This window comes from Panthera tigris, chromosome E1 (assembly GCF_018350195.1).
Source record: "Panthera tigris isolate Pti1 chromosome E1, P.tigris_Pti1_mat1.1, whole genome shotgun sequence".
NCBI lineage: Eukaryota > Metazoa > Chordata > Mammalia > Carnivora > Felidae > Panthera > Panthera tigris.
Window position 1 is genome coordinate 53,553,113 of NC_056673.1, and position 569,798 is coordinate 54,122,910.

The 569,798-nt window shown below is 54.1% G+C and overlaps 1 protein-coding gene, 4 long non-coding RNA genes and 1 other non-coding gene across 10 annotated transcripts; 4 read left to right on the forward strand and 2 right to left on the reverse strand.

Annotated features, from left to right (window-relative positions):
* Window positions 1-2,930: 2,930 nt before the first annotated feature.
* SDK2 (sidekick cell adhesion molecule 2) lies at window positions 2,931-266,823 on the reverse strand. 3 transcript variants are annotated; one of them, XM_042965580.1, is made up of 45 exons: window positions 266,067-266,823; window positions 141,788-141,947; window positions 113,308-113,414; window positions 102,093-102,240; window positions 96,294-96,427; window positions 89,276-89,387; window positions 87,441-87,631; window positions 87,190-87,273; window positions 84,886-85,080; window positions 83,551-83,667; window positions 81,782-81,949; window positions 80,728-80,830; window positions 74,429-74,605; window positions 74,044-74,180; window positions 73,314-73,461; window positions 68,577-68,717; window positions 66,915-67,096; window positions 66,255-66,370; window positions 57,976-58,171; window positions 57,673-57,771; window positions 57,072-57,263; window positions 55,411-55,532; window positions 54,656-54,765; window positions 54,382-54,532; window positions 51,610-51,847; window positions 50,776-50,891; window positions 49,940-50,129; window positions 48,591-48,689; window positions 46,951-47,145; window positions 45,725-45,926; window positions 44,724-44,827; window positions 44,193-44,263; window positions 42,580-42,715; window positions 41,147-41,203; window positions 39,486-39,587; window positions 39,227-39,342; window positions 33,346-33,538; window positions 30,473-30,610; window positions 28,744-28,905; window positions 25,687-25,812; window positions 21,825-21,989; window positions 20,065-20,205; window positions 19,656-19,794; window positions 17,096-17,222; window positions 2,931-7,161 (listed from the first exon to the last, which is right to left on the reverse strand). In XM_042965580.1, exons 1-45 carry the CDS (start codon window positions 266,128-266,130, stop codon window positions 6,808-6,810), a joined length of 6,525 nt encoding a protein of 2,174 aa, XP_042821514.1. In that variant the 5' UTR covers window positions 266,131-266,823; the 3' UTR covers window positions 2,931-6,807. The 3 variants fall into 3 exon arrangements, with proteins under 3 accessions (XP_042821514.1, XP_042821516.1, XP_042821517.1); XM_042965582.1 differs by lacking the exon at window positions 41,147-41,203; XM_042965583.1 differs by lacking the exons at window positions 141,788-141,947; window positions 266,067-266,823 and adding an exon at window positions 114,000-114,104.
* A 34,545-nt stretch (window positions 266,824-301,368) lies between these two features.
* LOC122233686 lies at window positions 301,369-306,392 on the forward strand. Its single transcript, XR_006211355.1, has 4 exons — window positions 301,369-301,775; window positions 303,131-303,209; window positions 304,062-304,498; window positions 306,055-306,392. It is a non-coding gene; the product is annotated as an uncharacterized LOC122233686 (long non-coding RNA).
* A 52,163-nt stretch (window positions 306,393-358,555) lies between these two features.
* Window positions 358,556-360,296, forward strand: LOC122233748. The gene is made up of 3 exons (XR_006211440.1): window positions 358,556-358,700; window positions 359,565-359,675; window positions 360,148-360,296. It is a non-coding gene; the product is annotated as an uncharacterized LOC122233748 (long non-coding RNA).
* A 23,594-nt stretch (window positions 360,297-383,890) lies between these two features.
* On the forward strand, window positions 383,891-386,692 carry LOC122233559. Of its 3 annotated transcripts, none has more exons than XR_006211164.1 (4): window positions 383,891-383,982; window positions 384,399-384,538; window positions 384,796-384,844; window positions 386,147-386,692. It is a non-coding gene; the product is annotated as an uncharacterized LOC122233559 (long non-coding RNA). The 3 variants fall into 3 exon arrangements; XR_006211163.1 differs by having other exon boundaries at window positions 384,399-384,503; XR_006211165.1 differs by lacking the exon at window positions 384,796-384,844.
* Window positions 386,693-509,012: 122,320 nt separating this feature from the next.
* On the forward strand, window positions 509,013-509,119 carry LOC122233812. Its single transcript, XR_006211544.1, has one exon. It is a non-coding gene; the product is annotated as a U6 spliceosomal RNA (small nuclear RNA).
* Window positions 509,120-556,691: 47,572 nt separating this feature from the next.
* On the reverse strand, window positions 556,692-557,903 carry LOC122233750. The gene is made up of 2 exons (XR_006211444.1): window positions 557,761-557,903; window positions 556,692-557,020 (listed from the first exon to the last, which is right to left on the reverse strand). It is a non-coding gene; the product is annotated as an uncharacterized LOC122233750 (long non-coding RNA).
* Between the last annotated feature and the right edge of the window lie 11,895 nt (window positions 557,904-569,798).

Consider the following 569,798-nt stretch of genomic DNA (forward strand, 5'->3'; position numbering starts at 1 on the left):
TTAAGCTGAAATTTCTGGGAACCCAGGTCTGCCAACCCCGTGCTCTCTTTAGCTAACCTCCCCAACCCAAGTGCTTTTCCCATTTAGTCACTCTGGGAGCTTCAAGAAAAGAAACTCCACTGAGTTCTGACGTTTTCCAGGTGAGATGATCTTTTCTCAGGAGAAAGGAGAACTATGTATAATCTGAGCCAGTATGTGGCCTCACACCATGTCTCCTTGGCTTTGGAAAACACCTTCCCTTCCCCTCCTTCCTTTCTTCTTACCAGATTTGCCTCTCTCATTTTTTGAGTGGGGGTAGGGGGGGAGGCATTGTTTTTGATAATGGGGCTGGAGACAGCCAAATTCCTCACTCACCAGCTACGGCTGGGGAGAAGCTAGTCTGGGATTAGAAATGAATGAGGAATGGGGCACCTGGGTGACTCAGTTGGTTAAGTGGCCGACTTTGGGTCAGGTCATGATTTCCCGGCTCATGGGTTCAAGCCCCATGTCTGTGCTGACAGCTCACAGCTCGGAGCCTGGAGCCTGCTTCAGATACTGTGTCTCCCTCTCTCTCTCTGCCCCTTCCCCACTCACACTCTGTCTCTCTCAAAAATAAACATTAAAAAAAAAGGAAAAAAATCATAAAAAAAAAAGAAATGAATGAGGAAGAATTTTGGAATTAAAGATTACAATGAGACATCTCCTGGGTCTAGAATAAACATGCCACCAGGAAGGACATGCCTTTTGTGGTTCAAAGCCCTTCCTTTCAAATCTGACTCCAGTTTGTAGACTGCCTTCCATATTATCACCCTCTACCCAAACATCCTCATTAGTGGAGTTGTATCTAATGTGGGGGCGGGGGTCCACATTTATTAAGGTAAAGGTTATACGTAGTCCAAATTACCTTTGAAAATCCCTTAATCACCCTGAAAATTGGTCATAAGGTTCAGTGTGCATGGTTTGTGCTGTCCTATACACGGAAGCTCTCACTTGACTTCCACTTAACCAACTAGCCATGTTAATGGATTCCGTATATTTTCTCTGCAAAACATGAAGGTGCCCACAGTCCCCAGGGTTCTGAAGGCTAATAAGGGGCTGCTCTCTGTGATGCCCATATGTTTCTGCTGCTACCGAATCAAGTTGTATAACGAATCAGTTGTCACTGTTCCCAGACTTGTTTGTGCCAGTTGTACTTTTTATAGTCATTCCATAATCTATTTAAAAAATTTTTTTAATTCAATTTTTTTTTCATTTATTAATTTTTGAGAGACAGAGAGAGACAGGGTGTGAGTAGGGGAGGGACAGAAAGAGAGGGAGACACAGAATCCGAAGGAGGCTCCAGACTCTGAGCTGTCAGCACAAGCCCGATGTGGGGCTCAGACTCACGAACCGTAAGATCATGACCTGAGCCGAAGTCGGACGCTTAACCAGCTGAGCCATCCAGGCGCCCCGTAATTCCACAATTTAATTAAATATGATGCGATGGCTAAGAGTGCAAAAGAACAGTTATTTCTTTGAAAATTGCACCGGATGCTTTGATAAAAGAAAAGTGGCAAAAATAAAAGGGTGTGTTACAGCAGAGAGAGAGAGAGAGAGAGAGAGAGAGAGAGAGAGAGAATGAGAATCTCAGGCAGGCTCCACACTGTCAGTGCAGAGCCCCGTGTGGGGCTCAAACTCACCAACCGCAAGATCTTGACCCAAGCTGAAATCAAGGGTCGGACGCTTAATCGACTGAGCCACCCAGGTGCCCCCTTTTGCTTTATTTTAAAGAAACAGACTAGAATTCGCTGCCCATGCACGATGGCTGTGATTCATGTAAGAAAGAATAACAGGGAGCTGTATACACGGAGACCATGCTGAGAAAAAGCAAAACGCTATGGCCCAACATTAACAGATTGGTGAATGAATTTGCATTTGTGTTTTAAGTAAAAATGAAGTGTCTAAGAGTATATTTTTGTATATTTTAAGTTCCCTGCTTTAATTGTGCTGAGCAGCCTCTTGTACGAATGTCTGATGTACGTTATACAGCAACGTAGACTATTTAAGTAAGTGTATTCATCTGGTGGCATTACACAATTAAAATCATTTTTCCTTCGTTCTCTTTCTCCTGTTTGACTCAATGGATGTGAGAGAAATGTGGTATCATGTCAATACCACCACACGCATAAATGCAACGATTCAAGCCCTCACTTAAGACCTGGGTGCATTGACTAGGTTAGTTACAACAAGCACCACAGTGGTTCTTACTATACCAACCTTAGCGTCTGGGGTGTGGCTGGGTAGGAATTAAAATGAACACGGGGTGGGCGTGGGGGGCAGGCACCTGGGTGGCTCCGGTGGTTAAGCGTCTGACTTCCACTCAGGTCACGATCATCATGATCTTGAGGTTCATGAGTTCGAGCCCTGCATGGGGCTCTCTGCCTGTCCGTATGGAGCCCACTTCGGATCCTCTGCCTCCCTCTCTCTCCGTCCCTCCCCTGTCTCACACACACTCGCTCTAAATAGACAGTAAAAAACACATAAATAAAAATAAATGAACACGGGTAAGGAACTTGCCTTAAAATAACACAGAGGCGGCACGTGTCTCTAGAGCCAGACTGCTTTCGTACAAACTCTGGCGTTTCCAATTCTCAAGGGCAAGCAAGCCCCTTAAATTCTCCCTGATCCGGCTTCTCTGCTGAAGGTGTTGTCATGAGCATTCCCTGAGTTCATCAGTGGAAAGTGACAACAGCAGTGTCTGGCAGGGTGCAAACGCCACACAAATGTTAGCTATTGTCATTGCCAGTATTATCAATCATTATCATTTGGCCTCTAATCCGGTATAATCCGAGTGGCTATTATCCTGAAGGTGTAAAAGAAACAAGATCCCGCACTATTATTTGAGCATGATATGAAGGTAGGGGTCCCCAGTTACTTTCCCAGAAGGAGAAGAATGAATGTTGCTTCAGAACTCCAAAAAAAAAAAGTTTATTTATAAAATACCGACAAGTTTGACAGGCCATGGGACATCTTGTGGTATATATTTCAAATCAATTTCTTTTTTTACCTTTCATTTAAAAAATAAACCTGCTAACAAGCTATATGACATATAGATATATATTTTTTCTTACAGATAGACACCTGCCACGATGAATATTCTCCCCACAATTCTTCATTATATCTTTTAAATCAAAAAAATAAAGATTTGTGTTGGTTTTTGTTTTTGGAGTCTGTATGTGTAAAGAAAGGTAACACGTTTAAATGCTTTTGGTTATTCTTACGGAAACAAAGAGAAGGGGGGTGGTCCCAGGAGGGCATCTGTGCTCCTGGTGGCGGCCAAGGTTGCCACTGGGCAGGACCATACAGAGGCACTCAGATCAGGTGGCTGCTGCTGGGGGCGGGTCCCCCTCCCCACTCCTGTCCTCCAGCCCCTCACACCATGTGCACCACGGGGAGGGGAAGGAAGCCCCTGCCCAGAGTGGGCTCTGGGAGGCTCTGGCACCTTTGAACGCTCTGCCCAGGGAGGTGTGGGCAGAGACAGAAGGCCTCGAGACAGCGTGCTCTGGGCGGGGCAGCTGGAAGCGTCCGTGCTTCCTCTGAATTGGGGCAGTGTCAGGTGAGGGGACAGGACGGGCGGCCTGGGTTTGCAAACCCCCCGGGGCCCTGGGAGAAAGGCGCTCTGGAAGCCGAGCAGCTTTTTGGTTCATCTTGGCAGTCTGGGCGAGGAGCTGGTGTGCACGCAGGGGCGTGGCCACGAGGGGGAAGGGCAGTGCTGGTGTGCCCAGCGTGGGCTGCTGGGTGCAACACCAGATTTCCCGAGGGCATGACGAGGCAGAGCCAGAGGACACAGAGGTGTCCTTGTGTCAACCTGCTTCAGGTGGTCACAGAGGGGCCCTGGCATCATCGGCCCAGGAGCCCAGAGGTCGGGGAGGTTCCCTGTTACCTACGGGCAGTGCCCGGCACATCCTAATGCGACCGGGTGTCTGGTCAGGGGTCGGGAGCCTCCACTGCCCCGGCAGATATGTAAATGAGGGCAGAGGTGTCCTCTTAGAAATCTAGAGCTCTGTCGTGGAGACCTGGGCTTCCAGATGTGGATGGGGCAGTGGGGCAACATTTTGGGTGGGTGGATATGAACTCAGGGCTGGATTTTCACGTTGGGCACAGCCTGCCTTCCGGCTCACACAGCGTCCTCGCCAGTGCCCTCTCAGACTCCCACGTTCGAGCGGGAGTCACCCCGGCTGCCTGTGCCTCACAAAGGACAGACGAGCCACCAGAAGGAATCGCAAGCCTGTTTGCGAACACACACCCGTGCAGATCTGTGTGTGCATGTGCGTGAGCCCAGGCGTGCACGGCCCTGTGCTAAGTGTGCGTGGGTGTGTCGGCGTGGGGGTGAGTGAGCGCGTGGGGAGGGGGAGGGCGCACATCTCGGTGCACTAGGCAGTCTGTGAAAGGCAAAGGAAATCTGGCCTCGTGCACAGTACACGCACCCACATGCACGCGCGCGCGCGCACACACACACACACGGCTTCACGCGTCCTGCTTCCCCCCCCCCACCCTACCCCACTCCCAGATTCCTCACTGGGCTGGGCTACGTGAATTCCCTACTGCAAACTGGGAACTTCCGCAAATGGCTAAACGCACAGCAGATAAGGAAAGGGATGAGGTTGTTAAAAAAAGATGAGATGAAAAGGAGGCAGCGCAGGGAGATCACAGGCGGGTGGCTGCGGATGCGTTGCCATGGAGACACCAGATGTGTACAGGGCAGACCTCAGGCCTGTGTCCTCGTGGGGGTGCTTCCCTCCCAAGACACCCCGGTGGAGAAGCCGGCGTCTGGGCCCCGTCTGCGGAGACACCTGCCAGCGCTCCCGAGGGTCTGGGAGGTATGTCCTTCCCTCAGGCCCCTGGCCCTGCTCCCATCCCCCTCACCTGAGTGGGGGGCCCGCGGGGCCAGGTGGAGAGCCTCGCTTTCCTTGGCTTGCTTCCCAAATCCCCCTTTCAGACCTCCTCTGTTTTCCTCACCCCCAAGATGGGGCCTGCATTGGGCACTCCCAGCGAGCCCTGCCCCACTAAGGGGCCCCACGCCGCACCCGGTGTCTTCCTGCCGGACCACCTCCTCTCCCAGAGGCTGCTGCCCACCCAAAAGCACGCGGCTGGGCCAGCTGGGGGCACTCGGGGAATTCGACAGAATGGTTCCTCCCTCAATCCCTTCATCCTGGGGCTGAAAGGAAGATTCAGGCCACTAGAAGTGGCTTTTTAAAAGAACATTCCTTAGAGCAGATTGTGTGTGTGTAAAAGCTTTGCTTCCTGTCAGCTATTCTTGTCCTTGGTCCCATCTGACCTGCTCCTCCTGGCCGGCCTGGCTGTGCATCTTGGGAGCTGTGTGAAGTTTGGATGGGGCCCCTCCTTGCTCCGAGCCCCGGCTAGGCCGAGGCCGGCCTGGAACACATACCCAGGGGTTGGGTCTTTGACTCTTTGTAAACCAGGTGCTGGGCAGACAGGGTACATTCTGGGAGCTCTGGCCTCTAGACCAGGGGCTTGGCCCACTCCTCTGGGCTTCTGTGCCCCTGTGCTTGGGACTGGGGGTGCTTTAGACGGGGATCACTCTGGGTCGAGAGCGACAGGGACACACCTCTGGAAGTGAGTGTCCCGACTGGCTAGGACCAAAAGGGATTTCTCTTGGGAGAGGATCCTTAGACCCTTCTCCTTGCAAGTGCATGGGGGACTTGTGTGTATGTGCCCGTCTCAGGAGGAAGGGGTGTGTCCAGGGACAGGGGTGTGTCTGCCTAGATGGCCATCCCTCACCCCTGCCTAGCTCCCCAGCCGGTGCATGCTGAACTTCCTTATCTAAGCGCCTTCCTTTCCCTCTTGCTTTAAGGAGGGTGCTGGTGGTACCTAAATTGGAAGGAAGAGGGAAGTTAAGCTTCCTTCTTACATTCTTGACTTCCAGCGTTATGCCCAATTATCCCAGTGATGCCCGGTCAGTGCCCTGTACTCTGTTCCCCGGGTTCAGCTCTCCTGGTCTGTGCTCAGGAAAGTGAATTCAAGTCAAGCAACGGCCGGGTTCAGTGGTGGTGTGGGGGCCTCTCCCCACCCCTGGGGCCCTCTTCCTTGGAGTCACAGTAAAAAGCGTATGTAAGAAACAAGGAACTAGCTAGGCAGACTCTCACCCCTCAGTTGTTTTCCTTTTTCTAAATAAACCAAACGCTTGGTGGAGAAGTTAAACAAGGGAGGGGAGCGTGAGGAGCAGGCCAGGGGGACGGATTGAACCCCCAGAGGCCTGTCAGCGATGCAGGGGGAGGGCTGGGAGGGGTGTGTGTGTGGTGGGGGGAGAGAAGGTGAGCTTTGCCCTCAGGGGCGCCCAGCCTTGCACATCATCATCTAGCAGTGGGCCCAGGGCCCCCGCACTGTCCGAAGAGGCAGCTGTCAGGACTTCCAGAAGCTTCTCGCCCCCTGAGCACACTGCCTTACAGCTCTCTGGGCCTTAGCTTTCTCTCTCTCCCTCTGCCCCGCCTCAGCCCAGGCTGGGCCCCTGCAGCCCGACTCTGCGAAGTCTGTAAAGGCCCAGGGAACCCTACAATCTGGAGCTGACCAACTGTGGGCCACACACACACGCACACACACACACACACACACACACACGTCCTCCTCCAGTGGTTTTCTTCTCCTCCTTCTCAACACCGTCTTTGCTGGCCCTGGAATCTCTGGAAAAATAAACTCAGGAGGTGAAAAGTTGACTTGGTTTCTCGGTGTTTTTGTTTTCTGGCAGGCAGTGCGGGGAGGGGCGGATGGGGAGTTTGGTGCTGTTTTGTTTTGTTTTGTTTTTCTTTCTTTCTTTTCCCCCTTCCGATGTCAAACAAACGATGAAAATCCTGCTATAGGAGCCCGGGGGCCGGGGGTGAGGCTGCTGGGGGGGCGGTAGAGGGTGCTCTGCTGACTCGGGGGGTTTGGGGGGTTTTGGGGCGTTGGGGTCCGACTGGCCTTGGGCCGGAAGAGGCCGCCCTGCTGGGCGCTGCTGCTGTTGGCGATGGTGGTGTGGTCCGGCTCGCCCGAGTCGCTCTCCGTGTAGCTGTACGCCTGGGCCCGCGAGATCCCCTTCTGCTGCCTCCGCCACGAGTTGTAGTAGGTGGGGTCGCTGATGTAGTGGTTGACGAAAGAGTGGGCCTTCTGGTGGGTCGGGTCGGCCTCGTACTCACTGTCGCTTCCCTGGGAGGACAGAGAATCGGGGAGTCAGGGGCCCCGCGGGGACGGGTCCGTGTGCCCAGGGCTGCAAGGCGCCAGGCGCCCTGGTTTGAATCTCCCAAGGCCTGGACTGTGGCCACCTCTCTCCCCCTCACTGCCCAGGGGGCAAAATGCCCGGATGTGCCCACCTTCCTTGCCTTGGGAGCAGATCGTGGCGTTGACACACACAGCCTTGAAGGGACCCGATGTGGATCGAAGACCTGAGTTCTAATTCTTTTTCATTGAAGGGAACTTTATAGCACATGAAGTTAACCGTCTTAAAGTGTAAGATTCAGTGGCTTTTCATACACTCACAGTGTTGGGCATTACTCCGTGTGGCTCCAAAACATCTTCATTGCCCTGTACCCACTGGCGGTCGTTCCCCCTTCCTTCCCCCGCCCCCACTCCTGGTAACCACTTTCTATCTCTATGGGTCTACCTACTTTGGACATTTCCTACGGGTGGGATCCTATAAAACACGCCTGTTGTGTGGCCGGCTTCTTTTGCTCAGCATATCATGTTTTGGAGGTTGAATTCATCATGCTTTTTCATTTTCTGTATTTCTGATGCTTTGACATCTGGGGCCTTGCTGATTCTGGAGGGGCTATGGCTCCTGGGGCTGGTCAATTTTTGGAGCTAGCGAATGCCCTTTCATCACCAACCGCTGCTCCTAATCACCCCAGGGGCCAGGTACCAGGCAACTAGGGACAGCCCCTGTATCCCAGAGCCCACTGAATTGATTCATACTAACCTAAGCCTGCTTCCATAATAAAGGCTCCTGCCCGTGCGTCCCTCCTGCTTTCTCTGCCTCTGGGGGACCCTAGTGCTTTCCTGAATAGCCCTGCATGGTGTGATGGGTCCCCTCTTCTTGGGAACTGTGAATAATAATTTTTTTCCCCGGGACAATCATCTCCTGATCTCCTGGCCTTGCCATACCTGAATAGGAACAAAGCCTACATTTTAGGACAGCTATTCATGTAGGATGTACTGAGTTCCAATCTCGGTCTACCTCTGACTTACTGTGTGACTGGGGACAAAGCCAGGGCCAGACTTGGAGAGGCTCCTGGCACTGAAAGGACGCTGGTGCTCACCCACGTTGTGATCCAGAATAAAAGCAACATCCATTTATAAAATGAGCATGAGAAAAATATCAACAAAAGCTCTGAATTTCACACGATGATTACCCTGTAGCTTTCCCTGATAAATACAACATATTCAGTTTTTCTTAAAACTGTCGATAACTTTGGTGTCCTCACCATAGCTCCAGCTGCCTGAGGGGGAATCAGCCAAGAGTCAGGCCGGGTTGCGAAGTAAAACAGCGTTCCCTGGTTCGGATCTGAATCGTGGAGCTAAAAATATCATGTGCCCCTCCCCCACCCCAGGCTCCCAGCAATGTTTTGAGAACTAAGAAGAGGACAGATGGGAACACGCTTAGAACTCTCTGGAAGAGATGCGCTCTGATTTTAGTGAGGCTCAGAAGGCCTCGCTCAGGTCGCCGCGTCCCTGCAGAGCTAATACATGGAGGCGGTAAATTTTATCAACATACTTTGGGTAAAGCTGTACCAAGTAGACCAGTGAACCCAATATCAACGAGTCTGGGATGACTAGCTGTGTCCTGCATTACAGGCAGAGCAAACGGAGAGTTGTTGACCTTGCCCCAAGGGGTCTGAGCTATGGGGAGGGGCAACGTGCACTTGCTCTCCGGAACCCCAAGTCCTGTATGGCATCTAGCCCCTTCATGAGAAAGAGCTAGAATGTACAGAACTATAGCGGTGCCAGCCGCGGGAGCAGGTGCTCCGTCAGGAGACTGTACTGAACTCTCACACCTCGGCCCCGTCACTGCTATTGCTCTGGAAGTGCCAAGAACACCAAGGCAGAGAGGATGAGGGTTTGCCCCAAGAGATGATGCGCTAGGGGACTCAGGTCTGCCTGATTTTCCAAAGCCCACACATGCTCCACCCCGCTCCTGCCTGGAGGTCACAAGATGGGAATGAGAGCCCCTCTAACCTCCCCGTGGGGATGACATACACCCTAGTCCATCTGCAAATTTATGTCATCTGCCGCCTCCCCTCCTCCACCTCATCCCTCCGTAGAGATGCTCTCCTTACCACCACCCTGCACAGGCTCCCAGGACCTCAGTCCTCTTGGCAGTAGAGACAATGGAAAGTCCCTTGGTGTCCCCATGACGCAGCGCAGCACAATACAAGCCCCTTTCTTTGCCTACTGCCCAGCTGCCAGCCCAGGAGGGAACAAAAGGGCAGTACAGACAGGGGCTCCATATGCCAAGAGTGGGGAGGAGGCTGAGGGCTGGGCACCCGATGCCTGAGGCCGCAGGGAGGCCGCCCAGAGGTGGGAGAAGTCTGAGCAAGCCATGGTGGATGCCACGAGGCAGGGGGCTGGGGGCGGGGGGGGCTCTGGTGCAGGAGCAGCGAGGGTCTGTAAGTGTTGGGTGGTGGAAGGGGGCACCCCACACTTCTCTCTGTGAGACAGGTCTCTCCGGGAGGGCCCCCACCAACTGGCTTGAAGAGTTGGTAGTGTCATTGGTAGAGGTTCTAGAACTTTGGCCGGCCCCAGAAGCCAGTCTCCATCACCGACTCTGTCCCTCGCTAGCTAGCTAGGTGAAGTCTGGGACGCATCACTTGGCCTCTCTCAGCCTCGGTATCCTTGTCTGTAAAATGGGTAGACGCCTGCAGCTCACAGGGTGAAACGATGGAACGTTGTAAAAGGTGTTACTGGGGAGACAGCGAGGTGGGTCTGGGTGCGAAGGCCTGGAAGCCCCCAAGGAGGGATCAGAAGGAGGAGGGGCAGTGGAGGCCGACTCAATGCTCAGGTGGCTGGCAAGGAAGAAGAATGTTCAGCTCCCGTCCTCCAAAGTGAAGCATCACTAGGGGGGGATGGGCCTCTCTGGTCCTCCTGGGGGCCCAGACCCCAGAGCCCATTCGTGCTAATGTTTACGGTCGGCATTCCGCATTCGGACGGGGGTGGAAAAGCGACGGAACCCAGAGCGGCAGCGGGGGTGGGGGTGGGGGAGGTGCAGGGGGCTGGAGGCGCGCCCGCCCCGCCCCCAGCTCTCCGCAGCCAGGGAGGCGGCCTTTGCATTTGCTCTGCTCTCCCGCTTCCCTCTCCTGGAACATCTGTTTCTTTTCTGCAGGGGGTGGGGTGAGAAGGGAAGAAAGCGAGCGAGGGTGGGGGGACCCAGGGCGCCCATTCGGGCTTTCAACTCTCGCGCGTAATTGAATGCAGCTTCCCAGTAACCGACCCAGCACAAAGGGGACCTTTCACGGGCAGTCCCACCAGGCCGCCAGGCAATCAGGCGACTGCTCCAGCTCCGGGCCTCTTAACAGCTCCTCAAAGCCACTCAATCAGCAATTACCGGGCCTGCGGAGGGGAGCGGAGGGGCGCGGGGAGGGGGTCGGCGGGAGGGACGCCCCGGGGAAGAGCCGGCAACAAAAGAGAGGGGGGCAGAGGAGAGCTTTTTGGTCTTCCGCTGTTGCCAGCACAGCGGCAGGGACGTAGGGGCCAGGCAGGGTGCCCTCATCTTGCCGAATCTCCTGAAGTCTGGTGGGACTGTGCTGCCCCAGGTGACAGGAGGTCCCCTGTGCGGCTCCTTTGGAGGCTGGAAGCTGGAGCCGCCGTGGCCCAGGGGCTCCCTGCACCCGTCTAGGCTGAGGCCAGCTCTACAATCAGTCCCTTGGACGCCCTTCCCCTGGAAGCAGGGGGCCTCTCCTGCGCATCAGAGGTGGGGGGATGTGCTGAGTGTCTCCCTCTCTAGAAGCCCCCACGAGGCGCAATTTTGTCAGGCATCTGGGCTCCTTGTACTAAAACAGCTAGAAACCTCCCAGGAATGTCCTTGTTCTTTCTTTTTTTCTGTCTTTTTTGTCTTTCTTTCTTTCTTTCCTTTCTTTTATGTTTATTTATTTTTGAGAGAGAGAAAGAATGCAAGTGGTGGAAGGCAGAGAGAGAGAGAGAGAGAGAGAGAGAGAGAATCCCAAGCAGGCTCTGCCCCATCAGCACAGAGCCCGATGTGGGGCTTGAGCCCACGAACCGTGAGATCATGACCTGAGCCCAAATCAAGAGTCAGATTCTCAACAGACTGAGCCACCCAGGCACCCCTCCCAGGAATGTCTTTTTAAAAATGCCAGCTCAGCGGGGCCTGAGGCAGTGGGGATTGCCCCCACTTCTAAGCTCTGTGATTAAGGGCAAGCTACTTGATCCCTCTGAGCCTCAGTGTCCCCAGCTGTTAACTGGGAATCCTGCAACTTGCCCGGTGGGGCGACTGGATTTGAAATGAGAACGTGCACAGTGCAGGACTTGGCACAAAGCAGGGGCCCCACATGTAGCGTTGCCTCTTTCCTCCGGGCTCCCTCTGCCCTGCCTGTAGTGTGTTTCTAGTTTGGCACAAGCCTGGGCTTCCTGGGCCCGTATGGGTCAGGCTAAGGAGAAGCCAGAGATGGGCCCCAGTGAATCTCTTAGACTCACGGCCCAACCCAAGAGGCGAACACTGATAAAAGACCGGAGACACTCCGAGGGAGGGGTTGTCAGAACCACTCGGCCAAACGCACACCTGCAAACCTGCCCGGCTCCTCCCTTCTCTGCATGACCCAGTCCCGTTCGCACTCTGAGGCCCGAGGCCCAGCTGAAATGCCACCTCCTCCAGGCAGCCCTCTGGGAACCTCCAGGAGGATGGGACCTTCCCCCCAAGATACCTCAGAGGGCAGCACCCCAGGAGACAGGAAGCCTTTTGTTTCCCATTTTCCTCCTGAAAATTATGGCATGGCGCCGTAAAATTTTAATACGTGAAAACACGTGAGTATTCGACGCACGTGGTCTTCCCTAATGGATCATAACGCGGTTAAGGCAACGTCCCTGAGAGTTGGTCCTGCTCATCACTATAGCTGCCACATGGAAACGGTGCCTGGTACTGCTTCGTGGGTGCAGAAGAATTCGCTGTTGAATAAATGCAGCAAGGAAGGAATGAACGGGTCCCAAGGAGGACAAACCAGCAAGATGGCCACACAGGGCCCACCCCCAGCATGGCGCACAATAGGTGCGTAGCGGGTCTCAGGTGGGCCTGGCTTCGTCATTGGTGGCTCCCTGACTCATGCAATAGATAACCCCGCCAGGCTTTGCAGGGGGCTGTGAAGGTTAAGTGTGCCATTCTGGAACAATCCCTAGAGTCATTCTTGGCCGCCGGGAAGGGCTCCGTAAACATTCACCATTAATGACTGGGTGCTCAAAAGTGTTACAGAAAACCTAATTTGTCCTGTCTGTCTTCTTACTTTTCCACATAGGCTTAATTTCACTGCAATGAGTTTCCTGGGGCTGCCCAGGAAGTCACAGAGACTGAGTATTTATTAGAAGAGGCGTGCCCTGGGCCGAGAACTCCTTTTCCATTGAGATTTACTTGTGTGCTATATAATTTTTCTCCCATACTTGGGCTCTTAGTTTGAAAATGACGTTGGAATGCAGCCATGCTTTGTTTTCAGAAGTTATATCAAACAAGCTATGGGTTTTCAAACCCCAGCCTTTGTTTCCTGCACCCCCACCCCCCACCCCCAGCCTGGAAGCCCCTTCACCAACACCCCTCTGGGGACAGCCCTCCCAGCCCCAGTCTTCCCACAGCCCCGTTAAACCACTTCTTAACATCTTGTCATGCGCGTTTGTTTATAAGCAATGCGGACTTTTGTTTATTACCCTATCACAGGGAGAGGGCCGGGCAGATTTCTGCCAATGTTGGGTTGTCACTTTTGGGTGGTCTGACTTGGAATAGAAACCAGGCAGCATATGGAAAAGTCACTCTCAGAGGATGCAGGGGGAAGGGTATACTTCAAAAAGTCAGGCCCTCATTCTCCAGAGCAGTTGAAACGGGGCTGGGGGGGCCCATGTGCCTGCTGACCCTCAAGGATGCCCCTCCAGAAGCCATCCCATGCGGGCAGACTGGGGAGCACCCGCCTGAAGCCCCAAATTGCAAGTCGCAGAGGCAAGCGGGTAGTAATCGGATCTGCTTATTTATGTTTTCAGCAAGGGCATCAGAGGGAGACCAGCCGCTCTGTGTCCACGTCTGTCCCCTCTGGCCCACGAGCAGCTCCTTGGAGGCAGGGTCTTGTCTCCATCACCTCTCTGTCCCTGGAGTACAGGCTCAAGAACTGAGTGTTGAGGAGAAGTCAGCGTGTGCCCCCTGCCGCACCCCCCCCCCCCCCGCCCCCCGCCCCGAGTCGCCCTCTCTGCCCTGGGCGGGGGCAGACATCAGGCCTCCTTAGCTGTTAAGACACAAAGTTTTGATGTGACCCCGGAGGCAACCAGGCAAGGCTCCTGGCTGAAGCAGGGCCCTGTCCTCTGTTTGCTGAGCCTGTAGGGGCAGAGTCACAGAGCAGTCTGCTTGGGGTTCTCTCGGTGACACGTAGGGGCTCAGGGTGGTGGCTCTTTCCCAACAGGTATGGAAACAATTCAACATTTTGACAACGGCACACTTAACGGTCCTGGCGCCCTGGGCCTGGGGGACGTGAGCGACTGATGGCTGAATAGTCCCGGGGGCCTCCTGATCCTTGCACCTCTGAAGATACCAATGCTCTGGGGACAGCCTCCTGGATCCTGTACTACCTGCAGTGGACCCTAAAGCCAAGTGCCTGGTTTTCAAGAACCATTCCAGAGCAAACAGACCCAGATGATCCCGACTGCCATTGCCAAGGCCCCCGTGACCAGCCTGGCTCTGCAGGGGCCCAACTCCATCCCATGTCACGTACTCCTGAGAACAGCCCTTCGGAAAGGGGGCCACCGTGCTGTGTGGGTCTGGGCCGCGCAGGACCCCTCTCCATCCCGGAGTCAGTAGGGGAAGGAGCCGGATTCCAGCCCGGGGCCGTGCATCAGCCACAACTACGTGCTGCTGCTTTTCAGATGAGTGTCTCTGATTCCAAGCCACCCTCTGATGGGGCTGGATGACCACCTGAGCAATCTGCTGTTCAAAGCGGCGAGGGCACCTGTCCTGGGGACCACCTTAATGCCTCTAGCACTTTCCTCTGAGCGTGTATCTTTATCCTTTGAAGACGGGCTTGAGTTGTTGTTTGTGTTTAAGGAAAATCCACAGTTATTTGTTCTCAAGAGCGTCTCATCAGCTGGTTCTGAAGGCCCTTCCAGGAGGGTCTGCCACAAGGGTGACATCACCAGCTTTGGGACAGGGTAGGGCCGGGGGGCCAAGCTGGGCTCTGTGTCAGAAGGCCCATGTGCAAGGTCTGCCTCTGTGACTCGGGCGCTGGGATCCTGGGTTTGCACCTTCTGGCTGTGGGGCCTGAGCCAACTCAGCGGAGCTCTGTGAGCCTCAGTTTCCCCATCTGGACAAAAAAGATGACACAAAGGCCGCTCGGAGGCTCGCTGTGATTACAAAGTGGTGAGGCACATGGGATGATGGGTGCAGCCCCATGTGGTGTGGCCATGGCCATCTGTGTCACTCTGAAGGATCGCTCTGAATGTGTGCTTCTGGCCTTGGTCTAAAAGGAACAGCTTTACAACTGTGAACCTTTGCATCTCTCTCTTGCTAGCCTACTAGGTCTGGACTAGCTTGGCCAGCTTCTCCAATGACCCTTTCATGCCTGACACCAGTGTGCAGAGTGCCCATGCCCCATGTGCCAAGAAGGGCACCGGGGAGGTAATAGACCTCGGGACGGTCACAAGTCCCTGACTGCATGGAACTTTGCTTTCAGAATAAGTAAACTCAACTCAACCCTGCTGAGCTCCAGATCAAACCCCAAACCATCCTAAAGTCCACAGGCGGAGCTCTAGGCCCAGGCTGTGGTCCACTGCTGCCCCTGAAAGGGAACGTGGGTGTTCTGCTGTGACAACTGGCTTCTGGAACCGGGAGGCCTCCCCTCTCCGGGGCACGTGCTCCCTGAAGGTGACTGGTTCCAGATGGCTATGGAAAGTGCATTCAAGCGGTGGGCTTGTGTCGAACAAAAGACACCAGTGGCAAAGTGGGGGAGTCTAGGGACTCTGCCCGCCTTGAGTGGGCGTGACGGAAGTAGGATGGTCTTCAGATGAGGTTTCTTCTCTCAGCAACTCCTTCGAGGTGGGGGTGGGTGGCTGGTCTTAGGGACCAGCTCCGCATCCTGGGGGAGGCTCCTCCCGACTCTTGAGGAGATGGCCCTGGGCCATCTGAAGACATCTGGGCAATGTCTTTTGCACTCAGAGGGCTCCCTCCCTGAAAGGTCAGTGCCCAGCCAACGAGTGTGCATGAATGATGCCCTCTATAGAAGGACGAAAGAGGCTGATCAAAGCAGGAAGGAGAGTCCCCCCTGCTGGCCACTGCCTTTGCTCTCCAGAGACAGGAGTGTGGCTTAAGGGGCCTTCTGTTACAGCCTCACGGGCTGTATTTTTTTGAATTTTACCTTGAGTGCCTAGAGCCTAAATGCCCATTGCCATTTTGGAGAGAAAGAAAGAAGAATCATGCTTGAGTGAAGCATGGCCTCACAAGTCCCAGGATGCATATGGCCGCAGAGAGTTAAATACTTGTAACAAGACGCCATAACCTGAATTGTGTGAGTTCCTGTGTCAGCCAGGCTAAGTTGGGGTCTCTGTCCCTGCCAGCTCAGAGCTGGGGTGTTAGCTCCAGCCTTGTTTGCTCTGCCAAGCCCATCAGTAACCCTGGAGCTGAACAAAACAGCAGTGAGCCAGAGGCCCTTGGTCTACTGGGCCCACAACCGGAACCCAGGCATGCTGGCACCACCTACCCGGCCGACAGCCTTGTTCCCTGCTGGCATCTCTTCTTCCTTGGCCTCTCCCAGGACTGGGCATAAAGGTCTAGGGTGTGGGACGCAGTGGCCTTTCTCGGCCCCTCCCTGGGCAACCACCAGGCTTGGCCGAGGCCAAGAGGGCTGGGTGGGAGGCCATGACATAACTTCATTGGAATGCACTCAACCCCCCTGTCCCCATAGTCTGGGACAGTGTCCCCATGTGGTCCACCTAATGGCAGCCTCTCTCAAGCTCTGTGTCTCTCCCAGAGGCACCATGTCCTTCCTTCACATAAAAGCTGACATTTATCGGGGCGCCTGGGTGGCTCAGTCGGTTGGGCGGCCGACTTCGGCTCGGGTCATGATCTCGCGGTCCGTGAGTTCAAGCCCCGCATCGGGCTCTGTGCTTACAGCTCGGAGCCTAGAGCCTGTTTTGGATTCTGTGTCTCCCTCTCTCTGACCCTCCCCCATTCATGCTCTGTCTCTCTCTGTCTCAAAAATAAATAAACGTTGAAAAAAAAAATTAAAAAAAAAAAGCTGACATTTATCGAACAGTTGCCGTGTGCGCTGTGCTACGCTTCTCTGTGCCTTAACCTCAGCAGTCCCACAGCCCCATGACAGTGCCCGTTAGCATCCCTGCCTGTAGAACAGATGGAGAAACTGAGGCCCAAAGAGGTTACCTACCAAACCCAGGATGCCCGGGCTGGCGGGCAGCAGAGTCAGGATGGAAACTCAGGTCTGAATCTCCAAAGCCTAAGGCCTCACTAATGTGTACTGCTTCCCAGCCTCGGGGCTCCAGAGCTTCTGGCCCTCAGTTTCTAGAGCTCATTCTGACCCTAACTAGCTACATTCAGCCATTCTCCAGGCTCTGGCAATGCAGGGCTCCTTCCCCTTGCTTCCACGAGATCCTTTGCAGGCCAGAGCATGTGGGGAGATGCTGGAAACCCTAGAGGACTGTGTTCTTGGCGGGGCGGGGGGTGGGGGTGGGGTCTCACATCTAGTCAAGGTTATAGGGCCCCGTCAGCCCTGGAGCAAACTCTGAGCAGAGCTTGGGAGGGGACGGCTGGTTCACATACGACCCCTCCGTCTTTGTGGCTCCAGAAAGGAAAGGAGGAAAGGAGGCCCATGTGACGGGCCGCACTCTCAGAAGGGGCCGCTCCACTCCCCTCTCCGGGGCGCCTGGCCCCCCTGCCCCTCACCTGAGAGTCGGAGATTTCTGAGGGCTTCTCGGTCAGGCTGCTGCTCTCTGCCGGGATGAGGTCGTTGTACTTGGTCACGTCCTCGTCGGAGTAGTGGAGGCTGCCCGGGCTGGGCCGGGGAGGAGATCTAAGAGGGAGCGGAAGGGACGCTGAGAGCCAGCCTTTCCCAGAGCTGCCGCTGTGGCTGGAGAGGCCACTGCGGGGCCGGGAAGGGCAGGGGCCCTCGACGGGTCTGTCCCGCGCTGTTGCTCTCTGTGTCTGCTCCTCGGACAGCGGAGCCTTGGGCTGGGGGCCCCTCCAGGGGTGGGAAAGGCTCAGTTGGGACCAACCTCCTGAACCAGCTTCAGGGAAACGGGGAGGGGCAGCACCCCACTCGATCCTCCACTTGTGGTTTCAAGGCCTCGGGCACTGGGATCACTCGGCAGAGCCCCCTGAGACCCCCGAGTCGGAATCCCAGGTGAGGCCGGCATGCCTGCGCAGACCAGCTCCCCGCGTCACTCTTGAACTCACCAAGGGAGCTTCAGAGGGTTAACGCCAAGGGTCAGGAGAAAAAGGGAAACCACGGCCTTTTCCCTCCTGATCTGCTCGGAGACCAGAAATGAACTCCGGGCACCAAGTCCTGCTCCACCTTTGACAATCAGCCTTCGAGAAAGTGCGCTGCCCGCTGAGTTAGAGGCCTGGCTCTACCTCACCTGTTCGAACACGCAGCACGAGGCACCGAGCAGCCCGCCCGCCATGGGCGCCCAGAGGCTGGAGGCAAGGGCCGTGCTTTCCTGAGCCCCCTGAGCTGGGGGTGAGGGCGGTGGGCCGGGCGCCGAGCAGGTGGCTGGAGTCGTTCGTGACTCTGCCCTGTTTGTGCTTCCTCAGGGCCTTGGAGCGGGGGTGGTCTCATGCCCCGAGATCTGCCCAGGTGTTCTGGAACTGTGGCTCTGAACGCCAGCTGCTCCCCCCAGGGGCCGGCAGTGCCCTTGCTGCAGAAATGCTCTTCTGAGAACAATCCCGCGGCCTGGGAACAAGTCACAAGCAACCTCCCTGCCACCTCCAACCTCTCGTGCTAAATCTGCACTGATTTCATTCCAAATAACGGAGCTGCCTCCTTAACTACTTACAAATAAAACAGTAACAGCACTGGCTGCAGTCTCGTGTAGACGAGATGGGCAAACATGTGATGTCGGGAGGGGGGAGGAAACGGGGTGCCGGGCTAACACGATCTTGGCCGCAAGTAGGGTAAGTGGAGGCAGGTTCGGGGGGCCGACAGTGTCACCAGGGCTGGGTCAGACTCCCAGAGCCCGAGGCTGGTTTGATGCAAACAGGACTTCTGTGTACACACAGCCGTGTAGGGGGCACGCAGGGGCCGCGGTGTGTGTACTCTGGGGGCGTGAGAAGCAGGCGAGGCCAGGCCGTCTGTGAAACGCCCCCTTGTTCCATGTGGCAGAGCCCCGGAGCCAGCCTGGCGGGGCTGCGGTGGACAGGCCGGGCCCCCACCTCGGCCTCAAATGGCTCTTTCTTTGGAAAGCTAGATCTGGCGGGGGATGAGAGCCGGGCCCGCCGGCCTGTGTGCCCCTCCCTCTGTCCTCCCGAGGAACACACACATGGCCTCTTTCCTCCAGGACCAGACAGAGGGAAGCTTTGTGAGCTGCGCGCCTGGCCGGCGTGCACCTCCGACGAGCTGGGAATGTTAAGAGGGCCGAGGCCAGAGACAGGCGCTCCTGGGCCACAGCCCCCCAATCTCTCCTGAGCTCCCGGGGGCATAAAACTGCCAGATCACATCAGATGAGGGTCCGGTGGGCCCCGGCAGCTGCCCTTGCCCTTGGAGGTGCACAGCCCAGCCTGCCACGGGGAGTGGGGTCGGGGGAGGGGGACCCAGGGTTGGAGAGAATTCAGGAGGAAACAGGAACCGGGCGCACCGCCAGCCTGGACCTTTCCTGGTTGGCTGTTCTCAGACGCCGCCCTTTGAGGGCGATGCTGGGAGCGTGGACTTGTGGGGTAAGTAGGAGAAAATTGTTCTAGAAGATGCAGGAGCAAGGACCAGGGGAGAGGGTGTCCACACTCTGAGTGCCCTTTCTTCCCAGAATTGGGAGGAGATGGGCAAGGCGTGAGCAACACCGAGGGGCCTCCCGGTACCTCCCGCTCAGGTGTGCCTGCCTAGACCTACCTGTGCTGCGTCCCCCTCACTGTTGGGGCAAAGTAGCTCTCATGGCTTCCGGACCCGCCGCCAGGAGCAGCTGGCTCCAAACAGCAGGGGGCTGGCGTGCGAAGTTGTATAAGCCCTTTGCATTGCGCTGGCATTGGCAGAAACCCTTTGTCGCCACCTCCTTGTGGCGTTTCCCCCACTGCGCTCTCATACTAGGCTCTGGCCCCCAGATCCCGGATGTGCCTCCCGGGCCCGGCTGACCATTCCCGGCCCCTGAGCGTGAATGCCATTTCCGGGACAGGGAGGCCCAGTGGGCCCTGCGTGCCCTGTGCCCTCCCCAAGAGTCCTCCACACCCCGGGCACTGCGGGCCCCCAAACCTCCATCCTCCGGCCACCCCCCGACTCCCAACGCAGAGATCCCTTTACCTGGTGTACAGGCCGTTCTTCCGGCAGAAGGAGTTCTTGACGGAGAGCCTCCGGTTGTTGAGTTCCAGGGCGGGGAAACTGCTTTCATCCAAGCTCATCATCTCCCCATGGCCCAGGGCACCAGACTTGGCATTGTTCCCTGGGTGGGCAGTGGGGGCGGGGGAGACAGCATCCAGTCACTCGGGCCGTCCCTTTAGATCGGTGACCTCCCCTCTCCCGCCTGGCTCTCTTGTTCGAGGGGACTAAACCATACCACGGAGACTGCATGCAGGGGCCCCGGGGCCGCCCCGCCCATCAGAGCAGGTGCATCCCTAGGAGAGAGAGAACGCCCAGCCCCCTCAACCTTGCCACAAGGGGAGGCAGGCCCACGGGAGTCCCGTCCAGCCGGCAGGGCTTGGTGCCAGCTCACCCGAGTCGGTCTTCTTGGCATACTTCTTGCTCTGGCCCCGGATGATGAGCACGAATACCAGCAGCAGGATGAAGATGAGGCCGACGAGGGCAATGACCACCAGGAACCACCACTCCTCGTAGAACGGGTTGGCTTTCTGAGCTGGGACACGGGTGGGGGGGTTAAGTCCAGGGTGCTCAGCCCCCTCCTGCCTCCAAACCTCCCGCTCCAGCCGGGACCCCACCACCTGGCTTTCAGTAGGCCGGGTGCATGCCGTCTCCATGGGGGAGACCCTAAGACACGGTTGACGGGGACAGTTTTAGCTCAGGTGCCCGCTCTGTTCTGTTGTTGGTCAAAGGATGCTTTTAGTTCTGAGGTGCTTCTGGACTCACTGGGAGAGAGTGCTCGTGTTGGTATTGATTAGTGATGTCTGCTGAGGACACAGGAGGGGAAGCAGCCATGTAGTTGCTTCTGGACTCACTGGGAGAGAGTGCTGGGATTGATTAGTGTTGTCTGCTGAGGACACAGGAGGGAGAAATGGCCATACACTTGCTAGTTTTCCTTTTTTCTTTTCCTTTCCCCCCGCCCCGGCTCTCGCCACCCACGGCCTAAGGGCTACCTTGGCAGGCAGACCCAGCTTTGTATTGGAAAAGTAGCTGTCTGGCCTGTGGTAGGCCTGTGAGAGCTTCTCCCTGGGGGCAGGGCTCAATCTTTCTCTGGTGGCAGAAAGTGGGAGAGAACCAGGAAGGTGGACCTTTAGAATGCTTCCTCCAGCCAGGGCTCTGCTTCTTTCAAAGCCCCCAGTATCATGCCTTTTTCTTTTTTTTTATGTTTATTTATTTTTGAGAGAGAGAGAGAGAGAGAGAGCGAGCATGTGCGCATGAGTGGGGGAGGGGCAGAGAGAGAGAGGGAGACACAGAATCCGGAGCAGGCTCCAGGCTCTGAGCTGTCAGCACAGAGCCCGATGCGGGGCTCGAACTCACGAGCCACGAGATCATGCCCTGAGCTGAAGTGGGATGCTTAACCGACTGAGCCACCCGGGGGCCCCTCTCACTACCATGCTTTTTGTACCCAGCCACTTCTGATCCGGGGGCTGCCTGATGAGGGGCTCACTCTACTATTTCCCATGATCTGGTTCTATCAACCCGACAAGGAAGAATGTATGTGGGAGGAGGGAGGCAGCCGGGTTTCTGAGACTCACCCAGTGGATGAAAATTCTGAGCTATATTTCTGCCTTGACAGAAGGGGCCCTGATATTAAAACTTGGTTAGTGACTGGATTTGGGGTCATGGGTTTTGGCATGTGAGTCCTCTGAGACATGTTGGATGGGAAGATGAGAGGAAAAGGGGGAGGGATAGGAGTCTTATCCCCCCAGCTCTGGGCACTGCTCCCCAGGCTGCTGACTCTGTTTTTGGGGGCGGCTTCCATGGAAACACACAGTTTATGGCCTGGGTGAATCTCCTGGGTGATGAGCTCACGGAAGCTCTCATCTTGGGTCCACTGATTTGTCCACAAGCCCCACTGAGCCTCCTGCCCAGGGCTTCTGGAATCTTTGTAAAGGAACCCCAAAGACGCACCGCCCCAGCTTCCTGTGGATCTCAAAACTAACTCAGGCCCTGGCCCAGGCTCCCTGCCTTGGAGAATTGAGAAGACAATGCCTTTTAGCTCCCGCCCCAATGCTGCTGGTGTTATGCTGCCTGCCTCTGTCTTCTTTGCCCAGCACCAGTCTCTGCCACAAGGCTATTCCATGGGGTGCCCTCACCCTGCCCCACAGGCAGTACCTGGCACAGACTGGGAGGGGCTGCTGGGGGTGCCGAAGCCGTAGTCGTTGACGGCGATGACCCGGAAGTCATAGCTCACGCCCGGCTTCAGGATGTCCATGCTGAACGTGTAGGAGGTCACCTCCTTGGGGATGTCTTTGATGAGGATGTCCCATAGCCCCTCATCTGCAAGAACATCGGGAGGGAGGCGCCCTATGAGGGAGAGCCCCTCCCATCCCACCTGTTCCCCTGAGAGCAGAACCTGTCTGGTCTGTCCCCTCAACACAATCCCAGCAGATGTTTTGACAAAGATGCCTTTTTGGAGTCTCTGACCCTTTGTTCCCTTTATTAAAATACCCATAAAACATTAAAAAGATGTGTGGTACGCAGAAAATATTGTCACAAGCAACCCAATAGCCCCAGCCACAGGAAGAGACTCAGCATCTTAGCCCTTGTGCAGAATAATTCAACTTACCCGTTTTCCGTGTCACTAAAAAGTATTGGTCAAGGTGATTTTAAGTGGCTGCCTAAGCTTTTATCACGTGGGTGTACCCTCCTTTCCTTAACCGGGCCTCTATTTTTCTGACTCCCACCGGCCCCCCCCCCCAACTTCCTATTCAAAATATACATAGTAGTGGCGTCAGACAAAAAGAAGAGACTTCTTAAAAGAGCTGGAGGAGGGGTGGGGCTTGCCCGTGAGGCTTTGGTCAAGTTGCAGCGACGGATGGGACCCATCCTAGGCTGCCTCCTTGCCGAGGAGAAGAGATCTGAGAGAGAGCCCAGAGAAGCTTCGAGGGGCTCTCCACCTGTTCTCTACCCATGTTGTTTCCAACCACCCCACCCTTTGAGCTCCTGACTTTCTTTTCGGACCGGCCCCTTTGTCCGTGGCTCTCTGGGTCTTGCCCCCTTGGGACCTAATTCATTTCCACCGCATTCAAAAGGAGCAGTGAGCGTGCTGCCTGCCCAGGAGAAGTGTAGGCACACTGACGGGCAGGCTGGGAAGGGGCCCCGGCCAGAGGCTCCACGCAGGGCCGACGTGGCTGGAACGGCACCCGGAGAGTCGGCGAGTCCTGCCTGTGCCGGGACAGGGCTGACTTGGTGACCAGACTGTCCGACCACCCTTTTCACAGGGTCCAGGGGTCTGTGGCGGGTTGAGCTCCCAGGTCCTCCATTCTGTGGCCTGGCAGCCCTGGACGAGCTCCCACCTGCCTCCTGCTCGCAAGAGCCTCCCAGCTGCGGCCTGACCCCTCAGTGAGGCGCCGTTCCTCCTCGCCGGTTCTGAGCTCCTCTGGGAAGAGCCGCCTGTCGGGTCCATAGGCTACCCCCTACTTCCAGCTTGGCCCTTGCAGGGGCTGACGGAGTATCTTTCCTTCACCAAACGTGTTACAGATCCACCCACGTCAGGAACTCTAGTGGAGGTACCGTCACCCCCATCGTCGCCGCTGAACTGTGGACCAAGGATGTGCTGGCACTTTCCGAAGCTGCCTTCCGGTCCTACCCATCCAGATCCCTCCAACTCAGAGGCAGCCGTGAGGCCCCGTCTGCGTTCTGCTGTCCTCACAAAGGCTTGGGGTCCTGAGCGTGGCCTCATTTTCCATCTTCCTTATTTGTTCTGGGCGTCTGCCTCACACACACATGGTGGCTCTCTCCTGCTAAGGCTAAGCAGTCCCTCCAGGGCAAGGACCACACCTGATTTGTCTCTGCAGCCCAGTGCCCAGCACCCGCATCCTCTAAGAGCTGGCTGGATAACTGAGCACAAACCTTCTTCCCCGACCTTTCCATAGCGTCAGGGGCCCCAATTTCAGTACTGCATGCCTTGAGATCCGAGTATCAGGGTGCAAGTCCCCTCTCCTCCCATGACCTTGAATTCTCTCGTTCACCTTCAATACCAGTCACAGTGACGATTATGACGATGGTGATACCAATACGGCAGCGACATTTATTCCTCATCCGTCAAGCATCGTGGTTCTAAGGGCTTTACTTTTCAGACCCATGGCAATGGCGGGGAGAAGGAAGAACCATCGTCCCCAGGTTACAGATGAAGCAACCGAGGCTGGGAGAGAGCGGAACCCATCTTCCCAAGGTCAGGCTGCCCTAAGTGGCAGAGCCGGTGTTTCGGCCTAGGGCTGTCAGACTCCTCTGGGCACTGAACACCCTCCGGGTATCCCGGATGCTACCGTTAGAGACCCGCAGCTGATTCAGTGCTGGCTGGTTGGGCTCGTCTGGGACCCCACTGCCCCGCAGAGGCTGGGGGCCTCCCACCTGCTGTGTGACCCACCTTGTTCCACTCTGCACAGAAACAAACGGTGGGGCCGGGCAACGGGGCCTCCAGCCCTGGGAGTCGGCTGATGCGCACGGCGGGTCCTACGGGCCAGACACCTTGAGTGCGTCCCTCCCTGCTTTGCGGTGCCTGGCTGTTCTGGGTTTGCAGAAAGCAGGCACGGTCGGCTGATTCTGTCCAGCAATGTGGCGCAATTCCACCCTGGAGATCAGGAGGACGTGTGGGGAGGTAGGGGTGCAGAGGTGGGGGATGCTCTCCGGCAGCCACAGGGGGAGGCAGGGCTTTCCCCTTGCCCTCCACCCGCACTCTTTCCTCGCAGCCTTCGACCTCTGTCAGAGCTCCTGGGTTTGGCTCCCAGTCCCGACCCTTCAGGGCTCCCGCCTTGATCCCACCTGTGTGCACCAAGTCACAACCCCCAACCCTGAAACAGCGGGTCCCACGCTGGACCACCCAGGGAACGTTGGAAAATGAGCAGGGCGGAAGTCTGGAGCCAACATTCCATAGCCTGGCATGCCGGCTGGCTAACTTGGATGGAAAACATAGGCACGGGCCTGGTCGGGAGAAGCACACGGCTTATTCCTGGCCAACTCAGCAGCCGGCACTGGAGGGCAGGGGAGGGACCATCTGGGGTGGGGAGACAGCCAACCTCGCACACATCTTCCAGCTACACGTTGGATCTGAGTTGCTTAGATGTGATAGCTCTGTGCCACTGCAATTATTAGCACAAGATTAGGGCAACGAGGAGGTGCTGGCATTAACTATTTGCCATTGAGATGATTAGCGCTCAGCTACCCGCGGGATTAAGTTTGTCACTGGGATGTTGCGATGCTCCCATTAGAAGTATTAGCCCCGATATGCCTGACTGCCTCCCGTGACAATGATTACTTGCTATTCATGCTGGAGCCGCACAGTCGTGTTTTCCTTTCTGAACTTCAACCGGCTAATCCGCGGACCCCGAACAAGCCTCCAGCTCTTCGCTGGCACTGGCACCTGCGATTAGCGGAAACCTAGCAACGGACAGAGCTGGCGGCGGCCGAGGGCTCCGGTGGGTAACGGGAGCCGGGAAAAGCAGGTGTCTCGGTGACTGTAAAACAAGAGTGCTGAGAACGGACCCCTGGAGCGACTTCTCCGTCGCTGGTCTCCTGATGGCTCTGGAAGTTCTTGTGATTTGGTTTCAGGCTTGACAGGAGGGGTCGGTGCGGTTACAGGAGTTGCTGAGATAGTCAGGATGGCAGAGACAGACCTTAAGGAGGCAGCCAGGGCCCCCGGGGGACAGCCGGCCTCCGTACACGCCACTGGTCAGCAGGGTCTCATGTAAGACTTGGCATTTCACTGAGGCGGGGGAGGGGACCAGATGCTTTGCTCCTCTGGCTTCTTGAGTCGGTCCTTACCTGGCCCTAAGTGCTGTTCTCCAGGGGGCCCCTGGGTGTCCCCGACTTAAGCGCGCAAGTCTCCGTTTCCCACTCGCCCCAGGCCACCTCTAGCTTCACCTGGAGCAGCCCAAGCGTCTTCTCAGGAGGACGCACGTGCGCCAGGGGGAGGGGTTCTGGGAGGAGGAGAAAGCGAGGCCTGGGATCTGCTCCGGAGGGAGGCAGGGTGTACCTGATGGCCTGGCCTCTATGACGTAGCGGGTGATGGGCCCTTTGCCGGGGTCTCCGCTGGACCAGTGGATGGCGATGGCGGAGCTGTACCGCACGATGATGGGCACTCCAGGTGGCCCCGGGGCACCTGCAAACAGCATAGGGTGAGCAGGAGGAGGCGTGGCACCCAGCCCCTCCTCCCTGTGCTCTAGCAGGCGGGGCTGGGCAGCGAAACCAAGCCGGGCGGAGTCTCGAGAAACCCTGCAAGTGCCCAAGGAGGCAGGCCGGGCCTGCCCAACGCAACTACGTTCTCCGGGTCACCCACACCCCCACGTTCTGATTTCTAGGGCAGGAGAGGCATTTGGGTAATGCCAGAAAGATCCCTGGAGCAGAGTCAGGAGAACTGGGCTCCTTGTTCCAGCCCCAGAGCTCATTACATGGGGGACATGGGTCAATTCACATAGCCCTCTGGTGCCTCAGTTTCCTCATCTGTAAGGCCCTTTTGGAATGTAAGGCTTGAAGGGATGTGTCCTGGGAGGACAGCAGAGGCGAGTGTGACGATGTAGCAGGCCTTTGGCAAATGAGGGTTGGGTTTTGGGGGCTGAAGGGCTTCCTGACGTCTCGTCTCCTTGCCTATCATGGCAATGTCCTCCCTACTTCCTGCCTGAAATCCCCCCCGCCCCGGAGCATTTGCACCCAGGCCAGGCCACAGCAGAGGCTGGGACCGCTGGAGGAGGAAGAAGTGGGCTCTGTTCCTGGCTGTCCTGGGGTGGCAGGTACATCAGGATGGCAGCCTGTCACGCCAGCCACCCGGGCACCGGCCCCAGGAGTCGAAGCAGGAGAGACTTTACTTCTGAAGTAAGAATAGTGAGCCAATCCTACCTATCGAGGGTCCCGAGCCTGTCCTCTCTGAGGGTGCCCTGCTGTTCAGGCCAGTCCCCTGGGCTCTCACTGTCCCCGGAGCCCTGACCTTGTGTGCTGTCCCCTCCATGTCTGTTCCTCACGAGACCCGGAGCCTTGTCTCCCCAGAGCTGGGGACACGGTTGGTGCTTCCTACGCACTTGTGGGGCAGGGGGAGCAAGTTGGTTAGTGAGTGGGTGGGTGACCGCTTGGCCGAGTGTCTCCTGCGGATGCCCACAGAGAAGAAGCCTGGAGTCCAGCTCCGGACTGAAGATCCTCCAGACCCGAGGGATCTGGACAGCAGGCCAGGGGCGCAGCCCATGGCCCAGCCCTTGACCTCAGAGGGCCTCACTTCCCTCCTTCCCTCCTTCCTTCCTTCCTTCCTTCCTTCCTTCCTTCCTTCCTTTCCTTCCTCCCTCCCTCCCTCCCTCCCTCCCTTCCTTCCTTCTTCCCCCGCAACGTGCATCCTGCCCACAGCACAGGGCAAAGGCGGCTGAGGGGTCAGGGGGTGTGGGACACAGCCCAAGGGGGGCTGTGAAAGGTGGGGTGGGGCTCTCAGGACCCCGAGTTCTCATTCTGCACAGGACAGAACTCAAGGCTGAGAGAAGGAGAGCTGTCCTTAACCTCTTGTACTAGAAGCTTCCAGCACCTCCAGCCACTGCCTGGCCTGGAGGGAAAAGGATGCCTGGAGGCATGTCCTGTCCTTGTGGACCCTTCCTCGCCCACACTCGCCGGGCGCAGCTCAGCTCGGCTTCAGAGGGACCCCCACGCCTCCTCCAAACTTCCTGCTTCCCCCTCCCCACCCCTGCCTGGGAGCCTTAGGTTAGAACAGTGTGTCCTCCAGCCCTCTCCTGTCCCGGCTGCTCCGCCTCCCTTTGTCCCTGCCAGTTCTCTTCCTGCTTTTGTTTCCCAGGGAAGTTGGCTCAGGTGAAGAGACGGCACAAGAGGGGACGGGGGCAGGTGAAGGGCAGAGGGGGTGCCTTCCGGCCGCCCGCAGGCCTTGTTCCAAAGATGGGCAGGAGCCAGCCGGCTTCTCTGCAGAACAAGAGGCGGGGAACCACAAGTGCCCACAAAGAGAAAATGAAGAGGGGCCAGGCCAACCCAGCACGAGAGGACACGCCTGCCTGCCAGGTGAGAGGCGAGGGCAGGAATCCACCTCCAGGCCCAGCTTGCCTCCCAGAGGTTCCCAGGCTGAGCTGGGCAGGGAGCGGGGGCGGGGAGAAGGGGAACACAGAGGGAGGAAGGGGGAGGAGCAAAAGGAGGGGGGATTTCAGGCAAAGTTTGAGACGGGCTGTGCACTTTCTCAGGGAAGGAAGGAGCAGAGGCTGGGCAGTGGCTTTTGTGTTCAGGAGGGGACATCTCGCATGGGGGACAAGAATCTTGGAGAACCAGACTCAACCACAGCAGGTGCCCTGAAAAATTCCCCCAGCCCAAGGAACCTCAGGAGGTGTCACAAACTTAAAAGGAGCCACTCTTCCCTTCCTGCTCCTCCCCACCCCTCTGCTCTCCCCTCCCCCCCCCCTCCCCTCCCAGGCACAGTGCTCAGCCTGGCCTACAACTGCCTTGCTCCTTTCTTCCCCTAACCATGCCAGCCTCTGTCATCTCTGTCTAGGAAGGACAGGCCCCCATGCCCATGGCCTGGAACTCCCCCCTCCAGGCACAGTGCCCCTCACAGCGCTGGGCAAAGAGCCACCCTCAGCTCTGGTTCCTGTGCAGGTTCCTGGGGTGAATGCTCAGAGGTTCTGATTTCCCGGGCCCAGGAATGTGACTTACTGCAGGCACCCTGGGGGCCTCTGACATATGTGTCCATGGCTCAGGCCCACCGTCCCTCACACCTGGACACGCAGCCCCTTCCCTTCTCCTCTGCCATAGCTGCCTTGAGAATACGACAAACACTGGTTGGTATTTCCTTGTGTCTGTCCGAATTGCCCCACGAAGTCTTTCTCAATCCCCTCCCTTAAACGTCTCCCTCACCACCCCCTTCTTCTCCGCTAGGCCCCACCCCCATACGCTCTAGGATCATGGCTCTGTCACGCGTCTGCTGTCTCCACTAGACCCCATCTCCCTCGTCTCTGCATCTCCTGGGATCTAGCCCGGCTCCGGACAGCCGCTTCTGACTTGGGGGGCTGAATGCTGTGTGGGGGGCAGCACCCCCCTCGTCCGCCCCGTGCTCCCCTACCTTCTCCGGGGCCCGTGGTGACGTTGGCTTCGATCTCCGGCCCGTAGGTGAAGGTCTTGGCTCTGATGCGGAACCTGTAGGTCATCCCCTCTGCCAGGTCCTTCACCTTCAGCCACAGAGGGCTGTTCCCCTTCACGTCCACTGTCACAATCTTACTGACACCTGGGAGGGAAGCACAGCATGTGGGGACAGCAGGGGGGCAGGTGGTGGCCTCAGGGGAGAAGAGCTGTGTGCAATCTGTCCACTGACCAGGCACAGGGTCCTTTGGCATCTGCTGGGAAACGACCCCCCACCCCCGCCCCATCCTGTTTAACTGAAACGTATTCCAGATGGATCCTACGCTGTGTTTACTCCCCCACATCGACCTGCCCAGAACTTTAATCCCAAGGATCACCTTTCAGAAAGTGCTTCTGGAAAGACACCACCGGAGTCCAGAGTTGGAGGGGACACACCTCAACCCAGTCCCGGTTTGGCCATGTGGCCAGATGATGCCAGACTAAGGTACCGGAAGGCCTGTGCTCACACTGAGCCCCCCGGGTGGGCCAGGCAGAGGCCACTGTGGTGACAGCCTGTCCCGTCCGCCCACATCTTGTCCCCATGACCTCTGTCCTCTCCTTCCTGTCCGAGGGAGAGATGGCCCCTTTCCCGGGTCCTGCACCTGACCACATCTCCTCCTGGGGCCCAGCCCTGCTCCGTGTCCCAGCACACAGGGCGGCTCTGCAGAAGGAACTAGCTGCTGGGGGGCAGGGACTGCCGGGAAGACTGAGGGTCATTGTTCCCTTGGCTGACCCAGAACTGCTGGCCACTGCGGTCCTCCCAGGGCTCCGCCCCTTGTTCTGGCCCCGCTCTGTAGACAGGGAAAGGTGAGAGCGAGGTGACCCCAGAGGCGGTCACCTCCGGCCACCAGGCCACCACCTGGTAGGCCAGCCACACCCCCGAGTCCTCGCTGGGCTCTGGAACGGACCCAGGCAACCAGGGGCAACCTCCTTCCTGCCTCTCTAAGTAGATGGCGGTGATATCCGGGCTCACTCACGTCAGCGTGGGGGTAGAAAGCTGGCAAGTGTCTCTTGTCCACAGTCAGGGTTAGCACGGCCCGGACTGGGAGCCTGGGAGGGGGGCAGGGTCCCCACCAGGGCCTGGAGGAAGGGGTGGGGCTCTAAGGACAGCTAGGTGAACAGGGGTCAGGGTGAGGGGAAGACACTTGCACAGCACGGTTCTTGATCTGAGGTTCACAAGGGAACAGGGGTGCAGCGACCCCCCCAAACTCGTGCTTTCCGAGGAGAGGCCCCAAGGAGTTTACCAGATTCTCAAACGGGTTGCTGACCCCATGTGGGGCAAAGATCTATCCCGAGTAAGGTTGACATCCTAAATTTCTGGGGGGGAGCAGGCACAAGAGGGACCGTCAGGGCCTCCCTCATCTTCCCAGGCCTGACAGCTGCCTGGCCACCGTGGGACCCTGTATCTCTCGCAGGGGGCCCTCCCTTTCCTCCCCACTTCTGTCCACGGACGGGGAAGGAGAAGCAAATTCTCTCCTGGGACTCGGGACTCCTAGGTTGCTGCCCGTCTCTGCCCCCAACTTGCTGCACAGGAAATGCCCTTTCCCTTGTCTGGTCCCAGTTTCTGCCTTTATAAGCTGAGGAGATGCTCACCACACCCAACTCTGTGCAGTAACCCCAAGCCCTTGCAAAGGGAAGGTTGAGGGAGCCACACTGGGAGGGTCCCCACTCACCATCCACCGGGGTGCAGGGCTCATACACCAGCCGGTAGCCCTCCAGGATGCCGTTGGGGAACTGTGGGGCCTCCCAGGACACGTTCACTGAGGTTGTGGTCAGCTCGCTGAACTTGACCGAGCTGGGAGCACTGGGGGCTGCAGACAGACAGCAAGTGGTTTGCTTCCTCCTCCCACAGACGTTCAAAACCCTGCTAGGCTCTGAGGAACTAGCAGGGGTGATTGGGTCTGGGCCCCGGGAAGAGAGAGAGGGCGGGGGTCATCAGAGGTCATCGGTACCCCCTCCTCTCCCCCACTGACGTTGCTAGCACTCGCTTTCCAATACCAGAGTCCGAGAACTGGGAAGAAAAAGTACTTTCTTTTCCGTAAAGTTGGAGAACTCTGTTTCTTCCTGCTAAGTGGCCCCGGACCCCGGCTGGGAGCTCAGAACACGGCTGTGCTGCACCTCCAGGGTCGCTGTGGGGCCAGGCGATGTCCTGGCTTCCTAGGGCTTGCGCTTCCCCTTCCCTGGTGGAGCAGGCAGGGGCCGTCTGGGCCTCAGAGCATGAGGTGGGCACTGAACAAGAAGATGCCGGCACTGCAGCCACGCGTGGCCTTTCTCCCGTCCCTGGAGCCCCAGGGCTTGTCACCGAGAGACCACACTGTCAGAAGCAGAAAGTCAACCATCCGGAAGAGATGCCTTCTTGGCCTGAGAAGCCTGGAAAGACCCCGAAAACACGGAGTGGGGGGGCCTGTGGGGGACTCTGATGGGGAGGACAGAGGAAGGGAAGGAAGCGCAGAGCTGGCTCCAGGCGGGATGACCAGGCTATTATTGTCCGGTGCCGCCCCCCACCGAGCCTAAGCTAATCTGGACCCTGCTTCCGCTCCAGCTCCAACAGCTCCGGGAGGCAGCCCCAGCCAGCAGTCTTTGAAGGAGGAAGGCCAGCTCAGGGGGCCTTTCCTGCCTCCCCTAGGCAAGAGGGACATGGGTCAGAACACTTTGTCCTGCTGACGGAAGCTTCCAGGCTCTCAGGGGCTCACATCCGGCCCATGACACTGACAGAGAGTGGTCTGGACAAGCAGGCACATGCACACACCAGACCCTTGGGAGCCAGTGGAGGAAAAGGGTTTCTTTGGAGCCACAGCTTGTCCTCAAAGAAGATAATACTTAAGAACTGACTCCACGGTCTGGCGCTCTCTCTCTTTTTTAATTTTTTAAAAATGTTCATTTACTTTTAAGAGAGAGAGAGACAGAGCATGAGCAGGGGAGGGGCAGAGAGAGAGAGAGGGAGACACAGAGACCGAAGCAGGCTCCAGGCTCTGAGCCGTCAGCACAGAGCCTGACGCGGGGCTCGAACTCACAGACCGCGAGATCATGACCTGAGCCGAAGTGGAACGCTCAACCCACTGAGCCACCCAGGAACCCCTGGCTCCCTCTTTAAGAGAGAGGTGATTGGGGTGCCTGGGTGGCTCAGTCGGTTGAGCATCCGACTTCGGCTCAGGTCATGATGTCGTAGCTCGTGAGTGGGAGCCCCGCGTCGGGCTCTGTGCTGACGGCTCGGAGCCTGGAGCCTGCTTCGGATTCTGTGTCTCCCTCTCTCTCTACCTCTCCCCGCTCATGCTCTGTCTCTCTCTGTCAAAAATAAAATAAATATTAAAAAAAAAAAAAGAGAGAAGTGATTTATAGCACAGGAAGCAGCAGGTTGGGAAAGATGCTTCAAGGCGGGCGGGACGGGGTTGCGGAGCACGCAGGACAAAAGGCTTGTATTCAAATCCACAAGGAGAGAGGTTAAGGACAGGGAAAGGAGGCTGCCAAGCAATGAAGACAGCCCAGGACAGCTCACCCGGCCTGGCCTCGAGCCTCTGCTTCCCCACAGACCAGCCAGGGGTTCCTGGGCAAGAAGCATCACTTCCCAGGCCACCCCTCCTCACTGTGAAAGGGGGGTAGCACCAGCCCCGCCCGCCCTGGGGCTTCTGGACCCGAGACCTGCCTTTGGACACTGTGTATAGGCCCAGCACTGCACGTGCAGGCAGCAGGGTTCTCACCATCCCCGTCTTCTCAGCCCTGTCCCACCGTCCAGCCTCCTAACTGGCCTCCCTGACGCCCTCCCCTCCCCTCCATCACTCTGTCTTCTGCACAGCAGTCAGGATGATCTTTTAAAAACATAAACCAGATCCTATTGCCCAATGGCTTAAACCCACCAATGACCCCCCCAGCGCACTTAGAATCCATCCCAGGCTTCCTTCTAAGCGTCCCCCCGCCCCCCACCATCCTGTACGGGCCATTTTCTCTCATGCCACCTGGCTTTCAGTTCCTCTAATCCCTCCAGCCTCCTGGGCCTTTGCACCTGTTGTTTCCTGTGCCCGGAACCCCTCCTCCAGAGCTTCCCACGCTGGTCCCTTCTCCCTCAACTCTCAGCCCTGACGTCAGCCCTCAGAAGCCTCTGCAGGCAGACCGGTTCAAGGCCACCTGTCCGCCTCTGTCCCCGTCCTTCTGCCGCTCATGCTCAGTGCCACCCGAGGCCAATCATCTAGATACGTGTTTATGACCTGTCTTACTCCTTAGGGTGAGGATCTCGTCGGTGTCCTTCACTGTCGGGAAGCACCTAGCATAGCGCGGGGCCGCAGAAAACGCCCAAGAAATACGTGTAGCACGAACGAAGCCGGGGCCATATAAGAACATGGCATGAGGCAGAGATGGGCTGGCAGGCTACAAGATGTGGGGAGGGCAGGGGACATCGGGGGGCTCCCTCCAAGGCTCTTTGGGGACAGCCTCTCTCTTCTGAGCACTCTCACCCAGGCCTCTCTTCTTGGACTGTGCTCTCACACGCTGGAGGCCGTCTCTAGGTGGGCTCTCCCCCCCGCGCCCCTCCTCTCTGGCCCCTCTCCCCTACCTGCTTGCTGGGTCTGGCCCCGGGTGGGGGTACTCCGAGGCCCATCTCCCGCAGCGTTGAAGGCCGCCACGCTGACCATGTAGGCAGTGTAGCCGGTCAGATTCTTGAGCTTTACGCCATTCTCGGCCAGGAAAAGCGTCTTCACCCGCTCGGTGACATTGCGCCGTTGAGCTTGAGCTTCCCAGAAATAAATCTGTGGGCACAGCCAGTCGTGGGAGTGAGGTGGACACATTCGCCTCTCCTCCTGCCCCTTTCGTCCACACCATCCACACACCCCGGACAGCGGGTGTGAGTCATCCAGTCAGTACAGAAGCACTTAAGAGCTGTTTTAGAGACCCTTCCGGAACCTTCCTTTTCACAGCTAATACTTCAGTCTCTGCTAGATGAAACCCCAGGAGAGCACAGACTCCACGTATCTGTTCGCCGCAGGGCCTGCGGGCTTAGCACGGCACATCAGCCCTCAGAATACAGTTACTGTTGGAATAAGCCAATGCTCTTCCGCAGGAACCTGAGACGGGAGGTTAAGGGCAGGGTAGGCAGACTCCACCCCAGCCGTACTGTGTTAAGGACCAGCGGGCCGGCACCACCTGGGAGCCGGTTAGAGATGCAGAGGGTCGGGCCCACCCTTGGACCTGCTGCCAGGCACCTGCAGGTGGACAAGGCCCCTGGAGATTCACCTGAGCGGGACAGTTTGCACCCACTGCAGAGGCGGGCCGGCCTGGGGCCGAACCCCAGTGCGCGACTCGAGCACAGTGTGACTTCACCAGGTGACTCCCCTGAGCCGGAGTTTTGTCGGCTGGACAGGGGGGCTAAAGACACCCCACTTCCCAGGACCAATGTGAGGACGAGCAGAGGTGATAAGGAGGGAAGAGCAGAGACACTGCCTGGCCCCGCTGAAGGCTTCTGTCTACCTGCTGTGCTCCACGTTGCTTCCAATGACTTCCTGTTCAGCGGGGGCTAGCGCTCAGGGGCAGTGAAGCTCTGCATTCTGAACTGAGCCTGGTGGGGGGGGGGAGGATGGGGGGGGGGAAGCTGCAAGCCCCCCCACCCCCGGACAGTCAGCGAGTATTTGGCGCCACCTGCTGCCCAAGCGGGTTTCTGCACGCGACTGACTATTTCTCAAGGTGCCTGGAGGAAGAAGCTAACACCAGGGTCCGCACCTGGCACTTAGGACATCTTGCTACCCTGAAATCCTTGCTTGTATCTAACCTGGCCCACTTAAGAAAAAAAGATTCCTCTGACATGAGTAGACATCAGAGAGAGAGTTGCCGTGGTCCTTCACGCACTCATTTTGTTCACCCCGCCCAGTCCCGGCGACAGGGATACAACAGTGCACGCAGAGCTTGCTGAATCCGGGCTGCGGGGGAAAAGGCCACAGCGGACGGCAGAGATCCGGGTGTTATCAGCACATACGTGGTACCTGCTGAGTGCACACGGAGACATTGGATGCAGAGACAGTCACAGGGTGATCTCGGGGCCTCGATGGGCAGGGGTTGGGGCCGGGAGAAGCTGGAACAGCCAGGGAGGGAAGTGGAGAGAAGAAAGCATTTCTCAGAGGAGGGAGAGGTCTGCCGTGTCAAATGCAGGTGCGAAGCCAGGTAGGGTGAGGCCTGCATCTGACTTCCCGTGAACACAGGGATTGTCGGGACCTAGACAGCAAGGGCTTTAGTGGGGTGGTGGGGGTGGAGGGTGAGAACCCACGTGGGGCAGTGGGGTTGGGCGTGAGAACCCGCTTGGGACAGTGGGGGTGAGAGCCAACTTAGGGCGGGTTCAAGAGACCCCGGGAGGACAGTGACTGGAGGTGGCAGGGTCTAGAAGATTCTTTTTGAGGATTTCTCCTATGAAGGGACCAACCAGAGAAATGGCTCACAGCTGGAGGGATACGTGAGGTCGGGAAAAGGCACTCTAAGGAAGAAACGGGTTTCAGAATGCCTTTATAGCCCTGCCCATGGAGAGAAAAGGAGGGTGCGGCAGACAGGGGCCAGTGCTGGAGTCTTGTTCTTGGGTGGGTGGGGAGGACCGGGGTCCAGGACCCAGGGCCACCACACATACAGAAGCGAGGCACCCTCAGTGGGTTTCTCTGGTGCGTGCACAGCGAATCCAGCGGACCTTTGCCAGCCGACCACCGGCTGGCACTTCCATGGATGGCACCAAGGGCTGAGCGCTGACCCCGGGCCCCTGAGGCGCACGCGGCCGAGTCGTAGCGCACGCCAACAGGTAGCCGGGTGCCTGCTAGAACGCACACTCCGCAGAGGGCTGACGTCTTGGTGGATTGGGCTCCCTTGTGTCCCAAGCACCTAGAGTCGTACCTGTGGGCACACTGGCTCCATAGATACCTGCTAATGAATAAACACCTCCTGCAGGCAGGAGCGGGTGTAGGAGTGAATTCTCACAATCGCCCCCCTTGTATCTGCGATTTCAGTGCCCTGCCCTTGTGGTTTCATCACATCCAACGGGCCAACGGCATGCCTCTGGCAAATCAGGTTCACGGCCACACGCCACAGCCGGGCTGCTGCCGGAGGGAATTCACCCTTTCGGTTCAGGAGCACAGCCTCGCCCCGGGCGGGCTGGCCACCGGCCCTGGTCCACTCGCCGCGCATCTCCCATCTCCAAATCCAGGTTTCACTCATCCCTCCCCCATCTCCCCGCCCCTCCTGACTCCTAGCCGAGGCCCCTTCACCGGGAAGCCATCGGGCGAGATTTGTGCAAGCTCCTGGTACCACCTGTACCTCCTCCAGCCCCTGTGTCCATACCCTCTGTCTGCCTCGGCCCCCATGGCGGCACTGCCCCCTCCTTTCCAGAATACCTTACGTTCCAGCATGAAATCCCAGCCCCTCTCGCCTCCTCTAGGACTACACCCTACCACAGCTTCTGCTCTTCCTGGAATCACGTTTCCCCTCTTTCCGGGACCACAATTAGCACACACACGAGTTGTCATTTCTTCCATCTCCACCCCCCCCACCCCCATCTGTTGACTGTTTCTAGTTCCTGCTCCATTTTCCCTTTAAAGCCAAACTCCTTATAAGGGATCTCTATCTGTAGTCGCTGCCTCCGCTCATTCTCTCTGGAAGCCCTCCAGGCAGGCATCCCCTGCCCCCAACTCTTGTCGGTTAATGCAATCGTCCAGGGTTCGGCAAGCGTTCTGTCAAAGGCCAGGTAATAAATATCTTTAGGTTTTGCAGGCCACACATCTCGGTTGTAACTCAAAAGCAGCCAAGGGCGATGTATAAACAAATGAGTGTGTGGCCGTGTCCCAATAAAACTTTATTGACAAAAACAAGTGGGGGGCCAGAGGGAGCTCATGGGTTGTAACCTGACAATCCCTGCACACTCACTTTCTAGATTTCACTTGCTTGAGCTCTCAGGAGCATTTGGCAGGTCAGATTCCTCCTTCAGGAAGCGTGTTCTTTATGTCGGTTCTGAGATTTCAGTCACTTTTTTTTTTTTTTGGTCCCAGGTCTCCGTTTTCAGTCTTCTTGTGTTTTCTACCTACACGTAATCTCAGGGCGTTCGGTATCCTCCATATACTGAGGCCTCCACATCTCCAGCTTAGACCCTCCTAGACTCCAGACGTGTATGTCCAGCTCCATTTGGCGCCTCCCCTTGGATGCCCAGTAGACGTCTGGACCTGACTCCAGCCTCTTCCTCCCTCCACCCCCTTTGCCTGCTCTGTGACTGGAGCTCCATCAACCAATTGCTTATAAATTCTTGTCGCTTCTCCTCTCCTCACTCCACATTCAGTTCAGCAAATTCTGCCAGTTCCACGTTCGAATGGAGCCCGGAGAGCAAACGCCTCTCGCTGCTGCTCCCACCTGGGCTACGCCACCGCCGCGCCTCACTGAGATTACTCAGCCTTCTCTTGGCGGTTTCCTGCTTTCCCCATCTCAGATTCCTCCCAGCACGGCACCCACCACAGCCTTTAAAAAACCCGAGTCAGTCATGTCCGTCGTTTGCCCCAAACCCTCCACGTCTGTCTTCTCATTCCGAGCGACAGCCAGAGCCCTTGCGGGCTCTGGGTGACGCCGCCCAGCTCACTGCTGGGACCTATCTCCCATCACGCCGCCCTTCACGCGCTCCGGGACACACGGGACGCTTTGTAAATGCCAAGCACCCACGGACCCCAGGACCTTTGCTCTTCTTTCCCTCTTTCTGGAATGTTTTTCCCCCGGAAGAACATGTGATTCTCACCCTGTTCTTCATTTTGGCTCAAGCGGCAGCTTCTCCTTAAATCCTTTCCCAATGACCCTACTAAAAATTCCAAACCTCCCCCTGGCTTGCGCTCTCTACCCCCTCCACCTGCTTCATTTACCACCATCGGCAGGTGTTACTTGTTTTGCGCACCGTTGGCCTTCTTCCCCTAAAATTTAAGCTCGGGTTGCCTCTCCGATCACTGCTTCACTCCCAGACTGAGAACCCCGCTGGGCACAAAACAGCAGCTCAATAAACACGTGTCACTGCCAAGACCGTAGCCGAATGGACACACTTGCCCGGGTTTAGTCTGACCCAGCGAAGTTCATCTGAGCTGTGCTCACTGGCTGGTGATGTCAATACATCCTTAACGTCGGTGTTAATTCATGTGGATGTTAATACGCGTCTGGGATGCAGTTACTCAGCGTCCCCAGTTAATGTCCACAGCGGCAATGTTTTCCGGAGCACGCAGACATCTGCCGTGTGATAAATGATGTCTGTCTGTGCATCCTCACATTTCCTGCGTCTGCACATTAACTGGAGACTTCCACGCCTCGGCAGTCTGGGGGCTACTAAATGCAGCAGGCCCCGCCCCGGCTCCTCCCACTTCCCGTGGGAGGCATACGCTGGGGCGGCAATATTTAGCTTTCCCAGCTGGCCCTCCTCGCAGGCTGGAGGCCTGTCATCCATCTTTGGGCTTCATTAGCAAGACGCCTTTCCTCCTCCTTCCCGCCTCCTCCCCCGCACATGGAAAGAGACTCCTACACGGGCTCCTGTCTGAAACCGGGGCCACCTACATGAACAAGCTAGTGACCCGGGCGAGCCCCTTCCCTTTGTGGGAACTCGGTTTCTGCCAAGTAACCCACGAGGCCCCTTGGGGGTCTCACACCTGCCCACCCCACGGCTGCGCCGGGCTTCTCTCTGGACTAACAAACCACCAGCTGGAAGCAGAGAGGCGCAGGATGCTGGTACAGGACGCAGGCGTCCGACGAGGCCAAGGACCCCGACCAAGAAGACACGTTATTATTATTTTGTCCACCACCTCCTTGGGCGGTTGTGTTCAGCGCCCCCTCCCTCTCCACCCCTCACAGGCTCTCCGGCAGCCTGACTGTCTGCTACCTGCTTTTTGTGTGATCTGGCCGGACCATCTAACCCGGGTCTCGGTTTCCTCATCTGTACAATGGGCTCAAACATTTATAATCTGCCAGCTTCACCGGGCGTTCAGGAGGATAAAGGAGTTCTAAAGGGCTCCGCTGAATACCGGACACGAATTGAATTCTGTTGTAACACATGACCTCCACGGAGATCTAGAGATAATTTTAAGCAGCGATTTCTGCGTCTTAGCCCGTTGGTCCTCTACTAATTGGCCAAATCAACACCGTAATTCGGGTTGGCCAAAGACCCACTTTGAGGGGGTCTTATGCCGGCATTGGGAGTTGGTGGACTGGGGCGGGGGGTGTTGCCGGGAGAGGATGCAAACCGAAGCAGGGCCCGAAACGTCCTGAATCTGAGCTGGGCCTGCCCCAAGGATGCTGGAGAGCATGCCCGTAATTCTGCATCGGCTGCACACCATTTCAGTGGGTCAGGTGCGAACGGCCGAGAGAGCAGGTGTATACTTGGTGACCTCTCCCCCCTACCACCCGTGGGTCACTCCCACCCCCGAGCTGGCCCTCTGCCCCTCTGGAGCCCGTACCTTGTAACCCTGGATGTCTCCATTCTGGCTCTCCAGCGGCGGTGGCTCCCATGTCACGTCCAGCTGCGTGGCCGTGGCGCCGTGGACAGCCACGTTGCGGGGCGCTGCCGTGGGCACTGGAGGGCGTGAGAGGTCGTGAGTGAGTGGCACAAGTGGGCTTCAGAGAGGAGCAGGAGGTGAGTCGGGGTGTTCTGGGGCCCCGGAATCCCGTATCTCCTCTAGCTGGACTCCTGGGGCTGGAAGGGCAGGTGGGGCTCACCTGCTTCCCCGACAAAGACTTCCTGGGGGGGGCTCGAGGGCCCCTCACCCACGGCGTTGTACACACTCATCCGTATCTCGTATCGCCGGTGTTTGTTCAGGTCTGCGGGGTGGGGGAGGGGAGAAACACGGAGAAGTCACCATCCCTGCGGGGGACGGCCTGGAGGCTGGAGGCTGTGAAGACGTACCTGTGATTCTAGTTCCTGCCTGAGGGTTCGGGAAGGAAAAGGCAAGGGGTGGGGTGGCCAGGGGACGCCGTGCCTCCCCCCCCGGGAGTCGGGACACAGGTCTATGGTTGGCTTCTCGGCCAACGGTGCGCACACCAGAGACTTTAGAGACTGAAAGAGACACTTAATATTCATGCAGGGACAACTGGTGTGAACCAAACTGTTCTCCCTGGCACACTGGGCCACCCCCTTTCCTGTCTGTCCTGGGCACACCGGGTCACGGGTCACCCCTTCCCCCCCCACGGCAGATGCTTGAAGTTCCCAGCTGCCCAGTCCCCATCAAACAGCTCTTCACACAAGGGGCTCAGCCCTCAGGGAAGGGGCTTATCTATCGGATGTGAATTCTGGGCTAAGAAACACTGTGTTTTTGCTAAGTTTGGGGGTCCTGGGGGGAGACGCCTGGACGGAAGCTGGGAGACAGGGGCAGCTGCGGGAGAGTGGGCCCCGACACCCAGGCTGGGATGTGCCACCCCTGCTGGGGGTGAGGCCACAAGGTTCTCCCACTGCTGTCCCTGGGCCCCCTGCTTCGGGTCGGTGGGGGAGGGGAGTTCTGCCTCTTGCCTGGAATGTGGGTGGGGGGGTCACCCTAAGTTAACTGGCCATGAAGCCATTGGCTGATGAAGGAAGGGTAAGGACAACATAGTCTCACGCTTTGCTTCACACGGAGCACGGGGCTCCCCTGCCCAAGCTCTGGGCCTTTGATGGGAGAACCGTGCACTTCAGAAGGAGAGCGAGAGGGCTTAGCTCGGTGGGTTGAGCATCTGACTTCGGCTCACCGTTCGTTGAGTTTAAGCCTTGCGTCAGACTCTGTGCTGATGGCTCAGAGCCTGGAGCCTGCTTCGGATTCTCTGCACCACCACCCCCGCCCCTTCCTCGCTCATGTGCCTCTGCGCGCTCTCTCTCTCTCTTAAAAATAAATAAATGCTAAAAAAATTTTTACTATACGTGCTGCCGAAACGAGCACATTAAAAAATTTTGAGAAGGAGAGTAAGGAACGTTCCCAGGTCCCCGGGGGGAAAGTGGGGGTTCTGCTCGCTCTGGAGGTGGGGGTCAGCCTGAAACACAGAGCTGTGCAGGGAAGTGCCGTCCACAGGCCGAGGCGGGTGGTAGTGATGTGGACACCCAAGCAGCAGACCGAGCGCTCCCCCCACGGACCTCCTGTCACCCCGCTGGTCCCCCCACGGCGCACAAGACCAGAGCCGTTCCCTCTGTCCTTCTGCACCCGATGGAGGACGCCTCCCTGGTAACCCTCTAGCTTTTGTGTGTTTCCGGAAAGTCACATGTGCTCGGGTGGGGGGGGGGGTCCTATTCTTCAAGGAGCCTGAGGCGGGCACACCATTCAGCCGGTGGGCAGGTGTCCTCCCCAGAGGCCCCGCTCCCCGTCCCTGTGGGAGGCCTGGGCCCCGTTCTGGAGCCGCCATGCAGGGAGACTTACTGTCCAGCTCGTACTGTGTGAGGCTGGGCCGGCTCAGGTTCCGCATGGAGTACATGGCTACGGGGTGGGAGGCGGAGGGGGCCAGAGGGAGACAGCAGACAGAGGAGGTTAGTACACACGGCCCGCTCCACAGAGAGCCCGATTAGAGGGGCGGGATGGGGAGGGGGCCAGGCAGCGCACGTGCACAGAGACCAGGAGTCTCTGGGTTCCTGATGGTGGGTTAGGGGCCCCAGACAGGTGTGAGAGAGGGTGTGCACGAGGCCAGGGGACACGGGACACCGCGAGCCCCTTGGAGCCCAGCACCCCTCAGGGCAGCTCTGGGGGACCCTCTGACCCAACTCGCTCCCTTGTCTAAGGCGGGACCGCAGAACCACCGTGAGACAGCGGTGTTGTCAGTTTCCTCCTATGAACCAGAAACCATTTTACGACCAGGAAATATGACTGTATCATCCTCAGGCATCTAAAAATCACAACCACAAGCACATGTCTGCAAAAATGTTAAGAAAACAGCGCCAGCCGTTGGATCAGCTACTTCCGAGTTTTTCTAATAAATATTCCTTTGCTACATGTTCGATCATTTCGTTGTCTGCTAACACTCGCTAGAAGACAAGGCACAAAAGGTTTAAGAGAATAATGGGAGAACGCCTTACATGCTCCATTCCTCACCCACCTGCCTGGGGACCCAAGTCCCGCCCCCAGACTCGTCTCTCTCCTGCCCGCTCCCCTGCCCCGCCGTGAGCCGGTCACAGAGCTGCCCATGGCACATTATCTCCCATCCTTGCCCTCAATGCCATCCCGAGCCGGCCGCCTCGGCCGCAGACTCCTGCCTTCCCTCTGTGATGACATTAGCCTTTAACCGGCACCCCTGCTTCTGGTCCTCCATGGCCAGCCATCGCCCTCCTGCGACCAAAGTCACCTTCCTAACCCAAAGGGCAAGAGTTCCCAGGCTTGTGAGTCTCCCTGGGATTCACACCAGGCTCCTGGCCCTTTCCTTTCCCGCCACCAGAGGCAGGCTGGATGCTGAGGACCCCAGGACAGAAGAGTGACCTCCCCGAGGAAACAGAGGGGGCCACACTGCTGCTTCTTGGGGTGAGCGCTGGTTCCCCTGGAATACGTGCTCCCAGGCTGTCTTGCCGACCATCTAAGACATTTATTGCCGAGTCTATTTCTTGAGCACCGGCTCTGCAAACTCGGAGAGGGCAGGGACCTCTATCTTATTGACTGATGTGTGCCCCCAGGGTCTGAGGGCATGCAGAAGGTGCTTAATAAGTCCACCGTGAGGAAAGGGACGAGGGTGGGGTGGGAGGAGAGGCACACACAGGAGAGGGCGGCAGGGTTCGGGTCACAGTTGAGTCCAGGAAGCTGCGAGCTTCAGGGCAGGGAGGGGAGTGTGCCCGCCCGTGTGTCCCCTGACCCCTGTGGATGCCACTCACAGGTAAGTTCCGCCCACTTGGCCCCTGGGTTGTTGATGCCCCGAAGTGTGAAGCCCCTCAGCCCCTCGTAGAGCAGCTCCCGGTACCGGATCCGGAAGCCCAGCAGGATGCCGTTGATCTTGTCCTCTGCTGGTGGCTGCAAGGAAGGGGGTGCGGAATGGGGGTGGGGTGGGGGCAAGGAACTCCACTCTGCTCCTCCCTCCCTCCCCATCCTGCCCCTTGTGACCACAGAGCAGAGACGGAGTCTCCACCAGGGAAAGGATCACAAGGACGCCGAGCATTTTTAATTTACAAAGCAATGAGGTGGTTTCATCTCTGCGATACTCCCTGTGACACAGGCAGGGAAGGACTGGAGTCGCCAAGCCATTCCCATTCTCGGAGCAGGAAGGCGAGGCTCAGAGACGGTAAGGAACTCGTCCAAGGTCACACAGCATCGTTGGGCTCTTTCACAGACTGTTGCCTAGGGTCACCCTCACATAGCACCAGCCTGCCTAGCCGGGTGGCCCCTCCACGTGCCACCTGACCAGCGTTTCCTGGGAGTCGTCTCCCTGTTCTTGTATGTGAATAAGCGTTAAGAGCTCCTGCGTGCGCCCCTGCTCCGCCTTTTATCATTTTTCTCCTTTGCTTTCCGCTCTCATCCACAGCTGAGCTGGGGAACAGGCTCCAGGAGAAGGTGGAAGCTACTTTTTATGATACCTCTTTTTAAAAGCCTGCTGAAACGGTTCAGCTTTTTATTAGCTCCTTAATTGCCTCCCTGGCTGCTGCTGGCACCTCCCTGCCCCCTCCACCAGGAAGGCCCGGATCTCTGCCGGCCTTGTCCTGGCTTTCAGCTGCACAAGGTCATTTTTCACTTAAGGGAGCATCCTCTTCCAGGGAGGCCTCGGGCTGGCGAGCGGTTGGGGCCCCTTCTTGTTTCTTCAAGGGGCTTCCCATGGCGGGGACTGCAGGTGGACAGAAGTTGGGGCCTGCCCTGTCTGATCCCCCAAAGCAGAGACGGGGGTTTGCTGCTTTGGGGCCTCTGTGGGTAAGCTGCCGAGTCTAGAGCCTGGACTCTGGAGCATATGGGGGGTCCTGTGGGCACATACGGCCAGCCTGGTCTCTAAGCTGTATCCTGTGGTCTTCTTCCGGCCATGGCAGGACAACAGTGCCCGTCAGAGAGCGGGAAACTGGGGGAGGAGTGGAGGAAGAGGGTTCTATGTACCTGGACAATGGGTTCCTGTTCACTGCGACAGGAGAGTGGTCCTGTCTGAGTTCAGGCTGGGCATGCACACCTGTGTTTAGCTTCTTGATCGGGAATCCCTTCACGGACAGTGACCGCATTTCACGGAGACTCTGGGGGCCCTGAAGCCCCATGCACTTTTCTATCCCAGGACTGGCAGACCTAAGGGCACGAAACCTGACCCTGCCACTGACTAGCTGTGTGACCGGGGGCCATTGGTGTCGCTTCCCTGAGAACTGGGTCCTCATCTGCAGAAGGGGATTGAAGGAGCATCCACCCGAGACGATTATCTGGAGAGGTGGGATGAGCGGCACATCTGTGCACCTGTGTATGGTGTCCCGGCCCTGCTGGGGACCGTTGCCCTTCTGGCCCCTCCCTGCCTGCTGGGCCATACCTGCCATCGGATCAGCACGGAGGTGGTGGTGTGGGGTGTCACCGAGACAATGGTGGGAGCCTCATCGGGGGCTGGGGAGAGAGACAGACAAGTGAGCTCTGGGGGCTGGAGGTTTAGGTCCCCCGGGAGGCCACAGGGACCAGATTCTTCTGCGCGTGTGGAGGGAGAGGGGCTGGAGCCCTGACCCCAGTCTGAACCCAAGAGCCCAGAGGCCCCTCCTCTTTGTCCCTGGAGCCACAGGCTCCTTACACGGCTGTCACTGAGGCCTCCCCCAAACCCCCTCCTTCACTGGGTTTCCGGGGTCGGCCATGAGCTTGGGGACATCCGAGAAGGAAAACGTTAGGATGCCTGTTGGCATGGGTGCCTGAGTCCGTGGCAAAGGTCCCTCTGGCTCAAACCTCCTTGGGACTCTGTCCAGGGAGCCAGACAAAGGGCCTCCCATCTTGGAGGCCCCTCCCCTCGGAAGGGAACACCAGTGCCCAGGAAGGGCCAGTGTGCCAAGAGAAAGAGATCCGAGTGGGGGGCACTGACCGGCCTGCAGAGTGGTCAGCGGCTCCGATTCCTCGCTGAACTCGCTGTCCCCAATGTCATTGGTCGCCTTCACTCGGAACTTGTAGGATGTGAAGGGCTTGAGTCTATGGGGGCAATCAGGTTCAGTGAACAGAGGTATCCCCTAATGCCTCACCCCACCATCCCTGCATGGGGAAAGGGGGCCAGAGGGTGCTGATCCATTACACAGACGGGAACGTCGAGGCTCGAAGAGAAGGTCTGCTACAGCAGACGAGCAGGGCCCAGGGGTTCCGATCCCAGCCTGGGTGTGGTCTTACCAGCAGCCCCACTTCTAAGTCGTAGGTCCCTGGGGGGCTCTGTCCTCACATTGCCTACCTCATAGGCGTCAAGCCGCCATGAGAGCACTGATAACTCTCCCTCCCAGCAAACTCCTCCCGTGAGAAATGCCATCTCTTTCTAGAATTTAGTAAATTTAGGAAGGGTCAGGGGTCTCAAGAGTTAATCAGCGCTTCATCTCAATAAGCCCCGTTCCTCTTCCAGGCAAACGTCTTCCTTTTTGATTTACTGGGGGCGGAGAGTGAGGAGGAAAGGCTTGCTCAAAACTCTTGGTCACGTCAACCGGAATATAAAAAATACGACCCGCTGGGAATTAAACTGAAGCCGGAAGTTCGGAGCAAGCTCCGCTCCCCTATTACAGACGGAGAGGGAAATGCGGTCTGGCGGGTAGGAGTCGCTAATGAAGGCTGGCAAGCGCCTGGCTAAGGGGGCTTCCAGGCTCCAGAAATAGATAATTAAGAGGCAGCCCTAACAGGGCTCCAGAGAGCAGGGAGGGAGGTTAGGACGGAGCTGGAGGCGGGATCCTGGGAGGTGCAGGCTGTGGGAGACATCTGGGGGTGGGCAGGCTCCAGGCATGCTCAGGACCCCCTCCCCCCTGCCCCCCCCCCCCCCCCCCCCAGGAACCACCCTGGTGCTGTCTGGGCAGGAAGGGCTGGAGCAGAGACGCTGGAGGACCCGGGCCTCACCTGTCCACCACGAAAGCAGAGGCGTTGTGGCTCACGGAGGCTGAGTGCAACGCCCACCTGCCACTGGGCAGCTCGCGGGTCTGGACAGTGTAATAGCGCACAGGGGACAGCCCGTCGCTTCCCGGCTCCCAGGACAGCAGCACGCTGCGGGCCTTCACGTCCTCCTGCTGTACCACCGGCTTACTGGGGGGCTGTGGGCGGTCTGGGAGTCGGCGGAGGAGGGTAGGAGCAGGTGAGTCAGCAGGAGGGGGTAGGGGGGGTGAGCTCTCCCAGGGAAGGGAAGGAGGTGCTCTGGGCTCAGGCCTGATGGCCACTGCTCTACCCCTCTCCATATGCACACAGGTCCCAACAGCCGGCACCCTGGCTCCTGGCCCATGACCTGTCCTCAGGCCGCGAGAGGCCTGGGTGCCTGGGAATTCACATCCCCTGAGGGCAGCCTGGTAAGCGAGGAGGTACGAACACCCAGCTCCTGTGCTCCCCGCCCGCCCAGAGCTGAGATGGGGCCTGCGCTGGCCCCGGTTGATGGGACCGAGCCGCGCCAGGCGTCCCTGGGTGGGGCTCTGCTGTCGGCCCTGCCCCAGCTCGGCTTTCTTCTCACTGCCCAGGCCCTCCTGCAGCAGTCCTCAGCCTCAGCACTCTGGCATTTGAGGCCGATGGTTCTGGGGCCTGGAGCCGTCCCATGGACTGTAGATGCCAGTCGCAGCTCCCTGTTAGTTGTGACAGTGTCTCCAGACATTGCCAACGTTCCCAGGGGGGCAAAGCAGCCCCCTGTTGAGACCCACTGTCCTACTGGTTTTTCCTGGGGACACGGTCTAATGAACCACTTTCACAGGAATCTGGGTCCCAGCCTGCTTCGGGGAAACCCGACCTCAGGCGAGGCACCAGCTCAGGGCCGCGGGCCGATGAGCCCCTCCTCCCCCCAACTGGACACCATCTTTGTTGCGGGGAGGGGAGAGGGGAAGGAAGCTGGTCTCACCAACCCTCCCTCTGCTGAGGCAGAGCATGAGCCTTGGAAGGGGAACTCCCAGCTCAGCTTCTAGAAGTCCCCTAGAGCCCTCACTGACCCGGACATCAGAGATTTGAGCCCACTTTCCACTCCAGGTGAGGGCAATGTGGCTCTTAACTAGCTGATCCCCAGCCGCCCTAGGACAGGATGGGAACACCTGGGTTGGCTGGGACTCCCCCTTGGCTGCCCCCAGGCCGCCCCAGCCCCAGTGGGCAGTCACCTCTCTTCTCAGTGGTCACCACCAAGGCCTCGGCGGCCTCCCCCCAGCCCTTGCGGGTCTGGGCAGTGATGCGGAACAGGTAGACGGACTCTGGCTTGAGGCCGGTGGCCGTGTACTGGCGGGCGCTGGGCGCGAGCACCTCCACTGTGGCCGTGTTGGCCGTGGTGGCGTTGAGCCGGTGTGTCACCTGGTAAGCTGCAGGAAGAAAGGACATGGGCTGTGTTGGGAAGCAGGGCAGCCGTCCCCAGTGCCCCGAGACGCGGTTGTTCCTTCCTTGCCACCACGATGTCTGCACCTGGGCTACCTTGGCTGTGGTTCGTCTGCGTGAAGCCCTCTCGGTCATTCTTGTGTCCTCAGCTCCCACTTGGGGAGTGTGACTGTGGGGGACACTCTATACGGAGAGTCTGACCCCCATAACAGCTTCAGGTGAGGAAACTGATGCTTGGAGAGGGCCAGACCACCTGCTAGGAAGTGACTGAGGGGAGTTCAGGCTCATGGCTTTCCGGGCACGTGCCCTTCCTGGTCTCCACGCTGCCTTCTGAGACGCAGCATTCCTCTGGGACAGGCACCGCGGGACGCCAGGCCTGAGAGCCCTGGAAGCGGCCCGGGTCGTGCAATCCATCATTCTACAGGTGCAGGGGCTGAGGCTGTGGAGGGATCCGGCTTGCTCGAGTTCACGCAGCTGCTGACTTCAACCCTGTGAGTCTTCCCCCGCCGAGGGGCTGCGTGTGTGTGTGTGTGTGTGTGTGTGTGTGTGTGTGTGTGTGTGTGTGTTAGGGGAGGAATCTTGACTGCGAAATGGTGCTACAGATCTGTAGTCTCCCTCCTCTGGGCCTTAGGTCGGAAATGGCTGTGCTGAGCTGGCCAGTGCTCCCTCACCTGGCCACACTTACAAATAGCAGCTGAGGTTTACCAGATGGCTGGTGTCGTGGGGTATTTGGGGGCATAAAGCTAATGAATCGTATTTAAGGAACCTGAACCTTGACCATGCCCGCCAAATGATATTTCTATTTTTTTTCAAAAATGTTTAGTGTTTATTTATTACAAATTTTTAAATGTTTTTTATTTATGTTTGAGAGAGAAAGAGAGACAGAGACAGAGAGACAGAGTATGAACAGGAGAGGGGCAGAGAGAGAGGGAAACATAGAATCTGAAGCACGCTCCAGGCTCTGAGCTGTCAGCACAGAGCCCGATGTGGGGCTCAAACCCACGAACCATGAGATCATGACTTGAACTTAGGGTTAGTCAGACGCTTAACCAACTGAGCCACCCAGGCACCCCTTAACGTTTATTTATTTTTGAGAGACAGAGAGAGACGGAGTACGAATGGGGGAGGAGCAGAGAGAGAGAGGGGGAGACACAGAATCTGAAGCAGGCTCCAGGCTCTGAGCTGTCAGCACAGAGCCCGACGCGGGGCTCGAACTCACGGACCGTGAGATCATGACCGGAGCCGAAGTTGGACGTTTAACCGACTGAGCCACCCGGGTGCCCCAGAATATTTCTAATGGGAGAAATAAAACTCAAAATCCTTCTTGAGGAGGCGTGGACACTTCCTGGGCCACTCTTCCTTTGGCCTCCTTTACACCTTCTGCCTCCTCCTTCGACCTGTAGCCAGGGCACGGGAGAGGGTATGGGCTTACCAAGAATGATGCCATTGGGGGCAGCGGGGGGCTGCCAGATCAGCCGCACGGATGTGGTCCTCACCTCTGGGAACAGGATGCCCATGGGCGGTCCAGGGACTGCAGGGCACAAAGGAGAAGCAGGTGACAGTGTAGCCGTCCAGCTCCAGTGGAACAGGTGGGCGGGGCCGCGGGGGAAGGGGACACTCAGCCCAATGAGCTTTTGTGGAGTATGTGGCTCGGAGTTCCGTGAAGGGACACGAAGATGCAATCCGTGAGGTTTCTACCCTGAAAACAGGCCTTATTTGGCAGAACTGGAAGGGACCAGGCTCCGGCTTCCTTTTTAGCTGTGTCCGGGTACATGTGCACATATATGGACACACAGGATTGCCCTCAGAACTGGGTCAGGGGGCCTGGTCCTGGGTCTGTGCTTCATAAGACGCCACTCTGACTTCCGTCCACCCACGGGGAGGCGGCTGTGGGCCCACCCTGAGCCTGAGCCTGAGCCCTCCTTTTCCAGCGTCTACACAGGCCTGTTCCCCAGGTCTGCCCTCCAGACTTGTACCTCTGGACTGAGAGGTGGCCAGGGGGCAGCTGTGTGGGGCTCGTGGATGGAGACTGAATGCCACGCGGCAGGGGAGAGAACGGGAAGGGGGCAGGGCAGGGGGAGGATGGTCACGGACAGGCAACTCTTCTCGCACTGCCTCATTCCCACAGAGAATTCCAGAAAGTCTCAGATTTCTAAACTTGAGCTTGGCCTTCCAGGTCAAGCCAGGAGGATAAGACACACTGAATTTAACAGACCATTAGGTTGATTTATAACTTTGGACTGTGTGGACATATGGTGTTGGGGCTTCCTTTTGGACTCTTGTCTGGATCCCAGCAATATTTGCGGTGGGCGGTGAGAGTCTATGTGGGGGAGAGGGGAGGGAGTCAAGGACCCGTAGGTCAGCCTTTGACGGAAAGTTCTACTGCAGGGACCAATGCCTGGAGCCCGGGTGGCATCGTTCTTTTGCAAACAGGACTAGGAGGCTCGTGCCCAGGAAATCAAGCCTTTCCCTTGCACAGACCTGTACTCAAAGTGAACCCGCCCCAGGCCAAACACTAATCAAAACGGGGGCAAAGTCTCTATTCTGCTCAAAAGACTGAATCCGATCCAAACTGTCCTCGCATCACTTCTTCCTCAGGGATGCACGGTCTGGAATTAGCACCCCCTCGCGGTGAGGTCGGTGGCCCTCAGTGACCCGCCTCCCACAGGAGAAGCCATGGTTCCCTTTGGGGCCGAGTGTGACTCCCCGAGGGGCGGGGCTGGGCAGGCAGGAGGAAGGGGAGCCCCCAGCCTCTCCGGGCTTGCAGGGATTGAGACTCACCGTCATCCAGCGTCCGCTCCAGGATGGGAGGGTGGCTGGGGCTGCCGTCCCCGATGCGTGTGAAGGCCAGCACCTGGACCTCGTACAGCACGTATTTGCCCAGCCCCGTGAGCTGGGCGCTGCGGGACGAGTTCCCTTCCACCAGCCAGAAGCGGGGCTGGGAGTCCGAGTCCTTCTCCTTATACATCACCTGCCAGAGCACAGGGCAGGGGCTGAGGGCCTTGCGCCTGGGTCCTGCCCACCAGCACCTTCCCCAGGCCTCATCCCCAGGAGCGAGGCAGGTGGGAGTAGGGCTGGGGGCCTTGGGTTCCTTGGAACGGCTCGGCCCGGGAGGGTCATGGGATACGGTGAAGCTCGGGTTCTGGGAGAGCGGAGGACACAGAGATGCACTCGGCCATGGAGGTGGAAGAGTCTTTAGAGAACATTCAGGTTGGAAAACAGGCCCAGAGAGGGGCGTGACTGGGCCCCGGGTCACAGAGCCAGCAGTGGCAGAGTGGGAACGTCAAGCCACGTCTCCCAACTTGTGGGCCAGGGCTGAACTGAAGTCTGCAGCTTTGGGAGCAGTTACAGAAGATAATGGGAACTGGGCCCAAGGGGCTGAGTGCGCCTGGGGCAGCCAGCGTGGCCTCTCGGGGACTCTGGGGGAGGGAGGGAGGGAGCTTCCCCAAGGACCTGGGCCTCCCTGGTAGCCTCCCAGTCCTGAGGGAGGAGTCCTTGGTTGCCATGCCGACCGGAGCACAGCCTCCGTGTATCCACTGCAGAAGGCGGAGACCTGGGCCCCAGGGGTCATGAGGACAGGGCACCCTGGACGGGGCGTCCTGGGATCCGGGACTCACCTTGTAACCTAGCACGAGCCCATTGCGGTCGGCCTCGGGGATCTCATTCCAGCGCACCAGCATGCTGCTGGAGGTGGTGGCCAGTGCAGACACATTGGTGGGGCCAGAGGATGGGACTGAGGGAGAGAAAGGGACCAGACAGGAGCTCACGACACAGTCGGCCCTACACGGGAAGGAAGTGTGGCAGGCAGCGCCCGAGTAGCCAATTATCCTGCAGTGATCCCTGTTGGTTCTGGAACATCACGGATGTTGCTTCTGGTTTCCCATGAGTCTCCCCAACGTTAGCTCAGGCCAGCGTTAGGATGAGACCCCGCTTCCAGCCTGTGCAGCAGTGAAGCGTGAGGAGGGACCGGATGGGGAGGGATGTCCTTTAAAAGGTGTCAAGAATCGCCCCCCGCCCCAAGGGGCGAACCACATGTGGATGAATGAGGGCTGCCTGAAGGCTGGGGGTTCATAATCTGTGGGTGACCCCTTGTCTGTTTCTGGAATGTTCTGTAGCTAATCCGACCTCCCCATCTCAGGTTCTTGCAGGCACTACCGGGTGTCAGGGTTAAAGATGAGGGCGGAGAGATGGGCACTTTGCAGGTGCAGACTGCCTGGCTCACCCACAGAGGTGGGGATCCCCCTGATTTTGGGGGCGGTGAGAAGATGCTGGGGGACACGGCAACAACAGAGAGTGTTCTGCCAGGACACGGAGCACAAACAGGAAAGTGGGCCTGGGCCTATTCTGAACAACAGCTCAGCCTTTGTGCCCTTGGAAGGCCCGGAGGGCAGAGAGACAAAGGTGGGGGTATCTCCGCTGCAGGCTGCTGGGAACAGGGGTGTGGCTGGTACCTGACTCCCGGGTCCTGCCCATCACCGTCTGGCTCCAGGGCCCGCTCCCGATGGCGTTGAAGGCCTGGACCTGCACGCGGTACTCTGTCCACTCCTCCAGGTCTTCGATGGTGTACTCGCGCTCCACGCGGTCCTGGACCACGTGGCTCAGCGTCTTGCCGTGGCCGTCTGCCCGGCTGTACTTGATCTTGTAGCCTACCGACTCGGGGTTCCCGTTGTATTCCATCTCTGGGAGAGGCTGCGGGAAGGCAGGGCGGCAGAGCTGCTGAGGCCAGGTCCACCCGGGGTGGCACCCTCTGGCTTGTTCACCCTCTTCCGGGGAGCCCTACGGGATTATCGTGCCCACCGTCCGGCCTGTCGGTGCCCATGGGAGGCGCTCTCGCTGGGTGCGGCTTGGATTGCGTGAGTCTGTGTTTCTGGCGGCTCCCCCCATCTCCCCGTCTCTCTGCTCCAAGCTCTAAGGATGCACCAGCAGCCATTCTTGCGCGCATGGGAAACTTGCTACCCCGCCAAGGGAGTCGGATGGAGAGCAGACCCACACAGGCTGCCTGTCCAACACACTGATGAGCACAGCACCTCTGGCCTTGGCTGTCTTTATCACTTAACTCCCTCGCTTAGGCTGCCAACACGCACTTCTTTAATTGCCTATAACGTGCCTGGTCTCAGCTCATGCCCGCCCTCGGAGAAGCCAGCGTGGGGGGACAGCATCTCGAGCGTGGATGGGACACCAGTTTCTGTCAAGTCCTTCCATCGGCAAACTTCAGTTTCTCCTGCTGCATTTTCAGCCTCCTCCTTCTGGTTTCAGTTTCAGCCAAGAGAAAAGACGGATTCCTTTCCTAGGCTGTGGGGCTGTGGCTGCTGGCTCAAGGTCATTTGGAGGAACTTGGGCGGTGTTGAGAAGCTGGGGAGGTGTGTGCAGGTTGGCGGGGGTGCACTGTGATCTGCGGCCTCGGCCTTCAGATTCTCTCTGGAGGTGGCAGAGCTGGGGCCCGGGTGCCCTCAGGCCCTCACCTCCCTGCCATTCTGCTTCCCCAGGGGCTCCGAAGAGCCTCGGTCCACAGGCTGCCCACATTCTGACCCACTTCCTCCCGTTCCTCGGCCTCTGCCTCACTCCCTACATTCTCACTGCCTCTTGCCAGGCCCTGCCCCTACAGACACTTAGGGAAGCCGACCAGAGACCATTAAGACAGCAATCGATGGGCCTAGAGCTCACGCTTCCTTACCTGCCAGGGAAAGGTAACGGGCCGTGCACCATTAAGAGGGTCTGGAGGTGCCTGGGGCCCCGCACGGTACAGCAATTGCCTTTTCATTCCTCCTCCAGACCCCCTGGGCCTCAGACTCTATAGTCTTTTAGTGTTTGGAAACCTTAAGAAGAGCTGCAGGAGGGAGGCAGGGAGCCAGGCCGGAGGGGGGCCCAGGAAGGGAGGGGGTGGGCAAACAGTAATAGGGGCTGCATGTGCTTCGGGGGGGGGGGGCCTGCCCGTGGCACGCGGGGCCACTGAACCGGATGGAAAGATCGCTCTGTTCGGCGCCGGCTCCCTGGGAGGGGAATCATAATTAATAACTAATGTTGGTCCAGGACTGATGGTGCCATGAGTTCCTTTTATCCGGCGTCCACCTAAGCGAAAGGGAGTAACGGCTTTCTAGTAAATCCCACAGCATGGGGGTTTGCAAAGCTGTGTTTTGCGCAAGTGGTAAGAGATCTCACGTGGAAATAAGACAGAGTTATGTGGCCAGGCTGGCTGGTGATGCGGGGTCAGGCAGGTTCTTCCCAGTGCTCCCTAAGGAGAGGAGCCGGGCCATGTGGTGCTGTTCCCCACGTTTGTTGGTCTCAGAATTCTTGTATGGTCCTAGAACCTCCTGGTTTGCTGCTCTGTGGGGGCAGCGGTCGGAAAAACGCTGTCCTGGAGGAAAGGCATCGGGGAGAAATGTCCTCTCCCGATCTCCAGAAGATGGGACGGCCGTGGGTTCAGTGGTGAGGGCTGTGGATTCTGGGGGCCAAGCTCCCCGGGTTGGGAATCTGAGCCCTGCTCTTAACTACAGGATGTGGGAGGACGTGTGTGGGGGAGGGTACTTGGGTCAGTTATTTGACTTCTCTCTGCCTCAGTTTCCTCATCTGTAAAGTAGGGGCCAGGATCACTCTGCTGTCACAAGCCCGTGGAGAGGGTTCTGTGTTTGACTTTGAGTAAAGCATTCAGAACAGTGCCCGGCAGGAGAGAAAGCCCTCAGCATGTTCGGATTATTACCTTGCGCAGGGTCACCTGGGGTAATGACCCTTCACAGGTAACCCTGACCTGTGGGGATGGTCTCCCTCACCTGCCCGTCGACCTCAGAAGCAACCCTTCACTCTCAAACTCAGTGCAGACGGGACAACTTACATTTGATCCTCAGACCCACCATTTGGGAGCTGTGTGGCCCCGGCGAGTTCCTAACCTCTCTGAGCCTCGGTTTTCTTAGCTGTGAATGTCAATAGCAATGTGTCTTTCACGGGATTACTGGGAGGATTAAATGGAAGGAAACAGGTAAAATGCTTGCCACCTGGTGACGCAGTGTTTTCTAGCTCCTTCTCACATAGGGGATTTGTTCATTTGGCTAAGACTGATGATTGGGCACCTTACCAGATACTAGGTGCAAAGAAAAGAGAAGGGGGCTCTGGGTATTCTGGTGGACACCCCCCGCCCCACCTTTGGTGTGACCTAAGGGCCATGACTTTTGCAGGATGACAAGGACCAAGGAGTCATCTCATCCCCACTGCCCTTGGGGGAGCCTCACCATCCAGCGGAGCCACAGGCTGGTCTCACTGGCCGTGCGCAGGGTCACGTTGGCAGGCGCCATGTCAGGGGGTGCCTGGAGGGTCTGGATCTTTCTAGAAGGCTGGCTGGGTGGGCTAGTGCCCACGATGTTCACCTGGCGCATTCGGAAGCTGCGGTGGGGGGTGGGGAGTGAGCCAGATGATGAGAGCAGGACCTCAGGGCCAAAGCCCGTCCCGGTCTGGGCAGTTTCCGCCCCTGCTCCCCTCCCCCAACGCCGCGTCCTGCCCTGGTACCTGTAGTAGGTGAAGGGGTTGAGCTCGGGCACCTCCATGGAGCGGGCGTCGGGCTCGTTGGTGAGCTGGTGAACCAGCAGCCACTCTTCTCCCTCCCCAACCACGCCTACCTGGAAAAGGAAGACACTCTTAGACCTGCCCAGCTTGTGGGGCTGGGATGTTCGGTGCCCTGCTTTCTAAGAGGTCAAGCCCTACCTGCAGAAGGTCTGGAGGGGCGCCAAGCGGGGTCACCATCTTTCCAGGCCCTTAAACATGACTTCAGGTGTGACCCCCCCCCTCCCAAGCCATCTTGCATCAGAATACGGTGAAATGCTTACTAGAAACCCCCCACGCCAACAGCCCGGCCCTGGACCCAGCCCATCAGAATCCCTTGGGCTGTTACCCAGGAATCTGTGTGTTTAACAAGCTCGCCAGGTGATTCTGCTGTGCACCCTGGCATGCCTCTAAAACCCCAGCTAACTGAGAATCAGAATTTTCTGGGGGTGCAGCGCAGGTGCTGGAGCTTATAATTGTGGCCCGGGGCAGCCAGAGAGGAGACTCAACCACTTACGGTTATGTGTGTGTATGGCGGTCAGGGGAAATGGGGGTGGTACAGGGGACTGTGGGCACTTCTGGTGTGTTGGGCCGTCTGACAGTGGCATATGGAGATGCACCCGGATGTAAATATGCGTATGAGTGGCACTCAAGAGCACGGGTGGGCCCAAGGCCAGGGAGCCGGCTGCCCGGGCTGCAGGTTCCCCCATGGCAGGTTTTACCTGGGCCTCTACCAGCCAGCGGGAGATGGAGGTTTTGCCATCATAGCCTGGCCTGAACTGCAAGGTCACGGAGCGGGGGCCGATGTTGGAAATGCCCAGGTTGGTGGGCGCCCCTGGGAGTTCTGGAAAACAGGGAAGGCAAGGAGATCAGGTGAGGAGAAGGTCCTTCCACATGGAACAGGAGGAAGGGGCGGGGGTGGGAAGGCAGGGGAGGGGCCGTGTGCCACCCTTTCTCTAGAAACCTCCTAGGAAGAGCGGGGCTGAGGCTAGCAGCTCTCCAACAGCCTTCTTCCTGCATTGCAGGCTCTGTGTCCAGACCAGGGGCCTGACACAGCACTGGGGGCTGGGAGGGTCTCTCAGGGCCACGGGGCCACGGGGAGGCTGACCGGGCTAGGAAACAGGAGCTGGGTATGCGAAGGCTTCCAGAACGAATCCTCCTCTCCGTCCACACCCATTTCAGCCCTCCCAAACCCAACTGAGGCTGAAGAAGACAAGAAGGAGGGGTGGGCACAGGAGGCAGCCCCTGTTTTCTGACCAGAAGCCTTGGGATTCAGGACGAACAGAAAGAGTACAGATTCTGGACTCCAACTTCACAGCTTCCACTCTGGGTGTCTTTGGGGAAGTCACCTAAACTTTCTGTGCCACAGTATCCTCCTCAGTCAAATGGCGATGATGATGATAATATCATCCGCCTCAGGGGCGTTGTGAGGACTGAATGAATTGAGGTATATACAGCACGTAGCTCCAGGCATAACTATTTGTCAGGATTATGGTTATTGTCAGTTGGGGTCGACCGAGTCAGCTCGTTTACCCCAACCATTTCTTGGGGCAGGTTGAGGGACTCTGACCAGGTGTCATAAGCATAACTTACAGATCCAGCCAGGACCATGCGGTTCTCCAGTCCATCTCCCATAGATACAGATGGGGAAACTGAGGCACAGAGGGGCCACTTGACTTGCCCAAGGTCGCAGACAGCTTGGCAGGGGCAGGGCTGAGAGCAGATCTCAGCTTGTTCTTTACAAGCTGTTTAAGATTATTCCCACCTAGGGGCGCCTGGGGGGCTCAGTCGGTTCAGCGGCCGACTTTGGCTCAGGTCATGATCTCATGGTTTGTGAGTTGGAGCCCCATGTCGGGCTCTGTGCTGACAGCTTGGAACCTGGAGCCTGCTTCCGATTCTGTGTCTCCCTCTCTCTCTGCCCCTCCCCCTCTCTCTCAAAAATAAATAAATTAAAAAAAAAAAACTTAAAAATTATTCCCACCTGATTCTACCCCTTTCCCAACCAACACTTCCACTGGTTGGAATCCCATTTGGACTTTCTGGGGGACAGTGAGACTTCTTTCCCTGAATCAGAGATACCATGGCTTGATTCCACACTGCCCCCCTGGTGTGGGGCGGGGGGCGCGGATGAGACAGGGATGGGGTTCCTCTGGGGGACTATGCCTTCCTGAGAGCTGTGGAAGGAAGCAGTGAGCCCACAGAGCCTCCACCCAGAGACCTGGAGCCATGAGAAGTAAGCCTGCTCTGGGGGGAAAGCCAAGGGGCCGTGGACCCAAGGCAGGGAGAGCTCTGTGGGAAGAAAGCCAGTTTTCCTGAGAAAAAGGGAAGCCTCTTGGTTAGGAGAACCCCAAGAGGCCAGGAGCCCCTGAGAGGGGGCACCCACCTGGAGGCACCCCGGAAGAGATGGTTGACGCAGACACTTGGCCCTGGCCCTTGGCGGTCATGGCGGCCACCTCGATGGTGTAGGTGGTGAGCGCAGTGAGGCCCGTGACGCGGTACTCCAGGGTCACGTTGGGTAGGTAGTGGGTCACTCGGGTGTTGGTACGGTTATACTCCTCCCAGGAGATCCGGTACCCTGGGGAGAGCCCCGAGTGGTGGCATGAGCTTGGCTGTCACCCAAAGCTGGCTTTGGCCCTCTTCCTCTGCTTCTCCCTTCTTCACTAGTCTGGCAGTTAGACATGCGTTGATAGCAATGGGGCCGAGGGAGCTGGGGACATCGTGCTTGGGGCCGCAGGTGTAACCTCGGTGGAATGCCTCTATTGGGTGGGGACTGTGGGAGGGGGTGAGTTATCATGGCGGCTGCTTGAGGCCTGTGGCAGGTGAGCTGGGTTGACCTGGGCACCGGTGGGCTGAGAGCCTCCTCTGAATACTTTCTAAGAAAGAGTGGCCTGCTGGGAGGTTTTGGACGAGCACTGGTCAAAGGCGGGGGGATGGATTAGATGGCCCTGTCTCACCCCCTGGCTCAGTAACACCGAGATGCCTACCTGTGAGGATGCCATTCTTCTCTCCTGGCTCTTGCCAGCTGACCTTCAGCGAGGTGTCTAGGATTTCACTGAAGCTCAGGTGTCCCACAGGTCCAGGCACTGTACCCCAAAAGGACCCCCACCCCACCCAATGCCAATCAGATCCAGACAGAGGCCACTGTCTTCAAGACGGCCAGTGGTGCTCCAGGGGCGCCCCAGGATGGGAAACAAGGGCGGGATCCCCCTGTGCCTGGAGCGCTCAGCGTGGCTCTTGGGTAGGGGAGTGGTAGGGGGCAGGGACAGCAGGGGTTGGGCGGTGCCTACCGTCCTCATGGGTGCGCACCAGCTGGGGGGTGCTCCGAGGCCCATCTCCGGGAGTGGTGAAACACAGCACAGAGGTGAAATACTCGGTGAACTTCTTCAGGCCAGACACGAAGCCCACGTGGATGCTGTCTTGAAAGTTGGGCCGGGCAGTCACCATGGTAACCTCTTCTTCCTGCTCAGGCTCCCAGGCAATCAGCTGGGGAGAGGCCGGCAATTCAGGCAGGGCAGCAAGAACGTTCCAGAAGAGGCCGAGCACTCTCCCACAGTCTGGGCCAATGGACAGAGTCTAGGAGCCCAGCTCCCTAGGGTCCCTCCTCCCAGGGAAGGGGTGGCCATGCAGCCACTCAGAGGCCACGAGCATCTGTCCCTCTGGGAGTTTGCTTTGGGGCACTGTTCGTTCACTGAGCGAACTTGCTCTCCACGAGCGGTCTCTCACGAGGGAGGTCTTTACCAGATCAGCTACAGAACTTGCAGGTTCAGTGCAAAGTGAAAAGGGAGGGTCCCCTCGTTAAACAATTTTTAAGAAATGCAAGGTGAACGGGGGTCCCTCTGAGCGTGGAGCCCACCCTGTATGTTACGGATGAGCTCAGAGAGGCTCAGTGACTCCCACTATAGCACACAGCTCGAGGGCTCTGATTCCAATACCGAGGCTCCTATGGCTTTCTCCCTCTGGGCCGGGCAGGGTCTCCCTTGGGGTCCCCCCGCCACCCAGAGCTGCCTCCTCGGCTACCCCTTTCCTCTAGTTCCAAGTTGGGATTTCAGTCGGAGGGACTGGAGGGACTCCACGACCTGGAGGTGGAGCTTCAGCGAGAAAACCCCGTCTGGAGGTTCAGCCTGGCTTCCTGTCTGCCCTCCCTCTGCACACCCCGCCTGGAATGGACGTGCCTCCTGCCTTCCTTTCCTTCTCTTCTTGCCTCTTGAACTGTCCCCTCACACGCCTGGTTTCTGGGCCCTTCATCTGTCTCCAGCAATGACAGCTGGTCTCAGAGAGTTCCTCGTTTATTTGAAGTTGATTAACTAGCAATTAATGGTGAAAAGCAATACTTGATGAGTTTTAATAAGCACCAGTATTTATAGATATAAAACAATACCACACTGATGTCTCCTGATTAACTCGCCCCTATAACAATGCTTCATCTTCTTTCTGTGGCCGCGTGTTTATAAAGGATGTTTTGAAATTTAATTGGTATTGTGAAAAGATAGCCTATAGCAAGTTAATTAGACACTAATTAGACCCTAAAAATACTAATCAGAAATACTAAGTGGCATTTAATAAGTATGTTAAATATCCTCCTTATTGAGGTTATCTTGTTTCATAGCAATTAAATTGCCGAACTTCTTTGGAGTAGATTAAGAAACAAGTTTAATGTTTTAATTTAATTTAATTAATGTAAATTTGAATTAATTACGCCATTAGAATTAATTGTGTGGTGTGTTCCACAGCAAGTGCAAAATCTGGGTAAATATTATTTTATTGGGTTCAGGCCAATTATAGTCACGACCGTTATTTCCGGAAGAAAGGACAAAGAATCTCTTTATAGGTGCCTTAAAACAGTATCACTGGGAACCGTCTTCAAAAATGACCCAGAAGCGCCCAGGGTGACGGCTGGGTGGTTTTCTGAGCGACTTCACCATCTTATGGTTCCAGGCCCGAAGCCCAAGATGGCGGCAGGACCAAGGCTGCTTCAGAATATTTACTCTGCGATGCGAGTCGCCAGTCGTTTAGCTGCGTCTGAAGAGGAGGAGGCTGGGGGTCAGGAGCCTTCTCCCTCGGGCCAGGAGGACAACAGCTGCCTTCTGCACCTCCTATTCCCTGAAAGGAGGTGGGCTCTGGGCAGCCCCGGGTGGAGCTCTGCCAGGAGTTCCTACTCTGCATCTGGCCTTGGGGTGAGCCCATCCCCCACCAGTCCCATTGCATCATCGCAGCAAGGACTGGATGGGAATCACTGCCCTGTGCTGTTGCAGAAAGGGAACCGAGGACCACGAAGGTTGGGCCTGGTCGGTGCGCATGGACCGGCCAGGGGCTGGCTTCAGATCTGTGGGCCCACCCCTAGACCCAGGACGGAGGCCTGTCTCTCAAAGGTCCACACAGCTGTTAGGTGAGCATCGCGGTGTCTGTGTGTCTGCTCTCGTTAGCCAGGGTCGGTGTTGATTTACTCTATCAGGCCGTTGGGCTCAGAGTCCAACAGACCGGGCTGTCCTCAGCATGGGTGGGGGGTACGGGAGCCTGCGTGCTGGGGGAAAAGCACCCGATCTAGGTTCCTGGGACAGGCAGCGCCCCCTTGGAGAGTGGAAGCCCTGTCATTGAAGGGTGCTGGTGTCGGAGGCGTGTGTTTATGTGTGGGGAGCAGAATGTGCGTCCAAAGAAGGGAGGAAGAAAAGCAGAACCTAGCGCTGTCACTTACTGTGTGACCCTGGGAAAGTCACGCAACCTCTCCGAGCCTCAGGCTATTACAAGGAGCAGTGATAGCTGTCTTGCCGGCTGCCAGGAGGAAGGATGAAGTGAGTCAATGTGCTACAGGGCTCAGAGCAGGATGGTATTATATGGCCTGCTAGCTTACCGGAGCTAGCAAAAAAGTAGAGAGATTCTCTTTCCCTCTCCTTTTGTCTTTCCTTCTCTCTCTCTCTCTCTCTCTGCATGTGCATGGGTTCGCACAGAACATTCTGGAAGGATTCGTAGGAAATTAACAACAGTGTTTGCCAGGAGTGGGGAGAGTTTCGGGGGTGGGACAGAAGCAGGCGTATGAAGAGCTGGAACTGGATGCAGGATTTCTGCCACACATCTATCTTTTTACTTTTGAATCACGTAAGTATATTTCCTGTTTAAGAAATTAAATTCAAAAATTAAAAAAAATAATGGAAGGATTTGGCAAGAGGGGCAAAATTATATGTACGCTTATCCTTTGATCCAGCAACCTCCTTTCTATGAATCTATTCCAAAGTTAAATGTGAAAAATATGAAAAGATATATGGGCACAGAGCTATTTCACTGCAGAAATGTTTATTATAGTAAAAGGCTGGAAACAATCCAAATGTCATCCCTGAGGAGCTGGTTGACAAAACTATGGGAAAGCCACTTGATGGAGTCCAATACAGATGTCAAAAAGGGAACCAGGAATCTCTATACTCCTGTGAAGTGATCCCCAGGATATACTGTAAATAAAGAAGCAGGATGGAAAAAAGTGTGTAGAGAACGCTGCCATTTATCTAGGAAGGAGAGGATACACATGTATATATGTATGCATTTGTTTATGTTAAAGAAACGAGGGGCTCCTGGGTGGCTCAGTCAGTTAAGCATCCGACTCTTGGTATCAGCTCAGGTCATGATCTCACAGTCGTGGGATCGAGCCCCATGTCAGGCTCTGCGCTGAGCAGAGCCTGCTTGGGATTCTCTGTCTCCCTGTCTCTCTGCCTATCCCCCACTCACTCTCTCTCAAAATAAATAAATAAACTTTAAAAAAAAAGAGAGAAATGAAAAGAAAAACCAAAATAAGCAGGCAAAAAGAAATCAAACCTGTGGGGAAGGAAAGGACCAGAATTCAGGCTGACTTTCTCTGAATTTACTTTGTAGATTTAACGCTGGAACCATGTAAATATGTTCCATAGTTACAGAACGAAATTAAATTAAAAAATCAATCCCTAAAAATCAAAACCGAAATGAAACAAACGAAGCTAATGATGTATTGAGCTGTAGCGAAATTACACAGAGAGAAACTATTTCCAGAGATTTTGTAGCACAGCCATGTGAAGTACATTCCTAGCGGGATATACCCTAGGAAGGGAAAGCACTGCAAATAATCGGACACTATTTTGGACTCTATTTCGGTAGTCACTGCGGTGGTATTACTGTTCTGAAAGTGTTGTGGGTGTTTCTGGGATAAAGTAGACAGGTACTTATGCTGGTGTTGTAGGTACTGGATTTTCAGTGTGGAGCAAAGAGAGACAAAGGCCAATAAGATTACTAAAGATCTTATAGCCCTGAAATTGAGTTGGAAGTATCAGTATGTGTTTTATCAGGAGAAGGAGGAACAGAGGGGTAAGAAGAAGAGGAGGAAGAAGAAGAAGGAGGAGGAGAGGGAGGGAGGAGGAGGCGGGGGGGGGGGCGGGCGGAGAAGAAGCATTATTTCCAAGCTGTCCATTAACGGAGCCTGAAAATGGCATCCAGTGCTAGAACAAGGAGCACCCCTGATGCCCAGATTTTGGTATCTAACTATCATTTCCTCCTGGAAAGGACAAGGTTCTCTGAAGATGTGGCTGATCCCAGGGACAGTGCAGGAATTGGGGACAGCTTGGACCATCCTGGCAGACTGCAAGGAAGCTATCGGACTGTCGGGGCCCTGTCAAAAGAACTCCCCAACCAAAGAGGCCGACGATGGGTCAATGTGGCATCATCACAAATAGTAACGGCAGTGGGTTGAAACATACCAGATGTGTTAAAAATCCTTAAGTACATAGTAATATACCAAAAACAAGACAAAAAGATGCCCCACTCCCATCCCATGCCCCCCCTTCTAAAGTGACTCATCTGTCACTTTAGAAAATGCTAAGGAATCGCATTCATTTTCCTGAAAACTGGTTAAGTGATGGGAGAGGACTAAACTTTTACCATGCTTTCCCTAGACGAACTGAACCTTCGGGTAACCAAAAAGTTGGTAAGGGGAAACTTCTTTTTACTTGAAAGTGTTTCAGCTAATAAATCAAGGAGAAATTATAATATTTGACTGTCCCCACTTTGCAACCCTACCGAAATAATATATCACACAGGGTGATCAATGGTCACCACACAATAGTAAGAGAGACAGCCAGACTTTATGCCTTCTGATGTAAATGCACAACACCATCTAGGAGGTAATATTTGGAAAAAACAAAACAAAACAAATCATCAAACCTTGAATCTGATCAAGCCTCCAGTTCTAAGTTCCAATTTACTGCAAATATAGTGTTCAGAGGAATGTGTTAAATGACCCCACAGAGAGGCAATCAGCAAAATCCAGGCTGTGGAAAATTCGATAGGGCAAATGATTAAGTTTCTTTACTAAATAAATTACAAGAGAAAGAGAGAGAGAAAGGAGAGAGAGAATCTATAGATCAGCTGAGACCTAAAAAAAACCGGACCAATTGCGGTCGTGTGGACCTCATTTGGACCCTGAAGCAAATAAAGCAACCAGTAAAAGAAATGATGTGGTGATCAGGGAAATGTGAACGCTGACCGAATATCTGACGATAGCAAGGGGGCTTGATATTTTTAGGCACAATGATGACAGTGTGGTTACTGTGGTTGTGTTTTGAACAGAGGCTTTATGCTATTTCTCTGCAGAAATATTTAGGGAGGAAAGGATACAGTGGCCTGGGATCTGCTTAAAAATATTCCAGGGGAGAGGCAGAGGGTTGGGGAATAGAAGGAACACGTTTGATCACGAGCCAGTAATTGCTGACGTCAGGATACACTGTGGTCTTCTAAAGTCATTACGGTTTTCCCTCTACTATTGTAGATGTTGGAAAAATTTTAACAATTAAAAGGCGAGGGTGGGGGGAGTCCATTCTCGTTGGAGGTACACAAGGGAAGGGACAGGCACTGCTGTTTTCCTCCCTGTGATACCGAAGGCCAAAGAAGAAACAAAATGCCTGCTTATATCCATTTGTACTTAGAAAAAAAAAAATCAAGTTATAGTTACCATTTTACCATGAACGCATAGGACACATTTTCTTTTTAATGCAAGAAAAGGTATAGGCTCTGGAGTTTCAATCTGAGCCTCTGTGGCCTCTTCCTACTCTGTCTGGGCCTGAATTGCCTGAACTCTCCCGGCCACTTGCACCTGCCTTAGAAATCTGCAGCCCAGGGGCACCAGGGGTGGCTCAGTTGGTCGAACGCCTGACTTAGGCTCAGGTCATGATCTCGCAGGTCATGAGTTCGAGCCCCGCGTCGGGCTTGCTGCTGACAGCCCGTCAGCACAGAGCCCGCTTCAGATCCTCTGTCGCCCCCCGCCCCGCCCCTCTCTCTGCTTATGCTCTCTCTCTCTCAAAACAAAAAAATAAATAAATCATTTAAAAAACCTTTCAAAAAAAGAAGCAGCCCAGCCCTATCCTCCCCGCCCCCAATTTGTGTAAGAAAACTCAGAATTGGCAGCAAGAAGCTAATTGTTCCCAGCTCAGCTCGTCGGCACAGTGCGAGCCTCCCCTTTTCCCTCCGCTGCCTCCCCCCAGAGTCCCAATTAGGAGGCTTTTCCAGCCAGCCAGGCAGCCCGCGCTGCGAATGTTCAGCTGCAGCTCCCTGCCCCAGGACGGCCCTGCTCGGCCCTGGCGCCCTGCCTTCCTGGGAGCAAGAGGGCTGTGGCAGGGGGAGCCCCGGCTCTGGACCATCCCTCCTTTGTTTGCAACCCCAACAGAAATGTCTCTTTGCGGTTTAATCTCGGTCCCCTTTCTGGCCAGCCATCCCCAGCTTGCAGTAGTAACAGCCCAGGCTGCCAGTCCTAGGGATCGTCTTGGCTGTTCCACCCACGCAAACGTGCAACAGAGGGAGTGCGGGAGCCTTCTGGAAGTGTCCGCGGTCACCAGGAGGTCACCAGGTCTCTGGGCTCCAAGCCGGACCCTGCAGTGTCTCCCCTTCACAGCCTGCCCCCTGGTGGCCCACCCCTGACATGCGCTGCCTCCCCTCCCGCATCTGGAGGGAGCCCACCCCATCCTCCCACCTGCTGTGGGGCGGGGGGGGGGCACAGCCGTAAACCATGGTGTGGACCGCATACTGTGCAATCCACCTGCAGTTTTCTTAGTGGGGGTTGGCATGGGGTGAGAGCAGAGACCCAGGTGTGGGATCAAGGTCTGGGTTCCAGGAAGGGATCGTTGAGATCCCAAATTAAAAAAAAAAAATTTAATGCTTATTTATTTATTACGAAGAATTTTAAATGTTTCATTATTTTTGAGAGAGAGAGAGAGGCAGAGTGTGAATGGGGGAGGAGCAGAGAGAGAGGGAGACAGAACCTGAGGCAGGCTCCAGGCTCTGAGCTGTCAGCGGGGAGCCCGACGCGGGGCTCGAACCCACGAGCCGCGAGATCATGACCTGAGCCGAAGTCGGATGCTTAACCTAGCGAGCCACCCAGGAGCCCCGAAAAGTCCTGATTTTTAGCACAGTTACAGTGATAGCAACTACAACAGCTGCTGTTATTATCGCTGTTATTAGTTGCCACGGGCTGAACCGTGTCTCCCCTCCCCCCCCAAATTCACACGTGGATGTCCTAACCCCCAAGACCTCAGGATGTGACTGTATTTGGACAGAGCGTCTTTAAAGAGGCAAGAAAGTTCAAATGAGACCATTAAGGTGGTCTGTAGTCCAGCAAGGCCGGCGTCCTTCTAGGAAGAGGAAATCTGGACACACAGAGGAAAGACCACGTGTGGACACAGGGAGAAGGTGGCACCTGCACGCCAGGGACTGAGGCCTCGGAGGGACTCAGCCCATCGACACCTTGATCTAAAACGTGCAGCTTCTGGAACTGGAAGGAAATCCATTTTTGCGGCACTTGGTTAGGAAAGCCTGATCAGACGAACACATTTCCACCACGGCCACTATCATTTTCTGAGCGCTCGTTAATGTGTTTGTCACTGTGCTCAACGAATTACTAATATCATCTCATTTAATCCTCACTCCACCCCAAGGGACGGATGTCATTATCATCCTCCCTCACAAATGAGGAAATGGGAGTTTATTTTGGGTTTCCAGCAGCTAGAACAGTTTGGATAGGAGGGCTCAGTAAACATTCATCGAAGGAGGGACGCTCAGACAGCTTATAGGACTTGTCCAGGGAGCCAGTAAGGGGCACAGCCAGAGCCAGGATCTTAACCACATCTGTCAGGGTCCTAGTCCTGTGCCCTTAACCATACTCTCTGTGGGGTCAGGTACATTATGCCAAGGACGTGTGTCCCAGCAGGATGCCTGTTAGAGCCACAGCTTGGTGGTAAGAAGTGGATTCCGGATTTTTCTGAGGCCATGGCTATGCCCAAGTGTTTCTGAACCCGAAACGAATCTGGTTTCGTTTATACCCTAGTCTCACCGAGAAAACTCCCAGGCACTGGGTCACAGACTGGGCAGTGTCCAGACCCCCCCCCCCCCCCCGCCAGCCTGGTAGTGGCCTTAGAGAGAGCCTGTGAGCCCTTGGCCTTGACCACACGTCCTTTGTTTGGCTCGAACCAATGATTTCGAACGGATTTTCCCCTCCTCCTCAGACCCTGGCCTCCCTCGGAGAATCCCCGGGCCTCCTCTTGGGGCCAGGAGGGGCCTCACATACCTTGTAGCCCTGGTTGATGCCGTTGATGAACTGGGGGCTGGGGGCATTCCAGGTGAAGCGGATGGTCGTGGAGTTGGTGGCTTCTGCGTGCACGTTGCCAGGAGGGACGGTGGGGACTGGAGGAGAGCAGAGGTGCGGGCAGCGGCGGGGGGGGGGGGCGGTGCAAGAGAGCACGGTCAGTCTTGCCCGGTTAAGCAGAGCAAACACAGGGATGGGGTCTGCAGACTCCGCTTCGCCCCACCCCTTCTCCCCCCTTGCTCTGTGGACTTAAGACATCCTCTTTCTCTAGATTAGTGTGGGTTTAATAAAACTCGCCTGACCCATTTCACAGGCTACCAAGAAACAGAAGCGAGGGCTGTGAAAATACTCGGGGAGGTTTTTATGTACGATACTCCGCATGAGCAGTCTCGTGATCCTGTGGTGGACTGCGTAGAAGGTCCCTGTAACCCGGAAGCTTCTGCCATGCTCGTGCTCCCCCCAACTCCTCTTTCCCTCAGGACCCTCCCACCCTGCGGGGTAGCCAGGGGCAGCGGGCAATAGCTCAGGACTGGATACAACAGGTGACACGGCTGAGGAAGGACGGGACAGGTACAGGACCGACAGGTGCGAGCCTGGGAGAGAGAGAAGCACCAGTCCTCTGTGGTCACAGTCCCCACCCACCTCCCTGCAGTGTCCACTCGGTGACTTTGCTGCTGTAGACACCCAGCCCGGCACTGTTGTAGGCGGCCACCTCGATCTCGTAGTTGGTCCAGATGATGAGGTCCTCCAACAGCAGGTTGTTGACATCGGCATCCGTGATGTTCTTGAACTGGTACCCGACAGGCAGTCCGGCCAGGCAGTACCTGAGGGGCGGAAGGCAGGATGCGGTGGCTTGGAGTCAGCCTGCTTGGCGCATGCCCAGGAAACCGGGTGTCACGGTGCGAGCGTTCCATACCCACGCTGTCCAATATGGCAGCCATGAGCATATACGGCTGTTGGGCACTTGAAACGTGGTTGGCACTGGGAACCCGTACTTTTATTTCCTTTATAGTCAAAACCACAGGTGACCAACGGCCATCTCCCTGGATAGCACAGGCCTAGTGGAGGTGTCTGTTCTTTCTGATGGGGCAGGACGCTGGGGAGATGGCTACATGACCACGGACAATAAGAGTTCTGGGGAGATCACACTGGCCTCACCTTGGAGGGCTCACTGATGGAGGGCCAAGTCCAACCAAAGGTTGGGCTCATTTTCTTATACCCTCCAAACAGTGGCTCCCCTTTTGACGGTCATTCACTTAGGTGAAGGGAAAACACCTGAGACTACCTACTTTGCCAATTTCGACCTTCCACTGGAAGAAGAACACACGGTAATAAAGAAGTGGGGTCTGTTCAGGCGAAATTTTGGAGGCTGGATAGCCTCTACCCATTTTTGGAAAATCAGAGGCCTCAAATTATTTTGATGTGTTACAACACCCCATAGCGGTGGTCCTCAGAGGCTTACCCCGCATCAGAACCCCCTGGAAGGCTTGTTAAAACACAGGTTTGCTGGGCCCACCCCGGAGTTTCCCATTCGGTAGGTCAGGTGTGGGACTTGAGAATTTGCATTCAAATCGACGCTGCTGCCGGCCTCAGGACCGCCCTCTGAGAACCACTGCTGATTTGGGGTCACCAAAAGCTCACGACAAAATGAACCGATAATGGAGCAAACTTAACAATAACTTCTTCCAGAGAGCATAAGCCTATAGGAAAAGGGACATGTCTTTTGCAGCCAGCCAGAATTCAGAACATTGGTGAATGTTCAGTAACTTCCATTTATGCTAACTTTAATTCACAAAACCGAACTAATAGCACTTAATAACTCAGTCTGAGGTTATCAGGGACGTGCCCTTGGTCAAGGGGAGACAGAAAAGTCTATATAACTGGGCTTCATTTGGCAGTAAGGACCAAAGAAAGGAGGTCCACTTTTTGACCAGTTCTTGACCCAGTAGTTGGTTTCAGCTGGAATATTTTTGGTTTCCTGGGTGGTTGGCCCCTTGAATATGTACCTGTCTCCCTGGGCCTCTGGAGCCGTGACATGTGGCAGACTTGCCCACCCATACAGCCTTGAGGACACTACACCGTACCCCCTCCCTCAAGCATTCCCATTGGTTTCCAAGGCTCTGCCTTCTGGAAGTTCTTCTATATGTCTAACCCAAGTCTTTCATAACACAGTGAAGGCACTTCTTGTTGCCGGGCCCTCGTTAGATGGGGAAAGACCTGCCGTGACCTTGCTGTTTGCCAATCCACGTCCGACCCTCCCCTTGAGTCTGGGCTGCCCTACCTTTCCCGGGATTGGACGCCTACCTAATGATGTAGCCCTTGAGAAGGCCGTTCTGGTGGCTCTCCGGAGGCGGCTGCCACTGGATCATGATGGACTGGTTGGTCCGGCCGCTGGCGATGACGTTCTGTGGAGGGGCCGTGGGGGGTTCCTCGGGAAGGGAGACCCTGGATATAAAAACGTCAAGAGTGGGTGGGACGGGTTGCTTGGGTGGCTTAGTTGGTTAAGGTGTCTGACTCTATTTTGGCTCAGGTCATGATCTCATGGTTCGTGAGCTGGAGCCCCACGTCACGCTCTGCGATGACTGCTTGGGATTCTCTTTCTCCCTCCGTCTCTCTGCCCCCTCCTCTGCTCGCATGCCCATGCCTGCGCTCTCTCTCCCCGCCCCTCAAAATCAATAAATAAGCATTAAAAAAAGAGTGGGTGCAGGGGTGCCTGGGTGGCTCTGTCGGTTAAGCCTCCGACTTTAGCTCAGGTCATGATCTCATGGTTCGTGAATTTGAGCCCCATGTTGGGCTCTGTGCTGACAGCTTAGAGCCTGGATCTGGCTTCCAGTTCTGTCTCCTCTCTCTGACCCTCCCCCGCTTAAGCTCTCTCTCTCTCTCTCTCTCTCTCTCTCTCAAGAATAAATAAACATAAAACAAGAGTGGGTGGGCTTTTCTACTCTTAGTCTTGATGGCAAACACAGGAGTTTAATGGGAAATGAGGAGGCTGCTTTGTTCCTGGATGACTCTGCACAACTGCTGTGCGCTTTTGGGCAAGTCACTTAACCTCTCTGAGCTTGTTTCTTTATCTTTTAAAGGAGTATAATAAAGCTCCACCTGTCTGCTTTATAAGACTGGTTGAGGTTCAAATGACACCATGTATATATATGAATATTTTTAAAATACTATGGGGCGCCTGGGTGGCTCAGCCAGTTGAGCATCCGACTTCGGCTCAGGTCATGGTCTCACAGTTCGTGAGTTCAAGCCCCGCGTCGGGCTCTGTGCTAACAAACAGCTCAGAGCCTGGAGCCTGCTTCAGATTCTGTATCTCTCTCTCTCCCTCCCCCTCCCCTGCTCATGCTCTGTCTCTGTCTCTCAAAAATAAATAAATGTTAAAAAAAATAAAAAAAAAAACCATTATAAAGCCCCAGATGTGTGTATTTTCTGTGCAGGAAAGGGACCTCGGCCTCAGCTTCTCACGTGCCAAAGAAGCTGCTGTTGGAGATGATGATGTCATAAGTGACCAGGAATGTCAGAAGCAGGGATGTTTTTCACTTCCCGGTTGCAAGCTGTAACTAGGTTTCCTTTTCCGACCAGCTGGGCCCAGGGCTGGGGACGGGCAGGCCGGGCGGGGCTGGCGAGGCGCGTGCGCGAGCCCATCGCCCGCTTCCGGAAGCGAGTGCCACTGCATTGCCTCCTCTGGAGCTGCCAGGGGACACGGCGTTCCACCGGGGTGCCGCAAAGCTGACACGCATCCATTAAAAGCAAAAGTTAATTATTTTTGATGGATGTCTCTCCCTTTCAGCTTATTTTTATGTTTTTGCTTTCTGACGGGAGCTTTGCAACGTGTACTGCACACTCCCACGTCTTTGTAAAGCCCGCAGCGAGGGCGATTTCACCTTTTTCTTTGTGACTCAGGGCTGTTAGTATGAGGATTCATCAGGAAGATGAATCAGGGTTTGAAATGAAGCCTGAAGACGTGGAGAAAGTGTAGGGTAGATGTCCCAGCGCTTTGAGGCTTTCTACTGTTGGGATCTTGTAGTTCTGAAGGGCTGGGGCCGTGTTCACGTTGTTCCCCGAACCACTGATGGACCACACACAGCCTGGCACATAGTAGGCGTTCAATCAGCAGCGAGCGAATACATTCTCCTGTAAGTGCCCTCCTGTTAGCTGCCACCTCTCTCTCCTGTGACGGTGTCACCACCCCTGTGGCATCCCCCCAGTGAGAACCAGAAAGACTTAAGCTCACTGGAACTGTGGCAAAACCGAACGATTGTTTTAAGCCAGAGGTCTGCATACACACACCTAAGAGAATCCTTTAAAGAGCCAAGTACGTTTTTGGCTCCCTTGTAAACTATCAGTTGACCGTATACGTAAAGGTTTATTTCTGGGCTCTCTACTCTGTTCCATGGGTCTAAGTGTCTATTTTTATGCCAATATCATGCTGTTTTGATTACTACAGCTTTCTAGTATAGTGTGAAATCAGGAAATGTGATGCCTCCAGCTTTGTTCTTTCATAGGACCGCTCTGGCTACTCAAGGTCTTTTGTGGCTCCAAACACATTTGAGGACTGTTTTTTTCTTTTTCCTAATTCTGTGAAAGACGCCATCGGAATTCTGATAGAGCCTGCACTGAATTTACACATGGACATTTTGGGTAACACGGACATTTTAACGATATTAATTCTTCTCAGTGGGGAAAGGAAAGTCTCTTTAATACACGGTGTTGGGAAAACTGGACAGCCCACATGCAGAGGAATGAAACCGGACCCCTAGCTTATGCCAGTCACAAAAATTAACTCAAAAACGGGGTGCCCGGGTGGCTTGGTTGGTTGAGCGTCCGACTCTTGGTTTGGGCTCCGGTCATGATCTCACGGTTCATGAGTCGGAGCCCCAAACGTCAGCCTCTGCGCTGACATTGTGGAGCCTGCTTGGGATTCTTGCTTTCTTTCTCCCTCTGCCCCTCCCCGACGTGCACACGCTCTCTCTCCAAATAAATAAATAAACTTAAAACATCGAATCAGCTGGAAATCTAAAGGAGAACAACGAAAAAAAAAATTAAAGACTTAATCGTAGGACCCTAACTTGTCAAACTCCTGGAAGAAAACATAGGGACAAGCTCTTTGATGTTGGTCTGGGCAGTAGGTTCCAGGAGACGACACTCAAAGCACAGGCAATAAAAGCAAAGATATAAGTCAGTGGGACCACAGGAAATGAACAAGCTCCTGCACGACAAAAGAAACAACCAACAAAATGAAACGCTAAATCTGCAAACCATGTATCTGATAAGGGGCTAATATGCAGAATATATAAAGAACTCATACAACCCAATAGCAATAAATAAATAAGTAAGTAACCCAAAAAACCAACAACAAAAAACCCCCATCCCGATCTAGAAATAGGCAGATCTGAATAGGCATTTTCCCCACGAAGACACACAGATGACCAACAGGTGGGTGAAAAGGAAATGTGAATGAAAACCAGTGAGGTGTCACCCCACACCTGGTAAATCAGCTGTCATGGAAAATCGAAAAGACAAGACAGAACAGGCATTGTCAGGGATGTGGAGAGAAGGGAACCCTCGCGCACTGTGGGTGGGAACGTAAACGGGTGCTGCTAGTGTGGAAAACAAAATGGCGGCCCCACAAAAGATTAAAAAATCCATCCACAGGATGGGGCGCCTGGGTGGCTCAGTCGGCTGAACGTCCAACTTCAGCTCAGGTCATGATCTCGCAGTCCATGAGTTCGAGCCCCGTGTCGGGCTCTGTGCTGACAGCCCGGAGCCTGGAGCCTGCTTTGGATTCTGGGACTCTGGCTCTCTCTGCCCCTCCCCCACTTGCACTCTGTCTCTCTCAAAAATAGGACATTAAAAACAAATTTTTAAAACATCCATCCACAGGAGATGAACACAGGATCTCGAAGATCTGTCTGCATGTGGAAACACCCTACGTATCTGTCAATGGATGGGTCCATCAGGCAGATGTAGATACATACGATGGAATATTATTCAGCTATGAGAAAGAAGGACCATTTGCACCGACAAACACTGTGCGATCTCGTACGCGGGGTCTACAAAAGCTGAATTTAAGAGAAACAGAGAGGAGGGTGGTAGTTACCGAGAGCTAGTGAGGGAGGGACATGGGAAGATACTGGTCAAGGCTACAGCCTTCTAGTTATAAGCTTAACAAATCCTGGGGATCTGAAGTATAGCCTGGGGATGATAGCTGAAAATGCCGTATCGTCTACTTAAAAGTTGCTCAGAGAGGAGGTCGAAAGTGTCCTCACCACAAAAAAGAAATGGACGTGTCAGCTAACGCTGTGGTGCTGATCACATGGGAACATACAAGTGTATCGAATCAAAACACTGTGCCTTCAACTCACTCACACCGTGTCACATGTCAATTAGAATCTCAATACATCTGGAAAAAATGAAGAGAAACATAAGAAAAGGAACGCTTTGGTGCATGGGATTTGTGTCACCGTCACTCTGGCCCCTTGTTGCATGGCTTCTTTCTCCCCAGAGGTGACCACCTGGTTACAGGACTTAAGTGGCCAGAATCAGTCGCCTCCTACGGAAGCGGGTATTACCGGGTGATGCTCGAAAATGGACGACCCTCTGTTTTTCCTCAATTTTCATCATCTTTAAGGCAGCCTCGCCGAAAGCTTAACCAGACCTGGCGTCTTGCAAGGCACTGGATACGGACATCTGTCACGTGCACGTAACAGTGACGGCGGCCGATAGGGGAGGCAGAGCAGAGCGAGGGGAGTCTTTGAACTCGCTCGGCTCCCAGTGAGAGGGACCATTAAATCGGTGCTGATCCTGCCCCGGGCACTGCTCACGGCACCTCCCCCAGGTGACCTTTCACCTTGGCGGCCTCCCTGTGAGGCAGGTGTGAGTGATGCTACCCCTTTCGACAGAGGTGGACACCAAGGCCCCCAGGATCTGCACACAGCGGGCCCCGCGTGGCCATACTGGTCTTGGCCGTAGGCAGCCCCCCTCAGCCCCGCCGGCCAATGGGGTCGCCGAGACCCACAGGGCGAGAGCACCTGCTCCCCTCACCTCTCCGTGTCCTTGCTGAACTGTCCCTTCCCCACGTCGTTGACGGCACAAAGACGGAACTGGTAGGAGCGCGCGGGCACCAGGCCCTTGACCATCACGGAGGTAGCCTCGGGGTCCACGCTGGCCAGGAGCACGGTCCAGGGGGCATCTACAAGGACAGAGGGTGGAGGCAGAGGTGGACATCCCGGGGGCCGTGTTCCTTACCCCCAGCCCCGTTTGGGCCAGCAGAGGCGCGCCTCCCCCAACTCAATCCGGCAGAGGCTGGCCACGTCATTTTCCTGGGTCCCCTTAGCCCACGTGTCCCAGGGGGTTGGAGGGTCCTGGGGAGGGAGCAAGGACTCATGGGAACAGAGATGGCAGGTGTCTTTTCTATCTTTTTTCTCCCCACCTCGAATTGATGAGCTCCAGGCAAACTGTATTGAAAATGCCCCTGAAACAAGGTCTGTTAATTCTGCAGTTCCCAGTCTGGAGGCTAAAGAAGAAAAAGAGTCGCCACGGCCTTGGAGGCTCTAGAGAGGCAGGTCCTGAGTCCCGCACCTCACAGACATGATCTCATTCAACGTCCACAGAGGCCCGAGGAGGCGGATGCCATCGCTCGTTCTGCAGGGACGCGGAGGCCTCCAGAAGGTCTGCTCAAAGGCAGAGAACTGGGACGTGGGGGAGCTGGATCCCGGCCCCGGGCCGCCTCCCCGAGCCCGTGCCTCCGGCTGGCTGCGGCAGGAAGCCTTACTGTTCTCTGACATCTCCAGGACGTAGCGAAGCAGGGGGCTGTTGCCGTCGAAGGGCTTGGCCCACGTCAGGTTGATGGCCCGCCTCTCCGCTGTGCTGAGGGTCGCCACAGGGCGCTCGGGGGCGTGGGGCAGCTGCCTGGGGGAGAGAGGTGTGGCGGGGCGGGCTGTGAGGTCTGGAGTCAGGTGACACACGGGCACCAGGGCTCAGACTGAACTTGGAGATGCCTCAGCCGCCAAGCTCGGCCTTCGGGCCGGCCACCTGGAGGCTCTGCTCCCTGGCTTACGGGCCTACCTGTCCTACCTGTCCCCAGACTCCTCTGCTTTTGACAGAAGGCCTCACTGAGCTGCGGTTGGGGGGGGGGCCCGGGCAGGCTGCCCCCTTACCTGACGCGCAGGTGGGCACTTCGAGAGTCATTGCCCCCGGCTGAGAGCACCCGGCAGGTGTAGGTGCCGATGTCCCCCGACCACGTCTGCGAGATGTGCAGGGAGCCGTTTTTGTCGAGACGGATGCGGGGGTTGCTCTCCATGCCCAGGGTGGCCCCATCCTTCTCCCAGACGTACCTGAGAGTAAGAAGAACCAGTCAGTAAAGAGAGGTAGGGAACTAGGGGGCGCTTCCGGGGCTCAGCCCAGGGCGGGTCTGGAGGAGAGTTCCAAAGGCGGCAGAGTCCCCCCCACTTCCCTACCCGCCCCCTCCCCCCCCCCCCCGCCCCGGGGCTGGTCTGGGGCCGGAGCACGGTGGGCACCCCATCAGCCCCCAGCCCACCGTCCCCGAGGCAGGTGCTCCGTCCAGGAGGGTTAGCACACGAAGCCGTCACACCTCTATCTCAGGTCTAGGTCAGAGCCGTGTTGCTTTTGGCCAGAAGCGACTGCCAAGCAGCCAGCACAAAAGAGCCGGCAAAAGGTAATCTTCCGAAGAGGTTAAAAGATTACAGCTGGAAAAAGAATTAACGTTTCCGCACAGACTGCATTTTGGAATTAGTTTTATGAGGGGAATCATTAGATCAGTGCATCACTGTGACAAATTGACTTCAGTGTCCAAAAAATCACTTTAGCTTCGGTCAGTCAGTACAAAGGGGGACTTGAGAAATTACACACACGCCCGGGCCTGACAATAAGAAATATCCCCTCTGGAATGATTCTTGAGGAAATACAACTATTACTGTCAACATAACGTGGGGTGCCAGCTCCGGGGAGCACGTCCTGCTGTTGCCCCCCAGCAAGGTTGGCCAGGGTGCTGGGAACAGTATGGGGACTGAGCCGCTCTGTACATGACCCATCACTCGCTCAGCTGGGGACAGGGTGGCCTGAGCCACAAGGATGCGAGAGAACTCTCTGTGTTAGAGAATGCAAGTTTGCTAGGGAGAATGAGCCTGTAATATTTTAAAGCTAGGTTTAAAAAAAAAAAAATCAGGGAATTGCAAATACAAATAGGAAAAAAAAAATACAGGAAAACCGAGAAGCTTTCCCATAATGGGTAACCATGATTAACAGCTGAGCATATACCTTCCAGACTTTTCCCTCCTGCCCCAATGGGCATGGTACCACAGTGTTTCTATGTTCTGGATTCAGATTCCCTGGTCAAATGTTGCCTTGGCCACTTACCAGCGTTTGTGATCCTGGGTGTGTTTATTTACCCTCCCTGTGCCTCAGTGTCCTCATCTGTCATACGAGGAAAATAACACCACCTGCTTTATAAGGTTGCTCTAAGGATTGTGTGAGTTAATATAAAATGCTCCAAGAAGTGCCCGGAGCGTGGCAAGGGATCAATAGAAGTTAGTCATCATTATGCACTTTGACTCTTATAGCACATGTACGTAAACAATATCTAGCTATCTATCCATCCATCCTGACTTTAAAGCTGCTTTCCCGCCCCACAAAATGTCACAAACTCTTTTAAATGGGCTGCTTCCACACCATGGTTTTTATCAGCTGCACGGTGCTTCCCACATGATTGCTCTGCGACCGTTCCCATAATGTTGGGTGACCAGCTTAGCTCCTTGTTTGTCGATATTATAGTTAATGCTGCGATGAACATCCTTGCAGTAATGTATTTTCATACGTGCTAAATCATTTCCTCGAGGATACGTTTTCAGCAGTGAAATTGCTGAGTTAAATTTTAAGGCTTTTTATACATATTTACAAATTGTCAGAAGGAATCACCTTCAATTCATCTCCATAGCTAGAAAAGAATCATCTGTGCCAGCACTGACGGCATGAGTACAATTCCTGCATAAGAAACAGCTTATGGCAGGGGCTCCTGAGTGGCTCAGGAGGTTAAGAGTCTGACTTCAGCTCGGGTCATGATCTCACGGCTTGTGAGTTCGAGCCCCGCATTGGACTCTCTGCTGTTAGCACAGAGCCTGCTTCAGAGCCTCTGTACCTGCCCCCCTCTCTGCCCCTCCCTGGCTCATGCTCTCTCCCTGTCTCTCTCTCTCTCTCTCTCTCTCTCTCTCTCTCTCTCAAAAATAACTTAAAAAAAATTAAGAAAAAAAAAAACATCTCGTGGCAAGCAGACATCTTTTGCCCTGGGAGGTGGTGTTTTGGGAAGCATAGATTACCACCCGTGGAGTGTTTATGCCCCAACAACTGAACCCGAATCTGATCAGCCAGTTCCTTGAATCTAACTAGAAATACCAGGGATCGAAGTACAAGCGTACCACACCACGAAAAAGCAGCTAGCCCAACCCCGAAGGTGGGGCCTTCTACAGTGGGTATCGCCAACAATGGCCCACCGCCTGTTTGTGTAAATAAAGTTTTATTGGAACACAGACATGCCCACTTGTTTGCACACTGCCTGTGACTGCTTTTGCACTGCAAAAGCAGACTCGAAGAGCTGTGACAAAAGCTATATAGCCCTCAAAGCTTAAAACATGTACTCTCTGGCCCTTTACAGAACAAGTTAGCTGGACCTCTGTCCTGTCGAACCTGGTCTCTCCAACTAATTAACTGCATGTAAACAAAGCAACAATGAAAACAAGAATAAAAAGGAGGGGGAGGGGACTATGTAGAAAGGAGGCACACCCACCAAAAGCAATGTGCAGACCTTGGGTGGATGCTGAGTTCAACCAACCCACTTTTATTTATTTATTTATTTATGTAATGTTTATTTTTGAGAGAGAGACAGAGTGTGAGTGGGGGAGGAGCAGGGGGAGAGGGAGACACAGAATCCGAAGGAGGGTCCAGGCTCCGAGCTGTCAGCACAGAGCCCGATGTGGGGCTTGAACCCACGAACTGGGAGATCATGACCTGGGCTGAAGTCGGACGCTTAACCGACTGAGCCACCCAGGTGCCCCATCAACCAACCAACTTTTAAAAAGGCACCTCTGAGATAATCAGGGCCATTGTATCAGCAGACATCAAGGGATTGATTGCTCATTGTGTTAGGTGTGACCAGGGACATGGTTGTTGTTATGTTTAAAGAAAAGTCCTTTTAGGTAAGAAATGCACACTGACATATGTAAAGGTGAAATTACATGCTTAATATTTGCTTTTAAAATATCGCAGTTAGGGGCGACTGGGTGGGTCAGTTGGCTAAGCATACGACTTCAGCTCAGGTCGTGATGTCACAGTTCGTGAGTTCGAGGCCCGCGTTAGGCTCGCTGTGGGCAGTGCAGAGTCTGCTCTGGATCCTCTGTCTCCCTGCTCTGCCCCTCCCCTACTCACGAGCATGTGCACGCACTCTTTCTCTCTCAAAAACAATAAACAAACATTAAAAAAATATTGCAGTAAAAAAAGTGTGTGTGTGTGTGTGTGTGTGTGTGTGTGTGTGTGTAGTGGGGGAGGGGGATAGGCAAAATCAGGTGAGCAAAGTGCTGACAATCACTGAGGCTGAGAGGTGGGTATATGAGACTTAATGACACTGGTCTCTCTACTCTGGCCTATCTTGGAAATTTTCCACAATAGAAAGTTAAGAAAGAATAAAAGGAAGGAAGGGAGAAAGGAAGGAAGGAAGGAAGAAAGAAAGAAGGAAAGGAATGAAGGAAGGAGGAAAGGAAAGGAAAGGAAAGGAAAGGAAAGAAAGAAAGAAAGAAAGAAAGAAAGGAAAGGAAGGAAGGAAGAAAGGAAGGAAGGAAGGAAGAAAGGAAGGAAGGAAGGAAAGAAGGAAGGAAGAAAGAAAGAAAGAAAGGAAGGAAGGGAGAAAGGAAGGAAGGAAGGAAGAAAGGAAGGAAGGAAGGGAGGGAGAAAGAAAGAAAGAAAGGAAGGAAGGAAGGAAGGAAGGGAGAAAAGGAGGAAGGAAGGGAGGAAGGAAGAAAGGAAGGAAGGAAGGGAGGAAGGAAGGAAGGGAGGAAGGAAGGAAGAAAGGAAGGAGGGGGGAAGGAAGGAGTAAAGAAGAAAGAAAGAAAGAGGAAAGGAAGGAAGGAAAGAAGGAAGGAAGAAAGAAAGGAAGGAAGGGAGAAAGGAAGGAAAGAAGGGAGAAAGGAAGGAAGGAAGGGAGAAAGGAAGGAAGAAAGAAAGAAAGAAAGGAAAAAAAACAACCAGTGGGTTCATTTAACTCAGGGTATAAATTTTCCAAAATTATCTGTTATTATATAGCTGGCTATTAAACAATTTTGACGAGTGATTTTAAATGATATTAGATGGGGGCACCTGGGTGGCTCAGTCAGTTAAACGTCCAACTTCAGCTCAGGTCATGATCTCACAGTCCGTGAGTTCGAGCCCCGCGTCGGGCTCTGTGCTGACAGCTCAGAGCCTGGAGCCTGCTTCCGATTCTGCGTCTCCCTCTCTCTCTGCCCCTCCCCTGCTTGTACTCTTTCTCTGTCTCTGTCTCTCTCTTTCTCAAAAATAAATAAACATTAAACAAATTAAAAAAAATAGTCCTCAGGAAATCAAAGCCGTGCAAAAATAATTACAAGGATGTGGATCGTTATGTTTCTTAATATTAGCAAAATTAAAAAACAATCCAAATATCCAGCATTAGGGAATTGGTAACATAAATTCCATTACAGCCACACAATGGACATGTGAAGAATCAGGTAATGGAGTTTATATGAAAATATTCATCGACAGGGAAAGAGAGTCACAACAGGTTCTTAAGGTTCTTACCAAATAGTAATATTTGGGTGTCATTTGTAAAAACCTGGAAACAGACTAAGGAATTGTGTTTCCAGTTGTTTACAAATGACACCCAAATATTACTATCTCTGAGAGAAACAGGTAAACTTACTTTTTTCCTTCTTTTTTTTTTTCTCTCTCTCCCTCCCCAGTTTTTGGGACTTATCTGCATTTTCTATATTTTCCTTCTATACAGCATATCTATTAGCCATGCAGTAAGAAAAAAGGCCAACAGAAATATGGATTAGCAGTCATCGTTGCCCGGCTGGATTTCTCAGAGTGGGTCTAGATCTGGCCTCGGATACCAAACGGAAGAGTTCTCTCCTGAGACTGTTCTGGAAAGTGTTCCGCCACTTTATTTGATTTGGTTGCTTGGGTCCTTCCTAGCCTGTCTGGTCAGGGAGCCCCATGTGTATTCCCTGAAGCTGGGACAGGGTTTTCAAGTCCAAGGAAGGGGTGGGAGATGTGGGGTGACTTTGGGCACAGGCTGCAAATGCCGAGGGACCAGTTCTGTTCTCTCTCTTCCCATCTAGAAAAAACTGTGCTGCATGGAGAATTCCATTCTGAGGTGAGGACCCCTCCAGTGCATCAGAACACAGTTTTCCATCTGTGGGTCCCTGGAGGTCCTTGGAAGGTGGGCCTGCGGCTATATTGCAAGAGATCCACGAATCCCTTTGTCAATGAAGGACTGTCTGGAGAATGGGGGCGCCTGGGTGGCTCAGCCGGTTAAGTGTCCGACTTCGGCTCAGGTCATGATCTCACGGTTCATGAGTTCAAGCCCTGCATCGGGCTCTGTGCTGACAGCTCGGAGCCTGGACCCCGCTTCAGATTCTGTGTCTCCCTCTCTCTCTTTGCCTCTTCCTCGCTTGTGCTCTCTCTCTCAAAAATAAATAAACTTAAAAAAAAAAGAATCGTCTAGAGAATGAATAAAATATGCAAGTATTTTCCAAATAATAGATGACGTTTTAATAAATAAAACGCCAACTTATTTTAAAGTGTTACTGAATTAACCAGCTTTTTTTATTATAAAATTTTTCAATTAATGGGTGCTAAAATTATAGCTACTTATGTATAGAACTGAGACTCACAGCGGTATTCTATGGGGAGGAACATGTGGGTTCTCTTGGAGAACATTTTTATGGTTGGTATATTTTTTTTTTCCAAAAATTGAATAATCCCAGGAATAAGCATATTCTGAATCATGTGTTGACAACATATTAACTACATCTCTGTGATTTCAAGGCTCACTGCTTGCGTTTGTGCCGGCAGCACATGACGACTGCCCTAAATATCAATGTTTAATGTTCGAGGAGGTGTTTCTCAAACTGGAGGCCCGCAGTGGATTGGCCGAGGATGGATGTGTGTCAAAATGTCTAGGAACCCTTACGGGCAACCTTGGCTTCCGGCGGTGGGGGGTGGGCATTTGGTGTGGCTGTTAGACTGTCATATGCCCAATGGCCACCAGATGGCGCCCCAGGATGCAGCTGCCTCCAGAGCCGTGGGGGCCAGGACTCCCGAGTGGCGTCAGTGGCCGGCCCCTTCCAGCCTCGCTGCCGGCTGCTTTGGCAGTGATACTGGCCACAAGCTGCCCTCCCCTTTTGCCTCCATGGGGTCACAGCAGAGGGAGTACCTGACGGTCACTCGGGGGTCATGGGTCACTCCGCACACCATGGAGGCCTGGGTGCCCTTGATGACACTCTGGTCCTGGGGAGGCTTGGTGATGCGGGTCCGGGCTGAAAGAGGGCAGGGAGACAGGGTGGTGAGAAGGGGGTGTAGAGCCGGAGTAACAGGTGAGATGCAGGTGTGTGGGAAGGGCGCCTTCGGGTAAACCGAGCCCGAGTGGCTGAGTTCGACGGGTAGGCGGAGGCAGGCCCCGCACGTGGACAGGTCTACCGCGGCCGATGTCCCAGAGCGTTAAGGGAACAATGTGCCTCCGTGGTGCTTGAATTCTTGAAAGCCACGTTCGTGGCGGGGGCTCGTTTAATCCTGCCCCCACGAACCCGAGTGAGGGATACACAAACGGAAATCTGAGGGTGATCGGGGGCCCATGGTCCCAGTACATCGGTGGTCTAGCCAGCGTAAAAACAGCATCCCTGCTGCACGGCATTCGAGCCCATGGGTGTTCAGCCTCCCCAGGTGGCCCGCAGGCACGTCTGTCTTGGGCGTGGATCCCCAGTGGTGCAATCTGACCGCACAAGGGGCTTGATTCGCTTCCTTAAAGCAGGGCTCAGAGCACTACGGTCGGGGGCCGAGTCCGGCCGGTAGCCTCTTTGGCTACCAAAGCCATTAGCATCGGAACCCAGCCGTGCCCTCTGGCTGCTTCCTTGCTGAAACAGGAAAGTCAGTCGAGGAGTCGGGACAGAGGCCGTCCAGCCCACGCAGCCTAAAATAGTTACTCTCTGGCCTTTTACGGAACGGGGGTGCTGACTGCTGTCCTAACGTTGAAGACAGCTGCCCACCGCCTCTCTGTTCTCACTCGGCCACGCGCGGCGAGAGCCCTCGCTCTCGTGGCACCATCGGCAGAAGCCCGGCCTTCCCTCTGCAGTCATTCATTCGTCCGAGCCCTTCTCTCGGAAGAAGCGCCCCTGGCGGGACCGACGTGCGGGTGTGCAGGTGCCGGCAGGGGGACACTGTGCTCGGCACACACTCACGCACGGACGTGTGAAGGCACTGTGCACACTCACCCCACACGACCAGGTCGGCCGAGGCTTCGTCGACCCCCCGAGAGTTGGTGGCCAAGCAGGTGTAGGTCCCGGCGTCGGAGATGCGCGTGGGGCTGACGAGCAGGCTGCCCGACTCCAGCAGCGTGAATCGAGGCAGCTGGACGGAGCCGCTGGCCAGGATACGCTCCCCTGAGGGCGACACGGGGTGGGCTCGGGGTGCGGCCGGCTACGCGCGTCCACGCAGCCCCTGGCACTCTGACACGGCGTGAGCCCTCTCCCTGGCGGCCCCGGGCAGGTGGTCTCGGGCAGGCCCCCAGCTTTAGAAAGACTGGGAGGGCCGCGGAGGTGGGGGCAGGGCTGGGGGGGGGGCGGAGGCCCAGGGGGGTTTCTGACGTGGTGACAGGCACGAGGGCGCTCGGTCACAGAGCCCGGGTCTCCTGGCGTCTCTCTCTCTCCACCCACCGCGCCGTCTGCCCTTCGCCGGAGAAGGCCAGGGACGGTCTCCTGGAGCAGCCAGGCACAGCTCTTGGAGACAGCTGGCACCCGGGCCGGGGGGGGGTGGGGGGAGGGGGCAGACAGCTCTGACAAGGTGGTGACGGGCATCCTGCGGCAGGATGCTTCTGGAGAGTCACCTTCAGGGGAGCGGAGGGAAGTGATGGGTGGGGGGGGGGGAGCAGCAAGGAGCGGGGGCGGGGAGGGGTGGACAGGGACAGGGTGGGCCAGGCCTCCCTCTGCGGTGGGACCTGGGGAGGCCTGGTGCCTGGGGGTGAGGGAGGGAGATGAGCCCGAGACTGTATCTATTTTAAAGACAATCCCACCTGTCCGTGCAGAGGGGTATCTTCATGTGCAAGCCTGTGGGTGTCTCCCTTTGCACCCACGGGCAGGAACGCTGAACCAGTGAGCGTGTCAGGTGAGCGTGTTTATTTGTGTCCATACCCGCGCCTGGCTGTGCCTCCACTCACCCCACAAATATTTATTGAGCAGCTACCATGTGTCAGTCTCCGGCCTGGGCCCCAGGAAGACAGCGGCGGGCCAAACCGAAGCCGGGGCCTTCGCGGGGCGGCAGGCGACGAGCGGAACGAAGGGGCAGGTTTTCTTGTATATAAGGAGGTGGAGAAATTGAGCCGCGGGGGGCGGCGTGGGGAGGCCCGGGGGAGGGGGGCAGGTGAGTCCTAGGGAGAAGCTTCCTCCACGCAGACTTGGGAGGTGCGAGGGAGTGACTGCAGGTGCACGCACACGTGTGTGCACACGGGGAGAGCTGGGAAGGCGAGGTGTGGAACCAGAGCCGCGGAGGAGCCACCGAGGGCGGGACCGCCTGAGCTTCGCTGGCTCGGGTGTCGGGAGCCCTCCGCGCTGCCGTGGGGGCAGGGATGGTCTCCCGCTTGCACGGACGGCCACCACCGTAATACGGACCGTCAAACAGCGGCCATTCACTGGGCTTCCCTACTGCCGAGGCACAGTGCTGGCTCTTGTTTCGTCCTCATGCTGACCCAAGGTATATGGTCCCATTGTCCTCAGTTTACAGACGGGGACCCCGAGGCTCCGAGTGAGTAAATGATTCACCCAAGGTCACAGGTCTCTGGAGCTGCAGAGCCGGGCCTTGAGCCCAGCGGGGTGGCACGTGGTGCATACTGTGGTGTGAAAGACGCCCCGCCCCTGGGGGTGTGCAGTGCACGACCTTCACAACTGTACATAGGGAACCCGACCCGGCTGTCTCCAGAACTGAGCTCTGAGGACTGCCCTAGGCTGTCACACGGCCACACCCTCCAAAGGAGATCAGTCCCATCTACCTTTCTGCCAAGTGATGGCCGGCCGGGGCGCTCCCGAAGTCTCGCAAGCCAGCACGACTGACATGCCATCGATCACTGTGCTGTCCAAGGGGCCCCTGGTGATGTTGGGGGCGATGCCTGCAAAAGGAGACAGTGGAGCCTCTCAGCTACACCCCGGAGGAGCCCCCACCGCTAGACGGCCAGGTGCTCATCCTGCCCCTGCCACCAAGAAGGACGCAGGTGTCCCGATGGGACCCCAGCACCGGAGAAAAGCCCGGAAGGCCCTCCGGGGCTCCCTGCACCACCTGCCCTGTGGCAGGACCCAGGCTACACCAGCCCTTCTGCCTTGATTCTTCGGCCTCCATCTGGGGGAAAAGGGAGGACCCCCGAGGGCGGCTCACACCCACCATGATGCCTCCTTCACTGCACAGGACATCGAGGCTCTGGGTTCCTGACAGAAAAAACGGTTATGGCCAATAGGAGAACACTGCCCACTCTGCACGAGGCCTGGCCCTGGAGAGTCCACAGCCCGGTCGAGCTGTGGTTCTTCAAGATGCAGCACAGCGTTCTTGCTTTGCGCGGGCCTTCCCTGGCCCGGCCCTCAGGGGCGGACGTGCATGGGAGCGGAGCTTAGATACGGACCAGCGCCGGCTTCGCCCACACTCCTCGGAAGCAAGAAGCGAGACGGCAGCCTTTCCGTCCCCAGTGCCGTTTTGGGGCCAACCCAGCTGGCCCTCTGCCCCACGGCCGCCCCGTTCGGGGGGACCTCTGTGGGACTGAGGGCCTCCCCCGAGGGACTCCGGGAGGCCCAAGACCACACACCCTCTTGCTGCTGAGACAAGGAACCCAGCGGCGCTTTGCACGTGCACAGAGCTCTGCCATCGACGGTGTGGCCACTCATGTGGCATTGGCTGTGAACGCAGCTCCGTGAAGAGGGCGGGAGAGCTATGCTCCCCGCCAAGAGACTCCAAGAGGGCAAAAGGTTTGAAGGAGGGACTGAGATGAAAGCCCTGGGTCTCTCTGGAGAAGTAAGCGAGTCTTCTCAGTGGGGACGGGGTGGCTTCAGCCCTGTCCAGGAGGCCAGGGGCAGCTGCGAGGCCAGAGCAAGACGTGGCCTCACAGACGCTTCTCTCCAAGAGCCCGTGAACCCCTCCGTGGCTCAGGGTCCTGGAGCGCCAGACCCGGGCTGGGAGAGCAGTGGGCGCAACCGGCTAGGGCCGCCCCCGCTGCTGAGTTTTCTGGAATCCTAGCTCTGCAAAACGCAGCATCTTTTCTCGAGAGGCTGCTGGCTTGGAGGAAGGCTGCATCCTGGGAGCGGGAGGGACTCCGGGGCAGGACAGCAGAGGCCCAACTTACTGGTGACAGCCAGGTAGGTAGAGGTCTGCACCTCGCCGGCCGCGTTGCGGGCAAAGCACTGGAACATGCCGGTGTCGTCGGGCACCAGCCCGCTGATCTGCAGGCCCCCATCACCGCGCTGCCGGAATCGGTTCAGCCTCCCCACCTCCACCACGGCCGCGTCCTTGTACCAGGTGATGGAAGGCGGTGGCACACCTAGGGGGACACGTGGGCCCACAGTCAGCCCACCTCCGGGCTCCCTCCCTCCTGCCTCTGAGGGGTGCCTGGAAGTCTGCATGGGGAGGGTGTCCCTGTGTGTCCTGCTCCCTAGAACCTTCTTAGAGGGGCTGCTAATGGTCTTGGAGGAGGTGAAAAATGTTCTCGGGGTGGCATTTCTCAAGTTCTTATAAGAGCAGGGGTTCCGAGAAAATTTAGCTGGATTAGTTTAGCTTGGAAATGGTGGATGGGACAAATGAATCAAAAAAAATTTTTTTTTTAAGAAAGAGAGCGAGAGCGAGAGCAGGGGAGGGGCAGAGGAAGAGGGAGACACAGAATCTTAAGCAGGCTCCATGCACAGCGTGGAGCCTGATGAGGGGCTCGATCCCATGACTCTGGAATCATGACCTGAGCCAAAATTAAGAGCTGGGACCCTCAACCTACTGAGCCACCCAGACGCCCCATAAATTAATTTTTAACTGGAATTAAATTTTTTTAAGGCTTATGTATTTTTGAGAGAGAGACAGACAGAGCATGAGCAGGGGAGGGGCAGAGAGAGAGGGAGACAGAGAATCCGAAGCAGGCTCCGGGCTCTGAGCCGTCAGCATGGAGCCGGACGTGGGGCTCAAACCCATGAACTGTGAGATCGTGACCTGAGCTGAAGCTGGACGCTTACCCGACCGAGCCACCCTGGTGCCCTAACTGCAATTTAATTTAGCAGAGACTTTTATGTATTTTGAGAACCTCCAACGGGGGTTGTTTTCCCAAGCCCACTTGAACACAGAGTCCCGTGTCGAGCAGCACACAGAGGAGGCTGGTGCTTCTCGGGAGCCCTCTCCTACCTGGTCTGCACAGGGAGGTGAACAGGGGCTCCCCGTCTCTCAGCCTTGCCCAAGCCACACACCCCTGGGCCTGGCATGGTCTTCTCGCACGTATCCCCAGCCTCCCCTCTCTCCCTCTGGGTCCCAGCTCAAATGTGACTTCCCCAGGTGAGCTCCCACCCTCCATCTGAAAGAGCACTCGTGGCCCCAAGCCCCCTACACCTGCTTGCTTCTCCTTCCCAGCTCTTTTTCAACCCTGACATTCTACGACGCTGTATTTCACCCTTTCCACGGGGCACACACATTCTTTCACGTGGTAACATCTCCGAGACAAAGGCGTCTTCCTATCGAAAGCACATCATCATTTCATTGGTAGTCTTTTTTCTTTCTTAGTGGCACATAAAATAATGGGGCATCTCACAACCCATGACATATTCGATGAAATGAAATAAAGTATCTTTATTTGCTCATGGGTTGGTCTGCCTGCCTTCGAAGAACGTTAAGTTTCGTAAGAGCAAGGATTTGGCTGGCTGTTGGGTTCATTCTGTATCTCCCCAGCCCAAGAGCATTATTGGCACGTGGAAAACCCTCCGAAGGTGTCTGTTGGGTGAACGAATGGATCTTGGCCTTCCCCTCGCGTGGGCTCAGAAGGGGAGTCCTTCCTCCCTCCCTCCTCTGCGACTCTCCTTGCCTGAGCTACGTTCTGCCTCTTTGCTCAAATGACACCACGTTCCATGGTGGACGCCCTCTCCTATCATCCGATCACCCTGGATGCCAGCCCGGTTTTGGGGCTGCCTTGTAGCTCAGCCGGGCCAGAAAGAGGGAGGCTGGGGATGGGAAGAGTGGAAATTCTCCAGGAGCTCTGACTAGGGGGGTTAAGTAGAAAAGAGTAGGGGAGAAAATGGAGCAAAATGGACCAGAAACCAGGCGGAGCTCATGAGACCCATCTCAGGCGAAACGCACTCACACGTTCTAACAGTTCTGACATTGTCTCCAACTCTGGAATTACGGGCAATTTCGGTCTGTCACCTATCCTGAAATTACGGTAATTTGGATTCATTTGTAACCCTCAAGTTAGGGTAACGTGGGTTGATTTCCAGTCCTGAGATTATGGTAATTTGGCCTGTTTGTTTCCTGGGGCGTCTGCTCACAGCCAGACTAACTCTCTGCTCAGTGACGATGCCTGGAGAAGGAAGTGGAATTTAGAAAAGTTTGCGACAGGGACAGGAAAGGCTGAGGGTCTGGGCGCGGGGGTCCTTGTTCCCCGTTGACCATGCCGCTGTGTTACCTTTGGCCCGACAGGGAATGTCCATCACTTTCTCCATCTCTGCTGTGATGTGTCTGTCTGGCTCCTTGACAAACTGGGGAGGTTCTGCAGGAGGAGGGACCAGAGGAGGGGCTCAGAGCCATGCTCCTTTTGATACAGCCCCTGCTCCGGTCACCCAGCCATACTGCCCGTAGGATACAGCCACTGCTTGGGATGCCCAGCCATGCCCCTAGCCCTGGGCGGGGAGCCCCAGCAGCCCTGCCCCAGCTCACCCAGCACAGACAAGTAGGCTCCACGGACGACAGAGGGGATGCTGCTGCTGCGCAGGGCGGCCTCGCACTCGTAGTAGCCGGCGTCACTGCCCGTGGGGCCCGGGATGGTAAGCCGACGGTTGTAGTCGCTGATGCCCCCCGACAGCGGCACCCCATCTTTCTTCCAGATGATGTGCAGCTTGATCAGGGGCCTGGAGGGGGTGAGGGAGGCAGGTTCTCAGCCACAGGGGCTTCCAGAAACCTGAGGGCCAGGGCAGGGGTGCGCGGGAGTGCCAGCCCGGGGCCCCAGCCCCTGCTACTTCCTAGAGGTACAAGCCCTTCAGCACTCTGGACCTCGGTTTCCTTGTCTGTGAAATGGGGGCACCTGTGCCCCCTGGGGTTGCGGTCATGGGGACGCTGTAATACAGGTGGATTAGCTCAGCCCGGCACCCACCGGGGACACGGGGCTCCCGAGTGCAGGAGCAGCACCCTGCACCCCAAGCTGCGCGTCTTGCCCCTCTGTCCCCCTTGTGCTGCGTCCCGTCCAAACAGAAGCCGGCAGGCAGGAGCGGCCAGAACGCCGGGCAACATGACAAAGAGGAATGAGAGAGAATCGCCCAAGGTTTGGAGGGAGAAAGGCAGGCAGACGGACATACCCACCTCCTGAGTTAGACAGAGGGCGAATCGGGCACCCTCCTCACCGACCCTGTCCCCCCCCAAAGCCCCCGGAGATTGGGTGTGGCCTGCTCTCCCGTTCAGCGCCTGGCGGATCCTGGAGGGGTCTGTGCCAACCCCACGGGGTGTGCGGCGGGGTCCCGCAGAAAAGGGCCCTGTGATGGAGCGGGTCTGGGCAACGCTGGCTCCAGTGACGTTAGGCAGGCTCTTATAGGCGTTCTCTGTGTCCTTAGCGAGGTCCTCTGCATCCCGCGGCCTTTCCCGCACTTGCGGAAAACCTGGGTCTCCGGGAGCCTATGCTTAGGAACGTGGCTCTCCGGGAATCTTCAACTGGATGTGACCTCGGGGTCGCTGGTCTGACTCCCCACCCATCACCTCGGAGCATCTTTCTGGAGCACTTAAGAGGTGTCGGGTCAGGCTGGGTCCAGCACTCTACCCACATGCTCCCCCGGGGAGGTGGGTGCTCAAATCCTTCCCATTTTACAGTTGAGGAGACTGAGGCCCCGAGCATGGCCCTGGGCCCCGAGGGGGTGGCCTGTGGTATGGCAACCTTGCTGTTGGCCAGCTGGGTGGTCTCAGGCAGGTCGCTTGCCCTCTCTGGCCTGCGGGGTAGCGACAGCTCTGTCGGGCGGTTGTTGGAGGAAAGGAAATCGCGTGGGAAGGCACAGCACTGCGGCCACACGTGATGAGGCGCAGTCGTTATTTAACTGTTTCCTGTGCGAGAGGAGTGAGGGCCGTGCACGGCTAGAGGGGGGCTGCGATTGTGCCCGACACCAGGTCTGCCAAATCCATCATGCGAGCCGTCTCTTAGCCCAGCATGCCTGTCACACGTGCCTGCGTGGCAGGGAGGTCACCTGTCCCTTCCAGGTCGCTCTCAGGGCCACAGGCGGGGCCTCAGTATTCGGGGCTGAGATACGCTGCCCCATAACTTCCATTCGGGCCTCGGTCTCTCCTTTTGGGCCACGGACAACGAGCGCGCCCGGCTCATACCCAACAACCCTCTGGAAGTAGCCAGCACGTCCACACGTCACCCCTCCTCCATGACAAAGGCCCCATCTCCTTTCATGGGGTCCTCATGCGACACTTCCGGGCCTTCCTGAACTGGTCCCCTTGGAGCCCACAGGTCAGGTGCTCCGGCTGCAGTTAAGGGCGAAGGGGAGTAGGGGGAGTTCGCTACCCACCTGGCGTTGGCCACGCACTCCATGGTCACCTCCGAGGTCCCGGCCACCACGCTGGTGTTCTTGGGAGGAATGATGATGGTTGGGGCGATGGGGTCTGCAGGTCCCCCGACATCTGGAGAGAGGTCAGGCGTTAGCCGGAAACACGGGTCGGAAATCCTATCTCTGCCCGGCCCCCATTAGAGGCTCATGCCACGGAAGACTTTTGTCCTTATGTAGCAGAGCGGGTGACCACGGGGCAGTGCCACGGCCGAACCTGCAGACATGCCCCCAGGGACCCTCTTACCCCTCCTCCTCCTCTCTTCAGGGTCCAGGGAGCGCCCGCTGGAGACCGCCAAGACCTTCCCCCTTCTCCCCTTGTCCTGTTTTTGCCTTCAAAATCCTTCCCTCCACCCACATTTATCTTGTTGGCTTACATCGCCACTTGTCACGTCTTCTACCTGAACGCAAACTCCCTGTACTGGGCTGGATAGTAATCCCCCCACATTCAAGTCCGCGGCAGCTGTGAACGTGACCTTATTGGGAACCAGAGTCTTTGCAGACGTAATCAAGTTAAGATGAGGTCCTTCTGTGTCAGGGTGGGCCTTGCGCCCAATAGGGCTTGTCCTTAGAAGAGGAGTGAAATTTAGACACAGACACACAGAAGAGAAGGCCAGGTGACCTCGAGGCAGAGCCTGCAGCGAGGTGTCTCCGAGGCGAGGAGTGCAGAGGACTACCACCAGAAGCTGAGAGGCAGGAAAGGATCCTCCCCTCCAGCCTTCAGGGAGGGCACAGGCCTGCCGACACTTCTGGCCTCTAAAACCTGTGAGGGGACATTTCTGGTGTTATAACCGCCCCCTCCCCAGTTTACAGTACTTTGTTACAGCATCCCGAGGAAGCGAATACATTCCGTGAGGTGGGAATCTCATGGATCGTTGCTATGGACCGAATTCTGTCCCCTCCAGATCGTACGTTGAAGCCCTAACCCCCATGCGACTGTATTTGGAGACGGGGTCTCCAGTAGACGGGGTTCCAGGAGGCCATAAGGGTGGGGCCTTAATGCAACAGGGCTGGCGCCCTCATCGGGAGTGAAAGAGACGTCAGAGCTCTGTCTTGGCCACGTGAGGACACGGCGAGAGGGCGGCTGTGTGCAAGGCCGGAAGAGAGGCCTCAGCAAAACCCAGCCGTGCTGGTACCTTGCTCTTGGACTTCCCAAACTGCCTGTGCTGAAGCCACAGGTCTGGTAACGGGTTACAGCAGCCCGAGCTAACACAGTCTTGCTCATGCTTACTTTCTAGGACAAGGGCGATGTCTGACGCGTAGTAGGGGCCTCACGTGTATTTGACGGGGGAAGGCATGAACGGGTCCAGGGCTATCCGTGCACAACTTCGGGGACGATGATCGAAATGAAAGAGAATGTGTCACGAGTGAGCTCTACAAACACCAAACGAAACGATAGCTCAAACTCGTCTAACAGCTTTGCCTTTTCTATTTTTTGAGTTCTTTAGGAAGTGGCCAGGCTCTTATCTCTGTGGGCCAATGCTGACAGAAACTCAAGTACTCTCTGTGCACCTGTGCCAGGGCTCCTGAAAGTTCAAACACGGAGGGCTTTCTCTCTCACGAAAAATCCATCCAGTTGGCTCCTTTCCAGGAGACTCTGGAGGTAGCAGACTATAATGACACCCCCAGCCCTGGGGGGGGGGACAGTGACAGGATGGGGAGAACAGGTCACGGCCCCGCTGTCGCTCTGGGCCACCCTGGTTGGCCCTCGGCCACCCTGATCGGCCCTGGGCAGCTTTTCCTGCCTGGACTCCAGGCTTTGCTGGGAAAGGGAATAAAATGTAAAAAAAAAGTAAAATGAAGGGGGAAGAAAGGAAGCATATAAAGCAAAATAATTGCAACAATATAAAAGCCTCATGTAGGTGCCATAAAGAGCGATCGGATTGAAAGCTGCTGATATAGCTGAATCCATAAAAGTGTGCTCTAAGTTGTTTATTACATGCTGGGGCGCACAGGTACCACGGTCCAGATTAATGGGGCAAGAGGAGGAGACAGTTAGAGCCCAAGAGGGGTGCCCCACCGCGGAGCCAGGTAAACAGAGCCCTCGGAGTTTAAAAATATGAGGGCCACCCCAGGGCCTCAGGGCCAACTCGTCAGCTTTGGGAGGGGTGGAGGGGAGACTGACACCTATCCGGGGACCCTGGAGGTCACACCGAGGTCCTGGGGGGTCAGGAAGACTTGGTCTGAAACCTTGCTCTGCCCCAGGCATCCTGGCGTGGGGAGGGTTCTCAGCCAGATCTTGATTTTCTCAGTGACACAATGGGGATAAAAATGACTGTGTCTCAGGGTTATGTGAGTTCGGCCCCTCACTCAACAGCTCTTTTCTGGGTGAGGGCTCAGTCCACGCCAGACTGTGCCAGGCACCAGGGACTCCCCACTGAGTGAGACAGGCAGGGGTCTGTCCTCATGCAGGGCATGGTCTGGAAGGATCTCAGGTCGATGCTTAGACATTTATCGTATTAAAGTGCATGGGATGGATGCTGGGAAGAAGCGCCTCGGTGGGGGTGGCGAGGCTGGTCTGGGGCGAGCGCAGAGTACTTGGCACATAGTAGGTCCTTAATAAATGATAGGCTGTCCTTCTTGGGATTTACCTGCCTGTCTTCAGGGAGAGATTCCTGGTCTCCCATCTTCCACCCCAACCAAACCACGTGATGGACCCAGAGGCTCCCAGGAGGTGAAAGTCACAGCGACTGAGGGCAAGAGGTCACGTGCCGTGCCAGGCACCATCCCAGGCACCGTCCTGGCACTCTGCTAACCGACGCTCATCACAACGGCCACCGGAGGTGGGTCATTATCGTCATCCCGCGTTTATAGATGAGAAAGCAGAGACAAACGGAGGAGGCCAAAGCAGTGAGGCAGTTTACTTCCCGATGGCAGTTGCTAACAAGGGACAAAACCAGGAACGGGGACCGGGTCTCCAAGGCTGTAAACCCAGGCCATTAGCCACTCCCCAAATCATCTCTCTGGCTCAGTCCTCACTCGGGCACAGAAGGAAACAACTCTCCCTCTTGGCTGCCATCAGCTCTGCCAGAAGTTGTCTGAACATACCTCTGAGCACCACCAGGTCCTGGCTGCCACCGGCATCCCTGTCCCCTCTCCCCCAAGCCCCCTGCATGCCCTCCCCTTCCCCTGTCACCGGTGACCCCCTGGTTGCAAATCCCCTTTTCTCCACTGATTCTCTTCGACTGCTCTGGACATTTGGCTCTGGTGACCTCTTCTCTGACACCTGCCTCCCACACGGTGCTCACATGGCTCTCTCCCTGTCTCTGGATCCTGAAATGGACAAGCCAATGCCCTCTGCCCCTCCCCACTCCCCCCTGTTTCCTGGCTCCCCTCCAACCTCACCAGCCTCCTGTTTGGAGAGGGAGGCTCTTGGGGTGATGTGAAAGCAGAGGACAGCTTGGGGTGGACCGGGGATGTCAAGATGGCCCTGCGTGGCACGGACTTGCCCCAGGCAGGACACATCCTACTGACAGGTGCTCATAGCTGGGGGGCCTGTACTGTCAGCTCCTGGCTAAGCAGGTTTTCAGATGACCAGCTAGGGTGAGGAGGACGGCTGGCTGTGGCTGGAGATGGAATGCAGGACATCTGCCTCATTGGACCCATACTCTAGACAGTGGGGTGAACGGAGCCCAAAGGTCAAGCCAGGAAAATCACATGCAAACCAGAGCAAGGAGGAGGGGTGTCTTCCCTGTGAGTGCCTGATGCGGATTGAACCCGGGGTTGGGGCTGGGTCCTGCTGCCCCTGGCTGATTTGTTTTTTTCTTCTAAATTTTATTTACTTTTGAGAGAGAGGGAGAGACAGAGTGCAAGCAGGGGAGGGGCAGAGAGAGAGAGGGAGACACAGAATCCGCAGCAGGTTCCAGGCTCCAAGCTGTCAGCACAGAGCCCGACGTGGGGCTGAAACTCACAAACCGCGAAATCATGACCTGAGCTGAAGGTGGACATTTGACCCACTGAGCCACCCAGGGGCCCTGGCTGATTTTGATAATAGTCACCGTGAGGGACATCACTGTGATGCCTTCTCCCCGAGGCGCCTCAGTTAATCCTCCAATTACACGTTGCCGCAGGCATCACGTTACAGGTGAGGAAAACGGAAGTTCGAGGACCACATGACTCACCTGGGCCACGGGTCAAGTGCGTGGGGGTGGGGGGGGGGCAGGGAGGTAAGCCGCTCCCTTCTCCCGGGCAGGTATCCAACATGGGGGCTAAGAACCACAGGTGGCTGCGAGCTCTTGAAAAGTGACTGGCGCCCCTTTGATTTGATGGGATTTAATTTTATCTAATTTACATTTAATTAAAAACGGATCCCCAAATCAGTTATTAGAACACTTTTAAGTACGTGTAGAACAACACGGGTATCCGACACCACCTTTGCAGCTGTAAATTTGATGAAGTCTAAACACAGATCACGTATTTCGGATGAAAACTGAGCAACCAAATTGAGATGTGCTCAAAGTGTAAAATACGCAGAGGTTCTGAAGGCTCAGTATGAAGACGAAGAAACCCAGTGCAGAGTGCCTCGTTAATATTTTCCGTATTGATTGTGTGTTAAAATGGTAATATTTTGGATATGTTGGGTCACATAAAATACATTAATAAAATTAACTTCCCCTATTTCTTTTTTGTTTTTTTAATGGTTATACATTTATTTTGAGACAGAGAGAGAGCAAACAGGGGAGGGGCAGAGAGAGAGAGAGAGAGAGAGAGGATCCCCAAGCAGGCTCCATGCTGTCAGTGCAGAGCCCGACGTGGGGCTCCACCCCACGAACCATGAGATCATGACCTGAGCTAAAATCAGGAGTCGGACACTTCACCGACTGAGCCACCCAGGTGCCCCCAGGTTTGCATTTTTCAAGAGCTGTGACAGTCTGTGTGAGGTCACTGGGGTTACTCCTGGGCAGGGGTCAACTCCCAACTCCCGGGCCACTGGCTTTGCTCTTAACTTTTCCATTTTTGAAGAGCATGAGTGCCCCCCCACCCCCACCCCACCGCTCCCTGCGCGCCCCAGGGCCGCTAAGAAGCAGCACTGCCCTGGGCTGAGGAAGGATGGAGGGACGAGGAGGGGGGAACAGAGGGAGAGGCGAGGCTCCGTGAGATAAGTGAGGGCAGACAGAGCTGGTGGTGGGCAAAGTGGCAATTGCTCCTAGTAAATTGGCTGGCAGGCAGGCAGGCTGGGGGATTTGTGTCAGTGACACGAACAGGGTTTTGAAGCTCAATCACTCGTGGGAGGAGAAATTAGCTGAAAACCAGCTGATTCTGCTCTTAATCCAGTACAAATCGCCGCGTGAGAGCAGGAGGCGAGTGGCGATGGGGTGGGGAAAACAGACACCCGGGGGAGGCTTGGGCAGATAACGGGGGTCCGGAAGGGTCCTACTCTCTTCCCTTGGGCCAGATGGAGGGTTGCGGGGGGCAGAGCTGAGATAGAGAAGAGAGGGAACGATGTTCACAGTGGGCCCCAGGATAGCTGGCTTAAGTCGGGTGAGGAGGTTGGGTTCTGGGGAGGAGCACCGAGTGGGGGGCTCTAACCTTTGGTGTCAGGGTAACCTGAGTCACTCAGGAAGGCGGCCCGGCCTTGACACAGACCGTGAACACTGCCTCTTCCACAATGACTGAATTCTATTGGACTCCAGGTATTCTGACCACTAGAGAATATATGGGGAAAACATCTCCCTCTGATGATTAAATTCCTTTCTCTATAGAAACAACAGAGCCAGGTCATGGCTGGGCCCCAACGCTACAGGGACCAGACTGAGACCTTGACCCAGGTCAACGTCAGAGGTTACATCTGTGACCCTGAGAGGTCAGTATCTGGAATGGGACTCTCCTCCCTGTGTTCAGGTCTCTTTCTAGGCAGACTGGAACTTGGGAAGGAGAGAACTCTGTGGATACAGGAAGGGATTCTGCTGGTGCTCAGAAAGCCCAGGGAGGCACATGGTATGGCCGAGGAACGTTCTGGGCTGTATAGACACTGGCAGACAGAGGCCGGGATCAGGGGAAGGACACGGGAAGGCTCCATATGCAGACCAGCACCCTCATTTTTGCTGCTGGTGGCTGCGTCCCCATGCGACCGCGGGTGATAAATGAGACTTGGTTTTGGAGCAGGAGTGGTGCAGCTGTGGAGAGACGTGAACATCTGGCTCCCGCAGCTTGTGTGGTTGCTGGGCGGCTGCGACAAGCTCTGGCCCCGCGTACTCTGTGCTTCCGGGCCTGGACTGGCTGCCTGAGCCACCCCACCCTCCTTCCCTATTCCAGGGGTGGAGCACAGAGGGAAGGGGCCTGGCTGGCTTTCGAGAATTAGGCCAGGGAGGGGTCCCCAGCATTTCCAGCAGGGATCAGACACCTGCCTTCAGTCTCAGCTGGACAAATACCTCTTGGCAAAGGAGATCTAAGGAGCCAACCCTTTTCATCTGCTACCATCTATTCTCTGCCACTGGGGAGAGCTTTGCCTATCTATTCCAGGGTGCTGGGTGGTTTCTGGCAGAGAGGCATTTTTAGGCAGGAGCCTGGGCAGAGAGCCTATGTTCCGAGAGAAGACGGCCCGCTCTGAGTAGAAGCAGCACTCTGTGTGCACCCGCTGAGTAGAGGCTGTTAGTCTATTTCTCTAGAAACGAGTGCCCGGTCCCGGGCACGCTCTCCCTGTCAGCACCTGAATCCCAGAGGTGGCTATAACCCACACGTGCACACTCTCTCCGGCAGTCCACGCCCTCCCTGGGCCTCCGGCCCTGCTGACAGCCAGCTAAGTGTCCCCTCCCCCGATGCAGGATTTCCGTCTTGCCATGGGAACGGGATCCAGAACTCAGCCGCCTCCTTGCTCCCTCAGCTGGGTCTCCTCCTCCTATTCCTCAGAGGCCCCTCCCCGGCCCTCCTCCAGCCTCTCCGCTCCGCCACCATTCCATCTTCCCAACGACCCTCCGGAGCCCCGTTCCCAAGATTTAATGACGCGCTCCTCCATCCGTCCCAGGCCCGGCCGCTTACTTACTCTCCACGGCAAGAGTGATGGGCTGGCTGGTCTTGTTATCCCCGTTCTTGTCATTAACAGCCTGCACGTAGTAGCGGCCTGCGTCGGGAGCCACCGTGGACAGGATGACGAGGGTGTTCTCCAGGGTGATGGCTCTGAGCAGAGGAAAAAGATTTGTCTGACAGGGGCCCAGGGGCTCCGAGCTTCGGAGGATGGGACCGAGGACAAGAAGCTCGTGGCTCCCGGAGCCCCTGCTCCAGCCCAACTCCCGGGACCACTTCCCGCCTAAACTTTAGCACATTTCGTTCGTAGAGAATCTGAATGTACTGCCAGCGTGGGGCGGGAGGGCGGGGTCAGACTCAAGTCCAGCACATGCACGGAGGTCCGAGACGGTCCACATGACGCTTCCCGGCCCCCCCTCCCACACCTGGCCCAGGATGTCTGAGCCCCCCATGTGTTCTGTCCTTTCCCATGTCATAGCTTTGATGCTGTGTGTGTGTGTGTGTGTGTCCCTCTCTGCACCAAAGAAATCCATTCACTGGAATGAATGAATGGATGAATGAATGGCGATGATAATGAATTTAGAAATGAGCAGGATCATTCCAGAATCAATGCCTTCACCTAGTCCTACATTTGTTCAGATGGATTCCAAAGCCACAGGTTTGTCTATAACACAGATGATGGGGGTTCACCTCTCCCTCCAGCCCCCTCCCAGGGTATCAGTTTCTACCTCCCTGAAGCTGGTCACCAAGGATGAGATTGGCTGGGCTGGCTGAGAAGGGAAAGGGAGGCCAGCCGGGCAGTGAGGTGCAGGCTTTCTCTGCGGGGCTCCCATCATTCAGCCCCTCAGCCCCTGGTCTGCAGGCAGGGAAAGGGGTCCGTCCAGGCAGGAAGCTGGGGGCCCCATCCGACGTGGGTGAGACAGCGCTGGGAGCATTGCCCACGCCCGCTCTGCCCTCCTCCCCCTCTCACCCATTCTCTTGATGACAAACAAAACCATTAGTTTGTCAAGTCTATCTTGGATTTTAATGTGATGTGCCCGAGACAGCTGTTAAACATCCTTAATGTTAGTTTAACAAGGACAGACCCAGTTGAATTCTTTTCAAATTTTCCCATTAGGTGAATGTTACAGAGTTTTAAAACAGGCTCTCAAATAAACATCCCCGCTAATGCCTCTCCAGCCGGGCTGTGCTGGTTTCCTCTCTCTTGGTTTTGGGGGTTCATGGCCTGAGTCACGTCGTCAGCAGAGCTCTGGGGAAATAGGAGAGAAAAGTCGTCCTGCCCCATTTTTCTTTTCCCCTGGAGGAAAACAACCCTCTAGCTAATGAGCTCATGGGAGGTACAACAAAGCCAGTGGGTCCTTGTCCTTTGGTGTAGTCTGCGGGGCGGACAGGGGTGCGGGAGGAAGACTGGGCCGTGTCAAGGGCAGGGGCAGCTCCAGAATGAGTTTGGTCCCAGTCTCTAAGGAGCACACAACCTCCTCCCTGCTGGGCTTCAGTCTCCACATCTGTGAAGGGGGTGGGGGAAGAAATGTTTGTGAAGCTCCCTCCCAGCCCTGAGGTTGAGCGATTCTGATTCCTGTCACTGCTTTGGTTCTGTCCCCATCTGGCCCGAGGCTGTCATCCTCCGTCTGGGGCAGCCCTCGCCTGCCACAAGGTCCAACGTCAGGGCTAATCTGGTGAGCAGTGGTGCCCCTGGACCACGTCACTGAAGCCCCCCACCCTCTCCATCACCACGGCACCGGAGACTCAGGTGGAACAGAGCCCCTGGTGGGTTGGGAGCGCCGGGTGCCCCTGGGTCCCACTCCCCAGTGCATCTACTGCCTCGAACCCCCCCTTGCCTCCGTAGAGGGTCTCCACCTCCAATGTGCTCTCTCCTGGGCGATGAAGACCCACCCCACCCACCGATCTCTCCTTTTGCTCTCTTTTGTCTATATTATGATGGATCCTCAGTGGTTCTTACCCAGGGGCACAACAGGGACTTATTGGACCCCAAGTGTGGGTTGTGCCGTCGCTGAGATGCGCTGGCCTGGGTGAGATGGCAGTTCGTTTACCTGTTTCAGGCGCCCCTGCCATTGAGGGGAAGGCGGTGGGACAGCGGGGCTGGGCTGGCGGGTATATGGTGGAAGGTGTGTGCACTACCTCCAGGCTTGGACCCTGAGAACCCCCCGCCCCCGTGAGAGTCCTAGGTTCTCCCCTCTGTCAGAGCAGGGCAGCTCTGAAGCCCAGTGTTGAGGACGGCAGAGGCCCCAAATGACGATGGAGAAGCGACCCTCCCATCTCTTGCCTGTGCCAGGACTTTAGATGAGTGTGAAATCCACTTCCCTGGTGCTAAGTCCCTGGGATTTGGCGGGGGGGGGGGGGTTGTCTGTAAGTGCAGCTGGCATCGCCTTGACCAGCACTCGAGGCAAGGAAAGCACTCTGCGCTGGGGCCCCCCCGGGCCAGGGGCGGCGCTCTGAATGTGGACCGGAACGTGGCGGGCAGACGGGCTGGGAAGCACTGATGACTTCGGCCTGCCCTCCCTCCACCCTCAGCAGGTGGCTGAGGTCTGTGGACCTCAAGCCTTCTGCGGGATGACCACCCCCTTGATAGATGGTTCTGGAATGGCCCTGTACCTCACTTCCAGAGTCTACAGAGCTGTCTCTGGTACTCAAAAGGACTTCTGGCCTCTGCTGCATCCCAGATACGCCCACTCCCGAAGAAGCTGGAGGTCAGGGTTCAACTCTCGGGCAGGGGCTGGGCTGCAGTCTTCAGCCACACTCCTCTGGTTCCAATTTACTAGGTCTTTCCCTCTTCCCTGATTGGCCCAGCTCCCAACCCCACCTCCCATCCACTACCCCTATTAAGCCAGCCCTTTTTTCCCTCAGGTCCACGGGGGCCCAATTGATAATTTCATTAAGAATAAAAGAAATCATCCCAGAATCTGACCAAAGCCCCCAGCATGTGTCTTTGTTGGGAATCTTGTCTCCTTTTCAGCAACGGGCACCAGGGCACAGGCGAAGTGTGGCTAATCGCCGTCTCTGTCCCGGCAGGGAGAGCAGCCTTCTGGAGATAGCACCCGCCTCCAGCACCCCTGCACGCCCCTCTGGCTGATCGCGCCCATCAGATGCGTATCTCTGGCAAACAGACGCCAGAGAATTTGCTTCCAGGGACCTTTCCTCTCAGCTATGAATATTAATCTGCTGTAATTGCGGAGATAAAATCTCCAGTGTTCTCTCCTGTGTTTGGCTGGAGTGCTGGTGGGGGTGGGAAGGTGGTGGGTGTGACCACGAGGGCGGGCACGTGTGTGTAAGCCAGGATCATTCTGTCCTGGTGCCAGAGGCTACTGGGAACGAAAAGGGGGTGAGGACAGAGGGCAGGAGTGAGAAAAGGGGGTGGCAAGGTGTTAGGCAAGGGGTGATGGGAGTGAGGCTTTCATCCGCCATGGCAAACACGATAGAGGGGTGCCTACGAGCCCTCCCCGCAGCCACGGCACACGCCATCGAACCGTCACGGCACTGCCCTTGCCACGGAGTCTGGATGGGGCCCCAGTATCCTTCTCAACACCGTCTTCCAGGCAGCCTCTGCCAACGGACTGGCCTGCAGGATGCCATCACTGATACACCTGGAGCTGTGTGAGAACCTCAGAGAAGGGAGGACTCATTCACCCGTCTCTGCACCCGTGTGGCAAAGCATCCCCTTGCTGAGACGCAGCCCAGCATCTGTGTCAATGGTAACCCCTGATCTGCTGGCCTCACTGGCCCCTAGGCCTGAGGAAGCATGAGCCCCCTCGCAGCATGAGTCAGGCCGTCCCTGTGTTAACCCCGGGGTCAACTCCAAAGTTTCACCTGCCCCGTATCCACACCCTTTGGCGTGTGCCTTCATGGGTCTCCCCACTCAAGACGCAGAGTTAATCCCCCCTCTTCTTGAGGTTGACTTTTACCACGTGACCCTCTTCTACCATCAGGATGTTAGCAGAGGCTTGGTAAGTAGGTCTCTGCTCCCGCTTCCTCCCTGGTCCTCTGTCATTGCCAGAAGAAGCCGGGGCTAGCCGACTGGGGGATGGTACATACGGAGCAGAGTGGCCTGGTTATTTTAATTCATCAAGAGCCAGGCGACCCCAGGCAAGTGAGAGAGTCCAGCCAAGGTCCCCATCGGCAGATTCACATGACAAGTGAACGCTTACTGTTTTGGGTCCCTGGGACCTTTTGTTACGCAGCAGTATTATATCTGTAGCTAATGGATCTAACCTAGGAGAGTGGTTCTCAATTGTGGCTGCACGGCAGAGTCACTGGGGAGTTTTAAGAGACCCCCAGTGGCCAGAGTGTGCCCCCATTTCAGCGAAATGAGAATGTGTAGGGGGGTAGGATCTAAAGATCAAACATACTTTTAAAAAGTTTTTTTAAATTAAAAAAAATTTGATGTTTATTTATTTTTGAGAGAGAGAGAGGGAGAGTGAGCACGAGTGGGGGAGGGGCAGAGAGAGAGGGAGACACAGAGTCGGAAGCAGGCTCCAGGCTCTGAGCTGTCAGCACAGAGCCTGACTCGCGGCTTGAACTCAGGAGCTGTGAGATCATGACCTGAGCCGAAGTCAGACGCTTCACTGACTCAGCCACCCAGGCTCCTCACGATCCAACGTATTTTAAATCGTCCAAGCCCATTTCAACAGGTATAGCCACGTTGAGAACCACCCTACCAGGACCGATTCTCTACAAGCACAATCACTATCCTTCTTCTCTCCTGGTCTCCGTCCCTGCTGTCACCTAATTTCCACATAAGACAGAATTAAGGACCTTGATTCTGGAGTCGGCAAGCCGGGAAACAGCTGTGTGAGATGTGGCTGGGTCGTTACACTTTTGGGGGGACTTTACTGTCCGTAAAACGGGGACAAAGCCAGCCACCTCATACGGCTGTTGTGATGGTCGTTCATGCGGCGGATGTCTTTTGAGCACGCACTCTGGGGATCAGACGGGGACGGAGATAGGGTGTCTCCCGCTTGGAGGTGCGCCCCGATGCTAGAGGACAGGGCCACGCGGGCAGTGTGGTTATGAGCCCAGGTGCGAGGACACAGCAGGCACCCGATAAATGACAGCCGCTGTTACTGCCAGGATGTTCCCATGTTATTCTCGTTACGCTTCGCTCCCTTGGCTTTATGTTCCCCAAAGGCAAGGACCGTCCGTCTGGGCTCCCGAGACCAGGAGGGGCTCCACCCATCATTGACCTGTGGCCCGAGGAGACCGGGACAAAGGTGGTCTTTCTTCGCTGGGTGTAGGGGACAGCTGGAGTCCAAAAGGGGAAAGAAAGCCTGGGCTGGCTCCAGACCCTGAGGAGGGATCGGGAGGGCCGGGAGTGTCCCCGGAGGAAATGCTTTGGCCCTCGCCCTCTGTGGAGGTGCTGGCTCCACGGCTCTGCCCACAGGCCCACAACCCACGCCTCGGGCCACACAGAGGGGTCCTTGTTCGTGCTGAAAGGGCCATGTGTGTCCCTCCCTGCCGGGCCTCCCCTCCTCCCTGCAGCTAAAACACACACAGCCGCACCCACACCCCACATGGGAAACACCCCGGAGGCCACCCTGCCAGGGACGTGCCCGCGCCCTCCCACGGATGGGGAGGGTGCCTGTCGGGGGTTTAAGGGCTTTGGGAGGCAGGAGGGATCTCCAGCTGAGAGGGAGGCCAACCCCTGGGAAGGCGACTGAGCCGTCGTGCCCCCAAGGCTCCACACGAGTGCTCCCAGAGAGCCCCTCCTCATAAGCCGCCCTTCTCTCGTCATCATCCGGGAGGTCCCCAAGCCCTTCTCCCAGGGTGAGCCCCCTGCATCCCCCTCCCCGGAGCAGGGCCTCACATGCGGCTGCTGGGCGGGATCTTGCGGCCGTCCCGGAACCAGGTCACCTGTGGCCGCGGGAAGCTGGCGATGCGTGGGGCGCGGATGACGGCGGCTTCTCCGTGGGAGACACTCTGGTACTTCTCGCCTTCCTCAAAGCTCCCCATGTCTGCGGGACGAAAGAGCACGTGTGAGGGTCCGCTTGTCTGGCTCCCAGGCCGGGAGCGGTGGCAGCAGGTGTCGGCGGGGAAGGAGCCCCCTCCCCCCCACCCCCGCCCCGTGCTCAGACCACCCCCATGACCCCGTCACCCCACCCTCTAACCCCATCATTATGACACGCCCTGCTTTGTGCTTTGGGGGTTTATATCCACATATCCACGAATCGACCGATGCATCCAGCCACCACGAGAGGTTGGTCATTATTTCACAGATTTTGCAGAGGAGGAAACCGCCCAAAACAGGCTCAGAGAGGTTCCTTAACTTGTCTGAGGGCACGCGGCTAGGAAGGGGCAGAGCCAGGATTTGAACTCAGACCTCAGAGACCGGAGTCAGGCAGAGCTGCCCCGGGGTTCCAGGGTGGGCTGAAGGGCGCATCCTGGGGCTGGTTGCCTACGCTCTTGGGGGAGGGAAGGTTGGGGATGCTGGAGAGGGTGGGGTCTTGGATGCTCATAATCGAGTATGGAGATGATTTCCCTCCTCTGCCTCGGGTGGGAAGTGTACAAAGCCGCATGGATGTGCGAATGGAAACACCATATTGCTCTTTTAAAAACATGCCTACCCCGCTGGCAGACACGGAGGGGAACACTTATCCCAGCTCCGATATGTCAGCCAGGAGGGGAAGGGAACATGCAGGCAGGAGACTTCTGGTCGCCCACCTGCCTGCTGAAGTCGGGGTGGGGTTTGATTCTAGCAGCCGAGGGTTACAGTGGGGTACGGGAAGCGGTGTTTGTGCGGAAAGTCATGACATTTGAACATTGACGGACATCCTCGCTACTCAAAGTGTGGCCTGTGGGCCAGCAGCATGGGCACCACCCGCGTGGTGTTAGAAATGCAGGGTCTCGGGTCCCACCCCAGACCCACTGAATCAGAGCCTGAATCGTAACCAGACTCCCGGTGAAGTGTGTCCATATTCAAGTGTGAGAAGCATCACTGTCCTCAACTTGGCCACGTGCCAGTTAGAATCACCTAGAGTTTAGAAAAAAAAAAGTGCTGATGCCAGTTCAAGAACTTGCTCGGTGTGAGCTGGCCATCGGAACTCCCATGTGCAATCAGGCTTAGGTCACCGAAAACTTACCCTGCATGTCCCCACTGCCCACTGTCCCCTCCCTGACCAAGGGGGCCACATCCCATGCCACCTGGTCTCGTGCGGCTTTGACTGTTATTTCTCAAGCCCTCGAATACCCCTGCCTCTTCTCCCTCTCCTTCAACTGGGAGTCTGGCAGCCTGGCTAAACCTCAGAAAGCCCTGAGGGGCTTCGAATGTTCCCCGAGGTCAGAACCTTTGGGGGTGGTGGGACGTGGATATTTCTAAATATTTTGTTAGATGTTTTATTTTATATTTGAGAGAGAGAGAGAGAGAACGAGCAGGAGAGGGACAGAGAGATGGAAACAGAATTTGAAGCAGGCTCCAGGCTCCAAGATGTCAGCACAGAGCCCAATGCGGGGCTCGAACCCATGAGCAGTGAGATCATGACCTGAGCCGAAGTCAGATGTTCAACCGACTGAGCCACCCAGGCGCCCCTGGATGTGGATATTTCTAAAGCTGTTCCCGTAGCTCCAACGTGAGCCAAGGTTGAGAACTACCAGTCTGGGCTCAAGCCAGCCGCTCTTACACTTTGGTGGGTCTCAGCACCCCCTGGGAACTCGGGCAGCCCACCGATCTCTTCCCCTCCTCCGCTCCTCCCCGGGGCACGGAGAGGCCCTGCTTCAATGCACCTGTATCTCCGAGTTCTTGGTTCGCTCTCCTGAGGACACCGCTGTACCTCACAGTTTGAGAACCACAGGCCTGTGCTCTCCTTTCCCAAAGTCCTGGGTTCGGTTCTCTTCTCGGCCACACTGCCCCCCTGGAGGCCTCGCCGAAGCTCATGGCTTTGCCCACAGCCTCACTGCAAAGACTCTCACATCTGCTCTGGCTCTTCCCCGAGCCCCAGCACCCAACACTCGATTTCCCACCGAAAATGTTGGCACATCTTACCTTCCTGTTATCTCAGTTCTGTGAATAGCATCCCACCTGCACCTGCCCAGACCACCTGGGTTTTCAGATCCCTGGAGGCTTTCACGGTGCTTCATTTCACTTCCCTGTCCCCACAGAGTCCTACGACTCTTCCTCAGGAATGTCCATCCAAGTGTTTTCCCCAATTCCCGCAGGCCCACCACCAAGCCCACCCCACGTTACTCCAGCTGTGCTGAGCCCCCCACCCCACGTGCTCCCCGGAGGCTCCCCACACCCAACCATGTCCCACACTCTTCCTATTTGCTTTTTCTGGCCATATCACTGACTTGCTCAGAACCTTCGGCATCTCCTCATGACCCCCCAGGAAAGTCTAAATTCCCTCGCTCGGTTTCGAGGTCCCTCCTAATCTGACCCCAACCAACCTTTCCATGGTAACCACGTCACTGCCGTCCTGCCACACTGGATTATTTACACCCTGCTTCTCATCTCAGGCCTGTCCTTGTGCGGGGCCCCTGCCTAGAAAGCCACCAGAACAAGCCGTGATTCACCAAGGCGCCATGATTCAACAGGATCTCAGAGAGATCCAGCCAATTAAGTATCTCGGCAAATAGAAGGTGCTGTCGGCATCCTTGTTCTAAATTTGGCAGGCGGTAAATGCACTGGTAATGGCTTTGGGGGTCACTGAGATTTGAGTTCAAATTCTACTTCTGTTATTTATTAGGCATGACTTTGGGCAAAATTTTGACCTCGCTGAGCTTTAATTTCCTCTTTTGAAAAATGGAGCTGTGAAGAGTACCTTCCTCATAGGTTATAGTCAGGATTACATGAGATACCACATGTATGTGTCAGGATGGATCTTTCTTCTTATTTTTTAAAGTGTATTTATTTTGAGAGCGAGCGAGCATGTGTGTGTCATCAGGGGAGGGGAAGAGAGAGAGGGAGAGAGAGAATCCCAAGCAGGCTCTGTGCTGTCAGCACGAGCCCAATGTGGGGCTCGATCTCATGAACCGTGAGATCATGACCTGAGCCAAAATCAAGAGTCAAAAGCTTAAGTGACTGAGTCACCCAGGCAACCCTTGGGTGTATCCTTCCAAAGATGGCGGCATCAATATTTATCTCCCATTCAACATACTCTTCTCACGAATGTGCTGGAAATAATGATGTACGACGTCCAAGGCCAGGTCATCAAAAGGATGCAGCTTCCATCTAGATCTCCCTCTCTGTCCGGACACTCCTACTTGGGATTCAGCCGCCATGTTGTAAGAAAGCTCAATCTGGCCCACTTGGACATGAGAAGGGCCCATGGATGGAGGAAATGGAGCCCCCAGATGATAGTCAGCACCAACAGTGGCCAGACAAGGTCCCAGCCTTTAAATAAGTCTCCCAGCGGAGACCTCACTCATACAGAGCAGAGACAAGCCACCCCCACCATGTCCATCTGGATCCAAGGCTCACGCACTCGGTGAGTATACTAGACGATTGCCGGACACCGTTATGATTGAGGGCAATTCGTTACACAGCCATAGCAACTGGGAGAGTATATTAAAGTGCTAAAAATTATACCTCATATTTACAGTATTAAAATATTAGAATCGTCCACATTTTTTCACAGTTCGGTTTAAATATCTACCTCTTCAACAAAGATTACCCTAAGCCACCTAACACAACTAAAGAGCAAAGACCGCTGAATGCTGGCCCTGTGTCAGTGTCCTTCCTAAGTGGACTTCACCTTCGCGTCATCCTCATGCTGCCACGGTCAGCTCGACTCTAATAAATACACATTTTAAGTTGTTTATTAATTTCCATTACTTGGCTCTGTCTATAAAAAAATTGCATCAATAAATCACATCGATTTCCGTTCTCACCATAATTTTATCTATTTAAAAAACTTTGCACGGAACTCCGAAGATATATTTGAACAATTTCAAGCAATTTCATGGTAATAGTGTTTCTTTCTCCTCTCTTCAGTTTTATTAGCTCCATTTCGTCAGTGAGGAAATTAAAGCTCATGGAGACAGAGTGGCTTATCCCACGTCAAGCAGTCAGGGCAGGGCCGGGCCAGCATTCAAACCTGGCCCCCCTTCTGCATTTCCACTCTGCTTCTTCCATGACTCGTCCCCTCCATTAACATGCTTCGTGCACATTCTTTCTCTCTCCCTGCTATACCGTGGGCTTCACGAGGCAGCGGTGTTCATAAGCAAGTCCCTACGAGGTACCTGTGCTCTGCACACTGTATGTTCTCTCTAAACTCACCTAATGCCATCATGCAATGGCTCTGGCTGAGCCCCTACTGTGGGATGGATGAATGGATGGAGGGAGGGAGGAAGAGGCGGACGGATGGAGGGAGGAGGGGACGGATGGAGAAAGGGAGGAACGGTCGGATGGACGGAAGGAGGGCGGGAGGGTGGATGGCCGGACACGCGCATTCAGGCGTGCGTGAATGCACTGCGAGAGGGATGGAAGGAAGGGCACAGCTGGTTTGGGTCCAAATTCTGCAGCTGATGCTCTTCTCCACGTTTCCATCCCACAAGCTCCCTGCCTCCCGTGGCTCTCAGGCCCCCAGCACCCTCCCACTCTCTCCACTCCACAGGCTTCCAGCTCTGCTCACCGGCCCCAGGGCACAGCCTACGCATACGAAACAGCAGCAGCAAAGGGCCAAGGGGGCATCCACTCAGCCGCCCCGTGCCACAGAAAGGCTAGAAGGAAGGAGGCCCCGTGCTGGCAGAGCCTGGGGACCCAGGAACCCCTGGGAAAGAGCATGCACACCAAGGCAGAAACAGATAAGGGTTTTCGGCACTTCCCCTCCGAGGTAACACCCCATGTTAAGTCCGTGGCGCTGATCCACCTTTCCCAACAAATTCCCCTGCGAGCAAAGAAGTGTAAGCCTGGGGCACAGCTGGAGGTGGCCTAAAAACTCCTGATGTCTTTGTTACCGCTTAAAAAGTCTTGTGAAGTATGCACTCCACTCCAGAATAAAGTCATTGCTTTTTCTTATTTCTAAAACACTTTTTTTAAAATCACGAAATATGTCACACGTACAGAAGAGCGATTATGATTATATGGATGCTTTATTTTTATTTTTTTTTTTAATTTTTAATGTTTATTTTTGAGAGAGAGACAGCGCGTGAGCAGGAGAGCGCAGAGAGAGAGAGAGAGAGAGAGACAGAATCCGAAGCAGGCTCCAGGTTCTGAGCTGTCCGCACAGAGCCCGATGCAGGGCTCGAACTCACAGACCGCGAGATCATGACCTGAGCCAAAGTTGGACGCTCAACCGACTCAGCCACCCAGGCGCCCCAATTATATGGATACTTTAAAGAAGAACAGAACAAACACTCACATACCCCCCAACCCAGCTTAGGGAACAGAACACTAACAAACCTCGCCACACCCCCACGGTGTCCCCCCCCAGTCACGCCCCCTCCCTCTCCAGAGGTAACTGCACCCCGAATGTTGTGTTAACCCTGCATTGCCTTCCCCCCAAGCATCACCAGACGGAGATGATTTCCTGAACAACGTTCGGTTAGGGTAGTTTGGTTTCAGTCCCTTTATACCTGGGATTATTTTTATAGGTCGTCTACTGTGATGTGTGTGTGTGCGTGTGTGTGTGTGTGTGTGTGCATTTTTTTTTTTTTTTTTGGAGCTCCGTCTAGGCGCTAGCACTCAGCTGAGTCATCGCCACGGCCGCACGGACGTCCATGTGTGGAGGGAGCACAGTGCAGCTGCTGGCTGACTCTGTTTTCAGTGCTTTGCTGCCCGGCTACAAACAGCGTTACATGGATCTTCTGGCACGCGGGGCTCAGAGCATCTCTAGAGCGTGTGCCTCCAAGTGGGACCGCTGGGCTGTAGGGCGCGCGCGCACGAATTTTACGAGATGATGCCACACTGCTTGCCAATCTGCACCAATTTCCCGCCTCCCACCCCCGCCGGCCCGGATGGGAGTTTCTGGCCACTCTTGGTCTCGCTGGCCACCTTGGTGTGGCCGATCGGGTGGACACGAGATGGTATCTCATTGTGGTTTTGTCTGTTTATTATGAAAACAACGCTCCTCCCTCCAACCAGGCCGCATCGTACCTCTTCCCCCCAACCACGCATGCTTCCGTGGCACCGCGAGTAACATCACAAGTGCCACTCACATCTTGGAGGCCGCCATCTGTCCCTGATGCCCCACCTCCTCGGCTACATCGCCTTCCACCCTCTCCTTCCCTCACTCTGCTTCAGCTACCCTGGCCTCAGACACCCAAACCTACCCCAGGGCCTTTGCACTTGCTGCTCCCTGGCCTGCAAACACCTTAACCCTCTGTGTGACTCCCCTCCTTGCTTCCTTTGAGACTCTGCTCAATGCCACCTCCCCAGATGGCCGCTCTCAGCCACTAAAGCAAACAAGTCCCCTGCCCCAGCGTCCATCACTCTTCCTTGACTTCACTTTTCCCTAGAACACTTTAGTTTTCTTCATGGGCTTTCTACATCCTCTATTCTATCGTATATTCACCTTTTGACTTTTATGGCGCCCTACTACTTTCCTGAGGGCAGGAACATGTGTCCCAGTTTTGTCCCCTACGTCCTCACTGCCTAGAATAGAGCTCAGCATGCACTGGGCGTAAAGCAATAATTGTCGCACGAGCGAATTAAACGGTCAGCAAGACGGGTGCTGTAGTTATCTCGAACTGTAGCACGGCCCCTAAATACTCCATATTCAGTGGTCAAACTCACGTTAAGAATTAGGAAAAACAGGCCCACTGGTGTCATTTGGGGCTCGATCAACCCCAAGAACAGGCTTGATTCCCTCATGTCCCGTCTTACACAGGTGGCTGCAGGCCTGGCTTCCAGACGGGCTAAGGCCCTTCGCCCTGTGGCCTGGGGGTGGGCTTGTTGCTGGGGCTGGGGCTTCCGACCAGGGACGAGGGCCAGGGGAGGAGCCAGGGATGTGGCCCAGGTGAGGAGAACACAGAGGTGGCCTCAGGACGTGGATGTGGACGGCCAGGAAGGCTTCTTGACCCAGGAAGGCTCTCCTATCCCCCTCAGCCATTCAGCCAGCTTGCCGCAAGCCAGAAATTTATGGCAACTTAAAAAAAAAACAACAAAGAAGAGACTAATGGGGGTGGTGGTGGTGGGGGGTGCCGGCAGAAAGGGAGCTGGGGAGGGGGTGGATGTTTTATTGACTTCCTCTTAATTGCTGTAATTAAAAACACGTAAAGAATCTTTTGGTAACGACTTGGCCATTATCCTTAGTTGTTAGCACAGCTGCCTTATTCATTTCTCGTTAGAACCCGGTTCACAGTCCCTCTTTGGGAAGGGGGTGGGTGGGGGCCAGAGGGGGGTCCTGTTGGACCCAGCCCTGGAAGGAGCCTCCAAAGGCAGCATCACCCGACGGGTCAACGCCCTCCGCCCTGGGAGGCAGAAACCTTCGCAAGGGGAGACAGAGGCATCTAGAAAAGCAGCCATTCCCCACCCATCCTTAGATGGACTGGGTAGGCCAGGTGGAAGATGTAAGGAGGCACCGCTCTCAGCACCCTGCAGGTGCACAGTGAGTACCGGGGAGGGAGCACCGCCTTGAATTGTGCGGCCTCCATACCTCACTTGCCTTGCCCTGGCCCCAGCTCGGGGAGCAGATGCGGTGGCTAGGAGTATGCCTGTGGAGGTGGCCAGAGTGAGAAAAGTCTGCAAATGCTTATTCCCGGACACCCTCCCTGGTTGGCCGTATGGACAGGAGAAAGGCTTCTCGACCCCGTGGGCGGGGCGCTGTGTGACAGCCGGACAAGATAGGCACTAATATTAGCTTCCATTTTCACACCCAGGAAAGAGGAAGCAAAGGCACAGAGAAGTGAGGTAACTTGCCCAAGGTCACACAGCCAGGGAGAAGTGAGCCTGGATTTGAACTGGGGGTTCGTGGCTCTACCCTACAGTGTGGCGGTAGGCGAGGCAAGGAAAGGTGGGAGGTAGAAAGGCTGGCTGCGGGCCCCTGGGCTGTCTCCTACCTCCTCTGAGCCTCAGTTGCCTCATCTCGAGATGGGGCTCGTAACACGCCTTCCTGCCCCCCTGCCTCTCAGACTTGTCCTGGGAACCCACGGAGGAAAGACGCATGCACAGCCACACCGGAGGAGGGATCCTTGCGGAGGCCCTGCTGTACCTCCCTTAGCATCTCCTTCGGGACATGAGCTTGACCCCGTGTCTGTGATTGTTCTAAGGGGTCTTGGGGCACGTGCTCACCTTTCCAGGGGGACAGAGGCCACACGTCCTCCTCTATCTGCCCCTGTGCGCCCCCCTGTGCACCTACACCAGGTGCCCAGAGCCCTAAGCCACTCAGGGCGGAGGCTGGGGCTGGAAGCCACACCTGCTGATCCCCGTCCCCACGGCATGGCCGTGTTTTAGGCACAGAAGAACCCGGGATTTACTTACAAGCATTTTCACGCTGGCCGCTGCTGACAGCCAAGAGCGTGTGACCCCCACCCCGTGTGAGACGGCGTCCATCCTGGGTGGACACAGCACCTATTTGCGGGGCTGTCTGGACACGGGACATGACACTCCAGGGCATCCATGTGATTCCATTTGAACCTTGAGCTTAGCAGGTGATCCCCACCTTCCCACCCCCACCCCATTTTGATTTTTCTCCTGACCTCAGGTGGCAGTGTGGTGAGGGGAGTGTTTCAGAATCAGGCAGCTGTGGGTTCAAGTCCTTCTCTGGTACTTCCTCACCGTGTGACGCAGGCGGTCACCTCATGCCACCCCTGCCCCCGCCAGCCTTGCTTTTCTCATCCGTGCAGTGGGGGTGGGGGCGCTACCCTGCAGGCTGTGGGATAAGGACGGAGAGAAAAGGGGGCGCGGCCCAGCACGGCAACAGGCGGGACAGAGCGAGGTTGTGGGTGGGGCTGGTTTCGCCAGGTCTCACCTTCCCCCGCACCCGGGTCCTGGAAGGTGTCTTGAGGAGGGGACAGGTTGGACAGCAGATTCTTCAACTTCCAGAACTAAAGAGCAAGAGTGAGACCCCTCTCCCCGGCCCCAGCTCCCCAAGAGACAAGCGTGTCCAGCAAGGGAGGGGACGAGAGGTGGGTTTCCCTTCTCCGTCCCGCCGTGGCCACCACGGTTGGGTGAAGCCTTCCTTAACTTGTGAGGAGGGGTGGTTTTCTCAGCTGCCACGTGGAGCTCCCAGGGCTCACCTGACCCCCCTGGCTTTAGGTCCCAGAGGGCTGCAGACAGTGGTTTCTACTTTACGACGCTATGAAACAGAGCGGTTGGGCGCAGTTTGAGGGGCGGGCTCTCAGGGCTGGCCCCGGGAGCCGCAGCTGGTGGCCAGGAAGAGGGTGGACCCAGGCCTCCCCACTCCGTCCGGTGCTTCAGCCCCTTCCAGGTACCCCTTGCTCTCTGCCAGGGACCGCCTGTAGCCACCCAGGCACAGCCAGGGAGCAGCGCTGTGTAGCCTGGGGGGGCAACTGTGGGGGCTCCTGAAGCCCAGGGTGACACTTGGCTTTGAGAGGACAGGGATCCCCCCGTGGGGGGCAGTGGAGGGGCGGAGGCTGGGCTGACTGGAGGGTGCAGGTGCCAGCTCACTGCTCTGCCTCTGGCCGGAACAGTGTATGCCATAAACACACACACACACACACACACACACACACACACACACACACATGGATACATGCATGTGCACACGCTTGCACACACGTTCTCGCCCACACACGGCGGCGGGGCGGGGGGCAAAGAAGCAGACCAGTGCAGACACACACATGTGCACCCTCATGCATGAGCCCACACTCAGGCACATGCATTTGCACGCACACGGGCCCACACGTGCACGCGCATCTGTCTGGAGGCTGGCTCACGGCCCTGCCCCTGTCCTGCGGGATCCAAGCACTGGCTAAATCAAGCTCCCCGGGAGCCCGCCAGCCGCTGACAGTGCCCTGATCCATCATTTTAATTCAGGGCTTTTCCACTCCTCTGAGTGAGCTGAGTTGCCTTTAGTGCTGATTTATGGAGACAATCCGTCCTCCACTTTTGATTACGGTTGTTTTCCATAATTATTATCAACACTCTTTGCCTCGCTTGAGGTTTTCCTTTTAGATTTCTCTCCCCTACTTCTGTTCAAGTAGCCAGCTCTCTCCTGTGCTAATTCAGAGGCGAGCCCCTGTAGGCTCTGGATGAGAAGGTGGCCTTTTTTTTTTTTTTTTTTTTTTTTTTTTTAAATTTCAAGGCCGACTAAAGCTTTCCATATTCCCATGTCCCACTGTGCAACCTTGGACCTCTGCCCCTGGAAGAACCCAGAAAGAAAACAGCCCATAATGAGGCTCATTTCTGGCATACAGCAGCTATTTTAGGATGGATGGGCAGGACTGGGAAGGTGACACCGAGTCTCAGGGGGAGGGTGTTGGTTGGTGCTTCCGGGGCCCTGGTCCCTGAGATGCCCTTGGGGTCTTTTGAAGCTGCCTTCTCTCCTACCATTTGAAAAAGTCCTTCCAGTGACTGGGGGCGGGGTGGGGGGGCTTGGAGGGACCGACCACTTTGTCGTCTGCTCACCTGGCTCCTCCAGGAACCCTGACTTGTCATCTGCCCTCTCCCTCTTAGAGTCATGGTGCCACCATAAGGCATCTCCCTGAGGATCATGGGACCCGCTTGCTGTGACTGCTCCAGGGCTGAGCGAATTGGAGGAGGGAAAGATTAAGGTCATGGTGGGGGGGCGCCAGGAAGTCTGCCAAAAAGACTGTAAGTAGTCGGAGAGGGGGTCCATCATGAAGACCCCCCCGTGTGAGGCCCAGCCAAGCCCAGAGGAGGCCCATGAACCAGGTGGTAGGGCCCGTTTTAAAAAAGCAGCAGCTGGTCCCACGTAAACGGAGTTGAACTCAGAGCCGGCAGACGTGTGCTGCTGAGCGGTGTGGACTCGCCAGCTCCCGCCAGCTCCGTCAACTGTAGAGTGAGGGCTCACGGATACGCAGGAAGGGCCGCCACGAGGACCCAGTGAGCGTGGGAGGCTGCGGCCGGGATCTGGCTCTGCCCAGAGCGTGGTGGCGGGTGAGGACCCTGCAGGCCCTTTCCCGCTTCGAGCCCCACCCTGCCCCAAGTCGCCCGCTGTACTTACAGGCCACCTGGACCTCGGTTTGCCGCTGCAGCAGGGCGCCCATCCGGTTACGCACGATGCAGCGGTAGAAGCCCGCGTGGGTGCGGTCCAGGCTGGTGATCATGTACCTGGGGGGAGATGGGACAGCCAATGAGCAAGTCAGGCAGGTGCAGGGATGTGCCCGTCAGATGGGATCGCAGGGCAAAGTCGCCAGGTCAGCGTCTTCCTGAATGAAGAGTACCAGGGGGAGCTCTGGATCCTCTGGCCAGGTCTTGGGAGTCAGAAAGGGCCTCGTCAACAGCAAAGTCCCTCCCGAAGGCAACCAGACTTTTGCTCAGGTGCCTAGGAAGGAGCCTGCATTTTCCCAAGGACAGGAGGTGCTACGCCTATGTCCTTGACCCTGGCTGTGACCAGGCCTCCCACCGGGAGACGTCAGGGATGCGGGAGGTTGCCGTCCTCCCTTGCCTGTGACTCGTGTGACTGAGAAAGGTGGGGGCATTCTCTTTTGGCCAGGCCCAGGACTGTACTAAATATTAGTGGAAATGGATGGGGTGACAGAGGCAGGGAAGTTTACACGCTTCCCCAGATGCTTTGCATCGTTCCATTCTTAAAGTTAGCCCCACTGCAGCTTTGTGGAGGGAAAAGGCAGAGCCTTCTGAGCAGGACAGACTGGATTTCTGTATGAGTGGGCCCTGAGGCCAGGATGCATGAACCTGAAGAGCCGCTCTGGGAGCACATGACTGGTTCAAAGAGCAGCAGGGTCTGGTGTTGGGGGAGAGGTGGCTGGAGAACAGGTACGTGCCGATCTGGCTGAGAGGCGGGGCGGATGCAAGGCCAGGTCGGGACAGGAACATCTGGCAGGCAAGACATGGGCAGGTGGTGCTCTCTGGGGTGGGTGGGGCTAGCTGTCCTGACACCCCCTCTGTGATGACCTTTCCTGTCTCTGGGCAACAAATGGCCCAGTGGGAACCTCAGAGGATCAAGGGGCTTGTGCCTAGAACATCTCCATCCTTGCGTGTGCTAGGGCTTACCCAGACTTGGTGGACAAGCTCATTGTCCCTTGTCCTTGGGATATGCCAATGCTGGCACGGACCAGTAACACTTAAAAAAATGGGGCTTGATCTAAAACTGTCAAGTTTTTACTTTGTCAAGTAAGATCATTAAAACCAACCAACCAAAAAGCAAACAGACAAACAATCAACCAACCAGAAACCCAAAAAAAGCAAGCAAGAAAAAAAAAAAGGTAATATTAAAAAGTGCCAGGTTGGGGGAGAAAAATAAATAGAACTGGTCAGCATTTTCTCTAAAAGGGACATTTTGAGGTCATCGAGAAGAAACGTAATCTCAGCATAAAAGCAATTTTAACAAATTTTAAACTTAAATCTTATGCAAAGCCCGCTAGCTTCACACTCCTTGTCGTATGTGAACAGAGGCACCCAGCTGTGGGTCTGCATTCGAGTGTCGTTCACTTAATCCTAAGGAGGGGGTACTTTTACCGGCACCCCCATTTTACAGGTGGGGAAACTGAGGTTCAGAAGTGTTTCATCACTGACAGGCAGTCTCACAGGTGCTAAGAGGCAGGGCCAGGGTCCCACAGAGCCTGCCCGGCTCTAAGCTCAGCTGTAAGCCAGTTCAACACGGACACCATATTCCAAGGGGCCCCCCTTCCATCCGGGGACTGCACGAGCCCCAGACTCACGGATGGGTAGGTGCCGAGCTCGCTCTGGCTCTGGCTGTGGCTCTGCAGCATGATTCAGAACCTTCTGGCTGTCCAAGCCTCTTATCTCTGCCACCGGCTGCAGTTCTTATCTGTCCCTCGCTACTGTGCACGGAGTGATGATGGGGAGATATCAGGCGCCCAGGCTCTGGCAAATTCCCCGTTCTCCTTCCACCCCGTCCTCAAGCCCATCACACTCTTGCTCGCCTCTGCTGCGGGGAGGGGAGACAGCTTTGGGCAAACTGTTTGGGTCTCGAAAACGATGGGGTGACCTGAGAAGAAAGATGGAAGGCGAGATTGGCTGGAAAAGCTCTCTATCTTTGAAAATGGAATCAGATATTATTTAAAAGGCTCCAGGGAGAGGAAAATGAACAGAAATGGCCAGCAAGCTAACAAAAAGATGCTCAACCTCTGTCACAATGAAAGTCCAATCAAAACAAGACAACATTCACATATCAGACGGCCAGAGACTCTCATGCTTGATCACGTGCAAGGTTGTCAAGAGTGGGGGGCGGGGAGGTGTACCCTCAGATTGGCCGGTGCAAGTGCAGAGTGGCCCAGCCTTTATGGCAAAATCTATCAAAACGAGAACAGGCAAAGCACCGAGAGCTGGCCCTTTAGATATACTGCAAAAATGTGGCAAAAAACAGGTATGAGGATGTTCACCGTGGCATTGCTTATAATGGCAGAGATAACCACGCAATCAGAAGCACCCTAAATGTCCACCAACAATGAATGGATCAGTTAACGAGTTAACGATGCTGCGGCTGGGGAATAAGCGAGAACACCTGTAGGAGACAGAATGGTGTCCGACTCGCACAGAGCGTGGAAAGGACGTCGAAGCTGCAGAGAGGGAGACGTTTATGGAACTAACAACACGAGGAAGGAAGAAGTCAATCAGTGTCACGGCTGACTGCTAGGGACAAGGGAGGTATCGGATGGTTGCCACTCTTGGTAAAGCTGTTGTTCACGGACACAGGCTACCAAACCCTCAGTTTAATGTTTAGGATCAGGCAAATTGGCCCAATAAAAATAATTTTAGTTTGTGGACCAAAAAAAAAAAAAAAAGAAGAGAATAGTGTAAATGGTACAATACCATGTGGGTAAATGAAATTTGTATATTCATATATACAAATGTATATTTGGATACATGGGACATATATTTGGATACATGGGATCACGAGTACATAAATTGTATATATGTGCATATACATCGTACATGGACATAAGCTTCGGAGACGGATATGTGTTCTCTCCCTTTTGAGAGCAGTGCTGGGGAGGGGGAGAGAGGGAAACTTCTACTTCCCCATTTTATGTCTTTCGACGCCACCGGAATTTTCTTTATCGTACGCATATATGGCTTTTATCTTAAAAATAAAATGTAAAAACGCACTTGGAGCATATAATTTAAGGATACATTATAAAAGAGACACCAGGGACTCATTGGATGTGGGTTTGTTTGCTGATGTCAGTGATGCGTAGTGAAATTTAAACTTTAATGGAAGTGGATTTCTGCAGAAGGCTCTGTGTCCATTTGCGTCCGCCGGGAGCCCCCAGGGCCCAGGGAAGGTCGACTGGCGGCAGGCCTGCCCCTCCCCCGAGGCCAGAAGAGGAGCACTGGCCCTCGACCTCCCTCTTGGTCCCTCTGTAGTTGAGGCCACGCTCCCTGGCCCCTGCGGAGTGGGGTTCATTGTGCGTCCTCTCCATCCTCCGGCTTCCTTCTCCTCCCGCCCGGGGGACCTATTTCTGGCTGGTTGGCAACATTATTTAAAGTAACAGTTCCGCCCACTGCCTTTCCTACCAGGGAAACCCGCTCCACTCCACCCCAGTTCCAGCTCCCGGTCCCCCTGCCTCCCAGGCTCCCAGGCGGGTGGACGAGGCTGGCCAGCACCTCAGCATGCGAATCCAGCGTGCTGGACGGTACGTAGCCTTGATAATGACAGTGGCAGTGCCCGCTGTCCCCGAAATGCTCCCTCCCGGGCCCTCGGGAGACACGACGCCCACAGCTCCGTCTATCCCACCCACTTGCTGCCGCTGGCCTGGCAGGAAGTGGATGAGCCCAGCCCTGTCCAGGAACAGGGGGATGGGTGGAATGCCCTGTCTAGGACGGCCCACATCTGATCTCCTCTCAAGGGAAGCATGGCGTTGAAGAAAGCACCAGAGCTTCTGACTCAGGGAAATGTAGGTGTGGCTTGCCCCTCTGCTCTTTCTTTCTTAAGTTTATTTATTTTGAGAGAAGGAGAGCAGGGGAGGGACACAGAGAGAATCCCAAGCAGGCTCTGCACCGTGAGGGCACAGCCCAACTCAGGGGCTCAAACTCACCAACTGGTGAGATCATGACCTGAGTCAAAATCAAGAGTCAGACGCAGGGCACCCAGGTGTTAAGCGTGCGACTTCAGCTCAGGTCACGATCTTACCGCTCTCGTGGGTTTGAGCCCCGCGTCAGGCTCTGTTCTGACGGCTGACGGCCTGGAGCCTGCTTTGGATTCTGTGTCTCCCTCTCTCTCTCTGCCCCTACCCTGCTTGCGCTTTCTCTCTCTCAAAAATAAACATTAAAAAATTGGAAAAAAAAAAGAGGCAGACGCTTAACCGACCGAGCCACCCCAGCGCCCCACCTCTCTGCTCCTTCTTAAGAATGTGTGCTGAGCAAGTTCTGGAACCTTGCGAGCCTCGGTTTTCCCATCTGTAAAATGGGGACAACGATGGCCGACTTTGATGGGCTCCTTATAAGAGGCCCCAGACATAATTGCCAGGCATATGGCACGTGCTGTACTAATGCTTGTCCAATGAGGGAGCAGGTGTATGAGTCACTGGTGGGGAGTGGAAGGTATGGGGTGAGGTGGAGAGGTTCCGGGAGGGAGACAAGGAGGGTGTTGCAGAAACCCCCCACCGGAGTGAGGATCCATTAGGGGCTCCCCACCAAGCATCAGGAGAGCACAGATTCCCTTGTCCGGCAAATTCTTTGGCTTCGCCCATGGACGTGTGAACCCCAACCGTCCGCAGCTGCCCATGAAGGATCTGTCATGCCCCCTTGGTCACCTAATCCTCTTTACTGGTAGAGGGGCTACACCTCAGTCCCTTGGCTGCCAGTAGAGGATGTGACCTCCTTTTCTGCCTCCTCGGGACACCGAGGACAGTGAGAGAATGACAGCTCCCCTTCCAAACCCTGTTCCTCTCAGCCTCCTGACCCCAGTGAGGTTCTTGCCACCAGCCTGACCTCCCAGCCTCCCGGTCACCTCTGTTTGTGTCCTCTGGGTTCGGGGACCTGAGCCTGGTTCCTCTGGGGATGAACAGCAGGGAGTAGGTAAGTGGCATCCCTTCTTGGCTGACCTGCCAAACTTCATTCTCCCTCCCATCATGACAAAGAGTGGCAGGTGCGTGGCTCCAGGGGCCGGAGAACACCTGGAATCAGCCACCTCGAGGCCCCCTCGAAGGACCACTTATTTATTGGTTTATTATAGGACATACGTGCCCAGGATTCAGAATTCAACGAATAAAAGAAAAGGCACACCGGAAACGTCTCTCTCCTCTGTGTTCCCCAGCCACCCATGGCTCCCAGCTCCGCACACGCACAGCCACAGCCACTAGTTTCTCGGGCACCTGTCCAGAACGTCTTCATGCAATTGCAAGCAAATGCCAACCCACGATCCTTCCCCTCTCCAGCAGGAGACTCGGCCTCCAGGAGGCTGTTTAGCTCCTTGCTCTGTGCATGTGACGAGATCTTTCCGTAGTAACCGCACTCAGAGCTTCCTCAGGCTTCTTGACAGTGGCCGAGCGGCAAGTGGCGAGGAAGCTTTGCTTTGTCCCAGTCGGGTGGTCAAAGGGAGCAGGCGGGGGAGAGAGGGCCTTGGGGCAGGGCTGGGGTGGAAAGAAAGGACGATGCAGCACGAATCCACATGGTTCTTCTTGCCCCTCCGAGTGTCCTGACTTGGCCCGCGGGACCCGCCGGCTCAGTCCCGTCCTCCCACAGGAAGAGATGAGCTCGGGGTGGAGGGCACACGGGCACGCGGGGAGGACCCGGGACAGATAGATGGATTCTCAGAGACACGAGATGGGCAGGGAGAAAATAACCACCTAACAAATGTGGCATCTTCTCCGGCACCCAGGGAAACACACGATGCCCTTTCTGGTTCGAGTCCTTGAGTGTCACGGTTGATATTTAAAATGATTCTTACTCGCATTAAATAAGATATTTCAATTCCACGAAGCTGTCAGCAGCTTATGCGGACACCAGAAGTAATAGGCACGCTCTCCTTGTATTGTCCTCGTTAATAAATCAGACGCCTCGAGAGGCACGCGGCGATGCTCACAGGGACGAAGGGGGTGTGTGTACACGCACACACGTGTGCACGCACACGCACCCAGGCACACACGTGTGCCTCCGCCCACGTGCACGCGGTCACACCCACATGCATGCACGCTCACATATACACGTGCAAAGTCGTGTGCACACAAGCACACTCACGCAGCCTCCGCACAAACTCACACACACGTGTGCGCGCACGCCCGGCACAGGAACACTCACGCACACACCCGTTGGCGTCCAGGCACGTACGCACCCTGCACACGCCCACGCACGCCTGTGCACGCTCACGCAAGGCACACAGTGCCTACACGGGTACACAGGCACACCCACACGTGCACTCAATGCACGCACAGGTGCACACGCTCCCACACGGATGCATACTCATGCACTGTTGCGCGCACACCCGCCCACGCTCACGGCCACACTCTCACGCACGTGGGCAACACTCCCAGGGTGAACCCACGTCCAGCCACTCCCATCCGAGGTCACCCGGGGCAAATCCACCCTGCTCGGGTACAGGCCACTCTCCCTGTCACGCTGAGGCCACGGGCACTCCGGGCTGCCTCGTTCAGTAAGCTCTTCGCCCGACGTGGGGCTTGAACTCACGACCCCGACATCAAGAGTCACATGCTCTACTGACTGAGCCAGCCAGGTGCCCGGGGCTGCCTCATTCAGATGCGCTCAGGACACCCGGATGTCCGTCGTGGACACGCACGCTCTCTCCCACCAAACCGCGTCTTCTAGATTCCTGGTAGCCCCTGGGGACACCAGTGTCTGGTCACTGATCCCTTGGCGCTAGGGCTTTCTTCTCCAAAGACACCGTGTGTGGTGAGGCTGGAAGGGGAGGGAACAGCAGCACTGAGGTTTGGGGCAAACAGACTCCCCGGCCGTGCCCCGTCCCTAGGCTCCCCCGCGAAAGGTGTGGGCTCTCCGTGACTTGCCTGCTAGGCCTCCGCATCCACAGGGCGGTCAGCGGGGACCGCAGGAGTCACCACAGATGGCCGAGGGGACAGGCTGTGGGGATAGCGGAGTGCGGCTGAGCCCTGGGGACCCAGGCGTCCTTCCCTCTTCCCAGGGGCTTCTGGGCGACGGGAGAGGCAGCGGGCCCAGGTGTGCGTGCCCGTGTGTGTAGAGTGTGTGTGCGGGCACACGCCCCCACCCCTGCCTGCAGTGGGGAGACAGCTGGGGCTCCAAGCGCTGGCCACTGCAGCGGGCTACCCGTGGGCCCGACATCGTGGGTTTGCTTTTGCACAGATTCCTCAGGAAAGAAAGCAAAACCCTGTGCAGAATGATTTAAAGGGAAAAGTACATGTACCAGGAAATAGATAAGAGTGATGTACCATTTTATAATTAACACAATTAGCGACAGGATAAAAAGTGTCACGTATTTAACATATATCAACGCAGCTAATGCTCGTGATGCTGTGGGACGCTCGTGCTAATAGGAAGCTCGGTTAAAGGATGGGAAAACCGAGCCCGGAGTAATGAAGTAACCTGCCCCAGGTCACACAGCGAGCCAGTACCTAGTACATAGGGACAGTCTAGGATAGAGAGAGGCTGAGCCTCACCTGGACGCTTACCCAATACTTTGGGGTCTCTCATTTCTGGGGTGTGCTTTGAAGAAGGCAGTTGTGACTATCTACAGTCCGCCCCTTACACACAGAGAGACGGCTGACGGAGGGGACAGAGAATTTGGTCTGCAACACCCTTACAGAGAAAGCAGGTGCTGAGTACCGACTGGCCGGTCCGGTATCAGGGGAGACCGAGGGGCAGGGGGCGGGACTGCTCAGGAAAACTGTTCAGTGGGCCTTTTGGCTTTTGGTTATGGAAGGGGCTCAGGTATGAGAGGCACCAGGAACACAGCTCAACTGTTCTGTATGATGCACTCACTGGGCATGTCGCGTTTTCCCTCTGGCAACAGCCTGAAGGATCTGGAATTCACGGGCAAGTAGGGAGGAGAGAGAGAAAGAGAGGAAGAGAGAAAGAGAGAGAGAGAGAGAAAGAGAATGAGATGGTGGGGTGGGGAGAGAAACAGAGACACAGGGAGAGACAGGGACACACACACACACACACACACACACACACACACACACACACGCAGAGGCAAGAGTTACCCCCGCACAGGAAGCAGACGATCCTGAGGACGACTGGCCCCGGGAGGATGATGCCAGGAAGATACACCCCGTGGCGAGGGCTGTCAGGGCAAATTCAGGAACAGTGATTTATGCTCTATTTTAAGCGCTTTCTGTCCTGTGCTGTAATTCCCCTCCCACATCCTCGGTAAGAGTGTCGCGCCCAACTGGCTTCTGCTACTGGCACTCTGGGGAAGGAAGGCAGCCTTGTGCTCAGGCCGGGGGAGGGGTCGCCCTTTGAAGGGAGGCGGCAGCCTCAGGGGGAGGTTTGAGTGAGGAGGTTTGAGTGAGGAGCAGGAGCAGGAGAGGTGACTGCGAGGCCCAGGCCAGGTGAGCATCCTCCCCCCCAGGGTCCTTGGAAGGCGTGAGACGGTCATGTGGATGTTCGAATAGTGGAGGACTCGGGTATGGTGGGTGCCCCCCGCCACCCGGAGGACTGCAGAGTGGAGGCTGTCACAATAGACAGAAGAGGCCCCCTGACTCTGACTACAGAATATGGGGGAGATGGACGCTGGGCCACTCATCCCTTCCTGCCTCAGTGCATCCCCCCCCCGCGGGCACACGGGGGGTGGCTGGAACCCCGGAGCGCTGGGTGGCAGTCAGGGGGCAGCCAGGACTTACATCTGCAGGTGTCTGCAGCACCCGCAGCCTGCAGGGACCGGGCTGGGCACGGGGGCTCAGGAAGACCCCTGCCTCCGGGAAGTGGAAAGATCCCCTCTGGTCCCTCTCTCCAGCTCTCCCAAACTTCTGGAAGTTTCTGATGAAAACGGGCCGCCCCTCGCCTCTTCACGTGCAGCCCCTCAGCCCACAGGGTTCCTCTCTGCTTCCAGCCAGGATTGTAACAGCCGGTCTTAAGGGTTAACCCACTTCAAGGTAACACACTCCTTGCCTGCTGACCTAAGGTCCTTCATCTGTAACACAGCTAATTTACTTTCTTTTGAGATTTGCAGACCATTGGCCTTGGGGAGCGAAGGATCAGAACTTTTTCAGGCCACAGAGGCCAGCCAGTCTGATGAAGCCGCCTTGACTTTCTGATTAGTGCAGCAATCTTTTAGCAAAATGTTTTTCTTTTTTAAGGGCACACCAATGACTTTACTGACCTCCCTCTGTGCATCTGGAGACCCTGACCTCCTTTGCAGAAAGAACAGAGCACTTGTGCACATCACCAGGCTCTCTTGCACAGTCCCCCTCCCACACCCCAGGCATCAAAGATCTAGAACTTCTTGTACAACCTCTGAGCACTGAGATAACTCTGTAGCTGGCATCATCGAGTCTGCACATAATCAAGAAATGTCACAGACCGCTGTACTCCCTTAGCTGATTAAAACCCTTTAAAAATCTCTGGGGCCAGGCAGAGAGCTTAGAGTTGGACTTTGGATAAGAATCCAACTTGCTGGCCTCCTGAATAAGCTCATATTCCTTTTCAGTCAAAACTGGTCTCTTGGCGGGCACTTGGGTGGCTCAATTGGTTGGGCGTCCAACTTAGGCTCAGGTCATGATCTCATGGTTCATGAGTTCAAGCCCCGTATCGGGCTCTGTGCTGACAGCTTGGAGCCTGGAGCCTGCTTCGGATTCTGTGTCTCCCTCTCTCTCTGCCCCTCCCCCCACTCGACTCTTTCTCTCTCTCTCTCTCTCTCTCTCTCAAAAAATGAATAAACAAAAAAATTAATTAAAAACTGGTCTCTTGGATATTGGCTTTTTGAGCAACAGGCAGCCAAACTCGGTTTTTCGGTAACAGGATGTCCCTTCCAGGAAGCCTTCTCGAACACCCTCTGGGTTGTCCCAAATCTGGTGCATTTGTCACAACTTAATGTAATGTCCTATGTACTTGCACGTGTCTCCCTGAGGCCACATCTTGTATGCTGTCCCATGTCCCCCGTGCACCATGGAAGGCCAAATAATGCCCCCCGCCCCCCGCCAAAGATGTCCACATCTGAATTCCCAAAGCCCACGAGTATGTCACCTTCTAGGATATGATGGTTGAATTGGGTCCCCCCAAAAAGATGTGTTGACATCCTAACCCCAAGGGGCGCCAACCACACCACGAGCTAGAAGAGAGCCATGAAATGCATTTCCCCTGGAGCCTTCAGGGAGACGGGCCCCGCGGACACCTTGATTTCAGACTTCCGGTGTCCAGAACTGAGAGAGAATCAAGGTCTGTTGTTTCAAGCCCCCTGGCTTGTGGCACTTTGTGACAGTACCTCTGGCAAGCTCACACGCAGCAGGGACTCGGCAGCTGTGATTTACTGAAGGACCACGAGCCACGGACATTTATCTCGGATTACTCGCTGGGCCTGACGTGATCCCAAGGGTCCTTCTGAGAGGGCGATGTGAGAAGGACAGCAGAAGCTGGAGGGGTGCAGGGCCGACAGCCAAGGGATGCAGGCGGCCTCTAGAAGTCGGAAAAGGCGAGGAAAAGAGTCTCTCCCCTCCCGCCTCCAGCTCGGCCGCCTGCTCGCATAAGGCACAGCGTGTGGGCTTGTGCAACCACTTTCTTGTTTTGTTTTTTTAACTTTTTTAATATTTATTTTAGAGACAGAGAGAGCACAACAGGGGAGGGGCAGAGAGAGCCTGAGACAGAATCTGAAGCGGGCTGTAGGCTCTGAGCCATCAGCAGAGAGCCCGACGCAGGGCTCGAACCCATGAACCCTGAGATCATGACCTGAGCCAAAGCCGGATAGTCAACCGACGGAACCACCCAGGTGTCCCTACAAGCACGGATGGTTCGTTTAGAAAGCAGAGGACCCTCTGCAGAGCCTCCCATCCCTGTCCTGGCGTTCCTGCTACCTGTGAGCCCCGTGTGTGGTCCCGAAACTCCCTGCTCTACCAGGAGAAGCCACGATGTTCGATGCTCGAATTGATCTCAGGAACTGTGGTCAATGAGACGGCTGGTGGCATTATTGAGCTGGAGGCTGTAACACTGTGACAGCCCTGGCTTGAGTTGGCCGGGGATGGTGCTGTCCGCCCCGGGACCTTCCGGGCCAATTAACTGCTCTCGAGGAATAAGGAAAGGCACTTCATTAAAGGCTGGCATCAGCAGGGTGGTTCTCACAGACATGGAGCAAGAAGACAGGTGTGGGGGGAGGGAGGTCTGAAGTGGCCACACTGTCACCACGGGGAGATTAAGCAGGGACCGCCCCCACGCCCCCAACAATGATAAGAGCATCCAGTTCCCAGCAAACACTGGACGTACATTATCTGGCTCACCTCCGCGTTTACTGCAGGGAGAAGGGACTCCTGTCCCGTTTCATAGCCAGGGACCTGGGCTCAGAAAGGTTGAGCAAGTCACCCGAGGTCACCCAGCTAGAGGGCAGCAAAGCGACATTCAAAGTCAGGCCCACCTGAATCCAGACATGTCCCCGCCCCACGCCTGCCCCTGACCCGGTGCCCTGGCTGGGTAGCGGGCACATCCCAGAGCGAAATGCCTCCCCGGGAGCTGCCCGGACCTGTCCTGCCCCAGGAGCCCCGCAGAGAGAATCCTCTAAGAGCCAAGAGTAACAAGATGTGGGATCGTTGTTGCAAAGACTGGGGCGGGACACTATTATTACCGGGAACAGACAGAAAGGAACAGAGAAGGCAAAATCTGCGTTCAAGGAGTTCAAACTTGCAGACAATTCAGTGTGGATTTTTAAAAGGTGACTGGGAAGGAAGGAATCCTGAGGCTTGAGGGGTGCCAGTGTGGCTACTGGAAAAAAAAAAAAAAAGAAAAAGGAACAACAGAAAAAGGCAAGAAGTGTGGCCTGTCTTCTGCTTACAGTGATGCTCTGGAATTTCCCCCCATGGCTACTTCTCCTTCGCAGAAAAGGAGGCTCCTTTGTCCTGGGCTTCTGGCATCTGGCAGAAATTCCTTAGGGGCCTTTTTTTTTTTTTTTTTTTTTTTTTTACACCTAGTAACAGGCTGCATGGAAATATGGCCTCAAGGAGCCAGACTGCTTGTGCTCTGTGGCCAAATCGTAGAGGGCTGGGCCAAGCAGCCTCTTCGCTCTGTCTGGGACTCCCCAGCCTCTCAGGTGCACAGAGTGAGGCCGTCTATTTTAATGGCAGAGAAGCGGCCTCCTAATTAGACCTGCCGGCCGGGCGGGAGGGAGGGCCCCCCAGAAGCCTTCTTCCTCCACGCTGCAGGGACACATCGGGGAAACATCCGAGCCTCACTGCAGTTTAGCATTTGCCCACGCGTGACTCATCCATAAGAAACACCGGGTAAACGTACAGAACCACAGCCCCGCCCCGCCCCCCAAAGCACCCTCTGCTCACCTGCCGCTGTCTGGTCTGACAGCTTTCCTTTCCATCTCAGACACCGCTCCCTCCCGCACCTCACAAAAACTCGGGACCAGCAAGCTTCACAAGCCGGCTGCGGGCCTTTTCTGAGGCCGAGTGTCAGATTTATTGTAGTATTTACGCATTTCTCACCCACGGAACGCGCGGGAGACCGTGCGAGCGCCTTCAGTAGGCTGCTCTCTTTTGTTTCGTGTGTCCCTAATGAAGTTTTTGAAGGTCGTTCCCTCGCCCCCATTTCCCCCATTAGCCTGTGGTTTTTACTGCGTGATTTTGCACGGCGGGGCGGTTTTTACACGTGAACAGAACTGATTGCCAAGCGCTTCACATGGCGTCTGACGCTTGGGAACCACTCAAGAAACGCGTCCGGATGTGTTTCCTGTTACCGTGAACCGTTCCACCCGGCCTGGAGTGCCCACTATGTGCCAGGCGCTGGGTTAGCGTGAGCAGCGGGCACGGCGGTAAGAACAGTAAGACCGTGAGTCTGTGGTGTTGTGCGCCCGTCAGCCACTTGTGTTTAGACGAAGATGTTTCTGCCACCGTCATACCCTGCTCGGAAATGCATGGCTCCCCGGTTCTACTCTGAGTCCATTCTGTACCCATTGCTACCCGCCAAGACAGTGTGCTGCCCCTGGGAGCGAAACATTGGCCCCTGGGCATCTCCGAGTCTCAGAGAACAGAAGTGAATAGGGACTTGCTCGTCTTTGAGCAGGAGGGGCTTTGTGAGGGCCCCTTTAACCACCACGAGGGATAAGGGCTAATTCGCACTGAGGAGGCGGGGCGCACGTGTGTTAGAAGCACTAATTTGGAGGGGGGAGCTCTAGATGGGCACTGAGTGCGGGCGATGGTGTGAACCCTGCCAGGCTCTGCCCAGCTGAGCCCTGCTCCCTGGCCTTCACCAGGCTCCTGATTTCCCCAGGCCAGATGTTTGTGGGATTAATGAATGTTGATAAGGCTGGAGGATGAACCACAGTCTCCCCGGGGGTCCCTGCAGCTTGCCTGGGCGGGTCAGGTGGAGGGAAGCTGGGAGGAGGCCTCCCCGGCCATCCTGAGTGCCTGCTGCTGGGTAGTGCGGCAGGGCGGGGAGGGGGGCACGTGATGAGATGCCCACTGGGTTCCTCGGGCGGACCTGCTTCAAGGTCACGGCTGATGTTCTACCTGAGGCAAGGCTTCACTGCATGTCTCCTCTCCGAGTCCCAAGGCTCAGGCACCGGGCAGGGAAAGCGTCTGAGTCCTGTGCCCTCCCCCAGCTCCTGGCTCTGGGTTACGTCTCCCCCTGTGAGAGTCATGGCTGCCCTCCCGCCAAGATCAGAAACCTGCACCCAAACAACCAGTGGGGTCGAACGCCGCGCTGGGGGCTTTGGGGGCAAAGGCTGTGAGCGCTGGTGGGCACTGGTGGAGGAGGAGGGTTTTTGACGGTCAGTGTATGTGTGACCTTGGGCCAGTTGTCTGACCTCTCTGTGCTTCCACGTCCTCGTCTATAAGACAGAGGTAATGATAATACTAATTAGTAACAATAATATAAACCAGGCGCTATCTTAAGTGCTTTGTATTACGGTATTGCACTCGTCCCTCATTAGCTACTCTGTGAGGTCAGAATCCATTTTATCCAAATTTGGCAGATGAAAAAAAGCTGAGGAAACCAAGGCACAGAGAGGTTAAGTAATCTGCCCAAGATCACACAGCAGGTGGCAGAGCCCCAGGAGGCTGCCTCTAGATTTTGTGCTCTTAACCATCACGCTGTAGTCCCTCCCTGCGGGCACACTGTGAGGGTATCATGAGATGGGACCTGGAAAGGACTTAGGACAGGGCTGTACGTGAGGTGTGCCACAGCTCGCTAAGAGTTAGCTGCCACGGGGGTTATTAATGTTATTATTTTTCACCTAGCCATCTGTCCCGCGAGGAGGGAGCACTGCCCTCGGCCCTCTCTAACAGCCCCCAAACCCGGCGCCCGAAGCCCACTCTTCCCCATCAAGTCCTTGCCCAGCAAGCCAGTCGGGGAAGCAGTGGCAAGGTCGGGGCTCCATGGCGTCTCATGTTAGGAGCTGTGGTGGTAGATGCCCTGAGCCCTGGGGCCCTGAGACACCTCTCCTCCCCATCCTCGTGAACACCTGCTCAGACCCCAGGCAGCTAGCTCTGCAAACAATCCCACCGGCCCCGACTTTTCTGGCCTTTGTCCAGCATGACTCACTGCCATCTCTGCCCGTTCCCTTTGGGTTTTCCAAAGTCACCCTCGGAGGTGACTTCAGGGAAACTTAGTGGGGGAACCAGGCCAGAACTGTGTTAATGAGGCCCTGAGGACCCGCCTGTGAGCTGCCATCTGGAAAAGGTAATCTGTGCCGACTGCCAGGCACCGGCCGGATCTGAGTGGAGGTTGGGAGACTCGAGAGCACGGCCCTAATATTTTGCAATGGCTCCAATCCCAGGCTGCCCTTGTGACTTGCTTTCACCAATAGAATCTGGTGGCACATTCCAAAGCCCAGGCCTCAAGAGCCTTGCAGCTTCTATATTCACCTCTCAGACCACCAGGCCCCCAAGACCACTAGGCCATGAAGGATGGTAAGCCACAGGAAGAAAGGCCTGTACCACAGCTGTCCAGCCCAGCCCAGGCCAGCCCAGGCCAGCCCAGGCCAGCCCAGCCCAGCAGATGGCCAGCAGAGAAATGATAAATCATGGTTGTTTAGCCAGGAAGTTTTGGGGCGTTTTTCTGGGCAGCAATAGGTAACTGACTGGAGGCTGGGGCCAGGAGCAGGCTGGGCATGCTCCTGTGGGCAGAGGCTCCCCAGCTCTGTATGGCTCCCTAGGGGTCAAGGGTAAAGGAGCAGGTGCAGACCTCCACGGTCTGCTCAAGATCTTTGGTGAGATGATCTCTTTTGGTCACCCTTCCCCCATTCTGCAGGAAGAATGGCCTCTCCATTTCCTAAGCCCTGGATGATCCCCACCCCCCCCCACCCCCGCTCCCGCTGACACTGAGCCCCCAGAGACGCCAGTTGGAGCTGAAACTCCTGTTCCCAACCCCCACCCCTCCTACCACTCCCAGGAGGCTCTGTGGGGCAGGAGACTTGGGCAGCCGGCTGGGAGCAGGTCTCTCTCTTGGCCAGAGTGGGAAATTCAAAGTCACAGACACCTCGGTACCCTATGAGCCAGAGGGCAGAAAAGCGGGCCATTGCAGCGACTTCTCTTGATGGGGACAAAGACACAGGGCAGAGACCGCTTGAACCCTCCCACACAGAGAAATCCCACACATGGGCCAGAAAGGGGCTCTGAGGGGTATGGGTGGGGAGAGGGGAGTCAGCCCCCAGGAAGCAGGGGTCATTACCAACTCCCCAGGCACCTGTCTAGACCATTTGCCTGCCTGAGCGCATAACTGAGTCGAGATCTCATTAGTTTCTGTGTCCTGGCTGAAAGCCAATGAGGGAGAGGCCCACAGGAAGATCTGGGGAGGGGGCGTTCTTAGGGCACGCTGGGGTCTCCAGTCCAGACGTGTGGGGAGAAGGAATGAACATCTCACACATTGGACTATCCCAGATAAAAAACATATGTGCCTCTGATGGACGCCACCCCTCCCTGCCTCCCTAAGGACCTTGGGCCGCACATGTCCACCCTACGCCCATCTCTGTGCACCGGTTCCCAGGGATTCAGGCCAGATTCAAATGTGTCAATTTCAGGTGATGAATGATCAAGCCCTTCCTAATTTGCATGTTAAGTTTCCTTGTGGCAGAAATAAATAGCCTCAGCTCATCAGAGAAGAGCTTTCTTGGGGGGGGCCTTTCATTAAAGCGGTAGTGAGCACTTCTCCAGCGTGTTCCGTCCCGTACTGTGGGGGGTCTGGGTCCCCAGGCCACCTGTCCCAGGGCTGCTGGGACGGGCTCTGGAGAATCTGTCAGTCACTGCCAAGTGGGAGGAGGGGAGGGTGGGGAAGAGAGGGCGTGGCTTGTGTGCACACACCTGTGTGTTCTAGAATGTTCCGGCAGTGAAGCTGGCAGCCGGTGCACATCCCTGGCCTCATCCCTAATTTGCAGCATAACCCTGGATGTGTTAACTTTACCCCTTGGGTGTCAGTTTCTGCATCTATAAAATTGGAAGTGTAGTTACTGCTTTGTGGGTTCCTCGGGCCGCCTGTGGGCGTGACCCACCGGGACGCTGATGAGTGAGCACACACCATGGGCGCCCGTGTGATGGGTCCTGCGGGTGGCCCGTGTGTGGGCTGTGGTGGGACACCCAGAGCTGTGCCTACCTACCATGTCCGCAGAAGAAAGACAGCAGCTTCTCTCTGCCTGCCCCAGCTTCGGGGGAACCCATGATGCCTGGAATGTCCTCCCTGCCCCCCCGCCCCTGCAAGGGCTCTCGGGGCCATGACTCCTCAGGGTGGTGCTCTGAAGCCGTGGGGACACTGGGAGAACTCAGAAGACATCCAAGGGCAGAGAGAGGGGAGGCCAGAACCGCCTCCCCCAGCACAGGGCATCCCTCCCACCTCCTGAGGGGTTCAGCCTGATGAGGAAAACATCACCAAATCAACCTGGATCCTGGAGTCTTTGCTCTCTACCAGACCAGAACTCTGCACAACTGGGTAGCCCGGTCAGACCCCAGCAGCCCCGGATGCTGGTGCAGGGAGCCTGGGTTTGAATGGCAGCTCTGACCCTCCCACCCGGTCTGGTCCCTGAGGAAAGTCACTTTCGTCTCCTGGCTACGGAGAGTCCCAGCTGCAGGATGGAGGGCTCAGCCTAGATGCCAACCGGGCCATCGTTCTGTGGCCACGTGACGGTGTCACGGCTCCGGGCTTGTGCCCCCACCTCCCCGAGGCCTCAGCTGGGGTCCAGCGAGGTGACACCCACCACGAGTCTCTGGCCCTGGCGGGAGTGGGGGGCCCACTTCCTCCCCAAGCCAGGACCCATTAGTGAGGATGTGAGGAGACAGGTTGCTATGGAAACTGAGACAGCCAATGTTTCTGAGACTTTTGCTTCTTGTTTCCCTTTTCCCCCTTACATTTCGAACTTATTCATCTTAATTGACATAATTATTGCCGCGTCAACCTGAGGCACAGGGAGCCAGCTGTGCCCCTCGCTGCCCACTACCTGCCCTGACCCTGCGGGGCTCTCTCCCTGTCGCTTCTCTCCCGGCTTCTCCTGTCACTCACCAGCAATCCCCCGTGGCCAGGAAGAAGCTGTCCCAAAGCAGGGGGAGGCCCCCACCCCAGCGATCCTGGGCCCCTGTGGGGACAGGGGTCATGGCCGCTCCAGGTAACTGAGATGCCAGCTTGTCTTCCAGCCCAAGCTCCTCACCTAGAGTCGACTAGGACTCCTTATTTACACCTCGGGAGCGGACCCTTCTGCCCACTGGGTAAATGAACTTGGGTCTCTCCGAGCCTCCATATTCTCATCTGTGCAATGGATCTGTCCTACCTGCCCGTGCATCCCATGCCCGGGCAACAAATGGAGCGTGGAAGGAAAGCAGTTCTATTGCAACAGGAAGTCCCATCGATTTGGACCGGGTGGGGGAGGAGAGACCCCTCCCCCCACAAGGGGCTGGAGGGTGGCCAGCCAGTTCCACCCTCATGTCCCCCAATGCCAAGCCAGCCGCCGACTCTAGGGTGTGGGACTGGATGCCTGCTCGCACCCGGGAAGCTCTGGTGGCTCCAGCTGGGAGAGTCTGGGCAGGGGGGGCGGCACTGGCACCTTGCTCTCGACCACTGGTTCTCAATGGGGTGGATGTGGCCCTCTAAGGCACACTTGGTGGTGCTGGAGACATTTCTGGCTGTCACATTTCAGGGAGGGGGCTACTGGGATGTAGTGCGTGGAGACCAGGGGTGCCGCTAACCCCCCCTGCCGTCCACGCGGTAGTCCCCACGACAAAACGCAATCTGCCACCAATGTTAACAGTGCCCGGGCTGAGAAACCCTGCTCTGGTCACGGTCTTCCTCGTGGGCGGCACAGGGTATCATCTGGGGGGTCCCTCTAACCCTGCTCCCTCCCCCATCGTTGAAAGCCGGCCCTGTGTGTGCAGGTGCGGGGCTGGCTGGGCTCCCTGCACCCCTCCTCCCTTCCCGGGCTCCGGCGGAGCGGGAGGGGGGCCTCTGGGTCAGGGGAAGGACAGCACGCTTGGCTGGGGGCCTCTTTCTCCTCCCAGCCCACCTCCCCCATCCCTCCCCGAGGATTACGACATTTCTAAACTCGTTAACTTTTAATTACTACCTTCCCTCTGCCTGAGTACACTGGCTCCAGGCCACGTACATCTCTATTAAAATTCAATTTATGCCCATCATAACTAATTCCTGCACTTCAGCTTCCTCACCGGCAGCCTTCAATTTTCAGACAGGATGTCCAAACTCATGGCCAAATCAGAGTTTATCTCCAAAGAGGCTGGCAATGGGGTTGGGGGGGAGGGGAGGGTCTGGCTTTGTTGAGGAAGAGGGGTCCGGAGCCTCCTACAAGCACTGGGAGGAGAGTGTGGCCAGACAGAAGGAGGCGGGGACAGCCTGCCCCGCGGTGTGGACATGGTGGGTGGTGTTCGCTTGGTGGCCTGGAAGGCCGCCATTTCCGCTTACACAGCCATCGATGACCAGCCACCCTTCCATACACTTAACCTTCCGTGACACTCATGACCCTCCGGGAGGTAGCCTATAATAACTGGTGTTATTATTCCCATTTAACAGACTGGGCAGCTGAGGCAGGGCTTAAGTCATTTGCCCAAAGGCATACACTGAGTCACAGTCAAGACAGGGACTCCTACTGGGGGGGATGCTCGCACTGAGCCTTGGAAGATCAGGCAGCAAAAGTGAGTGAGGACAGTGCAGGTCACTGGGGAGAGGTAAAGGCAGGTGGTCCTGAACAGTAGACACCATCAGGAGAGGACTCATTCCGCCCATTAGCCAAGGACGTGGGTGAGGGAGGAGACTGGGAAGAGGGGCAGGACCAGGGCACACAGGGGCCTGAGGCGCCCTTGACCCAAACCCTCCAAAGACCGCCCGCCTCCTGCAGGACGCAGCCCAGAATGTCCCTCCTGGCAGTCGTGATCCTTCCTCCGCCATCCTGTGCCGGCCATGTCTCCCTGATCGCAGGGCAGCATCGCTGGCCCAGTCTCGCCCCCCCGCCACGTTCACATCTTCCCCTTCACTGGCTCTTCATCCAGCCCCCCTCACTGTCCCTAAGCTCCCCTATGTCCCTACACCTAGCTGACCGTTGTTAGTGTCCCACAGCCGTCGACACACAGCCGGCCACTCGGTCCTTCTCAAAACCCCCTCCCCGTTCTGTGACACCCTGATCTCTGTCTTGGCCTCTTGCTTTCATTCCGTTGGGCAGGTTCCCACCTCTTTTGTTTATTTGCTTTCGGGGGCCCTGAGGCTCTTTCCTCCGCGCTACGTCTGCTCTCTCGCCCTGCCCGTTCCCACGGGGTCCGCTGTCACGCTGATGTCAGTGATCCCTAAGTCAAGATCTTCAGCTTGGGCTTTCCTTCCCCACCCCAGGCGCGCGTATCTTCCTCGCCTGCTGGATGCTGCTACCCGGTGTTTCTCCACGCACCCAAGGGGAGCACGGAGACTCCCCACGGTGTCCCTGCTTTTCCAGGGTTTCTTCCACCAAGTCCCTGCCTCTCCACCTGCCTTCCTCCCTCACCCGCACGTCCAGCCCCTCGTCACGTCTGCTCAGTTCTGCCTCCTGGATATGTGTCAGACCCCTCCGTTCCTCCGCTCCCCACTGTCTCCAAGATGGCCCGGCCACCCGCCTCCCATCACCCCTGTCCACCCCGGGGGTTCGCCTGTCCTCCTCCAGTCCACTCTCCGCCCCGGTGCCTGGCTACAGGGTTTAGAAATGGACACCTGATCATGGCCCTTCTCTGTGAAAAACGAGTCAAGGGCCCCACACAGCTTTTGGCCTAAGAGAAGAGCTCCCCGGGAGCGCCAGCGAGCCCCGACTTGACTGACCCTGGCCGCTTCTCCAGCATCCTGACCTCCTGTCCGTGCCAGCTTTCTTTCAGTTCCTCTGTCTGCGCACACGGCTGTCTCCAAAGCCCCACTTCTGCCTCTTCTAGCTCTGCCTAACCCTGCTCATTCTCAGCGTCCCCAGTGACACCTTCTCCGACCTGTCCTTCACCTTGATGGCGCTTGTCGAAACTGGAGTCCGGCATTACGTGAAGAGTTACTGAGTGCTGTTTCCATCCCGCACTGCACACTCTATGGGGGTCAGGGCTCCCCTGTCTTATTTAGCACCCAATGTCTACACTCCAGGGGAGCTCCACCCGTTCACTTCCCGTCCCGCCAATGCCTCTTCCCCTCCGGATTCAAGTTCGATATCTTCCACAAGCTGCCCCCAACTTCTCTAGGCCTTTACACCTGCTGTCCCTCCTCAGTCTGGGTGCACATGAGCCACGAGTCCTGCTCCTCGGCTAGAATAAATCTTTCCCAAGGGTGGTGGGAAGGGCGGGGCTGGCACTGCCTTTCCTGACTGTCCTCCTTGACCAGCTGTGTGCCAGGTGGGCAGAGAGTCCCAGATCCGTGCCTTGCGACTGAGCAAAGTAGCATCCCCTGATGTTCCTCCATCAAACCTGGAGGGAGAGGATCTGGCTCTCATCTTGGTTCAGAGACTTCAGTCTTGAAGCCCCACGTCCCTCCCTACTAAGACGACTCTCCTGTAGGAGCTGCTGATGCACGGGGATTGAGAACAGGTGCCTACGGGAAAGGGGCTGGCGCACGGCCTGGCATGGGGTACATGGTCACTTGAAGCGTTCGTCATCAAGAGTTAACACACGTGAAGTCCTTGAGACGGGGCTGGGCCCACGTAAGCTCCTTGTGTTAGCTGTGACTAGTTCCCCTGCACTGGTTTAGGAGGCTGGCGGGGGCCATCCCCGGAAAGTTGAGCCCTGCAATGCTGCCACTGTTGGTGGGGGAGACAAACACAGCAAGACAGCTTGGAGCAGAGGGTGGGATGCAGGCTCGGGGTCCAAAAGACCCTGGGTAAAACCTGACTTCCCAGGTCTGGCTGTGTGACCTCGGGTAAGTTGCTGAATCTCTCTGAGCTGGGACTCCCAACTAGGAGGTGGAGATAATAATAGCGTTAATCTCTCAGAACCGCTGTTAGTTAGAGGTTGGCTCAGTTCTGGGCACCCACGTGGTATATGCTCCAGCACCTGCCAGGAGCCCGCTGGCCTCTGTATCCTTGGCCTCGGCCGCCTGCTCTCACTTCTAAGGGGAGGCCAGAGGACAAGCCAGAGACAAAGCAGCTGGCCCGGAGAGTTTCTCTTCATCCTCTTCTCTGAAGAATTTCAAAGGCTGCAGCTGCCCCCCATGTGTCCCCTGCTTTGTGCCCATAGCGAGGGCTGCAGCATGCGTGGGTCTCTGCCTCAGCCACGGGGCTTTCTTCTCTCTGCCGCTGAGCCCGCGGGCAGTGCCCTGATACCACAGCTCCCCCACAAGGGACATCAGCCTGGCCGTGGGGCTGGGGACGCAGCCTGGGGCTGGCCAGTGTCCTGCCTGGCTCTTCTGAGCTTCCCCTCCACACACCTGCTCTTCTCCACGCCAGCCAGGGGCCAGCCGGGGCCTCAGAGTCTGGACTCGGCCTCCACTCGTCTTACCTCCTCATGCCTGCTCATCTCAGGGTCTGCGGGGCCCCTGGCTTCCTGCCCTCTCAGGGCAGAGGAATGGCGTACGGTGACAGGACCGTGGCAGAAGGAGCCCCGTCAGGACCCCGTGTGCGTCTACACAGGTGGGACAAGAACCCACACGGGTCACACAGCCTTCCTGGATCTGCCACTTGCTCTCTTCATGACCCAAGGCAAGTTCCAGAACTTCTCCGAGCTCCAGTCTCCTCATTTTGCAAAATGACGGTAATAACACTCACCTAGTGCTGCTGTGAGATGATGTATGTTCAGTTAACCATGTGTGGGAATCTAAGTGTGTGTGTGTGTGTGTGTGTGTGTGTGTGTGTGTGTGCGCGTGTGTGGGTTGTCCCCAGCCACACAGTTCTGGCTGGTTCAGTGGATGATGCAAAGTGAGGCAGAATTGATTCGACTTGGGGAGAGGGCCCTGGAGGGTGGAAGGCGGGGAAGAGAGGGCAGAGGAGGGGTGCCGAGGGGAGGGAATAGGGGAGAGTGATCTGAGGGAAGAGACTCCAGGGGCAGCACAAGAGGGCCTGACCTTCATGAGCTACCAGCCCACCCAGTCAGGAAGTTAGGCTAACAGGCCAATGTGCTTCACCCAGACATAGACTCACGATGGTTAAACAAGAGCCTGAAGGAATCACACCCACCCACCCAACTACCTACCCACCCCCCCACACGTGTGCGCATGTACAGAGGCTAACAAACACATTAGAGCGTATACTTCCAAGTAAGTATTGTGTTCAACCTCCTCCCACCCACCCCAACACACACCAAGAGCCACTGTGAGAGGCCGTGCACCTGTCCCACTGGTGGAGGGGTGGCAGTGGGGGCAGTGCCCAACCCTTTGGGACGGTCTTCCCAGGCAGTATCCCACCCACATGGGAAAAGAGATCTCATTTCCTCAGAGTCTGATAATGCTTTATACCCACAGCGGTACCCCGAACTCTCAAACTGGGAATTCAAGGCTGGCTTCAAAACCAGCCATGGTTTACCAAAAACCATGGTAACATATGTCACCAACAAGGGGCTCTCACAGCACTTGACCACAAAAAGAGCTCTAAAGAGGGTCCTGGACCATAACAGTGTCATCGGACAGGTGCACAGAGCCCCCATGACCACCTAGGAGGAGATGTGCTCGCTTGCACACGAGGTCCCGAGGTCCGGCTGGTTTGTTACCAGATCTGTCCTGCTATTCTACCGAGACAAACACTTTGTATAATCCTAGCAGGTGCTGTTTATTTCATGCCTGTTGCAGCAGGGACTGGGCTTGTCCCGTAGAATCTCACTGAATTCTTACTGGAACTTTCTAGAGTGGGCATTACTGCTCCCGATTCCGAGAGGCAGGGTGGCTAATTCCGCCCAAGGCCCAGAGCCAGGAAGTGGTAGGAGGGTGACTGTATTCAGGGGGCCCAACTCTGAGGTCCATGCTATTTCCATTCTGCCCCCCACGGTCATTCGTCCTCAGAAGGATGCGGCAGGCTTTCCTTCGTGTGGGTGTCACACACGTGCACACACGCCACGGCCATTCTGTTTCAGATCCCACTGAGAATGAAGGCCGGTGGAGAGTGGATGTGAATGTAACGTTGTTCCTTTGGAGACAGAGTAGGAAACATAGTGGAATTTATGGCGGCACTTCCAATCTTATTTTCTCTCAACTTGCTGAGTAAATTCAGCCATCTTTCTGCCTGAAAATTGGATATTATCACCCAACTCAAGCCCTGGGGTTCGCAAGAGACTAGGAAGTTCTCAGCGGCAAGCGGTGGTCGGAGAAGCAGGGGATAAGCCGGCCAAACTCCTCTGGGTTGCAATTTTCAGTATGCACTTATTTCAAAGGTGAATCCGGTATATTTTATTGAGCCAAAAAACAAGAAAGTGCTAGAAATCCAATAGCGACATGTCAAAAAGACCCAGGATCCAGCTCGAGGAAGCTCCACGGGCCGATTATGGGTTACTACGGAGCATCAAAGTGAAGAATGACAGGGATAGATTGAAACACACTGAATGAGAAAAATAATCCGTCAGTTCATACTGATGCTAAATTATTTTAAAGGAAGGTGAGAAAGGGAAGATCCTTTTTATAAAAGAATGACAAATTGGGCATGCAAGCTGGTGCAGCCACTCTGGAAAACGGTATGGAGGTTCCTCAAAAAACTAAAAATAGAACTACCCTACGACCCAGCAACTGCACTACTAGGCGTTTATCCAAGGGATACAGGTGTGCTGTTTCGAAGGGACGCGTGCACCCCCATGTTTATAGCAGCACTATCAGCAATAGCCAAAGTATGGAAAGAGCCCAAATGTCCATCGATGGATGAACGGATAAAGATGTGGTATACACACACACACACACACACACAATGGAGTATTACTCGGCGATCAAAAAGAATGAAATCTTGCCATCTGTAACTATGCGGATGGAACTGGAGGGTATTACGCTAAGTGAAATTAGTCTGAGAAAGACAAATATCATATGACTTCACTCATAGGAGGACTTTAAGAGACAAAACAAATGAACATAAGGGAAGGGAAACAAAAATAATATCAAAACAGGGAGGGGGACAAAACAGAAGAGACTCATAAATAGGGAGAACAAACTAAGGGTTACAGGAGGGGTTGTGGGAAGGGGGAGGGGCTAAATGGGTAAGGGGCACTAAGGAATCTACTCCTGAAATCATTGTTGCACTATATGCCAACTAATTTGGATGTAAATTAAAAAAAAAAGATTACTCCCCCCCCCGCCAAAATGACAAATAAAAGTAAAAGGAAAGATAGAAGTAGAAAATCTGCTTATCACAACCACAAAGGTAATAACTGATTCAGGTTAGACTCCTCAGTGGATACTCAACCACCGAGTGAGAGATTTCTGGGGAGGAGAAGAGTCACAGTTTCGAGTTATCCCTCAAAGGGAAGGGGCACCTGGGTGGCTCAGTCGGTTGAGCGTCCGACTTCGGCTTGGGTCATGATCTTGCAGTTGGCGAGTTCGAGCCCTGTGTTGGGCTCTGTGCTGACAGCGCAGAGCCTGGAGCCCGCTTCTGATTCTGTGTCTCCCTCTCTCTCTGCCTCTCCCCTGCTCATGCTGTCTCTCTCGGTCTCAAAAATAAAGATAAACATTAAAACACACACACACACACACACACACACACACACACACACACACACACACAAAACAAACAAAAAAACAAAGGGAAAACGATACCTCCAGACCTTGACGGTGGAGAAATCTGGTGCAAATCACCTTGACCAGCTGATCAAACGTAACCTCACCAATAATGGGGCAAAGTGACAGGAAGTGTCTTCAGGTATGAAGCACGAAGGACTCACATCTGGGTAATTTTCTTGCCAAGAAGGTTTAACCTGAATCTAATCAGGAGGATGTAACTGGACAGATCTACCCTAGGGGACATTCTGCAAAACTGGCTGAGCTCTTAGAAATGTCAACGCCGTGAAAGGTAGCAAGAAACAATGAGGGATAGTTCTAGATTTCAGGAGTCTAAAGAGTCATTACAACCACATTTCATGTGTGGTCCTTGATGAGATCTTGTATCAAACAATAATAAAAATGGCCACAAAGGACATAATTGGGACAGAGGTATCAATGTGAAATTTTCCATTCTTTTTTTTTTTTTTAATTTAAAATTTTTCTTTTGAGGCGGGGGGTAGAGGGGTAGAGGGAGAGAGAAAGAGAATCTCAACCATGCTCAGCACAGAGCCTGATGTGGGGCTCGATCCCTTGACCCTGGGATCATGACCTGAGCCCAAATCAAGAGTCGGACGCTCAACTGACCGAGCCACCCAGGCGCCCCTCGCTGTGAAATTTTCTGAGTGTGAAAATTGCACATTGGTTCTATAGGGCAATGCCTTATTCTCGGGAAATTCTACTTAGGGGTGAAGTGACATGATGTCTACAACTAATTCTTTTCCTTTCCTTTTTTTTTTTTAAGTTTATTTATTTATTTTGAGAGGGGAGGGAGGGGCAGAGAGAGAGGGAGACAGAATCCCAAGCAGGCTCCACGCTGTCAGCGCAGAGTCTGAGGCGGGGCTCACTCGAACTCACAAACCATGAGCCCAAATCAAGAGTCGGACGCTCAACCGACTGAGCCAACCCCGGCGCCCGGAGAAGAGACCTTTCTTATGGGCACAGCACATATTTGATTAGAACAAAATCCCGACCGACTTGTACTCGGGCACCCGGTGGCTGCCGTGCCGTCACGGCCAGCCTTCCTGGGTGAGGAGGCAAGGGGATGACTTTCCCCCCCGGACACGTGTTTGCGTCCCCCTGAAATTTCCACCCAACCAAAACTCTGAAACAGAACACAGCTCACCCACAGACAACGTAAGAGACAGAGCCGACCCCCGTGCGGTCAAAAATCCATGCTTGACTTCTGACTCCCCACGCCCCTCCAACTGAACTACTAAGACCTACGTTGGCCGGAAGCCTTCCCGATAGCATTAACCGTCAATTCTCACGTTATTTTGTACGCTATATGTATCACATACTGTAGTCTTCCAGGAAAGTAAGCCAGAGAAAAGAAAATGTTATTACGAACACGGTACGAAAGAGAAAATACATTTACAGTGCTGTGTGCGCTGTATTTATCAAAAACGCCCGCGTGTTAGTGGACCCGTGTGGCTCAGCCCATGCTGTTCAAGGCTCAACGGTATTTGCATTCCCCTCTCTGCTTTGTTTTCTAGAACCTGCAAAGCACACTTAGTAGAGGCTGCTTGGGATGCATATTAAGGAAGCTACGGTCACAGTCCTTCCTCAGCGAGAGGCTGGATGTAAAGAATTTCCAGCCCTGGAGCCGGACGACTTCTATTTGAAGCCCAGCTCAACCATCTGACCTTGGGGGAAGTGTTTAATGTCTCTGAGCCCCAGTCTGCCCATCTGTCGAATGGGAAAAATAACCGAACGTTCTCAAAGGATGGCTGGCAGGATTGAATGAGATAATCACACAGGGCGCACATAACGCCTGCCAGGTAGTTAATTCCTTTTCATTGGCAGTGATTCCGATGATCGTTACCATCATCAATAGCTGGGGCCCTGACCACTACCTGGACGCCTCCAAGACAAAGAGCTGTTTTCAGAGGAAGCCCGTTGCATCCATGGGCAAGTCTGATCCTTAAGCTGATCCTTAGCAGCTGTCCCTGTGTACCGTCCACACTGGCAGCCTAGCAGTCCCAACCCTCCTCCTCCTGCCAGAAGAAGTCAGGGGCAGGCTGGGAGGCCACTTACACCTGTGGTGTCAAAACTGCCCCAGGGACGCCAGGTAGCAGCCAGGAGCGCTCTGGGTCCCCGGGTGCAAACCGCCACAGAGTCTGCTCAGGGGGACACCCCTGGTCTCCCTTGTGGGCTCCCTGGAGACCCAACGCCCAGAGTGGCCAGCACTGGAAGGCCCCCTGCTTCCTTGGCCTCTCACCATCCAGAGGGGAATGTGGTCCTCCTGTCCTGGACCCTCCAGCTCCCTCCTCTGACAAAGTGGCCACGTCCACCAGCCGATCCAGTCCAGGGTTGGGGCAGAAGGGATGAGGAAGGGGCAGGGTGGGGGGTTGTCGCCCTGAACTCTGGCCTCCCTGCTTGGCAAAGAAAAGGACGGTTCTCTGGAAAGGACAGATCGGCCAGTAATTAAGTACCGTCCTGTTATTTGCATTCTGGTCCCTGGCGGCAGATCTGTATCAACATCCCCAGGGCAAGACAATCTTGTTTCCCCAACAAAACCGATTATGCACATCAGGCCTGGGGATTAATCACCAGCCACAGGGGTGGGGAGGCGGTGAAAGCAGGTGGAGATGCCGGAGGGAGGAGGGAGGGATTGCCAGGAGGAAAGGCCGGAGGCCAGGCCGGGCTTGGGGGGCCCAGCTGCCCGTTGCTCACGCTTCTGGCGGCAATCCCCCTTCACTAAGACCCTGTGCCCCTCCCTCCTCTCCGTTCTCCCCATTTGGCAGTGTCCTGGGGAGGGAAGGGCCAGTCCAGAGTTCAGGGCACGGGCACAAACATGGAGTAGGGACAAGCCCAAAAGCCTTGGGCAGGCCACTTCCGTGCCCCCAAATACAAGACGTCCTTCCCTTACTGATCCCGGGTTGCTACATGCCCCACCTGTGTGTCGGATCCAAGCCCCCCCAGTGCTCCCCGGAGATAGCAGAGTTCTCCTGGGGGCTGGGGAGCAGGGGCTCTGGTCACAGGCATGACCACAGCCCAGCTGCTGGGAGTAAGCTCCCCGACCTCAATCCTTGTTGCATGAGCCACTCCGTCTGGCCCCCTGCCTAGACACCCTCCATTGGGCTCAGCAAGGCAGGGTCCTCATACTCCTGGGGCAGGGCTGTCTTCCCCCCTCCACCCCGACTTCCGCCACCCCAGCCTCCCAGTAGCACTGGTGTGGGAACCCCTGTCCCCCAAATGGCCACACGGGCCCCCCACCCTAGTTCCCCTTCAGGGCACAGCAGGGGCTCTGGCAGCCAGGAGGGAGGGGAGGGGAGGCTTGCCTGTACTCCAGCGAGAACTTGGTCAGCTCCCTGCTGTTGTGGAGCCACTTGAATTCCAGCGGCCAGCTGCCCTCGGCCATGCACGTGAGCACCAGGCGGTTCCCCTCCAAGTGCACCTGCGTTCGCACCGGCTCCGTCTTGAAATAGGGGGCCACATCATCTGTGGTAAACAGAGACACAAAGCCACAAGTTAGCACTGCTCACCTTCAGGTGGTTGTTCACGTGGTGCCCTAGCGCCCTGAGCAGACAGAGCAGGTGCAGCCAGCTAACTTGCTCAAGGTCACGTGGCCGGGAAGGACTTGAACTTGGGTCGGTTTGACTTCGGAGCTTGATCTTCAGAGGGAGTCCTCCACCCCTACCAACCAGTTCTCGGCCTTCTTCCTCCCAGACCGCGCCAGGCTCACGGCCTCTCCTGCCACCGCCCTGTTCTGGTGCTTTCTGTCGCTCTCCCCTCGAGATCCCCATCCACTGGATACCCTGTGATTCTGGGGGCACTTACTGCCCTTTGGTCAAAGGGAATATAAATGTCACAAGGAAACCGGGGGAGGGGTGGGTTGATACAAGTGTCGGGTGGCAGGGACGTCCTGAGTCCTGCCCCTAAGGCTGGGAGAGCCCGTCAGAAGCATCATGGGCAGAGTCCATCTGGCGGGCCCTCTCCACCGCCAGGTTGTTTGATCCTTCTGTCCTCTTACCCTCAGACTTGGCCAGAATTAGGTGTCTGTGGTCTGCAGGTGGGTTCACATTCACGTCAAGGCCTCACCCTGGGTTCAAGTGCAGACCGACCACTCAGAGCACCAGCGATATACGTCTGGGGCCGGGTCAACTGGCATCACGCCCCCACCCTACACCCCAGGTCTGAATCTCATGAGTGCATAGCTTGTGATTACTGGGGAGGGGCCTTCCTTGAACCTCATCCCTGCTACCAGCTCTCTTTGTGGGGGCCGCTGGAGGGCAAGCCTGGGTGTGTACGGAGGGAGAGCCAGGGCAGGCAGGTGTTGAGCCCCTCCCCCCCCCAATCTCTGCATCACTCCCGACAACCATCCTGCAGCTTACCGCCTTCCAAAGCCCTTCAGGAGGTCCTCTTTTGGGGGAGTGTGCTGGGGAAGTGGCACCCCCCCTGGTCCCCTGGTCCCCTGGTCCCCCGCCCACCTCCGGTGGCAGCAGAGGGGAGAGAGGCGAGCAGGCACCCATTTGCCCGCAGCCCACTCTGCTGAGGCAGCGGCTCTGCCTCTGTTTGACAAATGGGCACATTCGCACTTCAAAGGCACATTCCTATTCCCCAGCAGCGTTTGAGAGCCCTTTGAATTGTGTTTTTAAAAACCCTCTGTTAGTTCCTGTCATCACTCGTTTGTTTTAAAACAATAACACTCCTAGTGATTCAATCCCTCCGATGGCGATGGCGATGAGGGGCTGATTCAGAGCCAGAACATCAGAGGGGGCGGGCGGGGCGGGCGCTTGCACACTCGCTCGTGCACACGTGTGCACACGCGCTCTGCACTCAGACCCCCTCACCTCCGTAACCCAGTTCACTGGGCAACCTGTTATCACGTCCGCCTGTTCCAGTTCAGTGCTCGGGCTCTCCGGGGCGCCTGCCTGGAGCCCAGCAACAGGAGCTGGGATGGGCTGATTCCAGCGGCTGCCCTGCCCGAGATAATGACTCTGGGAGGAGGAGGGCGGGGCTGCCCTTTCCTGAGAACCTGCTGGGTACCACCAAGCCCCGAGCATCCCTGCATCCCCCAGCCCTAGTTATCCTCCCCAGGAAGCTTGGGAGGAACTGAGGCTCCTCTCCCCCAGCCCCTGCGTTGTGGTCCGCCCTCCCCCTGCCATCCGATACAAGGATTTGGCGGGGGGAGGCCCTACCCAGCACTGAGTAATGTCAGGAGTGCCGCCAGCTGGTTTCCCTTGATAGGCCTGCCGTCTTCCAAAAGCAGGGGATGGCGGGGCGACTGGCAGTGCGGCAGTAGGGGGGAGGCTCCGACAGGGAAAGGATGCTGGGGTGGGGGGCGGGGGGGGGGCCAGCCGGGTGTGCACATGCACCCGTGTGCATTGTCTATGGGTCCTTGAGTCTCCGTGTGTATCTGTGTGTGTGTGTAGGTGTGTGCTCTTATGTGTGTATCTACGTGTTTGTGTGTTCAAGTGTGTGTCTGGGCACATGTATACGTGCGTTTACGTGCAGAGAGAGATGTCTGTGCCGTGAATGCACCAGTCGTTGACCCTGGGGAGCTTACTTATGACCTTTTTGCATTCCAATCTCCTAGCTGTAAACTGGGGGATACGTTTGTTGTATCAAATGAATTAAAAAACGTAACGAGGTTAGAAATGGTGCCTGGCACACGCTTTAGGCACATGCTTTACTATTAAGTGTGTGGGCAGATGGGCAGACTACAGGAGGGAAGAGCTCATTCCCTGTTGGCAGGTACCGGCAGCACCTTTCACAGTCTAAGAGCTTGGATTGTGCAGTTTACTACTTGTGCAACTGTACACAACAGCCCTGTTAGCCACCTTCTCAGTGGGAAGGAGCTGAGAAAGGAGGAGAAAGAATTTTGAATTCTTGAATACTGAAAGAATCAATATTATATGGGTGCCATTCCCTTAAACTTTTCCTCACTTGGAAAACACACGCACACACACACATACACACTACAGTTTTTTTAACTAGACAAAGTGAATCTAAAGTTCACACTTAAAAAAATGACAAAAGAGGGGCGCCTGGGTGGCTCAGTCGGTTAAGTGGCCGGCCGACTTCGGCTCGGGTCATGATCTCGCGGTCCGTGAGTTCGAGCCCCGCGTCGGGCTCTGTGCTGACAGCTCAGAGCCTGGAGCCTGCTTCAGATTCTGTGTCTCCCTCTCTCTGACCCTCCCCCGTTCATGCTCTGTCTCTCTCTGTCTCAAAAATAAATTTAAAAAGACGTTAAAAAAATTTTAAAAAATGACAAAAGAATACCTAAGAAATTCTGTAAAAGTGTAATAGGTGAAAAAGACAAGCCCAGATACCGAACTATGTTATAAAGTTGCAATAATTAAAACAGTGTGTTCTTGCACCAATAATCTGATGAAATGACAGACTCAGAATCTAGAAATAGACCTCAGTACATATGGGATCATTTAATATATGATTAAAGTAGAATTTCAAGTCGGTGGGGAAAAGATCAATTATTCACCAAATGGCTTTGGAACAGCTAGGGAGACATTTGGGGCGGGGGGGGGGGTAGGGGGGTAGGGAATAAAGTTGAATCTCTTCCTCACACGTTTCCTCAAAATAAATGCTAGATGGATGCATCAGTGTTTTAAGCGAGAAAAATGAAATTCTAAAGGGAGTAGACGAAAGTCACAGAGGTTTTAAAAATATATAGTCTTCAGGAGGTGATGCAGTATTAGACAAAGTCCAGGAAGTCATAGAACAGATTGATACCTTCAGCTATATAAAAATTCTGCACGGAAAAAAAAAAATACCCATAAACAAAAAGGCAACAAATGACAAACTCGGGGAAAATATTTGCAACTTCTATCATGGACAAAGAGCTCATTTTTCCCGGTATAAAAAATATTCCCATAAATCAGGAAGAAAAAGATGAACTAACCAACTGGACAAAGGATCTGAACAGTTCACAGAAAAGAATTACAAATAACTCTGAAACACAGACAAAGATGCTGAACCGCCTGATAAGAGAAAGGCAAATAAAACTCAGTAAGATATCGCTTTTTCCTATCCCTTGGGCCACGATCCGAAAGCACGATAGGGCCCCGTGCTGGCCAGCCCGCAGGGACCCAGGCGAGCGTGCACACAGCTATGTGGGGTTGTAGCTCGGGACCATATCTACAGAGAGTAGTCTGGAGGTTCCATCGAAACTAAAAATGCATGCCTTCCCCCTCCCTGCCGCCCCCCCCGCCAATCCCCAGCTCTTCCCGGGATTGTTCCTTCACAGACACACCTGTGCATGGGTAAAGTGACAGCATTTCTTAGCAGCATTATGGTTTTTATTAAACGTTTATTTTTGAGAGAGAGAGAGAGAGGGAGATAGCGAGCCAGGGGAGGGCAGAGAGAGAGGGAGACACAGAATCTGAAGCAGCCTCCAGGCTCTGAGCTGTCAGCCCAGAGCCTGACGCGGGGCTCGAAGCCACAAACTGAGAGATCATGACCTGAGCCGAAGTCCGGTGCTCAAACTGACTGAGCCACCCGGGCGCCCCTAGCAGCATTATGTTTCGTTAACAGTGAAAGCTCCAAAATGACCTGCGTGTCCGTCAAGAGGGCACTGGTTACAGGAAATGATTGCACTTCTACACTAGAGAATTCTCCGCAGCATCAGGCTCTGGAACGATTTTGGGGAACTACCGGTAAGTGAAAACAAGCAAGGTGCAGAACGGACACGTAATCTGCTGCCATTTGTGCACGTTCTATTTCCTCGAAGCATAAAAATGTATTTGCTTGTCTAGCCACAGGCTTTTTGTCTAGGGGGTTACGGAAGAAACTGGCTCCCGTCAGGCTTTAGGAAGAAGAACTGGGTGGGACGGGACTCGTTCGTCACTCTGTAGCTTTTGGTCCCTTTTGTTGTATTGCGCAAGAACGGATTACTTCCTTAGCATCAGACACACGCTCGCATCTGCATGCACCTATGGGAGAGTGCCGGGTGAGCAGTCACGGGCCTGTCCTGCCGGGGACAGAGGAAAGGGAAGGCCCTTTATGTGCATGGGACACGGGGTGTGGCACGGCTGGGGGCCCCTGACCGCCGGAGTCTGAGACCCTTGAAGGAAGAGCCGCCTTCCGAGGCGGACAAGAGGCCTCAGTCTTGGGCTTCCTTCTCCTTTCCCGTAACAGTTCAGGGGTCCCTGACTGCCCTGCTAAATACCCGCATTGTCATCCTTCTACGCCAGGCTCCAGGCTTATAAGAAGCTTATCAACTCCAACCTCTCCCCTCCCTCCTGCCCCCAGCGAAATAACGTCCTCTTTCTCTGGAGTCCCTCCACGGCTCCAGGAATTTGACTTCCCAGCCAGCCCAGGCCTGGGAACCCCACTTTCCTGGAGCCAGAATCTTGCTAGCCGGGGTGAAGACCTCCACCCACCACCCGATTGGCCACAAGATGTCTATTGCCCTCCAGAGCCCGCTTCCAGGGGCAAATTCCAGCCCATCCCAGCTCTGAAACGTGCCAAAGCCTGTCCCTTGCAGCTTGTCCCTGGGCACACAGTAAGTATGGCTGCTCGGTCGTGCGGCATCTCTGGAATGCCTGGGAACAGGGAGGGGGTTGGGATTCTTACAACTTCTCACCTCACCCTCCCCTGGTCTCTGCACCTTTGTCCTGGGTTGACCCCCGTGGCCCTCTAGCCCGTCCCGGCTGGAAAGCCCTGTGCTCCCTGGAGCTGGCCGGGCCCTGGGCCATGGGAAGCAGGGATTCAGGGAGTGCCTGTCACCGAGCCTCACTTCTCCCCACACTTCTGTGTCTGCTGCCTTTCCTTCGTGCTTCTCATGGAACTTTCCATACGTGGAACACTTTAGGCCCAACATCTCAGTTAAGAGGTATGAGAACTTCCAAGGAAGTTGGAAGCTGTCATCACCCTCTTTTACAGATGAGAAAACAGACGCTGGGGAAGGTTTGGTCACCTGACACTTTCTCCCAGACGTGAAGTCAGGTCTGGCGGATTCCAGAGCTCTGGATCTTTCCATATCTGATGCTCAGCTGGCCTGCTCTTCATACTCTGACCTGTGGCCTCACGATATAAGTGAGGGACGGTGCCTGGTTTGAAGCCACAAGCAGGGGTCATGCTGGTTGTATGGCAGGGACATTCCCAAATGTCACAGCCCCAGAACGAGATCCAGGGATGAGAGGCGGGCTGGCTGGGAATGTGTCGGAGACTGGCCACCTTGGGGTGGAGGCTGCAGGGGGGTGGCCTAGGGGGGTGCAGGGAGAGAAGCCCCCACCCACTCACCGCTCAAGGCTCCAGGTGCCCACCTTTTCCAGGGGTCTGGCTTGAAGGTCCCAGGGTGGGGAAGAGAATCCGGGTTTCCATCCCAATTCCTACGCTAACTGAAGTCTGACCTTGAGCAGAGTAACTTCGGAGCCTTCCTTGTCTTATCAGTGAAACAGCTTCTAACGCCTGCCCCAGAGGATGCTGGGAAGGTCAAAGTGAGCTAACGCACACCACGTTTGGAGCACCGGTGCTTGGTACCCCCAGGCTGCTCTTTCTGCAGAACAGACCTTTGGAGGTGATCAAACGGGGGGGGGGGCGAGGATCACCCCACCCATTTCCTGCCTCTCGGAGATGTCCCACTTAGGAGCCTTCCACATGCAGCTTCCTCACGGCCACTGCAAGCTGGCTCAAGAACTGAGTCTTGCCTCGGGATGCCTCGGAAACGCAGGGGCTGCGGGACATTCTGCACAATGTCAGGAACTCCTGCACGTCCCTCTCCCTCCCAAATCCAGGTGGGGAGGTGCTAAGCCTGGAGCTGCCTGGAAAGGGAAGGTTTGGGAATACCATGCCAAGGGCACAGGAAGAGGCTGCCATGCATGACCCTGCTGGAGCCCCTGCCTTCCAGAAACGTCCGGGGAGCACATGCCGTGGCAGGTGTTTGCGGGCACTTTCTGAATAATGCCTGATAAAGACCAGGGGACCCAGGGATGCTCCCTTCTCTCCTCCCGCCCCCGGGGCCGAGCAGGGCATGCCTGCTCCCACCCCATCCAGCCAGGGCAGTAGTGGCCCAGCCCCGCAGGCCCTCCCTTCTGGCTTCCCTTCTGCCTCCCACAAATGAGATGCTAATTTATGCCCCTCCACTGTCTCCTGGCAGATGCCTGGCCCAGCTCAGCCCCAGAGCTGCCTGCATGCCAAGTGCTTCATTAGCCAGGAAAGAAGGCTCTCGCCCTCCTTAATCTAATCCTCGCCAGTGACCTTCAGGAGCCAGGCACCTTCTGATGCCGGGGCCTGGGAGGGTGGGACAATCAATTATGCCTCGGCCTCCACAGCTGCTGCCGAATGGATTTCTCGCTCAGAAAAGCATGTTCAAAAAGCATCTAATGGAACGGATCATCAATTTGTTTGAATACACATTTAATCTGATTAGGGGGGCCCAGCCACCGGGGCAGCCAGTGCAAGTGAGCCCCAACACGGCCCTGGGGAACCGTGAGTGGGGTGGAGGGGCGCCGCGTGGGGAAGGGGAAGGAAGGGCGTATGCCCCAAGCCCACCACCAACCAGCTTGACCCGCTGTACCTTCAGCCAGAAAGTTACACAGAAAAGAAGAATGAACCATGCAGAGGCCACAAGGGCTGGGCAGATGCCTCCTGCTTTTCTACGGCCCCAGCACGGGGCACAGAGCCCGGGGCAAAGAAAATGCTCAGGAAATAAGTGAATGAACACACGAATGGCGAATGAATGGTGATGAAGCCAAGGGATGCCGATCTTGTCACTTCCAGGAGAAGAAAAATTGACGACTGAATTGGGTTGAATGATGCACTGCCCTGTCCCCCGCCAAATTCATGGCCTAACTGGAACCTCAGAACGAGACCCTATTTGGAAACAGGGTGTTGTAGCTGTAATTAGTTAAGAGGAGGTCAAACGGGAGTCGGGTGGGCCCTGTGTGACTGGTGTCTTTATGCGAGAGACATGGGAACAGAAATGCAGGGAGAGGATGGCCATGTGACGGTGGAGGCGGTGCGTTGACCGCCCAGGGAAGCCACGGATTGCCAGGAGCCCCCACGAGCTGGAAGATGCAGGAAGGATTCTTGCCTCCAGCCTTCAGAGGGCGCGGGGCCCTGCTGACACCTTGGTTTCAGACTTCTGGCCCCCAGAACTGTGAGAAAATCCATTTCTGTTTGAGTCACTCAGTTTACGGTACTTGGTTACGGCAGCCCTAGGAGACAGATGCAACGCCTCACAGAGACTTGGGTCTGTCATTGCACCTAAGTCAGCCTGCCAGAGAACAAAGAGCACTAACCAGGGAGTGAGTCTGGAGCCCCAAGTCCTGCCGGTCTAGACCACGACCTTCTTCAGACATGTCCGCATGTCGGCCGTGCCCCAGGGCCTTTGCTTATTCCATTCCCTTTCCCCAGAGAGCCCTTTCTTTCCTTCTTTGCCAGAAAAATGTAGGTGTTAAATCTGTTAGTTTCTGCCCTGTGTCCCTTCTAAGCTCAAATGGCCTGTCCTCTGTAACTCTTTTCCTGCTGTCCTCCTCCACATCCTTCTGACTTCTGAGGTTCTTTGCCTCCCTTACAGCATAGAGGATGCACATCACAGCCCCATGTGCGGTGGCACCCATGCTGCTCTTCCACTGGAAGACAGGGACAGGGGACCCCTCGCCTCTCCAGCCCCAGAGCCTGGCAGTGAGTCCGGCGTGCAGGAGGGCCCAGATCCGTGAATGCAAAAGTAGACACATAAACTTGCCATTGAACATAGCCAGATCATCTCCCTCGTGTCGGCAGACCCTGCCAGGGGACCGGGACCTTCCCTTCCAGCTCCGGTGTTGCAAGATCTGAGTAGTGGTATGAGTTACGACCTCGCCGGGCCCGGGGCAGGCTTACTCGGATTCAAACCTGGCTTAGCCACTCGCTAGCTGCGTGACCCCGGGGGCAGCTCCAGAGCCCCTTTGAGTCTCCGTTTCCTCACCTGGGAACTGGGCTGTGGGCGGCGGCCTCCTCCTAGGCCTCGTGAGGAGGGTAAGGGCTGAGACCAGCGCCGGGCGCAAATGGCCCATCCTTACGTTTGCTCTGAGCCCTGTCACTGCCAGGGCCTCCCGCTGGAACTGTGCGGGTGAGGAACGCCTAAGCAGCCCCAGTCTTGGGCGGAAAGAAGGGGGGGTTCTCATTTCCAATGGGTTTATCTTGCAAATAACAGAGGGGAAGGGAGACTTTCCTTACATTTCGGCTGGAGGGTTAGGAGATTAAAATGACACCGAGGATTAGAATGCTTTTGCCTAACGGTGCTATTATCATTTTCCTGTATTCAGATTCATTTGAGCTATAAAAGGGGCAGTAATAAAATTTTCACTAACTCCTGGAATTTCTCCCACGAAGCTCCATTATGCTGTGTGGATGAGGTTTGTCTCCCCCGCTCCGTGACCCCAGGGCGGGGCACCTGCTTGGCACAATTCTCCGGCCTCTCAGCTGGGACCTGAGACCCCTGGCCATGAAGGGACTCGGCAAAGCTCAGCTGTGGGGGGTCAGCTGCCCGGACAGGCCTGCGCGGCCCCACGGAGACTCGTTCCACTGGTATCTGGCACTCCCCCAGGGGACCGTCTTACAGATTCCTCAGGTGAGCTCTCTCCAGCACATGGGTACCACCATCAGCCCGTCTCTAAGCTCTAGAGAGGGAGAAACATCCCACCGGCCCCGAGAAGCCAAGGTACAGATATTTTCAAGAACCTACAGCCTGCGGGTCCCCAGTGCCCCACGATGGCACCACCAGACACAGGGAACCGAGGCCTGTGCCAGGGCAGCGGACAAGTGGTCCCAAGCTCTGGGTACCATGCCCTCCCTTGCCTCCTGTTTCCCACTCTTGAGAAAGGCCATCACCTAAAGGAGACTGTCCACTGTGTCTGAGGAAGCGAGGACAGAAGGGGATGGAAGACAGAAGAGGGGGTCTGACTTAGCACTGGCATCGACGTCCTAATACACACCAGAGAGCTCAAGTGCATGGCAGCATGATGGGGGCTCCCCCTGGGCCTCGGCATCCCACCCAATTTCAGTGGCCCCCCCTTCCCTTCCCCTCCCTTCCCTTCCCTTCCCTTCCCTTCCCTTCCCTTCCCTTCCCTTCCCTTCCCTTCCCTTCCCTCTTCCCTTCCTTCTTCCCTTCCCTTCCCCTCCCTTCCCCTCCCTTTCCCTCCCCTCCCCTCTCCTCCATTCCATTCCATTCCATTCCATTCCATTCCATTCCATTCCATTCCCTGACATCAGCGTGGGCCACTCAGCCCAGGGAGAAGGGAAAGAAGGATGTTCGGTGAAGACCTCATCCCCACCAGCCCCCGTGTTTTCTCACTTAGCCCCCGACCACTTTGGGGGAGACATCATTACCATCCTTTTATTTCCCTCAGCAAAGCCCAGAGGTGAGCAGAGTGAGGTCACCCCGGAGTCAGGGCCGGGTTTCGAACCCGCGAGGCCTCTGATGGCCGCTCAGGTTGACGTGGTGTTCGGGCCACGGGAGAGGAGTCCGACGCCGGGCCCCCGTGGCGGGTGCTGGGGGCGCGGAGGGAAAACCAAAGTGGCGAGTCTGCTGCCTCCACGCAGAGGCCGAGACATGGAGCCCGCCCGCCGAAGAAGCACACACACTCATCAGGCTGGTGACCCGCGTGTCCCGGCGCTTTGCGGCGTGTAACGAAGACCGTGGAGCAGAAAATTGGAGTTCAATTTGCCGTCCACGCTGCGTGGCGCCCAGCCCATTCCAGTCCCTGGCAGGTACCTCTGAGCTCCATCATAAATAATAATACCACGCGGCTCTCTGGGCTGCTCGGCAGATACAGACCCCAAGCGACCGACAAACTGTGTTATACACAGAGGCCTGCACGCACCTGCCCCACCCGGGTCCCTCCAGCGGGCCCACGTGCCACCCTCCTTTCCTGCTGTCACCCACCCCCCAACACACACACACACACACACACACACACACACACACGCCCCTCTCTGGGCCCATGCCCAATCTGGAGGGAGACAGGCTGTGCTAGCCGCACGTGAAGACCCTTCTGCGGCCACTGCCCAAGCTGACAGGCCACCTGGAGTGAGGGCCGGAAGATCTGGCTTGGCAGGTGGATGATGGAGGGTGGGCCCCATCTTTGCACTTACAAACTGCTGGGCACCGAGGCAGCACCGCGGTTTTCTGAGCTGTCCTTTGCTCCTTTGCACGACAGGAGGGGTCCCGCCACACCTGCCCTGCCCGGGGTTTCTGTAGGATCCACTGTGACAGAGTCTAACAACCAGGAACTCAAGGTCTGGCCGAGTGCTGGCCACACGCGGCCTCCGTTAGCATTGCCCATCCTGTTCTTCCTGCCACACAACGTCGCCCTGGGGGTGGGCTACTAAGCATCCCACGCAGGCAGGCCGAACGGAGCCACTGTTAAGGTCGGTGACTGGGAGGTGGCCTGGGTTCAGATGTAGGTGGACGCTAGGATCTCATTTCCTTGCTAATCCCATAGATCAGGGCCATCAGAGGGTGGCCCAGGGCGTGAACTCTGAGGATGGGAAAGGCAGGAGGAGGGCACAGCTCAAGAGGCATGAGGTTCAATGACTGGCTGTCCGATCCCCCCATCCCCCACCCCCTGCCCCTACCTGTCTTGCCCTGGCCTGGCTGCTGGGCTCACGTGCCCTGGTGGCAGGTGGCTTTTTCCGGGCAGCACCCGGCAGTGCTGTTTGGGGAAGCAGAGGGAGCCTGCTCTGGAAACCTACAGCTCATCTTTTGTGCCTTATGGTGGCCGAACCAAAGGCTGCAGGGAACGTGATGGTATTGGTGCCCCGATGTTGGTCCTCTGCCAGGTGTCCACCTTGGAGGTCAGGCGGTTTCCTCACCGGCCAGCGGCACCCCTGGCTTCCCCTGATTGTCACCGTGTCCCCCACAGCGAATGGGGCTCCCAGGCCTCTCCAGAGGAGCCTGGGCCTGGCAGAGCATGCTGGGAAGCAAGCGAGAGAGACGGAGGCAAGATTCACACCAACGAGATGGGCCAGGTTTAAGCAAGAGCATATCCATGGCGCCACGGTTCACACGGACACGGGGTTTGTGTTCCTGACACTGGGCCCCACGCCTTCCAGGTACGAGGTCTGGCCACCGGGCAAAACCCTGGCTGCCGTGGCCTCCCACAAGCTCCAAGTATCTCGAGTAAGAAGCATTTGTGGAACTCACCTAGTCTAACCCCTCTGGTTGGCCAATGGGGGAACTGAGGCAGAGGAGTTTAAGGGAGGACTTGATCCCAGCTTTTCTGACCCCAGGTCACTCTGTCTCACTTGATAGCTCTCGGCCTCATTTTCCCCTTCTATAAAATGGGCCCGAGGGCTTAACAGATGTCCTCTGTGCTATTCCACATCCAGCTGACACACCTAGGCTTTCCTGGGGCGGACCGGCTGATGCTAGGAGAGCCTCTTTTCCCCAAGGGAACCCGAGCTGCCACTCTGGACGGAGGGAGGCCGGGGTGCCTTCAAATGTTCCCCATGGACCCTTGCTGTATCCCCTGCCGCGTGGGGGATGGTGTCCCTGTTGTGAAATAAGGCAGAGCACAAACAGGGGAGGGACAGAGAGAGGAGGAGACACAGAATCCGAAGCAGGCTCCAGGCTCCGAGTTGTCAGCACAGAGCCTGACGTGGGGCTCGAACTCGTGACCTGAGCCCAAGTCAGACACTTAACTGACGGAGTCACCCAGGTGCCCCAGAGACAAGACGTTCCTGTTGTTAAGCCGCCCTAGCTGGTGGCACTGTGCACGGACCGCCCCGGGGCAACTCACATGCCCCCCCACCAACGCCCACCCCTCAAAAAAGCCAGCCTGGAGCAAAGCACATCCTCTCTGAGGGTTTCACGGGTGCCCCTTCCCGCGGCAGAAGCCAGCCCCCTGCTTTGTGCTCGCTGAGCCACATCCGTGGTCATATCAGTAACTGCTGTGGCACCTGCCACATGACTGAGCACTCCGCTGGCCTGGAAGCTGTTCGAGGACACATCTCATGAGGGCCCCCACGGTGCCTTTAGTCCCTAACCTGGCTTTGTGCACGGACTGGACGCTCGATGTTAAACGAAGGAATAAAAGCACACCTACTCCGGCTCAGGTCATGATCTCACGGCTTGTGGGGTCGAGCCCCGCATGGGGCTCTGCTTTGGATTCTGCGTCTCCCTCTCTCTGCCCCTCCCCACCTGCACTCTGTCTGTTTCTCTCAAAAATTAAACATTAATTTTTTTTTTAAATGAAGCAATGGATTAAAGAATCATCTTGTTTCCAGAGGCTCTGTTCTGACTCCTAACCTGCCCTGCCCCGGACCTGTCACGTCCCCTTCTCTCTGGTCACTTCCATGCAGGCCTCAGCGTGCCCTCCCTGGCCCCACAGCAACGTCGTGCCAGCCACTCTGTCGCAGGGCCGAGCTCAGCTAATGATGACAGACGATGCCCCGCGTGCCAGGATTGGCATGTTGGCAGGAGGTGCCGTCGTGATTGATGGCCCCGCGTGGCTATTTCCAATTTGCTCACCGGAAGCCAAGCCTTTCTGGGAAGGAGAGCAGCTGACCCCCTCCACCGCCCACTCACGCACGTGAGTCTGGTCTCCTCTCCTTCCCAGAACCGAAGCCCTTGCCCTTTCCCTGGTGATTGGCACAGGGCGGCAGATGGCATGTTTCGCTTTCATGGGCTCAGAAAGCGGATAAGATGTTCCTTGTGGACCTGCTACTTTTCCCTCTCATCCAGAGAGGGTGATCTGGGAGTCACACACTTACCGTCCTCTCCCCTCCAGCTTGGCTGGAGAAGGGACCCCCAGCCAGGGCCCCACACCCCCGGGGCCAGCCTCTGTCTGTGGTTATGTGGGCCAGTGTCTCTGCACTCTCTGCGTGTGGCCCCCAAGCCCAGGTAGGTATGACTCCCATTGCACAGATAGAAAAACGGAGACGGCAAGACGCGAAGTGTTTTAGCTTTGGCTATAGCGACGGCCAGTGTGGGCCCTGGGGTTTGCGTTCAGGGCCGTCCATCTCCAAAGTTCACGTGCCTTCTGCTGGAACACGCAAAGTAGGTTTGGAACGGTGACGGAGCCATCTTTTGGCCCTCCGCTGTCACGCACAAATCTCGAGGCAGGGACAAGAGTCTCATCTGCCACGGTGAGCACAGAGTTCCCGTGGGTGTGGGCTGGCCTAGGGTCACAGGGAAAAGGGCAGGGCCAGGTCTCCAGCGGGGGACAGGCCACGACACCCAGCACATAGCGGGGGCTATCAAGAGACTCACTTTCCCTGGGACCTGTGTGACCCTGGGTGAGCCCGGCTAGTTCTCCGGGCCTCAGTTTCCCTGTAGGTCATGACCAGCCTCATCTTTGCCCGTCTCTCCCCAGGGAGCTCATGAGTCAGTGAGAGATGGCATCTGAGGCCAGAAATCAGGAGGGGCGAGGGTCTTGTCACCAGTAGGGTGAGACCCAAGAGAGGATGATCCCAGGCGGGAACTGATAGGAGGAGGCAGTGGTCCCCAGAAGCTGCCCTTGAAGGGCTGAGGCCACGAGGGCCCCAGGAGGCCTCTGCCCACTGCCCAGCCACGCCTGGCCTCGGGGAGCAGGAGGGCAAGCTGGGAGCTGTGGTTTGGCAATGGGCAAACCCAGCAAGGGAAAGGAGGGGTTTACAGGAAGGCTTCAAGTTACCGGAAAGGACAATAAATTAATATAATAGGGCCGCTTGGCTGGTGACAAGGGATAAAACATGTGGTCCAAAATAGCCCCATGCAAGATCGTCAAAAGGATGAATGAGAAGGCAAGATGGAGCGAGGGAAAGAGCGGGAAAGGTGCTTTCAGAGCGGGGAGCAGGGGGAGGGGGGGACAGGAGGCAGCGTGTGGGGTGGCCGGGCCTTCTGACCCTCCACCGTCTCCCCCCGTCTCCCCTCAGCCCCTTCCTCTGCACCTCAGCACTCGCTGCCCCCCCTGCCAGCTTTCCCTGGCCCCACCGCCCCCACCACCTCCCTAGAGCCTTTTGCTGCCTCTGGCGCCCAGCTCACGCAAGGGCTCCCGGCCTCAGTCATAATGCGACGTGTGCGTTTCGCTCGTGCGCCCATGCGCTCGCTCAAGCTCCATTCGCTCCTTCAACAGACGCCGCGCGAACACCTACTACGTGCCAGGAGACGTCACGGTGAGCGAGAAGAAAGCCTCTGCCCTCCAGTTGCCCTGACGCACGTGGGGGGTGGATGGGCCACCAGATGCAACGGAGTGAGGCCCGTGACACATCAGGCCTCCGGTGCAGCTGCCGGGGCCACGAAGGACCCTCGGGCCAGGGGCCCCCAGCAGCACTCTGAAGGGAGAGCAGGCCGCGTGCCAGGCGGGGGCGTGCATTTGTGCCACAGCCAGGAAACGAAAGAAGAACGATGGCTTCTGGGAACTTTGTGTGCCTCGATGCGGACACGGGGACGATGGCGAGAGAGGGTGCGGGCAGTGCGGGCAGTGAGGCGGGAGACGGGGCTGGCTGGCACAGCGGCCACGGAGCAGGCCTGTGTGGGATGACCTTGGATTTAAGCTCTGGCTTCTCCACTGAGGAGCTGCACGACCTTGGGCAAATCATTTAGTCCCTGTGAGCTGGTTTCCTCACTTGAGGACAGTGACGTGGGATAACAGCACCTGCCTCACAGAACGGCGGCCAGAAGAAAACGAGACAATTGCTGGCTCTTGAATGAATGAACGGTGGGGGTCAGGGTCCCTGAGCATGAGGGGCTTCTACACCGTGCCAAGGAGTTAGCTGTCACCCAGAGGGCAGTGGAGCGATGCTGGAGATTCTGCGTGTGTGTGCACGTGTGTGTGTGTGTGTGTGTGTGTGTGTGCGCGTGTGCGCGCACACCCTGGGGGCTCCCTCGGGCGTCAGAGTGGCCCCGGCTGCTCTCCCAACTCTCGCCCATTTGTTCCCAGTTTCCCGGAGGACAGCGATGGTGCTGCATGACCCTTGGTGGGGATGGAGGAAGGATCCCCACCTTCTCAGCGCAGGCTCAAGGTCATGACTCCTCTTGCGGACCTCTCCCGCTCCGTGAACACTGACTATGGGCGGGCCCTTCAAGGCGCCGCAGGCTGGCTGGAGACATAGGATTCACAAGGGCAGTGATGACTAATGATGTGAGGCGTCAGGGAGCGTGGCACCTGCAGACGCGAGAACCAGGCACAGCAGGCACGAGGCACAGGGTGGGGTGGGGGGGCCGCCCCGAGGACTGGGTGGGCAGTCAGGGAGCTCCAGGGAGGAAGGAGGCATCACGTGAGTCATTTGCTTGTTGATTAATCCGGAGGCACCGGACCGTCAGCTCCGCACCGGCCACCGTGGGATGCGCTGGGACGCAAAGGGGGAGCAAGACCATGCTTACGAAGCTTAGACTCCAGCAAGAAATATGGTGTTAACCCAGGGGCTGCAAGAGCAAAGATTCTCGAAAGCAAGGTGTGGAGGGGGTGGGTACACAGAACACAAAGGAGGGACCTCCCCAAAAGTGACATGCCAGCCAAGACTGAAGTCTGGCAAGAGCGAGAGCAGGTGTGCCAGAGTGTAAAGGGACAGGCAGCCTGGCCCGTTCATGTCAGAACCGGAAGGGGGCCCTTGTGTCTGTAGCCCGGAGGAGAGGAGGAGAGGAGAGGGAGACAGAGCGAGAGGGAAATATGTGGGCTCGGCACCGGCCGTGTGACTGAGCCACGGATCCAGACTTTCTCCCGAGGGCAGCGGGAAGCCACTGGAGTGACAGGGACAGGACTGTAGTTCTCTCTGTGCCTCTGGTGGTGCAGGGGGCGTGGGAGGAAGGAGGTGAGAGAGGACGCCAGAGTCTAGCTGGGGGCTGCTGGTTATGAGTCCAGGGAGAGATGATCTCCGGGGGGAAATGTCTACTTGGCGGACCTGGCTTTCTTTCGGGGGAAATTCTTCCTGCCCAGACAGAGGGGATGTGGAGGACAGAAGAGGGGGTTTAGCTTGGTCCCTGGGGCCGGCAGCACACGTAGAGGGAAGCAGGGGGACCTGGGAAGGCAAAGGTCAGCGGTGATGGTGCCGCTTCCTGAGACCCGAATGCTGGAGTAGAAGCCAGTTTGGTGGAAAGACCCTAACTCCTGTTTTGGGCATGTGGTGGCCTGCTGGACGTCCAGGACTAGAACCCAGGGCTGGAAAAGGGGAGTAGAGCCTGGGGTTAGAAGGGGGAGCAATGGGGAGGGAGCTGTGTGGCCTCTGTGGAGCCCGCCTCCAGCCTCGGCGGCTCTGGGGACCCCGGCCCCTTCACAGTCACGCACGCACGGCACAGAGGAAGAACTAGGTGCTTGCGTCACGCAAGGTCGTCCCAGGAGCTCTGGACGCACATCTCACCAAATCGACGCAGTCACCCTTCAAGGTCATTATTGCCCCTCTCACAGATGGGGAAGGAGCAGTGCAGTGAGGCTGGGATCTGCCCAAGATCACACAGGAGTGAGCAGCGGAGGAGGGATTCACACCCATGTCTGGCCAAGTCCACAGCCCAGGCTCTCGTTCCAAGGAGACCTACCGGCTTCTTAAGTCCCAAGTAGACAGGGATGGCTGCCTGAACTGTGTTCCCCCAAGACAGCTTAAGAGTCGGGAGGGTGCGCCCCAGCATCAGCCCTCACGGAGGGCAGGGCTGCGGCGACCACGTCCCCAGCAGCCCCCTGGCTGGGGGCACATATGTCAGCATGCCCACTGCTCCTGGGAAGAGTCCCCGGGGCCGGCAGGGGACTCACTGCCCCCTGGCTCTGCGTTTCTGCTCCTCGTCCCTCTCTGGCTGAGCCCTCCCAGCCTCATCCCTCTCCCACCCTCTGCTGACTCTTGGACCCTGCAGAGCCGTCACGCACCACGGGAGAGGCAGATCAATCTCTCCGTGGCTCACCCACGCACACATTCATCCCCCTCAAGGTCGAAGCTTTTATTTCTGGGTGAGAGGAGAGCCCCTCTGGCCATGCCCAGGCCCAGATAACTCATGGACCAATCAGTGCCTCCGGTCCCCTTTGCACCCAGGCACAGGTGGAGGGAGCCACTGGAGCAGCCCGGCCCCCTGCACCTGTGCCTTCCTGGGGGGTCCCTGTAACTCTCCCCAACCTCTGCAGCTCCCTCGGGTGGCTCTCCTGGGCCTTGCTCCCTATGTCCCTCCTCCTTCTTGAGTCCTCTTACACAATTTCGTCCCCTTGAGCCTTCTGTAACTATCTCCTTTTGGGGACTTAACTCTCCTTTCAGTGATGGAGAGCAAACATTGCCCTGTCCAGAGAGATGATTCTGGAGACAGGAAGTGGTTTAGCTCTAGGGCGCGAGGAGTGGGGAGGACGGAAGCTGCTGAGGCGTGGCAGACGGGAGACGGGGCTGGGACGCCTACAGGTTTCACTTGGGTCAGCCTCCACATCTCTGAGCTGGAAGACTCTAGAATATCCACTCCATCCCCTCCATGCCTCAATTTTCTTGTCTGAAAATGGAGGTGCCAACATCTAGGTGAAGTCAGACAGGGTAGGAAGCTGGCCTTGGGAAGCCTTGTCCCCCACCAAATTCACGTCCGCCTAGAACCTCAGAATGTGACCTCACTTCAGAAACAGGGTCTTTGCAGATATAATAAGTTGAGGCTATACTGGATTATGGTGGGCCCTAAATCTAATGGCCGGTGTACTTGTAAGACCACGTGAAGACACAGAGAGGCACACAAGAAAGAAGGCCACGTGAAGACAGAGGCAGAGGTCAGAGTAACAGGCCTACGAGCCGAGGAACATTAAAGATCGCCGACAACCACCAGAAGCCAGGAGAGGCATGGAACAGGTTATCCCTCAGAACCTCCAGAAGGAACCAACTTTGCTTTTGGACTCTGGCTCCAGAACTCGGAGGCAATACATTTCTGTTGGTTCAAGCCAGCAAACGTGTGGTAATTTTTCACGGCAGCCGTAAGAAACTCATACAGTTGGAAACAAGGGGGTAGGAGAGTTGCTTCCTCAATACTGGACCCATTGCTGTCTGCCTGGTATGTAGAGGTGGACAGAACCACCCTTCCATGGTGTCACATCCTCGCTTGGACCAACACTTGAAGAGAAGGTGGAAATAAGTCTCGTTATGCCCTGCTCCAGCTTCTCGTTTCCTCTCTGGTGTCCATACTCTTGTCTCCAGCATCCGGGGAATACCCATAACCCGGTAAACTGGGGGAGGGGCTGTGGGGTGGGGCAGGGGCGGGCCTATACTGTTGGAAGGATGGGAACAGTGGTGCAAAAATGGCACCACCATCTGCCCGCCTTTCACTCTGTGTCACAGCCCTGTTTTCGCCCAGCTTCCTCGAACCTCTTCTCTGTCAGAGTCTTCGCAAACGTCATGGCGCCATGTTAGTTTTCAGAACGGAACCATCTTGGTCAAGTGCCAGTGGAAATGGCGATACCCCTTGTGACTCCAGTAAAGCTTCTGGCTGACAACCTGTGGGAAAATGTAGCCCCATCCGTCTTCTCCGATCAGGGGCATCAGATTCGCCCTCCTCACCACCCCTGGAGCCTCACTGGACCTGCCTGCCGCATCTGGCCATGCCGGCCACTCCTTCCCTGAAACTCTGCAAACCTGGGCGTCTAACGGCCTTCTAGTTCTCCTCTTGCTTCCCTGCCTCCCTGCTTTGCTCTTCTTCTTCCTCGGGCTCTGCAGTGTTGGGAGTTCCCAGGTCTCTGCTCTGGTCTTTGCCATTCCCTCCTTTTCCCTTGGTGAAAACACCCAGTTTTCTCTTCCGGCGGCAGCCATTGCTTGGATGCTGGTGCCGTTCAGACCTTTAACTCTGATCCCCTGCCCAGATGAATCAGCTGTATTTTGATGACCTCCGGGCTCAAATGTTTCAAATATCCAAAGCTGAACTCGGGTGTCTACAAGCGTGTAGCATTCGAATGCTCTAGTACAGGTAGCAGCATTGTGCATCCAGGCGCCCGAGCCAGAAGCAATGGCGGCCATCTTCGCTTTCCTCTCCTCCCTGTGCCCCATCGCATCACTCACCCAGACACTCCTTAGATTGCAAGCCACCCTGTGCCATCTCCTTTCATCTCTCATCTAGGTTTCGTCTGCCGAGCCCTTACCGGCCTCCTGGCCATCAGTCATTAGCTTGATCTACTTAATTAAAGGGATTTCTAACCATGTGCTTCCTGCTTCATGTGCTTCCTTCAATGGTTCCCACCACATGTAGGATAAAATACTCCTTTACAAGGAATACCAGGCCCTTTTGGTCACGCCAGACACACGGTGGGTGTTCTGGAAATACTGGTTAAATGAAAGAACTCAACGACTTACGGTTTCCTACCACAACACACAGCCTTACCCCTGGGTCTTTGCTCCTTCAAGCCACTGATGGACTCCTCCCCGCCCACCTCCCCTGGGCACTGCTGTCCCAGCCCCACAGCAGGCCAGGTGCACGTCTCTAGCTCCATACTGTTACCAGCACTGTGTGGCATTATGATGATCTCTTTATGCATTTGTGTCTCTCTCCAGACCGGTGGTTCTCAACCAAGGTCCCACCCCCCAGGGGATACCTGGCAATGTCTGCGGATATTTTTGGCTGTCACAACTGGCGGGGGTGTCCTGTTGGTATCCAGCGGGTCAAGGTCAGGGGATGTTGCATAGGTTCCACACTGCACGGGAGGGACCCCCCCCCCCCCCCCCGCCCAAAGAAGGACCCAGCTCAGATGTCAGTGGTGCCGCGGTTGAGAACCCCCCGTCTAGATGTGCACGGGGCCCACATCTGCCCGTGGCCATACTCCAGGGCCTGATCACGTGCCCACCATCTTGCAGGCCCTCGACACGTGTTGGCTGAATGAATATCACCACACTGTGCCCCGGCCTGAGCGACAACCAATGACATCTCCAGGCGCGAGGCCCAGGCCACAAAGAGAGGCCTTGGCTGTCTCGAAGCCCCAAGAATCCGGCTCCGGGGGCAGGAGGCCGTCCTTCAGAGACAAGCTGCTTCCTCCGGGAGCCAGGACGGATGCGAGCAGTTCAGCCAACAAGTTGCCAGGGCTGTGAGAACGTTGCCAGTGAAACTGCCCTTCTTACCAACGCTGACTGCCAGGCTGGGAGGCAGCAAGCCTGTTACTTAGGCCCCTAGCGGCAGCCACAGAGAGGACGGTTTTTGCAGGGAAAGAGAGGGCAGGGGGCTCTCTCTTGTCCCATCAGAGACGGAGCCTGAGGCTGGGCTCTGTCACGTTTCAGAGAAGGAGGAGGACTGTTTCTCACCATTGCTGCAGCCCCGGCGGGCTGGGGGGGGGGGGGGGGAGGGGAGGGGCAGACGGTCTGTCTTCAGCCCCGGGCTCCCCAAGGGGCAGGGGGAGACCAGTTAACTCTCCACCGAAGCTTGCCCACACAGGCAGTTGATAAAGGCACTTAATAAAGAGGAGAACACACATCGAAGGGCCCCTTCTCCCCTCTCAGGTCCTGTCTGTGTCCTTCTTGCCATCTCCCTGGATGTCCCACCTTGTTCTCACCTCTCTCCGAGCCCATGGCTCCCTCCAGCCCTCGGGGTATCCCTGGGGTCCAACCGGATGCAGGTAGAGCTACGCTCGGCCAAGCAAGGCACAGAGAAGTCCTCCGTCAGCGTCCCTTGCAGCTGGCAGTGCTCACGGGGCTGTGCCAGCCACCGCGCCCCAGCCCAGAGCCTCAGTTTCCCCAGCCCTGCATCCTCGGACGCAGGCAGGTGCACGGCCAGGGCACGCTTCGGGCCCCCGGGGCCAACTTGCGCTCATTGGCACGGCGGCTTGGCCTGGCTTCAGGGGCAGTTTGCCGAGCCCGGACGGATGACATCCCTAGAGCAGGCGAGCACATCTGGCAGTCTGTCTGGTCACTGGGCAGTGGCCAACGACACAGGTTTGTGTCCCCAGCAAGAGTGTAAAAGGTCTAGGAAACCCCAAGTCCCTGGACACGAGCCTCTAAGGGCCACGCCCGGCTCTGAATCAACACTCTCGAACATCAACACGTCCACAGGAGCCTCCGTCCATTTCCAAACCCACGTCTCGGGGTGCCACGGGGGCTCACGCTGCTACAGAGGCATCGGTGCCATAGACCTGCCCACCGCAGCGGCCAGCAGCCAGCACCTTCTCTGCAGACCCCTCAGACCCCCGGGGACGCCTGTCACCAGCAGGGACCGCCCGGCTCTGCCCCCGGCCTGCCCTCCAGCACCTTCAGGGAAGTGCCTCTCTGAGCTGCACCCCAGAAGAAGGGTCATTATTGCTAATGCCTTTTCTCCCCCATCTGTTGTGATTGTTTACACTCCACTTGCTAATTAGAGACTAATTAGCTGGTGCTGAAATTCATCACTTTCCAAACACAACACGGCAGCCGGAGGATCACAGCGACCGGGCCAACATCTGCACCTCCACTCGGAGCCAGGAGCCAAGGTGCCATTCCTCTCCTCTTGCCTCTGCTTCTTCCCCTCCCCGCCGCCCCCTCCTCCTTCTCCGCCTGCTCTTCTTCCTCCTCCTGCTCACTCCCACCCCCTGCCAAGCCCCAGAGGGCCTGGGGCTATCTGCTTTTCGACTCAGTACCCCAGTGTTGTGCCAGCTCAGGGTAAAGACCCGGTAAATTCTCACAGAGCTAGCGAATGAATGAGGACCAGAGCATTGATGGGGCCAGGTGTGTGGTGGGGTTGGCACCAGATGGGGTGGGGGCTGGGAGGGATTTCCTTGGGGGGGGTGGGTAGGCCAAAGACAGGATCTCTGTAAGGCCTTGGGGTTACTGGGTGAGGGGTGCAGGGGCAGAGTGGGGTGCAGGGAGAAAAGTCATACAGGAAGGAGCAAGTTGGAAGATTAAGTCACAAGGCCAGGGGCAGAGAGGCAGGCACTGGGAGAAAGAGATAGGACAGGCAGGACAGCAGGGGAGTGGAGGGGGGGGGGATGCCAGGGGAAGGAGCCTCAGCACTGGCTCCCTGGCTCAGGGTGAGGAGGTGTGACTGCATCTGAGAGAAATCTCGGTGGCCTCAGCTGAAACCATCCATTTGCATGACAGCCAGGACCCGAGAGCCTGGGCCCCGACCTCCCTTCCTCTCATCTCAGAGAAAGTGGCTGCTATTCCCCCAAGTTCCCTTCTGCCAACTAGGCTGGGGACCGAGGGACCGAGGGGCCAGCTGCTGGTGACACCCCCAAAGACACTGTCGACCCTTGCAGCCCTGGCCAGGGAACTCAAGGTCGCCTCGCCTCAAAGCCCTCACCAGCGTGTGACGAAAACTTGAGCTTGCCTTCACTTGTGTTTAGGCACGGCTCACCCGTCCCTGAGGGCAGGTTTCCGGGGGACCCAAAAGCCTGAGGCTAAACCATCCCTCTGCCACTTCCTTCGTGCAGCTTCAGACACGCGCATCACTTCTCTGGGCTTGTTCACAACCCATCTGTGAAATGGGGACGTCTGGCTCACGGGGCTGCTGCGAGGACAAAGTTGACGGTTTCCTCTTTTCAGCATGGCACCTCTTTTCAGTGAACGGCAGGTGGGCGTTCTCCTGTTCGCCTCCGGGGGGAACACAGACCGTTCCCTCCCTCCCCTGTCTTCCCTCGCGCTCAGTCGAGGGCCGCTGAACCGTTAACCCTCTTTCCAGGAAAAATAAGAAAACCCTGTTGGTCGTGTTCGCCAAATTTCCGTGGTGTGAACACCCCCAGCGTGGCCGATGGCGAGCTCTCGAAGGCTCACCACTGAACAGTGACTGGGAAGAGAGGCACAGGATGAGCAGAGGCCCTGGGACACCTGTGTGTCACCGAAGTTGACTCCGGGGCAGGAATCTCTCTGTCGGTGGGTGTGACTGGCAGAGGGCTGTTCGGAACCTGGGTCAGGCCAGGCAAGTCCCTGGAACACCAAGTTGCTTTGCCCATTGGTGGCCCCTGTCCACCGGCGGACTCGCCTCTGTGGGGCATGGGCGGCGGGAGGAGGGAAGGGCAGCTCGGGCTGATATACGCCCGTGTAAGGACCATATCCGCACCAGACAAACCGTATCTTCCTAGTTCCTCCCCTTCTCTCCACACCCGTCCTGACACCTTTCCTTTGTTCACACAGGCTGTACACATCTTCTAACCTCTTCCCATGTTCCAGGGGCTCTGCTTCCCTAGCAAATGGGCCCCCATCCTGGCCCCGCAGAGTTGATGGACCAGGGCAGCATCTGAATCCCCTGGGGGGCTTGTTAGGTAGGAAAAGACATGCTGAGCTCCATCGGCAGAGTATCTGATTCAGCAGGGAGAATCTGCATTTCTAACCAGTGCCCAGGAGACCCCGTTGCCATGGGTCCAGGGAGCGCACTTTGGGAACCACTGGCCTAGGGGGAGAGCCAGAGAATCAAGCAGGCAATCGCTACCCAGGGGAGGTAAGCAGTGCTGGGCTGAGGAGGGCTCGGGGGCTGCCGGACTTCCGAGGCCCTTCTCCAAGCCCAGGAAAGGCTGTGACTTGATTCCTTGTTTGCCTTGCACCCCCAAGCTCCCCCTGATCTAGTTAAGGGACGATCAGAAGCCCTGGGTGTTTAGGTCCTGCCTCCCACCTGCCCCCATCCACGATATCCAAGCCCCCTGGGGGGGGGGGCTACGCCACCTGGGCACCCCACCTCTCTCTGCAACAGGGCCAGACATGCTGGTGTCTGTTCAGGCCAGAGAGAACGGCCCAGGTGGACCACAGAGAGACACCCCCCCTCCAAATAATGAGGGCTCACCGAATCACCCATCCCTTTCTCTCCGCTTCCTCCCACTCAAGGCCCACAGTGGGGTCCCTTCCATGAGCAAACATGTGGGGAACGCAGGGACACAAAGCTAGCTTCCAACTTCCCCTGTCCTCATTGGGGGCAGGTGACAAGGGGCTGCTGGGGCCTCTTTGATGTTGGAAGGTTATGAGCAGCCTGCAGGTAACTGCAGCCCAGCCCCCTCCTCTCCCTGGAGCCTACCTCCCCCTTCCTGACACTTTAATCCCTCCCAAAGGGATCAGGAGCGCCCTGCACTTTATTTACAAAATGGGGACAGGGAGGCCTCTTGTCGGAGCTTGGAGGGCAGCTGGGGTGGGGGCAGGAGTGAAAGCGGGGGTGCAGGAGCACTAGCCTACCCTGAGGCTTTGGGGACGAGGGACGGATCTTGGAACGGTGCCCGCCTGACGTGGCAGCCTGGGATAGCGGTGTGTGTGCGTGTGTGTGTGTGTGCATATGTGTGTGTGCGCGTGCACGCGTGTCTGAACATTCAGTTAATACTCAGCCCCAGATATTAATCCCTTTTTATGCAGAGACGATGGATCGTAAGCCCCGAGAAATCAAACTGAAACGCGGCCAGCCTCCTGCCCCGCTCCCCTCACCCCTGCCAAATGGACCCGCCTGTTAACGAGGGAGATAAACGGAGAGGCCATCAAAGCAGATTTTCAATCTGTCCATGATTTCGCTTTGGGGCCTTCAGAACTCGATGGCTCCCCTCCTCCGGCCCCAACTCCTGCCTCCTCTGCCTTGCGTTCTCCACTTTGTTCCCCAACCCCCATGCTTTTATCTCCCAAAGTTGGATCTATTGACCCGACTCATAAGGGCTCCTTTTATCAGCTCCAGATCTGATAATGGAGAGCAGGCCGGGGGGGGGGGGGTGGAAGGCAGAGAGGTTGGCCACGTGGCCTGGAGGGTAGAGGCTGGGAGAGAAAGGGGGAGAAGGGTTTGTTCCCACAGCAGACTGGGGCCTATGCAGGTGGGCATGTGTTCACCTGGGGGCGAAGAAAGATCGGGAAACCCACCGCGGTTGGGAAAATGTCCCCAAAGCAGGGGTAGCGCCCTTTCTCAATGTGCCAATCCTATGACATCCTTCCCTGGTGCAGTGACTCTGCTTCCCCGCTTTAAATTCCCTTTGCTCTTCTTTATAGTCTTGCCAGGAGGCACCTAAATCCGATGAAAATTACCCCAGAAGAGAGAAACCCAGCATCTCCATTCGCAAACCTGCCACTGGCCGAAGAGAAAGGACCCAAGAAGTGGGCACTGCTGACCCCTCCCTGCCTGGCATAAGGACCTGCTGCTGGGTGGGCGTGGCCCCACCTAACCCTGCAGGGGGCGTGGCTTGTTTCCACCCTGGAGATGCCTGGCTTTCCGGCAGGCACCTTGAGCTGGGGGCATAGGGCTGGTGAAGATTCATGACATCCAGGGACGCTGGCTTTCACTGCACTGGGCCCCGCAGGAGGGGGTCAGTGAGTGCCGGGGTCGCAGCTCACACTCAGAAGCTGGTCTCAAGTAGGTGCCATGATTGTGCCCACTTTATACTTAGAGAAACTGAGGCACAGACAGGTTAAGGACCTTCCCAAGGTCACTCAGCTAATAATCCCAGCCTGTCTGGCTCCTGAGTCGGTAACCCCTGTCCCAGGCTCCCTGCGTCTCTGCTTTGCTGACACTCCCCACATTTTCCCCTTCATCTCTCTGCCCCCTTTTGAAGGGATCACTGAGGGCCTTCTGCCAGGTGATGATCACATTATGCTGGGGCCTTGGGGTCTCAAACCAGGATTCCGGTTTTACAATGTGCAAGGATAGCTGGGGTGCCCGGGGGGCTCGGGAGGTGAAGCGTCCGACTCCTGGTTTCAGCTCAGGTCATGATCTCGCGGTTCGTGAGTTGGAGCCCCGCGTCGGGCTGTGTGCTGACAGCTCAGAGCCTGGAGCCTGCTCCGGATTCTGTGTCTCCCCCTCTCTCTGCCCGTCTCCCACTCATACTCTGTCTGTCTCTCTCTATCAAAAATAAACATTGAAAGAAATTTAAAACGTACAAGGATAGCTTTTTCAATAAATACATAAAGAAGTCAATGTGCACAGGAGACACGCAAAACAATGAGGAGTGAAGCAAACCACTTTCTGGCCTCCCAAGGAACAGTGTCCAACAAGGTCACGCTCAGAAACACCCGGGCCTGCGCTCCGCCCCACTGGGTGCTCAGTGAGGGGAGGCGCCTGGGAAGTTCAATGATTCCTTGGGAAACAGCAAGGGGGAGGGGCTGGGCAGGAAGGGTTGTTCCTACCCACTACACCCCACAAATGGCCTCTTCTCAAATGTAAATGACTGGCGGGGGGGGGGGGGGGTTGGTCATGTTGCCCCATTTCCTGGATGCTTTCCAGGAGAAGTACAGTGGGGCCAGACGCTGGGCTTCCAGACTCCCCACCCTACTGTTGCCACCCCATGGCGGCCCTAACCTATAGGAAACTTGGTTTCTGTCCATCAGTAGCCACCGTGGTCTCCCAGTCCCGGACATGCTATCCAGAGCAAGGTGATTCCCCCCCCCCCACCATGAAGCAAAGGGCATGTGACCTCAGAAGGAGGCCAGAGAGAGGACAGATGGGGTGGCCCTCACTGTCCTGAGCACCACCCCGGCTTCCCTGCCTCAGTTCCTCTGCAGCCGCAGCCCGGAAGAGGAGAAGAAGCCGCCTCTGCCCTTTCCCCTCCAAATCTCCCAAGGAACCGAGGAGAAGCCTTGGGGACATTTCCTTGTCGCTTGAAATTTGTCTGGCCATCACTCACTGGACAGGCTGAGCAGGCCCCTTACGGAGGAAAGACAACCATAAATGGGAGAGTGAGAAATCACTTGTTTGTCATCAAAGGGAAGTGAAGTCTAAGGGAGGCAGCCCCGGACGGCCGGGCAGGGTCAGTGGGAAGGAAGGGAGATTAAACACCGGGCCTGCCGTAGATCAACCCCGCTCTGCTGAGCACGACCGTCAGGGACAGGGTGCTGGGGACGTGCAGAGGGGAGGGGAGGAGACAGAAGTTGGGAGCCGGTGGGCCCTAGCCTTGGCGACACAGACAGCATGGCTGGGCCTCAGGCCCAGGGCCCCTTGGGTGGAAAAAAAAAAAAAAAAAGTGTCACAACACCAGGGTTACAAAGCCTTTTGCATGGGTGGGAGCAAGAATCCTGTTATGGGTTGAATTGTGTCCCAGAGACAGATATAATAAAGGCCCCACCTCTGGTACCTATGACTGTGACCTTATTTGCAAAGGGGGGCCTTTGCAGATGTAGCAAAATTAAAATGAGGTCACTGAGGCAGGCCCACATCCAGTATGACTGGTGCCCTTATAAGAAGAGGGAAATCTGGACCCAGGCACACAGGGTGGAGGCCACGTGAAAACAGAGGCAGAGTCTGGGCGGGGGGGGGGGGGGGGGGGTTGTTTCAGCCTGGAACCAAGGAACGCCAAGGGTTGTCCCGACTCTGAGAAGAGACAAGAAAGGATTCTACCAGGGTTTCAGGGGACCACGGTTCTGCCGACACCCTGAATTCAGACTTCTGGCCTTGGGACTTCGAGACAAGACATCTCTGTTTTGGTTTAAAAACATTTTTTTTTGTAATATTTATTTATTTTTATTTTTAAAAAATTTTTTTTAACGTTTTATTTTATTTTTGGGACAGAGAGAGACAGAGCATGAACGGGGGAGGGGCAAAGAGAGAGGGAGACACAGAATCGGAAGCAGGCTCCAGGCTCTGAGCCATCAGCCCAGAGCCCGACGCGGGGCTCGAACTCACGGACTCACAGACCGTGAGATCGTGACCTGAGCTGAAGTCGGACGCTTAACCGACTGAGCCACCCAGGCGCCCCTCTAATATTTATTTTTGAGAGAGATAGAGAGAAAGAGAGAGAGAGAGTGAGCACGAGAGGGGGAGGGGCAGACAGAGAGGGAAACATAGAATCCGAAGCAGGCTCCAGGCTCAGAGCTGTCAGCAAAGGGCCCGACGCGGGGCTCGAACTCACGAACCACACGGATCATGATCTGAGCTGAAGCCAGATGCTTAACCGACGGAGCCACCCAGGAGCCCCGGGAAATTTCTGTTGTTTTAAGCCACGCAGCTTGTGGTACTTCGATAAGGCAGCCCCAGGAAACGCATCAGGTCCCCAGAGCATATTCTGTCCCCGACTTGATTCCTCTAATAAACTCCAAAGCTAGCAACAAGCTGGCAAACAACTCAGGCCACGCCCCTGCTCACCACCATCCATCCCTATTCCCCCATTCCCACCTCCGCGTGCGGGTCCCCAGGACCAGAGGCTGCAGCGTCTCCGGGAGGTACGTGCTCGCCCATATCCACAGCAGCCTTCTTCACAGTAGCTGAGGGGTACGAGCCACGCAAATGTTCATCGACGGGTAAGTGGATCATCGAAATGTGGCCTAGCCCTACTAGGGAATATTATTCAGCCCCGAAAAGGAAGGAAATTCTGACACCGGCTACGATGCAGATGAACCCTGAGGATGATGTGACGCCAGGGGAGATAAGCCAGTCCACAAAGGACAAGAACTGTGGGAGTCCACTCCCAAAAGGCAGCTAGACAGGCCCACGGAGACAGAAGGAAGATCGGTAGGTACCAGGGCCTGGGAGGGGGGGAAGGTATGGGGAGCCAGTGTTTATGGGGACAGAGCGTCAGTTTGGGGAGACAGAAAAGGCTCTGGGGTTGATGGAGGCAATGGTGGCACAGGGTGTGAGTGTATTAATGCCACTGACGTGTCCACTTAAAAACGGTTAAAAATGCCAACTATGCTTATGGTGGTGAGCTTCCGTGAAGCGTCTAATCGTCAAATCACTCTGCCGCACTCCTGAGACTAAGATACTATTACATGGCAATCTACCTCAATTGAAAAAAAAAAAAAAAAAAGGTCAGGGGGTCCCCGGGTGGCTCAGTCAGTTAAGTGTCCAACCTCAGCTCAGGGCACAAGCTCACGGTTTGTGAGTTTGAGCCCCGTGTCAGGCTCTGTGATGACAGCTCACAGCCTGGAGCCTGCTTTAGATTCTGTGTCTCCATCTCTCTCTGCCCCTCCCCTGCTCATGCTGTCTCTCTCTCTCTCAAAAATAAACATTTTAAAAAAAGAAAAAAAAAGGTTAAAAATGATAAGCTTTATGTATAGTTTTACCATAAGAATTTTTTTTCCAAAAAACCCGCATTTCCATGGCTCCCCACTGCCTTTGAAGTAAAACCAGAACCCCTTTCCGTGGTCTGGAAGGCCCTACGTGGCCCGGGTCCAGCCAGCCTCCGCGTACCGCTCCCAGCCTTCCGACAAGCCAGGCTTACCCCCATCTTTGCATATGGTTTTCCCTCCACCTGGGCCTTCTGCTGGCTTAGTTCCAACGTCACCTCCTCCAGGCACCTGCTCTGTGTTCCAGCACTGTTCATTCACATCGCTTGGTCTGTCCCCTCTTAGCAGTTATGACTGCTTGAGTCTATGGTGCTCAGGGGTCCCCGGTTTATGGTCCGCTCTGCCCCAGACATTCTCCGTGAGGGTCAGGATTCACCTGCATGTTCAGGGCTGCTTCCTGGGGTCCAGGGCAGAATCCGGCACAGAGAAGGTGCCCAGCGAACAAACGACTGAACAGTGGATGGATGGACGGTTAGATGGACGGACTGATGGATGGACGGATGGGTGAATCATTCCACTGAAGGAAAGGAGGCTGGAAGGAGGAGCTCAGGGAAGCAGACAGGTGCCCACTGACATACCCAGCTTGCTGACTTACAGCAAGGGAAGGCGTTTCTCGGCTGCCTCTCAGGCATGGGGCTGGGCTGCCTGTGGCCACCGGAGAACTCTGACCAAGCCCTTCGGGACCCCGTCGGGGGTGCAGGCCTCGGGGATTACACAGACACGGCCCTGGGCACACAAGCGGACAATGTGCATAAAGGGAGGCCCACAACCTCCATCTCACACACATCTACACCAGGCTGGGCCCCTGCTGGAGCCTTACAGCTTCCCACACAAAACCGAGGCCCAGATGAGACTGGCAGTCACAGGTTAGGTCGCTTGCTCGGCAAGACCCGTGGTAAGCACCTGTCTCGATGGGACGCAGCGGGGTCCCCACCCCTAGCCGCCAGGCCGCCCTGCCTCCTCCGCTCCCGGTGGCCTTGCTACACAGTCAGGAACCAATCAGACGTAGACGCAAGGTTTGGGGCAACAGTACTGTGTCCGTGTCAAACACAGGTTAAAGTCACATAAAAACTGAGACGGGAAATAGAGAAACCCGTCAGCTCTGTCCTGGGAGAAGGGAGCATGAGGAGGTGGGGCGCTGAGTGAACCTCTTATTTTGGGATAGATCCGGACTTACAGAACAGTTATGAAGGGGGTTCAGAGGGTTCCCACCTCCCCCACACCCAGGCTCCCCCCCCCGGTGTCCCCATCTTACATGACTACGGCACATCTGTCACAACTAAGGGACCAGTGCCGGTACCTTCTCACTAAGTAAACGATGTGATCTACATAATCTATTCAGCTTCCTGTTCAGTGTTTCCCCCGTGTCCTTTCTCTGTCCCAGGACGCCACATTCATTTGGCCATCATGTCTCCTTAGCCTCTTACAGACCATGCCCGTTTCTCAGACTTCCTTGTTTTTGACGATCTGATAGTTTCCACGACCTCAGGTATTTGCAGAAGGCCTGTCAACGATGGTGGCCTGGCTTGTTTTAATCCTTAACGACCAGTAGGAAGGAACATTTTACACGTGCACACGTGCACGCACGCACACCACACACCAAATGAACACACTTCTCTGTGTCTAACTCCAGTCCCTCCTGCTGTGATGCTGATATCACGGTAGTGTCCGTGGGGCTTTATCTTTGATCACTTCTCTGATGTCCCCAACAGAATATGGCACTAGGCATGACATTCAGCATAGCACCCTTTTTATACATGAGGACACGATGGGGCGCCTGGGTGGCTCTGTCGGTTAAGCATCTGACTTCGGCTCAAGTCATGATCTCACGGCCTGTGAGTTCGAGCCCCGCGTCAGGCTCTGGGCTGACGGCTCGGAGCCTGGAGCCTGCTTCGGATTCTGTGTCTCCCTCTCTCTCTGCCCCTCTCCCACTCACACGAGCGTTTTCTCTCTCTCTCTCTCTCTCTCTCTCTCTCAAAGATAAATAAACATTAAACAGTTTATAAATGAGGAGACGAAGGGTAGCTGGCAAGGTTAAGCTTGAAGATACTCATCACTGGTAGTGGATGGTCAGGGTCCTTCCCTGTGCCTCTCTGCTCCCTAAGACTTCTACCCACTGCTCAAGTCAAGCCGGTCTGGGAGGCAGGGGACGAGGAGGTAAGGCAAGAGTCCAGTGTCTTGATCCCTTAGAGCCCCTGCCCCTGCCCCTGGTGGAGAAGCCAAGCTCTGGTTGCCAGTTCACGCCCCAGCCTCCCCACCCCACCACCCCCTCCCCCCCCTGCCATCCTCCTCCCCCGATACACAGCGGTGCTGTGTATTGTCGGCTGAGTAAGTCGCTGATGGCAGCTCCCGGGTGCCCGTCCTGGGGCCCTGCCTGCTGCCCGGCCCTCGCCGGGGGGATGCGCCTTTCTCGGCATCCCCTCCGTGCTCCTGGCCAAGGTGGTGCGGGCACCCTCACAGCAGTCGTGAGGGCAGCCCTGGCGGGGGACGGGCAGCTGCGCTGGAGAGCCTGGGGTACCAGGGAAGGGGATCTGGGGGGACGGGCCACAGCACCTGCCAAGAGCTCTGCATCCTTCCCGAAGAGCAAACGGCACCAGAGACGAGCTCTCCCTGATGGCTGAGTGGACACAGAGGTGTAGATAGTCCCCTACGTGGCAGGTGACTCCGGAAGGACCCAAGTGAACCCTGACCGTGCACTTGGCAGCTGGGACACCCTGCTGGCTGCTTCACCCCCACGGCTTTGTGGCGTCCTCACCTGTGTCGTTGGGCGATGCCCCGCCACCCCCATTTCGCACAGGAGGAGGGGCCAGTCTTCACTGGCCCGGCCCTCCCTGTCTCTCCCTGCTGGCTCTGCGTTTCTCCCGGTGGACCTACCCTCCTGATTGAGGCTGCTTTTGTTCGATTTGATATGAAAATGGGTTTGCCCAGAATGCACAGCAGCAGAGGGAAGGGGGTGCAGGGTGGCCCCGCGCTCAGTGGCCAGCAGGGAGCGGATGTCGAATTCAAAGCAGCCCGTCACTAACGAATCCACCCACGGAAAACTTGGGATGCGTTTAGACACCAGCGTAAGCTCCTAGCCAACAGGGCTCAAGGTTTGGTGGAGACTGAGTGGGGCTTGGAGTCTGAGATCTGCGGGGGGCAAGCCCTGGCCCGTTCTCTCCTGTGTGCCCTTAGGACAGCCCCTAACCTGTGACCTTTGGTTTCTTCTGCGAATAAACGGTGACAAGAGCATCTCTCTCTCTCTTTTTTAATGTTTATTTATTTTTGAGACACACAGAGAGAGAGAGAGACAGAGAGAGACAGAGACGGAGACAGAATCCGAAGCAGGCTCCAGGCTCCGAGCTGTCCGCACAGAGTTCGAGCACGGGGCTCGAACTCACAAACCGCGAGATCCTGACCTGAGCCGAAGTCGGACGCTTAACCGACGGAGCCACCCGGGCGCCCCAAGAGCATCTCTTTTACAGGGTGTTGTGAGACCGTGAAGCTCCTGTCGCAAACTGTCAAGCGCCATACAGCGGGGAGGGTTTATGTTTGGGTTCCCAGCAGCGGGGGAGGCTGAGCCCCCAGGCGGGAGTGGCCTCGGGCTCTGGGCCTCTGGCAATGCTGGGCCGGGGCCTCTGCACACTAGGCTTCCACCCCTGGGTCTACAAGGGGCCTGAAGCTTGCAGAGCCACGATTTGGTGATTCTCTTTAAGACACAAAATATCAAACAAAATTATGTATAAAAGCCTCCGAAGGGCGGGCAGGTGAGGGGCCCCGAAGCTCAAGCCTCATTAGCTTTGAGGGAAATTGCCTATGACCGCAGGAGGTGCCCGGAGGTGACTACGCTCCCACAGATGCCCACAAGTCATGACACTCATTAGCGACCGCACTCACTCTGTGCCTCCGGAGCGCACGGCCCTGGGGTCCACGGTCTGCGGGCGCAGCGGGGCTGGCGTGAGCTCCGGGAGGGGAGTCGGGTCACGCATCCCAGGGCGGGACAGGCAGGTCCCCTTTAGGGCGCAGCTGCCTCATGTGCAGACAAAGAGGGGCCCCGGCGATCCTTCCCAGCAGATTTCATTGCTTCTGCGATTTGGGGAATAGATTTCAGTGGTTCCCCGAGGGCACTGGGGAGGAGGCCGATCCTGCACTTCCCTGGCCTCCTGTCCAGGACTCGGGACTCCAGATGGGCTGAGGAGGGAGGAGATGGAACGAGAAGCGAGCTGGGGATCAAGGGTCATGACGGCACCTGGCCTGAGCCAGCTCTCACCTTCCCTCTCAGGTGCAGTATGGGGGGGTCCTTCCTGCGTCCCCAGAGAAGGATGCTAGCGGTGGGGGCAGGGGGGGGTGTCAGCAGACACCCACCACCCGGGAAAAGATTCACACTCCGAGGACAGATTCCCTGCACCGTCCGCTCCCCCCTCCCCCTGCCCCTTATCCTTGAATGGAGAAGCAGGACCAGGGTTCAGCACCTGCCAGCCAGATTCACCCTCTCTGCTCCCGCTGCACAGAGAACCGTCCTGCACAGGTAAGTAGCAGGTTCCCCAAACCTGTCCCCCAGCCCATGCAGGAGTCACCACGACAGAAGATGACCCAGGCCGGGATGCACAGAGGAGGCTGTGCATCTGACCCCAGAAAGAGCCACTGATTCAGGAGGGCGCGAGAGGCCACACCGGGCCTGCCCCCCTGCCCTCTGCGTGGCCTCTGTCCCCTTCCAGATTCCAGCCTGGCCAGATTCCAGCCTGGCCAGCTTCCAGCAGGGGGGCGGGGTACAAGGGCGAGGCCCATCTTCCAGGAACCCCGGGGCATCAGGGGGAGGGAGGCAGCCTCTGGACCCTGGGTACTGCCCTTCGGCAGTGGGTGCCTCCTGGCTGAGGCCACCCACGTGGCTGACATGGCCCACCTGCCTGCCGTGCGGAGGAGGCAGGTGCTTGGAGCGACACGAGTGCTTTCAAACTGCAGGTAGGGAGAACCTCCTGGGGGACACAAGGAAAGCTCCGTGGAGGAGGTCACGCTTCAGCATGGTCTTAAGGAGGCACAGAGAGGTGAGCAAGAGAGAGAAACGTGCATGGTGGTTCAGGGGACGGGAGGCACTTTGAGGCGGCTGGAGGTCAGGACACCCGGAGACGAGATGATGCTAAAGGTCCGTCCTGTGATGACGGTCACCTGCATTTGTGGAGACGGGCTCCACCCCCTTTGCCATTCATGAACTCATTTACATTCTCACAACAAACCCTGAGGCTTGCCTGGCACCCGCACCCTTCAGGTCGAAGCTTCAGTGACTTCCTTCAAAGCCTCCCCTGCTACTCCCCAGCCGGTGGTTGGGACCCGTCCTGTGTGTTCACACAGCTCCCTCTCTTCACAGATTGCTGTGTCATCACCGGAGTCTGCAACAGGATCTGGCATGGAACAGGTTCTTATCTACTGGATGGATGGATGGAAGGATGCGGGGATGGAGGGAGGGAGGAGGGGAGGACGGATAGAGGGATGGACGGACGGATGGACAGGTGTGTGGGTGCACAGATGGACAAGCGAATGGATGGGCAGACAGATGAACAGATGGATGGAAGGATGGATATATGGATGGCCAGAAGAGTGGATAAGGGATGGATGGATGCACGGACAGATAGAGGGGTGGACGGAGGATGTATGCACGCATGGATGAACTGACGGATGGACGTATATGCGGATGGACAGAAGAGTGGATAATAGATGGATGGACAGACGGGCGGATAGAGGGGTGAATGGGTGAGGTATGCACCCATGGATGGAGACACCTAGCAGTCCCAGAATCACGTCACATCAGGCCAAACATCGTTCCAAGAAACACCTCAGATGTCATCTGACTCAACCACTTCACATCACAGGTAGAAAACAGAGACTCACCGGGGGGGCAGGGTGGGGCGGGGGACGGCTCACAGGAGACCTTTGAGGAGATCAGGGCAACAGCCAGGGTCAGCGCCCAGGTCCCCACGCCAGGCCCACGGTTGCCCAGGACACTGGGGAGCGGGTCTCCAGCAGGCAGTAGTGAGTCCCAGATCCCGGCCACTGATTCAGCTCCCCCAGTCTCCCTCCCTGTCCTCCTGCAGAGAAGGGTCTCCAACCCCCACATCCCCTTCCCGAGACACCCCTGACTTCGGGGAGGGAGATGCAGGGAGCGTACCCCTACTGGACTCCTCCAACCTCTCGCCCTTTCTTCCCCAGCTGCCCACCCAACCGCACTGGGGGTAGGTCACCCCAGCCCCGGGAGGGCACCCCTGAGGGCTGACTACGACACTCTCTCGGCGAGACTTTCTCCTCAATTAATGTATGTGCATCAGTGCACGTGGGGGGCTACTGGGAATATGGGGAGGGGGGAGGAACAAGGGCCAGGGAAGGGACAGAAGGCACTAGGACGTTGAGCTCAAGAGGGACAAAAGCAGGAGCAGAGACTTCCCCCCACCCACACGCTGACACCCCGTCTCAAGCCTCAGAAGGCTGATGAATGTCCCCCTGGGAGGTGGTTATGGGACAGCACTGCCACTTCCCGCTGCTTCCCCACCCTGATTAATGCCAATTAATGCCAATTAACACAAGCCCCACTGAGTGGGAAAATGTGACTACCAGCTGCTCTCACGGGGTGTCCCTTGGCTCTCTGCAAGGCTGCCCCGGGGACATCAGCCTGGCTGTCTGGACAGCTTCTGGCCCCATTCCTCTAGGACCTCACTCCTCCCCTCCTGCAGCCTCCAGGCTGCCCCCACCCCTTCCCTAAAGCTGGAGCTTTCTTTTTAAATTTTTTACATTTTTAAATTTCTATTTATTTTTGAGAGAGAGAGAGAGTGTGTGAGTGCGAGCAGGGGAGGGGCAGAGAGAGAGGGGGACAGAGGATTCGAAGCGGGCTCTGTGCTGAGAGCAAAGAGCCTGACCCAGGGCTCGAACTCACAAACAGTGAGATGGTGACCTGAGCTGAAGTCGGTTGCTTGACTGAGCCACCCAGGTGCCCCGAAGCTGGAGCTTTCCCAAAACCACATCAGGGAGAAGCCCCAAAGGGATTCTCACCTGGTCAACCGGAGCGGGCGGAGGGGACTGCCCTGGGGGGCGGGGAGAGGGTCCCTGAGAGGGGCTGGGGGTGGCACTCTTCTGCCTGTCAGGATGGGGCTGGGTCAGCCAAGCTGGGAGGCGGTGGTTCTGGAAGGGACAGGCTGCAGTGCGTGGAGGTCTGTGTGACCCAGGACTTAGGCAAGGCTTGGCCCCCTCCACAGACCCGGACTCTCCTCAAAAGATGACAACTCTCAAGGGGACAGACCAGCCACAGACTGGGAGAAAGCGTCTGCAAAAGACACATCTGCTGAAAGACCGTGATCCAAATTACACAAACAACTCTTAAAACTCAACCGCAGGAAAACTAACAACCCGGTTAAAAAACGGGCCAAAGACCTCAACAGACACCTCACCGAAGAAGACAGACGGAGGCAGACGAGCACACGAAAAGATGCTCCACGTCCTACGTTTTCAGGGAACCGCGAATGCAAGCAACAGGGAGGTACCGGTACACGCCCATGAGAACGCCCAAGACTCGGAACCGGGGCAGCACCAAATGCCGGTGGGGATGACATCGTCGCTGGTGAGAAAGCAAAATGGCACAGCCACCCTGGAAGCCAGTTTGGCAGTTTCTTACTAAACGAAACATACTCTTAGCATGTGATCCAGCAAAAGGGCTCCTGGGTGTTTAGCTGGAGGAGTGGAAAACTTAGGTCCGACAAAAACCTGCACGTGATGTTGAGAGCAGCTTTATTCATCATCGCCAAAATTTGGAAGCGACCAAGGGGACCTTCGGTAGGTGAATGGATAAATAAACGGTGGTCCATCCAGACAATGGACTATTACTCATTTCTCATTTAAGAAATGAGCTGTCAATTGGGCGCCTGGGTGGCTCAGTCGGTTAAGCGTCCGACTTCGGCTCAGGTCACGGTCTTGCGGTCCGTGGGTTCGAGCCCCGCATCAGGCTCTGTGCTGACAGCTCGGAGCCTGGAGCCTGCTCCGGATTCTGTGTCTCCCTCTCTCTCCGCCCCTCCCCCACTCACGCTCTGTCTCTCTCTGTCTCTCAAAAATGAATAGATGTTAAAAAAAATTTTTCAGAAATGAGCTATTAAACCGTGAAAAGCCACGGAGGAACCTTAACTGTATTATCGCGCAGGGAAAGAAGCCGGTCTGAAAAGGCTACAGACTGTATGATTCTATCTGTATGACATTCTGGAAAAGGCAGAACTATGGAGACAGTAAAAAGATCAATGGTTGCCCGGCGGGGAGGGAGAGAGAGGGATGAAGAGGAGGAGCACAGAGGATTTGGAGGGGAAACTACCCCGTACGACATTGTAATGGTGGACAAGTGCCATTATACATTTGTCCAAACCCACGGAATGTGCAAGAGTGACTGTGAACTTTAATGTAAACCACGGCCTCTGGGTGATAATGACGTGTCCACGGAGGTTCATCGATTGGATTCGAGGCACTCTCTGATGTTGGATGACAGCGAGGGAGGCTGTGCATGGGCGGGGGGCACGGGGTACAGGGGAAATCTCTGTACTTTCGGCTCAATTTTCAAGTGAGCCTGAGACTACTCAAAAATAAAGTCTTGATTGAAAAAAGATGCCAACTGGAGAGAGGCTGGGGAAAAGTGGCCAAAAAAGGGTTTGAGGCAAGGGTCGGGGGCTGGGGGGAGTCCTAAGGGAATGGAGAGGGAGGGATGGGGGGGAAGCCTGGGTTCTCACTCTCCCCTCCCCGGACTCGGGCGGGGGCAGGCTGAGGCGCCCAGCCCGGTCCTGCCCTCCCTTTCGGGGCAGGCAGAGGAGGAAAGAATCAATTAATTCATTAGGCTGACATGTCTGAGAACATCGCTCCCGGGACTCGACGGGCCTGGAAGCCAGTGGTGTTTAATGGGCACTTTTACTCTGAAATGACACCTGGGCCAGCTGCTTCTTCCATGGCATGAGATGTGCTTAAAGATGTAGGGAGGCGCGGCGGGGTCGGCTCCCCAAGGCAGAGGGGCAGAGGCAGAGTGGGAAGACAGGGCCAGATGTTCATCTCTGGGCCGGGGAAGGGCCTGCTGCCTCCCAGGTCACTACTCAGGGCCACGTTTCCTCCATCTGCCCCCGGGTGACCAGAGGGGAGCACAACAGAGCTGGTGGGGAGACCTGCGTCCAGCCTCTGAACCTCAGGGTCCTTGTGGGTCTGGGGAGGGGCCTTGCCCTTGAGTTCCGATATTCTAGAATCTGTGATTTGGAGTGGAATTCACATTTCAGAAGCTATGGACTGTTTTCTTCTTCCTTCCTTCCTTCCTTCCTTCCTTCCTTCCTTCCTCCCTCCCTCCCTCCCTCCCTCCCTCCCTCCCTTCCTCCCTTAAGTTTATTTATCTATTTTGAGAAAGAGAGAGAGGAGAGTGCTCTCCAGTGGGGGAGGGGCAGAGAAAGAGGGAGAGAGAATCCCAAGTAGGCTTTGCGCTCTCAGCCCAGAGCTCAACACGGGGCTTGAACTCATGAACAGTGAGGTCCTGACCTGAGCCGAAATCAAGAGTCAGACACTTAAGCGACTGAGCCACCCAGGCGCCCCGCTATGGATTGTTTCCAAATGCCCAACGAGTCAAGGTGTCACACACCAGAGAACAGGACTGCTCAGAGAGGTGCAGGCATCATCTCTGGTCACACAGCTCATCAGAGGAAGAGCTGAGATGCAAACCCAGTTCCTGGGTCCTGAAGCTTGCACTTGGCCACCTCCCCGGGGCCCAGGGGCTCACCTCCTCACCCCTCTGCATACCTTTCCCGGAGAGTCTGCCCGGCCGTGCTGGTGCTACCGCCTACCTTGGGGGACTGAGTCTGGCTTCAGCCAAGTGTCCTCTTTTGGAGGTGGCTCCTGAGTGAGGCGGCCAGCCCCTCAGTGTCCACTCTGTGAGGGCCTGGACGGGCAGCAGACTCTGGGCTCGGTTGGATAAAAGGCTCTGAAGCTCCCCCGACCATTAAACCCAGGGGATCACAAGTCTATCTGTGCAGCTAGTAAGACATGGGCTCAGAGGGGGCAGGTCTGCCATCAGGGGAGCCCCCAGAGAATGCTGAGGGGGGTGGAATGGGGCTCAGAGAGTCCCTGCATCCCATTCCCCTCCAGGCTGGGCCTGCCTGTACCACCACGGAAGGGCAGATGTCATAAAGATGTCCCCAAACGCTCACCAGTCTCCTCCAGGCTCTGAGTCAGAAGGGAGAGAAAAGGAAAGGACAAATGTGTTTTGAGCAGTTCAACATGCCACGGGCTGGGCTGTTTGCCGTTTGCATTTTTGACCTCAATTAATCAGGTAAGCTGAGGTATTATGGGCCCATTCTACAGATTGAGGAAACCGAGGCTGAGAGCGGCTAAGCCATGTGCCCAGCGTCTCAGAGCTAGGAAGTGGCAGTGGTGAAGTTTAAGCCTGGGGCCTGTGCCCTTTCTGCTACCCTAAAGCTTGGAAGGTTCCAGTGATGCTCCTGCCGGGAGGCAGAGGGCCCTGCTGCTTGGCCTGGGTGTGCCCGTCCCCTCTTCCCGTTGCCCACCCCTCCCCCAAGGGAAGCCTCCTGCCAGTGCGGCATCACATCCGGCTTCTCTGCAGCTTCCTTGGCACGGGGCGATTGCACCCGCTAGGCTGGGCAAGTAATCCCCATCTTATTTTGGAATATGGAAACTGGTGCCCAAGGTCCATGAGGCACAGGGGCCAGGAGTGCTGGCCTTTCTCTGCTGACGGCCCTCCCATCAACCCCCTGCAGCCCAGGCTGGCTCATGGTGCCTGCTCCCCGGGGAGGACACGGCTGGGGTGGACACGGCCCACAGCCTGGCTCTGTCCAGGGGAGGCATCGCAGAGAGAAACCAGGCCTCCCTCTCCCCCAGGAAATACTTAGCCTTCGTGTGACTGAAGCCTCTGACCCCCGGGGGCACTTGACTCTGCTGCTGTCCCAAAAAAGGAGGGGTGTCTGGAAGGTGGTTTCCCCACCGCTTGCCCAACAGCCTCCTCTCGGCCCCGGTTACTGGCCCAGATGCCCCGAAATGTGCCATGCACACCAGCAGCTGCTGCTGTCAGCTTGCCCCTTCTCAGCGCTCTGGGTTTCAGTGACAACCCAGGTTGTCTCCTAAAGAGGCACGTCAAGGAATCCGGTCACAGTGACGCCATCGGCCGTCTCACTGTTCGCTGAGACACCAGGTGCCAGGAGCCCGGCCCTGGCCCTGCTGCTGGCTGATAAGGGGTGGTTTCCCTGCCAAAGGAAAAAGCCAGCAACCAGTCTTCCTTGGTAAGGAAGCTCTTAGGCTGACAGGAGACGTGGAGTGGGGAGAAGGGAGGGGGCAAAGGAGGAAGGATGGGAAGAGAAGAGCTGGCCCCCTCTACCAGGCAGCCTTCCGTGATTGCTGTGGAGCAGGTGGCCAGCCATGTGGGGCCGCTCACTGTTCGAGAAAGCTTCTGTGATATCATCACTCGGGACTCTCTAGGTGCTCTTTGCCCTTTAGCTTGTACTCGATTGATTAATTTTTACTTAAGTATTGTGATCCTTCGTCCGTGTGCCCAAAAACCATTCTCTGAGAGCCTGGCATGCACAGGGCACTGTGAACAAAGATTCAGTCCCTGCCCTTGATTTGTTCACGGACCATGGGAAGAGGGTGGACATAAACAGGATCTGGATAAAGCACAATGAAGTGCTATCGGGGGGGGGGGGGTTGCAAAAGGGGCTAAATCAGCCTGGAGGCATCAGGGAAGGCTTCCTGGAAGAGAGGGTATCTAAGTCAAGCCCCAAAGAACAGATGAGGGTCAGCCAAGCAGATGGGAGCCTGCTCTAGCGGGAGGGGACACACAAGCAAAGTCCCAGAGGCCAGAAGGAGTATGGCAGGTCCCAGCTGCCAGGGTGTGTGGTGGGGGAGAATGGCAGGCAGGGATTAGGGGACAGAGGGGAGAAGGGAGGTCCAGGAGATCAGCAAGGTAATGGGAAGGCAATAAAAGTTTTAGCAGGTAACAGACCAGATTCCTGTACCAGAAAGATCATTCTGGCTTCAACGTGGAGACTGGACAGGGGAGGCCAGGTGGGCATTGACCAGGTAGAGAGGCGGTGACCAGAGCGAGGGAGTGGCTGAGGGCCAGAGAGGACAGAGAGAGAGAGAGGCACAGGGATTCCAGACATCCGGAACGTGAAGAAGGTAGAACGGACCTCGTCTGGTGACTGATTGGAAGGGGCTAGAAAAGGAGGAGGGGAGAATGTCTCCTGGGCTTCTGGCTTGAACCTCAGCTGCTGACGCCATTGAGCTTGGGAACCCCCGGAAAAAGTGCCTGCTCCGCGACAGAGGTGGCAAGTTCATGTGCTCGTGCTCTTGCTGGGTGTGTGCTGAGGCCAGCTTGCACCGCTTCTCAAAAACTCACTCTGTATCCCTCTTCCCAGCTCTGTGCTCAGTCACGGCAGGGCGGTGGCCTGAAATCGCCACGATGGGGCCCCTTACACGGCAGACACTGGCAGATGTTCGATGGGTCCAGAGCGGGCTGCTGACGCTCACCAGCACAGCCCAGCGCGTTCCCTCCCCTCCGCCTTCAAGTGGCAGAAGGCAGCCGAGAAGACAGCTCAGGGCTCGGGAGGGCAAGCTGGGCTAGGCAGGGTTTAGAGTTGAACAGTGTAGTGATGGCTAGAGACGAGCCACCCAGGGAGCGGGGCGAGGCGAGGAGAGTCTGACTGAGGCTTGAGCCCTGAAGGATCCCAACCCTCGCAAGGGGCCAACTGGCAGGCTTTCGGGGACGGCTCCCCAAGCCTCACGCCTCATAACCCTCACCACGCTGTATCATCGTGACTCATGGGGCGTGTGCCTCCCTGGGTGAGTTTTCCTTGCTCGACTGTAAGTTCTCTGAGGATGAAAACAAGTGTCTAACTCACGGCTCTATACCCCCAGTGCTCTGACAGTGCTGGGCAAATAGCAGCTACTCAGTGAATATTTGGCAAACCAACAATCGAATGAATGAATGAATGAATGAACGAACAAATGACATGTTCAGGCATGCACCTGTGCCCCTCTAGGGCTAGGCTGTTTGTCTTAGATTCTATGCAGGCAGAATCCTAGGACTCGGCCGAGCGAGGGTCCAGTGCAGGCTACTTAGAAGTCTTGTGGGAGATGCTAAGAAGAATTAGACAAGAAAGGCAGGACCAGGGTGGGCGGTAAGTGGCCCTCTCTGTGTGACCTTGGGTGAGCTACTGAATGTCTCTGAGCCTCCGTTTCCTCAGTCTTACCAAGTGGGGCTGGTGATTCCTACTTCGCAGGCTGTAGGGAATTCAAGAGGATAACAAGTGAGAGTACCTGACAGGCAGGTGCTCACTAACATCCACCCTCTTGCTGTCCCGCGCTGCATCGCGGCGGGACTGTGCCCTGCGTTTCCCGGCTTCCAGGTCGGCTGCCATTTCGCCGCACTATCCAGTGCCTCTCGCTACGGCTCCTTTCCTCCACGCCCTGCCCCGAGCTCTGTTCTGATCTAGTGCCCTGGTTATTTCTATATCAAGGTGAGCCAGCCTGGCTGAAAAATATGCCTGGTGGAGATGTGGCTAAGAGGACACGAGCTGAATCTGACATCGTAGGGGACGGTGAGGCAGGTGGGGGGGTAGCAGGCTGAAGGGGCCGGGGGCCACGGCTGTCCCTGGCCTCCCAGTCACTCTGTTCTGGGGTTAATGTTTCTGTAATTTGCTCTGCTGGATGCTGCATTCCCAGGAAAGGGTCCTAACCTGCGACCCTTTGGCCAGCTGGGAAAATAGCTCAATAACTGCAAAATAAGGTACCGTCCCATGTGGATGGACCAGCGTAAGATGATCGGCACGATGGGCCGGACGTGAGCGGCTGCTTGTCTGGAGAGACAGAGAGGCACCGTGGAGAGACCAGCTGGACACGGCAAACTCTCCTGGGCGGTGGGAGAGGCGGGAGGGACGGAAGGGAGCGTCTCCCACCCTCACCCCTGCGGTGCCTCCGTCATCCGTCTCTCTTCCCGGGATGTTCGTGGGGCAGGTGGATAGCCAGAGTGCAACCAGGAAAGCAGAAACAACTTGGTGGATTAGCAGAGAAGGAACGTGCAACAGGGAGCTGGTTACAGGTGACGGGACAGCCCAGGAGACACACAGGTCCTGGGATAAGCAACCCAGGAAAACTCTACCGTCCTGGGCTGAAGGGTTCAGGAGAAAGGGGGGGGCGGTGATTTGAGCACACAGCAGATCACCATGGGCGGTTAGCACAGGGCACCCTGTCCGCCAGGAGCTGGCGGCGTGACTGAAACACAGCTGCTTTGAGGAATGCCAGTGGAGGGAGAAAAACGGAGGAGAACTCCCCAGCTTCTCTTCCTCCCACCTGCTCTCTCTTGCCCAAGCCTCCCACTGGTCAAACCCAGCCTGAGCCAGCTGAGCCGGCAGGCTGGGCAACCGGGAAGACAGCCACCTGTGACAGAGGACAGAACAGAGGAAGGACAAGGAAAGGATTTCAGGGGCAGCAGATCAGGAATGACACAGCCAACATGGTCGCCTTAAGCCCCAGAGCGTGCAAGCTGGGGCCTGGGAGACGCTCTCCTGCTCTCCTTCCTGACCAGTGCCGGGGGCTCGTCTGACAACGCTGGACAATGGCATCTGGCTCCTTCCCAGCTCCTGGCGCCTTGGTGATAAATGCCCAGGAGCTTCCACCCCCAGCCCGATTCATCAGGCTCCCGGTGGCAGGTTGCACGGCCAGAGACCTTGCCCACCAGGAGCTTAATCTCCCAGACAAAGAACAGAAATGCAGCCTGAGCCAGGGAGACATATAACACATCAAGGGCAGGTACCAACTGTCGGAGTCGGCCGAGGAGCCTTGCAGCTCCTGCCAGGCACAGAGATGGAACCGCCTTGGGTTTCCTCCCTTCCTACCATCGCTGGTGTGGGGGTGGGGTGGGGCTGGAAAGGAGAGTCACAGATCATCCAGGCCGTTCTCCGTTCTTGCTCCTCCCTACCTAACCCTACCGGAGCCTTCCCTTTCTCCCTCCCTCCCACCTTTCCTCAGCGAGAACTAAAATACCCTCCAGTGCACCAGCAATTCTGGAAGCTCTGGACGCTGCGTTGAGCAAGGCAGGCACGGTCCCTGCCCTCACGCCGCTTCCGCGCCAAGCCCCACAACCTTCCTCACTCGCCCCCCACGAGGGCAGGAAGAACTCCAGGAACTGTGCCCTCCCTGCTGCTTTTGCCAAACACGGGTTTCCAGGCAGGAGCTGAGGCCCCGGGCATCCCCAGAGCCCCCTGCAGGCGTCCCTTCTCCCCCCAACCCCTTCCAAGCGAGGACTGGGATCCGGGATCGCAGAGAGTGGGGGGGAGGGCACTCGACTCGGAGGACTGTGATTGGCCGCCACCAAGCCGACAGATGGCTGAAGAGACCAACCCAAACCGCTGGACCGCCAGAGCGCCTGCCAATCTGGTGTCACAGGCAGATGCCACGGGAGTCCCCCCACACCCCGCGCGCCCCCGCCCCTCGGCCAGCGTCTCCCGCCCGTCGGGAGCGCGGCTCTAAATCTCTTTGACATAAAATATCGTCGGAGAGCCGCAGCACAGAGAGATTAAAAAACAATAAAGAGAAAGCGAAACTCTCGACTATAATTACCAGCCTCTAGCCGGCAGCAGCAAAAACGCACTAAAATTTTAATAGGAACCACTGCATTTAATTTAACGACACATTTTTTCAATTACCAGAATAATTGTTTTATTCATAAAATGAGTTTCAATAAAGAGGGTAATTTTCCTTTGTTTTTATTATTCATTTGTGCAACATATTTGAGACAGAATTCCCTCATGTTAAGGCAGCTTGGAGAGGACTCAGGACATCTGTGTCATGAGTGAACATAGGAGGGGGCAAGGGACTCGGGGAGGTGGCCGTCCACACGCCCCGGGGGGGATGCCGAGAGCTCTCTGCCAGGGCACCAACCTGCGCCCCTCCCCCCAGAGAACCTTCCAGAGTGCACTCCAGTTCACTTTGCCAGACTCCTCCAAACCCTCCTGCCAGCATCCAGCTCCCACTTGGCCGAGTTCCCCATGGCCACTGGGAAGGGGAGGTTACAAATGCAGCTCCTTCTGAACCAATGGAGGGAAGCAGAGGCTTAGATCCTCCAAAAAAAAAAAAAAAAAAAAATCATCCTGCTACACCGTAATGCAGCCAAAGCCCAGGGCCACCTGGAGGAGACATTAAAGGTGGGCAGAGACCACATGCGGAAGCCAGCCTGTTGCCACCAGACTGAGAACAGGCTTCACTTAAGGGCCCCTGGGCTTCCGTCCCTGCCCTCCCACCATCCGGACTGCTATGACGACCAGTGCTTACTGGTGCCTCTCCTGCGTCCCCTGGACCAGCCCCCCAGCACCCAACAGAGTGGGCAGTGTTGTTCCACCCACTTTCGACAGGAGAGGCTGTGGCTCAGACAGATGAAGCAAGTCCCCCCCCCCCCCAATCTCACCCCTAGGAGGCGGGGAACAGGATTTGAACCCAGACAGACTGCCCCAAGCCCAGAGCTTCGGAGGATGCGGCCGCTGGCAGCATCCGTCTGGTGCCACCGGCTGGCCTCGCGGACGGCTGCTCTCAGTGTCAGCTCGCCAGCGCTTCTCGCTCTGGCTTCTTTCCACTTTTCTCCAAGTTCTCCCTGGGGCAAGCTCTCAGCTCAAGAGCCCTCCCCGTGAGCCTCAGGCCAGCACTCACACAGGGCAGGACTGCCTGGGGAGTAAGCAGCTCTATGGGAGATGCTCGGGGCCGTCTGCATCCTGGGTTCCTGGAGCGTCCCAATGCCCGCCCGGAGTGGCTGTCCCAATGCCAGCTCCCCAGCCACGGCTGATGGTCCCCGGACATCTTGTTGCTCCTGGGGCTGGACAGATGCAGACCAGGGTGGATGGAGGCTGGGAGTGAAGGGGCAGAGGGTACCCGGCTCTGGGCACGCGGAGATGATGCCGGGCATGGAACCCCCTCTGCGGTGTCTGGTCATTCTGAACCCCAGTAGAGCCAAGAGGGGAGAGACAAGCCACTGGGGACCAGCCGCGGGAACGTGCCTCCGGTAGGGAAATTGACATTGGTGCACAATTTCCCGTGTCAAGGGCTTTATGCAGACATTACCTCTGTACTCCCCATGGCCACCCTGGCAAGTGGATATTCTCGTTCTCCTGACAAAGATGAGGAAATTGAGGCCCCAAGAGGTCAAACGAGCCTTGTCCAAGGTCACTGAGCTAGTGAGCAGCCTGGCGGGGATCATCCCCAAGCCTGTGTTGGGTGCACCCCCTCCATATTGTGGGGTTTCTCCCGCAGGGAGCTGCCCCCTAAAAAGGATGGCAGGATGATGGACAACAGATGACAGAGGGGACAGCGTCAGGCTCACCTGGGAGCCAATGCACTGGACACACCACCCATCACACCTGCGATCTCCTTCCTTGGGCCTGTGCCCCCTGCTTGCCCAAGGTGAAGGGCTCCAGCCCTCCGCCTCCTGACCGCACAGGCCTTGACCCAGGGACACAAATCACCCCCCTTCCTGAGGGGTGCAGGTGCAGGGGCGCGGCCAGCTCTGGCCCGAAGCCTCAGTTTTCTTGAGCCCTTTGGGAAGTTCCCAATACAGGGACGAAGAGATGGGACGCAGGAGTGGTGGCTTCTCAGGATGGCTCCCTGCTCCTACCCCAGGTGTGGTCTAGCCTCCGTGGCCCTCTTTGAGGGGAGACATTTGGTGGCTCCAACACATCCTCCTGGAACCCAGGCTCCTTCTCACCGGGGGCTTGTCCTCCCGTGTGTGTGGGGCGGGGATGGGAGGACAGAGGGTGGGTTACTAGGAGTGCCGGGGCCCTGAACTCACGTGGGGGAGAAGTTTTATGTCCTTCGCGTGGGGCTGGGACCACCCATGCTTACCCCTGGAGCAGCCCCATTGCTTGTCACCCCCCCGACAGCCTTGGACTCCAGGCCTCCTACTGCGGGAACTTCAAAAGGGCCCTGGACATTCACACACCAGCCTATGTCTCTTCTCAGGCTGGTCTTGCCGACGCCCCCACCCCCAGGTCTTCTGCTCCTTCCGGGGGGGCTCTCCCCATGACTCTGGGCTCCTGAGGATGGGACCAAGTTGTCCTTGACCTTGGGGGTCCAGTGCTTTGCAAAATGCCAGGAATGTAGGAGCAGTTAATCAATACTCTACGTAACAGCAGAACATGACAACTTCCCTGCTGAAAGGGCTACGTTAGGTCCCCCCACCCCATTCATATGCTGAAGCTCTAACCTCCTGCATCTCTGGTTGTGACTGTATTTGGAGACAGGGCCTTTATTTATTTTTTTTTTAAGTTAATTTATCTTGAGACAGAGAGAGAGAAAGAGAATCTGCACTGTCAGCACAGAGCCCAACGTGGAGCCCGAACTCACGAACTGTGAGATCATGACCTGAGCCAAAATAAAGAGTTGGACGCTCAACGGACTGAACCACCTAGGCACCCCAGGAGACAGGGTCTCTAAAGCAGTGATCAAGATTGAATGAGGTCATTGACGTGGACCCTAATCCAATATGATCAATGTCCTATAACACAGACACACATGGAGGGCAGAGCGTGTGAAGACGCGGGGAGAAGACGGCCATCTACAAGCCAAAGAGAGGGGCCTGGGATAGATCCTTCCCTAGCGGCCCCCAGAAGAAGCCAACCCCGCTGTCACCCTGATGTTGGATTCTGAGCCTGTAGAACAGGAAGAAAAGAAACTTCTGCTGAAATTACAGCATCTCCAGCAAATGATTACACACGCTTTTGTACATATCTCTTCCCTTCCTTGGAATTCATCTTCCTTCTCTGCAAATGGGAGCTCTATGCATCCAGTGCTGGCTGGAAGCCCGCCTTGTCCAGGCAGCCTGCTCTGATTACAGCCACTCTTTTCCCTGTAACTCTGTGGGGTCTCTCAGCGTCCTGTGTGTGGGGTATAGACCCCCACTTCTTGCTGGGTTGCTCTGCATGCGTTACTAAGTCAGTCGGGTGTGGGTTTTATTAACAGGATTGGGGCTGTGAGCTTCCTCCTGCCGGGCCTGTGTCTCTCCCATCATCAGGAGCCCCTCCCTGCGCTCTGGACTCGGCCAGGGGCTCGGCCCCCAGACGAGCTGGGGAACCGGGCTGGCAAGGAAAAAGGAACGGGGGAGTTTTTTTTTGGTTTCTCACTCTGACAGTGCTGCTCCCCTGCACACCCCCGAGTTACCCCAAGAGCATTTATTATCCAGCTGAGTGCCAGCCCTGAGCTGTGGGCTGCGGGCACGCGGTCTTGCCCTCAAGAAGATCGGCACGCAGCAGGTGACGCTGTGGGGACAGAGAGAGTACAAGGGACAGCGGAGACACAGTCTGGAGAGGGGAGCCAGGGAGGGCTGCATGGAGGATCCCAGTGTTCACCAGGCCTCGAAGGGGGCAGGACCTAAACTGTGGGTACATCAGACCTTGGGCTCCACGCGGCCCGTCCCCTCCTCTGTCTTCTGAGGGTGCTGAAGCCACCAGAGGAAGGGGCTTGCCCAAGGTCATTGGTCAGGCCAGGCCCTGGGCCTCAGAGGGCACTCGGAGGTCACTATTCCAGCCCCTGCCATCAGGGGGGCATGGCTGCGTAGCCCGAATCTCCCTGTTTCCTTCCGCCTCCAAGCTCTGGGGCTCGACTAGGGGGGATGAGGAGGGGCCCGTGTGGGGGGCGGGGAGGGGAGAGGGGCTGCCGGGCGCCAAGATCACATAAGCAGCAGATGTCGGCGGATTAGTGGCTCCGCTTCCCAAAGCCGCCCGAGCCACTTAATATTCTGCAGACAGAATTGCTTCCCTTTCATAAAAAGCAAACACTGAAATGCTGCAGACTCCAAACACCTGGGGAGGGCTGGAGCCTCGCGCACCTCGGGAAGGGGGTCCCGGGAAGGAGGCCAAGGGCAGGGCGGGGAGGGGGATCAGCCCGCTCGCTGATGGAAAGCAGCGGGCAGGCCCCGCAGGGAGGGAGGCCGTGAGGGTGCAGAGGGTGTCCCGGGCTTCGGGGGCTCCAGGGCACAGGGGCCACTGCGCCGGGGGGGCCTGGGCATGGGGCAGACAGGTGGCGGAGCGATGGCACCCGGTGGCGGTCACCACCAGGAAATGACACATTCAGGGACCATTCCTCTCTCCCTCTTCATGACACCAGACACTCGGGATGGAGGCACAGTCACTGGGGTGGATCAGCAGGACGGGAGGCGGCAGGTTCTTTCCACACAAACAGATCAACAGAGCAAAACAGCAAAGACCTTTAGTTAAATAGGACGAAGAATTTCAAGAGGCCACACGAGTGTTTTTTTTTTTAAATAAAAGGAAGACGATGTTCTTGGATGAGAGAAAGCTCACCTCACCCAGACAGGAAAGAAGCAGAAGAGCTCCCTCGGCCAGAATCACGAGAAGTGCCAGGAGTGGCTGGGCACGGCCTGGGACAGATGACGTGGTCTCGGGGCGCTGGCTGGACGAGAGGGCTTCTGTGGCTGGGTGTTTACGCAGCGTGAGTCATTTCTGGTAGGGGCGTTCGCGTTTGACCCCCACAGGACGTTCCTTTGAAACGCACGTTTTTCTGAAAAAGATTTGCTCATTCTTGTGCCGTGGTTGTTTTCCCGTGGTCGTTCCATTTCTGTCCCCCGTTTCGGAAGGAATTTGGTTGGGGTGCTAACTGAGCCTGCCTGCGGAGAAGCAGAGCCGGGGGGCTGCCCGAACCAGTTCTGGAGCCAGACTGACTGCCTGGGTTCAGATCTGAGCTCTGCCGTCTCCTACTGCCTTTGAGACGCCTGGCTGATTTTCCAACCTCAGTTTCCTTATCTGTAAAATGGGAGTAATGGTAATGCATTGCTCATAAGCGTCAAGGGTTAAGTGACCGAAGCGCATAAAAGAACACAACACAAAGTACACTCTCAACGAATACTAGCTGGCCTGGCTGCGGAAGGCCTGACCCTGCCACGGCTTAGAGCAAATGCATTCTGAGAGCTGATGGACCTAGAATGTTCTTTCCCTTTTTCTTTCTCTCCCTTTCCTCCCCAGCTGCCTTCCTTCCTCTTCCTCCTCCTCCTCTCCTTTTTCACTAGAAGCTCCTCCTTCAACAGAGGATGGAGAATAGCTTGGCTCTTAAGAGCCCAAAGCTTCAAAGTCCTGTCATTCTCATCACTTTTCTCATTAAGAGCAGTTCCTTGCATTTTGTGAGTCTAAACAGAAGAAACAGCAGAGGGAGTTGATGTGGCTTCTCCCCTCCCCTCTCACACCAACACGTCCAGGGCTCCCTGGAACAACACACGGGGTCTCTCTCAGGCCCCCTCTGCCGGCTGCCCATCCACCTGCCTCCGGCCCCATCCTCCACACCAGGGGGCTGGCAGCCGTAGGGGCTCCTAGTGTGGGAGCCAAACACCTTCCATCAAAGCTGGAAAGATGCACATTGGCCATGAAGGGAGAAAACCGGAAGTGCCGCCCGTGAATGGTGAGCAAAGACCTTCAGCCCCTGGCCTCACCAGGCAGGTGTCAGGGGAGCCGGTGATCCGAGAACATGTGCATGCGATGAGCTCTGCATGTTTATTTATTTTTGAGACCGATAGAGAGAGACAGAGCACGAACAGGGGAAGGGCGGAGAAAGAGGGAGACACAGAATCCGAAGCAGGCTCCAGGCTCTGAGCCATCAGCACAGAGCCCGATGCGGGGCTGGAACCCACGAACCGCGAGATCATGACCTGAGCCGAAGTCGGAAGCTGAACTGACTGAGCCACCCAGGCGCCCCTGTACACGGCACTTTAGATGTCCACGCACTTTCACACCAACTGTATCTCCTGGGAAGCTCACAGCTTGGGAATCATCAGCCCATTACACAGATGAAGAAGTCAAGGCCCAAAGAGGGGAAGTGCTCTCCTGTAGCCACGTGCTGCATCAGCCACCAAGCTACCAGGACCGGGGTGGCCTGCCGTGGAATTATGTGTCATTTCCACCAAGACCCCGGAGGGGAGGCTGCCGGCTGGGGTCTTCGCCCTCCCCACGATGGGGGTTCCTGGTCCTGACTCCAGAAGCCGCGAGTCACTGGTCCTAAGGGATGAGACCAGGTCTGCCTGCTTCTGCCTCTTCTAGCCTATGGCCCGGCTCCCGGGATCGGGTCTCATTTCAAAGGACGAAAAGTCAGCCAGGAAACAAATGGAGATAAGACAACATGTGTGAGAAGTTAAGTGAGAGCCCTTCCCTCCTCTTCTCTGGGGGAAGAAAGAGAAAATCAAATGATTCTTCGGCCCGCGGTTCGGTGGGAATCTCCTGCCTGCATCCGGGCTCCGCACACAAAGCCCAGGCCAGAAAGTATTTGTCCCAGTCCAAGGGGGACTTGAGGGGCGCTCCTGGTTGTTTAATCTGTATCTGACCCACTGGAGCGACGCGGAGGGGCAGAGAGGGGCAGAGGCCAAGGGTGATGGGGACAAAGGGACTCCAACAAGAAGACAGAATGCCACTGGGGTGCACACACTGAGGACCTCCCTGAGCCTTGAGTTTTCTCACAGGTGGAGGAGGGATGAGAGTAATACATGAATCAGCGTGTCTCTGGCTAAATGGGATGATATATGTAAAAACGGTTGGCACGCTGGCACAGAGCAAGGAGTTGAAAAATGGAAAATAATATAATTTAATACGATATAATATAACATAATGCAATATCATAGAATATATTATGTCCTAATGTGTGTTATAATTCTTTGTGTAGGGGCTCTTGAGCTTGAGAACTTTCTGCTGACACGGGAGGAGGGGAAGGGGTGGGTGGGAAGGCATTCAGCTGAGAGCCCAGAGCCCAGAGCCCCGAGTGGGAATGCAGGAAGGTGGGGGGAGGCAGGTGCCCTGTCATCCGTGTGTCCCCCCCTTCCCCGTCCCTTCTATTCTATAAACCACCCTTTAGCCTGGCTGCTTGCCCAAGGCCTCCCCATAGCCAGGTAAGTAGACACGGAGGGACAATTAGGTAAGGTCAGCCCGTCACTCTTTCTTTCCGTGCACACCTCCCTGCCCTAATAGAGACCGGTGCCCCAGATGTCTGTGCACGAGTCAGGATGCCACTAAAACTTTGCCTGGAGAGCACACGGGAGAGGGCGAGACAACTCAAACCCTTGGGTCGTGGGCTTGATGCCCCCAAAGGTTGGGCACCGCTAACCACCATGGCCCCTTGACCAGCATTTCCTCTTGGTCTTTTGTCAGTGCGTAGGATGGGGTGGGGGGGGGAGTCCCCAGGTTGTCATGCAGGGGAAGTGGGTCTACGCCCCAGAGTCTTGCCTTGGCTCTGCCTTGAAAGGCAATGTAATACGGAACACAAACACGGGCTCCACACAGAGCGGGGTTCGAACCCTGCCCACAAGCGGATCGCCGAGACCCCGAGAACCTCGGTGTCCTCATCGGCAGGACTCAGTCGCTGCCAGTGCTACTGCCCAGAGTCATGAGGATAAACCACACACGGGTGCCATTAAAGCAGTTAACAACCAGGAAAACGGGGCGCCACTCAACTGGAATGATGCGGGGCCTACAGGGTGGAGCAGGCTGGGCGCCCCGCCGGGGTGGCTGTGCTAAGCGTTCACCCTTCAGCTGCTGGAACGCGGAGTGTCCCGGAGATGTCGCTGGCTGTGCAAACACGGAAGAACTTCCGGCGTGCCGAGGGGGAGGGGCATGGGGTGGCCGGGCGCCCCGCTTACAGGGTTACTGTGCTTGCTCTGGCACAGAGCAAGGAATTGAAAAATGGAAAATAATATAATTTAATATGATATAATACAACATAACGCAATATTATTCCTCTTGCGTGCACCTGCGCTGCCTTGTGCCTACCGGGCCAGCTCCCACTCCTTCCCTGGCTCGGATTCGGGGGCACCCGGGCTCCTCTGCCAGGGGACCGTGTCTGGGCCGAAGCGCCCACTTGCCAGCAAGAGCTAGGACACCCTCGGGGGTCAGGAAGCGGAGTGCATGGGACGAGGACAGTGGGGCAGGTAGGGCACAGAAGAGTGGAGACGCCACCTTGCTCCTGCTCGCTGTGCCCAGGCTTTTGGGGATCTGGCGAGCGCTCTGTCCCAGACTCCCACAGCCTCGGCCACCAGAGATGTGGGCCGAGAGAAGGGCTGGGGAACTATTTTGGGTCTGGAAGGAGAGCTGTGTGGGCGTGTGAGGGAGGCAAGGTCAGGGTGGGCAGGGCGGGGCCCCTCCTTCTGGCTCCTTCCACCCACACGAGCCACGCTGCCTGTGGTCAGTCCTCAGTCTGGCCTCCGTATAAATGATGAGGTCTGAGAGGCCTGAGAGGTGGGAGCCAGAGGGCCACCTGTGGATTGTCGAGACCCCTTGGCTGGCTGCTCCTGGACTGAGTCTCTGTTCGCAAGGGCTCTCTCTTCCAAGGCCAGGATCAGGGTGACAAAAGTGAGGAAGGGGTGCAACATGGAAGGAAGGGGTGCCGAACACTGCAGTCACTGAGATAAATAAGATTTTAATGCAGCGTTTCCCCAAACACAACTTTAATGTAAGAAATTCCATGACGAACAAAGTATCACAATAGATAAGTCAAGTCAGGCTCCAGCAGGGCCGGGAGTGGGGAAGGCGAGTACGGTCAGCCGTGCCAACTGCAGGGTCAGAGCTTCTCCTTATTGAACATTTTGGTATTTTGTCCACTGTGGAATTGTTGCGTTAACTGGGGTGTTCAAAAACATTGCACTGAAACGTTATTTGTCTCGATTACCGAACTTCTGGGCATCCCTTCCAGTTTGTACTGGGGGCGAGGGCTCTAACTTGCCCCACCCCCCTCCTGTGCTGGCTCTGTTCTGTTTTCACATCCGATCAGTTCACTTGTTCTGCCCACGCCCCTCCAAGGGTCAGAGCAGGCGAAAATATGGGAGAACAGCAGCTACATAGAATCTGATGCTTCGTGAGGCCCGAAGCCTCTCAAAGGAGAAAACAGAAGCAGCAGGGGAGAAGCAGGCAGGCAGGGAGGAGGGTCTGTCCAGGGTGCTGGACAAGGGCTGGGGAGACAAGGGGAGAGCCTCGGGGACTGGAAAAATATCACCACCATATACTGAACAGGTTACCACGTGCAAGGGCTGTTGTGAATGACGTGTACATATTCTATACGCTTTGACACAGGCCCGCTCATCCTAAAACAAGGAGGTGGCTTCACTTACGTTCCCCATTTTACAGATGTGAAAACTGAGGCACACAGAAATACCCAAGGCCTTGGAGCCGTGACGAAGCAGAATATCAACTCAGGTGGTCTGACCCGGACCTCAGAGTTCTTACCACCCGGGAAGGAGGGAGGGAGAGTGGGGACAGAGGCCATGCCCCGGTCCTGGGCCTCAGGTCACTGCTGGCAGGGAGGCCTGGGCAGGCTCCCTAAATAAAATCCTATTTCTTTTTTTTTTTTTAATGTTTTATTTATTTTTGAGACAGAGAGAGACAGAGCATGAACAGGGGAGGGGCAGAGAGAGAGGGAGACACAGAATCCGAAGCAGGCTCCAGGCTCTGAGCCATCAGCCCAGAGCCCAACGCGGGGCTCGAACTCACAGACCGCGAGATCGTGACCAATAAAATCCTATTTCAAATGCGCTGGTGAGTTTTCTTTCTTTTTCAGTCTTACAGCTTATCTTTTCGTAAACTTCTTGCAGTTACCCTGCTTCATACTTTTCTGTAAATCCAGACTTGGATTTCTTAGAGTTGCTTGGATCTGTACGGTCCAATATAGCAGCTACCTGCCACGTGCAGCTGTTTAAATTTCAACTTCACATAAAAAAAAAAAAAAAGAAGAAATAGCATAAAAAATTCAGTTTCTCAACTGCACAGGCCATATGTGCTTTGTGGCTACCATGTTGGGCTGGCAGAATACAGAACACATCTATCACCAAAGGAAGGAAGTTCTACTGGACCTTGATGGCTTAGAGTGTGGAACCCATCTGAATCACTTTCCACTTCAGGTAGAAGTCTGCGTTCTCTCCTGGGTCTGAGCCTCTGGGCTAGATGGTCATCGGGAACAACCGATTTTGTTTTTAAGTTTATTTATTTATTTTTGAGAGAGAGAAAGGGAAAGGGTGAGCACGAGTGCACATGTGCGAGTGGGGAAGGAGCAGAGAGAGGGAGAGGGAGAATTCCAAGCAGGCTCCGTGCTGTCAGCATAGAGCCTGATGTGAGGTTCAATCCCATAAACCATGAGATCATGGCCTGAGCCGAAACCAAGAGTGGGACGCTTAATGGACTGAGCCACCCAGGTGTCCCAACAACTGTTTTAATTTATCCCACGGGATGCAGGTGTGACCCAGAGGGATGCCCACTGTCCTCCCTGCCCATTCCCATGGCCTTGTGAAGCTGAACATCTAGGTCTGGGCTTCTAGGAAGGGTGGCGTGGCTGCTCTCAGACCAGTCTTCCTCCTGCAGATAATAACTACAGAAACAACTGCCTGAGGCACTGGAGAGGAGCAGGCCGCACTAGAAGGGACTCAATACTCAGAAGACAGGAAAAGCACTCAGGTGAGTTTCCCATATCTATGGGGTTTTATTTGAGGGCAGGCGCCAGCCTCTGCTAAGTGGGGCAGCTAGACTCCAGAGAGAAAACCCATAGCCTTACTGGCTTGAAGAACTACAGTACCGAGTGTGGGGGTGACCAAGGCGACTGAAAGTCAGGGTGGGAATGCCAGCAAGACAAGGGCCAGAGGGAAGAGGCTCAAATTCTGTACAAAAACTCGACCCAAATCTTAGGTGGACCTTTGAAATCTGCATGCAAGGGCTTCTCGCCCCTCAAAAAGTCTAAAAGAATTGCACAGAGATGTCTGCTACAGGCCATCACAGGGGAGACAGAGTTTGGAGTTTGAGTCCAGCCCAGTGAACTGCTTTGTTTGTTTTAAATCAATGCACTTCAGGGTAACATAACGAAATCCAGAGTCGCTACAACGTATCATCCACAATGTCTAGGACATAACCCCAAACTCCTCGACACCTGAAGAAACAGGAAAATGTGACCTCTGCACAAGAGAAAAGAAATCAACACAGACGGTTTTAAAATGACTGTTAAAACTGTCCTGAAGGACATAAATGAAAACATGCTTGTCATGAGTGAACGAACGGGAAACGTCGGAGAGAGGTAAAAACCATTAAAAAGAACCACACGAGGATTCTAGAACTGAAAAACAGTTTGTGAGATTAAAAATTCATGGGATAGGCCTGACAGTGCACCGAAAAGTAAAGAAGAGACAGCCAACGACTGTAAGGACAGATCAATAGAAAATACCCAATCTGAAGCACAGACAGAAAAAAAGATGAAAAGAACAAAACAAAACAGCCCAGAACTTCAGGGACTAACGGTGAAATATGCATATAAATGGAGCCCATCACACAGTAAGCGAAGTCAGGGTTGGAAGCCCGATCCAAAGTCCGTTTTCATTTGTTTATATTATTGCGTATTAACTATGGTTCCACATTGGATTCATGTGTGTGTGCGATGGTGGTGGGGGGGGGTGGTGGTGGTTTGAAAATAATTCCTACCCCAGAAATAGAGGAGGATCAAACTGGGGTTGGGTCCAAGCACTGGAAAAATTTAAAGCCCTTCCAGATGATTCTAAGGTTCAGCACGGGTTGCGAACCATACACTCTGCTGCCGTCTGGAAAATACCAAAGAGAGAGAACTGGGTCAGACCTGCTCACACTGATAGGTGGGCAGTTAGAGCTCTTGGGAGAGGCCTTTGGGACAAAGCTCTAACCCAGACCGGTGAGTCTGTAACCCCCCATTCCTGGTCTTTGTCCCAGATTTCTAGGAGGCGCACAGCCGTCTCCAGCTCTCAGCTCCTGAAGATACGGGGGTGATAAAAGGGTCCGAGGAGACTCTCATCGCAGCCTGAGTTACGGGAAGTGGCAGCAGCAGGCACAGGAGGCTTACTCTGGGTGACGAACGGGCAGTGAGATCTCAGGTCCCTTCCAGGCTTTGGCTGAGGGGAGGCAGAGAGGCAGAGGGCCCCCATCACTCTCTCAGAACCCCTCAGGACTGTCCCACAGTCCCGCCTGCACTGGGCCAGGCCCACAGGGGCCAACTGCTCCATGGGGGGAGCCTGGCCACCTCCACCGCTCTGCCCTGACACTGTTCACACCCTGCTCCCTAAACCCAACCCGGACCTAGGACACTGCTCCCACCGGCCCTGGGGCCCAGCGCAGAATCCATATGACCCATCAACTGTGGGTTAGCTCCCTGCTCTGTTTCCCCAAAGCCCAGCACAAGCAGTCTCTGAACACACGGAAGTAGGAGCGAGGCAGGGTCCTACTGCCGTCTGGCTCAGTTTTGTCATTTGACAGCAGATTAGCCAAAACAAAACAAAACAAAAAACAAAAACAACCAGTGAGGCTCAGAGAGGTAACACTGCCTTCCCACAGCACAGCTGAGATCAAAGCCTGGTCTGTCTCTAATGGCACAGCCCTCGGGGAGCAGCCCTATTCTCCTGTCCCATGTCTCTCAAAACCCTTGCTGTACTGAATCAAATTCAATTCTAAACGGCCCCCTGGCCAGGACCAGGCCACCAGCGGTGTGGCGGGGCCCACGTGCTCCGTGCCCCCTTTGGGTTCCTGCCCCCAGCAGCTCCCCACTCTGTGGCAGCTCGTGGCCCGGCGTCAGGGGTGGCTACTGTAAGCCCCGGCATGGTCCCCAGTGGCCACGCATGCTCAGGGAGCTAGACGGCTCACCCGGGCCCCTTCCCGGCTTATCGATCCGGGTCCAGGGGGAGCTGCAGGAGCCCAGCCCGCGTGGTCCCTCAGGCGCTCCCAACAGCCTGTGTCTAATGACCGCAGAAAGCCATTACAGCTCACTTAGCTGTAAACAGCTCTCCACAGCACTCATTAGGGCCACCGAGGAGCTCAGAAGCGCTCCTCTTGGAGTGAGGGGGTGTGTGTGCGCCGAGCGAGTGTGGGCTGCACCTTCTTACTGGAAACGCGGCTTCCCACCCGGCCTGCCTTCCAGGAAAGGGGAGCCTGGCTGGGGCCCGGCCAGCTGCCCTGCCCTCTCCCACCAGGGTCCTCGCTGCGGTGGCTCTCTACTCCCTGGGGCGGAACCCCGGCTGCTCCTGTGACAACGTGAGCCAGGATTTCCACACCCCAGGCTGGCGTGACATCCAACCAAGAGGACAGCCAGCTGGACAGATCCCGTGGGGTGTGCCCAACATCCTGGAAACAGTGGCTGTCCCCAGATAGACTCCCTTCCTTCTTTGGCGGGACGTACATTTCTGGGGCCTCAATTTCAAGCAGGTGAGACCTGGGGTGATGCTTGGTCCAGATGTTCTGTCTCTTCCAAATCAGTGCTTTCAAAACTTAGACCTGATCCTAATACAATCCTATTAAGGGTCCCAACAGATAAGACAGAGCAAAGGGTAGATACTGCATCCCAGTTAGGGAATGGGGGGGAGGCCTATCTGTTTAGCTGTCCTACCCCACGGCTCTCTTCTCTGCCAGGAGCACCGGAGGCCTCTTCCGTGGCCAACTCCCATCTGCCTCCAGGCCCTCGGGGCAGCCCCTGCAGGAGCCCCTTCCCCCCTCCACCCCTCCCTCCCTCTCTCATCACCCAGTTCTGTTCCTTCTCAGCACACACCGCATTTTCCAATTAGAGTTCTATCTGCCTACTGTGAGCTGCACAGGGACGGGTACCGTGTCCATTTTGTCGCCTTATCTTCAGTGTGAGCCTCGTGTGGGCACACAGTGGGTGCTTAGCAGAGATCTGATGGATGAATGAATGAACGACCCAAGCAGACGATGTCTAGATTGCTTTGAGGCCTTCTGGAGAAGGGGTATCTACGTCTTACTGTCATTGACCTTTCCCATTCTCCAATCCTCATGGCTGACGTCTCCTCTTACCTGTACCTCCCGCCCCCCACCCCACTCCCCGCAAGATCTGATTAGCTCCCATCTGTCGCTCACCTTTAGGCTGAGCCATTTTCCCCCAGGAAGCTGCCCAGCCAACTGAAATGTCCAACACGCCCACCTGTGACGGCCCCTTGTGGTTCCCTTCTCTCTGCATTACAAGCCCAGTTTCTTTAGCATCCGTACCTGCCTAGACGTCCAGTACAGGTATGCTGGATGAGTGAATGGGCAGCTATGATATGGCCCTGAAGCCAGGAGGCAGCACCATTCTCTCCGGGCTGAGGACATGGCCACGGGACGGTCCCTCTCTGTCCTCCGGCTTCCTCCCAGTCACCCACCCACTAGACACCTTCCCAGGGCCTGAGAAAAACTCTCCAGGGAACATGCCGTGGCCCACCGGGGATTAGCTGGACGATGGGAGGTGGGTGCAGGAAGTGGCATCTCTCCTTAGGACAAGACTGTGATGCAGCTAAGGAGGGTGACAGAGGAGACCCTGAGGCACCAGGGGCTGGAGGCCCAACCACCACATTCCTGTGTCCCTCCTTCACCAGGAAGACGGCACTGGTACCTGGCAGGTACCCAAGGGCCAGCAGACTGGTCAAGTTCCCCCGTGCCCCACCGGTCACTCTGGGTCACCTCCACCACTCACCCAGCTGCTAGGATCCCAAACCTCGGAGCGGTCTTCGACTCCGATCTTTCCCTCACATCCAAGCCAACAGCTCAGCATCCTGCCAGCCCTTCTCCCCGCATGCGCCTAGGATCCGACCATTTCTCACCACCCTGCTAGCAGCACCCTGGCCCAGACCGCCACCGTCCCTGGCCTGGACCCCAGCCTCCTCACTGGTGTGCCTGCTCCCCTCCGCCCCCCTGCACTTTGTCCCATGTGGCACCTACAGGGATCAATTGAATGCATAAACTGGATCGCCCCACAGCCCCGCTTAAAGCTTCCAGCGGCAGCCGCTCCCACGCAGAAGAAGATCCAGAGTCCACACCGTGACCCACAAGGCCCCACGAGGACTGAACCCACCTCCCGTCCCTCATTCACACAGGACGCACCGGCCCCTCTGTCCCGGCACATGCCAAGCCCAGCCCTCCCTCAGGGCTTGCGCTCAGTGCCCTCAGCTCCTCCTCGTTCTTCTTTCTTCTGGGTCACTTGCAGACGTCAGAAGCCCTCCCAGACCCTCCCCACCGCCATGGCAACCGACTACCGCTCCCCACCCCCACTGGCTGCAGTGTCCTCATGGGCCTCGTCCCTTCTGGCCACTACCCCTTCTTTCTACGTACTTCTGTATTCTCTGCCCTTTCCTGGGGAAAAAGCTACATTCACTCCCGTATCCTCAATGACTAAAACGATGCCCTGTACACAGAAGGTGCTCAATAAATACTTATGGAATGCAGGAGTGATTTTTCAAATCCTTTAGCTGATTCATCAGTCAGTCCCCCTTGTCCACATCTGTCTGGAGGGGCGCATCTGATAGCTCAGATCACACACATGTGGCACACATGCACACAGATGTGCACGAACGTGCACACACACACACACACCTACCCGCCGATCCTTCTCCGCTTCCTTCCTTTACCTCTCCCGTTTGTACCTTCGACCCCTTGGAGCTGTCACGATTACGAACCCCGGTTTTTCCTTCTCTCCCTTTACCCAGTTCGGGGCAGTCACCTGTGTGTATGCCTGTGCTGTGGGAGAGTGGGGGGAAGCTGTCCCTCTGGGCCGGCCCCTCCCCACCAGCCCCAGCTGTCAGCCAGGAGACCCGCGTCCCCACGAACACAGCACTCCTACCTCCCCTTGAGAACCAAGAGATGTGCTAAGTGCCTCGCCCTCCTAATGAACACGCGGTGCCTCCTCCGACTCCCTCCATGTCTCTGGACACTCCACGAACACAGCGCGTGCCAGAAGAACAGATGCTTCTGGGAATGACCCAAGGAAAACGTAGCCAAGAGGGTAAGTCCCGAGTCTGGAGGACAGCTCTCCAGTGGGAACCCCACAGCACACCCTGAGAGGCATCTGGACAGGAGGAAATACTAACAGACCAGGAGCGCGGGTCCCGCACGTAGCCCGGCTGAGGGCTCAGGAAGCCACCGGTCCTCTCTGCTCAGGGTTTCAATGGTGGGTTAGGAGGCTGGGCTCTACCCCAGCTGGGAACCTGGTGGACTGTAGGTGCTGGCTCTGCCACTTACCCCATACGACCGGGGCAGGCCACTAAAGCTCTCCAGGCTGCAGGCTCCAGCATGCAGCACGGGCTCACGGTCCCTCCCTCTCACGGCTGCTACAAAGACCATGGCGGTGGCCGAGTTCTGACTTGTCCTGGGCCACACGGGCAACCGCGGCAGCCGTACGGGTGTCCCCTCCCCCTGGACTCTGCACCTGCCCTAGCCAGCCCAGGGCTTGCAGGAGAAGCCACCCCCAACCAGGTACCGCATTCATTCATTCACTCGTTCATTCATCGAGTACTTCCTGGACCCTTGCAAGAGCACGGAGGGCCGCGGGGCGACGCAGGCTGGAGCGCGTCCGTCTGGGGCGACGCCCTGCCTTCTGCTGGTCTTATGACCTGGGGCCGAGCCCTTAAGCATCCGTGCCACGCTACCGTCTCTGCGGAGCAGGACAGCCATCATATTCATCTCACGGGGTTTTGTGCTAAGGATTAGACGAGTTAACGTGTGTCAAGCATTTAGGATTGTGTCTGGCACTCGGTGAGTGCTAGATGAGTGTTGCCTTTGTAATTATGGAATTAAGGATGAAAAGACAATCTCTGTGCTCAAGGAGCTCAGCCCGGTGTGGGACTCGGAACGTGTGCTCTCTGGCAGCTGCCAGGGTGTCGGGACAGGAGAAGTGTGCGGCCCGGCCCCGGGGACGCGGCTGTCACGGGGAGGCGGGCTCTGCTCCGAGGGGCCGTGGACTCTGGGAGAGGAGACGTGCGGTGGAGAGATCAACCCCAAGCCTGCAGCGTGTGCCCACCGTGGGCCTGGGCGGATGAGGAAGTTTGCTCCCAGGACCACAGCAGGGCCACGGGTCCTTAGTAAACAGCACCGAACGGCAGCCGGGTCCCAAAGCAAAGGGGCCTCCGAGGGTGCATGGGGCAGCAGTTGTGCGAAATGTAGCATCAGAGAGCACGAGGCTTCCCCGGAAAGACGGGAGGCAGGCTGACCTTCCGTGATGTCGCCGTTTGGGCTCCGTCTCTGCCGGCTGGGCCAGGCCAGAGAGGGCTGGATCCGCCCAGGAGACCCCGGGCAGGAATGGCTCCCGAGGGACAGAGGCTCAGGGCTTGGGGGCTGCTGAGGTCCACCCTGGTTGATGGCTTCCAAGTGGCAGTCTCTGTGCAGGGACCTGGCTTCCCTGGGATGGGTCTGAATGACCCGGGAAGGGTCCACGGTGCTTCAAGGGTGTCAGAACCGTGCTTCTGGAAACAGTGTGGTCTGTTCACAGGAGATCCCTGCGCTGAAGTCAGGAGACCCAGGTCCCAGTTTGGGGGACCATGAGTCTGAGCCACTGGCTACCCCTCTGGGCCCCAGTTCCTCTGGGTTAAAGGAAGAAAACGGATGTGCTCACCAAAGCCCCTCTCAGCTCTCGGCTCTCACGTGCCACGGGGGTGCCAGCCAGCATGGGGCTGTGAGCTCCCTGGGACGGGTCCCCTTCCTCCCTTCTCCTTTTCTCCTGATAGGGCCACCAGCACCTCCAGGGCCCCCACCCCTGGTGGGGCTCTGCCTGGTCGATTCTTACAGCCAGTGCCATAAACCCTTCGGCCTTCATTACCTCGCTCTGCCACCGGCAGTGCCCCCGGGGTCTCCCTGGAGGCCACCCTGTTAGCGTCCCCGCTTTCTATGCAGTTCTGGGCCTCGGAGTGCAGTGGGGCCCCGGTCCCGATTCTGCAGGCCCCTCCAGCCTGACCTGCACTCCCAGCTCCTTTGCCTCCGCAGAGCATCCCGGGGACGATGCACAAGGAGGCGAGACCACCCCATGCCCTCCGCTCTCTGCCTCTGGGGAGCATGTCCCCTACAGTAGGGGCCAGCTTAGGGGACAGGACAGCATGGGTATGGAGCCTTGGAATGTGCCTCCGGAGTGTCTCCTTGGAGCTGGGATCCAAGGCCTGGAGATACACCAAGGGGCACGAAGGAATAATGTCCACAAGTACCACTAGCTGTGGGTTAGGGCTTTTCAGACACCTGTAAATTCTTCAGTTGGGTTTATTCAAAAGAGTCTTAAATGTCACCTGTCGGCACCAAAGTCCCAGGGTTGGGCCCATGCATTCGTGTTTCACTTAACAAATCTGTACCAAGCACCTGCCACACCCCAGGCACTGGGCTGCCTGCCAGGGATACAAAGGAAAAAGTCACACAGCCCCTGCCCTCAAGAAGCTGGTATTTAGCGGAGAAGAGAGGGCCCTGCGGCTGGCATGGAGCCTGAGGGTGGTGGTGCCCACTCTATGCGACTGTCTATCAAGAAGCCAGTTACCCAGCTCTGTACTCGGCCCTCCCTGGGAGAGGCAGGGCCCAGGGTCAGTGCACAACTGGGCAACCAACCTGCCTGGGGGTGAGTCCTGGCTCCTCCCCTACCAGCTGGGTGACACCAAGTAACTCCTGGATCTTATGTCTCAACTTCCTCATTCGTAAAAGAAGGTTGGCGACCCATGGGGTCAGCGAGTAACGGACCCGAACACGTCCACGTCTTAATCCCCAGCTAGAACCTGTGAATGTGTCCGGACAGACAAAGACGGAACAAAGGTTGCTAATCAGCTGACTTTAAAGTAGGGAGGTTATCTTGGCTTATCGGATGGGCGCGGCGTAATTGTAAGGGTCCTCTACCATGGAAGAGGGGGCAGCAGACGGTTAGTGTCACCATGAAGGTGACCGGACTGGCCCGTGCTGCCTCCCCCAAGGGGGGGAACACAGGCAGCCTCCGGGAGCAGAAAAGGCAAGGAAATGGATTTTCCCCTCAAGCCTCGAGCCCTACTGCGTTCTTGATTTCAGCCCAGAGAGGCCTGTTCTAGGCTTCTGACTTCCAAAACTGTAAGATTATAAATCTGTGTTGCTTTAAGCCACCACGCTCGAGGCCATTTGCTGTAACAGCCACGGGAAACTGCATGATAGCAGGTACCTCGGAGGGTGGTCGTGCAGATTGAGGACCTAAGGGCACAGAGCAAATGCATCCCAGGGTTGGGCCTTATTATCCGGGGAACCGGGAGGCAAGGTTCTGTGGCCCAGCCTGGGTGGGGGTTCCCAACAGAGGCAGCCGAAGGTCTAACAGTCCTGGGGACAGTGGGACACCAGGTCAAGGGGCCCACGGGGATTGGGGTTGGGCCAACACTGGGTGGAGCTGAGCTAGCTGGCACGGGTTGGACGGGGAAGGCTGCGTGCCGGCCATTAATGTGAGTCCGTCTCAAGGCACAGCCAAGCCAGGCCCCCTTCCCATACTGCACCGGGCCCCTGGGTAATCACAGCCAGTCTGGGCCGTGTCTCCACTAATCATCTCTGCTTGGGGTCTATAAGCACCCTCCCCCGCCGCCACGTTACCGCGTCTCACATCGAGCTCTCCCCTCTGTCCCACCTTCTGGCCACATCCCCATCTGGGATTCCTCTTCGGTTGGGCTCCCTCAGGGCGTGGGGGCCAGAGGAAAAACACTGTCCATTGTCCTCAACACAGGCAAACATCACAATGAGTTTTTCAAGATCAAGTCCTACTGGGTTCCCAGAATAGAGACCTTGGTTCTGTGGGGGTGGGGCCCCTGCCACCGTCTGCAACCTCACCAGGGGTCACTGCTGGAATCTTCTCCAGCAACTGCGCCCAGGGTTCACCACAGCTACTCCGATGACACCCCCTGTCTGGAGGGTCTCCCCCTCCCCTCTTGAGACTGAATACCTGTTAGGTCATCGTTTGGATGTGACCTCAACCTGCATTTCTTCTGGGAAGCTGTTCTAGGCTGAAATGTGCCCCCTCCCCGACCCCGTCCCCCAACCAGAATTTGGATGTTGAGGTCCTAACCCCCAGGGACCTCAGAACACGGCTGCATTTGGAGGCAGGGTCTTTGCAGAGGAAATTAAGGGAAAATGAGGCCGTACGGGTGGGCTCTACCCCAGTATGACAGGCGTCTTCATAAGAAGAGGAGAGTAGGACACAGACACGCACAGGGGGAAGACCAGGTGAAGACACGGGGGGGCGGGGGCCGGATGGTACCTACAAGCCAAGGAAAGAGGCCTCGGAAGAAGCTGATCCCGCTGACACCTCGGTGTCAGACTTCTGGCCTCCCAAAGTGCGGGACAATCGATGTGTGTAATTAAGCCGCCCCATGTGGCACGGGGACAGCCGCCCAAGCACAGTGACAGGGCAACCCTCCCCGACCACTGGCCACGGCTGGGCTCTTCTTGTTACATTCCAGCCTCATCCCGTTCTTCTCCCTCTCGGTGGGCACCGATCTGCCTTACACATTCCTCTTGGCCAGACCACAAAGCCCCATTTTCTCGCACTGCCCCTCGTACAGCGCGGTCTTGTCCTCTGTGCTGAAGTCTGCCACACCCACCCCCGGGCAGCCTTGTCCCTCCGCATCCTGTACCCACCCCAAGCAGGGCGTCTCGGGCCGTCCCCTCCCCCGAATGAACAGCCTTCCTGATCACAGTTGCACTCACTTCTGTGCAATGTGGCGGCTCACATGGAACCAGGGCCACCTCTGCGGGGCTGGGCCCTGGAGTCCCACGGGGCGCCGCACAGAAGGGCCACACGCGCTTTAGCGCTCTGCCAAAGTCACTGTCTTGAAATGCTCAATGATGTCAAGTTTCGGACTTGCGCTTTGGAAGGGAAGCGCGGAACAACGGCCCAGGCACGAGAGCAGAGGAGGTATGCAGAGGAAAGAGAAAGCTCGGTGTTTTAGTCACGTCAACAGCGCTTCTGTGCCTGCTTTCCAAGCAAGGACCCCCATTTTCATTTTGCACTGGGACTTGCCAGACGTAGGCGGTCCCACGCCGACCTTGGAAAGACTCAGACAGCCAGTCATGTCCCCCCACGCTGCTGGTAATGTAAGATCTCCCTCGCTGGTTTCTTGCGCCTCCCGGAGTCGGGGTGCGGGGGGGGGCACCTTTTATATCCACTCTTGCACCCTCACACCACCTTAGCTCTGGGCGGTGGAGACCCCTGGCTTCCGATCCGAAGCACCCCCAAACCCCAGCTCAGGTAGCATGCCTTCTGCGTGTTCCTCTAGCGGCTGATGGAAAGGCGAACAGGCAGAGGCAAGGACGGTGGCCCCGCCCACCAGGCTGGACCTCGCTCCCTCCAGGGTCTCATCCAGTCATCAGTCAGAGCCCCGGAGAGGCAGCCACCTGCACCACTCCCAAAATGCCAGGCCTTGCCGGGGGCCTCAAGGAAGGTGCCCCTCGTGGTCTCCCATGGGGAAAAACCACCTTTCCAGCCCGTCCCCGGCCTGACTCAGTCACCTCTTTAGTGCAGCGGGATTGGGCCAGGCCTGGGGTGAGGACATGGGGTTACCTGGGGCGCTGCATGGCCCCTGCTGGGAGGAGGGCTCAGCGCAGGAGCCCTAACTTGGGGCTCCCTTGGGTTGGATGGGGGGAGCCCCTCCTCTGCACTACCCAGCACCCCACATCAGGCTGAACCCTGGGATGTGCCTCATCTCCGGCGGTGGGGGCGTGAAGAAAAGGTGGAGAGTGGGGCGCACGGGCACCAGCGTCTGGAGGCATGTGCCACGCAGGCGCGGGCATTCTGCCTTTTTTTTTTTTTTCTCATGCTGGCAACAGCTGGTGCTGTATCTCAGAGCCTGTGGCTGCGACAATTATCAAAATGTTTACTATGTGTCAGTATTAATAATGCAGAAGCCCCGCCAGCCTCCTATTTGGAGAAAGAGAGCCTGACAACCAAGGGGCGAGAAAGGGTCTTCGCTGCCCCTGCCAGGGGCTGGGCCCCGCTTGCCTGCCCATACCTGTGACCCTGCCTGGGTGGCCTCGGTGTAGGGACAGGTTCTGCGTACCCTCTTGACTGGGCATTCACCCTCTTCTCTTACCAGCTGGCCCTTCCAGACCAGAGAGAGTTGCCTCTCCCCTGGGTGCCTCCCATTCACCCAGGAAGCTTCTAGGAAATTCCATTCCCTCTACAGCACTGCACTCTCATCTTTGTGTATAGAAGTGTGGCGGGGGGGGGGGCGGCGGGAGGGGAGGGGTGCCAGGGTGGAGGCGTGTGTCTCATCAGCCTACTCGATTTCTGGGCTCCCTGGGGCAGCGACATTCTTTTCCACATCAGCTTCCTTTCAGTCCCTCAAACACAGCAAGGTCCCTCCCACCTGCCCCAGGACCTTTACACATGCTGTCTCCTCTTCCAGGATGCTCATCCCACAGCACCTCTTGGCCTACTAACTCCTACACATCATTCAGGGATCAGCTTAAATGCCACCTGCTTTGGGAAGCTTTCCTGAACCCCACATTCCAAGTCGTAGATCCCCTTTTAAATATTTTTTTATAGAATCCTGTAACTTGCCTTATGGAACGAATCACTATAGCAATTAAGTAAGTTTAAGCTACTGTCTGTGTCTCCCCCTGGACCGTATGCTCCCTGAGAGCAGAGAGTGCCGCGTTCTTAGCAAGCAGTAGTCACTTAATAAGTATTCGTCGGAAGAGCCAGCGAGTGTCCCGGGACCAGCCCTGATGCAGGCAGACCTCAGGCCGTGCAACAGCAGTGACTGTCTTCCCGTACTCAAGCGGGCACTTGGGCTGCCGGCGCCCTGGGCTCTGACATGGGGATGGAGTTCCCCTTTCTTCTGGAACAGTCCCTACATCTCCACACTGCATCCCACCCCCGTTCTAAGATGCTCAGCTCCCCAAAGCAGAGGAGGGAGGGGTCTGAACAACCGTCCCTGCCCAGCAGGTCACTGTCGCCTCTCCATCCCGGACCTCAAAGTCTGGAGGAAAAGTTAGATGCACCACCCTGCGTGGTGTCCTGGCCGTGGGGATGGTCCCCGACCCTGGAACCTGCCTGCAAACAAGTGAGTCCCCGGGCGGGTGTGGAGGCTGCCCGTTCACAGTCCCCGTGGGACCCCCACCTCCGGGCTGGTGGGGGAGGGGGTGCCTCCGGCTGCACCCCAAGCACACAAACCCCTCCTCCCCAGCTGTATCCCGCACAGGCCAACCTGGAGAGCTGGCAGGTGGGCACAGGCGCCCAGCCCCTCGGACCACTCCCAGCTCCAGGACAGGGTGGTTGGGGGTGCCTGGCAGGCCGCACATCGGGGGCCGGGTGGGAGCGGGGGTCAGGCGGAGCTGACCGGAGCTCGGGAGGTAGGAAGCCCCCTGGGTAGCCATACTTGGCGTCATCTTTCCCAAAGAAGGTGGTGTCCTCAGGAGTAAAAGAGCACCACTTTGCAGACCTGAACGTCCAGCTGCGGGACCTGCCCTCCCTTCTCCCAAAAGAGGGCAACACCTCAAGAGCGAGGTGCGCCCTGGCCGCCCCGTGCTGTCCTGCTCTCTGACATGCATGAGTCTCCTGCCAACAAGTCCTCGCAGGGCATCCTCTGTGTGCCAGGCGCTGGCCTGAGGATGCTGAGCTCCAGACCCAGGCTCCGGGGGCCGGGGCTTTCCTCTGGCTCTGGCTCTGCCACCAACTTGCGGAATGCATTTGGACAGAACAGCCCCCCCCCCCCCCCCCCCCCCCCCGCCGAGCCTTGGTTTCTTCAAGTGTGCGGTTTGAGGATCCCACTCCCTATCCTATCCCACGGGGTCCCCCGGCCCTGACCACCTGGGGGTGCTTTGCCCTCTGTGACTCCCACTTGCCTGAGGGACCTCGCTGCCCCTCCTGCCACCCCGTTTGACCTTTGGGTGTCTACAGCAGCGGAGAAGAGGGTGATTTATAAAAGGAGGGTTCAAAGACCACAGAGCCTGTTGATTTGTTACAGGTGACGGATGCTGGTGGCTACTCATCTGTGCTCACTGCTGATTAGAAACCAGTCTCCGAGGGAAGATAAAGGGGCAGGGGCGAAGGGGACAGAGTAAGCATAGCATGACCAAATTGCGAGCAGCACGGCTGACAACTCCACCCTCTGTTCAGGGGTCTGGCCCTGCTCTCAGGCAGGGAGAAGTCAGGGAGCAGGGACTCCACACCGGCTTCTCGCTGTCTCTGTGCCCAGCACACTGACGGGCACCAGTTCGCTGAGGCTACTCAGCCACTTAGCAAGGAAGGCGGTGTTATTCCTGTGGAAGATGTGAAAAACTGAAGTCCAGAGAGGTTAGGTAATGTGCCCACTAGAGGCAGAGCCAGGATCTGAACCTAAATCTGGGAAAACATACTCTTTCCCCAAGGCCATGTGCTTCCTGCCCTGGGTGCCAGGGTCTGATGCGAGGGTCTAGGCTGCTTCAGCGTAGAGGGCATGGGACTGGGAATCAGGAGCCCATCCAAGGCTAGCCTATCCCACCTCCCCCCACCCCAACCACTAGAAACAAGCTGTGTGCCCTCGGACACCTCAGGGTCTCAACTGCGCCATCTGTAAATTGGGTGACGCAGAACTTCTCAAACTAACGTGAAGAGGAATTGCCTGGGGGGGGGGTATTAAAATAAAGATTCCTGGGCCCGCCCCCAAAAGCTCTGATTCAGTTGGTCAAGAGTAGCATGACGCTGATGCTGCTGGTCTGTGGACCATACTCTGCGTAGTACTGAACTCCTGGGTTCCTTTTGGATCTCAAAATGTATGACCGTTAGAAGCCCGGGATGGGAGAAGCGTGAGTAGGATGCCAAGACACTGATCAGGGCACATTCTGGGCAAAAATCCCAAGTCTCCCATCAATCAGACAAGGATGTGCCGGCTGAATGGCTGAATCCCTGCGGGTGTCCCTGTCCCCACCATCTCCCGCCCTCTGCCAGGACTGACTCCCTCCTGTACTCTGTAGGAGGCGCCCCTCTGCCACACGGAGAACGCAGCTCTCAGTGTGAGCCCGTAGAGGGCAGTGGTGCAAAAAAGGGCTCAGGAACCAGGCACTGCGGTTTGGAAACGGGGCTCCTCCCCTTAGTCGCTGTGTGACCCTGGGGTAGTTCCTAGACCCCTCTGAGTCCCTATTTCCTCGCCTCTAAAATAAGCATAGACTGGAACCACCATTCACATTCACCACACACACGCCCACATGCATCCATCTGGGCTCAGGCGTATGCAGGATATCACTGGAAAAGTAGAAGAAACGGGCGGTTGGATCTCTAGCGGGAAGTTCAGGTCAATGGCGGGAGTCAGGGGAGAGGATTCACCAGTCACGGGATACTCTTGGAACGTTTGCATTTCTTGTTGCATGCTTGGATTATTCTTCTAAAAGAGATTTTCTACCTGCTGATGGGGCTGTCGTAAGGTGAGCCACACAAAGGGTTTTAGCATAACGCCTGGCACACAGAAAACACCCGAAAAGCTGGGAGCACTGCTTCTCCTTCTCCTCCTTCTTCTCCCTCTCCAGCTGGCTGGCTCTCCCAGCCCACCTGCCAGTCTCCTGAACCGGAAAGCTGCCCGTCTTCCCAATGCCCTTTATTTATCTATAGGTCTTCAAAAGGAAGGCGTGTGTGTGGTTGGATCAATTCACCTACATCACTTACTTCGCTCAACGGCCTCTCTCTCTCCACCCCTCTCCCCCTCGCTGAGACCAAGAGCGTAAATTCCTTCTGGCTATTAATTAAAAGCAGACTCTCCCTTAGCTCGAGTGTACTTGCCATAAATTAATAGCGGTCTTCTTAATCAAATCTTATCTCCTCCCCGAGCCATAAACACATGGAGCTCGACTTGGTATGTCTGTGCACCCGGCCGTGAAATTTAATTTCTGATGCTTTCGCACACTTGGTGGGGTGGGTGGGTACCCGTCTGGGGGGCCGCCCACCTGGAGTCCCAGCACCAGACCCCTGGCACCGGCCAAACGGGTTTACTGAGCTGCCCCCCACCCCCCCGATGTTTGGAGGCAAAGCATGCCTGGCTCTTGAAGCCGGAAGGTTCAGAAGTTTAATTGTCTTGATTATAATCTCTGGCACTGGAACGCCTTTCATAGGTTGTCCCCATCTGATTCTCCCGACAGCTTTAGGCGGGAACAGACCTTTCAGAGATGGAAAAACTAGGTCTGATACGTTCTTTACAGTCGGATGTGGATGGAACTCTTGCCCTGCCACTTTCTAGCTGCCACTCTGACCTTCCGTGTCTTCATCTGTCCAAAGGGGGAAGATCGTGGCTCCTGCGGCTCTGATGCGATTTGGGATAAAATGCCATGTGTTAAGGGCCCAGTCCAGTGCCTGACTGTGGACACGGCGCAGGACAGAGGTCTCTTAACTCAGGGATCTCACGCAAGCTCACTCTTCCAGCTACAAATGGAGAAGGCTGGACCCAGATCCTGACTCAAATTCTACGCCCTCAGTGAGTGACTCTCTGGGGTCACCGGGCTAGGTCCCTTGAGCAGGCTCGGCTAGACCTGCTCCCTACTCCTGGCCTTCCCTAGTGTGTGTCCACAGGGCCCCAGGACAGAAGTGGGGCCGGGCTCTGCCCATGCCCGCGGGGCGGGCCAGCCTACTTGGAGCACTGAGTTACTTTGAGCTGCAACCACCCCAGGGCACCCCGCTGGCACCCCCTCTCCCGAGGTTGCCCAGTACTCCACTCCACTAAAGGAGCCGAGAATCTCCAGCAATTTCCATTTGGCCACAGGAAGCCTCGGGACTGCATGTGTCATCCTGGCACGGGCTCATTCGTAGATGACACAGGACTCCGAGTCGCTTTTCCAATTCGGAGCTGGCCCCCGCTGGCCCCCCAGGCTCCAGTGGCCCTTTGGGAAATGAGCCTGGAGAGGGCTCCCGCACGCACGGCCCTCCCCCTGCCCATCAAACCCTCTGCCGGACGTCTCTAGATCTCGCTCTCGGAACCTCCCTGCCATCAGCTTCTCCTTTCCTAAGTGTGCAGCCGCTCTTTCAAAGCCTTCACACCACTTTTGAGTCTGTCGTTTTAATTTTTTGTCCGTACGATCTTCAGGTTTGTTCGTAATCCTTCACACCCGTAGGGAGGCATCTAAGAAGCGTCCCTCCTGTCCTACCCCTTTTCAAGCACCACCTTACCTACTGACCTCGCCGTCTCGAAAGCCTGACCGTGCAGAGAGAGAGAGAGAGAATGCTCACCCAGTGGTGCTCCAGGTGGGGTCCCCGGAACAGCTCAAGCAGCAGCACCTGGGAACCAGGTAGAAATGCAGATGCGGGGCCCTGCCTCAGACCCGTCTGAGGAATCAGACGCTCTGCGGGGGGGGGGGGGGGGGGCTGTGCACACCCTCCAAGGATCTTTGACACACACTCGAGGGAGGAGAGCCGATGCTCTAGGTGACGACCAGAAATGCCCCCCAGGAGGCGTGTGGCAATTTCTGGGGACAGTTTTGGTTGTCACAACGGGCATCTAGCGGTAGAGGCCAGAGATGCTGCTAACCATCCTACAGGGCCCAGGAGAGCCCCCCGCCAGAACACCGAGCCACCGGCCCGAACTGCCAAAGTGCAGAGTCTGAGAAACCCTGCTGTAGACTCATCCAGGCTAAGCTGACCATCTGAGAAGCGTGAGGGGATGTCGCAGTGTCCCTTAGAGTTCCCAGGGCCAGGGTAATAGGATGCCACGGCACACTTCCCAACCCGACAGCTCTGCGTGATAACAGGGAGCGTGCACGGAGCACGTCTCTGCACGCCGGTAGATGCCGTGCCCACAGGAATCCAGGACGTTCCCACAACAGCCCCTGCAGAGGGGGCCTTCCCTGGGGACCCATTTTGCAGACAGGGAGCCCAAAGCACGGGTCTCAGTTGTGAGCGGCCAGGTAGCAGACGGGAACCGAGGGCAGCCTCCTCACCATGACGCCAGGCACACTCCCTTCACCTGGAGGTGCTGGGATGTCGTTATACCGTCTGTTTAAGCAAAAAAGGGAAACTGCAGGCTTTGCAACCTCTTGCTCACTTAGTCTGGCTAGGAGTCATTATTGAGTGCCTACTGCATGCTTCTCCCTAAGGCAGTTTCTCTACGGTGTGACGGTGCAGTTCCACACCGCGAGAAATTCACGCTCCAGCTGGGGGAGATCAGCACACACTATAGGGCACACGCACACACGCTTTCAAGGTGCAAGTGTAGGTGCCGGGTGCATTCAGAGGAATGAGATCGGGGTGGGGGAGGCCCCTGAGAGAGCTGGGCCTTGAGATGTGGGTCAGGTTTGCAAGCTGGAGAAGGGAGGCCAGTAAAACAGAAGAGCACAGGGCAAAGCCGCGTGGCTCTGCAGCCAATGTGGCTCTGAGTCCTGCTCCACCAAGATGAGTGACTCTTGAGCCAGTCACTCGCTCCTCAAGCCTCAGTTTCCTAAGCTGCAAAGTGGGGACATGGCCACCTGTCACACAGCCCTGGTGCGTGGCGGGGGGTGGGGGTGGGATGAAAAGGGAAGTCACGAGAAAGCACTCGATGCTCACCCCATTCACAATGCTGCTCCTACGTCAGTGCCGGCCGGCCCCCAGGCACCGATGATCCTGGTCTGGTCACTGGAGGCTGAAACCCCACTTGGGGTGTGAGATTGGGCAAGCTGGACAACAGAGCCCCGTCCCCCAGCCAGCGGGGCAGAGAGGCTAGTTTATTCCGAGCAGTCCCAAGGGCCACTGAAGATTAGCAGGCGGCACAAAGGTGCTAAGTGCCATTAGCACCTAATTATGCCTTTGCCCCGGCCCTAATCAGGAGGTCTGAAAGGGGACTGCAAAGGGGACAGCCTTAAAGAGAAGGCAGGCAGCTGCTGGCGGGAACGTCTGCAAATGTGCTCATCCTTCTCCAGAATGTGGCCTGTCTCAAATGGCCCGAGGGCCGGGGGGAAGCCAAGTGGACAGAAAGGATGCAGCAGGTTATAGACTCGAAAGCTGACGCAACAGAAGTCTTGGCTCAATAAGAAACAGGGAGCCAGTGGGGTCCTCTGAGAAGGTGTGTGAAGAAAGAGGACATCCAGCAAGACGATGGGACAGATGTCTGCAGGACGGGTGGCGAGGAGAGGCTGGATGAGGGGGCTAAGTTAGGAGCTTGCTGCCGTAACCCAGGCATGAGCTAATGTGGCGGGTACCAGGATCACGTGGGGCCTGGCGGGGCCTAGCAAGCCATTCCCCCTTCCCAGGCATTCGCTTCCCCCCTCGGAGCTGATTCTCCAACGTCAAGGACCCGAAAATGGCCTTGCCATTGCAGAGAACGTGTGCAGAAACCCAGACCGTCCACGGCACAGTGTGGGTGGCTGCTACGCCCCCTCGGACCTCAGTCTGCGACTTGAGATCTTCACCTGTCCAAACTTGGGGAAAATTCAAGAAGTCTCAGGGGCTGCAGGGCCCTTTCGTTGGCATGACCACCTTGCCTACAGCGTCCTTGCCCAGTGGCAGCTGGTACTTCTTGCCCCTGCTCTGGGGTCACATCCCGAGGGCAGGGCAGGGGTCTGCCGAGGTCAGGGGAGTCCGCAGGTGACTATCGATGGTTGCGGCATGGTGCCTGGGGATGCCGGTCCTCCAGCGCTGCGTCTGCTCCCTAGCTCACTGGCACACTCTCCCTGGGCCCCCCTGCTGGGGCCGCCAGATTTGGCAACACGCAGGATGCCCAGCTGAATGTGAATTTCCTCTCGGCCCCTAGACGGTTGGAGTCGGGGCCTGCAGTCCAAACCTGCAGGAAATGCAGCCGACGCATGCAATGTTTGGGACAGACTTAGACCCCAGAAACGAGTCCACATTTATCTGAAACTTAAATTTACCTGGGCATCCGGTGCCTTCCCTGGTACCCTATCTGCCTGGAGACAGCAGGAGCACAAGCAGTAAAAGGTGGCCTGGATTGAAGCGCGCCGGATGCCCGGACACCGGGGGCCTCCTCGGGCTCTCCACAGGGCTGAGACCGCTCATCTGTGAAATGGGGATAATACCCCGGGGGCAAGAGGACAAGGACGATGCAGCCGACATTCGGTTAGGGATCAAAGACTGCCAACAGGACACCAGCCATTCTAAGGACACGGGGTGTCCCGGCTTTGGTTTCCCGTAAGTGAGCGGAGGGCATTGGCCCCTTTCAACTCCAGCCGATGGTTCTGGGCGCCCGCCTAGACCCGTCACGAAGAATGTGTTCGTGGAATTGCCCCTTGTCCTACCGATGGCCCCCTGAACACAGAAAGAGAAAGGCAAATCCAGAGCCAAAAACAAGGAGCACGTCCTGTAGTCTGCAGCCAAGCCGCGATGAGCCTGGCACCGTCTTCCCCCTGGAATGACCACGGCCACTCTGCTCCCATCAAGCGGGAGAGTCAGAGGCTGGCGACACGCTGATGCCCTGGACCTGCCGTCAGGATTATAACCTGTATGATTAGAATGTGTAAGAGCAGATTTTATCGGGATAATAAAAATAAAAATGATCAAAATGGAGTCGGAACCCAGCCAAAGAGGGAGCATCGGAGGGAAAGGCTTTGAGGCTTTTTTTATTTTTGAGGCAGGCCGGCCACACCGAGGATGTGCTGACCTCCTCCTATGCCCCCGCCAGTGCCTCCAGCCATCTGTCCCCGCCAGCTCCCCGCCTGGTTAGCTTGCTTCCAGAAATGTGGCTGTCTGGAGTCTAACCAGGGCACAGGGAGCCGTCCTGAGGAGCCGAGCTCAGGGCGGCAGGAGGGGCCGGGAGGGCAGGGTGAGGCGGCCAGGGCCTGGACGAGGGAGCTGGCCAAGGACGCATGGGTGAGAAGGGACGACTGGATGGACAGGCCTTCCCTCAGGGCCTTCCAGCCCGTCCCCCGCTTTGGAATGAGGGCCGTCACAAACGTCCATGGAGGGTTCACCTCAAGTATGCGTGACACCATGAGCTCGGGGGAGGCACGGAATCCAAGGGGCGCGGATTCATGTCCTATGCACGTGGCTTTCTCCCAAGCATATTGTGGGGGGCTGAGATCCTCAGCTCACCCCAGGAGCTCTGGGCTCACAGCACACGGGGCCGTCCGCAGATCTGCGGATTCACAGGGTCACGCAGGGTGGAGTGGGGAGACCTCATCTGCTCTAACCTGCTCATTCTACACATGGCGGCAGCCCCCCACCCCCAGCCCAGCTGCAGCAAAGCCACTGCCTCGATCATGTCTCCCCCCCCCCCCCCCCCCCGCCAGGCCTTCCCTGAATGGGCTTTCCATTCTTGTCCTCCTGCTGGGCCCACATCTCTGACTCTGGAAGCAGAGGAGGGGCTCTGTGGGTCCCTCCACCAGCCCTAGATTCATAGCTGCTCCCAAGGGTCCATGCAGGGCAGGGGCCCCAACATCTATGTTCTTCAAACCCAAACACCCACGATCGTCACGTTTCTGGGCAACTCTGATGCCAAAACTCTAGGGAAGGCAGGGAAAGGAACCTCAGGACCCACTTCATTCCTACCCCCCCTTTTTTTAACGTTTATTTATTTTTGAGACAGAGAGAGATAGAGCATGAACGGGGGAGGGTCAGAGAGAGAGGGAGACACAGAATCTGAAACAGGCTCCAGGCTCTGAGCGGTCAGCACAGAGCCCGACGCGGGGCTCGAACCCATGAACTGCGAGATCGTGACCTGAGCTGAAGTCGGACGCTTAGCCGACTGAGCCACCCAGGCCCCCCTACCCTCCCCCCTTTATAAGTGTATTTATTTTGAGGGAGACAGAGACAGTGCGAGTGGGGGAGGGGCAGAGAGGGAGAGGGAGAGGGACAATTCCAAGGAGGCTCTGTATGTCAGCACAGAGCCCGATGCAGGGCTCAAACCCATGAACTGTGAGATCATGACCTGAGCCAAAACCAAGAGTTGGATGCTCAACCAACTGAGCCACCCAGGTGCCCCATCATCTCCTTCTTCCATCGTCGGGACTCTCCTCCTGCCTGAGCAGGCAGGCTGCACGGAAGGGGATGACTCTGGAGGGCCAAGCTGGGGGTGGAAGGCTGCCCTTTGAGGCCATGGGCTTGTGTTCGGGGACTAAGGGTGACCGGGACAACATGTGCTTTCTGGGGGCCTGGGGGAGGACAGCGGTGGCACCTGCGTGGCTCGTCAGGGTGGACAGCCAGCATGGAGGGATCACAGGCCTCAGGGGAGTTGCAGATGGCACCCAAATTTGAACCTCTTCTCTGCAGTGCCCCCCCACAACTCGTACCCCTCACATGGTGCCTTCTGATCAGATTTGGGGTTTCTTACATGAAATAATCGGATCACAGGAGGCGTTAACTGGATTATGCAGGCGGCTTCCAAGGGACACTGGCTGCGAGTGCCTATTCAATAAGCAGAGGGGCCCGGGCATGTGACAAGGGCTGGCTTCCAACCCCTTCCCTCCTGGGGCAGGGCAGGGTGACACAGTGCCCGGTGTTGGGGTGGGGGGCAGGCGCTTGTGGGCCCTGGGTCCTCAGCCTCTTCCTAACTTGGCCCTGTCCCCTCACTTACCCGCCACAGCCCTGCCTCAGTGTCCTTCCTTCTTGGGGCATGGACCACGTGGCCAGCTCTGCCTTGGACACTTTGCATTTTACTCTTTAACCTCACAGAAAATTTACAAGGTCAATTTCAGCACCTCCATTTAACAGAGGAAATACAGAGGTGTAGAGGTTAATAAAGAGGATTTCCCCCTGGCCCATGGCTAATAAATAAGTTTGGGGTTCCAATCCAGGTCTGTCCGATATTATTGGCATGTCAAAAACGGACCCCCCAAACTTCATCTTTGCCAACGTCCGCAACCCCGCCCCCCCCAACTTCTGGGGCTAGCTGTGAGCTGTCCACACTTGTCAGCCTCTGAGGCTGCGTGTTGGGCAGGGCGGGAGCAGTGTTGGTGCAGATCTGTGGGCTTCAGGAAAGAGGTCAAGGCACTTGACCACCCAAGCTGATCCCCACTCACATTAGGCCGGAGTGCTGCCTTCCCTATGAGGCACTGGAGTCACATGTCCTCCGGCTGTCCTAGATCAGATACAAAGCAGCCATGCACACCCACGCAGACACACACGTGTGGATATACACGCAAACACACGTGCATGCACACACACAGAGGCACACGCTGACAGGCCTACACCCCCTCCCTGCTCTATTCCCGTCCCCAGCACTTAGCAGCATCTAGCGTGTATAAATTTACCTAGCTATTCTGCTGGTAATTTCCCTGGCCAGAGTGTAATGGCCACGAGAACAGGGGTATTTGCCCGTTTCTCTTTTGCTTACAACCACATCCTCCGCTCCTAGCACAGTGCCTGGAATCGAGCAGACGTTCAATTAGCCTTTGCCAGGAATACGCACGAGAACGGGTGCGGGTGAGGAAGATGGGAGCGGAAAAGGTGGTTCAGGGGAGAAAGGCCCGTGAGGCGCACACAGAAAAAAGCAGGTCCGGGGGCAGGGGAAGGTGTGCGTGGGTGCAGTTAGGTGGTGGGCATACAGGAGGGGGACGCTGTGCGTGGGAAAAGACAGAAAGGTAACCATGCTCTTGTGAGAGGCAGGTGTCGAGGACCCGGGGCTGTGGGTTAACACTGTTGGCTGCGTGATTCTCTCGCCCTAGGCTCCTGACCGAGGGTGGGTCCCACAGACACCGGGGCACAGCGTGGGTGTGCCCACACGAGGCTCTCGGGAGCATAGGGAGCAGGGCAGGCTGGAAGAGAGAGGCCTCCCTGGTGCCAGCGTGGCCCCCTGTGCTGCCCAGACACCCTGTCCGCATCAGCAGCCACACGTGTCGCTCTCAGCTCTGCATGTGACTGGGTCCTGGGCCGCTGCCCGCTACAAGGACATTGCCAGGGTAGCCCAGGAGGGTCAGCAAAACGGCCAGCGCCACAAGCTGCTTCTTAATGAGGTGTGGAGTCAAGGGACCAGCCCCAGATGGCCCCAGCTGCTCACCATAACCCCAGGGACCGGCAGGAAGCTGGGTGCAGCGTTGGTGAAAGCCTGATGTCCTCCCACCCGGCTCTCCCAAAGGCCGTGGCAAGGGCTGGTCTGCCCCAGAATGCGTGCATGCAGGAGCTGGAGGACAGGCCCCATCCTGTCTGGCTCCCTGCTGCTCAGGACCAGCCGCCAAGCAGCCCGAGGGCGTGAGGGACACAGCCCAGGTGCAGGAAGCCCTTGGGATCAGCTATTGCAGAAGTCACAGGTCCCGGCCTTTGGGGGGATGCAGGGAGCCCACTGAGTCAGGGGCCCTTCCGGCTTCCCGTTCCAGAGAGGCCTCCTTCCAGTCCCCGCCTGTCCCAACACGCCTGGCCTGGCTTGTTCTGGACACAGATGCAAAGGTGAGACAGATTGGCCAGAGGCAGCGAGAGGTTTGCCAAGACGGGTCCTCTGGAGCAGAACCACTGGACAATCTGGAACCCCAGGAGGACCGGAGCAGGGCCCCACGGGGTGGGTGTCCAGGCAAGGAGGGCCTCCGCGAGAGAAGCCATGTCAGCACAGAGATAATCAGGGATCAGAGATAATCAGGGTTCAGCAACCCGGTTCTGTCCCCCCTCTGGCTCCACCAAGCTGGGTGACCGGGAGGTTGCATGGCATGGCATGAAAGCCCAGTGGAGTTCCACACCTGGTCTGGGGACCCTGGGCAGGTCAACCCCTGTGAGCCTCAGTCTCCTTATCTGCGAAATGGGTGGGCAGGACTACGAAGTGGGGTCACCTGTACGAAACCACCTACCCTGATGCACTGCGTTTGTCTACACGTGCGTGCAGCTTTGTATTTACACACTTCCCTGTCCTCCCTGTCCTGCGTCCTGGCCTTTGAGGGAGGGCTCTGACTGTCCACGTACCTGGTTTTTGCAGTGCAACGTCTGGGGGCCCGGGATCAGCTCCCTTCCCAGTATTCCCTAGCACTCAGTGAGGCCACAGCTGATTCTGCTGCCCACAGGGAGATGAAGCACAGGGACAGGCCGGTGTCAGCCTCAGACCCTCCTGCCACCACTGATCTGGGGCCTCTTCAGTCCTAATCCTCCGTCCAGGGCCTCGGAAGACTGCGTCTCATCACAGCCCCACGGCATCTCGGCAAAGGAGGCAGAGATGTGGGTTTGGGGTGAGAGGGGCTGACCTGATCATGGGAGGCTGGCCGCTTGTCTCCCTCCACTCCTGGCCCAGGGAGGCACGGGCATGACCCTGACCACTTTCTTCCTGGAGACCCGGTGGGCAGTGGGGGTCCCCGGGTGGGTCTCCCAACCCACACTGTGCCCAGCACACCTGGTCTCAACTCACCTGCTTGGCCCCTGTGCTCATTCCTACCAACGGCCGGCCTCTCCTCGTTTCACCCTGTCCTTGAGCACTTACTCTCCCCACCTCACCGGGGGCTTGTAGGGTGGAGACCCCCCTGGTTCTTAAGCTACGTGGTCACCCCCCTGCTTCTGGGCGTGAGCCTCCGGCCACTCCCACTGTTGACACGGGAGAGAAAGCTGACCGCCGTCAGAGATGAATGCCTGTGGCAGTAAGATTTCTGGACTCAGGACACAGGAGACCCGTGATCAAATCTCAACCCTGCCATTTGCAATTGTCGGACTGTGGGCAAAATATTTAACTTCTATGGTCTCGGTTTCGTAAACCGGGGGACCAGAAGACTTTGCTTACAGGACTCTCTGGGACGAGGTACATAACCGGATGCGACACGGCACATGGGAGGCAACAGAATTCACGGAACCGTGGGCGTCACTGGCCTCTCGCCCAGTGTCGGGCCCCCTTCCGATCTCCCCCGGACATAATCCTTATAGGTACGTTTTCATAGGAGTGTCTACCTGTGCTTTGTAAAGCTAACGATTTTAACTTTGACCATATCCCTATGAGGCTAAGTGTTCTCCTTCCAGAGGCTCAAAGGGTGCGGTCACTCCCAACCCTGTCAATGCTGGGGAGCCATCTAAGCACATGCAGAGTGAAAGGGTCCTCCGGGGCTCCGAGGCGGCTCACCTGGGTTGGGGGAAGGGAGGGGACGAGTCCTAGAACCGAACCCCCTGCCCTCCGGGGTCAGGCCGTTCAGCCGGCGACGACAGAGCACTCGGTGGCAGCTGTGTAGGGCCACGCGGGGCAGCTCTGGCCGCACAGGCCTCCGTGACAGCCAGCTGGCGAGGCAGCCCCATGCATCAGCCAGTTTTAATTGTTTGTTCTCCAGCCTTGTTTATGACTCGATAAAATCCATAACACAGATAGTGCCTGCTTCCCCCGCCCCCATCCCCCTGCCTGGCGCTCACTCCCTGGGGACACTGCTCTGCTCTTTATAGAAAGCACTTGCTAAACTGGACCCACTTTAAACCCGTAATTGTCAGTAAATGACCCTCCCGGAGAAGAAGCTGTAAGCGGAATGTGAAGCTCTGGGTGTATAACATGCATCGCTGGCCTCTGCTTTTATCGGGACTCAGATGGTCCTACGGGGAGCAGTCGACCCCTCCAAGGACAGCCCCAAAGCCTACATGGGTGCCACCCACCCCAGGGAGGCTGGAGGGGCCCGGATGGGGGTGGTGAGCAGTGCCGGGTCCTGGCCTAAGCCTGCCACTGACTCTGAGCCGCCAGACCCGGGCGGCTTCCCATCTCCATCTCGTACAGTAAAGAAAGCGGGTTCAGCATCGGTGGCCTCCGCTTCTTTTTTTAAGTGGTGGACCCTTGCTTCAAGTGACATCTTACAAGATCCCTAATAGATAAGACAGCTGAGAATAGACTTTTCTGGGTACGGAGCAAATGGGAAATGTAGACCCCTCTTTTTTGGAGGCATTTACCCTTTTCCCGCTTTTCCAATGGAAGTTCTAGGGGCTTCTGGGAGGCTAAGAGTGGGCCTTTTGCTTGGGGGTGTCTTGCACGGTGGGCCTGGCTCAGGGATGTGTCCCCAGCCATACGTAACGTGTGTTTGTGGAGAGAGGGAGGGACGGAGGAGGGACGGAGGGAGGGATGGAGGGAGGGAGGAAGGAAGACACATTAATCTACTTTCTTTTCCTCGAATTTCAAGCACAGCTCAAAATTGTTCCTCCTCGCTGAGCCACCCTCTGCCTCACGGGCCCCAGGGTAAAAATGACGACACCCTCCAGTGACCTGAGGAACCCAGCCTGCCGCAGGATCCAGAGAGCTAAGCCAGGGGGTCTCCAACATGGGGGCCAGGGGCCCCCAAGCTACAGGGGGTCCTCCAGCAAATGTGGGCCCCAAACCCTGTCTGCCGGCAGAATCAACACGCCTCACACACCTACGGCCATTTGTCAAAAGCGTGTGGCTGCTGTCGTGATTAATAAGGTAAAAAAAATCCATTTAAAAGTGATGCTGAACTCATAGCGGCCCTTTGTCATGGATTTTCTCAAAGAGCAGTTGCTAAATGAAGAACCACGAGCACGCGGGGATCCCCGAGTTTCTTCGGAAGTGGGTCCTCGGGCCGCAGAAGGAGCGACGCTGGTCCCACAGAGCCTGACCCCCCCCTTCCCCTTGCCATCCATGCCCCCACCTCGTCCTCCACCCCATCCAGAAGTCCAAGGATGGCAGCTGCCTGCTGGGCCAGAGGCCACATCTGAAACTCATCTTCTTTATTAAATTAGTGGCTGTTTCCCAAGCTCTGGCTCCCTTGATCCCCCAAAGCCCTGTTCCTGCTGTTAACAAGGACAGTAATTTGTTCATTAAAAACGGGCTGTCTTCCCAATAGGCTGCTGCCCGCCTGGGGGTGGGGAGAGGAGGGGAGGCAGAGTGGCCTCTGGCCCAGGGTCCCACAAAGGGTCTCTCCAGGGCAGAGCCCCACCCGCTCTGGCCACTCAGCCCCCTAGCTGTCCATGTGACTCCAAGGATGCCTGGGGACGGTTTGGGGACACGCCATAAAGCAGCTCCTGCCAACTCGTCTCTTGCCCCACGACAGGGCTTTGCGGCCATCCGATCAATGCGGACAACCTGATCCGGCATGGAGTCCCTGTGCAAACCACAGCCCATCCAGAGGCATTTATTGTCTGTCGTGAAAACACACAGGCCCCCTCCCCCAGCACCTGGCCTGTCCCACCTCCTTTCCCCCGCCCACCAGGGTATCCTTCGTCTGTGCTTGGAGCAGCTCAGACCCACTAATCCACGGTTACTCACTCCTGAGCGTTCCAATCTCTGCCCAAGTCGGGCTGAGGCCATGGCGGGGACAGGACAGGAGGCAGGGTCCACGCAAGGTTAACCCGCCAGAGACAGAGGCCTCCAGGCCTTCAGACCCTGCGCCTTTAATAACGAGCCGAGCTTCACCACGTCGACCCCTCGAGGTGTTGTCCTGGGTTAGTGTCCTCCAGAATTCTTGTCCACCTGGAACCTCAGAATGTGACCTTCTCTGGAAATAGGGTTGTTGCATTTGTAATCAAGTTGGGAGGAGGTCATACTGGACGAGGTTGGGCCTGTGGCGGCGTCCTTCTAAGAGGGAAATCTAGACACAGCGAGGCAGGGAAGAAGGCCATACGGCCACAGAGGCAGAGACCGAAGCCACGCGTCTCCAAGCCAAGAAGCAGGCTGCCGGCAGCCTCCTGAAGCCAGAAGAGAGGCATGGGATGGATTCTCCCTCGGGGCCTCCAGAAGGAATCAACCCTGTCTACACCCTGGCTCGGGACCTCTGGCCTCCTGACCTGTGTTTTCAGGCACCCAGTTTGTGGTAGTCTGTTGTGGCAGCCACAGGAAACCCATACAGGTCGAAAGAAGTAGGTCAGGGAGCATGATGGTTACTTTCATGTGTCAACTTGACCGGGCTAAGGGATGCCCGGAAAGCTGGGGAAGAAGTATTATTTCCGGGTGTCTCCGTGAGGGCATTTCTGGAAGATATCAGTATTTGAATTGGTGAATGGAGGAAAGCAGTTGGCCCTCACAGATGTGAGGGGTGGGGGGCATCATCCAATTGGATTGAGGGCCCCAGTAAAACAAAAAGGCAGAAGGGTGAATTTGTCCTCCATTGAGTTGGGAGAGCCATCTTCTGTTCTTGGACATCATCACTCTTGGTTCTTAGACCTTTGGACTTGAACGCGGAGTTGAACCACTGGCTCCCCTGGTCTTAGCTTTGGACGGACGCACACCGCTGGCTTTTCTAGGCCCGCAGCTTGTAGACAGCGGACGGCGGGACTTCTCGGCCTCCATAATCACATGAGCCAATCAGTAAATCTACATCTCTGTATATTCTATTGGTTCTGTTTGGCTGCGGAAGCCTGACTCATACAGGCGGGTTTGGGAAACTGAGCCCCAGAAGTTGGAGTGGTTCACCCCGAGGTCACAAGAACGGGGCAGTAACAGCACTGAGCCTGGTGTTTAAAGCCCGCCCCCGACCCTTCCCCAAGAATCCCTCTGCGCGTCGTGGAGCCTGAGAAGGAACAAGGAACACAGGCCCCACGTTCCGGCCACGAGGTCAGGAAGGCGGCCAGGGCGAGAGGGCCGAGCACGGGAAGAGTGGAGACCGTTTTCCTCCACCGGATCCCCCGCTGCAACAGGGCTCCACCAAAGTTCCTGGACTCCCAGCAAGCATATCTGATTCTCTAGCACTTTACAGGGTGCCTGTCGCCTGGGAAGAGCTAGTAAGTGAACACGGGAGAGGAGGCAAAAAGGCTAGGACCTCTTTAATGGCGTTCCTCGGCAAGATCCTCCTTCTGGATGAGGGAAATGCAGCTGGACGACTTCGCCCCCATTCCCCGTCTCTTCATGCTAGGAGGCCCCACAAGTTGTTCTGTGTTCGGACGTGGCCCTTGACGAGGGATGTTGGTGGGAGGCACTCCTGGCTGCCAGGGCCGGATCACCCTCTGTGGTGGGGGCCGTCCTGTGCGCTCTAGCACATTCAGCAGGATCCCTGACCTCCACCCACTGGATGCCAGGAGTACTCACGCCCTGCCAACCTAGGACAACCAAACATGTCTGTGGACATCGTCCCATGTCCCTGGGGGGACAAGTCACGCCCGCCGAGACCACCCCGTGCAGCTCCCAGTGGGTGCGAAACTCAGAGGCCTCTCCATTTGTGTAGAGTGAGGGGTTGACGGAAGAGGGGGAACCATAGCTGCCCGGTGATCTAGGGACCTGCCTTGCAAAGGAGAAGCTTCCTGTCTGAGGGACTGTCCAGGCAGAGGCTGGGCCACCCTCTGCTGGGGAGAGAATTCCAGCTCTGGAAGGGAGGGGTTCACATGGTTCACACTTCCCCTTGAAGATTCTAAAAATGCACCAAGAGACTATCCTTCTGACAAGACAGCGGAATGACTCCTTTCTCCTCTGAAATGTGGCCTCTGCTGGGCCCCAGGTGGTCAGCATGCTGGGATGTCCGTGAGGCCACACCAGGCCGGATGACCTTCCCAGAGTACCCTGGAGCTTGGGCCCCTCTTGTCCCTCCCACCTCCCAGCTCTGAACTTTTGTAAAAACCACTTATGTTTCATGCTTCAGTGCTATCTACTTTTCAGCCAATATCTCATCACTTTCACTCTTTAAAACTACCCTATTAGAGGGGCGCCTGGGTGGCTCTGTCGGTTAAGTGTCCGACTTCGGCTCAGGTCATGATCTTGCGGTCTGTGGGTTTGAGCCCCGGGTCGGGCTCTGTGCTGACAGCTCCGAGCCTGGAGCCTGCTTTGGATTCTCTGTCTCCCTCTCTCTCTCTGCCCCTCCTCCATTCATGCTCTGTCTCTCTCTGTCTCAAAGATAAATAAGCATTAAAAAAAAATTAAAAAAAAAAAAAAAACAACTACCCTCTTAGAGAAACATTATTAACATACTTTAAAGAAGAGGAAATCAAGGCTTAGAAAAGTCAAGGAAGTCGCCAGAGGTCACACAGCTTGTGAGTGGCAGAGCCAGGATTCCAACCTAAGATCCTCCCACGACATCCCTCACCTGGGCCACCGCCTCCTGGGGTGGCCACAGGGAGCCTCCTTTCAACAGGAGCCCTGGGAAAGAGGTGGGAAAGAGAGGAGGATGGGGACCAGGAGGGAGGCTCAGAACCTTCCAATGATGTCACCTGGCAGTCTCAGAATGGCAGTCTCAGAACCCGGGGCCAGATGGGCAGCAGGTTCCCCCGAGGCTGCCACATGTAGGGAGTGCCCGCCCTGGCCGGCTTCTGGCCGCGGGCACCGACACGTCAGCCGCCCTGGCCACGGCGGTGTTTATTTCCAGGGCGAGGCAGGGAGCGGTTTCCAGGTGGGGGTCCGTGGAAACACCGTGCTCACACACACTCTCTCTCGAGCTGCCCTCGGCTGCTCCTCAGGAACAGAGCCCCATTCAGCCTGTCCAGTGAACCGGCCTGCGTGGCTGACAGCCCGCGTTCCGGAAAGGGTGGAAAAGTCAATGAGATGAACGCCTGGCCCCGTCGGGAGCCAGGCCCTCTCCACCTTCACCACATCCTTCTCGGCCTCCCCAGGAAGACGAAGCAAACACAGGGCATTGGAAAGGGGCCTGGCTTGCTGTGGGGGAGTCACTGGCCCCGGGCACACAGCGTCCCAATAACACACGACACACGGCATCCCAAGAACCCAGCGGGCACTGGGCTGAAGGTGCAGCAGCTGCTTTGGGATTCCCAACCTCTGGTTTCTAGCCCCGCTGGCTCTGGCTCTGAAGGCCAGTGCAGCTAGCTGACGGGCACAGAGGCCCCAGCACGATGGCCAGGACCTGATGGCTTGGTGTGGAGGAAAGACATAGGGAAGGGGTTGAAGCAGTCAGGAGAAACTGCCAAGATGGGAGAGACTTAGCAGGTGGGGCCATGAGCCAAGGGGTGGAGGAGGTGACGAAGGTCCTGAGAGTGACCCTGTCCCAGATTTCCCTTCTCTCCTTTCCCGTAGCCATCCAGCATCGCCTCCCCCAGGCAGGCCTCCCGGCTACCTACTCCTGGGTGGGTTTCCTGTGACACCCCCCCCCCCCGGCTAAGTTCCAGTAATGCCCCCACACACCCCTGCACACCAACCGCGGGTGTCCGAACCCATTTCTCTTTGGGTGTCTGGGCTCCTCACGAACACGGAGCATGTGTGCTGACAGGTTACCTTCACGTGCACGTCCCCCACCAGGCACGGTGCGCTTGGCAAACGACAGGTACTCAAAATGCTTGTTGAGTGACTTCCAGACCACAGTCCCTTCTCTCTCCCTCCAGACTCCGACCCCCAGGATTCACCAAGCCTGAGAAAGTGGACGCCCCCCTTCCCTGCCAGCCCGGCAAGACCACAGAAAACTGTGGCGAAAAGAAGTTTTGTTTTGTTTTTTCCTTCCTGTGTTTTCAGGAAAACAAGCAAAAAGAAAAATCCACTCACACGACACAATCAAAATGAGGTGGCCCCGGTGAAGTGCTGATGAGGTCTAATTAGCAGAGATGGGGCTGTGTTGATTCTCCTTTGCAAACATCCTATTTATTTGTGGGATGCTTGGGGGGGGTTGCACGTCATGCTTGTTTCTTATTATTATTTTGCTTCACGCCTCGACTACCACGGACACACTGGCGATGAAAGACTGGGGCTCTCACAGGCGGCAGCAGGAGCCCAGGAAGCCGAAGGAGGAGGCAGCCCCCCTGGGGAAGCGAGATGTGGCTGGGGATGTGGCAAGGGGTGGGGGCGACGGGTGGCCCGCTGGGCCCCTCTTCTGAGGTTGGGCAGGGGGAGCTGCCGGCGGGTGAGGGGCCGGGGAGCAGAGAACTGAGAGGGGGTCTGGGGGGGCGCAGTGAGGAATATAAGGGCTTTCACATGCCAGGCGGCCCCCTTCCGCACACCGCCTTCCAGGGAGGGCTGTTTCCGTTCCGCAAACAAGGGGCAGCGGGGTACCGTCCATTGACCCACGTGATGTGGCGAGCTAATGGCCAAATTCGGTTTCTAACCCCGCCTTGGCTCATTCCGGAGCCCATTTGCTTTTGGAAAGCCACTATCTTCTCCCCCTGGAGAATCCAGATTTTCAGTCCAGGGAATAAATAGGGAGAGAAAGGGGAAATCAAAGGAAGAGGGAATAGATTCTACCGGTAAAGAAAACGTACTCTTCATCATGGAAGCACCGGGACTGAGAGTCCAAGAAGGAGCTGGCGACGGGCTTGGACCAAGTTAAGGGGAAGGGTCCCAAGTTCAAGGCCAAGTCCAACAGGGTGGCAAGCAGACAAGATGGAGTTCAGGATGACCCTCCGGGCTCCCGTGATGGGAAGCGCAAGGCTGGCTCAATGACTGTTTTAGAGGGTCTCTAGGACGCAAGGCTCTGCACTACAGCACAGGAGCCAGACCAGGAACACGGTCCCCTCCTCGCTCCGTACCCTTTCTGAGAGCAGCCTCTTGGCCCACTTTCTCTGGGAGATAAGATACGTCCCTAAGAGCAACTATTGATTCAAGTGCCAAATAAGAGGTGTGGACAAGGAGTGGGCAAGGGTGCTTAGTAGAATCCTCCAGATCTCCTGGGAAGGACGAAAAGACTTATCCTCCCCACCAGCACAGTCTTGACAGGAACCGGCCCAAGCAGGAAGGCAGTGCTGCGGGGGAGCACAGGGCAGGAGGTGTTAAGGACTCTGGTGCCCAATGTCAGGATGGGGTTTTTCTCTGACACCAGCTGGGGGTCCTGCAGTTCGACTCAATTCTGACACGACCTACCTGGAGACAGCGTCAGACCCCACAGCTTAAGGGGCTCCCCTTCAGGCTGTCCCCCTGCCCCTCCTCCAGACGCCAGTCACGAGTCCGGGTCGTCCCCTGGGCTTCCGACCGACCGGCTATAAACGGCGGTTCCAACGACCCCCCTCCTTGGGTTCCATTAATTTGCCAGAGCACCTTAGAGAATTCAGGGGAACATTTCAGTGACTGGATCAGTACGGTGTGGAGCTTCTGACCTCTCCAGGCGCCTGCCCTCCCCAAATATCCAAGTGTTCACCAACCTGGATGCTCCCAGAACCTCATCCTTTGTCCTGTTGGGTTTTTATAGAGGCTTCATTACCCAGGATGATTGGCTAAACTATTGGCCTATTGGTGACCCATTCCACCTCCAGCCCCTGGAGGTCAGGGATGGGACTGAAAATCCCAACCCTCCAGTCACGAGGCCACCTCCCCCCACCCCAGCCCCCCGGGCACCAGCCCCATCCTTAGGTGAGGTCCAAAAGTCACCTCCTCAACACAACAGAAGACTTCCGTGTTGCTGTCATCACTTAGGAAATTCCAAGGGTCTGAACTCTGTGCCAGACATGGAGACGAAGACCGAATATACATATTTCTTATTATAAATCCCAACGCCACAGGCACCCATTCTGAGTGGCTGTTAACTAACTTACTAACCAACTGTTAACTATCTTAACTATGGCCTGGCCTGAAAACAGGGGGAGACATTCATTCATTTGTTCAATAGATACTCGTACGTCCAGCATCTACCATGTGCCAGAAACCATTCTGGACATTTGGGATTCACACGTGAGCACTGAGGAAAGATCCCTGCCCTTGAGGGGCTGACACTCAGGTGACAGGGACGAGAGTAAACAATAAACACAATAAACGTGTAAGTGATCTAATATGTTGGAAGGTGTCTGTGATGTGAAACAAGAAAGATGTCAGGCAGGGTGAGGGGTCTGGGGTGTGACAGCAGGTGTTGGGTGCGGGTTACAGTCGGGCTAGGCCCCACTGGGAAGGGGACAGCTGAGCAGACACGAAGGATAGAACCAAATAGCTTCCAGGGGAAGGAGCATTCAAAGAAGCCGGAACAGCTGGCCCGAAGGTTCTCCAGAGGGCCCAGGGGGGCTGCACGGTGCGTGTGGCACACAGAACAGAGGCCACCCATCTAAAGCTGAGGGGCTCAAGAAACAATGGAGGGTGAGACTGCATGGCCTCACAAGCCACAGTAAGGACAATGGCTTTCCCCCAGGGTGTTTACACTTCTGGCTTTTGAAGACAGAGGCTCTGGCTTCTGTTGTGGTTTTTTGTTTGTTTGCTTTTTTTTTTTTTTTTTTTAACATTTATTTATGTATTTTTGAGACAGAGACAGAGAGTGAGTGGGTAGGGGGCAGAGAAAGAGGGAGACACAGGATCCGAAGCAGGCTCCAGGCTCCGAGCTGTCAGCACAGAGCCCAAGGCGGGGCTCGAACTCACGAACCGCGAGATCATGACCTGAGCCGAAGTCAAATGTTTAACCAACTGAGCCACCCAGGCACCCCTAATGTTTTTGTTTTTTAATAAGATTTTACTTTAGGAGCGGCTGGGTGGCTCAGTGGGCTAAACGTTCGACTCTTGGTTTTGACTTAGGTCATGATCTCACGGTTCATGAGTTGAAGCCCTGTATCAGGCTCTGCCCTGAGAGTGCAGAGCCTGCTTGAGATTCTCTCTCCCTCTCCTTTTGCCCCTCTGGGGCGCTCTCTCGCTCTCTCGCTCTCAAAATAAAGATGCAAACTTAAAAAAAAAAAAAGGTTTCACTTCAGGACAGTTTTAGATTACAGAGCAGTTGCAAAGACAGAACAAAGAGTCCCCATCCCGATCACACAGTTGCCGCTTTTGCTGAAGTCTCACATACAATGGCACAATGTGTTACAACCAGGGAACCGACCTGATACATTACTATGAACTTCACTCGGCCTACGTAGATTTCAGTGGGTTTTTTTCCCCACAGAGTCCCTTTTCTGTTCCAGGATCCTACCCAGGATTTAGTTGTCCTGTCTCCTCAGGCTCTTCTAGACCCTGACGGTTTCAGACATTCCTTTTCTGATGACCTTGATAGAGTCTAGCAGCACTTGTCAGGCATTGTGTAGAATGTTCACTAAATGTGGGTTTTTGCGATGTTTTTCTCATGGCTAGACTGTGGTTATGGGTTTTGGAAGAAGACCACAGAGATAAAGTATCATCATCAACACATCATATCGAGAGTATGCACTATTGGGCTGGAGGGGCGGGGTATGGCACCTGGGTGGCTCAGTCGGTTAAGTGTCCAACTTTGGTTCAGGTCATGATCTCATGGTTTGAGGGTTTGAGCCCCACATCGGGCTCTGTGTTGACAGCTAGGAGCCTGGAGCCTGCTTCGGATTCTGTGTCTCCCTTTCTCTCTGCCCCTCTCCTGCTCACGCTCTATCTCTCTCGCCTTCAAAAATAAATAAAAACATTAAAAAGAAAATTTTTAAAAAAGAGTATGGGGGTGGCTCAGCTGGTTAGGCACCTGACTCGATTTCAGCTCAGGTCATGATCTCATGAGGTCATGAGTTTAAGCCCTGCATCAGGGTCTGCTCTGACAGCATGGAATCTGGTTGGCATTTTTTTTCTCTCTCTCTCTCTTTCTCCCCTCCCTACCCCCGTTTCTCTCTCTCTCTCTCTCTCTCTCTCTCAAAATAAATAAATAAACTTAAGAAAAAAAGACCATGTGTTTTCAATATGACTTATCCCTGATGATGTTGGCCTTGATTGCCCGGCCACGGTGGGGAGGGGTGCGGGTTGCCAGGCTTCTCCACTGGAAGTTACTTTTAAAATTCCCCAAGAGGGATCACTTAAACAAATTTTTTTTTTACATTTATTTATTTTTGAGAGACAGAGAAAGACACAGGATAAGTGGGGGAGGGGCAAAGACAAGGAGACACAGAATCTGAAGCAGGCTCCAGGCTCTGAGCCATCAGCACAGAGCCCGACGCAGGGCTCGAACTCACAAACTATGAGATTAGGACCTGAGCTGAAGTGGGACGCTCAACCGACTGAGCCACCCGGGCGCCCTGAGGGATCACTTGTATTTTGAAAGGATTATGGTGCCCACCATCTAGTCCCGGAGGCGAGGACAGCGGCCCAGGGCAATAGATGATGGATGTTGGGACCGGTGCAGCAGCAGAGAAGGTGGTGAGAAGCAGCTGGATTCTATGTATATTAATAAGATCTGTTTCATTAATTAGATTATTCTATTGGGTTAGCTGTGGGTTTAAGACAAACAACAGAGTCAAGGATGGCCTGAAGCTTCAGCTGTAGACAGCTGGACCTTGGCCTTGCCCTCAACTTAGCTTGGGAAGACTGCTGGAGGAGGGCATTTGGGGGAGGTGGGTGGAGACCAGGACTTCGGTCCTGGGTATGAGTTTGGGGTGACTACCGGTCAGGCAAGTGGGTGCAGGGCTGGACAGAGGAATCCGGAGTCTGCAGGGATATATGTGGGCATCTCAGGCACACGGACCAGAGGAGATCACCCCGCGGGCGAGGACACAGGAGACAGCTGAGGCCTGAGCTCCAGGGGAGTGAGCTCCAGAGTTTTGTTTTCCAAGGTGGGAGAAATCATGTTTCTCTGCTAACCGGGACAACCTTAGAGAGAGAGGTAACAAGCCCTCTCATCTCTCTGTGTCAGAGGCTCTCCACATCCCAAAGGGGCCAAAGCCGTGGACATGCTCCTGGAACTCGAGAGCCCCTGAGAGCACAGGAGACGCAGCCCCTACTGGCAGGGCATGTGCCCCATTCCAGCCATCAACGGGCAGCTGCTGGGAGCCACCAGCAGGGCTGGGGCTGCTGTGACTGGAAACACCTGTCACAGGCATAAAGAGAGGGGGGTGCCCTCATATCGTTGGGCGCCTCTTCAGCCCTGAGATGTGGGAAGACACCCCATGTCCCTCCTCCAAGTCCTGGGGCGGTGACACTGGTCTCTGGGGGCACTGAAAGCTTAGGATGCTTTGGATCCACTGCCGGCCAGGGGTTTGACGCCCCCTGAAACTATAACCTAAATGCTGTATGCTCGGGCACCATCGGCACAGAGCCTGATGTGGGGCTTGAACCCAGGAACTATGAGATCATGACCTGAGCCGAAATCAAGAGTCCGGTGCTTAACCAACTGGGCCACCCAGGTGCCCCCACACGTATAGGTCTATCAGCTCTTCAAAGGAGTTCATGTCCTCTGGAGAGAAAAAGAGAGGCCCATCCTGGAACCAGGGCACCCCGAAATGCACCCTGTCCCCCACTCCAAGCCCAGAAGCTGCTGTTCCTTCCCAGCCACTGCAGAAAGGGAGAAAATAATCAATTGGCTCTTCTTCCAACAGCCCGAATTTTGTGCCCTCACACATCCCGAGCGGCTGCAAATCCCAGGGACAGTGTGATTCCCAGTATCTGGGTCACTCTCTGGGTCTCCGTGACTCACAGGCTGTTTCAGTGCAATTAGGACGCTGACAGCCAGGAGAGCTGATGGCATTGCTAATTTTCCCCAGAGCAGCTGGGAGGAAAGTGGGCGTGTGTGTGTATGTATGTGTTTATGCACAAATGTGTGTGTGTGCGTGCAACTGGTGTGTGCTGGCCAGTGTGTGTGTGTGTGTGTGTGTGTGTGTGCACGCGTGCGTGTGTTAGAGGCTGGGGAGGACTGTTAGGGCATGGAGGGGAGACGTGCCCCCTACCTTTTCAGCATGAACACGAGGATCCGTCAGAATCGTGGGAAAACTCTCCAAAGAGGTGAAATCAGCTATGAGTCTCAATTCTGTATCTTCTGCCCAGAGGGAAATTACCTTTTACTAGAAATCCAAGTCATCGTGCTCTGCCAGACGTGGTGGTCGTACTGGCTCAGACTGGCTCTCGTGTGGCCCAAGGTCACAGCTCTGAGGCAGGTGGGTAGGAATGGGGATAAGCTTTGTCTCAGCCCCTTCCTCTTGGAATCAGTGCCCGTAGAGGGGGATGCAGATCACCTCTCTCTCTCGCTTTCTCTCTCTCTCCCCTCTGATACTTTAAAGGGCAAAGACCCCCTCACCTGGATTCAGGCTTCTGGGCTCTATCCCTGCCCTTCCTGGCATTGGGGCAGGACCCCGGCTGCCCCCAAACCTCCCTCTGGGCAGGACGGCCACCTTCAGAAGGCCCAGTCCACGCTGGCACCCGATACTCCCCAGAGGGCTGTGATGAAGTCAGAGTCCTCTCTCTGGCACGGTCGGGGCCTGCTCTGACCAGCACGGGCACTGGACAAAGCTCCAGGCAGTCAGGACGCAACACAGAAAGGGCTGGTGCCAGCTCCTGCACCCCTCCCTGCTGGCCACCAGGGCCCCTGGGACAGGTGCCCTCGAGGGACCCAATACCAGTCCCTCCGTGGCCACTGCTCACGCGATCAGTGAAACAAGCATGGTGTTACTGAGGCCCGAGTCCGAGATCTGGCCCTGTTGTGTGCTAAGCAGTTATGAGAGCTTGCATGAATCGCTGAAGCTCTCTGAGCCTCAGTTTCCCCATCTGTAAAGCGATGGTCCCTACACCATCCCTCACGGGGCCGTCTGCGGCTCCCCCTGAGATGCAGGGCTGGAAAGACCGCAGCAATGGTCTGCACGCTGCCAGAGCTCAGAAAGGGGGTCTTCTGTCCCCACTTTAGCTTTGTGGGATCCACCATGCCACACCTCTCTTGCTGGGCCCGAGTCCTTGCCTGCTCTGGGGCAGTCCCACCAGCCTCGCCCCTGCTCCCGCCCAGCTAGGGCCACAGGGAGGGAGCAGCCCCAGACCCCTGGGTGCGGGTGAAGGCGTCCCCGGGCGGGACCGGAGTCTACAAGACCAGGTCCCCACTGGCCCTCTCAGGGGAAATGGGGGGAGCGGGACCCCGACACGTGCTGCCGGTCACGGAGAGTTTAAATACCGCAGACGCTTTCCCCAATCTCAGGAGGGAGCCCGTGTTACCCATCAGCCACCAGGGAAGTCTCCCCACAGTACAGTTGTGAATTAAACATGCAGCCTAATGAGTTGATTTTATTAGTTTGCAAACGCATTGAGAAGTCGTTATCAAAATAAACATCAATGCCTTTCACCCCTGCTGCAGGCTCCTTCAAGCGGGGAAGATAAACACAAGTGTCCACTCGCCCGGACGCGGCAGCAGGCGGCTGCGAGCTGGCCCGGGAGGGACCCCACCACCCATCGCGGGGCTCAGGCCCCGCTCTCCAGCCTGATTCCTGGAGCAGGGGTGCGGAGGCGAGCACGAGGCGGGGAGCCCAGAGGACGAGCCAGACGAATGATGAGAATCACCATACACCAGGCTCTGTGCTATGTGTTCTCTTGGTCTTCCACTGACCCTGCGGGCTAGAAGTGTTCTTCTAGAGGAAAACCATTCTGCAGATGGAAACACTGAGGCGCAGAGTCCTTCCTCCCGCTCAAGCTCGTGCCGGGGAGCAGGGGGTGCCAGCGGGCTGATGGTACCATCCTGGCTCCCGGGCTCTGCCTCTAGGGGGCCACCCCCCAGCCCCACTCAGTCCTGAGTGGGGCTCACACGGGGGTAGAAGAGAATTCAGATACCCAGGGGACCCTCCCGCTGAGTTAAGTGAGGGCTGGGCTGAAGACAGCAAGACCAGTTTTCCCTGAAAAAGATCTTCATAATCCTGTGGCTGGGCGGGGGGGACAGGGAGGCGCCCGAGCTGACCTCTGGAGGAACCCACCCTCCCAGCCTGTCTCCCTGGAGACGCCAGCCAGTCTCCTGCTCACCTCCCCCTGGCCCTGGCCCCAGGCCCCTGGAGGGAGATGGTTCCAGGCTAGCGGAATTAGCGGCGAAGCCAGCGGGACAGGGACCGTATTGTCACGCTCTGCAGTCCATGCTCTCTTTGGAAAGGATGTTCTAATCCCATTTCATCCGCTTTCCACGGCTGTCAGCTGTTTGCAGGCATGTGGGGGGCAGGTTTCTGAAATCGGAGCCATTGTGTGGCCCCACCCCCACCCGCCGGCCCCTCCCCCACTGGCATGTGCCTCCTTCATACATCATGCTGTCCCGGACCCTTTTGTTGGCCGGCCAACCCCCATCCAATGGCATCTTGGGCCTCGCCCCCCCCCCCGCCCCCCCGCCCGCCAGCTGCCCCACCTTTCCTTCTATTTTGGGCCCACGGCAGGACAGGGCTGGGATGCATCAGCCAAGCCCCCTGAGACTAGCAGGAGGGGGGATCATGGCGGGGGGGGGGGGGGGGGGGGAAAGGCAGGAGCTGGGGGGGTGGAGAGGGTTTAGATTTCCCAGGAAAGGAATTAACTAGGTTTCAGCTACCTTCTGAAAGTGAGAGTAGGGGGGAGGGATCTCCAAGAAGCAAAAGGACCTGTACTTTTTTTTTTTTTTTTTTTTTTTTAGTGTTTATTTTGAGAGAGAGTAGGGAAGGGGCTGAGGCGGCAGGGAGTGGGGAGTAAAGAATCCCAAGCAGGCTTTGCAAGATCAGCACAGAGCCTGATGTGGGCTCGAACTCACGAAACCATGAGATCATGACCTGAGCCAAAATCAAGAGCCCAAAGCTTAACCGGGGTGCCCGGGACCTGTATTTCTGAACTAAATTTACTCTCCCTAGTGCAGCACAGAGACCCAGCCTTCTTAAACAAAAACAAAAGACAAACCACTGCCCCCACCCCCTTGGCACACAAGATGCAGAAAAGAAAGCCCAGTGCTCCCAGAAAGGCCTCCATGCCGGCCTCTGCTTCTCATCACCCTTCCCTCCCTCCCCTCCGCCCTGTGCTTTAACAATTCAGCCACTTGTAGGCTTGTAGCTTCCCAAGCCAGGGAGTCGCGGCCTCTCCAGCCTCCGGGGCATGTCCGTCCGCCTTCCCCTGATGGCCTGGTTCCTATACAACCCGGCACAGGTATCATGTCTCCAAAGAGTGCTTTCCTTCCCCAGGATGCACCACGGGTCCCACCTGTTTTCCTGAAGGACCCTCTTGTGCATCTTTCTAAGCACTCGAGTGAAATACCCTGTGGGATTTATCTGGGGTGTCCCTGGTCCCCGGCCCCCAAGACGAGACTGTGAGTTGAGGCCAGACCAACTCAGGGACCACAAGACATGTCGTCGGTAGCATCATGGAAAGACGGTTCACGGAGGCCGCTCCTCGGCGGTTGAGTCCTGCCTGCCATGAGCGAGTGAGGCACTGGCCACCTCTGTCATTGCTATGACTCTTGTTCTCATTTCTATCCCTCCAGCTCCTGGAACTGTGCCTGGCACACGCTGGGGTACATACTTGATAAACATGAAAACTGTTGACCCAATGGCGTGGGATTCTATTCAGAGCCTTTGAAAGATACGGCAAGAAGAAAGCCTTAAAAATCGCTGGTGTAATGCTCTCGGTTGTAAAGCACAAATCTGAGGCCCCGGAAGGAAAGGAACTTGTCCAAGGCCCTTGAGTTGGTCTCTTGTGGAGCTGAGCCTAGAGCCAGGCCCCCTGGCGTCCTGCTGGTGCCCATTGCCCGGATGCCCTCCTCACCATAAGCCGGAGTCCACGCAGACCATATGCTCCCGCGGGGCAAAGTCTTTACGGGATTCTTTGTAGAACTCGGTCCTTTGTATAACGCGGAGGATGTTAGGGATGAGGCAGATCCAGTGTGTCTGTGCTACTGGCCGAAATGAGGGAAAACACACACTCCCCCCAAAGCTCTGTTCCCCTCTCAATGCCACTCTGGCCACTGCCCGTGACCCCAGAGCTCCATCAGTGGCTGTGGGGGTTGGTCTGGAATAAAGCCCCCAGCACCGCAGCTCAGGGATGCCAGGGTGGGGGAAGCTGGGGTAGTGGGCAAGGTGGTCAGGCCACCCTTCAGAAGCCACGTTTCTAAGCCACGGTCATGTGAAATAAGCAATGCACATACACACACAAACACACATGTGCATGCACATTCATGCACACACACATACACAGGCACACGTACGCATACACAAACATGCACACACAGACATGCACACCCACATTATACTGGGCACCTATGCACACCCACATCTGTACACACACACTTCTTCCCTCCGCATCCCAGCCTGCAGATCTGCCCAGAGCAGGGGCACAGTCCAGCCTGTGGAAACAGCACCGCCTCTCTCCCAGAACGCTGGGAAAGGACCAGAAAGGCAAGCCACTTGGCTATTCCCCTGCAAAGTGACCCCCAGAACATTGCAAAACCCACACTCCGCTGCCCTGGGGCTTCCTAGCGCAGTTTCCCTTCCACGTGTGGCCCCTGCTCTCCTGGGCTGGGCAGCCTCCAGGGTACCCTGGTCCCCCAGGCACTCGGCTCTCTTGGGCCAGCTCGGGGCGGGGGGGGGGGGTGGGGGGTGCATGCACATGCAAGCTCAGGAAGGAGAGAGCCAGCAGCAAAGAGGTTGGCCTTCGTGACTTCATTTCACTTGGGCAGACTGACCAGTCGTCTCCAGGGCCACGACCTGTCATTTCTAGTGCTGAGCGTGTATTTGTCTTTGTTCTGGTTTGTTTGTTTTGTTCTCTAGGCTGAGTTACCACGCGGCAGTAGATTCTGTTTCTAGAGTAATGGAGTCTTAGTCGTGGGTGTTGTGTGCTGGGAAAAATTAACGTTCCACGATGGCATAAAAGAAGGAAGATAAGAAACTAACTAGCCTTGAAGTACAGCTACTTTTTGCCGAAAAATCTGAGTCGCAAGGATACGGAGCCCCTTTCTTCCTCAAGCCAGTGCCTGAGAGACGGTGGGGTGCCGGCAGGGAAGTGTCCTCCCAGGACTCCCGAGGGACGGGATGGGGCGCCCAGGGAAGAGCTCAGATTCCAGGGCTCAGGGTTAGCAGGGCCCCTTCTCAAGTGGGGACAGCTGAGAATGGAGGGGGCAGGTAGGGAGGGCAGAGAGGAGAGAAATGGGGTTTTACGCAGACCCACCGGCACCGGGCACCCACTGACAGGCACAAATGCCAGTAGCCTGAGCAGCCTCGGGGGCGGGGATGGGCAAGACAGCTGGCCTCGCAGCCAGAGAAGGAGGTGGAGGGCTGCAGAAGGCTCAGAGGTGAATTTCAGGGACACAGGAGGTACCCAGTCGCCTTTCTGATTCTAGCCCTGGGAGCTGCTGGAGGGGCTTTTCTCCGGATGCCTCTGGCCACGCTCCCTCTCTGGGGAGTTTTCGGGGGACCAGGATCATCTGAACTCAGTCTTGCTCTGAGGCAAGTGGGTGAACCCCCGAGACCCCTGGGGTCCCTTCTGGCTCCTGGCTCTGATTTCGAAGTTCAGGCAAAGCCGGGAGGAAGGTCCCGGGGATGCCATCTGGAGACCTCATCTATGCAGCTGCAGAGGGCTCCCCATAGCCAGCTTGCCCAGTCTCTGGAGGGTATGGAGCTTGGCGGGGGTCGCCTCTGCTATTTGTGCCGTTCTCCTGAATGATTTACAGTCCCTGGCAATGTAACTCTTTCTCCTGGTGAATTAACCGACTCTTCTGAAATCATAAATAATTAGTGAGCCCGTCCTCGATGCCACTTAACAGTTTGTGTTTTCAAAGCACTTTATGCCCATTAACTAAAGAATTCTTGATGCGTTTCCAGGAGTAAAGGAGAGGGAGCCTGAAAAGACCTCTGGAGGTCATCTCCTCCGTCCCCCAGCCTCTGGGCAGGACTGCATCAAAGAATCAAACAGGCTAACCAACAACCCTGTTTGGAGAAACCATCCAGATTGAAATGCCTAAGACAAAACAGAACAAAGAGAAACAAGTCCTAACCAGGGCAAACTGCTCTCTGATGAGTTAACCACTAGACGGAGCCCAGCCCACCAAGAAGCCAGGGAGGCCCGTGGAATGTGGGGGGTCAGGGAGGGGAGCCCGCTAAGGGACAGAGCGGCGGTTAGCTTAATCCAAGGCAAAGCGGGGAGGTCTTGATTCAATAAGCAGGTTTCCTCACCTGCAAATAGGGAAAATGGTAATTTGCTAAGGAGACCTATTCATTAGCCTGCAAATGTACGCATTTCAGACACTTAGGTGTGCCCCTCATAATTAGCCCCCCTACCTTTGCCCGGCCACATTTAAAGGCTTGCTTCTGGCTTGGGGTAGAAACGGCCACTCATGCCAACTTTGCTCTCCCTGTGGAAAGGGAGAGCTCAATGCGTCAGAGCAAGACCCTCCTGGGGGGCAGCAGGGAGCCAACCCTGGGGGCTGCAGTCAACCAGGAATCACGGAAGCATCGCTCCTTTGCCCTTGTTAGAATCACAGACACTTAATCTTCCAGTGAGGGGCTACTGAAAGCCCACTGCGTGCACAGCGCAGGGCTGAGAAAAGGGGGAGCCTTCGCTTTCGTCCTCTGAACGCAAAGGGTTATTTCGCTCCTGAACCGACAACCCACTTTGTGCCCAGGAACAGGGCAGTAGGTGTGTGATTCAGGAAAGCAGCCCCCCTCACCTCGACACTCCTGTTGCAGGGGACACGGGCCAAGCGAGAAATCTTCTCCCGAGCCGGTGCCTTCCCCATCCTGTGTCACCTCTGCCATCGTCACCAAAAGCCAAGGAAACCAATGGGAGGAAAAAGGGACAGGTGAGTGGAGATTCTGCCTGCAGCACAGCTGAGTAAACCACGGCCAGAGCAACCATCCCACAGCTAACAACTATAAACCCTGGGAAGCATACAAAAAAAACCCCAACTACCTGAAGGCGGGCCCTAGAGAGTGAGCCACAAGCAGGCAGATTCTGGAGAGGACGTGATATAATTAAGAAGCATACGGCACAATGTGAGTTTCCTGGTTTTTTTATGGCTTTTAAGTTGACGACGACAGGCCGAAGTGAGCACTGCCCAGGGAGCTAAAGCCACCCTCAGAACAAAGCTACGGTAATCCAAACGGTGTGGTGCTGCCCTTAGGACAGGCACGGAGACCGATGGAAGTGAACCGAGAGGCAAGAAGTAAACCCATACATCTACGGCCAATTGACAAGATAGCCAAGAACGCTCAATGGGGAAAAACGTCTCTTTGACAAATGGTACCAAGACAACTGAATATTCACAAGCAAAAGAATGAAGTTGAACTCCTACACCACACCACCTACCAAAATGAACACAAAATTTAAATATAAGAGCCTAAAATCGGGGTGCCTGGGTGGCTCCATCGGTTAAGCATCTGACTTTGGCTCAGGTCATGATCTTCGCAGTCTGTGGGTTCGAGCCCCGCGTCGGGCTCTGTGCCGAAAGATCAGAACCTGGAGCCTGCTTCCTATTCTGTGTCTCCCTCTCTCTCTGTCCCTCCCCCACTCACGCTCTGTCTTTCTCTGTCTCTCAAAAATAAATAAACATTAAAATTTTTTTTTTAAAAACAGCCTAAAATAGAAGACCTAAATGTAAGAGGCAAACCATAAAACTCTCAGGGAAAAACAGAGGGTTCAATCTTCATGACCTCGGATTTAGCAGTGGATTCTTAGATATGACAACAAAAGGAAAAACTAGCTAGGTGGAACTTTATCAAAATGGAAAAACTTGTGCATCCAAGGATATTTTCAAGAAAACAGAAAGGTAATCGAACAGAAAGGGAGAACATATTTGCAAATCGGACTAGGGGCTGGTATGCAGAATATATAAAGAGCTCTTACAACTCAACAATATGATTAAAAAAGACACAAAGGACTTGAAGAGTAATGCCTCCTGAGAAGACACAACAAACTGGCTAACAAACACATAAAATGATGGTCAATATCATCAATCATCAGGAGAATGCAAATCAAAACCACAAAAAGGTGCCACTTCACAAAGATAGCCATAATTAAACTAATTGATTAAACACATGAAACAAATAATTAAACAGACTATAACTGTTGGTAAGGAGGTGAAGAAATCGGAACCCCTGTCCACTGCTGCCGAGAATATAAAATGCCTCACTAACTGGAAAATAGTGTGTCGGTTTCTTAAAAATTTAAACACAGAATTACCATAGGAACTGGCAATTCCACCCCAGGTGATATATACCCAGGTGTATATCCAAAGGAGTTGGGAACAGATACCCAAACAGATCCAGGTTTGGTCACAGCAGCCCTGTTCACAATTGTTAAAAGGTGGAAACAGCCCAAATGTCCATTAACAAATGAGTGGATAAACCCACGTGTATCCATGCAGCGGAATGTTACTCAGACATAAAAAGAAATGAAGTCTTAGCACATGCTACGATGTGCGTGAACCTCAAAAACATTCTGCCCAGTGGAAGAAGCCAGACACAAAAGATCAATATGTAGGACTCCGTGTGTATGAAACACCCAGAACAGGTAGACTTATAGACGCGGATTGCCGACTGATGATTGCCAGGGGCTGGGGGCGGGGGGGAAATGAAGAGCAACCTCTCAACGGGTACGGGGTCTCCCTTGGGGCTGATGAAAATCTTTTGAAACTTAGAGGCGGTAGGTGCACAACACTGTGAATGTATTAGAAATGCCACTAAATTGTTCGCTTTAAAATGGTTAAGTTTACGTCGCGTCAACTCCACGGCAATTAAAAAGAAAAAACACCTCCAAGAGAAGGCTCAGAGTCTTTTTGGCTTGAAGAATAGAGAATAAGGGCAACCGCAGCCAATGGAAAGTGAGGGGTGAACCCTGGAAAGGAGAGAGCCAAAGGAGGAACCCTCAGATTCCATGTGTAGAGTCTGCCTAAATCTCTGGCGGACTCTTGGGCCATGCATGCCCAGAGCAGACTGCAAGTCAGCCAGCTGAAGACTGAAGGTAAAAGAGCTGAATGGATATTTGAGCTACTGCCGAGAGAGACAGAGAGAGAGAGAGAGAGAGAGAGAGACAGAGACAGAGACAGAGATTGCTGTTTGAATCAACTAAGTTCATTCCCCCTAAGGCAACAATCAATCAACATTCACTGAAGAAATATAACAGAATCCAGGTTCTCCATAATGCAACAATGACAATGCCTACGATACAATCCAAAATGACTATACACACAAAGAACCAGAAAAGCATGACCTCTTCTCAAGATAAAAGATAATCAACAACAGAGACAGGCCCTGAAATGACCAGATGTTGCAATTAGCTGGCACTGGTTGTAATGCAGCTCCCGGAACTATTCTCAGTGAGATGCATGATAATATGCTCCCAATGAAAGAAAAGACTGTAAATCTTCAGAGAGCTGGAAAATAATGTAGTATTGTTTATAGTATGTAAAGCCATATGGAAATCTTAGAACCAAAGAATAAAATCTATGCAAATTAAAAGTGGATGGGCTTAACAGCAGAATGGAGACAATAGAGGAAATAGACCTTAAAAATATACCTATAGGAATTATTCAACCTGAAGAACAGAGAGAAAAAAGATGGGAAAAACTGAACAGAGACTCAAGGACGTGTGGGGTGATATCAACACATCTCACACAGTCCACATCTTACTGAAGTCCCAGAAGGAAAGACAGAATAGGGCTGAACAAAAGTATGTGAAGAAATAGTGGCTGACGTCTCCCCAAATTTGGTGAAAGACATAAGTGTACAGATTCAAGAGGGTTCAGTGAACCCTAAGCAGGAGAAATACAAAGAAAATAAAACCACATCGTAGTCAAACTTCTGAAAACCAAAGATACAGGAGACAGAAGATTTCACGTCCCCTTCTCCGCTACGCCCATTGGTGTCTCCCAGCAATGGAACCAGGAGAAGGACTTGGCATGGCCCTGGAGGACCAAGCCACATGTCCTCTGGAGTCAGCCTCCCACTGCCCACATCCTGTACTGAGCAGGGCTGCTGTGTTCCAAGTTTCCAAACTTCAGAGGGTTTTTCCCACTCTCATTTCTGCTCAGCCACAGCCAGTAAGTACTTTTCTCTCTGTGGGACAGAGAAGCCAACTCAACTACAGGGGAAAAAAAGCTTTTTATCCCTGGGGTGCCAAAAAGTCAGCAATACATTGGAAAGGGGACCCAGGATGCTCCCTCACGCCCCCATCGTCTCTATGTGCCTATTTAGGCTGATTCCTCCAGCCAGATGCAGAAGGGTCTATTCTTGTGGTTCCCTCTTGACCTGTCTGACCTCCGGGTTATAGAAACTGGGGCTGTTTCTCTGGCTGGGACAAGTCTTCTTAGCTCAGGGAGAGAAGCAATAGTTCTGGGTCTTTCTCCTCTTCTTTCCTCGAGTGGAGGGAGGCAGGGAGCCCTGTGACAGGTGCACAGGCTGAAATCTTGCCACTGTATCACCTGGTAGGGGGAAGTGACTGGCAAAGGACGCCTGGACAGAGTAGGGACAGGTGATCCTTTCTTCGCAGGCCTCGCCCCCTCCCCCCATGGCACAAGGGCCCCAGGAGGACCAGCTTCTTCAGGGGAGCTCTTAGATCTAGGGTGGCCCAAGAGCACGGGCACCACTGTGCTTAGGCTGGCGCTGGTTCTGGCTCTCAGCTTTTGGGGCCCTGCACTCCAAAGTCCAAAGTTGAAATTCAAGGGCCCTGACCATCTATCTGCTTCTTCCTTGTCATTCCTGGGAGAGGTAGCAGGGGCCGCCCCTCCACCTCCCGGGCCCTGCACTTGACTAAGGGTGCCACCTCTATGCCTTTGCGCTCCAAGTGCCCTCTGCCTGGAATTCTGCTCCTGAGCTTATGGCTCTACGTCCCAAGTAGCATGCCTTTTTTTTTAAGTTTTTAAGTTTTTATTTATTTTGAGAGAGAGAGAGACAGAGACAGAGACAGAGAGAGCAAGAATGCACAAGTGGGTAGGGGCAGAGAAAGAGGGAGAATCCCAAGCAGGCTCCACACGGTCAGTGCAGAGCCCCACGCGAGGCTCACTCAAACTCAGGAACCGTGAGATCATGACCTGAGCCAAAATCACGAGCTGGATGTTTAACCGACTGAGCCACCCAGGTGCCCCTAGCATGCATCCCAGTTCAAATGCCCCATCTTCTGTAAACGCCTTCCTGGACTCCCCGAGGGGGAAGGCATCTCTTTTCTGCTTGATTATTGCTTCCTATATCATTTTGATTTATTAAACAAACACTTACGTATTGTCAACTATATGCCAGGAGCTCTTCTGAGAGCTTTACAAAAAATAACTTATTGGGGCACCTGGGTGGCTCAGTCAGTTAAGCATCCGACTTCGGCTCAGGTCGTGATCTCACAGTTCATGGGTTCGAGCCCTGCATCGGGCTCTGTGCTGACAGCTCAGAGCCTGGAGCCTGATTCAGATTCTGTGTCTCCCTCTCTCTCTGCCCATCCCTTGCTCACGCTCTGTCTCTGTCTCAAAAATAAATAAACATTAAAAAAAATTTTTTAAAGGGCGCCTGGGTGGCTCAGTTGGTTAAGCAACGGACTTCGGCTCAGGTCATGATCTCACGGTTCATGGTTTCGAGTCCTGCATTGGGTTCTGTGCTGACAGCTCGGAGCCTGGAGCCTGCTTTGGATTCTGTGTCTCCCTCTCTCTGCCCCTCCCCCACTTGTGCTCTGTCTGTCTGTCTCTCTCTCTCTCTCAAAAATAAATAATATGTAAAAAAAAATTAAAAGAAAACTTGTCTCTTCCTCACAACAACCTCGAGAAGCAAGTACTGCCACCCCCAATTTACAGATCGGTAAACTGAGGCTCAGAGAGGCTAGGATGCTTGCCTACAGCCAAGGAGGCAGTCTTGCCCGAAGGTCCTACCTCTTATCTACAACCTGAGTTCACCATGTGCGCTCTCTCTCTCTCTCTCTCTCTCTTGGGAAACTGCTGGAGGCCCCATCAATTAGTTGCCTAGAGGAATAGGGAACCCCAGCCCTCTGCCCGATGTCCAAAGCAGGACAGGGCAGGAAGGAGGGAGAGGGCCTCGGCACAGAGCTTGAGAGAGAGGAGGGACCGGGGACATAAGACACCACCCTCACCAGGTTCCATTCCCTCTCTGCTCTGTAAAAGCAGGGATGAGTGGAGAGGGCTTCCCAGGGTCAACTCTGCTGCCCCCCACCTCCTCCCAGACCCTGGTGCTCTCAGCTTCCACATGCCTGTGGGTCAGGCGGGGCCGCTCTCTGCTTTTCTGTGATGTTTAATGAATCCATGCCGTGGAGGGAATTGCCCGTAAATAAGAGATGAGCTCTCAAAGGAGGGCTCCTGCACTCATCCCCCAGAGGATTTTCAGTTTTGTTTACTTAAGGGGGTGATCCCAGGCTCTCCTTCCTGTATTAGAGACGGCACACAGGCCAGCTCAGGCCCCAGATGCTTCCCAGTCCTGTCTGCCACGAGGGGCTGGGGCTGGGGCTCAGAGGACATCTGCCCTCTGAGCACAGACCGCTGGGATTCGAAAGTGACCAGCGGCTTCTCCATACCTGCACCACGAAAGCTGAGAGAACCAACAGCACATATTTTAGGAGCACCTCCCGCCTCCTTAGGAGGGATTCTGATCCGTCAGCTCTGGGACAGGGCCTGTGAGTCTCCATTTCTAACAAATTCCGAGCAGCGGAAGGTCCCCTCTCAGCCACGCCAAGCACAGGTGCTTCCGAAAGCCCTGAATGAACCTGGCTTCCTCTGGGGAAGACACAACCCTAACGGCGGTGTTGGTGGTGGTAATGCTGTTAAGAGTCACCAGTATTTACTGAGCACCTACTACGTGCCAGGTGCTCCAGGCCGCTGGCGACCACCGGAGGAGAGTCTATCCAGCGTGGCAGAAGGATCTGCCTGATTCTGTCAAAGAGTCAACAGGGAAGGTGGAACGTGGACCTGAGAGGATGGATAGCTTCTGAACAGTATGTATGGCTGCCCCATTGTCCAGATGGGGTAACTGAGGCTGGCAATGCTTTGATGGCTCACTGAGGTCCTATAGCCAGCCGGCAAGCAGGGCCAGCATTCTAACCCACGTGTGCTCCAGCCTCTGGAGACTGTGGCATTTTGTACGTGGCTTCTCTGGGATCAGGAAACAGACAAACAGTGCATACCAGGCAGGACCGGACAAGCAGGCCCCAGAGATACGGGGCTGAGTTCCAGACCCCTCCCCTCCATTCTCCTGCGTGCCCATGACGATGGAGACAATCTCCCAGACAGAGCTGGCCAACTTCACAGAGGAGTCTCTGCTTGCTCACCATTCTGCCTCACCCTGTCTCACCCCCAGGGCCTGAGACAAGAGAGCCCCAGCGTCTTCGGCCCAAGGAGAGGTACTGGGGGCCCAGGGAAGCCCACAGGAGGGAAAAAGGACCCTAGGTGGCTGGACTCTGCTGTTACAGGCAGGAAAACAGACCCAGGAGACGGCGGGGGGGGGGGGGCAGGGAGGAGTCCCTGAAGGGTCTCACCGGTGGGCAGGGCCGGCTTCCCGGTGAGTGACCCACGCTTAGAGGGTCACGCCCTCCCCTGCCCCCGCTGGATGTCCTGCTGTCACCATCTTGGAATTCTTCATTTATTAACAAGTGGCCCGCACTTTCATTTTGCACAGGGCTCCACAAATTGCATTACTGGTCCTGCCACTGGGTGAGAGATGGCACCCGGGCTGGGCCCTATTTCCGAGACGCCCCTCTGGTGTGGCAACTGTGCGGCCCTGGGCTCTAGAGGGCTGCCTGGGGGAGGGCAGGCCAGAGCCGGAGGGCCTGGAACACGCACGCACGGAAGTCTCCAGAGAGGCAGGGCCTTCTGCGGGCCGAGTAAGTTAACACCCCAGAACGGTGCCTGAGGGGGGCCTAGGATAGCTTCCATGTCCTCCCTGCCTGTGGTGACAGACTAATGGGTTGGCCGGGGCTTGGGGACAGGAGGAGAGAGGCCAGCTGTCTTCAGGGCCTTGGCCTCTCCAAGGAAACCACCACCAACAGCGCCTGAAGCCTGAGGGCTGGGCGGATGCACGGTGCTCAGCCGTGCCAGGCTGTCACAGGGTCTCCATGTAATTAGAGCCGAGCCCTTTGCTTGGCTTTCGGGCTTGGCCAAAGAAGAGAAGAGCCCAGCAGAGTTGATTCAGAAGCCCTGGCCTGGCCCGGAAGTCCCAGCTCAGAGGGGAGGCCTGGTGAGGAGCCAAAGGCAGACATTCATTCCTCTGGGGCCACTGTCCCCCAGGAGACAGGTGCTGGCATGAGGCAGAGCTGAGGCAGGAATGTGGAGCCTGGGGCAGGACGGGGAGAGAGGCTTCCTTAGGCCCAGCACATTCCAGGAAGACAGTGCTGGGGGAGGGGACAGTGCCGGGGAGTGTCGGGGGCACACCCAGGGGTCACTGCTCTACGGTGGGTATCAGGGCAGGGGACGGAAGGGCAGTGTCCAGTCTACCGGGGTGGCCCCTTAACCCTCAATCTTTCTCTGTCTTGCCCTTCCTGGGCCCAACCGACAAGAGTCGGTGCTAGCTGGAGGCCAGGGATCTCCAAGAAATCTCTGTGACGTTGGGCATTTTCTGAATCAACTGTACCGGCCCGTTCTGTGGTCGAGAGGATGGTCGAATCCAGATCCGTGTGGGTGAAACACATGTGTTCAGAAACGCGGGACCCTCCGAACGGAGCCTGGCAAGGGCTTAGCGCTGTGTAAACGGTGGCTCTGACCCAGTCTCTGGATTCCAAATGCATTTTTATATCTCTGGAGTCGGAATGCATCCTCCTGCAGATTAAATGGCAGTATCTTTTCTTTCTTAATGACACATAAAATAATGACGTGTCTTGTAATTGATGTCTGAAGGTCAATCAAATATGGGACAATGATGACAATGAGCGTACATATGGGACCGGATCACTTTCATCGACACCTTCCATGTGGGCGGAGCCCTAGGACGCTCTTGACGTCCTGTTCCGTGTGGAAAAGTCACGGAGAACTGCGGATGCCGGACAGGGCAAGCACCTGAGGTCCCTGGGGGCGGGGGGGGGTGCTGCTGCGGGGGAGATGAACACAAGGTCACGGGCAGAGCTGTGACAGGCTGGCAGTCTCTGGTAGATGGGCCAGGAGCACGGTGTGGGGTGCGGGGGACAGGGATCCGGCAGGAGCCCCTGTGACTCACAGTGATATTCCACGTACTGGGCTCTGTGTTAGGGCTGTGGCCACATATTATCTCAGACAAGCCTCCCAATCACCCCATGAGTGTGAGGGAGTTTTGTCCGTCTTAAATCCACACTTTAATGGAAGAGGAAACCGAGGCTCAGAAAAGCAAAGTCATCTGGCCAAGTTCATTTAGCCCGTAAGTGGCCAAACTAGGCCAAATTATGGGCCAGCTGTGGAAATGGGGCCAGGCTGTTCTATTCATCAGCAGTTAGAGGGCAAGCAGGAGAAACAGAGAAGGCCTTCGCAGACGGGACCTCGGCCTCCCAGCACGGCCGGGTGGGTGAGAACTTGGGCTCTGGGTCTGCCCGGGCCTGTTCCTGAGGCCACCCCTTACAAGCTATTCAACTCTGGGCAAGCTGTTCGAGTTCTCTGGGTCTATTTCCTAATCCACACGAGGGGGAAGGTATGCTTCCTCAAAGGCCGTTGAGAGGACCAGACAATCCGTGTAAAGCATTTGGAAGGACATCTGGCTCACCAGGAGCTCGCACTATTCCCTGAGTCTGGTGACTCCAGAAGCTGATTGTCCAGAGTTGAGCCGCAGGCTCCCCCGACCCTATGCGTGACCTCAACCGTCTCGGGCTAGAAGGTGGGGAAGCAGAGGGGGACCCAGGGGTGTGCCAGGGAGCTTGGTCCCTAAATCGGCAACTGGCTGCCGCTGTGAAGAAAGGAGAGTGAGGGGTCTGGCTGCGGCCATCTGTGCCTTGTCCCTGAGTCCCCATCCTGCAAAGGGCTAGTGAAACCCCCCACACTCCAGAGACTCTGGGGCGGGTGGAGGAAAGGTAAGCAGGTGGCCCTTCTTCCAAATCCACAGTCCAGTGGCTGACTCTTGATCCACCCTCCCACCCCTAGCAAAGGCCGTGGCTGCCCTGGGGACATCTGCCCCCAGACCCCCAGTGCCCCAGCTCACAGCTTCCCTGGCTCCTGGGAGCACAGCCCTCGCAGCTCCCAATTTAGCTGATGTGACCATCCCGTAGCTCCGATGGAACTGGAAAGAAGGTTCAGAGAATCACAGCCCTGCCAGAGGCTGGCTTGCAGCACCGGTGAAAACCAAAGGGCCACCACACATAGATGGAGCCCACAAAGGGGGCAGGAAACCCCGAGCTCCCAAGCTCTGTGGCTTGGGATGCCTCACTGGGCTCTCCTGGTCCCACGTCCTCCTCTATATAATGAGGAGCTCTTTATAATCTGACCTTAGTGGTTCTCTGAGTTGCCCTATGGTTGTAGCTCACGTACTGCCCCTTAGGGAGCTCCAGGACCCAGGGCCCGAGGAAGCATATGGGGCAGGAAGGCCACAAGCCCCAAATGCATGCGACCATCCCCCATGTGGACAGGAGGCACAGTCACCGTGCTTTGGACTGCGGCTCCCCTCCTGAAGCTCACATAGTTTCTACAGGACGTCTGATGCCAAAGATGTGTGTGCCCGGAACGTAAGCACCGTCTGGGCTGGGGCCACGTGTGAGGAAGCCTTTCGAGAATGAGGCCAACACAGCCTGACCTCAGTGTCAGCCACCACCAAGGTGTGCATTTGCTGCCTGGGAGCCGCTTAGCAACTGAAAGGATAAAAATGAAGGCTCCTCAGAGGCTCTTGTCAGTGCAAGGGGTCAAGAACGAGAAAGGAAAGAAATCCAGATTGGAAAAGAAGTTAAACCGTCTGCATTCGGAGAAAACCCGATCACCTATGTAGAAAATCCAATGGAGCCTACAAAGAAGTTACTAGAACTAATCATTCAGTCGAACCATGTCACGGAGTCCCAGATCAACACGTCAAAATCAACCGCATTTCTATATCCTGGAGACAAACAGCTCCTAGTCGACATAAAAAGCATTTACAATTGCATCAAAAATATGAAATATTTAAGGGTAAATGTGCAACGCCTGTACTCCAAAATCCATAAAACGGTGCTCAGAGAAACCGAAGAGCTAAAGAACAGAGTGGAATCCCACGTTCGTGGGCCAGAAGATTCGACGTGGGTCCTTCACGCTGACCTATTTTATCAATGCAGTTCTGGTCAGAAATCCCAGCGGGTTTTCGGGGGGAAAATCCGATTCTAAAATGCATATGGAAATGTAAACTAATTCTTTTTTAATTTTATTTTGTTTATTTTGAGAGAGAAAGAGAAAGCACAAGTCGGGGAGAAGCAGAGAGAGCAGGAGAAAGGAGAATCCCAAGCAGGCTCTGCACTTGCCAGTGCAGAGCCTGAAGTGGGGCTCGAACCCATGAACTGTGAGATCATGACCTGATCCAAAGTCAAGACACTTAACCAAACGAGCCACCCAGGCGCCCCAGTGGAAATGTAAACCGATTCTAAAGACAGACAGGCTGGTTCTAAAATTCATATGGAAACGTAAAGGATCTAGAAGACCCAAAACAATTTTGAAACGGAACAAAGTCAGAGAACGGACATTACCTGGTTTCAAGCTAGACTCATCGTAAAGCAACAGCAAGCACGAGAGTGTGCTACTCGTATAAAGACAAATAGAGAAATGAACCAGAATACGGTGTCCAGAAGTAGATCTGCACGGATACGGACTACTGATTTTCAACAAAGGTGTGGAGGTAATTCAGTGCTGAACGGAAAGTTTAAAACAAGCGAAAAAAAAAAGACTGCCACAATGAGATATACATTTGGGGGAAAGAAAGATCTCTACTAGGCAGAGAGGGATTACTAAGGGCACAAGGAAACTTTGGGTGGTGATACATGTGTCCGTTATCTTGATTTTTGTGGTGATTTTACAGGTTACACATGTGTCAAAATGATTAATTTATACTCTTTTTCCTTTTTTAAGAGAGAGAGAGCACACTGGGGAGGGGCAGAAGGAGACGGAGAGAATCTTTTTTTTTCAATGTTTATTTTGAGAGAGAGAGAGAGAGAGAGAGAGAGAGAGCAAGTGAGGGAGGGGCAGAGAGAAACACACACAGAATCCGAAGCAGGCTCCAGGCTCTGAGTTGTCAGCACAGAGCCTGATGCGGGGCTCGAACTTGTGAACCCCAAGATCACGTCCTGAGCTGAAGTCGGATGCTTAACCCACTGAGCCACCCACTCCTGGAAGAGAGAGAATCTTAAGCAGGCTCCACACCCAGCATGGAGCCCAACTCGAGGCTCGGTCTCATGAGCACGGGATCAAGAGTCAGTGGCTTAACCAACTAAGCCACCCAGGCGCCCCAAGTTATACTCCTTAAATATGTACGACTTATTACGGCAAAGCAAAAACAAAGCCTCCAGGATTCCCCAAGGACGATGGGGGCTCCTGCCACCCCACAAGACCTAGGCTTCAAGGTCACCTCCTCTGGGGCAGCGTTCTCAGGTCTCCCCGCCAGACGCCCAATCACCCGATTCCACCTGTACTTAGCGCCTGGCACACTGTCCTATATTCGCGGCCACGTGCTTCATGCCCTCTTTTGCCCGTGAACAGTTTGAGAGCAGGGACCTGACTTGGCCTTTGCTGGATCCCAGGCACTGTGCCTGGGGCACCGTAGGTGCTTAGAAAATGCTTGATGAGCCAACAGAGGTTCGAGGCTTTTGTCATCCATCCACGCACCGGGTTACTCTGAGCTTCTAGCAAAAGCTGCTTCGGCCAGTGATGACTTCACGGCCCGCCCTTCCTCCCCCAGGGAGGAGGCCTCTGGGCTGGCTTTTTGCTTTCTTTACGGACGGGCATTGAGAGCGAGAGCTTCTGGTGGTGAGGAAGGAAGAAGGGAAGGAGCGGTGGTCTGCCCCTCTCGCGCGCAAGGCCTGCAGCGGGCTCACGGAGGTCCTCCGCCTCCACGGGAGGGGCTCAGCACAGCCACCACCATGGCAACCGGACTTCTCCAACCTCTAGGCTGGACCTCCTCCAAGTGCAGCCCCTGGACCAGCGGCATCACCTGGCAGCTGGTCAGAAATGCCAGCCCCTGACCCCCACCCCAGAAGCTCTGGGGGTGGAGCCTGGGAATGTGCATTCGGGCAAGCCCTGCACGGGAACTGAATGCAGGCTCCGATGCGAGCCCCGCTGCTCCGGCCCACCCTCTCACCTCCATCACAAGGCTGGCTACACCAGAGCTCCAAGAATGTGCTCCTGGGGCCCCAGATGTGAGGGTGCCCCTCACTCCTTTGGCCTTCCCTCGATCCTCGGGAGCCCCGAGGCCCGGCCCTAAATGCGGCCGCCGCCTTCCCCCATCTGCGTGCCCGCGTCTCAGAGGCACGTCTTTGCTTCAGCTCTGACACCGAGCCTGGGCTCAGAGGACTGGGGCCCTGAGCTCTTCCCTGGCAGAGGTACAAGAATAGCTAGAGTTGGGGGCCTGCTCCCTGCACCCTGGGGCTGGACATTCCAAGTTCCTGGACAGACAATAAGCCCTAACATTCCAGGCGAGGTGGCAGGCAAGGGGCGCGGACAATGGGTCTTGTGTTTCTCCCCACGCCTTCCTGCGGGTGTGCTCACCCCGGGCTCTGCGGAAGGCTGAGCCATCAAAAGCACAGTGGTCCACTCGGCTGGCCCTGCTTCCCTCTCTCTGCCCAAGGCCCAGGCTGAGGCTGGGGCCCTCCCGTCACACCCAGCTCACTCCCTGGGGCCGAAAAATGTTCCTTGTTCCTGGAGGTCTCTAGCACCTTCTAGGTTCTTCATCCATCAAGGCCTTAGGAGAAAGGGGTTAAATGCCAACGCCTCTCTTCTTCCCACCCGGGCCCTGGCTGCTGTCCTCCTGGGGCAAGGGACAGCAAGCAGTGGACACAGCTCTCCAGCCACCCGGAGCCACAGCCAGAAGCATCTCCCCTCGCCCTGGCTGATTTCTGTTCATTAATGCAATCACATCAACACTGACAGCAGCCTATTTATTACTGCCCCGACGACAACCATTTTTCACCCAGTGATGCACAGCCCCATAATGAGCTTGGGCCAGAGCTAACGAGGAAGTCCTCTCGACCCTCCCTGGCAGCTTCAGGCCTCACGATGGCCTGCCCCTGACCCACCGCCTGCCTGCATTTGCTCTGCCGGGGCAGGGAAAAGGGGTTCCAATGGGAAGGTCAAGGGCCGCTGGGCTGAGCCAGCCAAAGCTGCGTGAGGCCAATAAGCATGCTGTCCATGGGGAGAAGGCTTCAAGGTTGACTGAGCAAGAAGGCCGGAGTGCTGGGCACGGTCTCAGGGCAGCAACACGTCCCCCATTCTAGGTGCCAAGTCCTTGGGCCAGGGCAGCGAGAGATATAAACAGTGATGGAGACAGCTGGCCGCCCGATGGAGCCTGGGAGTGCATGGATGCTTTCAGCTTCAAGAGAAATCTCGAGGAGGGGACTGAATCGGACTGGGAACACTTAGTGAGTGCTGGCTGGGCCACGGCAGGACACCAACTCCAGTAAGACCCTGCTTTGCCAGGGGATGGCGTCCAGGAACCTCAGCTCTTCTGGAAGGCACCCGCATCTCCACGGGAAAGACCCCTGTACAGTGGACATAACTTATCACAGAGGCCAATGCCTCTCACTAAGGTGACCCTCCGTGCCCTCACTCAGTGCCCTGCCCCAACAGTGTCGCCGCTGGGCTGGGTGGCTTGGAATGAAAAGGGGGCTCGGGGGACAGCCCAGGGAGAGGCCGGGAGCCAGACCCCTGAATCCTGAATGGTATGGAGCAGACAGCCGGAAGGTGAGGGAGGACCCAGAAAACTCTGACCACCCAAGCGTCAGGATCACCTAGCGAGGGGCTGACAGCCTCACATTCCCACCGCCCATGCCCTTGAAGGCTCCACCACCGCCACGGTGGACGGTTATGCTGGCCCGGGCTTGATTATGTTTGGGGCACTGCTTCCTCAGGGGGAGCTATACGTCTACAAAACATTACAGAAACTTTTAACTATAAATGGCTGAAATATGTCAAGCATCTTGGAATCCTACAGATGATGTGACCCAAGAGATCACTGGATTCAAATTCTTCAAAACCAAGTTTTGACATCTATCCCAGGGGATCCAGGAAGCCACGGGCAGACATACCACACGTCCTTTAGCAGCATCCGTTGGCTTTAAAATACCCTTTGTGTGTTAAAATAGAATTCAGATAGACTATGGAATAGAATGCAAATGTTCATATATTTAAAACAGAACCTATAAAGGAGGAAAAGGTCACAGGGCTAGCGGGCAGCCTCAGGCTCACGGCCAGCTCCCTGGGGCCTGTGTCTATCCTCCTCCACCACAGAAGTCCATCACCCTACAGCTCGGAAACGCAGTGTTTAAGGCCCTCCGTTCCCCAGTGAGGACACGGAGGCCCAAAGGGACCCAGTGAGGACGGGTCTCGCGATCCGAGGCCTGCACGGCATCGCGTCTGTTACCCTCCCCCGATGGTACCATTACCCGCAGCGGCCTTCTTCAAAGGGTTAAGTTCATTAATTGGGAACGATAATTTATGTCTAATGCCTCTACCCTTGCTGATGAAGGTTATTATCTAAATTCAAGGAGTTTATAATTAAAGAAATCAGTCACACGCACATTAAAAGATAATTCAGAATCAACAAGGCCAAAGTGCCAAACGAGACATCTAGACCGTAGGCATCCTGAGAGCACAGAGGCATCTGGGGGGATGTGTTCTAGCTGGCGCACCTTGGGGGAGAACAAGGGGTGCAGGGTGAGGGAGAGGGGAGGGGGCCGAGGGGTTCTGGGGGGTGGGGCAGCTGAGCACGTGGAGGGCCGTGGCAGGGAAGGGGAGGGGAGGTTGCAGCCACACGGAGGGCCAGACCGTGGGGGGCTTGGCACTGAGACCAAAAGCAGTAGCAAAGCCCCTGGAGTGAAGGCCTGTAAGTAGGGTCTGACCTGACAGGCCTCAGCGTTTAGATCTTATCACCAAGACCCCGTGGGAGAGCAGATGCGGTCTCAAGGGAGAGGTCTGACTTCCCTTACAGAGAGGACAGGCCACCCCTGGCCGCACCCCGTGCCCCACCCTTTTCACCCAGCCAAGCTGGGGCAAAGTTTGTGGTCAAGCCAAGCAGTACGGTGAGCCGCTCCTGACCAGACCAAAAGCGACGGCCTGGGAAGCAGGTGACCCGTGTTCATCGTCATTCACTGTCACTTTCTTACACATCGAGTGACCTTAGCAAGTGTCCGAAGTTCAATGCAATGGATGTTAATAATGTGAACACTTTCTGCCCAAACTCCTTCGTAGGTTGGGATGAAGAAAAAAAATGAGTTTGGCTGTGAAAGCCACACACAGAAATTTGAGGTTTTATGAAAGGATCCAATAAACACATTCACCTTAAGGCCTGAACAGCTAATAACCCCTTAACATGTGGGTTCTCTGCGGTGTATTTGCATTTTATTTTATTTATTTTTTTTTTAAATTTTTTTTTTTCAACGTTTTTTATTTTTTTTTTATTTTTGGGACAGAGAGAGACAGAGCATGAACGGGGGAGGGGCAGAGAGAGAGGGAGACACAGAATCGGAAACAGGCTCCAGGCTCCGAGCCATCAGCCCAGAGCCTGACGCGGGGCTCGAACTCACGGACCGCGAGATCGTGACCTGGCTGAAGTCGGACGCTTAACCGACTGCGCCACCCAGGCGCCCCTGTATTTGCATTTTAAGTTGGAGCCAGAGAATGTCTTAACCGAATGAATAAGCCCGTAATAGCATACGTTTAGATGCCACCGGCTGGTCTGTGAGGGATAAAGGCAGCAGAGGCATTTCAGGACGTGACGCACGTCCAATTGCAGACCCACAGCTGACCCTGCTTCCCCAACACCAAAATGGTGACAAAAATCACAATGACAAGCACTTATACAGCATTCGCTATACACTGACTGCTGTCTGAGAACTCAGCAGATCTTATTAAGCCGTGTCATGACCCCATGAGGTAAGGACTCCTGTTATCCCCGCTTTGCCGATGAAGAAACCGAGGCACAGATGGGCTCTGCAACTAACTCATCCAGGGTTACCCAGACAGTAAATGACAAGTAGGATTTGAACCCAGGGAGTCATCCACATTTCAAGCTCCTCAGAGGCCTGTGCTGTCCCACTGGGACCCTCCGACGGCACATTCTGGATTGGCTCTCATGGCCCAGAGCAAGAAATGGGGCATCTGTAGCAGATCCATAACTGACTCCCATCATGTGGCAACAACCCAAGCGTCCAGGTGCCCAGCCGTATCTCTGACCATTCCTCAGATTCTGAGCCACGCAAGTGCCTCCGTCACCTGCACCTTTCCAAGACCAGGTGCCCCTTGGCAGCAGGGGCTGGGGTTCCGGGGTCCTGGCTCCAGCAGGCCCTTGACAGTCCCTCATGGCTACCCCAGAAGCTGAATTCCCTCAATGGGCCACATGATGGCTAATAACGTTTCCTCCCCTTAGGATTATCGTATCATCAAAATTTCATCACTGCTCTAGGTCACTAATAGCTTCCTGCAGGGCATCAAACTTTAATTGCCTCTTCCCTGCCCCATTCAGTTTAAAAGACTCTTGTGCAGCTTGGTCACTGGCACCCAGTCATGAGTGCCCCAAGTGACCTTAAGGAGACTCACCAAACATCTCTGGGTCCCCTGGGAGGAGACAGGGGAAAGACAGAGAGGCACAGGGGGGTTCGCATCCTGATCTCTCATATCCTGCCAACCTGAGGCCCAGTGAGGACACAGCTAGGATAGAGCAAGAGCCAGGGGGGATCAGGAGGAGGAGGAGAAGTTCCAAAGGCTATTTTTGTTTTAGTTTACTTATTTATTTTTGAGAGACAGAGAGAGGGGGCAGGGGAGGGGCAGTGAGAGAGGGAGAGAGAGAATCCGTGCTGACAGCACGGAGCCTGACACGGGGCTCGAACTCAGGAACCGTGAGATCATGACCTGAGCTGAAATCAAGAGTCAGACACCTAACCGACTGAGCCACCCAGGTGTCCCTCCCAGGGCTATTTTCTCAAACTCTACCGCGTCCCCTGGGCCAGCCCTGGTCTTCTGCCAGCACAACTGAATGGGCATCTCACCAGCAAATGGTCGTCTCTCTCAGGGAAAGTACCAGTGAAGGATGCCATGGAGGCAAGGGCAGCCTGGGGGAATGGGAAGATGACAGGCACTGGGGTCACAGAGCCCTAGGTTCAAATCCTTACTTCCTAGCTACACGGTCTTGGGGAGTTAATCTCTGTGAGCCTCAGTTTACCCACATGATGGAGTCAAGGGAGGGCAGAGGTAACGGTGACACTTCCCCTAACGCTGTCTAATACCTAGAACTGCACACCAAATATGACTGTGCCTCCTCCCTGGTGATCCTAGGACGGGGAGAAAAGACCAGATCGTTCAAAACTGGGGGAGAAACACAAGCCGAAAAAGAAGATGCGGGTAGAGATACCCAGGGGGAAATCCGAGAACTCCGTGCCACCTGAGATCCCATCTCGAGACCAGGTGGAAGGGCCAACGCAGAGGCACAGCTGGCTGCGTGAGCCGACTGAGCCCCTGCCACAGGCCAGGCTCCATGGAGGGCTCCGCTCGCCTCAGGTCCTGCGCTCCCCGCCAGGCTCCTCCCCTGGCACGACTGATGTACGAGAAAAACGGGGATGGGATGTAAGTGACCGAACCCAAAGTGGCCCGGGGGTAGCGCAAAGCGATGGAGCTTGCACCCAGGTCGCCCCAATTCCAAGGCAAGGACCGCCGCGATGCAGGACCCTTCTCAACAGCTCAAGGAAAAAAAAAAACCCAAACCGGGGAAGTAATCGCACCAGAATGGGGCTAACTTGGGGATGCTTTCCGGATGGCCCCGGCAGGAGTAAAGTAATTCTGTATGCAGTGCACTTCTGGAGACCACAGAGTCCTCTCTGCGGTTGTGGAGGAATGCTGGACATCACCAGCGCGCCTCTCTTTTCGCAGCACGAGGAAGGAAGCCTGCGCTTCCCACCCCCTTGCCACTGGGCGGGACCACGTGATCAGTTCCGGCCAATGGGCTGCAAGGGGAAGCGATCTGGGCTATAGCATTTAATTGCAGATGCCACGACTTCCTCTCTCTCTTATGTATTTCAAAGGGGGCCTCCAAGCACTGGGTGGGCCTTACTCCCCAAACCCCCCAGGTGTCCTCCCAATTTCATACAGGTACAGTTCAGCTAGTAGGCACTCAAGAAGAACCCAAGGGTCACGCAATCCAGAGGCCGGACTGCCAGAAGCAGCTGTAGGGCCAGAGGCAGGAAGAGCTGGGAGTGAAGGTGAGAGAGTCTGAGCAGGGGTTCTGGGCTCAACAGCAACACTACCCCGTTCTGCGTAAGCCTGGGCCAGAATCTCTGGAGGACAGGGCTCCCATCCTTGGGGTGATTGGCTCAGCGTAACGAGGGCTTCACAGCAGGTGGCTTATGTGATGTACCGAGGAGCCCATCAGAGTGGGTGCCTGGTCAGAGAGGAAGCTGGAGAAGGAGGGACAGGCCAATGACAAAAGATTCCTTAGCTAAGGGTTCATTCATTCATTCATTCTTCATTCGCTCATTCATATTCCTCGACTTCATTCTCCATGGTAGGCACTGCCCGAAGTGACCAGGGATACAGCAGTGGATAAAATACAGCCTCCACCCCCACGAGAGGCCAACAATAAATAAATAGACAAGTCAATATATGCCAGGTGAAGCTGAGTGCCATGGAGAAGGTAAAGCAGAGGAAGAAGTTCATTCTTGGAGGTGACATGTTTTCAGGGGCTTAGGGACAGATGAGGGACACTAGGGGAAAGTCTTGAAGGAAACAAGCAGTCAGCCTTGCAGACATCTGGGAGGACTGGGCATGACCACAGGGACAGCAGGACCTTCAGATGCCAGGTGGGAGTCCAGAGACAGACCGGGCAGTTCCAGGAACAGGGAGGTGGTCAGTGTGGTGGGCAGAGTGGGTGGAGATGTTGGAGAGGAGGCAGGAGGCAGGAGGTGTGGGCTGTGACATCCTCCCAGCCTTGTGGCCAGTGCGTTATAAGCACTTATCAGTTACTCAGAGCAGTTTACGGTGATTAGGATCATCTCATTTAACACCCAAAAACAAAAAAACAAACAAAAAACCCCCTATGAGGCAGCCATAGTGATCTTTAACATTTACAGATGAGAAGAGTCTCAGCTCTGGGTCATTCAGTGGTGGAGGTAGAGGCCGGGAGCCCTGCACCATGTCGGTGCCCAAACCTGGAGAGGGGCCTCCGCAGGGCTCCCTGGGCTCAGGGAAGGGCTTTCTGGACCAGACACCTGGCTGGGGAGACCGATGAGACCAGCTGTGCAAACCACCCCCCCCCCCACATCAGGACCCTGAGCAGCCCCGGGTGGCCCCTTGCTGGACACTGACACTGCTCCCTGGCCCTGCCCTCTGCCCAGCGTGTGGACAGCAGAGGGGGCGGCCACGAGGAGCAACCAGGATGTCTCAACATCCGGTTTGTTTTCTTTTCCATTACAGGCAGTGAGGCTGCTGCCGGCAGTCACTCCTGGCCCATTTGTTGCTATTGGCATCCCAAAGCCCTGAATTATGATGACTAATTCCCACCGCTTTAGGCAGCTCGAGGTCCGTCTGTGCAGTGTGCTCCAGGGGGAGCCAGGGTGGAAAAGCCGCAGGCAGCACTGTAACACCCAACATCAATTCCAGCTCAGTCTCCTGACTCCCCGAGGCGTAAGGAGTCAGAAGGATCGGGGAGGAGGTGTTCTAGCCAATCAGACGACTTCTTCAACCACAGCCAAATCCCAGGATAACCAGCCACGGGGACACTGTCTTACAACCTGCTTGTTTCATAAGATAGTGAGTCCCCCATCACCAGGGGTATACAAGCAGACACCAGATGGCCACTTGTCCCAGGCTTATGGGCAAAGAACAACGCTGGATGGCTTTTCGTTTCTTTCAAGTCCAGCGTCCTTTCATTCTAGTCCTCAGGACAGACAAGTTCATTCTCCCTTACCGCTTAACTTACAGCCCAACTGTGTCCTGTGGTACAAAGTCAAATGCATACCAATATGCAGTTTAACACATCATTGTAAAGTCGGCCATTCAGGCACTGTTTAAACAGAGAACTGCTGTAAAGGATTTGGCCTCTTTCCCAGCCGCCCTTCCCTGATGGAACCAGGTTCCTGGCCCCTACTCTGGCCTTCCAGTAGAGGACATAAGGGAGAGAGCGGTCGATAACTATTTGCCGAACACACGCACGAAAGGAAGGGTTTCTGAGGCAGGTGTCGGGCTGCCAGCACGATTCAGCCTCTGGGTAGGGGTCCCGAGCTGCTCTTCCCACGCAGGGGAGAAACCCTGCAGCCAGTAGAAACACCAAACTGTGTCACCCATCTGGCCACAGCCAGAATGTTCCAGACTCCCCAGCTGAAGCTAAGGGGCGCACAGGGCAAGGGAGACAGGGATGCAGGGCAGAGAGCCGCCTCTCTGGCCCTGGGAGAAGAGCACGAAGGGAAGCGGGGACGCCCCCCAGGCCCACTCCTGTGTGGGGCTTTGACACGCACCAGCTGAGCCCCAGGCAAGCAAGACACTCGGCCTCGTGGTAATTAGCAAGAGGCCCTGATCAATAAGTTATTTTTTGCTGTCAGTAATTAATAATTACAGCTTAGCCACACCATGTAATTAAACTTTCATCCCGCTCCCTTGCGTGCTGTTTGCCTTTTATTGTGATTAGCTCCTAGCACTAAACTTTCTCCCCTTGGAGCCTTCAAGAGCCTCCGAGGCTGGGCCTGCCAACACTCATACAGGGGTCTGTGCTGCCTGCTTCCCTCAGCTCACAGCCCCTTTTGTCCCTCCCCCAGGCGCCGTGCTCTCCTAAGAACCTTCTGGACCAGCTGCTACTGCCCTCCTTCCGGCCCCTCGGCCTCCTCAGGATGTGCGCCAACAATAATTTTCGTGGCACCCGCAAAATCTCTCGAGAAGCTGGCGACAATGCACACGTCCAGGCTCCCCCGGGCATCTGCAGTCAGAGTACGTGGGAGTGGAGCCCAACACGGCCGCAGGGCCACTCACAGCCGACGATGGGGGCCACAGAAGCCGGAAGTACAAGAAGCATCTTGGAGGAAGGAGAGGCATTCGTGGTGTTTTTGGTGGGTGGCCGGGGCTACTCCTCATGGTCCTCTGGCTGGTAATGTAAAAACCATCATCATCGTCGCAACAATTACCCTTTATCGAGCACCTCCTAAGTGCCAGGCACCTGCTGAGAGCTCCCCCAAATACCTCGAATCCCTCTTTCTACAACATCACTGCACTTAGTTGAGGAAAAGCATACGAACTGGCTTGACATTGAGGTTCGGGGGAAATGGTCGAATGGCTTTCAGTATAAGCAGGTGATGTGGCCCAGGTCCAGCAGCCGAAAAACACCAATGTAAGTCTAGACAAAATCCAGCGGCGGCCAGCGTGAGGTCTGTCCCAGAGAGGTACACGGCCTGGTCCCTCATTCTGTCATGACTGGAGAACAGGGCTGAAGGGGCTCAGAAGCCACAGACAGTGGCGTGGCTTCAAGTACCCCAAAGGGTGAAGGGCATGGCCTCAAACTCAAAAGAGAAGCTAAGGAGAAATGCCACTCTCTAATCCCAAAGCAGACAGGAAAGGACCCCGCAGCCCCGTGGCCTGCCCCTGCCCGCCCCCCCTGGGCCCCTACACACAACACAGCACTGCCCCCAAGTCAGGCCGAGACCAAGTTCCCACAATCCTTTGCACAGTTTGTCTCCCGCCAGGAGACAAATGGGGAGTACCCATGGACTCTGGAAAACACTCTCTCAGAGCCAGAGAACACAAAGGGAGCAGCAGGGGACCCAGGCAGCCTCACTCAAAAAGGCAGCAAACAAGAGAACCAGAGAGAGGGGGAATCAATCGGAGACCTTCAGCGATTCTGACAGGGCAAGCCCCTTAGCAGGAGGACAGAGACAGGAGGTGGCCCGGCCTTAACTTCCGCTGGACCAGGGGATCTTGGCCTCAGGTGGATGGGACAGTGTTGGCTGGGACATAAAGAGGCTTGATGACCCAGAAGGAAGGGCCTTCAGGTGCCCTGGGGACTCCTGATGGGCCTGGGCCTGGATGGGCGGGAACTCAGGAGCCCACCTGCCACATAGAAATCATGCCACTGTGGGAGTCCGGACAGCAATGAAGTCAGATGCCTCCAGACAGGGGCTGACACCCCCAGAGCCCTCCCAGTCTCCGGGCTTTCAAGCTAGTTGACCCACGGGCATCTCAGAGCAGATCTGTGAGGTGCCCCCGGGGCAAGCTACACCCTGTCCCGATTCTGCCAGCCTCGAGGTCCTCCTGGAACCCTTAAAAGAAAGGCCCTGCCCTAGCAAACCCACTCCAGCTGCCGATGGTCCTGGTTCCAGGGAGAGAAGGGCCCAGAACACACCTGGTCCCTGACTCTGCCCCCAGAACACCCAGCAGCCTTGGGCAAGTCATTTAACGCCCCCTGGACCTCAGTTTTCCTCTCTGTTAAATGGTTGCTAGAGTAAGCTGACCTCTAAGGTCCCTGCCTGCTGGAAGATTTTATGATGATCGTAAAACTAATAATAACTTTTATTACCTTACATTTACAGGGCCCCTTACAAAATTTCTAAGTGCTTTAACGTAAATTACCTTGTAAAATCCTCCCCTCAACCCTGTGAGTGAGAGCTGACTATTCTCATCTCTTTGATCCGGGCTCCCTGAACTGCCTGACGCTGGGCAGTGGGGTCCCTTCACCCTCGCCGCTAGACGACCCCAGGGCTGGGGTGGGGCCCTTCTGAGAAGCAGCCTCCATATGCCGGCGCCCCCGGGTAGGTCCAGGCACCCTCCCGAGCCTGGAAGAGGGAAGCCAGGCCCCGCGAGTCCTGAAGCTCAGCCCAGGCTTCGTCTCCTTCCGCCCCCAGCAGGCGCCGCTCGGACACCGCTGGCACCACTGTCTGGATCTGCGAACCCCAAAGGCAAGGAAGCACCGGTGCGGCCGCCCTCCCCCGCTGGGACCTGCCCAAGGGCTGGGGGGGCGGAGGGGGGGATGTCTGGGCATTTGCCCTCTGGAGGGGGGCAGCGCGGATCACGCCTCTTCATCCCTCCTAACGCTCCCACCCCCAAAGCAGCTCTTCTCCACCGCGAGGCTGCTCCATCCAGGCAGCTACAGGTCAGAGACAGGAGCGGCCGGTGGAGCGGGAGGGACAGGCAGGAGGCTGCGTGTGTCTGGGGGCGGGAGGGGAGACGCCCCAGACCCTCCCCGGGCACCACCCCCCTCTGGGTCCGGGCCGCACGCGCGACATCGGCTCCAGCCCCGCCCCGCCGAGCACCCCCGGCCCCAGAGGCGGCCCCAGCCGGGCGCGGGCTCCCGTATGTGGCCAGGCCCGGCAACTGCCCTCCCGGGGCCACCAACCCGGCTCCCGGCGCCCGACTCGGGCTCCCGCCCGCCACCCTCCCGCCCCGCTCTCTCGCCGCGGGGCGGCCAGCGCGTGCCCGGCGGGGCCCTTCCCGCGGACGCCGAGCGGGGACCCGGAGCCCGGCCTGAGGAGCTCGGGAGAGGCGGGTGCCGCGCCCGGCACCGAACCGCGCGCCCCTCCCACGCCGGCCCGAGGGCACCCGAGGTGGGTGGGGGTCGCTACCCCTCACCGCACCCCGGACGACGCCTCCCAACACGGACCCCCCCCCATCTTCCCTCCTCTGGAAGCCACAAGTCTCAGAAAGACGGCCCCACCCCCGAAAGAGAGCCCCCAAAACTCGAGGAGGGGATCCTGAAACTCCCTGGAGAGGGCTCTGCCCAGACTAAGCCCCGTGTCCAGGAGGCCCCCGAGAGGCCAGCGAGTCCCCGCCACCCTCCCCCTCCTCCAGCACCCTCCCCAACCCCACGTGGGGGTGGCCCTCCTACCTTGGGCTCCGGTCGCGCGGATCCGGTGAAGGGCCAGCAGAGTCCAGACCAGCAGCCCCCACATGATGACCAGCCTCGGGTGGGGGGTCCTCCGCACTGTTTTATAATCCTGGGTGGGGGCCTGGGACCCCGCGGCTTCGTCCGGGGAGACTGTCCACGCGGCCCCGGCCGGGGGCTGGTAGATGCCCGGGAGGGGCAGCGCTGGCGACCCCTTCCTCCTCGTCTGCTGTCCAAGTCCGATCCCGGAGGCGCGCCCGGAAGGCGAGGGGCGAGCAAAGAGAAAGGGGAAAAGCCCGCTCTCGGATTCGGGGCTGCTCCCTCTTCTAGCACCCCAACTCCGACTTCTCCCAGGCGGGGCGGCCTCCGCGATCCCGCCGGGTCGCGGGCCGGGCTCCGGAATGAACCGGCAACTTCAGGAAACTTCCTCCCGTGGCCACGTTGCCCGCCCCCCGCCCCCTCCCCGCCCCCTGGTTGGGTTCTCCGGGCGGACGCAGTCACTGCCGTTCCAGGCGCCGGGCCCCCGGGGCCGGGCGGGAGGCGAGCGCGGCGGGAGACGCGGGCGCGGGGCGTCTTTCAGGGGCTCCGGTTTCGGGGGGCGCGGTTAGCATAGCGGTCCGAACCTCCCCGGAGCTGAAGTTTTCTTCTCTCTAACTTTGCAGGCGGCATCTGGCGGGGCCGAGCCGCCCCTCTCGGCTCCACCGCCCTGGCGCCCAATCCGCGGACGCTCGGTCCTTCCCGGCGGCGCCGGGCCCGGGCGCGCCCTGGGCTCCGCGCCCAGCGGGCTAGCAAACTTTGCGGGTCCCGCGGCCCGGCGCGCAGCCCCGCGCGCCCATGTCCGCGCCGGCTGCGGGGCGGCGGGGACGGCTGCTGGGCTCGGCGGCCCGGGCTGTCGCCGGCGCCCGGGCGCGGAGCCTCCTGCCGGCCGGGGACGGAGCCCCGCGGCGCTGCCCTCCGCCGCGCGCTGGCCGGGGCTCTCGGCGAGACGCACGGAGAGCCCGGCGGGCAGCCCCGGCTCCGGGGGCGCGGCGCCTCCTCGGACGCCCGGCGCTCGCCGGCCCGCCCGGGCCCGAGGAGCAGCGGCCGCCGCGCCCGCCCCGGCGCCTCGGCCGCGCCGCCGCCGCTCGCCGCCCGCCTCCGCAGCCGCCGCCGCTCGCCGAGCCCGCCGCCCTCCGCTTCCCGGGCTCGGCGTCCGGAGAGCCGCTCCTGCCTGCGCCGAGCGGGAGCTGCGGGGGCCGCGTGAGCCGGGGACGAGCGCGGCGGAGGCGGAGGCGGAGACGCGGAGAGGGGGGCCGAGCGCTACCCCGTGGCCGCGACTGGAGACAGCCTGCGCGCGGGGAGGGGGGTGGCGGCGGCGGCGGCGACGGCCCCGAGCCAGGCCCGGGAGCGAGCCCCGCAGACTCGCGGTCCGTCAGCGCGGCTGCGGGACCCGCCGGAGGGCAGCGAGGCCAACCCCGCGCCTGGAGGGGGAGAGGTGCGCACCGAGCCCCTGCCCACCCCTCGGCCGGCCTGTCCTTCCGGCCCCGGCCCCGCACCCCTCTCTCGGAGGCTTCGTCGGATTCCCAGTCTCGCCCACAGCCCGGAACCCCCACCACCCTTCCCGTGACAGGGGTGGAGGGTGTGTTGGAAAGAGGGGGTCGGTCAACGGGTTGATTCCAGTTTCCCCTCCCAGGTCAGGCTTTCGAAGAGTCTGGAAACGCTCAGGGCCCAGAGCAAGACAAAAGGGAGGCCCGGGACTTACAGATGGCTGAGAAAGTGAAGTTGGTGCCAAGGCGTATGCATTCTTTGTTCCTTCTTTTCTTTTTCTTGCTTTCGAGCTCTGCAGGCTAAGGGGTAGAACGGAAAATTGGTGAGGGAGCCACAGAGAAGAGGAGTGGCCCAGAGGAGTGAGCCGGCCCAGCACCCGCATGGAAGAAGCCAGTTAGGGTTTGCAAGACGGAGTTAAACTTTCCTGGCCCTAGACGGTTTTGCCTCCCTGGACTCCTTTCTCCATTGGGGGGGGGGGGGGGAGGGAGGGGGAAAGACTGCTTTCACATAAAGACACACATAATAATATTACATATTAAAACATTTTCTTCAATCTAAAAGTTCATTGATTTTGTCTGATTTTAAACGAAATTAAAACATTTTCATGGGCCCCCAGTGAAAGATTGTGCTCCTTGGCATGGAGCTGCTGAGACTTGGGGTTTCTGCTGGGGACCAAATAGCCCTTGACACCCCCCCCCCCCACTTTTTACCAGGCCACTTTTCTCCTCTCTCCCTAGTGGTCTCTTCTAGCCTAGTGCCTCACTGAGGCCTGTCCTTTCTTAGGGCCCCGCACCACGGCAGAGGGCACCCCCTTCTGATTGCTGGGGAGCGGCCACACCCACCGTGAACATTTCATTGCTTTTAGATTCTCATTTCACTTCCATGGGAAAAGAACCGTGGGCATTTTCTGAAAATGGCCGAGAAGCTGGCCTGCCTTCTTTACAACCCTTCCAATCCCCTAATTCAAACACTTTGTGACTCTTTTCTCTGGGCGACTTGTGCCGCATCCCAGGCCGAAGCCCTTCTGGCTGGCTGACTGGTAAACAAGAGGGCTTCGGGGACAGGGGCCTAAGTACGGCCAGCCCTCCTTTCCCTTGGTGGCCACGCCATTTCCGGCTTCTTGGGGATGCCCGGCTGTGGCCTCACGCATCCACACTCTTACCTCCTCAACCTTGGGCTCAGGCCCTTCCCAGACCTCGGAGCACTGCCCAGGGTGCTGTTACACTCCTCGCTCACAGAGGGGGCCTGAGAGCTGGATTTGCTGGGAACTCCTCCTCAGCCAGCAAAGAGGCAGCAGGAAGGCTTATCTCAGTTCTCAGAGGGTGGGAGCTCACACTGCCACAATTGTCAGAAACCTTGGTGGCTTTGCCCTCTTCCTGTCCAGCCCCAGACTTCCAGCAGCCAGGAGTCGGCCTGTACTGGATGTTCCTGGGGCTCTGAAACAGCATTGCTCTCTGTGAGAAGAGACACAGTTGCATAACCATGCACTTTCTCCTGGGAGTCAACCGCCAAAGGTCAGGGCAGGGCACCACCCAGGGGCTGAGGTGGGGGAGTTTTCCTCTGGGGTTGGAAGTCTCAGGCATGATAGAGAGTAGAGGGCATGGGGGGCATGGGTACCCTATCTGCAGCTGCTCCAGCAAATCTCTGTCTCCAGCCATCTGGGGGTGGGGAGGGGACTCAGGGGCTCCGTCTGGCCTCAGCCACACACACAGACACACACACACACACACACACACACACACACACACGAAGGGAACTATCTGATTTTGCTTCTTACTGGAGTTTTGCTGGCCCAGGAGGAGGCTAAGCAGGGAGCCTGCCCCTTTGAGAAGGGCTCGTTACCGGGAAAGCCACTTGAAGACACCATGACCTCATTCTTGCCACCAGCGGTGTAATTAGAGGTCGCAAACCGTGCAGTTACAGTGGGTGCCACATCACGAGGGGCTGCTCAGCTTTCCCAGGCTCCACTCTGCTTCCCTCGTTGCAGTCCTGCCCCTTCCAATCTGAGTCTCTGTGCTCGGCTCCCCCTGGAAAACTCGGGACACTTTATAACATATAAACTTCATGTATATCCCGTCTCCCTCCACCACCAAGGCCAGCACTTTGTAGAAGGCTCTGTATCGTTAAAAGCCTCTCTCCATACATTTCACTCTGTGAATCAGAGGTGGGGCGGGGGGGGGGGGGGCACGGCAGCAAAAGTCACACAATTCACTCCAAAACAGAAGGGAAGGCCTGGGTTGCTCTGCCGGCTCCCTTTTCAAGTGGATGGTGTGTGTTAAAACGTCACCTCTCTCTTTTTTTTTTTTTTTTTTTAGTGATTATCTTTTTTTTTTAAATGTTTATTTTTATTTATTTTTGAGACAGAGAGAGAGCATGAACAGGGGAGGGTCAGAGAGAGAGGGAGACACAGAATCTGAAACAGGCTCCGGGCTCCGAGCTGTCAGCACAGAGCCCGACGCGGGGCTCGAACTCACGGACCACGAGATCATGACCTGGGCTGAAGTCGGACGCTCAACCGACTGAGCCACCCAGGCGCCCCAAATGTCACCTCTCTTAAGAAAACCTTCACCGAACCCCAAGCAGGACCACTTTCTTAGACTCTCCTGTCGCACGTAGAGCCAATGAGAGGACATTACGGCAGACCTTTGCCAGGGAGCTCTTGGTGAGAGGGTGTGGCACCACATGCTGGCCAAGAGCAAAGAGACAAAACCCAGGACAGTCAGATGCAGCTGTTTGACATCACAGAAGGCCAAGACCCTCCTCATCCCCACCATCCCCTGGTGTCAAACCCGGTACTCTGTCCCATCTTGTGCACAGAAACCAAAGGGCGGGCAGGGACAGAGTCAGCTTTTCAACAAGATTATTGTATATTTTTTTCCTATTTTCCATCTCAAATGTAACGACAGCTAGAACAGCGTGTTCAAGTGCAGGGTGGGGCCCATCCTCCACCAGCCGGGACCAGGGAGGCAGCGGTGATGCCGGGGAGGGGAGAGGCACCGTGTCCGCCCCCTCCCCATACCTCCCTCCTCCCCCCTCCTCTTCTGTTCCCCGCTTCCCAAGCTGTACTGGGTGCCACCCTCAGCCCAGAAGCCCATCCCTGTGGTTATATTGCAGGAAGGGTGGGCACCAAGAACAGGGGAAAAGCATCGGACACAGCTCTGCCTGGAAGAAAATGAAACAGCGGTCAGAGGAGGGGTGCCCGGGTGGCAGAGTCCGTTGGTTGAGCATCTGACTCTTGATTTTGGCTCAGATCGTGCTTTCACAGTTCGTGAGTTGGAGCCCCATGTCTGGCTCTGTACTGATAGCATGGAGCCTGCTTGGGATTCTCTCTCTCTGCCCCTCCCCTGCTCTCTCTCTCTCTCTCAAAATAAGTAAAGAAACTTAAAAAAAAAAAAAAAAAAAGAGTGCCCAGAGGAGAGTCTGGTGGGGAAGTGGTCTTTAAATTATGGGGTTTCAGGGCACAAATAGGTCCCATGCCTGTGCCTCACCCTTCCCAGAACCTCATGCCAGGCCAGTCTCAGAGTTGCTGAGGAGGGGCCTGGGCAGGAGCAACCTCCCCCCCCCCCCCCCCCCCCCCCCCCCCCCCCCCCCCCCGAGCGGGGACTTTCAGCAGTGCTGGCCCTGTGGTACCTGAGGGGAACGCAGGCTACTAATTGCCTTGAAAGACGGCTTCCGGTAAATAATTAATGGCATTCTTTTTTCATTTTGTTCTGTTTTGAAGATGGAGAGAGGGAAGGAGTCGAATGGATAGAAGTGGTTTATTAATCTCCTTTGGAAAAGAGAGAGGCCCTGGGTCCCCCTCTGAGTCGGCTCGGGCTGCCATACCAAAACCCCGCGTCCTGGGGGCTCACACAACGGAAATTTATTCCTCGCGGTTCTGGAGGCCGGGAAGTCCAAGATCAAGGTGCTGGCCTATTTGGCTCTCAGTGAAGCCTCTCTTTGATGGCTGGTAGATGGCGAGAGAGAAAGAGAGAGAGAGAGACCCGAGCTATCTCTTCCCTTCGTATGAGGACCCTACTCCCGACCACCCTTATGGCCTCAACTAAACCCAGTTACTCCCAGTGACCCCATCTCCAATACTGTCACACTTGGAGGGGCGGGTGAAGAGGGCTTCAGCGTGTGAATTCGGGCACGATTCAGCCAGCGGTAGCCCCCAATCCAGGCTCCCCCCCCCCCATCCTCAATTCCCCGTGATAATTTACTTTTAGTCCTCTGGGAGGAAGAGCCTAAGAACACAAGACACGCCCAGGGCTGGGCTGGGGGGCAGCCTGCAACTTCAGCTCCTCTGGGCCAAGGTCAGAGCCACCCTGCATTCAGCTCCTGACCTCCCTGGGATCTGGGGTTCCAAATGCCATGTTCCTTCCTGCTTGCGCCCGCCAGTTCTCCAGGAAAGGAGGAAGGGGGCACAGAGGGATGGGGGCATAAACCCACCAATCCTGGCGCAGAAACATGCAGCGGCTTGCTGGTCGGCAGCCAGATGCAAGCTGGAGAGAATAGAGGTTAACAGACCACAGGAGACAGCATTTTTAAACAATAAAGTTGCTAAATGTAGCCTAGGCTGGGGAAGAAAGGGAACACACAAAGAAACATAGGCATGTTTTATAACTGGGCCACTTTCAGCCACCCTGAGCTGTGGCCAAATCTGGTGGAGCAGCGTGGTGCTAATGCCAGCCAAGAGAGGGCGCTGTAAACACACACTGCCGGCTGGTCCAGGAAGGAGGAAGTTGGTTGGGGGCAAAAGGCGTACTCTGTGGTAGTTTCAGAAATGAAACCAGCACACATTTTACTCACTCATGTCTTTATTGTGCCTACAATAAAAACACCATGGAGAAGCCCCCCTCTGGGGGGGGGGCAGGAAATCGACCTCTACATTGGACAAAGATTTAGAATCATTTAGGGCCATTCAAAATCGTAGAGTGGTGAACTCTTAACTTGGGCAGGGTTTACTTCACCTGCTCAGTTTAAGAGGAAGCGGTGGATCTGCCTTTCAGAGCCATGGAAGGCAAGATCTCACAATTAAAAGGGCTCGTACCTTTGACTGGGCACCATCCACATCAGCCACACTCAGCTGGTTGTTTCACAGCGATGCCCCACACAGCCCTGCTGATCCCCTGGCCGGCAATGCCCTTCCTCCATTCACAAACCACATGTACACCTATGCATACACACGCATACTCTCTCTCTCTCTCTCTCTCTCTCTCTCTCTCTCTCCCTGGCGTCCTACGTGTTTCTCTTTAACACTTACCCTGTCTGATGAAGTACTGATTTTATGTGTTAGTTTATTTATTACCCAACTTTCCCCACTCAAATGTAAGCACCTTGAAGGCAGGGATCTTTGCCTGTTTTGCTCTGTGCGTATAAGATTATCAAAACGAGATCGAGTGGTGATCTATGTTCATTGAGATCAAAACAACAGGAAAATGTGTATGAAGCGTGGACAGCCTTTCAATTTCATTACTGTGTCTTTACTTCCCCCGACCTTGCAAATTAAGCCATTTACACCTTAAATGTGTATTTTCTGATGTTTATATTTACAGCAAACATTCACTACTTCCCGAAGATTAACCCAATCCTTGACTAGTATCTGCAACAGATACAAACACATAGATTCATTTGACTTCTAAGAAGTAAGGTTTTGCAAGAACTAAGTAAGTTGGAAGGTAGCATGAGTTTTGGGCATGAGGGTACTTCTCATCAACTATGCAATTAATATTCTTTTTTTAAGTTAATTTATTTTCAGAAAGAGAGAGCGAGAGAGAGAGAGAGAGAGAGAGAGCATGCAAGCAGAGGAAGGACAGAGAGAGAGGGAGAGAGAGAACCCCAAATAGGCTGCGTACTATCAGTACAGAGCCCAACGCAGGGCTTGAACCCACAAACCGTGAGATCGTGACCTGACCCATAATCAAGAGCCCAGTGCTTAACCTACTGAGCTACTCAGGAGTCCCTGTGCAATTAATATTCTAAGGTGAGCTATGGTGGAGTTAGTCCCACTTACTTGGTTTCTGAAAGGACTCTATAAAAGTTTACAGTACAGACTTCTGAAAAGCCTGCAAATAAAATGTGATTCAATTTACATTCTAAGACCAAAGTCTACCCGTGCTTGGGATAGGATAGAGGCATTTTTTTCAGAAGGGAAAATGCGAGAGTGGCAGAGAGCTGGGATGTGGCATCGGAGAGATTTTAAATTTTTTTTTTCAACGTTTTTTATTTATTTTGGGACAGAGAGAGACAGAGCATGAACGGGGGAGGGTCAGAGAGAGAGGGAGACACAGAATCGGAAACAGGCTCCAGGCTCCGAGCCATCAGCCCAGAGCCTGACGCGGGGCTCGAACTCACGGACCGCGAGATCGTGACCTGGCTGAAGTCGGACGCTTAACCGACTGCGCCACCCAGGCGCCCCCGGAGAGATTTTAAATATTCGCTATCTGACTCTTTCCAGAAAGAGTTTGCTAACTCTTGCTCTAGAAGAAAATGAAGGCAGGGAGTCCCATGCATGTCTTAGACTTTGGGATGCTGACATCGTGCACCCTGTTCAGGTCGGTTCAGACCATTAACTTGCAGGTATGAGTATCAGCCTGCCCTTCTATGCTTGCCCAAAGCTATCTGAAGGCAGGAGTCCAGAGATGTGAGATGATCCTAGCTTCCCATCACCTGACTTCTCTCTGGCCAAAAATCACAGCCAGCAGGAATTTATGCAATATAAGGAGTGAGCCGGGCAACAAACATTTTTTGTCATGGGTACAGAAGCACCATCATGGGTTGATGATACCGCTTTCTATGCCCTGCAGACTCGAGGTCCATGCTGTCTGCCTTAACAGACCTCTCTGAACTTGCTCCTTCCTCAGCTTTGATCCACACTGCCTCCTCCCCTTACCTGTCTTTGCTGGTTGGGCTCTTGGCCCCATCAAGGCATCTCCCTCTCCCCCACTAGACCCCAGCACACAGAAGGCCTTGGCTGAAGTTTTCCCTGTCTGGGTCTGCCCTTGACCAGTTAAGCCCTCCTGGCAACCACTCCCCATCAACACAACCAGGAAATGTTGTTGAGAAAATTGAGGCTGGATTTCTTTTCCTTTTCTTTTACCTTTATCTTGTACGCTATTCAGGGATAAATCCCCATGATTCTCACAAACTTAAAAAGTTCAAGCGTTCTCTGGAACCCCCTGTTTCCTTCACCCTGAGTGACCCTCACTGCCTTCCCCAAGGCTATGCCGTTCTTGCTGTCTCATTCCACATATCATTGTACCACCCCCCTCGTCCCGGGCAAATCAATCTCTCTACAACTTGGTTTTTTACTGCATTCTGTAGAACTCCCTTCCTTAATGGGAATGCATTTCCTTTACCCTAAAGCAATTTCTTTGCCGCTTGAGTTTGCGTCCCTTTCTTAACTGAACTCCGAATTTCCCCTCAAGTTGATCCCAAAGAACAAGATCACCTGTCCTTCCCACTCTTGCTTCTCAGTGCAGGAGCAGGCGGGGCTCTTCACTACCAAGCACCCACCAGCTTGCCTCAACTTCTGGTTCAACAATTCCAGTCTCTGCCATCAGCCTCCCCTTGCCTCTCACAGAAGACACGACCTACCCTCTCCTTCTTAAATGGCTGTCCCTCGTGTTTTTTTTTTTCTTTTTTATTCAACTCTTGACTTTCCTCTAGATTAAGTCAGAAAATGAGATATGTATACCTGGACTTCATTACTTTTGGTGAATTTCAGATTGCCATTCTGCCGGTAGACTCATGGGAAAGAACATAGGAGAAACAGAATCTGTAAGGCTCTTGTTGAGTAAGTTGTGCCGCAGAGTAGCAGCTCATTGGAGTGATAGTTTGGCTGGGTATATAAAATTCTAGGTTCAGTATAGCCTTCCCTGAGCACATTGTAGATCCTTGAGTCCCTGCGTTTCTGATGAAATATATGACACCAGTTTTATTCTCATGGCTCTGCAGACAACCTGTTAGCTATTTCTAGTGAGAGCTTCTCTTTGCCCTTGTTCTGAAATTTCACTGGGATGTGTCTCTGTTGGTCTTTTTCCATTCATTGTACTCAGTGGGCCCATTCTTTCTGGAGACGTTCATTCTCCTCAGGGAAGTTTCCTTTGATTAAGTTTTCGATAATTTCTTTTTTTTCCTGCATTCTCTGTTCCCACTTTCTAAGACTCCTAGGGGTTGGATATTGTACCTGAAGACCAGCAGCATGGGCATCAGCTGGGAACTTGCTGGAAATGTAGATCCCTAGGCCTTACCCCAGACCTACTGAATCAGAATTTGTATTTTACCAAGATCCTTGGATGACATGGGTGCACATTACATTTGGAGATGTGCTGCTTTAATTCACTCTTGCTTTGTATTTGATTTAAATAATTAGGGTTGCACTCCTGAAGAACTGCCACTTATCACATTGGTCCCCAGAGCCATCCTCTCATTTCTCTGGGCTTACAAATCAGGTGTCCTTCCTGAGATGAGAAACTTTCTAAGTCCCAAGGGATCTCCCCGCTTTGTGTATTTGTTCCTGTAGCGTATGTTCAGTCTTTTATTTTTTCACTAACTTTTTTCGTAACACCTTTAAATAGAAGCAGGTATTCCCAACTTGAAAAAGCTTCACTTGACCCTTTTGCCTCTTTCAGCTATCATCTCATTTCTCAATTGGTTGTTTCTGCCAAATTCCTTGAATTCATGAAAAACAGGTTCTACTTCTGTTTCTTTATATACCTCTTTTCCTTAACCCCTTGAAATCTGGCTTTTGACTCACTGCCCTTAAAAACTTTTCTGAAAGATCTTCTCTGGGCCTTTCAGTGGCACTGGCTGTGGCTGACCGCCATGGCCTTTCTGGATTGTTCTATTCACTTGACTTTCATGACACCTTTGTGTCGTCTTATCCTACTGAAGAAACGGTGGGAATACCCTCACCTGGGATGATTTCCTTCTCCTGTTCTTCCCTAAATGCTCAGTTCAAATCTGGCCACTTCTGTAAGTCTTTCCTAACTTCTGTTCCATGTCAATCTACTGAATCCACCCACTTCCTGACCAAGACCCTCCTTCCAGTGCACATATACATAAATCCAAGACAAAGTTTAAAATAATAGAATTATTGCAACATGTTCTTCATCTCGCCAACCAGATTAAAATCCACTATAGGCAAGGACGAAGTCTAGTGCCTCTGTGAACAATCGCTTTGGTTGCTTCTACTCCCCAAGGGCAGCTGGGCAAGGGGCTGCAACCCCCCCAAAAGGAACACCTTTTCTTCATTTTCACAGGGATACTGTCCACCTTCAAAATCATGTGCCTGGGGGCTACATCTGCCAAAGGAGACATTTGCTTCTAATTCACTCAAAGGTGTTGCATGGGCTTGAAGCATCCCAGTATGGTCTTCCATGTCTTCTATGTTTTCTCTAGTATTTATGCTGGTTTGGGGGCATCTTGGCAGTGTGACTGCCTTCATGTCTGAAAAACCCACCCCTCTCCTTTCATACTCATGACATGAAAATATTTCAGAGATGACTGCTTAGGGCCAGGGTGGGGAGGCATCTTGGGGGCTTGAGAGGACAAAACTCACTCCTCGCGTGAGAATGAAGCCCCTGGCTGTCCACAGACCAGTTCGCAGTCCTTTTGGAAAGCTGAAGGGCTTCTTTGCTTCCCTTGTCTGAAGCCTCAGTCTGCACAGCGTTTATACCAGGCCTGCTGCTCCCAGGATGTGCTGCAAGCCAGCAGGGGTAGAAAGGAGGAGGGGGGAGGAGGGGCAGGAGATGGCAGGCTCCACCCACTGCTTACCCAGCTTTCACATCTCAGTGAATGGCACCTCCACTCCCCCTCATGCTCTGGTCAGATCCTGAGGGCAACCCTTGGCATCTCCCTCTCTCACCCTCCACATTCCATCCCCCACCGAGTCTGTGTACCCACCTCCCAAATAGACCCGACGTCTGCACTCTTCTCCATTCCTTCCTCTGCTACTGTCCTGGTTTGGCCTCCAAGTCCAGCCTGGATCTCTACCATGGCCCCCTAACTCCCTGCCTCCACTGCCAGCCCTCAAGTCCACCCTGCACACACAGGGAAGCCAGGATGGTTTATTAAAAGTAAGTCGCATAATGATTCTCCTGCTTCAAAGCCTTCAAACATTCGATGCTATTCAGAAATGATTATTCAGCTTTTAGGGATAATATTGTATTTTGGTTATTTTTTTTTTCCCCAAAGAGAGTGCTTCTCTTTTAGAGGTTACATATTGCAATATTTCTGTGCGAAGTGATGTGAGGTGTGGGGTTCTCTCCAAAATAATACCAGGAGGACCAGGAAAGTGAGCTTGGTCACGATGAAACTGGGTACACAGAGTTTCACTGTCCTGTTCTACCTTTGCATGCCTTTGAAAAATTTTATAATGAAAAAGTTAAAAAACAAATGGTGAGGATGCTTTATTACTCTAAGTTTACGAAATAAACTTGTAGAGGAAGTCCATTACTCATAAAATTAAAAACAAAAGAACAAAACAAAAAACAAAAAAACAAAAGCATCCTCACCATGGCCTGCGAGTTCTAGCCTGAACCCGACCTGCCAATGGTTCTGGCCTCAAGTCTCCTCGCATCCCCCCACCCCTTACCCCTCCCTCGAAGCTCCCCCAGTGCCCTCAGTCCCCTTCCTGCTAACCCTCAGGCCTCAATTTAAAAGCAGCCTTTCAGAAATACCCTTTCCAGGGCTCCAACTTAAATTTAACCTCCCTAATTTACTTTATCACTGTACCCTGTAATTTTGCATTTTTGCCCTGACCACAACTTTTGGTCTGGTGTCCCCACGCGGTCTTACGTTTCATGAGGGCCAAGTTCATGGCTCTTTTGTCCACTCATGTGTACAGCAACGCCCAGCACGATGAAATGAGGTGGCCCCACACCCTCGGTCCCCTTCTGAAGAAATCTGCCTTCGGCAACTAAAACAATAATTAAAACGAAGAATAAAGTGCCAAGGAGACAGGAACCACGTGTCCGCTATGCCAGATACATAAACGTGAATACCTTTTCACATTATTTTTAGTAATCATATATCTTTTATTAAGGAATACAAATTTAGAGGAAATTTCATCGTCTCCTGTGTTTCCCTCCTTAGGCCCACCCCTTTCCTTCCCCCTAAGTAACTACTACAATGACTTTGGTCACTCACTGCATATTTTTAATATTTTTATTACAAATATGTGCCTCCATAAACAATACATGGTGTCGTTTTATGTGTTTTTAAAAATGCATGTAAATGGCATAATATGCTACATAATGTTGTCCAACTTAAGCTTTCCATTCAACGTTGTCATATATATGTGCGTCTGCATGCATATTGTATACATTAGTTCCTCCATTGTAACTGTTAGATAGCAATCCACCATATGAATACATCACCATTGATTTATTCATTCCGTTAATGAGGTGCACCTGGCTTGTCTCCAATTTTATCTCCGACAGAAATGCCGGAAAGGATGCACTTGAACCTGTGTATCCCTATGTACGCGCCCTTCAGCCCCATGGGGCTGGCTCAAAGAAATGAGAGAGAACTGGCCAGGTTGGAAGAAAATGGGAATTCTCACGTATGGCTGCAGATGGGAACGGAAGTTGATATCATCGTTTTAGGGCAATTTGGCAACATCTACCGAGGATGAAAACGCTCCACCCCGTAGCCCGACAATTCCGTCTTGCTAATAAATCCTTACCACCAAAGGTAAACTGTGGATATCTTTTCTACCTAACGGAGAGCATAAGATATACACCATTCCTCCACGATTTAACGTTTGCAACGCATTTGCACGTATTTTGTCCGACGCGACATTCACAGGCGTGGGAAAGGGGGATTAGCCCCGTATTATCAAGGAGCGTGAGGACAGATGCAGGAGCACATAGCTATGGTTGGGTGCTCGGATCCACTCTCCCTTGTCAGATTTTTTCGCCCGGGTTTGCCTTGTGCGGTTTCTATTGCCCCACACCGTCTCACTGTTTGGGTGCTTCTATGGAGAAATTTAACAAGCTCCGGGCTCCTCGCAGTGGGTGCTGGTGGTGCCCCAACCACATGCCCTTCACGGAGCCTTGTCTTCATGCCTCAAGAGCTGTAAGCGTTGGCTGCTAACAGTTCACAGCTGTCCCTTCTTCAGAGAATTGCCCACAGCCATCTGGTGCGGCCTCACTTGGAGATGCCTGGAAATTTTCTTCAATCCCTCTGGGGTGGGAGGGGGGTTCCCTTGGCCAATGGCTAGCCATACAGGTGAGCGAAGCCGGGCCTCATTGTCCCCAATCCTATGGTACTATTTGTGTTCTAGGGCTTCCTGTGGGATCAGGCTGGGATCCCAACTGGGCCTCGCTTCTTCCTCTGCCTAATTTTGCTCTTCTCACTTCCTTCCTCCTGAGAGCCTTCCTTCCAGAAATCACTTGCACAAGAATCCTGTCGCGGGCTCTGCTTCTGGTGCGATGTGTCTCAGCCTCCGGGTGCAGACTGCTGGGCTCCACCTCCGGAGTTTCCGTTTCAGTTGATCGGGGGTGGGGCCCAAGAACTTGTTCTCTAATGAATTCCCAGGTGATGCCACTGCTGCTCATCCAGGGACGACACTTTGAGAACCACTGTTCTAGGGGACCTGACCTAAGACAGATGGTGCCAGGAGAAGCGAATCTAAGGATGGGATCTGGAGCTGGATGACCTCCTGGTCATGAGGACCCCAACATGGGCGGTAGTGGGGGCGGGGATTAACAGTTCCTAGCATGTGGTATAATTTCTGCGACAGCTTACGGTTAGAAGGGGATGGGCCAGCTTCTGCGGTATTTCTGGTATTAGAATAATTACAAGGGTTGTGCAATTGAGAGGCTGTTTCTGAGAGCCGTCGGTGCATCAGAGAGAGAGAGAATAACCAAGTTCAGACCAATCACCAATTGGCTAATCACCAATTCAGAGCCACGTGTGAAGGTCATGGGACCTCTTTGTCAGTGAGGTCCTTATATCCTATAGCTGAAACGTGGGCCATGCTGAGACCCAGTCTCGGTATCTACTCTTAGGAGGTGCAGAAAAGTTTGGATTCTCAGCCTCAGCAAGTCTCCTATGCCAAAGTCAGGGCCCTGAACAGGACGGGACAGGGTCTGAGATCCAGGACTGTGATACTCATGGAGCTGTCGAAGTCCCCCGAGCCCCCAGGCACCTGCAGAAGCGACCCAGTCCCCCTTGTTAGAAGATAGTCCATTAGCTCAGGCAACTGTATACGAGGAAAGGGGAGTATTCAGGTCTTCCTAGGGCTGGAAACAAGGGGACAGTGATACCAAGTGACCCAAAGGACTTCCCTGGCTTCCCTGTTAGAGGCATATGGGGGCGAAGGCTATAAGTGCAATTCCGGCCCAGGGTCATCTCACAGTGACTCCACCAGGTTCATGGACCCAGCCGGTGGTCATTTTCACGAACCCATAATCAAAACTAACATACTTAGCAGCTGGCAGAATCCTCACCTCATTCCTCGGCCTGCGGAATGCGTGCTATCGTGGTAGGAAACAGCTATGATGGTGGACAAGGCCAAGTGGAAGTCTTTGAAACTGACCGCCCCACCCTCACTCAACCCAGGTGGCGAATCGAAAACTCTGTTGCACACTGAGAAGGATGGCAGAGATCAGTGCCTCAGAGACTTGCCGGGTGCAGGGTGGTAGTTCCCATCCCATTCGTGTTGTCTGAGCCCCGCAAAACCTGATGGACCAGGGCAGGTGACGGGGGACTTCCAGAAACCAAAGCAGGCCCCAACTGTGGCCGCCATGTTTAATGCAGTGTCTTTAAGAGATCAAACCGCCCAGCTTCTGGTCTATGATACGCAGCTACTGATCTGGCAACTGCATTCTTTAATACCCCTCTAGAAAGAAGATTTGGAACCGTTCGCATTTCTAGGAGACAGACCACAGTAAGCACGGCTGGTCTTGGCCCAGGGCTATGCGGGGTCTCCTGCTGTACCTCCAGGGGATCTGGGGGTCTGGGTGGTCTGCCAACATTGCCCTGGTCACTGTGGGGTTGGCGTCCTGTCAATTGGACCGCACAAGCAAGAAGGGGCAGGTGCTGTAGACACCTCGGTAGCACCCCCGTTCCCTAGAGGGTAGGAAATAACGTAGCAAAAGTTCAGGAGTCTGCAAGGTCGGTGAAGATCTTAGGAGCCTAGTGATCTGGGACGTGCTAGGAAACTCCTTCCGAAGTAAAGAAAAAATAATGCTGTGCTCGGGACCTCCTTCCACACGCAGTACCACCCTGAAGCTAGAAGCCTGATAGAGCAGGGGGAGCGTCCCTTAAAAGGCAGCTGAGGGGGCGCCTGGGCGGTCAGTCGGTTAAGCGTCCGACTCCGGCCTAGGTCACGATCTCACGGTTCATGGGTTCGAGCCCCGGGTTGGGATCTGTGCTGACAGCTCCGAGCCTGCTTCACATTCTTGTGTCTCCCTCTCTCTCTCTCTCTCTGCCCCTACCCCACTCACGCTCTGTGCGTCTCTCTCTCTCTCTCAAAAATAAACATTAAAATATTATATATATTAAAAAAAAGGCAACCAGATCCAAGCGCACATTTGAGATGACATCCTGCGGGATGTGACATGTACCTCAAACCGTGGATCATCACGTGTCGCCTCTCTGGTAGACAGAACACACGGGCTCAGGAGCCGTGGGTGCAAGCAGGTGTTATTATAGTCACCGTGGCTCCCAGAGACTCGTTTGGGTGGCTTCCCAGGCCCTGCATCCTTACAACCGTGAGCCCTACGGCTCCCACAGGGAGGGGGATGGCCGGGGTGGGGGGGAACCCTCGACATGTAAAACTCTGGGGCTCTTCCTCCCACCAGGGCAGCAAGGAAAGGACGGGGTTTTCCTCCTCATCATCACGAAGGGAGCTGTTAGGTAACGGAGGCAGGAGGGAGCAGACAGACACCTAGGTGACCAGCAGGGGCGGCTCTTGGGACTCTCGTGCATATTTTTAATTGAAAGCGGGCAAACCCAATCGTGGCCTAATAAGCATGACATCCAAGGGCTCCAAGCCCCCGGGGGCGAGCCACCGAAACGGGCTGCGGTGGGTAAGGGAGGGCGGGTGCCCGAGGAGGGGGATGGTGCGCGTTCGTTGTGGCTTTGGGACTGCTTGCAACAGCAAGGACGTGTCCCGCTAACCTTCTTCTTTATAGTTTCCCCAGAAATTGTGACCGAGCGGAATTCTGGAGAAGCCGACCTAGATAGAGTGAACTCGGTGTGAGAAGCAGCAGAGACTGCTGGTGTCCTGCCCCGAATCCTTTTCACCAGGAAGGTGCACCCATTCCCCAGTTGGGCACTGAGCGCTACAGGTCGCGGCTGCATCCTGGTCCAGAAAATTGACCTTGAGAAGGACCTTAAGACCTCGGCTATCAGGAATTGCCTTTTCCGGAGATCCTGACAGGGTCGGGCGGGTCATAAACACTCCCCCCCCCCCGCAGAGGAAGCCTTCACCCAACAACGCTGATATCGGGGCACAAAAGCCTGACTCCCTTGCCTCAAGAAGGGCCAGCCCCGTGGTGTGTCATTCATGCTCCAGAGGACCTCGTGGGATCAGTCGGAGGTTGGACTTCTGCTCAGGTCATGACCTCCCAACTGGTGGGTTCAAGCCCCGTCTTAGGCTCTGTGCTGACAGTGCAGAGTCTGCTTGGGATTCTCTGTCCCTCTCTCTCTGCCCCTCCCCCACTCACGTGCGCGCGAGTGTGCACAGGCACGCGCACCGCGAGCGAGCATGCATGGTCCCCTCCCCCTCTCTCTTTCTCTCTCTCAAAGATTATTTATAAACATTGCAAAAAAAAAAAAAAAAGAGAGAGAGAGAGAGAGAGAAAGTATAACTCAGGGTTTAACTAGCAGGAAAATATACAGAAAAAAAGTGAATCTCTCCCATTATTTACATTCACCCTGCCTTTCTAGGGAGCCTTGCTGATGATGGCCGTTTGGTGATGTCTCCGTTTTGCCGCCTTGTCGTGCATGTGTGTGCATGGATGTGTGTGTAGGCACTTTAAGGTAATCTGGTAATTTTTTTAAGGCACTATAAGGTATAAACCCATTCTATACATATTTTTCTGTGACTTGTCTCATTTGATGGTATGTCTCAGGAATTTTTCCAGGACAATACCTCTATGTCTCTCTCTTTTTTTTTTTGAAATAGATGTATAGCATTGCATAGTACCGATATACCATAATTTATTGAATTACTCCCCCATGAGAAGGCAGAGTAACAGTAAAGATTTCGAGTTGAAGGTATTTAACTGAAGGAATTGGTTACAGAGGTGTTTGAGGGGTTAAAAGGAGCAGAAGGGGACAGCGAGATAACACAGATATTAATGTGTGCCTGGGGCTGAGGTCACGGTACTGCGGTCCCTGTGGGAAACAGCAGCCCCTTCCTAGGAGCTGGGGGCGGGGGACCCAAGGAAAAAGGGAGTGGAGTTGCCCTAACCTAGGACTTCCAGAAGGTGAGTGGGCATGCCCAGCACTCTACCTTTTTCATTTAATGAAACTGCAAATAAAAAAAATAGCTTCTCTTTATTTGCATTTTTCTGATTCCCAGTTAATAGCGAGTAGTTACGAAAAATTCTTATTAGTCATTTTCTTGTTCTGAGTTACTTGCATCTTTCCTCCTATTTTATTTTTTTTAGTGTTTGTTTATTTATTTATTTTGAGAGGGGGAGAGAGAGAGAGAGAAGGGGAGAGAGAATCCCAAGCAGGCTCCTTGCCCCACTCAGGGCTCGATCCCACAAACCATGAGATCATGACCTGAGCTGAAATCAAGAGTCGGACGCTTGACTGACTGAACTCCCCAGGCGTCCCTGGGTTTTTTTGTTTTTAAGCATTTTTTAGGCTACATCTTTTTTTCCCTTTATGACTACTCGGTTCTATGTTTTTTCCTTAGGAAAACTTTCTCTACCATGAGAACGGTTTTTGTTTTGTTTTATTTTTATTTTAAATTTTTTATGTTTATTTTTGAGAGAGACAGAGAACAGAATGTGAACAGGGGAGGGGCAGAGAGAGAGGGAGACACAGAATGTGAAGCAGGCCCCAGGCTCTGAGCTGTCAGCAGAAAGCGTGACACGGGGCTCGAACCCACGAACCTGGAGATCATGACCTGAGCTGAAGTCGGACGCCCAACCAACTGAGCCACCCAGAGGCATTCTGTTTTGTTTAGTTTTTTTTTTTTTTTTTTAAATAACGGCCTTAATCTAACACTTTTTTGAAAGGGTAGGTTTTGTTTATGTTTCGATCTTTAAATTATTTTGAGTTTATTTTGTGTAAGGTATGATTCAGGGCCCAACTCCCCTGTCCTGAAGGGCGCGGACATCACTGATGGCCTATACTGGCCTTTTCCTGAGGCGATGTCGCCGAAACCTTAAACTAAATCACCTTGTGTAACGCATCTGTTTGTGTATAAGTGTATCTGTTTTGGGCTTCTATTCTGTGCATTTGGTCTGCTTGTCTATTCTTGCATTATTACTCAGTTATCTTAACAAATGCCCGTGGTATATGTTTTTCCACCTAATAGGGCAGGACCCTACTCACTCTGCTTCTTTTCTAAAAATTTCTCAGCTATTTTCGGGCATTGCTTTTTCCATACGTATTTTAGAACCAACTCGTCAAGTTAAAAGATCTCTTGTCTGGATTTTAATTGCAATAACATTACATTTATATCATGGTATAAAGAGAATTAATGTATTTTCAAGGCCGAATCTTCCAAAGAACATGTCCTTCGGTGAAGTGTTGCCATATTCTTCATAATTTCTTTATTAGGTTTGTCTGGGTATTTTATAGTTTCCATCGTGATTCAGTATGGCATCCGTGTTATTTGCTAGTTGGTTATTGCTGGTGAAGAGAAAAGCTATTGGATTTTGTATGTCGACTTTAAACTCAACTTAATTTTATTTGTTCTAATAGCTTTTCGGTTGATTCCCCGGCATTCTCTGGGCTGGTAATCATATTGTGTGCAAATAGTGACAGCTGGGTCTCTCCTGGACCAATATGTAAACATGATTTTGTTTAATTTCCTCATCGTGCCAGCCTGTACCTCCCCGGCAGTGTTAAATGGTAGGAACGATAGCATTTAAACTTCCCATGAAAGTGTGTTTAGTGGGAATGGTTTTAGTATATAAGTATTGAGTGCGATATTTGTGGTTGTTTTGCTGTAGCGTGAAGGAAACTTTACTAGGTTGAAAAACGTTTTTTCTGTCCCATAAATCTTTTATTACTGAGACGGTTTAATGTCGGTAAAAGACTCGATGGTAATAGGAGAGGTCTGCCTGATAAAGCGGCAGATAAGCCCAAACTTTCCCTCCCGGTGGCCACGTGAGCCCCAGATGACCCCAGATACAAGGTTGATTGATGTTTCCTCTTGAGAATGGAGGGAGGGGCAGGGAAATGACCACCCCCCCTCCCCCGCCACCCACCACAGCCTTGAATCCTGCAAAAATAAAAACCTTGTTGTGAGGGCCAACGCTTTTCTTTTTTAATGAGGAAAATTGTTGGATGTTATCAAATCTCTCTTTAATACCCGCTGAAATAACCAGAATGATTTTTACATTTATTCACGTAAAACTGACATTAATATAGGGACGCCTGGGTGGCTCAGTCGGTTGAGCGTCCGACTTCAGCTCAGATCATGATCTTGCAGTTTGTGAGTTCTAGCCCCGCGTGGGGCTCTGTGCTGACAGCTCAGAGCCTGGAGCCTGCTTTGGATTCTGTGTCTCCCTCTTTCTGCCCCTTTCCCGCTCATACTCTGTCTCTCTCTGTCTCTCAGAAAATGAATAAATGTTAAAAAAATTTTTTTTAAATGACATTAATATATTTTCTAATATCAAACCATCCTTTCATTCCTGAAACAAATTAAACTTAAGTATAATATGTATTTTAATGTACTGATGAATTAGATCTATTTTTTTTTTTTGCCTTGGATTTTTAATAACAAAATGAGCTTGTAGGCATTTCTTGCTTTCTGTGCTACTCTGGGTTTGGTCTCTGTGTCCTGCCATTTCATAGAATTCAGTAGAGACATCTGCAGTTCTTTCCATGTTCCTGAATAATTTCTCCATCACAGGAGTCAACCGTTCCTTGAAGGTTTCCTAGAGCTCTCCCATCAGTTCCTTGGGACTATGACCTTGGGAGAGTCATGTAATGGTAGGAGCGATATCGGCTTCCATCACCCACCTTTCCCCTGCTTTGTTCTGTATCTCGGGGAGCTGCATTACCAGGCTCCGTTGCCCTCTGGCTTCCCAGTAGGTTGGCCAATGGGAAGCAGTGGTTGAAAAATGGAAGAAGGAAAGTGGGGAGAAACAAGGGTGTTCCCTCCCCCACCTTGCTTTGGGTAACATTTCTGATAGCAGCAGCAGCCCCTTGGTGGCGTCAGGCACTGTCCTCAGCACCCTCACTCCTCGCTCAGCAGATCCAGCTCCTACCAGACTGGCCCCTGCTACAGCTACCCTTTCCCTTTGTGCTGCCAGCTTCCTCCTGTTGCTGGGCAACCCTGTAAGGTTTCTCAGCTCTTCCATCACCTATGCTACCAATTCCTTGTATTAAATTCCTCACTGAGAAAGACCTAGCAGGATTTCTATATCTTATCCAGCTCCTGACTCATACAGATGTTGATTTGCTGCCTCTTCTTTAACCAATTTTGATCGTATACCTTTTTTTATTTTTTAAAGTTTATTTATTTTGAGAGAGACAGAGTGTGAGTGAGGGAGGGACAGAGAAGGAGAATCTCAAGCACACGACAAGCTAACAGCACAGAGCCCTATGAGGGGCTCGAACTCATGAAACCATGAGATCAGGACCTGAGCTAAAATCGAAAGTCGGGCACAACCGACTGAGCCGCCCAGGCGCCCCAATCGTCTACCTTTTTTAAAGGAGTCATCGATTTCATGTCAATTTTCAAACTTGTTGGAATAAAGGTGTACAGGTGTCTACTCTTCTCTTACAATTTTTAAAAATTATTCCACTTCAGTCGTTATGTTCCCATTTCTGTTTCTAAAGTTGGATATTGTGTGTGTGTTTATTTTGTGATCAAACTTGTCAGATGTTACTCTACCATATATTTAGTATTTTGTTGACTATGTTACATAAATACTGATTTAATCTTCATATCGATTCACAAAAGAGGTTTATATATCAGGAAATGGCAGCAGAAAATCATTCCTTTCTTTGCCAGAGACCACACGCCTACTAAATGGTACAGAATTGATGCTCGAACTCAGATCTATCTAAATTCAAAACCTGTACTTTCCTCATCGCATCGGAGAGCCTGAGCGCTATGGGTGAGATTAAAAGGATCATCGTAAACAGGCTTGATATTTTCTACAAAGAACATGAATTTCTTTCATAATTGGGAAAAAAGTTAATTAAGCCTAAACAAATAATTATAATAACAATAGCCTTGAAAGGAGAGGAAATGTCACAGCACAGTGACCTAAAAGCTTTGGAATGCTTACAAAGGAAGATGCATTCTGGACAACTGGTCACCTCAATCCCACTTTACCCTGGGTCTGGCAACTGCTTAGCTCTTGGCCTCTGCTTCCCCACCAGGGTAGAAGCAGAAGTTTTCCCAAAAGGTGAAGGTCATGCTAATCATTCTGATCGGTGCTTCTCTGGGCACTGTCCAATGAAACATGCTTTGGGGAGATGACCACCTTGTCACGCCCATCACAGATCATATGGTTTGGAAATCCTACTCTGCTCTTTCTTAAGGACGTGGCCTGAGTGGTTGGGGCCACAGAAGCTGAGATTCTCTATGGAGACTGGACTGATCCCCAGTGGTGTCCGTTGCCCGTTCTCCTTGGCCAGGGCATCCAGAGAAGGATCATTTTCTCTTCCTCCTTCCTCTTCAGCCCTGAATTCAGCTTCTGATGGCAGAGGGGCCCCTGAAACCTCCTAAAATAGCCCTCCTGTTGGAGAGAAGTTATGCAATGCACACCACAGCACGCATATTGATTTCTATTTGGGGTTCTTATCAAGATTTATTTTTCATCCCTTCAGGTAAATAGTGACCTTGGACTTGCCGCCTCCCATATTTGCAGCCTGGGTCAATGAATCTTGGTATTGACCTCGGGGGCCATCAATAGCTGCTTATTGTTGAGATATTTCAATGTCAATAAGTGGCCCCATGGAAGTGGGAGGGGGGGCTACCCAGCAAACCCAGCAGCTAAAAAACCAATCCCTTTTCTCCCAGTTGTCATCTTGGCACAGAAGGGGTTGGCTCTAAAATTGATTAACTTTTCTGCAGGGAGTTGGGAAAACAAACTCCCCAACATAGCCTGAATCCTACAAAGGGAACTTTCTCAGAATTGCTATCCATTATTATGAAAGGAGAGAAACACCCATGTGTGTTCTATCTTCTCTCTCTCTCTCTCACACACACACACAACACACACACACAGTGACACACTCAGTGCCATAAGATCTAAAACACTTTGGAAAGAGATGCCTGGTGACTCAAACAGCTGCTAGTGACTAAGCTCATCCTGTCCTGCACGTACAAAACCAATTCACCCACGCGGGCTTACACAACTGGAGAGTAGGCAGGCTGGTATCGTGGAAACAGCCCCTGCTTTGGCATCTGACACTCCTAGAAGTAAATCTGGGTTTTGTTACTGACAGGTTTCAGCTTCTTCATCCATACAATGGGAATACTACCTGCCTTTTTTGTGCAGATCAGAGATTCTGTCCGTGCGTGGTGACTGCCTGGCTCCTACCCGGTAGGTGTTCCATAAACCCTAGTTCCTCTCATTTTGTTATGCTCATTCTTGCTAGGTTGGATCAGGAGGGGTCAGGACTCTCCAAGGAACTCCCAACTCTCATTTCTAGACACTCACTACTCCATTCTTATTCCCAGGAAGACAAAAAAATGAACATGTGGCTGGATTCTCCTACTGTCAAATCGTATGTTTCTCTGTCTATACTGGCTATGCTCTCAGCTAGTGGCCCAGTTCTTTGTCCACCTTAGTGTGTTTGGCCTGGCTCAGAGGCTCCATGGGGAGCAGGGCTGAGCCTGTGAAGAGGTCTCTGGACCCAGCGTAGGGGCAGGTACCATCCGTGCCCTCCACTGAGCAGCCCTGATTCTACTCCCTCTTGTATGCATGTTGTGGCTCATCATCCTTACCCACTTCCTTTCTCTTCCCTTCTTTCTCCTTGTCACCTGAAAATTCCCAACAGCCTGACGATGGAAATTTCCCAGTGTCTTTCTCCTCAGGTCATGCCCTGCCCAGAGTGGCCTTGGACTACGAGGTGGCCTTGGTAATGACAGAGAAAGGAGGGCATGAAGGTGACCTTCTAGACAGAGTGGTAACTTACCCTGGCATGACTTGCTCTGGTGGCAACAGATTGATGCTTACACTGAGGTGGGCAGAGGAAGCCAGGGAAAAGAAGAAACTCAGTGCAGGTACTTTGCCAACAGGCTTTCCCTAAGCACTCAAAAGCGGCAGGCATCGACACCCCCAATCTACAGATGAAGAAACAGAGGCCCAGAGAGTTTAAGAGCTGAGAGATTGGAACTCAGGTTGTTTGAGTCCAAATCCCATGCATAACTGAGCAGTTGTGTCCAAAGGCGGAATTCTGGGGGTGCAGGAGACATAGGGGGATTTGGTTCAAGGGTTAGAATAGACGCCCTTGGTGCTCTTATCCTTCCCTGGATCTGAAGTTCTAAGAATAGAAATAGGAAATGCCTGCCTTGCTGAAGACCATTCCTGGCACAGCATCCCACCTTCAAAGCCCGGTTTCCTTTTCAGAGTGGATTTTGCTGTCCACGGGCCGGTGGTGTTGGGCACGTGCCAAAATCCTTCGCCTATTGCCATCTCTGGACACTGGTTCGTGCTGCCAAAAATTTAATCTTTAAAGAAAACACCACAAACGCAGAATATTCAGACTGAATTACAAATTTGCACATGCCAATCAATACTTGCCCCCCCCCCACTCCCTTCCCCAGCCAAGCAGAAAGTAAAAGATCACATGTGAGCAGGTGGTAACCATATCTTACGTTGATGTAGCTTCAGAACAGAAATCAGGGAGTGTATTTATATTTATTTATTTATTTGTCCATGAATCCACAAGTATGTATTTTGTGCTTACCATGGGTCAGACAGGGCACTAGGACCTAGACCTGGACACAAAAGATACAAATTCATGTGTTAGTTGTTACAATAAGCACATGTTGGTTTACTAATTAGTGTATCTTTGTGTGTGTGTGTGTGTGTGTGTGTAATTTATTAACCACAGGATTCTTGCCCTCAAGGAACTCAAACTTCAGCAGAGAAGACAGACATGCAAACAATTATGATATAGTAAGAAAAATAGCATTAATGTAGGCAGGATCAAAGAACAGAGGAGACTAGAATAAGAAGTGCCCAAGGCTACTGGGGAAGTTGGCAAAGACTTCAAGGAGGAAGAGGTGAAGGCTGAGGGAGCATTTCCAGACGGACAAGGAGCTGCCCAGGAAGCAGGAACATTCATTCATTCAAGAATGATTTCTTAAGACATCTGCTTCTGATTAGCAAGGTGTTTCTACATTAGTTAGGATGTAGAAAGTTTTAAGAGACTCCCCCCTCTACTTTTTTATCCTAAAAATGAGAGCAAGCTGGAGGAAAGACATCTTTTAAAACCCAGCAGAGAGCTGAGGACACAAATTCCAGAAATTTACAAGTCCTTCCTAGGATAGAAGAGACCCATGACTGTGGAGGAGGAAGGCTAAACCCACAACAGACAGTGGTATAAAGAATCAGGCCAAACTTTGATAACTTTTAATAGGCATGTAGCAACTAATATGGCAGATCTGTATCCCGTGGAGCCCAGTCACACCTTCCAATTCTTTCCCAAGAGTATGGAGGTGGCTGAAGGCAGGTCAGGAGAGCTGAGAGATGACATCAATGTGCACCAAGCCTTCACCAAGTGCGAGACAGCATCCAGACAAAGTATATGAGTAGGGAAGCAAGGTGGAGAGAGATCATTGAAGGAAGAAAGCCAGGTGTGGAGGTGAATAGCAAAAGAATTCCCAAGTGAACCCAAAGAATCTGGGCTCTGAAACAGAGAGATTGCCTGTGGTTCAGAAGACTTGCCAGTATTCAGATCCCAAGCTTCAGGGAAAAGTCTATTCAACCCTCTAAACATCTGAAGTCAGTAGTGGATTGGTGGTAACTAAAGATGCAACGAAGCCCAGACTCAACTTGACTCCACCACAAATTAAGCTGACTCAGCTTCCCACTTTACTGAGTAATTATTATGTACTTTAGTCTCTACTGTTCTTTTATATACAATGTCTGAAATATAATAAAAAATTACAAAACACTTGACAAAGCAGAAAATGTCACCTATAATCAAAATGGGAAAAAAAGTTGGTGAAGCAAAACCAAAGATATTCCAGATGTCACAATGAGCAAACAAGAATTTTAAAATCACAATTTAAAATATTTTAATGGATCCAGTGTGAGAGGTGAGTGACATGTGTGAACAGATGGCAAATTTCAACATCGAAGTATAAAAAAGAACCAAATGGTTATTCTAAAACTGAAAACTCCTGAGTCAGAAATAAAGAATTTACTAAATGGGCTTAATATCAGACTGAATGTTACGAAAGAAATAATCAGTGAACTTGAAGACAAGTCAATAGAAATCATCTGATTAGGCAGAAAGAGAAAACTACAACAAATTGAACTGATCATCTGAGCCTATAGGGACAGTAGTAATGTGTATGTAATTAAAGTCCCAGAAGAAAGGGAGTAAAATGCAACTGAAGAAATAGACAGATGTAGTAAAGAATATTCTAGAATTGGTCAAGGATGTCCACATGTCCAAAAAGTTTAACAATCTCCAATCAGCATAAATATTAAAAAAAAAAACCCACCCATACCTAGTCATATCACAGTTAACAACAAAACCCAAAGATACAGAGAAACTTTTAAAAGCCACCAACTAAAAAATACATAACACATTAAAAATAATAACAATTAGGATAATGTGTGCCCTCTCATAAAAGAAATGGCAGACAGCAGACAATGGAATGATGTATTTAAAGTGTTAAAAATAAAAACATAAAATCATCAATCTAGAATTTTGTGCCCACTGAAAGTGTTCTTCAAAAATACAAATGAACCAGAAACACTTTCAGATGACAAAACTGAGCAGCTTTTCTCCAGCAGGCCTGCACCACAAGAGATGCTGAAAGAAGTTTTTCAGACTGTAGGAAAGCATTCTGCATGGAAGCCTCTATCTGTGGGAAGAAGTGAAGAGTACAAAATGTGTAAACCTGAGGATAATTACAGATTATTTTCATATTTTGTGAAAAATAATCTTAAGATTTCTGTAGGAGACTATGGATTAAAGTAAAAATTATAAAAACGGGGGCACCTGGGTGGCTCAGTCGGTTAAGCGGCCGACTTCAGCTCAGGTCACGATCTCACAGTCCGTGAGTTCGAGCCCCGCATCGGGCTCTGTGCTGACCGCTCAGACCTGGAGCCTGTTTCAGATTCTGTGTCTCCCTCTCTCTCTGACCCTCCCCTGTTCATGCTCTGTCTCTCTCTGTCTCAAATATAAATAAACGTTAAAAAAATTTAAAAAAAATTATAAAAATGTATTGTGGTTTTACACCTTACATCAAAGTACAATGTATAAATGGCAAGAGTGCATTATAGCAGGTAGCGAGATTTTTATATTGTTTGTAAAGCAGCACAAAATGATTTCAAGGTAAACTATGTTAAGTTGAAGGTAAATATCATAATCTAGAGTAGCCACTAAAAACTAACGCGAAGAGGGCTTGCTTTATTTATTTATTTTTTAATTTTTTCATGATTATGTATTTTTGAGAGAGAGAGAGAGACAGAGCGTGAGTGGGGGAGGGGCAGAGAGCGAGACACAGAATCAGAAGCAACTCTGGGTTCTGAGCTGTCAGCACAGAGCCCGGTGTGGGGCTTGAACTCATGGACCGTGAGATCATGACCTGAGCCAAAGTCAGATGCTTAATTGACTGAGCCACTCAGGGGCCCCAAAGAGGGATTACTTTACAAAAACAATAGAAGAGATAAAATGAAATGTTGAAAAAGATTCTAAAAAAGTAAGAAAGGAATGGAGAGTAGAAGAACAAGTAACAGGACAAATAGAAAGCAAATATTGAAAGTAGACTTAAATTCAGCTATATAATATTTTGTTTATTTTTTTAAAGTGTATTTATTTATTTTGAGAGGGAGAGAGAAAGAGATGGCAAGAGCAGGGGAGGGGCAGATTGAGAGGGAGAGAGAGAGAGATTCCCAAGCAGGCTCCGTACTGTCAGCATAGAGCCCAACTCCGGGCTCTAACTCACAAACTGTGAGATTGTGGCCTGAGCCAAAACCAAGAGTTGGATGCTCAATCAACCGAGCCACCCAGGTGCCCCTCAACCATATAATAATTTTTAAAACCACAAACAGACCTAACTCTTAAGTTTCATGACAAGCATCATCAAAATGGATAAAAGCAAGGTATGACTATGTGCTGTTTATAAGACAAACAACTTAAGGTCATGGACAAGTTGAGAAGAGTAAAAGCCATCCCAGTGCAAACACCAAGCATCAGAAAACTGGTGTGGCTAGAGATTATCAGACAAATTAGATTTAAAAATAAGGAGTTTTAGCAGTATTTTATTGCATTGATATTTTATCATAGTGATAAAAATATGAATTTGTCAAGAACACCCAACAGCCTTACATTTGTATGCAACTAATAACAGAACTTAAAAACACATAAAGCAAAAATCAACAGAACTAAGGAGGGAAGAGGCAAATATACAGTCATAGCCAATGATGTTAATGCTCCTTGATTAGTTAACACAATAAATAGACAAAACATGAGTAGTAGTCATATAGGATTTGAATAATACTATACTCACAATCAATATATAGTTGATATTTACACATCACGGCTACACTCAACAATTGTAGAATGCATGTGCTTTTCAAACATACATGAATATTCACCAAGATTGGCCATGCGCTTGATTTTTTTAAAAATGCCTAAAGGACTACACAAATGAAATCTCACAGAGTATGTTCTGTAAACATTACATAACTCAATAACAGGATTCAAGAAAATCTGCCAATACTTGGAATTTAAGCAGTATACTTCTAAATAATCCACTGGCCAAAGAGAAGAATCACAAAAGTAGTTAGAAATTATTTTAAATTGAATGTAAAACACAATAGATCAAAAGTTGTGAAGGAAGCTAATGCAGTATATTCAGGAAAATTTATAGCCTTAAATGTTCGTAATAGAAAAGAAGAAAGATTTAAAATCCACTTCAACAATCTAGGAAAAAAGCAAAGTAAACCTCAAACCACAAGGGTGGAAAGGTTAAAAAAGCAGAAATCCATAATGTATAAAATGGAAAAACAGTAGGTGAAGCCAATAAGAATAACCAACAAAAAAGAAGTCAGTCTTTTGAAAGATTAATCAACCTGACAAACCCCAGCAAGACTGTTACATTCAAAATAAGGTAGAAGAGACAAATTTCCAGTATCAGGAATTAAAGAGACATCATCACTACAGGTCCTATGGACATTAAAAAGATGATAAGGTAATGATATAAAAGTTGTACACCAACAAATTCGACGACTTCAGTGAAATGGGGAAATTCCTTGAAAAACACAATCTGTTAAGAGAAGACGTGGAAAATCTGAATAGCTTTATATCAGCGGTAGAAATTTAATTTGAAAAATAAGCTCTTCCTCAAAGAAAACAAATTTCTCAAAAGAGGATTTTGTTGGTGAATTCTCTTAAACTTTTAAGGCAGAAATAATACGAACCCTACTTGATGAGAGAACACTTCACATCTCACTCCCGGAGATTGGTGTATCCCTGATACCAAATTCTGAAAAGGCTTTTTTCAAGAAAAAAAAATTAAATATCACTACCCTTCATGAATTTAAGTGCAAAGATCCCTAGAAAATGGTACCAAATTCGGGGTGCCTGGGTGGCTCAGTCACTTAGGCTTCCAACTCGATTTTGACCTGGATCATGATCTCTCAGTTGTGAGATCAAGCCCTCTGTCGGGCCCATGCTGAGCATGGAGGAGCCTGCTTGGGAGTCTCTCTCTTCCTCTCTCTCTCTCTCTCTGTCCCTCCCTTGTTCGCACTTTCTCTCTATCAAAAAAAATTTTTTTTTAATTTTTTTTACATTTATTTATTTTTGATAGAGAGAGACAGAGCACAAGTGGGGAAGGGACAGAGAGAGAAGGAGACACAGAATCTGAAGCAGGCTCTAGGCTCCAAGCTGTCAGCACAGAGCCCGATGTGGGGTTTGAACTCACAAACCGGCAGATCATTACCTGAGCCAAAGCTGGACACCCAACCGACTGAGCCACTTAGGCACCCCTTTAATTTTTTTTAACGTTTATTATTGAGAGATGGAGAGACACAGAGCGTGAGCAGGGGCGGGGTAGAGAGAGGGGGAGACACAGAATCTGAAGCAGGCTCCAGGCTCCGAGCCGTCAGCACAGAGCCCGACGCGGGGCTGGAACTCACAAGCTGCGAGACCATGACCTGAGCCGCAGCCAGTCGCTTAAACAACTGAGCCACCCAGGCGCCCCCCCCCAAGACTTTTTTAATTAAAGAAAATGCTATCAAATTCAATTCAGCAACACTTAAAAAGAATAATATATTGATGACCAAATAGTTTATTCCAAGAATGCAAGACTGACTTCACATTTAAACATCAATTAGTGTAATTAATCATATAACAGAATAAAGACGGAAAAAGCCTACTTCGTCATCTTAATAGATGCAGAAAAGCATTTGACAAAACATAACCCTTATTCATAATAAAAATATGTCACCGTACTAAAAATAGAATGCACAACAAACATTTTCAACTTAATAATGGGCTCCTATGATTTACGACCTATCTATATAGGTTATATATTTATAGCAATAACCACCTGTACCTAAAAGTTAAATCATAGTTAATGGTGACCCCTAAGATTGACTGGAAAGAAAGCAAAGATGTCTATTCTTATCACTTCTATTCAGCCTTGTACTAGAAGCCTGGCCAGTATAATAAGGCAAGAAAATAAATAAAAGCTATAAAAATTGGAAAGAAAACAGAAAATTGTTATTTACAGATGATAGGATTGCCCACTTAGAAAATTCTTAGAATCAGCAACTGACGTTAGCAAGGTCGCAGGATATAAGGTGGATATACAAAATTCAATTCTATTCTATGTACCAGTGATAACAGAGAATAACATTTGAAAAACAAGATTTAAAAAAAAAAAGAAAAAAGAAAAACAAGATTTAAAATAGCAGAAAGGGGAAAAAAAATCAAATACCTAGGAATAAATTTAACAAAGGATGTATAAGACCTCTACACTGAAAACCCAACCCATTTCTTAGAGACATTTAAAAAGACCTACTTACGTGGAAAGCCATACCCGGCTTACGGATTAGAAGAGTCAACATTTTTAAGATGGCCATTCTCCCCACCTTGATCTATGCATTGAGTACATCTCCAGTCAAATTCCCAACAGGTTTCTTGATAGAAATTGATAAGCTGCTTCTAAAATTTACATGAAAATAGGATTCAGAAGAGCAAAGACAGTCTTAAAAACAACAGCAAAGTTTTACTCAGGAAGCATAAAAACATAAATAAGAATGTTCAAAGCAGCCTATTTTTAGTAGCCAACAACTAGAAACAGTTCAAATGTCTATCAACAGGAGAGTAGATAATCAAATTATATAGTAACATCCATGCGATGAGATACAACTCGTTAATAAAAGAAATGAACTACATACTGATACACAGAATGACAGGGATAAATCTCACAGACAAGTGAGCAAATAAGGCCAGACAACAACTGTGTGATTCCATTTATACGATCCTTCGAGAGCAGGCGAAGCAAATCTATGGTGATAGGAATCAGAAAAACAGTTGCCTTTGGGTGAGGGTAGTATGGGTTGACCAGTAAGGAACATCAAGGAAATTTCCGAGGTGACAAAATGTTCTCAATTTTGATGAGGGTGGGGGCCGCATGAGTATGTATGATTGTCAAACGCCATCGAGTTCATTTCACTTTATGTAGCATAAGCATCACGATCAGAGAGGGGAGGGGAAAGAGGAGAGGAACTTAGGAAAAATCCCAACCAAACGTAATACATGGACCTCGTTGGGAACCTGATTCACACCCACTAGCTGTAAAAGCCCATTTTGGGGACAATCAAGAATGGATCATGACCTGGGTAAGAAAAAGGATTAAATAATTGCTGGGTATGAAAATGGGATTGTTATTTGCTAGAAATACGTATGGGTGTATCTAAGGGCACCCATGTCTGAGCTCTGCTCAGCAAAAGAGTGGATAGAGATTATGGAAAGTGAGACGGTAAAATGCCGATAATTGTTGAAGCTGAATGAAAGGTTCCACATGCTCTACCTTTGTGTCTGTTTCCGATTTTCCATAATAATGTTAAAATACAAAATTCAAATGAAAGAAATTAACCATAGGTCACATCACATTTCTGTTCAAAATCTTCCAGCAGCTTTTCATCCACAATCTTCTCCATGTACATAGAAATCTATTAATAGGTCATAAAATCAATCCGGTGGGTCATGATCAGCATTTTGATTATATGAAATAGAACAAAATGGAACAGAAGAGAAAAGAAGAGAAACATACCAGAGAGCATACTATGTATAGTAAAGAGAAGAATCGATTCCTGAAAACTTCTGCTTGAGCGTATGCTTGTGCGTGTGTGTGTGTGTGTGTGTGTATGTGTGTGTGTGTATGTGCATGTACATGCATATGTGGAGAATTTTCCCCCCGGTAGATTATGGTGAAAAAGGTTTAAAACACAGAGCCCTATGTGGCATCCCCCTACCTCGTATCTCTACCTTACTCCCTACCCCTCTCTCCCCTCCTCCCATATAAACCTTGCTGTGCGTCCATTAAGCCGCGCTCTGCCCCAGATGCCCCCTCAGCTCCCTTCCTCATTTTCATTACCTGCTCAGATGGTACCTTATCAGAGAAATTCCCCGCCGATCATCTTATGCAATGTCACTCTCTAGTCTCCTGCCATTTTATTATTTACTTCAAAACATTCACTACCACTTGGCACACCCTATATCTACGGGCTTCATTGTTAACTGGCTCTCTCCTACCCCTGTCCCCATCCCAGAATGGCAGCCCCGTGAGGTGACCTGTGTCGTTCACTGCGGTACTCCAGTGCAATATTGCTTGGCACATAGGAGACACTCAATAAAACTGGACTGAGTGAAACAGATTATTGAGGACCTCCTTGGTGCCTAGGACTGTGTTCCGAACTGGAGATTCAACAGTAACCAGGGCAGATGTGGAGACCCTTCTGTCCAGACCCTTGTGGACCTGACTCTGCAGGGAAGACCAACTTGTAACTATGTAATGGTATGTGTCATTTGTGCAAAGCATAGCCACGTCCTCAAGGCCAGAATGAGGTCCTGTGAAAGCTTAAAACATAACTCTGAGCGCGCGCGTGTGTGTGTGTGTGTGTGTGTGTGCGCGCGTGGGGCAGGTGGCGAGGGAAAGGATGCCCTCAGGGCTTTTCTGAGAACAATATGACAACAGATACGTACACATCAATAGACTAAAAGTGGGTAAATGGCCTGAACAGACCCTTCACGTCAAGGCATGTTTGAATGGGCCATAAAAGCAAACGAGAAGATACTCAAGGTCATTAGTCAACAGGGACATTCCGATGGAACCACAATACAATATCACTGCGCAAGGAAACAACCAGAAAGGGGCATGTGGAAACTTTCTGCCGTGATGGAAATGTTCTGTGCGTCCTAATTTGCGTAATGGTTGATGGAAACGCTCTACATATCTTCATCCGGGTGGTGGTCACGTGGATGTATAGGTTCGTCAAAATCCACCAAGCTATACATTTAAGTTCTATGCATTTTACCGTGTGTAAAATCTCCCTTGCCCACCCCACCCCCAAACCCTAAATCCTAATAATGAGCAGAAATTGGCCTTGGAGAGGGGGAGAGCAGCATTCCAGGAGGAAGGAAACTCATTCGGGGCACCTGGGTGGCTCAGTCGGCGAAGCATCTGACTTCAACTCAGATCATGATCTCACGGCTCACGGGTTTGAACCCCGCATCGGGGTCTGTGCTGACACAGCCCAGAGCCTGGAGCCTGCTTCGGATTCTGTGTCCCCCTCTCTCTCTCTCTGCCCCTCCTCCACTCGCATTCTGTCTCTCAAAAATAAATAAACATGAAACATTTTTTTAAAAAGAAGGAAACTCATTCAAGGACACCCTGGAGGTGGGAAAGAGAGAGGAGCCCGATGTGTTTGGGAGACAAGGGGAGGGGACAGCAGATGGGGCTGAGCAGGACTGGGTTGTGCCGAGCCTCCTAAGTCAGGTAAGAAGAAACAGAAAGGGTCACGTGGTCAGAAGTGCCTGGAGAACGGATAGGAGAGAGCAGGACAGGGTGTGGTGAGGCCAGCTAGACGCTTCTCCAATGATCCAGGTGAGAAATGGGGGGCTGGACTAGGACGAGGGGTGCAGGGCATGAGATTCACCATGCGGAGGCAAAGTCCTGTTTGGTGGAATGTGTACTGCAACACGAAGGAGCCATGAAAGATTGTGGCTGGGGGTCCGCGTGCACCACAAGCAGGACGGATGAGGGAGGTGGCCGGTGGTGAGTCTGGCGGGGTCCGGGTAAGGCGCATCCTACCGATCACTCAGAGAAGCCTAATCGGGTTAGTTATCTACAGTGAAGCAAATGAGCCCCAAAGTCAGTGACTTCAAGGATTAGCCATGTTAGTAGCTCATGGGTTTTGCAAACCGGACCGGGCTCTGCTGGGCTGTTCTTCTGGCCTTGTCGTCACTGATGGGTCGGCTGAGCTCCAGGCTCTGCCGGGACCCTGGCTGGGCCACGCCGTTCTCTTCCTCCTCCTCCTAACCCGTCTCAGTCAAAGTATGTCCCAAGGCCAACCTAGATTCAAGTCACCGTGCAAGGGCGACTGATGCACAGATTACTGCCGCTGCTTAGTTGCCGTGTTGACTTGGGGGAGTCATTTAACTTTCCCTGCCTCGGTTTTCTCATCTTTAAAATGGGGATACCGCTGCCACTCACCTCGGTGTCGTTGTCTGGGCTGAATAAGGTGGCACTGTCACCACCGTGGCTGCTTTTGTTACTGCAGAGATGTGTTTACTGAGCCGCTGCCCATGCCCGGTGCACTGCCCGGCCTTACTCTTCTGAAGGAAGCCCCGCCCCGCTCTCTGAAGAGAGTCAGGGAGGCCCTCCAGTCCCCACCGTGCCAGCCCGTCTGTCCCTCACCCTCGTCGTCCACTCTCCTTGTTTTCTTTTTGTTGATTAAATATGGGTCAGCATTTACGTGAGTCATAACTGTTGCCATGCCAACCAGAGAGCGTATGGGGGTGACAGCATCCTTTGCCCTGTTCCTTCGGCCTCCCCGCGCTCTGCCCCCGTGCCCGGGTGCCTATGTGTCTCTCGCCAGTCCCCTCAGGGTGATTGTCTTTGTAACACCAGCTTCCCGCCAACCAGCTTCTGAAGAGGGCGGGCAGGACCCAAGGCCAGCGAATGATCCAGATAGGTCTTAAAACTTTTTTATTTTTTAACGTTCAAAGATCCCTTAGATCTCCTTTCCACCATCCCCCATATGTTTAGCATCCATCGGCTGAGAAAATGCACAATGAAATGTTACTACGGGTTCGGTAATGCTTTTCAATGAACGTATTTTATTCATCCTTGATAGCGTGAGGAATACTGAAACATATATCTGAAAGACGCGTAATTGATTCTGATTTCAGGCCATGGTTGGCACCCTCCGCGGATTCGTAGCCTGCTGCCTTGCCATGCACTCCTCATGCGACTCCAGGGATCCCCAGGGTCCTCCGTTCACAGACAGACCAGCATCCCGCACTATCCCCTGCTGTTCTGGGGGGTGGGGTGGGGCGGTCCATGCACCCGCATCATAAGCATCTCCTGGGAGCTTGTTAGAAATGCAGGGCCTCTGGCTCGCTCTGGACCTACTGATCGGAATCTGTATCTTGACAGGACCTCCACGTGGTTCTTGGGCACATTAACATCTCGGAAGACTGATTTAATATAGACTGCTAGCGTCGCTTACAGTCAATCAACCAGTTGCTGAATGCACAGGCTTTGGAACCAGCAAAGGGAAACAAACAATAAGCAGATGAAATCCATAGTATATTCCATGATAAGAAGATCTAGGGAGAAAAGTACGTCAGGAAAGATTTATATTTGTCATTAAGGAAGGGGGACGGAGAGTGCACGGGGGGGGTGGGGATCGTTTGTACGGTGGCCAGAGAAGGCCCTGGTGTAGAGTCACTTGCCGTGGAGACCGGAGGGAGGCGCAGAGGTGAACCATCTGGGGGAAGAACGGCCCAGACAGAGGGAACCTCGCAAAGGGCGTTGCAGCTTTCCGGAAAGATCAAATCCCCAAAGAGGGCAGCCCGTGAGTCTGCAGCAGCTGGTTTGCGATTGAGATGTTGGTGGGGGCGGGGCGGGGCGGGGGAGGCGGTGGAGATGACCGTGTGTCATCTCCGTGTGGCTCAGTGTCCCGGGTCCCTGTGGGGCAGTGGGACTGAGCTGGCTGAGACCTCACGTACGCAGAGAGGAGGAGACAGAATGGCGAAGCCCAGGGACACAGGTGGGTGTAGACACATGACTTGGATGACAGCTCATTCCTCAAGACTCAGCGCAAACATCACCTCCTCCGAGAAGCCCTCCCTGACTGATCAGGGACTCCCCTCCCTCCACCAAGACCCGCAGAGCCCCTTCCTCTGGGCGCCTCGACACCTCGCGCCCACACGATGGGCACTTGTCCGTCTTTATTTATATGCGTGTCTGCTCTAGCAGGCAGTGCTGCCCCCAAGGCGAGGTGGCTCTTATGTCAGTGCCCGGCTCAGGGCTGCCACCGGGGAGAGATTGGCTGGAAAGGGGGCTTGAGGGAGGGGGGACGGGCTGAAGAGAGGACTGGAGGCCAGAGTGGAGCTGGGACTTGGGCAGTGTGTCTGGCCTTGCTGTGATGAGTTTCCAAGAGGACTGGGAACGTGGAGATCACCCTGCAAAGATGTCAACAGCCCTGGCGTCGGGGGGGCGGGGGGCTTGCCCTCATCATGAGCAGGGGGAGTGAAGAGGAAATAGGCAGGAGAGAGACCTCCTTCCACTGCCCTGCACACGTCACTGCCTTCCTTTTACCCTCTCGAGAGTGACGCTTTGATGACGTTCCAGACTTTGGAATTTGAACGGTGGCATTAGTTACAGGGGAGTCCGATAGCTATTAACATACATTAGTGTCAATCCTGGGCGTCTTTAATGCAACCTGGAAGTGTGTGTACAAATGGGCCATGAGGGTAACCTACCAGGTGAACAGAGCCCCGCTTTTCTCACGTAAGGCTCGAGTCGTCAGCGCTATAAAATAATGATAATGATGATGACGGGCCTGCGTTGTTGGAGCACATTAAAATCAGATTAATTGGTTAATTTAAAATAACAACGCCCGTTAAGATCATTAGAAACACCTCCACTCGATTGAGTGTCCCAGCTGTAAACTTCTCACTGCTTTTCCCAGGGCCCATCGTCTCCAGACTGATGAGGCTGGATTTAACAGCCTGATCGGGAAAGCTGAATTTCAAGGCCTGCCGCTTACAGTAAGCGTTTATTGAGCACCAGCTACGTGCCACGCCCTCAGCCTGGCCTGGGGATGTGCAGAGGAACATGACAGGGCCCCGTCCCTGAGGAGCATACCTTTCCCGGGGGACACCGTCCCGGGAATGGTTAGTGACAGAGTGGTTCTAAGGCCCGGGGGCCCGGAGCCCAGACAGGCTGTTAAAGACTGTAGCCAGCACTCATCGGTACTACCCGGGATGGAGACTGTGGACACGTGGATACAATGACTGAAACCCAAGATTGTCGACTTATGTTATTCGCCACAAGGTAGAGAAGGCAGAGGAACATGCTTTGGGGGGGATGAGCGTAGAGGAGGGGACGTGGGCCATAGTTCTGGGCTCTTCTCTCTTAATACGCTCACTGTCCTCAAACCAGCAAAAGTTGTTTCAGCACCTGAACCTTCCCCTTGTTGAATAAAGGCCAAGATGACCCACCCCAACCCAAGAAGGCCCCAATCTACCAAGCGGTGGGTAGACTCACAGCATCCCTCCTTGCCAGGGTCTGGTTACCTATATTTGCTTCTGGGCCCGTGTTCCAGATTTGCACGCACCTCTCCCTGCCAGGACTGAGAAGTGAGGGAGGGTCATAGGTTTAGGGCATGGCCGGTGCAAAGGCCCTGGGGTGGTAAAAGGGTTTGCATCGTCTGGGCCCGTGGGACGTCAGGGTTGCTGAACTCTGACAAGGTAGAGACCGACCCAATGTGAGGTCAGAGAGGACCCCGTGAGAAGATTTTGGACCCCATTCTCCGGGCGACCTGGGGGGTACTGTAGAGCTTGCATTATGTTAATTCCCGATAACATTTCCTTTGTAACCAGTATCCTTCCGCCTTGCAGAGTTGAGGCCAGGATTGGAGATAGACCTGCTGACCAGTGCCGTCCAAGAAAACTTTCTGGGGTGCCGGAGACACCTACGCCTGCATTGTCCAGTATTACGGCCATTCGTCACATGTGACTCCTGAGCGGCTGAGATGTGACGAGCCCGTCCGAGGGACAGAGTGTGGCTAGACGATTTAAATGTCAACAGCCCCCGGTGGCTAGTGGCCAGCCTATTGGACAGCACAGCTCCAGACCTTTCTGTATAAGTGGGGAGGATGAGGGACTTTTGTCCCCAAGTCCCTGCTGACACATCTACCTTAGCCCTTATCTCTCCTCTCACTAGGACGCCAGCTGAGAATTGCTGGGTCAAAGGCGTGCGCACGTACAAGAGGTTTGGATTCCTATTTTCGAGCCGCTTTCCCAGAAAAGGGCCACCAATTTACTCTCCCACTGAGGTGAGCATGACAGAGAGCCGCTGAGCCACTGACAGTGTCTGTTATCTTTTCTTCTCTTTAGCCTTCCCCAGTCTTGTGCGTGTGGGTGGGTCATCCAAGAGGAGAGGTCGGAGGCAGTCTCTGTGCCTGTTCTGAGCTCTGCCCGACCTCGCCTCCTCATCCCTCACCCCCCGAAGGAGTCCCCCGTAGCTCATAAATACCCCCAAACCCATTTCCCATTTCCCAGAATGTACCCCCCGAAGGAGTCCCCCGTAGCTCATAAATACCCCCAAACCCATTTCCCGTTTCCCAGAACGTAGGAAGATGTTCTGTGATGTTCTCTCGGATCCCCAGGGCGCGGATCAGCCCTCTCTGCTGGGACAGAAGGCCCCCAGCTCGTCGCATCCCTGCCACGGGAAGAGGGGGGCTTACATTTCCCTTTCCTCCCGTGGCTCATTCCACGTTGTTGTTGTTTTTTTTTTTTCCTCTCGACATTATTTTTCAATTAACAACCCCAGATCCTCTGGATTACGGTTTCCCATTTGCCAGGATTGTTAGTGAAAATACTAACAATAATGATAAATATTGGCTGCGGCCCTCTGCTCTGCCCAGAGCCCCTGCTCTGCCCACTCGGCGTAATTAAAAAGCAAGCTGTACGGGCAAATGAAAAGCCCGGGTGCCCCCTCCAGCCTCAGAGAGGACACGGGAGGATCACGGACTCCAAATAGGCCATTAATGCTGGGTCAGAGCCACCAGCAAGTATGGAGCAAAACAAATTAAGCTCAAGTTCAAAGGAGAAGCCTAATAAATCTTGCCCAAAGCGGCTTTCACTTGGGGCCCTGAGCTGTAATTAGGGGGAGGGGGCAGCGGGAGCCAGGTTCCAGAAGACCGCACGCTCTTTCCCTTGGCTCTAAGGGCTGATTCCCGAGTCCCCCAGTGGAGGGCAGGCACCACGGCTGCCTCTCTCTTACCACTTCGGATCTCGCCCTGACCTGCCCTCTGGGGCTCCCGGGACAGCATCACCCTTTGCACATGCCAAGCTCAAGAATGCATGTTCTTTGCAGCATCCTCAGAGCGCGCCTTCCCTCCCTCCGGGTTTGCTTCTTCCCTTTACACCCTATCGCCCTCCCTCTCCTGACACCCGTCCCTTTCTCTGCCCTTCTGTGCCCCTTCCTTTGGGACAAAGCAGCTCTCCAAAGTCACCTTCCCCGGGAGCCTCTCTCCTGCCGCATCCTGCACTTTGCAGACCACGTGTCGCCTCTGATGGGGCCTCTCTGGGATCTCGGAGGAGGTGGCCCACGCTGGAGCTCTGCCTCCGAGTGACCCGTGTGATCCTCTCTCTGGTCCTCAGTGTCCCCGTCTGTATCCGCATCCGCAGAAAGGCAGCGCCCTCATAGCCGCGTTCCTAGGATTAAATGAGATTAAATGAGATAGGCAGAGGGGCCCAGCACGGAGCCAGACACGCAGTAGGCATACAACTAAAGCTCACTGAGCGAACCTCTTCACTCGCTCCTTTTCCACCGAGACCCACGGCTTGCGCGGAACATTGTTTTCTCACACTGTGTTCTTTCTTCCAGGTCTGTCTTCCCATCAGGCCGGGGTGGCCTCTGCTTCTGTGTGTCCTTCCTTTTGAGAGCTGGCATAGGGCTCTGTCTGCCAAGTTGTTGATGTTAAGAGGAGACGGGCGAGTTCTGGGGATGTGTGCCTTTCTCCGCGTCCCTGGGGAGGTGTCTAAGCATGCCTCCAGCTGGGTGGGCCTCCTCCAAGAGACCTGTTTGCAAAGGTGGCAGAAAGGGCTCCAAGACTTGCTTCTGGTTTTCAGGCCTGAGCCCTGGCCAGCACTTTTCTCCCCGAGCCCCTGAGAGATTAAAAATCATTCTCTTTCCGTAACTGTAGAATCTGAGCTTCTTCTGGGTACCCCAATCCGTGCCACACACACGATTTTCTAAAGGGCACTGTTCCCCAAATCTCGTAAGGCTCAGTCTGCCTCCTACAATTGAATCACAGGGTCTTTTAACCTTGGCTGAGAAAGCTGAACACGATCTGTATTTCTAACAATAGGGAGTTTGTTAAATAAATTATAGTGCCACGAGCACATTTATGATGTATTTTCAATGCAAAAAAAAGCAGGTTGCAAAACAGTATGTAAAGTAAGAACCTATTTTGGTTTTGGGGGAAAAAAAACCCTCAACTATATATGTATGGGCAGAAAATTGTCTAGAAGAGTATCTACCCAAATGTTAGCAATGCTTTTTGTTTTTTTTCTGGGTGGTGGCCTAACGAGGGATCTTGATTTCTTTCTTTGTGCAGATCTGTCTTTTCCGATTCGTTTACAATGAGCATATTATTTTTCTTCTGTCTCAACTAAATAAACAAATAAAGACAAGCACCACGGGTTCTCAGAGGCCTCATTTGCATACATTTGCATGCCATCCCATCAATTCCATCCATCAAAGCCCTACGCCATCAGCCTTCAAGAATGGAGGAGGCCCTGGGGCCACCAACCCACCCCTCCTCAGGAGGCCCCCCCCCCCCCCCCCCCCCCCCCCCCGGCATCCCTGTAGGAGCTCCTGAGCCCTGGCGGACTCCCCCACCAAGCCCTCCGTCCCGCATCCCATCCTTGGAGAGACCACGGTGGTGACACCAGTCCAGAGGCAATGGCAGTCCTGTTGTCACATCTCCAACCTCGAAGGCGTCTTGCTTCCGCTCCCTTGTCAGCGTTTTCATGTTTTTCCCACTGCTTTGACCTTAAGTGGCCGATTTTCCTTCCTTTCCGCCTTTCCTTGTGTTCCTCCTCTCCCCCCTCCCCTACTCTGCCTTGGCTGCGATTGTCTGAGCCAGGCATCTGAGCTGTCTCGAGCTTGCCTCCTATTTTTGTACTTTGTGAAACCAGGGGATACGGAGGGCCGTGAGTACAGCGCGACTCTTGGTCCCGTGACAACGTGTCTGTCTCTTTGCCGCGGCTGGGGCCCGATGACATCTCAGAAATAGTCGGGAAGCCTAAGTGGGGGGACGGCCATGCATGCTCTGGTTGGTTCAAGTTTCACCTGACTCTCCATCGCGGGGGGAAAAACAATAGATCGCAAACTATACGCACACGCACGTGGACACGCGTGGGCATGCACACACATGGGACTGAAAGGCGGCTCGGGTGTTCTGTCAGAGACACCTGCTCTCAGGGCAGCTATACGAGATCGGGGACCTGGTGGTTTCAGATGGGCCCCCGAGTGCCAGGAGGTCCCTTGATCTCCAAATCCCAAACCCCTCCGACCTGGGGTCCATGACCACCAGCACTAGCTGGTCACAATGTGTGGGGCCCTGGTTGCCCCTTTTTCGAGGAGGCTGAATTCATTTTCAACACGATGGTCAAGAGGAGGGTTTGCTCCTGAAACCTCACTGCTTCCGCTCAAATTCTTCAAATTCTCCTTTCTCCACTTCCAAGCTGTGTCACCTTGGTTGAGTCGCCCAATATCTTTTTTTTATGTTTGTTTATTTATTTTGAGAGAGAGAGAGAGAGAGAGAGAGAGAGGGAGAGAGCACGCATGCAAGCAGGGGAGGATCAGAGAGAGAGAGAGGGGGAGAGAGAGAGAGAATCCCAAGTAGAGCCTGACACAGGGCTCGATGTCACAAACTGTGAGATGACCTGAGCCAAACCCAAGAGTCAGATGCTTAAAGGACTGAGCCACACAGACGCCCCTGGCGACTCAACATCTTTATGCCTTGATGTCCTGTCTTTCCCTTAGGACGAAATAACCCCTGTCCCCTAGTCTTGGTGAGGATCGAATGAGCTAATGCGAGTAAAGGACTCAGAAGAGTGACGCTTAGGGACACGTGACATCAGTTACTCCCTGGTGTCGTCTTTCCCTCAAGCCTGGGGAGTGGGTAATACACGCTGGCCGTCATGTCTGGAAACAGATTTGACCAATCATCGCAATGTCAACAATCCGTCTGAATAGTGTGTATTCACCTCTGTTTCCAGGCCTAGTGACCGCTCTGTATTTTACCCTCATTGCACCTTGGGGAGAAAAAGACTTAGATGCAATCCTTGCTCCCCTGGTGAGCGGTGGTTGGTATGATTTGCTGTCTCGTCTGTGTGATGCCAGGCCCACTGGGAGTCCCCCTTTGGCCCGGCCTGACTCCCCTCGCCGGTAGATGATTTCTCTTCTTCTGTCCTCGGTGGAAATCCGTCCCCCTGCTCGGCACTGCCCTTGAGGGCTTATGGCCGGTTATTACATTCTTTCATCTCCTGTGACCCCGCTTCCCCATCAGTCCTTGGTGGGTTGGGTGGAAAATCTGGCCCCTGACTACTGCTCAGGATTCAGGGGAACCCCCCGAGAAACTGAGGCGAGAGGGCTGGGTGTTTGGGAAGCAAGGCGGGGGAAAACCTGACGGTGGCACTTCCGAGCCCTGGGCCAGAGGAGCGGGCCGGGTTCCTCTCTCTTCCCACGCGGGTCCGTCTCCGTCCGGCAGAGTTTCTGCCTGTGTCTCAGCGAGCGTTTGCGGCTGAAGCTGCTTGTCCGGCTGGACTGTCAGCCCCGAGGGGAGGGACTTTGTCTTCGCCGTGTCTTGTACGGTGCCAGCCGTGCACTGAGCAAATAAATCACAGCAAAGACTAGTGCTTTGCTATGGTGCTGTGATGGTTGTAGTGGGGCCGCAGGGACGGTCGGGGCTGCAGGCGGCTGAGGACGGCTTGCCCAGGTCGATCCCCCCGTCTATTTCCGGAGGTAGAGACGTGGAGGGCACCACTCCCCGCAGCCCTGGACTTCGGGGCGGTGCTTTCGTGGAGCCTGCGTGGGCCTGGTCCCTGGCGCCCTCGGGGTCCTCGGGGCTGGCAGACGCAAAGCCCCCACACGCCGCAGCTGCCCTGTCCCTGTGTGAAAAGAAATGCTCCCAAAGCAACGTCCACGGCACGCCCGCTCACCTCGCCCTCTGGTTTCTCCCCGCCTCTGGGGCCACCAAGCAGTGTCTGCACGACCCCTGGGATGGGTTGTCTGTGCAGAGCGAGGGTGACGTCTGGATCTAAGTCTATGATTACGTGCGGCCCCCGAAGCGAATCTGGGCCGGGGGAGAGCCCTGTAGAAGGAGAAGCCTGGCCCGTGGCGGAGGCTGGCCCCCCAGAGGGCAGATACTCCCCGCGGCCATTCTCCAGCTGCCTCCCTGCTGAGCCCACGGGTTCCAGTAGGGGGGTACGTCACAGCGTTTCCCCTCTTGCCCCCATGAGACCGGGTGCTGCAGCCCGAGGACACAGCACATTGCCTTCCTTCCTGCACTAGACGCTGGTGAGGCCCCACCTGGGTCCCCGGAGCAGCGCGTCTGGCTGCTGCTGCAGGTGTCTGATATGAAGGCTCACCCGTGACCCTCTGCGCAGGGTCGTTCCCCCCCTAGGTGCCCTCCAGGGTGGCCCACAGCCAGGGATCCACTGATGCGGGGGGTGCAGTGTCCCCAGCCCCTCGTGCCTGGGGAGGGAAGACATCTGGGGTGTGAGTCACATTCTAGAGCTCCTCGCAGTGGGCTGGGGCTGAGGTGAGACCCTGCGCTGTCTTTGCCCGACTTCCCCTCCCTCCCATCCCTCTTCCTTCCCTGCCTTCCGTGTTCCTCCTGAGACCGTGGCCCACATAAGTCAGTAGCACAAGGAGCACCCTTGCCGGCTCTTTCCCCCACCTCCCTTCTTTATAATAAGGAAAAAGAAAATCCACTCCGGCTTCTAGAGAGACGAAAAGCAATCCCGCGCATTTTTGGTTTTGTCGTCTCGTGTTTCTGTCCCCAGTCCCAGCCACTCCCCAGTTCTCAGGTGCTGTGGACTGCATTGTGACCCCTCAAAACTCGTGTGTTGTGGCCCTAACTCCCAGGACCTCAGAATGGGACGTATTTGGAGGCAGAGGCTGTTACAGAGGTGACTGAGTTAGAATGAGGCCGTTAGGGTGGCCCTAATCCAATCTGACTGGTGTCCTTCTAAGAGGAGGAGATCTGGGCACACAGAGACACCAGGGACACGTGTGCACAGAGGAAAGACAGCAAACGTGGTGGCACCCTCCAGCCAAGCACAGGGGCCTCCGGAAACCACCCCCACCGGCACCTTGATCTTGGACTTCCAGCCTCTAGACGTTTGAGAAAATACATTCCTGCGGTTTAGCCGGCCAGCCTGCAGTACTTTGTCATGGTGGCCCAAGCAGACATCGAGTGAAACTTGTATTTGCCAAGCCCCGTGTGAGACGGCGGGTTGGTGCCCGGGTGGGGGGGGGGGGCGGGCTCCAGTTAAGTGAGTGTGCCACTCAACGCCGTGTGGCCCTGGGTAAGTTCCTCGCTTCCCTTGTGCCTCAGTTTGCTCATCTGTAAAATGGGACAATGACAGTCCCTACCCTGCAGGGTGGTTACTAGGATGCAGGGCACGGAGACTCCGAAAGCCCGGGAATAGCTACCCCAGCACTGGGCAGACCCCGTGCCCCAGCGTTATCGGGTACCAGCAGGTTCTGAGCGCTCGGGCTGGAGGCCCCTCCCATCCGTGTGAAGGTCCAGGACCATTTCCAGAAAAGCAGGAGCAGAATTTGGAGGCCCCCAGCCCCAATGGATTGTGGCCTGGGTTTGCACGTGGATCCCTGCCCCTGGTCCACTCACGCCGGGGAAGCGCTCGGTGAAGCTCTCCACGGCCGGGTGGCCAGCCCGGTCCCCGGCAGGAGGGCGAGCCCTCCCCAGAGGGGGCCACCACGCAAACAGGGAGGGAGGAGCTCCAGAGCCCCAGCTTCCAGATCACAGCCCTGGGGGCCGTCTCCTTCCCGACGCCCACCAGCTGTGCTCTGTCGTGGGGGCTCTCTGAACCTTAGGATCTCCATCAATACCTTCATCAATAAGTGACAGCTCCAGTATTAGATACCTCGTAAGACTACGACAAGTAGTTTAAGCACCTAATAGTGATAAGCAGGTGAGAGCTATTGATTGGATGCTCTTTATTAAAGTAGGTACGACATACACCAGAAAGGAGAACGTGCTGTTTAGATTTGCCAGACGGGGAGGCTTTTCAAACACTCATACTCCCCTATTGACTGGGCACAATCCTGGGTCCTGCGGAATCACAGCTGAGTTCCATCCACTCCGGTTAATGGCTCCGGGATGGTTCCTGTTCGGTAATTATAGTCAATAAGGGACCGTCAATATAATTTTCTGTCAATTGTCACTTTGTACGACGGGAGGGATCATTCACTCGGGAGCCCGGGGTCTGCTGACAGTGGTGGGAGGTGCTGTGTGCGGGCCAACCCCGGGCGTGAGCGACGGGGCGCCTGACCTGTGTTGGGGCCGGCTCCGTGGGCTCCTGTCGTCCTGCCCGCGGGAGAGGCGCTAAGGCTTCATGCCAGGGAAGCGCTCGGCGAAGCTCTGGGTGCAGGCCGGGTCTGAGACAGGGCCGTGTGCTGGTCAGAGCCTGTCCCCGGCGGCCCCCACGGCCACCAGCACCCAGGAGCCTGTGGGAGCCCTGGGGACGGTGACCCAGGCCCTGGGAGAGTCTCATGCTCTTTCAGGCACCGAACCTGAATCTGGGATCCGCTCTGTCGCGAGAACCAGGCTGGGCGATGTACCAAGTTGACTGAAGTTTTATTAACATGCCGCCCACCAAGGCGAGCAACTCGAAGAAGTCCCATCGTGGAACCTCAGGGACATACGCATCGTCTCTGCTCCAGCCCCCTCCCCCTCCCCCCCTCCCCCTGCCCCCGGCTCTGTGTCTCAGCATAAGACACAGTCGCCTCTTGGCTGTGACAGGTGCCAAATCAGGATGCTTAGATAATTAAATTATGTTTCTTCTGGGCCTAGAGATGCCCTAGGAGGCTGTTTGGTGTCTTGTTGTGTGTGTGTGTGTGTGTGTGTGTGTGTGTGTGTGTTTACAGCAGATTTGGTCCCTGAATTTTATCTTTCTCTGAGTGATACGGAAGTGAGTTTACCTTTCTGAGTTCGTACCCACACGTCGACAATGGTCTCCGAGTGTGTCGGGCGGGGGCTGCGGAAGAGCCGCCTCTTGAGCCGGACCATGGGAAGTCAACTGCTGAAGACCGTGCGTCTTTCTATAGGCCACAGATATTTCCACCGCCCTCACGTATCCTGTCACCTCCTTCTCGTGTCTGCTCCCTGAGTCTCCCTGCCCGCCCACCTGCCTTTTCTTCTGCAAGGAGTCCGTCTGTCTGGGGCCGCCAGAACAAAATGCCACAGACTGGGTGACTTATAAACCACAGGAACTTACTTCTCACAGCTCTGGAGCCCGGAAGTCCACGATCAGATGCCAGCCTGGTCAGCCCAGGACCGCTGCCTGGGTTGCAGACTTCTCATTGTGTCTTATGTGGCGGGACAGACAAAGGATCTCTCCGGAGCCCCCTTTATAAGGGCGCTAATCCTGTTCAGGAGGGTTCTGCCCTCACAGCCCCATCACCTCCCCAAGACCCCACCTCCTAACACCGTCACCCTGGGCGTTAAGTTTCAACACGTGAATTTGGGAAAGACACAAACATTCAGAACCTATAGAACCACATAGGTTTATTCATCCGCCCATCTATCCACTTACTTGTCAAATAATTTTTGAAGGCTGGTGCTGGGTACTAAGGATTCGATGGGAGCGGGGGAAATGCACTGTGCTTGCTGGGTGACAGGTTGCATTTGCCGGGGACGGCTACAAGAAACCTCTCCGGTCCCCTGTGTCCTTGTGCAGTGTGGTCTCGCCTCTCCCCCACAAGGAGGTGGGGTCCACCCATCTCCTTGAAACTGAGGGGCCTCGGGGTCTCCTTTGTGACTACTAGCATGGGGCAGCGAGTGACTTCCAAGGCCGGATCAGGAAAAGTCACGCGGCCCGCGTTGGGGGCTGTAAGGAGTTCGAGAACCCCAAGACTACCATGCGGGGGAGGCCACACGTGGGTGCTCCCGCCGACATCCCAGCTGAGCGTCCGACCAGCAGTGCTCACCTGCGGGGGGGTGTGAGAGCCCCACGTCGGATGCCCGGCCACGTGAGCCTTCGGATGACCACAGCCCCGGCTGACGTCGGACCGCGGCTGCCTGAGAGATCCAAGTGAGAGCCGCCTGGCAGAGCCGGCTCCAAACTCCTCACCCCCAAAATCATGAGCAAAATGCCATGGTTGCTTAAAACCGGTAAATTCGAGGGTAATTTGTTCTATGGCAATAGGCGACTGGCACGTGCTTTTGTGGGATTGACAGCCTGGTAGGAGAGACAGATATTAAAGTCTCTTACAAATTAGCATAAAATTGCACTTGAGGGCGGCTACATCGAAAAAGTATGAGAGTGCATTGGTCCAGAGAGGTCAGGGAGGCTGCCCCGAGCTCTGCAGGCCGTGAGGACTTTCGCAGGGAGCAAGGGGAGGAGTGTTCTGGCATGTGCAAAGGCCCTGTGGCAGGAAGGTGACCCCGAAAAAGGCCAGCAAAGCTGCAAGGTGGGGAGCAAGGGGAGGCCAGAGAGGAACAAAGAGCCCAAACGCTACAGGGTCACCTTGCTTGCTGTGCTACGGATCTAGGCGCTCCAGAGCAGAGTGACGGAAGCCAGCCACGGCGGGGCCTGGAACAGCAGCTGTGGGTGGCGGGTGGGTGGTTAACGACCATGGTGAGCGTTCTCCTAGAAATGGTGCGCGAAGTTGAAATGACGCGTGCAAAAACCAATTATCCCATAGGACCGACGTTCTTGTGGGGCTGCGTTCCCGCTGGGAGGTCTGATGCTCACCTTTCCTAGAAAAGGCCACAACTTCAAATTTAATTGCATGACCTTGGGGGGGTCGCTTCACCTCTCTGGGGACGGGACTTACACGGATGATTTATAGGTCCTCTCAAATTCAGTGAGTCTCAGATTCAATTCTCAATGACTCTCCCGTCATGAATAAAGCACTCTCGAAAACTTACATAAATAGATTAAATAGGCCATCGACACGAAATTATATTTAATGCGATTCATTATCATAATGTGCTATATACAGAGCTATCTCTTTTCTCCCTAATGCCTGCCTTACTTTTATGGCAACACAAGGGTTAGGAAAGGCAGCCACCGAGCAAATATCCCGCGGCTCCCCGAGGAGAGTCGGGCCATTTCAAGCCGAAGCAGAAAAACAAATGCGTCGTGTGTGGCCGTGGCCTGGATGTGGACCTGTGGCCCACAGGGACACACTCTGGACACTCACTTACGGCACTTGGTAAAGACTTGAACTCGGTGCCATTGAAAGTGTGTGGAAAGGGGACGCCTGGGTGGCTGGGTTGGTTAAGCTTCGGACTCTTGATCTCGGCTCAGGTCATGATCTCCCAGTTCATGGGTTCGAGCCCTGCATCAGGCTCTGTGCTGACAGCGTGGAGCCTGCTTGGGATTCTCTCTCTCCCTCACTTGTGCTCTCTCTATCTGTCAAAATAAATCAATACACTTAAAAAAAAAAGTGCAAGAAACAGCAGAGCACCCAGGTTGGGTGTCCTTTACTCTCTGTGACTTTGGCCCCATCCCTTGATCTCCGCAAGCAACAATTTCCTCAAAAATAGAGTTAAAAAAAAAAGCCCTACCTCCCTACCTCCCCACTTGCCCTAGACGGGTGATGGAGAGATTAAACGACATAAGTATGCCCCATGCCTGGCGCCCAAGGATGTGCTGAATCGGTGTTGACTGCTTATTCTGCCCCATCCCTCAGTGCTGTTCTCGGACCCCTGAAGCCACATACGGTTGAGATTACAAATGTCAAACCCTCAAATACCAAGGGTCTACTGTATGTGTTTATGCTTAAATTGACTGTTCGGAAAACACAAAGTAGGTTCAGCTCTCTGCGTAATCCCTTTTGCTATTTTTATTCGGTCCCCAGTTAAAAATAAAAACAAAAACAAAATTGTAAGTAATGTTCGAAGAGAGGTGACCAAGCCCCCGTGGGTCCCCACGACATTTGCAGCGACTCTCTGAATAACCAGCAGGGCTCTGTCCCTATTTCGGATGCACGCCCTGGGCTTGAGCTGGCACAGGTGTGCACGGGCACACACACACACACACACACACACACACACACAAATAACGCGCCGCGAGAGTGTGCCTGGAAAATTAACTCCCGTTTCCTTGACACGGTCCTGCTCTGCCTTCCAAGATGAAAAACACATCGCCTCCCACGGCAGCAGCCTGACTCCCATCTGATGAGGGCAAGAGGTGAGGCTGGCAGAGAGCAGAGAGGGAGGGTGATGCCAATGAAAAGGTGATCAATCCTCAACCCGCTCTCCCGGCCCCGCGTCCACGGGGCCCCTCCCAGGCCGGGGCCAGGGGCAATGTGTCTTCAGAAGGGGCAAGATGGAATGTTTTGGATCCATCTAGACAGTAAATTTTTTGAGTCCCTATAAGCTAAAATCAATATTGGCACAACCGTGTGTCATTAAAAACTAAATGAACATGACAAAGCCAAACGCTTTCTCTCCGCACAGGCACAGCGGGTTATTAAATCCTTTATTACGGGCACATCGCCATTTGAAGGGGGTACTACTATGTCTTTATGAGTCATCTGTATCTGTGTAGCTGCATGGCCTTCCCGTGCCCGCCCCCGGAGCCGCTCTGGCAGTCCCCGGCCCTCTCCTCCCACGGTGACAGGCAATTTGTCTGAGCCGTTGGGAGAGGCAGACGGAAAAGGGTGAGGGGACACTTGGCGACACTCACACGTCAGGGGGCCGCCCCACCATCACGGATTCACTCAGCAAATACGCAGCAAGCTCCTACGAGGTGTCAGGCATTCTGCTGGGTCCTCAGGACACAGTGGTGAACACCCACAGCCGCAGACAAACATCGTCTGTTTGCCCAAGCCAGTCCCGCCTCTTTAACCCATCTGCTCAAGAAACTTGCAACGGCATCTCCGAACACCCAGCCGCCAGGGACCGAAAAGCCAAGGGTATTTGTTTTTTTTTTTTTTTCACCTAACAGAAAGCCCCGGGGGCAAAGCGGTTTCAGCGTTGTGTAATGATTCGGCGGCGTTATCAGAAACCTGGTTTCTGTCTTCACGCTTTGCCCTCTCCGTGTGATGCTTGTCCCCCTCATGGTTGCAAAAAGGCTGCCATAGCTCCAAACATCTTGACCTCACACAGCCAGATCAAACATTAGTTTTTACTCCCGCATCTCATTGTATCAGGAAGTAAAACCTTTTCCAGAAGCCCCACAAGGTTTCCCCAAAGGTCCCACTGGCCACAGGTGGTGTATGTGCTCATGCCAGCTGTAAGGGACGCTGGGATGTGAGCCTCGTGGAGCAGGTGTGAATGGTGGTCTCCAGGCTCCCTTTGCTCCCCTGCAACAGGTTTCTCTCTCCATTTTGCAGGCACCTGTGACTCTCTGGGACCCTCACCTCCTACCCACCCCCAGGCCCGCTCACCCTGCTTCCGCATTTCCCTGGTTCCTGGCTGTGCTGGATATTGTCTGCCCACCTTTCTAGATCTCCTCTCCCCTCTCCACCTTGCTCTGTGCTCCAGGGGCTGGCTGTCCCAGAGGCCGTCAAGGCACAACTTTGCCTTCTGTCTCCAGTTGGGATTGGCCGGTGGGAGGCACACTGGGGATCAGGGGCATGTAGAGTCGAGAGGCATGTAGGGTGTTTGTTTGCCGGGCTCCTTCCACGCAGTTGACAGGGTTGTCCACATCTGAGGAAGGCCACAGCTCCTGCTAGGCTGCCCTTTGCCACAGCTGCTCCGGCCCAGGTTCTGGTACCTTCTCCCTCCCCTCGCCGGCCAGACACGAAGCACCCGTGTACCCCACCATCATCCTTTTATATCTGGATAGCTTTCGCCCAGATACACTGATCTGATCCGGCCTGAGATTTTGTTGCTCTTGGAAGTCGGAGGAGGGCACTGAAGGGGTGAAGGAAGGAGATTTTCAAGGACAGGGGGTTAGCAGATGGGTGGGACCCTTTCTGGGCAGACCCATCCTGTCCCTGGGGGGCAGTTCAGGGCTTTGCTCCCTCACTTCACGGAAGGCAGGTGCTCCAATCGGCCTGGCACGTGCACACTGGGATTTCTCAGGGGTGCTAGGAGGTGCCCGTCTTCTCTGCTTCAGCTCAGGGTCACTTCCCCATCCCAGCCAGGTCCTAGAAACAGCGATTCAGGACCACAGTAGCCACGCAAAGTAGACGTGATGGTCTCCATTTTGCAGATGAAGAAACTGAGGCCCAGCGATACTGAGCGTTTTGCCCAGGGTCCCACGGTATTCCCAGCAGGACTTGGGTCAGAACGCTTCAAACTCTGCGCTCTTTCCTCCAAGCTACGGTCCCTGCCCTCTGCTCTGCGCAGTCTTGGGTTCTACGCCCTCGACTGTCGTTCTCCTGGGGAAGTAGGTCAAAGAAGGTCCTTTCCCAGTTTGCGGTTGAACATGCCAGGACCTGTCATTGCTTCAACTATTCAGTCTCTCGCCAAATCTTTTCAGTCTTTTGACACCTTATCAATACCGAATCTCACATAAAGCGGGGTAAGAGTCAGCACTATGTCACGTGGTCATAAATCCACCGCTCACAGGGTTCCGCACAGGTGGCCATATACTCCTCTGCGTTTGATGCCCGGTTTGGTGGTCTGAAAACCATTTTTCCACAACTGTGTTCAGAGCCCAAAAGGTTAACCTTGACCCGGGAGAGCAAGTTAGTGCCATTCCGAATTCTGGCGCAAATAAACCAGGAAGTAACCCAGAGAGTTGCCGTGTTGGAAAGGACACGAGGCCTTGCCTGTACGCGAAGAAAGAGATCAGGGCTCCATTAGTTATGCCTGCCACGGGCACGGGAGTGGGGGTTGTCCACACGGCTGGTGCTTATTCACAAGCCCCCACCCAGATCCTTCCCTCTGGCCGAAGAACAGAACCTGGTTTCAACCCATCTCGGTCTGGGCACTCCTTGGAAAGTCGAAGGTGGAGGACGCAGACCAGGCTGGCCTCGGTTCCCCAGCCTGAGTTAAATGGCCGTCAAGATAATCACATGGTATTATTTAAGTGTGGTTTTTAACGGCCGTGACGATGGCCGAGCTCCATTTGCAGACCTTGACCGCTGCCCGGCAAAGGGCAGTTGGTTGGCTTCTAAGATGAGGACATTGTTGGCACAGAGCGCCCCCTCAGCCCTCCTTGCTAGCTGCAATTCAGAGGAGAGTCTCTATGAAGGTGAGACCCAGGCAGTTTAGGGGCGCATGGAAGGAGTGGCCCCTTCTGGCCCCTGGAAATGGCACGGGCTCGCTCTTGGGGCACATCCCGCCGGGGCAGAGGGTCGTGGCGGGGAGGGGGGGGCTGATGACAGGATGTCCGTCACGACTGGGGTCTCCAATCACTCCCCGAGTGGCAGGGCTGCGTCCCAGCCCCGAGAGGAAGGTACGTGGATGTGCGCAGGGAGGGTGTGAGCGAGACGGTGAACATTGGCCACTCTCACCTCAGAAGAGCCTGCAGGGGGTGGGGCGGTGAGGGCCAGCGTCGGAAGCCTCGGGGTAACAGGGAAAGCGTTGGAGAACCTTGGGGAGTGGTTGAGGCTGCTTCTACTTTTAAGACAGTGCAGAGCTGGGGCGCCTGGGTGGCTCCGTCAGTTAAGAGTCTTGGCTTCCGCTCAGGTTATGATCTCACGGCTTGTGAGTTCGAGTCCCCCCCCCTGCGGGCTCTGTGCTGAGAGCGGAGCGGCTTCAGGTTCTGTCTCTGGCTCTCTCTGCCCCTCCACTGCTCGCACTCTTTTTCTCAAAAATAAATAAACATTAAACACATCTTTTTAATAGTAACAATAAAAAAAAAGACTTAGACCACAGCAATTCAGCAGGGACATGTCCCAGCTCTCCATCTGCTGGTGATCTCCTGGGGACATTCCCGGCCATCTCTGGAGAGAGAGTGAGGCCAGTCATCCTGGAGGCCGGCAGGACGGGACCTGAGGCATCCTGCCTCCAGCCACCCCCACCCCCTGCCCGCCCCACGTGCTGGTCGCTTCGGATCTGTCTGCAAGCCCGGGCATATCTCCTCGCCTTTGTGCGCACGGCGCCCTCTGCGGGAAGCCTCTCCCTTCCTGGCCCACCTGCTCTGTGCAGCCACGCTGTCCTTTGGGGCTGCCCCAAACCCTTCCTTGTTCGTGCACCTGCGACGCTGTGTTACGAGGCTGAGGGCACGGTGTTGGTGTCAGCTGTGAATTGTTGGCACTTACCGTGGTCGCTCTCGTCGTATCCTCGCTACAGCCCGGGACATCGTTGTGCTTATGATTCCATTTAAGGCCCTGAAGACGGGGCTCAGAAAGGATGGACAATCTGTCCACCATCACACAGCCCCACTGGTCCTCCCACCAGCCCTTCACCAGACAGAAGAAAGGCTGACTGGTGGCATTTGTCAGTTTCCACAGCGTAAGTATTCTGATAATAAATATTCCGGTAATGGCAATTTCACGGTATCAACACCTCAAAGTTTGGTGGTTGGTTCCTGCAAGCTGGCTCAGGCCCCTGAGAGATGGCGTGAACCGGTGTAAGCCGGGTTGAGCCAGTCCCAGTGTGTGGCTGTGACCTTGTTCCCGCCTGCAGGAACCAGGCTGCGGGCTGCTGAAGAGTCAGGGCTGGGTGTTACCGATGTTGCCCCCAGGGCCCGCACCGGAGCTGGGTAGATGCTACATTAACGTGTGTTGAAATGGGATGGGTTTCTGAGCTCGAGGGCCTCCTGGCCAGAGCTCCCTCCTCGAGACACTTTCTTCTCCCTTCAGTCAGACCCCGTCCAAGAGGCTCAGGTCTCCGTCCTGAGGTTCGCCAAACAGGAGGAAAAGGAAGGGACGGAAGCAGGGGCTGGAAGGGGCCTGGGCTCAGGCCTGGACGTGGGCTGTCGGGGGTCAGTAGAGGCCTCTGGGCCGGGAACGGGCGGCATGTCTGGGTACCGGAGGACGAAGCTTCCGGGCAGCGGGCGGCCAGGACAGGGTCAGACCACAGCATCAGGGGCCTGGTCCCATCTATCAGGACGAGCCGAGGGGCTGCTGCATGGCAGGCAGCTGAGAGCTTGGCTATCACTCTGGTCGGGCTGGATCCCCCTTGAACGTGGGCGTGTGCGTGTGTGCGTGTGAGAGAGGAGGACATGTCTGAATCCCAGGGGGTGCTGTGGACCTGAGGTTTTCTTGAACCCAGCAGAGGCTGGACCACGCCCCTCGAAGCTGGTGGCAGTGCTGATCAGAGTGTCAGCACGTGTGTGACAGGCTGGCACCAGGAGAGAGGGCTGGAGAACAGGCTTCCGGAGGGGGCTGGGGTCCCCACGATGGGGACGGACCCCGTTGGGGGTTGGCGCTGTCCCTGGAGCCGGGCGAGAAACCGCTCAGAAGGGCAAGCACGGGTGCTGGCCGGGACTGTGGTCCTCAACCCCGAGTGTGTGTTTGTGTCAGCCAGGGGAGGGGCCGGCTTCATGGGCCTCTGCCTGGGGCCGTCACACGGGGACCCCAGCAAGACCCCGCTCTCAGAAGGGCTTAATGCTCCGCTGTGGCCACCACGAGATTCTTCGTCATTTTTGAACTCAGGGCCCCTGTGTTTCCATTTGGGGCCGGACCCTACAGGTGATGGAGCTCGTCCTCCCTGAGGGGCTTGTCAAGACCCGTGTCGCAGAGCCCCTGCCCCCGAATTTCTGACTCAGAGGGTCTGGGCGAGGCTGGAGAATCTGCATTCGTGACAAGCTCCCAGATGTGAATTTTGAGACTCCTCTGAGCTGGGGGGTTGGAGCGGCGCCTTGGGGTCACAGAGAGGAGGGGCCATTAGGACAGGGTCCGTGGCCCGGTCAGGGTGGCCACGGAGTCAGAGGTCAAGCAGGCGCACCAAGGACAATTCGGAGCCAACCTTTAGTCTTCAGGGGACCAGAAAGTTGAAGGAGTTGAAGGCAAGTGCTGGCCTTCAGCAGAAGGGGAGAAATAGGGGGGAGCGCGTGAGTTTCAAGGGAAACCGAGTCACGTGATGCAACGCACCTGTACCTATGCTTGAGTTCGGGAGAAAGTTGCTTGACAAGAGCCCCTTGCTCTCCAGAAAAAGAAGACCATCCGGCTGCCCAAGTTTACAGGATGTGTTGGATGCTCTGAGCCAGGAGAATGGAAAGTAAAATGTTTGAATTCCAAGGACATGGGATGGTGGTGTCCCCAGCGTTGTCCCACAGCCCTGAGGACAGGCCAAGGAGACTTCTGCCTGGAGGAGTTCTGGAAGCTTTTCTTCCAGACGTTCTCCACCACAAAACGCTCTCACGCTGAGCTTTGTGGGAGCCTGGAGTCTCACCATGGGGCCACTGTGACTCCCAGCTTACGTAAGTGGTCCTAGCCAGAGATTACGGACTCCTCAGGAGCCAGTGAATGTGCTTTCGAAAGTTCCTGGGCTGCACTGAAACCGTTTGTGAAATTTAGTGTGTATTATATGTACATTTTCTTGTTCCTGGGGAGAAGGTCTATAGCTCTCCTCAGCTTCTCAGAGGAGTCTGTGACCCCCTTGAAAAAGGATTTATTTAAAGAATTTGTCTGAAAGGGGGATTAGCCAACAAATGGTATTGGGATAATTGGCTACCTTTTGGGGAAAGAAAAAATAAAGCTGGATCCCCACCTAACTGCTTCCACCAAAATACATTCCAGATGGATCAAAGTCTTTGATGTTAGGGGGGGAAAATGATGTAATAAAAGTTACCGATGAAATGTGAGTAAATACATTTATGACCTTGGAGGTGGAAACGGGCTTTCGAAGTGGGGTGCCAAATCCAGGAGCCGGATAGGAAAAGACTGATTAATCTAGTACAGAAAAATCAAAACTTTAGCGTGGGGAAAATAAAGACACGGGACAAACTGAGGTCAAAACACAAAGGGCAACCAGGGAAAAATATTTAGAACACAAATCAAAAGACAAGAAGCCAATTTATGAATGTACACAGAGCTCAGACAACCCGTAAGAAAAAAATACACAGAATAACCAAACCGAAAGAGGTAATAAGGCATGAGTAAGCAGAGCATGCGAAAGGAAATACGAAAAACCAATAAACAAACAAACAAAAAATGCTCAGCGATACACTAAATAATTAAGGACGTGCAAATGGATATTGAAAATGGGGCTACCATGGTTTTTTGCTCCGGAGACTGAAATTTATGTGGAATCGTGTTTATTTTGTAGATGTGTCCTATTTTATTTAGTCCTCTGTATCTTGATATTTAGATCGCATCTGGTTCTCAGGTATTATAAATAATGTTGTCAAGAACAATTTTGTAGCAAATCCATGATTGTTTGCTTAAGATGAATTCCTGAAAGGATCATCAGCGTTTAGCATCATGTAGCTGATGTAATCGTTTCCAAAGCGATTAGAGCAGGGCAGGCGGGAGCCAAGACCACAGCGCAGGGCGCAGAGCCTTCCTGGGAGTGGAGGGTGGAAAAAATAGTAACTGATGTTCACTGAGCATCTATTACGTGCCAAGCAATGTCTTGGAGCCTCCTGCGTTAGGCACCTGGTTTCACCCTGCGACAGCAGCAGGAAGTGAGTCAAGCATCGTTTTGCTGTTGTACACATGAGGACGCGGGAGATCAGAGAGGTTTAGTAACTTCTCTGAGGCTGCACCGTGAAGCAAGAGCTGGAGTTCTGGGTTCAGGTCTTTCTGGCCGGAAAGCCTGCGTTCGTTTTGCCTCTCAAGCGGTCTGTAAAGGGCAGCACCGGGTGGTTTGCCCGGAGGCTAGAGGGACGTGGGGGGAGGAGGGGAAGATACCGCTAGGGAGGCTGGAGGACCTCAAAGACAATTCTGTCCCCGTTTACAATTTTCCAGAAGGTTCTTCCTGCCCCTGGGTGCCCTGATGTGTCGCTCTCAAGGGAAACCTCTTCGACAAGGAATGGATGAATGGATAGTAAATAGCAAAGGACAGAGGGAAGTGGCTGAATTTCCCTCCAGCCCTGACTTGGTAGGTGCATTTAACTGGGCCACCCACGCGGACCCCAAGCTTTCAATCACCTGCCTGTGCACACAGCTTGCCCCATACGGCTCGGCAATAGGAAAGAGGCTTCTGTGTTCTCTACGGTCCCGGGGACTTCAGGCCCCTTTCAGCCGTTCCATGGGGCTTCCCCAGCGAAGCCAAGTCCTCTCCCCTTCACACTTGATCAGACCAGCCCCCTCCCCAGATCATACAATGAAGCACCGCCATAGTCTTGGAGAACAAAGAGCAGGACTGACGTGACCTTTTAATAAAGTCTAAAAATCCAGCAAAGCCGGGCGCCTGGGTGGCTCAGTCGGTGAAGCGTCTGACTTCGGTTCAGGTCATGATCTTGCGGCTCGTGAGTGCGAGCCCCGCGTCGGGCTCTGTGCTGACAGCGCGGAGCCTGGAGCCTGCTTCGGAGTCTGGGTCTCCCTCTGTCTCTGCTCCTCCCCAACCCCCCCCCCCCTCTCCCTCCAAAATAAAAAAAAATAAAGATCCCACAAAGTTAGAAGGAGTTTGGAGGCTCAGAGTTAATTTTCTAAGAAGCATCACTCCTCTCAACCATAACTGTGTCTTCAGATCTGCTGTAGCCACAGGAGAGAAACCATGATTCTGGAAACAGCCAGTGTAAGCAGAGAGATGCATCATTCCGTCCTGCCTGTGACGGACAGTAAGTCACTTTCCTTACTCTGCTATTACTCTAGGGTGATCATTGGCTAAAGTTACTCCAAACACATTTGGCTATTCCTAAAGATGTGGAACATAATGAGAGCTCGTGTAGAAAGTGCCCCAAGACTTATAAAATGTCCATATTTTTGGATCCAGTGGAATTTCACTTCTATGAATTTATCTTAAGGAAATAATCCGAATTGCACAAAGATCTACATACAATATGTTCTCCGTGGCATCTTTATACTACTGGAGCACTGGAAGCAAACCAATGTCCAATAAAAGGGACGGACCAAGAAAATTAATGTGCCCATTAAAAATCATGCTGTGGAAAGACAGTGATGGGGCCAAATGGTCACAATGTAACCGTTAGTGGGCTGGCAGGGAAGCAAGCTAGAAAACGGCATGTACAATATTAGATATTTTAATAAAGAAAAAACGCGGGTGGGGGGAGAGGAGGTAGTCTCGAAAAATCCGTGTACCAAAGTGTTATGAGTTTTTCTCCAGGTGATGGATTTATGGGCAATTTTTCTTTTCCACGTGCTTTTTGGTTCTCCAGGTTTACTGCATTGAGCACCTTCTGTAATAGAGAAAACCATTTTTCAAGAGAGATGGTCATCTGACGGATGCTTTGGTGGGTGCCGGGAGGTGTCCCAGAGCGTGGCAGCTGCCCGCTCGGGGTCCAGGACACAGGTGGCCGTGCGGGCTGCTGGGCCACAGGAGAGGGGCGCCTGGCTCACCGATTCATCTCCCGTGATCGCTCTCGCTTCCTTAATCCACTGGGGACAATCAGGGTCTCAAATACCCAGCCTGTTAGACACAGTGTTTGATGAAAGATTGCGTTCCTTGGATTAGTACTGGGTTGAAAAATGACCTGTGAGTCCCCAGAGACAGAGCCGAGCTGGAGCGGAGCTTGGTATTTATAACCCCGTCTCCCAGCCTGGGCCTGGACACCACACGATTCTGACAGATGATTCTCATGAGAAACTTTCAGTTTCCATTTGATTATGGGCCCATAAACACCGATCGCAATTGAGGGGAGTTAGGGCTCTGCCGGCCCTGGACCTGCGGGGGCTCAGGAAGCCTTTCGGATGGTTCGGGCGTGCCTGTCACCTGCCGGCGTCCCAGGCTGCTCGCGGCTCTGAGCTGCTGCCTGCAGTTATGCGTGTGCCCTGCTGTGGCTCTGGCAGGGATCCAGGTGCCTCTCTGGTCTCTGTCTCTCCTGGCACCTGGGCGGCCATGTGTCTGCCCCCTGGGTCATCCAGACCATCCAGACTTCCGTGGTAAAATGCGCTTAGATAGTTCTAGGAGGCTGCGGCTAACTTCTTCCCGTGTCTACGTCCTGCCTTTTCTCTGCTTCACTCACTCATTCATTCTCTCCTTCACTCATTCATCATCTCCTTCACTCATTCATTGTCTCCTTCACTCATTCATTCCCTTGTTCACTCATTCATTCGCTCCATTCACTCATGCATTCGCTCCATTCACTCATTCGTTCCCTCGTTCACTCATTCATTTGCTCATTTACTCATTCATTCATTCATTCTCTCCTTCACTCATTTACTCTCTCCTTCACTCATTCATTCTCTCTCACTCACTCATTCATCTCTCCATTCACTCATTCATTCCCTCATTCACTCACCCATTCATTCCCTTGTTCACTCACTCATTCATTCCCTCGTTCACTCACTCATTCATTCGCTCATTTACTCATTCATTCATTCATTCTCTCACTCACTCACTCATTCATTCCCTCGTTCATTCATTCATTCTCTCATTCACTCATTCATTCATTCATTCTCTCCTTCACTCACTCATTCATTCACTCATTCATCTGTCATCTGGCCATCCTGAGCAGCTGCCATGGGTCAGCCACATGGACCCAGAGAGCCCAGGCAGTATAGGGATTCAGAGACAAAAGTCCCATGGCAGCCCTAGGAGCCACACTTCAAGACCACGTCACAGGCATTAACGGAGACAAGCTCCAGAACTGAGTGAACAGGGAAGAGGGAGAAGTCATCCTGAGCTCTGAGGAAGGCAGCTGGCCACTCGGTCCAACAGATGTGCCTCGAGCGCCCGTGCCACACTGGATCCTGTGCGAAAAGACAGGGTCTCTCCCCGCATGTTTCCTCCCATCTTCCAGCTTTACAGGCTAAGATCACCTCCTCTCCCTCCAGTGGTCGGGATATGATCAGGAATCGCTTTGGGATCCTTGAGCAAGGGGACAGGATGAGCCCATAGCAGTGACACCTACGGGGTGTGGCGTCTTTGGCTGGATTTAATTCAACCACATGTCTTGGCCCTGTGCCTGGCACTGTTTAAGGCACCGGGAAGCCTAAGAGGCCAAACGAGATCCAGTCTGAGGACGCAGGGAGCTTCCACTCTGCTGGGAAGAGAGAGAAAGAGACGGGAGCCAGAGAGTCCACATCTGTGCACCTGTCCCGTGCAGAGAAGTTCCAGGAGTAACTTCAAACAGAGAGGGGGGCGAGAGGGGACGGGGCGGGGGCGTTTGCTTTATATACAGGCAGAGGCGACGGCAGCGGGGACCATGGTGACAAGAGAGGAAGTGACTGGACTCTAGACGCATTCCGCAAGTGGAGGGTTCAGGGAGGGAGGGGAGGGGGGAGGTGTGGAGGAGGAGTGTCAGGTTGCAGAGTGGAGACAGTTGGGGGCAAACATCTGAGGAAATGTCGCTTCAAACCCACACCTCCGTCTCGGGGTTCCCCATACACCAGCCCCACATCGCCGTCCCTTATCCAGCGCCGGGATATGCCACGCTGTCTTCTTTATCAACCCGGCACCCGTCTGCCTTCTTTGAGGTGCCATTTGCGCTGTGCTCTGCGTGGCAGATGCAGCAGTGAGCCAGAAGATGCCTGGGCCGCCCACCAGTACGAACCGCAGTGTCTCGCGCTTTGGCTCGGAGCCCGGGGCGACCTCCCTGTCCTGGGCCCGGATGCCAGGCCATCCGGCACTACCGTGGGGCCCAGACGCCTTCCCCAAAGACACGCCCGGCCCTCCCAGCACGTGTAGGGCCTCTGGCCTGGGTGCGGTTCACACCAGCCTCTTTTGCAGGCCAGCTGCTGGGTCTCTGCTCTTTCATCCAGGTTCCTGGGAGGCCCTGGTCTGCGTCCTTCGCAAACACATCTGCACTTGTTCAGACCACATGACAGGAACATCTGCTGCCGGGAAGAAAAGGACATAGCGGCCCTTTTGTACTTGCTCCTAATTGTCTCCAGCCCTGGGGGCACTTGCATTTGAGTCATGAATTTAAGGACTTCCATGATGCTTCTAGAAGCACGTTATTGTCTTCTGTGGTCCAGGAGGCAGCGGAAAGAAGGGCGCAGCACAGCGTGCGGAGGCCACAGGCACTGAGCAGAAAGGCTTGTGCAAATCTTCCGCCCCCAGCTTAGATGGGACAGGCCCACAAGGAGGGAAGGCGAGGTGAGGCAGCAGATCCCCACTGTACCCCTTGGCCTCACGACTTTGAGGGTCTCCTGTCACTTTCTACCTGCCCTTAGCTCCGTCTCTTTGCAAAGTTTGCTTGGCCAGAAGGGGGGCTTTCACCCCCTCTTCTGGAGCACCCCTCAACCGTGACTGGGGGGGAGGCGCGTAAATGCCCCAGTAACCTTGTTTCTCGGCTGTGGTGGTGCGGGGATCTCCACCCACAGGTCCCGGACATCCCCACAAGGTGAAGCACCAGCTCCCAGGTAGGGGCCGGCTGCCTCCCCTTCCCCGCATCACCTCCCTCCTCCCCGCTGGAAGTCCTGTGTCACCTAAGGCACACCAGATCCGCCATCAGGACCTGCTTTTGGATAAACCCAAACTGAGTCCGGTGATGGCATGTGTCAGCGGCTGTGAGTCTATGGGTTGTCCTCCCGGCAGTTCAAACAGAAACCAAGAACCTGTGCGTGTTCTGGGGCCTCACAACAGACGAGAGACACCGTGGAGTGGAGATGACCCCAGTTGAAAGTTCTCTGGACCAGCTCAGGCTGTGACCAAAGTCCAGAAAAGGCTCCTAAACCAGCCCCTTTAAAAGGTGCAGCCCCACATTCTCGGAGGGAAATAGCTCATCTGGCTTCTCCACGTCCCCCAAAGCAGACCATGCTTCCTGGCTGGAATTCTGAGCCATTTGATCTCAGAATCAGAGACTTGGGCGGAGCAGAGATAACGCATTTCGACACCATGAGTCACTGGATGAGAGAAAGAAGAGAGACGTGTGGCTTAACATCGGCCCCATACGTGACACGGGGGATATGGAGCTGCTGGTGTCCTGAGCTCTTAGCCTCAAAAGACAGACATTGTGATCGTTTCCTGGATAAGCTCAGCATTGGCCCCGGGCCCGCCAAAGCACCGTGGAGCTCAACCTTCTCATTTTACAAATGGGGGAACTGAGCCCCACTCGTCCCTCACCCACGCCCCCAAAGCTCGCTCTGTTCTCGCGTTCCTCTGTGAACCCGCTTTGCAAATGTTCATAGTTTATTTCCATCGTGATAGCCCGTCTCACGCATCCTTTCTGGAGTTTGTTGGGAGTGGCCACCATGAAGGAGCATCTCGTTCACGATCTACTGAAAGGGCGGCAGGATTCGAGAGGGGGTTCACAGTAGAGGCAACGTGCCGAGTTCTCATTTGCTGTTGGTTGAAAGGACAAATAGCGAATCATTCCGACTGAGCTTCTGATACCTTAGGCTTTGCAACCCCACTGGGCATGGAAGGGTGTCTGGTTCTCATTTGAACAGATGGGCCTGTCTGCAAATACTTCTTAGATACCCACTAACACACAACATCCTGTCCTGGGTGGGTGGTTGGGACCCAAGGGACTGAACGGGCCTCAAAGAAACACCTGCCTCAGAAGTAGCAGCCTTTGTCTTGGCTTCGTAGAGCCAAGAAACCATTGGTGGTGCTGCCTCTTTGTCTCAGCGGGCAATTCTTTCCATAGGCAGGCTGGGTTAACGTTCTGAGAGCAGGAGAGAGAGAGCCCCACGCCAGGTTCCCTGCTGTCCTGCCCGAGAAGATGTAGGCTGAGGTCTGGCGGGGGCGGGGGGAGGCGGGGGTGCAGGAAGATGGGAGAGGAGTGGGCAGCATGTTGATGGGTCACAGCCATGCCTGGCACTGGACTCAGGCAGAAGATTTCTCCAAGAGCTGATGCTAATCTGAGGAGGCATCTGAAGCCGTCCTTTGGAGCCAGACTTGTTCGATTTTCTTCTCAAGGAAAGGCAGCTGCCTCTGTCCCCTTTGCAGTAAAGCTATACGGCAGTGAGAGCGAGAACAGGTAGAGGCGTCCCTCTGTAGGCACTGCACAGGATCCCCAGACTCGTCCGCGGGCGCTCCCTTGAACAGAGCACCAGGCCAAGGATCGGTGCAGAAAGAGACCCTGAGGCTCCTGATACCGTCTGGGACAAAAGTGGCAGAGAGCAGGCAGGATGTCACTGCACCAACTCACGTGGCCCCAAGCAGACATAGCTCGTGGTATTCCGATGTTCACCTGGGAGAGAGCCTCAGAATCCTTCTTACCACTATGACCCAGGGAGCGGCTAACACGGACACCCAGGCCTGACACTCAAGGTGAAACTGATTTTCCACGTTTGGCCTGGGAATTTACAGTTGACAATGGATCCACGGACAACAGATAAACCTGTAACAAGTATGCAGATACTTTGACAAAAAATATTTAATGATTATGACAGCAGAGGCGATCATGCACCTTGCCTAAAAGTGAAGGGGTTTTTCCACACGGTGAGGCTTAAATTTTTTTTTAATGTTTATTTATTTAAAAAAAATTTTTTAACATTTATTTATTTTTGAGAGACAGAGAGAGGCAGAGTATGAGCAGGGGAGGGGCAGAGAGAGAGGGAGACACAGAACTCGAAGCAGGCTGCAGGCTCCGAGCCGTCAGCACAGAGCGCGATGCGGGGCTCGTACTCACGAGCTGCGAGATCGTGACCTGAGCTGAAGTCGGACGCTCAACCGACTGAGCCACCTGGGCACCCCAATGTTTGTTTATTTTTTAAGGACAGAGAGAGACAGAGTGTGAGCTGGGCAGGGGCAGAAAGGGAGGGAGACACAGAATCTGAAGGAGGCTCCAGGCTCTGAGCTGTCAGCACAGAGCCCCACACGGGGCTCCAACTCACAAGCCATGAAATCATGACCTGAGCCGAAGTCAGACGCTTAACCGACTGAGCCACCCAGGCGCCCCCAACATGGTGAGGCTTTAAATCAGAGTGTTACGTGATTCATGTCCCTGGAGTTGACACAAGGGCCATCTTAGTTTGAGTTCGGAGGATATGGCGATCTTCACTCGTCTCTTCTGAAGAGCCCCAGGCGTCACTGTCCTGGATCCAAATGTCGGATGGAGAGCAAAGTCGATCAGACTGAGCTCTCTAACCTCTGCTCCTGCCTGTCTCTCTCTCTCTCTCTCTCTCTCTCTCTCACCTAAGCTTCCCTTAGGCAGGTGACCATGTAACTTATACAATCTAGGAGGGAGCACTGTTAATAATGACACGAGATATAGGTATAAACGGGAGGCATCCCAGGCAAATGAGGATGTGATCTCACGCCCACAGTCCCTACACGTTTGTACGGGGACACGTATTAGCGTGTGCCAGGGTGTGTGTGTGCATGACGGGTGGGTGTGCTATGGGGCAGTAGCAGGCAGCTGGTCGTCCTTCAGCCTGAGGTCAGTCCCTTCCGCAGCCCTGAGTCCTTCTGGTTTCTCCTGCCGCTTCACTTCCAGGTGTGAGCGCACAGATCGATGGTGCCCCTGAGCTGACAAGGCTCCCGGGGGCTGGAGCGATTCATTAAGCCTCCACCAGGCTCTCAGCACAAGCCTCCGCAAGAGCCGTTTAATTGCCACTTGAAGCTCCCTTCCTTCTCTCAAACCAAGATTCTGCTCGCGAGTCCCGAGAGAGGGAATCCGGAGAGTTGATGGAGCTGGCTGTCCGGCAGGCGAAGCCCCCAGTTCTGGGCCGGCCCGGGGGAAAGCCCACCCCCGCTGCCTCTCCCCGGCGAGGCCCGCTTCGGATCTTGCGCTGCTGTGGGGGAACCGACAAATTTCCGACCGTCACCCCTGGAAGGGATTCTGAGATCTCCGAGCCCAGCTGCAGTTGCCAGAGGTGAAGGGGCTTCCTGGGGGCTTTCCTTCCCTGGAGGGAGGGGGCAGGCGACCCTGCCAGATGACACGGCTGGAGGAGGCCCAAATGCTACTGCTGGCCATGCAGGACACAGGACAAAGGGCCAAACGCCACCAGGACTGGCTGACCTTCGAGCCCTGTTCTGAGCACCTCTGTTGGAAGAACCAGGCCGAAGGCTCTCAGAGCCAAGCGAAGCTGGAGCCTGGGAACCAGGAGCGTGAAATCGATCGCACAGAAAGCCTTTCAGGGGGCTCGGGTGCTGGAAGGATCGGACTGACCCCGGGCAGCCCCCGCAGGAGCTGCCGGTCACACGACGACCTGAAAACTGCCTCTCCTGAGATCCCGGACCGTGACTCTGTGCCAGACTCAAACACGGCACCCCGTGTGGAGCGGTGGCCCCGCTCGCGCTCACCCACGCCACCGAGGAGGCGGCCGTGCAGTTCTGCCCCAACAGCCAAGAATGCAAAAGTCACTCCTATTTGAAATGCATCAGGATTCCAATTTTCAATGAGATTTCCCTTCCTAAACCCGCTTGGCTTCGTAGATGTGTGTGCTCTGCCCGCCTGCTGATGGCAGAGCGAGGGCAGAGCCCCTGCGTGCCGGCCAGGGAGGAGAACCCCGCCAGGAGTTCCCAGTCTCAGGTGACTCTGCCTCGGGAAGACCGGGAATGGGTGAGAATATGAACTTGGTGGGTGCACGGGAGTGGCAAAAGGCCTGTACGTGTTGAGGGGGCAGGCGATGCGGAGCCCAGCCCAGTGACAAGGAGCACGGTGACACCCGACAGTCGCAGGGATGACACCTTCGTCTTCTTCACGCTACGGTGGCCCGACGCTTTCATCCATCACCTTGGTCTGTCTTGTGCTCAGCCCTACTGTGTAGGTGTTACTACGGCCCCATCCCGCGGATGAGAACGCTAAGGACCAGAGAGGTTAATTAATAAGGTCCAAGAGCTAGTGAGTGACAAACTAGGACTGGAAGGCCCATTGCCTGCCTTTGGGGGCCCCGGAATCTGTCACCCCTGGGCAGAGAAAGGCTAAGCAGGACAAGCTCCAGAGAAATGGGTGCCCTGCCCTGAAGACACACACATAGGTGCTGTGAGGGTGGGGCCCACGTGCCTTTCATCACCCGGGGTTGTCACTCATTTTCCGCGCCTCAGGGAACAGGACGGGCTTGGGACACATGACCGCACGGCACGTTTACTCATGCTCCTGACAACACGAGCTGAGAAGACAGCAGGCTACTGACGTGTAGGCCGAGGGATTTCGGTAGATGTCCCAGCGCTGGGTCAATATGACAGCTTTGCCTTCATTAAGGCCCCAAGGCCAGGGCACTGAGTGTGGGCTCAGCTGGACGGGTGGGTGGTGTGCATGCACCCCCATCCCGTGCAGAGGGACGTGGGCCTTGCTATCTCTCTGCAGAGAAGTGCAAAGTCGGCTCTCTGGCAGAGGGTGGCCGAGCCCAGCTGCTGCCATGAACAGCAGGTGGGCAGTGGGCAGCTCCCCACCCCCACCCTCTCCAGGGCCCACTGGACTGGGGCAAGCCTGGGCACTTAGGCCAGAGCGGAGCAGGCCCAGCCTCCCTCCACAGAGCCCAAGTCAGCAGATGTGGGATGGGGACCCTGTGTGGGGTTAGGCGGGCGGCTGGCAGAGAGCAGGGAGAGAGAAAAAGGCTAGAGGTGACAGAAGACCCACTCCAAAGTGGCTTACGTTGGGGCACGTGGGTGGCTCAGTCAATTAAGCATCCGACTCTTGATATCGGCTCAGGTCATGATCTCACAGTTTGTGGAATCGAGCCCACCCTTCCCATAGAAGTTTCTAGAACTCTTCCGGGAGCCTTCCTTCCTGCAGCCAGGAGTGTGAGTCAGAGACCCCGGGGGGCCTCCCCGCTGATGTTTGAGAAGTGGTGCTTTCCTTATCTTCAGTCTGGGGACATTGCAGTGTCCCCCCCACCCCCTCCCTGGCCATGCGGAGCCTCCATTGAGGTTCCCAAAACAAAGAGAATGAATCTCAGATGCGGGTCAGGGGGCTACATTCTAGCCCCGCCTCCTAGTGCTGTGACATCCCGTGCAGCCGCCACCAGTCACAGGAGGCCGTCACAGTTAGGTGTAAACCAGTGGAGATGAAATGAAACCCACTGTTCCTGAGTGACACCAGGGACACGTCAGTGTTCAGGAGCCACCTGTGGCTAGTGGCTCCCGAATTGGGCAATGCCGATTGTAGAACAATTCCAACACCGAAGAATGTTCTACTGGGCAGCGTGAGTCTGGTGGTTACTTGTGTGGCCACGTGTGACAATCCAACCAGCCCCAGCACATGCTGAATGGTAGTGTCCCTATGTGGGCGGTGGGGCAGGGTGGGTGTCTGTGGCCAACGGGCAAGTGACAGATGGGTGGGGACTCAGCAGTGTGGAGTAGGGCCGGGGCCTCACCTGTGTGTATATTCTATACATACAATCTGTATTATATAATCTATATTAGATAGTATCTATAATCTATATCTACATTATATAGGGTATGTATCTCATTACATACGTTGAGATTTCTTGTAAGGAATTGGCTCATATGATCGTGGAGGCTGATGATGGGACTTCCCATGATGTGCCGTCGGGAAGCTGGAGCCCAGCAAGGCCTAGACCAGAGAGCTGCTGGTGTGGATCCCAGTCCGAGTGGAAGCCCTTCAAGCCAGGAACGCTGAGGGCAGGAGAAGACTGATGTCCCGGCTCCGCAGTCAGGCGGAGACTGCATTCAACCCGCCTCTGCCTTTCTGGGCTACCCGGTCCCTCAACGGGTTAGGTGAGGCCCACCCACGCTAGGGAGGGCCATCTGCCCCACTGGGTCCCCCAGTTCAAACGCTAATCTCATCCCCAACCGCCCTTGCAGACACACCCAGAAATAAGGTCCCCAGGGCCAGTCAAGCTGACACATAAAATTAACCATCACACTCTGCTCTGTGGCCTCTGCCTGGAGCAGAGGCCACAGAATCGCACGCCAATCTTCCCGTCCTCTTCCACCTAGACCCCCACTTCTGGGTGTCCCCACAAACCCACTCCCAGACAGGTGGGCCCAGGTGACCGAGTTCTGGCCTGTGGAATCTGGGCAGAAGCGACCCTGAAAGATGCTTCCTCCTCCCCAGCGGCCCAACCAGATGCAGACGACACAGCCAAGACATTTGACACAGCAAATGTCACCCCGGAGGACAGCTGAGAAAGCTCGCACCCCAACATCCCCTGGGAATCGAATCCTGCCAACGACCACGGAGTGAACGGGGAAGAGGCCCCTCCCGATGAGACCCAGCTCTGGCCAGCATCTTGGCTGCAGCCTGGTGAGACCCTGCCCCAGAGGACCCGGCTAAGCCACGCCCAGATTCCTGCCCCAGACAAACTTTGGGATAAGAAATGTGCTGTGTTTAGCCATTAAGTTTGGGGGTATTTTTTTTTTTAATTTTTTAATGTTTACTTATTTCTGAGACAGAGACAGAGCATGAGTGGGGCAGGGACAGAGAGAGACGGGGACACAGAATCCGAAGCAGGCTCCAGGCTCTGAGCTGTCAGCACAGAGCCCGACGCGGGGCTCGAACTCACAGACTGCGAGATCATGACCTGAGCCGAAGCCGGACGCTCAACCGACTGAGCCACCCAGGCGCCCCTGGGGGTATTTTTTAGTGCAGCAGTAGATAACGAATATGCCCACGAGAAAAAGAAGTTGTGGACGCAGAAGGGGAACGGGTCCCGCAGCCCAGCAGTCGCGTGATTGGGGCTGAGCTGGTGGCAGGGTGGGAAACACAAGAGAACGACGGTGCAGAGGTGAGGCCTGGGATGCACACGAGGGATGGCCAGGTGAGCACTGGACACTTCCTCGGGCAGGGGCAGCCCCGTGGATCCACGGGGCCCCCGGCGGGCCACGACCCTCCTAAGTCTTTGCTTCCGAGGTCAACAAGCTCTCCCGCTCCACATTCTGTTCACGCAGCCAGAAATATGAAAACACGCAGGAGGAGAGACCGGGAAATAGGGCTGTGGGCAAGATAGGAAACCAGAATGAATTTCTTCTTCCCGTCCCTGCTTCAGTACATTCTTTGCAGAAGGTGCCGCTGGGCGATAAGGAGCCAGAAGCTCATGGCCCGCGGGCTGTGAGGAGAGGGGGTCACCCTGTCCTGGGTCCCGGGCTTCTTCCGGGGGTGGGGGGGCTGAGGTATGGGGCCCCCTGCCCATCCTGTCCTCCATGCCTGCTGCTGAGCAAAGCCCCGGGGCTCTAGCCCCGCTTGCTTAAACCGGGGCAGAAATTTTTAAAAAGGGGAAAACAGAATGAAGTAGAAGGAAAGCAAAGTGGCCCTAGGTGGGTGGGTGTGGGTGGCTGGGACTCTCAGCCCAGGGTCTCAGCTCCGCAGCAGCAGAAGCCCAGCTGGCACTCCCTTCCCCCCCACCCCCTCGATTCTTTTCTTTCCCAGAAATCTCTTTCCCCTCTTTGGCTTTCCTGCAGCCAGGACCCCCTTCGCATACTGTGTATCACCTCCCTTCCCAGAGATCACTGCCCTGGGCTTCTACAAGCCCCGCCCACCGCCCCTTCCGTCTCCTCCTGCTCTCATCCACCCTGCCCGCAGACGGACTCCAGCCACACCGCTTTGGACGTATCACCTCCCCGTTTTAAGAATCTTCTGTTCGTTCCAGTCCAGGGGCAAGGATAAGTCCAGAAGCGGTGGCTGACAGGCCCTCGTGTTCTGCTTTCTGCCAGAGCTTCTAGGGTCTGCCGCCGAGCACCCACTCCGGCCCTGGGGGCGGCTGCCTGCCCCTCGTGCACCCCCAAGTACACCTTGAGCCCTGGTCATTTTCCATCCCTCTGCCTGCCCCGGCAGGTCCTTATCAGCACTCCCTGCATCTTTTCCTGTGCAAATCCTACCCGTCCTTCTTCAAAACCCAGGTCCTATCTTACCTCTCAGCAAATCCGTCCCTGACAATTGAAGCCCTAAGCGCTTTCTCTGTCCTCTGAACTTTTATACAATTTTAGCCTGTGCAATTCATCTGTTAATTAATCATGCACTGTGTTGCCTTGAGACATTGTTTTTTGTTTTTTTCCCCTTCTGGTGGCCTTGCACTGAGAGTTAACTCTTTGGGGGTAGTTTAAATTTCACTTCTTCCTATTTTGGCTTTGTGTCCCCTTGTGATCTCCTTAGGGGCAGGTGTCACAACGATGCCCCTGGCATTGTCCAGGGAGCCCGTGCTGAACAGGGCCATTTGAGGCGTGCAGGGTGTATTGGTTGGATTTTATTCTTGCCTTCCAGAGGTCCTGATCTATTGCTCTAGTTTCTGTTCTCATTCATTAATTGACATCTCCTTTGGGAAGGCATATTTATATGCTTGTCCCTAAATGGTAGTTCCTTTGGGTTCTGTCCCTTGCTCTCTACTTTTCTTTCTGTCCTCTCTCACCCTGAATAATCTCAGCCACGTCCCTTCTCTGCACTGCCACCCCCATGCTGGGTGGCATCAGTGTGTCCACCCCTCATCACTTCCCCAAACTTCAGGTCCCCACAGCCAGCTCCCTATGGCACCTTGCAAGCTGCACGTCCCACAGGCACCTCCAACCGCACGTGGCCCAAACTGAGCCCACTGCATTCATTTTCTCGGGCTGCCATAACCAAGCGCCACATGTTGAGTAGCTTAAAACATCAAAGATTTATTCTCGCACAGTTCTGGAGACCAGAAGTTCAACGGCAGCGTGTCACAGGGCCACGCTCCCTCTGAAGGCTCTCAGGATGAATCCTTCCTTCCCTCCAATCCCAGTAGCTTCTGGAATTCTTTGCGTTCCCAAGCTTGTAGCCTCATAAGCCTCAGTCTCTGCCTCTGTGTCCACTTGGCCTCCTCCCCTCTGTGTGTCCCTGTGTGTCCTCTCATCTCCTCAGAGGGACACCAGTCACTGGATCTGGTGTGGCCTCATCTTCACTCATGGCCTTGCAAAGACCCTATTTCCAAGTAAAGTCACAGGTGGACATGAATTTGGGGGGACAGTACTCAACCTAGTATGCCCCTCACCTCTTGCCTCAATAATGTCCATTTTGGTAAATTACATCCCGACCCTTCCAGCAACCCAGTCACAAGAAGCCTGGGGATTGTGCAGATTCTCTGGGGTCCTCCTCTTCTACTCCAATCGCTGGCTACCCCACCCCCACCCCCTGCCCCACTGCCGTCACTCAATAGCGCCATCTACGGCCACCCTCTAACTTGCTGTCCTAGCCCAGACTCTCGGAGTGTGGGCCAGGCTTTCCCAGTTTTCTTTTCCTCATCACCCTGCCTCCACCTGCCCCGTGAAATGTTCATACCACGGGTATCCTATACATCTGTTTATGGTCTATATGTGTCTGGTTGCCTTTAGACATAGAACGGTTTCTTGTCCCCCACCGCACCCCAAGAACTCATTTTGTCCTATCCTGGGTGATGCCAAATTTGTGTCCTAAATCTCTGCTCAGACAGTACCCCCTCCCCTCTCTTGCATAGAAACATCTACCTACATTTCAAGGCCTGGGTTGAGGGTTACCACAATGAGGACACATCATCACCCACCCCCTGCCCCGCCAGCAGGAGCCTGGACTCCCGTACTCACACCTGCTGGACCTGGCCAGCCTCCCAGCATGGCACCTGTAGTGTCATATATGTACTAGTTTGCCAGGCTCTGTGGTCTTTGCCGTGGACTATTTCTTACCCTTCTCTATCTTTGGAGCCCAGCTTAACGCCTCTCGCAGAGTCAGAACTCGGTGAGTGTTTTACTGAGTGGATGAATGAACGAGCAAATGAATGAATGGCTTCTCTGTACTGTTTCTGTTGGGCTCCACCATTGCTACCCGGTGCCAAGCACCTCCAAAGGCTGCCCAGTTCCTATCTGCCCACCTGCTTCCTCTACAGATCTCCCTTTCTCGTTCAGGTGGGTGTCACCCTGTAGGCTCCTTATCCTTACTCCTGGTTGGCCTCTGTCTCTGTTTTAACTCTCTCCCAGTGGCCCTGGGTATCTGCCTCTCGTTTTCCTTGCCCTCCATTTCCCTGGAAACATCCCCATGATGCTCTCCTGTCCTCACCCTCTTATTCCCACCCCCCACCCGCATACCTGGTCAGCTGCCCAGCTCTGCCTCCTCTCCCTGCTGCACCCCCCAGTGTGGGCACCACCTCCATCAGCGTGGGCAAGGCCTTCGAGAAGTGCCTCTTAGCTTTTGAGAGCCTGTGAGGGGGTGGGCGGGCAGGGAGGGGAAGCGTCCACAAGACCCTGGGGTGGGTCCTGAGTCTGTTGCACAGAGCAGATGTGCGGGTCATAGACTTGTCCCCATGAAGCAGGGATGGCTGTGGCTCTGAGATGGACACCTGTCACCCAGGTCAGCCTGGCAGATGCAGAGCTGGGGCCCCCATTCCAGGACGAGGTCCCCTGTGACAGACCACAGACACAGATGATACTGACTCAGTGGGGAGAGGGCAAAAGTTGAGAGCCTCGCACATACATGTCAGAGAAAAAGCAGGGCAAAGGCAGGTGCCATTTTGGGAGGTGGAGGAGGGTGGGAAGGAGACGTAGGGAGACTCATATTCGATCTGGGTAGAAATGGAAGAACTGTCATCACCTGGCAGCTGCACAGGTGCACCTTCCGCACGCACAGACCTTTGCTCTTCGGGGGGCCTTGCTTCTGCAAACCTGGGTCTACTCCCCGTAGACGGACCCCCCAGCACCAGCGGTCACCAGCAGCACTGTTTGTGCCTCTGGTATTGGTTTCCTGTGGCCACTGTAACCAATCGTGACAAACTGAGTGGCTTAGAACAATAGAAACGTGGTCTGTCACCGTTCTGGAGGCTGGAAGTCCAAAACCAGTGTCAATGAGCCAAAGTCAAGGTGTGGAGGGGACCACACTCCCTCTGGCTCCAGGGGAGAGTCTGTCGCTTGCCCTCCTCCGGCTGCTATAGCTCCCACGTTCCTAGCCTGGTGGCCTCCCCAATTCCAGTCTCGGTCCCTGTGGCCACACCCGTTCTCCTCTTCTGTCTGTGGTCAAATCTCCCTCTGCCCCTTGACATGGACTCCTGTGATTGCACTTGGGGCCCCGCTCAGATAATCCAGGATAATCACCTCATCTCAACAACCTTACCTCAGTCACATCCATGAAGTCCCTTCTCTACCATATAAGGTAATGTTCACAGGTTCCGGGAAGTGGGCCTCTTTTGGGGGGCTATGACTCTGCCTCCTGCAGCCCCTTTGGCCCCTGCAGATTATAGAGGTGCTTCTCAATGAAAGGCCAGTGGATGGACGCCTGCATCTGGTACTGTCTCTCTCCTACACCCCACGCTCAGAGACAACGTGTACAGATCTGCTCCTTTTTCCCTCCTCTCCTCACTCATTCTGGGGTCCCGGGGACCACATGGGTTTGGAGACAGTGTCTCGTGAGTACTGGAATAAGCGAGACTGTACCCTCGGAGCACCCCAACGTTCCATCGGAAGGACTCCCGTTGGGGCAGCTGGTGCTGTCTTCAAATGGACGGTTTGTAGTTCCTTCGGGCATCGAGTGTCTTGGTCAGAGGGAACGCTGTGCCGTGCTGGGGAGGGGCCAGGGGGCCAGGTCCCAGCCCCTTCGTCTCCCTGCACATTCGCAAAGGAGGGAACCGTGTCCACCATGGCTCCTGGATCTATCAGATGGAAGGAAGTAACTGGATCCCTGCCCCCCCCCAAAGCTCCTGCCCCCTCCCCCAGCAGGATATGATGTAGAGAAGGCAGGGGTGGAAAGGTGAATACCAGTGCCCTCCTGCAGATGACTAGGGCCGTGCTGAGATGGCCAAGCCCTCACTCCATGCCTGGGGGCTAGGTTTGGCAGGACAGACAGCAGCAGAGGCTCAGAGAGAGGGATGGGGAAGGAGAGTTGGGGGGAGAGGTAAGAATTGCCACATAAAGAGTAGAGAGTGTGCTCGAGGATAGGAAGCCACAAGCACTTTAAGCCCCAACTTCTCTGACTCCCTGTGTGACCTTGGAGAAGCCCCGGAACTTCTCTGAGCCTCATTTGGCTCATCTGCCAACCAGGTTTAACAATTCCTCCCTAATAGGGTGGCCGTAAAGATCAATGGGATAAGGTATATGGATGAGTTTTATAAGTGTTCTCTACATGCAAAGAATTTCCATTTTTCTCGATCTTTATATCCTACTGGCTAAGACATAAACCCATGGTGATATTTAGAGGCTTCTAGAACCAGATGAGGATTGGTGACTCTTGCCACTTTAGGCTCAAGAAAGCGGAGGCGGAGGGGGGAGCCGGTGAGATAGCACGGAGAAACCCCCAAATCCATTCACCTGTAAGGAAGGGACGGTGGGGGTTGGGGGCAGAGGCTCCCTAACCTGACTTTGCTGCTGTTTGTTATTCTTGGGAGGAAAATCCCCAACCTGATTCTGCTGGAAGCAGGGCTGTCCGGAGTGATGCCTTGACAGGATGATGGATGGTGACTAGCCAAGGCTTCTGACACCACAGCACGTACTCTGCATTCTTTATCTGGAGCCTCCGGCGGGAGGCTGCACATAAGCTCTCCAGTTACAGGGATCCCTGATAAAATTCCATTATGGGCCCCAAAGACAATCACGCCGGATTCAATAGCGTGGCAGGCTGGGGAGGCGAGAGGCATGGTGGGAGCCGAGCGCTGCCACTGGGGAAATTTTCCCTGAGCCTGAAGCCTCTCGCGCTGGCTTTCCATAAAAGTCGCCGGTCTGAGCGGAGACCCAAACCATCTCTGACATCCGATTGTCTTTTCCATTTGCGATTCGGGGGAAATTACGTGGGCCACGCTGTCGCCCAAGGGGCCGGGACCTCAGTGCTGGAGTCTATTTGGTTTTATTGAGATGTTAGGTTCCCCCCCCCGACCACTTCCCCGGGACGTGCGGATGGGAAGCCGGCTCTGTTACCAGCTCACGTGTTTGGCCTCCAGCTGCTGCATCCAGACTCCCCGGGTATGCCCAGTGAGGGGTATGCAACTCCCTGCCCCCCAGAAATTCAGGGAGACTTGGCTCAAACCCTCCGTGTCATGCCTGCCGCCACCCCAGATGAGGAAACCAAGGCACGGGGAAGACCCGTGGCCAAGATCGCACAGTAGACCCAGGCAGTCTGCCCACTGCTTTGTCATCCTGGTGCTTACCCTGGACGTAGATGGGCCCCCGAGAGCCCTCACCCAACCGTTAGTGCCCTGGGACCCTTCCGGAGAAGGGAAGCGACCCTCACCACCCCTAGTTCTACTCTTCTTCTTTTGAAGAATTTTGCTTCTGGTTGCCCCAACAGTGCGTTGCTCCCAAGGGCAAGGGCAGTGCGGGGTCAGGGCTGACTGACCTGAGTCTGGCTACGTCTGACCTGACCTGATCTTGGCTCCTTGCTCTGACCCTGGCTAATCCCTTAAGGAGAGAGGACATCCTCTCGGCATGAGCACTGGGGATACCTGGGACTCACCTCTGGGTCTCCCTCCCTCATCTGGGTCGGTGAAGGGGGCGTGGCTTGAAGTCTTAACCCCAGGACCTCAGAATGTGGCTGTCTTTGGAGATGGGTCTTTGAAGAGGTGATTAAGGACATGAGGTCATCAGGGTGGGCCCGAATCCAATATGACTGTTGTTCTAATCAGAAGAGGGGATTGGGGGGTGCCTGGGGGGGTTCAGTCAGTTAAGCGTCCTACTCTTGAGTTCAACTCACTTCATGACCTCACAGGTTGTGAGATAGAGCCCCAAATCAGGCTCTGCACTGACAGCTCAGAGCCTGCTTGGGATTCTCTCTCCCCTTCTCTCTCTCTCTCTCTCTCTCTCTTAAAATAAATAAATAAAACATTTTAAAAAAAGAAGAGGAGGAGATTAGGACACAGAGTGATAACCACCTGAGGACACAGGGAGAAGGCGGCCGTCTGCAAGCCAAGGAGGGAGGCCTCAGGAGACACCAACCCGGCCCACGCTCGGACCTTGAATGTCTGGCCCCCAGAACCGTAAGAAAACGAATTTCTGTGGTTTAAGCTGCCCCTGTGGTGCTTTGTTATCGTAGCCGGAGCAGACAGTTTCACACATATACACCAGCATCCAATCCACTGGCAACCTGTTGGGACAGAGCAGGAAGTGAAGGCAGCAGAGGGGGCGGGGCCTGTTCAAACCGACAAGAACAGGTCCCACTCATCCCGTTACCAAGGAGGAGGCTCAGCGAGGAGTTTGGAGTTTGGCAGGATGGCTCGGGCTGGAAAACCATCCTGTGGGGCCCGGCCCAGACCTGGCACCGGGCGTGCCCCCTGCCAGACAGGTCCACTCTGCCCACCTGCGGGTGCCGGCCCTCTCCCTTCAGCCCACCCCCGGAATAAGGGGGACACGGGAGCCTTTCCTTCACATTCTTCTGTGTCCCCAGCCGTCCGTCCCTTGTCGCCGGTCTCTTGCCTAGATGGCAGCTCCAGGCCCTGCCCTCCTCTTGTGCCCACGGCTGTCACCCGCCTCATTCTGCCCTTAGCGTCCTCTCCCGGCCTGGGGCCTCTCCCCTCCCCCGGCTCATGTGGTCAACCCCTTGCTCCTCACAGGATCAGGCCCAGGCCCCCGCTCTGGTGCCTCTGTTTCCCCCAGTTCATCCCTGGCCCACAAGTGCCTCAAACGTACGGGCTCTGTTTGCACACGTGGGGATGCTTGTGAGCTCGGGGCGACTTCCTCGGCTTCACCGCGTCTGGGCCTGGAGGCTTCCTGGCGGTGTCCACGGGCACACTTCCCTAGCTCCGCCCACAGGGCCCGGTCCTCAGGGTCCACAAATCCAGGTGTGCACGTCTGAATACTAGTGGTGGTGTGGCACCTGATACACTTTTACATTTTCTGCTTTTCATTAAAAGCAGCCACATTCACACTGTTCTGTTCTCTCAAGGACTATGAAAGAATCCAACATTTTCTTACTTTCTCCATCAAATATAAATCTTGGTGTAAATTGTTTTGGCGGCTTCCTTCTCTTCTACCCCTCCTCCCTCCTCCCCTCCGCTTCTCCCCTCCTCCCCTCCCCTCCTCCTCCTTTCCTTCTCCCCTTCCCTCCCCTCCCTCTGCCCTCCCCCTCCTCCCCTTTGCTCCACCTCCTCTCCCCCCTTCTGCCCTCCCTTCCCCTCCTCCTCCTCTCCCCTACCCCCTCTTCTCCTCTCCTCCTCCCCTCCAGTCCTCTCCTTCTCTCCTCTCTTCCCCTCTTCCTTCCCGCCCCTCCCCTACTTTTCTCCCCTCCCCTCCTCCTCCCCCTCTACTTCTCCTCCTCCTTCTTTTTCTTATATGAACCTTGAGTCATATTTTTCAGGGGGGATCAATGGCCCCATATGGAAAAAGATTCTCCAGCTCAGCAGAACACGCAGGAAGGTTACACTGGGGGCAGGGGTACATTCCCACGTGTTTCTCAAACACGTGCAGCAGCAGTAACTCTGACGTTTCCTGCTGGAGAGGAGACGGAGGAAGCAGGTGGCTAGAGGGTATGGGACTGGAGTGTGCACTTGTCCCCAGGGCCCCTGGGGTGCTCCCACCTGTCCCTCTCTCCCCCATGGAGGGCAGCCTCCCGGAGTGTCAAAACGTCTCCTTCCTGTCCATTTCTAACGGTCCCTGCCCACGTCCTGGCCTCTTGAGGCCACACCCCTCCCAAGCCCTGCTCTGCCCTTGCTGGCGGACCTTCCTCTGCTCTGGCCTCACCTCCGAGCTAGGGCCTCCTGACCCGGGGCGCCCCTCCACCGTGGGTTGGCTCTAATGGCTGTCCATTGAGGCCAAGCCACCTCCTGCACCCAAACTGTCCCTCCTGCACCCAAATCATCACCTGTCCTTCTGCTTCTCTCTGACCCTGTCCGGGTCCCTTGATTTCTTCACCATTAGAGGGGACAGGAAATCAGATCTCCTCTGCTGGAAAGTTTCTACCTGGGCTGAAAGGGTTTCCTGCCTTTCTCCCCAGATCCCCAAGGAAAGGAGGGGGCCAGGCAGGGCAGCAAAGGATGCCGGTCCTGCTCACGCTTCGGGCCCGCCTCAGTAAGGACCGGAGCGGGAGCTGCAAGGAGATTATCCCCAGATCAGTCCAGAAGGCCGGTTGCACGCCCCTCGATGATGCTCATCCCACGGAAGAGCTCCCTCCCTGATCTCAGTCGCCCTGTCCCAGCCCCTCCAGAGCGGGCTGTCACCAGCTCTGCACAGCACACGCACTGTCACACTGGTGTTGGAGCAGGGGATTTAATCAGGCTCTCGCTATTAGTCCCCGAGTAGTAATTGAAGTGGTCTGATTGGACCTATCTATTAGGCCCAGGGAGCTGTGGGGAGAGACGGCTCCCAGAGCATTTCCTCTGCCTGCTAATCTATCTGTCTGGCATTTTATCTGGAGCCCAAAGCCCGTTCTTGAGCACTGAGGCATTTTACGGTATTATTATTACTTAGCACTTAAAACGCACTTCATCAACGAGAGGGCCAGGCGGCCCCGGCCGTAAGGATAAAGCGCGGTGCTGCAGATAGAGAGATACAGATCTCGCTCTGGCTGTGTAATATTTGATGCCTGTGTCTTTGGTCCCTTGTGATCTGGTTATTAGTTATGACTCCTCAAGGAGAAAACCGACCGTCTCTCTCCTGATAAATGGGAGTCGGGTGGACGGGAGGCTCCGAGAGGCTGTGGGCTAGTGGGAATGGCGGACCAGGGGTGGGGGGGTGTCTGAGCGAGGCTTCACTGGAAAGTGACCCCAGACGGGGTGTGGAGCATATTTGGGAAGTGATTCCAGGAAGCCCCAGTGATAGGTGGGGAAGTGAGAAAGTGAGACCGGGAGAGGAAGGGAGCCCGTAAGGGATGCTATGCCATGTGAGCAGGTCACTGCCACGGGCAACTGGAGCTCCACTCCACCTGGGAACGTGGGGAGGTGGTGGGGAGCACCCCAGAGTTACTCCATCCGAGGGGCAAGCAAGCTAGAGCTTCTGTCTTCCGACCCCCGTTGATATGGGCTGAGCAGCTCCCAAGGACAGCAGCTCTCTAGCCCTTTGAGCTTGACCCTGGCCTGGACCGAGAGAAGTCCCAGCTGGAGAGTCACGTGTGTTCGTCCAGTGGCTACCCGGGAGGCAGCGGGGCCCTGGCAGCGACTGATGGGTGGGCTGTGGGGTCTGGTAACACAGGCTGTGGTCAGAGGCTGAGCTCTGGGAAGGTCCCCTTCTCCTCCTCTCCTCCCCTGCCAGCCCTCACTGTCCCTGCATCTCCTTGGATCGATGGGGGCCCGGTATCACGCCAGGCAGTGTGCAGAAGCCCAGGGACTCTGTCCACCTGCTCCCTTCTCCTGATTCCCACCCCTCCCCACCTTAAGGTGGAACATTCAAGGAAAGGCACAGAATACGACTTAGGTTCAAATGTCAGTCTTGGCACCTCTGGTCATGTAACTAACTGGGGCAAGTGACTGAATCTCTCTGACCCTTAATTTCCTCACCCGGGAAATGGGAGCAGGGATACCACCTTGCAGGACTGTTTCTGAGGATTGATGAGCTAGTGTCTATAAAGTGCCTAGTCCTGTGCCTGCCACAGAACGAGGGTCCAGGGTGTATTTATTTCTCTTCCCTTTCATGCGCGGCCCTACCCCCACCCTCACACCCCTCTTGCCATTTGGAATGTTTCGAGTCACAAGGATTTCCTCTGAGGCTCCTATTCCCAGGGGTGAGGGAGCCCCTGCTTCTGGCACCCTCTGCACCCTTTCCAAGCCGAGGTCAGGAGGCGCCCTTCCCCGGCTAACGCAGCAGCCTCCCGCCCGATGCCTGGGATTGAAAATATCCCTGTAGTCACCAGGCCAAGGCAGAAGTGCACGGCACCCCCTGAGGGGCCAATTTATGCAGAAGCTTAAATATCTTTTAAAACTCCTTCCCCTTCCTGGAGATGTGGGAGTCAGCTGCTGCTGCTTAGGGCTCCAGGCTTTTCTTCAAAGGGCATCCCCCCTGGGCAGATGAAAAACTTGCTAGAAAAAGCGCTTTTCTTTTTTTCTTTTTCTTTTTTTTCCTTACATATTTTTTTTTCTTCTTTAGAGAATTCTTGCTCCTGCCTCAGCGCCTAACTTCCACGGAGCAACCAGGGAGCCTATGGGAGTCAGAGAGCTCCTTCCCCTGGGGGCGCCTCCTACAGGAAGACTTCCCTAATTACTCTCGGTGCCTCCAGCATCCCTTCTCGGCCTTCTCTCCGGCTCCTCTGGCTTCCGGGCTTCCTGGTGGCTGTTGGCTTTGACTTGGGGAGCTCGTCTTTAAGGCCTGATAAGCGCATAGTGGGAAACTTGACATCTATCTCTCCAGAAGGATGACAGCATCTCAGAGAATGCTTTCTCCGAGGCTCCCCGGGGCCCAGTCCGAGGCCTGAGCCTGGGGGCAGCTGCTGCTGACCGGCCAGGGCCCCAGCCGCGTCTGAGCTCACCACGAGGCTGCCTGCCCGATGAAGCAGGCTTGAGGCGGGAGCCAGAGTCTCTGTGGCAAGCAGCAAGGATCCATTCGGGCTGAAAGGTCTGGAAGCCCTTCATCATATTAAAGACCAATTCAGGACAGATTAAGAAGACACGTCATTCCTTCTCTTGGGGTTGGGGAATCCATCCATCCTCCCGGAGCCTCTGGGGGCGGGTGGGGAAGACACGGGGAGGAGTCCTTTCCCTGTGTGCCTTGAAGCGAGGCCCCAGGCTCCCCTCCCAGGTGCTGAGCTCTCTGCTTCCCCTGTGGGGTCGTCTTTTCGAACATGCTCAGAGGCCCTTGTTCTTTCTTCAGATCAACTCCTTTGACTCCTTCCAAGGGTGGGAGCCCGCCTCTGTCAAGGGCACGGCTAGCCGCCTTCCTCTTTCGAGCCACCGTGGGGGGCAACCAAGAAGACATCGTACCTTGGGGAAAGGACCACCTCTCCCTGGCTGGCTGGCTGGCCAGACACTGGGGAGGGGGTGGGGATTGCCCTATTTATACTTTCCTTTGGGGGAGGGCACATTGGTGGCCTGGAGGTCTGGATGCTGCGGGTGCAGTAGCCTGAGAGGGCCAGGGGGAGAGGTCTGCTCAGAAAGGAAGGGCAGGGAGAAGGGGCTGGGCGTTTATCGATTTCCTTCCGCGCCCCTGGCCCTACGCCAGGCCCCCTTCACGCATCATCTCCAGCACCCCGGCCAAGAGCGCGGGCTCCTGAGTGCACAGAGCCGGGTTAGAACTCCAGCTCCCCTGGTTTCTGGCTGGGTAGTGCCGGGCAAGCGGCTTCAGCCGCCTGAGCCTCAATGCGCTCATCTGCGAAGTGTGAATCGTCCAAGTCCCCATCTACCAGAGCTGCCGTGAGGATTAAACGAGACCCTGGATCTAAAGCTCCTGGCAGCGGGCCGGACCCCGCTGTCAACATCAGCTCCTTCTGTCATCCATGGCCCCGTGGCATCGAAGTCCGCACCTTTCCGGTCGACGCAGGCAGCCGAGATTCAAGACGTGAAGAAACTTGCCCAAGGCCACTGAGTTCGAGAGCGGCAGGTGGAGATCCGGGCCCAGGCTTTCCAGCCTCGAAGCCCAGCCCTGCTCAGACATCCTTCAGCCTTCCCGGGAAAGAGCTAAATGAGCCCAGGTCTTGGGAGGTGCCCGCCCACTCAACCACGTTGGCAGGGGCAGGGGCCGGGGCTTCCAAGCCCCTGACCGCCAACGTAGCCTGGCGGGACCTTGCCCTGGAGTCGGCAGAGATGCTCTTCCGAGGTGGGCCCCGGGTGTGGGAGTCAGCGGGGGCCGTGGCAAAACTGTTTCGCCTCGTGCGGGGCTCTGTCCTTCAGCGGCCCGGAGAGGGACGGGGCGGGACACGGGGGGACGGCGGCCCCGCACGCCCTCACTCACGGCAGGACTGACTCTGGATAAACAATTACAGTCTATTTACCTCCGACCATATGGTGTTGGGGAACAGGTGTGCAGGTAATGAAGAGCCCAGCTCCAATTAAACGTCTGGGAACGCGGCCGGATTCCCGCTGAATCTTTTGCTTGGGCGGAGGCCCACGTACAAATGAGACCTAAAAGGGACAGAGGCTCAGTAGGGGCAGAAGCGGGAGAGGTGAGGCTCCAGGGATGCCGGGCCGGGCCACGTAGGCGCCCGAGGAGGACGCAAGGCAGGGGACGGCCAGCTGCCATCCTGTCCCCGCTGGGAGCTGCAGAGGAGCACGCGTCAGGGTCACTGACCTCTCTGTAAGGCTCGCTGGTCGGCACCCGTCCAGCTGGGACGTCTGGAGGACGTTTCCTGTGAGATCGGGGGGCAGGGCAGGGACAGGTCACACTCTGCCACAGTCATTTCCACCCTGGCCCTCCCATGTGCCTTAATTTCCCTCTGCCCTAATTCCCAGCCATTTGACACATATTTTTGAGGGCCTACTGCGTGCCAGGCACTGTGCGAGGAGGCACTGGGGACACACCGATGAGCGAAAGGCCTTGGTTTCCCGGAGTTTATTTTATGCGGAGGATGGAGATTTTAGGCCTTTTAGGGGGATGGAAAGAAAACAGTGAGTCACTATACACAAATAAGGCCAAGAAAGCAGGAAGTGGACAGGGAAAGAGAACACCCCACCTGCCCAAGGGACTCCTTACCGTCTTAGCAGGTGCGGGTCTGTGGCCCCCTGTCTTCCGCGTCCAGCCGTCAGCCACCACCTCCTCTGGGCTCCTGGTCATTCCCATCCTCGCTCCATTACAGAGCCTGGGGGCGGGGCGGGGTGGCTGTACCCCAGCTGCTTCTGCATCCCTCTCCCTCCAGGGCATTGACCTTCTCTGGGACAGGGAGGGTGTTGGGCTCACAGGGCAGGGCCTGTTGGGCAGGAAAGAAGGCGTGGTGACTGATGAGCAAGTCGAGCCTCTGCAGCCCCAGCCTCCAGGACCCTTGTCTGACCTGCCGAGAGGACACCGTCCGCTCTGGCCTGGCCCGAGACCGTGGACAGACTGCGACTTTGGAGAGTGCCGGCCTTGACCTTGGGCAGGGGCCCCCCGGCCTCGTCTGATCGTGGAGCCGGGCCAGCTGCCCCCTCACCAGTGTTCTGGAGGCTGCAAAGAAGACGAACAGCTTCTGTCCCTGCGGAGGGCTGCGGGGAGCTGAGCGAGGGCACACGTCCCGATGAATCTCTCGTGTCAGTTTTTACTGCAGTGACGAGGCTGCAGGGTAGGGGCGGGCAGGGAGGGCGCCAGCTCCAGCGACTGGTAAGGAGACAGACACAAATGGAGATTTTCCATGCCCTTTTGCCTTAGTATTTTTGTTTTCTTTTCATCGTGGAGGTACCCCTTGCCTTACGTCTTGGCAAATCGAAATCAGCACCTTCCCCAATTCCCTGCTGGGGGAAGGCAATGTCTCCCGGCGGTCCCGCTCGGGCCCCTCTAGGTCATGCCCATCCTTCTTCGGGGGACAGTGACCACCCCCCCCCCCCATGGGGCTCTCTCCAGCTCTCTCCACCTTCCTGTAGAAGCACACAGTTGCACTACAGAAAATGGATGGTAGGTAATTCCAAGGAAAATTCGGGTTTCAGATGAGGGGCTGGCCCTGTTTCTGGGGGGTGCCAGATTTCTGGAGCCAGGATTCTAGAAGGTCGCAGCCTCCAGATCGCCCCCCACCTCCTCCCTAACAGAGGGCAGGAAGCAAAGTAAATGGGTTTCGAAGTGGGAAACAAATTGGATTTTTAAAAAATACTCCCGTTCTAATGATTGGAGGGGTTATTCATAATCCCGGGGTAGAACGTGTGTCTTGAAATCTATGTTTTGCGTTGACAGCTTTTCCCTAATGGGCAAGATCTCACACACGATAGGGCCATAAAATACAGAGCTCTGGCTGGCCGGCTGCTTGTCCGATAAAGCGGAAATACAGACAGAGGGCTCCAGGCCAGAGCTCCCCACCCTGCCCACGCCACCCCCACTGGTCCAGGCTCCTTGCTCTTCCCCAGCCAGTGGGGAAAGAGGCAGGACGAGGAGGAAGGCGAGCCCCTGCTACAGAACGATCCTCGGAACCAGAAGTTTTCAGAACATATGCTCCACACGACACAAATCTCATGGCTGCTTTGCGATAAAAGGGTTCCGTGTTCATAGAAGTCTGGGAAATACCACGGAGGCTATCCACCTCCCAGATATTTAAAGCACCTGTTAGCATGATCATAGCTGTGAGGAGCCTGGCAAGAAGAAGAAGAAGAAGAAGAAGAAGAAGATCCACGTAGCTTTGTTCAATCCAGTGATTCCCAAACTTGTGTGACTGCAGAACCCTCTTCTTACAACCCCTATTGACATCCAGCAGAGCAAGTATTTCCCGGAACCCAGGGTGGTAATAGCTGTATTAGTCTGCTAGTGCTGCGTAACAAAGTACCACAGGCTGGGCGGCACTGGGCTGGGAGAAAGCACTGGAAAGTTTTCAGCTGCCTCGTGGACCAGACCAGGAGCACAGGCAACGCCACCTTCACCTTCCTCCCCGGCCCCATCTCGGGGACGGCTGAGAAATCAGGGAGGCAGCATTCTCCTGGGTGGAGGTGACTGTGGGGGGAGCAAAGGAATCGCTGCTCCCGGGCGGGAGAAGGTGAGGACTTAGCCGCACACGGAAGCCAGCAGACTTGCTTTGTCCCGGCCCATCCTGGCCCAGACACCTGCTGTTTGTCTCCCCGGGCTTCTTGGCCAGTTCCATGAACTAGACAAATCCCCTTCCTGGCGGGCGGGGAGGCCCGATTTTCACCGACTCTTCCTCTCGGTCGAAAGAGGCGACTCTGTAGGTGCCGGGGCGAAACGCCCGAGCTGCGGCTGGCCCCGGGGAACTCCCGTCAGATGTTTAGTCCACAATGCTTGGCAGAGGGGGAGGCACAGCCCGGGATTCCAGGGCTGACCCCCCAGTTCTGGGCCGTGGAGGCTGGGGCAGCTTACTCACCCCTGAGCCTCAGGCTCATCATCGCTAAACAAGGCTAATGAATGAATGTCGAGGTCATTGTGAAGGTCTAATTAAAGGCCTCAGAAAAAGTGCTTTGCAAACTGCAAAGGAGCTATACGCGTGACAGCTCTCAGCAGAGGCCAGGAGGGCCATCGAGGGGGAGGGGGGTGGAGGGTAGGAAACTGCCAGAGACCCTCCCGGCAGATGTGGTGGCAGGAGCCCCCTGGCTGAGACCCTGAGGTCACTGCACTGCGTGAGACCCCCATCAGCCTCCTCAGCTTGTGACTGGAGTGCCTCAAAGGGACACAGAGGCTTGCGTGCTCCGCCTGGGAACACCCCCATGACCTGGGAACCTGCACGCCTCCCGGCTCCAGAGACCCCATGTGAACTCCACGGCAGCATGGGTAAGGTGCAGCCTGAGGTCCTCAGAGAAAGGAAACCTTTGCCACCTTTGCCTTTGTGCCGTTCCTCTCCCCAGAACACTTCCTGCTCTGTGCTGGGCAGGGACGGCGCTGTGACCCCTTGGGGCCTGGTGGGGAAGCTGTGGGTCTGAGGGGGGGGCGCATTGGGGCAGGTGTGTGGGGAGTCTCCCTTCCTCACTCACAGAGATGACCCAGGCTGGCCTCCTGGGGGGCAGGGCCGGGACTGGGGTGAAGAGAAGGAGGTGCCCAGCGGGCTGACCCTGAAATTCTAGGCTCCTGAGGGTGAGGCCGCCTCACGTATACACCTGGATGCCTTACTTGCCTCACGCTAGTCTGGGCCCTGCTTCGGGGAGCTTCCTTCTTCAAGTACTCTGCCCACATGGCACCCACAGCCTGCCACATATCACCCTACCCTAAAAATGCTAAAAGTGTTCAACTCCTCTACCCAGGAGAGGAGAAAACGGGTCTCTGCCCATGTCCGATGGGGGCCGGCCAGGCCTCAGGCAGGTCACACTGACGGCCTGGGAACGGATGGTGGGGTCTGGTCTTGCCTGGGGAAGAGGAGACACGTGGACAGCTCATGTAAATGTCTGTGTGGACGTTTAGGGGGTCGCATGGTGGCCCCCAGAAGATTTGCCCGCGTCCTAACTACCAGAATCCGTGAATGTGACCTTATTTGGACAAACAGTCTTTGAAAATGTAACTAAGTTAAGGATTTCGAAATGAGACCGTCCTCGATTCAAGGTGGGCCCTCAAGCCATTGCCGGTATCATAAGAGAAAGTCAGAGAGAGATCTGACACTCAGACTCACAGGGAAGGAGGCCACGTGGAGATGGGGCAGAGACTAGAGTGATGTGGCCAGAGGCCAAGGAACACTTGGAGCCTCCAGAAGCTGGAAGAGGCGGGAAGGTGTCATAGACTGAATGTCTGTGTTCCCCCGAATTCCTATGTTGAAATTCTAACCTTCAGGGCAATGGTATTAGGAGATGGGCCTTTGGGGTGGTTAGGTCATAAGGGTAGCGCCTTCGGGAATGGGGTTCATGTGCTGATGGGAAGGGACACCAGCACTTGCTTCCTCGCTACCTCTCCGATGTTCAAGGACAATGGCAATGGGACAGCCTTCTGCAATCCAGGAAGCCAGCCCTCGCCAGACACCGGATCTCTCCATGCCTTGATCTTAGACTTGCAGCCTCCAGAACCACGGGAATATATGTTCGTTGTTCCAGCCCACCAGTCCGTGGTGTTCTATTATAGCAACCCCAGCTGGCTGAGACAGAAGGATTCTCCCCTAGAGCCTTGGAGAGCGTGAAACCCTACCAACACCTTGACCGTGGACTTCTGTCCTCCCCAACTGCGAGAGAAGACACTTCTGTTGGACTCTCCCCGTTGGTGGCAATTTGGTAGGGTGGTCACAGGAGACAAATACAGACGTCACATGAAAGAGGAGTTTGGTTAGTTTTGTGTGGTGTCAGGGACCGAATGAGGGTCCATGGTGGGATTTACAGAGGTCATAGTTCAGACGGATACGAACAACTTTCCAAGGATGAGGGCCGTCCAGGGATGACGTGGCTGCCTCGGGCACACCATGGGATCCACCACCTGTTGGGAATCTACTGGACGGGAATCCTGCTTTGCACAGGGAGGCTGGGCTAGATCCAGGGGGGGTTTACCCCCCCCTTCTCCCCCGAAGGACACCTGGTGAACCGATCGACCTGCAGGACACATTTCCGTGGGCATCTCGGGAATGCGTGCAGGTCACAAGTGTGATTCTCTCACCCGGGAAAGCAAATCAGAACACAAGTACGTGCAGGTGACATCACAACAGGAATAACCTTGATTGCGCTTTAATTTCCCTTTTAAAAAAAAACGCAGTTTTTTTTTTTTTTTTTGCAGATGTCAATACTGTAACTATGATTAATAATAATCTAGGGGCACCTGGGTGGCTCCACAGGTTAAGCGTCCGACTTCCGCTCAGGTCATGATCTCGCGGTTTGTGAGTTCGAGCCCCACATCGGGCTCTGGGCTGACGGCTCAGAGCCTGAAGCTGCTTCGGATTCTCTGTTTCCCTCTCTCTCTCTGCCCCTCCCCTGCTCGCACTCTGTCTCTCTCTGTCTCTTAAAAATTAATAAACGTTAAAAAATTTAAAAAAAAATCTACATGCAGGTAGCTCGCATTTCCTGGGGACGCGTCGCTGAGATCTGACACAGTGGCGGGAAACGAGTCTCCTAGATGACGCAGGGCGGTGCTTCTCAAGTGCCAGGTGCGTGGTTACCTGGCATCTGCCTCCAACGCAGGTTCCGACTCGGCGGGTCTGGCGGGGGGCGGGGTGCTCGGAGCCTGGAGCCTGTTTTGGATTCTGTGTCTCCCTCTCTCTGACCCTCCCTGTTCATGCTCTCTCTCTCCCTGTCTCAAAAATAAAATTAAAAAAAAACTGCCTGGGCTCTCGTCCTGCCTGGGCTTCAAGGATCGATGGGAAGATACTGAAGGAGCCCTGTGGTTTACATTGTGGGGCTCACCCTGCGTGCCAAGCTCCTCTCTAGTTTTCCCTAAGACCCTCTGTACGATTCCAGTGCCCGCCGTGCAGGGGAGAAAGTCAGGCACAGAGGAGTTGGAGGCGGGCCCAAGCTTGCACAGCTTGGAGCCGAACCAGCTCCTGGACTCCGGACCCTGTGCTCATTATACTAGCCAACCCTCCTCACCCTGGATCCTCAGCCCCTTGGCATGGGGTCCTGTCCTCACAGCCATGCCCTTGCCGCCTGGGCCTACGAGTGATGAGGAACTCCAGGTATGGTCAGGGGGTCCCCGGACGGGGCCTCCTCTCCCGGCCGTGCCCTCTCCCTGCTCTGATTGACCCCACACTTTTACTAAGAGCCCTGCTACTCCAGCAGCAGGGTGATTAGACCTCGGCTCTTCTCCGGCTTTTATCTCAGCAGGGGCTGCGCGGCGCTGGCCCGGGAGGAGGGGAAAATGTGCCACTGTCATCCAAGGGCCCTCCAGCCATGCCTGGGTGGAGGGGAAGACTCCCGCCCAGGGAAGGAGAGTTCGGGCCCCGGGGGTGGGGGTGGGGGAGGACGGGGCAGCGGGTTCTGGGTAGCAGGGCTGCCTGAATCCACACCCCGGCGTCGTGGGCTGCTCGGCAGACGACGGCCACTGATTTCCGCATCATTTACGGTCAAAACCAACAACCCGTGCCTCTCTGCAGACTTTCGCCTCCAAGCCCGTTCTCAAATATCCTGTCCCCTTTCCAAGCCCCTCACCCTCCCTGCTGCACGCTGCTGTTGGGCCCAGCTTGGAAAACAGGAGGCAGAAACAGAGCACGGCTCCTGGTGCTCTGGGAAGGGGTAGGTTCCCGGGCGTGGCAGGGGCCTGGCATGGGGTTCACGCCCGTGAGTGGCCGGGTCTCTGTGCTCAGGGATAACCTCCTCACAGGGACTCTGGGGAGGGACGGCCCGTCCTGAGGCCACTGGCAGGTGGATGGTTCTCCGGCCGGGGCTCAGGCCGCCGATGCTGTCCCCTGTCACGCTGCCGGACAGACGGCATCTGGCGGGGTCCTTGGTCCCTCCTTGGTCCCCACAGAGAACCGGGCAGTCGCTGCGCCCCTGGAAAAGCAGGACAGACTCTAAGAGAAGCCAATAAGCCAGTCGGGAGCCCAGGCCGTCCTGGTGCCTGTGCAGCCCAGGCTCCCACCTTGCGAGGCGCGAGCGGCCGGGCTGCTGGGAAGGAGCGGTGTGTTCCAATTACCCGCTCCTGGGCGACAGGCCGCATCCAGAAATTAAAGGAATCAAACCACACGGTCCCTCCCCCGAGATCCAGAACCACTGGGTGAGGACGATCACGGTACAAGGTAGCGGTGGGGAAGCCCGCTTTCTCCCTCCCTCGCTGGGGGCGGGTCGCCCACGTCTCGCGCCTTGTCAGGCTCCTCTCGCTCCTGTGCCTTTCTGCTGGCGCAGCTGGGCGGCGGACGACAGAGCACCTCTCCCCCCACCCGCCTCCCACCCCGCCCCACGGCCCTTCCTGGTCAGGAGGCTTCCTCTGCTGCCTTCTGCCCCTTGTCTCCGTCTCCTTGACTCTGTCTCTCTCTGTCTCTCTGTCTCCCTGGCTCTCTGTCTGTGTCTCCCTGTCTCTCTCCCTGTCTCCCTGCTCTCTGTCTCTCTCTCCCTGTCTCCCTGTCTCTTTGTCCCTGTCTCCCGTCTCTGTCTGTGTCTCTCTCTGTCTCTCTCCCTGTCTCCCTGCTGTCTGCCTCTGTCTCCCCGTCTCTCTCCCTAATTCCCTGTCTCTCTGTCTCTGTCTCCCCATCTCTCTGCCTGTCTCCCTGCTCTGTCTCTGTCTCCCTATCTCTCTCCCTGTCTCCCTGCTCTCTGTCTCTGTCTCTCTGTCTCTCTCCCTGTCTCCCTGCTCTCTGTCTCTGCCTCCCTGTCTCTCTCCCTGTCTCCCTGTCTCTCTGTCTCTGTCTCTCTCCCTGTCTCTCTGTCTCTTTCTCCCTGTCTCTCTGTCTCTCTCCCTGTCTCTCTGTCTCTGTCTCCCTGTCTCCCTGCTCTCTGCTTCTGTCTCCCTGTCTCTCTCCCTATCTCCCTGTCTCTCTGTCTCTGTCTCCCCATCTCTCTGCCTCTGTCTCCCAGTATCTCTCCCTGTTTCTCTCTGTCTCCCTGTCTCCCTGCTCTCTGCCTCTGTCTCCCTGTCTCTCTCCCTGTCTCCCTGTCTCTCTGTCTCTGTTTCCCTGTCTCTCTGTCTCTGTCTCCCCATCTCTCTGCCTCTGTCTCCCTGTGTCTCTCCCTATCTCTCTGTCTGTGTCTCCCTGTCTCCCTGCTCTCTGCTTCTGTCTCCCTGTATCTCTCCCTGTCTCCCTGTCTCTCTGTCTCTGTCTCCCTGTCTCTCTGCTCTCTGCCTCTGTCTCCCTGTCTCTCTCCCTGTCTCCCTGTCTCTCTGCCTCTGTCTCCCTATCTCTCTCCCTGTCTCCCTGCTCTCTGCCTCTGTCTCCCTGTCTCTCTGTCTCTGTCTCCCTGTCTCCCCCATCTCTCCCTCTCAGCCTTTGCTTCCATTCCCAGTTTTTTCTCCTGCCTTCTTCACTTTGTTCTGATCCCTCAGGTCTCCTGTTTTCCTTCCTGTTCAAATACCCATCAGATCTCAAGGAAAAGGGAGCCACTGTGGGCCCACACCCCGCTGAGATGATCTTTAAAATAATAACAGCAACAGTTATGACCCGATCTTGAGCGTTCACGCCTTGCGAGTCTGTGTGGAGTGCTTCTCTTGCATTGGCTTATCAGTCCTCACGGATGTTAGCAGATAAGGAAACTGAGGCTCGGTGGCCCCAGGGCTGGTCTCTGGGTCACGGTCACGGGCTGGTAAGGTCCGTAAGGAATACTCTGAGCTCGGCCCATTGGCTGCAGCCCGCTGTGGCCTGGGGCAGGGGGAGGAAGATACGGCTGGGAAGCAGTGTCTGAAAGCTGGACGGACAGAAGAGAAGACCGACAGACATCAGTGGGAGGGGGGAGGGCCCGGCCCCCCTTGGGACTCTGGTGCACGCCCACCTGACCTGGAGAATTTCTCCCCCGGAGGGACCCTGCCTTTGTCAGCTCAGGCTCAGGTAACAAGGTACCATGGACGGGGCTTGGACCACATGCGTTAATTTCCCAGTTCTGGGAGCTGGAAGTCCCAGATCAGGGTGCCGGCTGGTGGGTTTTATTCTGAGGCCTCTCCTCGTGGTCTGCAGGCAGCCACCCCCTCGCTGCGTGCACACGTGACCTCTTCTTTGTGCAGCCATGGGGAAGAGGGGCGCAGAGAGAGATCTGGTATCTCTTCTCAGAAGGGCACGAATCCTGTCGTGGGGGCTGGACCCTCATGACCTCATCTCACCTAGTTACATCTCGAAGGTCCCATCTCCAAATACCATCATGTTGGGGGGTAGGGCGACAACATGAATTTGTGGGGACAAAGTTTATTCCACAACCGACGATCATCGGTTTATTCCACACCCGATCAGGGAATGCCGCGTCCTGCGGGCACATCAGAAACTCCTGACCCAAACTTCCAACATACAGGGAGGGCGGCAGCTCTCAGAGGTCATGTGACGTGCCCAGGTTCACCTGGCAGGATGGACCAGAGCTGGGCTCCACCATCCTCCACCCTAGTGGTCTTTGGGCACCCTCCTCGGCACCCTCAGAATCTGCAGGACCTTTGCCCAAACCCTAGCCTCTTCAGGAGGAGTCCTGTAAAATCCTTTCCGTGATGGTCGCGTATCTGAGAGTAAGAGGACAGCTACCGGGAGGGGTCTGGTGGCGGTGGGCACGGGCCTTGACAACGGCTGGGGGATAGGACTTGTGATTTCAGCTGGAGGGTTTGTGCGCGCCACCTCCTGGGGACCGTGCCTGGGGGTGGGGAGTAGGGGTGCGGAAGGCAGACGGCGGGGGCTGCGACACCCACCCGTTCGGGCCTCCCGCCTCCCATCTCTTCCCGGCTCCACTTGCAACCGAGCATCAGGGCTTCCGAAGCGGCCGTCAGAGCAAGGCCGGCACAGCCTGCACCAGCTCGTGTGGAGTGTCTCCATTACCATAATAACGAACCACTTAATAACTGACTTCCCCACTAATTCTAATTGAAACACGTAATGATATTTCCGGGCGGAGAGCGGCAGGCGCGGGTCTGGGCAGACATCTCCAGGGGCCACCCTGGCTTCACGTGGCGAGAACCGTGGGACCTCCTCGGGCGTCCTGTTGGAATAGACCGAGGCAAGAGACAGCCGCTCTTGTATCGCTGCCAGGAACCACAGCTGATGATAAAAGCCATTAAAGTTCAGCTGGGAATAGAAAACTATTTATGTTAAATGTCACAGATTAAGCCGCAGAACGGGCCTTGGGTAGGGAGCAGAGGGTGAGGTGAGAAACACTGGTCACTCTGCCCGCCTCCTTGGGGACCTTCCAAAGGGTGGGTGGCCTGGAGAGGTGGCCGGTGGGCAGCCGGCAGGGGTGGCTCTTAGTCACCAGGCTGCCTTCTGCCCCCCCCTCCCCCGGGGGAAGCAGGTGGGTGTCGGCAGCCACAGGTGATTGGCCGGGCTGGCCGCGTGTCGAGGTTGCTAGGCGACCCGAGTGCCACGTTCCGGGAGAGAAGACCGTGCTGGCCTGTGTCACATCATCACAGAGGCTGAGGTCCCGGAGCGGCTACAGGAAGGGACCCAGCTTCGCTCTCTTCCCGGGTGTCATCCTGGGTGTGGTGGGTGGGCTTGACCACACCTGAAGTCTTATCGGCAGACCGCAGGAGGTCACACAGAGAACCACACGCTCCCTTCGCCACCGAGTCGGGGATGTCGGGAGTTTGAAGGACCCAGGAGGCCCTGGTGGGTGGGACTGCCTGAGTGTGGCACTCTCGGGACGGGCTTTGGGGCTCAGAGGCACATGGGCCGGGTCCTAAAGAGAACCAGGCACCTCTGTAATTTCCCAGGTGCTCCTCAACCGGGTGAAAATATCCCCTAGAAGGTAATTAGCTTGCTAAGGCCCCACTGAAAAAATGACCACAAGTCTTGCTTACCTACCTGGGGATCGTCCATGTTGCAGGTTGAGGCCGAGGCTTAATTTTTAGGTATTTCAGGCACCCCCCTATCCCAGCCTCTGGACTGCCCGGCCATTCTATCAGTTGCCGTGCATGTAGGGGATGCAAACACATTTTAATATTGCTGTAAACAGACGTAATTAGGTTGGTAAATCTAGTGGAGAAACACACACACACACACACACACACACACACACACACATGAAATAAATAAATAAGTTACCACCCCAAACCCTACCCCACTATTTTAGGTAACAGGAGGGTGGGCTGCTGGTTGGCGTATCCACGGCTCTCGTTTGTCGGGATTGACTGCATCATTGGAAAGGTGCTCGAGGAAATGCTGTAGCCCCCACCCCACCCCTGTGGCGGGGAAAGATTCGCACCAGCCACCTGGTGCCCCAGGAAGGGACTCTCCCTCACTCCCTATGTACAGTTAGGCTGCAGAGCGACCCGGCTGGAAGTGATTTGGCCCAGATGGACCCAGAGGAGTACAGGAGGGATCAGAGAGACCCTAGGAGGCCCTAAGTGTCCAGAAAGGTGGCGCTAGATCAAGGCGGTCAGGTGGGTGGGATGGCAGGATGACGGGGGGGTGGGAGGTGCGGGTGGGGCTCTGGTAGACAGCAAGAGTTAGATTCAATCCCGGCATCTGCAGGTATGGATTGGCAAGTGTTCTGAACCAGCCCAGTGCTCAGCTTAGGAAGACCCTTATCCTTGCTTCCAGAAGCTCGCCGTGCACGGATGGGGAAGATCAATGTGTCCCCAGGTATTCATGCTATGTTAGAACAATGGCCGGGAGAGAGGCACGTACAGGCACTCAAAGCACCGCGGGTGGGACCAAACGTCCCGGGAGGACGAGGAGGGTAGACAGTGCTTCACAAGGACAGGGGACAGCATCTGGACTGGGCCTTCAGTTGTCAAAGGAGGGAGCTGGTGCCATAGGGCTGGGCCCAGAGCGGGGATGGGGGGATGTCTGGAGACGGGGGTTGGGGCCAGATGGTGAAGGGCCTGGAACACTGTGCTTAAGAAGTTAATTGAAAATTAATTCTGAAGGCGCGAGAGAGCCATTCTCTGTTGCTGAGCCGGAGAATGCGAGGTCTTGGCCTGGGTTTTAGAAAGAATGCTCTGGAAGGTACAGGGAGGATGTGCTGGACACAGCGGTTCCCAGCCTTGAGTGCCTCAGGATCGCCTGGGGGCTTGTTGAAATGCTGCCCTCTCCTCCCGCCTCCTCCCCCCAGGTCTCTCATTCAGCAGGTCTGGAGAATTTGCAGGCCTAAGGACTCCCGGGTGCTCCTGATCCTGCTCATCCCAGAACCACCCTTTGAGAACTGCTGGGTCAGAGGGAGGAGGGGCTGGAAGCAAGGAGACCAGCTGGAAAGAAAGGATAATAGGGGTGCCTGGGTGGCTCACTGGGTTGAGCATCTGACTTCAGCTCAGGCCATGATCTCGCAGCGTGTGGGTTCAAGCCCCGCATCGGGCTCTGTGCTGACAGTTTGGAGCCTGGAGCCTGCTTCAGATTCTGTGTCTCCCTCTCTCTCTCTCTCTGCTCTTCCCCTGCTCTCTCTCTCTCTGTCTCTCAAAAATAAATAAAAACATTTTAAAAAAAATGATAATACAATGAAAAGTGATGAGGGGACGGGACGGGGGGACCCCTCATGTGGGCAGGGAGGAGAGGCACAGGGCCCAGCTGTGGGGAGCAGAGGCAGAAGCCGTATATGACTTGGGATTTGCCGAAGCAGCAGGGACCGACAGAGGCAAAGAAGTTCCGGGCAGGGAAACCGGGGATGGGATAAGAGGCAAGGCTTAGATTCCCAGGAACGAGGCCAGAAGCCAGATGTTGGGGCTCCCCTGTCCTTAGTTAAGGCCTCAGGTCTGGGAGACGGCTGCAGCTGCAGACGGGCCTGAATTCCAAGGCCAGGAGCACGCGAGGACACCGAGTCAAGCCGATCAGGCCTAGAAACACCACAGGTGGAGAAAATCGATTCACCGGGTGTGGTGATGTGCCAACCCAGTTAGGGCGCCCTGTTGCTGGCATCTGATTTGCAGCCTGGGGCCTCAGAGCGTCAAAATGGACAGCCTTGACCCAGGACCAGAGCCCCGGTGACACGGCCCTGCTGGGACCCGGCTGCAAAGCCCCAAGGCCCCCAAGCCCGGGCGCTCGCCTGACCACCCGCAGGAGGGAGGCATCCTCTGGGAAAGGCGGAGAACCCACTCAGGGCAAGGCAACAGGCTTTCACCTACTCTGGAGCAGCCCAGGGGGAGGCAAGGGGGCTGCAGGGGGTAGGAGGTGAGCGAGCAGAGCTCACGAAGACGTGGCCATGAGTTATCAGCTATGAAGACCCAAACAGACGTCTTCATCACTTCCCTGGTGCTTCCTCCCACTGTGGCCGAGGCCATGACCCTGGATCTGACTCTTCTTCCCTCCCCCTTCACTACCTCCTTGCATCTGACCCACTCAGCAGTTCTTTTAACGTGCACAAGATATTTTACCGTGATGGAAGGGAAGCTGGTGTCTGAACTGTGCGCCACTTACAGTTCAGGTCATTCATTCATTCATTCATTTATCTAATTTGAGAGAGAGAGAACGTGGCAGAGAGAGAGGGAGAGAGAGAATCCCAAGCAGGCTCTGCGCCGTCAGCATAGAGCCCAACGTGGGGGCTTGATTTCACATACCAAGTAATCATGACCTGAGCTGAAATCAAGAGGCGGATGCTTAACCGACTGAGCCCCCCAGGCGCCCCACACCCACTTACAGTTTACACGTCCTTCAGCTCACGCCGGGTGGACTCCCCGGCCGACAGGTGTCGGTGTGTATATGCACGCACACTGCTCTGTGCCAGGGACTCTGCCCGTCTCAGTCCCAGCTCTGGCGCTCCCGGTTAAAACCGTTCTCCCAGAAACATCCCAAGTGCAGAGCAGTGCAGTGGCTTCTCTGGGGTCACCTGCAAAGTCTCCATCCTGTGCACCCATCATTCCTGGGCATTTGTCCCCACCCCTCCCCACCCCCCAGGATCCCAGGTCCTGAATTATTCTTGCTTTCAAACTGACCCCGGGACCCTCCTGCTCATTGCCGCCATTAGGGTTTCGTCCCCTCCCCGCGGCCCCAGGTTGCCACATCTGCCCCAGCCAGCCCTTACACGGCATGCATTGTCTCTCCTGGCACCAACATTAGCGGGGACATCTGGGCTCTAAAGCCCAATGACATCTCACTCACTGCTCCTTTCAGACCGAGATTTCTCTCCAGTGCACAACGACTGTAGAGAAGGCTATTTGGGTCGCAGGGCCAATGGGGAGTGTCTCTGGCTGGGTGTCCTTGTCTAGAGGAGACTTGGAGGGCGGGAGGCAGCCTAGGGAAAGGGGAGGGAATTAACTGAGTGCAGGAGGAAGTGGGCATCATAAGGAGCAGGTCAAGTGCTTGCTCTCCCGTGCCCCCTGTGGGCAGCCTGGGGGGGGGGTCAGTCTTTCCCTGGTAGGACAGCATCTACCGCAGGGTCGGCAGGCTGTGCGGGACGGTAAGGCCAGGGCGGCTTTTAGGGAGTGGCAGTCAGCTCACCAGGCCAGCTCATGCCTCTCCCTGTGGTGGCTGGGAGACCAGAGACACTGCAGACCTGTGGAGCCCATCCCGTGGCTTTCCACTCGCTTCTCCTTGAAACTTCAGAAGAGCTCATTGGACTCCCAGAAGCACAATCAGAAGGGAAGATAAGACAATGACAAGTCTAAGGGGAAGAAGGGACAGAAATCCTAAAGCCTTCCTGCAGGGACTCTCCCGAAGGCCAAAACACTAAGACCAAAACTTTATTACCACTCCTGGATGCCGACACCTGCTGAGCGCTTACGGCCAAACACAGCTTCACGCGCGTGGCCCCATTTATTGTCACCATGACCCTGAGAGGAAGGAATGATTAATATGATCAATTTGGAGATGAGAAAATGGAAACTCAGAGAGTTCGTTGCCTGGCCCAAGATCACGGAGCAAGGACTCGAGACCGGGACTGCTTCCCTCCTCCAATCCCCCCCACCCCCAGCACCAAAGCCCATATTTGCAACGATGCCAGCCTAGCAGCTGTGTGCAGCATTGCCCAGAGCTCCCCGGGCTGCCGTCAGTGCTCCCCACCCTCTTGTACCAAGAACCACCTAAGCCAGCTGCCCCAGCCAAGTCCCCAGCAGTCAGCCTTACACGGGAGGTCAGTAAACTGGCCCACGGGCCAGATCGGCCCCGCCACCTGCTTCCATGAAGGGATGCTAGAACATCTCCATGCCAGTACATTTACGTGTTGTCCAGGCCTGCTCGATGCTCCAAGGCATGACCCGGGCGGGGCAACATAGGCCACGTGACCACATGGTGATGCCTGCGATATTCGCTACCTGCCCCTATACAGAAAAGTCCGTTGGCTCCTGGCCTTTGGTAAAACCACAAGGCCGTCCGCATCCAGCAGAGCCCAGCTGAGAAGGTGCCGGGGTGATGGATGGGCAGGTGGAAGTTTGAATATGTGCACAGAGGGCTCCAGACTGCGTCGGTGACGTCCTTGGAGAGAGAGGGGTGGGTGTTGAGGGGCCGCGGTCTCCTTTCTGGGGAAGCTGGGTTTCAGAGGCTTTCACAGAGTGGCACGGGGGCCGCTTGCGGGGGCTGCTGAAATTTGGGTAATTTTCCCCTAATTAAGCAATTATCTCGGATCTAGCTGCTCCCATCTCCAGGAACTTTTCCAGGGAGGGTGCGGAGGAGGGGGACGGAGGGGTAGTGTTTGGCAAGCCCCAGATAGAGAAACAGCCCAGTGGTGAGTTTCTCTGCCGAGCCCGGCTGGGGGGTGGAGCGGCCCTCGAAGGCGTGCTTGAAAGTGACGTACCTGGTCCCCAAAGCCAACGTCCCCGGAACCAAACACACACCTAGCGACTAACTCATACCAGGAGATCGGGGCCCTCGTGGGGAACGGAGAGCCGGATTCAGACAGCGGTTGGCAGGGACATTTCTTTGCAAAACGGGGTTTATGGACTGTTGCCATCCCCCCTTCCAATGGGGTATTTGATTGGACCCTCACCCATCTTTCCACGGAAGCCAAGAAGTCAGAGCCTTCCCTGTTTTCCAGGTGGAGACGTCGTTAGAGACTACAGACCCTGCCCCGAGCTGGCAGGTGGCGGCATCGAGGCTAGGTCCCCCTGGGGGCAGGAGCAGGTGCAAGCGAGATGGGGGTGGTGCAGGGGCTGCCTCGGGGAGGGGGAGACTCTTGTGTCCTCGGGGTGGCCGCGGGCCCTGTGCCTGCTGGCCCAGCCTCTGCTGGCTGGGGCCTGCCCCACCATGGAAACACCCTCGGCATCCCTTCTGGTGTCTACTCTCTGAGCCACAGTTGAGAGGTTGGCTGGAAAGTTTGGGTAGGAGGGTGCAGGACGGGACCCACGGCTGCTTCTCACGGGAACCTGTGGCTGGAGGGACAGCTGAGGACCACAGGGGGCGCCCTGCCTGGCTGGTGAAGGCCCAGGGAGCCCAGGACAGAGAGCACGAGGCTGGGGTACCCAGAGCCTCCTGAGGCCTCTGCCTCGCTGGGGTTCCAGCCGGCCCCGAGGGCCGCGGATGATCAAGGCTGATAAAAGTTACACCGTATTTATTTATTCTCCAGAAGTGCAGAGGGCCCTGAATAAAAGGAAAGGCCAAAGCATGTAGAGACCATAAAAAGAGAGTTTAGTTTTTATGCAGTGGGAACCCGGGGAATTAATTCCCGACTGACAGAGGTCGCACGACAGGAGTTGAGTTTTAAACAGGCCCAGTGAGGAGCCTGGGGAGGCAGGGAAGAGGCGGCTGGGTGAGGAGGCCGGGGTGGAGGACGGCGGAGGGAGGGGGGGGCGGCTCAGAGCACAGAGGACATGGACGCTAGAAACCCATTTCGAAGCACACCTGCAAGAAGGCTTTAAATGCCAGTAACTCGGTGCTGATCTCTTTCAGGACGCATTTATTGGGCACCTACTGTGTGTCGGGGCCCAGCCCGATGTCCTGGGGATTATAGCGATGGGTAAACTGGGGTTCTCTTTGTCTTTTGGGGGAACCAGGAGCCATATCAGCTGTGGACCTGACATAGCTGGGGCCGTGACGGGGGCCTTCGGCACCGCAGAAGGAACAGGGACAGGAAACCAGACCCCATTCCCTCTGCTGTAAACTCTGCCGTCCTGGGCAACATGGTAATTTCTCTCTGCCTCAGTTTCCTCGTATAGAAATTAGGAGTAATCAGAGCAGCTGTTTCCTAAGATCGTCCTGAGGCTTCATATTAATAGACGTGGCCTGGCACGTAGTGCTTTCTGTCAGGGCACGTCCTGATAAATAGTCTGAGTTTTGGGAAAAGTGCTAGGATGGCCCGGAGTGATTCATTCATTGAATGTGGTCTGGGAAAGCTTCATGGAGGAGGTGACTTTTGACTTAGATTTTTTTTTTTAATTTTTTTTTAATGTTTATTTATTTTTGAGACAGAGAGAGACAGAGCATGAACGGGGGAGGGTCAGAGAGAGAGGGAGACACAGAATCCGAAGCAGGCTCCAGGCTCCGAGCTGTCAGCACAGAGCCCGACGCGGGGCTCGAACTCACGGACCGCGAGATCATGACCTGAGCCGAAGTCGGACGCTTAACCGACTTAGCCACCCAGGCGCCCCTTGACTTAGATTTTTTAAAGGATGAGTAAGACCCACATGGGTGGAGAAGAGGAGCAAAACTTCTCGGCAGGGGTCTCCGGGTGAGAAAATCGTGGGTGTGTGACAGCAGGTCTAGCAAGGGCCGCCTGGTGCGGGAGGCTTAGTGTCCTGGGGGTGTCTTGGCCAACTTTAGGAGCCCCCCCCTTGAATATATAAGGCTGAGATCAGGGTGCTGGATCGTGGGCAGGCAGAGGCTGCATATGGGGAGAAAGCCAGTCAAGACTATTTTGCTGAGCCGCCCTGTCCCCTGGGAACACTGAATGTGGGGGATATTTTAGATAAAGGCATCAGTAGTCCCAAATTTTCCAGCAACCACATTGAGAAAGTTAAAGAAAAAAAAAAAAAGTGAGGTTGCTTTCAATAGCACATGTTACTCAACCCCCAAATGCAAAATATTATCATTTCAACATATAATAACTATAAAGGAATTATTCATGAGCTATTTTGCATTCTCGCCTTTCTACCGAGCGATCGAAGCCTGGTGCGTAATTTACACTTACGGCACATCTCCGGCCCAGAGTCAAGTGTCCAACAGCCACATGTGGCTTCTGGCTACCACACGGGACAGCACTGGAACAGAAGCCCACGCGGTGACACTTCACTCTCTGATCCGGAGAGAGTCCCCCTTCCCCCGGCCTCCGCGGTCTGTTTCTCCAAACACATCCATTGGAGACCATGGCCAAGGGCTTCTTGGCTGGTCACGTTGTGTCTTATGGTGTTGGTCTGTGCAGATGGCTTTAGTTGCTGACCAGGGAGGGAGCCAGCTTGCTGTTGCCGGAGGCCACTGCAGGCAGGGGGAGGGGGAGGGCTCCCTGCAGAAGCGGGTCCCCAAGTGCCCCTAACACCCCTGTCCTTCTCACCTCCAGTACCAAGGCAATGGTTCTGCGATGAGCTGAGGTGTCACTGGCACAGAGTAAGGACACAAGGAGGGCTCCAGCTGGGGGAGAGGCAGCTGGAAGCGGGAGCCCGGAGAGGAGAGGGCTTGTGTGACTGCCCATCACGTATTCGAAGATACACAGAGCCGGAGCCCCTTCCCCAACACACCCCCAACGCCGTATCACCCACGCACATGGGAACGGGACCATGGAATCAACCGATTCGCTTCGTACTAACACGCCAGGCGCTGTGTTTTATGTGCAGGAGCCCGTGGAAGCCTCAGACAACCCTCGAGATAGGTCCTTTCATTATCTCCATTTTAAAGATGAGGAAGCAGAGGCACAGAGAAGTCACGCGGCTTGTCCAAAGTCACACAGCCAGTCGGTGGGGCAGCCGGCGTTGGGAGCGGGCTCCATCGAGGTGCCAGCCGTTCCCCACGGCCCTCGTAGCTGACGAGTCTGTTGTCACCTGAAAGTACATCACGAAGAGGGGAGACGCCAGTGGGAAGGGAGACGGAAAGTTGGGAGGCTGTTTGGTAACTGGCGACAAGGAAGGGAGGCTGCCGTCTGGCACCAGCCCGCAGCCGTCCCCAGATGGTGGAGATCCTCACCAACCGCCGGGCTGGGCTGGAACAGGATGGGGCGCAGACAGGCTCCGTGAGGAGGGTCTCGTGCTTCACCCGAGAGGCAACGCCAAGGGAAGGGAAGCCTGTGACCTCACCGGTTGGGCCAATGGCCAATGACATCACCAGGAGGGCGAGGAGCCAGGCCCATCAAGCTATTTATGGAACAGGCTGGCGGCCAGACTCAGCAGCTCCTGAGCTGTTTCAGATGTGGTTGGGACAAAGCCTCCAGCTGCCCGCCCGCACCGGGCAGGCCGATGAGGAAGGAAGAAGGCCGACGCGGTGGGAGGGCCCCTCGGAGCCTCCCCGACGGCTGGGGCACAGATCACCGGGCCACCTCGTTTCTTCTTCTCAGGGTCCGCCCGTCCATCTGTCCCCTCGCTCTGGGAGAGCCTGGTCCTTGCAGCCCTCCCTCAGGGTCACTCTTCAGAACTCAGGGACCAGAGGGGCCTCGAAAGGATACCCCGGGGGTTTTGCAAGATCTGTGTTTGTGCACGTGAGGGTGTGGGCCCGCGGGCTGTCGTATGTGCTTCACTATCAAGGGGAGATTCACCTTCTCTTCCTCGTATGCGGTGCCCCGAGTGATCGTGTGTGTGGATAAACGTGTGAGGGCCTGGATGTGTGTTTGCACATCGTGTGTGTGTGTGTGTGTGTGTGTGTGTGTGTGCGTGCACGCGTGCACGAGAGAGGGAGAAGAAAAGAGACTGCATGAGAGCGAGCAGCCAGCTGACAGGGAGACAGGAGTCACTGGGGGAGAGAAATCACTGTAGGAAGTTGGGAAATATAATTTCAGTGGAAGATACAGAGGCACTTATAGAAGCTTCAGCAGAACTAGACAAACCTTTCAATCCATTTATCAAAAATGCCTGCAGCCCTGCCGCCCGAGGAGGTGCAAGAAGAATAAAATATTGAACAGAGCCGGCGATTGTGGGGCTGGAGAAGCCCAATAAATAAGGGGTTACTGTGATGTTCGCACTCACTCCGCTGGGTTGGCTCCAGGCGCAGTCCCGGGCCCGAGTGCCTGCATCTCTGGGCTTTTGACCTCCTCGCGGGAGGAGGCCAGGGGTCGTGGAGCCCGGAGTCGCCAAGCTCCGTGCAGACAAGCTTTGGTATGCTGGCGGCATGGGGACCCTGCGTCTGGAGTCTCTTGAATTTGCAACCTGCCCTCCTTCCCTTTAAAGTTTATTTATTTATTTTGAAATAGAGACGGCGTGAGTGGGGGAGGGGCAGAGAGGGGGGGGGGGAGAGAGAGAGAGAGAGAGAGAGAGAGAGAGAGAGAATCCCAAGCAGGCTCTGCACTGTCAGCGTAGAGCCCGACTCGAGGCTTGAACTCACAAAACCGTGAGATCATGACCTGAGCTGAAACCAAGAGTCGGATGCTTAACTGACCGAGCCACCCAGGTGCCCCTGCCCTCCTTCCCTTTAAAATCTCCAGTGAGGGAACCAGACATGTTACTCCGGTGGAGCTGGTGGTCATGGGCCATGATGGAGTAGCGTGGGGGGGGGGGGAGAGGGAGCCAGGTAGTGACCGAGGGGGCTCCCAACCCAGACCCCAGGCCATGCCGTCTACTGAGACCTGCCCACCCAATTCCAACTTGGGCCCTTTGAGTGGTGGGGGGCGGGGGGATAGGCATCATGTCACATCCCCTTTTCACACAACCCCCCTCCTCAATGCCAGAAAAGAAAGTATCTCCACATAGTCATTTGCAAACACCCCTAAACTCGAGCCCACAAAACAGAATGTCTCCACTGATTCGTTCACCTCCAATTCCACAAGGGCAGTGGGCACCACTTCCCCCTCCTCACCACACACACACACACACACACACACACTCCAGGGAACAGCCCTCATCATTTCCTTCCCTGCCCCCCCCCCCCCGTCACTGGGATAACCTGAACCGTTGAATCCTGATGCCAAGCACCAAAAGGGCAGGGGACAGGGCTCCTTGGGGACACCACCCCTCACGGCGGCTGCGGGAGGCCGTCCTCTGAGCCCTGCCAGCTGAGCTGGGGCCTGGGAAAGGTGCGGCTGAGTGGCTCTCTGGGTTGCCAGGCTAAACACTTGGAATTCAGGAAACAGGATTAGCCCTCAGCGGGAGCCGGAGGGATGAAGGTTAATGAGGAAGGTGGGGAGGCGCAGGCTGGCTTTTCCCAGGGACAGAGAAGGGGGGCCTCTCGGCTCTGTGGGAGCAGACTGCGGTCACGTGGTCCACCCTCTGGCTTTTGGAAAGCCAGCAGATGGGAACCCCACTTTTTCTAAATGTTCTTGGAAAGCAAATGTCTTATCCACAATGTGCTCTCCAGCTGCCTGCATCACCTGCCTCCTGGCGGCCCCTGCCCTTACTTTCTGTTCCCCAAAGAGCCTGGATCTGCTGTTCCAGATCTCGTGGGGCCGGCCAGGAGGTTGTCAGCTGCTCTGAGTGCCTAACCCTGCCTGCCCCCACCCCCCCCCCATCTCTGTTTTCTTGTGCATCCCGGGAACTGCAGGAGTCCATTCTAGGACTCAGACAGGATACAGTGTCCTTGAAGTCATTATGCTCAGGCCACCTGGTAAAGGCACCAGATGGGCAGGGGCCAGCAGCTGGGGGCGGCCTTCTATCTCTCGCTCCAAGGGCACCCTTCTGCTTTGAAAGGATGGCCGTGGAGCAGCAGAGAGAACTTCCCATCAGCCATCAGTCCGCAATTGGAGGAACAGCTGCATCCAGGGACAGGGATGGAAATGAGCAGGGATGCAGGGGGGTGGGGGGCAGGGCTCTGGTTCTGTTCCTGTTTCCTCACACTGTCTGTGAGCCTGCACAGAGCCATTCTAGACCATCGCCCCCACCCCCGCCGGGAGCCCACCCCCTCTCCTTCTTTCTGTCCAGCCCTGTTTCCAGGCTGGACCGTCTCATCCCCCTCTTTCCTCTGCCTCTGGAAATCTTTAGGGAGCAGAAACCATCACTTTCCCGGGGGTGCTGGGGTGTGGCCCCACAGGACCAGAAACCAGGCAAGGCACCGTGCCAGGCTGAGCCCTGGTCCCCAGCCCACAATCTGCTTCCCAGCTGCCTGCATTAACGTCTCCTTTCAAGACACATCTGGGCTCAGCCAGGCTCACGTTGCGGGTGAGGGAAGGGTGCCATTTCTCTGGCTCCCAGGAGGACCTTTCCCCACTCTCTTACTCTTCTCACGACCTTCCTTAAGGACATGTATTCAAGCGAGGGTGGGGACGACAATGCGGACGGCGAGGTGGCTGGGTGCTTACTCTGTGCCAGGCACCTGTTCAGCTCTTCTCTTATCTCTTTTCATGCGCACGGCCGTTCGTGGAGTAGGTATTTCTACCCCGGTTTTTCATACGGGGAAACTGAGGCTGAGAAAGGCTGTGTGTTTGCCAATGTCCACAGGGAGCAAGCGACAGATCCCGGACCCCCGCCCTGCAAGGGACTTCCCTTGGTTTAAGGCAGAGAAAATGAAAAACCGGCCTGAGCGATATAGCGCTTCTCCCAGAGCAGACAGGCCAGAGGAAGCAGGTCAGATAGCTCTTCCCGTCTGGCCGGGGATTCGTTTGGTTTTTGCACTGAAATCCCGGTGTCTGCGAGCCTGCTCAGTCCCAGGCGAGCTGAGACGTGGGTCTCCCTAGATGTGGTGCACAAAGAGGAAGGTATGGGATGGGTACACCTTGGAGGCCCACCTGCTACGGGGGTTTCCAAGTCCATGGACACGATAAGATCCAGCCCGCTCGTCTGTGGCTCTGAGGTTCGCCAGTTTGATCCCCCTCTTTCTCCACCAGAGACGTTGCATAGCCGTGCTCCTGCGGTCCCTCGCCCTGCCCACGCTCGTCGGCGAGAATGCCCCAAACCCCTGATAACTGCCACGCCTGACCCTGGCCTGGACCCCACCTGAATCTGATTTCCCTGTAGACGGGAGACAAAAAGAGGCTGATGGTTTTCTCAGCCTCTTGTACCCCAACAACCTCCACCCTCCCTAAGTCAGGTCAGGGCGGGGTCCCGGAGGGAGCCGGGCGCATGGACAGGCAGAACCAGGGTCCCACGCCGCACCAAGGCAGGGCGTGTGCTGCCGGGGGCTGGGAGAGGTGAGGGGCGAGGAGAAGGGAAGGAGGAGAAAGACAAAACTCCCAACAAAGAAAAAAAAAAGTTCAATCAGATTTGTAAAGGGCACAATTTACAAATCCGTCACATATTTTACTAGGCTGGGATTTACGGATTAGCCTGTAATACTTAGGCGGCTTTTTGTAATAAAACCCTGAGCCCAGGCAGCCTTGGGGAAGTGAGGAGGAGGAAGGGGCCTTCTCTCTATCTGCCTTTCATTTTCCCAGCATTTTTTGATCTAGGCAGCCCCATTAATCTGTGCTTTATCTGCCTATGGAGAAGGATTGAGCTCTTTATTGGATTTTTGTCAAGAATAAATGATTTAGTTTGGGATATTGTGGAAACGATTTTTGTGGTATTACACCATCTAATAAATGAAACAGCAGGGATCAATTCCTTTCTTGCAATGTGTTCAACAGGCACGGTGAAATATGCCCCACAATTATTTGGTATTGCACTCTATAGATATTTATAACCGCGCGTGACTGCGAGTGTACAGGTCTGCCCAGATGTGGGCACCTGTCTGGGAGAATGCGATCCATCAGTTCTAAGGCAGGAGACTTGGGGCGAGTGTGACGGGCGGGTCAGAAATGCAGATCAAGTTCACCTTAGCAGACTGGCCTGAGTATTGGAGAGAAGGAACCGGGCTCGGGAGTGAAGGGTGAGGTTAGGGGGTTGTATTTACCAAGGCCCTTGGCTGGAGCGCTTTTCCCCCGAGGAACGGGAAGCTAACAGGGCGGGACATCATTGCCACAGCAGTCCCTGCAAATGCCCAGTGCGTGGGGACATCATGCAGAGAACCCAGGTCCCCCCATCCCTCCCTGCCCTAGGCACCCTAGCCCATGGCCACTGCCCTCTCTCCTGGCATACGGCTTCCAGGGAAGATGTCTGGAAATACTGAGATGGGAGCTGGCTTTCTGCCCAGGTAGGCTCGTAAGGTTTATATCCCTGAAGGCCCACAAATATTTATTGAGAGCCTATTACATGCCAGTGCATAGCACAGGCCCGGCACAAAGCAAACCACATATAGACATTTGTTCACAGATTGACTGATAAACAAAAAGCTTTCGAGATGCTCCCCCTTCCCCCCTAACACACACTGTCCTCACGGGCAGGAACAGGGAAGAGCCAGAGATTAGGAGCCGGATCCAGCCGAGACCTGGGAAACTGCTTCTCCGGCCTCCACCCAGCCCCTACTGCAGGGGAAGAAGACAATTCCTGCTCCAGGAGGAAGCCAGGCAGGGATGGCCCCGGACAACACGTGCCGGGCCCCACTGAGGTTCCTCTGTCAGAGGTGGTTGCTCACCCAGGGCTGGCCCTCCGGACGCGGGCACCTCGACTCGAATTGTCAACAGTGGTCCCTTGAGGCTGCCGGAGTTGTAAGCCCCGTCGAGGAAAGCGCCACACCTCACATCTCACCAGCGTATGCTTCGTGTGCTGCATTTGGGACACGGGGAGGCGTTAAGCAAATACCATCGAGGGACCCACCGGAAGGAATGGTTATCATTGGTAGCGGGGCCCTTTGACCCCAGCGTTTCACGCACTGACAAAAGCAATGGTTGAGGACCGCTGTCTTTCGTCCGTTCAGGCTGCTGTAACAAAGTGCCACAGACCTGGCGGCTCAGGAACTACAGACACGTGTCCCTCACGGTTCTGGAGCCTGGAAATCTGGAGCATGGTCGGGTGAGCACCCTTTCCTGAGTCCCAGGCGGCTCCTTGCGTGCTCATGCAGTAGAAGGGGGCTGGGAGCTCTCCAAGGGCTTTTATAAGGACGCTATGGCATTCATGAGGCTCCCCCCTCATGACCTAATCATCTCCAAAGGCCCCCCCCCATCCTAATACTGTCACCTTGGGGGTTAGAGTTCAACGTAAGAATTTGGGGGAGGGGGGACACATTCAGACTGTGGCAATCGCGGATTTCACAGTGCGCATGGAAAGTTTCCTTTCTAGACTCATTTGGGTAACCGCAGCCAGGGAGGGGGGCTACGCGGGGCGGGCCGGGCGAGGCCTTCCTCTGAGCCCCCGTGTTGCTCGATTGCCCACAGTCTGAACTGGGCCCCCGCTCCTGCTCAGAGGCCGCCGTCACTAGGTCCTTGTTCGCTGTTACGCGCTCAAGGAGCGTCCGATCCGTGTGTACTCCTCTCCTTCGGGGATTAATTTCCTGGACAGGCTCTGCCTCCCCGCCGTATGTTCTGGAAACGTTGGCAGTGACAGTGAGACCCTACAGCTCTCTGTCTCTCTACCCTGAGAGTCCTATTTTTGTCCTATTTTGGCCTGGCTTCCCTGGCTGTGTTTTCGCTGCCACCGTCTGAATCTTCAGAGCTTGGTGGGGATGGGAGGGGGGTTTTAAGTGTCTTTGGCGCAAAGAGGCTCTTCTTCTTGGGAGATGGCTCCTCGTTCCCGCCCCCTTGCAAAGAAATAGGATGCCCCGATGGTTCCCGGGTAACCAATTAAAAATCTGTGACGGTTCCCGCCCCATCTCCCGACAGTAGCAGCTGAGAGGCTTGACGGTGGGAACAATTTGCGTTCGGTCACACGGAGGCTTCACGGGCAGAGGCCAGATGTGGCCCACGCGTGGAGGCTGGGTCGAGGTTGGGGTCCTACGGCGGCCGCTGGCTCACCTCCCGCCCCGGGCGCAGTTAAGGAGGCGATTCCTTCCAGCTCCTGATGCTGACTTTCATGATGCCAACTTGAGTGTTGGCCTTGAGCCCTCTGGGTTCTCTGGTGCCCCCCCTGGATGTGCTCGGGGGCCTGCCGCTGAGCTGGATGTGGAAAGCGCCAAGCTTATTTCCACCACCCGCTCCTCTGAGAGCCTCCCCCCTTGGCTGTGACACCTCCATAGCAGACAGTTATTATTAACCCGACTTGTTATGCTCAGGCTTCATCCTCACGGGGAACTGCCACACTTGTGGGAAAGAAAAAACACCACCCCCACCCCCGGCATCTTGGCAGAGTGCAAGGCCTTTCTTCCGGTGAGCTCCTCGGGCCGCGGCTCTGAGCCACCGCGGATGCTTCCCTCTCCCCCCACGTTTCGCATCCCACGCCTCAGATAATCCTGTCGGCCCCGCTTCACGTTTTCCAGGGCCCCACCGCTCTCCCTCTGTGTCCCCACGGCTGCCCCTCTAGCTGGGCCACCACCATCCCTGGCCGGTCTTCCTGTCCCGCCCCTGCCCCTGGTGGCCCACTCTTACCAGCCAGAGAAAGCCTCCCAGTGCTCAAAACCCCGCGGAGCACCCCCCCCCCCACCCTTTCCACGGAGGGAGAAAGGGCCTCTAGGCCCCGGGCATGTGGCCTGAGTGACCCCCACCCCCTGCTCATCCCTGCCAGTCACACTGGCTGCCTTGCCAATGTGGCCGAAAAAACCCAGGTTGGCTTCTGCCACAGGGCCTTTGTGTTGGCCACGCCTTTTCCTTTTCCCACAAAGACTTGCGTGGCTGACTCCTTACTGCCTTAAAGTTGGCCCTTGAACATCAGGCAGCATCACGCAGGGGGTGAGAACACAGACTGGAGCTGGGCTGCCCGGGCTCAAGTCCCTTTTCTGCCACTTGCTGGCCGTCTGATGCTGTAAATGGTACTTTGCCTCTCTGCACGCCGGTTGTCTCATCTGCATAATGGGGACAATATGGGCATTTGCTCGTAAGGTTATATTAAGGATTAAATGACTTAATATTTATAATGTACTTAGAGCCTGACAAGGAGCACGTGTGAAATAAGAGATTACTGAGTTCGGGGCGTCGGGCTGGCTCAGTCGGTTAAGCGTCTGACTCTTGGTTTGGGCTCAGGTCATGCTCTCACGATCTGTGAGGTGGATGCCTGAGTCAACTCCGTGCTGAGCGTGGAGCCCGCTTGGGATTCTCTGTCTCCCTCTCTCTCTGCCTCTCCCCTGCTTGTGTGCACTCTCTCTCTCAAAATAAATAAACTTAAAAGAAAAGAGAGATTATTAAACTATAAACAAATGAGGCAGACCCTGAGCACATGGGGTTGGCCCCTCGGCCCCACCCGCACCCTCCCGATCTCCCTCCTTTGCTGCATTTTTGCTTTTATTCTTTGCATGTATCACCTCTGATGTGCTACAGGATTTACTTATTTCTGAGGTGGGTTCTTTTTGTTAAGTTTGCTTGCGTATTTCGAGAAAGAGAGAGAAAGCATGCGTGCACAAGCAGGGGAGGGACAGAGAGAGGGGGAGAGAGGGAACTCCGAGCAGATTCCTTGCTGTCCGTGCAGAGCCCAACGCGGGGCTCGATCTTACGAACTGTGAGATCATGACCTGAGCCCAAATCAAGAGTTGGGCGCTTAGTGACTGAGCCACCCAGGCGCCCTCTCTGAGGTGTTTTACTCAGTGCCTCCCCCAACCAGAATTGCTGGAACGTCAGCCCTAAGAGGGCAGAAGTCTTGGCTCTTCTCAGTGACATACAGGGCCTGGCAGGAGTAGGTATTCAGCTGGTACCCTTCGCCCCACGGCATCACCGTTCTGCTCCCTTTTTTAAAGAAATAACATGTTTTTCTGATTATATAAGTAGAAAAGCTCCCACTGGGGGAGGCCAGGCATGGTGGGGACACCAAAGGGAACAAAAGGCAAGTAAGTAGCCGGAATTCTGGGTCTTGGGATGGGTTCCCCCAAAAGCTGGCCCTGAGATAAGGCGCTTGAATCCCCTCTACAGCCACCACCACCTCAATGGCTGAAACACGACACAGACCTTTCATCGCTTTGGAGATCAGGTGTCCAAAATGGGGCTAAAATCAAGGTGTCCACAGGAGGGCGTGCCTATCGGAGCCTCCAGGGAAGAATCCACTCCCTGCTTCTTCCAGCTTCTGGGGGCCTTGCGGTGTTCCTGCTCATGGCCCCTTCAGGCCTCCGACCTCTGCTTCCTGTATCACACTCTCCTCTCACTCTGGGCCTCCCTCTGAGAAGAGAAAATATGATCTCCTTTGACCTTAATTATCTACCTAAAGGCCCGTATCTCCAAAAGCAGTCACAGTGGGGATTAGGGCTTCAATGTACGTATCTGGGGGGGACACAAGTCAGTCCATAACAGGGACTCCCCTGGGGGACTTGGTATAAAAATACAAAGGCCCAGGCTTCCGGCTACTTGCCTGGGTGCCCAGGCTCTGTCTCCCCTCCGAAGGTTCAGGAGCAAGGAGGGTGGGGTTGGTCGAGGGTTTCCAGGGTCACTCATTCTCTGGCCTGTGTGTACCTTGCTTCCTCAACCAGAAAAAATAGCCCCGGAGCGGATGGTTCAGGCGCGTGCAGGACTGCGGCGCCCGGAGCTGAGAGCCGAGGAGAAAAGGCAGGTTCAACGCTCTACACTGAACGTGAATTGCCTGTGTGTTCAGGGAAAAAAAGAAAAGCGTTTTTATTTTTTATTTTATTTTTAAATTTTTTTAATGTTTATTTATTTTTGACACAGGGAGAGAGAGAGAGAGAGAGAGAGAGAGAGAGAGAGAGACAGAGCATGAGTGAGGGAGGGGCAGAGAGAGAGGGAAACAGAGAACCCGAAGCAGGCTCCAGGCTCCGAGCCGTCAGCACAGAGCCGGAGGCGGGGCTCGAACTCACAGACTGTGAGATCATGACCTGAGCTGAAGTCGGACACTCAACTGACTGAGCCACCCAGGCGCCCAAGAAAAGCATTTTTAATATGAAAAGCAGGGGCGCCTGGGTGGCTCAGTCGGTTAAGCGTCCGACTTCAGCTCAGGTCACGATCTCGCGGTCCATGAGTTCGAGCCCCGCGTCGGGCTCTGGGCTGATGGCTCAGAGCCTGGAGCCTGCTTCCGATTCTGTGTGTCTCCCTCTCTCTCTGCCCCTCCCCCATTCATGCTATGTCTCTCTCTGTCTCAAAAATAAATAAACGTTAAAAAAAAAATTTAATATGAAAAGCAGCCTGGTGTCCCCACAAAGAATCTGAATAATAACATGTATATGTATAATTTTATCTCATTACTTTCCTTTAAGTGCTAAAATTCACATGCATACACACACATATCTGTATAGGTTTATATATAATACATGCAATATCTATACACATATCTGTACAGATACACCATGTGTATGCATATAAGCACGGGTGTCAAGATGGCCTACATATACATTATACATACAGCTCTGGAGACTCTATACCAAGGGATTAAGAATGGTTATGGCAGGGAACAACTTTCATTTCTATATAATTTGAATTTAGTTTTTTGCATAATTAGAATTTATTTCTACATGGAGGATGGTTTATTTTGTACTTTCAAAATGTTTTGAAATAAGGAAACATTGAAAACCAGACAGGATAGGGGCGCCTGGGTGGCTCAGTCGGTGAAGCGTCCGACTTCGGCTCAGGTCATGATCTCACGGTTCGTGAGTTCGAGCCCCGCGTCGGGCTCTGTGCAGACAGATCAGAGCCTGGAGCCTGCTTCAGATTCTGTGTGTGTCTCTCTCTCTGCCCCTCCCCTGCTTGTGCTCTCTCTCTCTCTGTCTCTTTCTCAAAAATAAATGTTAAAATATTAAAAAAAAAAACTAGATGGGATAAAGGCACATTGCCAGGAATGTGGACAATCCAGACATGTGTAGAAGGAAACACGACATATATTTCTTTCCTGTCTCAACATATATTATATGGCTTATGCTCAATATGCAATTCCAAGTCCTATTTTTTCTTACTGAATATTGTATTGTGAGCATTTTCCAGGTCATTAAATATTCTTTGCATATATAGGTTTTAAATGGCTGTGTAATATTCCTTCGTGGATGTATCATAAATTATTTATCCGCCCCCCCATCAATTCCCCTCCTCACTCTCCTCATCGTCCATTAATACCTTCACCACTTGAATGAGAAATGGTGGCTCTCACAGTCCCCAGTCGATGAATGTATATCTAGAACATTTCAGAGCATATCAAAGTTGCTACTTCATTAATATAAAGAGGGCACAGACCAAAGCAAATCAATATCTCCATGACGTGTCCTCGGAGGAGCAGAAGCCCTTATCACTGTGACCTGCCCTGGGCCATCCATATCATCTCGCTTGGGTCTTATGCATCCTCCGCCGACTTCCTTTTCCTGGCAGGTGCCCTGAACAGAGCCAACTGATCTATCAGCTCATGAAAAAATAAATTTGGGATAAAAATAAGGTTGGTATATGAGCTTAATAGTTTCCCAAAATAGACTTCCCTAGGCCTTGCTGTCTGTCCCTTTGTGTGCGAACGCACCATTTTGCCTACCAAAGACAGTTTGTGGGTTAGATCGGAAATGTCGGGAGCCCTGGAAGAGAAGAGAGAAGGGGGGTGGTTCATCGTTTTACCAGGACCTCTAAGCAAAATACTGATGCCTCCTGGTGGACGAGGAAGGGAGGGGCCGGGGAGGCTGGGGACGAGCACGTCCAGGGACAGATCTCCCCTGCAGCATGGCATTTTACATCCAGTTGGCCACTATGACGATGTGCTTCTGGGCCGCAGGAAGAGAGCTGACCTATTCTGGTTTGTATCAATACGATAATAAACGTAATCTTAAAATAGCCTCCCTGCCTTTAGAATAAAACCTTTTGCATCGCATGGAATCTGGGAGAAGAGGTTAATTGAAGGTTGACTCACAATCTTAGTTTTGCAAAAAAAGAGGGTTAAGTAGAACCATTTCACAGCAGCTATTACCTGGAAGCCTCGGCCCCCGCACTGCGTTAAGCTGCTTCAGGAGGCCTGAACCCTGTCCCCTGCTCAGTCCAGGGACTCGGGAAGCGAGACGCTGGGTCCTACCCTCAGGGAGTTGGAATCTGCAAATGCGTCAGGACAAAGGAACCTTGAGACAATCCAGTCCAGTGTTTTAGAGACTCCTGGTTCAGCATTCTCTCCTTCCCTGTGCAAGGATGACGATATTATCAATGGCGGGACCCACTGGACTTTAGAATCTGACTGGGTGTGACTCCAAAAGTGCAGAGAAAGCCGGCCATTGTTCCAGGCACTGTGTGCACATTGTTCTGGGGCCACGTGCACAGAGCTGAATGAGACCGTTTGCTCATGGGGGTTTTGGCCTAGAAGGACAACAGATGTGGAAGTCAATAATTACGGGGCAAGGGGGCAAGCATCCTCGTGGTCACTCACTCGTTCACCCAGCAACGGCTGTCTGCCGTGCTCCAAGCACCGTGCCGCGTTTGGGATTCCACGTGTCAGGACAGATAACGGCCCTTGTGCCCATGGACCTTATGGTCTAGCGGGCCGCATAGAGTACGAGCAAATCACAACACAATATACCTTTGATTTGCACTTGTGATAAAGGCTATGATCAAAGTACGAGAAGCCATGGGAGTATAATACTGAATTTAGGCACTTAGATAATTCCCCCAAACAGGCTTTCCTAGGACGCCTTGTCTGCCCTCTCCTCCGTCTGTGCTCAACTCGCCTACTCCGCGCTCCGACCCTTGACCTCTCGGATTCCAAGGGTCCTGTCTGCTGCGATGGCTGGAAGCCACTGCACGGCCAAGCAGGCCCTGAGCGCATCTGCCCACGTGTGGCTTCCACATCTGGGGCATCAGAATAAGACAGCGGTCAGTGCGAGGAAAGAGGCTCTGGGCTGGGAACTGAAAGCCGGACACCGGTCCTTGATCCAGCTGTTACGGGACACAGCTTGCTCCCTCCTCCTCCAGCATCATCACCCCTGCTCCCAGGCCCCTCCCTCGGCTCTCCCCCACCAACATCCTCTATGTGTCACCAGGAAGCATGGGCCAAAGCCCCTGGAGCCAGAGTGCTTGGGTTCAGAGCCCACCCACTTGCCTCTGTGAGTCTCATGTCCCTCCTCTATGCAGGGAGGATACTGTCAGTGCCCAATACTCGGCGTGGTAGTGAGGATTCAGAGAGCCTTACGCATAGCACAAGCCATGGATGTGCAAGCTATTCTTACTATTGGTTTGGGGTTAATTTTATGTGTCAGCTTGACTGGCCCGGGGGACCTTATTTCTGGGTGTGTCTGCGAAGGCGGTTGGGGACAAGATTCGCGTTTGAATTGGGGGACCGAGTGGGGCAGATGGCCCTCCCCGGCGTGGGTGGGCCTCACCTAACCCGTTGAGGGACCGGGTAGCCCAGAAAGGCAGAGGCAGGTTGAATGCAGTCTCCGCCTGACTGCGGAGCCGGGACATCAGTCTTCTCCCGCCCTCAGCGTTCCTGGTTTGAAGGGCTTCCACTCGGACTGGGATCCACACCAGCAGCTCTCTGGTCTAGGCCTTGCTGGGCTCCAGCTTCCCGACGGCACATCATGGGAAGTCCCATCATCAGCCTCCACGATCATGTGAGCCAACTGCTTATAATAAGTCTATTTATCTCCATGTACTATCTATCTATCTATCTATCTATCTATCATCTATCTATCTATATCTATCTGTCTGTCTATCTATCATCTATCAGTCAATTATCTATCTATCCATCCATCATCTCTCTCTCTTTCTCTCTCTTCACCATCCCCCCCTCCATCTACCTCTCTCTCCTATTGATTTGATTTCTCTGGAGAATTCTAATACGCATCCTTTCCCTTCCAAATCAACATGACTTTGAAGGTAGCACACAGTGACTCATGGCTTATTAGCCGCAGCATTTTCCGGTCACACCGGGGGCCTCACGCTTGAGCCGGCAGCAGAATCAGCAGTGTTTGCTGAACCCCGGTTGCTGACCCCATCCCGCATGTCTGCGTCTGTGGGTCCCGGGCAGGGCCTGGCGATACCGATGGTCAGGGGACCCACTCGAGGACCCCCGGCCTACGCTAACGGCTCAGACTCTGCTCACATTGATAAGCGGATGTGCATGTGAGCAGCGACGGTGTGCCCGCCACGGTGTGAGGAGCGCTCCCTTTGTTCGTTCTGTTTTCATTGCCGCTCAGCAAAGCTGGCCTCACGCCTCCCATTTTTTGAAGACGAAGTCACCGATGCTCAGACAAGGCCCGTGACCTGCCCAAGGTCACGTGACTTGTAAGTGACTGAACCGAGGTCTCGAACTCTGACCTCTGGGTGTCAGTTTCAGTGCCCTGCTTTGTCCGTTTGGGGATAGAAACCGGACCAGGAAGAACCCAGAGGGGAGGAAGCTACTGCCAGGGAAGGGGTAGCTCACAGGCGGATAATGGTCTTGGGGGTGTGATGTTTACTGTGGAGACGGTAGGAATGGCCCCCAACTGAGAGGTCCAGAGGGGACTCACCCGTGGAGAGTAGAGGCAGGACAGACCCTCAGTCACAGATCTTCCCTGCTGGCTCTCGAGGGACCCGGGAGGGACCCAGATCTCAGGCCTTGGCAGCTCACTGGAGCTCAGGAGTGCCCCCCCCCCCACTGCCCCGTGTCCTGAGACCCCCAGCTGAGCTGATCGAGGCAGACACTCTCGGCCAAGTCTGCCCTTCCTTCCAGCGCCCAGAAAACAGGCATCATCCACTAATAGGAGAGTGCGCCGATGTGAAGGAAATGCTCAGCCATTAGGGCCTTGACACTGTGCTGCAATTTTGACCTTCAGAACGCAGATGCCTGCCCGGTGGGCCCCCACCGGCTGCCACTTTGCCGGCCTCTCAGCCCCGAGAGGCTGCAGGACCCAGGCCTGGGAGTGGCGGGGCGGGGGGGGGGGGGTGCATGGAACACTGGCAGACCCCAACCTTACCACCCATTCTCAATCTTCCCTGCAGGGTTGCGAGACTGTCCCCAGCCCTGATCTGGCAGGGGTCCCGGATGCTGATTTGTACATGTTCTGCATGCAGGGGCCTGAGGTTCCTGCTTTCCTCCAGCCCCCTTTCTCGGCCAGGTGGAGGTGCAACGGTGTGACGGTTGACATTGGAGAAAAGGGCTGTCTTCTCTCCTACCCTTGGGACTTGTGACCCGTCCCCCGCCCCCTCCCCCCCAGCACAGCACAGCAGGGCTGATAGAGCAGGAGGAGGGACGGCGAGGCTCTAAGTCTAAGGGATTTCAATGCCCATGGGGCAAGATACTCATCTGTTCCCTGGGGATTTGCTGAAAACGCAGATTCTTCTCCATCAGGCCAGGCGTGGGGCTTGGGTCCAGCAGTTTTTAATGTTTATTTTTGAGACAGAGAGAGACAGAGCATGAACGGGAGAGGGTCGGAGAGAGGGAGACACAGAATCCGAAGCAGGCTCCAGGCTCTGAGCTATCAGCACAGAGCCCGACGCGGGGCTCGAACTCACAGCCCGTGAGATCATGACCTGAGCTGAAGTCGGTCGCTTCACCGACTGAGCCACCCAGGCGCCCCTAGGGTCCAGCATTTTTAACAAATTCCCAGCGATGCTGAGGTCCCAGGTGGAGCTTAGGCAATAAGGCTGTAGGGCAGTGATGCTCAGACCCGGCCCAGGCTGGGATCAGCTGAGCACTTTCACCATCCTGCTGTCTGGTCCTGCTCCCATGGCTTCGAGTTTATCTGGTCTGGCCTTGGACATCAGGTGGTTCTAACACGCAGCCCCATCCTCGTTTCCGGCCTGACATATTGGCCGTGAGGACAGGGTCTTTTCTGCGACGTGAGGAGAGAAGGGATTTGAGGAAAAAGGACTTTTGCCTGATGAAAAAGCATCATCACATCCCTTGTTAGTCGGGCTTTCTTCCTTGGCAGAGGAGACGGAGAGGAAGAGCAAAACTTTCATTCCACAGAAGGGCATCTGCCAGTTTCCCACTCGGAGACGCGATTGAAATAGCTTTTTCAGATCCTCCGGCTAAGCTGACACGTGTGGCCCCCTCCAACCCTCCCCTCGGTTCCCCCCCCCCCAAAAGCAGTTATCTCAATTCCGGTTCCAACAGCAAGGCTCTATCTCACCACTGCTGCCGGCAGCCGGCTGGCTTCCCGATGGAGAGGGGCTTGGGCCCCAGAGAGCGCCCTGGTGGAAAGAGCACCAGCAAAGGAGGTGGGCCGGGGCCTGTGCGGACGCAGCGGGGGCCTGGGGTCGAGGCCCAGAGTGATCTGAAGATAACACAGCTGAAAGAGTATCACTTAAAGGTGTGGAAGGGAATGTCACTTCTGGGCCGGCACCGCTTCTCGGGCTGGGAACGAGATAATGAATTATTACCCGGGGAAATGAAGCTGCTAATAAATTCAAAAGCAAAGCTGAGGGAGGTTAGACTCCATTTTTAAAAGGGAGCTGGTGATTTATAAAGTGCCCTGTCTCCTTGCCTCCCGGGGCTCCGTCGGCCTCCCTGTCCCTCTTTTTCCCCACCTGACCCTCTGGACACACAGCCCAGCAGCCCTGCAACTTGTCTGTTTTCTTTGTGAGCCACGCCCACCCCCGAGGGAACCTCAGGCCCAAATTGGGCTGAAATTTGGCCCAACTGGTTTTGAGAGCTCGGTCCCTAAGGAATGGCCACGAGGAAATCTGTCTTCCTAAGACGTCCATTCCGACCTTTGAGCCAACAAATTACAAGTAGAAACCGCTCCCGAATGAGCATTCAGGCTCTGCAGCGGGGCACCAGGCAGGGGGCGGCTCCTGCAGGGAGGGACCATCAACTTGATTTTCGGTGGCATCCGTGCCTTCTGAAAGCTGCTCCTGTTTTGGGAAGCTTGTGGCCACATTCTAGTCTTACCCCCCCCCCCGCCCGCCCCCCGCATCAATTCCAATCCCTCTTGAGTGGAGCTCCAAACCCTGACTCCTTGGTCTCCACTAGCCTCCTTCCCTGCCTGAAGCCATCAAGCCCCTACTGCCTGAGCTCATTGCCCGTTTCCGCGGCGACGGGCCTGTGATGTCACTATGGAGGCCTGCGAGCCTCCAGGTGGGTAGGACTGGAGCAGCAGGTGCCCAGGAAGAGGGAAAGAACAAAGCTCCAGTTTCTGCGCCATCATCCCCACATAATGGAAGAGGGGCCTGGAAACAGAGGAGGGGCAGGTGGAAGGCAGCAGCCATTCCGAACCTTGCCCGTTTTAACATCTCTTGAGCTCAGCTAGAGAAAGACGGCCCCTTCCCCAAACTCCTGCTCAGGCCCCATACCCCTGCCCAAGCAGCTATGGTTTAAAAACCTCATGAGTCATGGAGGGACTCAGTTTCCCCAGCTGGCTATTTTCTGCAGCCTGCCCCCACCTCCTGGCGGTGTGGCATAAAGGGAGGCTCGCCCTCGTCAACTGTGTGCCCATGGCCAGCAACATCAGACTCCAGGGCTCCCTCCCCGCAGCCTGGTTTTGCAGGAAACCCCTGGTGCCAGGGGGCTTTCAGAGCCCTCCTCGCCGGGGACCACGGCTCCTGCTTCAGTACCTGGGGAGGGAGATCCCCCAGCCTGCCTAATGCTCTGGTCCCTTTCGTTCCAGCCAGGCACCAAGAGGAAAATGCAGCCTCCTTCTGGAAACAAGGGCTCCCTCCCGCAGGCTTTCCCGAGGCCGGGTTCAAAAGGCCCATGTTCACCTGAGTTTTAGGTAACTTACCGGGCAGCCTGAATTATATAGACAAGGTAGGCTCACTTGGCCTTCGGGTGTCTGGATTACCTGAGTATTTTACATGTTTATGAGCGGGGTGGGGAGGGGGACTGAAGACTCGCTCAAAGCAAATGCAAAATTCGGACTTTGGGGGCTCTGTGCACCTGTCACGCACCTTTGTTTACCACCGGGATAGAGCATCAGAGAGGCACTGTCACGCGACCACCGAGCAGGCCACAGGGGAACCCCGGCTCATCCCGGATGCTGGGCCTTGCCTTCATTTCTCTTTTAGGATCTGCCAAAACCCAAAAGTCACCATCTAAAAACAACTCCAAAGAAAGGTGGGAGAAGAAAGTGGGAAAATCTTTATCATTGATTGTTTATGCCTAAAGAAAGAGAGGAGAGAGAATTCCCCGTGGCCCAGCCAGGGGGTGAAGAGTTAATCCTATAATCTAGTCGGCCAGGGAGCAAGGCAAGGACGAGAGCTACCTTCCAGCTGAAGTGTGCGTGCAGAATGTTTGATGCTCGGCGGGTGGAGCCGAGAAGACGGAGACCATTTGCAAGCATTTATTGAGTGCCCAGGGCATACAGAGCCCTATTGTCAGGATGCAGCGGAATTCTAAAGTTCACAAGATAGGGTGCTCCCCTATCCTCTGGGAATGGACCCTCCCCCTGCCCCCACTTTCAGGTTCTTCTGTGTGCCCACTCCCCCTGCCCTGGTCACTGCTCCCTGCTGGGCTCAGCAAAATACCGGCAAATGCCTGGTGACCTTTTCAGAGTTAGACCAATTACACTCCAGTGAAACAGCTTAAGAATTGCAAAGCAGCACGTGCAAACTCTTCTGGTTGCTTGAGTGAGAGCCAGAGCAACGGCTCTACCCCTGGCTGCATATTGGAACACCTGGAGAATTTTTTTTTTCACTGCCGGTGCCTGAGTCTTGCCCCCAGAGAGTATGATTTCATTGCTATTGGAGGCAGTGGCATTTTTTAAAGCCCTCCAGGTGACTTAAACATGCAACAGAGTGTGAGACCCACTGAACTGGAGGATTTAGGACTTTTGAGTTGTTTCATGGTGAATCTTTGGGCTGAAATTGATCAAGTTTGCTACTTCGCTAAATGGAATCAAGACACAGATTCTATTGGCTAGATAGGCTGCCATCTTGGAACAAAATAACGATGACAAGTTTTCATATGGATATTATCTTTTTTAAAATGGTTTTAATCTTTATTTATTTCTGAGAGAGAGAGAGAGAGAGAGTAGGAGCGGGGGAGGAACAAAGAGAGAGGGATTCTGTGTCTACAGAATCCTAAGTGGTCTCCAGGCTCCAAACTGTCAGCACAGAGCCCGATGCAGGGCTCAAACTCATGAGCCACGAGATCATGACCTGAGCTGGAGTCGGAGGCTTAACCACCTGAGTCACTCAGGCACCCCTCATATGGGTATTGTCTTAATGGATTCTAATGAGAGTTGGTACAATGTCGTGGAATTTGCACAGAATAAAGTCTTCACTAAACTGTCCTTTAGCTGAAGGGTGAGGCAGCAGGAGAAAGTAACTAACATTTCTTGAGTGTCTGTAGCGTGGCAGGAACTGAGCTTGAAAGACTATACTGGTATTTCATTTTTTCTCTCCCACCACGTGCCAGATACGTATCATCCCCGTTTTACAGATGAAGAAACTGAGACTCGAGATCACACCGCTGTTATGTGTGGGGAGACGATTTTCCACGGGTCTCTCACATTGCTGTATATCTTGTGAGCCAAGATGCCGACTGCCTTTGCTCTGATCTTTATAAAGATGTTTGCACGGTGAACAGCTTTGGAAGATGTAATGTCCTCCTCGGGGATGAAGGGTAGGCATGCTTACTGTCCATTATAAAAGATTCAGGTCCCTAAGCTCAGGGTTCCCGTCTTGTAACACACCCTTCTCGCGTGCACAGGTATGAGCTGGCCCTCTTTGCAGTGCCTTATGGCAACTGTAGCTTAGAGAGTTGTTGCAAAAACCAGAATGCACTGGCTCCCACTAGCCCTGTGATAAACTGTCTTTTGTCTCCGACCCATGAGACAGGCCAGGCTAACTTGTCACCTTGTGGCGGATTTAGCACCTTCATCAAAACCTGTTTCCCTTTGACATCCATACACTTAGGGGATAGATAAGCGGGAGGTGATATTAAAGCAAAACGAAACCCATACTCTGGATCAATGATTGCTTTTCCTCCAGATACGAAACAATTACACAAATTAGCTCCCCTTCCTTTCTCTGGAAGACAAATAAACAAATTCAATCTGCATCAGGAGTTAAGTGCAAAACTTGGGCACAATATTGTATTCTGCTGGCTCCAAATTCCATTCGATTTTAAGCTCTGCTAAGCTATAACCTCTTTTCTCTCCAGAACATTTCACTTGATCCTACCAAAACAGCCTCCAGGCTTTGATAAGCAAACTAGGGCCCTGCTGGTACCCCAAACCCACTCATCCAGCTCTTATCAGAAGCCCCTTTTACCTACTTATTTTCCAAATTGGAGACAAGTGATCCTTCCTCTGGTGTTGACACTAACGGTCTGCGTGCTCCTACTTTCTCTTTGAGGTCTGCTTCCTCTCATTACTAATTCCCTTCTCTTCTAAAGAACGAGCATTTAATATGCAGTGATGATTTCCAGTAGCTGGTTCTGTACCGTCTTCAACTGTTAATTATTATTATTAAAATTATATATTAAAAAAACCCTAACTACTATGTATATGCCAGGAACTTTTAAAGTGCTTTATAAAGTATCTTAAATCTACTCAAAAAACACTAAACATGAAGTATTTTCACTTGGAGAAGCTGATGCGTCAAGGAGGTTAAATGCCTTGTACGCAGACCTAGTAAGTAGCAGAGTTGGAATCTGGAGCCATGTCTGTCCAGCCTCAAAGGGAATCTTTTCCTTCGACACCCAACTTCTGTGTTGTTTTTTTTTTTAACAGCTTTATGGAGATATAATTCACACAGCATACAATTCAGCCATATACACTGGTTTTAGTATATTCTCAGGTGTGGGCTACCTTCACCGCAGTTAATTTCAGAACTCCTTCATCACCTTCAAAAGACACCCCGTGTACTTTAGTAATCCTCTAATCCCCTTCTCCTCCCCCCACCAGCCCTAACCAGCTGCCTTCTAGCAAAAGGTGTCTCTAAAGAAGCCAAGTCCTTTCTTCCATCTGTATGAAATATTGGAGTATGTTTATACACATTTGTAAATTGGTTGCCTCTTTGGTTATTGAGAAGTTGAGAGCTGTGCCCTCCACCCCCCCAAAAAACCTGTGCCTTCTCTCTGGCATTCCCTGGGGTTGGTTATTCTTTCCTCCTTCTGCCCAGAGACCGCTAAGAAGAACACTGAGAGAACCACCAGGAGCCCCAGGAGGCTTTGTTACTCCATTATTGCTGGTTCCAGGAAGTAGGTTTTGGGTCTGGGTTGACAGTAAAAGGGATGGGGACCCCCGAAAACTTCTTGCGGCCTGGGCTTGAGCCTCAGATTTCATGAGCAGAGAATAGTCCTCCTATCTCCTCTTAGGGGCAATTTATCTCCTTTGAGAAGATTAGTCCTTCCAGTGAGGGCTGGCTCCTTATGGAAGTTGACCTTGCCCAAGAAAGGCTTGGCAACATTGATCTAGGGTCAGCCCGACTTTGCAAGGAGTTTGGTATGCATACGTGTTGATTTGGGTTCCCCTGAAGAATTCAAACGCTTGGGGTTTAGTTAGGAAGTACAAACACCACTGGGGGTGGGTGGGGAGGGCGTGGGGAAAGGGGTACAAGGAAGGGAAGGTGACCACCAATGCTGTGCTGTCAAACCAGCTACCCCATGGAAGGCTGGCTCTTACTCTCACCGGTAAACTCTAGGAGACACTGGAAAACACCCACGTCAGAGTTATCCCACCTAGGGGGACATGGTCACAGGGTGTTTAAACACCAACTCCCAGAAGTCCTTGGTTAAGGGCTGCTCGCAGAAGGTCTGAATTCCTCATCTCTTCTGGTGTGCTATGTTCATGTGGGCAATGAGCCTTCTGCAGTTCTGGAAAAAGCCCTCAGGCAAAGAAATGCAGATAATGGCAGTAGGAGGCTGAGCAGAGGACATGAAATGATTGAGTGTGAGGATATGGGTGGGCACCCACAGCATCTGCTACAGCCTGACCCTATTTTAAATACTCCTGCCCGTGCAGATACACACACACACACACACACACACACACACACACACACACAGTGAGCAGGATGGGAATACGGTCTCAATAGAGCACACTCCTCCATCCCTGGGCTCCATTCTTGCTGACAATAATCAGGGCTCCGCTTTTCAGAGTAATGAGGGACAGTAAGGAGTTTATTAAATGAATTCTACCAGGAGCCAACTGGTAACAGACCTACATCTTTTACCTCTAAAGCTGGAGAAATCCCACCAGGCTTTGCGAAGAGTTTGGAACCCCAGATCATGGTGGGGAGGGAGGGTGGGGGTCACTCCAGGTCAGAAGAAGAAATAAGCTGCATCCCTTTGGGGGGTGCAGACTGAGGGGCCTCGGGTTTGCAAAGCTCATCAGAGAGTCTGGCTTTCAAACTGCAGTCGGACTGGCCCCTCGCTCCACCGCCTATCACAGCCCTCAAGGTTCAAAGGCTGACAGGTAGCTTGGCTGAGCAGAAACACCCATCACCTTCCTTAGTTGATCCTTTTGAAGCTGAGTGAGACTCTTCTCCAAAAAAAGGAAAGGAATTTGGAGTTCCGGGCAGCCCAAGGCCCTGTCTACCTGCTGCTAGTTGTCAGGATATTCATTCACTCACTCAATTATTCATTTGCTCATTCTTTAGCTCATTTATTCATTATCTCCATGGATCAGGGATTGAGGGTACCATGGTTTTGTGACACAGGGACGGATGTGCAAACCCTTCCCCTTCTTTCAGACACCCGAGGGTACATGTGAGCATAGTGCAGCCTGGAATGCCCAGCACACCTCCATGGCAGACCCCTTGCTCCCGTTCTGTGCGTGGGGAGGGGAGGGGGATGTGTCCTCTGCGTCAGTAGGCTATGGGCTCCGTTACGAGAAGACACACGGTCCTGTTCACCACCATATCCTCACAAGCCAGCGTTGTCCCTGGCGCATGGGAGGCATTCAATAAATATTTGCAAATGAATGGGTGGATGTGTGCCTTTGAGCAAAAGGCAGATACTTGTACATATTTGAATGTATTTCTGTGTCTACATGTTTTGGTGTCGATGTGCATGTTTCTGTGTCTATGCGTCATTGTTTTTATGCTTATATAACTGAGTGTGCACGTGTGCATGTATGTGATTCTTTAATAGACACAGTCTTCCCTTCACAACATTTCAAGAGAATGAACGTTTTCGCTTCCTGGTATCTGACTTCGGAAACCCAATCTGCATTTTCCACACATGTACAGCACCCCAGATTTTCAAATATTTATACTCCTATATTTAAAATCTGTGAGATTTCTCTCTCTCTTTTTCACCCATACGTGCTTGCATTCTGTCTTCCTCCCTCTTTCTCTCCCTCCCAGCCATCAGCCTGCCCTCTCCACCTTATTTCCTCTGTTTTCCCCATATATATGTTGATGAAAATCCCCCGGACTGAGCCACACTATTCACTTCCAAGCTTGGCTCACTGAGGAGCACACATGGGCCACCACTATAACCCTGAGACAAACCCTGAATGGTGAACCCAGCCAGGGAGGAGTACAGAGACTCCAGCTCCTGTCCAAATGTTGGTGGCTCCTGAAAAGGGTCTGCCCTCTGGGGGTGGGAGGCAGTGGCTTCTTTAAGCTTCAGCAGAGCTTCTAAAAAGGAACTAATTGCCCAGGATTTTAGCAAGAAGCGCTGGGTGAATACCAACATTGCCTGGGTTTCTGGAAGCTTAGATCTGATCTTTGGGAGCTTGTGATGTCTTATGGTACTGACCTGGAGGCAGAGGAACACCTCCCCAAATTTTTCCTGGCTGAGATAGTCCATGGCCCCTCTCCATCCTGCAGTGTATACCCAAGTCTGACCAAGAAAGATCTACTGAGTACCAATCGTTAGACCTGATTGATGAGGATCTTGAAAAGCCCTCAACAAAGTGAGGGTTTTTTGACACGGTGTGAAATTCTGATGCTTGGGGATCATTCAACATACTGTTTGGGGTGCCTCAAGATGTGGCCTCTGCCCTCAGTTACTATCAGTGGATCAATGACTAAGTAAATCCATTGTTATCAATTCCACATCTGGATATTGTATGGATCTTGCCATTCCAGAGTCAGGTTTGCCAAAACAAAGCCACACACACATACACACATGTGTATATATATGAATGTACGTGCGCGCGTGCATAAACACACACACACACACACACACACACACACACACCACTCTGTAGAATGGAAAGGGGATGTGAGGAGGGAGCCACAATGGACAAGTTAACAGGAACAGCATATGAGGTCTTCTGTTTGTGCTCCAAATCCACCCCCTACCTTCTGCATCCTGTTCTGGCCCTGGTTGGTTGACCCCACACCCATGGGCTCCCAAGCTCTGTGGCTTCCAGCTGGGTTTAACCAAAGGAGCCCTGGCCACAGATCAAAGGGAGGGAGGAGAGTGAGATCAGGTCTTCATTCCTCTGGCCGCCACCCTGCAGGGTCACCTCAGGGTGGTTGGGTCCCATCGCAAAAGGACATTGCTCCTCTTGGGACATCCTCTTTCACAAGATTTCCCTTCTGGCTTATGGACTGTTCCTTCCCCTAGTGCTCTCAACTTTGGGTGGAAATGTCTCCACGGCTTCCAGCCCTGAGTTACTGGCTCCCATTCACTCTGTCTTTACCTTGGAAAATAGTCCCTTTGCAAGGAAACCCCAAATTATCTAATTTAAATGTGTTTCCAGTTGGAGCTGTAATGAAGACATAACAGGGCAGATTAGGGAACTTTGTTACCTTAGATTGAATTTGGCAAGGGACTTTGTGCCAACCTGCTTATCTTCATTATTGCCAGTGTGTGAGTGAATATAAGAACTCTGCCTCTACCATTTAAAAAAGAGTCTATTTCCTGTTCTCCCTAAAACTGCAGATTTAATAGGTTGCTGGATACACTATAAATCTAGGTTTCTCAATCCAGTAATTGTCCCAGAGAGGTGGACGGGAAATCGACAGGTGTCTCTACTCTTCATCACTTTGACACCATTTTTTATCTTGAGGAGAGATCTGATAAGAAACACCTGAGATTGTTTGCAGCCTTATTGACCTGCCATGACTTCTGACTTCGTGGAAGGAGTTGGTTATTGGCCAACAGTCATGAGATTAATGCAGGTGGCTTGGTAATACTCTATGTGTCAGACACCCAGCAGATCTGGTGATAGTTCTGAGTAATGTGAAACAAGATTGTGCTCTGGTCTCTTCCTTCTGGAAGGACACTTCATGATTTGAAACTCCTTCTGGATTAGCTGGGGGCATGCCCTTCTTGTTATCGAAAATTTTAAAAAAAGGTCAGTAGCTTCCTTTTTCTTATGGTATCACCTTATTGTCACAGGGCAGAAGTGGGGGGCAACCAATCGTAGCTTCTGTTAATGAACTGCTCTCAGCCTGGCTGGCTTAGGAATAACTACTCCAAAACAAAGCAGCTTGTTTTGGACAGATGTGCCCACTACCTGCCCAACACATTGGGTTTATATCCCACCAGTTCCGTATTACAAGTTAATTCCTTTTGTTACGTAGGATGTGTGTTATAACTGCCTGTGGGATTTATAAGCAGCTCCACCCTTGAAATCAGATGCACCACGATCTTCATTGGAGATTTATCTAAGACCATAGTGGGCACCTGATAACGCCTGCTTTGGAAAACAGGCATACCCATATCATCATGTTAAACCTTGGGATCTTGAATGTTCACCTGCCAGGGTGGAGTCAGATTATCGAGCCAGGACAGGATAAGTTATGCTGCTATAGCCAACAATCCTGGAAACCTCAACCACTTCAAACCACCAGGGTTTATGTCTCCCTCAGTTTATACACACATGGAGACAAGCTGGGCCACAGCCCCTCATAGTTACTGCCCCAATCCAGGACCCAGGCTGCCGGAACATCCACTATGCAGAGGGAAAAGAGAACATGACAAGGCACATACTCTAAAATGACAAACATCGTTACATTTCACTGACCAACACAAGTCACGTGACAAGACCACATGGGTGGGATATACAATCCCACTGAGTTCCTGGAAGGAGCGAGAGTCTAAATAGTTATGAGTAGCCCCAGTGACTAGAGCACTGAGGGCTTCTTAGGAAAACTCCTGACCTTGCCTAGGGAGTACCTGCCTCTGTAGATATTTCTGTGGGATATTGTCCATTCAGGTGACATTTTTGACCGAAGGCTTTACTTTTCACTAAAGGAGACTGTAGTAGTTAGTGTCTGAGTGCTGCCATAGCAGAGTGCCATAAATTAGATGGCTTAAAACAACAGAAATATATTATCTCACACTTCTGGAGGCCAGAAGTCCAAGATAAAAGTGACAGCAGGTAAGTGCTCCTTCTGAAGCTCCTAGGGGTGAAACTTCCCTTGCCTCTTCCAGCTTCTGGTGGCCCCAGGTGCTCCTTGCCTGAGGCCACATCACTCCACTCTCTGCCCCCATCTTCACATGGCCTCCTCTCTCTGAGTCTGTGTCCAAATGTCCTTCTTACAAGAATACTAGCCATTGGATTACATCCCACACTAATCCAAGATGACCTGATTGTAAGTTAATTGTATCTGCCAAGACCCTATTTCCAATAAGATCATATTCATAAGGTACCAGGGTTAGGACTTCACCGTATTCATTTGACCAACACACTTCAACATCATAAAAACCAGGCCTCACATCTAGTTGATTGATTGTTTCAAAACATTAGTACAGGGTCTTGTTTTGTTTTATGGTTGACTGTAAAAAGCATCTGAATCACCCTTATTCGGCCACAGAGAAAATCCACACACCAGAGTCCTGCCCTATTAGAATACAGATGCCCAAACTGTCTGCTGATCAACTTTTAACAAAAGTTGGGCTGGGGAAAACAATATTCGCGAAGACTCATTTTGAACAATGTACAGTTCATTGTCTCGATCACTGGCTTCAGCGTTTTGGGGGTTTTGTTTTTGTTTTGTGTTTTAGTTACTGTGTTAACCCTGGAAACCACTTTTCAAATGAATATTAAGGAACTCTCGAGCAACCTCGGATATAAGGCCAGTGAAAGCAGACCTGCCCTGTCGAGGTGGCTGTTGTCCCCATGATAAGGAATTTAAAACCCCTCTGCGATCATCTTCCTCTCCTGGGTCAAGTCATTTTATCTATCTGTCTATCTATCTATCTACCTATTTATCTATCTATTGCATGCACCCACAAGTTGAGGAGGGGCAGAGAGAAGAGAGAGAGAGAGAGAGAGATGCCTAGGTGGCTCAGTCAGTTAAGTATCCAACTCTTGATCTCAGCTCAGGTCATGATCTCACACTTTGTGAGATCAAGCCCCATGTCAGGTTCTACGCTGAGCCTCCTTGGGATTCTCAAGTCCTTATATTTAAAGAATGTGATTCTAGGCATGATTCACCTGACATCCCTTCTCTGTGGTGCAACTAGGAGCACCGGGACTTTCCTGCCTCTTTGCTCCTCCTCTCCCAGAGCACCCCACAGCATGGATGTCAGGCTCATACTCTCCCTCTTGCTGTGTCCCCTCTGGTCCCTGATGCTACTGAGTGTGTGTAGACCCCACCTCTCCTCCCTCGACAGTGGGAAGAGCTGACTTTCCAGCCCCAGAGGAAAAAAAAAAAAGGCAGCGTCGGCTCCACCCTGATGGACCTGTGGTCTAATTAATCAGCTTAAGAAAAAGAGAGGTTCCTCCTGGGTCATCTGGTCTACTCCATTCCTCTGCACTGGGACTGAAGGACATTAACAAAGAACATCATCACTTTGCTTCCTCCTCCCCAGCCATTGTCTTTCTTCCTTGTGCATCTCCTTCCTTGGGGAGTCCTGGACCAGGCAATGGGTCCAGGCACATATGGTTTGTCCTGGTCCCAAGTGCTGGGTCTTCTAAGAGCCAGGGTGGGGATCCCAGAGGTCACTGAAAAGACCCCAGGGGTTCTCGCAGAATTCTGGGGCTTCAAGGAACAGTTTGAGAATCCCTGGTAGCAATCAGTGTTCATCAACGTTGGCTGTGAATCAGACACTGCTGGGGAGATTCTGAAGTTTACAGCTCCTGCAATCCCACCGCTACCTTCTGGCCAGAATCCTCAGGGGAGAGGCCCCTCAGCTGCATTACAGGGGATTCTGCTGTCAGTGGATGGAGAACTCTCTAGCCCTGGATGAGATCAGATTATTTCCAGGTGTTGGCTTGTCTGGCCTCCGAACGGCCCCTTGCCCTACATTCGGAGACCATTTAAAAACCACCCACACAGGGGCGCCTGGATGACTCAGTCGGTTGATAGGCTCAGGTCACGATCTTGCGGTCTGTGGGTTCGAGCCCCGCGTTGGGCTCCGTGCTGACAGCTCAGAGCCTGGAGCCTGCTTCGGGTTCTGTGTCTCCCCCACCACCCCCCGCTCCTCCCCTGCTCACGCTTTGTCTGTCCGTCTCTCTCTCTCTCAAAACTAACTAAACATTAAAAAAAAATATCCACACACCTCTGCTACTGAGTTTGTTCTAGAAATGATAGAGCTGGCCGTGCCTCTTACTCAACACCCACCATATGAAGATCTGTCCCATTAAAGCTTTATTTTCTTGAAAATGGTGGTATGAAGGACAACGAGCATTTTGTAACTGATCTGTCTTTTTGCATCAACTGCTCAGATGGGCAGAATTAAATCTGTGGTTCCGTTTTCGTGACGTAGGGTCCCTCTGCCCCCGACCTTAGGTTTCTCTGTTTTCCTCAGTCTCAATGTTTTATTTTTCTACTTCATGGAGTTACGTGTAAGTGCCAGGAATCCTTTGGAAGAGGAAGTGAGTATGAATACCTAAGTCAACAAGCAGAGGTGGTGGATGTGACAGAGGTGATAAAACAGGTGCCTGTGGCTGAAGGACAACAGGTGCGGGGTAGAGGGGGCGCCTGCAGCTTGGGACTTCTCTTACATCCGCCTCCTCAGGGAAGCCTTTCCCGATCGCACCGACCAGACTTACAGTCTCATGATGCGTGATGCTAACTCTTGTTCTTTCTTGAAATGACTGGTTTAACACCAGCCCTCCTCACCAGACTGTGATTTCTACGTGGGCGGGAAAGCACGCGTAGCCTTCTCATGGGTGTGATCTCCGTGCCCAGTACGGGGCCTGCTGCTGAGTGACCATCCGATAAACATTTACCGGATAGGACAACAGAGCTGCAAAGCTCTTCTGCTCAGTGAAATGCACTAGAAAGGCAAACACTGTACGATAAGAGGGTGACTCAGGGCCAGGAAAGGGAAAGGCAGGAAGGAGGGAAGGACAGAACAGGCCGATAAGACAAAACGTGCTCATTCAGCCTCAGAAGGAGGGAGCCGAAAGGCATGGACACTATCTGAGCGGCTGCTATTGTCCAAGATCTCGGCTAGAGACTTTACAAACAGGATTTCCTGTTATCTTCATAGCATTCTTACGAGGCTGGCCGGTGATGCCCACTTTCCAAGAAGCCTGGAGGCTGGAGGAATCCACAAGGCCTGAAATCCACAAAAGCTGCAAGCAGCTGAGTCTGACCCGAGTCCTGGGATCTGTGGCTTGGCAGCTGAGGGGCTGTCCTCTGCAGCACAATGGCAAACCCCCAGATCCCCCAGTGGCCCTGCCTACCACAGGGCGACTCCTGACTCCGCTCCGTGGTCCCTGTGCACCTGCCCCTGCTCGCAGAGGCTCTCCTCCCACGTGGGAGGCGTGGCAGGCAGCTGTGCAGAGGTGAATGAGCAGCAGATCAAATGATGTTCTAACCTTGGCACCCAGACTGAGTGAGGAGGAGCCCTTGGGTCATAACTGGGAGCCAATGAGGCAAGGACACTTCACGCCTCCCCTTGTCAGTGAACGGGGTGATGTGGGGGCCCTGGGGATGGCTATGGGGGCGCTCGTCCCAATCCCCCACCTCCTCCCAGAAATGGCCGCATAGGAGCCAGCCAGGCGGAGCTGGAGGGCTCCAGGCTGGGACTGGCCAGGGGCCCAGAGAGGCGGGTACCAGCTGGGGCCCTGATGCAGGAAGGCAGCTGGCGCTATACACACCGGGCCTGGGGGTGGCCCTCTTCCCTCCCAGCTGCAGCGGCTGCTCAGCCAGAAGTTGTCCCTGGTGGATTCTTGCCACTCATACTCCGGTCTCCGTGGGTGGGAGGGAACCGCATCCAGACACTCCAACCCGAGACGAAGGGTAGTGCCAATGTGTGCCCACAGGCAGAAGGACCTTATTTGCCCACCACGTGTCCTTGGACGCGGGGACTCACGACACTGGTCAAGATACATGTGACCCAAAGGCTCAGCCATTGTCCAGAACTTTATTCCCTACGTGAAAACAAAAATGGTAGTGGGAGAGCGGGAGGCTTGGAGAAGTTGCCCAGAATGTAAAGACTTCCAAAGCCCAGAAAGCACCATGTATTTTGAATAACTATCTTAAGTCCGTCGAGGCAGATTCCCCTTCCAGGCTTCGAACCAGCACCTTTGCAGCCAACATTGTTGACTCAGGAGGGGCCGAGGGTTGATCAGGGGAAAGACAGAGCCGTGTGTGCCTGTGGCCAGAGCTTGCCAACCCTGCTTTCCAGGACTATCTGAGCCCAGACAGAGGACTCGGGACCTGTTGCACGGAGACTTGTCTTAGCTGATGTCTCTGCATTTGCACTATCTGGCTATCTTAGCTCCACCCATTTGGTTGAATTCCCGGATTACAGCCCTCTCAGCACCTGTCAACAACTCAGCCTTGTTTCTACCCCAAAGCAAGCAGAGCAGCAAATGGATACTTTAGTTTTTTTGTCTGATATAGACAGATTTCAATCTGTATCAAGGAAGCATTTCTCGACAAGGAGGTTCTGAAATGAACAGATAAGAATACCATCACACCTGGGCTCCAGAGATGTTTAAACTCTGAAGGATTTGTCATCATGGCGGGAAAAGAATGGACCCAGATAGATATCCATGCTTCTTCTGGACCCTTAGGTTCTCTAGAGTCTTAGCTAAAAACAAAATGTGGGGGAATATCTTCTTCCAGAGCAATTTTCTTCTTGCCTGATGGGATCAGGGAGGAGACATCTGGCTTGACCAAAAATACTACCCCTTCTATGGGGCCCCTGGGTGGCTCAGTTGGTTGAGCATCTGACCCTTGATTTTGGTTCAGGTCATGATACTAACGTCATGGGGTTGAGCCCCACAAAGGGCTATGCACTGAGCATGGAGACTGCCTAAGATTCTCTCTCTCTCTCTCTCTCTCTCTCTGCCTCTCTCCCCTGAATCAGTGCATACTCTCTCTCTCTAGGAAAGAGAAAGAAAGAAAGAAAGAAAGAAAGAAAGAAAGAAAGAGAAAGGAGGAAGGAAGGAGGGGGAAGGGGAAGAGAAGAGAAGAGAAAAGAAAGAAAAAAGGAAAAGAAAAGAAAAACTACACCTTCCAAGGGTATCGTCAACAGGCAATATTCAGGGAGAGGAAGAGAGAGGGTGGGGCAGCAGGGGTGTGTTAACATAGAGCCAAAGATCCACGTGTCCTTATTAGATCAAGAAAACTCAGCTACAATCACCAACCCACCGACTTCCCTATAAATTAACTATGTCACAACATATTCAACACCGCTGCCTATCCCTGAGACTAATCAGAATCAGAAGAACGCTCGGAAGCCATCCTGAGCTGTGACCACTCTCTTGGACTCTGTACTCCCTGTTCCAAGTGGACTTGATGAGCATCTAGGGGGTGCAGCCGTCTCCGGACGCCTGGCTGATCTTTAGGACGTCAGATCTTGAAGGCCATCTGGCCCAACCATCCAGCTCAGGGTGGTTGCACGTCCATCCACAACATCCCACCATGTGCCTACATATTTCCGGGGAGAGCCAGGGAGATGCTATGAAGATGGTCTGGTTCCTGCCCCCTCAGGAGTCTACAGCCTGGGAAGGGGACAGACTGTACCCAGAACCAACTCAAGAACGAAGGCTCAAAAGGCTGCAGACCGTAGGATTCCTACCATATGACTTCTGGAAAAGGCAAAACTATGGAGGAAGTACGAGGGGAACCCATGGTCCCCAGGGGTTCAGGAGCAGGTACAGCACAGGGGACTCTTTAGGGCAGCACAGCTATTCTATATGACGCTGTAATGGTAGATGCATGACATTAGGCATGTGTCCAAAACCATAGAATGCACAGCTCCAAGAAAGAGCCTCAGTGAAAACTATGGACTTTAAGGGATAGTTATGTCCTTTGGCTCATCAGCTGCAACTAACGTGTTGCACTAAGGCCAGGTGCTCATCATAGGGGAGAGAGGGGTGGGGTGAGGCGGGGTAGGGAAAAATCTCTGTGCTTTTCCCTCAATTTTTCTGTAACTCTGAAACTGCTCAACTCATAAAATCTATTCATTTTGGCGGGGGGGAAGTGCAAGGGGGAAGTACAAGTTAAAGAACTAATGAGAGGTGTGGAATATTTCTGCAAACTTCCCTGGAAGGGGGTGAGGCGTTAGAAGGGAGAGGGGGAGGACGGAAAAGAGGAGGAAGGTGCGAGACCAGCGCCAGGGGAGAGTAAATGCAGTTTACCAGAATTTCCCAGACGCTGCCCCCAACCCGGAGACAACCTGGGACACAAATCTGCCTCTTTTTTGCACCCGGCAAGGATCTCCTCAGCCCGAGACCCTAGGATTCAACAGAGGGAGAAGAACAGGGAGGGAGTGTGGGGAAACAGCCGGGGGAATGGTGCTCTGTACAGGAGGCACAAACCGCAAGTGCAATTAGTCAAAAAGGAACTTGAAATTAAAAAATGATTCCAAGCCGAGGAGGGGAGTACATAAGTTACTGCAGCCCCAAGACGTTTATGAATAATACAAATGCCGTGAGTTGGTGGAGCCAGAACGCAGTTAATTAATATGTACAGGAGCAGAGATGCACTTGAAAAACAATAGTGCTATTTCCCCCTCGCTAGAAGTAAAAATATTTCCAGAAAGACTGACACGTTTATTATTTTCTCACATAATTACCTTATTGTGGAGCATTTGTAATGGAACACATTAGAGACGCTAAGCACCTGCCTGGCTTCCCTTAATGCGCTTTGGTTCCGTGGGGCTGGGGAAGGAAGGTAGGGGGCGGACTGGCAGGGGAGGGGGGGCGGGCGCAGGGGGCGTCCCGGGAGAGCACTGCAGCTCTACGTACCTGATGTGCTCTCTCTCCTGCCTCCCCAAGCCCAGCCAACCTCCTCCATCCTCCTGCTTCTGTCGCCCGCCGGCCTGAGGTACCCCTTCTGGTAGGTACGTCTGTGAGCTGGTGACAGTTCAAGGGTACCGACTGCACACACAGGGCTGCTGGTGGCCCAGCGAGGCGGGGAGGAGGGGGCCACCGCAGAAGCTGGAGCAGGAGAGGCCAACCCGCGCCGGAGAAGAAGGATGGCTGAGTGAGGGACAGGTGCCGGCCCTCCAGCAATGACCCCAAGACCGAGAATAGCCAGGTGGGGAGAAATTTCAGCCTTGCCAGGCCTCTCGGGACTTTTGTGGGGAAGCTGGATGAAAACACTGGCCCCGGGAGTCTGGGACCCAGGGCCCTTTTGGACCAAAGACCAGAAGGCACTTTGCCTCTGTGGATCTCAATATTCTGGCCTGTAAAATGGTGCCGGGGCTGGGCAGCTGGGAGAGCTGGTCGCCGATGTCCCGGCGGCCCCACATCCCCCCCACCAGTTGCTTTAGACCAGAGGCGTGCCTTGTCATCGCAGCCAGGTCTTTCCCTCCGTGGACAAGAATGCCCGCCCCAACAGGTGGATCCCCAAAGGACTCCGGCCCAGGAGAGGAATGCCTGTCTTCTCTCCTCCCCCCGGCTCCCCACCCCTCCCACCATCACACACACAGTGGAATCCAGAAGCCCCCGTGTGGCCATGTGCACGGAGGGGCATCCCTGACCCTGCCTCCTGCACACTCTCCATCCCGGGCTTCTGGCGGCCCCCCCAGCCGCCCCACCTCTCCTGCTGCTTCTCCTGGCCTCTCCCTCCTGCTCCTGTTCCTCTCTCCACCCCCAGGCACTGGCTCTCTCCAGGATTTTGCCTGTGGCCCTCCTCTTTTCCCATCTCGTGGCTCTCCTGTGGCCGGATGGTACAGACAAATCTCCTATCTGTATTTAAAGTCCAATCCTTCTTTCTGAACCCCGGAATTTGTAAATCCAGATGCCTGTGGGATATGTTTATCTACTTAAAAATCACAGTGTCTCAAATGCAACCCTTTATCTTCCTCCCTCAACCGTCTTCCCCTATTCTGTGTTCCAGGGACTGGCATCGCCCTGCTCCCGCAACTCAGAAACCCAAGGGGCTTTCCAGAATCCCTCTTCTCCTTTATCTCTCATGTTTGCCTGGCCATAAAACTGATCCTATACTTTAAATATCCCCAGGGCTCTTTTTCCTCTCCTCACTGCCTCTGCCTTCCTGTCTTGAATGGATCTCCTACCAGCTCACTCTCCCTACGGGGCTGTCCCAGAGGTGGCACATGGGTGGGTGGCAACAGATATTTGCCAAACGAATAAGCCTCATCTGCCTCCGATGATTACATCTTTCTCCTCCTTGAAACCCCAATAACTCCCTGTGACATCTGGGAAAAAGTCCCACCGCTGTATGGTCCCGTCTTGCATGCCTCTCCTTCCTGCCAGCCCCCTCCCCAGCAGGCACCAGCTCCTGTGGGTCTCCAGTCGTGACCATTCAGCTCCGGCTTCTGTGCCTTGCAAGGCTCTTTCTTTTGCCTGGGACATCATTCATCCACCATCTGGTTAGCGTCCCTCGTACCTTAAGAAGCACTATTCCTGTTATTTTTGTTATGTAATGAATCACCCCCAGCTCAGTCACTGAAAACAACAGCAAACATTTTATCACTACATCTCACCGTTCTGAGCTTGACCGGACTCAGATGGCTGGGTCTCAGTCCTGGTCTCTCACGCGGCTGCAGGCTGGTGATGGCTGGGGCTGGGGTCACCTTGGGAGCTGTCTCACACGTCTGAGGGTTGGTGCTGGGACCTTAGCGAGGGACTGTCGGCCTCTGCATGTGGCCTGGGCTTCCTCCCAACATGGCAGCCAGGCCAGGGAGCAAGCATCCCAAGGGAGAAGGCAGCAGAAGCTTCGCTGGTCTTTCATAACCTAGCCTTGGAAGTCACACAGCATCGCTTCTGCTACCTTCTCCTTGAGGCTGTCACAAGGGCCTGCCCAGTCTCAAGAGAAGGGGACACAGACTCTTCCTCTTTTTTTTTTTTAACTTTTTTTAATGCTTATTTATTTTTGAGAGCGGCAGAATGCAAGCAGGGGAGGGACAGAGAGAGGGGGAGACAGAATCTGAAACAGGCTCCAGGCTCTGAGCTGTCAGCACAGAGCCCGACGTGGGGCTTGAACCCATGAACCAGGAGATCATGACCCGAGCCAAAGTCAGATGCTTTGTTTATATTTTACTTATCTTTGTGTTTGGCACATAGTTAATGTTCGTGAAATGTAAATTAACCCCTGGGTAAGCGGGAGACTGAGCACGATCCTGTCACGCTGTGGAAGGGATGTTCTTCCCGGAGTAGGTGGGGTGCCTTCTGCGATGGCCACTGCCGGGGACAGTGGTCATTTCTCCAGCCGAGGCCGTTTCCCGCCCCTGCACATACATACCCCTGCGACCACCATTCGGAGACAGCCTCCCCCTCTCCCCGACTGACTTCCATGACTTGCCCCGGCCCCTGCGCACAGGTTCAGACACCGGATCCAGAATCTTCCATTCGGGCCCGATACCACCTCCACCTTTTTGTTTCTCTTTTAAAATCTCCAGCAGTGGAATAACACGTGGCCGTGGGACAAGTTCATCCCTGAGAAGCTCCCAGGGCTGGTGGAAGGCTGATCATCCTCCCGCCCCCCCCCAACCCCACCCTCATCGGCCTCCCAGACTCCCGGAGGGCACAAATATCCCTCTGCAGTTCCCGGGGCCATTCCCCAGCTGCCTGGCCCCATCGCTGGGCTTTTGGAGCAATTGTTTGCCGAGCCATTCAGCGGGGCAGCTCCCTCGTGGGCACCCAGCCCTACCGCCTGACAGGCTGTGTGCAGGGGGACAGGCCTGAATGGCTGTAATATGAACCATGAAAGTGGATATTAAAGGCTTTATTACAGGGTGAGGACTGCTAATTGCAATGTTCCTTTCAGGAAGCTGGAGCTGATGAGTTTAAGCAGCGGCACCCAATTATTATAACTCTGTCAGCGCACGCAGGGGAGAGGCGGGAGAGGGGGAGGAGGCAGGCTGAAACACAATTACCTGAACTTTATCCAAGGCACACGCCGCTGGCCTGGAATTTTAAAGGCAGATTGGTTCTGCTCAGAGCTTCATCCCTGTCACAGCCATGCTGTTGTTGACGACTGATCCCCCGGTCCTGCCCTCCCTCTTCCCAGGCGTCTTGTGGATGAGGTGGTCGTGTCTGAGAACATCTCTCTGACGCCCAAGTGCTCCCTGGTCCCCTGCTGGCAACCCAGCTCCTGCGTTGAGGGGGGAGCTGGTCCGGGGCAACTCGGGATCAAGCTACCCAGCCTTTCAGGTTGCAAATGAGGAAAACAGTCTTCCAGCACCTGGGGGACCTGCCCAGGCTACCCAGCTGGTAAGTGGCAGAGCCAGGCAAGATACTCGTGTTCGGAATCCGGCTTAGACTTCCGGCTACACACTCTAAGAGATTCACCCGCTACATGTGGATTTAAGTCTCCTTAAAACTCGTAGGCAGGAAGCAGGGGCACTGCCCACCAGGCACATGGGAATGCAGCTGCGTGATGAGCTTGTGGAGGAAGAAAACACGGTCCTCGCTGGGGAGAGAACCTGTAAACAGCACCATCAACGCGTCAGCACCATGCTCCAAGGGTGTTTGGCGTTTTGCAGTCCACAGAATGCTTTCAGACGCCCATGCATTCAAATGTTGAGCACCTACTGGGTGCGGGGAACCAGACACAGGGATGGCAGAGGGCATCTGTGTGCAAGGAGCTCCCAGCTCAGCACAGGAAGACGCACAAGCCAACTGACAATTAGGATAGTGTGTGGAAAGCGCTGGAGAGAGGTGTGCACACGTACATCACCTCCTTTAATTTAATCACATAAATTTAAGTGATTGCACATAAAAAGCTAATTCTACAAGGTGCGATCTGCCCAGTGCCAACTGAGCGGTGCAGATGGCAAAGGCTAGAAACGTTCTGAGGTGGGCAAGCTCACCGCAGCGCACAGTGGTCAATGGTGGGTTCACTACAGAGGCGGCCTCTGATGGATGGGTAGGGATTCAAAAGGCAGTGGAGGGGATGGGAGCTGAGAAGGGAGAGAGAAAAGGTGGCTTTCTTTTCTGCATTGAACTGGAGAGTCTATACTTGGAATACTGACTCCTCTCTAACCCCATCCAAGAGCATCCAGGTTGCCTGTGCCATGGGGCACGCAGACCAGCAGAATGAACGTGCTGACCCATATCTAGGGGGTTCAAGATACCCCCGAACAACAATGAAGGCTTGAGGTCTGGAAGCCTCTTTCTTCTCCCCACACAGGACATCATAACTGTTGTACCTGGATGAAGAATGGGAGGGGGCAAAGTCATGGAGACCCCACCCCCTTTCATTGGATTTGCGCATACCCGGAGTTAACTCACCTGACTAACGTTCCGCAGCCAGGGTGCCCAGCCCAAAGGGACCTGAATAACCAGGAGATATGTCCCATTTGCTCAGGTGCAGGAGGTCAAGGAGCAGCAAATATGAGAAGGCGGGGGGAGTCAGGGGTTCTTCTTTGGACATGCTGACTTTGAGATGCCTGCTGGAGGCAGATTTGGGTAGACAGTGCTGGGAGTTTGGGAACAATGTACAGGTTGGCAAGAGAATAATGTGGGTGTCCTTGGAATATGGATGGTATGTAAGACCATGAGATCCGAGGAGACACCTGAGGAGGGAATGAGAGGGGCAGAGAGAGAGGGTGGAGTAGAGGCAGGCACAGAGTTGCACTCTGGTGGGGCATACGTGCCAGCCACGGAGGAAGGTGGGAGGAAAGACAGAGGAATATGGAGCCCTGGAAGTGAAGACAGAGATGTCCAGGAAAGTAGTGGTGCACAGGGTGGAATGTCACAGAGACCCAGCAGTGAGGACTGAAAACTGGTCATCCAGTTTTCAAGACGGAGGGTGCTGGAGCCCTGCCTGATGGCAGTTTTAGAAATCAGGTAGGTAAAGTTGCAAAGTGAATGGTGGCAGCTCCGTAGCAAATAAGCAAACCTGGATCCCTACCTCACACCATACACCACTTAATTGGCACCAAGATGAGATCACACCTTGTAGTATTAACTTTTTATGTGCAATCACTTACATGTGTGTGATTAAAGAAGATGATAATATGCGCACATACACCACTCTCTAGCACTCTCCACACCACAGAATAATTGTTGGTTGGCTTATGTGTCTCCCACATTAAACCATGAATTCCTTGAATACAAAGACAGAATCTTGTCATCTTTTTATCTCCGGTGTAACTCAAAATGGGTCACAGACCTGAATGCAAAATGTAAAACTATAAAACTTCCAGAATAAAACATAGACAGAACTTTGGTAGTCTTAGGGTAGGAAAAGATTAGGACACAAAAGGCATAAAAAGTTTTGATACATTACACTTCACAAAAGTTTTAAAATTCTGTTTGAAGACAACACTAAGAAAATGAAAAGGTAAGCAATAGACTGGGAGAAAATAATTACAACACATATATCTGGCGAAAGACTTGTAGTCAGAATAGAGAAAGAACTCTTATGACTCAATAATAAGACAATTCAAAAGAAAAAAGGGGAAAGATTTAAACAGACCTCCCCTCCCCCAAAAGCATCACATGAAAAGATGTTGAATATTATTGGTCATCAGGGAAATGGACACCAAAACCACACTGAGGGGCACCCGGGTGGCTCAGTTGGTTGAAATTTCAACTCTTGATTTTGGCTCAGGTCACAATCCCAGGGTCATGTGATCGAGCCCCGCGTCAGGGTCTGCACGGAGCGTGGAGCCTGCTTCAGATTCTCTCTCTCTCTCTCTCTCTCTCTCTCCCTTTGCCCCTCTGCCCCACTCATGCTCTCTCTCTCTCTCTCTCAAATGCAAAATAAAATAAAATAAAAAACAAACCACAATGAGATACCACCATCCATACATACCTATTAGCACAACTAAAATTAAAAAGACTGACCTTGCAAACTGTTGGTGAGGATGAGGAGCAACTGGAACTCTCCTGCATTGCTGGCCGGACAGTAAAATGGTCCAACAATTTTGGGAGACAATCTGGCAGTTTCTTTTAAACCTAAACATACACTTCACACAGGACCCAGCAATTCTACTTCTACACATCTGTTTACCCCCAGAGAAGAGAAAACGTACATCCATACAAAGACCCGTGTGCTAATGTTCATAAGTTTTATCCATAAAGAGCCCCAAACCAGAAACAACCCAAGGGTCCACCAATAGAAGGAGTAAATACATTGGGGCATATTTATATAATGGAACTCTGCTCGGCAACAAAATAGTTGGTACGTGCAATAAATACACGAACCACGAGGCACTATGCCGAGGGAGAGACCCCAAACAGTACGTGCTGTATGACTCCATTTATATGAAATCCCAGAAAAGGCAGAACTACCCACTGTGACAGAAAGCAGGTGAGAGGTTGCCTAGGGCTGGGGGTGAGGGTGGGGTTGACTGTGACTAGGCATGAAGACACTGTGCGCTTCTGTGTCTTTATGGTGGTACGTATTGGGCAAAACTGATCATTTTGTTTTCTGTAAATTGTATCTCGATACAGTTAATCTTTAAAAAGTGAACGGGGCGACCCCATCGTATGATACCATGTGCTTTCCATACCTGTGCAAATAAACACATTTCCACGTAGGTGTATAAAGGCATAGAAACATCCAGAAGGATACAACCAAAATGGCCGTATTGTTGACCTCTGGGTAGAGGTAGGGACTGCGGTTAAGGTAAGCGGTCTTTCAGGTAAGGTAAACGTTAGCCTTCACCTCAATGCTTTAATTTTTCAGAACAGGAGTGTGCTCATGCATTATTGTGCTTAGATTTCCAGAAAGGGTGAATGGGAGAGGTGAATCAGGCTTGCTTCACTATCAGTATCAATTGAATGTCTTTTCACCTGTTTGGACCAGCCAGCCCCTTTAATTATTTATTGAGCATCTATGTTTCCAGCAATATAAAATGAGACACGATTCTTTCTTTCTGGGCTCCGACTTTTCCTTCAGTTCACCCCTAAGAAGCCAGAGAGTCCAAGATTCAACACCCATTCCTCACTAGCTGGGGGACCAACTTGCTCAAATGTTTAAGCCTCGCATCTTCTGGATCATAATGGCACCTGCCACATGGAGCTCCTGAGGGGGTCAGTGAAGAAATGAAGGCTTGGCAGGAGCTTGGCATCGTGCTTCATAAATAAGAGCTGAGATTACTATTTTATTATTATTATTATCATATTTTGTTGATGCTAAGGCACAGCCTCTTCGTATTTTAATATTCCTGGAATTGGACACATTTTACAACTGACGTAACAAGTTATTTGCCAGTGTTTTTTTTTTTTTTTTTCCTTTCTTGGTCCATAAAATAATGACGCACCTTACAATCGGAGGTGTCTCAGACTGTATGAAATATGGTGGTGGCGTTTTGCTTGTAGCTCTCCTGCGAGGCCCTGTCGATATTTAACCAACATTAAAAACAGGGAGAAAAGTTAATCCTCTCACCAGCCTAGGGAGAAAGAGAAAAGGCAGGAATGATTTAATTAAAACATCGCTGCTGCTGCTGCTGCTGCTGCTACTCCAACAATAGAATGTTCCATCTGGCGCAATCGTCACTGTGGGGAAGGCCCGGCCACCCAGAAGCTTCTTAGGTACCATCTTCTATAAACTTTCTACTGTGCTCCCTCTGTAGGCGCTCTGTAGGCCCTGTATGGCCAACACGGGTCCCTTGTTCTTGTCCAAATTACTTCCATTAGCCTCTTAAACTTCCCCACCTCAGACTTTCCTCTGCAACAGCAAATCACAACGTCCCTGCGGTGGTCCTTGACCAGAGCCTCTGTTCTCCCCAGGCCATGGCCAGTCTGAAAACTCTGATGCCGATATCATAGTATTCATCCACTAAGAACCTTTTTGGTGCTCAAAATGGATGGGTTTGCAGCCACAAGCCACAGAAGACAACCCCAATTTCTGCAGAAAGAGATTGCTTTGGAAAGAAAGCGGGAGGCTCGGGGTGCCTGGGTGGCTCAGTCAGTCAAGTGTCCAACTCTTGATTTCAGACTCTTGATCATGATCTCACAGTTCGTGGGTTCAAGCCCCGCATCGGGCTCTGTGCTGACAGCTCAGAGCCTGGAGCCCGCTTCGATTCTGTCTCTCTCTCTCTCTCTCTCTGCTCCTCCCCCACTTGCACTCTCTCTCTAAAATAAATAAACATTAAAAAAATTAAAGAAAAAAAGAAAGAAAGCGGGAGGCTCATAGAGGTGATGAGAAAGGTGGAGACACGGGCTGGAAACACAAACAGGAGTGAAAGGAGAGCAGGCAGAACACGATGGCCAGGGCACTGCGGCCAAAGAGTCACCACTTACCGCCCCAGCCCCACGAGTCTTTAAGCCTTTGTGCTGCGAAGATTTTACTCACCTCCCCCACCACCCTGGATGTCTCCCTCAATACTCAAGTTCTGGCTGGGAGCCTTGACGTGCTAGACCCCAGGTGTGTGTGCCGGCCCCACTCCCAGGGAGGAGAACGGAAATGTTGGTCACCTGCCACCCACCAGGACTCACAATGGGGCGTTCTTGTCACTTAGGGAGCACGGATGCTCTGCGCAGCTGAGCACAATGTTTGTTGTTAGGAAGGTTCGTGGTTTAAGCCCTAGGGATTGATTTGGAAGCTCAAGGCCCGGAAATGTTTTCTGTCCGGAGTTTTGTCTACAGTACAGGCAGGCTACCCCTCAAGAAAGCGGGTTTCCCCCTCCATCCCAAATCACTTAGGCTCAGTGGGCCAAGGAGCCGGGCTCCCCGTAAGAAGGGCTGACATGCAAATTAGTCCCATGCACCTGCTGATTATCCTTCCTTAAAAAGTAGAAACTATAGCACTTGGTTAAAATAATCATGAAAAGAGATCATCCAGAATTATGAATTATTGCATGTCGATGCAATGTGTTAGTCAACTAAATATTTAAAGAAATAAAGACGCCTGTGTATTTTCTTCGCTAAGGCTTAATGTATCAATCAGAGTTAAAACCACTCGTTCTCAGAACAAGAGTTCACCCTGGAACTCATTAGAAAGGCAAATCCTTGGGCCCTTCCTCGAACCTGGCGAATCAGACACTCAGGGGTGGAGCCCCAAAGTTTGTTTTAACAAGCTCTCCAGGTGAACCTGATATTTGCTGAAGTCTCAGAACTGCTGGCCTAATCTTGACCTTGACTATATTAGAGAATCACCTGGGGAGCTTTTAAAATACTCGGTGTCTGGGTCCCACCCCCAAACCAATGAAATCTGCCTGGTTTTTTTTTCTTTTCTTTTCAAGCTTCCTAGTGACTCATGTACAGTCAGGGGCGAGGGACACAGATGCAACTCATGATTATGTAGAGTGTGTCTTAATTCATGCAGACCTCTTAGCTCCCTTGGGAGGGTGCATTCTTGTGTCTACCACCTTGAGTTTTTTTTTTTTTTAGCATCCCCTGGCCTTTGACACTGATGAACTGGTCCATCTCAATGAAGGAAAAAGCCAGCCCATCCCGGGACAACAGTGGCTATTAACCAACAGCAGAAAACTCCCATGTCCTTCCTGCCCCATGCAGAATTCCGGGTGACCATCTTTTCCTGGTCTAAAGGAGGGTGACATAATCCACTTTGTTACCACGCCCTCATCACCCCCTCTGCCCCAAGTCACTGGGAATCAGAACAGCCAGATGTAGCTCAGGTTAAAAAGAACTCTTATGTTGCAAGTCCAGACTCTTACCCGTCCGTCTATCTGGGATCCCACTTGCCTCTTGACTTCTTTTTCTTGGCTTGCCCATAAGCTTTACTTACTTGCTGGGGAATATGGCCACAGGCAGCTTTAAGATTACCTCATTTTCGCAGAGACCCAAGAGGAAAGAGGGCGTCTGTTAGCAGTCTCAGTATGGAAAAATCCCAGGAACAGCCTCTCATGGCTCAGCCTGGCCTCGTCGTGGGGAAGGAGTCTGGACTAGATTGCTCGAGCCCCGTGGCCCGGGAGCTGGGTTCATGACCAGGTTGCAGGGGAGGGATATTGGGCAGACATACCCAAAAGCCGTTACAGGTCAATTAATTCTTCAACCGCTTCTACGTCGTCCCAGTTTTCACATTTGAGTCAATACGTGTGTTTTCTGATGCAGACTGCCTTCCTTATAAAGGTCAAGCTTATCAGGGCTTTAACATTCATCGCCACACAGAAGGACCGTTCGGGAAGAATATTTTAAGAAGACGAGGCTTTCACCAGTCTGAGGGCATCGAGAGAGGAGAGCCAGCGCGGGGAGGGGCTCAGAACCGTGTCATCTGAAGAATTGTCGGAAACCGGGGTGTGAAACGCTCACGGAGGAGACTCAGGGGACCTGCTGGCTCTTGTTAATATTCAGAACCCTCAAGTAAGAGAATGTTAACTTGTTCCGCCTGGCTTCACAAGCAAAATTATTCCCTAACTGCCCATAGGATGAGGTCCAAACTCCTTAGCCTGGTGTCCAACACCCACATCCACTTTCCAGAGCCTTCTCTGACCTCATCTCTGTGTTCAAAAGGAAGCCGGCCAGAGAGGAAAAGAGCACAGCCTCTTGTTGAAGGAGGCAGGACAGACTTCATTCAGGCGACTTCGCCACTGTAAACGCGCCCAACTGCAACTAACAGAGATGACTGACAGCTTTACCGACAGGGGACAGAGGTGGCTCCAGGGAAGTGAGAAGGGAGGAACAAGGCTTGGCAGGATTGTTTCTTCTTGGCCAGAAGCTCAGGATGGGAGCAGAGGGGACATAGCCCATCCCAGGTGGAAGGCGGGCTGAAGTTTGGTAAGGCGTCTTAAGCACAGTGTTTGGGCAAGTTCTGGGTTCCATGTGGGAGTTCACAGCAGACACAGGCAACAGGAGGCCCGGGGAGGCCCGGGGAGGATTGGGTACGTCGTCACTGTGCCAATGCGCTACACGGGATCGAGTAGCCATATTTGGGGGAGTGGATGGAGGAATGCGTCTGTGCAGGAGCACTGTGGCCTCTCACTGCCCGCCCTGGGCACCCCTGCTGGGGCTACGTTTCACCAGCCTGGACAGATGGGTCAAAGTGTTTCCAGTGAGTCTGCACAGTGATACTGTATCAGCAAAGAACATGGGCTACATGGATTTCGGTCTCTGCAGCAACATACACGCACAACTTTGAACAGATTCATTAACCTTGCTGGGTGCATTTTCTCAGCTCTAAATGGGCATAATAATAATGTCTAGCTATTTGGGTTGATGGAAGAATAAATGAGATTTCACAGACCAGGCATCTAGTCTGCCCCACGGTATGATGGTTAAGAAAACTGACTTCCTCTTTACCCAAATGGTTGTAATCGTTTTGTTCCATTTTGTCTCAAAACGTGAGTTGATGTCCAAGTGTTTTGGAGGACAGAGAGCATATCTCAGTGCGTGAGGCCATTTATAATTAAAAACTCAGTAAAGGCTCTGCTTTCTGATGATCAGGGTTTCTAAGGTCTCTCTGGTCCACGTGGCTGCATGAGATACTCGTCTCTCTTCATCTGAATGTGTGGGGCAAGTGTTCCCCAGAAGAGATCCCTGTGTCACCTACATCAGGGTCACCTGGGCATCACAATCAGGCTGCTTTGCTTGACATCCAGATGTCCAGCCCCACTGCAGATTCTGGGCATCCGGGTGTGAACCAGCTCCCCGAAGCGATTCTTACGTGTACTGAGTTTTGGGTTAAAGGGTGAGGTCCAAAGTTCCCCACGAGGGCAAGAGTGTGTGCCTCACTACCACCAGCCTCAAAGCCGGTGGACTCCATAGCATTGTGTCCAGGAGGGGAGGCCACCATACTGCTCCATTTCCAAAAAGTGGGAAGAATAACCCAGAATGACACCCTCCTAACCCAGAACTACTGAAAGGCTCTTGTGACTTTCTCAAGCCATTATCCTCTTTCCTCCCTTGGTCTTCCGTCCCCTTGATCTCTGTCGTCCTCAGTTTGCCCATTCGGTAAAAGGCAAGAGCATTAAATTTTCTTCTGTGGAATGACCATTTGGTCCCGGCTTGCCCACTGAAAATTCCAAGTCAGCCCCTGGCGCATTCGATCTCCCTGCCTGGCACATAGCAGGTGCGTATGAACCACTACTCTCCGTGTCCTCCACATAAGGCTTCTAGGGGGAAGGAGGTTACGTTCATAGCCTTTGCTTCTTAGGTACAGCACTGGACCAGGGAACTCACTGCAAATGGAGGCCCTCACACTGCCCCAGCCCTACTGATTCAGGGTCTGCCTCTAACAAGATGCCAGGGGGCTCATTCCCACGTGGAAGTCTGAGAGGGTCTGGCTTTGTGCTCAACAAATAATAGTTCTTTTCTACCCTGTTCCAAACACGGCTCACAAAACAAGAGCTTCTTAGGGAAGACATAACCCCACCAGGTCTCCTTAAAGAACAATCCAAAGGCCATTTCAGTATCTCCCATCCTGGGGACTGAGGCTTTCCCTCTCCTAAGTTGCCAGGAAGGAGTTGTCGGATGAGGGTGGAACCAAGGAAAGTTCGAGAATTATGGACTTCAACAATATAAGCAGAGGCAGAGTTGACTTAATCACAGTGAGTACCCTACACCGCTCTCCTCAACAGGCTCAACGTAATCAACGCCTGCCAACCGGTGAGGAGTGACAGAACTCATGGAGCCTCTCCTGCTCCTTCCGATGCCAGGGTGTGGTGAGCGGTCAAGCCAGCCTGAACCATCATGGCGGTCAACTTAGTCTCCTGGCAGAGCTGCAGGTGGTCCTGGCAATATGGGGGCTGGTCCAGTGAAGGCCTCGAGGGGGGACAGCCCACTGACACGACACAACGCCCCTCAAGGTCAGCAGGGCATCTTAGCACACGGCCACTTTCAGGGTCCCACCTGCAGGTGGCGACGGCCATTCAATTTCCATTCTCCAAGAGGCTGCGCCTTGACCGAGGCTTCGCTGCATTAGCCCTGCAGGGCTCAGAGGAAGTGCTTCAGAGAGATCCCGCTTAGATTAATGGGTAAAATTTAATTATGAAGGCCTGGGCTATCTCAACGTTTAAAGCCATTTATGAAGCCTGGGAGCTACAGAGGCCTCCCGGTCCTGTGCCTAGGGAGGCCGGGCAGCCCTTTGATCATTAACCGCTGAGAAAAATCTCAGTTTGCATATTAAGGTCAGGAAATGATCCGTTCACTTTCCTCACTAAATGGCCAAAGGATTCATCTTGTGGACAAAGGGCAGTTCTGAAACTCCAAGAGGACACAGGGACCTCCGGAAACCACAAGGCCAGGTCCCCATCTCTCGGTGGTTCTATAGCCAAAATCAATCGCCAGATAAAGGTCAGAGATACAAGCAAGAAAAAAAAAAAATCCCTGTCTTTGAGGAGCTCCGAAATGAAAAAGGAGACAGACTTAAGCAGTGCTGATAAGTAAGTGCAGTACAGAGCAGGGAGAACCACTCGTGCTTTGGGGGTATTCCTGGAGGGCTTCCCGGAAGAGGTGGCACGTCCTGGGGTTTTGAAGAATAAAGTAGAATGGTTCTTGCAAATAAGGGCGTGGATGGGTGTGGGGAAGGACATTTCAAGCAAGACTCTGCTGGCTTTAAAATGCGTAGGAACAGGGGCGCCTGGGTGGCTCAGTCGGTTAACCGTCCCCGACTTTGGCTCAGGTCATGATCTCACGGGTCGTGGGTCCGAGCCCCACGTCGGGTTCTGTGCTGACAGCTCAGAGCCTGGAGCCTGCTTCCGATTCTGTGTCTCCTTCTGTCTCTGCCCCTCCCCTGCTCATGCTCTGTCTCTCTCTCTCAAAAAATAAATAAACATTAAAAAAAATTTTTTTTAAGTAAAATGCGTAGGAACAAAGCTTCTTCCATCCAACCTGCCTCTCTGGAAGATTCTCTCTTTCCTTGCTCTCTATGCAGCTAGAGAGCTGGGCCACATCCATTGCTTAAAAGCTGTAGATTGTATGCCCCTTGAAGACAGAACTATGCTTTTTTAAAAGATTCCCAGCAGTATCTGGAAATGTGGGCCCATAAGAGAACTTTAAAGGAGAGCTGGAGTCCTTAACACATCATTTCCAGGACCCTCGGTTGCACGATCCAACGCCTGTCCAAATTCAAATCCCCAGCTCCTCTACCCGTAGTCAGAAGCATGATTTCTTCCGTCACTTTAATCGTCACAGGATTAAGAGAGTGAGGCGGGTTGAGCGGACTCACAGCCTCAAATGAATTTCAACAGGAGTAAGAACTATCACAATGAAAATCACATTTCCGAGAGAGGATTTGATCCCTTTCAAGGAGAGAGTGGGCCCGGCCTTGCCCGCAGCCACAGCAGCTCTTTGGTGGGGAGTCAGATACTCCGAAGCAAGAGTCAGGAGCAAACATCTGGGGGACGCCGCCACCTTTGAAGCTAATTTTGTGACAGCTCTTTCCCGGCTTGCACCATGGAGACCAAACACTGTTTTTAATTACTCACAAAAGCACGAAAAGGTCTTCGTTCTTCCCCTCAGGGCGGTCCCTGCCGAAACTCCTGGCTCTTGGCTCGCGATTTCCCCCGGCTCTGCCTCCTTGGGAAGGTCGGCTATTTTTCCTATGGCCCAGGTGAGGGTGAAGGAAGATTCCAGAAGGTGAAGGATTTGCTCCTAGTTGGTTAGACAAAATACATTAGCTGCCCAACATTGAGCACTGTGCCAAGGGCTTTACACACGTTTTCTTTGATCTCGGAACTCTCTAAGTATTATTAGCTTTATTTTGTAGAGGAGGAAACACACCCAGAGAAGCCATAAAACTGGCTCAGGGTCACAGAGCTGGTGGGTGGAATTTCTGACCCGCCTTGAGGCAGGAGTCCGAGGAGGAAGCCATGCTCAGATGCTGAGGAGAGCGAGGACAGGAGCTGGTCTCAGCTCCATCAGGGAGACCAGGCGTGCGGGAACTGCCTGACCGCTGCTCCTCCAACCTTCTGGAACATTCCTTGAGGTCTTCGGAAAGTTGGGAGGGTCTTCTCCTAGTCGGGGAGATACGGCCCTCTCCCTCAGCTATTTCCTACTACAGTGGTGTCAGAGTGAACCGAGGACAAGGCCCACTGAGGACTTTTTCTATGTTAATTTGGAAGAAGAGCTCATCTCCCTGCGGCTCTCCCGGGAGAGGGGTCCCACACCTCCAGCCTGTAAACCTGGGGCGGCTCTGCCTCCCCCCAGGGGACATCTGCAAGGGTCTGGAGACATTCTGAGTTGTCACAAGCTGGAGGTAAGAGGGACTACCGGCATCCGGTGGCTGGAGGCCCGGGACGCTGCTCGACACCCCACCATCCCGCAGGGCACCGGCCAGCCCCCCGCAACACAGAGCGCGATCCAGCCCCGGATGTCAGCGAGGCCGTGGCTGAGAAACCCCAGTGTAAGAGATGCTGATCCACGGGGGGGGGGGGGGGGCAGAGGGCGGAGCCCCTTCCCATCAGCGTTCTAGGCCTGGGTCGTTGACCCTGGGCTACCTAACCTGTGTGTGGGGAGGGGAGGTAACGCACACAAGCAAGGGCCCATCGAAGCGCGGGGAAGTGGTGTGTCAGGCGCTACCGCGAAGGTGACCCACCCGCGAAGCCGGGAGACGGCTCGGAGTGCCCACCTGAGTCCTGTTCCCGGAACTCAGGCTTACCTTTGCTCTGACGAGCGCGGCTTGTCCGAGGCAGTTCAGGCCCAGAACGTGGAGACGGTGGTACCTGCTGAGAATCTAAAGTGGCAGGCTCACCCTCCCTTCCAGGAGAAAAATGTCACTTTGCCTGCCTGGCAATGAAGGAGCGGGGCAGAGCGGACGGCCTGGGGGGGCTCTGAGGCCGTGTGCTTACTGCCTTTTGGAGGCAGGGAGGGTCAAGACGCCAGAAGGGTTTTTCAACACAAAACAATTAAGAGGAGGAGCAGTGGCGAGAGGGAGGGGGAGGAGACAGAGACAGAGGGAGACAAAGAGAGAGAGAAGAAGAGACTTTTAGCTTTCTGGATCCTTCGCTGAAGCTGGGTGGGGGGGGCAGGCCTGGGGCCGAATCATGTGCCTTCTCCCCTGCCTGTGACCCTGCATCAGCCGAGGCCACCCTGACTGACCCCCACCTCAATCCCCACCCAGGAAAGGACCGGGCGCGAACACGGCTCGGACTTGGGAGCAGCTGCCTGGTGTCCCCACGGAGACCCTGGAAATCACCTTCTCTGTCGCCATAGACGGTCCTCACCCAGCTCTCCCCCAGTCCCCAAAGAGCAGCCTCCTGCCACTTATTACTGCCACCTGCCTTTGTTCTGCTTCCTTTGTCTTAAGAATTTGACAATCAGGCTATCCATTCTGCTGGGGGGGGTGGGGTGCCTTTGGGGAAGATGGTGGGGGGGGCACTTCAGGGAAGCGAGGGGCCTGAGAGGGTGGTAGCAGCCCCTGGCCTGCATCGCTGCACACAGCGTGGATGAAACAAACGAGAGAGATCTTAGCACCCACCAAGGGTCAACGACCCTGCCACCCTCACCAGCTGCCCTGGGGCGGACGGCGGCTTGGCTGCAGATTCCCTGAGTGGGGAGGCGGGGAGAAGGAGAGAAAGAGCTTGAGGGAGGCCCGCAGCTAATGACCACAGGTCGCAGCCACCATCCTGCGGATCAGGTCCACCGATAAAGGAAAACCGACATTACGAACAGCTGTCTGCTGTTTTCAGGCATCTGTATCGGGAGTCCACGTGGCACATAAGCGAAGAACGTGGGCCCTGGGTTTGAATTTCCCCTCTACCGCTTACTAGCTGTATGACCTTAATCTCTCTTGGACTCGGTTTCCTTAAGTATAAGGCAGGGAGGAGTCAGACACAGCCCCCAGCTCCCTGGCCTCCTGGCCCAGCACACCCTGTCCTCCTCCTCTTCAGAGCAATTCAGGGCCGGATCACCGGTGGCCCCGAGGGTTCTTGGGGCAGGAGAGGGAAGGGAGCAGCCTGGAGTGTGGCCCCCAGCGCCATGCCCTGGATAAGGCACCCACCTGCTGTCTCCTAATCCTTCCTCGTAAGGGTTTCACTTGACGCACATCTCGGACCCAGCCCACGGAGACGCGCAGGGCCCCTGATTCGGCCCACACCCCAGGAAGCGTGCCGAGGATCTGGGGAGCTGAGACACACAATAGCGAAGGGCACAGAGCCCCCAGCACCGTGCCCCGAACGTTGTTTCCCCAGCTGCCTACATCAGGATCCACTTACGTGCTGTTGGTTAAAGATTCCTGGCCCCACCATCGACTTCCAGAAGCAGAATCTCGGGGTTGGGGGGGGGACAGGAACCTGATTCTAGAAAAGTCCCCCAGGGGATCCTTGCCCACTATGGAGCTGGGCTTCTCGTTGTGTGGGGAGTATAATCAACACCCATGCCTGGGCCTCACCCCCACACCGAGGCTGGGCTCCTTGAAAGTGACCAAAAGGTGCATCCAGGGCTGAGAGCCACCGGCCGGCTCTTGCCCAGGAAAGCACGAGGCAAGGACTGGTGTCAGCTGGGATCTTTCGGGGTGCAGAGGCCCCGGATCCAGTCAACCACCCGCTGGCAGGCCCTCTTGTGCGAACGGCCAGGAGGGAAGGGGACCTACGTGCCATGCTTCCGGGCTTGGGGGAAAGGAAACCCACGCCACTCCATCAGGCCTGGCTAGGGAGCTACTCAGCAGCCCAGGAGGAGAGCAGGTTTATGCAAATGAGGCAATTAGAGAGCAGTTAGAAAGAGTAAGGGAGCCTGGGAAATGAATGCCAGGCTGCAGGGGCTGAAAGCCGGGGTCACCTCCTCTGGCCAAGGAAGGGGCAGGCAGAAGGTGGAGATCAAGGTCTCCAGTCTGGATGACGGTTCCTGGAGGCCAGAGGCCAACGGTCTGGAGACGCGCTCGGTTGGCACAACTGGGGTGAGTGCCACTGGTGTCAGGGGGGTAGAGGCCAGGGAGGCTGCTAAACGCCCCCAAACAAACAGTGACCCAGTCCCAAATGTCCACAGCGCCCAGCCTGAGAACCCTGGCTCAGAGCAGAGCCGACCGCCGGTGGGGGAGGGGTGGGGTGCCGGGAGGGGGAGAGTGGACCCAGCTGAGTGGGGTCCTGAGCGAGGATTCTGAAGCTGGCACTGTAAAAGAAGTCGTTTCTGGAAGTCCAAAGGATCCGAGCCCAGGAGGGGGTCTGTGGAGGGTGGGGGACAGGGGACCTGACCATGTGGCCACTGGGAGGAAGAAGGTGTTCAAACAAGGGCGGCGTGGGGTCAGGGGGCTGGAAGTCCCTTCCTAATGGACCAGAGGCGCCTCTCTGCCGGCACACCGGGAGGACAGAAAATGAAATCCTTGTCCTTAGCAGTTTTGAGCTTGGAATCGGTGGCCCGACAGCAAAAACAAGAGCCCCGATGGCAAATGCAGGCTCATCACAGCTGGCTGGAGAGATGTCCCACTGACCCGGGGAGGGAGAAGCTAGGGAGGTTCCCAGCAGGACAGAAGGCAGGCACACAGATGCCAGAGCACAGAATTTAAGGATGCACTGTGTGCAGACTTCCGAGGGACCTTCCGCTTTCCCTGTCCCTCCTCCTCCCAGAATGACTCATTTCCCCCTGTGCGTGCACATGCTGTTTCCAAATAAGTTCCAGCCTCCTCGAAGTTTCTGCTCTGCGTCTCTGCTTCCTTTCCTGGCATAACTTCGCAAAGTTCCTGGCCTACCCTCACCACCTCCATGTTGTCACCTCTCATTTACTTCTTCAACATCGATTTTTATTGTGGTAAAATATGCGTGACATGAGATTGGCCACTTTCATCACGTTTAAGTTACCACTCGGTGGCATTTAAGTACATCCAAATACGTAACAATCACCACCGCCTTTTCCCGGAACTTTTTCATCCTCCCGAACGAATTCTGCAATGGTGAGGTCATGATGCTTCAGTCTTCCCTCCTCCAGCCCCTGGTAATCTCTAGGTTACTTGCTCTGTCTGTGAACTTGTCGATTCGAGACGCTTCATGTACGTGGAGTCACGCAATTCGTGGCCCCTGTGTCTGGCCTCTTCAACATGATGCTTTCAAGACATATTCATGCTGTCACGCACATTTGAACTTCTTTCCTTTTCGTGGCCGAATAGTATTCTGTTGCGCGGCTGGAGCACGTTTACCCACACATCCGCTGACGGACATTGTGATGGAGGCTGCCGTCAACAGGGTGTGGAAGCGCCCGGTCCCTTTGCTCTCTGTTCAACCTGCGTTAATCTGGCTTCTGTCACACCCCTGAAGGCACCTAATCGAGGCCATCAACAAGGTGCATGTTGCCAAGGACACAGTCGCCAACCCCTGGTGTTTCTTTCCTCTCGAGACGCTCTTCTCTTGCTTCTGGGACCCCACATGTCTTGCTTCTGTGGACGCGTCCTCAAAATCTCCTATGCCTTCTCCTCCCCTGCCTCCCCCACCCATTCCTAAGGTTGGAATCCCGAGGCTCCTGGGTTCTTTATCTCCTTAATGAGTATTTTCTAGACGATTTCATTGCCCTAAATACTTCTCCCTACAATTTCATTTCTCCGGCCCTATATACGCTATCGTCTTTTGGCATTTCCACTTGGGTCACTTAAATTTTAATGTGTCCAAATTCCAGCTTTGTTCTTCCTGCCCCCACCCCCACCACGTCCATCTCTTTAGCTGTCACGCCCCAAGGCCACCTCCCCGCCAGCCCTAGACAACCCCTAATACACAGTCTGTCTCTGGATTCACCTCTTTGGACATTTCGTACAAATGGAATCACACAACACATGATCCTTTGAGACCGGCTTCTTCCATTCGGCTCCGTGTAACCGAGATTCGTTCACACCCTGGCTCGTGGGGAGCCAGTGCCCCATCCCTTTCTATGGCCAAATGATATTCCGTCGGGTGAATAGACCACGGATTTTTCGTCCGTTCATCAGTTGATGGATGTTTGAGTCGTTTCCACCTTTCGGCGATTGTGAACGATGCTGGTGTGAACGCTCGTGTGCGAGAGTGTGCGTGGACATGCGTTTTCGCTGCTCCGGGATACGCGGGCTGGGAGGGGGGCTGCGGGCCATGTGGGGGCTCCGTGTCCGACCACCTGAGGAGCTCCAGACTGTGGCCCAGAGTGGCTGTCCTGCCTCCACTCTTGTCTCCTTCAAATCTACTCTTCACAGAGCAGCTGGTGTGATCTTTAAAAATAAACTTAAAATCCTGTTTCTTCCTTCTTTTAAAATCCTGTGATGACTCTCCACTGTTCTTAAGATTAAACACAAATGGTGACGGTGGCCCGCAGACCCTGCACGGCCCCGGGCCATCCTGCTCCCTGGCTCCTCCCTGCTGCTCTCGAAGGACCAGCCTCTGTCTTGCGAGGGCCTCGTTCTGTCTCCACTCTGCCCCGAATGCTCCTAAATTGTATGAGTTCCTGTCGCTGCGGTGACAAAACCCTACAAACTGGGTGCCTTAAAACAGCAGACATTGGTTCTCCACAGTTCTGGGGGCCAGAGGCTGAAATCAAGGTGTGGGCAGGGTCACACTCTCTCTAAAGACCCCTTCCTTGCTTCTTCAAGCTTCTGGTACTTGCTGGAAATTCTTGGCTGTGGCATCACTGTTCCCATCTCTGCCTCCATAGCCACATGGCCATCCTCCTTCTGTGCATGGCTGGTCTCTTCTCTGACAAGGACACCGATCGTATCGGGTTAAGGGTCCACCCTCCTCTGGTATGACCTCATCTTAACTAATTACATTGACAATGACCCTGTTTCCAAATAAGTTCATATTCTGAGGTTCTGGGAAGAACAGGAATTGGGGGGGCATTATTGAATAGAGTACGCCCCTTTCTTCATGTCTCATCTCAAATACCACCCCCTTCCCACTCACCCCCCCCCCGCCCCCCGCCAGGAGCCCTTTCCCACAGCACCTTTCTGACTCCTTTTTGGCCCCTCCACCTGCTGTAGCGAGGGTTAGTTTTTGTTTACTTACTCATTTCCCCGGCAGGGGCCCCTGAACAGCCTGCCGATGCCTGGGTGCTGACTTCCGACGCCCCAGTCCCTGGTGTGTGTGATGACGCCCGAACCCCAGCCCATGGCGACAGCCCCAGTGCCAGCCTTCAAGGGCAGGTTCCGGTCGCCCAGCGCCCGCTGCGCCACACAGCACACAGGCGCCAGATGGGTATTCAGCAAACATGTGGATAACCGCACAGGAACTACAGTCTGAACTCCCAAGAGAGCAAGCTTCTCTCTGAGGTGTCGGTGGGATGAGAACAAGCCTCTGCCAAGCCCCCTTTCCAGAATGAGGTCTGAGTCGATGCAAAGGCATCCTTCCCATGCACGGGGCCCCGACGCGGGTCTGGGGAGGGGTCTGGTCTGGTCATCTCGGGCCACCGGGACCCGAGGCATGGAGGACGTGCCAGCGGCACGGTGCAGTCCCTAGCACGTTGCCGGCCTTGATCTCCTGGCTGTCTGCTTTCCCCTGCCCCTGCCCCTGCCCCCCTGCCCCTGCCGAGAGGGAGGCGGTGTGGAGCTGCGGAACTGCAGCCACAGGGGCGTCGGCACCCAGAGCCGCACCCCCTCCGGAGCCCGGGGCCGAATAGCACCCGCTTGGAGAAGTGATGTCTGGCGCCTGGCAATCTATGGCTGCTCTTTGGTTTGAGAGCACCTGCCAGGAACACAGCAGAGCCTGGGAAGCCGAGGTGCAAGACTGCAAACGCGGCTCCACTTCTCCCATCCCCCTGCCCCTCGCACTTACGGTGTGAGTTTGCAGCACGAGATGGGGTCTATCTCCCGCCCGTATCATTTTCCCAGGGTTGCTGTGACAAGTGACCCTACCCCGGGTGGCTTACACCATGGAATTTATTCTCTCACATTTCTGGTGGTAAGAAGTCCAACGTCAGGGTGTCGGCAAGGCCATGCTCCCTTTGAGGGCTCTCGGGGAGAAGCCATTCCCTGCCTCTCTCCTGGCATCCGGTGACTGCCATTAATCCTGGGCATTCCAAGGCTTCACTCCAATCTCTGTCGCTGACTTCACGGGGCTTTCTGTCCCTGGGTCCTCTCCTCTTCTTATAGGCACACCAGCCAGTGGGTTTAAGGCTCCTCCTAAATCCAGGATGATCTTATCTGGAGAACCTTAATTTCATTCCACCTGCAAAGACCCAATTCCAAATGAGAACGCATTCTGAAGTCCCAGGTGAACATGAATTTGGGAGGGGCGCTGTGTCACCTACTATCCCACCCTTTGACTCTGGACTGGCCCCGTGTCTTGCGTTGGCCAAGAAAGACAATGTAACATGATAGAAGCCTGACTAGCCCACAGAAGATGAGACACGACACGAAGAGTGACCCCAGTCATTCCAGCTGAGCCATCCCAGACCCTCCAGCCACGGGCCTAATCGGCCACTGAGCTCAGAGAAGCCTGGTCCACAAAGAGAAAGGCCCAGATCAGCTGATTCCAGCCCAAATTAGAAGCCTGTGGAATCAAAACTGAGTGAGTGGTTGTTGTTTTAAGCCACCAGATTTGGGACCGTTATAACGCTTAACAGATGACAGGTTGATTCACAAGATGTAATTGGCTTGGCGCAAACGGGAGAAGATGATGCCATTTCTGGGGGGTTCCGGGCATAGCAAGAACTAGCAACGTAACACCTGGACCACCCTCTAGCGACCAGGCAATCTGGAACCTCTCCTGAGCCATCTCAGCCACAACAGATGCTGCTGAAGTCCCCAGCACGTGCAAAGCCATGCCGCCCCTGACACCCTTCCACGGTCCCCTTAGCATGGAGCCATACACACCGTGGTGCCTCAGAAAGTCATGGAGGTGGTGGTGGTGAGAAGCCGGGGTCAAAGCCACCGAGATTTAGGAAAAAATCAGCAACTGCCCACCAGCTTCTCCCGCTGACGGCCGCCCCATCCTCAGGAGCGTGAGAAGAGGTATATTCCTTCTATACCTCAAAGCCCCAAGGAAGCCAAGAAGTTGGGGGTTTGAAATCCCAGAGACGGGACCCCCACCTCCCCCCCCACCTGGTCAGGGCCACTGATTAGGAGCCCAAGAGCCAGCCATCAGCAGGTGCCTCCAGCCACGCTGCTGAAATTAATCGCTTGCCCTGCACGGGTACTTATTTTCTCCTTTATCCCTGGAGAGAAATGGGCCATGAACTGGAAATCTCCCGAGCAGTAGGCTGAACTTTCTGTCTGAATGGGAACAACTTTCTTTTAAAAGCGCAACCATTCGCGCTGTTAAATTCCACCATTAAAGGACAATGGCCAATTTTCTGCGGACCTGGGATGTCGGTTCTGTCTAAAGAGTGCGCGTGTGGGGAATTTACTAACCTGGCTGTGATTGCCCATGAAAACAGGTTATTTAACAGGATTTAAATACTGTGCTCTGGAGCCCAACAGCAGCGTGGAGGCAGCTGGAGAATCGGAGTAGCATATTTCCCTTCCAGTTCTTAATGAGAGAAGGCAGGAAAGCGAGAGAGACAGGAATGAACTGGGGCCAAAGAGATGGGCGGGGTGACCCCAATCAAGAGAGAGCACCTGCTCTTTTTAAGATAACAGCAAAATCGGTGTGCGTGTACTTTCTGCCAGTTTCAACACGTGTTTGTTAGCAGATCGGCTGGGCTCAAGGCTCTCACATGGTGTTAAACCAAAGCGGACGAATACCAATCTCTGTGGGCTTCCTGGAGGAGGCAACTCGGAGCCAATTCTTAAATTAAGTTTGTGATGCTTCTGCTACTTGTTCTTTACCAGCCTCCTGCCTCCCCCTTCCCTGCTGGCTGGACAAATGGAAGAAATGACTAGACTACGGGCATCAGAGCCAGGAGGCCGGTTCTTCCCACACAGACTCTAATCTTAGGTCATGGTACACCTTGGTTTTCTCATCTGTGAAAGGGGGATCATTAGACCTACCTCATATGATTGTTTTCAGAATTGAATAAAAGTGTAGGTAAAGCTTCCACAACTATACCAGGCACGGGGGAGATATACCCAAGTGTCAATTTCCCTTCTCTATCCAGTCAGCCTTTGCCAGGCTACATTACAGTCTTTCTAAACGTCTGCCTAAGAGTTTGTCCCTTCCCTCTGCCTAGATCTTACCGAATCTGGGGGTGTCTCTGCCCTTAATAGCACCCCCAGTGCTGCAAATCTGGGCTCAGAGTGAGGCCAGGGTCAGGCTTGCAGATTTGGATCTTAGCTCCCTGACTCACCTGCTGTGCGATGTCGAATGAGACGTTGAACCCCCTTCATTTTCTCAGTTTCGCATTCAGCACACGGTACACGCTTCACGGGGCTGTTAGGGTTAAACGAGGCAATCCACCTAGGAATACATTCCAAGGGGCCGGGCACGTAGTATGTGTTCAATAAATGAAGCTGTTGCCTGTCGTTGTTATGGACCATGACCGTGAGTCAGACGTTTTCCTAGAGGATTGGAAGTCTACTCTACACCTGCCATTGGTAACGAGATCTTTGTTCTCACTTGAAACACAAAAGTAGTGACAGCTCTGCCCAAGCCCACCCCAGTGCAGCTACTGGCTGCCTCCCCTACCGAGCCCCACGGCTTCCAAGTGGAAAGAGTTTTACATCCACATGTAATTTGCCCAATTACTCCATCTGCTCATAACTTAGTCCCTCCAATGCACACAAAGAGTCTTTGAAGACGGACTGTGCTGGGTGAGGGAACAGAAAATGCTCAATTATCTATACAAATGGCAGGGAAGAAACACTCTTTCCCATTTGGCTCAAGAATGTATTATATGACCTCTTTCTCCCGCAGCTTTACCTCCGCATTTTGTTTTGCTTGCTCTAATCTCGAAATGACTTCTCATTTCCTGCCGTAGCACTGTCTGAGGTGGATGGGAGGGCTGAGCCGGGAAGGGGCAGGAAGCAATCGAACACCCCCAACGGTACATTTTCCAACCCCCAGACCGGGACCCACAGCCTGAGGGCATCCGTGTGTGAACCGTATGTCAAAGATGGTAATCTGGGACTCGTGACCGTTGCTGGGATATTGGCATTTCAGTGGCATTTGGGCACAAAGGAGAGGAATTCTCGAAATCAGAGCCGTGCTGGAAAAAAAATCCGGGGTGTGTGGTAACCACTGTAGGTCCAGGGAAGCTAATCTTGAATTTGACGTTTGCTGCAAAACAGAAAAACCAGAAGCAGGTAACATGTAACAGTGGCAGTCTCTGGGCGCCCACTGAGAGCTGGGTTTGCCATAAGACATGACTTTCTCTATTTGAGTCACTCACTGCCCTGAACATCAATTATTTGTCATTATTATTTATTAATTAACTGTCATTAATTATGGACATGCTATTTGCCTAATGGGTGTCTCCCCAGCTCTATGCCGAGCTCATGATAGCAAAGGCTGTGAAGAGTCATGCACAGAGTAGATTCGCAGTATATTTGCCAAATGGACGAACAAAAGTGTGTTCTTGGAACATGCTCTTTATCTTGGAAGGGAGCGGGCAGGAGAGTCAGCACCCAGAAATCTCACTGTCCAGTTGGACCTGCGACGGGAACTCTCTGCAGTCCCGGCCGCCATACTGCAGGAATCCAACGAGGGTTGTGGATTGGGCTGGGGGCACAGCATTGCCTACCCCGAACCCCACAGCCTAGCATACCCAGAACTCCATCTGTTCCCTTCTTCTGGTTCCAGAGATGGAATCCAACGTGTACAGAATCCAGAATGTGGTGGGAACCAGGAGGGTGGGCTCTCCTTTGGCATTCTGTCCGCCCAGTGCCCGACTCAGACCTCAGCCAGCAGGGAGCCAGCTGGGACAGTGGTCTCAGGGCCCCAGCCTTCTCCCTGGTGTCTTCTCCTTCCTAGTCCCCAGGTCACACTAGCACCTTTGCTCCTTCCTGAAGTTCTGGCCTCGTTTGCGTCAAGCCTCCAGCAAGAAGCGTCCATCTCTATCGACGACCAATCTCCAGCCCGCCCCATGTTGGGAACGGATGGCGGAAAGGGTGGGTCTTGAGTGTGGGATGGAGAGAAGGAGGAGGGAGGACCGAATAGATAGATTCATAAAGGAAAGCAATTATACTGAAACACGGCTATCAGAGTATTAAAAAAAAAAAATCTGTCGCAATTTGTAGTTTCAAAACCGAATACTTGGTAATTCATGTGGTCTTTTGTTAACACATTAAAAAACAAGATCTAGCTACAGGGCTAATAACTACCATAATTTCAAAGTAGTGATGAACATAAACAATATTTTGAGATATCTGCCAAGCCGTAATGCGATATGAAAATATCTGTGTTTTCTGTTGGTGCAGACGTCTCCAGGGCTGTGGGTATTCTGTGGTTTTTCACCCATATTCATAAAAAAGGAAGCGATAAATGTTATTTAAGGTTAGTGGAAATAAGGGTGCGTTATTCCCACTCAAACTCACAGACCCCCCCGCTCCGTTGAATTCTGTCAAGGGCCCCAGGATGCAAGTCCACATCGGGTGACTGGATCTCTTGTGTTCCGTGCACGGCGTCTGCTGTGTGAGTTCCTGGTCTCATCGGAGAGAGCACCCTTAGCCTTGGGAGGCCCCAGGGGGTGTGGGTGCGGGTGGAGTGATAACCATTCCCATCGAGGAAGAATGAATGAACTCTCCAGGTTATGGTTTACTTGCTTGATGCAAAGTCATTGCCGAGGACCTAAGGATAAAGACACCAGCTGCTCGGAGATCCCGTCTATCCCTCAGCAGCATAAATGTCTGTTCTCATAAATCCAGGGCCACAAGCACACAGTGAGAGGGGCCCTCCCTCTGGATCTGTGTCTGTCAGCTCTCACCTTGACCCTCTCTTCCTGTGAGCCCCACCCCGTCCCAAGGGCTGCTGGGGCATATGCTCGTGTCCCCTTGCGTTCCTCTTACGGCCATGCCCTCAAGGTCCCAGAGCCCTCAAGCCCTAGAGGCTCAGCGCTGGAGGAGACCTCCGCCTTCCCAGGCCAGCTCTGTCACTTTACAGCCAGCCACGCCTGGGTCCTAAGATATCAAGAGGCTTGCTTGCCCAGCTCACTCAGCCGGGGAATGGGGGACAGAGGCCCTCCACCCTACTTCATGACATCCCACCCAGAGCCCTTTCCGCTCTGCCGCTGAGAAGCCGGGGAGATGCCTGCAGCCTGAGACTTGTCTGAGCTGGCTTTCTTTCCCCGCTAACTGCTCCCCTCCATCACCCGGAGTGGTCAGACTCATGGCATCGTCAGGCCCCCTGGCAGCTTGCTACAGGCACAGGCCTATTGCCAGCCTCCCTCTGGCTCTGAGCCACCTTGGGGGACGACAGGAACTTCCACCCTCTCTCCAAGGTGGACGGTGGGAGGAGCCCAATCCCGAGTGTCTTCTCAACCACCACCCTCTTCGCTTGGCCGCCAGCCGGGCCCGGCCCTCCACCCTGCGGGAACCAGCCCTCCAGCGCACCGTGCTCCTGAGGATGGGTGGGTGCACAGGGGTGTCAAGGACGGTGCGGGAGGCAGGCAGTGGGGGGACGGCCGCCTGGTAGAACTGCCGGGCCCTCAGGGTCCAGGAGCTGGAGGGCGGTGGGAAGTGGAGACAGTGCCCGGGAAGCCTGGCACTGTGCAGGAGAAGAAGGACGGAAGGGTGAGAGGACTTCCAGGCGGTTGGGCACGTCACATAATTACAGGAGAAAAATTAGGCCAGAGCCTGGCTCTCTCTGCCTCCGTCTGAGTGATCATCACCCTTATTATAAAGCAACTAATTATTAGCCTGGTTCATTAGCAATTATAAATCTCTAACTCCAGAACTTCATTAAAAAAAATGACAAGTTAGCACTTAATTATTTTCCCAACTGCCTGGATCGTGCACGGCGTTAACACACTCAGCTTCTGTCGTTCTCAGCAGCGCTGCTGGCTCTCAGGTACCGGGGGCCCTGCTTCCCTCCCCGTCCAGAAACCTGGGTGTCCCGGCAGGGCTAAGACCAAACACCCAAAGATGCGAGAAGCGGGAAAATGGCGGTGGACTCTCCTCTCCTTCTGCTTTCCAGTAAAAATAGAAACGACACATTTCCTAAGCATTTCTGAGTGTTTGGCCTAACATCACATTTAAGTCTGGAGCCGATATTGTTTGTCTCCACGCGACCGACAGAGAATCTGAGGTCGTGATGCCGGTCATGTGGGTCATAGAGGTCCCAGGCAGCCGGGTTGGGTTATCACCCAGGTTGGCCTGACCCCAAGTCTACACCACTGCTGCATGTGTAACCACAGCTCTGTGGCGGGGAGGCTGGTTCTGATGAAGGAAGGGCCTTGGGCAGGTGATGGCCAGGACGCTCTAACTCCAGACGCTCCCTGAGACCTGCCTGCCGAGGGCAAGATCAGCCCACTGGATGCTGGTGCGTCCGACTGGTACCTGCCGCGTGGGCGGGTTCAAGAACCCCTTCCAATTCCTGGCGCTGACATTGTTTGTTATTCTACAGCCACCTCCCCAGGGGCCCCAGCTCTGACACTGCACTGGGTGTTCCAGCAAAGAACCTGCTGGTCATCACGGACAGCGACGCAGACTGAGGTTCACCGCCTTGGTGGGGCGCTGTCTCTATAGAATGCCCAGACCGCCCATTTTGAAGTCAAGAATGACTGACATGACTTTGCGTCTTTAAACCCATGCGATTACGCGGAAACGGAAGCAGGGAGAAGGGAAGATATTTGCAGCTGGTTGCTCAAACCCCGGGCAAATACGTTACAAGGACTCAGAACTGGACAATGTGAACCTGACAAATGTGAGCAAGTCCCATCAGGATGTGGCACAGAGTCTAGGGGATTTTGTGGGTGAAGCCCATTTCTCTCCTCCCAGACCTGGGAAGGCTTCCTGAAGGAGGTGAACCCTCCAGGTCAAGGCCAGGTGGGCAAGCAGGTCAGCTGAGTAGGTTGGGCTTCCAAATGCCCATCCACGAGCCTCAGTAAAAGCCACCCGAACGTCAGCAAGGGAGAGATCGCAGGGAGAGTGGGAGGCATCCTCTGACAAGCAGCTTGGGTGCAGGGGTGGGGTGGGCAGTGTGGAACAGCAGTAATCACGAGACCATGCTCTAAGGAGGGTGGTGTGGTTATTACCCACACGGCTTTTGCACCCTGAGGAGCTTGCAAGTCTGGGGCCGGAGACAAATTACCGTAACAGTCTTCCTATGGGCTGACCCTCGTGAGGCACGCCTTAAATGCTCTCTACAGGTACTAACTGGTTTCAGTTTCACAACAACCCAGGTATCATCCCCGTTGTGCAGGAGGGGAAACTGAGGCATAGCACAGTGGTCACGCAGCCTAGGAACAGGGGAGTCAGGATTTGAACCCGCTGGTCTGGTTCTAGGGCCCCCTGATCTTAACCACTAGGCTATACGGTGTCTTCATGGTGAAGCTGAGTCCCACCTGGGTTGGGGGAAAGACAAAGGATGTAGAGACAAAATGCTGGTTTCGCACGGTGCTGATGTGGACGGAGGTTTGCCAGTGTCCCCGCACACCCCTGGAGCTTACTCTCCCTTCGGTGGGATGTTCCTTGGGACAACAAGGGGACCCTGCAGGAGAAGCGACGGTCTTGGTGGCGGGACCATCCTGAATCCCCAGCCTCTCTCGGGGACCTGTGAAGACAGGGAACACAGCGTCCTCTGCTGGCGGGAATGGGAACACACCCCGGAGAGAAGCCCAAAGACCAAAGGAAGCTCAAGTTAATTGGCCAAGTGTCTCAGTGCTCTTTTAGAGAGAAGCTCCAAGGAATTCATGGCTTCGAGAACGAGGAGAAAGTAGAAACAGGGATAAAGACAGGCTGACTCCACTGATCCTCAAAGACATCTCTTAAGTTCAGGACTGACAGCCGAGGACGGCATCCTAGCATAGGTCACCCGGCCAGGGGTCCGGGACATTCCTGGCAAAGCAGAAACTTTCAAGCACAAGGACTGAAGAAGGAGAGGTCAAGTGTGACCCCTGGTCGGGTTGGGGCGTGGGCTGGCAGTGTTGACAGGTGAGCCTTACAGCTTAACAAGGGACACACAGGTGACCTTTGAGGGTTACAATGGCACCCGTGGGTGAAAGCCACAGAAGACGCTGACCCGGTCGGGGTCAGTCAAGAAGCCAAAGCAAAAATGGGCTGCCTTTCTAGTTAGTGAGTTCCCCGTCCACCCAGGTATTCGAGAGAGGCTGATGACCTCTCTGGCAGGAACCAAGCATGAGATAGGGGTAGGGCCACCTCATATAACCCAATGAGGTGGGTCCCATCCTCAGCCTGTTTTTCCCTAAGGCACAGAGAGGTTAGGTAACTGTTGACCATCACACAGGGCCAGTGCTCCCTTTGGGCTGACCCCACTCCCTCTGTCCCTGACGGAACCCAGCAACCTTTTACTGGGCTCAAAAGCTTGGGTTCCGTCAGGAGGGCCCCTACCCCCCAGAGCCGCTGCTGCTTCCTCCCCCAGCTCCCACCAGGTCTCTAGCCAGGTTGGCCTCACTGGGAGAGTCCAGATGGGCATTTCCTGACTCCGGGCAGGTCAGAGGGGAGCCGTGCTCTGGGCTCCTTGACTCCTCCCTGAAGCTCCCGGGACACTCCTCTCCAGCTGAAGACAACACAACCCTCACGGCCGTCGGCTTCCCGCACCCAGGCACCCATGCTGTCAAGTAGGGTTTACAGAAGCCTCGGCAGGTGATGCCTTCCTGTCTGGGAACAGCACCTCTCAGCAAACTGACAGGTAATTGGCCCTAAATCCCCCGGGAGACACGGGGAGGATGAGGAAAAATTACGGCTGTGGAACGGAGTCTTAAAAACTATATCACCTTTGCTGACAGCGTAATTACTCCTTTTTCTTGAGATTTAGTGCAGATCTCCAATCCTTAAACAGTTGAGGGGTATTTTCAGGGCTCTGTTCCATTCCCTCCCTCCCCTCGGTCTGCGGAAGCTGGATGCCTGGCCCTTGCCGGCTCCCTGCCTCTCCTAGGAAACAGAATGTCCCTGGCCTTGTGAAAGGCCACCCCCAGGAGGGGGGCTGGTGGAGAGACCAGGAAGGGGGGGGGCCTGATGCAGGATTGACTGGTTGGGCCCACCTGGGGCAGTCCTGAATGACCCCCGGCTGCCTGTTTGCAAGTAAAGAGAGGTCTCTGGGCTTCTCCTAGTGGATGTGGGCGGGGGGGGGGGGGGGGGGGGGGGGGGGGAGGGGCACCTGCAGGCAGGACCCTCGCTCAGCCCGAAGGGGTCTCGGGTGTGGAGCAGGCTGCCAGCCCCGGGGGGCTTACCCGTCATCTTCCAGGAGGAAGTCAGCCCAAGAGCCACGGATCGGTGGGGAGACAACCCGCTCCTGGGCCCCACCCTCCACAGGACGAGCCTCAGGTGCCTGCAGGGCTAGCCCACTCACGATCGCACCCTTATTAGTTCTCCTTCCTCCCCAGTTCACTCCCCCTGCCCCTCCCCTACTTCCTGGGTCAGCCCCCAAAGAAACCACCAGAACCCGAATCCTCATCTCGACGCCCGAGTTTTGGGAAACCCAAAACTCTCTCCCACAGCTTGGCCAGTGCGCTGAGTGGGCACTGACGTCTGTCTGTTAGTGGGCATTCTCTGAACAAAGAGGGGCAGTGTGGGTGGCCCCAGGGGCTCCCGTGCCATCAGTCGCTTCCTCTTAGGGATGCTGCGCCCCTTGTCCCAAAAGTAAGGAAAGTGGTTTAGGGACTTGAAATCTGGAAGCCCCAGGAGTCAGTCCATCTTCCTCCTGCCTCTGGGTCCACGTGCGAGGGTCCCCTGTGATATTTACCAAGAGGGGAGACGCCCTGTGATTGCCTCCACTTCCCCCAGGCTCTCGGCAAGAGCGGCCCGGGACTCGGGACCGGTGCCTCACGCAGTTCTGCCTCATAGTCTACGGGGATCAGCAATCCGTTTAAGGGGTTTTATCTCTGAGTAGCTGCCAGAACAGCATTCTCAGAAGCGGAGGCAGAGAGTGGGGGCAGATTATCCCAGGCCAACACTGGCAAGGAAGCAGATCTCCGCGGCAACTGAAAGACCGCAGGGGAGTCAGAGTCCACGGCCAGGGGCCGGTTCGGGGAGACGAGCAAGTGTGCTGGGGCCTACAGATCCACGCCAGCTCAAGAAAGCGCTATTGACAACTCCCAAGTGCCAGCATGGGCACAAGACTCAGCGCCAGACTCTGGGGCCAGTGGAGACACCTCGGGGAAGACAGGCGGGAGCTGAGCGGGAAATTCCGTTTCCCGAAGCAGCCAGGGCTGGGCCTGAGCCACGGGGCAGAATTCTCCCCACCCTTAGACCTTTCCGGCCTCGAGTGTCCAACAAGACCCCGGCGGGGCAGGGCCTGGGGGTGGCGGGCAGAGCCTGGCTGCCGGGTCTCCGCCCCCGTGACATTTCTGTGTGATGTCCTCGCCACCGCCCTCCCCGACTCATCAAGCCCCTCGACCCTACAGCCCAACATCACCTCTCTGGTGGGAGAGTACCGATAACTGACATTTACAGAGCGCCTACTGTTTGTCTAACAGCGTTCCGACCATCTCAAATATATGAACCACTCGGGGCTCCAAGCAACCCCAAGTGGAAGGTGGTGTTATTATCCCTCCCTCATGGACAAGGAAACACAGGCACCCAGAGCCCACCTCACTTCCTGGCAGAGACAGGGTTGGAACTCAGGCGTCTGGGTCCAGGGCGGGCTTAGAACCGCTAGTCGCGCGCCCTTGAAACTGATCACTAAACGCGGGAATGTGAGCTCGGAACCTGGTGTCCCCTCCCCCCTTGCTTCTCTCTGCTTAGAGCTGGGGCTCTTTTCACTGGTTGGATATGATCCTTGATTCTGTGTGGCCTGGACTGGGCCACGGGAGGGTGCCCAGACATTTGGCCAAACGGTTTTCTGGGTGTCTGGGAAGCTGTTCTGGGTGAGATTAACATTTGACTCGGCAGGACCAAGTAAAGCAGACGGGCCTTCCTGATGTGGGTGGGCCTCGCCCAATCCGTTGAAAATCTGAAGAGAACAAAAAGGCTAAATACATACGAGGGGGCTCCTGATGCCTGCCTGAGCTGGGACATCAGTGATCCCTGCCTTTAGACCAAAACACCGGCTCTTCCCGGTCTCCAGCATGCTCTCGGGGGCCGGAACTCCCTCTGTCAGCAGCCCTGGTTCTCAGGCTTTCGGACTCAGGCTGGAACTATACCAAGTCTCCGGCATGCCGACTACAGATCTTGGGAATCATCAGCCTCCATGATCGCGCGAGCTGATCCCTTATAATAAATCTCCTTATACATACACGCCAGCGCATGCAGGCACATGTGTGTGTGTGTGTGTGTGTGTGTGTGTCTTATACCCATGTTGTTGGGTTCTGTGGATTCTGTTCCTTTGTAGAATCCTCTGTAGAATACAACAGAGTTGTGCACTTTGTGTCAGGAGCACCAGATCTCTTCCTTGGGGACATCACCATTGTCCCGGTCAACGGAATGCCACCGGCAAAGGCCTGCTGGAGAGACGCGGTGGGGACATGCAGCTGGAGGTCTGCCTGGGGGTGACTCGGCCACCGGCACAGGATGGACAGATCAGAACCGGACACGAACACGGTGTGAGGGCGGCCTTGGGGGTGCCCCGGTTCCAGTAACAGCAGAGCATAAAGTCGCCACCCAGGATCCCAATTCCCTCCCTCTGTTTGGAGAAAAGTCCCTGGTGTGTAATCCAAACGTGCCAGAGACTGACTTTGCCAGGCTCCCTTGCTCACGACCAGACTCGGCAACCAGCTGCACCCTTCAGGGACTTTGCACCTGGAGCTGGCCGCACAGACCAGCAGGATGAATGTAGAACCCGGACGTGGGGGGCCCTCAGTCACCATCCGGTTCCCAGAGGATAGCAGCTGTGTGGAGGCTCGGTGGCACCCTGAATCCAAGGCCCCTGGTACCCCCTGGAGGTGGAGGGTCCTCACCAGACCCGTCCCGCAGTGTGACTTTGACCGTGGTTCCGGCAGCTTCGCCAGGGAGCTTAGCCTGCCCCGTATCCTCTTACCAAATTTCTTCGCTGCTTAAACCAGCCTCTGCGGCCGGAATCTAGAACACTGACTGATGGGAGCCACCGGGGCCAGGCATTCAACATTCTACCCCGTGATCTTCCGCAGGCCTTGGAGGGAGGAAGCTTTATTGCCAGGAAACCGAGACCCCTCTGGGCAGAGTCATTTTGCCCGAGGTCACAAAGATTTTGGTGGCTCCGGGATTCAAACCCAAGTCTCGGGGGACTCAAGGCCTGCCTTCCTAGTTGCCGTGATCCCCAAGCCGCTCTCTCCTTGGATTCTTTCCCCCACTGCCTTAATTACGCCAACCGCAAGGGAAAGGGGGAGGCAAATCCGCTCCGAGGAGCCCAGGAAGCAAACTGTTTCCGAGCTGGACGCTTTTCTCCAAGCCTTCGATGAGGCGTCGGCAGCTCCTTACCTCCAGCCGCGGCGCAAACGCAATCTTCCCGGATATTCACAGGCTGCAGACGAAGAGGTGCACGACCATGAACCCTAACTTCCTAACTCGGGCGCCCCACGCGGCACCTGACCACCTGCTTTAACGCAGAGGCACATCCACGGTCAGGGCCGCATCCCACCACCCGCCCTCACATCTCAGTGGCTGCATCGATATTTCGTGGCTGCCTCAGTGGCTGGTGACAGATATACTAATGAGCCGGCCCCGAGCTACAGGACGCGTGCTCCAAGAGAAAACAGAGTTTTAAGAGATTAAAGCACCCCACCCCTCCCGCTGGCACCCCAGGTGGGGGAGTTGAAAGCCTCTTCCCTGGCGAGGGTGAGCAGAGACTCATTTTTCTGCCATTGATCCGTGGGGTTTTCATTTGCCAGGCACTTTGCAGGGAGCGGCCAGAGTGAGGAGTACGCAAGATGAATCTGGAAGGCCTTCCCTGACATTACCCAGGAGGGGCCCAGCGAGCGAGTCTGCGGAAGGGCAGGGTGTACGGAGGCGGGAAGTGCCACTGGGGGCCGGGGTGGCCGAGGACGCTGCGGCTGGGCACCGGTCTGTGAGTTTTACAGATCACTGGAGCCCCAGGCAGGCCGGGGACCGGGGAGGCCACAGGTGGTGTCCAGCCCCACGTGGCTGAGCCAAACCTAAAGCACTGAGGTCAGGCAACCCAGAAGCACTTTGGATTCCAGGCACGGCTCAGCCTGGCCCCCCAGGCGCTGCCTCCCCCTGCAGCTCATCCTCCCTGCCGGCGGGCAGCTGCCCCCTCCCGGCTCAGGGCTCGCTCACTGCTTCACTCAGCCCCTCTCTCCTGACCTCTGACCCTCCTCACTGCCATGGGCCGGTAGTTTGATCATCCTGCCAGCAGGTGCCTCCTCTCTGGAAGTGAGAGGCCACCCAGAGATCTGCGCCCAGTGCTCACCGCCACCCCGCACCTCCAGCGCAGGGCTGGCGGCTGCCTCGCCCCCTCCTCTGTCTCCTGCAGAGAACTCTCTGAAGTCCAGCCTGAGGGCATCTGGTACCTGCTACTCTATAGCGAGGAGCCCCGGGCGGGCTGCGGAGATGCTCTGGGCCCCGATTTCGTGGGCAGCGCAGGGAGCGGTGGCCACCTTGCGGGGTTGTAATGAGCTCAAATGACCCTGTGTTCCAAGGAGAGATTCCTTTTTTTTTTTTTTTTTTTTTTTGCCCCGTGTCTAATCTTAACTGCTGTCTAAGGAGTGGAGCGGGTGCCACGGAGCCCTTGTGAACACAGGAGACAGACGCAGAGACGGACCTGGGAGGGCGGAACTTGCCTGATCAACACGAGAAAATGCCGAGCTTTCGAGGTCAGGGGGATGGGGAATAAGCAAAAGAGGCAAGACGGGGAGGGGACCGAGTCCCACTGGGGACAAAGTGACCAATGGTCACGGACGCTGTCGTCTTGGCCAGACCGGAAGGTTGCGGACTGTTTGTGGAGTTTCTCCACTTCTCTCCAAACCCCAAAGGTTTGGAAAAGTTGAAGGAGGGGAGGGCAGTGGCTCTGCTCCCTCTGGTGGGGATCAGAAGTTTCCCTTGGCCCAGGGAGGCATGCGGGGGACAGTGGGTGGGTATTGGGTTTGGAGGTCAGATGCACGGGGTGGGATTCCAGAGCTGGCGGGGGCCACAAGGATGTGGCTGTGACCTCTCTTGGGGGTGAAAGGAACACAGGCCACTTTCTCTGGACGTCTGGGGGCAGGCAGCCTCCATCTGACAGGTGCTTGTTTGCTCTGACTGCAGTCTCCCCAGTGCTGGTCCGTTTTCTCTTCCTCCCAGAAATTCGGCGCAAACCGTCCCAGGCACAGACCTGAATGCCCTTCTGGGGAGAGTGTACGTGACCCTAGAGTAGGCCAGGGAGGGTAGGGGAGCCGACCCCAGGGCCCCTGCCCTCCAAAGACCAGTCACCTAGTTTTCGTGACCCCAGGGCTCCCTCCCTGCCCCCAAGCCCGGAGCCACGGGTGAGTCGGCAGAGCAGACAACGCGGGCCTCAGCAGGCCTCGCAGGAATAGGCTGTTACTGCTCCCGCTAACAGAGAATGACAATACCGACCGCACGGCCACTGCCAAATTAGGAACAGGGAAGTCCTCGGTTACACTTGTCAGATCACTCAAGGAAAGCTGGACTCCGGTCAGCAGGGAGGCCGCCCTGGGGACCGGGTGTTGCCCACGCCTGTCTGGAAGGATCAGTGGAGGCCGGGAAGACACCCCTTACCCCACCCCCCACTCCAGGACCTGCTGCTCCACGTGGCTCCGGAAGCCTCCCCCCCCCCCCTTCCTCCTCCGCTTTCTGCAGGCTCATGAACCTGGAGCCAGATGCCCAGGTCCAAATCCCTCCACGTGCTCCTGGATCATGACCTCGTACGGGTTGTGTAACCTCCGCACGCCTTCCCAACTCTGAAGTGGGGACGACGACACCGACCTGCTGTATAGACCTGTGCGGAGGAGTCAGCGAATTCATTCATGTCAAGTGCCTGGAATGATAATAATCCCGCAGACACGGGGGGGGCCGCAGGCACGAGGCGTTAGGATCCGTCCCCGCCCACCTCCTGGAGACCGCCACGGCCACCACCAAGGCCAGGCTGCTGCTCTCCGCATTGAGACGGGATGTTTCGCCGTTAATCTCAGAGCCCCCTCTGGCTGGCTGTGGGGCACAGGCTGGGCCCGTGGCTTCGCCTTCCCGTAGCTGGAGCGTCACGACCACAGCAGGAGCTGGGCATAAAAGAGCTTCTCTTTAGGGAGAGAAAGGAGGATCCGAGTCAGCTTGCTAGGGAATCGCTGTGGCAGAAAATGCAGGAGGGGGAGGAGGAGAGGAGCTCGGCTCCCCCATTCCAGCCTCCGGGGAAGGCAAAGGACACTGCATCCCACCCTCCCCGTGAACTTACTTTTTCTGCCTTTCACAGACTTTGAAGAACCTCCTTCTGATCCAACAGGGCTCTGGTTGTGGGGAACAGAAAACTATGCCATGGGAATGTTCTAGAAGGATATTGGGGTGCACAGCGTCGATGGGAGAACGCAAAAATACTTGGAAAGTAGGGAGCAAGGGGGTCCTGGAGGCTGGGCAGTGGGATCCGTTTGGCTGGGTCACTTCCACTGTGTCTCGGGACACAGCCACAGCTCCAAGAACCCATTGCAAACGCATTCCAACTGTCCCTGTGTCTCTTCGCTAGGCACCCCAGAGACCAAGCTAGAAGGTATGATTGGCCCAGCCCGATCAGCTGACTGGCCCCAGCTGTCAGGATTGGCTGAGCCCGATCACCTGACTGGCCCCAGTTGTTAGGATTGGCTGAGCCCGATCACCTGACTGGCCCCAGCTCTTAGGATTGGCCCACTCTGGATCACCTGACTGGTTATCAGGGGGAAGGAGAGGACTGTCCCTCCCTGGGGCACAGGAGTGGGTGGAGGGGAGCTCTTTCTTGCAGCGCTGGCTGCCATGTGGGGCTACCCCCGGGTGGACAAAGTCTGCTGCCCCTCCTGGAAGCTTTAACCTTTGTCCTCCTCCCCCAGGTCACCTGTGGTCTGGCCAGGGTCAGCGTCACACTAGCGACTTACTCAAGTCCTTCACTTTCAGGGCAGAGAAATTGAAACCTCCCTGGGGTGGGAGGCTGGCAAGGTTGGCACTGTTACAGAGCCATGTTCGGAAGGAGAAGAGGGCCATGTGGGCAGGGAGGTGGAGTCCGTGAACTTGGCTTTGTCTCCTTGTAGCCGGGCAAGATTGATTCTATTCATAAATACTCTCGGTGAACTTGAGCTCCAAAGCAGGCAGCAAATGGCTGCTAATGAGTCCCTTTGACCTTCCCTCCACCACCACCACCACCACCGTCACCCCCAGCCCAGACCCTGCCCTTTCTTCCCTCCGTTACCAACATTTTGTGTTTAATGGAGGAAATCCTAGGGAAAGTGACCCCGAGAGCCTGCACCTGCTGAACTTGGTGTGGATCTCAGTGTCCCCAAACCTTCCCTAATCCTTTTACATGACTTTCCATCTCTCACCCAACCCCGCTCTGAGGCGACATCCACGCGCGCTCGGCGCTGTGCCTTCCCGGAGTGGCCCCGAGTTTCTAACTCCGTCCCCACCGTGGAAACCTGTCTCCCCGCCACAACCGAAACCCATGCACAGCCTGTCTTGTCCCCATTGACTGATGAGAATAATTGGTGCCCGTCCTCCACGGACCCTCTCTGTGTGGATCTGTAGACAACGGATTTCAAATTGATTTAAAGCCTGTGTCATGCTGGCTTAAAGAGAAATCCCCACAGAAATTAACTAGTTTAACATTTGGGGGATACTCAGCAGAACCCGCTGCCGTGTCATTACAGAGGTGGCGCCTTTTGCGCCGGAGGAGAGAGGTGCGGGGGGACTTCAGACGTGCTCCCCAGAGAAGGCAGAGCTGGTGCTCCCGGTGTGATTTGCCCAAGGGCACCGGGGCAGCGCGGGCATGGGCCTCCGCGTCCCCCACTTCTGAGGCAGGGTGAAAATGGCCTCACTGATGGCTTGCCCTCTGCTTGCTCACGCCTCCAGCCAGCCAGCCTTTCCTCCTCCGTGGCCTGAATTGTTTTGCCACCTGCCTATGTGATCTTCCCGTGTCCAGGCCCCCCCCCATCACCCACCCCCCACACGGCCACAGGGCGATCTGCCTCGGCCCGAAGCTGACCAAGTCACCCTCTCAAAGAAAGCCCTGGCATGTTCCCCATGTTGCTTACAGGATATAGATCCCCGTTCCCAAGTGGCTCTTCTCCTCGAGGACCTGCCGAGGCCCCCGGCCCATCTCCCGTACTCCCCAGCTCTTGGATATGACGATCTAGCCACACTGCTGTTTCCTACAACCCCACATGCTGTGGCCTTGCCAACAACTCGCCCACTTATTCCAGAACTGCCGCTAAATTTACTTCCCTCCCCAAACCCCGCAGGACATCACGGCTTCCTTGGAGCCTCCTTCAGAAGACATCGTCACTCGCTCCTCTGTATGCTTTCTTACCTCCCTATACGTTCGGTCCACGCGTGCACGTTTGGTCACTGTCAGTTTACACGTCAAGGCTATGTGGCAAGCCCCTTGATGAGCCAGGGCTGCCAGAGGCAAGGCCCAGCCCAGCACCGTCCTGGCTCGTGGCCCACGAAGGCTAAATCACAGGCAGCAATCTGTGGACAAGATGGACAGACACAGCCCTGCCCCCAAGGGGCCCACCTTCTCCTGGACACTTCTCCTGGATCTTCTGCCGCACTGTCTTTACCAAGCGGCCCTGACGGGTGTCACTGGTGTCGCCGGTTCACGCGCAAGCAACACTGATCTATTCGGTACCTATTTTGGATGCGACTTTGTTAGGCTACCTGAGACGCAGCAGTTTTTTTAACCCCGTGGTTCTCGGCAACATCCGGGAACTTGTTAGGAATGCAAATTCTTAGTCTCTCCCCAGACCCACTGACAGACTCTAGGGGCGGGGTGGCCTGGCCACGTGGAACAGGTCCCCCTGGGGGGGCGGCTGGGGGTGGGGGAGGCACACTCAGGCATGCAGCTGCCCTAGGGGGATTCTGGTCCCAATTCACGGGGAGGAAACAGGCTCAGCCACGTTGAGTAACTAACTCACCCGGGATCCCCCAGTGAGACCACGACTAGATTAGGGCATGTGGTAGGCTGAAACATAGCCCCCTGCAGGACAGCCACGTCAAATTCAGACCTGCCATATGAGCTTATTTGGGAAAGGGGTCTTTGCAGATGTGAGTGAATTAAGGAGCTTGAGACTCGAAGATCCGAGAGTATCTGAGCGAGCCCGAAATGCCGTCGCAACTGCCCTTAGAAACAGACGGAGGTGCTCTGACATCCACAAGGAGAGACGGTGATGTGGAGACCAGGCGGCGATAGGTGTGATGAAACCTCAAGCCAAGAATCCACGGCGGTGGATTCCCCCGGCAGCCGGAAGAGGCCAGGAAGGACCGTCCCCAGAGCTTCCCAAGGGACCGTGACCCTGTGACACCTGGATTTCAGAGCCTGGCCTCCAGAACTGCCAGGGAATATCATTTCCTGTTGTGTTCAGCTCCCCACCCCCCTCCCCTTCCCCGTTTCTGGTAATTTCTTACAGCAGCTCCAGGAAACAAGTGCAGGGTCACAGGGGCTGGTACTGCTCTCGGGGATTTGGCCAGACCCCACGGTGAGGGAGCAAGGGCCCCGGCAACCGTCCCACGGGGCCTGCCTCTCTCTCTGGTGTCTTTCCATCCAGACCAGTGCGTTCCCCAAGGGCAGGAAGGAGGACCTGAGTGGCTTTTCATCCCCAAGCTTTCGTTCGGTGGTCGAGCCAGCGAATGTTGTCATCTTGGGGCTAGGACTTCAGAGCTGGTTCCTTGTCAGGGTTAAGGTTTTGGTGCAGGAAGAAAATCCCCATAAAAGTTTTCTGAGGCCAGACGAGATGGCGAATCGTCCCCTTTGAGGGATTTCTGCTACATGCTCGTCTCGGAAGCAGTCGGACGGATGGAGCCGTGGAAGCTTACTTCCTACACTGTAACGTGCTCGGGAGGCCCCCGGGGGTCTTGTTAAAAGGCAGATTTGGAGTCAGTGGGCCTGGGATGGGCCTGAGAGCTGCCATTCCCTGCCCGTGCCCAGGGGACGCGGGGCTGCCGGCCCACACCCCGGGCTTCGAGGCTCAGGGCCGCAGACTGTTGCTTCTGGAAGCCTCTCTAAAATCACCAGCTCCAACATCCCTGAGGACACAGAGAAAGACACTGAGGCCATGAAGGGGCAGTGGCTGGCCCAAGGTCACAGAGCTAGGAATCAATATTTGATGTCAACCTAAGCTGTGGGCCCGGCCCGTGGGGGTGAGAAAGGAGACAGAGGACCTTCCCTTTGGGGTAAGAGGCTCCCCGAAAGCCCCCCGACCCCAGCCAGCTCTGCCCCTGCTCCTCACCCCCCTCCAGATTTTAAAACAAACGTCAGCTGCCAAGCTGATCGATAGGCCCGCTCATCTGTGAGGTTTGAGGCTCTCTCCACAGATGTAATCAGGGCTCCGGAGACATCCTGGCAGCGGGCATGTGGGGAGGGAACACAGTAATACATTTAATCAAGGAACAGATGGGGAGCTGATAGAGTGTGTAGAAAAATCAGGTTTCTGTGATAACATTCTCTTCCACTCAGCCTCCGCGTCCCCTGGCTTCGCCGGCAGAAGCCCCAGCACCAGCTCCGGCCCTTGCAAAAGATGTTTTTTCCCAGGAAAACTCAGGGCCCCCCGGAGACACGCACGGCAGGAGTGGGGTGGGGGCCTCCGCCTGCTGGACCCGTCCTCCCAGCCTCCCCCCTCCGTTCCTCGGCCTCCTCCACGTGGAGCCTCTCCAACTAAAGCCAGAGGAGGCCGGGAAGCCCGAGAGCTGAGGCCAAGCGCTAAATACTCAGCGCAGGAGGCTTCTGAGACGCCCAGTAGCGTGCAGGGAGGACATCGACCTCGTCTGTCTGTCGGACCCTTGCCCACCGCTGAGTTCACAGACCCTCGAGCCCACGCCTCCACGGAACGTGCCACAGACACAGGCTGGTCCCACCCACACGTCAGCAGAGCCCGCCTTGAGAAACCCTGCTCTAGAAGGCCAGATGCTGGCAGGTGCTTTCCTCAGACCGGGCCGACCTGCCCCTAAGTGGGTCCCTCTCTGGCTTTTTCAGTCCTCAGATTAGCACATTCGCTACCTACCCAGGTCTGCCTGTAACACGCACGCACCCGCGTGCCTTCTGAGCAATGGGGCACTAAGCAGGTCACAATAGAGCCGGGATTGACTCAGGCAGGATGCTTCCCTCTGGGGGTCTCAGGACCTCCTTCGACAATGGGGTTCACCTCTCAGGCTGTACCTGCAGCTGCACAATTTAAATAGTAGGTAGGTGGTAAACAGAGAAACGCATAAGAGAATTTCCTTTCCTCCTTGCGGGCCTGACCTTTTACATAGTCCCAGAAATCCACCTTGTAAGTGGGGGGCTCTCTCTCATCCCCTCCCCGCCCTTGGCCACTGGCTTCGCTCTGGACCAGACATCTTTCTGGGACAGGCCCGTGGTGGCCAGCAGGCCAGTGGAGGGTGAGGCTGGTCTGTGCCGTCTCCCTCGGGCCTGCTGACGGTCTCCGTCCCTCCCTGATATCGTGGCGACAGGGGGAGCAGGCTCCCTGTCTTCGGGGTCACCTCCCAGCACGTGGGGTGGCAGAACTGGAGACCATGCTCCTCCTTTCTGGCTGATCTTCCTAATAAGGCTTTGATAGCGATCTAGTCTCAGCAATAACTTAAACCCTCTTATGTATTGGGTGTTTGGTATTTCCCAAACACGCTTGGCTTACGTCACTGGATTCTCTCAGCCCTCCCCTGATGTTATATTATCCCCATGTGACAGATGAAGGAACTGCGTCTCAGAGGAGTTAAGGAACGTGCTCAAGGTCACAGAGCCGGTAAGTAAGCACACGTGAGACTTGAACCCTGGGCTGATTCCAAAGACCACCTGCTGCTGCTCCCTGTGGCCTTCGGCCCCCAAAGTGTTCTCATACCTGCAGACCGCCTGGAAGCCTGTTGGACAGGCGGTCATAGCACTGACTCGGATGAAGACCCGGGGACTGGGACACATTCTACGGCCGTCTGTAGGACCGCGACAACGATAGATACCGCTCTGTCTGCTCTCGGTCCTGGCACGAGCTCTGCTTTCCTGGAAGGGTGGGGGGCTGGGGACCAGCGACGGGAGGTGTCAGAGGAGCTAAGGAACCCAGAGGAGCTGGCAGGTGCAGAGCACGTCTGGGCCAGTTTGGTCCGGCTTACGGGAAGCTTTACTTGCAGACCCGCGGGGCTGGCCGAAACGGAGTCTGGCCACATCTCAGTCTTCTCCTTGGACACACAAGCGTGCTGACTTCCCACTTGCGAATTGTCCCTGCTTCCAACCCCCTGCACCCCCTGCCCTTCACCTGCCCCCCACCGATGCCGCTGTTCTTGTCCGCTTTCTAGGCCCGGGAAGCCCACTCCCCCACCTTCAAGAACAAGCTTATCCCCGGTCTGAGAATTCTCACACCTGCGTCCCTCACTTTCTTTCCCTCTAAGAGTCTTTCCCTCTCATCGGAAACCCTTTCATCTCCCGTTTGAGCTGGGACTTGGGGCTTCTCCTGGGCGTCTGAGGTGTTGTTTCTGTTACCAATTAGAATATAAAAGTACAGCCATTTATCAAAGGTGTACATGGGGTAATACAAGGACCGCACTGGGGACAGGCGTGGGTCTGCACAGCGAGACACGGGCACTGGGCCCCACCACGCGTGGCCAGGGGGCCGGGACCACGTTTACGGAGGTCGCCCTGTAATCCCATGGGTCGGGGGTATGTTTCCATTTCACACGGAGGTAAGTGGCTCCTGTAAGTTGGGTGAGGAACTGTATAATCGCAGCCAGAAAGAGGCATCAGCCTAATGAAACCTCCGATACCTACTTGCATTTGCTTCTCACCTTACCCAATTCGGGGAGGACCCGCCGAGAACTCCCTCTCTTCTGGGGGTGCTAAGTTTCAACAGTATCCAGAAAGTTCTGTGAATAGGTTGCTCTAATGAAAGATTGTGGCTCCTGGGATTCCTATATATTCTTTAGAGGTATGTATCCATTTCAACAGTGTCCTCTGTCCAGCTCTGAGACAATGAAGCATTTCATTTGTGGGGAGGTAACTTCACACCATGGACACTGCTGGAACCCAGCTGGACCGAGCTGCCACTTGACCTCTTGGTGACTCGAGGCAAGGGGCTTCAGAGATTTTTAAACATTGTCCCGTTGAAAAGTAAGTAGATTTATTCTAAATTGGCAGAAGGTTGTCTTAGGACCAGTAAGGAGAAGCAGCAGGGAGACATTCGGGTTTATAATTATGATAGTTAATAGAAATAAAAGCTGCCATTCTCGAACATTTGCACTGTCTCAGGCACGTGGGGCCTTCTAGGCCAACTGTTAAGTTTCCCCCTTGTTCTAAAGATGAGAACCTTCCGGGGCACTTCCTGACAAGGGTCTGTTGGGGAAAGACTCTTCACTCCTCCCAAAGGAGGAGAGGCTAGATCTGATTGGAAGAAACCTGACATCAGCCGGGCCGTGTCCCCGATCAGGGCACTGGGTCCTTCTCTTCCCTGGCACGGCCCACCAAGAGCCCGATGAGAAGGGCAGACCCTCACTTGGCTTCCTGTCCGAGCCCAGTCAATACGCTTGAGGTGGGAGCAGGGGCCGGCTTCCCTAGGCCAGCCTGGGGGCCACCACTCTGTACCTCCGGGTGCCAGCTGTCCATCACACCCACGAACGACTCTGCCAGGCGGGCAGAGACTCTGCTTGGCCAGCCAAGGTCTCCTCTGGACAAAGTTCTGGACTCTGAGTAGGAAACCCCAACTTTGACCCTTGGAGCATGCTTCAGCCCAGCGTTTTCAGGACCCCTGGGTTTTGGAGCAGAGGTCTGCAAATGCTTCCTGCTAAACTGCAGAGAGTAAATATCTTTGGCTCTGTGCCCGCAAAAAATCTCTGTTCCAATAACCCAACTCTAGGCAAAAGCAACCACAGGTAGTATGTAAACAAATGAGCATGGTGGCGTTTCGACAAAACTTTATTTACAAAAACAGACAGCAGCATGGCTGGATTTAGCCCGGGGGCCGGAGTTCGCTGCTCTGCTTTAGTCTTTGACCTCCACTAATAAGCCGGCCACTCGGATCCCCATTTGGGTCCGGAAGCTCAGAGGGGAAGGTGGGTGAAAGATCAGTGCCCCTAGGGTTCACCTCGAGTCTCGAAGATTACTCCTCAACCTCGCAAATCTTCCAAAATCGCCATTGCTTTGATTAGCCCCATTCGACAGATGAGGAAATAGAGATAGGCTCAGGACCTTGCCCCAAACTCACACGGGCGGTGACGTTGGGTTGGAGCCACATCTGCGGGGCTCTGGAGCCCACGTTGATGATGCCATCTGGGCTTGTTAACAGAAAGTAGGCTCAACATGGAGACCCATCCGGCCCGGGGATGGGCATGGGGACCTGGCCAGCTCCCTCTGGCTCTGTGACACTGGTCCCTGCACAGAGCAGCAACTGGGCACACACTTGCCATCCGCTGCTCCGTCAACCCAGCTTTCTCTTCTGTTTGCAGTTAGGCTCCTGCAGGTTAAAGACTCTTTGATTTGTACCCAGGCCCTGTCCTGCAGGGGGCCTGGCTATGAGCACCACCCAAGCCCCAGGAGCGGACATCCGAGAGTCCTAAGGTGGTTGGCCTTGGTCCCCGGCAGGAAGCCCCCACCGGCCAGGATGGAGGCCGCAAGGGAGGCCCTGCTCTTCAAACAGAGTAACATGCAAATCAGTTTTGGATTCCAATACTCCCAGCGGGAGATCCCGGCACAACCTGCCAGCGCCCCGACAGGAGGACATGGTGACAAATGCCTCCATGACAACAGTCAGATCGCAGTGTTTGAAGGCAAGAGTTGGGGACTGGGCTGCACAGCCTGCTGTGTTCCTGGGTAGGGCTGACAGCTGCCGAGCCACCACACACAAGATGCCCTCCATTTGGCAGATGGGGTCCCTGAGGTTCTATAAATGTCCACGGAGCAGGCATCTACCCAGAGCCTTGCCCCTCTTGGCACGATTGTAAATACAGAGTCAGTCCTAGGATTACCGGAGAGGGCAGTGCTGCCCAGCTGGTTTGCGGCTACACCCAGAGGGCGAGGGACGGTGCCTGGCTCACAGTGGGTGCTCAGGAAACACGCGTCGGATGAATCGGTAGGGGCTGGGGCCTGGAAAGGGAGGCGCCCAGCACCAAACTCCTGCCCTCCTGCCCCCCAAGCCGGGCCCAGAGTTACAGCCGCTCAGCCTCCAGACCCTGGAGATGCTCTGCGGAGACCGACAGGCACTCTGAGTTACCGATCGGCCTCCTACGAGACAATGAAGAGGACTAATAAATTTAAAGCCAATGTGAGGCGCCAGCCAGGTGAGCACCTCTTGTTCATAAGCCTGTGTGAGTCCAGAATTTTCTGAGGGGAACATAAAGCACCCCAGTGGGAGCTTCCAAGGGGCCAGGACAATGCCAGGTGGCCACCTGGCGGGCAGAGGCTGGTGCCGAAGCGGGGCACATGGCTGACGCAGCCCCCCTGCGTGGGGAGCACAGCACCCGAGAGCCAGCCCAGGCCTCAGGACCAACCTGTCCCCAGCAGCTTCTGTCTCCCGTCCCGGGTCCCCGGAGGCACCAGCTGCTGAGCTTGACCCTTCATCCAGATTGAGACTGGCATCTCAGGGAGGTCTGTGGCCTCTAGAAACAGGTCCCGGGAGGCCACCGCTACACTTATGGCCCCTGAGCACTTGACAGTGGCTTCATCTTGGCTTTGACGAAACCTCTGGTCTGCAGAAGGAACGGATTTCAGTGGGGCCGGGAAGGGGCCCTGACCTGGCCACCCCTTGCCCACTGTCCCCGGCCAAGCTATGCAGCCTCCGCACCGCCATTTCCCCAGCTACAAAAAAGACAATATATGCAAAGCTTCTAGAGTCTTGCCAGGCAAAAAACAGGCAGGAGACTCAGCCTGCTGATATTTTCACGGATTAACGCTCTAATCTTAGAACCATCAACAAGCAGGACAAAAGCAGGAAGCAAATTCTGATCATTGCTCCCGGGCCTGGTAGCAGGAGCGGGCGCCTGTCCCTTCTTCCTGTCCCCTGCCTGCCCTTATACCTCTAACCCGCTGGTCCCTCCAGCCTGGCACCAGTTGGAAGCCCAGGGAGGGATAGTCAACGTGGTGAGAGAAATGTCCACACCACCTTCTCTTCTTTTCCAGGGCCTCCATCCAGGCTGTGGCCGTGGCGGACGAGATTATGTACCACCAGGTCCCCCAAGGAAGGTCTGGAGCCGGAAGTGTGTCCAGCTGCCTAGCCTGAGGCCAAAGCCTTCGGGGACAGGCTTGCATCATGACAGAGCCAGGTGGGGTCTAAAGGCCTGGCCACTTTGGCACAGTTTCTAACTCTGTCTCCTCTTATTTCGTCCCCCTCCCTGCACGGGGCTGATCTCTAATTGGCATCACACACCTTACCCTCCACCCTCCTCCACGCACATACTCCTTATGATGCTGCCCTCCCAGCCCTCCCAGCCCTGCATGGCAAGAGAGCCCCCTCCCAGGACCCCCCCCCCCTGGGCAGCCCCCTCCCCTCCCTTCTCTCTGGGCCCCCGGACCCCCGGCTCGGCTCACATCATACCTGAAGGCATCTCTCTTTTCTTTACCCCTCCTCCTTTCCAAACCTCTTAATTTCCGGCTGCTGGCTGTCTGAGGAGTTGTTTACCGCCATAAACCACAATACAATTCCATAAATATGTTATTTATCCTTCCTATTATTATTTCCCATTATTTATTTCTGAAACTCTATTATTAAATCTGTAAAGTGCTCGGTGATACACTGGCAACGAAAGACACTATATAAAGGCAAGTTTATTCTTCTTATTACTCCGTGATTAAAACAAGGAAGAAAAATGAACTGTATTAAATCAAACTGGATTCCCTTTCGCCTGGAGGGGCCCCTGCTTTGAGGTGAAGGACGGGCCCCCGGGGCCTGGGCCGGGTGAAGGCTCTCTCCTCCAAGTTGGCTCGTCTCCCGGCGGCGGCTGTCGGTGACGCTTAGGAGAAGCACAGATTTGCAGGAGGCTCCGTCTCCGGCTGGAGTTTGTTCTGGGCAAAGCGAAAGCGATTCCGTTTGCAATCTTACTTTTGGCCATCAGTCACTGCCGGTGACATGAAGAGGTAATAGAAGTGCCCAGGAATCCTGCATTTTATTTCCACTCGACAGCATTTCTCTTGCAGGGGAAACATAAATTCAGCCAATTTTTGTGCAGATTTTGCAAAATTAGTCTCTCTCCTTCTAGCTCTGTGTACGCACTCCGTGCAGGGGTGAGGGGATGGTTCCGCCCTGCGACAGAAGGGGGTCTCGCAGAGGAAGCCTCGTGCAGGGAGAGCGGAGGGAAGGGCGCGGGAAGGCCTGGGAGCTGGGATGGGGGGACGGTCTGCGTCACCCGGCCACATCCAGCCGTGAGCGCAGTGCTTCTCGAAGCGTGGTTCCCTGGACCACCAGTAACAGCATCACCTCGGGAACCCGATAGGTCTGCAGAGTCTCAGACCCCACCCCCCGCCAGACCAACAGAACCGGACCCCGTGGGGGTGGGTCCAGGGACCCGTTCAGACAAATCTTCCAGGTGAGTCCGATGCCCTCCAGAGTGGGAGAATCAGTGCTAATGCGTCGGACTCAAAGAGCCATCCATCAAGAGCCTCCAGGAGCCCATTAGAGATGCAGGATCCTAAGCTTCCCCCAAGACCTGCTGAACCCGAGCCCACACTTCCTCAAGCTTCCCAGGTGATTCTTCCAAGCATCAAAGTTTGAGAAGCTCTGCCCCTGTCCAGGTCTGGTGGACGGGGGGTGGGGGGTGGGGGGCAGGAGAGAGCTTCTGAGGGTGAAGCAATGGACTGGAGCTGGGGTGGGGGACACCCGTGGCTTTTGGAGACAGAGGGTCCGGGGCAAATGGAGTCGGCCATCCGAGGGTTAATGAGAAAGGCGCAAACAATTGAATCAGACTCGAACTTCTCCCGTGTCAGAGTTAAGGCAAAAATCATCTCAACAGGCTAAACCTGGATGTGTGACTCCTTAGGAACCAAACTGACATCTTGTCATTCTTGTCAAATCTTTGTGACATCCCCACCAAGAGAGAGCACAGGAGAGCGTGCGATTTGATTATTTTGTGATGGCCTTCAGATAATTTTATATACTCCGGGATGTCACAAAATCAAGCGGACTCGTCACCAGGTTGGGATCTGTTGCTGTGGAAACGGTAAGAGCTGAGACTGGGCTTTCGGACCTCGTCCCCCAACTCTGACCTACGGCGTGACTTGATGTAAGCCACCCCGCTTTTTCTGTAGCCGGCTCCCACTTCTTACGATGGGGGAACTTGTGAATCGTTGCCGAATCGGTGTGCTCACGGGGAAGGAGGGCTTCCTACTCCGCCATCTTGCTGACGCCACTGGCTCCCTTTTTTTAAACGTCTGTTCTGTCCCGGCCACAAGGATGCTCGTTTGCTCTTCTCCTGCCCAGTGAGGTAGGGGTCACCGGGCCCGTTTTCTAGTAGTGAGAACAGAGGGGCCGGAGAGATCGGGAAATTTGCAGAAGGCCCCGCAGCCCCTAAGGGACTCCAATGCAGCTTCTTCAAAACCCATCGTCGTCCGTAACATAGGTTGGATGACCGTTACTCTCTCCTACCTCAGTTTGCCCCGGTATGAAGGGGCGAGAGGGATGCCACTTGAGTTCCCCCTCCCAGGCTTGTTGTAAAAAACGGGAATTCACAGTTCGTAAGGACTTGCAGCCCCAGGGAAGAAAGGGCCTCCTCCCACCCCACCCCACCCCACCCCTGCTCCATCTAACTGGTGTGGCGGCAGCTGGTGGCCTTTCTGATTCATCAGTCCCTGGGCCTCCCTGGATGTCAACTCCTGGCTGGGTGGACATGACGACATGGCTCAAAGTTTCTTTGGCAACTTTCTGCCTTAGCACGAACTATTAGCAGCGGTGACACGGAGGGGGTGAAAGAGCCGTGATGAATGGAGCCTCTAAATTACCTTGGGGATGACACTCCTTGATTAAGCTAAGTACTCTCTGTGGCGCCTCAGCTGGCAATTGCTCGTCTATTTATCTTAGAAGAAGAACTGAGTTTTGCACCTAGATGCTTCTCCGTGAACTCCAAACGCTTCCCGGCTCAGACACCGCGCACCAGGGACACAAACGTGCGTGACTCAGAGCAACCGCCTGATGCCACACGGCTCACTCCCTCTGCCAGGGACCACTACGGCTCCGTGTCACGTGCCTCTAACACTCTCCCCCTCCCACAAAAACGAAGCCTCCATGCAGAATGAGCGCCCCAGAAGCCCCAGGGCTGGGCTCAGAACGTCACGGCCAAGGTGGCTCAGAGGACTGGCGTCCCCCGCCTTCAGGACGTGGGACCCCTCAGGGAGTTTCCTCTGACGAGGTCCGGTGGACCTTTTTCTCTCGCTGGGAGCTGGGATGAATGGGCCTGGGAAAGGGCAGTTCTGAGCCAGCTGCATCCAGAAGCCCGATCGGAGTCCAGAAGAGAATTTCTGGACAGACTCACAACTCCGTGGTGGCTGTTTTCCTCGTCTGGATCCTGAGGGATGAAAATGACAGCCACCATCACGGAGGACGGACCTTGGGCCAGCCACGGCCCCCTTCAGATGCCGCCCCCCCACCTAACCTACAGGGTGCAAACTTCCCTCCAGATCCTGCTTGGCCTCTTATGTCTGCTGGAGTCACAGGAGCTAATTGCTGGAAGGACTTTTTTACATCAAGTGGCCTCACTTCCAAAACAGGAGTGTGGGGGGTGGGGGGTTGCCTGGGCCGTCAGTCGGTTGAGCATCTGACTTTGGCTCAGGTCATGATCTCACGGTTTGTGAATTTGAGCCCCGAGTCAAGCTCTGTGCTGACAGCTCCGAGCCTGGAGCCTGCTTTGGATTCTGTGTCTCCCTCTCTCTCTGCTCCTCCCCTCATTCACACTGTCTCTCTCTTCTCAAAAACTAAATTAAAATTTTAAAAAACCTTGAGATGTATCTATAGTTGGGTCCAAACCCACCACAGTGAGAGGCGGGATCCTCCTGCCCCAAGGGGAGGCCCTGCTGCGGCCCCAGCCACCTGGGGACCCATATCGGAGGAGTACATACGTGCAGGCATTCGTTCATTTGCTTCTTTGTTCATTCGCTGGTTCAACAGCTCTTTGTGTCCCACTGTGTGCCAGACATCAGGAGGCACAGGGGATACAGGTTGTGCCCTTAAAGTTTAACAGGCCGCCCTGCGCTCACGGTAAAGCCCAAGGAGGGTCAGGAGTGCCTCGGAAAAGACCTGCTAGGCCCCCAAGTGTTTGGGGAGTGAACGAGCAGACGAGTAGCTGGAGAGAAGCAGCTGGAAGCACAAGAGCCTGTGACATCAGGGAGGGGACTTGCCTGGAGACTTGTCCCCTGAGGTTTGCGCCCTCAACGACCTGCCTCGTGGTCCCGCCCTTTCCGAAACTGGGCCTGGCTTTCCAGGCACTGCTTTCCTCACCACCTGAGGGCCAGGGGACCTTCGCATCCACCAGCCCGCGGGGGGAGCCTGGCGGGATCTGTCATCCACCCCCCTGGGCACCTCTTCAGCGCAACTCCAGGCTCACGGAGGAGGTCATTTATTTCCTCCCTGGAAGCGTCTGGCTTGTCAGAGTAAGCGGTGAGTTATGACGCCCGGGGAACCTCAGTTTCTCTCGGGCCATATTTCAACCTGGGCAGTTCCGGAGCATCTGCTAGGATATCCCCAGCCCTGATGGGCCGCCTCTGCTTGGAGGTGCGGGGAGCTGGGGCTGAAACCCCAGGGAAGGGGGTTCTCTCTGGAGCCCAGTTCAAGGGGCCAATCTTTGCTACGTGCCCGGGGAAGCAGCAGACGGTCGGCCCCATAGTGAATGTTCCTGGCCTTGGGCGGACCCTCCCCTCTGGGAACTGGGACCTTGCGGACTACCGGGCTCAGAGTGGGGAACTGTGTCTCCCACCTGGGCCTCTTTGGAGGAGAAGCATCCGGAGAGGGCAAGGCTGTGCCCCGAGGACCGTATCAAGTCCCTTCCCGTCTTCCTCCGTGTTCGTCGTCCGTGATTTCCCTCAGGGCCACTGTGCCTCCTCTGTCCTCACCTGCTTCTTCTCCACCAACTTCAGACCCCCTGGCTTCCTAAAGCCAACCTGCAAGAATAGCCAAGTGGATCCCAACCCCTGTAAGAGGCAGATACGTAATGACAGAGTGACTTGGTGCGGCGGTAACAAATCGTCCGTATTATAGCACTTTACATCTTGATATCCACTCTCCTCAACGGGCTTATCTGTAAACCGACTGAATTCACACTGGGATGCTAAGAAAATAGCTGTCATATAATAGATGGGGTCTCCCGGAAAATGAACATTTACAAATGGCTGTAGCATTTACTTAAAATGTCATGCCAATTGCTTGCTGTTGTCTTTATGCAGCAAGATTGATTTTACTGCTCCTTCGAGTCCTCAGCCTTGATGGGTAGTTTTTAATGCAGCAGGGAGACGCTTTTTGTATTTAATCTATAAGTAAAGCATGCAAAGGCATGGGCTCTTTAAGGTACAGCATTTTTCCCTCTTTTTCCCAGCCCTCTGCCCCCCCCCCCATCCTCCTCTTTTCTCCTCCTCTTCCTCCTCCCCCTGGGAGAAGTTGGGCCTGGGCAGGGTCTGAGCTGATCTTATTCATGTATTCAAATGTATGCAGATGTATGTATTTTGTTTAACAAGCTAATTCATTTGCCAGGCCAGGCAGTTAGGGGTTTTCACAGCGTAATACCCACACTAGATTCTGCCTTCCACACCCGATTATACCCTGGGGTTTTACTTGGAAAGAGTTTATAGAGTTGCAGCCTCGTCTGGGGTGGGGAAGGGCAGCTTGGTTCTTGAGGAAAAGGACTTCAAGGTCTCTTCGAGATGACTCCGAGTGCTTTGCCCAGCCTCCCCGGTACTCTAGAAGCTGCTGGAAGCCAGCCCAAGGTTGACAGTGCTTGGGACGTCCACCTCTCTCCTCAACCTTCCCTTCCCCACCCACAGATCACTTTTTTCTCCCCTATCCCTAAAAAGCGACTCACAACCATCCTTTGGCTGGCAGCCCCAGATGGGAGACAGAACCCCCGAACTGTCCCCGGACCCGTCCCCGGACTCAGCCCCCTTCCTCCCCTGGCCCCCAGGTCCTGGGCACCCTTCACCTTGAGGAAGTGGAAAGGCAGAGCTGGGGAGGGAGGGACGGAGAATTCTCCCTCCCATCTTGCCGGGAAAGACTTTCCACACCATTGAGGAGCCTTGGTATTGCCCTTGAACCCTGCTGTCCCTGCCAGGGAGTGGCACTTCCATCCAAGTTGCTCAGAGTTTGCAGCTCTGGGTGAGATCCGAGTTGCCTTTAGATGCTGGCAACGATAAGTCTTCACCTGGTATCCTGTTCTTTGGGGAAGCCTGTTCCTCTGTCATGCTACCAGATCACGAGAAGCAGACAGGGGCGTTGGCGTTATCTCTACTCATTTGTTCAGTGAAGATTGATTGAGCCCTTATGGGCCAGGAGCTGTGCTCGGGGCTGGGAACAGATCGAGAAGCACAGTGCACTTGGTCTCTGCTCTTGAGGGCATCTCTACTCCAGCGGGGATGGAGACGTGTGTTCTGCGGCTCTGACAGGCCCAGTATCTTCCGCACATGAGCCCGTGGGTGGGCTGCTTTACCAGCCTTGGGAGCAGCAGACAGGGAGGGATTCAGGGCAGGCTTCTTGGAGGAAGTGCTATGGAAGCTGAGGCCTGAGGGATGTATCGGAGCTGGCCAGGCTGGGATCGAGGAGCATGGAAATACAAAGGCAGAAGGTTTTCTGGAGGAAGGGACAGTACTTTCCAAGGAGCTGGAATTTCAGAGAGGGCAGGAGTTTCCCAAGTCACACAACTGGGAAGCAAGCATGAGACCAATGACCTTTAACCAACCTGGCTTCGGGGTCTCTTGTGGGAAATTTTATACATGGGGAAACTGAGGCCATAATCAACTCAAGTGTCCTGACTCTGGGGAGTCCCCCTTCCCCTTCGGAGGGTGAACATCAGCGAGGCAGGCCCCTTCCATGGAAGATGATCACCTCTCAGACAGACCAGAGAGCTGTGGTTATCAATGCTGGTCTGAAAACATGATTAGACAGAATCTAAATAATGATTTAGATTAATCATCTGCAAATGACCCTCCGCAGAGACAAGGAAATAATAAAGAAAGCCAACGTGCTCAGAGGGTTATTAATTACTTAGATCCAGGACCTGGCACATTAATGTTCAATAATTGGATGAAGGAGGGAGAAATTCTTTGCTCCCTGGAATCGCTGGCCTCTCCCCGTCCCTGTACCAAACACTGAAGCCCTCGGTCAGCTTCAGAGCCTCCTCAAAAAGTAGGGTCAACAAATCAACTTCTAGAACCTGGAGTGAAGGGAGACCTGAGAGTTCCCCTTTTTCCAACCTGCTTCTTATGCAGAGGGGAAGACCAAGGATGCTGCCTTGGTCAGCTCCAGCTGCTCTAACAAAATACAAGACAAAACAATAGCCATTGATTTCTCACAGTTCTGGACACGGGAAGTCCAAGATCAAGGCTCTGTCAGACTCCGTGTCTGGTAAGAACATCTTCCTGATTCATAGGCATCGTCTTCTGGCTGTGTCCTCACTTGGCAGAAGGGGGAAGGAGCTCTCTGAGGTCCTGGTTACAAGGGCACTAGCCTCATGCACGGAGGCTCTGCCCTCATGACCTGATCACCTCCCAACGGTCCCACCTCCGACTGCCATCACTTTGGGGGTTGAGTTTCAAACTCAATTTGGCGGGGGCGGGGGGGGGCGGGGTTCAGTCTACAACAAATGTGTCTAAAATAGTAAGAGTTGGTGCTAGAATAAGAACCAGAAGGAAGAGCTTTAGATTTTTTTTTGCGATGGTCAAGCTTTGAAAACACAAGTGTTCTAAGAAAAGCAGCTACAGGCACTTCCTTGAAAAGTCTACTCCCACACCTTGTGCAGGGGACCCAGTTACCCTGGCAACCACTCACAGTCAGGGGAGGCTGTACTCTCGCCAGAGGCAGTGACGGGTAAGCCAGACAGAAGGGAGGCCAGCAAAGGGCTCCATATTGGCTGTGGATCGTTGCAACGGTCTGTTACTGGGTAGAAGTCACCTCAAAACTCAGTGGCTTATTACGATCCCCGCTCTGTTATGTCTCAGGATTTCTGTGAGTCAAGAACTTGGACGGTCCACAGTGGGAACTTGCCTCTGTTCTCCGATGTCTGGGGTTTCAGCTGGGAGGACCAGCGGGCGGAGGGCAACACAAAAGCGTGAGGCTGGAATCATCTGGAGGCGTCTTCGCTCGCAAGTCTGGTCGTTGGTACCGGCTGCCGGCTGGGATTTTAGCGAGCCGGGCTGTCCGCCAGCACGCCTTCGTGGGGTCTCTCTGCACGGGCGGGTTTGGGTTTCCAAACCACATGGCAGCTATTCCGAGAGCAAGAGTCTGCAGGAGATCAAGGGGGAAGGGCCTTGGCATTTCTTAATAGTCCAGTCACTCAGTGTCACTACCATCTACTCTGTGGGTCAAGGCAGCCGCAGAGGTCCTCCCAGGTTCTGGGCGGGGAGCGTCAAGGTCAGCATGGAAGAAGAGCCCACGGAATGGAAGCTATTAGTGGGGCCATCCCTGCAAAATGCAGTGGGGGCAGAAAGAGTGCCTGAGCAATCTAATCAAATTCATTTATTTAAAAACAGACCGCTGTGTGCCGCGCACCGAGTGGGGGGCTGTCCTGTGTCTTCTCGTGGGAGGGGGAGGGATTGAAAAAAAGCGCACGGAAGCCGTACGAACCCTCTTCGTGGCCCCCAGCCCCCCAACCCCTTCCGCAGTGGGCACTTGGATTGGCTTCTCCCCTTCTGCCCAAAGATTTCGGACCTTTAATTACTCTTTATGCACCCCTGTGAACTCTCAAAGGCCTCTCAGAGGCCACTCAATACTTGAATACAGCCAGCCACGGGCAGCTCACTCTCACCCACGTTGTTTCCCCTTACCAAGTTGCGCAATCTCATTCTACGCGAGAATACGAACTCCTATGAGATACTGAACTCCTCTCCAGACCCTACTGTGACAAAAGTACCTCCCTCGCCCCACCAAAATAATTCTAGATGAAAGGATCTCCCCAGGCAGGGCCCGCATTTGCATTTATGTATAAATAGGGAGCCTCTGAAACAAGTTAATTGTGGTGCTGGAGGATGGTGGGGACTTCCTGGAGAGGTGGGGACGGTTTTAATGAGACGGACGGACGTGTGCGGCGAGCCCTCTAAGAAGGGGCCATGCAGCCAAAGGGCGAGGTAGCCAAAGGGCTAGGCGAGAGGCGGGAGGGAGGGAGGGTTGTCGAGATCCAAGAGGAGCTGTTTAGGAGATGGGGATTTCAGACCAGAAAACGAGGGGGAAGCTGGATAATTTGTTCCAGAACAGATTCGATGAGGGGAAGGGCCAAGAGGAAAGGCAAGAGGAAGTAAATATGAAGCCGTCAGCATTCCTGGGGGTGGATGGAGGCCAGAGGGTGGTTCATGGATGGGGGATGGCCACTGAGGCAGCTGTTTCCAGCAGAAACCAAGCCAGAGAGACCTGGGATTGGGATGGAAAGGGACCTGCCTCTGCAGAAGCCGTAGAAGTCAGAGGTGGACTGGAGAGGAGGGAGGAAGGGAGGCGGGGCAACGAGAAGTCTAAGTCATCTCCTCCTCCATTCATTCTTGCATCTGAAGACCGCTGGATTTCTCCTCTGTGCAGGACACTGAGTGGCCCCCCAGGATGGCCAGCCCCAGGGGATTCAGGGAGACACTGCGCCACAGCCCTACCTCCAGGGCAGAGCAGAGGGGTTGACAGGAGCGGAAGGTCCTTCTCAGCAGTGGAGAATAAGCAGCGAGGGAGCCCCGAGAATGCCACTGAGGGCTCATTTTGGGGTGTTTGGAAGCCAAGGGGGAAACGTGGCTCTTGCATAGAGTGGAAAGAACACTTCGTGTCTCACCTGCAGCTTAAGCAAGCCGCACCTTTCATTCCGGACTCCTAGTGCTTTCTGCAGCCCGTGCTAATGCCTCACTCTGGGTTCCGAAGTCCCCAGTGCACCTCGCCCTGCACCCGAGGGCCACCTCCTTAGTCTCCTCCCTCCCCTCTGTCATCTGAGCCTCTCAGACCCACTCTCTCCTGCCTCACACCTGGGCCAGACCTGCCTCTTCTCTGGCAAGTTACCCTAAGGGGGTGGGGTGGGGGCTTACCAACCAGGGTCTCACCTGAAACTGGTGGGAAGGGGTGGGCCTTCCCCTTGTGTAGGTCTCCGTGACTCAGTGGCTCTCAGTTCAGGCTCATCCAGGGGACAATTTGGAAAAGCAGTGGGGTGGTTCATGGTGGCATTTAGAGTGTGGTGAGCCCAACGCAGTGCAGTGTCCTGAACAGACCCCCCACCCGCTCGCCAATGCCCTCGCGAGAATATTGGAGATGAGCCCTTCCCACCTCTCCTGCCCCCTCACTCGCTCCTTCTCAGTGTCCGTCAGGCTGTTGGGGAAGATGATCCAACTAGGAATGACCAGCTCTGCCCCTTCGGCCTCACTCGCTCCTTCTGATCCATGGGAAGGTTGCCGTCTGATCTGTGCACCTCTGCGAGGAGCCTCTGGGCAGCCGTTTCCTCCTCCGGACCAGTGCGGCTTGCCATTTGGGAGGTATTAGCAATTCAGCCGGGAGCCTGTGGAAGCCCACTGTGAGCCTCCCCGCCCCCGTGCCAATCCAGATTTTGTGGGGATAAAGCTGAGATTTTGAACTCCCTCTCCTGGACGCGTGGGTCCATCACTCAACCGGTCCTAGGCTCAGTGATGGGGCCAAGGTCGTGACCAGTCGTCACTCCCCAAACCGAGCAGAGGTCCTGCTGAGGAGGTGAGCAAGTCCAGGCCTGGAGCCCGTGGACCCAACCGACAAAACCCACCCACTGGATTTCTGGAGATAGATGTTTGCCTCCCCTACCCACCCTTTCCCCACTCCCTGGAGGTCAGAGATCTCCAGAGACCAAGGGCACCTTGGGTGCAGCCTTGAAGCCACAGTTCAGGGCCCTGGAAACACATTCCTTCTCCCTGAGTCTAAAGGTGGGGGGAGGAGGGGTTGGGGGGGTGGAGAAAAACACACCTGTGATATGTCTGATCAATGTGAGAAAATTGTTCTTTCACTTTTAAATTGCTCTTGGCCATGAGGACATCTGCACCCCATGTACCCTTTACTTTTTGCTCTAAACCAAAAGAAGACAGATTTATACCCAGGCCAGAACCACCTCCTCTGACCTCGGTCAAGGGCAAGGGTGGAACCAGCCTGTTCTCCTCTCCCTCTTCCAGCTCTTTCTGCCCCTTCCTTTCTGCAACTCCCCCCCCCCCCACAAAACCCTCCCCGGGCAGCACCAGGGATTGGGGCTTTCAGGAAGCCACCTAAAAAGTGGAGCCTGCCACGGGCCCGTTGGCAGAGCAGGAGGCTTCTCTGTCCCCGAGAGGGTGAGGGGCTGGCCATTCATGGCAGCTTAGGCCGCCAGTGACTCAGTGAGACCTCTTATCCTCCAAGGCTGACGTCACCATTCAAAAGTGGCCCTCGTGGCACGTCTGGGTGGCTCAGTCGGTTAAGCATCCGACTCTTGATATCGGCTCAGGTCATGATCTCACAGTTCGTGAGGTCGAGTCCTTCATCAGGCTCTGCGCTGAGTGTAGAGCCTGCTTGGGATTCTCTCTCTCTCTCTCTCTCTCTCTCTCTCTCCCTCTGCTCCTCCCCTGCTCATGCTCTCTCACTCTCAAAAATAAGTACATAAACTTCAAATAAAAAGTGGCCCTCGCTTCATCAAGAAGCCAACTGACACTTCCTCCTCTCTCCTCCACAAGGAGTCCTGGCTGGTGCCTCCAGCTCGGGGACGCTGATCCAGTCACCTTCCAGCCGCAGCTTCTGGATGGCGAGTGTCCACTGGGCATCCCAAGAAGGACTCAAGGGCAGAGTTCCAGCCCCAGCCGCTCTCCCCACGCTGACCCCGGTGGATGCCGGCCTCAGGCAGGGAGAAAGCCTCCACCATGCTGGGCCGTTTCGGGTCCAGAACCCAGGCCGGGCTGCTCAAGCTACCTTTCCAAGCCCTTGGAGCACTGGTCTGGAGCTGGTGAGCCCCAGGCAAGCCCTTCGAGGGAAAGACCTACTTCTCCCCTCTGATGACCCACTCCCATGTGCTCAGCAGGGCTCGCCTGGCACTCTGCCCTGATGGAGGAGAGAAACTCCCTGAAACAAAGGGAAAGAGGGAGAGCCTGACCTCCAGAGGTACCGCTGATGCACAGGAGCAAGTCCAGCCATCCCTGGACTGGAGCTGTCCCCAGCCCGGCAGGACTCGGTTCGGACTCCGCACCACACCACAGAACTTCTCCCTGGGCGTCCTCCTCGTCAGCCCGGAGTGCCGACGGCCTGGTGCCGCCTGGGTCTTCCGATGGTTTGTGACACCCCAGATGTCATCTGAGCCAGCCCCTCCGTCTCCCCAGTAGCCGGCACGATGTTAACTCCTTCCCTCCGGCGCGGTCCTTCCTGGGGTTGACTGTCCCCACTCCAGCCGGCTCCCGCTTGCTGCCGTGGCCTCGCCAGGGGGCAGGTAGGCACCGGTGGCCCCTGCCAAGTTCCCGTCTCTTCATCCGCCTCCTCCCCACGCTGCCCCGCTCCGGCTCCAGGAGGGGCCTGGACCAGAGGAAGGGGGTGAAGCATTTCACAAGGCCATGAAGGCCTTCAGGGCACAGTAAGAGACAAACCTGAAAGAGGAGAGCACCAGCCATTTCCTCCTCTGAACCGTTTCCCGTGTGGGGATGTGGCATTTGGCAAAACTCAGACTGCACGGGGACGCCCCGAGACCAAAGAGAAGGGTAGAAGGATCGGGGTGACCGGCTCTCGGGCAGGACCGAGTTGATCCCCAGGCTGCAAGAAAAGAGGTGCCTGGGATGGGGGTGGGCAGCTGGGGGTCATAGAACGCCCTTTCCTCAATAGTCTGCAGGCAGCAGGGGCCTCCCTGGAGTCTCCACCCTTCCCTTTGAACTCGTGGATAGAGGGCTGCGGGGCTTGGGGTCTTGAGGGACCCTGCAGACATGGGACTCGGGAGTCGGGGCCATCAGCTGGGAGCCTGCAGCCTGCCCCGGGCCCGATGAGTGAGCAGCAGAGAAGGCCTTGCTCTGGGCATCAGGGAGGAAGATGATCCACGAGCTCGCACAATAGACGGGGACAAATCTAGTTTGAGAGTCTCCAAAGATGATTACTCAGCGGCCTCGTGCTTTTCATCTGGAACTTATTGGAAAACCCTGCTAAGGGGATCAGCTGCCTCCAGGGCTCCGACGCCCAACTCCCAACCAATTGGCGCTCAGGCCCTTTAAAGTATTACTTCTCGACACCATGAGCATTGTATGTTCCTGACAGGATAAGCCCGCCACAAATTAATACCTGGGGCAGATCCTAAAACACAATTCTTCCGGGCTGCAATAATTCCAGCCAACCCCTCTATCTGAGCTGACAGGTGCAGTACATCTTCCATCGCTGCAATTCATACATTGTTTTTTTCTTCCAGCACCCAGAACGGCCCAGACAATAAACTTTACCTCCTTTTATGATTATCGATGTGCTTACGGGGTGCCCGTGCTGCCTGCACGGCCAGCGACAAGCCAAGGGCCCCTTAGCCGTCACCGAGGAGCCCTCCCACAGGCCACCAGCAGATCTCTGTCCTCAGGTTGGGCCTGGGTCCATGAGCTGGTGTCTGGGAGACAAAGGTGAGTGAGGCTTCCCATCTGGGCAGCTGAGGGTGGCGGTAAGGGAGGGGGAAGGGGAGCTCGGTCCCTATCATGCAGGAGAGACGGGGACATTAGCCGGGTGCCAGTGAGGACGAGGGGAGAGCCCCGGGACCTCCACGCCTCTCTTGGGGCTGGCCAGCGTGATCCAGGCAGAGTGAGGGATGCACCCGACCCTTTCCTCATTCCACCCGTCGCCAAGTGCGGCACAGAAAGCCAGAGCTGGGCCCTAGCCCCCTGGGCCTTTATTTCCCCATCTGCAAAATGGGATTTGGGACACGGGTCCTGCCTGGTCCATGCAGCTATGGGAGGTTGGGAAAGAATCCAGCAAGGGGCAAAAAGCCATACAGATGTCCAGGGCTGGGCCCAGGTACCCAGAACACCCTTAGGGCATTTTGGATAAAAGCTGACCGTCACAGGCCAGCCCTCCAGGACTTGAGCATGTGGGGGTCCGTCAATTTCCCACGGCTGCCGCAACCAAGTACCACAAACCGGGGGCTTAAAACACCAGAGATTGATTCTCTCACAGTTCTGGAGGCCAGAAGGCTGAAATCGAGGTATTGGCACAGCTGGCTCCTTCTGGAGGCCCTGACGGAGGCGGCGGTCCGTGCCTCTCCGGCTTGTGGGGGCTGCGGGCAGTCCCTGGCTTTCTTTGCCTTGGAGGCGCATCACCCCACCCTTGGGCTCTGCGCGCACATGGCCTTCTCGCCCCGTGTCTTTCTGCACTCTCTCCTCTTCTTACAAGGACACCGGTCGTTGGATGTCGGGTCCCCCCAATCCAGTGAGACCTCATCTTCACTAGTTAACCTGCGGAGACCCTATTTCCAAACTAAGGACACATTCTGAGGTTCCCGGGGGACATGAATTTTGAAGGAGGACCCTATTCGGCCCATGAGAGGTGTGGAGAGGGCCCGGCTCTGCCTGAAGTTCTTTCAACAAGGTCCACCTCCTGCTAACCTGCAGCCTCCTTCCAGGGGAGCACTCCCACTGGGGAGCGCTTCCTCCGGAGAGCACTCCTTCCGGGGAGCACTCCCTCCGGGGGACACCCCTGTCATTCTGTCCCATGGCCAGACCTGCCCAGAGGCCAGGGAAGTCACCTCACCCAACTGCTCCTGGAAAGCTCGGGGTTTCGCAGGGAAGCTCTGCCCCGAACACTCCGGCTCCCTGTCTGGCAGAAAAGCAGCTGATGCCCTCCCCATGTTGGTCACCTGCTCTCAGAGAGCCTGCACCCCTCCAGACTCTCCGCCAGGGCCTGGAGTCTCAGCTGCCATCCCGTGGAAGCCCATTCCCAAACTGCACATTTAAATTATACATTAGCTTTTAAAGCAGCACTTGAAGCTGGCAGGGAGACGGATCTTTATCAGCGGTGAAGGCCCACCTCGGGCTGCTAAATTTCATCTTGGGTTCACGCGACGGGTAATAACTCTCACCTCCCTCCCTTCATTAAGAGCCATGGCACTTGCCTCTCTATGCAGAGGACCCAACAGCACACACGTCACTCCCGGGGGCTCACGGGGGCTTCTCCTCTCCCCGGCCTCGAGCCCACCCCCCATGGTGGCCACTGGGGGGAGGGGGCCCACGAGGGCCCCACGATGACTCCCATCTGCACTGCTCAGGTCACTCTGCCCCCGAGACACGGGGACCTTAGCTCTACATCGTGCGCCCTCCTGTTTAATTACTGGAGAGAGGCATTCTTGTCACCTGCTCTGTGAGTAAATAGTCTTGACATTTTTAGCAACTGGCTCTTCTGGAAGGGGCAGATGGTTCCTCCAGGGCCACTCTTCTGGAGAGAGGAGGCCAGGCTGGTTTGCAGAATTGTCTGGTGGAAACCTATCTTGGGGACTTGTCCTTCCCAGTGCCCTCCTGTCTGTCTCACTGGGAGAAGCCTCCGTTTTCCTAACCCTCCTCCAAATCTCCAAATCTCGCCTGTCCTGGGTGACATCCGTTCCCTCCCCAGCCAGAAGGTCTGGGGCAGATCGGTTTGTCAAAAGCAAGAGCGGACCCCGTCGTCCCGCCCTCCGGCCCCCACCATGGGCCTGAAGGTCCCCGCTGAGGCTGGAGGCTTTGCCACTGACCTTGGCACTTGGGGGAGGGTAGAAGCCTCGCAGTTACGCGCTCACAAACACGGGGGCCCCAGGCTGTCTACCATGTGAAAAGATTTCCGGAGACCTCTCTGTCCTACATAAGTTGTTAAAAGCCAAGGTCAATTCGCTTCTGAAAATAAGGTAGGTCAATATGAATAGTGCTGTCCGCGGTGAGCAGATGTGTGTCCCTGAGTATCTGCCCTCCGTGGTGTGTGCTCCCTGCCGCCTTCCTCACTGCCCCCCCCCATCCTTCTCCAGCCTGTTGGCATCTGCTTCTGTCCCCCGAGTTACCCCATTTTGTCATCCCGGAAGAGACAAGACCTTCCCAAGGGGACTTAAATCTCAGGGAGGTGGGGATGCTCCCTACTGATGGAGGGGACATAGGGTCGTGTGGTTCCCAGAAGCAGGGTCCCCTGCCTCGTGGATCCCCAGCCCCACTCGTCCTCTGCCTCCCCAGGGCTTCAGCTGCATTCTGACAGCTTGACTGAGCCCCAGCCCGAATTTGTAGCCTGTGACTCATCTTGGGGAGCAGCATGGGAAAGGTACCAGGTGCAGCCCCCAGGAAGCCCTCCTCCTCTCTTAAATCATGGCTCTCCCATCAACAAGGCGTGTGTGACCTTGGATACAGGTGATTAAACTCACCAAGCATCAGGGTCCTCATCTACTCGTCAGGGATGATGACATCCTGCCTGGGTTACACTTGACATCGAGTAAGTTTCTGATTAATAATCATAATAGCCACCAAAGGAGCGGGCACTTACCATGTGCCTGACGATGGTCTGAGTACTTTCCCTGTATTAACTCGCTTAAACACTACAATAGTCTCATGATTACCTCCCATTACTATCTCTTCCAGTTTAGAAGTGAGGAAACAGGGGCACCCAGGTGGCTCAGTCGGTTGAGCATCCGACCTCGGCCTAGGTCACGATCTCACGGTTCGTGAGTTTGAGCCTCGCTTCAGGCTCTAGGCCGACAGCTCGGAGCCTGGAGTCTGCTTGGGATTCTGTGTTTCCCTCTCTCTCTGCCCCTCCCCTGCTTGCACGCATGCTCCCTCTCTCTGAAAAATAAATGTTTAAAAAACAATAATAAGTGAGGAAACAGAGGGCCAGAGAGGCCGAATAACTTGTCCCAGGTCGCACCGCTAATAAGGGCACAGCCAGGATTTGAACCCAGGCCGTCTGGGCCGACAACTGGTGGGCTTCACCCCTGGAATTCTTAGTATTTTGGGGGGCTGGGTCAAGCTGGGGACAGAGACACAGTGTCTGAAGAGCACTGGTCCAGCCCTTGACTTCAAGAATCTTCCCCTCCCTGCGGGTGGTCTCTAAGGTGACCAGGGAAGACTTCCACTCTCCCTAGGGTCTTGTGTTGGCGGGCGCCCCAGCCACCGAGGATGATTTAACCTCCTCAGGCCTGCTCTGCTCAGCAGCTTTGCTTGGAAAATGATGATGGAGTGAGATTTAAAAGCCTGAAGAATGGACTATTATTCTTATCAGTGCTAATAAAGGTGAAAGCGTTTTATTTCCCCGGCGTGAGTGTGGCCCGGACAGAGAGGCCTCACACCCCTCCTCCCCACGAGCTCCCGCCCTCCCTGCCTCCGGTGTCGTCTGAGTTTCCCACCCCCTCTCCCCCGCCCTGGGGCCTGGGTTCCCGAGCACCTCACCCCACAGCCAACCTCAGCTCTCTACAGAAGCACCCCAGAGGCCAGTGGGGCAGAAGGATGACGGAATGAGATGGGTGTTTCACCGTCAGGGAGTCACTCGACAGACGTCCAGCTGGTGCCTGCTGTATCCTGGGCACCAGGGATTCGGAGCGAACAAAGCAGAGCTCTCGCCCTCACACAGCCTGCGTGGTAGTTAGGAAAAAAGACCGTAGAAACAGACTGATACATATATACAGTTCAGCGTAAGGCAACGATCTGTGTTTCGAAGCAGAGTAAAGCAGGAGGGGGGAGGATAAAGATCATGGCAGGGAGGAGGCATGAGTCAGGAATGAGGCAGGAAGCGATGGGTCTTCAACTGGCATCCCAGGGAAGATTTCACACAGGGGAGAAGAGGTGGGCAGGGTCAAGAGGAAGCAATCAGGGAGGGTCCGTCACCCGGACCAGCCGAAGTGGGAAGCCAGCTGGCTCCGCTCCCGGGGCCGGAAGGAGCAAGGGAAGAGCAGGTTCCAAACCTGGAGAGAGTCAGAGCTTGAAAGCCAGCAGGACCTCAGCCAACCTGCCATCCACTAAGGAGGGACCTCCCACCTCCCAGAGACTTCCACTGGCCAAGCCCAACAGGAAGTCAGAGGGCAGGGGGACCCGGGTGATGCCGTCTCCTTGGTCAGCCTCCCGTGACACAGAGTCGGGCAGAAATCTGAGGCACAGCCTGGAAGCCTGAATGGGGAAGGGGCAGCGGGGGGCTGCTCTATTTTGTATAGCGGGGTCGGAGAGGACCCTCTGATGGAGTGGCATTGAGGCAGACGCCTGAAATGTTCTGTCCTGGCCTCCCAATGCCGCGATCTCATTACCCTGCTTTATTTGTCTCCCCCCATCATGACCAGCCACAGATCTATCCTGGGCCCCTGAAGGAAGAAGGAACCAGAATGGTCTTCCTCCAAGACCAGGTAACAGTGAAGATGGAGTAGAGGGGGGGTCTGGCCTTGCAGGACATCTTGGCTATAAGATGCGGACATGCCCTGAGCTGGTGGGAGCGTCCGTGAGGCACGAGGGTCATCACCACCCTCTAAGCTGCCTCTGTTACTTTCCTGGAGAGCGTGGGGGTCCCCTGAAAAGGCTGAGGCCATTGCAGTCCCTTCTTCCCTGGGTGCATTCATGGAGACCCAGCAGGTGGTACCTTTGCTCCCAAAAGAAGGTTCTCTGCCTCCTCTTCTGTCCCCCCTGGGGAGGTCGCGCATGCAGGTCTTGCCATGACACCTGCACAGAGATAGGTTCAAGAAATGAGATCCCCCCCCACCTCCCGCCCATACCCGCACACGCACACATGCATGCACACGCTGACTTCCACCCCAGGCTTCCAACTTTGCACAGAGCGCAATGAGCTTCTCTTGGGATTCCTGACGACAGGAAAGCATCCCTGGATTGTCACTCAGATTCTGCCCCTCCACCTGCCATCACAGGCCACACAGCAGCCACCAGACACCCAGAGTACTTTCCAGTTCTGCCAAGAGATGAGGGTCTTAGATTCTTTCTCTTGCCTTCGGGAGAGTCTCTCTGCTTCTCATCTATCACTTTTCCTTTCTCCCCAGAGCGTGTTCTGAGCCGGTTCTCTAAGAGACCCTCTCCCCAGGGTGCATTCCTGCATGATAACTGGTTTTGTATGAGTTTGTTTTTAGATGCTCTGTGTGTTTCCTGCTCTCCGCCCTTTCCCTGGAGTTGGAAATCAAATGCAATCAGCTGCCTGGACTCATGGCTTCACATTCACTGCTCACTAAATTTCACTGAAATTTAAGGGTTAAATTTCCAACCCTTTACAGTGACCTGCAAAGTTCACACACCATGATCCCGTCTAGCTCTGTCACACGCCCCTCTCCCTCCGGCTGAATGTTTCCAGGCGCACAAGTTTCCTCTCTGTCCCTTGACCACACCAAGCCTTCTACACCTTTGTGCCTGCCATTTTAGCTCCTGGAACGCCTCGACTCCTGCTCCCACCGTACATGGTCGTTTATTCTCATTCTTTAGGTCTTAACTCAAAAGTCACCTCTTCAATGACTTCACCTCTTCTCCACCCCATTTGTGACGTCTCTGCTCATCCGTCTCGGCACCCTGAGATATCCCAGGCTCTTTCTCTCACAGCGCTTATGACCACCTGTAGCTATATTGTTGGTTAATTACTGGTGGTGGTGGTGGTGTTGGTAGCTGTGTGTGTGTGTGTGTGTGTGTGTGTGTGGATCGGTCATCTCCACTAAGATGCATACTTCTTGAGGTCAGGAACCTAGTCTATATTTGTGTAGTAAAAGATTAACCTTGCCCTCGGATTGGCCTTTTCCCTCGGCTCCTGAAGGTCTACTTCTTTTTTTTTTTAATGCTTATTGATTTTCAAGGGAGTGGAGGGGCAGAGAGAGAGAGGGAGACACAGAATCTGAAGTAGGCTCCAGGCTCTGAGCTGTCAGCACAGAGCCCGATGCGGGGCTTGAACCCACAGACTGTGAGATCATGACCTGAGCCGAAGTTGACCGCTTAACCAACTGAGCCACCCAGGCGCCCCTGGAGTCCACTTCCAAGCTCTTAAAATGTCCTCCCTGATAAGAATGGGTCTTGAGACAGCCAGATAGTCCAGGCTTCAATATGACTTACAGAGGTCCTGGCTGGGGAAGTCTTGAGCCACATGGTTATCAGCTTGACTTCTGAGGGGCCAGGAACTGAGGTCAACCACTCAGGCAGCCACCCAATGCCATATGACTGAGCCCCAACAAAATCTCTGGACACCAAGGCTCTGGGTAGCATACTGATTGGCAATACTCCCATATCACGGCTGGGAGAAGGAAATGCTATCTGTAGGACTCCCCTGGGAGAGGAGACCTGGAAACCCCACACCTGGCCTCTCCTGGCCCTGACCCATGTACCTCTTTCCAGTGCTGATTTTAACCTGTGTCTTTTTGCCATAATAAAGCAGACCACGAGTATAACCATTTTGTTGAGTTCCGCAAATCCTTCTAGGAAATCATTGAACTTGAGGGCAGTCTTGAGGACCCCCAACCTCTGCGGAATTGTTTACAGCAGTCCCTGACACATGCCCTCGGCCGTCTGTGGCATCCTCACCCTATAACACGGGCTTACACCCTACCAGATGACTTCTAATTCTCAGAAAATGCTGAGCTCTCTCAAGACTCCAGACGTTTGCACAGGCTGTGTTTTTGGGTCTGGGGATTCCTTCCTTTTCTCCCACCACCTCCTCAATTCCTCATCACCCTTCCCTATCCAGCTCAAACATCACCTCCCCCAGAAAATAAGTCCCATAAGCACCGCCCCCTCCAAGCCTGGATGAGCTCACTCTTGTCTGGATTCCCAGGGCATCCTGCACTAGCCTCTATTATAACTCATGTCATCTGGTTATAATCGAAAAGGCTTCTGCTTAGCCTTCTCCTCCTCGAGCTGTGCTGCATCTGAAGATCTTCTGCCCGGATGTTAGGCTCTTTAAAGACAGGGACTGTGTGTTTTGTCTCTAGGTCTTTGCTAGTATGCACTGGGCCAACTACATAGTAAATGCTCAATAAATGTCTGCATTAACAAATGGATCAATCTCTCAACAATGAGAGGTAGATGAAAAGTTAGGGACAGACATTGCTGGTGGGAAATTGTTTTAAACTGATGACTGCATAGCAACATTTAGCACCATTTTCAGAAATAAGATTCTGTCTACTCGTTTTTATTCCTACAGAAAGGGACAGGGAAAAAACTTACCAGGAGGTGGCCCTCTCCAGGAGCTGCTTCAGGAATAGAAGCAAACTGCTCTACACATTGACAGGAAAGCTGTACCTCCTAAGCTTTGCAGAATGTTTACCTAATCCAAGATGTGGGTTGTGGGCAGTGGACCTGACTAGCCTCTGCTCCTCTATGGCGGGCTGACTGTAGGACCGTCTAAGACGATCCTTCATTTCCTGGTATCTCCTCTTCTTGAGTATGGGCTGGCCTGGTGTCTTGTTCTGACCACAATATGGCAAAGGTGATGGGATATCACTTCTGAAATTAGCTTTAAAAGATTATGACTTCTGTCTGCCTTGCTAGTTGACCTTCTCCCTTGCCAGATTTCTTTGGGTAGAGAATTGGAGGGCAACATCTAGCTAACAGCCACCTAAGAACTAAAACACTCAGTCCAACAACCATCAAGGATTGGCAGCTAGCCAACAGCCACAGAAGTGAAGTTGAAGATGAGTCCTTTCCTAGTCAAGACTCATCCATGGGACCTTATTTATGGTGGGACTTTATCCATCACGGGATCTCATCCGTAGCTAATACCTGGATTGAGACCCCAGAGCAGAGGGTCCAGCTAAGGCATACACAGATCCCTGACTCCAGACACTCTGAGATCATAAGTGTATATTTTCTCAAACTGCTATGTTCTGGGGTGATTTGTTACACAGTAAGAGATCACTAACCCCTGATCAATACCAGGGTCATACTGAACTTTATAGTTAGCAGTACAGCGTTGTAATTTAGCCATGAACTCTGGAGCCAGATGGCTTAGATTCAAATATTTTTAATTTTTTTAATGTTTATTTATTTTTGAGAGAGAGAGAGAGTGTGTGTGTGTGTGAACAAGGGAGGGGCAGAGAGACAGGGAGACACAGAATAGGAGGAAGCAGGCTCCAGGCTCTGAGCTGTCAGCACAGAGCCCGATGTAGGGCTCAAACTCATGAACCATGAGATCATGACCTGAGCTGAAGTTGGACGCTTAACCATCTGAACCACCCAGGCACCCCAGATGGCCTAGATTTAAATCCCAGCCTTTCTATTTTGTGCCTGTGTAATCTCAGGAAGTGATTTAGCATTAGCTCTCTTATTGGGGCATAAGAGTATTCTCTAGCTCACGGGATAACTGTGAGGATTACATCATATACATAAAATGCTGAGAGCAGTGGTAATATATTTCCAATATTTATCACTATCCAATATATCACATAAATATTGATGATATTTGTTATTCTAAACCATCATGGCCCAAGTTTGAACCTACATGAGCACATATGATTGATCACATGTCACCCACACAACCCAGCCCTACCACAAGCCGCCAGAGGGAAGGCCTTGGGGCAGCCTCCCACACCCACCCATCACAGCCTAGAAGACCAAGGTCTGGTCCCACCTCCTCCCCTCGGCCCAGCATCCGGTTACTCTCGCTTTTGGCACGCCAAGAGCAGAGTTGCACACACACACACACACACACACACACACGGTGAATCATTCTACTACTTGCAAACACATTTGCAAACAGTCAGGACCCATTCTCCCTGATTGTTAAGAGGAATTCAATACCAAATCATTACAATTAAATCCCATTATGGACAGTCAGAACATAAAACAGACCTCTTCAGGAATACACCAACAGAGTCAAAAGCCTTCCCTCCAGCTGCCATCCGTGCTCATGGCTGAATGGTCTCTCCAGGCTGGAGGGCTCCCCACATTCTCTCCGAAGCACAGCCACCCAAGTCCAGGAAGAGACTCTTTTAGGGGTAATCTCTGTGCTGGTTTAGGGCAGACTCAGTCATATGAGTTTGCTCTGGAGTTAGAATGGTTTATCCTGTTGTGATCACCACAGGCCTAGGTGCAGTTGGGCAAATCTCAGAGGTATGTGGTTTGTAGAGCACGGATGCCTTTGTGGGTAGTGATGAATTGTTGGCAGAAGGGACCTGTGAGTGGGGGGTGACCAGACAAGGTTCCCTCCCTCTTCTGTAAGGGCCTGAACGCCTCTACATTGGCTCCTGTACCTTGAGATTTTCCCAAGTTGCACTGGAAAGATTGTTTTGCCTTGGAACCAAGCCACCTAAAGTGAATGCAACAGGCGAAGTTGTCTGCGGGCCAGGCATGGATGCGGGAGTTTGGATTGGAAAGAAGATGGAAATCCTGCATGATAGGATAAGAGGGGAGAAAGAATTCTAGAAGCGAGAGTCCGAGCACAATTTATGTCCTGGGCTGTGGATATTCTGTCACTGGCTTCCCCTGATAGAGTTTGACCCCCATTTACTTTTTTAAATTGCTTGTGGCCATGCAGACGCCTCTGAGGATTGGTATCTCCAATGTTCCCGCCTGGGCCTCTCCCCTGGGATATGAACCTGCGTGTCTTTGTTCTCTCATTCCCTCAAGGTGATGGCGCAGAGATGTAAAGAAATGAACGAGGCTGTGAATGCCTGTTGCCACGTGAGACCTGGCGGTGTGTGTGCATGAGTGTGTGTGCTGTGGCAAAAGGGCATCAGTGGATATCCTCAGGAAGGCAGGACCAGATCACTGCTGTCAGAACCATGCTTCTGATTAGCTTTCTATTCCCCAAGCTCATTGTCAAACTTAATAGGCATCTGCTATTTTTCCTAAGTGTGTTTGAACTTCAGGAGCTGAGTGATTTATTTGAGCAGATCGTCAAAGCTCCAGAAAATAATACCTTTTGTATTCTCTCCGGCCCAGTATCCTCTCTCAGCCTCTCTTTGTCCATAGACAAAGCTATGGAGAGGAAGACTAACCAGAGTAGGGGCACACAAATGTTCCTTCCAACCAGCCCCCTTGCACCAGAGCCAAGGATGGTTTCCACTCAATGAATGTGCCGAGCCCAGCGTGCGCAGAGAACAGCATGATGTGCACAGGTACGGGATTTCTTTCCCTAAAAATCCAGGCATGCTGAAGGAGAGCCAATGTGTAGCAGTGAAGCAGACCGATACCTGTGTGGGGCCCGAGTCAGATCTGCAGTGTGTACAGTCTCCAGGAGGTTATGTTCTTGGTGGTGAGGATCTCAGTAGGTTTCATGCCACCTCCAGTAGGATATGGGATTATACAGGTTTACAGCTTGTTACTCTGGCTTCCTACAGCCTTCATGCTGTGCATGTGCAGCCGACGAACTGCCAGTGGAGCAAACATCTGTAGACTTGCAAGGAAACATCCCAATTTCCCTAGTGTTTATCCCACTTGCCCTTCCCTCAGTGGCTGGGACATAAAACTAAAGGGTGGTACTGAGAAGGGGGGGTACACTACTTGGGACAGAATAGGTGAGTTTCCCATAACAAGCAACTCTAAAATCTTAGTCATGCAAATATTCGAAGTCTATTTCTAATTCCTGCTGTATTTCCCTAGGGGATCTGCCCCTGCATTGTCATTTTCCTTGTCCCGGAATCCAGGCTGATGGAACAGCCACCACCAGGAAATTTGCTGAACAACATGGCAGAGGGAAAAGAAAGCCATAGCGAGTCTCAGGTTAACCATTGAATACTCAACCCAGAAGTGACCCAACTCATTGGTCACATGGTTCCATCTGACCACAAGGAGTCAGTTAGTGCCACTCTACTGTGTGTGGAGTAGGCCAGGGGCAGAATATTGGACAAATGGCTCTTAGACTATCACAAGGGTACTTAAAGTGGTGCAAAGAGACTCACTGGTGAATGCAACAAGGAGACAGGTTTGATTCTATTAAGGAAGAAACTTCCAAATTTCCAGGGACGACTCTGGGTGGAATGGACTCTCAAGGGATATGGCACCACTGTACAGATGGCTCCAGCCATAGTTAGGAGTGGAATTAAGTCTTTAAGAGTCCTTCTGAGGGAATAGAATCAGACTTCACCACTCACCTGGTTTTAAAAATCCTCACCACATGGATTTGGTCATTTGGATTCTTGCAAGACTAGACAGTCTGAAGGGAGAGCTGAAATCAGGATACAGGGTTTAAGTCAGAGGTTGAGGGGAGGCAGAGTGCAATATGTTGTGTGTTGTGGGCTTAGTTATCCCTTAGTTATCTCCTTGTTTATACTGTGGTGCTACTGAGGTTGAGGTTGAGGTTAAGTTTTCAATTCCCAATCTGCAGTCGCATAAGCTTGGAGGTGGCTCTTTCCTCAGTCGAGCCTGCGGATGAGACTGCAGCCCTGGCCAACACCTTGATTTCAGTTTGTCAGAGACCTTGAAACAGAGGACCTGGCTAAGCCACGCCCAGGTCCCTGATACACAGACTGTGAACTAATAAGTGTGTGTTGTCTAAACCACTACAGTGTGTGGTAATTTGTTACCCAGCACAAGGTAATGAATGCAAGGCAGTCAGTTGCAATCAAAAGGCACGTGCATTTGTGTTTGAGATTTGGGCTGGATCGAAGTCAGAGAGGAGGGCTGGAAGCTCAAGATGCTTCAGTAGAAGGTGGCGCAGAGGTGGCTCAGACTGTCTGCTGAGCCAGGATGAGGGTCCCTTACAGCTTTCAAAATGTCACAAAGGCAGAGAGGTCTGGAGTTGGTGAGTAGCAGGCTTAACTAGTGAGAACCTCACTCTGCCTTAATCATAGATGATTAGTAAAGTCATCTTCAAACATGAATTCAGAAGTTTACATAAGGAGCTAATAATAGCTGCCATCTGGGGGGCAGCTGCTACAGCCTGGGCTCCGTTCTTTTGCCAACATGATCTCAACATATTCTCATGATGGCACTGAGAAGTAGGTGCCATTATCCCTATTGGAGCATTAGGAAATTTAAATTCAGGGGCACCTGGGTGGCTCAGTCAGTTGAATGTCTGACTCTTGATTTCAGCTCAGGTCATGATCTCACACTTCATGGGTTTGAGCCCCACATCAGGCTCTGCACTGACAGCACAGAACCTGCTTGGGATCCTCTCTCTCCCCCTTTCCCCTCTCCCTCTTCCATTCACACGCGTGCATGCTCTCTCTCTCTCTCTCTCTCTCTCCCTCTCAAAATAAATAAACTTAAAAAAAGAAGGAAATTGAGATTCAGAGGACCAACTAACTCAGAGGTCATTCCAGTTGTAAGTGACAGAGTTGGATTTGAACCCACACTGGGCTCCAAAGCCAGCCCTCTTCCTACTACAATCCTTCCCCCATCTTTGCTCTCCAGACAAGCAGCGGGGCCCTGAGGAAGCTCTACTCCTGGAGCCTACCTTCCCTAGGTCCCAAACCTGGAAAACAACCCCAAGCCAATGTGTCCCCAATAACAGAAGGCTGATCCCTGCCAACCCTAATCACCCTTAGCCACTATCCCCCTCATAAAACCTCATCCCTATTAAATAATATTTCCTCACCCATCAGCACCATGATTGTGAAATATAACAACACCAGCATCTTTTGCTTAGTTTAAAGATATTTATGTCACACTTCGAAATGTCAAACGTTTTCATTAAAATCCTCTCACACTCGGGCTAACAAAGGGATGCAGGATCTTTGGGAGACACTTTAATCTCAATCAATTAGGGATAAAGCAGTCCTAGCAGTGTGGCCATAAAAGAACACTTTAATTTTAGAGCTAATTAAATATCAACAATTGGAATGCGGCAACAGACACTTAACCCGCAGTAACCCATTATTTATTAGGAATATAAGGCACTGACTCTGGGTACGATGTGAGTCGTCGTCATTTTAATATCAGCTGTCACAGGCAAGCGGTTCCCTTTTGTTTCGCTCCAACACAATCATTTCCCAGGCCCCACCGGGATCCCACTGGCACTTGTGCTCGACACACAATTAATTAAGCTGGAACCCCACACAGGACTGACATGCACAAGGGTGACTGGGCCCTGGGCTCCACAACCTGTGACCAAAGTTGGGGGCGGCACAAGCAGGTGACAAGTAACAGGTTGGTCCAGGGGGGACAAGTCAGGGCTTTGGAGTGGCCGGGGTAGGATGCTTTCAGCTGCAAGTAACAGAAAAAAAAACAACACAAAAGAATAGAAGAGAAAAAGAAAACTAAGAACTCGGCCTCCAAAGTACTTTAATAGGAAGGATTTATGATCTCACATCAACAAAAGGTAGGGGGCAGGGGAGGTTGCAAAGCTGGATAATTCAAGCTTCACAATACTCTCAGACACTCAAGTGCTGTCTTCTCTCCCGTCCTGTTGTTCTTAGCGGGTGACTGATGTCACGCTTCCTGGTGTCAAGATGGCCTGTTGCCCTATTGCGCAAGAGACGGTCTTGCAAAGAGGAGGTGCCTCTTTCTGGGCACAGTTTCTTTTTCACCATTGCTTTTTTTTTTTTAATTTTGTGGGGGCACCTGGGTGGCTCAGTCTGTTGAGCGTCTGACTCTTGATTTTGGCTCAGGTCATGATCCCAGGGTAGTAGGATCAAGCTGAGTGTGGAGCCTGCTTAAGATTCTCTCTCTCTCTCCCTCTCTCTCTCTCTGGAGCTCCTGGGTGGCTCAGTTGGCTAAGCATCAACTCTTGGCTTCGGCTCAGGTCATGATTTTGCAGTTCATGAGTTTGAGCCCTGCGTTGGGCTGTGTGCTGACAGTGATGGGTCTGCTTGGGATTCTCTCTCTCTCTCTCTCTCTCTGCCCCTCCCACTATCTCTTTCTAAAAAGAAAAATTCTCTCTTTCTCTCTCTCTCTCTGCCCCTCTCCCCTGCTCAGGTGTTTTTTTCTCTCCCTCTCTAAAAATAAAATAAATAAAATAAAATAAAATAAAATAAAATAAAATAAAATAAAAATTTCAGTTTAGCATAAATTTACATTTGCTGAAAAGTAGCAGGATAGAGCAGATACTTTCCTTATAATCCCTACCCAGTCCCCCCTATTATCCAGCAAACTGTGGATTTTATTCGGGTCTCCCAAATTTTTCTGGTCCAGGGCCCCGGGTGGGATACCTCATTGCACTCAGTCATCATGTGTCCTCAGTCTCCTCGGGTCTGTGACAGCTTCCCCATCTTTCCTTGATTCTGACACCCCGATGGTCGTGAGCAGCGCTGGTCAGATATTTTGTAGAACGTACTGCAGTTCTTGTGCTTGGTGTTTTTCTCACGGTTGGACTGGAGTTGCGGGTTCTTGGGGGGGAAGAAGATCACGAATGTGGGACAACCTTCCCATCACATCTTATCAGGGGGACCTGATTTCACATGACTCACGTGAGCCCAGATCGCTGGGCATAGTGGTGTTGCCAGGTTTCCCTGCAGGACCCCTTCTGAGGAAAACCTCTCCCGGAACCGCCTAGCCCACGTCCCCTCGTGTGCATGCCCTGGCCGCGCACTGGAGAAGGGACTCAAATTTAATCCGTCACCCTTCATACCCGGGGCTTCGGGTGAGGGCAGGAAGCACTTGCAGAAAAGGAGACCCTGCCAGTAAGAATGGGGTGACCGGTGGAGGTGGAGAGAGGGAATCACCAGTGGTGGGCAGGCACCCAGAGCGCCTGCCTCAAAAAGCCATTGGTGCACACTTCACCCCGTGTCCCAACCCTCAGGCTTGCGCCCTGCGGTACGCCAATGAATGGAGGGCGGCCACAGGCACCGACAGACATAGAAACATCTCCAGCATGACCTCACGCCATATCATAGTAACAAGGGCAGATGTGGAGCCTGCTCGGGTTCGAATCCCGGCTCTGCCGCCTACTCTCTGTGGAACCTTGGTCCTGTTCATTACACTTCCTGTGTCTCAGTGCCTGCAGCTGAAAAATGGGCATAATTATGATGCCAACCTCATCAGGGCTGTGTGTGAACATAGAAAGCCTGCATAAATGTTAGCTATGATTGCATTCGTATTAAGTTCAAAAACATGGAAATGAAACAATGCCTTGTAAGGAATGTAAATGTGTGGTAGCACCATTTAGAAGAAAGACACAATGGTGTGCGCAGAATTCAGCATGGGGCTTGTCCCCTGGGGGGAAACATGGAGCACTTTCTTTGTAACCAAATCACATGTTCCATGGCTCTTGCCCTGGAAAGGCAGACTGGCCTTCTGCCAGGTATGATTTGAGGGGAGATTCTAATACCCTCACTCCAAGCCTCACTATTAACCTCATCATTTCTTGTGAATGGACATACCAGAGGCTTCAGCTTCTCCTTAATATCTGCTCTTGTGCTCAGAATCAAGCGTTCACCCACTGGGGTACAGGCCTCAAGGGCTTGGAGTCACAGACCCCGTTTTATGCACTGGCTATTCAACCTTTGGCCTGTGGCTTCACCTCCTTCAGCCTCAGTGTCCTTATCTGTAAAATGGGGGTAAAAATAGTACCTCCCTCGTAGGTAGAATGACCACTTAAGTTACTGTCCAAATTGGGACCCACGGGAGAGTTATTTTTACATTTATTTATTATTTTTTTTGAGAGACATACAGAGACAGAGCACAAGTTGGGGAGGGGCAGAGAGAGAAGGAGACACAGAATCCGAAGCAAACTCCAGGCTCCGAGCTGTCAGCACAGAGCCCGACGCGGGGCTCGAACTCACAAACCGTGAGATCATGACCTGAGCCGAAGTCGGACGCTTAACCGACTGAGCCACCCAGGCGCCCCGGGAGACTTATTTTTAATGATACCAGGAAGTAGGCCTAACTAAGAATCACTCCAGAAAAACCTGGGTATGTGGTCACCTCCTCAGTGGGGATGCAAACAAGATATGTAGGTAAGTCGTAGGAGTCTGTGTTTTGTCCCCTGTATCCCCTGTTCTTCTTGCCACGCTGTTATACCCATCCCCCTGTCTGGTACTGCCATCCTCTCCCTCTCCTGGGTCACTTCCACTGGCACGCACACATGCCCTAAAAGCTCCATCTCTAAAAAGAAAAGCATTCCTGGGTTCCTGCCCCCTCTGGCCACTACCTAATCTCTCCACTCCTCCTTGGAGAAAACCTCCTCCAGGCTGGCCTCCGCTCTACAGATCCCTTTCCCTCCTCTAGCGCGCGGCCCCTACTCAATGACAGCCAAAGTCCTCCCCATGGCCTTCATGCCCACGTGACCTGTGCCTGCTGCCCTCTCTATATCTGTCCCCCCGCTGCTCCCCAGAGGGCTGACTCTGCCCCAGCACACAGACCTTCCTCCGTTCCTCAGTCACACCAAGCTCTTTCCCATCTCGGGCCTCTGCATTGGCTGTTCCCTCTGACGGAGACACTTTTCCCTATGTTTCCACATGACTCGCCACCTTGCTTTACTCAAGGTCTCGACTCTAGCCCCTTCCCTGCCTGGTTCTTCGTACTATTTCTGCATCTTGAAAGCAGGTCTTGCACCAGTTAAGTGGACTGGGGAGGGGTTTTGGTCTCCTTCTCTGAAAGATGAGTTTCAGAGCCTGTGAGCCTAAAACAGCATCTGGCACACGGCAGGTGCTCCGTCAGTGTTTCCTGAATGAAGGACATGGTGACGAGCATTACAGTTTACAATTAGTCACAGCATCTGCTGCCATCGGCAGCAGTCGTGTGCAGAACAGGCCGACCAGACTATCCCGAAACGTTCGGATGTTTTCTGGGCTGATCACCCGCACTCCTTTCCCTTTTTCCGGGCCGTGTGTTTCAGGCAAGTGCCCTCTATTGAGACTGTCTCTGCCCACAGTTTTCCAGATGGACTCGTTGCCTTTCTTGGGGTTCAAGCTCCTGTGATGTGATCACCAACGGCCGGAGCAGTGACACAGACCGAGAGGCCTGCCCGTCATCCAAGGCCGGGCGTTGGGCATTCCGCTGTCTGTCCTTGGTCGCGCATGACCGACCGCCTGCTTCAGCTGAGCATTAATTACACAGCCAGGCAAAATCCAGTCCAGAGGACCCCGACTGGCCTAAAAGCGGACAGACAAGGACAAAGGGAAGCCCTCGGGCCTGGGTCAGTGCCACCTTGCCAGGCCGGCCCAGGGCTTGCTGGACCTGCTCCAGGCTCCAGGGGTGGGTACGGCAGAAGCTTGATTGGTCTTTCTCAGGCCAAGAAAGCCTGGTCCTGGCGGGTGGGGTTGTTGCAGACCCCCAATTGTCAGGGTCCTCTGCCCCTGTCCCAATGCCGAGCTGGAACAGACTGGCCGGTTCTACCTTCCTCCCTCCCCCACCAAACTGGCTCCCTATGCCACACCACCTATTCTCAATTTGGGGTCTTTTAAGGCCCCCCTTCACTGCAGAGCTTCGGGAACAAACCTAGATTGAAATGTCAGCTCAGTCTCTTTCCGGTTCTGTAACTTTGAACAGGCCATTTAGCCTCGGGGTCACCAACACATTCTGCAAAGGGCTGGAGAATAAACATTTTAGCCACACAGTCTCTGTCACCGCTACTCCACTTGCCCATGTAGCTGAAAAGCCGCCCTAGACAACAGGCAAATGAACGGGCGTGTCTGTGTTCTAATAAAACTTTATATACGCACACAGGAAGCGGGCCAGATTTGGCCCGCAAGGCATCGTTTACTAACCCCTGAATTAACGTTTCTGAGACTCAGTTTCCTCATCCAGAAAATAGGGAAAAGAATACCTTAATAGGGTCACTGCGCGTTGACGCAGACAAAAGTATTTAACACTGCACAATGAATGTGGCTTTTGTTTTGTTTTGTTTTGTTTTGTTCTATTACAGCAACCCCCTACCTGCCCCTCAGCCCAGAGCAGGGGCCCCTGGGCCCCTGGCAGCCCCAGCTGTGCCTCAGTGGGCACAGCCAGGCACCTGACTTTGACCCCTCCTCTGAGAGTCTGCAAAGCTGCCGGTGTTATTATTTATTTCGGTGAGGCTATTGTGTGATAGGGCTGGGGAAGGCCTGACTGGCGGCCTTTCACACGAGGCCCGGATTGTATTAGCTCCTGATTAGGCCGAGGGGAACACAATAGAGGCTCGGGGCGGAAATGCAGCCCCCTGCCTTCGCCTCATCTGGACCTCTTTGTGCTTGATTTCCTTCTCTGCTGCTCCGTTTTGCTTTTTTCTCTTTTCTTTATTTTTCTCATCTCCCCCACGCCCCCTTTAATCTGCTTAACACCTTGCCTCTCTCCCGCTTGGTTCCCCCTGCCCTCCCCACTGGTTCCCTCCAGGTCCCTAGTCCCCAACACAGTGCCAGCAGCTCCAGCATTTAATAAAAGCTGCCGAATGGGAAATCCCGGCTCACTGAATTACTTCCTCATTAAAGAGGAGGTAGATTCCCGGGCCCCTGTGTGCTCTGCCCTCCCTGCCTGTCCCTCCCTGCTGACCCCGCCCTGCGGCCTGCAGTTAGGCATGGAAGCTTCATCCCTGCTGGGTGCTGGCTTCTCTCCAGGGTGGTTCCCAGCTCTGCTTCCTCTTCTGCCTGCCCAGAGTCCGGGTGCACAGCCGGGGAGCTCCAGGCCAGCTAGGAGGACAGGAGAAGGAAGCCGACTTGCCCAAGGCCATCCAGGCCACCTCCTCCTCCTCCTTATGCCAAAGGGACTGCCTGCTTTGTTCCAGGCAGGTGAGCGATCATCCCCAAGTTCTGCCTTTGGCTTCAGAGAGGTCTGTTTCCTGGCTAGGATGAGAGGAGATTCTCTCAAGCTGGCTGGATTCCCCCCAGGAAACAAAAGAAAGAGCTGGACTCCAGCAATCCACCCACTACTCCTGCCCACCTCCCAGAGGCCCTTTGTCTGTCGGTCGAGCACCCCACACTCCCCATGCTGCATTTCCTCCGGCTGTTCCCCATCCCCCAGGTCTCCCATGGCTGGGGTCAGGGCCTTACTTGCCAGCACCCCACGCCCCCATTCGGCCATTCCTGCACTACCCACCCCCCTCACCTTACTGAACGCTCCTGCGGGGGCCAGGGCTTGCTCTGTGCTTCGCGAGGATGGCGAACTGACCAGAGCAGTTATTTTAAAAGCTGGCAACATTAGGAGTCTTTTACTCCTTCTGCTGTCTTGGGAAAACAGCTCAATGGGCTGATCAACCAAGAAACGTGGACTTGCTTTGAATCAAAAAGTAGAAGGAAGTTGGTGTGTCCTAAGCAGCCTGGCAATGGGGTTGTGGGCCTGGAAGGGGGCCTTGTGGAAAGGAGGGCGAATGAGAGGAAAAAACACAGACTGGTTACAGCCTCGCGGCCCGGGGAAGAAGCACCTTAGGCCACAAAGATCCCACCACCCCTGGGGAGTCGTGGGCAATGTTGCCCAGGAGCTGGATACCCTACATGACTGTGACCCACGGCTCAGGTCTCGGAACACAGTTCCTGCAAGAAACCCCTGCTGGGGCCAGGGCTTCCTAAACAGATGCCATTTGGGAAGGAGACATTGCTGTCCCCAGGCCACACAGGAGGTGGTTCAGGCCCCTAGGGCTGGTGGTCCAGCCCTGGATGCCACAGGATGATAACGGACAAGTCTGGCTTCCGGGACCAGCGCCCTCCTTGCAGTGTAATGTGCGAAAGCCTTGTAGCATCTGCTTGGGATGGATGGGGTCGGGGGGGTAATTTTCGCCTGAAGAACCCTGGGCCGAGGATGTGTCAGTGATGCTAGCCTCTGCCATTCTGGCTACTCATTTAGGGCCAGGGTCACCCGGTTGGTCCTCTTAGGAAGGGACTGCCTCTCTCTGGGGCCCCTGTTGGTGCCAAGAAAGGATCTGGCCTTCTGGGGTCTCTTCTGTCAGCACAATGCCTGTGATGGGGTTTAGGACATGGCATCTCAAAATATGCCACTTTGGCGTAGTGATTATTTCAAGCCAAGGGCAGTTAAGAAACAGATTCAGGAAGGGTTCTCTGACCTCCCTCCTACCTAAAAGCAGATCCTACCATTTCCCATGAGAAAGGAGCCCTCCCTGCACCAGGAAAAGAACACTCTTATCACCGGAGACCAGGAGACAGAGCCCACCTGCCCAAACAGACCTAAAAAAACCCCATTCCCATCCGTTTCTCTCAGATACTTCCTAGTCACTGTCCCACGAGGTCCCGTACCTTAGCCCAGTCCCCTGGGTATTGTCACATGCCCATCATTTATCAGCCTTTGTTTAAAAAGACATATAAGGGGCGCCTGAGTGGCTCAGTCAGTTGAGCCTGAGGTTCTTGATCTGGGCTCAGGTCATGATCTCACGGTTCATGGGATCAGGCCTCAAGCCTGGCTCTGTGCTGCCAGCACAGAACCTGCTTGGGATTCTCTCTCTCTCTCTCTCTGTCCCTTCCCCCACTCAAGTACTGCACGCTCTCTCTCTCTCTCTCCCTCTCTTTGTCTCTGTCTCTCTCAAATAAACAAAAAAATTGGACCCAGTCTTGGCAGCTGAGAGGGTAGAAGGCAGTTTCCTCCCTACCTGAGGGGGGGCTCCCCCAGTCCTCACCACCCACAATCCCTCCCCAGCTCCGAGGGCAGCAGGCCTGAGGCCTGTGGGGGTTTGAGAAATTGCAGCCCTGAGCCATGTGGCAGGGGGCCCCCTGCTCTCTTTCCCGGCCGGCTGCAGGATAACAGAAAGTGGGGCCACAGCACGCTTGATTTTCATCTCTTATCCACGGGCTTGTGTCCCCAGCTCAAGGGTGGCTCATCTGGAGGCAAAAAGGCTGCTCCCGCTCCAGCTCTAACCCCGGGACTTGAGAAGAGTCGGCCTCTTGTCAGAGGTGTGCAAAAGCACCACCAAGTCATGTGAAACCTGCTCACGGCTCTGCTTTCCTCTCTTGTCCGATGGGTGGGCCTCCTCAAGAAGACCCTGAGACAAGGACTTGGGAGCAGGCGGCTTGGGAGCAGAGGGTGGAACAAGAAACAGTGTGTGAAGGAGACAAGACAAGGAGGAGAGAGAAATCGATAAGAGACGCCACGGGGGGCAAGTGTGATGGTTACTTTCGTGACACGGGGGCCCAGACGTTGTGTCAGACACTATTCCGGGGGTGTTCTTGGACAAGATTAGCATCCAAAGTGTAGACCGGGCCAAGCCGATGGTCCTCCTTGACGTAGGTGGGCCTCATCCGATCCACTGGTGGCCTCGACACAACAAGAAAGCTGAGTCAGAGGACCTCGTGCTTCCTGACTGCCTTGAGCCGAGACATTGGTCTTTTCCTGCCTCCGTCTGAAACGTTGGCTCTTCCCGAGTCTCAAGCCTGCTAGCTTTCAGACTGGAACCACACCGTTGGCCTGCCAACTGCAGATCTTGGAACTTGCCTGCCTCCATGATCGTGTGAGCCAGTTCCTTATAATAAATCTCTCTCTCGTTCCACTGGTTCTGTTTCTCTGGAGAAAGCTAGTATAGCAACCTTCTCTCCGCCCCGCTGGAAGCCTGCTGCGGAACTGTGGAGAACACCCCTGGGATTGTCCCCCAAGTGATGGAGAAGCTGAAGCATTTGTCCTGACTCTTGTCCCTCAGTGGTTGAAGCTTACCCCCAGGGCATGCGATCCCTGGACACTTCCAGACTGCGCTGTGCCTGAGTGCCACAGATTGTACAAGATCCCGAGGCACCGGGGAAAGATGGCAGGCAGAAAAGCAGAGAGCTGCCATGGCCTTTGAGATAGGAGGCCAGCAGCATACGCAGGAACTGCCCACCACAGCTGCAGGTGAACTTCAACATGGGTTGGGAGGTCATGGGATAAGATATCAAGAGCATAATAACCCCTGGGGCACCTGGATGGCTCAGTTGGTTGAGTGTCCGACCTTGGCTCAGGTCATGATGTCGCGGTTCCTGAGTTTGAACCCCGCGTCGGGCTGTCTCTTTCTCTCTCTCTCTCTCTCTGTTAAAAATACATAAAACATTAAAAAAGTTTTTTTTTTTAAAAAAGCATAATAACCCCTAACATCACCAAAGCCAATCCCCAAGAAGGATTTAAATCCCCTAGTGGTGCTATCAGGTGCAAATAAGCTAGAAGAGGAGGTTCTCATACTCTCTTTCTCTAGATATTCCTACCACAATATTTAAATCTTTGTTGAGTTTTATTGATTTATTTTGAGAGAGAGAGAGAGAGAGAATGTGCACTAGCGGGGGAGGGGCAGAGAGAGAGGGAGAAAAAGAATCCCAAGCAGGTTCTGTGCTGTCAGCATGGAGCCCCATGCGGGGCTCAAACTCACAAACCGTGAGATCACGACCTGAGCCGAAATCAAGATTGGTTCACTTAACCGACTGAGCCACCCAGGCTCCCCTCCCCTCCACCAAATACCTGGAGAATGAACTAAGACCCACAGTTCAGGGATTGTTTAATGGGGTTGTCTAAGAGGCAACAACATGATGAATTTAGAAAAATTGGGGATGTATACAATAAAAAGTTCATAGCCATAATATATAAAGACCTGCCATATCCAATAAGAAAACAATCATGAGCTGACAGAGAAAATAGTCAAATCACAGAAACAGTTCACCAAAACTGGCATGCAAAGTGCTAATACATATTTAAAACTATTTCAATCTCACCCATAATAAAAATAATTTAAAACTAGGTATTGTTTTTTTTTTCCCCATCAGACTGGCAAAAAGCTTATGAGATTGATATTAGCCAAAGTCAGTGAGGGTGTGTGGAAGCCAAAGTCAGACATTCTTATACCATCCACTCTTTTTGAAAGGCAGTTGACATATGTATTAAGACTTGGCCAAGCAGCCTGGGTGGCTCAGTTGGTTAAGTGTCCGACTTCGGCTCAGGCCATGATCTCACTCTTCATGAGTCTGAGCCCCACATCGGGCTCCTGTGCTCATAGTTCAGAGCCTGGAGCCTGTGTCTCCTTCTCTCTCTGCCCCTCCTCCACTCATGCTCTGTCTCACTCTGTCTCTCAAAAATAAACAGATGTAAAAAAAAAAAAAAAATTGACCCAGCAGCTCCACTTTTAAGTATATATCCCATAGAAGTAGCACCATATAGGCATGAGGATATTATATATATGTTTCAGTTACAGTAAGAAAATTTGAACCCATCTAGATGTCTATAGGGATGTGGCAAATTACAGAATGTCCGTGCTGTGAAATACTATACATCTTTTAAAAACAATGAGCTAGACTTGTTGGTGGTCCATTAAGTAAAATAAGGAGGTCACAGAACAATATTTTACTGTTACTCCCTTTTTGTCAAGGAACTCTGTCTATATTTGTGTGTGTGTGTGTGCATCGAAAACTATCTGGAAGGATACACATCAAATTGTTAGCAATGGTTCCCTTCAGGGGATGAAATCAGGATGAGGACGGACAGGGGAGAGAAGAGAGCAGGTAGTACTGTAGAGTGGGACATTTAACTTCATATACTTTTGTTTGTTCCCTCTCTAATGCGCATGTGTTATTTCTGAGATTTGATGAAAGCCAACCGAGATGGAGTCCAAGAGGATCCTAGTAACTCTCAGCGTCCAAGTTTGATTTCTTGGCTCATTGTTAAGCAACTCCAGCGCCCCCCTCCCCGTGAACTTAGGCATTGGAGATACAGCATGAGCCTCCCAAGGTTCCCCATCTTCCAGAGCCCAGCCTGACTTCCTTCAGGCTGATCTCTGGAATGGCTTTGATGTGCAGGTAAAGGAGCTGTATCAGTCAGCTACTGCGGCGGACCGAGCATTCCCGAATCTTAGTGGCTCACATGATGACCATTTGTTATTTCTTAAGAGTCTGCAAGGGCAACTGGGCTGGTTTCGGCTGATCTTGGATAAGCTTGTTCATGCAGCTGTGATCTGGGTTGACCGGTGGCTGGCTGTTCCAGAATGACCTGGGCTATGAACAGCATGGCTCTCTTTCACGTAACTCTCACATCCCTTCCGGAAAAACTAGCCCGGGTGTGTTCTCATTATGGAAATGCAGGTGCCTGGTGGCAACGCACACGCACTTCTCCAAGCTTGGCTTGAGTCAAGGTTGCTTCTGTCTCATTGGCCAAGCAAGCCACCTGTCTGAATTGAGATTCTTGGGGAGTGTGGAAGGTCACTACCAAAGGGTCTGGATACACGCCCCTCGGAAAGCCATTAACACAATCGATCTTCCACAGAGACCAGCTCAGGACCTTCAGCAGAGATGATTGGAGGCACCTGGTCCGAATGACCTTGGAAACTGGCTGCGGGGAGTCCAAGGTCTGAGCAGCTCACTGGTGATTACAGGCTTGTCCACAGCGGGCTCAGCCTGGGAATAAAGAAGTCCAGTCTTTCTGTTGCTGGAACAGAAACCACAAAATAAAGTGGGAGGGAGGGGGTGAAGGAGGGGGCATCTCCAGCTGTGATTAGTTGGAGATTAGCCATTGGTCATTAGCCAGGCTTCCTACCTCATCTGGGGCCCCAGAGCGAGCCTGAGGGTGGAAAGGTTTGGGGAGAAGGTAGAGAGGAGGGAGGTGTTAACATACCTGCAAGAACTCCCAAAAGGTTTGAGCGTCCAGCAGTGAATTTGCAGTGTCCTAGGCATTTATCAGACAACCTCTGTCTGCCCCCCCCCACTTCCTCTCTCCTCTTTCTGTCTCCCGCATCCCCCCACCCCTGTCTAGTGAGGGTGTTGAGCCACCAGGAACCGACTGTGCAGAAACTTCTATTTTTTATTTCACTCCAGGGGCCTGCAAGGCTACTTCCTGCTCAGAGAGAGGGACCCACCAGAGTTTGCCCCCCACGCCCGGGTGCCCCCGCCCCCGCTCCTGGCCCTGACCCCTGGTCCCGCCCCACGCGCTCTCCCACAGACACGCCTCCCCTGGTCTGCGGGGACTCCGGTGCCCAGTGATAGATTCCGCCGCACCTGCTCTCAGGAAATATTGCCACTCACTTCGCATTTGTCCTGCCCCTCATCACCCTCCGGAGAGGGAGGCTGGGGCGGGCTCCTGGCCATCTATTACCTGCCTGTGCCGGAGGGGGAGGACAGGCTCGCACCGGCAATGCCAGGGGGTGGCCCGGGGCTGGGGAGACGGAGCTCTCATTCAATAAGCCTCAAGTATTTATTGGGAGTCGGTTGCGTGTGCATAACTGAGCCCGCGGGAAGGGAGCCGAGAAACAGAGCCGCAGCGGCTGGGGGGGCATCGCCTCTCCCACCAGCCTGGGAGCCCGGAGCTCGGGGCCAGACACCCGCTGCTTAGTGTACAGAAGCTGGAGCCTGGGGGAGGGGAAGTCCGGGCAGTAGTGCTGGAGGGCAACTGGAAACCAGGTATAAACAACTTACAGGGGCGTGCCCTCCCAGCCAGCCGTTGTACTTCCAGAAATTTCCCTGAGTAAGTGTGCCCAGGAATGTGTGTGCAAGGAGGTTTATCGGAGCGTTATTTATAGCAGAGAAATAACTGGAAAGCAGCTAATAGAGTAGTAGTTCAGCCCTTTGGAACATCCACGTGAGGAAATACTATGCAAACATTAAAATGCATGTGGGAGGGGCGCCTGGGCGTCCGACCTGGGCTCAGGTCATGATCTCACGTTTTGTGGGTTCGTGCCCCGCGTGGGGCTCTGCACTGACAGATCTGAGCCTGGAACCTGCTTTGGATTCTGCGTCTCGCTCTCTCTCTCCCCCTACCCTACTCAAGCGCTCTCTCTCTTTCTCTCTCTCTCAAACATAAATCAACGTTTTTTTTTTAATGCACATGGTAGAACAATATTTATTGATATACCCAGAGGTCCATGAGTTATCATCAAGAGATAATTTCCAAGATGTTGGTGTATGTAGTCCTGGCCATTTTTATACACACCCTCTTTTCCCTCCAAATGAAATGATAATATGTGATTTGGATGCCTTGCTTCCTCCCCAGTCCCCAAAAGCTCCAGGGAAGCTTGGGTTACAAAAGCATTGAGAGTAAGGGGCGAGGGAGCTGTGAGCTCCCGTGGGCCCCACAAGGATCTATCTACATTGTCACACAGACCTCTAATAAGTGATGTTTGTCATGAAGACCCCTAGAGCCCAGCATCATTTAGGAAGGCAGCCGAATACGTAAAATAATTCAGAAAGAAATTCTTTCCACTCCACATGCCCAAAAAGTGTTTCGATGGAGAATGGGGACATCGCTATTGAAAATTTAAGTATGTGGAAAAGCTCATCTCTTGTTGCTGCTGGCTGAAAACCTGTCGCACGTGAGTGTCATCAGGGTCCCTCACCTTCTATGGGCGGCTATTTTTTTTAACCTTCACGCCTGGCTGAAGGCACCACAGGGAAAACCCCCAAGTACCACCTGCCTCCTGGGCACCCCAACACTTTTTAAAATAATTTTTTAAGTTTCTTTCCTTATTTTGAGAGAGACTGAGTGGTCATAAGTGGCAGGGGGTGGGGGGGGGAGAGAGAGAGAGAGAGAGAGGGAGAGAGAGAGAGAGAGAGAGAGAGAGAGAGTGAGTTCCAAGCAGGGTCAGTGCAGAGCCTGACATGGGGCTCAAACTCTGAAACTGTGAGATCATGACCTGGGCTGAAACCAAGAGTCGATGTTTAATGGACTGAGCCACCCAGGCACCCCGGGAACCCCAACACTTTGAAGGGAAGGCATAACGCAAAGGGAACATAGAGATCTTTTGGGGAGGGTCCATTTTGGCAAGTGTGGGTTCAGTGTTAGACACGAGTCTAGGATGACTGAACGCTTGCATGGGCTCTGAGTTCAGGTGAGGGTGAGGTCGGCGTGGGCTGCAGTGATGCCCAAGGGAGATCCCCCGGACCTGAAGGTTGAGGGAGATCGAAACCAGCAGGACAGCAACGGAGGCTCAGAGAGGCGTTGTGACTTCACCCACCTCACACAGCTTAATAGAGCCTTGAACTTGGATAACGCTCTGGCTTCCGAAGGACCATGTATGCCGCCCGCAGCCCCCGAGCATCTCGGAAGGCTCGAGCTTACGGAGGACGTGGGGGACATGGCCTCCCAGCTTCACTTTGATGGGGTGTCTTGAACATAATCATGTGCCGCTGCCGTGGAGGAAAGTCCTGCCCCCCCCATTCTGCTCATTTGCATGTGTAAATGCATGTGTATATATATTGCTTATTAGTGTCAGTGGAATTTGCATTTTAAGTGGATTGGTTTGTTGGACATGTTTTTTAGAGCCCTGGACTCGAAAGGAATTTTCCAACTTTGATGTTGCCATTCCTTGTGCAATTAAACAACGGGTTCTTTCGGAGGGGCTAATGAAAGGTGGATAGATGTGATGTAGAGAGAGGAAAGGGACACTGAGTGGGGGGAGGAGGTGGTCAGCATGTCAAGCTCTCCCTACAGTGCAGCCAACAGTGAGCTTGGGCAGTCAGCAGCTACCCTGTGCCTCAGTCTCCCTATGTGTATCTCCTTTCTGCTTTCCCCAAAGGATTGACTTAGAATCACAGGAGGGTAATTGTCACAGTGAATAGGACTGTGTAAGACTCTGCAGCTTAGGCATTGTTACCATTCCTACAACCCAAACAGCAGCCGATTGCCCATTCTCTGAGACCGCCAGGATCCGCATGTGCTGTTTGTTTCCACATCTTCACTGAACACAGAACGTGGCATGTCTTCAAGTCCCCCCTACACCCCACCCAACTTCCGTGAGCAATCCAGACTTTCCTGGGGAGCGGACATGAAGGGTTACACTGACGACCCTACCACCACTAAAGCATCCACATTACACAATTCTCCAAATCCCATCTCTCAGCCCCTTCTCCCCGTTCAGCACCCGGCCCCACTGCTGCTGCTCTCCAGGTATCCCAGATACTCACCCCCCTGGGAATTTCCATTTTCTCACTTCCTACAGAATGAGGGATTCATCCCCGCTCCAGCCTCTGCTCTCGCATTTGCTTACCTCAACCCATTCTGTTTGGTGCTCAGCCGAACAAAAGGTCCTCCAGTTAATCAGACTCCCTATCCTGGGAAGGTAGCTGACACCGCACATCACAACTTGCCCACCCTTTCAAGTCTGTTTTGTCACTTCAACATTGAGGTGTTGGCTTGTTCCCCAGCCCACCTACTCTGCTCATCAGCACCCTACCTGTCCACCATTGATTTGACGACCAGAAATATGACTCCCCAAACTCACTGAAGGTATCACAGGGGACCCCTGCGGGAATGACAGCAACAAGGAGACTTCACCAGTCTGTGCTTTTCTGGGTCCAGCTGAATCCTCAAGAAATACGGACTGTCAGAACTAAGAGTCACCAGGAGATGGGAGAGGGTGAGGAGAGATAGGGGACAGTTTTTGCTTTGCTGCTGATCTGCCTGCAGAGTGTAACTAAGTAGAGAGAAAGGACAAACCTCCCATAGTATAGAATTCTAAGCAATCTATATAGCTACCCCACCCCAAAGGAGAAGAGAATAACTCCCCATGCCTGAAATGATCTGCACGTAGTGAATTTCTCCCAAAGAGGACGGGACAGAATGGGAAGGGAGAAAGAAAAGAGTGACTTTACAGTGGAGAAACTCAACACTACCTGTAGATACCCTTGATATGATATGAAGAGGATAATACTTTACCTCTGTGGTCTTCCTGCCCAAAACATCTTACTCCAGTCGAATCATGAGAAAAACATCAAATTCCAGTGAGGAACATTCTACAGAATAACTGACCAGCGCCCCTCAAAACTATCAAGGGCACCAAAAACAAGTCCGAGTTACAACCAAGAGGAGCCCAAGGAGACAAGACTACCAAGTGTCACATGGTATCCTGGAACAGGGCAAAAAAAAAAAAAGGACATTAAGGAAACACTCAGAAATCTGAGTCACATATGGACTTTAGTTAGGAATAATGTATTAAAATTAACTTATTAATTATGAGAAGCATACCATTGTCATGTTAGTCATGGAGAAATTGAGCATGGGATATACAGCAACTCTCTGTTGTATTACTGCAATAATTCTGTTTTATTTAAAAATTTTTTAACATTTATTTATTTTTGAGAGACAGAGAGAGAGCATGAGCAGGGGAGGGGCAGAGATAGAGGGAGACACAGAATCCAAAGCAGGCTCCAGGCTCCAAGCTGTCAGCACAGAGCCTGACGCGGGGCTTGAACTCATGAACCGTGAGATCATGACCTGAGCCGAAGTCGGACTCTTAACCGACTGAGTCACCCAGGCGCCCCTATTATTGCAATGATTCTGTAAAATTAAAGCTGTTCTAAAATAAGAGGTTTATGGGAGGGGGCGGATTTTTAGGTCTTGGCAAATGATCAGAATTTGCTACTATAGTCACACGTCTCTGAAGCCAAACCTAGTGGCTGTTTATTCTAGGTTCCTCGCACCATTGTTACGCATCAATGTTGGTGTCCCCAGATTGTCAAATGCTAATGAGTACCTCTGAGAAGCGTGGCAGCAAATCCAGCTGCCCCATAAGACACTAGTCTAGGCCAATGAAATACTGTTTGTAAGACAAAATGAGTTAGATCGCTCCACAAAATGTTTCCCACCAACAAATACCTGATAATGACTAAAAACATACTTCCTGGCATTTTGTCTCCTCCAATTATTGTGTGACCCCAGACAATTTTCTAACCTTCTTACACTTCAGTGCCCCTCATTTATCAAGCAAGCATAAGACAGTACAGTCCCCATAGGGTAACACAGAACATATTAAGCATAGGGAAATTTTTAGTATATTTACAAAGGTGATTACCTAAGTCAGAGGTCACAGGAAGGCAAGTCCCATTAGCTCCAGTGTGGATCTTGTTTGTGTAGAATCCCCACCGTATCCCCAAAGCCCGGGCAAGCATCCGGTACATAGTAGATACTCTCTAAATTAACCTATTTATGTCTTTCTATTAAAAGTACGTTTCTTATGGATGACATATAATTGAGTCTAGCTCTTTTAAAATTCAATTTATCTCTTTCTTTAAAATACATTTTAATTCTTTTCATTTTAATTATTTACATTTAATGATTGCTATGATTTGATTTAAAGTAAAATGATGGAAAAAATATACTCACGGAAACCATGCAAACATTAATCAAAGGAAATTGGAGTGGCTCTATTAAAAGTAGCAAAAGTGAGTTCAGAGCAGGAAATATTACCAAAGACAAAGAGGTGTTACATTAAAATAAAAATTTAGGGGTGCCTGGGTGGCTCAGTTTGTTGGACATCCAACTCTTGATTTCGGCTCAGGTCATGATCTCATGTTCATGGGATTGAGTCCCATGTCAGGTTCTGCACTGACAGCACAGAACCTCCTTGGGATTCTTTCTGTCCCTCTCTCTCTCTCTCTGCCCTTCCCCTGCTCATGGTATCTCTCTCTCTCTCTCTCTCTCTCTCTCTCTCTTTCTCAAAAATACATACATACATACACACATACATAAACAAACATTTTTAATTAAATAAAATAAAAACTTAAAAAACCAAAACATAAAATAAAATAAAATAAAATAAAATAAAATAAAATAAAATATCACCTATACCCTTAAAAAAAGAGAGATGTTGCACAATGGTTAAGGATCAATTCATCAAGAAGACTTATGTCTTAAAGGGTAAACACCTAACAACTGAGCTTCAAAATGCAATACATACAGTAACTGTTATAGCTGAAAAGAAATTAATACATCCACAAATGTAATTGGAACTTTAACACTCTTCTCTCCATAATTAATAGAACTAGTAAACAAAAAGTTAGTAAGGTTATAGAAAACACAAACAATATTATCAACCAATAGGCTGTAAATGATATCTAGAGCAACAACTCCAACCAACAACAGCCCATGACATGTTCTTTTCAAGCACATGTCGAACATTCCATGGGATAAATTATATTCTGGGAAACAAAATACATTAGAAAGAATTGAAAGTATACAAAGTATATTCTCTACAACTGATTAAAAGTAGAAATTAGTAACAAAGATATTTGGATGATCAACAAATAATTGAAATTAAACAACACACTTCTAATGGGTCAAAGAAAATTTGCAAAAGAAGTTAGAAAATATTTTTTAACTACATAAAAATAAAAACACAACATATTAAAATTTGTAGAATGCAGCTAAAACAGTGCCTTATGGGAAATTAATAGCACTATATGCATGTATGAGAAAAGAAGAAAGTCTCAAATCAATTATCTAAATTTTGACTTTAAAAAGCTACAAAAAAATATAAACCCAAAGAAATCAGAAGGGGAGAAACAATAAAAAGCAGCAATCAATAAAATGGAAAAAGAAAAACAAGAGATAAAAATTAGTGAAATAAAAAGTTGGTTCTCAGTAAAGATCAATAAATTGAGAAACCTCTAGTCAGACTGATAAAGAAAAAAAGAAGGCACAAATTACCAACGGTGGGAAATAAATAAGAGACATCACTACAGAGCTTACAGCTACTAAAAAGATAATAAGGAAATATTACAACTTTATGACAATACATTCAGTAACTTAGATTAAATGGACACATTTCTTGAAAGATACTAAGTATCAAAGGTCACTCAAAAGGCAATAGATAACCTCAATAGTCCTATATCTATTAATGAAATTAAATTCATAGTTAAAATTGCAGAGTTAAAAACACTCCCACAAGGAAAATTCCATGTTCAGATGACTACATGCACCCCATCACAAGTCCTTCAAATATTTAATGAAGGAATAATGCTAGTTCTACATAAACATTTCCAGAAAAGAGAATAGAAGTGGACATTCTCAACTCATTAGATGAGACCAATATTAGGCTATACTAAAACCAAACACGTTACAAGGGAAAAAAAGTAAAATAAAATAAAGATTATAGGCCAATATCCCTCATAAACAAAGATGAAAAAAAATCCTTAACAAAATATTAGCAAAATAAATATAGGAATATATAAAAATGATAATATCATAACCAAGTTGGGACTTATCCCAGGAATTCTAGCTTAGTTCAACATTAATGAATCAGTGTAATTCACTGTATCAGCAGATTAAAGGAGAAAAATCATATGATCATCCCAAAAGATGTAGAAAAATAATTTGGCTAAATGTAACATAGGGTCCTAATATGTTAAAAACCAAGCTCTGAACAAGTGAGGGAAAAAAGAAACTTCTTCAACATGATAAGATTTATTTGTGAAAAACCTACAGCTAATATCATACTTAATTTTAAAAGGCTGAATGATTTCCACTTAACATCAGGTGGCATCCACTTTCACTGCTCATCTGTCAGAAGTCCTTATGGGTAAAATAAGCAAGAAATGAAACAAAAGGCATACTAATTGGAAAATAAATAAATCTGTCTGTATTCACAGATGACATGGTTGACTACATATATACACCCCAGGAATCTATAAAAACTACAACAAATTCTAATTCTAATTCTAATTAGAATTCTAATTCCAATTCTATTCTATTCTAAATAATTCTAATTCTATTTCTAATTCAACAAATTCTAATAAGTTAGTTCAGAAAGGACACAGGATATAAGCCGTTAGATCAAAATCAATCCTATTTTTAGGTACTAGTAATGAACAAATGGGAATGGAATTTTCTTTTAAGTTTTAAGGTATCATTTATAATATTGATGGAAACAATAAAATACAGGTGCAAGATTTATATGCTGAATACTACAAAGCACAGATGAGAGAAATCAAAGAAGACTTACACAAATGGAGAGTATACTGTGGTCATATCATCAAGATGTCAACAGTTCCCCAAATTGATCTATAGATTTGCCACGACCATAATCAAATTCCCAGCAGACTTCTTTATAGAAGCTGACAAGCTTATTTTCAAGTTTATATGGAAAAGCAAAGGAGTTAGTATAGCCAAGAGGTATGGAAATGTATCAATTAATTCTAAACTTTATTAAGCCAAGTATGCATGTAAAATAGCTACAGCAATCAGTAAATAAGATAGGCATAGAGCATATGATTCCCAGGCAAGTAGATGGGAAAATGGAATAATTAATAATAATAATTATTATTATTATTATTATTAATTTAAATTTTAAAAGTCATCCTAAAGAAAGGAGGTGGGGGAGAGAAACAAATAGAAATCCAGACAAATAAAAAGCATGCAAGAAAAGGTAGAAATCAATCCAAGTATGTCAATCATAATAAATGAGAATGAATTAGATTTTCCAGTTAAAAGACCAAGATTATCAAACTAAATTTTAAAAATCTATGGGGTGACTGGGTGGCCCAGTGGGCTGAGTGTCCCGATCTCAGTTTAAGCTCAGGTTATGATCCCAGGGTCATGGAATCAAGCCCCAAGTCAGGCTGCATGCTGAGCATGGAACTTATTAGGGATTCTCTCTTCTCTCTCTCTCTCTCTCTCTCTCTCTCTGTCCCGCTCCTGTCTGCCTGTCCACTGCTCCCATTCTCTCTCTCTCTCTCAATTAAAAATAGATATAGATAGATGATAGATAAAATAAAAATCTAAGTGTGATTTAGAGGAGATGGAGAAAAAACATGAAAATAGAAAGTCAACATAAAAGTTAAAGTAAAAAAAAAAAAAGGAAGACGATAGACCAAGAAACTACTAAACAAAAGAATGCCAGTGAAGCTATCTCCATATTAGGTTAAGACAGACTTAGGGGCAAAAATATAGCTAAAAATAAAGAGACTTCGTACATAATGATAAAAGTTTCAACTCATCAAGAAGACACGATTCTAAACTGTTATGCATCAAAACAAAGTTCAAGATATATAAAGCAAAACATGACAAAAACCACAAGAAGAACTTTAAAAATTCACATGTTAAGAGATTTTTCATCCATCCATCCCAGTGACTGATCATGCTGACAAAAAATTACCAAGAATAATAGAAAATTTGAACAGTGCCAATAAGAAAGTTCTCCTGATGGTACATGGAATGATGCACCCAACGTAGGAGGAAGCGCATTTATTCTAAAGCATTCATGGAATAAGTACAAAAATATGTTCTAGACCATAGAGCTGCCTCAACAAATCCTAAGAATCCTGTATTCCCTGACCCTAATGCATTCGTGTACGAAATTTAATAACAAAAACACATCCACTAAAAGTCCATAGACCTGGAGGTGTCTGGGTGGCTCAGACGGTTAAGTGTCCAGCTTCGGCTCAGGTCATGATCTCACAGTTTGTGGGTTCGAGCCCTGCGTCGGGCTCTGTGCTGATGGCTCAGAGCCTGGAGCCTGCTTCAGATTCTGTGTCTCCCTCTTTCTCTGCTCCTCCCCCGCTCATGCTCTGTCTCTCTCTCTCTCCTTCAAAAATAAATAAAAACATTAAGAATTCAAAAGAATAACAGAAGAAAGCCAGTGAAAGCAGAAGAATAAAATATTAAAGTTATGAGCAAAGTAAAAGGCACACACCAAAGTGCAACAGAAAAAATAATCAAAGCCAAAGTTTGGTTCTTTGGGGAAAAAAAAAAGCTTTCTAAAAAGCCAATTCCCTTGCGTGATGAATCAGAAGAAAATAAGAAGATGGTGGGGAGGGAGAATGAAAAAATAAACAATATTAAGAAACAGAAAGGGAATACCTGGGTGGTTCAGGGGGTTGAATGTCCAACTTCGGCTCAAGTTACGATCTCACAGCTCATGAGTTCAAGCCCAGCGTTGGGCTCTCCACTGCCTGCACAGAGCCTTCTTCGAATCTTCTGTCTCCCCCTCTCTCTGACTCTCCCTTGCTTGCACCCTCTCTCTCAAATATAAATAAACATTAAAAAAAAAAAGAATTAGATAGAGGTCATAACTGCACAGGCTGTAATGATTGAACAAACGGAAAAAAAGAGTTTATTATGGAAACTTTGTGATACATTTTAAAGTTTAGTCAAAATGGATGCATTCTTTAAAAAGAAATACACCCCACCAAAGAAGCAGCAGAAAAACCGTGGAGAGTCTAATGACCTTTAGAGAAATTGAATCATTAGTTAAAAATCTTCCCAGAAAAGAAAAACCAGGTCCAAATGATTTATCAGCAATTTCTACCAAATGTTTTAGGAACCACTCTTCTAGATAATAGAAAAAGAGGAAACATGCCCAGATCGTTTTAAAAGGCTAGCGTCACCTCAATTCCAAGACTAGGCAAGGACAATATCCGCAAGAAAACTCAGTCTAGTCTCGCTCCAAACCTGCGTTCGTCAGGAGAGAGGATACGGGTTTGCAGTGACAGATCCCCCGATCTCAGTGGTCTTGCACAGGGAAGATTTGGTTCACTGCCGTGTTTTAGCCGAGGGACAGACAGCTCTATTCCAAGCAGTCACTCAGGGGGCTGGGCTGCTTCTTCCCTCTTGGGGTGACACCCACCCAGAACAAGTGGTTTCCCAAGTTGCCACGATAGGGGAAGAAAGGGCTGGAAAACCATGTAGGGTGATTCTAAGACTTAGACCATTGTCACATGCTGAGTAGTGTCTCCCCCCAGAATTCACACGATGAACTCCTAACCCCAGTCCCTCATATTGTGACCGTATTTGGAGACAGAGCCTTTATTTTTTTTTAATGTTTTATTTATTATTTTTGAGAGAGATAGAGACAGAATGTGAGTAGGTTAGGGGCAGAGAGAGAGGGAGACACAGAAGCAGAAGCAGGCTCCAGGCTCTGAGTTGTTAGCACAGAGCCCGACGTGTGGCTCAAACTCACGAGCTGTGAGATCATGACCTGAGCCGAAGTCGGATGCTCAACTGACTGAGCCACCCAAGTGCCCCGGAGACAGAGCCTTTTAAGAGGTAATTAAGGTGAAATGAAGTCACAGGGTGGGTCTTTATCCAATATCCTTGTCCTTATAAGAAGAAGAGTTTAGGACACAGACTCACACAGACCAGGAAGGACCCCGCGAAGACACAACTAAAGAGAAGCATGTGCAAACCAAAGCGAGAGGCCTCAGAAGAAATTAAACCTGCCATCATCATGATTTTGGACTTCAAGCCAACAGAACAGTGAGAAAATTAATTTCTGTTGTTCAAGAGCCCCAGTGTGTGGTATTTTGTTGGGGCAGCCTTGGCAAACTAACAGGGCTATTGTTCCTGTAATTGAAACTCAGTCCCACGGTCCCCATCTGACCCCAGAGGAGGCTAGAAATCTATCGGGAAGAGGAAACGGTGTGTGCAACCCTGGCATGGCTCTAACACCTGAACCACTCTGTGAAAGTCTTAAACAGAATATCTCCTATGAATCGATTAGAAAAAGACAACCAACCCCACAGCATAATGGACCAAAACATCAGGCATTGGCTACAAAAGAAAGCATGAGGGTCCATAAACACATGAAAAGGCGAGAATCTTGGTTGCTACTCTAAGCGCGGTCCTCGGAACCAGAGCCATGGCATCATCTAGGATATGTTGGAAATCAGGAAAAGGAAAAGGAAAAACACACCAAGACACCATCTGGCACCTACCAGATTGGCAAAGATTAAAAGTCAATACCAGGGACGCGGGGGTGGCTCAGTCAGTTTAGCGTCCAACTCTTGGTTTTGGCGCAGGTCATGATCTCATAACTCTCGAGTTCGAGCCCCACGTCGGGCTCCGTGTTGACATCGTGGAGCCTACTTGGGATGCTCTCTCTCCCTCTCTCTCTGCCCCTCCCCCACTCACATGCATGCACGCACTCTTGCTCTCTCTCTCTCTCTCAAAAATAAACTTAAAAAGTCAATACCAAAAGCAACGACAATGTGGAAAACAGAATGTTCACCACACCCCACTGCAGGAGACAGGCACCAGCACGATCGTGTTTGAAAACAGCTTGCCAGGTCTTTATAAAGTGGAGTAGGTGCTTGCCCTGGCCCTCAACAACTCCACTCCTAGCTATAAACTATGCATCTAGTGCAGTGCCTCCCAAACTTTAATGCGGATACGATTTTCTTACGATGCAGATGCTGATTCTGCAGGGCTAGGAAAGGTCCCTAGAAATGACATTCTGCATTTTTAACAAGTTCCCGGGAGATGTCAACCCTGTCGTGCTGAGAACCACCCTCAGAGTGGCAAACAGCAGTGAGTGGATATTCAGAGCGACTTTCCTGAAGCCCAAAATCCCCAAATTCCAGCAACATTAGTTTGGGCAAATAAATTGCTGCATATTACAGTGTAGCCGCACACCAGAACCCAACTTAGAAGTGAAAATAAATAGAGGCGCCTGGGTGGCTCAGTCGGTTAAGCGTCTGACTCTTGGTTTCAGCTCAGGTCATGATCTCACGGTTTGTGAGCTCCAGTCCCGAGCCGGACTCTGCTCTGCCGGTTCGGATCCTGCTTGGGACTCTCTTCCTCTCTCTTCCTCTCTCTCCCTCTCTGCCCTTCCCCCACTCTCTATCTCTCTCTAAAAATAAACTAAAAAATTTTTTTAAAAATTTAAACTTTTTTTTTTAAAAAAAAGTGAAAATAATAAATTACTGCTCACACACAACAGAAGAGAACACAACATATTAAGCAGAAAAAGGAAGGCACAGAAGAAAATATGCAGCATGATCCCATTATATGAGGTTCAAAATCACGCAGAGCTAAATAACATATTGTTTGGGAGTGCATACGTGCCGGGTAAAACTTTGGAAAAAAGAAAAAGAATAAGAAAAAAAAGGCCAGTAAGGAAATGATTAGCACAAAAGCGAGGGTAAGGTTGGCAGGGAGGGGGAGGCATGTGATGGGGGATAAATACTCAGGGGGTTTCTGGGGTCCTGGCAGCGCTCTATTTCTCTGGCTGAATGGTGAATATATGGGCGCTTTTATTTTATTATTATTCCTTAAACTGCATATATACATTTTATGTACTCTTTTGAATTAAAAAAAGTAGCAGGAAGCCTTTTTGTGTTAAAATCCCAAGTGGCTAGTAAAATAAACCTAGTGAATTATAAAAAGTCTAGATTTTGAGAGTCGAGGTTCACTTGTACCTCTGAAACAACACACACACACACACACACACACACACACACACACCTTGATTTGCAAGTCATACAATATTGGACACAAACAGGAGACCTCAGGCACACGCTTCCTCTTTCCAGCTGAGATTCTCAGCTACACACAAGTGGACGAGCGGACAGAACCCGCAGAATCAGCGCAGACAGGAAACCGCCCGGCACTGCAGCCCCATCGATGCGTTCACAAGGGTCAGAGTGGTTGGCTGTGGACGGTGGGGAAGCTCAGTTTCAGAAGAGCTCTGGGGACACCCACCTTCCTTCTCCAAAAATCGTATCAAACTTTCCCTCTCCCACGTTCAAAGGAATGCCCCACCAGCCAGCTGTGGGAGCCAAAGCAGGACAGTTTGGTTTTTTTCTAATGTGTATTTATTTTCAAGAGAGAGACAGAGTGCGAGCAGGGGAGGGGCAGAGAGAGGGGGAGACACAGATTCCAAAGCAGGTTCTAGGCTCCGAGCTGTCAGCACAGAGCCCGATGCGGGTCTTGAACTCACAAACTGTGAGATCACGACCTGAGCCAATGTCGGACTCTTAACCGACTGAGCCACCCAGGTGCCCCCAGAGCAGGATGGTTTTAATTCGTGAGCCTCTGGGTGTCTGGCCTGGGGCCCTGAGCCTCTGGCTCTAAGACGTCTGTCTCCTGGACAGGTGTGGTTCCTGCAGGTGTTTTCTCACCTCCACGCCACTGAGAACTCCCCCTCCACCTAGCACTCCTGCTTGCCTCTGACCACTCGTGCAAGAGCGATGATGAATCGAATCTTGCTCGGGGAGAAGCAAGACATAAATACATCCGGTGTACTATTAGTGTCAATAATATTAATGCAATTATTTCCAGACTAGTCAAGATTCAATAAACGCGACAGTAAACAAGCCTGGAGCAGCCACCAGGTGAGCGCCGTGGGGGCCCCCGCGCAGCTGGCTGGCTGGCTGCTGAGAACGCCTTGCCTTTGCTGCTGTCACTCAAGCAGGGGGGAGATTCTGCCTCCTGCCTGCCCACCCAGGTCCCGATGCCTTCAAGTAACTGAGCTGGGCAGCCACCTCCGATCCGAGCAACAATGTGTCGTGTCTGAAACAGACGGGCACCTGCTCCACGCTGTCTACAGGCGAGACACCAGAAAGCTCAGAGCTGAGAGACCCCATTTGTAGTTGTCCATTTCCACATCTGTCATCCCACTGGACTCCGAATTCTCTGAGGACGGGGATCAGGATCCTGAGCACCCAGGACCGTGCTCAATGGAGAGCAGCAGTCAGTGAATTTGGGGCTGAGGAACCTGGAACCAAGCTGTCGAGGGGCTAAGAACGTGTAAGGGAGGAAAACTCTCCACTATCCCCTTCGGTTCTGCAGCTGGCCTACGAATTCCATCGACATAAGAGAGATCAGCAGGACACAAGCTTACAAAAGTATTTTATATTTTTGCTTCAACATGGAAGCTTCCAGAAGGAAAGTGAAGACCCGAAGAAGCCATTAGACCAAAAGCATGTATCATTTTAAACAAAGGCAAAGGGGTCTGGGCTAGAGGCAGTAAACTGTGGGACAGTGACTAAGAGCTACAGAACGAATGGAAAATCCAGGCTATTTTGGCCCATAATCAGCGCTGACCCTGGTTTCTGGTAATAAGAGTGTTCGCTTCCTGAGGCAGGGAGGGCTCCTTTCTCACGGGAAATGTTAGGACCTACTTTTAGGTAGAAGGAGGAAGGTGAGAGAGCCCTTCCTGAATCTGCCGCTTCTCAAGCACCTTTGACTCAAGATAATCACTATGCCAAAGTGGCATATATGGGGGAGGTGCGTCCTGAACCCCTTTGCAGGCAAGTCTGGAGTTGGATGGGCATGAAGTTAATGGCCTTTACTTCTACTTATTGGCTGTGTGACCATGGGTAAGTCACTCAGCCATTCTGTGCCTCATTTTTTTCATCTGCAAAATGGAGTTAATAATAATGCTTGCCTTATAACGTTGTGAGGCCGACCAGAAAGGATGAACGCCAAATAAAGTAACACAGTGCCTTACACATTTAGGTGCCTTGTAAGCATCCGGTGATTATTAGTTAAAAAGTAATTACTATGTATGATTATTAGAGAGGCAGTATGGAGGAGTGGATAAGAGCCAGACCCCCCGGGGTTTGATTCCCGGCATGTCCTTTTCTAGTTGTATGACCTTGGTTGACCTTGGGTGACAGGGCTGGGGAACCGGGGGCAAGTGAGACAACTCAGGTATAAAATTTAGGAAGACACCTCCCTGGCCTCCCTGAGTCCTGTCCCTGCTGAGCAAGCCAACTTGCATCTCTTGTGTCACATGGTGAGACATGGAACCGTTGTCCATGTAGCAGACTGTTCCGGTGTTGTATAGAAAGAATAAACCTGAGCCTGACAGTGAACCTAGAGGGAAGAAGCAGCGAAGAACTTCCACTGATAAAGAAACAGAGGTGAAGAAAGAAGACTCTCTTGGGATTTTCTGGGCTTTCATTTGAGTGAGAAGCTGGGAATCAAATCAAAGGGGCCTTGAAGGCCGAGGTAAGAAGTTTGGTCTCGATTCTCCCTGGCGGCTCCGTTTCGGATAGAGTCAGCGGTTCCCGCTTAGGGAATCACATGCCGATGACCCTCTTCCATATCCTGCTGTGGAGGCGATCTTGCTCTCCTTTCTTCCCCCGCAGGCTCCATCCTGGCAGCAGAAGTAAAAAGAGAAGAGTCAACCAGGGCGTTCCTATGCAGAGATCATAAAACATTCAGTTACTGGCTTCTCTCCAATCAGAAAAAGATAGTGTCCACTTTATTCTTAAAAAGGATAAAGCGTTCGTCTTCCCAGCAGCTACCAACCTGGGATTTAAACAGATTTGCATGGAACACTCTCCTCCGTGGCGCCCTGGCAAACGTCTCCCGCTCCCCTGCTCTCTACGAAGGCCTGTATATCTTTTCTCTGGTCCTTCCCTGCTGAATTTTAAAGAGGGTTTTAGAGGGCATGGCATGACAAGGGTTCCTCAGAGCCTTCTAAATCATAATGCACGGGACCAAAGAGGCCTAGTCCTTTTCCCGAAATGATTTGCCCACCTTGATTCCCTGGCGCCCCAGCCACAAGCTAAGAAACCTCGCAAAACATGTGAAAACTTCCCATCCTCAATTTTTCCTCCCCAAGAAACGGCTCTTAATCTTTCTCTCCCTCCCCAGCTGTCTCCGCCCTTCTCCGTCTCCCCCTGCTCTCCATCATAAAATAATAAGGCAGACCCGCACGCATCTAAATCCCTCGCAATAGCTGGAGAGGGGGGCAGCCAGACATATTTACTACTAAGTGGATGCAAATTCACTTACCGCTGATTTTCAAAGAAATGAGACGTCCCTGCCACAATATTGCTTTTCTCATCACCAAATGGGGCCTTCGCTTTGTAATTTGGCAAAGCTGTCAAAACAATCAGATCTGGGCGGCTGGATGGTGTCTGCCTGGCATCATCCCGGGAGATGGGTCTCACCAGCAGCCTCAGGCTCCTCCACTGAGAAATGTGAGGCCGTGAAGGGACATCGGGAAGGTGTGGGACGATGGACGTAGAGCCCAGGGGCACAGGCACAGGTCAAAGCTGCCCCCCCAGCGTCCTCTGCAAAGGCAGTCCCAGGGACACAGGGTTCTGGACCCCCCAGGGAGCCCCAAGGGACAAACCACCCCCACACTCCCCACCCCCGTGCACATGCTCCCGTGCTCCCGTGTCCTTGTCTGGGATTTCCCAGGGACGCCAACCACTGCAGCCTGTCCGTGGACTCCAGATCCAGAGCCTGTGAATGGTAGAAAACTCATCTGCGGCCCCAGGGAAGTCATTCGACCTACCCAGGCCCTGCTGGGATCCTTCATTAGTGGAAGGAGGCAGTGACACGGCACTGCCCCGTTCGCCTTCCACGGCTCCAGTTTCTGGTGCCGGACCCGGAAGCAAGTGCATGATGGGGCTACCCCAGACAGGGGTGCCAGTCTCCCTGCAGCTGGTGGGCTAGTCTAGATCCTTTGGTTCCCAAGGACAGAAAACCAACTCTAACACAAGCTAACGTGGCCCCAGCGATCGGGAAGCTGGGTATGTTTGTTTTCTATCGCTGCTGTAACAAACTGCCTCGTTTTAGTGGCTTAAAACAACGCAAATGTGTTGTCTCACAGTTCTGGAGGTAGCTCAGAAGTCTGAAAGTGAGTTTGTGTGGTTCAAATCAAGATGCCAGCCAGGCTCCGTTCCTTCTGGAAGCTCCGGGAAAGAAGTCATTCCCTGCCTGTTTTGGCTTCCAGAGAACATGCCCGAATTCCTTGGCTCATGGCCCCTTTCCAGCAATGGCGTCAGTTTAAACTCTGTTTCTGTCATCACCTCTCCTTCTCGGACTCTGACCCTCCTGCCTCCCTTTTATAAAGACCCCTTGTGATTAGACTGAGCCCACCCGGGGAAGCCAGGATGATTTTCCCATCTCAAGATCCCGAACCTAATCATATCTGTAATGTCCCTTTTGCCATGTAAGATAACATATTCACAGGTTTTCAGGATGAGGACATGAGCAATTTAGGGAGTGATTATTCTGTCTGCAGCACTGAGGAGTGGGCTTCAGGCATGGTTTGATCTAAGGGTTTGAACAGAATCATCAGGGTCTTTCCCTCAATTCGACCTCTGTACTCTGCTTCCTTTTGTGTTAGTCTGATTCTCTATGCCATTTAAAATAACCTTCCTCCCATAGCCAAGGAAAGTGCAGCGTGTAGCCCTAAATCATGGTGTTTCAGATTAGTAGACGGTTTCAGAAAATATAATTTCTCACCTCCCTTCCATTTCTCCCTCCCCTGGTCCAATCTGCAGTTTCTATGTGGGTGCCCTGAATTAAGTAAGGACCCTGGGAGAGGAATAAAACCTCCTTGAGATGGTTGGATGGAGCGTTGGTCACTGAACTTGGATATTAGGCACATACTTAAAAAAATCTTAACGTTTATTTATTTTTGAGAGAGAGAGAGACAGAGCGTGAGCAGGGGACAGGGAGAGAGAGAGGGAGACACAGAATCTGAAGCAGGCTCCAGGCTCCAAGCTGTCAGCACAGAGCCCGATACGGGGCTTGAACCCACGAGCAGCGAGAGATCACGACCTGAGCCGAAGTCAGAAGCTTAACCGACTGAGCCACCCAGGCGCCCTGGCATATACTTATTTTATATTCCAAGCTCGTGATGCTGGACACATCAGGTTCGAATTGCCCTAGCAGCAAAACTTGGTGATTATTTCCATCTTCTGAAGGCCAGACCAATCACATGGAGGCCACGGGCAGATATCCCAGACAGGCTCAGCCCAGGGCTTTGACGTTTGGGGTCAAGCAGGGCCTGTAGCAGCCATAAGTCCCCCTTGGCCTCATCATGTGTTTATGACCTTGAGGCCAAGAGCTCCCCTCTCCCCGGAGCGGTACCATAATTAAGAGTAGTTTCCATTTTGCCAGACTCCAGGGACACTAGATATGTGAACACTTTGCTCGGAGAAGATGATGAAATTTAATATGTAGACACCCCCCACCCGCCACCTCCCCCACTTAAGTGTTGTGGCTCACGTGGTCCTGTCTCCAGGTTCGCCAGGGGCAGGCCTGGTTTGTACCTGTTGATATAATCCTTAATAGCTCTCCCTTGGCTCTCCAAATGGGGCCCGTTTGAATGATAATGTTATGGTTTCCCCAGCACTAGCAAGAGTGAAAAGAGTGTATTTCCCCTTCCTTCTGTTCAGCTCAGCCCTGAGCCAGGTGGAGCCTCTGAGGCAGCAGTTCGGGAAGACCCCAAATCACACAGTTCCTTCTGCTGGAGTCAAAGCCAAGAAGGAAACAAGCCACCCTTTAGGTTGGAGGAGGGCGCGGAGAGCCTGTGACCTGGGCTTCTCCGTCTCACAGCCTGGGCCTAGTGCCCTGTGTCCCCCTAGGTCCTGTCTTCTCTCCTTTATTCACCCAGATCTGAGGGTAACAGCCCAATTGCTCTAGGAAAAACACTTTGAAAAGTTTTCCTGCACTTATTTATATGAATGCATAATAATGCATAAATAATGTAAATGCATAAATAATGTCATATGCATGGGTGTGTGTGTGTGTGTGTGTGTACTCTTATTTTCCTTTGCCTTGTTAGCTCCATTTTCCTTTCCATCTCTCTCTTCTTTATCCACATAACCACGGGGAGATCCGTGCTAATATCCCAGGAGGGGTCCTTCCACATTTTTCTTTAAAATCATGTACACTAACCTGTGCATACATGCGTATATGTATATAATGTTTCATGCACACACACACATATATACTTATTATAAGGGTACAGGTGGGCTTTTGTAGTTGTTTGTTTTACTGAATTAAATGGTATTCAGTTTCTTGTGTCTTGCTTTTCTTACTCAGCAATGGCCCAGGGAAGTTGTAAATGCTCTGGTGTAGCTTCAGTGAATTGTTTTGCAATAGTGTGTAAATGTACTATAATTTATTCACCTGAATCTCTAGCAATGGGTATTCACTTTGTTTCCACCGGGGAATTTCCCAGCCACCAAAATATCCATGTGTTACACTCAGCCCTAATGCCCCTGACTTGTATATGATGCAGAATCTTTAAAAGCGAGAGTCAATTTGAAGAGTTTAATCAGCCACCATTTTTTTTTCAAGATGTCAGACGGACCCACCAATCCAACTTCAGGCCTAGCTGGATGCTGCCCTCAGTCCCACATAAACGTAATCAAGAGCAGCCATTTCTATTCTCTCATGTTTGCTCTCTGAGTGCAGCTCTGGATTGGGGAGGATGGGGGCCAGCCAAAGCGGATTCCCCACACAGCAACCACCTCGATGTACTAGGAAGGGCTCAGGCTCTTGGAATAGATGACCAGACCTCAAATTCTGGCTCCACTGCTTACAAGTTGGGAGATGTGGGTAAATACTCACCTCTTCCAGCCCCAGTTTTCTCACCTTTAGAACAGGAGTCGTGAGACCAACCACGTAGAGGGTTAAGTGGGATTATGTGCACACAGGTCCTGGGGAAGAAAGGCTTCCCCACTCACACATCATGAGTCATGGCGGGGCTTGAAGGGGAAAGTTCACATCCATCAGTAGTGATGCCCAAGGCGAACAGCGCTAGTCTGATCCGCAGACAGAAACAGGTTGTTTCCAGAGTAATTGGATGCCCTGTCTTTGTTTACAGAGCCACGTGTGCACCCAGGATGTTGAAGGCACTTGTTGTTGGTCAAGTCCAGAGCACTGGTGAGCCACAGGGAGAAAGACAGGCCTGGAGGTGCCCTTGCTAGGAAGGGTCCAGAGAGGAGGGTAGCTGATGGAGAGCTGAGGACTTGAGGTAGGTGCCCTGGGTTATGGGTGCAGGGGTAGCATTCCCTAAACCTTTCTGAGCTCTGGCCTCGGGCTCGGTGGGGCAGGAGCAGGCGGTAGACATTCCCCACCTGGCAACAGAGGTCTCTCCCTGTCCTTTCCATACACAACACCTCACACTTTCTAGACTCGCACCTGCTGATCTACCCACGAAGAAAGCAGAAACTAGAGCCTAACATCATAATGTCTTTGTGGGCTTAATGTGGGTGCATCGCCCCCCCCCATTCAGATGTTGAAGCCCTAACCCTCCAGTGTGATGGTATTTGGAGGTGAGCCTTGGGGAGGTAATTAGGTTTAGATAGTCCTGAGGGTGGGGTCCTCGTGATGGGCGTCCTTATGAGAAGAGGAGGAGAGATGAGAGACCTTTTTCTCTCTCTGCCATGTGAGGACACAGCAAGAAGGCAGGTGTCCGAAAGCCAGGAGGCGAGCCTTCACCAGGAACCGAATCTACCGGCATCTCGATCTTAGACTTTCCCGGTCTCCGGAGCTGTGGTTTAAGCCCCTGGTATCTTGTTACGGCAGCTGGAGCTGGCTGAGGCAGCACCCATGCCTTTCTGTTTAGGATGCTGGAAGAAAAGACCAACAGAATGTTTTTAACATGTCTGGCCCCCGAAATTGTGTCCCATAGCCAATACCAAGACCCTTGCCTCCATCCACCGTCATGCTCCCAGGGGACGGTGACCAGCACTGTGGAGAAGCATCTGGCAAGTCGGTGGGGGAGAGAGCCCACCAAAAATTCTTAACGTCTCTGGAAAGGGTGAGAGCAGAGGATGACTTAGGCTGGAAAGCCAGAGAGTTCCCTCTGCACCCACAACTTCCCATTACTAAGGGCCAGATTTTGGCTTCAAACCAGACCCCAAGGAACTACCCAAGACCTCCGAGAAAGCACAAGGATTCCAATTCCCTTCATCCCCAGCAGCCTTCTCTGAGTCACCAAATGTCCCCCCCTCCAGCATCTGCCAAGCCATCACTCACCACCCCTCCCCCGCCCCAGACACCGGCCAGATCCTAGTGACGGTCTTTCTTGGGGACAATTTGCCCAGGACTCCGACATACTCATTTGTACCTTCCTTGGTACCAAGCATGCTGTCTCGCACACAGAGGATGCTTTATATGTATTTGATGAGTCATTGATTAGAAATGATAGGATGGTCAATACCAGCAGAGGGAGGGGACACTGGGAGCCAGCAGGTGCCTGAATTGGAGGAAAAAGTGAAGCCCCATCCCCAGGCAGAGCTTGAGTCTAGAACCCAGAGTCCCCACCAGGGAGGTGGGAGCCATTGTTACCAATTACTCAGACCTGGGTTTCATTCATTCATTAAAATCTTCAAAATGGGAGTTGTGTTAACGGCCAGGCATGCTGTTCTTTCCCCTCCAGGTAAGAAGATTTATTGCCCAAACTTACATTTTATCGCGCACAACCGAATAAAAATGATCGATTTCCCTGCCCGCCTTACAGCATCCTTCCACAGTTATTAAAGTCTCTAAAAATGTTTTCTTTTTTTTTTTTTAAAAAAAAAAGGTTAAAAGAAAGAGAAGTGGAGAGAGAAGAAACCAAAAGGAGACAGAGAAACGCCGGATTGCTGAGGGCTATCCATCTTGTCAGCTCGGGACCGCATAACCTTGATGTCACTATATTTTCTGCTCATATCCAAATTTACAATTTGCCAGCCAAGGAGATGGAAATGCCAAACCTCCTCCTTGGAGGTGAATGCCGGGAGGTTCTTAAAGGGCCCAAGAGAAGGGAGGACCCCAGCTCTGAAAACCGTATAAGACAGCGAACCTGTCCCTGAGCCTTTAGCAATTTTCTCCAAGTTGGGAAAGCCCAGCCTCCTAGGGCGAGGACGGGGTTTTCACTCCAGGGCCCCAAACGCATTCATCCAAGAGTCCCATATGCGCTCTGTCCCCCTGATGGACAAGCAGATCTGTGGCCCACCTGAGCAGCCGTGGCAGGCTGGAAATTCGCCGCTCAGGTTAGGAGATGTGATGGCAGAGGAAGGTGTGAAGCATAGTGTGCGGGAGGCGTTTAACCCACAGGAAAGCTGCACACGAGCCCAGCAAAAGTGCCAGTTTGCACACAAACAGGATGGGCTATTACACATCATTCATCTGTTTGTTCTAGTAGGTCCCCAAGAACCTTCTCTCCGCTGTTTTGGTAATTTAATTTTACTAAATACCAAGTAATACAATTGTATATCACCCATTCGCAAACATATTGTGAATTCCTTCAGGACAAGAATAAGGTCTCTCTCTCTCTCTCTCTCTCATGTGCACACACACACACACACACACACACACACTGGGTGTTTTCTACAGGGGTCTGTTGCAGCTTATTCAGAGTGGTAAAACCCTGTTTTAAAACATAATTCAGAATTTATTATTCGTTACTAGATCAGTCTGGCCTTTTTCCAAATTAGTGCTAATTAGTCAGTCTTCCTGGACTTGTTTCTGGGCGAACGAGGACCTCTGTCCTTTGCTGAGACCTCAGTTCCTCCTCAGGCAATTCCATCCTGAGTCCTGAGGGGTGCCGACACCCCAGGCGAGGCCGTGGGCCTCCGCAGCAGCACTGGGGGGTACCCTCCCTGGAAGGCTCCCTCCATTGTCCCGGGTTTTCCCGGTGCGTGGGAGTCTAGAGTCCTGTCTGGGAGCACTTTCCCAGCGTGGCCTGGAAGATAGCCATAAATCTGTCTCGGGCCATTTGACTCAGGCCCTCAATGCCAAGCTTAACAGGCACTTCCATCGGCCCTGATGCGCCAACGATCTATAAGCCATTAACCAGGCAGTATTAGACCTCCCAGCTCGGACTCTTCTGTGGGAGCACACGCAGAGAAGGAGGGAAGGAGGGAGAGAGGGGAGGGCTGCCTGGACGGCAACCGCTGGGCCCATTAGGGCTGCAAAATCATGCAGCACCTGCCCAGCCAGGTCCTACTCTAGACCTGAGTGTAAGACAGGGACCCAGCCCAGCGTGAGAGGCCACAGCTGGCCAATGGCTGGGGGGGGGGGGGTGGCGGGCAGTCAGGACAGTGGTTCAGACTTAGAGAGCCACCAATCTCACTTCTGCTCTTTCTGCTATGTCTTCTAGAAGGTGCACTGCCAGAGTGGGCTGCACCTGTCCTCAGGCAGTCGGCCTTTGACCCCTCACTCCGAGTCCAAAAGCTCCCCCAGAGCCCACGCCCTGGGGCATCCCATCCTGAATGCCAGATCCCCCCTTTTATAAGAAGAGGTGGCTGGTGTGCTCGCTTCGACAGCACATATACTAAAATTGGAACAACACGGAGAAGATTCGCGTGGCCCCTGCACAAGGGTGACACACAAATTCGTGAAGCTTCCAGGTTTTTAAGCAACACTAATATAAAAACAGGGAAGGGGACAAAAACATAAGAGACTCTTAAATATGGAGAACAAACAGAAGGTTGCTGGCGGGGGGGGGGGGTGAAAGGGGGGAGGGGCTGAATGGATAAGGGGCATTAAGGAATCTACTCCTGAAATCGTTGCTGCACTATATGCTAACTTGGATGTAAATTAAAACAATAAATTAAGGGAAACCAATTTGACAATAAACTTCATATATTGAAAAAAATAAAAAAATAAAAAAATAAAAACAATAAATTAAGTAAAATTTTAAAAAAATAGACGGCTGGTGGTGGTAGTAAGGGCTAACAACTGTTTGCGCTCCCCAAGAATCAGGTGCTAGCCTCAGTCCATCTCACACACACACACACACACACACAGCCCCTCTGTCTCCACAGCAACCCCAAGAGACAGCTGCTGTTCTCAGCCCCGCCGCTCAGGTCGAGGAGCAGAGGCACAGAGCTGTTAAGAAGCCTTCCCAGGTCACACAGCTGGAAGGCAGCATGCGGATTTTAACCAGACCGCTTGGCTATGGGACCTGTGCCCCTTCTCGGTGGCTCTGTTGACTGCCTGTCAAAGTGGCTGGGAGGCCAACATCAAAACACACTGGATGGAGACAGCCCAACTTAAGGTTGGCGAAAGAGTCATGCGTCCCAGGTGGCCACCACTGAACTGGTAGGACTGACCCCGCAGCCCGAAAAGCAAGGGAGAGCAGTTTACCTAAACAGTCCTGGCTCAGGCCAGAGAGACTGAAAATTGCATCTTCTATTCCTTCTAGAAACAGGACTGTCTAAGTTGTTTCCATCATCGGAGCCTCTTAGCCCATCCATGTTTTTAGGTCCAAGATCTCCTCGTTCTGAGGTTCTTATGACAAGAGCCTATGCCAGCTGGCTGTGCTGAAGGGACCGGTCTCCAGGGTCCCCTCACATGGCAGATGTCCCTTCATACATGGGAGGGACAAGATGGGACAGGATGAGATGGGAAAGGAAATGGATGAGTAGTGTCTTTTTAGCTAAATTATCCATGTGTTCCAAAGTCCTGACTTTCCAAAAACTTATGGATAATCGATCATTAAAAAAGAAACAACCAGGGGTGGCTGGGTGGTTCAGTCGGTGGGGCGTCCGACTGGGGCTCAGGTCATGATCTCCCAGTTCTTGCGTTCGAGGCCTGCATTGGGCTCTGCGCTGACAGCTGGAGGCTGGAGGCTGCTTCGGATTCTGTGTCTCCCTCTCTCCCTGCTCCTCCCCCACTCGTGCTCTGTCTCTCTCTCTCTCTCTCAAAAATAAATAAATAAACATTAAAAAAATTCTAAATAAAGAAGAAATATCCATACCATCCCAACACCTACCAGATAACAATGTGTGTAATAGCCTGTGGTCCAGTGCTGTTCGCCCAGGATTGAGAAAGCTCCATTACACGTGTATTAGTCAGCTCAAGCTGCTGTAACAAAATACCACCGATGGGGGCTTAAACCACAGACATTCATCTCTCACTGCTCTGAAGGCTGGGAAGTCCAAGATCAAGGTGCTGGCAGACTCAGGTCCTGGTGAGGGCTCTCCTCCTGACTTGCCTTCTTGCTGTCTCCTCTCAGAAGGGGACCAATCCCATCATGGGGACTGCACCCTCATGACCATCTAAACCTAACTACCTCCAAATACTTCAAAGGCCCACCTCCAAATACTTCATCGTAGTGGGGGTGAGGGCTTCAACATATGGATTTTTACGGGGACACAAACATAGGCTCTCGAGGCCTCTCTCTGTGTTCCGCTTCCCCGCTGTGGGCCCCAATCTACCTGGATTACCCCACTTATGTCCCATCTCAAAACCCCTTTCTCCCAGGAAGCTTCCCCTGACTACATCTTCCCTTTCTCTGATTCCCAGCTCTAGTTAGAATGTGTCACCCAGTTGAACACCTGCTTCTGTACAATGCTGTATTGATCTTGCAATCCAGATATAGAGCTCACAAGCCTACGTTCCTGCCCTGTGGCCATCCTGAATGACTTTAATTTTTTAATGATTAAGAAACAGACTCGCAAAGAACCATAGAGCATTAACCCCTCATCTTACAAATTTGAAAACAGAGGCTCTCAGAAGTTATGCGTCATGGCCTAATGTCATGTGGCCAGGACAGCCAGAGCTCAGAAGCCTGGTATCTTGGTGTCTTTGCTTGAGTTCTAAAAGCAGACATACGGGCAAGGATTGGAGTGCAAGTAGTTGATTTGGGGGGTGGTTCCAGGAAGCACGGGAGAGAGCGGAGAGGCAAGAGGGAAGGGAGGAAAGCTAATTAAGGGGGTGTTAATGAGTGAGCAGGTTACCACTGTGGGCAACCGGGGCTCCATGTCTAGGGGCCTCCAAGAGGCGGCAAAACACAAGAGGGCTCAAGGTTGAAAGCCCCGCTTAGGGATTTAACTTCCAGCACCTCCTCTTGACTTGGCCAAAGAGGGTGGGCTAAAGAGGGAGGGGCAGGCCACCCGCCATGGTCAGTAACACTGGCCCATTCATGGGTGTAAAACTGCTACCCCGATTTCCTTCCCTGTGTCTGGTTCTCTGCTGGGGACTAGCCTCTGCCCCAAAACATCAGATGAAAAGATATGACCCCCTGATCCATTCCCAGACCCCAGGGATACACATTGTCCCAAGGGCTTTGAAAGAGCACAAGGGGAAAATGGAACATCCAAGGATGTTTGGGAGACGCGTCATCACATGGGTGTAAGATGGCCCCTGACACACTTGCCTGGCTTCCTGCCACGGGACCCTCTTCCCGGGAACCTCCTATGTAGGGGGCTCACATTAAGCACTGTGCCGGGGTTAAGCAGACCCCATCCCGGCCTTCTGCACTCCCAGGGTGGGTGGGCTATGGCCGCAGGGAGCTGACGGGCCAGCACGGTGAGTGACAACCCGTGTGCGTGCCTCTTACAGCAGATCCGTGAGCACTGGGCACAGAAGGGCGTGAGGAGGAAACACGGAGGGCATCTGGGTGGCTCAGTTGGTTAAACATCTGACTCTTGGTTTTGGCTCAGGTCATGATCTCACCATTCGTGGGTTTGAGCCCCGGGTCGGGCTCTGTGCAAACAGTGGGGAGCCTGCTTGGGACTCTCTGTCCCTCCCTTTCTCTCTCTCTCTCTCTCTGCCCCTCCCCCACTCGTTGCCAATCTCCACCACCACCACCCCCACTTCTCAAAATAAATAAACATTAAAAAAATAAAAAGGAGGAAACGTGGGCCATAACTTCATCTGTTTCACAAAACTCCCAGCTCTTCTCCCAGGCACATTATACTCTGAGTTTATGAGGCAAAGGTAATTGTCATTTTCCCCTCTTGTCCTAGAAGCCAAGCTCACTGCGGCCAGTGAATATGGGCCTCCGCATTAGACTGGCTTCCTTGAAAGGTATGGCCCTTGCATAGCTCCTCCCCTTCCAAACAGGCACAGGGAAAGCCCCAGAACAGGAGTCAGCAAACTCAGAGTCTAGCCTCCTCTCTGCCTCTAACCGTCTCCACACACACCTTGTGACATGTCCCTTTCTAGGCCTTCTTATTCTCATCTGCAACCCAGGGATGTTGGACGGATCCATTGATAAGGACCTTTTCAGCACTGGTGTTCTGTGTCTTGATTGTAAAGGGCCCCCAGGGACACTGAGCCCCTGGTCCAGAGAAACTACTGACCCCTGGATGGACAACACACTTCTCAGTGCCTTCTCCCTTATGCAACCTTCTCCGTCAAGGACACATGGTCCTCAGCATCCCAAGACACCTCCTGCTATGCTGATATGCCAGGTCTGGCGGGGCAAGTAAGCGGGGACAGGAGAGTGGCGGTGGCTCCCTGCTTTGCCCTTCCCACGACAGGGCTCAGAGTCTTGGAGCAGAGCCACCTCAATGGCCTGGCACATATGAACCCCCTTCGCTGAGGTGGCATAGCCAACATCCTACCCTCTACTCCCGCCTCTGGCTCTGCTTATATCCACACCGACGGCCGTGTTGCACACAAACCTGTGTACCCAGTGGATTTGGGATGGGAGAAAAGAAAGCCAGGAGGGGTGGTTTCCTGGCTCCCCCTTCACCTATGGTCCCGTGGGGAACAGTGTGTTGGGATTTGGAGGGTTTTCTGACTGGGCTCCACTCCCCAACACTCCCAGAGAGTAGCCTCAACGCAAAAGGTTTCTGGGACATGGCCCCCCACCACCGGCCACCTGGCCTTTGAAGACACAGCTCAGATGTCCAGCTGGGTGAAGGACCTTTCCAGGGGAACAGCACTGAGCCAAGCCCCCGGAAGCCCAGGCCAGCCTCTAATAAGGGGCCATTCCTTTTACATCTGGTACTATTTGATCTTTATTTGCTCAGATCGCAAAGCCTGTTTACAGGGCTTTCTTTTGCAAAGCGCATCTCAAACTTCTCACCGGCTAGGGCTCTCCAGCATCACGGCCAAGTGAGTGATTATCACTGTACCCTCAGTGGGGAGACTGGGGCTCCAGGAACAGAAGAGACTGGGTCCATTTCAGGTAGTCCCTCAATTTGGGGTCAGGGAGAAAATCTGCCGTGGGGTTGTGGGGTGGTGGAGCCGGGAAGCGGGGCAGTGCCTCCTTGGGACCTGGGGCACACCTGCTGTTTTCAAAAACTATGGAACGGGAGAAAGAAAAGAACAGAATGGGGGTGGGGGGAGACCCCCATGGCTCAGACCACCCTCTCCGGCAATCTCATGCAGCTGCGCATCCGGTCACCTCCTTCCCAGCACCTGCCTCTCACGCCAACATTCAATCATCTTTTCCTATTCACTCCATCTCTTCCATTTTTATCTTCCGCTGCCCGTGGAAATTGGTGTGAAATAAAAAGGCAACTCTGCCTACAGATGTAATCAATTGATTTGGCAGGTAGCCCGTGGACACCTAGGAAGGGGAGAGCCAATTTCCAGGGTGGATACTCCCTCCTGCATTTTCTCTCTCTACCTCCTCCCTCCCTGCCTCTGGGTCCCCCTCCTTTTATTTTTCTGTCTCCTTCTTTTTGGCCTTGCTTTGATCTTGTTATTTCCCGCTTTGCATTTAATGGAAATAAACCAGCCTATGGCTTTCCCCCACCTTTCCTTATTATTATTTTGTTGTATGAAAGGCAGTGGAGGGAAGGCGTCCCTGTCTCACCTGCTGCTTCCGCAGGAGAGGCTCAACTCCCAGGGGCCTTGTCACTCTTTCTGGAGAAGTGGGACCAGGTTTGAGATCGTAAGGGATTCCAGCCTCCTAACCCCTCCCAGAGACTCCCAGATCGGAGAAAAGGCTGTAAAATCAGTCCCAGGATGAACATCTCCCTACCCTCCAGGAAAGGAGAAAATGCTCCATTCTGGGCCCTTGTATATTTTCACTCCGGAATTCATTTATTTATTAAGCATTACCATGGGGGGGGGGGGTGTAGAAATGAACAAAACCAATCATAAATCCTTCCCCAGTGCGACAGCTGGCACAGAGTAGGTGCTCAATGAATGGTGGTCACTGTGGGTCCCTATTATCCTGAAAGTCTCTATTACAGTGCAATAAATATTCATTTCCTCCCTCCTGGAGGCCAGAGAGACTAACTTTGTATGATATCTGGTCTTTGTAGTTGTTTTAATATGAGAAAGAATGGACGAGTGAAACCCAAATCTTCACTCCAGTGCAATCTCTATTAGAAGACCTTCATTAAACACACATAAATGTATAATTAAAAATTTGTGATAAGTGGTATGAAGAGAAACCAGAGGGTGCTACAAGAAAGACTTAATTTAGAAAGGTGGGGGAGGGGGATCTGTGGGAGCCAGCATCTTAAAAAAAAAAAGTGTAATTTAATCCAGTGGTTCTCAAAGTAGGGTCCCCACAGCAGCAACAGCAGCGGCAAGGAACTTGTTAGAAAGCAAATTCTCGGGCCACCCCAGAACAGCTGAATCAGAAACTCTGGGGACAAGGCCTAGCTACTGAAGCTCTCCAGGTGAGTCTGACTCTTCCTTAAGCGTGAGAACGGCTGATGTCAGCTGAGGCGGGAGGGTTAATGGGAGCTGGCACAGGATGGGGAGAAAGAAGACTTTCCAGGCAAAGAGAATAGCATGTGCCAAGGCCCTGAGGCAGGAAAGTCCACGGTGTGGCTGGTGTGTAGCGAGGGACCGAGAGAGAGGGGTTGGAGAGGGGGACTTTGCAGGATCTTAGAGATCACTGTTGCCAGTGTGGGTTTTCTCCCGAGTCCAACCAGGATCCCCTGAAGGGCTGTGAACAGAGCAACAAGGCTATAAAATGTCAATGTCATAGAATCCTGTTTACAACTGTCCTGGGGGGGGGGGGGGGGGAAGGGGCAAGGTTTAAACAAACAACCCCCCATAACCTAGCTCCCAGCTGCTCTGACTGCTTCCCAGGGTCTCTGGCCCCTTCCCTGGACACACTTGCCCCCGGTGGACAGGACCCTTCTCAGCCCGAGGAAACAACAACTTTGTGGGGTTGCCGGGAGTGGTGTGGGAGGTCTAGGAGGAAGCCTCTTTTTATTCTATGCCTTTTGACACTAAATAGGGTTTTCTAACTGTCCGCATATATTATTTTTATCTTTTTAAAAATGTCAGGGGCGCCTGGGTGGCTCAGTCGGTTAAGCGTCCGACTTCAGCTCAGGTCACGATCTCGCGGTCCATGAGTTCGAGCCCCGCATCGGGATCTGGGCTGATGGCTCAGAGCCTGGAGCCTGCTTCCAATTCTGTGTCTCCCTCTCCCTCTCTGCCCCTCCCCCGTTCATGCTCTGTCTCTCTCTGTCTCAAAAATAAATAAACGTTAAAAAAAATTTTAAAAAAATGTCAAAGGGAGGTATGCAACGTGTGGGATTATAGGTTGTTTTGGTATTTTTTTTAATGTTTATTTTTGAGAGAGACAGAACGCGAGTGGGGGAGGGGCAGAGAGAGAGAGGGAGACACAGAATCCGACAGGCTCCAGGCTCTGACGGCTCAGAGCCCCACTCGGGGCGCGAACTCACCAACCGAGAGATCATGACCTGAGCCAAAGTTGGACGCTTAACCCACTGAGCCACCCAGCTGCCCCTCTGCTCTACAATTTCTTGAATTCTACAAAATAAAAGCAAACCAAATTTTAGAAAGCCAGTAGTTACCAAATACTGTTATGGGTTGGGTGCTTTGGTGAGTTGACGCTTCGTTCCCTCGCCAAGTATTTACCGAGCACCTGCTATGCTCCAAGCACCGTGGGGACCTGGCAAAGAGGGGGAAAGGACCCCATCTTGCCTCCATGGAGCTTCCACTCTAATGGCAGTAATCAGATCAAGAAACAAATTTAAAAATTAAAACATGTGTCACCGTTTGCACGGGCAAGAGAACAGGGTGTGTGGCTGGGGCCGGGCTGAGTGAAGACCCAGGAGGGAGATGAGAGAATCTGGGAGTGTGTAGGTGGAGGAGGGGAGGGAGAGAAGCAGGGGGCTGGGGAAGGAGGGCTCTGGGACAGTCTGGGTGGGCCGGTGCAGGGGAGAGAGCAAGGGCACGGTCCCACCGGACAGGCTCTGAAGCAGGGCGCCCGCAGGGTCTGGTGTTGGACTGGACAAGGGAGAAAAGACAAAAGTCTCAAAGGTGGCAGCGGTTTTGGATCCGAGAAAGTGGAAAGATAGAATTGCCATTGATTGAGATGAAGTTTGAAGACTGGGGACAAGTGGGTTTTTGGCGAGGAAGGGGGAACTGGTTGATTCACCTCGGAACGTGCGAAATTTGAGATGCTACGCCGTGAGTTTTGGTCCCCCCGGGGACGGACTCCAGGACAGGACTGGCCAAGCGCGAGGCTTGCAGAAACGCCAGTGAGGGATAAGGGACAAAGAGGGCCCTCAGCCTGAGACACAGGCCTGGCACTTCTGAAAGGCGACAGGGAAGGAAGAAAGCCTGGGGAGGAAGGCCCTCCAGCCACAGCACGGTTATGAGAATGTTCTCGCCAGACCAGTGGCGAGGTGGGGGTGGGGGGCCCTTGAGCCAAAACGTCCCACCAGGGATGCCCACATCCCACAGGGACGGGCCTGCACCATACCCTCTCTCTCCCTCCCCACCAGGCTCAGGACCCGGCTGGGAGGAGCCCATGGGACCACGGTGCTGAGCCCAGCGGATGTCAGCCACGGTGCTCCCACAACCAGAGGGGTGACTGGAACGTTCTCACGGCCCCCCACAGCCTATTAGATGTGGAAGTGGAGATAGCGAGTAGGCAGCTGGATATATGAGTCTAGAGTTCAACGTGAGGTCCAAGCTGGAGATAAAATTTTAAGAGTCTTCAGCTTATAAATGGTATTTAAAGGCACGAGATGGATGAGAGCGTGTGTGGCTGGAGAGATGTGTGGGCCAAGGACTAAGCCCGGAGCCGCACCTGCATTTAAGAGGTGGGGGGGGAGGGTGTTGGGTGACAGGGAGGCGGGAAGGAAGGCAGAGCCCGTGGGGTCCTGGAAGCCAAGGAAAGGAACTATTACAAGCAGAAGAGACCACCCCCGTTCAGAATACAAGCAGTCACCGTTTGCTAAGCATCCTTCGCGGGCCGGGCACTCGGCCAGGACTTTCTGTGCATCCTCCCCTGTGCTGGGTGCTGCAGCGAGCCGCCCACCTTCCCCCGGGGGCCGACACTCCCACCCCCAGTTGCTGGAAGTGTTGACTGCCGACACCCAAGCTTTCACCCCCTCCCCAGGGACTGGGTGACGCCGGGGGGTTGGAGGCTTAGCCTCCTGGGTGGGATGCTCCAAGCCCAGGCTGCCAGTGATAGGTGGCTTCTCCATCAGAGCAAAGGATCACTGACGGTCCCAGGCTGGGGGAGGAGGTAGGGGATGATACGTCTTCTAGAATCTTCTGAGTGCTTCGGTTGGAAAGAGGAAACCCGCAGACTCTCTGGCCACACTGTTCTAAATTGTGACCCGCTTCACCCCCTCAACAGTCCTTACCCTCCTTCTCCACCAACTCTCCCTCCTTACAGAACGCGCCAGACCTCCAGACACAAGAGTGACCGAACGCTGGGCTAAGACCTAGAGTCTACGAGCTCAGTCTTCTCATCTGTAAGATGGGAAGCCAGCCACGGCACCACCAGTGCAGAGGGTGCCGGGAGAAGGGGAACCCACTGAACCCCCAGGAAGAGAATAAGACAAGCCCACTTTAGACGGATTACTGCCCTGAAAGTAAAGAGTGCGAGGGCTGGCCAGGTGGGGCCCAAAGGAGAATCAGGCAGTTCCTACCGGGGGAGAGAGCTTGTCACCCAGAGAACATGAACACTGGGTTGCATCACAGAGTGACGCTCGTCAGCTAGTTGAGCGCAGGCAGGACCCCTACGTTCAAGAGGCCCCTGGACAAAAGGTAGGTTGGTGTAAGCCGAGAGGGTCTCCTGGAGGAAGCGAGGTTCCAGACTTGTTGGAAAGGCTAGATAGCCAACAAGAAGCACCAGGTTGGGGCACCTGAGTGGCTCAGTGGGTTAAGCATCCGACTCTCAATTTCGGCTCAGGTCATGATCTCGCAGTTTGTGGGGTCGAACCCTGCGTTGGGGATTCTCTTTCTCTCCTGTCTCTCTGTCCCACCCTCTGTGTGCTCTCCCTCTCCCTCTCTAAATACACATTAAAAAAAATTTTTTTTAAAGAAGTGCCATTTTAGTCATCGTGGTCCAGTGACACAGGGAGATCCTAATTCCACCATTTTCCTCTGTGGCCTCAGCCAAGGTGCAAAACCTCCCAGAAGCTCAGTGTTGTTATGTGTGACATGGGAAGCTGGAGAAAGATTATGTGTCTGAAAATGTTTTGTAAGCGGTGATTCCCGGGCTTTGAGACTCCATCGATGAGGGAAATTTCCAAAAATCTGGGGCCAACATAAGATTCTGACTTTCTATTCCGCCAGGTAAGGACCCTAACACACAAACAAACAAACAAGTGAGTATCTGTCGTCTCTATGGTATCATCGAAGAGCAAACAGCCTTGACAGCAGAAATGAAGGAAGGCCAGAAGCTTCAAATAAAAGTCCTTTAAAAGAATTGTTTAACTGGGGACGCCTGGGTGGCTCAGTCGGTTAAGCATCCGACTTCGGCTCAGGTCATGATCTCGCGGTTTGTGAGTTCGAGCCCCTCGTCTGTGCTGACAGCTCGGAGCCTGGAGCCTGCTTCGGATTCTGTGTCTCCCTCTCTCTCTGCCCCTCTCCTGCTCACACTCTGTCTCTCAAAAATAAATAAATGTTAAAAAAAATTTAACTATAATATAAAAACAAGGAGGAGGACAAAACATAAGGGACTCTTAAATACAGAGAACAAACTGAGGGTCGCTGGAGAGGTTGGGGGTGGGGGGGTGGGCCAAATGGGCAAGGGGCATTAAGGAGGGCACTTGTTGGGATGAGCGCCAGGTGTTATACAGAGGGGATAAGCCACTGGAATCTACTCCTGAAATCATCACTGCACTCTATGCTAACTATCTTGGATGTAAATTTAAAAATAAATAAGTACATAAATACATAAAATTAAAAAAAATTCCTTAACTTAGGAGTCAAAAAATTAACTTAGAAGAAACCTCACCGGCTTGTCCTTTGTTTTTCCCCCTTTGCCGACCAGCAAGGAAGTTTTTCTCTGAGAACATTGGGGGTTGACAAACACAGAAAGCTGCCTGTAACTCTGCGGGAGGCCCAGATCCCAGGGGCTGCGGGTCAGGCTCACCTCATCCGCTCCCCATGCGGGGCACCCCAGAGGGAAGCCTGCTGAATACAGTCCCCTCCCCCGTGGGGGGCAGTGCGCAGAGGAGGATGCTTTTCTCAGTGAGAGGATTCAGGCCAAGGCAAGTCAGGACCTCAGTAGCAGCGGTAATAACCACAGCCGACGTGTGTGATCTGCTGCCGGCTGAGCGCTGACCCGAGGGCGTCCTGAACGTGAAGCTCACAACAGCCCTGGAGGAAGGAAATCATTATCATCCCTGCTTTACAGCTGGGGAAACTGAGGCATGGCAAAGTTCGGTCACTTGCTTGACTCTCATGGGCAGTGAGTGGCAAAGCCAGGGTGCTAACTCAGCCAGTCTGGTTGCACTTTGTGCCCTTAAATACGTCACTGCGTGGCCGAGAGAGAGAGAGAGAGACAGAGACAGAGAGACAGAGAGAGGAGAGAGGAAGAGGGAGGGAGAGAGAGACAGAGGGAGGAAAAGACAGAGACAGAGAGAGAGGGAGAGAGACATAGAGACAGAGACAGAGCAACAAAGGGAGGGAGAGAGAGACAGAGGGAGAAAAAGACAGAGACAGAGAGGGAGAGAGACAGAAAGAGAGACAGAGACAGGGACAGAGAGAGACAGACAGAGAGGGAGAGAGGGAGAGGGAGGGAGAGGCAGAAAGAGACAGAGGGAGAGAGAAGGTAGGTGGGCAGGGAGAGGAACAGGTTGATCTCCTGGTGCCAAGAGGCAAACTTCCAACAAAACCACCCACCAAACCCGAATGTTCAGACACTGGCACGTCAGGTCCCAGCAAAGCTGCCTTCCTGTATGAGCTTCCCGCTCTAGTGAGTTGAACGGTGACCTCCAGAAAGGCGTGTCCCAGTCTTAACCTCCCCCGCCCCCCCCCCCCCGCCCCGAACCCATGAAGGCGGCTTATTTGGAAAAGGGGACTCTGCATTAGGCAAAGATCTGGAGCTGAGATCAGCCTGGATTTAGGGTGGCCCCAGGTCCCGTGAAGGGTGTCCTCACAAGAAGGCAGAACAGGGGCAGAGAGCCACCCGCAGAGACACACGGAGGAGGGGGAGGCCCCGCGAAGACCGAGGCAGAGACTGGAGGGCGGCGTCTCCAAGCCAAGGGACAGCAAGGTTGCCAGCAGCCGCCAGAAGCCAGGAGAGAGGCCTGGATCAGACTCGCCCTCAAGGCCTCCAGGGGGAGCCCCCCGCCCCCGCCGACGCCCAGCTTTGGCACAGCAGGCCTCCAGAACCGCGAGACCATCAGCTTCAGTTATTTTAGGCGCCCCCCCCGCCCCCCATTTGTGGTGCTTCATCAGAGCAGCCCGGGAATCCACTACGCCCCTTCCACTTCCTCCTTGTCACCCCCCACCCCCGTCAGGGACCCGGAGACTTCCGTCTCCCCCCCTCTGCTCACGCCCATCCCCACCGAATCCATCCTCAGAATGCCGAGTCCCGAGGTCCCCATGGCAACGGCTCGGAAGCCAGAACCCAGGATTACCAGTGTGGATCAGCCCACGAGATAGCTTCGAGGTGGGGGGCCGGAGGGGTCCGCTGGGAAAACAGCAAAGAGGAGGCCACGCCCGAGTGACAACCCCCCTGCGGTTGAGAGCAGCTGCTCTCTAAGAAAACAAAGCTCGGTGAAAAGTCCCCCTCTCCCGGATGAATAATCTGCGGGTACGGAAGCAAAGGGCCTAGAAGAAAAGTGCTGCTGGGCCAGGAGCAGCTGGGCTGGGGACCCGGGCACGGCCACCTCCCTCTCGGCCCTCGTCAAGGGGCTGGCCCCACCCTGCCTGCCCAAGACCCCACAGGTGCCCAGGCTGGGGGTGAACAGCCCAGTGGCCCCGGTCCCCACCTGCGTGGTGCTCGGCTCTGGGCGGGCCCGGCCACTCCCCGACACACACCCTTCACGTCTGTGGTTCGGACCCAGGCAGGCCGCCGTCCCCCCGGGGCGTCTCCCAGTGCCTCCCGGAGCCGCCTGGGCTTCCCCCCCAAGGAACCCACCTCGAGGCTGCCACTGCGGTGATGCCCCTGCCCCTCCCCCGCCCTGGGGACACAGGTGGGCTCTCTGTTCCTGGTTCTGCACCGCCAACACCCTCCTCCTGCGGGGCCCCGGCCACACTTCTTCAGCCGACCTTGGGTGCTCCCGACGTGACTTTCCGACCAGCCAGGCCCCCCCACAACTCAGCTCCCTGACGGCCTTTCAAACATGGGCCACAGGCCCGGCCTGTCCCCATTCGTCCCTTCCCGAGAAAGTCCCCTCCTGCCTACGTGCGCCCACACGGGCACGTACACACACACACACACACACACACTGGGAGACAGAGGCTCATCGGCACGTCTCAGCCACACAGACACGTCACTGGAAAGGAAGTGCTTGGGTCAGGCAGGCGGGCTCTAAGGCCCGTGAGCCCCACGGTGACAGTGGTGAGGACGCACATGTACCATCTCCCTGTCCGTCTTCGCCTCGCTCTCACTTCTCGACTCACCTGGCACAGTGCAAGCAAGACACACAGAGGTTCTTCATGAATCTTTTTTTTTTTTAATGTTTATTTATTTTTGAGAGAAAGAGAGAGAGAGAGAGAGAGAGAGAACTGGGGGGGGGGGGCAGGCAGAGAGGGAGACACAGAATCCGAAGCAGGCTCCAGGCTCCGAGCTGTCAGCACAGAGCCCGACGCAGGGCTCGAACCCACGAACCGGGAGATGGTGACCTGAGCTGAAGCTGGATGCTCATCTGACTGAGCCACCCAGGCGTCCCTTCACAAATATTTTTCACATGAGTAGCCCCGAGCCAGCCAGGGTAAGATGTCAGAGTGCCCACTGTCTCACAATCCAGAACTTCAAATCGGTCTCGTTAAAACCACCGGATCATTCTGTTTTGAAGAAGCGGAGAAAAGAACTCCAGCGTCCTTAACTGTTCGCCCACAATCCACATCCCTCCTGCCTCAGAGGCTCTGTGGACCAAGCCCCCTGTCCTGGAACCTCCCCCCGCCCCCCGACCCAGGTCACTGCAAACACTCATCAAACCCTCACCTTTGAGTTGTGGTACAAATACATAGATGAACGAATCAGTTTGCATCACTTTCCCTGGACCTCAGTTAGCACAGGTCTGAGGCATCGGTCAGGATGGGTAAGTGGGTGGAAAGAAGTGACCTTTAAAATCTGGCTTAACACTCGTTCCTAAGACACTTTCTGGAATATTTCCTTTCCGCTCTGATCTCCTCTTTATGGGGCATTTTCTCGGTACGTAATGAATTCAGCGGGAGTACTTTTCCTGTATGGTTTTAGCCATTTCGCTCTGACGGGCGCGGGAGGATGTGTGATCCCATCACCATCACTTCCCATGAGGCCACGGTCCTCCTGAGCAGGGACAGCTGTGTTCCTCATGCCATCGCGAAGCTGCCCCAGGGCCGTGACACCCGCCCCCACCCCCAGGAGCTCTGGCACCCCAGCACTTGTTGGATCATAGCTTTCGGCTGGTGTCCTTCTGCGGTCGGGCAGGTAACGGCTCTTCTCTAAGAGCCCGAAGAACACACCCTGTAGCTACAGTTTCTTCCCCCTTATGGGAAAGTGTTCAAGCGCTGTTCCTTTTCAGATCTGAGGGGAATGTCTGACTGTCTTCCTGGGGAGCCCCTCTTCCCGGGAAGATGATATCCCTGCTGAAGGGGTCCCACCCCACGGACCTCATTCGGGGCCCTCCATTGTCACAGAATTGCCATCGCCCTGCAGACTGGGCCTTGGCGGCCACGCCCTGGGGCCTCTTACTCCTGTTTCTAGAAGCAAAGAAAAGAAGGAATGTGCAGACGTTTTCCAGAAGAGAGATCTCCAAGTTCCCAGAAATTGACAGAAATCTCCAAATGTGTCTATCGAGACAGTGACCCAGCGAGCTACGACGCCCTAGTTACCCGGATGTGCCCTTGGGAGGGGCACAGGCTTTGCCCCGCTTTCTCACACTGGAAAGCAAGTCAGCAGGGCGGCACAGAATCATCCAGGGTGGGAGCCTGGACAGACCCTGAAGGGTCGCAATGTCCTTCCCTTATGTTTCCTGATCTGTAAAACAGGGGGCCGTTAGCACTGACATCACTGGTTGCCATGAGGACTGAACGACAGGAACCACGTCAAATGCTTGGCGTCATGCCTGCCGGGAAGCCAGTGCCTAGTAATAGTCGACGGTGATAAAGACGATGAAGGCCAGGAAGAAACTGCCCTGCACGGGGTCCCCGGGGGTCGGGGGGCGGGGTGGGGGTGGGGGAACCAGGGGTGGAGCTGTAGTCGGAACAGTCCCGCCAACTTGGGCCACTCTGGGTTGTCCCACCTCCGTTGTCCTGTACCAGCCACCCCCCCCCCACCTCGCATCGAAGCAGCAACTGAACCAACAGTGCCCCCTACAGGCCTTGGCCTCCAGGGACGGCCCCACCCAAGGCTGCCTCTGGGAGCACAGGAAATGTTCTCCTGCGAAGAGAAGGTTCTTTGAGGTTTTGCCTGGAACTCCAGGGTTTGGACTCCCAAAACGGCCTCCCTAGAATAAGTGGCTGCCTCTTCTCCCCTTCCCCCTCCCAAGCATCTTTGATGCACTGGATTTAGCACAGAGACCAGATTAGGGGACAGGAAGCCCAGGTTCGAGGACAATTCAGTCACTGGCTGGCTCTGTGACCTCACACCCGTCCAACCAGGCCTCTTTCCTGGAGACCCTGAAGTCCCAGATAACTGCCCAGCTCAAGAATTCCCTGAGCTCTGCCAAACCTGTGGCCAAAAGGAGCCTGAGGTGCACCTTGCAGCCATGCAGGGCTATCGGGGGGTCCCAGCAGCTTGTCCAGACAGTTGAGTGCCTAGTGCATCACCTGGTCATTCAACCCCACCAGGGCAGCCCAGGTCCCCCTCGGCCGTCCCTCTCAGGGCAGGGTGCTCTGGGGAACCGCGGGTCCGCACCCCGGCAGACCCCGCCACCTGCCTGGGTTCCTCTGGCTTGGGTGCCGTGGACCCCAGCGGGTTTAGCCCGTTCTTTCCCATCTGGCACTTGGCGGGGTCACCTTACGTGTGGTGTTTATGATGAAGCCTGCTAACGATGTCTCCTGACTGAAGCAAATTTGACTTCTATAACGGCCCGAGAAAAGGTCGCAGCCTGGGAGACTGTATTACTCTGTCACAGGAATGAAAGGAGCAGTTTGCCTCAATAAAGGACGGTCTGCCTGGTGGCCTCTCACCCCTTGGCAGCTTCCTCCTGCTATCTTCCCTGATGATGTGGATAAGAATCCTGTGACAACAGTAAGCTCGATAAATGCCCTCTCCAGCACCACAGACCCCCACCTCGGGGCGGGTGCTCTCTGTGATTCACGGAGGTGCTGGTGGGGGACAGGGGAGCCTTACTGAACTTCATGTCTCCCAACAATTTCCTGGGGTTTCTCGCTTGATTTGCCCCCATGATGTTCCAAGCAGTGTACAAGGAGAAAACAACAACGACAACAACAACAACAACAATAACAACAACAACACAGGAAGCACTAAATTATTTTCAGGGAGGAGGTAGGAGGGAAGGAAATGTGGGCTTTCAGTCCTTAATTTGTATGTATATTTTAAAGTGGTTTTTTTTTTCCTTTCTCTTTTTCAAGTTAACAAAAAACAAGCATCTTCTCTGGGGGCGGGGTGAAGAGTGAATGTGCTGGAATTCTTTAATTTCATCTCCTTGCAAGCTAAGAAGACAGGCAAGAAAGCCAAGTATGCAGGGAGTCCCAGACAGTGGGTCAGGGAAGGGGGGCAGGGGCAGAGGTGGGGAGGGAGGACAAACCCTTGGAACAGCAGGCTGGCTCCCAGCCTCACTGAGATCTTGCCCTTTGATCAGCTGGGTGGGAGCATGCACAGAACATTCCTCACCAGCCTGGTCCCAGGGGAAGGCACTGCTCCCACTGCTGAGCTGTGTGGCTGCAGGCGTTCTAGAATCTCTGAGCAGGCTCCTGTGGGGGTCACCCTCTCATGGAAGGAAATGAGACAAACTTTCCAACAGTGGCTCTTGCTAGAACCGAAATTGACACCTGTAACGAATGGTGCAAGAAAGCTCCCAGGGGAGAAAACTGTGCAAGCCTGTGTCGCAGCAAGAAAAGGAGCTGCTTTACTGTGACCGGCTCCGATCTGTCAGGAGCCCTGGAGAACAGGGCCCACAGATGAGAAGGGACCAGCTCCCAGCCTGGCTGTCTCAGCCCTGAAACGGAGGGAGAAACCAGGTCTGCAGAAGCCAGGTCACCTTGAGGAAGTATCAGTAGAAACTGTCAGGAAGAGCTTGAAATCTGTCAGAGGCTCACATCCCTTGTCCAGACGCGTCCTGACTCTGCGCATGACAGCAAAGCTCAGGGGTGTGCCATTTTCAGACAGTTCTTGGCAAGATGCCTCCAGATATTACATTCCTGGCGGGCGTATACAGACGGCCAAGAGGGCGCAGGGAGCACCGACTCTGGCGGGATTGTGCCTTCGTGCCGGGAGGCGCCTTCTCTGATCATTTCCAGAGGGCCCGGAGCCAAAGATGCGATACCCCACCCCCCCCCCCATGCATTTTTTTCCACTCCTGGTTTTTATCACGAAAGATGACAAATCTATACAAATGAACAGAATGGGGTAATGAGCCCCCGGGGACCCATCATGGGGCTCCGGCAATTATCAGCGTCCTGCATGTTTCTTTTAGCGATGCCTCCTTCCACGTGGCATCCCTCCTGTTGATTTCTTTTTTTTGCAGGTTTTTTTTTTAGGTAAAACTTAAATGCATTGAAATGCACAAAGCTTCACTCTACGTTTTTGACAAATGGATACATTCATATAACTTGTAGGGGAGGAAAAAGTTTTCCTTGACCTTCTCAGAGTCCCTGGCTGGGTCTGAAAATTAAACTGGCAGGGACAGATTAACAAGAGAAAAGTCTACACGTTTTATCCCATTTTTACATGTCCATAGGAGCCTTCACAAGGAAAGGAAGACCCAAAGAAGTGACTGGAGCAGAAAGCTTTTACACGTTTTAGACCAAAAAAATAGAACCAATAAATTAGTGAAGAATGGACAAGACCAAAGGGTTTGCACCGGGGGTAGTAAGTGGGTAAGAAGTAATTAGAAAAATAGGGTTAGTTATTAAAAAAAAAAAAAAAAAAAGGAAAAAGAATTAAAAAAGAAGGGTTAGTTTGGCAAGGTTTGTTTGCACGAACAAATTTGCCGTGCTTGGCCCCAGATTCCGATCTCTGGTGATAAGAATTTCAGGGAAGAAGGGAGGGGTGGGGAAGGTCACAGCGACTTTCTTGATTCTGCCATTTAAAAAATCCCTTAAGCGTAAAACGTTGAATGTGCCAAGGTGCCAGATTTCAGGGTAACGTGGTCTGAACCCCAGCAAACCAACCCCTCATTACAATATAGGACTAGAATGATCTGTAGTGTCTCTTCCCAGTCAATATCTCCACCCCATCAGGCAACCACTGGCCTGATTTTTTTCACCAGAAATCCATATAAATAAAACCATATGGGATGCACTCTTTTGTGCTTGGATTCTTTCTACCTGCATCACTTTGGTGAGATTCTTCCACGCTGTTACACGTGTCACCGGTTCGTGGGTGTGTAAAAGACTTCATTGTGGTTTAAATTTGCGTTTACCTGATGACTAATAAAATGTTGAGCCCTTTTCTATGTGCTTATTGGCTGTTCATAATTCTTTCTTTATAAAGTAGTTCCATATCCTTTGATCATTTTGGATTGAGTTGTTTCTCTTTTCAGCACCGAGTTGTAGACGTTCATTGTAAATCCTAAACACGAGTCCTTAGTCAGATGCGTGTTTCGTGAATATTTCCTCCCCAGTTTCTGGCTTGCTTTTAGTTTTATGAATGATATCTTTTGACAAGGAGAAGCTCTGAGTTTTGGGAAAGCCTAATTTTCTCATTTCTCTCTTTTATGGTTATCATGTTCCGTGTCCTATCTAAAAAATCTTTACCACCCTAGGTGGCAAAAATACTCTCATTCCCCACCCCCCAAAAGCTATTTCATGCTAACTTTTGGGTTCTACATTCATTATATTAATTACTGCATATTGTTTGAGGTAAGAGTTGAGGTCCTTTTTTCCCCATCTGGATATCATGTTGTTCCAACAACCTTGATTCAAAAGATTTTCCTTCCCCCACTGAAATATTTTGGTGCCCTTGTCAAAAATCAATTGCTCATGGAAGTGTGAGTCTATTTCTGGCCTCACTATTCTATTTCATTGGCCAATTAGTCTGTTATTATGGTAATACTGCACTATTTTGATTACTTTATAGTTTGTCTTGAATTTAGGAAGTATAAATTTTCTAGCTTTTTCAAGATTGGTTGGATGTTTCTGGTCCTTTGTTTTTCCATATGAGTTTGAGAAGCATGTTATCAGTTTCTATTTGTAAAAAAAAAAAAAGTCTGGGGGAATTTTGATTGAGATTGGATTGAGACTCTAATTTGCAGAGAATTTATGTCTTGACAGTATTGACTCATCCAACCCTTGAATATGGTATATCTCTCCTTTTATTTATTACAGAAATGACAAAAACACATTGCAGAAATTATGATGATGAGTATAGGCTCTGTCATTTCTCTCAGCGGTATATTATAGTTTTATGTGTAGGGGTCTTGCAGATTTTTAGGTATTTAGCCCTGCTATCGACTGAATTAGGTCCCCCTAAACTTTCAGTGCTGAAGCTCTAACCCCCCCAATGTAATTATAGCTGGAAATAGGGCTTTTAGTGGGTATTTAAGGTTAAATGAAGTCGAAAGGGTAGGATTTGCCTTATAAGAAGAAAAAGAGATCTCTCTCCCTCTGCCTCTCCAACCACTTGCACCAAGGAAAGGCCTTGTGAGGGCCCATCAAGATCGTGGCCATTTGCAAGGCAGTAAGAGAGCTCCCACCAGAACCCAACCTTCTGGCTGCCTGATCTCAGACTTTCAGCCTCCAGAACAAGGACAAAAGATGTGTGTTGTTTAAGCCACTCAGTCTATGGTATTTTGTTACGGTCTCCCGCGCAGACTAATAAAATTCCCAAGTGGTTCGCATATTTAAAGATATTGTAAGACCATTTTCAAGGTAATTTTCTAATTACCTTTTTTTTGCTAATATATAAAATTACAATTAATTTTTGTATAGTGACCTGGTAGGCTGCAATCCTGCCAAACTCACTTAGTAGTTCTGGTAGTTCTGTGGTTAATCCTTAGGATTTTCTACAGAAACAAGCACGTTATCTCCAAATAAAAAGTGTTTGCTTCTTCCTTTCGAACCAGATGCCTTTTGTTTCTTTTCCTTGCCTTATTGCCTTGGCCATAATTTCCGGTATGTTGTGAAATAGAAGTAGTAAGAGCAGATACCCTTGGTTCCCCCCTTATTAAGTATGAGGTTAGCTCTAGTTTTCCATCATGCCTTTCATCATACGGAGGAAGTTCCCATCCAGTCTTATTTGCTGAAAGTTTTAGATTTCCCCCCAGTTTTACTGAGATATAACTGACATAGAACATTGTATGGATCTCATGTGTACAACATAATGATTTGACACGTGTATATTGTGAACCGATCACTACAATAAGTCTGGTTAATATCCATTACCTCACATAGGTAGGTAGCCAAGATCTGGGCTACTTTCAAATATACATACTTAAGCTTAAAATTATAAATGGCATTGAGGCTCCTGGGTGGCTCAGTCTGTTGAGCATCTGACTTCGGCTCAAGTCATGATCTCACTGTTGGTGGGTTCGAGCCCTGCGTTGGGCTCTGTGCTGACAGCTCGGAGCCCAGAGCCTGCTTCGGATTCTGTGTCTCCCTCGCTCTCTGCCCCTCCCCCACTCTCAGTCTGTCTCTTGAAAATAAATAAATGTTAAAAAAAAATTTTTTAAAAAGAAAAAAATTATAAACGGATTAAACCTTTTCAAATGCTTTTTTGGTACCAAGTACCTTTTCTGACTCTCCTATATTCTCCTAATTTGGTGAATTACCATGAACTAATTTTTGAATGTTAAACCAGTCTCCCATTCCTGGAATAAACTCCCCCTTAGTTATGATGTATTAATCTTTTTATTTATCTCTCAGTTCCATTGGCTAATATTTCGCAAAGGATTTTTGCATCCACGTTCAGGAGGAACATTGGCCTGTATTGTTCTTTTCCTGAACTATCTTTGTCAAGTTTTGGTAGCAGGGCGATTCTGGCCTCATGAAATGACTTGCAGCAATTTTGTTCTCCCTCTATTATGAACAACACATTTATCAGCTTCTCCTCTTCATAAAGAAAACAAGTACATGCCGTTGGGATTGGTATTTGAAAGAATTAGTCAGTGAAATCATCCGGGCCTGGCGTTCCCTCGTGTGAAGGTTTTTGATAAAAAATTCAATTTCTTGGAAACTCAGATGTCTTATCTCACCTTGTGTCAGTTTGCATTCTATCGTGTTTTTCAAGGGATTGATCCATTTCATCTAATTGGTCAAATAGGTTAGAATAAAGGTGCTTACAGTAGCCCGTATTAGCCCTTACATGGCTGTTCGCACGATAGTGACCACCCCTTTTTCGTTCCTGATTCCAGCAACTTGTCTTTTACTCTCTTTTTTTTCTTTGTAAGTCTTCCTAGAGCCTTCACAATTTTTCTTTTCAATGGACCACCTTTTGGCTTTGTTTATTTTTTGCCTATTTTCTCCTTCTGTGGTTTCTGCCTCCCTCATACTCACTGCGGGTTCAGTTTGCCTGTCTTTTTCCACCTGCCTTGTGTGGAAACTCAGGACATTTATTTTAAAATTTTCTCCCTTTATAATATAACCACTCACAGCTACACCATTTTCTATAAACGTTGATTTAGTTGCATTTCACAACTTTCGATAACGTTGTATTTCCATCATCTTTCAGCTTGAAATTGTTTCTAATTTTCTTTGTGTTGTTGTAACCCATGGGTTCTTCAGAAGAGTTGTTTTAATTTCCAAATATGCTGGCTCTTTTCTTTTTTTTTTTTATTGTGCTTAACTTCTAATTTAATTCCATTGTGCCAGAGAATATATTCTGTAATATTCCAGTCTTTCAAAATGATTGAGAGTTGGTTTATGGCCTCCCATATGTCTTTCAACTGTTTTATGTACGTTGGGAAAGAATGTATTCTGCAGTTGTTCTGCCCAGAGCTCTATAAATATCATTAGGGCAAGGTAATTGATATTCCTTCCAATATCTTATTTTCTTACGGATTTATTTTTAATTAATTGTCCTATCAAGCAGTGAGGCCAGGGTGCTAAAATCTCCAACTGTGATTGTGGATTTGTCTTGTTCTCCCGTAAGCTCTGACAGCGTTTGCAATGTGATTTTGGAGCCCTTCTTTCTAGATTCATCCATATTTCAAATTGTGGTGTCTTCCTTATGTCTGGGCCCTTTTAACATTTTGAACTGTCCCGCTTATCTCCAGTGATACTCCTTTATCGGACAGCCTGATGTGTTGGATATGAACATGGTCACTCCAGCTTTCCCTCATGTTAACGTTTGCACAGTATCTCATTCCCCACTGTTTTCCTCCTCACCTAGTTATGTCCTCACATTTAAAACCTATCTCTTGCAGGGGCACCTGGGTGGCTCAGTCCGTTAAGCGTACGACTTCTGCTCAGATCATGATCTCACAGTTTGTGACTTCGAGCCCCGCTCCGGGCTCTGTGCTGACAGCTCGGAACGCTGTTTCTGATTCTGTGTCTCCCTCTCTCTCTCTCTCTCTCTCTCTCTCTGCCCCTCCCCTGCTCACGTTCTGTCTGTCTCTCTCTCAAAAATAAATAAACATTAAAAAAAATTTTTTTAAGCCATCTCTTGCAAATGCATTGTGGGTCTTACCTTTTTGTCCAGCCTAGCAATGTGTGCTTTTTAGAAGGAGTACCTAGTCTATTTCACTTTAGTAAAGTTACCAATATGATTGGATTTAATCTGCCTGTTTACTGTTTGCTTTCTATCAATCTCATCTGCTTTCTTCTTATCCTTCCTGCCTGCCTTCTTTTGTGTTAGTATATTTCAGTATTCTGTTTTGATTCCAGTGTTGGCTTTTCCATGGTATCTTCTATAATACACACTTTCTGACTCATCACAGTGTACTTAGAGCGAATATTTTACCACGTCACATCAATGACGGAAACTTTGCGACTGGATAGTGCTGTTTCCTGCCTCTCTATCCTTTGTGATATATGCGCCATATGTATTCTTTCTACCTATGTTTAAAAATTATACCCACAATGTGGTAGTATAAGTTTTGATTTCAACAGATATATGTATTTCTTTAATTAAGAGAGTATATAGAGGGGCGCCTGGGTAGCAGTTAGTTAAGCGTCTGACTTTGGCCCAGGTCCTGATTTTACAGTCTATGAGTTCGAGCCCTGCATCGGGCTCTGTGCTGACAGCTCGGAGCCTGGAGCCTGCTTCAGATTCTGTGTCTCCCTCTCTCTCTCTGCCCCTCCCCCACTCACACTCTGTCTCTTTCTTTCTCAAAAAATAAATAAACATTAAAAAAAGAGAGTGTATATGTGTGTGTGTGTGTGTGTGTGTGTGTGTGTATATATATATTCTCTTATATTTTACCCATATACGGTAAAACCTTGGATTGCAAGTAGCTTGTTCTGTGAGTGTTCCACAAAATGAGCAAATATTTCTAATAAATTTTAACTTGATAAGCAAGCTATATCTTGCAATACGAGTAGTATGTGACACCGAACATCACATGAATCACAACTGAGCCAATGGTTCTTCTCTCTCTCTCTCTCTCTCTCTCTCTCTCTCTCTCATGCTGCGGGATTGTGGGTGATCATCTCCCATGCTCGGTCTCAGACTGTTTGGCAGAAATCAGTGATTTTTCAGGACACTAGAAGGTGCCTCCAGCTGGCACTAGTAATTTTTTGTCACTTCGAAGCACCTATGGACAGTCCTTTGCTTCTCCATCCAAGAATGAGCTTAGGAATGTTTTGCTTCATTCTAGGTCAGGCTGCCTGCAGATAGAGACCCTTTCCTCTGCTGCCTTATTGCCAGCTGCACTAAATACAGTATATGACAAGAGTTTATTAATACTGTACTGCAGTCAACATCTGTGTGAGCATATGCAATGGACCCCTTCAGAAAAAAAGTTGAAAAGGAAGGCAGCAAGAAGAAAGAGATGATTATTGTGAAAGTTAAGAAGGCAATCATCAAGAAGTATGAACAAGGTTTGGAGTGGCTGAAACTGAAAGATTTTATAAGAAGTCCATGTTGACCATTTGCACAATATTAAAGAAGAAAGAAGAAAGAAGGGGGCTAGATGCATCAGAAGGAATCAAAGTAATGTCCACATGTTCTGGAAGATGTAGAAAAGTTCCTTCTGGTTTGGATAAATAAGAAACAACTAGCAGGTGATACCATGACCAAGAACTTTATCTGCGAGAAGGCGAAGGCCCTGTACACCAACTTTGTAAATGAACTGCCAAGTACGTCAACAGAAAACAAAGATGGCTTCAAGGCAAGCAGTGGATGATTTGATGATTTTAAAAGACGTGGCATCCGTAATATTGTGAGACAAGAAGAGGCTGTGAGTTCCAATGCTAAGGCAACTGAGGCATTTGCTACCGAGTTCCAGAAGCTCATGGTTTCTGAATGTTACCTGCCAGAGCAAGTTTTTTAACTGTGATGAGATGGGCTTTTTTGGAAAAGATGCCAAAGAGGACCTACATTACAGAAGAAGAGAATGCAGTGCTCTGTCACAAGCCCATGAAAGGCCATCTCACCCTCTTGTTTTGTGCTAATGCAAGCAGGGATTCCAAAGTCAAGCCCCTGCTCGTGTATCATTCTGAGAACCCATGAGCCTTCAAGAAATGCAAGGTGCAGAAGAGACAAGTGAATGTCATGTGAAGGTCCAACAGCAAGGATTGGGTCACTTGTATCTTGTTCGCTGAGTGGATCAACAAGGCCTTTGGTCCTGCAGTGAAGAAATACCTTTTTGGAAAGAATCTGCAGCTCAAAGCCCTGCTGGTTATGGATAATGCTCCAGCTCATCCTCTAGGCTTTGAGGACGACTTACTGGAGGAATTCAAGTTCATTAAGGGCAAGTTCCTTCCTTCCAACACCACTCCAATCCTCCAGCCTATGGATCAGCAGGTCATTTCAAACTTTAAAAAGCTTTATACCAAAGAACTATTTCAGCGATGCTTCAAGGTGACCAAAGGAACAAACCGTATTCTCCGAGAGTTTTGGAAAAATCATTTCCACATCATGAACTCCCCCAACATCATCGATAAAGCCTGGGATGGGGTCACCAAGAGGACCCTCGATTCTGCTTAGAGAAAACTGTGGCCTGGTTGTGTTCTTGGACATGACTTAGAGGGGCTCGCTCATGAACAGGAGCCACCAGTTGTTGATGAAATTGTGTCCTTGGGGAAGACCATGGGACTGGGGGTGAACAAGGATGACATTCAGGAGCTGGTGGAGGAACATAGCCAGGAGCTGACCGTTGATGAACCGATGGATCTGCATCACGAGCGACAGCCACAGGTTATGGAGGAGATCTCATCTGCAGAGGAGGAGGAGAAAACGGCGAGGAATCTCTCACTTCAAATGAGATTAGGAAGATGTGTAAAATGTGGGAAACAGTACAAAGCTTTGTAGAAAAGCACCACATGAATAAAGCTGTAGGAGTACAAGCGATGAATCTGTTTACTGCAATGCAATGTCACATTTCCACAAAATCCTCCAAAGGAGGCAAAAGCAAGTGTCATTGGAGAGGTTCCTTGTTAAAGTTGCATGAAAAGAAAAAGATTTCATTGAGCCAATAGATAGCAGTGATTCCGTTAGTGATAGTGAATGTCTTCCTACACAATAACCCTCCTGTCTCTGGTCTCCCTCACACCAGCTACGAAGGTTTTCAATGTTAAGTGCAGGTTAATTATATCTGTGTAGAGACTGCCTGTCTTTCATAATGTATATATTGTCCTTTAAGTCCTTGAACATATTAATAACAGGTGCTTTGTACTAAATGCATGTCTGGATCATCTTGTGGTCAGTTTCTATTGATTGTTTTTTATTTTTAATGTGTGTGAGTATGAGTAACATTTTCTTCTTTCTTCGCCTGTCTAGTGATTTTCTGATTGGACGCTGGACACTTTGAATGATGCATTGTCATCTTTGGGGTCCATTTTGTTCTCTGTCATTTTATTCTAGCAAGCAATTAAGTTGACTAGACTCAGTCTCCAAAGTTGATCACAGTAGCAACTGAAATTGCCACTCGGTTCCTTCAAGTTCCAGCTGCTATTCTTTGTTCTCTGGGCCCCACTGAGTATTCCCTGAATATATATATGTATACATATATATATGTATATTTATATCTTAGATGGACCAAGAATGTGGGGAGATCTTAAATATAGATTTGGGGGCTCACCTTCTCTGTGATACCCTTCCTTCAAGGATTCCCCCCTTAAGTTTAGGGCTTTCGTCCAGCCCTGAACTCTTTCCTCTGGCACCTCAGACCAGTACATCTGTGGCTTCCTGACACTATAATTTATGTACAGATTTGGGTGTTCCAGGCAAAAAGCCTCAAACGCATAAAAATCACTCATGCAGGGGCGCCTGGGTGGCGCAGTCGGTTAAGCGTCCAACTTCAGCCAGGTCACGATCTCGCGGTCCGTGAGTTCAAGCCCCATGTCAGGCTCTGGGCTGATGGCTCGGAGCCTGGAGCCTGCTTCCGATTCTGTGTCTCCCTCTCTCTCTGCCCCTCCCCCGTTCATGCTCTGTCTCTCTCTGTCCCAAAAATAAATAAAAAACGTTGAAAAAAAAATTTTTTTTTTAAATAAAAAAAAAAATTCACTCATGCAGTTAATCTTTCAAGGGTAGAGTCCCCTCTGAAGGCTCTTCTGTGCTTTTTTATATTTTGTATAGGTTTCATAACTATTGTTTATGGAAGGGTTACTGTGACCAAGTTACTACCCTATTGCCTTAATCCAGAAGCTGCCATGATGCATTTTTTATTGACAACATAACATTCACCCAGTTTGTGCTGCTAAAGACTATTAACGTTGGGGTGTATGGCCTCAGGAGAAGTTTCCATTCTTTGTTGCATGGAGGAAACTGGAAGGCTAGTCTCATACTATTGGCCATCAGAGTCTAAAGTGATCAATACCTCAGTGTTAGCGTTCTTAGTGTTCTCCAAAGAATGTGCACTAAGAGGAAACCAGCACAATCCCATCAGGACCCAACCTTTCCTTCAATCCTTTTGGAAACTAAAAAGAAAATTTATTTTTTTTCCTCTAAGAAAAGAAATGATAGTGCTTAAACACCTAATCAGCATTATTATTATCATCCACTTAAAAAAAATTCCTCTCTAGCCACCTACATATACCTATAGGTTATACTCCTACAGAAGCTGAACAGTCCAGTAATAATTTGACAGCAGATGTACATGTGGGTGTTGAGAAGTCGTACTGCATAGTTGGGAAAGCATGAGCTCAAAGCCTGGGGTTTTTTTTTTTTTTTCTGTATGGCCTTGGGAAATTTTGTTAACCTCTCTAAGCCACAGTTTCTCATCTGTAAAACTGGGATAATAATATCTATCTTGTAGGGCTGCTATGAAGTTAAACCCTAAAGCATGAAAAGTACCTACCATAATGCTGATAAGAGAAGACTTTCAAGAATTCTGTTTCCCACCCCCCCTCCTTTAGATCTATTTATAGTGCACTTGAGGTATCTGCAATCAGCCACTTGAGATTCCAGTTGAGGAAAAGGTCGTACCAGAAATGAGAGCTTCCCCAAATTTACCCGCAGCTAATCATGGGTAATCATTCTCTAAATGCTTGTAAGTTACCTGGAGACCCTAAGCATGGCATCTCTGAGGGCTTCTTCAATTCCCTACAGTTTCATGGGAACTCTGCTTTCTAGGATTCCTGGTGTGGGATATTTCAGTGAAGTCCTCCAATTTATGGGATCATCTAAGGAATAAGTCCCTTTGAATCATCTAGTGTTTACAGGAGATAGGAAAACTATGACATCATCATTTCCAATGTCACACCTTTGACTGTCGCATCAAGGCTGCTGGTATTTACCATTCTTTAGATGAAATTCCCGAAAACCTGCCTTGCGTTGCCCCCAAAATTGGACAGAAGCTTCTAGCTTTCCTGGGGCTATTCATTCCTTTCAAGCATATTTTCCATTAAAAGCAACCATTGTTAAACCACTTTAGTGCCCACAGAGAAAAGGTCTTCCATGGTGTTGAGTCTACCAGTGAGTATTTGTTTCCCAGAATGTCAAGGAGTTATTGACTTCTTGGTTTGTGCTAGCACATTGCAATGTTCTGTTTCTTACACTGGCACTTCACCTTGTGTGTCAGAGCCTTGCTTATCCACGCAACGCAAGGTGGCCCTGAGGCTCCAATTACTCACTACTCAAGAACAGTGTCATCGCAGGAAGGAACAAAGCACAAACTGACAAAGAACCCTTGGTCTGTGATCACAAGAGTCAAGTTGCTCCACGACTATCTGTGCAGGGCTGTCTCTACAAACTACCTGCCAAAAGACTCCTGGGGGGGGCGGTTATTTCTGATGATGGGCTACCCTCCCCCATGAAAGGGACTGGTGTTCAGTGCTTGGAACTAAAAATCAAATGTTTACCGAGTGTAAGTGTGCAGAGTGGAATCATGTCCTGAACTACCTTTCTGCTCATTGTGGGTCAGGCTGTTGCCAGCTCCGTGGAACGTTATCACCCCGATTCATGCATTCATCCATTCAATGCATATTTGAGTGTCTAGCTCTGGGAAGACAGAAGAGAAAAGCCTCGGGTGGCTTACATTTCAGCGGGGATGACACAAATGATGAATGAATGAATGAATAAATATGTCATGTAGCAATAAATGCTAAGGAAGAAAATAAGGAAGTTAGGCCAGAAGATACAGAATGATGAGGTCAGGGTTTCATTTCTTGCGGAGTGCTTGGGAAAGCCTTTCCGAGTAAGATGGCATCTGAGCAGAGACCTGAAGGCCATGCAGCCACCTGAGGGGAAGTGTCACATAGAGGTGGCAGCAAGGGCAGATGTCTATGGGCCGGAGTCCCTTAGAGAGTTTGATGAATGGCAAGGGGAAAGTGAGACAGGACCAGAGGGAGCTGGAGGCAGAGAGGCAGAAGATGAGCCCTGGACATAGAAAAGGGCCAGACATCATAGGGCCCTGACTATAGCTTCTGAACAACCTGTGGCCTCCAGTCTTGCTGTCCCCCATTCCATGCTCCATCGTTACTAAAATGACCTCCATAATGTGACCCAGTTGCCCTCCTATACAACACCCTCAACAGTCTCCATCACCTGCAGGATCACATTCAAGCTCCTTAAGGTGGGCTGCAAGGGCCCTGATTCCCTCTCCAGATCCCACTTTGCCATTTACACCCCAGAAACCAAGCTGCTTGGACATGCCCTGCCTACATGGCGCTTCTCTTCCTCCCAGCCACCGCTGGTGGGTCTTCCTCCACCTGGAAGGCAGACACCCAGTTGGTTCAGCCAGTGACTTAAGAATCAAAAGCTTAATGTCCATTTGAGGTTAATCACTGGATTGTGTCAGGCGAACAGGGAGAAATCTACCGCAGGGGCTGTTAAGAGGCGTACCAAGTATTAGCTCCAAGGGTATTCCAAGCATCTGAAACCAAGGCAAGTAAAAGCAGGTGCTCAGGCTACAGGAACGGGTTGATTATATCAGGTGGCATTGCTTAGAACTTGAACCAGTATTGACTGAGCCGAGGCTTTTCATAGAAAACTCACTATGCGTCACACAGCACACAAAACGCTCCGTGTATACATTTTCTCTAACCTGCACCACAGGAATTACGCAGGTGAGGACATTGAGGCGGCACAGATCATAAGACGCAGACCTGGAGTCTGAACCCCCGTGATTATGTCCCCACAGCCCACACACTCTTGCATCACGCCTTCCAGAATCAGACATGGAGGTGACCGCAGCATCATGGGGTAAGTTCCAATGGCCTTTGTATCTACGGAATGGAGCCACAGCACCCATGCACCCACTTGAAGAGGCAGCTCTGGGGAAGGGCCCAGTCTCCCTGTGTTTAGTTCTTGGCTCCACAGAGGTTAGCTCATGGACTCTCTGTGCCTCTGTTGTCTTATCTGTAAAATGGCTATTATTAATGGTATCTATATCCTAGGCACATAAGGATTAGAACTACTTTGTATAAAGCACTTAGTGCATGTCAGCTCAGGTCACTCACAGACCTGGGGCTCAAATGTCAGACGTGTACTTCTCACAGTTCTGGAGTCTGGGAGTCCAAGGTCAGGGTGCTAGCAAAGTCAAGTTCCGGCAAGAGCTGTCTTCCCAGCTTGTAGATGGCCTCCTTCTCGCTCTCTCCTTCCCTGGCAGAAAGAGGAGGTTCTGGTCTCTTCCCTTGGTTGTCAGAACACTAATCCCATCATGACACGCCACCCCCATGACCTCATCTAAACTTAATTACCTCTCAAAGGCCCCACCTCCAAGTACCATTACACTGGGGGTGAGAGTTTCAGCATATGCCTTCTGGAGGGATACACATATTTGGCCCTCAGCTGGTGCATATTAAGAGCTCGATAAATGTTAGCCACACTTGCAAGGCATCAAGGTGGCACAAAAGCCTCCCTCCGGTCCACCTTGCTGGTCCAAGGCCACGACACAGCAGGGCAAGAAGTGACCTGTGTGCCAGAATGCCTCTGTTTTTCGTTTGCCTGGAGAGCTATTTTCCAGGAAGCCAGCCCGCCATGTTTTCCAGCCCTAAAGGATGCTTCTTTTAAGGAACTGCTTCTTCCTCACCTATTTCCTTTCCTGCCGTTCATCTTCACGTTCGACTCCTTCGCCACTGAGGTTCTCTCTGGTCGGGTGCATTTCCTCCTCGCCACGTACACCCCAAACCTCAGAGCCCCGGCAGCCCCGGTTGATTTTATCACCGTCGTAACTCTCTGGAATAGCTGCTGTTACGCGACAGCTACTAGCACAAAACTGGTACTTTTGCGTCGACCGCAATGTATTCATAAATTTCTACGGGCCTTTATTGAGCGCCTACTGTGTGTGCCACACGGATGCCTACCGACCGAACTTCCTGTCTCTGCCACCATCACCGCAAACACACCTCATTATCCTCCCTGGACACAAGCGGCCCCATAGTTCCAGAAGAGAGGGATTGTTCCTTCCTAATGTGGCCCCAGTGGCCTCTGTGGCAGACTCTTCCCAGCCCGGAGACACCCCTAAGAGAGAGCTCCCCCCACCCCCACCCACCCGCCCCATCCCAGGCCTCCTTTAGCTGGCCTCCATCCAGCTTCTTTGTCCTCACCCTCCCAGTGTCCCAAGGCAGCGTCCACACGTCCTGCCTTATCATCTCCTTCAGGTTTGTGACCATTCTGTATTGCTGTCCCCATCCCCACCTGTCTGATTCTCCTGTATCTCCAAGAGTTTTCTTCTTTCTTGAGCCCTCACTTCCCCTCACCCTCCATCTGTGTGTACACCTTGCGGCCCTCCCACCACAGCCCATCCCTCAGTCTACGGAACAAGTATCTCCATATCCCAACTCCAAGTCTCCATCCGCGGCAGGCCCCGGGCTCCCAGACATGTGGCCTCTGAACCCCAGGTTCACAGGTATGCCACTGACGAGTATCTGCTCCGACCTTGCAAACGGAGAAGACATTTCAAGTCGTGGCTTCATTAGTATCGTATTTCCACTTCAGAAGCAGCGACAAGGCATGGTCTGGGCGCCCAGGTAGCAAGCCATTGTTCTCCATGCCTCTGGCAATTTCCATCATGCTGGTTTCAAGTGGGTGTGCGTTTTGTCTTTGCTATTGCCAAGACACCACGGGGCTCTTGGGCGTATACAATAGGTGTGCAGGTGTGCTTCTCCACACACGGGTGCCTGCAACCTCCCCGTCAGTTTTCCCAGGCTCGTTTTGCCGTGATATTAAAGGACCACAAAGAATTTCTAAGTCAGTCGTATTCTTTGTTGTTATTATTAGTTGTAGTGTATTGAAAGGAAAAAACAATGCGGCTGTTCTTTGCCACTCTACAACCGGAGATTTCTTTTCTAGAATTTCTTTTTTTTTTTTTTTTGTCATTGTGTTGAAAGAACTCAAGAAAGACTAATTACTCTCCTTTCTCTTTAAGAAAAAGAGAGAGAGAGAGAGAGAGAGAGAGAGAGAGCTGGATTTGAGGGTGAGCCTGGGCAATCCGCTTCAGGGTGGTGGCTTTGTGTCTCTCAGCTTGGAGGTGATTGCATCATCTTCTGGGTCCTTGCATTTGTCTTTGCAAAGTTGTGAGCATCATCCCCAGCATTCATGCCCACGGTGGCAACCAAGACCCTAATTAATAGCATTAGATGCCCATCCAGACGATGGTGTTGCCAAGGAATGTCACAGTGGTGCTGGGGTCCTGCCTTGCACCCTGTGCTGTGGAAACAGACATCCGTCTGCCATCCCCACCCACCCCCCGCCACCACATCACTTGGGCCCACACATTATTCCTATGAGCACAAGACTAGCACACTACATTCCCAATGCCACTCGGAGTCCTATATGAACCACTCATTTTGTTTCTGCTGGAGTCCCTCTGCCCCAGCCCAGAGCTGTCAGGAACCATAGGGAGCAGTCTGGGAAAACAGCCTCTGCATGCAGATGGCCCTGACCCAACCCAGTTCCCAGCCCAGTCTCTCCTCTGTCCCTGTCCTTCCCAAGAGCCATCCAGCTAAGTGGTGGGTTCACTCAGAGCCTCTCCAGCTGGTCTGCCCATCCCATGACATAATCACAAGTGCCCGGGGCCCACAGCTTGCAAGTACCCAATCCTAGCCCAAGACCCCATGGAAAAACGTCTCAACAGGATGAAAGCTTAAAGGTCAGGCATGGAAAAGAAAGTTCTTAGATGGAAGGGCAGAGAATGTAGAGCCGGACAGTGCTAGTGATTTGAAACAATATGATCTGATTAGAGCCCCGGAAGTATTGGTGAAGAAGGTAGTCCCCCCCACCCACCCCTCCTGGTCCCTCCAGGCAGGCCTGGAGCCGGAGCCCTGGGGGTTGAGACCTAAGCATCCAGCTCCAGCTCTTCTATGAACAAGCTGTGCAAATTTGGGCCAGCTCATCCCTCTCTGAGCCTCAGCTTTCCCCCTTGCGAAAGGAGGGGGGTTGCAGCAGATTACCTTCAGGGTCCCTTCCAGCTGTGTGATTTCATAAAGGAAAAAAATAAAATCCTTTACCCTGAAGAGCTCTGAGACACAACAAAAAGGCATTTCCAAGAGAGACAGTCAAATTCCAAGGGAGACAGTAGGAATTTTTGGAGACTAGGAAAAGTATCAATCATAGGAAAGAAATAGCAGGTGGCATCCTAAGGAGATGGGCGAGGACATGATCTGAGGGTCAGGGTAGAACCTGGGCTTGGGCCCGACACGCTCCCCTGCAACTTTGAACTAAGATCAGACATTTCCTACAAAATAGGCCACTGAGTGACATCCGGGGCCCCGGGGACTTGGTCACTGCTAATGTTATGTTAATGCCCCATGATGGGAACACAAGGACAATTTCCCAGCCAGTGTTTCGTTGCCCCAGGAGCGGAAGGGCTATAATCCACCCACCTGTGAGCGGCAAAAATTATCACGTGCTGAAGGGAACCGGTGGCAGAACAAGAGAGGGAGCTCCCAGATCGTTTGAGAAGGACCAGTAGATTAAAAACCACAAGCTACATCATCGGGGCCCAGATGGCAAGACAAGCCCACAAATATTGATGCTGAAACATGCTGAGAAATCCATCCAGGAAGGCCAGGAAATCAGGAAGTACACAGCCCAACTCTGTGCTCAAAGCCACAACGTCACCACCATCTCTGCTAATGTGGCTCTTTCTAACAAGTTTGGCCTTTAAACCCTCCTTTCCAGGGCCCCTCAGAGGCCTGTTAACACCATTTGCCAGCAAAAGGGCTCTGGAAGATGTCTTAAGTGTAAAAACCCACTCTTCCATGGTCTTCCTACCTTGGTAGCTTCAGAAATGTGGCCAGCTGGCTAAGCACCTTCTGCCTCTTCCTTTCAGGCTCCCAAGAAAGGGGTCACCTGGCCGTCAGTCAACGAGATACTTTTCAGGTTAAGGAGAGACCACTGACCTACCTGCCTCCCCGCAGCTGCTGAACCGATGGGGGGTCCCTGGAGGTGGGGGGTCGGGTAGCAGGCAGGTCAAAGTCCCAGCTAAAAGCTACCAGGTAGCACGTAGGCATTCTGGGTCCGACCTCAGTCCATCTTGGCAACTGAAAACTAAGAGGAGTCTCGGAGATCAATCCAACTCATTTCTTTCATGGTGGGCAAACAAAGATGTTCAGAAATGCTAAGAGGTATACTGAAACCATGTTGCGGGGAAGGGAGGGAGCAGGAAATGGGATCTGCACGGGCTAAAAGGCACAGAGACTGAGCCCGGTCCAGCACACCCAGTGAGAGGACCAGGTGGCTCTGTCTGGTCTGGGTATTCGTCTGCTAAGCAAAGAGCAGTACCTGGAAAAGTCAGGGAGTAAAGAGGGGGAAGGGGGTGGAGCCTGGTGGTGTGGGCGTGGCCACAGGGGGAGAGTCAACCTCAAAAGGGTAGAGGTCCTTCCCTCCTCAAGGCACTTCCCAGCAAGATGCTTCCAGCTGATTGACCCAGAAAAGACTTGGGTCCCCCTTTTCAAAGAGTCCTCCCTTGACGTTATGCAGATTACCCACACCCATGAGTCCACAAGGAAAATGTGGGGCAGTGGGTGAAAGACAAGAGATTTAGGGAAAGTTATAATTTGGGCGTAAACACAGACAGTGGGCAAACCGATGCTCTCTCATCTACTTCCGGGCTGTGGGGGTGGTGTAGTCCTGAAGCTGAGTCATGAAAATTAATTTATTAGCCAGGATTAGCCTCAACTGCATGTTAACGCAAAATCCAAACTAATGGTGGCTTAACCAAGATGGCAATTTCTTTCTTCCCTTACCTAAAAGCAAGGCAGAGGTAAGTGATCTGGGGCTGGTAAGGCAACTCCACGGTTACTGGAACTCAGATGCCCTCTGTTTTCCTACTTTCACCAGCCCCGTGCAGAGCTTCCATTTAAAGGCTCCCTTTTAGCCCCACATGGCTGCTGGAGCTTCTAGGCAGGAGGGAGGGAGATGGTAGAAAGGGCATCTAAGGGAGGCAGGTCCTCCAGCTAAGCCAGGTTTCCTTGAGCCACCTGCCCAGAAGTCCCACTAAACATAACCGCTCACAGGGCGACTGGATGGCTCAGTCGGTTGAGCGTCCAACTTCGGCCCAGGTCATAATCTCGCAGTTCATGAGTTTGAGCCCCGCGTTGGGCTCTGTGCTGACAGCTCAGAGCCTGGAGCCTGTTTCAGATTCTGTGTCTCCCTCTCTCTACAGGGTTTTTAGCTTGGTTTCATGACCTCCCTCGATATAACAGGGACTCTCTTACTAAGGAAGAAAGGGTTTACACCTGTTGGACAGAACGACCAGTTTGGCTTCTCCTTAGGTCCTGTCTTCTCTGTGCTCAGGCTGTGCAGTTGTGACCTGGGTTTTCTACATCTGTGAAAGGACCATCAACCCATGCTCCTTGCCTACCTCAGTAAAGAAGCATGATAATAAATTAATTAGGAAGGAAGGAAGGAAGGAAGAGAGGGAGGGAGGAAAAGTCTTTAACTCAAAAGGAAGGAAAATAGGCTGGTTGGGAGCCAGGCACACACAGGAGTGCAACTTGGCCGAACTGTCCCTCTCTGATGTCAATACTCCAGGGAAGCCAACTAATTACAGGCTCCCTGCTGCAGAGCCTTTTGAAACATAAGACTTCTTTTGAGATGTGACTAATTACCCCCTACCTGACTTTAAGACTAGATTTTTACGTCTGAAGCTTTTTCCAAATGAGCCTCACCCGTGCTGCTGCCTGCCCCAGTGGACTAACACAGATAGCTGGTGGAGGAGTGAGGCAAGGGCAGGCGTCCAACAGGCAGACGGGAAATGGAAAATCCACCCAGCTCTGATACCCAGTGGGCCTAGCCTCCCCTCCAAACCTCTGGCCTGAATTGCTAAAGAGTATGACAGGGTTTCCACTCTCTTCCTTCCCCACCCAGCTCTGGTGGAAGTGTTAATGAGGGCTGGAGGGCTGCGGCTAGGGGCACAGGGGTCTGCAGGCCAGGAGTATGCAAGGGAAATGTCACTGTCATCAAAGTGAAGGGGAGAAAGGGGAGAGAAAAGGAGGAAGGAGGAGAAGGATGGGGAGGAGAAGGATGGAGAGGAGGAAAGGAAGGAGGATGGGAGGAAGAGGAAGATGGGAAGGAAGGGGAGGAGGGCGGGGAGGAGGAGAGAGGGAGGAAGGTGGAGGAAAGGGAGGATGGGGAGGAAGAAGGGGAGGAGGGAGAGGAAGGAGAGGAGGAGAAAGGGGAGGAGGGAGGGATGGAGGGAAGGAGGGAGAGGAGGGGGGAGGAGGGAGAGGATGGAGGGGAGGGGGAGGAGGATGGGAGGAGAAGGAAGATGGGAAGGAAGGGGAGGAGAGAGGGGAGGAGGAGAGAGAGGGAGGAAGGTGGAGGAAAGGGAGGATGGGCAGGAGAAGGATGGGGAGGAAGAAGGGGAGGAGAAAGAGGAAGGAGGAAGGGGAGGAGGAAGGGGAGGAGGGAGAGGAGGGAGTGGAGGAGGGAGAGGAGGAGGAGGAAGAATTGGAAACAGCAGTGGAGGAAGGGACCACAGGAGGCTGGAGTTTAGAAAGGCAAACTCAGACTCTGAGAGCAGCGTCATACACAGGGCTTCATCCCCCTAAGAAGATGCCACGAGGAGAAAGAAGGCAGGAGGGTAAAAGGAGGGTGAGAATAATGCGGGCCAAGGAAGACACGAACCTGTCTGACTGTGTCTGCAAAGCTGGGGAGGATGACAGAACCTTGACTGAAACTAACGACTGTCATCACTGCCCCTCCGGGTGGAAAAGCCCCAGGCAGCGCTGTTCCCTAGCCTACGTATCCGCAGAGCCTTAGTGTAGCCAACAGCGAAATCGGGGGCAGATCCGGTGGCAGTCAGACCTTGTGAAGAAATGCCCAGCTGTCAGAGCTTCCCAGAAGAGGGTGTGTTTGAAGGGGGTTTGTAGAGTGAATAGGAGTTCGCTGGCTAGCCAAGGAGGAAAGGGCATTCCAGTCAGAGGCAACACTGTGTGGACAGCCCAGAGGTGACAAGTGGCCCAGAGACGTTCAGGGAATTGCAGCTGGTTGGGCCTGGCCGGGGGTGGGTTTGCAGGGGGAGAGTGGCTCGGGATGGTGCTGAATCAATGGGCAGGTTCCACTCCCGGGAATGTTGCGAGTTGTCCAGGGAACATGGGCTTTAGTGGAAGGTCACCAGGAGCCACTACTGACAGGGGTTAGCAAGGGGGCACATTTTATTTATTTATTTTTATTTTTGAAGATAATTTATTGTCAAATTGGTTTCCATATGACACCCGGCACTCATACCAACAGGTGCCCTCCTCAATGCCCATCACCCATTTTCCCCTCTCCCCTGCCCCCCATCAACCCTCAGTTTGTTCTCTGTATTTAAGAGTCTCTTATGCTTTGCCTCCCTCCTTCTCTGTGTGTAACTATTTTCTCCCTTCCCCTCCCCCATGGTTTTCTGTTAAGTTTCTCAAGTTCTACATATGAGTGAGAACATATGATATCTGTCTTTCTCTGACTGATTTACTTCACTCATCATAATACCTTCCAGCTCCATCCACGTTGTTGCAAATGGCAGGATGTCATTCTTTCTCATTGCCAAGTAGTATTCCATTGTGTATATAAACCACATCGTCTTTATCCATTCATCAGTTGATGGACATTTAGGCTCTTTCCATAATGTGGCTATGGTTGAAAGCGCTGCTATAAACATTGGGGTACAAGTGCCCCTAGGCGTCAGTACTCCTGTATCCCTTGGGTAAATTCCTAGCAGTGCTATTGCTGGGTCATAGGGTAGGTCTATTTTTCATTTTTTGAGGAGCCTCCACACTGTTTTCCAGAGCGGCTGCACCAGTTTGCATTCCCACCAACAACGCAAGAGGGTTCCCATTTCTCCACATCCTCACCAGCATCTATAGTCTCCTGATTCGTTCATTTTAGCCACTCTGACCGGTGTGAGGTGGTATCTCAGTGTGGCTTTGATTTGCATTTAAGGGAGCACATTTTCAAGCAAGCCCTCTGGCTGCAGAGAGGGAAACAGACTCAGAGATGAGGTTCGTGTCAGGAAGACCAGCCGAGGGACCACGGCGATGCCCTGAGCCCCGAGTGGCTGCACTCTGCTGGGGTGTAGGGCAGAAGGGCCCAGCAGAGGGGAGCTGATGGGACTCAGTGACTGGCAGGTGTAGAGGAGTTGACAATGACTCGTACGTTTCTGGCTTGGGTGACGGGGCCGAGGGTGATCCCATTAACCCAGTAGGAAATAAGAAGGAAGCAGTCTGACAGCGGAGCAGTGAGTTTGCTTTCTGACATTTCAATTTTGAAGGGCCAGGGCCCTGCAGATGGGGACAGCTAGGAGGCCGTGGGATGTGCCGGGCGGGAGCTGCAGATATGGTGGTCCTCGGTGAGGATGTGTCTCTGTGATCTTCTTTCCGGTCACTTAAACTGGGGGTCTACTGTCTTTTCTCAGGCATCCAGTCATCCGGCCGCATCTAGAACAGCGTAGGTGAGCCACTTGGGGGGAGGGCGGACTCTTTGCAAGGGAGGCTGAGCAGACGTCCCCAGGGAGGGGGCTCTCCTTGTGACATGGGGTTCTTCGGGACCAAGCAGCGCCCCACACTCAACACAGAAAGTTCTTGGTCGGCCACTCTGGTCCCGTTGGCTGAGCGGCTGCTCACATATAGAGCAAAACGCCACTGAGAAGCAGATCGCCTCCCCGAGGCGCCTCCAGTTGAGAAGCCCAGAGCCCTTCTCCAGCAGGATGGTTCTAGAAGGCACAGACCCATGAACGAAGGGAGAGAGGGAGGAGACAGAGATGGGATGTGGAGAGGCAGTCAGAGGTGAGGACCTACAGGGACGGGGAAAGGGGCCAGGAAAGGAAGGGGGCAGTCAGGTGTCAAATCCTAGGGTCACCAACAGGCTGGACTGATGGACGAATGATCCAGACTCTGGCCTGAGCCCTTTGGAAGCAGCCCTGCCTTTCTTCTCGTTACCTGGGAGCATGCATGGTCGGGCAGCTTCCTCGTGTCTGTTGGCTGATACCCACTTCCAGCCGCAGGCTCTTCGGATCCCCCAAGCGGCTGGGCCCCATGTCCCCTCCCCACCCTCAGCAGGGCCACCTTCGCAGTCCTGAGACATCGACCTGCTGGCGGGGAACCCTGGCCCGGGCAGATTCCTCCCGCCTTTGGGGCAGAGAGTGGAAATTGGATTGGCCTCATTGGACTTGCTCCCTGACTGTGCTGGGAAATTGCAAGGCTATTTATTCCCCTCTCCTCGAACTCTGGGTGCAGAGCGATAAGTACACTTTGAGGGACACCGCCAAAGTCAAGAGGCCTCCTCTGTGACCCTGGTCACAAGGCTCGAGGACCAGACCGTGCTTCAGAGAGGAGCCACGGCTAAGTGTGAGTCTGGGATCAGCAGGGCAAAGCAGGCAAGGACACCCCGGATGAGACCGGAAGGGAAGGGAGATCGCGTGGACTTTTCCTGAGTAACAGGGGCAGGGGCGGGGTGGGGGTGGGGGGCAGTGGTGGGGAGGATCCCTGGTGGAGAAAAGGGGAGACGGAAACGAAGGCTGTTTGATGAGAACGGAAAGACCACTTCCCTGCTTGCCAGCCTCTGCCTCTCCATTACAGGAAAGCCCATGGACCAATTATTCCATCAAGTTAGATATTAGAGACTCCAACTTCATTAAGGCTTCGAGGCACAGGAAAAGTGAATCATGGAAAGCTTTCTCTTCTGCAGGAGACTTTCTCTGGGAAGGGAAAAAAAACACACTTTCATTTTCCTTTGAGGTTAATAGAAGGCTAATTTGAAAGCACTCGGTTAATGAGAAAGCTAAAAATACCTCTTGTAGGATCACATGCCTCTGTCCTGGCCTCGGCAGCTCCAGCCACCCTGGAGCGCGAAGCCGACTTCGGGAGGGCAGAGCGGCAGTCGGGGGCACGGAGGACCGACGCCCGCCCCGCACCTGCGTCCCCGGACGGGGCAGGGCGGGCCTGGGCCGAGGCTGCCAGGTTGGCGCAGGGGAGGGAGCCGGCGGGGGAAGAAGAGACAGTCACACTCAGCACGTGCCATGATGACGCCTCACGGCTGCCAGGGGGTTTCTGGAGGGGGGTGTGGGTATGGATTCACCAGCCCAGGCCCGCCCTGTCCTCCGCCAAGGTGGGCCCCCGGTTGGGCAGGCCAGGGCAGTCCCCCAGCTGAAGGACCTGGACAGTAGCCGTTGGAGGTGATCACAGCAGCTCACCAAGTGAATGAAGCCAGAAAAGCAAGAAAGGTGTGGCTTGGAGCAAATGAGAGGACGCCCGGTTCAGTCTCTTGGACTCTGAGTGTGTGTGTGTGTGTGTGTGTGTGTGTGTGCGCGCGCGTGCGCGCTCGCGAGCCCACACATGCGCTAGCAGCCGTGGAAGCTGTTCACGAGAGGAAAGGGAGGTCCTGTGCATCTGAGAACAGGATCTGGGGTCCAGCAAGGGAGCCATCAGGCGCTCTCTTCCAGCCTTTCCGCGTGCTATGAGCCCAGGCACACGGATGTGGGTTTAAAGCTGGCAGAGCTAGAGGTTCCCACCCTACGGCCGCAGACCCGGGGATCCAGACTCTCTGTGGGCCTCGGAGCAGGCCTCAGTGCTCCTGAGATGCTGCCGTGCCCTTTTCTCTGCAGCCCAGGCTTTCCAGGAAAATGAAGAGATGGAAAAGGGAAGGAAAGGCGGAGGGGGAGGAAGGGGCCTGTGTTCTGCTCCCCAACTGCCAGGACGTGCACGTTCTGCCCACAGCAGGCTCCCCAGAGGGCCTGGGCCTTGGGGGTGGGTGGCCCCCTTCCTCAGTGGTGCAGCCAGCCCTCCCCTCCCCTGCCCACACCCCCAGGGCAGCCCCCACCCCGCTGCTGAAAGATGCTTCCTTTCTGTCCCCTCCAGCCTTTGTCAGTGACATGCGTGTTTCTGTCATTTCAAGAACGCCATTAACGGATGCTTTGAGCTTAAGAGACACATTACAAGACACCTCCCTACTTTCTGCACCCCTCAATCCGGCCCTGGCCAAGAGAAAGAGAGAGAGAGAGAGAGAGAGAGAGAGACAGGGCAAGTGTAGCCACAGCACGAGGAGGCAGACATAGACCTCCTTCCTCTGAATCCCTCTGCCCTGGGCTCCAAGGCCAGAGAACTGAAGCCCAGTCACCAATACACGAAACCAGGCTTTATTAAAGGCCCTCGATGCTCCGACAAGGAATGTCCCCGCCCACGAGGAAAGCACACGAGTGGCTCATCTGCATAGAAGAGAAATATCTTTTAATTAAAAAAAAAATCTTTTTAACATTTACTCATTTTTGAGAAACAGAGAGAGACAGAGCATGAGCAGGGGAGGGGCAGAGAGAGGGGGAGACACAGAATCCGAAACAGGCTCCAGGCCCCGAGCTGTCAGCACAGAGCCCGACGCGGGGCTCGAACTCAGGAACCGCGAGATCGTGACCTGAGCCGAAGTCGGACGCTCAACCGACTGAGCCATCCAGGCGCCCCTAGAAGATAAATATCAAACAAACAAATACACTCAATCCACTTCCTGAGGAGTCTTCACTTGTTAGAGACACACGTGAAATGGCTTTATGCGTCCCTACAACTCCCCCTAACTACCGTCTGTCGAACCCCCCCTTGCCTACTCCCTTAAAGACATTCGGCCAAATTATATACATTTCAGCCCTTGTCCAGTTATTACAACTGTCTCATCCCAGCACTTACTGTGATTCATGTTAAAACTTCAATCTCTGTGAAATTCAGAGCTCTGCTCCTCCCTGCCTGTCGCTGTCCTCAGCAGGACATACGTGACCGTGCTTGTGCCGGGGTGGGGTGGGGCGTGAGGTCCGCTCATCAGTCCCTCCCCCCCACTTCCCTGCCGGACAGTGTCCTCTTGCTGGTGGCCTTTCTAAGTCTGATCCCTGGCCCAACTGTTAGAGTGACAGGCATACGGACGAGGTGGGGGGCTCTCCGCAGCAGCATTCCTTGATCGGGGATGCCTGGCTCCTGCTTCTTCTCCCCTCCCCCCACCCACCTTTCCATTCTCACCCAGCTTGGAAGGTGGGGGTATCTGCAAAATGGCTGAAGCCCAGCTCCCTGCCATGGGGTTCACTCCATCCAAGGCAGGGGTACATAGCCTTGCCCACCAATGGTGGGAGAGCAGACAGCACCCTGGCTGTCCCTGGGGGACCGAGCATCTTGAACAAGCCTGTCGCCATCCCGCTCAGGAGCAAGAGGCCACCAGAAAATCTGTTGGGTATCCTAATGGCCAACTGAGGAGCCACCCGCCCGGCTTCTCCGGAAGGGAGAGAACAGCCTTCCCCTACCAACTCTGCACTTGGGCAGGACCAGCTTCCTCCTCCATCCTTTGGCTGGTATGAGGTGCGTAGGATGCCAGTTGCTATCACCGAGGGGGCAGCACCTGTGTTCCAGGCTCCTGCACTCACTGATTTAATGTCACCTCAACCTGTGACATGGGTGCTACTGACATCTTCCTTTGAAAGGGGAAGAAACTGAGGCACAGGGAGATGGGGTAGCACATCGAGGTCACACTGGGAGCTCCAGGGGCTGGATCCAGATCCTCCCAGGCTGGTTCTGCAGCCCCTCCTGAGCCCTGTGGCGGGGGGGTGGCTGGGGGATGGCTCTCTGAATTTAAAAGCAGGTCTGCTGGGCACCTTTCCCCTCCTTGGGGGACAGGTTTGTCCTCAAGGCAAGGGACGCTGCCAGCAAGGTTTTAAAGCAGAGTTAGGGCAGATACTGCAGACTGGGCCCGAGAGGAAGTATTTGGCCGGGTGACACAGCCACTCGCAGGCTCATGGGCCACCTCTGAGTCCTTGCCTGGTGTCCTGCAGGCCACCCAAACTCACGTCTTTTCGGTAGTAGAGGGGAAGGTTGGAGGGGGGAGGCAGGACAGGTGGGCTTGCCCCAGTGTCTGGGGGGGGGGCCCTCCTAAACTGCCTGGGGCCACTTGTGCAGCAGCCTCCAGCCCAGCAAAGGAAAGGCAGCCGGCTCTCCCCGCCTCACCCCGTCCTTCGGAATCCCATCCGTCTGGGGAATACATCGCGCTATGGAACATAACTCTGTAATGTGCGGCTAATGTTCTATGGACAGTTACACAGCAGCATCACCGAAGACTCGCCAGCCGCCTGTCCCGCAGATGCACTGCGCCCCGCCCGCTATGTCACAGCCTCCCAAGAAAGAGAAAGGGGCCGGGTGGGCGCCAGGCCTGGGGCAGCCTGGAGGAGCCAGTCGTCCCTGGAGCATCGGCTCAGAGACCACCAGCCTCATGGCCCTCGGATGGGGGCCACGGGGGCGGCGAGCCCAGGGCCTGCGGGCCCGTGGGTGTAATTCCGATTCCGAGCCCACTCCTACTAACTCTTATTTCCTAACGGCCTCGCAGACGTCACCCCATTTAACCTTCAGAACAACTCCGCTGGGAAGGTGTTCTCCCCGTTATATGATTGAAGAAACAGGTGCACGCGAACTGAGTGCTCGCACCTCAGAACGGGAATCCAAACTGCCCTGATCCATTCCAAAGCTCTCTACCCCTCTGCCAGGGCAGAGGGCCAGTCCCGCAAGTTCTCTGCACCCCCATTTCCTCATCTGCAGAAAGGCAGCATTAATTCGCCTTTGTCCCAGCTTTGAGACGGCTTGGTATTGACAGAGGGCCTGGCACAGTGTTTGAATGTGACTGTATCAGTCTGGGGTTTTCCAGAAAAACAGAACCAACAGATGTGAATACATTTAGAGGGAGAGAGAGAGAGAGACAGATTTAACCTGATAGGGTAAGGCTGCAGACTGGAGACCCAGGGAATAAATGCAGTTTGAATCCAATGGCCATCTGTTGGCAGAATTCCCTTTCTCAGGGGAGGCCCGTCTTTGTGCTATTCAGGCCGTCACCTGATTGGGCATGGCCCACCCGCGTAGGGCGGGCAATTGGCTTTACCCGAACTCCACCAATTTGAATGCTAATCGCATCCAAAATACACCTCCACAGAAACATCCAGAATGATTGGCCAAATATCTAGGCACTGTGGCCCAGCCGAGTTGACACATAAGATTATAATGGTGAACATCCCTGCACGGCAAGCCCCTGTGGACAGGGGTGCTGCCCCCTGCTGTCAGGACCCATGGGTCTTCGCCATGGAATACAACACCCATGGCTGGCGTTTGTATGTACATGGTGAACCCACAGGAATGTGGGGTGGTCGTGTGAACGCGTGGGCACCTACACGGCTATAAAGGCACAGGATATCCCTGGAGGGGGGAGCCAAGGCAGTGCCCAGATCCTGGGACCACAGGGGCCACTTCACGGACCCATGAGGACCAGGGGGAGAGCAGTAGGAGGGGGCAGTCAGAATGCGTACAAATCCCGACTCCTGGCCGTGACCCTAGATAAAGAGCGGTGCGCCTCACTGGGATTCAGTCCAGCCTCAGCGAGGAGGGAATGAGGAACCCGGCCGCGGCCGGCAGCCGGGAACGTGTAATACACTGATGGAGGTAAATAAAGCACCTAGCTGGGCCCAGCCAGGCACACAGTAAACATAAGCTTCTTCCCTCCCCACCCTCGCTGAAGAAAAGCACGTCCGAAGCAGAGCAGAAACTTAATTAGGACTGGAAAAATGTGAATTCCAAGGCTTATTAAATTCATGATATTTTTACTTACCATGTACCCAGAAATATATTTAGCAAAGCAATTTACACCATCATTGGCTGATGGATGGTGGTTTTCCAAGCTGACTTTGAAGATGTAAATGGGCTCCAATCAGGGCTTTGCCGGGAGACGATGCTTCCCTCCATACGGCCCTGGTCCTCTGGGCCCCAGCATCACTTGGACAGCCCCCAGGATGGACGAATGGCCCTGCTCCCCGCCCGCCTCCACAGAGGCCAGCAGAGAGGTAACACGATGGCAAGGATAAGAGTCATTTATCAAGCACTCACCGTGTGCCAGACACCGAATGCTTTGCCTCTGGTGACTCAGTACCCCTCCCAGGAACCCCATGAGATAAAAAAGCACCCAGGCACCTCATCTCCCCAGCTGCGAGACCTCGGGCAAGTCGCTTAAGTGTCTCCCTCTGTGCCTCAGTTTCCTCATCTGCAAAATGGAGCTAATAATACCTATACGTGAGGAGCCCTAAGCACAGCGTCCGGACTTAAGAGACACTCAGAATGAGATACCAGTGTGGCTGTGAAAGGGTCAATTACTTGCTCAAGATCAAACGGCTGGTAAGCAGTACAGTCAAGATTCAAGGTCAGGTGTGCAGACTCTGAAGGGCAACGGTGGGCGTGTAGGACACAGCTCCCCAGTCCAGGCGTCTCTCCTTCTCTACCTTTTATGTCCAGGTGTAAGCACGGCGTGGGGGGACTGTCAGGGAGGGGGTGGGGGGCAAAGTTTGGCTGGATCTCCCCCTTGACCCTCACACCCAGGAAGCCCAGGCAGGAATCATGCTTTTGTGACCTGCTGACTCGGTGTGAGACGTAAGTTCTCTCCCCAGGGTCCAGGGTACCCTGGGGGGGGACCGGCGGCAGCGTCCCAGCCCGACCCCTTGTCTCTCCCGTTTGTCACTGTCCTCCCTTCTGGAGTACCCTTGCCCGACACAAGGGCTTGCCGGAGTGGGATAAACGGCTGGCCTTGAAATTTTATTTACTGAAATAATTTGCATACGAACCACCTTGCTAACGCAAAGCTGAGTATCACCCCCCCCCTCCACCCAGATGAAATCATCACGAAGTCCAAATGAATTGATCTGACGGTTCACAGGCCGCTGGACTGAGTAAGGCTGGCGCGCTCACGACCCTCCTGCCTGGGTGGGGAACTCTTGCCCGGGAGACGAGCTGTGTGGAAATATTTGGAAATAGCCCTGGGAAGCGGGGTAGCCTCGCGGGGAGGGAACCTGGCGTCCTCCAGGAGAAGCTGGCCAGCCCTCGAGAATCCCGTGAGCTCTCTCCTTCCACCGCCACAAGGCCGGGCTCGCGGGCTTCCAGATGGTGTGTGCAACGCCTCCACTCTCCCCCTCTCGCTTCCTTCTGCGCCTGACCCCGCCCCCCAGGACCTACGGAAACCTTCCTTGTGCTTCGAAACTGAGGCTTCCACCGTGAAGCCACCCTGGATTTTCCCAAGTGGAACTTCTCCTTCCTTCCCGTAATTTCCGTTTATGTCCCCTCTCCATTTGTGGTTTTGTTCTAATTACAAACTCACCTGTCGCTCCTTGAGCTCGAAGGTCTGAAAGGCTCCTCGAGGCCGGACACCTTTATCTTTCGTCGTCTCCAAGAACGTGCCCCCAAATCTGCCTGGTGCTTAGCACGCTTACTATGTGTGGCGGCTACTGAAGAAATGTTTGTTGACTGGAATTGAGATATATTCCAGAAAGATGTCTTTTAAATTATTCTGAGCAGAAAGAAAATCCTTCATTAAAAATAGCAGTCTGAGTAGAAATATATAGTTTGTAGGAGGGAAGGGCCCTGGCCGAGCAGGCAGCACCCAACGGCACAGAGCCTCCCTCCTGGACGCTCCCCACCCCCCACCGGCCCCCACGGCACCCCTATAACCCCAGTCACCCACCACACAAAGCCAGCCACCGGCAGGGCGACAGGGGCCTAGAGAACCATCTCTCGAGGGAGGGCGGCCAACCATACTGGAAGCTTCTCAGAGAGCCCCGCAGATGAGAGCCCACCCACCCCACGTCAGACTCCCGGTCATGGTACAGGGCCTCTGAGGAGCCATGGGCCACCATAAGAATCCGTGTAGCATTTCGAGAAGCCATGTCCCGGCCCTCCTCCTCCCGTCGATGGGCCCGATGCCAACCACGCAGCAGCTGGTGGAGACGGGGCCCAGCCCCTCCGACTGCCTCTGTCGCTGTTCACTTGCCCCTCCAAGACCTCCAGGAGGGCCCTTCTTCCAACATGTCTGAAAGGCAGTGAGGACTCCCTTTAAAAGCCAAAGGACTCAGTGGCACCTGGGGGGCTCAGTCAGTTGAGTGATTTCAGCTCGGATCATGATCTCGAAGCTGGAGAGTTCAAGCCCCGCGTGGGGCTCTGTGCTGAGAGCACAGAGCCTGCTTGGGATTCTCTTGTCCCCCCTCCCCGCCACCCTCTCTCTGCCCCTCCCCTGCTTGTGCACACACTCTCTCTCTTTCAAAAATAAATAAACATTACAAAAATAAATACACAAAATAAAAGCCAAAGGACTCAGAAGTGCCCTAAAAAATCTGACTTGCAAATCAACTCCAATAAGTGGATTAAGTGGAGTGTGTAACAGGCCACAGCATCAAGGGCTGCGTTCTCCACAGTGAAATTGGGCCATTACCCTCCCTTGATCTTAAGGGGTTTGTCTGTAATGAGTGTGGGGCTCTTCCTCTGAGTAGCTGGCTTCCTCTCCTGCAGGTGGCCACAAGGGATGGCAGAGACCTGGGCTTGGGCAAGCGACAGCTTTGCTGGGGGCTGGCTCGGGACACAGAGGCCTGTTTACCAGGGCTCCAGATGCCCCAGAGATGAGCAGAGACTGTGGGGGCACCTCACCCCCAAGACGTGCACCCCCCCCCCTCCGTTTCTGGGGGATCACAGGAACACTGAGCCCAGCCAGTGAGGCTTGGCTCCGCCCCACCCCCTCCCAAGTCCCCAAGTTGTCATTCCCCTCCAGCAAAGACACGCATCGCTCCTCTTGGCCTCTGCAGGCACCCAATAATAGCGATAATAGTAATAACACAAAATAAAGAACACTTAACGTGGTTTCTACGTTCAACATGCCGATTGCGGAAAACCTGAAACGCACTGCAAGGCATCAGGAATAAAATTAAAATCACATAATCCAACACTAAGGTAGATACTGTTGACATTTTGGTACATTTATGTCAAGACTTCTCCAGAGTGTGTGTGTGCACCTCTACATCCATACTGTAAAGTGTGGTTGGGCTTGTGCTATATACGCTGGTCCCTTAGCTCGAGATGGTGCACCTCGTCTCACGCGACTGAACGGCCTCGGGTCTCCCGCCCACGGCTGCCCCATCCTTTCCACTCGTATGTCGGTCACTGATGGGGTGGAGGTCTGGCTGCCCCCATCCCTGGCCAGGAAAGAACGCCCAGCCCAGGAGGGCAGGGAAGGTAACAGCATGCATGAACCAACCGAGTGGATGGCTTATAAAGTTAAACCTTTAAAAGACAAAGAGATTCAGAGTTAATCAAAGAGTCGATTTAGTCAGAAGGTTGAAGGAGATAAAGCCGCTTCCCCTCTAAGCTTTAAATATTTAGCAAGTGAAGTCACCTCCTGTGTCCCACTCTGGAGTCCCACCTCTCTCCAGACTAGGACTTCCTACCGTTTTGACCATCATGGCCCCCCTGCTTGGCTTGCTCACCCCCACATCAGATCCCTTCACCTGTTACCACATTGATGCACCCATCAGCCGCTAACCAACGTGCCTCCCTGCACGTTCAGGAACTGGTGCTCAGGGAGGCTTTCCCTGGGAGTTTGGTGGAATTAACAGGGGCATGAAGCCTTCTGGGGCAGGGGAGGGTGTGTGCATGGGGGCGGTCAGGTGGAAGGCGAGAGCCCAGAGATTAATATCGAAGGGAACCGCCCAAGGCCAAGGGGAACCAAAAACAAAAAACAAAAAACCCAACACTAACGATTTCTGTTTTCCTTGTTTTCAGTGGTTCTCAACCAGTGATTTGGGCCCCTAAGGGACGTTAGGAATGTCTGGAGACGTTTTGGCCATCACAGCCAGAGGCGGAAGGTGCTATGGCATCCGGGGGGCAGAGGCCAGGGATGCTGTTGAACATACGGCACATGGACAGACCCCCACACAGAAGGAGCAGGCTCCAAACGGCAATAATGTGGAGACTGAGGAAGCTACTTTCTCTTCTCTTCTTTTGTCCCTGTAACACGCACTTACACATCCCGAATTCACAGACGCAGATTCTCATGAATCCCAAAGGCAAGCCTGGGTGGCCAGCTGGAAGCACCCCCTGAAGTTCAAAAAAGTAGAAAAAAAACAGAAGGGGCGGGAACAGGGGATGTGGGCAGAGCCATGCAAAATCAAAGGAATTCACACACTCTCCCAAAGTTCTCAAGACCCTTGGAATGTCACCTAGGAAACCGCAAACATCGTGAGGCCCTTATCAGGTTGAGCAAGACGGGATCTGCCTGAAAAGGGGGAGGACATTGTCTGGGGAGCAAGTTGCACTTTGACGATTTTGTGGGCTGTAAAGAGAAGGGGACAGTGGTGGCAGGGTCTTGAAGGGTATGTTCTTTGAACGTTAAAGAGATTTGCTCTTCTTGGGGTTCTGTCCACCACCCTGAACTCCTGAGACGAAGGATGGTTACAAATGGCCACTTGCTCATGCATGCCCCTTGGATGGATATTAGGTTGACTTGATGGTGTTTACAAAGGCTGTCCTGTCTGGGCACCTGGGTGGCTCAGTCGGTTAAGTGTCCAACTTCAGCTCAGGTCATGATCTCACAGTTTGTGAGTTCAAACCCCACGTCAGGCTCTGTGCTGACAGCTCAGAACCTGGAGCCTGCTTCGGATTCTGTGTCTCCCTCTCTCTGCCCCTCCCCTGCTCATGCTCTGTCTCTCTCTGTCTCAAAATAAATAAAAAGCATTAAAAAAAATTTTTTTTTAATAAAAAAAAAGAAAGGCTGTCCTGTCAAGGCCACACCCCTGCATAAAGGGCCAAGATGACCCTGTCGACTGTCCAAGAAGACGGTGTGTCCTCAGACCAGAAATTGGAGTTTTGAGATGAGCCTCTGGTCTTCATCTCCTGGCCTAGCCCCGAGGAGGGTGGTTGTCCAGGCGATGGCTCTTGAGGGTGGATGTCAAGATGATACTCGTCCAGCTCATCCTGGGAGCAAAGAGAAAGAGATTGGAGAAGAAACTTCACCTCCTTTGTGGATTATCAGGACAGTGTTTAGGAAGAAACAGAAAATCTGGAATCAACCTGCTGACCCCACTTAGTGATGGAGAGAACATCCCTTTCACAGCAGAGATGCAGGATGGAGTAGGAGAATGGAGAAATACAGATACCCCAAATATCTGTGTACCCTCCCTTTTTTTCCAAGGGTTCAGGTATCTCCTGGAAACTTCTAGAAAAGACCTAGCATTGGCATGAATTTAATCAGCAGATATTTATCTATTTCATAAACATTTCCTGAGCACCTACTGTACCCAAAGCACTGTGCCCCACAGCTAGCACAGTGCCTGGCATATAATAAGTACTTAAAAACTATTTGCTTGGGATATATGAGTGGTTAAGAGATCGTCCATGTGACCAAGGAGTTTATAGTCCAGTGAAGAAGACAGACATGCCGGCTTGTACTTCAGGGCAGAATTCAATAAGTACATCGTCTCAGCCTCCTTCTATATCCACCTGCTCAGCTAAAAGCAACGCACAGCTCCTGGGGCCCAGAAGGCTTAGAAAATTTCTTCATTCAGTGGACCCTAAAAATTAAATGGGAGATTTTCCCCAAAATACACCAGCTCACCCTCCCCTCTTCCCTTTGCAGAGTTGAGTCTATGAAGCCACAGTGGCGCCATCATTTTCTGCTTCTGTCTCCATTGAGACTGCGCTGTCTGCTGGCAATGGGACAGTCTTGGCTGTGGGGACGGGGTGGTTAGAGACCACCCACTGGATGGGGGACACTGGTACTGAGCCTTGGTTCTCTCATCTGGAAAGGGGGCTGATTTTGTCTTCCATAGAGGGTGTTGTGGAACCACCGATGCAAAATGGCTGCACACACACGGTGGTGGGCACCCAGTACACGTGGGCGTGTCTCCATCCTGCGATGGGCTGTGTTTGTAATACATCACATGGGTCAAGGCTCTCGGAGCCCAGGGTCCTCCTCTTCCACATCTTCCCATATCTCTCCAGTGTGTGGGGCAGCATTTGCCAGGGTAGGTGCTGAACCAGTGCCTATTGGTCGAACATCTCACACCATGTGCCTGTTGTTACAACGATCGTATCTTCAAAGCCAAAACCTGTAACATGCTTAATGAGGGCAAACATGTCCTAGGCAGGGACAGATGGAACACTCTCAAGAAGGTCAGGCCTTCGGGTCGCAAGATCGGCACCAACCTACTGGCGTGTCTGACTTTCCCATCACTTTCTGGAAGTGCTGTTTTTCTGGGGGCGGGGGGAGGAGAATGGTGAGGCCCCCAAGAGAAATTAAGTGACTTGAGCGAGGCCACAAAGAATATAATATTCCCAGAATCACTAGCTGCCCACTTCATCCTTCAATACTTTCCTCTCTTCATCTTAAAAAGTGCAAGTAAGGTAGGAGGACATCTACTCAAAAGGAAAGAAAGTTTCCTATGATTCAGATTGCCCCGGAGGGGCAATGAGGTGGGGTGGGGGCAACGGGGTCATCTGGGCAGGAGAGCAGGGGTCAGCCAACATTTTCTGCAAAGGGTCAGATGGTGGATATTTTCGGAGTATAAGTACTCAGCTCCGCCACTGTCATGGGAAAGTGGTCCTAAACACGTAGATGAGTGAGCATGGCCATGTTTCCAATAAAACTTTATTTATGGCCGCTGACATTTGAATTTGGTTTATTTTTCGCATGTCACGGGATATTATTATCCCATTATCATTATTACTCCAATACCAAATGGTTGAAAAAGCCACAATCATTCTTGCCCTGTAGGCTATAAAAACACATCCGGCTGGATTTTGCCCTAGTTTGTTGACGCCTGCTCTAGAGATTTGGGGATGTCAGCCAGGAGTTTTGCACCTTCTCACTTCATACCCTCAACTTCCTCTTTGGAAAAGAACCTTCGGGCCAGAGGGAAATGCCTGTTCCCTTAGACAAGAGGCTCAGACATAAAAATAACGCACCTCCTTCTCTACAAAGCTGTTGGATTGGCTTGCCCTCTGAGAAAGTGAATCCTGATTTGCTTTGCCACTTTTTAAAAGGGGTGGCCAGCCGGATATCAAACTGGAAACCTGTGTTCTAGTCCCCCTGGCTCCCTGACCGCAGGCACCAGGGTATGGAACCCCCCGGCTTGAGGATAACTTGTAAGAAATGGGGTGAACTCAAACAGACAAGCCGACAAGCCATGAGTCTCTCTTCGCGGAGTCCGGGAAACCAGATGTTGGAGGGTTACCATATAAACATGGTTGCAGAGATTCTGGTCCATCGCTTTGAATTTGTCCTTTGTAAAATTGAACTCAGGGGAGCATTGAAGGTTTATCCGTCATATTGTGGCAGAAATAAATGAGGAGCGGGTACTCTAGGAACTAAGACGAAAACAGTCTCAAGTCCACGGCGGAGTGCAAACGAATGCTAGGGAAGCCTAAGGCTTGTAAAAAGTAAAACTATCTGAACAGGATGCATGGGCAGAGAACATCGTTATCTGCTCCCCTGACTATTTTAATATGCCGCTTATAGAAGCCTGAGAAATCATCAGAGGCCTTAGGGCCTGGAGAAGATTTGGCTGGACCTAAAAGAAGTCAGACCAGAGGGAAGACAACTTTAGAATAACCTGAAAACAGAGACATGTGTTCACAGACGGACACTTTCATTCATTCATTAAATATTTATTTCCTGCTTATTATGTTCCAAGCGCTAAGCTTCTGGTACTAGGAGGGCACGCTGAACAAGATGGAGAGCCCGGCTGCGAGAGCCCGGGAGTGGGGTGAGGCTGGCAGATACAGGCTGGAAAGGTATCTTAGAGCCGGAAGAGTCCTCAGGGCATCAGGGCAGGGGTGCTTCACGGGGTGCAGCCCACTGGGCGGCTGCCCCCTTGCGGAAGCCTGGCTACCTGCAGCCTTCCCAGGAGGGCACCTGGGGAGTCTGGGGGGGATGGCTCGGTGGGTCCCCGCGGGTGGAGTGAGTGCCGGACCTCAGCACCAACTCTGCTCCCGGGACAGGGGGCGGCCGTGAGCCACCAAGAGCCCGGGGAGACAGCTCAAGTTCATCTGCCTGCCCTCCGCCTCTCTTCCTGCTCAGAAAATCACCCCTGCCCTGCTCTGCAGAGGGAGCTGCCCCAGGAGGTAACAGCCACAGGGTCTGAGGGCTGGTGGGGACAGCCGAGGGAGAAAGCGAATCAAAGGCTGTGCCCCCACGTCCCTCGGTGCTCCCTCCTGCCTGGTCAGCACCCTGTCCCTGGCATGGATGGTTTCATTTTTCCGAGGAGGAAACGAACAAACGCAGTAGATAATTGTAGTGAAACGGCCGATAAGTAACGTTTGGTCTCCTTTTTACAACCATTCCCTAGGGCCCCATTATGGTAATTTTTCTTCTATAACTGGCAAATTGTATAACGAGTCAGATGATAAACCAGCAAGCAAGGCAGAAATTTGCATTTTAATACAACTGCCTGTATCAATCTCCCCTCCCCCCATCTCGGGAGGTCAAGGCCTCTTGATCCTGGGCCCCCAAGCGTCCTGCCCTCCGGGCTCCCTTCTCTGACTCCTGAGTGGGTGAGTCTGGGGCACTCAGTGAATGCAGCGTTCTAACTTCTACAGACATTGTGCAGCATAGAGATTAAGCCCCAGGGCCCGGGAAGCAGCCAGCCGGGCCCACTCCAGCTCCCCCATTTACCCAATGGGGGTCCTCGGGCACTATCCTACACTGTGCCTCAGTTTCCTCTTCTGTAAAATGGGATAATCATACCACCTACACTGTAAGACTTTTTAGTGGATGCCTGACGCATAGCATATGCTCCATAAATATTCTTAATGATGTTGTTGCGGCAGGAAGATGACGGCCATGGGTTCCGGGAAGGCCCCTGGGTTCTTAGGACAAAGGTTTCCCTCCTGAAGACTGTAGTTAGCAACTCAGCCCCAGTCCCTGGGCCCCTTATGTGTGCTCTTTGGTCCACACCACCCTCACTACCACCTCCCCGGGCCATGACTCTGTCTTGAGCTTCAGAGCCCAGGAGTCCTTGAAAGGCTCTGCAATGTGGGTGCCAAGAAACCAGCTCACGGGGTATGGAAGATCTCTCTCTCTCTCTCTCTCTCCCCCTCCCTCACACGCACGCACACACAGCACTTTCATCGAGGCTTCCTCTGTACCACACGAGGCAGGTTTGGCCTCCACTCCATCACCTCCAGCGGTGTGGCTCTGGAGAAGCAAGTCCCTTTCCCTGTCCACACACTGGGAGCTACAACATCTCCTGTCAGGAGGACCGAAGGGGTTAGCAGATGCCCATGCCTGGCACCCAAAAAACACCAGTTGAATACACCAATTAGTTGCCTCCAAAAGGCGCTGACAACCTCGGCCAGGTTTTTGGCATGGCGGTTACATTTGGCAGGACGGCCGGTGCTTTCACACTCAAGAGAAGCCGAGCGGTATCCAGAAAATCCTGCCAACAACCCGGGATTATTATTTTAGCTCCATAAGTGAGGCCCCTGGGGAGTTGGCACATGCCCTATTGTTTGAATTTATAACGCGGGCTCCTCCAGCAGCCGGGAGGGAGGAAAGGGTTGTGATAACAGCGGATGTTTTGAGGGTTATTTTTAGAATGGCATACAACCCATTGAGACCATTGGAGGTTCCAAACCAGACCTCGGAGTTGAGTTGAGAGTTGCCTGGTGATGAGGTTTTCGTCCTCCTCCTCCTCACCTGGGGCGGGGGAGGGAGGGGGCTGCTTTCCATATGCAAAATGAGTCACAGACCATGATGAGGACTTTGGTGGTGGTGTCACAGCTAAGATCATTCATTCATCCATTCCGCACATATCTACCGACCTCCTATGGTGTCCCAGGTCAAGTCCAAGTGCTTGAGATACGTTTGGCCACAAAACGGGCCGCATGTCCTACCTTCGTGGAGCGTACATTCTACTGTGGTGAGATACACACACCCAATAAACACAGAATGTCGGTGAATTAAATTGTCATTCAGAACATGTAAGTGATCCAGGGGGACCAAGTTGAATGCTTCATAGGATGTATATACATATATCAAATTATTGGCCCCAATTTTCCACTCCCTCCTACTAGAAGAATCCTATATCCTGGCTCTCCGCAGTAGACATAGCAGCCCCCCACCCACCCCTTATCCAGGAAAAGTGAGGGCATTTCCCTGTCCCACTGATCTGGCCTTGGCCACGTGACCGTTTTAGACCATCAGTACGTCAGCCACCACGATGTTGCAGAGGTTTTACACGTGCTCCTGAGCTCTGGTGTGGCTTCTGTGTTTCTCTCTGCCAGTGCCATGGAAAGAGCATGCCCGGGTAAAGGAAGACATGAGAAGTAGACTTATATTCCGGGAAGCTTGGGGTCCAGCCTGGCTCAGCCGTACCCCGCCTGAATGAGCCCAATCACAGCCGACTTACAGACTCTCTGACATGAAATAAAACGCTGTGGAAGACGTTCCATGTTTGTCTTCTGTCGCTGCCATAGCAGACCGCCGCACTTAGCAGCTTAAGACAACACACATGCATGCATGATCTCACAGCTCTGAGGGTCAGGAGCCCGAGAGGGCTCCAGGGTTTAGAAGGACAAAACGTACGTATCAGCTAGCAGGGTTCTTCCCAGGAGGCTCTGAGGAGAATATGCCACCAAGCTCATGCGTGTTGTTGGCCAAATTCAGTTTACTGAGGCCCGTTTCCTTGCTGGACATCAGCTAGGCACTATTGTTATCATCTAGAAGCTTCTCCCTGGTCCTTACATCTCAGAACCGGCAATGGCATGTGGAAGACTTCTCACCCTTGGAATCTCATTGACTCCCCCTCTGCCGCATCTTCCTTCTCCCTTTTCTGTCCTGTTGCTTTGACTTTTCTGCCTTTTCTTTCTGATTTTAAGGACTCAGGCAATTACAGTGGGTCCACCCAGATATTCCAGGATAATCTCCGCATAGTAAGGCCATCTGATTTGTCACCTTCATTACATCTACAAAGTCCCTTCACAGTGGTGCCCACAATCGTGTTCAATCAACCAGCCGTGGGAGGGGACTCTTGATGGAATATCTTTAGAATGCTCTCCACTGCAACCTGTAGTTCGGGGCTGTTTGTTACACACACCATCACAGCAGAAACCTGACCCAGAGAGTGCTCAAGATGGGCCCCATTGAGAAGGTAACACCCAAGCAAAGACCTTCTCCAAGCTGTCCTTTCTCACTCTACGGCTTGAGCCTACTTTAAGCCATCAATAGTCATGTCTATGACAGAAATACCTAGGGTTGGGCACAGCAGCACAGTGGAGGAATGTGATCTCTGAATGACCCAGAGAGAAGCAGAGAGGTCCCACCGATGCCGTAAGCCACTGCACTGTCAGATCCGCCACTTTGGCCTGGACCACGGAAGTTCACAAGTACAACAGACATCGTGGTCCGAAACAGCATGCAGAGGATAGACGGCGTGAATGACAACTCAGTGGCAGAGAAGAGAAACAAGCCTGATTAAAGACACGCTAAGTAGCAAAGAAGAACAAGTAAGGGAGAGTCAGACAGTGGAGTTGGGGGAGGTACCGTGAGAAGCACAAGGCTCTGCAGTGAGGTTCCTAACTACACGGGGATTCAGGGCGTTGTTGGTCCTAGAGGCCAGGGGGTGGACAGTGACAACTACCTGTGTCTCATCACGTATGTGCCCCCCCCCCCAGTGCCTAACACGGTTACATAGCACACCTAGGGCGCATGTGATATGTAACAGGAAATCCCGTTAACTAACTGACTGACGACTCCGAGGAATGAGTTTGACCCTACCACGTCCCCTAGGGCCAGGAGGGGGTCCCAGCTTCAGTCACTAGCAAGGCCGAGATGAATGACATTCACATGGTGACACGTGTCCCCAGAATGTCACTAGGTTGAGTTCCTCTTCCTTCAATCAACATTTGCAAGACCGGGTACGTTGCGGCCATAAAGGCAGATGAGGTATGACTCCTGTCATTAAGAAGCTTGCCAACTCAGAGATGATATAAGATATGCAGGTAGATAACTCGGATAAAAAGGAGAAATTGATGGGTACCATGACCAAGTATAGAGAAAGTGTTCCGAGACTTCCCAGGAGGAAGATTACTTCCTGCTTGGGCGGGTGGGAGTGGGTGGAGAGGAGGGAGAAAGGAAGACACCAAAGCAGCACGGGAGGCATGGTGTTTGAGCCCAACCTTGCCCCAGATCAAAGGCGAGGTCCCCCGCGGAGGGCCTGTGTGAGCGGGTGAGGCCGTGGACAGCATGGGGCGGTGCGTCTGGGAGGGAGGTGGCAGACTGGGGCCGGGGCCAGACCTGGGAAGGTTAAGCAGCTGGGCCCAGTTCTCTCTGTGCACACTCCCACTGCCATTCACTTTCTCTACACTGAGGGGCAAATAACAGGTGTTTTCTTTGGAAGCTTCCAAGGATGAGGACTAGGAGGCCCTCTCAGTTATTCTTTATGCTGGAAGACTTAGGGGCTCAAGCTTTCGGGAATGGAAGGGATATTAAGGGTTACCCCTGCCCGGTGGATGCTGAGTCCCTGCCTGATCTGTGCGCTGTTTCACCCCTGCACGCCCAGCAGACCCGGCTCGGATGTCACGCCCAGTACTCCGGAGTCCGCGGGGGCTAAGATGAGGCATCCCCGCCATTGCCCCCCAAGCCACCACTCTCCTGAGCCCCACTCAATCACTTCCAGTGGTGTCCAGGTTCACACCCCACACCCATACATTGTCTGGGGACACAGTGGAGGGAACGGTACCTTCCCATTCCCATAGAAGGGACCTCCTCCTGCCCTTTCCATCAAGTGCTTCCTTGAGTGTGCACAGAATAGCCCCTCCCAGCTGGCCTCCCCCTGTCCATTCCTTGCCTTTCTGAGCCAGAAGGTGGCTGGAAGGTTAGAGAAATGTCCCAAACCTTTCAGAACCAAAGATCCAGGGTCTGGGGGATGGGGGGCGCGTTCCTAATGGGAGGTCCAGAACCTCTCCAAGTTTGGGAACTGGTAGCTGTGCTGGAATGAGGAGGGGCTAGGAGCTCACTTCCTCCTCATCAACAGGCTGGAGAGAAGGATCCAGAGCCAAAACCTGAGCCCCTATGTTTCCTGTCCACACACTTCTTCCAAACTCTTGTCAAGATGAGACAAACTGCTTTTCCAGAAATCCAACCAGGGGGATGTTAATAATAATGGCATCTACTGGAAAATGGTCCGGGGGGAGCACACTACATAACTGAAGGCCTTTGAGAGCTTGTGTGGAGAAATTCCACGTCCTAAGAAAGGCAGCTCTGGGCAGCAGCTGAGGACTTAATGGTACACACGCAGGGCCACTTCCCAGAAGGACCCTTGCGTTTTGGTTTGTGCCCAAGGCCAGACACCTCATGCAGGCTTAGTCCCTCCTGGTGCCCATCCTCAGTCTGCAGTCCCCAAAAGACACACAAGAGGCCCAAGGACACAGGGAAACTCACAAGACCCTCTAAATCAGAAGGCTGAGCAGCATCCCTCCCAAACCCCCCACTCGGACCACAGAAGGGATGGCCGGCAACCTCTCTTTGCTTTTCCTTCAAGGAAAGACGTGGAACGTGCGGAGGGGAGAGTCCTGAGCCCTGGGCCTCCTTCCAGGTATCTGATCCCCATGATGGAACAACTATACAGGAACCTTCTAAAGACGACTGCCTCGGGGCACCTGGGTGGCTCACTCAATTGAGCGTCCGACTTCTGTTCAGGTCACGATCTCGCGGTCTGTGCGTCGGGCTCTGTGCTGACAGCTCAGAGCTTGGAACCTGCTTTGGATTCTGTGTCTCCCTCTCCCCACCCTTCTCCCCACCCCCCTTTCTCTCGCTCTCTCAAAAATAAGCAAACACTGAAAAAACTTTCTAATAAAAATAAAGGTGACTGCCTCATCTTACGTGGCCCCATCTCCCTTCACGATGAAGAATGCGGAGTCGCAGGACCCAGAGCCAGCTGTCAGAGAGAATGGCATCATGGTCCATGTCCCGGGGGAGCTTGGGTATGCACAGGCGCGCACCCAGCGTGCCCTCTGGTCGCCGGGAGGGCCAGCGTCGGAGGGAAAGAAGGAAGCCCTGTGCTGAGCAGGGATTTTCCCAGGGTCTGTATTCACCCAGGGTCTCCGCCAGGGTCTGTATTCACGCCGACACAGTCTGTGCACTGGCCTTGTCTTGCCCTAAGCCCAGAGCTGCCAGCACTTGGCAGCCGGTACCCCAGGACGTCTCTGGATGCTGCCGGATGCTTTGATCTCCCCAGCAAGTGCCCGGCGGCAGTGGTTTACTATCTAAACACTGCATCCGGAATCTGACAGCGAAACAAGCACTTGGGTGACACCCAACTGCAGCACCAACACAGACACACTGACATTTCCATCTGCCCCTCCGTCCCCAGAGCCCCCCTATGCGAGAGAAGCCACAGGCAAAAAAGTAGGTCACCCTGCTCCGGGTGGAACAAGGCAGATGCTTACCAGATGCTCAGCTACCTGCTCTTTGGGGTATGAAGCAGAGGTGTGATACATAAAGGAGGGGACGATCCTTTGCCCAGCTCCCCAGCAAACTGCAGCTGGGTGAGTGGGAATATACTTGGGTCTAGGCCAGTGGTTCTCAACTCTGTCTGTTCGAATCTCTAGAGAAGCTTCACTTTAAGCAAAAAACAAAAACGAAAACAACACACACACACACACACACACAAACACTAACGTCTGGGCCCCACCCAAGACCAATTAATTCAGAGTCTCCGGAGGAGAGGCCAAGGCATCATTAATAACTGGAATGTCTCCAGATACTGTAAGGATGTGCAGTCATGGGTAAGCGGCCGCGGTCAGGGAGCGGCGGGGACAGCCCGACCCTTGGTGATCTGCAAGCGGGAAGAAAGGACGGGCAGGGCAGAGAACGTGGCTCTATTCGGAGGCTCCTTGCATTTTTTTACTTCCTCGACCTGACCTTGAGTAACAGGTGCCTCCACCTGGAACGTCCCCTTCCCTCCCACTCAGTGCACTTGACCAATCCGTCCTTCTTCCTCGGGTACCCACAGCACCTGGCACTCACCTGCTCATCACGAGGGCTGTCTTCCTGTCCGTCACGAGTTCTGCCTCGATCTCCTTTCCCCTGCTCAACGCTGAGCTCTCAGGGGGGGTCTCGGTTGTCTGCCGACCCCATACCTCCTGGCCTTGTTAGAAATGCAAAATCTCGGGCTCTACCTCAGAGCCCAATTACATTAGAAACCCTGGAGGTGGGCCCGGCAGTCTGAATTTTAATAAGCCTTCTGAGTGATGCTGATGCAGGTTTCCTATTCAGAATCACTGCTCTGGGCGCTAGACCCTGGCTGCTCAAAGTGTGGTCCTTGGGCCAGTAGCTTCAGCCCCTCCCTGGGAACTGGTTAGAAAGGCAGAGTGTCAGGCTATACCTAGACCTACTGAATCAGAATCTACATTTAAAAAAAAAAAATTTGTACATGTTTTTATTATTCTTGAGAGATAGAGAGAGACAGAGAGCGTGCGCGCATAAGCAACTGGGAGAGGGGCAGAGACAGACAGGGACAGAGGATCCAAAGCAGGCTCCGCGCTGACAGAAGCACCCGATGCAGGGCTCCAACTCACAAACTGTGAGATTATGACCTGGGCTGAAGCAGGATGCTGACTGAGCTCCCCAGGTGCCCCCAGAATCTGCATTTTAAAAAGCTGTGCAGGGGATGTGTATACGCACAGTCCTACATAACAGATGCTGAGATAGGAGATGTCCGGAAATACCTTGACTGGCTCACTGAAAAGGAAGGGCTGGTAAGCAACACTTTTCTTTTGTCATGAGGACCCTATCTCTCAACCCCGCGTCAGAAGATCTAAGCTTTGGGCCATCTGAGCGGCTCAGTTGCTTCAACGTCTGACTCTTGATTTCGGCCTAAGTCAAGATCTCACTGTTCGTGGGATCGAGCCCCACACGTTGGGCTCTGTGCAGACTATGGAGTCTGCTTAGGATTCTTTCTCTCCCTCTAAAAAAAAAAAGAAAGAAAGAAAGAAAGAAAGAAAGAAAGAAAGAAAGAAAGAAAGAAAGAAAGAAAAAAAAGAAAAGAAAAGAAAAGAAAAGAAA

What these genes read in the sequence shown, in the direction of transcription:
- SDK2 (XM_042965580.1), bottom strand. Translation starts at nt 266,130, where the DNA reads ATGTGGGGGCTGCTGGTCTGGACTCTGCTGGCCCTTCACCGGATCCGC. An exon ending in CTCAAGGGCTACATCATTAG is followed by an intron (nt 67,097 to 68,576) that starts GTAGGCGTCCAA and finishes TCCGCCCCTCAG; the next exon opens with GTACTGCCTGGCCGGACTGC. An exon ending in GCTGGCTGGTAGAGGCCCAG is followed by an intron (nt 54,766 to 55,410) that starts GTAAAACCTGCC and finishes TTCCTTTTCCAG; the next exon opens with GTAGGCGTGGTTGGGGAGGG.